The sequence below is a fragment of the Myiozetetes cayanensis genome, unplaced genomic scaffold (genome assembly GCF_022539395.1).
Source record: "Myiozetetes cayanensis isolate MyiCay16 unplaced genomic scaffold, myiCay2020 scf6-25, whole genome shotgun sequence".
Lineage (NCBI taxonomy): Eukaryota > Metazoa > Chordata > Aves > Passeriformes > Tyrannidae > Myiozetetes > Myiozetetes cayanensis.
This window is the reverse complement of record NW_026087853.1, coordinates 47,432,547-48,009,262: the sequence shown is the minus strand read 5'-3', so window position 1 is coordinate 48,009,262 and position 576,716 is coordinate 47,432,547. Positions and strand designations below refer to the sequence as shown.

Sequence of the window (576,716 nt, the reverse complement as noted above, 5' to 3'; positions counted from 1 at the left end):
GGATGACAAGCCGTTTCAGTTTTGGGTCACCTCTTCGCGGTTAAAATAACATTCTGTATCAGATTTGATGTATCAGTTCTGCACACCAAAGATTTGTCCTCGGTTAAAAGGAATTGAGAACAATTTGACATAATTCCTAATAAATTATTAATGACAAACACAAGGTGAAATAAAAGGTTCCAACCGTGCTCAGGTTTAGGGTTTTTTGTGTTTGTTTTTGTTTGGTTTTTTTTTTGTTTTGTTTTTAAACTGCAATAAAATTTTGTATTTTAAAGAATTAGTATGATAAAAATATCTGGAAGTGCTTCATCACATCCACAATGCAATGTAAAATTCGTGGCATAACAGTATATCAATTTCACCAAAAAGAACGACAAAGTATTCAAATCTTACCAAAACCAACATTAAATCTCATAGCTTTTATCATGTCTAGTCAAAGCAAGATCATGCTGAAAATCTAATGAACTGCTAATATGAACCTATGTAACGTGACACACACAACAGCAAAGCCCCTATGGAATATTAGGTGATAAAAACTGGGACTCTTCTCAGCAACTGCTATGAAGATTATTAGCAATACATCATTAATAGCTTAGACACTAGTTCATATATGTACTGTTTTATTTAGAAACAAAACCTGATGCAACGAATAGGGCACTAAAAGGCTGATTTCAGCAATGTTCCTTTTGAATCTGGATTTCCATAGGAAGATGAACAAGCAGATTTGTTTTTACAGGGACATGATGTAATATCTGCTTTATCGAGGTCCCCCTTTTACAATACAAGACCATGTTGTTTCTTAGAGTTTTATACAGTTTCCACTTCAAACTACACACTATTTGTATAGTGCATATATATACACTTTTAATATTCATTACTTGTGCATGTCACTACTTTTCATTACAGTGGACATGGAATATTTAATTCAGTGCACTGTAAAGTTTATAATAAACTTCTCAGAGGGAAATTCAGAGGGAAATTCAGAGGATATGCTCATTAATGCAGGAACTAACATTTCTGGAAACCTGGTAATAGTAAATTTTGTAATTAGTCTATAAGGTGCTAACAAAAATATTTAAAATTACTTATATTCTTCTTATAAAAATACATTTAATATACTAGCTTTAATGTAGTGGAGTTACTTGGATGTCCAAAGATTGTAAAACCTCCACAGGCTCTCTTTTAAAGCTGTGGATCACCTCAAGCAGTACCAAGTGCAGCTCTGCTTTTGCTCAGAGGCTAGGGCCAACTTCAGAGTTAAAACCTGTACCACTAACATGCTAAACAAAACTGCTTCAGCTATGGATTCAACTGCACTCTCACTCCATGAGTTAATTAGGAATTAGCAAATCCTAATGCTGCCTCTTCTAAGAAGAGTAACTAAACCCTCATCCAGTGCACAACAAGTAGGATTGCGTCCCTCCACCACCACATCCACAATGGAGAACGTGGCAGATACTTTATCCATTCATCAGCATGGGTTATAAGTATCGTGGCAAAAAAATAGTGGCACAGGACATTCAAGCTGCATGAGAAAATTAAGAATGCAATGAGAAGCTTTAAACATCTAAAGTAAGAATCACAGTAACCCAGTGACAATTTAGTGGAACAGCTTGTTTTAAGACTAATAAAACTGGCATTGAAATATCTTAAAGTATTTCTATATTTGATATTTTAACATTTATGTTACAAAACAGATGTCTAAGTAGAGTCAGAGACAAATTAAATGTGCCCAAATTTTAAAATGTGTAAGATTTTAAACCCACGATGGAATCTGATTAACTACACATATCTACCATATGGTTGGTACTGGCCACAATATTAGCAAGCATTACTGAAGTTTTACTAGTGATACAGATTGACTGAGATACTCTGAATTCTACAGTGTCTCCATTTTGGTCGTGTCAGAATAAAGTGTATTTTTTTTTCTGCTTTTCCCCGCTGTTTGTGCTAAAAACAACTACCCCTCTCATTTACACTGGTTTAAGTGAGCTAATCATAGAAACACGGAACTCTGGCACTCTGTTAAAGAACAAACAGAAAAAGTGTTTCCCTAGCTGGTGGCTACCAAAGAGAAAATATTTTTTATCCAAATAAGCACGCATGACTTATAATTTGGGTCCTGCTAGAGGAATGAAACCCAGGATATTAATATATGAAAAGGACACAGGCCCTTCCTACTGCCAGATTTTGTCCAGCCAAGTAAGTGGGTTATTTCACATGGAATCCACATATTACTGATATTTTGAACTAGAACGCAAACTGCTGAAGTACAGACCTCAGAGTAATATTAGGAATGTACCAAATGCCCTCTGCCAATCACCCCCCACAGCGTTGTTACAGGTTATTCCTCTGCGATGAATAGAATTATAGAATCAACCGGCTCGGAAAAGACCTCCGAGATCATCAAGTCCAACCCTTGATCCAACACCGCCTTGGTCACCAGACCATGGCCCTAAGTGGCACATCCAGTCTCATCTTAAAACCCTCCATGCTCCCTGGCCAGCCCATTCCAATGCCTGATTACTCTCCCGTAAAAAATTTCTTCCTAAAGAAAGACACCGCACAACGCAGCACATCCAAACGAAACTTATCACTTTGTCTCCGACCCGCACTTGAGACGTGGCAGACTTCTGCTTCCAGAGCAAACAAAAGGACTTGTCCGACTTTTTAGCCACAGCCTTCCCCCGCAGCAGCGCTTCGCTCCCGGGATCTCGGCACTTCCAGAGCCCAGCAGGCGCCAGCCCCGGCCGCCCCCTCCGAGCCCGGCGGCGCCGGGACCTGTTGGCAGAAGGGGCCCCGCTCGCCCCCTCCCCGCACACGGACTCCTCCAGCCCCACGCGTGAGAGCCCCCGGCCAGCGAGGCCACAGGCCCGGCCGGGCCCGACACCAGCTCTCCCCACGCGGGGGCCGAGGCGGGCAGGGCAGGGGACCCGCATCCCTGCGGGAGCGGGCGGTGCGGGACCCGCCGCCGCCCCCCGGGCTGCGATCGCCCCCGCGCCCCGGCCCCGCGCCGCCCCCGCAGCTCACCGGCACCGCGTTCAGCCCCTGCTGCTCCGAGGCCATCACGAGAATATTGCGGAAATCCATGGCCGGGCCGGACACCCGGGGGGCTGCGGCAGCCGCCCCGCTCCCAGCGCTCGGCACCCCCCGCCCGCCGCCCGCTCGGCCCCGCTCGCTTCCGCCCGCTGCCGCCCGAACCTTTATATAACCTCGCCTGGCGCCGGCGTCACTTCCCCTGTGGCGGAGCCTCGCCACGGGAAACGGGGCTGTGGGGGGAGGAGGAGGGGAACGGGGGCGATGCCTGGCGGGAGCCCCGCAGGATGCCGGGGCCCAGGGATGCGGCGGGGCGGCCTTATGAGCCCACCGGGGCCGGCCCCTCCGTGCCCTGCCCTCCCTGCCCGCCGCCCCCCGCACGCAGCTGCCGCCCATGCGGGGCTGATGATGCCGCGGTCTGTCCCTGCGCACACCCCGGCTTCGCCCGCTGGAACAGCCTCGGAGAGAGGCTGCTTGCACGGGCATGTAGTGACAGAACAAAGGGGAATGGCTTCGAACTGAAAGAGAGCAGGTTTAGATCAGATGTTAGGAAAAAATTCTTTACTGTGAGAGTGGTGAGGCACTGGGTTGCCCAGAGAAGTTGTGGATGCCCCATCCTTGAAGGTGTTCAAGGCCAGCTTGGATAATGTTCTGAGCAACCTGGTCTAGTGAAAAGTGTCCCTGCCTATGTCAGGAGGGTTGGAACTAGCTGATCTTTAAGCCTTTCAGCCCCAACCATTCTATGATTCTATGAATATCATCCCTGACCTTGGCATGGGAATGTATCTACTTTTTTTTAATTATTTTTTTCAATAGCTACTCTTGGTTTTTCAGTGGCAGTCAGGATTGGGGTGTTTTGAAGGAAAAAAAGCCTTTTGGGACAATGGCCAGTGGCTCCGAGTGCACCTGACACTTGCCCACATTCCCAACAGTCAGCTCCAGTTGCCAGCTTGGCCCTGAGAGGACACAGGCCAAGCAGAAATCATGTAACAAAGGAGGAATATGGATTAAGTTTCCTCAGCGATGGCTCTTGGCTTATCAAGGATTGAAAATCTGTGCTTGGCTTCAAGGGGTGTCACAGTTACATCAGCAGTGTGCTCCCAGCTGCAGGAATACTGCCTGATAAACAGGACTCCCAGGAGCAATGCTGACTCTCAAGAGTGGCCAAACAAAACACTCTGTGTGTGTGTATGTATGTTCAAATATTTTTCCAGGTCTCTAAGAAGCTGGAACATTGTGCAAGAACAGCAGCTGACTGAAGACTCTTCGCTTGCACTAGATATGAGCTCTTTTCCTAGATCTGATTAAAATTCCTCTACTCTACACTGCTTGTCTAGAAACTTGGGCACTGAAAGGAAGCTTTTTTCCTTCATTTTATCATTCTTTAACATAAACTCTTTAACATTGCTATTACTTGACCACTCTTCACTTTCAGTGCCTCCAGTTCCTTCCTGCCTTTTCAAATTTTCCTTTGTCTCTTCAGTGCCCTCACTTTTTTTTCCCCCACCATATCTGAAATTCCTTCCTGGGCAGGGCTATAAGCTGCATTGCAGCCTGGTGTAAAGATGCCCAGTGAGACCCTAAATAGGGGGAGGAACTGAATGATTTATTTGAGCCAGGCACTGCACCAGTTAACTCACAAGGCTTTTGTAGTTCTGGAACTACAGACCATCCGAAGTTGTTTCTATAATGCTTGCTCTGATATCTCTGCATGGCACCACCCTGTGCAGGGTAGACACTCCTCCTGATCTCCCACCGCCTTTTCTTGGGACGCAGTCCTGATTTAACACCTTATCCTGTAAGAGATGATCTTTCTCTTTCTTCCCCTTTTAATTCTCATCTCCATAAGACACCTCACTAGCTTTTTATTTCGGACTCAGATATGATCACCTCTTTCGGTTCCCGCCCTCTTTATATTATTACTTTCTTTAAATTTTCAGTTTAATTCCTTTTTAGTTTTGAGACTTTCTATTCAGTCTCTCTTCATGGGCAGTTAGTGGTTCATCAGTTTTTCTCTTGGTTTTGTAATTCTATTGCCCTCTGTGGTACTGTCAATAAGATTATGATGCCATTTTCTGGCAGTCTTATCTGCCACCCCATCGCTGCTGTGGTGCTTTCATCAGAATTTCCCTGCTCTGTCTGGAATTTCTTGTATCTCCACTGCACCCTTCCTTGAGAGGCCTGTTAGTATGACTCAGATTCCTGTATGACAACAGCAGTATCGACACAGTGATGATTGTTGCTCTCTGACTTTTATGTTTGCTTGCTTTGGAGAGTTGGCAGGAACACTTGGCTAAACGCAGTCTTCATCCTGCTGACTACAGTCCTGAAGATGAGTGAAGAAAATCTCTCCCTGCATCTAAAAGAGGAGTTATGGCCAGGCCAGGGAATGGCAGGAATGGCATTTCAGTCATCTGTCGCGTGTCACTTTTTGTGTGTGGAATCCTCTAACCACAGTTGCTACCCTTTCCTGTAAATGGCCATATTGTGACATCACATGTCCCTCGGCAGAGGGGATTTACATCTGTAAAAGGGCTGATGAGAAATAACAGCCCTTCGTAAATGCGCGCTGTGGGCATTTCACAGGGCAGCAGCAAGCGACGCTGAGCTGTGTCAGGATTCCCAGGTGGCACCCACGGCACTTAAACCCGGATGGAGCACGTGTCACTCATCAGCACAGCGCCTTGACGTGGCCCAGCCTCTTTTTCTGGCAGACGTGCAACAACAAATGGGAAGCTCCGTGCTATGTGTGCCTACAGCTGTCCTCCCTGTGTCCTAGAGCACTTCCCAAATTGTGTTCACTCCTCACAGTCTTTGCATACGCTTACCATGTGATGAACTGACCCAGACTAGGCTTGCCAGGACTCCCAAGTTCAGCTAGTCTGTCAGCAACTGTGCTTTTAAGCCAAACTGACATTTCTGTTAAATAAAAACCAGGATAGGAAATGTTTCTTCCCCTTTTTGTTTCTTCCCCTCTCTGATCTGTCTGATTCTGTGCATGTTTAACATCAAACTAACTTTGAGAGAATTGTAAAAGTCTTAGAATTTAAACCTACATCTTCCAGAAAACCAAAATAACTCCTCTTAAATCTCCCATGGACCTGTAGTTTATGCTGCTGAAAAAGTTCAGACAGATTTATTCTTTTTGTGTATACATTTTTAAGCAAGAACCTGGCTAAGTTTTATTTTTATTAAATATCTTCAGTTTGGGATATTACTTGGGACTAGAACTATTTAGAAAATACCTAGAAAATAGCAGACAATATTCCACCAGAAAGTGTTTTTGTTGCAAGTTTTTAGTCATCTGTACTCAACAATTGCTTTTTGCCTCAGCCATGCACACTTCAGGCATGTGACTAATCCTATTAACTTGAAGTGAAGTGTATTAAAATGTTTAAAGGATTAGAGTCTTAATTACAGGCCATGTGCAGAGGTCAAATATCAAAGGCTGTTCAGAGCCTGAGTTTTAGCATTTTTCTGAATGAGTGAATGAGTAATATTCGTGTGAGTTTCCCTTTCCCCTTTGCATCCAGCATCCTCTCTGCAGAAACGTAAATGGGTGTTCTAGTATAGCCTTTATTAAATGAACTGAATCATCCTGATGTTCAACAGGCAGGTCTCCAGATCATCAGCTGTCTAGACATTTTCAGAGCTGGCCATATACACTCAAAAGAAGTTTAGGACTTGGAAAAAAAATTTTGAACAAATCAACTTTGCATAGAATGGTACCAGTCTAGTCTATAGCTGTTTCTGATTTGAATTATTAATCACTAAGAATTTTTTTTGCTTATGATATAATAAAGAGAAGTGGAAAGCAAGAGCCTTGGGATGATAATTAGCTGCTGGTGACAATATGTAATTTAGACATCTAACTTTGATATCTAAATTATGACCTTTGGCTCCAAACAGGAATATCAGAAAAACAGGGATGGAAATTGTTTCCTTCCTCCCACCCAAAAAGCAGGTAATTTGTGGTTATTAGGTAATTTCTGACAGACTGTTGTTCAATATGCATTTGAAAACTCAAAAATCAAGGCTGTCATTTCCTATATTATTCTCTCTTGCTGTTTTTTCATCTGCACCATGAGAAAGCAGTTTCTAACACCTAACCCAAATCTCTGTTGCCCCCTGAGCCTTTTCAGATGAGATGACTTTATTGCCCTCTCCTTAGAAATACTGTACCCATATTTAGGGCTTTCCTACTGGGTCTACCCTTTCTCTAGGACAAACCACTCCAATTCCTCCGGTGTTTCCTCATAAAACCTTTAATTCTCTATTCTAATCAAAGCAGAATACAATACCCCAACTGAAGGTTTACTAGCCCCAAGTATAACAGAAGAATAGCTTCATTAGCCTGGCAAACAATATTCCTTTTTATGTAGCTCCCAGTGCTATTTGCCCTTTTTGTAGTGGCATGGCTGATTCCTGTTTGGTTTGTGATCCCTGCTAACCACCAAGACTGTTTATATAATGATGCTATCAGACCAGTAATTCCACAACCTGCATTTGCAATGCTGGAAATTCTGCAGAGAGTGAAAGCATGTCCTTTGAATTACTTTCTTTCCCCCTACTGTAATTTGCCAAGTGTATTGAGATCCTATCCCTGTCCTCCAACACTTCCTGCCCCTCCCAGACAGTGGAGTTGGTAAGCAAGTTGTCTGTTCTGCTATCCAAATTATTTAATGAAAATATCGCATTGGTGCTACAGAGATGCCCCTGCAGATTTCTGCTTGATGTGTCCAACCAAGTTAACAATAGACTCTTGTTAAATATTCCAGTCCAGTTTACACCCAGTTCTGTACTTATCCATTTGTGTTTTTCTGGACTTGTTTGTGGGATGGATGGACATGTGAGACAGTGTTAGAAGTCTTTCTAAAATCAAGAGATGGAAATGAGCTTGCTTGGCATAATTTATTCTAGGCAAAGTAATCTCTGTGATACTGATTTCTAGGTACTTAAATGTGTCAGTGGAGGGAGAGGTTTAACTCCAGCACCTCATTGTTTAATGACTCAGCAGGTCATGAAATCAGTACAGCTTCTTAACACAGGATTGCAAGCAAAACAAACTGAACTTGGAGAATGTGAATTCCTCTGTACGCGATCTAAAATTATCAGTCATCTAAAATGCATATATTTCAAATCCAGAGCAATCACAAAGTATCTCTTTTACATTGCTGTTCGCTGGGGATAGAAACAAACTGAAGATGCCAAGAAACTTCTTGAGTCATTAAAAGTGATTTCAAGTAACTGTCTTGGTTTTTTTAGAACAATTTGCAGTTTTATTATTAAACAAGGGATATGAAACTTTCTGATCCAGGGATCAGTGCAAAGAAATACAGTTGCACCCCACCAAGCAGTTGGCTGTGCTGCACCCTGAGAGCATTCAGCTTACCCTGAAGTCAACTGTGTTACAAGGGTGAAAAAATGGGCTCTGTGGACTACCCATCAAATCAGGACACTATTGATGAAAATACTAATATCTTCATGAAAAAACCCACGTGAACAAAAAGTAGATCTGGCAGAAAGTGAGGGTAATGAGACTGAATAACATCAGCTGTATTTGCAAAGTATTCTCCCAACCAGAAAAGAAAGAAGGTTAATGGGGGCAGAGGAGGTGAAAAAAATATTTATATTTAATGTAGCTGTTTAGCTTACTCAATAGTCAACAAAAGTGTCTTTAAAGTGCCTGTTGCTAAACATGCCAAAACCCCAAAAAGTGTATGGAAACTAGACAAAAATAACCCCTTTATAATATGTGGTCATATTGATTTATGAGAATAACCTCCTGTGTGAAGATGCTAAAAAGAAGGCAAAGAAAAAAATCACCAGCACAGCAAATGTGGGAAAAACATTATTTAAAAATTTAAAAGCAGCCCAGATATTACGAAGTTGAAAAGAAAGCAAACCATACGTGTAAGACAGATGGTAAAGCAGTAAGGGTTTTCCTCTGTAGCAGGATTAGGCTCATTTCAGACCTCTGGAGAAACATGAGACTTCGAGGGGAGCATCCCAGACGAGAAAACACACGGACTGAGACACGACTGCCCCACTTCAGGAGCCGTTTCCAGCAGATCGCTCATTCACTGGTAAGCTCTCTGCCTTGGAAACTACCCTGAACCAACCTCCCTGTCTGCATTTCACCCAAGCTCCCAAATAAGAGACCAACTATTTGCACGGAATCTAAACTGGTGCACAGAAAACAAGAGTCAGCACAACCGAGCAGCTGTGAGCGCCACATATACATTCGGAGATACATGCACACGGGCTGGCTGCAGAGTCGCCTTGGCAAGGTGCCCCTCTCCGCCCCCATCTCACGTGGCAGGCAGCATTCCCAGAAGGATGTCGAGCAGTGTCACTGCCGGCTGCGCATCCACACGCCAGCTCGTATGGTCGGTAACAGCAGTTTGTGCGCTGGGCTGGGGAGCGAAGAAATAAATGAGAGGCAAGAACTGGGAGCAAGGCTGAAAGCGGCGAAGTTGCAGCTGGGAAATGAAGGCGGCAGCCCACGGGAGCCGCCGGTGGGCAGGGGCGAATAGAGCCGCTCTCAGCGGGAATTCCGCCCCTTATCCGCGCTCCCTGGCTGAGCTGAGCTGATGACAGCAGATGGCGGTCGTGTCTTTAGCACAGCAGCAGCTGGAGCCCACACGGCGTGGAGGTGTTGCAAAATGCCATGTTCAGGGCAGCATCTGTGACCCTCTCCCGCTGCCAGCCGTGGTGGTTCATGTTGTTGGCCGCTTCTCAGGCACTTTTGAACTGCGCTGAAAGGCTCAGCAGAGCCCTCCGTCCCAGCCTTCAGGCAGGAGATCTTTCCACAGAACGCTACTGAGAGATAAGTAAACAACAAAAAGAGCATTCCAAAGGTTTATCTATTTTACTGAAAGTATTCGAAGCTGTTCATAAGCATACATGCCTGCGAAGCTGAGAAATGTGTGTTTGCCACATGCAGTTGCAGATGGTTGTGGCATCTGAAGCAGATCAAATGGATTGTTCATTTTCTCATATTGCTCAGAAGCCAAAGCATCTTCTTTTCAAACACACTGAGAAATACTTGGATTTATTTCCCAATGCTGAGAGCCTGGTTTGAAGATCTACTTCAATTTTTGGGGAAGGGCTATGGCATTTCTGAAAGCTAGGCTCCTAGCTGTTTTTACAGAGCTCTGTTTTATTACACATGAAAATAATATAAAAACCTGCCAAATGAAAGCAACCTAAAATGAGCTGTTTCTTGAAGCTCTGCTCCTCTACCTATTGCACCTCTTCATCTCATCCTCACCCTGCCTTGAAGAAACTTATGTCCAGGTCACCAAATAGCCCCCACAATTCAAGGTTAACAAATCCCATATCTATTGCATATTATAAGGGAACAAGCTGCGGAATCAAGGGCACCAAAAACCCTGCACCGCCCAAACAGATCAATCAGTGTTACCCTGAACGTTTCCTACACTTATGTTTGGCTAATGTAGCAAAGTTCAATGCAAAACCAAATAGAAGGGAAAGTTTATTTTATTTTAAACCATTTTCACGTGCACTTTCTCTCACAAACTGTTTTCACTCCTCCTTTCATGGGTGTGAGGGTGGAGATGGTTGTGGCCATGTAGCCTCTGTGGTGCAAGTCAGGACCTGAGGGTGTCCCAGCACAGGTAGCGCCTTCATCGACTGGGTGCAGACCCTGAACATGGTACACAGTCCCAAACGAGGCAAAGTTAATGAATCAGGCCCAGGGGCCATCCAGGAGTAGCAGGAGAATAAGGGAACCAGAGACAAGGCTTGAAATAAGGCTGTAATACAGATCCACAGTCCACCCAGGAGATGGGGCTGAAGACAGAGCAGGGGCATAGGTCCAAGATCCATCTGGGAGGCATGGCTGGAGACATGCTAGCTCTAAAACAGATCTAGGAGTCAGGGCTGGAGGAAAACTGCCTCCAACCTAAGGCTGAGATCCACCCAGGAGACAGGCCTTGGTTTTCCAGACCCGGGTGCCTTCAGAAGCTGCGCATGCCAATCCTTTGCCCCTTCTTATTGTTTCTTGATGATTTCACACTTGTGCATTGCCATTCACACCCCATTCACACCAAGCTTAATGTTTTTATGTCAGATGCCTACGGCTGTACTGTCATTTCAGAGGAGAATTCTTTACCTGGTGGCCGGGTTGCAAACAATTCAATGTAAACTACTTCAAGTATCATCAGGAAGGCAATCAAAAACTAGAGCAGAATAAAAACAACAATGTAAGATGCTGCCTGTGTGAAGCAGATTTTAGAAAACAGGCTGCTGCCTCCTACACAAGCTCTGTCTTTTGAATGTAGCCCTCATATTGAGCACTTCACAGTAGTGTAATCTCACACACAATTTTCTCATCAAGGTTCTCTTCAATGATAAGCTGTATTTACTATGTAGTTACCATGGTCAAAAATTGAGAATGTTACATTTAAACAAATAAAATAATTTCCTGATTATCATCTCCTGGTATGTCTGGCTTTGGGCAGTGTGCTAAACCTCAGTGCAGGGATTGTGGACTCAGAAATAAAGAACATAAGGTCATTTGGAGCAATATAGTTTCATTTAAGAAAATGCAATGGTATTTTCATTCCATTTCATTCCATTCCATTTCATTCCTCTCAGTAAATCGTTTGCCTTTATATATTTAAGTGTTTATGCAATTGCTAGTTAGATAAACTTAATTAACCTCCATTCTTCAGATTTACCTCAGATTTCCTAGAAGAAGGTTGTAATTTGTGGACCATATTGTACTTATTTGGTGTAACTGAGAAATAAAGAATGTGTGGCATTGTAATGAATGATACTATAATTTCTGGCTTTCCTTCAATAAAACTATCTTATTAACAATTCTACATTGAAACAGACCACCATTTAATCCCTGGCACAAATATTTAAGGGAAAAGCAATCCATTTTGTCAGAACATACCTTGGTAAATTTAATTCCACTCCAGTAAATGAGCAGTGCAAAGAGGATTGGAGCTTACCAGGAAATACTGAATGAAAGGTCAGATTTGTACCGAGTATAAATCAACATTCTTGCATGGCTTAAGCGGATTTATGCCCATATATACTAGCCAAGAATCTGGCTCATTATGAGTGGATGAACTACAAATAGAGCGTCAAGCAGGAGTTTGAGTTTTAACACCTATTTCTCTGACTTGTTAGCTTAAATCAGATTGCAAATATTCTGAAGGCTTTTTGTTCACTGTAACTGAGGAGGAAGATAGTCTGGAATTTGGTTAAATTCCCTCTGTTGAAGGCCACCTTTTCAAACAAGGTCTGTGCAGTGTTACTAAACAGCTCAAGCAGAATGAATTGTTGTCTGCTTTTCCAATCCATAAATTTCAGATTTTGAAATGTAGCCTTTAGGGCAACATATATGACACAAACCCAGTAGATGGATTGTCCAAGGTTGTGATGATTTGGTGATGCTCAGCAGGAGATGACTTTGGTATTATGGACTCGCTCCTCTTCAAAGCATTCTGCTCCAAATAGTGCCTTGTGAATATTTAAAGAGCATGCAGTGCAGGGAAACTGAGCAGAAGGAAGTACAGGGAGGAGCAAGACCATCCTAGGATTTGTGCAGAATTGCAGGAGAGACTGAATAATCCTCTTGGAGGGTTTTACATTCGAGATGGTTTCATCAAGCTTTTCTTGGAGCAGGCATTCCGCAAGCATTAGTGGATGGCCTAAGCCAGCACAGCTGCTGAGAGAAGAAACCTCTGCTCAGCCTGTATCACTGACTTATTTGTGCTGGCATCAGGATTTGTAGAATTGCACAATGAAGCTGCCCGGGAACCATTCAGCTGGAAGCAAACCTAACAACAACAAGTTAGTTCCCCTCGGGCCACAGCTTTCAGCGGTGCAGACAGACTGTTGTTCATTGAGCTCAGCTCTCCCGGAGGGCTGGAGAAGGAGGTTAAGGTCACTGCTCTGCAGAATGGCCACCTGCCATTGTCCGTGTTAGACAGGCTCAAGTGCAGCTGGGACAGTGGATTCCAGTCCTGAAACACTGACTCCATGGCCCTCAGTAGGGAAGAGGGAGAGGGACATGCAGGAGAGAAACCTGGGCCATGGGGAATTTGCTCTGTTGAGCAAAGATGTAGGAGGTCATAGATCAAGCACTTCACCTTTGGGATCTTTGCCAGGCCCTGGCAAAGTCAGATTTGGTTTGTGAAATCCAAAAACTGCTCACAGAGCTTTTTTCCCCCAGGGTATCAACTGATGAATAATGAATGCTCTCATGCTCTTCCATCCTCTGCATTTCCATTGCTGTTACTAAAGTTGGCTGACTTAGAGAGGTTTTCTGCTCTCACCTTGGTGTCTGTAGCCAGATCCTCTAGGAAAGTCAAACTCCTGGATATAATTCACTACCACAGGAAGTGAAAAATCACCGTGTTTACTGCATATTGCTAAGAGTGAAGAAAAACCTCCGAAAAGAAACACCATTATTGATCAGAAAGGTCCTTTTTAACTAACAAAAGTGTTCAAAAGTATTTTTACTGAGGCATTTGAAAGAACATACATATTTAGGAGCAGAATAACTTAGTTAAGAATTGTGCTATTATATCTCAGAAACTTCAAGGCAGGTCTGTGGCTGGAAGGGGAAGTGTGTGGAAAAGCAGCAGCCTCTGCAAGAAGCCAGGTTGATAAGGAAGCAGGAACTCCCTCATGGCATCCCTTGCCCACCTGATCTGTCTTTTAGATGAATCACAAAGCAGAGACCAGTTCCACTTCCAGATGTCAATTCTCTCTTAGTATTTCCCATGACCATAGGAGTTTTAGCCTTCGTGTCTGTCTTAGCTAAATGCTCTTGCTGATTCTGTTTCCCTTGTATAAATTCCCTGGCAGTTTGCAGTTCACTTAGTTAAATAAACCATCATTTCCTGCCTCAAATGTCAACTATTGTGGCCCAGGGTTCCCTAAGGGTCCCACTGCCTTTGGATCAACTGCTTCACAATCTGAGCACATTCACCTTCTTCTTTAAAGCATTTTCTCTGCTTTTTATTTTTTTTTTTTTACACGAGGACTTCCCTTGCACAGGAAATCCAAGCTTTAACAGTAAAGATAATAGACAAGTTATTTTCTTCAGCATCAGAGGGATTACAGGAAGCAATGCAGCTATGGCACTGAATTCTAGATTCAGCAAGCTCCAGTTCATGTCACTCAAAGGAGACATCCTTTGTAGGGGTTTCAAACAGTTGAGGGACATTGCAAAGTTATGAGTCAAGATTTGTACTCTCTTCTTGGAAGTTGGAAGCCTCCATCATGTCACGTCATTTATTTTGGCCTGTATTCCCAGGCTGCCTCCCTATATGGGTTTCTGGACTTCTGCTTTTTGTTAAACAATCCCAAGATCATTTGGAGATATCTTTGGACTTTCCTCTACAGGTGAGGAGGTCAGGGCTCTTTTATCAGGCAAACTGCTGACCCAACAACGAGGTGCAAATAGCTGCAGATTCTGAAGTTGCAATTACAAATTTAACTCTTAACTCTTCCTGAGAATTAACGTGCTAGAGGTGGGGAATCGATACCTTCCTTCCTGGTAAGTAATAGCCACGAAAACTGTCTCTCCTATACATTGCAAATGCTACTCAGCACTCACTTGCTCCTGAAGTGCTCCTGAAGGTGCTGCTGTGTTTGAGCAGTGGAGTGAAGGAGCTGATCCCTTTTGGGTCTAGTGCTACAGAGATGCAGTGTCTGACATAGACTTTCCACTCTGAAGAAGCTCCCAATGTACTTGTTTGGTAGTGCTGGGTTTATCTGGCCTGCAGGTCCCCTCTCTCCAGCCAGACTCCTGTCTCCGTTGGGATCCACACTGTGTTGGGACTGGGAGCAAAGGCCACAGAGCTGTTTGAATGCTCTGAAATACAATATAAGCAGCAGCATTAGCTCGAACAGTGGTGGCGATTCTTACCTAATGCAACAGTAATACTGCTCACCAGAAGCAACAGCATCTCCTTCTAAAACAAGAGAATCCGTGACTCTTGAACATTTTTCCAAACTCCCAGGTACATGAGGGAGGGACCAGCAGAGTGCTTGGGGCCCTGGCTGTGAAGCTGGGCAGCTCTCCATCCACCTGTGTGGTAAGGTAAGGAGGTGTCTTGTTCTCAGAGAAATCACCACACCTGGGTGTTGCCAGAATGGCCTCTGCCTGCTCCTCACCTCTGGGTCCTTTCTGTATGAATGGGCTCAGTGATGAGCGTAGTGCAGACAAATTGTAACGGCTTGTTTAGACACAACACGTTCAAAATTAAAGGTCAAATCCCAAGGTCCTTAGCAAGGCAAAATTCTTAGCCAAGCATATTTCACAACCTAGGCCACACTGGGTAACCAGTTTGTCAGTGGGAGAACTGATTTTTGTAGAGTTACCTGAACAATAACTGACTTAAATCCTATCATTGTAGAGACCCCCATTGCTCGCAAAAAGATGACCTTCCTGATGTCTTCTCTGTATAAACTCTTGTCCCCAAATTCTCCCAAAGCTTACACAGCCACTGGCTCTTCTAATTTATGCTTTTTGAAGCTAAGCAGTGAGGAGTTCCTGACTGCAGGACAGACCAGCCTCACAGGGCCAGGGAGTTCTCTGGGGGAGGCCATGCCCTCTCCTGCCCTGCTCAGGGGAAGGGAGCAGTTGCTCTTTCTTTGCTGACTTCTAGAAGAATTCAGTTTTCTCTACCTCATTCTAGTTGTCTTCAATTTTCTGTCACCTCCTGGCACCTGTCATGTAATACTTGAGTTGGTGTGATATTAAAGAAAACAAACCCCAGTAACAGCAGCATTTTTCTTTCCCAGTTGGAGTGTTACAGAAAGTTTGCTGCTTCTTGAATCTTCCATGTCAAAAAGCCCCACAAAAACCCACTTAGAAGCCCTCTCACTTTTGCTTGTAGGGTAATATATTTGAGGCCTTATATTGCTGCATAAATGAACATTGTCAAATAAAAACTTATTGCCAGTTCTACTGGCCTCGAAATTCAAATCTGTATGGTGTGGGACACTCAGCTTGAAAAGTATTTGTAAATACTTAGGGAAAATATTTATTTTTATTTGGAATAAAAGGAAAAGTTTACAACTTGGCTTGTGATAGAGAAATGTTTCTGGGGCTAAAACTGGGGTATGGAATTGCTATGGACATCTCTTCTCCTTCATCTAGTTACCTGAAATTTGAATGAGAAAATCACTTACAACCCAGCTGGGACACGTTCAAGCGTTTGCTGATAATGCCCAGGGCAAATTCACAACTCTGACATTTAATGAGCACAACCAGTGGCTCTGAGGAGTTTGACTAGCTGCCAAATTGATATGTCTGTGTATCCCATCAGTGGCTGTTATATCTCATTTGTGTTTGGGCTTTGGTTTTCTTTTTTTTTTTTTTTCTTTTTCTTTTTTTTCCCCCTCTGATCTCTGTTAAATTGATTTTTGGCCAGTTTGTTTGGTAATCGTGCCGAAGCACTGCAAAGTGGACACAAATAGGAACAATGCTAAGCAACCAGATGTAAAGAGACTGGAGCAATAAGAAAATGTGTTTGTTTTTCACTGTTTAAACATGATTTATCATCCTGGAAACTGTCTTGCAGGTTATACTGCATTTCCATTAAACTAATCCAGAGCACACAAACACATCACACGATGTGGTCTTATAAACACGCCTCCTGCAAATACCCCCTGCATGCAGGAAGTGATACAGCAGGAACGGCTTAGGTGACAGTCACTGGAGACACAGATGGAACGAAGGACTGCCTTAGGAGGACTGGGATATTATGCAACATATTTCAACATTAGGTAGGGCTACATTTCCCCACGTGTGAGAGATTTCCATCCACCTGTCAGCAGCTGCTCTGAGATCCTGTGGTATCACTGGAGCACTGGCAGAGCCCAGGTCAGAGCTGGGATAAAGAGAGAGGTGAGAAAAGTGCCAGGAAAGAGGGGTTGAAGAAAGGACTTCAGCTGATCGTCTGGAATGTTGCGTGAATGCCAAATTTGTGCCATAAGCACAAAATGAAAGGTCCTAAATACAAAATTAAGACCCTAAATACAGGCAGATAATAAAAGGTTAAGCCCTGATGTGGTGGATCATGAGAGATACTGCACTGTTCACATCTGGAGTTGCAGAGCCTGGCCCTTTGCTGCCATACTTTTAGGCCATACTTTTAGGCCATCAGTCAGCGTCGCCCTGTTGGCCTCCTCTACTTTATCAAAAAAACTTCTGCCTCTCTCCCAGCGATGAGGAAGATAGGAACTGCCAGAGAGTGAGGAAACACAGCCTACCTTCTGCACTGCTGTTGATTTTACTGATGAAGTTACTTGTAAGAAGTAACTTTAGGTCAACACCTCTTGAGAAAACTGAGAGAAGGTCTTCACTGCACCCCTACCCTACGGGCTGGCATCTTTCCACTGTGTAAATGTTGCCTTTCCTTGCCAAATCCAAGCCCTTTATGTTTTTCCTATGAAAAACTCTTCTTTTCCTCCTCTGAGAAAGAGAACATGACAAGCAGAATGGCATAGATTGCGTCATCAGGTGGGATAATGTTTACCAGACCTGATGTTGCCAGTCATGAAGCTGCTCCTCGTTGCAGTATTAGAAAGTAGCTTCTGAAGCAGCATGTCCAGTCAATAGACCTCGCTTTGGCCTCTTCTATGTTTGCTTTAACACATGTCCAAGATTAAACACCTTCATCTCCACTCTTTTAGCCCCCCCCTTTACTTCCTTCAGCCTTATCTCCACTTCTTGAAGCTGTGCTGACCCTCTTGGCCCAAACCCCTGGTTTAGTAGCTGCTCTCCTGACTGTTCAGGCCACTTCTTCAGCTCAGTTACCCAGAAGAGAGCAAGCAGGGAATCAGGAAAACACTGGCTCTGCCATTGCCACCTGAACTGGAAAGGTCCCTGGCTGTGTGCTGAGCTGCTCCCAGGGCACTGATGCACTGCCCTCTGCTTAGGATGTCCATTGCAGACCCCACCTGGAGCTCCACTGACCCAGCAAGGTGGGACAAACCCTGTACAACAGAGCCCTCGGTTCAAGAGTTAGTGAGGTTAATTCCACCATCAGATTTTCTTCAATGCTGTTTTATACCTGATGGTCAGAAAATTTTAAGGATAAAAATGGCTATGGCCTACTCTTGGGAAGGACTGAATTTTTACTTTGCTTTGTAAGGATTATTTCTAGGCTTGTGACTTTGCAAGAAGAAAATCAATCAAAATCACATCATTCTGATTCCCGTCACACCCTTTTTGTTCTCTTCTCTCTTGGCTTTAGAGGCTGCTATTTTAATAACTGTTTGCAGTTGAAATCAATGCCATGCAACACTGAAAAGGCTGAAATCCTAGCTTTCCTCAGGGAAAACATTTCCCCACCCATCCCTATGGGACAGGACGGAGTTCAGCAGCTCCGGATGCCTCTTAGAGACGCTGTTTTCATCTTGTCTCCTTCCCCATGTTATGCTGGACATGGTAATTCACAGCCACAGCAGGCTCCCATGCCTCCACATACAAGAATCTGCCTAAGTACAGGGACTTCAAGGAGCTGAGGTGCAGGGGAATGTGGTGGTTAAACGCTGTTTTATGTGTTACGCTACTGCGGTCTATTTTTAGCAGCTGTGGTCGCTGTGTATTGCAACCCTAAGTCACCTCTGAAATTATAGTCACAAAAATGAAACTGAAAAACAAATTAATTGGATCCACATACTAGCCAAAAAGGAATCTTGTCTCAATATTTATAGACCAAATAAACATAAACAACTTTAAAAATGTCTTTTTTTCTCTCTGGTTAAATACAGACCGCTCTGCTGCTGATGCTTTGGCTGTACAGTAAATGTCCCAGCATCCCTGCTGTGAATAGTTGGCTCTGGGACTTCTTGGGTTTTTAGGTCAGCATGACAAACATTTTATGGTTGTTACAAAGTTCAAGGACTGCCAGTTCCCACCCAGTCTTTTGTGCTTGAACCCTCTTTTCACTTAAATCCTTGTTATGGTAGTGTACCTGTGATGAAATTAGTTGCTCACGATTTGCATCAGTGAAAGTAAGAAGAGCATCAGTCCATTTGCACTCTGTTTTCTTGGCCAGTGTGAAAGAGAGTCAACCCAAAGCAACATAACTTCTCTGGTTGGTGAAGCAATACAGTTTCTCATCTTACAGGTTGCTTTGCTACCTTTGTTCTCTGCTGTCTGTGTGTGCAGAGGGGATTTTTCATATGTTTGCTCTTTGATTTTATGTTTTCTCGTGCCCAGTCTGTCTGATTGCCTTTGCTTTTCAGTTCCTGTTTCTCAAAATGGCTCCATCCACTCTCTTTTGCCATCTCAGAAGAAAGGCACAATTGCATTATTCTACTGAGTGAATGCATTTTTTTACACACGTAGCTGAAGGAGAGATTATTTAAATATCTGAAACACTCTCCTGATTGGAATATTGACATGGTAGGAATGGGAGTGTGAAAAGAATTTAACATTCATGCTCCTGAATTTCAGTGAATGAGTAATCAACACTCCATCACTTCCTACAAGGTTAAACAATGTTTTAAGCAAATGGTTACAGTAAAAACACCGTTTACCTGTATTAAAACAAACAAGGGGAAACCCAAGAATGGCTATTTCTGGTGATCTTTAGATCACCTGAAAGCCTTGTGGATCCCTAGCAAAGGAGAAGCTCTCTTGAAGTGCTGCTGGCTGGTTGGTGCCTCAGGGCTGCCCCCCAGCCCCTGCCCCCTGTTTGCCCCAGCCATCCTGTCTCTCCTCACCTTGGTGCTGGTGTCAAAGCCAGTGCTCAGAAGCCAGTGTTCCAAGCCAGATCGAGGGGGTGATTTGGGTTAAAAAATAACCCAGCAAAGTGTGTTTGCTTGTCTCCATGTGTGCATGTTTGAAAGACTCAGTTTCCCCATCTGATTCATGGAAAGGCTGTACCAAGGTCTGTGCTGGCATGAGGTGCAGGCAGGAGCAAGGAGGGAAATGGAGCAACCCCGAGAGCTGGGGAGGAAAATATCTCTGACTGATACTGCTGACAAATATTGTATCTTCTGAAGTCACTGCCTTAGACCAGAGCAGTTGCATTGGTACCTGTAGCCTGTACCTTAGCAAGGCTGGCCTATCTGTACGTCTTTGTTTACAGCTTTATTCTTATCAACAGGTTGGTCATTTTCATGGTCAGTTTATTTCTATAAGGTCAACTATATGCAGTTACTCAGAAGTCAGTCTGTAGTGGCCTAATATAATCTAATAATTTTTATAAACAAAACATAATTTTCCTGTCATCCTACACGTTCATAATAATTACATCAGCACTCTTAATCATTTACCTAAAAGAGCCTTTAAGCAGTTCTGAGTGATTAAGCATTGTTGCTACTACTCTCTTTTGCATCCTCCAGTACTGTGCTTTTATTTTTATTGTTTCTTTCCTGCCAATTGTTTCTGTAATTAATTTCATGAGCCTTGATCTGAAGACCATGGAGGTGAATGCACAGACTTTCATTAACTTGAATAGGCTGCAGATCAGACCTCCTGTAAATGCTTTAATAGCCACAGGTCAAGGACTTGAAATTCAGAACACTCGTTTTCCTCTGCATTTCTGCATGGAGTTAGCTGAAAGAGCAATAGAAACAAACTCTCCTAGGCACAACTCTGGGAAGTGAAAGTCTATACTACATTTATTACAACAGTACTTAGAAATGCCAACCACAGCACAGGATGCACTGTGCCTCACTCAAGCACCCAGCAAGAGACAGACTGAGAGAGACAAACAAGCTGTTTGTGGCAGAACTGAGACTCAAATCCAGGTAACATAAGTGCAAGTTTAGTACCTGTTCTCTTCCCTGCTCCTAGTTATGTCTCATGTACCTGTGAAAGTGCAACGTTCTCTAATCCTTTTTGATAATGATATTAATCCAAAATAAAGGGTGGACACTTCGGTGTTTCTATCAACCGCTGTGCTGTTTGCTTGCACAGCAGCAATTATGGACTCTGCCACTGGCAGCATGAATCAGTCTTTCCAGTGTCTCCCTGATAAGAAGACACTGCAAGAGATTATGTGTCCATGTCTCACAGGGCTCAAAGTTTCCTAATCCTTCTGCCATTCAACTTTTCAGCATTATCAGATGCACTGCAATATCCAGCAGAGGAGAGCTTGGAGGAGAGCTTGGGCTGAAGGGACCTTTGCTGCCCAGCTTATACAATCCTGCTCAAAAGCAGCCATCCATGACCAAGTGTAGTAAAAACATAAAAATTCCAGCTCAAGCTGAAGCAAATCCATGAATTGCTGGGAACAAACATTGGTGATAGTGCACCATCCCTGCTGGAAAATACACCATTCGCTCATGGTAACAAAGTTAACTACAAAGTTAGCTTTAGCTGCTACAAGAGTTGTATTTTGTCACAACAGCAGAATGAACACACACGAGTTATCATGAGGTGAAAAACAGGCACTTAGGAGTGGACTCTGAAGTCAGCAGTTCTGGACAGACATTCAAGCTGATCTCAGCAAAACCGCATTGTCTTTTGACTATTTCCATCTCAGGAAAACAAATGAACGTTAACTGTTCAGAAGTTTGAAAAACTAAAAAAGATTAAACAAAAAAAAAGACACAACCTATTTTTAGAAATCAAGTTTCAAGTCTCTTCTTTAAGCATCTCAAGCATTTGTAATTCCTCTATTGATCTAAATGCAGATTCAGTTATTTATGCTGGATTTATTGTCCTTCGTGCTCTGGCCACTTGCTGACTCTGTCTCAGAGACTACATGAACTCTGGTGACAAACAGAGCTTCCTCTGTGCCAAATTTTAAACCAGGAAAAATTTTAAACCATTTATCTGATATGACAATATTGATAATAGCGCAGAGAAGCACTTTGGACTTCTAAAAGGTACACTGATCTTCATTATCTTCTGTTTACATTTCTTTTTGCTCTGTGGAAGAAAGATTAGGAGACAGCTGGCTTAGCTTGGTGTTGAGCTGGAATATGGAAGATGGCAACTGCAAGGACACATTATTTACTTGATCAATAAGAATGACTTTGGAGTGCAGTGTAACTTGCTTTCTGAATAATTGTCTTAGACTTCAGTTCCTAAATGCTGCCTGACTCTCAACTGCCAAAATAAGGATTTTTGCATTACTTGCCTCCTACAGCTGGTTTGTAACAGGGACAGAAATTTGCAGACACCATCTAGATCTTCCTTTGTAAAATAATTTTCCTTCTTTCCCCAAAAATCTTCAATAGTCGAAGCAAAATTTCAAGTTTAACCATCTCAGTCTTGCAGAAGGTGAGGCACAGGACAAGCAAAAAGATGATGGAGAATACACAGATTGCCTGTGGTTCAGTGAGCAGGATACAACTGTTGTATTCTTTCCTAAAATGAAAAGTGCTTGCTAAAAAGCAATCCTCTCGTAAAGCAGAGAGAGTCACCCCAAGAAGGGATCCACCAGTAAGCAAATTTTATGTTTCTCAGGGCCTGAAATTGTTTTCCAAAGACATCAGTTAATGTCAGCTTTGCCTACTTCTGATCTTATTTCTAATGTTTTTCTCTATTTGGTCCACAGACAAATGTCTGAAGCTTAGACATTTTTAAGGTATACTTCTGGGGGAGCTGGGAAAAATCCCAAATGAGCTTAAAATATTTCCATACTTGCAAGAAACAGTGGCTGTACTACATTGCCATGTTCCTAGAACAGAGCTTTTATAGGAACAAACACGACCTTGCTGTCCTTCCTCTGCCTGCTGCCCCAGAAGCAGGAGGTGGGCCAGGATGCAGCTTAGCAGCCTTGTGCCATCCTGGTGCTACTGCACTGCTGCTTAACCCAAAACCTCTCCTTGCCTTCGCTCTCTGCTCTCGGGACCTGTGGCAAATCCTTGGAGCACCAGGTGGATAGGACTGGTGCCAGAGCCAGGGTCTCCCCTTCCCATCAGGAGACTCATGCCCTCTATTTGCAGCACTTGTCCTTCCTGTGCAGGTGTGGGCACCACAAACTCTAAAGTGCTTTGAAGTCTGACGTTAAAAAACCCCACTAAGGCTGTCAGGGGAAAATCATTGTCTTTGAGGTTGCTATCACAGATATTTATGGTGAAGAAATGTTAGCCCAAACTCAAAGCTATGCCTTCCAGACTAACAGCTTAAAACAGGTGAAGCACAGAGGTAGTGTGGCTGGCAAAGAAGCTCCTCCCAAGCTTGTGTACTGCAGCACCCAGGACATGCACAGACAAAAAAAAAGCTATTCCAGGTAAGGAGGCGATGCTAGTAGCTGTCCTAAGCTGCTCTCCAGTCTCTCCTTTCCTTGGTGTGTTGGTGTCCTAGTAGTCTCCGAGAGGAGCCAAAGCGGATCCTGACTCACTTCTCTTTTCCAAACATCTGATTAGAACGAGCGATGAGTGTCACCCTCAATGGTTGCATGGGTGCATGTCTGCCTGCATTCACCTATTGAAGACTGCCACCTTGCAGTTCTGTCTGCAGGAGACTGGATGGACCAACCATTCTGGCAGCAGAAATTCCCAGGCTGGGGCATGGCATGACCAGCAACACTGAACTGCACTGCTGGCAAAGTGTGCAGGGCCTCACAGCATGCCCAGGAGATGAGAAAACCCTAAGGGAGAGAAAGCAGAACACATCAAAAATAAATGACACCAGAAGGGGCCTGCAAAGTTTCCCTTATGTGGGCTGGCAGCTGCTGGCTCATGCCTTTACCTAAGGATTTCTTGGGGCATCACTGACTTTGTCATCTTCAGCAGTCCCCGACTGTGTCATACAGATTCCTGTCTGCCATGGAGATGGTGTGTTGGTTTTGAAGAAGGGGCAGCCTCTGACATCTGTGCTGGGAAATGTCCATGTGCTCCGTAGCAGGGTCTGCACCGTAATTCTGCCCGTGAGCAGGCACCTCATCGCAGTGACTCCCTCCCATGTAGACACACCGACCATGTAGGTCTCCCTGGGCTTCTTGCAGGTTCTTAGCAGAACCTGCATGTGGACATAGTGGGCTCCATGGCAAGATGCTGACACAATTAATGGGAAGAGATGGTGAAAAGGCTTGACAGGTCCAGCCAGCCCTGGATGTCCACATGAAAATGGACCAGTAATAAGTTTGCTGGAAAAAGCAAGCCCAGCTGCTTACTTCTACTGATTTTACTGGGTCAGTGCTGGATGCAGTTGTAAGATTCTTTCTCCATTTCTTTGTCCTAAACACGAACTTATTGTTTTGGGCTGTGATGAAGGAGTGGGGTTTGGGTGCTGAAATTTCAGAAAGAAGGAAACACCCTGCCTTGTCTTTCCATCTCTTTGTAATTACTTGGGTTTCTGGGTCTTCCCTAAGGGAGTCTTCACTTCCTTCTGCCAATTGTATACAGAAATTAATTACTCTGATTCATATCCTGGACCCTGGCACCTGATAATTAGGTGTCCATAAGGGTTGCAAGTGGGTATGTCCTCCATAAGGCTTTCAGAATTCATCCCAGAAATGTAGTTAAGTGAGGATTTCCTTTAGTGCCAAAGTTCACTCAAAAACCTCCCCTTCCTCCCTTCTACACCTCAGAGTTCCTCCTGGACTTCTCCAGGCCCCAAGGTTTACTTTTATACAGCAGAACTGAGTAGAGAGTTACATGGGCACAATGGTGAAATCAAGGAAAGGAGCAGGAACAGAAGGGAGGGAAATGCCTGTCCTCACTGAACCTCTGCAAAGGGCTTTCAGGTTCCAGTGATGCCTGAGGCCTGAAAACACAGGTTGCAAGTACTTTGCAATTCCCAGGTGACAGCGTTAGTGTTAAAATTCAGGTATGATTCTCTAACTCTGGGCAGTGACCACCAGAATGAGGGCTGTGCCACCAGGTCTAGTCTGGGACCAGCACCCATGTGCAGGAACCTCGCATGAGTTTTGCAGTGAGAGCACTAAAATGCCAGGTTTTTCTCTCCTGGCTGACTCACTGGAGCCAAGCATACCTATCTAGATCATTATGAACACAGCTAAATCTGAACTGTAGGCTCCAAGACAAAGCCATTTTCAGTAAGGACAGTTTTATAGCCCACACATGGAAAGAAAACCTGTTTTGGTTGCCTTCATCTCTGCTGGGTTTCATCTGCTCTCAGATGAACCTGTCTGAGCTGTACACAATTTTACTGCATACCCTGTGGCTTTTCCCAGTGAGTCACAATAACACAGGAGGGACAGACCACTCTGTGTTACTTTGACACGGGTTTTGGTTCCTCTCCAAGTACTTTAGGGGTCTTTCCTGCTGACATAACAGCCCTCGTGATTCCTGCCCATATATGTGGAAAAACCAGCTGCTGATTCAGCTGTGGCTGTCTCACTAGGGGAAACCTGAGTTTGGGTTTTGAGGAGGCAGGCCAGCCTCCAGGAGCCTTTTCCTGTTCCCAGGGGAACCCCAGAGCCAGGGCTGAAGACAAAGCACAAGATTTGGTTTCAATTCACTTTTTTAAACTAGTGCCTTTTCAAAAACCAGTTTCTATAGTGACAGGGAACTGTGACACCATTGTGAAGGCCCAAACAGCCCCGGATGGGTATTAGCCAGAAATTCAGCAGTGCAGCCAGCCCCAGCCCCTGCTGTGCTCACAGCAGGGCTCTGCTTCAAACACCTCCCCTGCCTGCCAGCCACACTTTCAGCTGCCTGTGGGCTGTATTACCCCTGAGCACTACAGCTTCTCTTAATCACAGGTAAAATGATGTATGTCCAAAATAGGAATATGGTTTGGTTGGGTTTAGCTGTATTCAAGCTTACTTAGCTATAAAGGGAAAAGCCAGATCTGAAGACAGCTTTCAACCATTGTTTTCTTTTGCAGACTGGTGCAAAAACATGAAATGTGCTCGTAATCATCCACTGAGTCAGCAGAGGAGCCCGCTGAAAGCCCAGGTCCTATTTAACTCTTATTTATTAGAACGTGCTGCCTCCCACCTTCCCTCTTGCTCTCTGTCATACTGGATGCTTCCACCCATGCATATAATCCAGGCCTTCCAAGAGGACCTAGGAAATCACACACAATCGTGCTATTCTCCTGGTCCTCACCACGACACACAAGGAGTGTGCCAGAGAGATCAGCCTTGTTCGGCTCAGTGCCAGGTGGTGGAGGTGATGGACGCCACCGCTCACGGTGCTCGTTTGCCCTCATCCCTCCTTATCTGCTGGGTTATATTGCTGTCTGTAGTATGCAAAGAAATACAACCTCAGTCCTCTTACAAGTTAAATCTCAGGTAAAATTACAGGTACCTGCCAAGTGCTTATGTTGCCTGTGGCTTCTGTGTAGTGTGCCTCGTGCATGTGTAAGAGGTAGAGGCAAGTGTGGTTGTGCTGTTGGTACAAATCTCAGGAAACCTTTCACTAGGTTTTTGCTTAAGTCTTTCCTCAGGAATAACTGGGCACATGGACATCAGGGAAGGTTTCTGTGTCCTGTGTCGCCATTTGGTGTGCAGAGCCATCCTATCAGGTGGGAGAAGGATGCCTTTCCGTGGGTACAGGGAAGTAACAGCCCCAACAGGTATCGCTGTGTGTGCAGAACAGAAAGGAGCCACGGCCTGGAGCCAGACAAGGCTCTCCCGGCACTGAAGGCAGGGTACCAGCCACCTTCTGCAGTCCCAAACACACCACCCTTTCAGTTTTATGATAAACTATCATTTTTCTTAAATATTTTACAATCATTATTCCCTTCCTACTCCTCCTATTTTTACCTGTATATCCATGCAACACTTTTGGAGCTGATATCACATGTAAGGAAAAAGAGCGAAAATGGCAACTAAGATAGTTTCTGTCACAGAAGAATGTTGTATATACTGTTTCATCTTAAACTATTGAAAATGGCATGCCCAGACAAAAAATTGTCCTTCTGGTGTAAGATTTTAAATTAAATAAAGAAGGCCAAGTTCTATAGGAAAGAAAAAAAGAAAGAGAGGCATGTTTAGACCAGTTCTTATACCAATATTTCTAATGTAAGGGTACTTGTACTGCACCAAGCTAAGGGATTGTCTATCCTAAAGCTGAGGGTAGAGCCTCAGAAGAGGTCAAGGGACTAGACATACTTGCTTTGTATTTCCCAGCCTCCAGCAAGCAGCTGCTCAGGGATTCAATCAGACAGAGGTGAAACTGTGTCTATATTGCCAGGACAAACTGAATAAAATAAGAACTTTGTATGTCTTAAAAATGAATCATTAGGATTCACCAAAACTGGAGAAGTGCACCACTCTGACTGTCTTGTGACTGCGAGTGAAAGCACTGTTTTAGGGATGTACTTCCTGCAAGAGATGAATTTTTCCCTTGCTTCCTCGAGACCTTCAAGTGACCCTACTAAATTGTTAAAATTCCATTAGGAAGTGGCTGCTGGGAACATGTGCAATAAATAGCTACTAAGATCAATGGCAGTCTTGTTGATTTAAAATCAATGTATTGCTTGCTGACAGAGCTGGCAGTGTTTTCCTCTGGGAAATGTAACAGTGATTGGTTTTAAATAAACACCGTGGTAAAAAACTTTATCTGAACTCATTAGTCACTCGGGTGGATTTTAGAGCAATCCAGAAAATGCCTGTTGCCCACAGACAAGACTTGGAAGTGATCAGGGACTTTGGATACTGCCATTTACAGTAGGACACTTGAAAATAGCATAGAACAGAGTAGAACTTCTGAAAATGCCTCCTGAAAAACAGGTACTTAAGGTACCTAGACCATCCTTTGAAAGCCACTGGTCGCTTTTGAAAACCTGAGACAAGCAACATTGGATTGCTATGGCTTTAATGACCACTGTGCACCTTTTCCAGGCCAATTCTTTGTTCCTCTCCCAGCTTCTGGTTGGCCTTCATCCCATGTGACACCATTCATTCATGATGGAAATAAGTCCACCAAAACCTAAAATGTCACCAAAAGTTGTCCTCATCCACCTGTCACCAGCACTTAGCTTTGCGTTGGGATCCTCTCTATCTGCTTCCTTAAAGATTCTGCTTTATCACAAGCACAGTTTTTCCTGTCAGTTGCTCAGCTAGATTGCTTCAATGAAAATAGACATGAAAGTGTTTGCCCTACCTACCTTCTGTTTTGTAACCTAACCATTTAAATTGCATCATGTTTTTTCTGTACAAATCATCTGATGATGATTCCCAGGGCATGCCTTCACCTCTTTTCCTGCGTGTTTTAATACTTCAGCTATTACCAGCTCGTGGTTGTAGATAAGCACATCACTAAATCACGAGTGGATTGATCGCTAGATAAATCAGAGGGGTTTTTGATGGGTTTCTAACCTGGGGAATGGGGCACCTGAGTAAGGAACAGAAACTGTGACCACATCAGAACTCTCTGCAGTCGAGGGATATAGACTTTCAGAAGGAATAGGCAAGGACAGAGGGCAGGGCATTTGCCATACATATAAAAAATGGATTGAATGCACTAAACTGTCTTTGAAAACCAGCAATGAACTGGATGAGAGCTTATGAGTTAAAATCGTGGGCCAAGCAAATCAAGGAAACCTCACGGTTGGTGCTTGCTGCGGCAACTGGAGCAAGGGGAGCCTGTTTGTGACGTGTTCTTACTTCGACTACAGGAAACATCACGCTTGCATGCTCTGATCCTGCTGGGGCACTCCTTGATATCTCCTGGAAAAGTGGCATAGTAAGCTGTTAACTATACAGGAGAACTCCTGGAATGTGTTGAGGATAATTTCTTAATCCAGGTGACAAACAGTTGGATCAGAGAAGCTTTACTAGTCCTGTTGCTTACCAACACGGATGAACTAATTAGACATGACAGGACTGGTGGCAGCCTGGGCTGCAGTGATCCTGCCCAGCCAGAATTCACAGTCTTGAACACCTCTCTTGTGAAGAAAGGCTGAGAGAGTTGGGGTTGATCAGCCTGGAGAAGAGAAGGCTTCAAGGGAGACCTTATTGCTGCCCTTGGTTTATATGAAAGATGAAGAAAGACATTTACCAAGTCCTGTAGTGATAAGACAAGAGGCACTTGTCTTGCTGAAAAAGGGTAGACTTTTTTTATGATTAATGTGGTTATTAACAGGTTGTCCAGAGAAGTTGTGGATGCCCCCTGTCTGTGTGTTCAAAGTCAGGAGGAGCTTTGAGCAACCTCACATAGTGCAAGCTGCTCCTGCCCATGGCAGGGTCTTTGGACTACATGATCTTTAAAGGTCCCTTCCAACCCAAACCATTCTATGATTCTATGATCAACTGTAAACATTTTAGATTTTGTGATTTATTTCCACGCAGTAGAATAGAAAATTTTAAAAAACGGGGAATATTTTTCCTTCCCTATTAATGTTCTTTACGAGATTATAATGTGTTTGTTTTGATGGTGATTAGGATATAAACCAGTCACAAACAAGCAAAATCCCATAATGGATCTGCACTCTGGATCCCCCCCAGTTATAAAGATGCTCATCTCTAGAAATCCTAACTTTTCCATAAAGATGGACATGTACACATACACACAGCATTTACTAAGGCCAAACAGCAAAGTGGTTTTATGCCTGGGAAGAAAACTTTCAAATACAATGCCTATAAATAGATTATATGTTGCCTTTCTGGCTCAGCAAATAGCTTGAAAAAGTGCTCTCAGGAGACATTAATTTGCAGTGTCCCCCCCTTTATTTCACTGAGACATTAATTCTGCAGTCTAAATTTAATACTTTATTGTCATTCTGGGAATTGCCACCATGAGGGAAGCAAAGGCACTTTCTGCATTTCTGTAAGCATCAGGAAATAAATCTGTACGAGAAGGAATCATCTCCTCATGTGCAGAAGGAAACACCAGGTTATTTGACATGAAAGTATCAGGAATAGTGCAATGACCAGTGCACAAACCATGAAGAGGCTTAGATAAAGTTGGATATGACAAAATAGAAAGCCACATCGGGTATATCCTGCAGCAGCTGACATGCACACTGCTGTCCCAGGATCTGGGACACTGTGCTTACAGCAGCCAGCGAGGAGATGGCTCAGGAGCATCTCACATGGATGACTCTCAAATAAAACTTTTCCAGCCCTTACTGACACACCTGTTTCTGGTTCCTGAGTAGCTTAATTCCAGAGCACTTTGATATTAATAGTAAATCTGAAAGTGCAAAATGAAGCATGTGGCTCCATGTGGCCCACAGCCAGAGCCCGCTCCAGCAAAGTGAGAGCAGATGCGACCCCTAGTTCCAGAGGGACTTGAGTGTGAGAAATGGTCTGCTGTTCTTCCAGCCATTGCTGGAGGTAGGACAACCTCTCTGAGTGATAAACAGCCAGAAAACACCGAGCTTTAGGGCTGTTCCAGCATTCTCCTATAAACACCTGTACTTCATACAAATATCCACAGACCATTGCACTCATGAGGCAATCACTCTTGGGAAAGTGTCTCTTTTTTGGATCTGTTTGAACCGTGTCAACATAGAGCTCTAAGTCTTCCTCAGATGTGTTGGGCTTTGAGGGGACTCAGCTAGGAGGGACTGATGGAGTCCAGGCACTGACATTTCTCCTACAGGAGAATAAACCAGTGGGGAAAAATACAGAGAGCTAAAAAGAAAGAGGCAAGTTATTATTGAAATATAAGGCAGTTAATTTTGAAAAGAAATAATACAACCTCATGAGCCATGAAGCTACTGCACACTTGAACAACATGGGCTCCTTCATAAAAAAATGGGTTGTGTAGCAGCCTTGCTGAAGATGGAACTTCTCCTGCTGTCTTTTTCCCCCCTGCACACCACAGACATGGCCCAGCAGAAGTATTTTCAAGAACAAACATGCACAGAAGTACTTATGCTCTGTGTTGCTATACCCAACCCCCATAAATTTATGCTCAAGTAATTACTGTTCTCTGTTTGTCTACTGATAGGGAGTTAAAAATACCACAATCCCCCAAATTGGAACAGGTTTCTATTTTTTGTTAAATCCCTGAAGTTGATATTGAAGAAAATTTTGTGCCGAGCCATGTGAGATCTTTCTTGCCTGCACTAGTCAAGACAGAAGACTACAACAATATCAACAAAAAAAACTCCATCAAAAGCATGGCATGCACAGATCAAGACAAATTTCACCGTGTTATGAAGCCATCGATCCTGTATTCCCTTTCCTAGAGAAAATGTAAAATTTTTCTGCAATATCTAAATTCCTGATTTGTTTTCCAAGGTGTCTCTCATTTACAAGGAATTACTTATCATTGATGCAGCACTAATTTTGGTAGTAGAAATATGGACATCATCCCATGAATAATCTTGTGAGTCACATGAAATTAATCTAGTACTAAATAAACAACAACAGCGAATTCTCAGTTTATATTCAGGTTGCAAAATCTTTGTCACACGAGTCATCTCTTTATTACATGCAAATACCGTATTTGCCATTAGGGCCTCTGAGTCTCTATTTTTAAAGGCTTTGTGGAAGGAACTGTCTGGAAGCATAAGGTCAACCTCTCCCCAAGTAAAACTAAATGAAATTGAGTATCCCAGTGCCTGTTTGAGATGGGAAAGTCAGGAGACATGCACATAGTTTCCCCTTCACTTCTGATAGGCTTCTTTGAGCAAATACCATACCTCAAAACACTAGTGACACAGAGAAATAGCTCATATGCGAGACCAGGCGAAGTTTTAGCTGGCAGCCAGTGAAGACAGATACTGTATTAGAAAAAAAAAGAACAGATACAACCCTCCTAATATCTTCTCCCACTTTCTGAGCAGCAGAGAAAATACCGAATGCAAACATGACACTATCCACTCACTGCACTGCCTGGCTCATCACTTAAAGGCCAGGATAAGCAGATGAAGAGTTTGGCTAAGGACTAAGGAGCAGATTTATTTTTTGTTATATATTGAAAAGCCAAGACATAATCAAGGTCCCAGAAGGATTTTTAAAAGCAATTAGGAGCCCAAGTTCTGTTAGTCCATTGGTCCTTCTGAAAATCCTATATAGTAGCAAATTAAGTGCATCACTGGACGTCAAAATACCTCTGTGTTCTTGTGCTGCTTCTGCTAGGGACAGTCACCCTTGATTTCAGCAGGGCAAAGTCTTTGTTATGAAAAGGTGAGCAAGTTCTTTACATTCTTTAGTTCACCTAGCTCCCCCTCAAAAGAGAAATCTTATCCTTCTCTTGTTTAATGAACGTTACTGCCCCATGAACTGAAATTGTAAGATCAGCACTCAATCCCCAGTCCATCGTTGCACAGGTCTTTTCTGTGCAGAGAACAGTTTGCTTTCATCTGATTGAGGTTTTCTTGCCACATATTTCAGTGCCTCTCTGATCTGACAGAACAGATTTACAGTGTCCTTCTCTGGATAGAAATCCCTCTCGGACTGGTAAATGATGCAAAGGTGGCAGCGTCCATCCCAGTCCCATCGGGTGGTGGTGGGCCAAATGCTGCCTTCCCTATTTACGCATCTCCGCTGACAGGAATCGTGCTGCTGAAGTGGGATTTTGGGACTGATGTTTGTATACATTTCATCCTCAGAAACATGATACCAATCTGTTGTACACAGACTGCAGAAGAACTGCACAGTTTGGGGTTTTTTTTAAAATTTTATAGAAGAAAATGTTCCCTCAATGTGATAAATACTGAACACGACTTTTGCTCAGGCTGCAAATAGCAAACTACTTAATCACCTACTATTTAAGTACCTGTTGGTTTTGCCATAAAGTGAAACTTTTGAGCAAGATTGTATTGCACGTGAAGTGGCTTCCTGAATCCTTAAATATTAATCTTCAAGTAAAAACATACTGAAGGTAGTCCCAGGGTCACTTTAATTAAAGTCTGAGCTGCTGCGTCCTACTGTCTTCCCACGTTAAATGTTCCTCGCCTTGTCTTTGTGCCAACACCAACATTTTCAGAGTCTCCAGATGACCTTGGCAGGAGGATGGGGATGTGAACTGGGAGGGACCCATTCCTGGGGGAACACAGGGTCCATTACCAGTCAATGGGAGCAGGGACAAGGCTGGAAAACGTGACCAGCTCCACAGGGAGAGGGTTTGTCAAGGGTCTCAAGATGGTCAGATGATGGGAAGTGTTAAGGGGGCAATTGTGAACCGAAAGGAAAAAAATGGGGCAACGGGGGGTGGTGAAGAGTCAAGGTGGAGCAGAAAGGGTGGAAGGCCACGGGGCCATGTAAGAAACAGGGATGTGAAAGGCAAGGCAGAAGCAGGAGCGGCAGGCGGGAAGCCGCAGGAAGGGAAGAGAGGAGAGAGACCGTGGTTCGGGTGTGCGGCACAGGGCGGCAGAGACCACGGGTATGCGGAGCGGTGAGCTGAGACGGGAGGCACTTGGGAGAGAGCGAGTGATGTGAGGTGCGCTGCCTCTGGTCCAGCGCCTGGTACCGCCGGCACCGCCACTGGCACCGGTGGCGCTCGGCGGTGCGGGAGCAAAGGACACGGTCCCGCCCCGTGTGCCCGGGGTCCCGGGGGCCCTCCTCGGCCGCCAGGGAACCCGCGCTGGGGAAGGGGCCTCCGCTGCCCTCGGGTATCGCGCCCTGCTCCGGCACGGGATGTGGGGCGGCCGATCCCGGGAGGGACCCCCGTACCGCCCCCGGGGACCGCGCCGCGCCGCCTCCGGGGCTGCCGAGGCTCGGCGCCCCCCCGGGCAGGGGACGCGGCGCACGGCCCGAGCGCTGCCGCCTGCCCGGCGGGCACATCGCCAGGAGGCGGAGGCGACACTGGCGCCGCCGCTGCCGGGGCCGAGCGAAGCCGAGCGCTCCCGCCCGGCCGCGGCCCCGGTGCCCGCTGCCCGCCCGCCCCTCTCCGCCCGCCCGGGGCGGGCCCGGGGCCGCCCCCTCCCGCTCCCCGCAGCGCATTCGCCGCGGGGGCCCCGCTCCGGTGACGTCAGCGCTGCCTAAAAAAGCGCCCCGGCAGGCAGGCAGGACAGCCGGCAGGGCGGGCAGCGGCCACGGCAGCGGCTGCAGCGACTGCAGCGACAACAACAGCGGCAGCAGAGGCAGCAGCGACAATAGCGACAGCAGCAGCAGCCGCTCGCGCCCCGCCGCCGACATGGTGTCCCCCGTCACCGTGGTGAGTGCGGGCCGCGCCGCGGGCGGGGGGAGCGGGACCCGCGCCCCTTCCCACGGGCACCCTCCCGAGAACCGGTGCCCACCCTCCTCGCCGGTGCCGCCCTCCCACCCGCTCCCCGAGGCGCTGTCCCCCGAGGGCGGCGGGCGCTCAGATCCGCTCCGCTCCCGCCGCCGGGACTGCGACCATCGCCCGCCACCCCCGTTCCCCCGTGCCCGGTGCTCACCCCGGCCCCCCCGGCAGCTGTTGCTCCAGCGGTGCGCCTGCACGGGCGGCTCTCCCTCGCGTCCTCCTCTTGTCACTTATGTTTTTGTAAATATTTGTGATATATCTGGTCTATGTGGACTGCATCTGCTCAGAGCGGCGCTGCCCCAGCTGCCCTGGGCTTGCGCCGCGGCAGCGCCCGGGAGCATCCTCCTGCTCCCGCGGCCTCCCTTGCTGTAGCAGGCATCTCTGCCTCACCATCCGGAGATGGCTTTGCTGTTCCAGGTGACGGCTTGGACTGAGGCTCCTGTTGACCAGCGTGTCGGGCAGACCTTACCACAGGCTGGATGACTGCCCGCTGAGACCTCTGGCTTTGCAAGCCAGTCAGGCACTTCCACCGTCTAACGACATGAGACGGGGATGGTGTCACCTGCCTGTTTCATAGGGGAGTCACAATGGTTAATTAACGTAACCAGCAATAAGGTAGCACCTCACCGCTGTCCTGTCCAGTTAGTGATGTGTGCAGCAGCACAGCTGGATTGATGGAGGAAAACTAGTAACTGAAGTAGCCGTGGCTTGTGACAGCAATACCAGGTCCTGGCCCTGCAGGGGAACAGGGGATGTTTCAGTGCTAAAAGAACAGCCAGAACAGCAGAGAAGCTGCACTGTTAGACATGCTGCTTTGCGTGTTCCTCTTTCTAGAAAGCAAGGCGTTTGTTGGAATAGCCCAGCAGACTAACACATGCTAACTATATAGAATAGCTAACTGTTGGTGGGAAAGTTGCCTGGTGCTCCGCTGCAGCACTGAACACCTACTGCTGGTATCCTGGTTCCCTGTCGATCCATTATCGTCATGTTTTGAAATATTTTGGTTAATGGCCAGGCCATTGCATGCTGTCGTGCAGGTAGAAATTTTGTCCTTTCACTGTTCTTAACTCAAAAAGCCGGGGTTCAGAACTTTTAAATTGCTTTGCCAGTTCTGCAGAGCAGCCTGTATTGTCTGATACTTCAGATGAATGTTCCCCCAGTTATTAACATGTACCTGGTAAGTTCATCAGCAGCCTGGGGATGACTTTTATCTCTAGAGACAGAGGGAAGTTGCTTGGAAATTATACCATTGTAGTGCCAATTTTTTTTTTTTGTGCTTTTCAAAAATAGCTAAAGAGATTTGGTATCTTTGCTTCTGTGCCATAAGCTAAATTTGTCCTTCAGTAATGCTTTTGGTTACAGTGAATCGTGTATATGTACCTTGGAATTAAAATCTTATGCTTGTACAATACTGGAATGGCTCAAAAACTGGCAGAATTTGTTTACTGTTTGCAGGAGGCAGTACATGGCTGTTCAGCTGGTGCATCAGGGTGGTCTTGCAGAGTCCAACAGAGCTTTGAGAGGAGGCAAATGACTAAAGCATGAGTATGTGTTGGAAAGTGTGTACATAGTTCAGACCTGAAGGCTTTGCCTGCAGTTTAGGAAGGTAACTTGGGAAGGGAAATTAAAAAAACCCCTGCTATCTTCACTTGTCCTTTTGATATGTAACTAAGCACATTTTTGCTCTGCCTTCATCTCTGACTTATGAACAATTTGCTTCACCAAAGGCAACTAACGCAGGTGTGAAGCTGTGGGGAGCTGGAAGGACAGTGAGACCAGGAGCTGTGACCAGAGCTGCAGCTGTTTACCATGGCTGTAGAGGTGAGAGGGGAGGGTGTCTGATCCTCCACAGCGCTCACAAAAAAAGAGATCTGCAAGTCTCCAGTCTGCTAAGGAGCAGTTCTTTGCACGTTCCATTCACTGGGCTGTCACATCACTGTTCTCTGAAGGAGCGCACTGTGCTCTCTGTGTTGGCTGTCCCGCGAAGGGCAGGGGCTGAATTGGTATCAAGCAGCAGCCTGTGCTGCCCTGGTGTGTGGTGCAGCCCTTGCACAGCTGCCAGCTGAGGGGGTGAGAAGCAGGGTGGCTGTACAGCAAGTGGGCTCCCTGTGACAAGTCGCTTGCTGGAGGCAATTGGTCTGGCCAGAGCTGGGGGCTAGCCTTGGGCCCAGGCCTTCTCTCTGTACTGCACTGCCTTTGCTGCAGGTGTTTGGAGCCAGCATGACTATTGCAGCCGTCACACGTGATGGGGAGACTCTGGAGGGGCAGCACCTGAGGCATAATCAAATTAGCTGTAGGAATTGATTTGTCTACAGTGTATGTCCTCTCCCAGCACAGTGCAGCATCAGCCTCTATGGGGAGGACAGTAGAACAGCACATCTGTGAGTGACTGGATTTTTATTCCCATTCTCAAAGCGATGGCCTTAGTACAGTACTGCAGCAGATGGCCCTGACTGCTTACACACAACCTGCTCTCCTGCATCTCCTCCTCTCGCCTTCTTTAGGACACTCTTGTAAAATGAGTCAAAACCCTGAGCTCCAAATCTGCTGTACAGCTGATAGCTGGAAGAAACCATGCAAGGAGGCACAGCCCATAGAGAGGCACTCAGGGGAGATCACAGCTAGGACTGCTTGTTTGTGCTGGCTGCCAGGTGTGCACCATTGCCTGGAGGGTTTGGCACGTCTGCCCTGCACACAGGGGGAGACCACGGCGTCCTGCAGAGCCAGCCAAGCTGTCGTCTCGGATGCTGCACAATTCAGATGTGCTGAGGGTAGAGTGTGCACACAAATACACAAGTCTGGTGCCAAAATACCTTTTTACATATTGTACCAGGTCTGGAGTCTTGCTGAGGCCAGAGTCTAGAATTGCATGGTGCTGGGCTGTGGCAGGGAAGATGCATTTGTCTGCCAGTCCTGTTCCAGCTGGTGAGCGATGCTCACTCTGGTTGGAAGTCACCTTGGAGAGAAGCTTTCACTGCTTACTCTGCTAGGCAAGCAGGAGAATCCTGCTTAAAAATTATTATTCTTGATACTGCTCTGATTAAGAGCTGTTTTTTCTGCATAAAGCCATGTGGGCTGAGAGCCTGCAGTTGGAGCTCAGTATTGATAAATAGCACATTTACTTCATGGATATGTGAGGTTTAATTCCATTCTTGTTCAGTCAACAATGGTCCCATCTTAATAAAAGAGCATTAGTTAGCGATTTTTGTCTAGTTCCCCCCCCTCCACTGTTGGCTAAGCAGTTTTTAGTAAGAGCTTGTGGACGATACCGTTTGCCTTAAGGACCTTTCTGCCCCACAGGCATTGTGATTGCAGGAGCTGCAAGTGTGCAGGAGATGACCCTGGAGACATGCAGTCATTCTGACATTTACATAAATAATGCTTCTTGCTCAAAGGGACCCTATTTTCTCCCTAAAGTTAAGGCTAAACTTAGTATAGGGCTTCACACCACCTTTAGGAAAACAGAGCATGGCAAATTTACATATTATTTAGCTGAGGGTAGGTCTCTTTGAGGGGCAATTATACATGATATTGGTGTGTCTTTTAGAGCAAGATGAACTATGGGCTCTCATCTACAATATCCCTTCTGCATCCGACTTTTACTTGACCTAGCACAGTCCCGTGCGTGGGAGGGAGATGAAATGCTGTTTGGGACAGATTTTTGCCCAGAACCCATATCTTAACAATCTCCATCCCTTCTTTTTTTGTCCTTTGATGTATTTGCATTTTCAAACAGAGATAGCTGGATTGGGGAAAAATATGTTGTTTTGGCTGCACAAAGGAAGATGAGCCCTCGGCCCTGTCCCCCTTAGGTGGGAAGCAGCAGCAGCATCCTGAGAACAGCCCTTGTCAGCCCTCTGAGTAGATGCAGGATGTCACTGTGATGAAGGTCAGTTGCAAGAACTGGGCAGAAAACCTGAAAGGTACGGTCTGGAAAGGTACTCAGTGGTGAGAAATATGGAATAGGGCTGGAGAACTGTGTGGGTATCATTGCAGTTTCTGAACGGGGGCCAAACCACACTGATCCAGATGGGTGTGGAAACCTGATGTAGATCACATTGCTTAGAGACTCTGCACTATGGGCAATTGTAGCAGTAGTAGTTTTAAAAAGCATAGTTTTAAAAGTTTATTATTAGAAAGTGTGCTCTATAATCCTCAAACTGCTGCTGAAAACAAGAAAGCTTGATCACACTTGGAGCTATTTCAGCCTTTGTTCTTAAGGAGAGAATGTATTATTTCTGCATTAATGAATGAAGTGTTAGCAAGTAGTAATTCTTATAGTAGAGAGTTAATTTTACTTGTTCTCTTTGTTTATATACAACATTGTTTTTTCATTGTAATTTCCCCCGTTACTTAAATACATCATAAATTGGGATTTTATTATGCAGGAGGCTTGTAAACATGCACATTTATATACTGCATAGACAATTATGGAAATATGGCACTTGTATAAAAACCAAGCCAATGTAAATGAATTATAGAAAAGATTTCTAAACACCTGAGCTCACTGAAGAAAGGGAGGGAATCATCACCTTAGGAAAGCTTAGCGGGATCTTAGTAGCATTTATGTCAGTCCCAGCTTTTGGGAGAAGCTCAAAGCTTACTGGGCAAAAAGCTGTGCTGATTTATGCCAGTTAGAGCCCAGTGTTACATACCACGATTTATTTTTTCGGACTGAACTTGTGCATTCTTGCTATGACATTGACATTCCTTGCTGTAGCTGTTGCTGTGAGAGGGTGGGCTATCAGAGGCTGGAAAGGGTGGCTTCTCTCACGCTCTTCCCAGTCCCAGGGAGGTGGCATATAAGCAGTTAGTGCTGCTGCAGGCAGTGCTGGAGATTAAAGCCTTCATTAACTCCAGCATATCACTCGAGTCACACGCATCTGTTGTTCAAAGTGTGCTTTGTGCATTAAGATTACGGGTCCAGTTCAGAAGTCTGTGCTTAGAATCCCTCTGAAAGGACAGAGATTCATTTCTCCTGTTCTCTTTTCCCGTTCAAGTATCTATATCCAAAATACGCTGTGTGCAAGAGAAGAGCCAAAGTTATCTTCTCTGTGGGTAACTTCACAGTACTGAGGAAATAATAACCCCAGTGAAATTAGACTCTTATAAAAAGATGGCATCTGGAACCCATCTTCTGCTAGCATGTGGAAACTCTTGAACAGCAAAGAGATTATTAGTTATATAACTCTCTTCCCTCCTGGAGGCTTAAATGGCTATTATATTAGCACTTAATTTTTCTTCTGCCCTTCATGTCACACAATGCCCAATAGATTTGTCATTACAATAGAGATGCAGGTTTTGCCTACTGCAACATGCCCAAAGTGGTGATGGTAATTGCTTCTTCTAGGCCACTTGTGCCCTTCCTATGTCCATTTTTTATACCACCATAAACTAAATAGAATTTAAGCTAATGCAGGTTTCTGTATGACAAGTATGTCAGTCTAGAGCACCCCTCCATGTAGTGCTAAATGTATCCAGATGACATGGCGCAGAAAACTGTGTCTAGGAGTTCACACATCACCAGAGCTGAAAGGCAGTGGATGAGCTGGGCAAGAGCTTTCCTGAAGATTTCAAGCGTGCTGGGGTGGGAAGGATTTCAGATACCCACAGAGCCCAGGGGCTCACACCACAGCTCTCACTCAAGGGTGCACAGGTGCAGTTTCACTCTGGATAAGTGCAACTTGTGCCTCTTCTTGCGTTAAGTTAATGTTGCAGGCTGACTCTTGTGTTGCAAATCTGCCTGTTAATGAGGATGGTGGCTGTTTTGATTCACCTTGCTGTGATCCTCTGGAAATGCCCTGTTTCTACAAGCAGGCTAGTCTTCTCCCAAAAACTAATTCCTGTAGATTACTGTAAGACATGGTCTTTCCAAAACTGAGGGAAGATGAGACAAGTTGTGTTACTGAACTGGCCTTGGGACTTCAATCAAGTTTGAATGAATGGTGAAGTTTCATTTTTTGCTCCTTACCATTTTTTTGCTCCAGCTTTGGAGACAGATATGGCACCAGTTGGCATCAGGCATCAAATTTCCAATTATGTATCAAAATGAGTGCATTTCTGCTAGTTGCAAGTAGCCTCTCATTGAATCATTGCTTGAGATTGAAGGAAGTTTGACATTAAGCCAGCTGCTCATTTTTCAGCACATACTAGACACACCAGGCAGATCCTCAGAATCACTTGTCTCCCATGGCTTCAGCAGAATGGAGCTGAGACCCTGGCTTGGCTGCTGTATCTCTATTTGCTTGTGTCTGTTGGTTTTGTCAGGGCATGAATACAGTGCTGATGTGCTCCACTGCAAGAGGAACTAAACAAGTTTCATGGCTTTTCCCTGCAACCCTGATACAAAAGGAGTGTGATGACAAGGTTATCACTGAATTGATGGTTATGAAATTTCCACTTGCCTTGGTTCCATCTGTGGACTTGCACCCTCAATATAAAGGGCATAACACTGGTAAGCAGCTGCACATTTATTTGTGAGTGTGGTCTGCATTTGTGTATGCAGCCTGATTACAGCGGGGGTTTTGCAAGTGAAAACCTTGATATATTAGTTTGAGTCCTGGGAGTGCATGGGTTAGTGTTTGCACCTGCCCACTCCACATGTGTTGAGATTGGCTGGGAGGGTCCAATTGACCTGCATTTAAGTTGTGTCTGATACCGACTTGTTCAGGTCTCGACATCTTGACACAAGAATAGATATTGGAAATCCAATCTGTGACTCTGCTGTCATCCTTTGACCTTACACCCTCCTATCTCTTAAGCATATTGGTCCCCTGATAACATGAGGAGGGCTGCTGCTTTTTTGTAAGGCACCTCTCTAAATACACAACCTTATCGGGGTACATTGCTATTTTCCCTTCTGATTTTCTTTAACATCAGTGATCACAAGCTTTCAGCCTGCAGGACATGATACACAGGTAGAGAAGAGCTTTTCATTCAGCTTCCCATTGGGCACAGTCTGAGCTGTCCCTCCTGCATTTCACCCAACTTGCTTTTGCTGGTATTACTGCCACCCCTTGTGAGGATTTGTACAGTGTCTCTCGTGCAGAGCTGCCAGCTTTCCCATCCGCTGGCAGCCTCCTTCCCCTCTTGCTTCAGTTCTTCCTTCTCGTTCCTTTGGCAAAAGCTTCACCTCTGCCAGGTATGCAGCAATCTGTTGTGTGAGCCAGAACAGCCAGCTGAAGAAGTGCCTTTTGAGTGCTGGAGGCAGTTTCACCCTTGGCAGGTCTTTGGCAATGGCTGCTGGGGCTGGTGCAGCCTGTCATGTGTTACCTGCCTTCTCTGCTGCACTGCTGGCTCTTTAGCTGTTCCTTTAAAGGGCTGTGGCAGCAGCACTGCCTGCAATGTTCTTCATTTAGACCCATGTTATTCCCCATAGCTTGTAGGTAAAATGAGGTCTTCTCTGCTGAAGAGGTTGCTTCAGGATGGAAGGGCCTCCCTTCCCTCCCAAATAGCAATCCCTGCTGGCAAAGTAGCATGGGGCAGGGTAGAGCTTTGCCAAGTGCCCATTTTCCCTGAGTACACATTCTTCCATGCATCCCCCCTGCTGCAGCAGAATGACAGAATGGCTGGGGCCCTCCAACAGGTACAATGGGGAACCAATACAATTGGCTCAGCCCAATGATTGCAGGGGATTGTGGGGTGCAAATAAGGCTAGAAATGGGAGAGTGCAGGCAAAAGATGGATTTCAGCCCTGGGAACAAAACACTTGGTATGCAGACTCCTCACTGCTATTACCAAGACTCAGCCTGCCCCTGGTGCTGACAAGGAAAGAACTGACAGTTCTCCCTGGGGTATTTTATTTTGGGTCTGCAACAGAGACTGGAGAGAGGCTCCAGTCTTGTCACACAGCTTGTGGGGCAGGTGTCAGTGTGTGGCACTTGTCTAGCAAAGGGCCTTGCAAAAGGGTGTCACTTTTTAATGTGGTCCTGTGCCCCACAGCTCATGTGTTTGGCTTACCTAACACTGCTTCTTCCTGGATAAGGGAAGTCTGCTCTCTCTTTCATAGAAAAGTGTGATATAAACAATGAAAAGTCTCCTCAGAACAAATGACTGTAGTCTGGAAGCCATCCCCAGAAATAAGTTGTGGAGACTCTTCCATAAGCAGTAGGAATTTTTTCCTGGATTTTAGTGTGACAAGCCAAATAGCTGCCCCTTCCCATCCTTAGAGGAATTGCCTGTGACAGGTATCAACTGTGCATTTCAGGGTGCTGGCTGGCTGGCTTGTGAAGTTCCCTGTGGCTTCACTGCATCCTCCTGATGTCCAGGGTAGCAGTAAGGATACAGCCCCACCTGACCTCACCGAGGAAGAGTACGAGCCTTGCTGTGGCAGCACTGCAGCTCTGATGAGCTAAATGAAAAGACACGTCCATTGTGGTTCATGTTTTTAAACACCTGCAAGGGTTTCTTTTGTGAGTGTTACAGCAAAGGAGGCATTCAGAGAGGCTTGCTTTCTGCTACACAAAAAGGAAGATCCGGAATCCCAGGAGGCAAAAACAGTCTTTGCTCTAAGATGCTGTCAAGGCAAATATTATATTTTTGCTTTCATTTCTGAGAGCCGATGAACTACTCTGAAAGCATGAGTGTGTGACAGCCCCTACAACCCTGCAGAGACATTTGAATTCTTGACTAGTTTAATATTGTTAGTCCTTGACCGTACTCAGAAGGCAATCCCCAAAACTGCTGACAGCTACAGGATTGCTACAGATGTGAAGTCAATCATTACAACCGCAGGTTAGGAAAAGGCCTTTAAAATAGCCCTGCTTGTGGCCCTGTGCCAATCTGGTAGACAGGACAGATGATTGGTAATGGAAAAAAACAAACCCACCCCTGGCCCCAGAAAACAAGCCCTAGCCGAAACACATACATCCAAGCTGAGTATTCAGTTCAGGGTGAAATGTATTTGTCTGTAATTTGATTTTTGTGAATTAACATCTGCTAAAGAAAGGCTTCACTACCTTGAAAGCTTCCCTGTGGTCCCAGAAAGTGAAGGGCAGATACCACAGTGACTTTATAAGATACTGGTGGGTGTAGTGGTATCTCACGTTGCCTGGCCTGATAGCAGTAGGTCTTGTGTAATGCAGGAAGGTCCCAGAGACACTGTGGCATAGCTTGTTAGCCAAGCTAACTGGATTTCTTCTTTTATCCAGTACAGAACATACCCTTTATGGATACTGTAACTTCCTTAACTGCTGGAGGGAACAACGCTGTCCAGTGTATCAAGATAGCTTTGGGCCATGTCATGGTATAAAAGGCAAGAAGCAGGGGTGAGATCCTGTTGCAACATGTGGTACAGACAGTGCCCTGATGTGTGAGGTGATTTCCTTGGCTCCAGAACCACCTGTATCTAATTTAGGTTGTTAAGGGACTGTTCCCTCACATTTCTAAAGCCTCCTGCAAGGAGTCTTTTGAAGGCCAGACTCCGGTTTCCCTTTTGGACTTTTTTTCTGACACATCCCAGGTGTCTACAGATGCATATTTTTTGAACTTGCAGGCATAGCAGCAGAAAGCTGCAATCTCCAAGAGCTCCCAGGTAACATTGGCTGCTGAGCCAAACTGGCCTTGTCAGCAGCCCCGTGAGCACAGTCAGTGTGACTGCTCAGCGCCCAGCATGTTTTAATTTCTTCATTAAGCACCTGAAGACAAGAGGGGACTGCTGTTATTTTTGTACTGAAGCTTTGCTAACACATGCATTGTTGTTTCTATGTGAGTCTCAGTTTGGCTTCTCCTGCCTTAACTTGGGAAGGGGCAGAAATGAAGGCTGCCTGCCCCCTTTGCCTGTTTGTCTCCCTCCCTGACCGCTGTACAAGGATTCATGGTTGCAGATATTTTACTGTCCTCTGGAGAAGGCCACAAAACCTGCCTAATGTTTCTCTGTTTTACCTTCCCAAGTCTTTAATTTAATTATCCTTCATACTTTGTGTGTTCAGTTCTGTTTTCCCCTAAAACCTATCCTAGACAATAACCTTCAGAAATTTCCTCCCAGACAAGAGCTGACTGGGTTCCGTGGTATCACATGGCTGTGATAAAGTGTTGGGTAGCACAGACTTTGCTTGAGGAGTGTCTACAGATAGGGACAGACAGCAGTTTGTGGTGCAGAAATTATACTTGGAAAGCAAACATGAAGAGAGCATGGTAGACTGGAGACCTTTTCAAAAGCAAGGTCTGCAGTCTCGTGTCGCTGGCACTCCCACGGCATGATGAGCCTTGCTCATGTGCTCCCCAGCTGTCCTGGTACAAAACATGCCATTCTTGGCGCTCGCCTGCTGCCGCTCAGCTGGGTGGCCGGGCTGTGCCCCCGCTGTGCCCGGGCTGCCGCGCTGCAGGGACTCGAGCTGCCCTTTCACCTGGGAGAGGCTGGTGCATGCAAACATCGCCCTGCTGCCAGGCACCTGTGGGGAAACTCCTGCTGCAAATTTCCTCCCTGCTTTCTGCATCCAGGGGGGGGAAGTGGCTCGTCTGGAAGGTTTTAACCTTCAGTGCTGACAGGTTTTCATCCCCCCCCCTGTGGTTAATCTGGAGATTAGGTTGAATCTCAACTGTGAGTTGGGCTTGTAAGTTAAATTTTTGTTGTGATCCTTGTTTCTGCATGCAGCTGTGTATGGAGCAGCTCAGCCATGCACAGGGGCCCTTGTAAGATGCCACTTTGATCCTCATCCTTTGCCAGCTCCCGTGCGCCTCCACCAAAGGATGACTGTTCTGATGCCAAGAACTTGTGCAGCAATATAACTGAGTTCACCACCCAAGAGCTGTGGGGGCCTGTGCCAACTTTTTAATCTTACTTTTCTGGCAAACAGCCGTATCTTGATCTGAAGAAAAAGAAGCTGAATATTTCTAGCTCTCAGCCCTGTGTTAGTCTGTTGTGGAGCAAAGCATGGAAGTACAGCTGGACCTCACTTTGCTTAACTGAGGGGAGGAAGAGAGTACCCAGGCTGCTGGGGTAGAGAAAGGAATGACAAAAGCCAACACACCAGCCCTCTTTTGCAGGAGTTGAATAGACCCTGTGGGTGGAAGAGCTGCCTTGGACACACGTGTCTGAGCTGGGAGGATGGTCCTTCTGCAGGCAGGAAGCATTCAGGCAGAGTCCCGTTACTTTTGGCTTGTGCTGAACAACAGCGGCTCTTGTCAGACAAAATCATGATTTTTTGATTCCTTGTAAGCAGGTTGACTGAACAGCTGAGCGTGAGCTGAGTTTCACTGCATTACCCTTGAGAGAGAAATAGAGGCCCTAAGTTGTGCTGGGGAGTGCCAGAAACTGCAATAAAGCAAGACTTGGTGAAACTCACTGCATGACACAAACATGATGAAGACAGAGGATCATCAGCACACATATTCTCCTAAAGGCAAATCATGTACCATGTTCTGAGTGACTTATTGGCTATTTTGCAAATCGATTTTAGATAGATCTTGGCTCCATTTGAGGAGAAGAGGGTTTATCTATCACCCTGAATTTCCTGCAGCACGTGGAGCCTGTTCAGGAGCCATCTGCCTCACATGCCTGGCCCGTGGCATCTCCAACACAAACATAAACCCTCTTATTAATTGCAAAAATATATTGCACCAATGGAGTATTTCAGACAGGTTGACTGGCTGGTTCAGTAACTCCTTACTACCCTCTATAACAAGCATTTTTTCTTAGAATTTTATTCAGGAATGACTTGGGGCATGTATGAGCCAATGCCTTCTGTGAAAAAAGGTGGTAGGCAATCAGTTATCCCCCAGGAGCATGTTTGCTCCTGCTGGAGAGCTGGGTTGGAATTGAAGCGCTTTGTGCTCACTTATAATCATCAGTTAGGTGAGTACCAGTTAGGGCTGTCCCAGCCAGCCCTAATATTTCAGCAACCCTCTGGAATAAAAAGCGCTGACTGGCCGATCCCTTTACCTCTTCTCTGTCTTCCTCTCACTCATCTCTGCAAGCTGCCCAGGAGGGGTGCAGAGCTGGGCAGCCAGAGTGGCCACTGGGGTCTTTGCTTTGTGTGGAAGGTGTAAATGGTGAATTTGGGTACCAAACAGCTGAATCCTCACCATTACATAATCTGAAAAATTCCCTCTTTGATATCAGTTTCACAGTGTACACATCTGAGCAAAGGTGGGAATGTGGAAGCAAGCCCAGGACCATGAGGACGGGAGCTTTGCAGTCCTCTCACATGGGTTTATGGCCAGGAAGTGCACAGCACTTCTGTGTTCCTCCTTGGTTTAGCAAAAAGTGATAGGTTGTTGAATTCCTGAGAAAAACAGCTGCCCCTGGCTAGATCTGTGCACAAAGGTGGGTTTTCTGTAGACTCAGCCTGATGGTGAATTGTCTTGGTTCCCCATTGCTCTGTAGATGAGAACCTGTAGCACATACTTATACTTTATACGAATTGTGGTGCATCCCCAGGTTGAAGCAACTCTAACTCTCCCCTTCTGTGACTCAGACTGCACAGAGGATGGTCAGTGCTTTGCAGAGAGCCACATATTTTGGGGAATGAGAAGGGTGAGCCATGGGCTTGAAGTGGCAGCAAACATGGCAACAAAGCCAAATAAATATTTATTAGCACACAACTGGGGGTTGGAGCTATTGTCACAATAGGGCAGAACCAAGGCAGGATCCATGATGCAGGATGCCAAAATCTAGGAGAAGCAGCTCAGACGTGGATACACAAAAGGGTCCTTGCCCAGCCAAGGCTGCTGGGAGGGATGGGTGAAGGACAACGACCCAGCTTTTTTTGGCCAGTGCACACAGTTGAGATTAAGTACTGCTCTGTAGAATAGCTGGTGTGTTATTTTTAAAGTACTTTTCCTGGAAAGCAGCATTTTACAGCCCAGTGGGTGTGAGCCATATCCCCACAGCAGGTGTCTGTATACATATTTTCTGTGCAGGCTGATTTAGGGGACTTTGTGGAGAGAAGAGCATTGATACTCCATATTGTTTCCTGAGACCAGTGCTAAGCTTAGGACTTTAGCAAGGACTTTTTGTCCAACTTCAGCATTTCAGTGCAACAAACTTCTGATGTTCTTCTGTACCTTGGGAGGAAGATGTCTCTCTCCCTGTGGCAGCTGGATTTTCTTCACCCCACTTGTGATACAGACACAGACAACAGGCTCCAAAGTGTTAAAGAAAATCAGAGCACTGTCTTATGAATGTAGCTGTTCCTCTGTGGATGGGGCTTATTCTGAAGTAGAGGAGCTAGGTGTAAATTTTTTTGTTTTACAGTAGTTTAATTTCTCCAGACTCTAGGTAACTTAATTGTCATAGCAGTTGAGAAATGTCCTAAATTATGCTCAGTTTAGAAAGCCATGACAATCACATGCATTACCATAAGGGATTTTGTCACCTCTGTCATGTGTTTTCTTTTCCAACACCACGGCATGGCCCCATCTCACATTCCGTCTCTGATGCAATTTATCCATGCAACCAAGAAATAATGTTCCCTTCCCTGAGGTACAGGCAAGTCCAGTCATGGATTATATGCCCTGTTTTTCTCAAGCCACAGCCTCCAGTCGTGTTGGTACATGGTTTCCCAATGCCAGCCTTGACTTGTCCTTTAGGTGGCAAGTTGCCCCATCACCTTTCCAAGGCTCAGCCACATGTCCAAACAGAGGGTAATCCCCACTCTCACCCTCTGGCTGCCTCAGTTTTTCTTGAAGGACTTCTCCCAGGTATTTCCAGTGCCCCACTATCCCAGCAGGATGTGCTGCCCACCCCTCAGCTGCATAGGTACCTCTGTCTCAGCAAGTGCTGTCCCTCATTGTGGTCAGAGCCGTAACAGGGGCCCGCCCCACTGAGCTGCAGCTTTCAGTGATGGGCAAGGGCAGGGCTGGAAATAACTCATCTGAAGTATACTTGTAGAAAAGGTGTAAAGAAATAGTGTCAATTCAGTGATGAGAAGCCTGTAGCCCTTTTAGATATATGAGGTCATTCTTATGTGGGGACTCTGTAACAATGTAAATTGTTTAACTGGTGCTTGACTGAGACTAGAACCTGACCCCTTATATATGAAAAATTCCTTAATTATTATTAGCATGGAAATGATGCAAATCATTATTTTAAAATAATGCTGGCTGAGCTTGCAAAATTCACATTCAGATAGTAAGAAATGGTTATTTTAAGTTTACCAAGCAAACATAATCATTCTGCACAAGTGCATGTCTTACACTCAGTAAGGCAGGGTTCCTGGGGAAATGACAAGCGTAATTAAAACCTGTCTCATCGTGCGTGCACACAGGGGAGGGCAAGCCGTGATTGTAATGGTAACTGCTCCTCACAGGTGTTTTTCTGTTAATATGAGGTATTAAATAAAACTTCCTGTGTTTATTAACCCAAATACTCTCCTGTATGCTTCTAACAGTGCCGCTGTGGTGTGTTGCAAACAGGCTGAACTTCAGCTATATCTTTCAGCATAAACTTTTGTCTTCAGAGGTACAAAACCACTTACCTTAGCTGAGACTGTTACAGGAGCCCGGAGCACTGTCGATGCTGCCAATTCTTTCGCACTTTGTAGCTCTGGAGGTTGTTAGTTTTCCACGATGAAGATCTCAGGCTCGTTAGGGCATGGCGGGGATCCTCCACAGCTTGCGGGGGAGAGGAGAAAACCCTGCCAGAAACACTGTCATCTGTTGCCTCCAACTGTGAGAGGATGAATGTGATCAACTACATTTTAATAAGAGAGAGTCAGAAGGGGAGGAAGCAGAGCTGGAGCTGGGCACTGGCTTTGGGCAGTCTGAGCCTGGTGTGTCACTCCAGGAGAGCAAGGTGCTGGGTCTGAAGGAGGGGGAAGGTTGGCTGCACTCTTTCCCTTATGATACTTGATAGTTCCCAGGCAACCCCAGTACTTTGAGACTACATGGGCTTTTGTAACTTTTATTTTAAGTTCCTTTGTTATTTGCTGCCAGAATTTTCCCAAGGAATGCAGACAAGGAGTGGTAAATGGTGAATAATTTAGACAACCTAAGTAGGGGACTCACAAGGGCTCTCCATGTAATACAAGAAAGTTAATGGCTTGCTGATGTCCTTTTGTTAGTGAATTGTGTAGCCCGGTTGTTTAATGGAGTGTTTAAAAATTGTGTTGGCAATAGCCTATGAATAATGGATAATGAAATACCTTACTGCCAAGAAACTGCTGATATGCTGGGGAAATTTCCATCAGATGTGAGAACAATTTTAAAGGCACTGTCTTCTTGGGATGCCCTTTATTTATAGCCTCACTGCTTCCAAGATTGCATTCCCTTTTTAGATACTGCATGTGAAGATGCCCTCCACTGCCTCTGCCTCTGTCTTCCAGCTTCACCTGATTCGATTTGCTTGTGTCTGTAAAAGCTCCAGAATTTTTATGAGATTAGGCTTTATTACCTGAGCACTGTAAGCATGGAATATTTCCTGTGCAGTCTTCATCTGTTCTAGGTATCTGCACCAGGCACGCCGCATCAAAGGAAGATGGATGCTGTTTTTGTGTCATGGCAGTGTCCCATGATGCAAGGAAGCAGAAATAGGGCCAAGTGATTTGGAAAAAGAAAAGACCAGTTGGACTCTGCAGGGTGAAACCAACTTTGATGCCTCTAAATTTCCCCCTGTGTCCTCCTCGATTGCATGAGGCCTCTGTGTGCTTTGGCCATGAGTAGAGGGAAGTTGTTGTGACACTAAGCAACTAAATCTTGCTTGATCAAAGAAATGAGAAGATTGAGAGTAAACCTCTGCTTGCAGAGGAGCTCTGGATTTTGCACTGCCTTAGGTGCAGGAGGAAAGAGGCCTCCTGTTAGACCCCAGGACATAGCTCAGGCAGGCAGAGGAGGCAGTTACAATCTTTTCCTTTGATCCTTATTTTGGCTCTCAGCTGCTCTTCAGAAGAAAGTAAAATCATAGCTTTGTTTCTTGTGTGAAGTTTTCCCCACCTGCACTGAAATGCAGAATTATAACAGGAAGGCAGGTGATCACAATACATACATTATCATTGTGCAGAGTGTTCTCAGCTAAGTATATGTCAAGAGCAGACCCAGCTTGTGGAGTCTGTAACTCTGTGCCCTGCCCCTGCTGTGGCTTTGTTATGAGTAGCCAAGTGCTCATGCCATATTTTTGTGTCTGCACTTACACAGCAGAGCCCTGAGTCAAAACATTTCCTGCAATATGGGTTCTGTATTATTACTGTAATGCTAGAACAAAGCAACACGTGGTTGATGTTGGTATTAGTCAGCTGAGGAAGTGACATCTTCACCTGTGAGGTTAATGTGATGGGTTTTGAAGTCATGTGGTGGTGCCAACAGCAAGCTGCAGGCATGAGGCTACAGGGCAGGAGAAAGAATGGCTTAGAAAAGAGGTTGTATCCTCAGGGTGATCTGCTACTGGCTAAGAGTGAGGATTTGTGAGAATGGAAGGGAGGATTTGCATTTTTACTGGTTTGTTTGCTGCTGGGATATAACTGGGGGGGGCAGTATTTTCACAGCTCCAGGAAAGGTGTGTAAAAGGGGTTAGTCTAAACACAGGGTAGGTGGCAAGGAGCACCAGAGGAGTTTGACTGATGGTCTAAATGTTTTCAGTAGAACTAAATAAAGAGAAAAGGTATATAAAACTTCCTCCAGATCCACCACCGAAACCCCATCCTGCCAGCCGAGAAGTGTTTTCAACAGAGACAGTCACAAAGGTCTAGACTGAGGATCATGGAAGTTCAACCAGCATTTCTCAGGGTAGAAACGCTGCTAGCTGACAGTGTACATGAAAGAGCAGTTTTCAAAAGGAAGAAGACAGTTCTGTTATGAAGTTTATTCCACTGATGCTTCTGATGATCCTATTAATTTATCTTTTTTAATGTTTGTTTTCTTTAGGTGAAGAGCGAAGGTCCCAAACTGGTGCCCTTCTTTAAAGCCACTTGTGTCTATTTCGTCCTCTGGCTGCCAACTTCCAGCCCCTCCTGGTTCAGTGCTCTCATTAAATGTCTGCCCATCTTTTGTCTGTGGGTTTTCCTTCTGGCCCATGGAATTAACTTCTTAGTGTCACACCGGAGTGCCAGCCGCATCCTAGCGGGACTCATATTCTCGGCAGTGGGAGATGCCTTTCTCATCTGGCAGGAGCAGGGCTACTTCATTCATGGTGAGTATGTTGTCAGTCCTAAAGGAATGCCACAGTGTCCAGCTGTTATCCTCTTTATTTAGTAATGAGTTGCTGGAGCACATGTTTTGTTTATTCATATAGAGCTTAAGCCTCATGCACTGGGAAGCACTCATTCCTTGACTAAAATCCATCATGGTTAGAAGAGTCACACCATGGATGAGTCTTTCTCTTGGGATTAGAGGGGTAACTGGGTCAGGTTTGGTTTCCTGGCATGTGTCACAGCATCTCGGCTGGCTGGAGCTGAGAAGGTGGCATGCCAGAATCCCTGGGGAAGAGAAGGAAATGCTCATGGTACTCCTGAGCTCCCATAAAGCTACAGGAAGTATCTACCTCCTATCTCTCTGCAGGGAGGTCTGTTAGAGATCCTTTGTTACAAGGATCAGGGGTAGGACATATTGTGCAAAAGTCCTCAGCGGAGAAAAAGTGGAGAAGACCTTTTTGTTTTGATAGACAAGCCCATAGCCTGGGGGAGGTTTTTAAGTGGATGCTAGAAACCAAAGCATCAGAAATCTTGTCCTACTTGCAGGTTCATCAGTGTGAATCATGCAGCCTGTTTTACAAGGCATGTCTGTTTTGCAAGACATGTAAATGATGGTCAGTCAAGGACAAACCTTACCACAATGGTCTGTCTTCTCTACAGAAGGATCCACATCTCTCAGAGCAAAATGAGCTTGGTTTATTTTTCTAGTTTGCAGATTGGAACAGAATGATTTAGATTAATCATTTGAGGCCACGTTGAACCTGCCTGCAGCGACACTCTCCGTGGCCTTCGACTGTCACAAGGAATAAGCAGCAGTTGAGTCCTTCGCTAAACTGACTGGTGGGCTTTCTGAAGTTAATTTAACCAGCACAGGGATCTCACACAACATCCACCATTAACTGGCTGCTGTGAGTGTCCCACTGGAAAATGTGATGAGGCAACTTTTCTGACATGCTGTTGTCAGCTCTGAAAGTTAAAGGCTTATTTTTTGCCTCTCTCATGAGGTTAGTTTTTAGTTTTATTCTGGGATTCCCACAAGCTCTTTCTTTGTGAGAGGGAAGTGTGTGCAGTGCCAGATATGAAAGGCCAAATGCTCTGAATCTGGTTTTAATCTGCTTCCCAAGGGCTTATCCCAATCTCATTAAAAGTTCATGTAAAAATTTTTACTGATTTTGGTGGGGTGTAGATTAGGCCCTCAGGATTGGATCTATCTATCTGGCTGAACCTTGGGCACGTTGCTGAGGAGCTTCAGCTTTCCCTTGGGGTGCCACTCCCTCTGTGTTGAGTGTTGACATTCCCACTGATGGGCCTCGTCCCAGCAGGAGTTAAGAGCAGGTTGCCTCAGGCTCAGAGCAGGTTGCCTCAGCCTGACTGGTTGTGCTTCTGTTTTGCCTCCTGGAGTTGCTCCTGGAGCTGTGGCTTGGAAAAGATCCGAGGCCAAATTCTCCCCATTTTTGTATACGGACTGTTCCACGCTTCTCCATTCCACACAGCCAGTATATCTCCAAGGTCCCTCTCCAATACAGTGCTAGAGGAAGGGTTAACCAGTCACAGCAATTCAGTATCTGGTTGATTGTTTTAATTTGCAGATAAATTGGATTATCAACCCTAGTCTCACAACTGATAAGTTTTGCTTTGTGGCTTTAGACACATTTTGCTTCTTAAGGAGGAGAAAAGCTCTACTGAAGCATTTTGAAAATCTCAGCCCACTGAGCTACTATCTTCTGCAATCAAGTGTTAATATTTGCATTTCAGCTGTAAGCAGATAAAGCACACTGCTCCATTTCATCCTTCACCTTGCCTGCAAAATTTATTTTCTCCTATCTGAAACTCACCAGGTTGCTGTGGCCGACAACTGACAATATTTAACCTTTTGACATCATCAGTTGTGGGAATTTGAAGTTCCAGGAGAGTAAGAGGAAATACTGGATAAAAATGTACTTTTTGTTCAATTTCTCTAGCTTTGGGATTGAAAAGGGTTGGAAACTGGGCTAATTTGAATAGCTTTTGAGACAACAAGTTTATAAAAGGACGTTTGTTCATTACTTTATAGGGAAGTGAGAGCCTGGGAACCTACTCTTGGCACACTTGACTTTTTTCATTTTTGCTGCTTCAGTCCACTTACAATGCGCTATTTTCTGACTAGTGGTTTACTGCATGTAGAAGATACTTTACAGTGTTAACATCCACCTCCTTAGATGGCAGGTACTTAGAAACAATTTATGCATTTGGTGAAGAGGACAGGGACTAGCAAAAAAGCCTTACTGCCAGCCTGAGGGAACGTGTGGCAAGGAAGCGGACACAGAGAAGGGCTGATCTGCCTGATGTGGGAGGACCAGGCTAAAGGCTGAGGAATACAAGAGAAACCCACCCTCTCCTTGTGCAGCTGTCACAGGCTTCCCCAGTTCCTGGCTTGATTTGTGGGTGTTGGATGAGTAAACCTAAGACCTGACTGCCTTGTTTGTGACCAGTCTCACCACATATCAAAAAACTCCTACTGCCTTTCCAGGCCCCTGTTTCGCTCCTGTATCCTGTCCTCTCCTCCTCCTCCTCCTTGCTGCCAGATGCCTGCGTGAAGGACAACACATTCTTCAGTTCCCTGTCCCAGAATACTCCGTATAATGCCACTGAAGGAAAAAACACTCATCACTGCTAGGAGGATGTATCCTTCTTCTCCTTACCACCTCCCTGGGCTCTAACCTTTCCTGCTCTATAACACTATAAGCAGTTCATGTCCTAAATCCCTTCTCAGTTTCCTCAGTGCTGTGCCCATGATGTGCAATAGCTCTGTGAAACATCAGCTTCTCGTTGCTCTCCTTTGTGCTTCTCTTCCTTCCCCTTCACACTGTCCATTTTCCCTAGCCTCATCCTGCAAACCAGATCCCCACCAACCCCTCCCTCCTGTGGGTTCTCTTCTCATCTCATCATGGCTGAGCTTTCAATGGATGTCCAATCTGGTCCTCTCCAAAGGCAAGGAGACACTTCCCCTTCTTTGTGGTGCCTCAACACAAGAGTATTAGGATGAAGCGACGTCTGCCAGCAGCAGGTTTTAGTGACTGCCCGTACACCATGGCATCACACATTAAATGCGAACAAGTGTCCTGCTGGAGGACTCAGCTTCCCAGGTCCTTTTCTCTATTTCATGCTTTAGAGCTTGAAATAAAAACTTCCAGCTCCACTAATAACTCTGCCAGGATAAAGTGGGACAGCCTGCATCTGCACCATGTGTGGGCCTGGGAACCAGAGGATCCCAGGAGCTGGATTCAGTTTGGAGCCCATTATCTGCAATTGTCATGACAGCTAGGAGTCAGCAGCTGCACCAACACATTGGGACATATTTTTGTCAAATGGATTAGTGGCAAGTGAATAACAACATGTGAGCAGTACCTTCCAACACCCACATCTGGCATTTCTCAGGGCTGTTGCACTTCAAAGGGACGCCGGCACTTTATTTTCGCTGATTGATTCCGGCTAAGGTTCATCTGAATCTTGAAAATAGCCATAAAATTGTTGGCAGATCACATCGGTGCAGTCTCTGAAATACGCCAGCTGCTTCTTTCCAGCTTAGGCTTCTCCCAGCTATGGGCAGAGATGGGGTAGAAGCCAGATTTAGTCCCCGAGTGCCTTTGGGTTTGTGGCTAAATACGGTCAGGCTTTGTATCTGGCTTCAGAGGGATTGGTAACTTTTGTCACATTTGTTCCTACGCTGCTCTGATTCCAGCCTTCCTGTTCCACACGTGACCTGTGAACAAAACACTTTGGATAGTTGGAGGGGATGGTCTTTGGTCTGCCTTGCTCCCACCCTTCCGACCAAAGCAGAGGAAGAGGAACGCCTGAAAAACAAGCTCAGTTCCTTCTGCAGAAGCTTAGTTCACCTGGCCTCCCAGCAGAAAGGCTTTTGTCACAGCAGAGCTGTACTTCGCTGCAGCTTTGGATGTGCTGGGGCTTTTTCTTAGGCTGGGAGCTTCATGTTAAGGTTGATCTCCCATGCACATATTTTTATATTTAAATGGTCTTAAGCGGTCAGTATGGTTCTCACTGATAGTGTTAAGGGTTATAACACTGCAAGAAGATCTAAGCCTGTGCTTGTTGTGGTATATTTAAAATCCAATATAGCCACATGTTTTCTTCAGCTCTTGACTACCAGTCACTGATGATCTGTGTCAATGCCTCTTTCCAGGTCTGCTGATGTTCGCCATCACACACATCCTGTACTCTTCAGCCTTTGGCATGAAGCCTTTGGACCTCAAAGCCGGCTTGTTGATGGGCCTGGTTTCCGGTTCCTGTTATGCCTTCCTGTACTCCTACCTCTCAGGCCCGTTCACCTACCTGGTAGCTGTCTACATCGCCTTGATTGGCTTCATGGGCTGGCGGGCGGTGGCCGGCATGCAGCTGTGCAACGACCTCTGGACGTGGACCAAGCTCTCCGCCTGCATCGGCGCGATGCTGTTCATGGTGTCCGATCTAACCATTGCACTTAACAAGTTCTGCTTCCCCGTGCCCTACTCGCGCTTCATCATCATGGCTACTTACTATGCAGCCCAAATGCTTATTGCACTGTCAGCTGTAGAGACCAGAGATGAAGAGGACTTCAGAAAGAGGAGCTAGGTGGAGTGCCAATAGTCCGTGAACACGTGGGTTATATCTCAGGTGCTGTAGCTGCATTCACCCCTGAGAGAGATCTCCATTTCTCTAGGCACACTGGTGATGTTGATTTTGCTTCTTTGAAGCATTACCTTTGGGAATAATTTTTTTTTCAATGGCTTTTTCTGAATAAAGCTTACTTCAGTGTGGAGTCCACATCAGAAAGCTTAGACTGTCCCTGCAGTAGTTACTCATTCAAGTTTTCCTTTTTGGAAGTGCTGTACTACTGCATTTTACTTGTTAGTCTTGAAACTGATGCTAAATGCCTGGGAAGTGGAGAGCAGATGGAAAGGAAGTTTAGCCATGCACTGTGCTAAAAGGCTTGCTCTCAATTGAAGGCAGACAGGTACAGATCTCTGCTGAAATTAATTTAACTGATGTTTGTCTCTTTGTGCATTACAAACTCAGTATACAAACTGGAGCTATTGCCTCTGCTGAAAGGAAACTTGGACAGAGAGTAAAAACAGCATATCCAGATAGGGACTAACTGAGCTTTAGAGTCACGGGCAGCACGTGGGGCAGCACCCAGCAGAACCAGCATGACAGCAGAACCCCAGGCGGAGAGCACAGAGCAAGAGGTGTGCTGACATGCAATGCTGTGTGCTTTGATCATGGTGATCACTGCTCCAGGGCAGATCTGTAGGTGTAAGCCAGCACTGCCACATGTGGCAGAACTAGGAGTCTGGTGGGATTTAAGGGGCATCTCGGTAGCCAGGCCAACATGTTCTCCCTCTCCACGTGTGTGCAGTTGCACAGCGCCTGCAGCCAGCAGTGACAGCTGGGATGCATTGGGCACACAAGGAACTTTGATTTTTACAGCAGAACTTTGAGCACGTGTCTTACTGGTGTATACCCTAATTGTCCTTAGTGCAGGAGACAGGAATCCAACCTTTATGCCTTTCTTCCCCAGTGTCCTAACAAGTAATATTCCATATACCCATTAAGCTTTATAGTACTGCTGCCTGCAGTATTTGAATCTTCATCTGAGCATTTCTTGTGGTCAAGGCCTTGATTTTGGATGTAGATCATTAGAACATTATAAATGTTATTGGGCTTTGCCAGGTGGTGGTAAACAATCATCTTTGCACCACTTTTTTTTTTTTTTTTTTTTTAAGAAAGCCCCTTTTCAGCAGAGCTTCCTGAAGCACACTGTCCTGTGTGCTCAAAATGCCTGGTGCTTCCTTCTTGAACTCACAGAGACACAGTGAGAATGCACAGATGGGGCTGGGAAAGCCTATTTAATTCTGATCCAAATTCTTTGGTTGGTTTGTCTGCCCATCTGTTGAAGCAAGATTATTTCTGACTTCAGATTTTCTTAAAAAGATGTAGGAAGAGGTTGCCTTGACTTTTAATCCGAGTTCATTTGTGATTATATGTGTATTTTTTCCTCTTACTTAGGATACGTATCAGCAAGCTCTGTTTCTATACGAAACTTGAATATGCTTTTCCTTCTGTCCATCCTCAGGCCACTCCCTGGGCTGAGGTGCTTCCCCAGTGGCTTGTTTTAAGACACAAGTGCACTCAGGTGTGCAGAGGAAGCTTGCTGAGGGCTCCTGCCCCTCTTCAAACTGCAGCCAAACAGGGACAACCGGAACAGACTGCACAACTTGAATCCATTGAATCCTCAACAGCCCTTTGCACATGCTCACGTGGGCAGAGGCAGCAAGAGGGGCAGCCCTCCAGACCAGCCTTGTGGGCTGAAAAATCATCATCACGGTCTCCATACCTAACATGCTCCGACCATTCCAGGCAAAAGCCTGGCACCGAGTCCCTGGCCCAGTCCGCAGAACAGGAATTCCTCTTTGCAAGGAGTTGGGCAAGTTCAGGGGCAGCTGAGGAACCCCTACCAGCCCTGCTAGCTTTCCCCTTGGTGCTGAGAGGTGCTGAGTGGGTCTCCTGCTCCTTGCTGGCCTCCCGTGGTGTGTCTGGGTGAGGAACAGGCATTGCCTCCCTGTGACTTCTGCATCCGTGCAAATGCAGCCAGCACTACAAAAATCTAGGTTAACCATCCTGACCCCGTGGAGGCATCTGCTGCTTTTCAGACAGAGATCAGAAAGGTCAGCTGCATTATTGAGAGGGAAAGCATGGTAGGTAGCACAGCCCCGTGTAATCCCTTCCCTTTAATGCTGTTGTGTAATACTGTCAGTATTCATTCACTGGTGCACTGGGGCCTGCCTGGAGTAAACAGCTAAGGGAATTTAGAGCCATAAACCACCTTCATTCATCAGCATTGCTTATCTCCTGGCCACAGATTGAACCCTGCAGTGTAGCTCTCTCCAGATGTCATCTGCTGTTACTTCACTTGGCTGTTTGCAAATCTCTTTCTGCAACAGACTGACCCAGCTAAGAGGAAATCTAAGCATCTGGGGTGAACCCCACCATCCTCCCAGCACGTGAGCAAACAGCACATCAGTCTGGCACACTCAGTCCTCAGCTGGCAGTTCTTCAGAGGAGCCCCCTGCATCCTGAGCTTCCCTTTGCTTGGAGGGAAATGCGTGTGTGATAAAATAACCTCTGTTTAAAAGTCTCAGCTTTGATTCTCTCTTTCTTCCTCTACAGAAATGAGTAGTCCACAGCTTCCTGAAGACAGCTGAGTTGCTTTTCTCTGTGCTTTTTCATCTTCGTTTGCTGTCCTGCTCCACCATCAGCCACTGGATACTTGCAGAAAAGAGTCTTTAAATGTTATTAGGAGGCCTCTCCTCTCTACTGGCTGTCAGAGGTGCAGTTTCTGGTGGCAGAGATCTCTGGGTGGGACGGCAGAAACATGTGCAGCCCAAGTGGGCTGTTGTTCCCTTGCCATCCCCTCACCTGGAGTGACCTGGCTGGGACACATTCTGGCCAGTCACACTGGCTCTGTCCCAGTGCTGCAGCAGCTTCAGCCTTCCCAGGAACACGAGGCAGAGCCCTCAGCATATAAAAAGGAGAGTCCTGGCTGGCTTGGAGGTTTGTCAGCAAAGGCTCTCAATCTTCATAGTCTCTCCCCTGCTCTGCATTCCTCCTTCTAATCATTATTACTTGAATGAGACCATTTTCCTGGAGGCTCTTTTCTGCTGGGAAGGGACCAGCTGCTGTGGAGGGTGATTTGACACAATTTTGAGATTCCTAAACCCTGAGAAACACTAATCAGTTGCTTGGCAGTCTGTTAAATACCTTTTCTTGGTATTAAATCTGTTTCCTCCACCCCAGTGAGGTCAATCTCCACTTTAAATGGAGCAAACAAAATGGGAATGGTGTGACTGTCCGTGGCACTGCCTTTGTGGACCTTCCTGTTGACTCTTTGAAAGGTAAAACTGTGAGGTTTGATCCATTCTTGTCCTTGTAAGGGACACATTCCTTGAGAAGCACCCGGTCTGAAGCTCCCAAATAATGTAGTGTGCCTGGCCCCAGCAGTAGCAGCTCCTTTCCTTGCTACTTGATTACAGAGGCTTTCTTTTCACACTGCTGTATCCAAACACCCTTCTGCCATTGCTGTCTGTGGTCACTTCAGGTTACACACGATCCGTTTACTTGCACTCACTTTCCTTTCTGTAGTTACCACCCTCTTGGAGATCCTTTTGCTCCTTATTTGGACAAATAATAGACTTGGCAGGTTTATGTCAGCCTCTTCCTGTAGACAGTTCCTTGCACAGAATCCCAGTGAAGTCAAAGACAGTGGTAATTGCAACTGTTTTTTAAATGTTAGTGATGCTTCTGGGCTGTGCCAGGCACACTGATGTCAGCAGGGTGATGCTCACGTAGAAATTGCAGCCTAAGAAGAACAAAGCCAGAGGATGTTAACAGTTTTTACTCCTACTCTACCAAGGAAATGGCATTCACACTGAATACCTGGCTTATTACTCCTCCATATTGAGGCAGGCATAAGACTGGTTGGTTGAAGAATTACTCTAACATGTCTTTTATGTAGATTGCTGAAGGTTTCATGTTGTAATCAGTGTAGGTAATTTATATATTTTTACACAAGTATATAGAACTCTCAGGACTAGCTTTGCAGAATGTTTAGTGGCTTTTCAAGGTTTTCCAGTCCCGTGGTTTGACACTAACACCTGCATGTTTTCAGCTTGCTATTGTGGTAATTTTGGGAGCTGTTCTGGAAGAAGCAGATCAAAGCAAACAGCAAATGTAAAGCTCAGTGGCAGGTGCCTCTTTCCTTTTGCTTGGTTTCTGGATACAGACAGGGGCTCTTTTAAGCAGAGGTATCATAACTGTGTTCTTGGAAGAAGATGGTAAGTTGCTGACTTCTCTTGACAGAAGTCCTCCTGGGTAATTCTCCTACCTTTTATCCATGCTTGCTCCTTCTGTGGCCTTGGGTAAGTCACATTTTCTGTGGCTAGGCCCTCAGCTGGTGCAGGAAGGCAAAAGCTTACAAGAGCCAGTGCTATGCCAAGTTACCACAGCAGGGGACCAGGCCCTCACCCCATTTCTAAAATAGGGTTATTAGCACTTATCTACCTCACAAGGATGCTGTGAGGATTAATACTCATACAGCACTTCGAAGATGTAAAGTGCTATGTAAGTCCCAAGTATTATCCAACTTTGGTGTTAAAAATGCTTTTAGGGATCAGTAGGACTTGTCTTAAAGCATGGAATGTGTGACTGCCTTTTCAATTTGCATCAGATGCAAATGCAAAATATTTATTCATACTGGTTAACAGGATGGGCTCAGCTGCACTTGAACACTGAAGAAGGTTTAGCTTAAAAATCTGAACTCTAATTTCAGTTTTGAAAATGCTTTTTAGTTCTTCTAAAAGCCTCAACCAAATGTTTAGATGCGAACCTTGTATCCAAATCCCAGAGTCTGGTCTTATCCCTGACTGTTAACTAGAATAAATCTAATCCAGCCAAAACACAGTGCACTCACAGTCTGCTATGACTGTTGAGAAGACTAGAACAGAAAACGAAGTCATTCTGCTCAACCTTCATTCTGCAGGTCAGCTAGGTTTCATGAGACAAACTGCAAAGGGATGTTTCATTTCTATGATTGTATGTTTTACTGGCTTTAAAATCATCAGAGAGGGAAGGCCTTGATGGAATCAATAAGGTCAGCACATCCTTCTTGAATTACTTTCTTTTCACCTGAATCAAAGAAATAGCAAGTTCTGTAGCAAAGCAGGTGATTGTACCACTAGTCCTACGGCCTGGAAAAAAAAATGGATCTAGAAATATGGCTCTGAACCATCACCATGTTCTGAGCTAGGATAAAAAATGCCACTGTTCACTGATTTCAAATCTGGACCACAGCTAGAAACTACTTAGTTCTAGTAGCACTAACTGCTGTATAAACACAAATGAAGGCCAGGAATTAGACATCAAGGAACATGAGCTGTGTACATGTGAAATGGACCATAATTTTGAAGCAGCTGCAGTTAAATCTTATCTTAATATGAACTCAGAAGCAAACACAATGCAAATTTTTATGGTTTCTTTAAAATATATGGTGGGTTTTAGTTTTCTTAGTTTGGAGAAAATTTTCTTAATGTTATTTTATTTTTGCTGTTATTGTAAAGAATAAAAATATACAATTCTAGGTAGACTACAAATGAAAAAAAAGGTGGCCAGTTGGCAGGAATGCCAAAACTTCTGTGGTTTGTGTTGTTTCTGTGGTGACACTATGCTGCTGTAGGATGAGCTACTGGAATTGTGTGATGGCTCAACAGTGAGGCTGAAGCACAGGGCCAGATGGGTGCAGGGGCTGAGCCACCAAGACACTTCAGCAGGACTGGGCCAATTTGGGTTGGTCAAAATGCAGAGCATCAGGAAATAAAAGACGATATTTCCTGACAGAAGGAAAACAAGAAACCAAAACCAGCCTGTTGGGCGACGGTTCTGATCCACTACAAACATACTTATCTAGACCTTGCTGGTGCAGGCTCCTGCTGGACCAGGCCTTGCTCCTAATTCACCTGGGGAGGCTTGCTCCATGTGTATGGTGCTGGCATGGTCAGGCCAGCAGAACCTGCCCCTTTGTTAAATAAAACTCAAAAACTAGAAAACAACAACAAAACCAGTAACAAGAATAAAAAAAGAAACCCACAAAAAACAAGGCAGGAAAAGGCAAACGCCATTGGGTAAGTGTCAGTTCTGCCTGGCTGAGAATGCAGAGTGGCTGGTCTGTCCTGAACACTAATCTCCAAGTCTTGGACCCATTCAAGCCTCTTGCTCAAGCCCCTCTCCCACGTGCTCCAGGCAGAGTGCACTGAAAGATGTGACTGAAGCAGCTGCTCTCCTCTGGGGAGTCCAGCATTGGCCATGTATAAAAGTCTTTAGTACTTAATTTCTTTACTGTGATTGTAAAGGTCACCACCTACAGTACAGCCACTTGATCTGGGATCTTTTCTTAACACATTTTTATGCAAATTTTACTGTTTTAATTCTTCATTTGGAATGTATTTTTTTCTCATTTCTTCTGTGTGTAACAGCAATTAAAATTATTAATTTACTGGGTATTTTTACTGTGCAGATACAATGTCTCCTTGCTCATTTTCTGTTCCTGTAACTGTTTCAGCACAGAGTATGAGGCCAAAAGAACCTCTGTGGTGGGCAGTTTTCTGCCACTGTTATGCCCATCAGCATGTGTTATGCTGGATCCACTCAGCATCCCACTGGAACCCTGTCACAGTCAGCTGCAGTATTCCTGTCTGGGGAACCCTGAAACACAGCCACACGCACCCCACGGAGCACATCCAACACAAACCAACCAGGCACCACCTTGACGATGGCATCTGGCTCGTGTTACACCACGTCCTGGGTGCCCTGGGATGCAAAGCCCTGAAGCAATCCTGCCCCTTGCTGCTCCAGCCAGTCCCACACACAATGGCCATTTGTCCACAATTCCAGGGAGAAAGCATCCTGCTGCACAGGATTGCTCTGGGAAGGCTCTTTTCTGCCAAGAAGTCTCAGACAAATGGCCAAATCTCTCTCCCTGCCCCGCCCCAGAAAAATTTCCGGGAGAAGAAAAGTAGGGTAGTCTGCACATTTTATTCTGGTTGGGGATCTGCTGCCAGATTCTTCAGCTGTTTGATGCAGTGGCACAGATATTTTGTATCATTAATCCTGAACCAGGCCATCTGTCACCAGTAGAACAGGTTTCAAGGATTTATAGCACAGAAACACACTGTGTGTAACTGCTCCCTCTAAGTTAAATGGATCTGCTTCCAGGCTTAATGGAGACTCCTTAATACTCCCCTTCTGAAGTGAAGTGATTCCTGATGTGAGAATTAATCATTACCAGGCAGAAATACTACCAAATTATTTTCAAAGCAGCCTAAAGGTGTCAACAGTAGGCAAAAGTGGGTGAGTCTTTCCTCTTTCTTTAATTTGATCTTTTACAATCCCTTTCAAGAACTTAGAGGCCTGCTGGGAGGAGCATCCTGTTTCCTCATACCTCCTTCCTAGCTCCAGATGGAACAAAAGTGACAAAATACTCTCAGACCGACTGTATGTCTGTGGCTGGCCGCTGCTATGCTTTTACTCCACAATTGGCTTCTGAAAGATTTCAGTCTAAATTAAATGGACCACCCCAATGTATATATATATATTTGTATTAATCTACCTGTCAGTCTGCTAATTGTTCAGTGGTTCAGATAGTCTAGTCTTGGCCACTGGCAGTGAAGTTCCTGGACCTTCTGTGGCCAGCGCTTTCACAAAGTGACTCCTTCATTTGCAAAGCTGTGTCTACTTTCTTGGTATTGCAAGGACTCTAATCTTTGTTTATATACAATCTGACATAAGGAAGCCTAAAAAGGTCCTGCTGGGCTATCTGGGGACATGAAAACAGAAGCCAAGCCTCCTCTTGAACTCAGAAGCAGGATTCTCACTGACCAGGGTGGAAGCAAACATATTGGCTCCTTTTATTACCATTAAGATACGTTAGCAGATGGGGTTAGAAATATCACACTTAACATGTACCCTAATGCTGTCTAAAACCATTTAGAGGAAAGGAAGATAGAAACATGGGAAGTGTCCCTGCTGAGCAGAAACCCCACTCCACCACCTGGTTTAACTGACCATTACAGAAGCCAAGGGCAGCTGTGTTTTGAGCCACATGATGACAAACTACGCAGCCACAGCAATGCTGTTCTGCATGCTGGACTAGGCACAGCTAGTTCCACTAATTACCTCTTGTGTTTTGACTTCTCCAAACTTCCTGTCACTGTGTCCATCTTTTTCTTAAGGAAAAGAAAATGAGTGCCATAATTAGTGCAATCAACCCTATGTTTTGAGAACAAGTTTCAAAAAGTTATGGATTAAAAGCTTTACACAAATTTTAAACCTAATAAAGCTCTGTAAGGCTTTCCACTGTATAAAAGAAAAAGTTGTCTGGTCACAGTTTTCATAGGAAGTGATAGTTCAAATTTAGGGAGTTCTCATTTTCACTCCCATTTCCCCTTGTTCAGTTCAGCACTATTACGAATAACTTGCTTTGGGTCTAACAGGCTTTGTGTTCTCTGCAACCTTCCACCTCCAAGCCTCAGGAAACTTATATTAACCCCTTCTGAACTACAACAGCAGCAAAGCTGCTGCTGTGTTTCATAGAAGTGGTGCAATGCCCTATTTGGTTTTGCAAATATTAAAAAAGGGGCTAAAACTGAAGAACATGGCTAAGCAGAAGAATGCCAGTGTCCTTCCTTGAAGGAGAGAAACAGAAGAATACACGTGTATTGGGTTTGCATGGCAAGCTTTTGGTCCTGTGGGGGCTGCAGGGGTGGCTTCTGTGAGAAGGTGCAAGAAGCTTCCCCTGTGCCCAGCAGAGCCAACGGGCCCAAGATGGACTCGCTGCTGGCCAAGGCTGAGCCCAACAGCGATGGTGGCAGTGCCTCTGTGTCAACAGACTTATGAAAGGGGAAAAGAAACCATGCAACAGCAACTGCAGCTGAAGAGAGATGTGAGAACGCATCAGAGCAGAGGAAGGAGGCACAAGGATGACTTCTGATGAACTGACCACAGCCCGCATTCCCTGTCCACCTGAGCCACTGGGAGAAGGAGGTAAAGAATTCTGGAGTAAAGTTAAACCCAGGAAGAAGGGAAGGGTGGGGGTAAGGTATTTTAAGGTTTACTTTTTATGTCTCATTAACCTACTCAGATTTGATTATAAATTAAATAAATTAAATTTCCCCAAGTTGGGTGTGTTTTGCCTATGACAGTAATTAGTGAATGATCTCCCTGTCCCTATCTCGCCCCATTAGCCTTTTGTTAAATTTTCTCTTTCCTGTCTGGCTGTGGAGGGTAGTGATAGAGCGGCTTTGGTGTGCATTTGGTGTCCAGCCAGAGTCAACCCACCACAACAGAACAAGAGGAATTCAGACAGAAGTTAAACCTCCATGGAATCAGCATAGAAACCAGCAACTCCTACAGAGCTATTCAAATCAGCAGATTTGCTCAGCCCTTAGATCCCTCCTTACTCCATTCCCTTAGGATAGCCTGTCATCAGGTAAAGACCACTGAAAGAATCCCTAAAGAAATTTCAAGTCCTGCTCTGAAGGGGCTTCTGGCATAATGAAGAGGGCTTGCTTTTTACGTGAGGCATGATGCCCTCCAGCCTACAGTGTCTGATTCCAGGCAGTAACTACCTCTCTAAGCAGTAACTACCTCTCTAAGCAGTAACTACCACTCTTCCAGAACTAAAATTCATCAAGTATATAGTTCCTGAGAGCTACAAATAAACCTGCAGTTAAGCTCAATTTGATGTAAATGCCTTATCTGCTAAAGTCAGTTTTACAATCTCTTATTCTGACTCCTGCTTTCCCACCTCTCTCAGCTGCAAACAGATGCCAGGAGAGAAACCCTCCCCAGAGACCGCCCAGGTCAAGGTAAAGAGGAGCCCTTGGAGCCCTTAGACACAGGCTCCCATTACGGTATCTCAGTACAAATCAGCACCTCACCCATAGAGTGCTTTTGCAAGCCTGGTTCCTCAGCCAGCTCTGCTGTAAACAGGCTGATCTGAATAATTTTGAAGAGGTGTGTTCCTTTTGTACCAGTCCTCACCTTGACAAGCTCTGTGTGGGAAGGCAGCAGGTACTTGCTACCCAGCAATCAGATCTCAGGGGATAGGGAGCTGCTCTCGTGCCCCCAGGCCTGTCTGCCCTCCCTGAAGAGGGTGAGCAGTGCTGCCAGAGTTCCTTGCCTTAGCCTGGCTGGCAGCCTGAGAAGGCTCCCACTGATTAGAGGAACAAGGAAACTGTGGCTTCAGGGAGGAGCATATCAGGGAGCATGGGAAGTGGGAGACATGGTAACACCAGGAATTCTTAAAAAAAAATGGTTAAGAATTGCTTTCAGTCTTTCGGGTGAGCAGTGTCCGGCTTCAGTGAAGAAGTGTTGCATGTATTCTATGCACAAAGACAGATCAGTTTGCCTGAAAATCAGAGCAGGAAACCCAGTGTATGCATCCCTTCCCTCTGCTGACCCCCTGCGAGCTACTTCCACATCAGCAGAGAGAACCTAATCCTGGGTGGGGGGTGTGTGTGTGTGTGTGTGTGTGTGTGTGTGTGTGCTCAGCAGTTGCCAGCAGGCTGTCCAGAAGCAATGATCTCAGGCAAAAATAACTCCAAAAGATCTTTCCAAATATAGTCCCTCATTATTGGTGCTGTATCAGTTTCATTTCAAGCTGTGCCTGGCAGCCTCTCTCTTGTTCCCTTTCAGAAGACACTAACAGGTCTGAGGCACCAGGGCCTTTCTCTAGAAAGGGAGAACAGGGGAAACACACTTCAGCAACGTCAGATAAAAGAATCCTTGCTCTCAAATGTTTAACCTCAAAGGCTCTATAGTTAATCAGCCCTAAGCAGGGTGAGCTTGCCAGGGGCTGATGACACTGACAGGACACAGTTTCTTTCCAGGTACTGCTGCACACGCTGCAAGACCACTCTGCAAGCTCTAAGTTTGGGCATGGTGACACGGGAAGCCATGTGAGGGTCATGGGTTAGTGTTGGTAAAACCTCACCCCACGCACCTGGAAGTGTTCAGGCTCACACAATCAGTTTGAGGCAGCTGGAACCAAGCTCTGTGTTACAACTGGATTTAAGCTTCAATGGGTGGGAGCTTTAACAAAACAGGGAAAGGAGAGGGGGTCTGTTTTTCTTCCGTTTTGTGTCTTGGAAATTTAACTATGTCATACAATGTTGGCAAAATCCTGTCGTTCTACAAAGGAAGAGAACAGATTTACCCAGTGTGGTGTCTGTAGTAGCCATAAAAGAAGCATAAAGCTGTTGTCAGAGTGCATCAGTGGACTGCTTGGAAGTGCTAAGTATGCCACAGGTGCAGGGCAAGCCTGGTTAGGGAGTGAGAAATACCCATATTTACCTTTGAGCCATCTAGGGAATTCATGAGGCCTGCTAGCCAAAATATGCCATTTTAAGAGATGTGATATTGCCTTAAAGCAACTGAAGACAAATTTCAGTGATCTCAGAGGAAGACAAAGTCAGAGAGTGAGGCTGTTTTTTTTGGATACAAAGGCAAGTTCTTACAATGTGACCTTGCAGCTTCAACTCCAGGACATACAGACTGAGCAACCTCATCCCCTGTGGACAAGGATGAGAGCCACACTGGCCCAGAGCCACAGTGCCAGTCCCAATAAGTGCACTTGCCCTCGTAAAATAACAGGGTGTAAACTATACTCAGACACGAAATCTGTGGTTACTCAGCCTGGAGGGAACCAACCCAAATAAATCACAGTGGCTGCAAATCTGACCTACCACAGACGATCAGTTTGCAGCTGCAAGTTGTAGGGATCACAAGTAGACAGATGCTACATGATGAGGTGAACCACAACTTAGGCTTGGATGTGATGCTAATGCTGCCCTTGTAGAGGGCCACTGTTAGGTGGGGGTTGCTGATGAAAACACAGCTCAGGGCGCAGTTGTTGCTATGACTCATGTTGTGGTTCTTCAGTGGGGCAATGAAACAGGAAGCACAGTCCTTCCCAGGATACTCCATCCTGAGGCCAGAACATTGCTGAGGATGGAGTCACTATGGGTTCCTCTGCACTGCACTTCCTGCACACACAAACATGCAAACACCATCAAGACAGAGTCTTCTCCTGGCACAAGCACAAACCTTAAAAACCTTGGGTATGACATTTCATGACAAGGATCTTCTTTCCCATCAAGGAAAACCCAGGGAGGAGAAAGAATGAACAACACACAACATTACTGTTGGCATCTGACCAGCATACCCATCTCAACATGTAAACAAACACAATCTGCAAAGCAAGAAAGGAAGGAATTGGAAATCTCGTTCTCCCATTAATCTGCTATGCAACTGTAAGCAAGCCATTAATTTCTTTGTTTCTTGGTCTGTAACTAAGGTGTCAGATTTTTGCTCCACAGGGATATATCAATGCCTTCTCTCACTAATGCCATTAAATTGTAAAGTGCTTTTTGGATATTTGGCTCCCAAGGCACTTTAGAAATGCATGATTAAATTACACCCAATTATAAACCAAAGCAGGTGATCTTGCAAAGGAAGGGATATTGCTCTGCTGGTGTTGCTCTGAGTCATTAATAGCCTACAGAATGCTCTGGGGAAATCAAGGGGAACTGCCTGTACAATTTAATTTCCAGTGTCCACTGCAAATCTCACATTTTCAGCCTGTATTTAAACACATTTCTTGAAGTCTTTATTACTGCCTTTTGCACTGGCATGGGATCCCATCAGGTAGGTCCCTTGCATTCTAAATGTATCACTGCATGGCAAAATTCTTTTATGAGAGAAAACAGCCCATTTCCTCCTTTTCTTTCAGAGTTTTTCTTCCATCTCATGTTTGTGCAAATAAACTTGCCATTTTTAATGAAGAATAGGAAATTCGTTCACATCTGCTTGTGTCCTGCTGGTCCTGCCTGAGGATAGGCAGGCTGTTATCAACCTAACTTTCCTCCATTCACTGCTCTTCTACACTTGCCTTCATGCACAGCAATTACTGAGGTTATATTAGACTCTGTAAAATCCAGGCCTACAGCACTTCCACACAAGAACACAAATATGGCCACATAACTGGAACTGCTCTTTCTCAGAGGCACACGTAGCCCGAGTGACATACCTATGGTCCAGTGATGCCAATCAGGAAAGGATGACAAATACAAATTCACAATTTGACATCTCATTACTCCTTTTAGTGAACTACTCATCGTGTTATTTTAATGTATTGCCCATTACTCTTAGTGGGATTAGAAGACTTGTAGCAGCACATCAATAGGCTTCTGAAGAAAGATGTGCTTAATTTAGTAATGTATATTAATATATACCTCTTTGATATTACCACATTATTACACTAGGAATAGGCCAAGCAAAAAAATTTGCCTTGGATCTCACCATTTAAAGTCTGCATTCTGCGTTGCCCCAGACTGGGCAGAAGGATGACTTACCATTTTGACTTGAGCTGGGCCATGTTCAGTTTTGTCTGGGAGCAGTGCTGATGAGACATCTCTATTACTGATTAGGCATGAGCAGGGAGCAACAGAACAACAGAGAAAGCATTTACCTGATAGGGTGAGCTCTGAATGTTTAATTTAATGTTCTTTTAGGGACTTCTTACAGTTTCTGGCCCTGAAGGACTGTCACACAGTCTCCTGCATGTAACAGATCTGTTTGCTTTTTATTTAGCAAACAAATCCTAGTCAGACTGGAAATGTGCTATAACACAAATGACTTATAACACCAATCTTCTGTTATGTCAAGACATGATAATATTCCCTCCCTGCACATGGGTGGCCTTGACTGTGCTGAATTTTAATTTAAACAGCATCTGTATGAACTGCTATGTAATGTGCTATATACACATGTAGCAAAAGGACGCCTGGTCCTGAAGTGATTGCCAACAAATGGATGGGATAGGACAGGAGGTATTCTTGTGTCTAATCTCCAGGTGGGCACCTGAGGTGCAGACCAGGTTAGTGATACACCCAAGGCCACACAGGGAGTCTTGTGTACAAGAGCACCCATGTTCCTCCAGTGCTGTCATGAATGTTTATGCTTACCTCTGTCTGTGGAGATGTACTATTGCTCCTGTGAATCCAGAGGGAAAATATCCCTGCTGCAAAATCTGCAGACAGTGACTCAAAAGAAGTATTTTGTCCCTGGGAGCAGGCTTGTGACACACTTACTGCTGTAGACCTTCTCTGTGTCTGTGAACCACGTGGCATTACTGACATCACACTGCAGGACACCGTAAGTCTGCTAATTGTCTTCTACATCTGAGCTGCGATTTACGGTCATGGTGTTTGGGACTTCTTCAACCAGCTGCAGATTAGTGGGTAGTCAGGTGAAAGCTATGAATTAATGACCCCTTTCAAGTATTAGTTTATTCTGTTTGGCACCCTCCTTTTGTCCTTTTCTGAGGCAAAAAAATTTTCACTTTAGCCTCTCCCTTCCAAAGTCCCTGTGTGTCTAGGAAAGTACTTCTACCCTGAGCAACCTGAGGACTAATTTGCCCTGTGCATGTAGTTACCTTCTGATGAAGAAATAAGGCTGTTAGTTTTACAAAGCACTCTGAAGAGATGACAAGTACAAAATACACTGAGAAGGTCTCTAAACCCCAACAGTCTCTCTAAGTAGCCAAGCCAGCCTGCCTCCACTTGGCTGGCACAGACCCACTTTCAATGCAAATGATGTCACCAGGCTGCTGAGGGGACAGACACTGTTGTGTTAGTGCTGTTATGGGAATCTGCCTGTTCAAATAATGGCATGAAAAACAAGGTAGCATTTGGGGATATCTGTAAGCAGTAACTGCTTCCCTCTTTCCCTCCACTTTGGACAGAGTGAGCAAAGCCCCAGCAGCACCATCCTTATTCCTGGGCCCTGAGCCATACTGCTTCCAGGTTTGGCTCACCTAACAGGCTCTGAGTTAGTCTGAAGGAAGAACTTGGGAAACACAATGACAAGAGGTAGGAAAATCCTCACTGGGCAGGGAGTCTTTCTCCCCTTGAGTGGAAACAAAATTTGGATTGTTCCTGTGGCATTTTTTTAGATAAAGGGCTGTGTCACTGGATGCATTCTTTTTTGTTTGTTTGTTGTCTTTTTTAAATTAAAAAGCAACCTTCCCAACCCTAGTATTGGTGCAGAAATTGTGTGAATTTTCCATAAGCAGAAAAATCCCTCCTTGTCAAGACCCAGATGGAGGTGATGGAAGTGCCCAAGTTTTCTCTATACTGTACCTGCAACTTGCATTTGAATGTTGTAAAGGACATCTCCATAACTATTCTTGAGGATAACCTGGTAGAGGTCAGAAACAAATCACTGGTGCTGTGGATAAGGTATGGGTATGGTTCTTGTCCTCCCTCTTGCTGATGTGCCTGCCTTTTTGCCACATCAGTGGTGGTGGTGGAGAGCACTGGCCAAGACAACTGCAACTGTAATGTTCTGCTTCCTGGCTCGGGCAGCAAAAGAAACAAACACCATCTCTGAGCACAAAAGGGATATCTGTGTCTACAAATGCTACTTGTACATAATCAGCCTGATAGAAAAATGTTTCAAGGACACCAATCTGGGAGATTTTTCTCAAGTTGTAAAGGCAATGGCAGGCTTTGTCTCCAGAAAAGTGCACAAAGCTGGCTTGGCTTGGGAGATGCCACAAAACCTTATGCTACAGTTCATTAGTTTGATCATCCTGAAAGCTGAGGGAACACAGTTGGTTCAACAAGATCAACTTGTACAGTTTGGACTGAGAGATGCTTTCTTACAGTGGGGCTGATTTTGCAGGGTCCTCGTGGAGCTTCAGCTCATGTAGTAGGCTTAAAAAAGAAGGAAAGCACATAAAAACTGCCATTAGCCTCTGCAGAAATGAGCCCAACATCCATGTAACAGAACTTGTACCTCAGACAAGACAGTTTTGGGACTTCAATCAGTGTCTTTACAACCCGGTGACTCCCTTAGGTCACTCAAGGTTTAATCAAGAATGATTTCACTTCAGTTAACATGAAGTGTAGTTGCATGCTTGAAAAGTTCTGCTTCTCATGATGAATCAGAGAGCTTCCCCAATGTTTTATGGTTTGTTGAACACTGCTGTTCCAGTTGTAAAGGGCTGGGTTGTGCAGCAGAAGTCCCTCTATCTCACCACCACAGGGAGGTTTATAGAAAGAGTTGCCATAACCACAGTGAGCAGTTATGCAGGACTTGATGAACCTAAAGCACTGTATGATTTTTCTCCAACAGTCAACTTTTAAACCAAAGTGACAGCTGATGTGATAAAGGCCAAAAGACAACTACAGCCTCTGTAGCCCTGCAGATACTGTATTTCACCAGATGCCCAAGAACACACTAATTGCAGGATTTCTCCTCTGGCAGGACACAACCCAGAATCTTACAGAAAGGATGTATGAATGTGTGGTGCTGTCCCAGCACAAACCACCATGTGGCTCTTCAGCCTCACAATGAGATCAAACCTGGGGAGGTGGGAATTAAAGAAAAACAGGCCAAGAGAGAAAAAAAAATTAAGAGAGTGAGGATTGCACAGAAAAGTAAAGCCATTCTTCAGTCTGTTGAGTCATGCCTGAAGATCGGAAGAAGAAACCTTCAGACTGTTTCAGCTGAAGGCAATTAGTGTAAGGGTTGCAATGTTGCCAGCTCTTCTCTTAATATCTGTGCAACCAGAAGAGAAACATTAATGCCTCAGCAATCAACTGCTTGTTGATGAACACCTGTTCCGGACAACTTCAGGTGAGGCTGGTGGAACAGGAATATTTAAAAACAATGTAAAAAACGTGGAATAAAAAAGTGTAATTTACATGTAAAATGTGAATGAGAACAAAATAAAAGAAGAGGTAGCTTTAATGCCTTATTTGATGATTTTACTGTTCAACTTCTGCCATAAGCAGTTTTGTATAATGTCAAATTTAAGTCCTATACAATAAAGATTTAAATATTTTGCTGCCTCAAATAGTAAGCTATCTAGGGATTTCATGGCAGGTCATGATACCTTCATTCTCAAGACACAATTAGGGTACTTGAAGCATGAACTCTGATAATGTTATTTCAACTTCTGCATTCTGGCACCTGACTGCTCATCCCATTCCAACTGAGGCCTGAAAGAATTATAATCCTTTTCCACACCACTGTATTTACAGCAAATGGCTGTTTCAAACATGATGGTTTACTTGCTGTAGTACCTGCTGTCCTAACCCATGCTCAGATGACAGAATCCATGTCAGGAATCAGAGAATCTTCCAAAAGTGACCTCTGTAACAACATCTGAGGTGTGACGTGAGAAGTTATATGCTGGAAAAAACAACTGCCATTACAACTGACACACCCAACCAGGGGACAGCTAAGCAAGAAGGATGGCAGAATGATTTCAGTTTGGTTCATGGACTGCACACCTTGTGCTGCTCTCCATCTCCTCTCAGCACCTTTGAAAACTGAACAAAATCCAGCAGAGCTGTGATGATAAATGTTCTCTTGTGCAAGATGAATTTCATAAAACCTTACAAAATGTGGTATATGTTAAAAACAAAAGAAAGTAACAGCTGCCAGATAGGAGTTCCTGCTGGATGAATACTGCAGTTCTTACCTGAAGGTGGCATTGCTAGAATTCCTTCCTGTAACTCCACTGCTTCTCCCATACCAGCTCCATTTCACGCCTTGCGTTCAGAAGTAGTATTTGTCTCTCCTGCAGGCTTTATACTAGAGATAGGTACCTTTGTTCACTTTCTCCACTTTTTGGTGTCCTCAGCTCATGTCTTCAGTATGTGTCCTGACAGCATGAGAACTGTGACACACTACTGTACTCACAGGCCTTTCAAGATGCTGAACCTGCAGTGGTTTGGGGTAAAAGGAACCTTAATAAACAGAGAGAAAATTCTGTCCAACAAAAGAACGCAGTTCCTAACATAACACACACATGCAGACCCTGTTTCGAGGTTGGCCATTTAAGGAAAAAACTCAAACCATTTGGCATGGGACCATCTGGATTCAGCTTGGAAAGGGAACCTTCTACAAGCACTGCCCACCACTCATTTTCCACATGTGTTTGGAAGAGATGTCTAGCATTAAAGCATAAATTTTGCTCTGTCTCTTTCTAGCTGGCTGCTGAGCTCTGCAGTACATTTCCTATAACCTGTTTTCTATGACTTTGAGTGCCTTGTGTCTCTTCTTGTTTAATAAATCCCTCTTACAGTTCTGTGCAAAGTGGTCAGGTGCTATCTGGACTGCTTGGATTACTGAATGTCCTTACTGATTGCAAGATCCTATTAATGTTCTTCAAGTTTGTTTGCCAAAGATTACAGTAGCCCTAATTAACAGTAACTTTCAAAAATACAAATCTTGTTTTTTGCTCTTTAGTCCACCTTGCAGCAGCCTCCATTATACGCACAAAGAGTGAAAGATGGACTATTAAAAAATCTGTATGTTTTTAATCAAATGAATAGGGAGCTGTGTGTCCAAATCCATATTCTGCTCTGAAAGTCTCAGCTAAAACGCAACAACCCTCCCCCTGGCACCAAAAAAGCCAACCAATGCAGCATGCCATAACAAACTTGACGCTAATGGCTTTTATACAGAACTCTCATATGAGCACACAGGGGCATAAGGATGGTGCATATGGAAGGAATGGATTCTCCTAGGTCTAATGTGAGATAATGCAAGTCTTCAAACAGGAGAAGAATCATAGCTTCAGGCTTTAAATTGGTTTTGTGTTGTTCTCTGATGTAAAGGACCCATCGAATGCTTTGCCATCTGAGTAACTATTTAACCTCAAGGCTCTCGTTTGCTCTGTAGAATTCTCTGATTTTTTAGCTATACTGGCTTCCACTCTTGGCCAGGCTTTTTTTCTAAATTATATGCAGCTACTGAGGCCCACTTAATTATCTATTACAGGATTCCATCAATAGTTTAAGCTATTTATTGATGGTATCCAACAGTCTTTTGTTTGCAAAATGCTTTAGTCATATGGCCTTATAGAGAAAGAATCCTTTGTAACTGGCACAAAATAATATCTGCCCATAATAACTGCCCAGCAGTTCTGAGGCTGCTATAATCCTCTGGAGTTTGTCTGTGATTTTGATCAGTTCAGAACCAGGTACAGATTCTTTACTACTAAAAATCCTGTATTAAAATAAAATAATGTAAGCAACTTCCATGAATCCCTCAAGAGTCTTCTCTTCTTTGAAAAAGGTTGATGGGGGACAGAAGAGCATAGTAATATTCATGAAAAATTATATTCTTTGTCATACATTAGGGCCTTGCAACCAATATGTCAGCATTAAGTACTAAAGCTATCTACACCTCAGAACACCTTCATCATGCTGATCTGTGCTGTTTGCATCTACTCAATTGCCCCCAGGTGACAATGTTTGACTAGTGTCCTTGTTTTAATAGTTACATATTTTAAGTAAATATTACTACAGTTTTAGGCACTTGAAATTGCATTTACAGCCAACAGTACTAAGACCTTCCTTAGCCTTTAGTTGAGCTATTACTACAATGCAGTCCATTGCATTGAGCTCACATTCCCTCAGACTTCAGTCCTAAAAATGCACAGATCTAGACATTGCATACATGGAAAACTAGGCATTTAACAGTGCTGATGGGAACCTTTGCAACAAGAGGTCTAGGGCATGCTAGGAAGCCCAGGGTCTGCAGGGTTCACAGCTATCACACAGGACTCGTTCTGTATCCTCCAGAAAATCATCCACTTGGAATCTGGTACCTAGAGACACACACGTTGCAATTACACAACTCTCTAATCACTCATAAAAGTGTTCCCAAGAGGTCACTAATGTGATTTTTTTTTTTTTTACTGCTTTTGGAATGAGATAAACCAAGAAGAAATTTCAGCTCACAGACTGCTGGAGAAAAATATAAATTTCAAGGGTTCAGAAATCCACTTCACTAGGTCTACTCTATGTCTCTGGTGGTCTGCTCCATTTTCATCTCTCTCTCCCTAAGGAGGAGATGGAATTTTGATACATATAATAAGAAGAAAAATGCATAATTTGCTTTCCACTAGATTATGGTCCATGGCCTTGTTTAGTCATTCATGCCAGGGAAAAATATCTTCATTTCTTCCTCCACTGACTACAGTGGGATTTTCCATGATATAATGAACTCAACAGAGCGGTCAGGCCTTCCTCAGTCTAAGTTTCAAGCAAGGTTAAAGTTCCTGACCTGGACTGAGGCCCAGCCTGTCCCTGAGCAGGGATGGGCAGCCCCCTGGGCAACTCTCCCTAGACTGTACACTGAGTGTGATGGTCTGTGGTAAAGGAATATCCTTCTGGCCAGTTCAGGTCAGCTGTCCTGGCCATGCTCCCTCCAGCTTCTTGTGCACCTGCTCGCTGGCAGAGCATGGGAAACTCAGAAGTCCTCTAGTAAGAGAAAGCACTACTTAGCAACAACTAAATCATCAGTGTGCTGTCAACATCGTTTTGCAAAATCCAAAACACAGCACCGTACTACCTACTAAGAAGAAAATTAACTCCATCCCAGCTGAAATCAGGACAATAGTGTGACTGACTGCAACTTAATTAATATGAAATTCCAACATTTTGAATGAGACAGAGGAAAGCATCCAAGAAAGAACCCAAATATTAACAGAAAAAGACAAGCAATAGTCTCGTTAGTCAGACGCTGCTGCTGACAGGAACACTCCCATGTGTTATACAAGCTGTGCTAAGCACGGATCATATGGCTGCTATCTGATGGATACAACAAAATCAGTCATTTATTTAATTCAGTTCTGGTCTAAGTCATGAAAGAGCAGTCAAATTTAGGTAGGGAGAAATGTAAAATCTAGGTTCTTGAAATTAGGCACCCAAATCCATAGGTGTGACTTTCAGAGGTGCTGAGTGTTCTGACCTCTCATTGTTGCTTGTGGGTAACAAGCCCCTTAAGCAACTTATATGGGACACCTGTCTCAGAGGCTCTACACAGAAGAAAATAAAATTAGTAGAGTACAATGCAGAATTCATTGCCTCCAAGTTGTGTGCATGTGTTATATTTGTGTGTATAAATGTATATACATATGTATACCAAGAAGTCAAGGAGAGTAACTTGTATGTTTAGGTTATTCATGGGCACAACATAAATAGTCTTTTTCTAAACATTCTTTCTTTGCCATTTCTTTACCACAAAAGTGATACAAAACCCACTTCATTGAGGATTCCAGTCCATAAAGCAAATATAGGAACAAGAGGTATCATAGAATAATTTGGGTTGGGACTTCTAAATGTCATCTAGTTCAACCTCCCTGCAGTATCTGAACTGTAGCTCCAAAAGATAGTTCAGCAGTATTTCCTAACCCAGTTAGTTTTCCATAAATGGTTTGGGTTGGAAGGAACCTTAAAGATCATCCAGTTCCAACCTCTGTGCTATGGGCAGGGAAACTTTTCACTAGACCAGGTTGCTCAGGGCCCCATCCAACTTGGCCTTGAACAATTCCAGGGATGGGGCACCCACCGCTTCTCTGGGCAACCTGTTCCAGTGTCTCACCACCCTCACAGTAAGGAATTTCTTCCTAATACCCAATTTAAACCCACCCTCCTTCAGTTTGAAGCCACTGTCCCTTGTCCCGTCACTACATCCCTCTGCAGCCACAGTGATTTTTCAGATTCAGCTTAATGGCTCCACTGTCCCCCCTCACCAAGATTTTGACTGGGAGTAACGCAGTCATTGTCTCTCTCCATCATCACCTTCTCTTCCTCTGTCTCCTCAATACCATCCTTGATGTGACCTTGGGCATTGTTTTTGCCCCTGACAGGCACCTCAATGCTAACAGTGCACTTGGTCTTCCCAGTAATGCTGTATGCAGCAAAAAGCTCAAGGTCAGATTCTTCAATAACTTGAGAATCTGGAAAGAACAGGAGACATTTGAAGGCTGCAGGTGCAAATGTACCTTGACATCTTTCCTGTGTCTGTGAATTCCCAGAAAAGATGGTCCAAAACAGGGCCCTCACACACTCCGCCATATTTTTTTACTATAAAGCTTCCGTATTTTGTGGAAGTCTTCAGGGACACTCAAAATCTTCAACAAATTTTTTTATTCAGTAAATTTAGTTCTCTTTCTTGTACAGCGAGTCAGGTGCCCTTCTTTAGTTGTGCACCTCAGCAGAAAAAGAGAAACCTCTGAGAAACAGCAAGCCCCAAAGCCCCTCATTAACCCAGGACCTGGAGATTTGTTTCCAGGCAGTTTCTCAGTTTTGTAAAGCACAAGAAGCAGCCCTCTTTGCTGTTCTTCCCTAAAGTCCCACTGGGATATATATTATGATAAAGATAGTAGAATCAAAGTTAAGTACTTGTTAGGTACTTCTTTACTTGCTTGTAAAGAAAATGTTCCCTCTTTCACTACCAAGTAATATGGGAAAATTATAAGGGTGTCCTGCACACAATAAAAAACCCAAACCCAACAGGTTCCCAATACCTGCAGGGAGCCTACAAGAGATGGAGAGAGACTATTTACAAGGGCATGTAGTGATAGGACAAGGGGGAATAGCTTCCAACTGAAAGAGGGTAGGTTTAGATTAGATATTGGAATGAAATTCTTTACTGTGAGGGTGGTGAGCCACTGGAAAAGGTTGCTGAGAGAAACTGTGGATGCCCAATCCCTGGAAGTGTTCAAGTTCAGGTTGGATGGGGCTCTGAGCAATCTGGTCTAGTGAAAGGTTGGAACTGGATGATCTTTAAGGTCCCTTCCAACCCAAGCCACTCTGTTTGCAAACATTATTTGTTGTTTTTTCTTTTACTTCTGTCACACAACCTGTATTTTTAGAAATTGCAATTCGCTGCTGAAAGTCATAAAAAGGCTTTCAAAAATAGTTTTGAATGCAGGAAAATCAACCCTTCCTATACCAAAGCTTTACTGTGGGTGTATTTTTATGCAATATAAGTATGATAAACATTCAGTGTTGCAGACACAGCACCCGGACTGCAGTTTGTCACGCTGCCTGGGCAGCGGTCTCCATCCCTGCTGCCTTGATCCAGCAGGCAGGAAGAGGCTCATTGCGACGCCGAAAGCCCATCTGGCGCCATCTGCCTGCCAAGAGCTGAGCAATACGCACATTTATCTGTTTCTATTTATAATTTCAGAAAAGGTGTTTTTCTTGTTGCTCATGACAACAACGTTTGAAGTAAAGGCTCAGCCCAAAACTCTTGATTACTGATTTATAAACACAGAATCTATGTTAGTGACTTAAAATCAACCAGTGTGACTGTTCAATTTTCTCTCCTCAGGGAACAAAGAGGCAGAAAGAGAGGTTTTGCTCATGCACACAGATTAGCCTATAAAGTGTTACCGGTCCAGGTAAGGAGACCTGGTGAAGCACTGATTCTGCAGGTGTTTGTGTACACCTGGTTAAGAACAGTAAGGAGATGAGGTGGCTATCTCCACTGACAACTCTGCCCCCATGGCTTTGAATGTCTACCTCCCTTCATGCTCCTTCCCCAGTTTGTCAGTGATCAGTTTGTGGATGGCTCCCTGCTTCACTATCCAAATCCTTTTCTAGTCTGTAATCTGACAAAAAGATCAAGGCAGGAAGCAACCCACATTGCAACAAACACAATTTCCAATTCTGTCCCTGAACCCTCTGATCAGAGTTCCCTACTCTAAGATGTGTAAGTGGTCAGGATTTCTGGCTCCTACTCTGGTAAAATGCTCTGTGATCTATGGACAAAATGAATTCAGCATTACATGGATCTGTGCATCTGCCTAGATGAGCGTCATGGCACCTACTGAAGGGTGTGCTTTGGTATGCAGAGGATACATCTACTAATTACTCTGAAAATCAGAGACTGCGAGAGGGAGAAGGGTGGGTGGTGAGAAGCCAACCTTGTGGGAAAGAGTGAGAGCCTACAGGGTGGAGAAAATGGGTTAGCAAATGTGAAAGCATCTCTGAAGGAGACTGTGAAGGAAAATTTTGAAAAAGCCAAGATCCAAACTAAAACTTAGTAAGACTGAGACTGGAGTAGACTAGGGAAGATTAGATCTGTTCTTGTCTGATCTGTCCATCTCTTCGTCCTTACTTAGAAGCTCTTTATCAATACCAGGCCAAATCCCACTAGGGTTTTGCAGCCTTTCATTATATTGATGATCCCATGGGCATTTTAACCTATTTGCCTTCTTTTTATAGTCCTTCTACCTTCGCATTGTTCAGGACAACATGGAGCTTGTCAAGATCCCAATTAAGGGCATGAATGTTCCACAATTCACGGTTGAAAATGTCATACAAAGCTCAAGTTGGAAGGGACTCGTAAGGATCACTGAGTTAAATTCTTTGCTTCTCACAGGACTACCCAAAACTAAACCATATGACTAAGCATGGACCAGACGCTCCTTAAAGTCTGACAGGCTTGGTATTGTGGAAAAAATCCCAGTGGAAGCATATGAACACAAAAACTTCAGAATTGTGAACTGAGCACTTCAAACACCAAGGAGGTATTTAACAGCAGGGAGATCAAACAAGGATCTAAATGCTCAGGTTCTCAGGATGAAAGCAGTTTAGTAAATTGGAAGAAATCCTGGGAAGAAACGGGGATGGAGAAATGCTGCTCCTACATAGTTTTTACCCTCTGTGTGTGTTCCCTGAAGGGAATGCAGCTATGGGAACCCAGAACTGGAAGCAGAAGACTGCCCCTTGGCACTGCTCCATTCCCTTAGCTGGGTACAGAGGAGCTGTCAAACCAGAGGAACAGTTCCTCTACTGCCTACACAGTATTTGTTTCTGAACCTGAACTCCACAGAGGGAAAGGTGAATCTATAACTAAGACAACAGACTGCAATTCCAGGGTACAGCAGTCAGAAGTAGCTCAGACAAGGCTTCCAGGTTAGCTGTGCCACAAAGGGGTTTCTGTCCTAGAGGAGTGGTCAGGGTTGGCCCCCACTAGACACTTTCCCTTCAGGCCACCCTGGCCATGTCCTACAGAGGGCACTCAGAGACCAGGTTTGGAACCCATTCTCCAGGAGTAAGGACTTCCACAACACCAGTCACACTCAACTCTGATCACAAAATCAAGCCTCACCAGGCTGTGCACCTGGAAAACCCAGGGTTTCCAGCAAAATGCAAGTAATAAAGTGACCTGGAGAGGCCTGTGGCTAGAGGAGCTCCCCTGGGGTCAGTACTGTTTAATTTACTCATCAATGACCTGGATCAAAGGACAGAGTGTACCCTCAGCACATTTGCTGATGATACAAAACTGAGAGGAGTGGCTGATACACCACAAGGCTGTGCTGCCCTTCTGTGATACCTGAACAGGCTGGAGACTTGGGCAGAGAGGAACTTGATCAAGTTCAACACAGGCAAGTACAGGATCCTTCACCTGGGGAGGAATAACCCCAGGCACCAGCACAGGCTGGGAAGCAGCTCTGTGGAGAAGGACCTGGGAGTCCTAGTGGACAACAATCTGTCCATGAGCCAGCAGTGTGCCCTTGGGGCCAAGAAGGCCAAGGGTATCCTGAGATGGACTAGGAAGAGCACTGACAGCAAGATGTAGCAGTTGACCCTGCCCCTCCATTCAGCCCCAGTGAAGCCTCACCTGGAGTGCTGTGTCCAGTTCTGGGCTCCCCAGTTCAAGGGAGACAAGGCACTACTGCAGAGGGTCCAGTGGAAGGCCACAAAGATGATTAGGGCACTGGAGCACCCCACTGATTGGGAAAGGCTGAGGGAGCTGGGCCTGTTTAGCCTGGAGAAGAGATGACTGAGAGAGGACCTTACTGATGTCTATAAGTATCTGAAGGGAGGGTGTCAAAAGGGTGGAGCCAGACTCTTCAGTAGTGCCCAGCAACAGGATAAGGACAGGCACAAACTGAAACACAGGAAGTTCCATCTGAACACGACGAAAACCTTTTTTACTTTGAGGGTGACAGAGCACTGGAACAAGCTGCCCAGAGAGGTTGTGGAGTCTCCTTCTCTGGAGATATCCAGAACTCACCTGGATGCAATCCCATGAAGCCTGCTCTAGGTGAACATGCTTTAGCAGGGAGCTTGAACCAGATCTCTTACCATGTTACCAAGAGAATATTCAGTTGTTACTGCACCTGTGAAGGATACACTACAATCATTTAATCCTCCTCCTATGTAGTTAATTTCAAAATGGTCTTAAAATGCTGTGCTGGAAGGCACCTGGGCATAGTTGAAAGCTGGTCCACATCTAACAGAAGTCATTTCAAAGACTAACAGACACTAAAATCCACACCCTGACTTTGAAATTCTCCTCCAGCCTTTGCTGACAGCATGAAGCTAAGCTTTACAACTTCCTGGCTTTCTTAGCAGCCTTGTGTATTTCTGTAAAAGTCACAGACTTAAGCTTACAGCATCAATAATGCTACTGCAAAATTAATTCACAAAATAAATGTGATATTAAATATTTACCAGTCTCATGTTGTGATTCTGGTCCTCAGCAGACTGCAGTCAAATGTCCCATGGGTCACTTTAAAGAATCAAGATAAGAATACATTAGAGCAACCCTGATTAAAATGAAAAATATGATACACTTTACTAGGCTGGTTAAGGTGACAGGTGTAAGGACTTGAATGGAAGATTTACTGCTTTGTGCTTCTACCACTTCATCCAGCAAAGGGAAGTCCCTCATTATTACCTTCATATTACCAAGAGGAGGTAGAAACGAGTGTCATATTCCATGTTAAACAATAAAAAGACTGCAGAGCAGTGTAATTTTACATTAGTTTCCTATCTGTTACAGCAAAGGAGCACTGCTCCACTGCAGAGTTCACTGAACAACAGTGTAAAGACAACTATTCCTCCTCCTCTTCCTCTCCTGAGTCATTCATGCTTACCCTCCACAGTTACACTGGTACTGCTCTATTGTCATTGTTATGGTCACTATGCAATCTCCTGATTGCACTCAGCTCAGTAGCATTAAAAATAAACTCTTCTCTCTTCCCTTCCTGCCTCATGGTGCACTTAGGAGACCTCTCAATCACTCACTTCATCCCCTTCAGGAAGGGGAAGGGATTGGCAAGAAAAAGTGGCACATACCAGCAAGCACCTTATAAATTGAAACAGGTGGCTTTGCCTTTGCAGGATATAACATGGTCTCCTGTGCAGGAGAGACACAAGGCTTGGGACTTTAAGTGGGAAAAGGAGCTCTTTTTGCTTGCTGTCCACAGACAGGCTTTATGAGACCGCAGCTTTCAATTTTGTCAGCCCAAACTCTGGGGTTTTTTGTTTTTGCTTTACAGATTTCACAGCTCAGACCCTGTTGTCTTGCATTTGATCCACCCACTGTTCAAAGATGGTTATTTTGCATCCCTTACGATCAATGAAGAGCAGAGCCTTCTGCACTAGATCTCCAGTGTTGTTAACATGTGAGTTCTTTAAAGTCATTGGACTGAACACCCTTAATTTTCACAGTGTGGGACAGTTCACTGTCAGTTGTAATAATTTCATAAACATATCATCCCACTTCAACTATTTCCCATTGACCTTCTAGGTGAAGCTTTACAGTTTTGTTTACCAGGTGGATTTCAAGCACTGCTGTCACTTTCAGTGGTTCCTGTTCTGTCAGGAGTTTGGAGCCTACCTGTTAAAATACTCAAAAGACAAACATTCATTCTGTTATTTTCAGTTCTTGATATCCAGATTTCTAGACTAAATAGCAAGATGTCAGTGAAATACTTTTGATCTCTTGAGTAGCAGCATAAACATCAATTAATTCCTTTAATTTCAGTGCAAATTAAGCTATCTACAGGTCAAAGTGTTCAGTAAAAGCTGCATATAACCCTATAAAGCTGGTTACCAACAGACACACCACTTTTCTCTTCAGTTTGTCTGTCTTAGCTCTGCTCTTTTTCCTTTCCTTTACTGTAGGTCATTGTAAAGTAAATGGTGTCAGACAATTGCAGATGACATCTGCAAGCACACCTGCAACCATCTGAGAAGTTGAAGCATGACTGCCATATTACTGCTTTATCTGTCAAGAAAGCTGCAGTGCCTGGCATAACTATTTGGTTAAGTCAGGCAGTCAACCACACTACCAAACAGCCTGTGCCAGAGCTTAACCAAAAAGATAATTATTATAATTAAAAAATGGTACTTATGGCAAAGCTCATCTTTAGGAGATGGTCCTGCTGCAATAAAAGACAAAGCAGGTAGGCAGCATCACTTCTAATCAACACTGATTAAAAGCAAGTCTGCTGTATATAATGAGGTTGGTTTTCCTTCAAACAACAGAAACACTTTTGGCTGGTCATAGGAAGAACATGCAGCTGAAAAGAGATCCTTCTTATTATGCCCAGGCCTGTCCCCTCACTCCAGAGTGTTATAACTCCAAAGTGTTTGCTCGAGCAAAGTTCGCTTTCACTAAAAGGACAGTGCCAAGGTGCATTTTATCATTCCCATCTTTTCCGCTAAAACTAGTCCAAATTCAGTAGTGACTCACACCCCTGCCACACTGACGTCAGTGGAGAATTTGGCTTATTATGTGTAATAACTAGGCTTCAAACTGAAATCTGCTATCTCTTGAAAGGTGTTTTCACATGGGTGCTCTGGTAATTGTGGGTTGGTTTATGACTTGTACAAGTTAGATTTCTGTTTGAGCATAAAAAGACCAGTGAATCACAAATGTTGCAAAGCCATGTAAGAAGAGAAAGTAAGTCAATTTGGCCCACCTTTTTTGACCCTCATATTGTGTCTGCAGATGTTAACATTGTACACAGAACCTGTGTACAGGATTTGAGAACAAACATTATCTATTATTCTCTGCACAGCAGTTTCCTGTCAGCCACAGAGGACTGTAGGTGCCTGATCTGCCCCCTTCACAGTGGAGATGCAGAGCATGTATTTCAAATCTATGTGCTTCATATTATTTTTTCTGAGGTAATACAGAGGACACAAAGGATCTCCCCCATGATAAGCAGAATGCTCGCACCTTTGGAAACGTTCTTTTTGTGCAGTGGACTCAGAGAGCAAGAACCACAGAACTCAAAGTCAGCAGGGGTGGATCCTGCTTCACCCCACTCTACTTGCAGCAAATGTGCCCCGCAAAGACTCTCCACTCCGTCTAACTTCAAAATTCTTACAAGTGTAGTTGTTAGTAACTGGTCTAGCAATAGCCAAGCCAGTCCTGCAGATCTTACCTTTAGCCATGATCAGGATACTGTGAAGATGGCATCAGTGTAGGTACTGGGCACTACAGAACCATAGTTATCTGCATCATCTCAGGAGAAGCATTCTGACTGGAAAAAAACAAAACACAGAGAAAGCAATAGGCAAAACCTCCAAGTAGGCTGGGTTGGTAGGGAATGGATATGTCAAAGGTATTAGTGAACTCCTCTTTTTATTTGTGTTTACATTAGTGGTTTTTTAATCACTAACAAAACTGACCTGTTGAAAATCCAGAATCTCTGAGAGCAGAAATTCTGGGACCAAATCCAATTCTCCCTTCTCTCTAAAGATCCTTGAGAGCCTTCCCAAAGCCCCAGAAACACACAGAAGTCTTCCCATCGATAGTGATGAATTTTGGATCAGGTACCTTCTTGGCCTAAGGCAGCAAAAGGAAGCCATCCTTCTCAGAGACATTCCTTTATTCTGATGCTCTGCACTGGAAGGGAGTACTCCCCCTGCACTGCAAAAGGAATACAGAGACCAGAGGAGAGTGAACGGATACTCTTGGACTTAGAAGTCCAGGGTACTGTAGGAAAAGAAAAAGACAGTTTGATCTGCCCTAGCTGGCAGATTTGTAAACAAAGGACTGGTTCAGAGAAGAGGTGAATTAGGGTGAAATGAGAAATAAGGAAAGAGGAGAAAAAGGGACAGAGAAAGGGAAGAAGAAGAACAGAAGAAGGACAGAATTTTTTCAGCAATGGGACAACACAAATTAAACAGGGCTGAACTGGGACGTGTGCCCTGAATAATATTGTGAATTACGAAGGTTTAGCATTGGTTTTGCCTGAATGGCACTTCAAGGAAGGACACTGACCTGTTGGAGTGAGTCCAGAGGAGGGCCACTAAGTTGATGAGGGGGATGGAGCACCTCTTCTATGAGGAAAGGCTGAGAGAATTGGAATTGTTCAGTCCGGGAAAGGCACGGTTTCAGGGTGACCTAATCACAGCCTTCCAATATCTGAAAAGAACTCACAGGAAAGATGGAGAGAGACTATTTACAAGGGCATGTAGTGACAGGACAAGGGGCAATGGCTTTAAACTGAGAGTAGATTTAGATCAGGTATTAGGAAATAATTCTTTACTCTGAGGGTGGTGAGGCACTGGAACAGGTTGCCCTGAGAAGTTGTGGCTGCCCCATCCCTGGAAGTGTTACAGCCACATTGGATGGGGCTCTGAGCAACCTGGTCTAGTGAAAGGTGTTTCTGCCCATAGCAGAGGGGTTGGAATTAAATGATTTTCAATATGCCTTCCAACCCAAACCATTCTATGACTCTATAACACACAAGCTGCATTAGCACCTCACTATGCTCAGTGCAAAACTAAGTACCAAAAATAATGGTTCCTGTCCTGATGCTCTTTTTCTGTTGATCAGAAACACCACCCTATACATACACAGCAATATTTGAGAGTGGTACTTCTGCAGTAGGCTGACTGTTAACAGGGACCTTTTTATTTTTGCTGAGGAGTACTATAGTGCCTAAATTTTTCTTTTTCTATAGTGTGGGAATAAAAAAATAATGAGCTAATGGCACATGCTTCTTAAAAATGCTGTCAAAAACATTCTGGATCCTTCTTCTATTGGTACTCACTCTCTCTACTCCATATTACATTAAGGTTTGGTTTACTTTTAGCTTTAGCTCAGAATATTGCTTTTTCTCCTAAAATTGAAGAAGAAACATTGGAATTTATGAATGAATGAGGGAAATGGAACAGGGGCCTGTTACCTACTTTCTCTGTTTGAGTTTATTTTAAATCATGTTTTCCTTTCCTATCTGCTTTATAGAAGAGATTAGAGTAACCTTGCTTTATTTTACTTACTGTACTTCTTACAACTTTACATCCATCACAGAGACCACTCTGGAATGAAATTTTTTCATTAGCTGCTCTCTGCACACGGACAGGAATGATTTGTGACTTTTTCTGATAATATACCACAAAAAATAAAGACTCATATGATCTTTCTGTCACTTTAGACAGTCACAGATCTGTCATATGGGAGAGATTATACATGACGGAAAGGCTTATTTACTTATGCATTAAAGGTCACATTCTTCCAGCCCCAGCCAAATAATTCGATCATGAGTTCTGCATAAATAAGAACTGCTGTATTTAAATCAATAAGGACAAGTTTCCAGCAGCTAAAATCAACTAAAATGAACAGCAGCATTCCTACTGCTCTGACTGATCCATGAAAAATCTCTAAAATCAGTGAGGATGGGGATAGGTAACTGCAGTTTGCACCTGGTTCTGCCTACCACTCTTCTGTTACACAGGATGACAGATTGTATTTCCTTGCATGAGATGAGTGAATATATCTATGAGCACCTGAAAGTACAGTCAGTTATTGCCATGTACTCACTAAAGGTCTTTCACTAGATATAATTATTACTCACCCTGAAGCGTTGTCAATGGACAAGGTTTTCCCACAAATTCAGGAATGCTTTCTCCAGCAAGGATCTCAAAGGAGCATGTCAGCATGCTGAAAGACTCCAATAAGGTAGAAGACTTCCTAGAAACAACTGCTTTGGTTGGGAAAAAATTATGTTACTTAAGCAGAACAATGAGGTACTGTTTGCAAGATTTATTTACCAGGAGTGGGAAAGAGTGGATACGATAAGAAGTCCCAAAACATAAAGTTACACAGAGAACTGCTTGTCACCTAAAACTCTTGAGAGAGAAAGCTCTGTGCAGCAGGAATAGTGTCTGTAGGAGGCTGCTGATCAATTCCCTGCCTTTTTTTCCTGACTTTCTGTAGGGTTTTGGGCAAGTAACTCGCTCTCTCTGTATCTATCTTGTCATCTACACAATGAGAAAATTGGGCTGCCTTGCTGCGCAGGAGTGCTGCAAGGTGCTTTGATGTTAGATGTCATTCAAGAAAGGCATCAAAACTGGATGTATCCTAAGTCCTATCAGAACTTACTCTGTTCTGCACAAGCTGCACTGAGCCTTCAGTGCTGCTCATGTCCTATGTTAGACAAATGCCCATAGTTTAAGACAAATCCTCCTGCATAAAACTGTTTCATTTCAGGAGGTTTCCAAGAGCTACACTTTTCCATCAGAATGAATCCATTTAGTTTGTGTTTACATTAACTAGTTTTTAAGTTCAGGTAAAGCTACTTTTTTTCCAGTCAGACTGACAAGCAAGGAGCTGGCCTTGAATACCCTCTGTTGGGGGAGGAACCACTCACTGTATAAAAAAAATTCCCCATAATAGTAAGTAATGAGATTTGTAAGCCTCCTCAGATCACAAGATTTCCCGTTTCTTGATGAGACTGGAACCAAATTCCAGAGCTCAAAAGGTTGCACTTGAAGGATGGGACATTGTTACTGCTTGTCACCAAGACTCACCTTGTACATACCTCGACTGTGTGCAAGAAAAAAACCAAAATGATAATGTAGGCAGGCCTGTGGTCTCAGGAACACGAGTCAAGCCATGGGCACTCTGCAGAGAGATTAACTTCACTCATCACATAACAGTGTGGCTATCATGCTCTTCACAGGGCTGTAACATCAACATTAACAGCATCAGCAGACATTTACCAGGAGAAACAAATCTCAAGAAAAGACCTGTCAATACCACTGAAGCACACACAGCAAAGAAATGGTACAAGCAAGTCATAATTTTAGTTTTAGTTACAGAAAACAGAGTTGAACAAGCTTGATTAACTCTTTTGTAGGTAACTGAGTCTGCCCTCCACCACAGTTGTCACAGCCCTTTTCCTCCTGGTTTTGAGTGTCTCAAGGAGCTATACTTCAGAGTGGTACTTTACAAGATTCCTTTCTTGGAAAAGGGAAGGAAAGGAAAAGCAAAGTATATATGAGTCTAAAGGTATTGAACTCAGCCAATTCCCACCCTATCTGCCCACAGCCAGAGAACACAAGCATTGACAACATTTCTGAGAATATCTGTTTATGTAAATTTTACCTTTTTATCTCAGCTGCTAAGTTCCTCATTGTTCATCCTCAGGGAAAGGAGCTTTCAAGACCATTACTGATACTTCTCGTACCCCTCAGCTCACATGAAGTCCTGTAGATTGTTGCATTCCTAGAGAGATGCCTGGATCCCTTTACACTGGACAAATGCGGTATCGAGTAGTTCAAAATTTAAATACATACTGGCCTCTTGTGGGCTGTGTTGTTACATCCTTTACAATCCTCAGCAGTTTCTCAACTTTGGAATAACAGGACAATAAAACTTCAAACATGAGGCTAAAAGGAATAAACCTTCTGTAAGTCAAAGGGATACCTTTTTATTTAAAAATAAACATTATCTCCTAGGTTTTCTTGTGATTGATTTTGACACCATTTCAAAACTTTGTTCAAAGGCAGACTATTAAACAATTTACCAGTCTTGTTTTTCTTATTAAAAATAAAACATGTGGTTCCAGGTTTCAAACAGTTAAACATTCAAGAAATCCTGCTGTAGTGTTTAAGTCATTCTCCTGTGCTCCTTTCACACCTCCAGGCTTGGGCTTTGTTTATTTTACAGCTGTACATGCAGCAGTTTCTATCATTTCCAAGTCCAGTCGGTTCATTCAGTTAATGAAGCAGAGATTAGGTGTTTTAGAAAATCTGTTCAGAACTTTAGATTACACAGGTAATTTCTTAATTGGTTCTCTTCCATTCCTTAATAAGTCTGAGATTCTGTCACCCTCCTTCCTATGGAGAAGGACTTCATTTCCAATGAGCAAGGCACATTTTCCAGGAGGGAGTGAATTGCAGATCTCAGCCCTTGTATTTAGCTCTCTTTCACTTTACTAGTGTTAATCACAGTGCAGGTACAGGAGATTGTTTTACGTGTGCACATCCATTCTGAAGGACACAAACCACATATCTTGTTTGCCACAAAGGCTTAAAATATAAAGTAGCAATAACCCGCTTAACTGCCCACATTTGATTTCTTTTTGGAACAGAATGCTGTTATCTATTCCATATTTATGTTAAATTCATTTGAAAAGGGAATCTAATGCAACAGGCACTTCAGTTATGCTTTGCAAAACACAGGAACTCAGAAAACCAAAGAACATGAAAATCTAGCCAACTTCTACAGACTGATGGGAATGATTATAGGGGTAAACTATGAAAAAGAAATGGCCAACCCACCCTTCCACCCCCTCCAGGAATTTACCACCTTTTCCTGATGATTTTAAGGTGATTTCTGCTAGTCTACAAAAGAAAGAGGAAGGTGAAAAGTTTCACAAAAATCAAGGAAAAACATCCAGAGGTTGAAACATTGTCAACTTTTCCAGTGAGCAAAAAATACCACATACAGACAGCCAAAATAAACACATGCTGTAGTTCACAGGCTAAAGAAGGAATCCAGCAAGACAGACACTCTGCTCTCTTGCCTAGAAGCTTGTGTTCTTATTAACACAGATCAAATCAGAAGTGCGTGGAAATGGGATTGGTCATGTTGTAAAGTGGATTAGGTATTATTAATTTCTTGTCTAATAAATGTATCAAGAAACCAACCTCCACTTACCTCTTCAGTATTCTAATTCAGCCAAAAGAGCCCAACTTAGATACAGAGAAACCCAGTATCTGGGCTGGAAGTCGTATTTTTCCCAACAAAAACAAAACACTGCCAACCCAATCCAACTCCTCCCATCTATTCAAATGGACTCAAAAACCAGGCACTGCCCTTCTGTGTTCAATTCACAGTGCTCGTGAATCTTCCTTTGTGCATCTGTTCTTACACGAGCTACCACGGCACGTTGAGCAGCGTCTGTGTATGCACACACTCCACTGTGGGGGGAAAACCAATGCACGTGAATGAGAACATCTCTCAGTTTTAGCCACACTGCCACACACTGGCCTCCAAAAGGGGAGGAGTGACTCTGAATGATCTCTTCATTAGCCTGACCTTTGCGCTGCTTGAACATTTGCTTTCTGTATTGCTCACAACAGCCTTAAGACCAAGAAGGCCAGAGTGGCTGTAGTGAAACTAATTGTATCTGGTTTTCCTTCTTTTGAGATAGAAGGAGTCAAAACTAATTTACAAGAGGAGGTTTCTGTTGTGTTTTATTAGTTTTGACTTCATTCCTGACCGTCTTCCTTGTGTCCACGTCAGAGGCAAACAAGTTACCATGCAAAGGAGAAAGAGCAAAAGGATCTATGCAGGATTTTTCCCCTCTGATCCCTAGAGAGAAGTATTGCCTTTGCCTTTTCAGAGGAAAGCAGACACCTTTCAGCTGCTATTGGGACTAGGGGAGTTAAAGCCAGACATAATAAGAAAACTGACTCAGTCAAATGCTACTGTTTCTCAAACAAGAAACTCCTTTAGCAAGGTGCACATAACTGCAGACTTCTGTCCTCAAAATTCTGGAATGAAAAGGTAGGTAGAACAAGCTGAGCCCTCTGAAGACAGTTTAGCAAGACAGGCTCTCTGCAAGGGAAGGGATAATTTCTGGAAAACACTGGCTATTGACATATTGGATTAAAACTAATGCAATACAGTAGCTTATTTAGTTCTATTTTAAGCTTAAGCAGCAACAGGCAGATAAGAGATAAAGCAGCAATAGGGAACACTGAAGTTGAGTAGCATGGTCCAGCAGAGAGAAAGGGTCAGGAATTGCAATACCTGAGTCCTTTGCCAGATTGTTTAAGCTTTATCTTCTCAAATGCTCTGAGCCATACTGCCAGCTCTGGTGCCAACATGGCTTTTAATTCTGAGTAAATAATTCAGTCTTTCTCTTCATTCAGCTTTGCTATCAACTGAGTAAACCTGACACTGCTGCCCTGCTGGGGATTACATGGCACACAAGCTTGGGCAGGTCTAATCGTAACCCCTTCTGTGACTTTCACACCAGGCCAAGAGAATGCAGCATCTGCTGTGTTCAGGTGCTGGAGCCTGATCTGTATCAGTGCTCAAAGGAGAGTGGACTTTTCTCTTTCCTTGCATGTAACCAAAGGAATCAACCTCTTTGAATATGTGACATTCACTTTGAGACACTTGAAATTAACACTTGGGTTGCTTAGAGCATGCAGTTCTTTGACTGCCTGTACCTTATGCACAAAGCTGCAAATGCTGCTTTCATTCACATACTTCTTCCGTGCTTTTGAAAGGAGTATTTTTTTTCCTTGCAGGACTCCTGAGCTGCCTTACACTATCCTAAGTTGATAGTCACTCTTGCAGACACCAGCAAATGTACATCTACAGACGTGGTAGAAGAAACAAGGTTATTCCCCACATATCTCAAAAAAGTGCTTTGTTTCTTCTCTATAACAAGTCTGTAATACACATGTAAGTCAAAAATAGAGTGACATGGTTATGATTAACAAATTGTAGATTTATCATAGCCCTTTGTTTAAACTATCTTCCAGGGAAAGAGCACATGAAAACATGATAGTTCAGGTCCACTTCTAAAACCTGCCGACTTACAACCAATAGACATACACTTTCTCAGGCCACCTATGTGCAAGCTGCATGATTTCTCCACTAAAGAGACAGCAGGGAAGTGACAGGAACCAAGGTCCTGTTTAGTGATGTCTTCATTCTCAAGCTCATTTTGCAACTGTAAATTCACAGGTTAAGATTTTCCAAAGTAGATTAATTATAGAGGAAAGGTCCAGAATAAACAGATACTTTTGAAAATCTTGCAAGGAATGCAGTTCTCTACCCTACATGACTGCTGGGCAGTTGACATTTCAGAATAATTCGACCAAGTCATCTTTATCTTGATCCTTCAGAGAATGAAATGTGCTTTATCTGGGAACAGCTCTTATGCTCAAGTGCATCTAAGTTTTTGTTTTTACATAACTCTGGTATCTGCTGATCCCAGACTACCTACAAAAGGACGGAATGTGCCATTAGTCTGTTACCATGACAGAAGTATAAACAGGATAACAAAAGCATGATGACCAATGACCAGCAAGAAAGTGGGGCACTGAGCTGGGGTCTGCCCTGTTCACAAAGTGTGAAAAAGCCTATGAAACAGAAGACATCACAGTTGGTTCTAAATAAAACCATCTCATGTTTGTTATATGCTTACCCATCTGCAGAGAGGAATTCAGTTCTCTGGGAAACAACTGTGTTGCAGGTATTAGTGCTGTAGCCTTCAGTTCACCGAGGCCTGGACAGTGAGCTGGAGAGGGTGGATGAAGTATGCTTGGAATTTTCATTTAACGAAGAGTGCCCAGTAAAAAGACAAGTCTAGCAAGACACACAGCTTAGCTTAGTTCCTATTGTCAGCTCAGTTTCAAACATACTGATTACAGAAGCAGCAGCCCCACTCATCTCAAGTGCTTGTGCACGGCCAGAGCTCCTTTCTGCTAATCTTAAGCACTTCTTAAGGCTACCTCTGCTGTCAGAAGAGATCAGAACAGCTGATAAAAGGTCCTTCAGACCTCAAATTCTATTTAAAAAAGAGTAAAGAGAAAAAAGAGACAGAAATATATTAATTATGGCAAGGCCAAAGAGCAAATAGGAGGATTAGTTCCAAATCTGTTAGACAAAATAACGTTTCAAGAGGCATTTGAATATTTTGATCCTGACCAAGTGGTATGCTCTTGCCTATGAGATGGCAGCAGTGCAGCCCTCATAACCAGACTGTGCAACTGGGCTGACACGAGCTTTGTAGCAGTGAATTGATTCAAAACAGCCTGATTTTATCAATGAACACTCTCTCAGGGCATTCCACACATGCAGAGTGGGAGTGGACAAGCAGGCTGGATTTCCTCCTTCGGTATAAATTGTTCACTTCTACTCAAGTCAGTGAAGCACTGCCAACTAACACCTGCTGAGGATCTGTGCAAGGACCTCAAGGTCAGTATCTTAAAGCCCTTTATACCTTATTTGCCACAAAGTTGTTCTCCTCTAGAAAGTCTCCTTGTGCAGGAGGCAACTTACACATTGAACTTAGCTCCTATATGCACACTCCTATAAATCATCAACAAATATTCTTTAGCAGATGCACGGGAAGCTGATGACAGAGCAAGTAATTTTATTCATTGAGCCAGTTTTGACACTGAAGGGCACTGAAAGCTGAAAACATTTATAAGGAGTTCCACTTACAACGTTATTTAGAACATCAGTGGTGATTTTGTTATTTCTAAGGAGTGTTTAGATGGGATACTGTTACTCCTTTGAAAAAATGAGTAGCTGTGGGAGAATATAGCTATCAAGATTTACATAAAACTAACAGTCATGTTATGCTCAAAAGCTTAAGTTTATTGCTCTATTTAATGACTACCACCAGTATTTTAAAAAAGAATGCCAGTTCTTCCTGCTAGCTTCTCACTGAAGGAAATATTTTAAATACAGCAATAAAATCAAGAGGTTTAAAGATAACACATTTTGCCACACATTCATGCAAACCCTGCAGACAGGATTTTTACAGGTTCATGGATACAGAATAAACACAAAGGTGTGTACTGAAATAATGGGAAACTTTCCCCACAGTGAAGAAGTTGTAGGCATAACATCTCAGGGCCTACCCTGCACCTACTGACGTCAATGGCAAAACATCATTGGGAGCAGGATCAGTCCTTATTGTTCTGAGAGCTGCTTTACCTGCTCCTGACTATCAAGTGCAGTAAATTCGCAGAATCTCCTGCACTAATATAAGCAGTGGGTGTTGGTTATTGTTACAAATAAAGAGAAGCAAAAATATTTTTAGTAGGTCATTACAGCTTCTATTCACAAAACACTCATCTTTCATGTCAAGGATCCTGCATACCTCCATTTTTCTCTGCTCAGTGAAGCACTTAAACATGTGGTTACCTGTAAGCATTAAACACAAAATACGGTCTTCACAGCCTGACTGAGTTCTGAAACAGAAAAGATGGGCAGCAGGTTGTAATAGTTAAAAGGAAACACTAGTGGTTAGAATGGGCTAATGATTGTCTAAATTTGGGTTAAGGGCAAATTTATCAAAAAGCAGCCAACAAGTTCAGAATGATTTTTTTTTTTTAAAGCTGCCTACAGAATTTATGTTAATTTTAATAAGCATTGGGCACCCGGTCACCTTCAAAGTTTTGAAATGAGTTTAAATTCACAGATTACAAGTGATTTTATTAACAGATTTTTAATAAATATGAACTCACAAAATTCCTCACCCGATTTTGAATCTCAGATTTCAGAGGAAATTGTATTCAGATTGTGGTCTGACTGCTTAAAAATAGAAACTATCTGCAAGTTTGCCAGATGACTGAAATGCCAAAATATTGACAAAGAAAAGGTAAAGTGTGAAGAATTTATGTTCAGATCTGCTTCTACTATTCGTCTCATATTCAGCCAGCCGTCATGGTACTGAGCTACAGTGCTGGTAAGAACTCAAGGTTAGAATTTGAGGCAAGGATTTGACTCACATAACTGAAATATTTTCCCCCCTTTAGTTCTGATAACACTGGTGGTGGACTGCTTCAGAAAAAATAAACAAGCAAACGTGATGTGTGAAACATCATTTCAATGTGAATCTACTTGAATCTTTCAATGCAGAGGCTCAGAAAGTTTACGATATACACAGTATTCGGTAATTTTATATGTAAAAACAATCAGAAAGAGGCAAAAAGTTACTTTCAAGCTTAGTCAACATACGGCACATTGCAGCATGACAATTCAAAAAGTTTCACACTGTATTTGGATATATTAGCAATGATCTTTTAAAAAGTAGCAAACTGAAGACAGTGGATTTTTTCTGATTTTTTTTCTTGCTTTTGTAACAAATGAAGCTACTATTCTTATTTACAGTATAAATAAGCCTTTTTTGGTGAAGATTATGTCCTGTCACGTATGTTTAAGACAAGGTGTATCTCAGCTCTTAAATGTCAATGCAAACAAGAGCATAAAAGCAGTATCAAAGTAAAATAATATATCTTTCCAGCTAAGACAGCCAGGTTACCATGTGTCTCTTATCAGATCTGAAATATATCTGAATGCAGTCAAAAGTTCTCTTGGCTTTAGCCTTTAGGAATATAATGGACATTTATTCTTCTGCTGTTCTAGAAAGCTGTTTTCCGTACAAGCTCATGACATGATGGACAAATTGATACTGTTCACAAGTCTGGATCATTCCTCCCCTGAAAAGGAAAGAAAAAAAGGGGAGGGAAATAGCAGTCTTATTACATGCAAGCACATGAGGAAACAGCACAGCTAACATGCAGCTTGTGCTACAAACCAAAGGTCTATTCCAAAGCTTCCTGAAATGAGTGAGAAATGCCCCTTGATTGCAACCAGCTTGCAGTCTGACCTTGAGCTCCATTTTAAAAGTCCCTGTTGAGCAAGGAACAGAAGGCCGTGAGAACAGGAATGGGCTTTATGTTCATTTTCCTTGTCAGAGGAAACACCATCGTCATTTATATTCATATTACCTGAGCACTTGTACTCCAAGAAGTCCACTTTAAACACCATGAAAAGCAATCCCCACCCTAAAGCTCTAGAGAGAGAGATGGGAGCAGGGGAAATAAAGAAGGGAAGTAGCTTATCCAAGACTTCACAGCTGCACAAGGGACTGAATTTGGGACTATAGAGAGCTAGGCCAGGCCAGCCCAGCCCAGACAACTGATGCAAATTTCTCATTCTGCAACGAGGATTCTTTCCTCTGTGCCATCCCATATCATGATTTTGGCAAGTTCACCAGGGAGCTCTAGGGATGACTAGCAGGATTTTGGAACAGACAATGTAGCCTTTGAAAAGTTACTCAGATTTGTAGCTGAGTTGACTATAGTGCACACCTTGACAGTAAAAGACTCCCAGCAGAGTAACCTATTTTGGTTCAGCTTGTTTTTCAGCTTTTGCTGTTCTCTTTAAAACTGCAAACCTGAAGGGAAGTGCAAGCAGGAGCAAAACCAGTTTGATTTTCCATGTATCATTAACCTGTGTGTTTCTGCAAGTAGCATATTAAGCAATACATGGGTACTACAAGGAGAGAAAGAAATGAACAAAAATAATCAGGATGAAGTTGCTAATTTTAAGCAAATTTTACAAACATTTAAAATTCTGCCAAGAATACCTCATCAAAGGTGCCACGACCTCTTGGTAATCCATTAGAAAACAACTAAAACCCACGGCTCAAACTCACAAAAAGTGTATGCAGAATTGTGGCAGCACTGGTGCTGTAGCACAGATCCTGGGGTCACGGTGCCAAAATGAGGCTGAAATGACCAGTGGGGTTGAGCAACATGGGAACCTGTGGGTGACCAGAGCCAATCAGACTGTGTCAGTCTGAGGAAGTGCCTGTGTGGTGCATTCCCTTAGAAACCTTCACCAGAGGAAATTAATGGAAGTTGCTTCCTCTGAACCAAATGGATAGCAGACTGCTAACACTCTCCTTGGGGACTGCCCTCTTCTGTGGAGTCCAGCTTCACAATTTTGGGTCACACAGTAACCACAGAAGTAAGGGGGAGATGAGTAGGCAAGATATCCTCCTCCAGCCTTTCGCAATTATTTTGTTAAGCCGCTCCTTGAAATAACACTTAACAATGAGCAGGGAAGGGCAGGGACCCATGCTCCAACTCTCATCAATTAGCAAAGGTGAAAAACACCCACTGTGTTTCTAAAAAATGTATTTCCTAGCTGAGCATCTCCCCCCCACCTGCTCTACTTAATACAAGCTCACAGTTGATCTATTTCTGAGCCCCTCCGTGCCACACACAGGATTGAAATGTATCTACGTCAGCCTGTGACACACAAGGAATGTTAGTCATATCAATTAATCCCCAAGCAATTCCATTAACAGTGGGGTTGCACCCAGAAGTTGTAGCAACACAGGCACTAAGGTGGTCATCGAATTTCAGACCACAGGAAATTATTTTCCTTTTTATCTGATTCCCTGCTACGTGATGGCTTCCTCCCTCCCCACACATATGCATGCCATGACATGTGCTTGCTGTCCAAGCTTTGGCATAGAATAGACAAATTATGTTTTCACCCTTTTTTGCCACGGAAACCTTTCAAATCTGAGTTGCTTTGTGGGCAATGACAGCAAATGTCTCTCAGCACTGTGGGAAGGATGCAGGAATGATTCCTTCCTCTCCTTAGTCATAATGGGTTATTTTAGGATCAGCTGTTGGCCACTGATACAAAGCCCAGTGCACAGGATTTTTCCAAGGGATCTGTGAGGGAATGAAGGTAAAGAAACATTTGTTCTCTTCCCACCCATGGCAACGTCAAAGGTGGTTCTCAGGGCTAAGGTCAACCTCTGTACTGCTGTGTGAAGCAGTGAGGTGCATTCCATTACACATCTACTCAGGCCTGCATGCAGTCCTCTTTCCCTGCATACCTGGTGACCCCTTCCCATTCTCCCTGTTTTCTCTAGCCAGTAATGACCAGGCAAGAGGAGGAGACACAGACAGTCTTCCTTCTTATAGCTGCTTGGGCAGCTCATCATCTCATGCTACTTTTGAAGTCACCTGAAGCTTTTGTGGGGCTTTAGTGAAAATGAGAGTGGATGGCAGCATGGCTTCCAAGAGACTACAAGCTCCATTTTTCAGTCCTTGAAGAAATCATGCTGTTCTGTAGGAAGGATGGTGATATGCTTCCCATCTTGAGTATTTTAGCCCATGACATTTAAATTGCCTTTTCTTATCCCATCCCACTCCTGAGAGGTACGTGGCAGCTACAGAGGTTCCTGCAGTCTTTCTTTCCCTCCATGGTGTCCTAAGTGTGATTTCTCTTCTTCAGCCTTCTAAAAATGACTGCCAGTTCCCCTCTCCCTCCCCCTTGTATTTTTAATTGGTCTTCTGTATCATACTCATTTGTAAGCAGGCATCTTCAACCTTCATTTGTATGGTTATTTTCCTGTGTAACATTAGTCACAGAGACAAGATATTTCACATCCAGACAGATATTTCACTGGTCTGTGGATGATCAGCATTCACTATTCATATTCTGGTTTTCTTTTTCTCAAGAAGCCTTTCCTTGTCTGGCCTGAAATTCACTGAAATAGCCAAATCTCTAAGCCCCTGCAGGTCCTTGTCTATCAGAGCCTCAGCAGGGCAGCAAGCATTTCATTTTCTGCCTCCCACTGAGCATAATTTCTCCTCTGAAATAAAGTTCAGCGTGGGGTTGAGGTTCTTTTTTTTCCCTCAGAAAAATCTTTGGTATGTTTTTCGTGACATCTCTTCCCCCGACTACATTTATCATTATCATTAGAGAGAGCTCTGAGACATGTTTTGATGGCACTTGAAACCAGTGGGAGAGGAAAAATAACATCTCTGGTGCAAAATTCAAGTCTGTTTACTTCATAATCAAACTCAAGGTGGTGTGTTAAGAAATGCTTAACTGGAAACCACTGAATTTGTGGAAATTTTCACAGCTCCTCTCATATGTCTGCAAACACTCTGGATTGTCTCCCTCTCTAAGCAGTGTCCCTCCCAACATGGCTCACAGGTCCCAGTATGTAAGACCAGTTTTATTTACTCCACCTGGGAGGAAAGTCATGATCCGTGGCTCTGAACTAAAGTACAGCAGATCTTTGAGCCTTTGCTTCCGTATGAACATGGGGCTAACTCCTCAGCTGGTAAAAGACCATACCTTGCTGCATGCAGATGGGCAGCTATGCAGATTGTGATGCCAGCTGTGACTCTAACTCAGTTCTAGGGCTGTTCATTAATGTTTACTGCTCATAAAATAGGCAAAGATTACAAGTAAGAACCGTTTAGAACACGAAAACTTCCTTCAAGGAACGTTCTCTCATGACCTCCACTTGCCTTTGTTTTCCTCCTCTTCCCGTTTGTCTCTCCTTAAATAAAGGGAAATGTTACCATTTTTCTTCTTGTTTTTCTGGAGAGGAAACTGGCTTTCTTACCTGTCTAACCGTAACTGGCAGGCTGTTCGCAATATGTCAACTATGCCCTCGTTCTTCAGCTGTTTACAGCACACACTAGTTGCAATAAAGCAGCCAGTCCTCCCGATGCCTGCACTGAGGAAGGGAAAAGCAAAGAGAGGCGGTGGAGATGTCAGAATGGCTCTGGAACTTCCTTGTTAAACAAGTGCCATTAAACCAGCACAAACCCCGTTATCCTTTTTGTCCCTCCAACCTGCCATTTGCCAGGTGAGTGCTTCCAGATAGAAAGCCCTAACTAGGAAAAGATGCTAACTTCAGTGGGATAACACAATTAAGTGTGAGCCACTCATAGCAAAAGGGTGAACACTGCACATACAGTGCTAAAAGTGGACTTACTAGTTACCACTTGACCCAATATGTTGTTAAACCTGCCAGTGAACCATTGAAAAAAAGCAGTTAAACTGTATTTCTTAGATAGATTTGGTTTGATGGCAACCCTTCCTTTGAAGGCAAACTTTGCTTGATATTCTTAATTCTAACAGCTCCTTTGAAAGTTATTTTCATTCACAGGTGCATCAAAAAACCTAACCCTTGGTTAGGTTTAACCCTTTTAACCCTTGGTTAAATTATTAGAGCTAGCAGCAGTATAGTAAGTGTGATGTCATTTGCTGATCAGATTTACAATGTAGTAATTATCTGAATTAGAGCAGGATACAAGAAATTCACTAATAAAGAAACGTGTTTGTCTTTCCTGAAATCCTTTGCATCTGATTCAGTCCTTGGTTAATGACCAGAACTGAATTTATTCTCAAAGCCACAGTGCTATAGAAGCTGTGAATTCTTCTTATCACCTAACAATCTAGCAGCAAATGCTGGAAGCTCTTCTTATGCGTGAAATAATTAAGTGAGCACACTCAGGAATAATTACTTGACACAACCACAAGCAATCCTGCTTTCATTTACATTGTGAGAAAGTCAATGCAAAACCACTGGCAACTGGTTGACTGCTGCTCACAAAGTCCTTCACCTTCTAGTTGCCCATAACCAAACAGGCCACAGCACAGAGCTCTTGACACTGTTTACTGTCCCTAGATTCCAGAGTGTTTTGCAAAGGGAGGGAACAACATGCATTTTTAGATAAAGTAAACACCATTGAGACAGCTCTTGTCCCAGGGGAAGTTGCAGGTCTCTCAGTGGCCGAGACAAGGTCATAATTCCTCCAAGACTGCATAAGAGTGGCACATTATCCACATAAAATATTTTTTTAATATAATCCTTTCACCGTGTCTCTTAGCAGATTTTTTCAATTAAAAGTGCCCCATTTCTCCCCAGATTATTACTTTGTCTTGAGGATGAACCTTACTAGAGGACAAAACAAATATGCATAGAAAGAGTGACATAGTGACCAGCAGCTCCACCTGTAGCCAATACCATAATGCTTCAAGGAGCTCTTAGAGAGTCAAAAATTTCCAAGGGCAAAGGGGACCTTCTTAAAAAACATTTCTTATTTTTTATCTGAACTCTCCCCAATTTCTTATCATCTGTTTAAAAACACAGGCAGAAAAACTGTACATGTGATATCATACAAACTTTTTACTAGTGTTTACTCCATATTAGCTTATAGATGGATCTTTGATGACACCGAACTAACCAATCATTCATTCCAAGAGGCTCTTTAAAAATACTCTCATTCTATAATACCCACTTACTATGGATGTTGGAGAGCAAACATCTGCTGTTTCCTAGAAAATGTTACGCAAAATGAAGTAAAATTCCTTACAAAAATCTATTTGGCAAAATGTATCTTGTTGAAATTATGGAAGATTACCCTGGCAAGATAACTGCATCTCTTATCAGTCTTTCTGCTATTTACCTGGAATAACTGCTTTGACAACTGACTTGCAGTTTTCGAGTAATCATATTTAACCTTTCTAAGCACTGGCAAAACAGGAATAGCTTTTAGACCTCTGGAACTTCTCCAATTTTCCAAGAACTGTAATTCAGCTCTACTAAACTTTAATGGTTTAGAGTCTGTGAACCAACTTTTTTAAACACCCTTGGATGAAAATCATTCAGCATATCTGATTTAATAATGGTCAGTAGTCGTTGCTTAACACGCTCCTTAGCTAGCAGTGCAAAAGGACATACTTCATCACATCTACAAGTGCTAAGTACATCTTCCTACTTCCTTCTGAAGACAGAAGTATCTATCTTCATCTATTTTTATTCTGCTCTGATTGATAATTATAATTTTCTCACCAGACTTCAAACCACTGTAAGGATTTTGTTCCTTCCATACAAGAAGTTTTCATCATTCCCAAGGCTTTTTACAGATACTTCAGTTTTACTATCAGTTGCATAAATTTCCTGACTGTTGGTTAGTACTTGCTGCAATCAGCTTTGTCACTGTTTCATTTATGTGCTATACTTAAATTATTGTCTTTGGCCTAATAATGATTTATTTAAAAAAAAAAAAAAAAAAGCAAAGGAGGAATCTATAAAACATGGGGGTTTGAGGCTTAAAGTTTAATATTCTTATTTTTCTGCTTGTAAGTGTCTTCTTACTCAATTTCATCAAAAGCTTGTTAATGTTTGCTACCTTGACCATTTAAAGATAATTAAAGGCATATATTACTGGTAAGGCAAATGAAATGAAAGCGTTCTTACAAGTAACTGAGCCTCCACCAGGTTTTGTGTTCATCTCAGTCTGTATCTGAATGCAACACTGGGTAACAGACAACTATTGTCATTAAATATTTGAAGTTCCGAGCATATTTCAGAAGCAGTTGGACAAGATCTCCCATGTCTGACTGATGGCCTAAATGACAGTATCTACACTACGCCATGCAAAGAAGCCTTAGAATTCAGAATTTATTTACCTGCAGTGAACAATCACTGGGGCATTCTTCTCCTCTGCACTCTGCATGGCCTCTTCCACTTCCAGCACTAGCTGTAACAGAGGAGGGGCTTGATCTGGTGTCTTCTGGTCTGGCCAAGACGTGTACCAGTAATGTTTCAGGTTTCTGACTTCTTCTCCTTTCTGCAATCCAGTTAAGACAAACACCACAAAGTTTTAAAAGAACTTCTCATGGTAAACTGATACTGAAACGTGGCCTTCCCTTTAAGAGTGAGATGATTGACTCAATCTGCTGGAAAGACAATACAGCTGGACACAAACAATCCAGGAGATTGCTGCAGAGCACTGATGATATTTTTTTGACACAGGTGGTGGAAGAGTCACAGAGGAAAGGTGTGCTGCTGGACCTTGTATTAACAAAGAGGGACTGGTTGAGCACATGAAGGTTGGGGGCAGCCTTGGCTGCAGTGATCAAGATATGGTGGAATTCAGGATCCTGCTTGGAATAAGCAAGGTCAGTAAGTAGGATTACAAGCCTGAATTTTAGGAGAGCTAACTTTGGTTTCTTCACGAAATTAACTGAATTAGGGTTAGGGCCCTAGAAGATGGGGGGGCCAAGACAGCTGGTCCAAGCATCACTTCCTCAAAGCTCAAGATTGGTGCATCCTACTGGGTAAGAAATCAAGCCAAAGGGGTGTCACCCCAGTCTTCAAAAAGGGCAAAGATGACCCAGGGAGCTACAGGCCAGTCAGTCTCAGCTCCATCCCTGGAAAGATGATTGAACAGTTCACCCTGGATGTCACCTCTAAACATGTGGAGGAAAACAAGGTTATCTGGAATATTCAACATGGATTTACTGAGGGGTAATCACGTTTGACCAATCTGACAGCCTTCTGTGATGGTGCAGCTGTCTGGGTAGATGAGGGGACAGCAGTGGACATGTGAGGGGACAGTGACTTTTGACACTGTCTCCCATAACATTGCCATAGGTAAGCTCAGGAAGCATGGGCTGGATGAGTTGACACTGAGGTGGATTGAGAATTGACTGAACAGAAGAGCTCAGAGGCTTGTGAACAGCGTTGAAGAGTCAGCTGGCAGGCCTGTAGCTAGCAGTGTTCCCCAGAGGTCAGTACTGGGTTCAGTACTGTTTAATTTACTCACCAATAACCTGGATCAAAGGACAGAGTGTACCATCAGCACGTTTGCTGATGATACAAAACTGAGAGGAGTGGCTGATACACCACAAGGCTGTGCTGCCCTTCTGTGATACCTGGACAGGCTGGAGACTTGGGCAGAGAGGAACTTGATGAACAACATAGGCAAGTAGAGGATCCTTCACCTGGGGAGGAATAACCCCAGGCACCAGCACAGGCTGGGAAGCAACTCTGTGGAGAAGGACCTGGGAGTCCTAGTGGACAACAATCTGTCCATGAGCCAGCAGTGTGCCCTTGGGGCCAAGAAGGCCAAGGGTATCCTGAGATGGACTAGGAAGAGCACTGACAGCAAGATGTGGGGTTGACCCTGCCCCTCCATTCAGCCCCAGTGAAGCCTCACCTGGAGTGCTGTGTCCAGTTCTGGGCTCCCCAGTTCAAGGCAGACAAGGCACTACTGCAGAGGGTCCAGTGGAAGGCCACAAAGATGATTGGGGCACTGGAGCACCCCACTGATAGGGAAAGGCTGAGGGAGCTGGGCCTGTTTAGCCTGGAGAAGAAATGACTGAGAGAGGACCTTACTGATGTCTATAAGTATCTGAAGGGAGGGTGTCAAAAGGGTGGAGCCAGACTCTTCAGTAGTGCCCAGCAACAGGATAAGGACAGGCACAAACTGAAACACAGGAAGTTCCATCTGATCACGAGGAAAACCTTTTTTACTTTGAGGGTGACAGAGCACTGGAACAAGCTCCACAACAGAGAGGTTGTGGAGTCTCCTTCTCTGGAGATATCCAGAACTCACCTGGATGCAATCCCATGCAGCCTACCTTAGGTGAACATGCTTTAGCAGAAGGCTTGAACCAGGTGATCTCTCGGGGTCCCTTCAAACACCAACCATTATGTGAATGCTAAATGGAGAGATCCATATTGGATGCCACACAACATAGAAATCTGGACTTCAAATATCATGTCTGCACTTCAGTAAACTGCCATTAAAAAAAAAAAAAAATTCCTCCTCCCTAAAGTATTCTGCTCTTTTAGTGCCAAGAGCTGTGTGCAAAACACTCCAGGCAGTCTGTTCCCTCTTGACAGATTCATTCAGCAAAGCCAGAGCTGTGCTTGTGACATAATTGCTTTCATAATGTATTTGACAGACAGAGAGCCAGGAGCCATATCTCTGTCTCTGATAGCTAGATAAATAGATGAGGGAGAGAGATGGGAGCTTATTTTTCTATCTCTTCTGACAGACAGACTTACATCAGTTTCCTGTCAATTCTACTCTTCTCTTCAGACATGGTGACAACTTCAGAGACCCTGTGGAAGGTTGGAATAGTCTCTAGCTGCAGTCCATGGCTTTTTGAGAGACACAAATTCCGAGTCTCTGTCTCAGAATGGCTATGAAATAGCAAATATGCCATTTCCTTTTCCAAGTGCCAAGTAGCACAGTGCGTTTCTGATTTTGTGTGTTCAAAGTGATATCCTTCTGTCTGATTTCTGCAGGTGCAAAATAGTAACATGGTGCTCAGGGAACTGGCCTTAGCCTACAGCCATTATGCAAGCCAGCTGGCATGGGGCTAAGAAAATGTTTTCAAAAGGTCCAGGAACGGAAATGTTATCTTCCACAACCCTCCCTTCAACACAAGGCTGAGTTGAAGAGGGGAGAAAAAATAATAAAAAAAGACAAATTTGGCCCTTCTAAAGAACAAGGCACAAAAATCTGAAAATAGTTTCTGTCATCTATATTCCCAAGTCCCTCCCTATGACTGTCAGTGACTGAATGTTAAGAGCGCTCTGTGATCGTGCCATTTTCCATCCTTCTCTTTGGTTGAGAGAGCTTTTGCACAGCTTCACAGTGAATTAGACTGGGAAAGTGATCAAGCTAAATCTTTTTACTTTCTTGAGATGAATTAATTTTCCAATAGATTTACTGGTTTCCCCCTTTGGCTTACCACACAGTCACATAAATGCTTGTGAGGGGACATGGGAGATGGTACAAAGGGTAGGAACAAGACAGCTGAGTAACAGGAGGCTTGGCTTCATTGAGGTGCTGTTCCATCTCACACTAGGTTTAAAATGTTCATTGAAGAACAGCCATAGGAACCTTAAAGCTATGTCTAACTCAATTTAGGAAAAGAGAATCTTACTATTGCAGCACAGAGCCTGGCCTTAGGTTATTTATCCTAATAAGAAAATACTTCGTTTAAGAGAGCATAACCAGTTGTCACAAATAGTACTCGAGCTCACTTCAGTAAGTATAATCAACACTCCTCTGAAACAGGAACATACACAGTTGCATTTGAATGTGACTGTGTGTGAGCCACAGAAGTTATGATCACCTGATTCTTAGCTCAGTTGTCAAAAATTATAATAAAAATGTTGTCAATAACACAGACAAAAAAGTAAAAGATGACAGTCATCTGAAGAAAAACATGAATCACTACATGAAGTCACTTAGCTGACAGAACACAAAACAGCTGATGTTCTAATCATGAATTCTGGATGTCTTCAGTTTTGTCTACAGTGATAAAAGTTTTATGCTTCTGCTTAGAGAACCCTGACTTGTGTGGTTCTGTACACTTCTGCTCTAACTTTAACAAAATATTCTCTGTGGTGGCTCCCTGAGACTGAGACAACTTGGGAACACTTAGGAGGAAGCAAAATTTAAGTGATGGTTTGAAGTCTACCATCACGTATGCTGTAGCTGAGGTCATGAATCAGTGACTAGACACTGGCAGGTTTCTCTGAGAAAGGAAAACAAGCCTTGCCTATTGCCTGAGTTTTTTCTGAATTCCTGAAGCTTGTCAAATCCTGTCCCCTGTACTGAGAGAAGTATTACAGTCCACTCTGTAATACAAACACACAGTAATCATATATTGCTGGTAGTGGTATCAGATATTTCTGACCACTCCTATTCAAGGGAAAACAGAAGTCTATTCATGGCTTCTCCAGCGTTCACTACCAAGTCACTTAACGTACACATAGTTTGGAGCTCCTACTCCACTACTGCTATTAAGTGATAAATGTACAGCTCTAGGCAACGGTAACTTAACAAATGGAATCTTTATTTCAGCTTTAGAATTCAACAGTTCACATCCTGACGTTTGGGGTGGGAAGAAAGAGACATTACCACACTAGTACTGAAAACAAAAACATTGTTTAACTCGGATGAAGCTGCAACTCTGCAGCGTGTCACTTCCCACTTGTCAGGGAGTGTGATTTTCTCCTTGCTGCCTTAGCCAAAAGCGTGAGTGACAGACTTTAAACACTCTGAACGTCCCAGACATGGGATATCATATGCTGGCTTTCTGCCTATTAGCATATGGCTGAAGAGACTTGAAACTGGTTGGATAAAAGGAGAGTTTTTCCAGCTGGGAAAGAAATGGTGGTGTTATACTGAGGTCAGGGATAGATCTGGTAGATGAAAGATGTATGAAGTTTATGTAAATAGACTGTTCTTATTAAAACATGTAGCTTGATATTCTAGAACCTAGCAATGAAAATAGTTGTAAAATAGGACTCTGGTACTTTAGACCAAGTAGCATCTAAGTACTTAGAAAATCAAACCTATGTTTAAGTTTTCTATCCAGAAGATGACAGAATGGTTACTGGTATATAAAACTACATATACAGTTGGTTTGAAAGATAGTAATATTTAGAAATATTTAGAAATAAAAGAAAATATTTTTAAGAGTCATCAACAGTTTTGGTGTCTTGGAGCAGAATGACCCCTTAAAGTATCTTTGAAGTCAAGTCAGACAAATTACTCAAAGAATAAATTAACATGGTACCTACTGAAAGGGCTTTAGCCTTGAGGAACAGAAGTAATGTTACTATACTAATGACAAGTGCAAAACAGACCAGTGGTCCCAGTGCTGAGAGAAACTGAAAATAGGTAAGCAAAATTAAAACACCTTTTGCTCAGTTCTCAACTCCCCCACTTCTTGCTAGTAGCGCAAATCATCCTACATATAAACAGCTCAGTCTAACAGCATCCTAATAAAGACCATAAAAGGACAAGAGTATTTCTTAGGGGTCTACCCATACATACTACAAATTATCTAAGACGCCATGTATGTCAAAAATTCTCTGTTATTAGTAATCAGTAGCCCTTTGCCCAAGTCTGTGGACCAATGAGCAAACAAGCCTTTGAATTCTACAGAACATCATCACAGAGTTTAGCATATTACTCCACAAGTGCTATCTACGGTATGACTTGCAAAGGCTAGTAAGAAGCTCTCTGTGAACTACCATGTCATTCTAAACAAGCAGTGAACTCAGAGGACACAGGCACAGAATGAGTCACTGGTTTCTTACCAAGTGAACACCATCCTACTACAACTGAGCTGGTAGCTTTCAGACTGTACACATGCAGCCTAAATCTCTGCTTATTTTACTGTAGTCTTCACATCAACGAAATGAGCACAGCTACAATGACTTCAGTAATGAAAAGTGGTATTTGGACAGTGGTACACCGTGCAGAAGATTTTTACATAACTCTCTACAGACATCTCAATTTATAGGTTTAGACTTCTAAACTACTGTAAGTACATTGGAGTGATTTACCTTCAGGGTGATGAGCCTTAAACGGTAATCGTCTGCTTGTATGACTCTGTTAACTGTGATTTCTATTCCTTCATAGGTGACCTGTTCCTCTGGCCAATATTCTGTGCATTTCTGTGTGCAACACAAAATAAATCTAGTTAAGCAGATATCAAGGGAGGTTCATTTTTGCTCCTCTGAAACTGAATACAGCACATGCATAGATGAATATGAATACACTTTGTTCCTATAACAAGTTTTCACTTTCTAAACAGAGACCACATTTCAGCTGATTTTTGCTGCACTCATAATAGCCTGATTGCTTGATTAAAAATGCACAAATCAAGTAATTACTAACTAATGCTTTAAAATACACACATCCTTATTTATCTTTGTGCAGCTGATGTGCATTTTAAAGGTTCATTTGAGAGACCAGTGGCAAAGTGCTTGTGTTTTTAGATTAATCCCTTTCTTAAGATAATAATGATTAGTATAATACACACTAGTTACCAATATGGAAACACAAAATACAGCTTTCCTATTTTTTTATAAAGACTCATTGCTCTCTGAATATAAAATGATCATTTGCATAAGTTTTTGTATAAAATAACATGACTAGGGATGTTTTGGGAAATAGATTACGTATCAAAATCCACTTAAAATTGTCAGTGAGAATCTTTCAAAGCTAAGGAACTAAAAGGAAGCAATAGCAGTGAGAGACATTAGACTGCTACATTTGATTTTGCCCAAAACCAGTCAGAGATGCAGTGAGCACAATCTGACAACGAGAGACTCAGAAACTATAGTCCAGTTGCAAATCTATTTTGTGGTACCAATACACTAAAGACAAAAAAAAATTTTGTAAGCACTCCCATCCTGCACGGAGGACTAAAAAAGACTGTTTTTTCGTAGGCAGCTTCCTAGAACTGATCAATATGCAAAGGCAGAGACAGGCATTTCAAGATGGTGCACAAATTAGTTCATGGACAAGGAATGACATGAACAAGGCAGAATCTGAGAAACAGGTTCCCTTATGATAATGCAAGAGGCAATCTTGTTATCACAGGGGAGTAGGTATCTGCTACTGGTAAAGATGATGCCTGTAAGTTTCCTCTCTCAAACAGCTGCACACAATCTTGAAGGAAGCAAGTTGAATCATTTTGCTCTCCCCCACCAAAAATAATTCTGCTTCAGGAGAAATACTAACAACAGAAAAGTACCTTGCAAAGTTATTGAGTAAAAATTTTTGTGTGGGAGAATCAGTGTTGTTCCATCTGCACGGTGCCTCAGTTAATAACCCACTGGGAGTGTGGCCCACTGTGTCTCTGCAAAGTTATTTACGCAGATTGTGGTTTTTCTCATAAACTGCAGAATCCACTGTAAAAACTGTCAAGAGCTCTAGCAGCTATCAATAGCACAGACATTGCTCTGCTTAAAGGAGTGGAGTAAGATGGCCCACTCATTTCTGTGGGCTGTCTGTCAGTTCAGATTAGAAATGACAGAGGGCTGAGGTACAGAGCTTTTAATACTCACATCAGTGAAGTCATTGCGCTGAGGAGGAACACAAAGCCCCTCTTACAAGCATCACTGCTGAACAAAGGTTTTGGTTTTGAATCTAGGTACTTCTGACTCCTGTTATTCATATTTTAATATATGTGTTACGGAAAAAAGAAATTAATATAGAAGTCATTTACATGAAAAGACCCTGTATTTATGGCTGAGATTCCTGACACCATTTAATTTTTGACACAAAAGGTATCAGAAAAGACTCAGCAGCTCTGTTGTGATATATAGGCTGTAGCAAGCTCCAGTTATGTAGTGCATCAGTACTGCAGTGCACTGCTTCCCAAGACTGATATGAGGGGTAAAATACTTGGCCAGTACATTTAAGAGGCAGTTCAGACATAAAGTCATTTTGCATTCGTGGTATACAATCTTGCCATGAAAACTCTAGTGGGACAACTTATCACCAGGTAGGTCATTCGGGACCAGTATTTCCTCTACATCTTCTCCTTTAAACCTTGAAGTCCTCAAAAGATTCTAGTACACTATGTCATGACATTTTAACATCTTATGCACCAGAAACTGGCAACTTAGATCAACGAGCAAGCTGTTACTTCAATGCTGCTGCTCAGACACATGCATATGCAAATTTAAAGATGTTAGTGAAAACAAAACTTTTAGATCAGCAGCATACTACATTTTGCATCAGCAATGCCTTGACAGTACGTGTTCAATCAGCCAGCTGTAATAACTGAACATTTTTCACTTGCAAAGCATGATAATTCTGTGTCAGTCTTGCTCACTTTTTTTTTTTTTCAGTGAAGTTCAAGGTTAAATTTATTTACTTTATAACTGTGAAAAGCTAAAGGTTAGTGCACGTGCCTGGTTATGGGTACTAAGCTTCCAGCTAGCAGGTAAGCCATTGTAACTCTGTGTGTATGCTGGATGTATTCCCATATTCTTGGGCTTCTAAATGTCTGAAGCCTCTTCTCCAAAGGAAACTCCCTCACCTAAATCGCAATGGGTCCTCAAGGACAAGCTTGACACATACTGCTGCTACAACATTTGGATATCTCCACTATGCATTGCTGCTGGGGTGAGGGAGGATGCAGAGCACAACACGTGCCCAGACCACTTTGTCACATCTTACACTGCCAATAAAGGCAGATGTAAGCTCAGCTACATGTCTGTGAGCTGAAGCCCAGGCACACAGTTCTTGCAACTATGCTATTTCAGCAGGTAAGTAATGAACAGCTGGTGGGCAGTAGTATTTTTAACTGGGAAAAAAAAAATTGCTTTAGGTGGATTAGCAGAAACACAATGCCAATTTAATTTCTGGAAGTAGGTGGCAAATAGACAATTTCAGCATTTCAGTATTTTAAAAGCATTTCCTAGATGCATAAAAGGTCCTCCACATCCAACTCAGTTCTAGGTGTTGATTGTCATAACTAGCATTTTTTCAGAAATCAGGTACAGTATCAATGAAATGTGCAAATAGACACCGAGTCATAATAAATGCAAGATAAAGCAGCAACAACTCTACTGATTAAAGATATTCAAGCTTAATAGTTATGGGCTACTACTGTTTTTGATTCCCTTAGAGAGAACTTCAAAGACTGCCTGCAAATAGAGCTGGGTTAGGAGAGGTTTCAGGTCAGCTGAGAGACCAAAATGGCAAAACCAGCAGTAGGCTGAGTCAGACAGCCAAACAGGACTTACAGTAAATGGAACTGAAAGAGAAGCCCACATCTTTTTTGAGCCTGAAGAATTTAATGCTGGTTCTGACTGCACAGGCCATTGAACTAACTTCTATTTGCTGGTTTAGTGTCTGTGCTGAAAATATCTACTAGAGTACAGTTAAAAATCAGACCAAATATAACACCATTACCTCATTCATCTCTTCTATATTGGTAATCATGACAATGATGGGAGAACGCTCCTGCCACACCATTCTCCAGAAGTCAGTGACAGTATTAACTATCGGTCCCTGAGTAGCAATATATACCTTTTCCTCTCCTCCATAGCCCTGCCAACAAAACAACAAGAGATCAGTTTTAACAGGGATGTCCACCACAACCTTGAAGGTTCGGTCTTTAAAACAGAGAGCTATATTGGTTGAAATGGTGACTTCGTGGCATCAGTTCTCCTCTCCATCTCTCTCCTGAACACGTGTACATGGAGTGAAGGCACGGTATGGACTCACGTAATTCCAGTAAAGAGTATCCAACAGCCTTGAGGTGACTCTGGCTAGGTCAAAGCCTTATTCAGGCTGATTATCCAGTGCCTTGGTTAGGCCATCTGACAAGGAATTTGCATCAAGAACTGCAGAAGTATGTTTCTGTCTGGTCTGAATCTGTACAGGTGCACTTTGAGATTTGGTTTTCAGCTAATGTAAGCAGGAGAGAAGAGCAATCAGATCAGCTAGGATGCCTTTAAAAGCCAGTGAACGTTGCAATTGTGTTTACATTAACAGTGGCTAATAGAGGCTAGGCAGACACACCGGACTACTGAGCTCTTACCCTGATGTAGTTAGCATTGATGTAAGAGCTGAGGGGATCGTCCTGATCAGCTGAGGTAAGGCACACTCTGCTGTGAGGATCTGAAAGGTGTAAAGAGATAAGTAATAATTTATCAGTTCCTCAGAGGAAAGAGACACACAAGATTATTTTGTACAGCGAGAAATTTACACGCACTCATGGCCATCACAACAGATGTCAGTGGCCTTGGAAAATTCCCATATTAAAATGTTACCATAAAGAAAAGGAAAGGATGGTCGGGGTAATTTGCCTTCTTCTGATAGTTTCCCCCACTCTCTGAAGCCTGCTTAATTGGTCCTGTTGCAGAGTCAGTGTCTGAGTGTGACCCTGGAAAAGCATTCTTCTGCTCCAGGAAATTATTTCTCAATATGTTAGGTCAACAGACTCATTCTGGCTTGAAAGACATCTAGAATATTGTTTGTGAAATGACAGCAAACAGCTTTTCTCCCAAACCATAAGCACGCATTTCTTGCGCCCAGGCAAGCCAGATGACAATAACTCTTTCCCTGTTTCATCTTGCAATGAACCAAACTCCAAGATGTGCTATTAACAAATATAACGGTTAAAGAGAAATTAAAGAATATTTGTCTCTTGTACTCTAAATCTCTCCAGTACTTGAGTCTCCTTCATTGAGGCTGTTTATGAAGCATTATTTTTGTTCTAATAAGATGACAAAAAGAAAACATTATTTCACTTGAGAAGCTCTGTCCAATTCCCACTGAAGTGAATGGCTGTTCCAGTGATTTCAATGCAAACTGACACAAGCCCACGTTCATTCTCTTTCACCAATGCTACACAGCGTGTTACAATTGACAAGAAACAGCCTACTGCTGACAGAGGCCTCAGCAAAGAGCAACAGTGTATATCACCAGGATAATATTAAAACCAAACCACAGATGACTTTTCATAAAAAAATTCAGCCTGCTTAGAAACCATATCAAAAAATATGCAAAAATTGTGCTTTACTCAGTATCATATTAAGGACTAAGCACACAGTAATTTCTACAGTACTACAAACACAGACTCAGCATGAAACACTGTCCTCAGAGGGACCAGATCTGTGCTTATTGGGATCCTTGGGTTTGAAGCATAAAGCAAATGTTTAGCTCTCCTTGACAGCACCAAGCCATTCGAAATGGAGGTAGTGGGATAAGAGCAAACACTCCACCCTTTTTCTTCCTCAGCAATATCAAGCCATCCTTTGGTCCCAGCCAGGTTGCACAGAGGTTACCAGTTTTTGAATTCATTCAAAAAAATACTCAGAGATCATAATGATCCTGGAATAAAGTTGTTCAACTTTAGAGAGATGGTAGGGTACAAACCAGTTAGCTGAAACAGAGAGGTCAAAGTGACAACACTGGCTGCTGGCAGATATCCATGAGGCTGAGATGAAGCTTGCAGCAAATAATTAGCCCACTGAGATCACTCTTAATAAAATGTGGTAGTGGGTCATACTTAGTCATCTGATTACAACTCTGGAATGGGGTTTTCAAAATGGCAGCAATTCTGATGCTTCAGTTTAAACATCCAGTATGACACATTTAAAATAGATCCTGTTCTCAAAGTACCCATTAGATACCAAATTCAGAATACAGAGAGCGCTTAGAAATCTGGAACTTGGGACATCTGAAATCATCAGCCACTTTTGCAATCTTCCCTTTCCAGCCAAAACAGTGAATTAATACTTGAAAAATTCACCTCAGTCATTAGCACAGCAATAGTGAAAGGTGGTTGAATGTTTTTATGCTTCTTGTCTAAGGTATGAGTAAAGGCATCAGAAGGGTTGCACACACTGAGCTGCAGCTGCTGGAGTTTCAAAACAGATTAAAAAAATCTCTTTTGAAACCATTTCCAATCCAGGTTCATTGACTGAAATGTTAGGTATTTTTGACTTCTCTGCACTTATCTTTGCTAACCTGGCATTGAACCTTTTGGACTTTGCAAATAGAGTTACCATGGCTACTGGTGGCATCTTCCAGCAATGACTTAGAGCAAAAATAGAGGCATGACATCCAATCGTTTAACTTTTCAAAATAACTTTAAGTATGAGAGAGGGAAATGATGACACTTGTAGAACTTTGTATCAAAATGCTTCTCAAAATTCCTATTCCTAGCTACAAATAAACTTAGTATAATAGAAAAGAAAAATATTTTTATTTTCTGTGTCATCTTAATACCACCAGGCCAGTTCCCTATATTCTCAGTCTGTATTTGAGGCACGATTCTGAGAAAACATGGGTGAGCAAAATAACATTGCTAGAGTTTAGTCCTTCTAAAGGAGTTGAGTCAAGGAAACCACTAAGTAACATCTAATGGAACACCGAGATCTTGGATAGAATTTTTAAGCAGCACCAAATGATTCAATTCTAATAACTTAAAAGCCAAAGATTCATGCAAAATCAGCAGCAATTAGATTCTTCATGCTCTGTACCTCTTTGGAAATTTGATTTATACTTTGAAGCCATGTTGCTGCTTCATTAACATGACCTTTGGATGATATATTGTGGTGACAGTATGCTTCATGCAAAGCCCTCCAGCATGTGGAATAAACCACCCTACATGAGTGACTTAAAAGCACGAACTTACTCGGGAGAATTGTTTTGTAGCGATTCTTACGCACTAAGCCTGGAATATCATATTCCTTTGGGTCAACAAAGTTCATTGGAATTTCCTGTTAAAAAAAAAAAACAAAACACACAAAACCAAAAAACAAACAACAAAAATCACAAAAACATAAAAGACAGTATGTGGTATTATTAGACTCACAGGAGGAATAAAAACCCCAAGCCCATTATGTCCTCACTGTGAGGGAGGCAAATTGATGGAGTTAACTGAGACACATGGTACAGTACTTCTAACAATTTACCACCAAACTGTGATTGATGTTTCCTTTTACTGTCACTGGCTTTTTTTTCTGAAATCCTTAATACAAAAACGCTCACAGTGACTAATTCATTGAGTAACACGCGCCCCAGCATTATGTTCACTCCTAATATTATTAGAACTGCATTGCAAATGTAGGCACAGAACTAAGCAAAAGGTGGTACTCAAGACGCTGCTCCAAGAGCAATGGACCTCAGACACCATCCTTTCTGACTCACACCACTTCCTCTCAGAGGGTGGAAGTTATTCATTTGCTAGGGAGTCACACCAGCAACAAAGTATGACACACGTTACGGCGTGTTGGCGTACTGACCTCACTCTGTGGAGCTGGGGTTTTGCTCATCATGCTGTCAAGCTCCATGGAGAAGGACAGCAAATGGGTATCAGAGACTATCTGCTCTCTACACTGCTGGTGCAAAGAACACACAAAGGTGGAGGGGCTTTGTATTATCCACTGCGCATCTGCAATAAGCAACGCCAGGCAGGAACAAATGGGAACCTTCCACCAACTGTAGTCAGTAGGCATGGGATGGGAAGGGAAGCATTAACCAGACTCAGCAGAGATGTGGCTCATGGGAACTTGGAAGCAGAGTTGGCCCTCCCAGCTGCTGCACAGAGACACCACTATCGGGCATAGCCATAACAGGAATCAGGGTTGAGTAAGACAAGCCTCACTCTGGGGAAAAATTAAGATGAGCAAAAAATTAAGATTGGAAATGACCTCTAAGATCATCGAGTCCAACTGTTCACCTAGTACCTCCATGTTATGTTCCCTGCTAAGCCATGCCTTTAAGCAACACATCCTCATGTTTTTGAACACTTTCAGGGATGGTGATTCTACTGCTTCCTTAGGCAGCCTGTTCCAGTGCCTGAGCACCCTTTCAGTGAGTAATTTTTTTCTAATATCCAATCTAAGACTGCCACAGTGCAGCTTGAGGTCAGTTCTGGAACTTTAGAAGATTATCTGTTCTCTGTCTCTCACACAGTACTGAGAATACTGTTTGGTTTAACTAGAGGCAATGAATGATAAAAACATTTTGTTGAAGTACTTTTGTATCAATTTGGAGAACTGCATGGGAACAAAACCTTCATATTTTCTCAATTGTTACTTGGTGTTTAGTCACCCCAAACTCTTCCTGAGCCAAGCTCCATGATCTCTTTTTTGTGTCTTAAGTCATTCACTGCTCAAGCCAAATCTTGGTTAAATCAACAGGACTTCTGCCTGAGTAAAAATTCTAAATCTTGTAAGAATTTCAGGATTTAGCCCTGCAAATGTCCCCTCTGACTTTTCTTCCAAAATGAAACAGAGCTGCTTGCTTCATTATGCATCTGGACTTTGAAAACCAAGCAGGTTAGACAGACTGAAAATACACATATGCAGAGATGGCTGGTGATAAATATTTCATAAAAAAATGACTAGTTCACATTTTTGAATTACAGAAATGATTACACAGCATTTTGATTACACAGCATTTTTATCTGTGCTTTTCAGTTTTCATTAAAGAATGAAAATAGCTTTGGATAGTTTGGCTGTTGAATGATTCTATGAACACCAGGAAAAAGCTAATTCCAAATCTCTTAGACAAATGAAGCATATTTTTTCCTACTTCTAACATTATTTTCTTTGCTTGAAGGCTACAGTATACCTCAGAGACTGATGAAATTGTATGTGGACTAGGTCAGCATTCAGTTCAGACACTAAGTGAACATTTCCTCCCTAAAACAGTAATAGATGCTTTACTTTGAAAGAATCAGGGCATGCCTACACAAAAGCTGCTTTTCTTCAACTTGGACAGCACTAAGTGAACTAAGGACCACAGATACCTGATGTTCTGTTTTAAAACAGAAGCCCAGACCATCCCCCTGTTCTTGTAAAGTGAAAAAAACCCTGAAAATGCACAAGGAGGGAGGAGGACAGCAAGTGATACTCAGAGCATTACTCCTTCCCTTTCAGACACTTACAGGTCACGAAGAGGACAGGCTGAAAGAGCTGTTATGTTGCAAAACATAATCTTCCTCCTGCTCTGCTGAGATTCCATGCTTAAGAGAATATTTGACTTGGTAGTATTAACTTCAGCAGCTCTTGATCACATGCCCTGCAACACCTCAGCACACAAAGCCTGTGCTCTGTTACCTCCCATCTTGAGCAGGAATTTACAACCCTGCCTAGTAGACATAATACAGCCACTGCAGCATTTTGCATACTACTATTTTTGTCAGGTATAATAAACACGACAAACATGACAATGCCTATTACATGGACATCCAAGTAATTAGGGAAGAGACTCAATTGCATGCAAAGATCTAAAAAGCTAGGGTACTCACTACACCAAAATGTGCCTGACCTTGTCCTAACCTACTCAAAAATCCAATTTTCAACTGCTTGCTTCATCTGTGTAAGTATATTTTCCCAAAATGAGGCAAAGAATCTTTCTGCCAAAGCATCAGTGGATACAGTGAGCCAAGGACATATATTTCAAAATCCCAAAAGTAACTGTCAGAGAAGCTTATGACTAGTAAATAATAGCCCTGTGCTAACTACAGAACATTGAGCAGCCCCACGTCAAGCATTAAGCAGCAAAGAGAATGGGTTAGGGTGGTTGGGCACTGGAACAGGCACACCAGGGAAGTGGTCACAGCACCAAGCCTGACAGAGTTCAAGAAGCATTTGGACAATGCTCTCAGGTACATGGTGTGATTCTTGAGGATGGTCCTGTGCAGGGCTAAGGGTTGGACTCAATGATCCTTGTGGGTCCCTTCCAACTAAGCATGTTCTGTGATTCTGTAATTTCATCCCTAGAGCAGTTCCAGACACATTTCAAAAAGTTATGCCAACAGAAAACATGGCTCTTCTTCTGTATTCTGTATTCTTTTTTATAAAAAAGTAACATGCCAGCAGCAAAATCCAAAAAAACTTGTGAAAAATAAGATTTGCTGTTGTCATTGCCAGAACTAATTCTCTCGTTTTTAAGTGACAATATCACTGAAAGCTTTCAGATATTGTCATTTCAAGGGATGACAAATTTGGGAATTGCATTAAATGCTTCACTGATGGAAGCGGAGTTTGTATGTACTACTTTTAGACTTGTATAAAATAACAGCAAGGTTCATAGGAGAGAGACATCATCTAATTTTTATTGATGCTCCTCAAAGAGAGAAGTCAGATACTCACAAAGAACTCTGCCTGGAGTATGAAAGGATCCAGTGCTTTCTTGTGCAGTTCCTCTTCAGTAAGAATGTTTGATGCTGTCTGGAGGTATTCTCGGGCTGACTGTTCTCGTGGTGACATGACATAGCCAAAACCTTGCTCAGAACAGCCTGGGGTACACATATCCAGTGTGAGTGAAACATTTGAACCTCTCCTGCAAAACAGAGCAGTCAAAGTTTGCTTACAACAGAACAGAGTGACCCACCATTGTCAGCAATGGACACAGTCCCAATGACAGATTAACAACTTCAGAAAAGCAAAAAAACCAGAAAGTGGGTTCTCATGGGTACAGTTTGGTCACTAACTGTAAAAAGCAGGTGATGCTTCTTGTGTAGACAAGACCAGGAGATGATTTTGTGCACTGAAACATGAAGGCTGACACTTTGATCGGTGGAGTAAGATCCTGGGATAAACTATCAGTTCAACATCAATAAAGACATGAAAAGCCGACCACTGCGGTGAATAATTTGTACATCTGAAAAACTCTGTTTCCACAAATTTACATAATGAAAAGGATAAAATGAAAGTCCCAACATTTTAACAGTTACATTGAAAACAGAGATACTGTCGAGTGTAGAATTTTTAGTGGCTTTATTGTAAGTTAGCCACGCAACAAAACAAAGAAGTCAAAATGCCTACACTGTTTATTGAGTACAGTCTTAACATATTTCTGAGCTTCTGCCAATCTCACATATCATAGACAAAAGTAGGATTTAAAAGGCATCAGTGAATCTACATTGAAATATATTTAATAAAAAGATAAAAGTCACACAATATGATGACTACTAGATAATTTTCTATGCATCCACACAGTAAACCTATTTTTGATGAATCTCAGCTGGTAAAATCTAGTTAGGAGGTGAGTGCAGGAGTTGTTGAAAAACCACATGATCAGTTCACGGAGAAGAGCATGGAAGTTGGGTCACAGCCCTTTCCTGGACTCAGTAGTTTTTCCAAAGCAATGTGCAGCTAGCCTCTTGCTATGATTCACAGTCATGGGGAAATGATTTGGAATGAAACATGACCAATAATGGCAGACACCAAATCTTTAGTGATATCTTTCAAAGGATTTTGACCTTACCTCCCTGTTTGCTATTGAACAGCTACCACATTTCTCCCCAGAAACAGATACATTTGATAATGAATGCTTTTAGTTCTTTCAAGGTGGAAGAGGCTACATATATGAATAGTTCTTCAGCATGAGGAAACAAGATTTCTTCTTTAACAACATTCAGTGGTGTTTGAATTTAACTACTGATTACCCCTCTAAAGGCGTAGGTGGTCAAAGAATGAGAGGGAAATAAGATAGAGAAGCAAAATGGATTCCAGAGAAGGACAGGTAGGTAATTTAACACAACACCAAACAAAGGAGAAGTGTCCAATGCTTAACACAAATGAAATTTGCCAGGGTACAGCTTAAACCTGAAATGATGTCTGTCTTCTCAAGAATAAGTGTATGTTGAAAACAAGTTTATTTTACATCTTAAGTGTACACATAATATACATTCTATCTAGTGTGAGAATTTCAAGCAATTGCTTTATTTTCCCCACCTTTAGTTCTCTGACAAGTTTTTAATTGTAATTCATTACCTTAACCAATTGTTTACCCCCCAACTGATACTCCCCAATTGATATTCCCTAACTCTCTCGATACAGTGAGTATCTTTCCTGCAGGCTAGCAGTCACCTAAGAAGAAATGTCAGCATCTTTATAATGACTGAAATGGAATGAAATCAAAGATAGTGAAGAACACAAATGATTCATGCTTTTCAAGCCCAATCTTGCCATAATGAAAGAAACAACAAAACTCACTGATAGCAGCAGGTTCAGGGACAAGCCCCAGAGGCTACTGCAATCTCATGTTAAAGGTAGAATATAGCAATAAAAGATAGGAGATTTTAGGACAAATGTTATAACAACATATAAAGTGAGAAAAACATTCTAAACTCATGGAGTGTAAATTGAAAGCCTCTTCTGTAACATCCCTTTTACTGTGCCCTGTGGAGATTTAAAAAATCAGCACCATACTTCTTAAAATCTTAATTCTGCCCTTTGTTTTAAGTTTTAGGTATGAAGATTAACTATGGTTGGTGATCCAATTAAGCCTGAAAACATAGAAATAAAGAAAGGTGATATTCTGCCACGCTGGGCTCTTCAGTAGCCTCATTCTTAATTAAAACATCATCACCTTTGCAGCATTTCTTTACAGGACTTCTTTCATCAAGACCTTTGTCTGATTTCACTAATAAAATGGAAAGAACACAAACCAGAAAAAAAAATCTGCCTTTTGTCTTGAAACTGCCTTTTACCAGCTGTGAATCTCTCTGAGAAGCTCCATTGCCCTGATGGTTCAAGCAGTGAACACCAGCTCACCTTGACGTTTCATTAGTGAGTTAATTTGAAACAAATTCATTTACTTTTGGACTAACTCATTTATACAAGAATTATTGCAGATGACCACTCCTCCTATGGTGTTCTTTTGGAGAACTGTCCTCCAGCATGAGTGACAGAAAAAAAATCTACAAGAATGACCTCTTTAGAAGGTGAAAGCTTTCACTGTCCTATAGTGGATTTCATGCTATGCAGTTGCCATCATGGGGAATGGCAAAAGCCTGAAGAAACACAAATAGACATATTCAAAGGAAAGAAATTATGCTTTAGAATAGCACTTGTTGACAGCTGCCTAGAAACTGTATGTTTTTTTAGCTAATATGCTTATATTTATGACTGGATTGAAAACAAGATAGGAAATAACTATAAATATATGTATATATATGTAATAAAGTGTTTGACTTTAAACCCCATTTTAAAGTGACATTCACAAAGGCAATAAAAGCTTCCTGCTTTGCATAGAACTCCTAAATCCACAAATTCTGGGACCAGACTTTCCCCTATTAGCCACGTCTACCCTACCTTTCTTGCAAGCCCACGGATTTAACCGTTAGAGTAGCTGGGTCTGTCTCCGCTTTAATGTCCATTACGCAGTCAAAGACCGGAGTCTCCGGTACGGGGTCCAAATCTAGGAAGTCATCCTCATTTTTATCCTCTGTCCACTCTGAGTACGTGAATGAAGGCTGCCGGCTCACAGATTGGCGTCTGTCCTCTTGTAGCGGGAAGGGGGGGTCTGGTCGGGCTCTGAGTAGATACCAAAACTAAAGGAAACAAACATTTAAAAAAGCCTTCTGCTTGTTGCCAGCCCTTCCACACAGCCCAGAGGATGGGTCTTCAGGGCAGCATCCCAGCTCACTACAATGTATTAGAACTGGAGAGCACTGAAGAGGACAGGAATGTTCCATGCAGGAGTAGCTTTGTGGTGCATGTTATAAGGATTCACATCTACCCATTCAAACCTGCTTTCAGTCACAGAGGTTTCCACAGAGCTGGCCAGGCTTAACTCCGGGATACAGTAGAAGTGGAATGTGCTTGTGACCATCATATGCAAGCCAACGTGATAGCACTGTCCTTTTGTTCAGTTTCTTATCCTTCCTAGGTTTGTTTACAAAATAAAAATCTATTATAATATTCTACAAATCATACCTCTCCTGGCTTAACGGTTTTCTATCTAAAACTTACATATGGCTGAGTTAAGAAAAGTAAATATAATTGAACTGAACAACTTTGTTAACCTGGCACTATACCCAGAATTTATATACAAATCCATCATTTTTTAAAAAGGTCTCAGTTTTGATGTACCTGATTCTGAGGCTCAGAATACCCTTATCAGTTTTTGGCAAAGACTGTTTTATAATCTAATTATCTGATTTGAACATGGTATAAACATTAAAAAATAAATCTTGTGAAGGAAAATAAATGTAATATTAAAGGTTATATTAAAAATAAATGAAAGGTTTGAAATGGTACGAAGCTAAGAAATTTCTGCATCATATTGATTTGCATAGATGCTGTGACAGGCTGTATGATTTGGAAACCAGATCAGTAGATTGTTTAAATCCTTCACATAGGCCTCAGTTGAAAATTTCAAGCCCAGCTCTGGACTCGAGGATCTGGAACTTTAGGTCAGCTTCATCCATGTTGCACTGAACTAGGAGTAGCATCACTCAGGATAAATGTCACACAAACTGTAACTGTACTGTCATGAATCCTTTTGAGATTAAGAACAGGTCTTATTTTTCCAAAGTAAAACCCCTTCTGTCCTTTTCTTATATGGCTTTTAACAGACAGTTGAATTTGGAAAATGTGCCACTAAAAGTCAAATGTCTCTTCCTAGGCTAGTATAGCACATCAGCCCTTACAGGATTTGAAAGAACAGTTTTCTTGTGCCTGTCTTATATTCATGTACTTTCATTTCTCTGAGCCTAAAGACTGAAAAGAAGAGAAGCAAGTTTTAATTTCTGTCCACATCTAGCTTTAGCCAATGTTAGACTCTCACAAAGCAGCAGTATTTATTTGACAGCTACAAAATGCTTTTTTGTTTCAGTTAATCAGAGTACACAGGAATTACAAAAGCAAACACAGGAACACCATTATTAGACTTTCATTTTACACAAACTCGAGGCCAAGTCTGAACTGGGCCTGTCCTACATTCTTGGCCTGTTACATGACAAGCAAGAAGCTGGAGGATCTATTTCCATTCTTTGACTACTAGAGTTTGGCACTACCACATGGCACTAGCCATGGTTCTTACCCATACTGCAAGACTGTGATAGCTGAGCAGTGATCAATAACTCTGTACTGCTGGAGAGTGCTGCTGTGCCAAAATCAATGCTTGTGCTGAGGGCCAAGTGTAAGGTCTACGTACCAATCCTCTGTTAGAGATTCTAGGACTGGTATGGTGACACAGGGCTGATTTCACTGGTGATTCAACCCACTATAAATCCAAAGGAACAAAAAGTTCCCCCTAGAAACAAAACATCTTTCCTTTACATTGAAAAAAGTGTGTGGCAAATAAGGAGCTGTCCAAGATACTGGAAGAAATTAAGTTACACTTAAAAGTGATGAGGTTACACCAAATGATGGAAAAACAGTCCTCTCTGAAGACCTGCTCAGAAAAACATTTCAATGCTGATCCTCTGCAGGAGCCTGAGTGTTAACACACTATTATATCAGAAGAAGACAGACAGCATCACTAATACAAGCCTCAAGCTTTCTATCCAGCCTTTTGTTTTCATCATGACTGCTAAACCACCCAACACATTCTGGTAACTGGGTGCTTCAAACATCAGCTGATGTCTGCTCTCCTGAAACATTTGCTCTACATGTATTAGAGTTACAAATTCTCCAGTACAGGAATGAACTGGACTTCAGCATGTGTGCAGGCCAGACAGATATCACTTCTGAGAATCCGCTGAACTACGTTTCTCACCCTTGCTACGTGGCTTAACAGTTATTGCTCTGCATTAAAGCAACAAAATACCCATATAAACAGGCACATTTTCTCCCTTTCCTAGGGAAGTGGTAAAGTAGTACTGTAGATTACCACAGTTGATGAATAAAAAAAAAGCATAAGCTGCTTTTCACTGGTGTGCCATTTAGTTGTAACACATCCCAGGGGCTATGGGCCACTCAGTCTCACCTCAATGCCCGATGGAGCAGTTAAAGCATATGGAAAATAAGGAGGTGATTGGTGACAGCCAACAGCGCTTCACTGAGTGCAAATTGTGTCTGACAAGTCTGGTGGCCTTCTAGAGTAGGATTACAGTGGTGGTGGGTAAGGGAAGAGTGACTGACATCATCTACCTGGACTTGTGCAAAGTATTTGACACTGTCCTGCATGACATCCTTCTCTCTACATTGGAGACACACGGATTTGATGAATGGCCCACTTGGTGGAGAAGGAATTGGTTGGATGGTCGCACTCAAAGAGTTGCGGCCAACGCCTCGATATCCAGGTGGGGACCAGCGATGAGTGGCGTTTCTCAGGGTCAGTACTGAGACCAGCATCGTTTAACGTATTTGTTGTTGACACGGACAGTGGGACTGAGTGCACCCTGGGCAGGTTTGAAGAGGACACACTGGAGGGAAGGGATGCCATCCAGAGGGACCTGGACAGACTTTAGAGATGGGCACATGTGAACCTCAGCAAATTCAGCAAAGCCAAGTGCAAGGTTCTGCACATGTGTCAGGACAATCCCAAGCACAAACACAGCCCAGGGGATGAATGGACTGATAGCAGCCCTGCCAAGTGCTGGTTGATGAGAAGCTCAGCAAGACCCAGCAATGCACACTTTTAGCCTAAAAAAATCCATCTTATCATGGGCTGCATCAAAAATAACATGACCAGTAGGATGGGGGAGGTGGTTCTCTGCCCTCCACTCTCATGAGACCCTGCCTGGAGTCCTGTGTCCAGCTCTGGGGCCCCCAGCATAAGAAAGACATGGATCTGTTGGAACAGGTTCAGAAGAGGCTGTGAAGTTGATCAAAGGGCTGGAGCACCACTCCTACAAAAACAGGTTGAGAAAATTGAGGCTATTCAGCCTCAAGAAGACAAGGCTCCAGAAAGACCTTAAAGCAGCCTTCCAGTAGCTCTAGGGAGATTACAAGAAAGCTGGAGATGGACATTTTACAAGGGCATGTAATGACAGGACAAGGGGCAATAGCTTCAAACGGAAAGAAGGCAGGTTTAGATCAGATATTAGGAAGAAATTCTTTACTATGAGAGTGGAGAGGCATTGGAACAGGTTGCCCAGAGAAGGTGTGGATGCATCATCCCTGGAAATGTTCAAGATCAGGTTGAATGAGGCTCCGAGCAACCTGGTCCCGTGGAAGGTGTCTCTTCCCATGGCCGGGGAGTTGGAACAAGATGGTCCTTGAGGTCTTTTACAACCCAAACCAACCTATAATTCCATGTATATCAGAGTGGGACTGATGTATCAGGTCCATCTCTAAAGAGAGAAGGGTACATTTGGGAAAGAAAGATTTGATTATAAAGGCACTCCTCAAAGTAAAAGATCCCTTCAATGTGTCTTCTAGGCAGCACACTGGTTAAAATGCATTTTAAAGGAGAAATGAGAGAAAGAGAGAGATGACTCAGTCAAGAGTCATAGGAAAAATAAAGAAAACAATAAAGAAAACTATCTTCATGCAACTATCTGTTGTTCACCAGGCTGGGATTCTAGAAACCCTTCCTGGTTCAATCACTGTTTTCAGTGTTCTGCTAATGATTGTTTTATACCTTATTCCCTAAATATTGTTAGAAGCAGATGTTTGCAAATTGCAAAGCAGCATGACCTGAGACATCTGAGAGTAAGGGACAAGGCTCATGTGCTCTCTAAACAAATTCTTCTTCCTAATGTCCCCATTAGAGAGATAACACTGGGCAAGATGGACCATTGGTCTAAACTCACAGGATGTTTCTTATACCCTGCTGCCTTGTGACTTATTCAGAGAGCCAAGTGACACAGCGTGACATTCGTGTCTCTACTGCAGCTAGAAGATTGTTAGCACAGACCACAGGGACAGAAACCAGTGCAAACCTGGCTACATGGAAACTGTTATAAAACTTTTTCCTATACAAAAGTTTTAGCCAACACTTAAAAATGGACCAAAGTCTGCTCTGATCTACGTTAGTATTTGCATTCACCTGCAAGGAATTCAGATGCAAAGAGATCAGAATTTTTGGGCACACAGAACTTTCACTTCATGTTACCTTCTGTGTTAAGAAGGGGTCAGCAATAAATGTTTCCATCCACTGAGAAATAGCTGAATATGCAGAAAGTCACATCCCTCCTATTCAGATTTTCAGCTCAGAATGTGGTTTTTTTTGTGGTTTTTTTGTTTGTTTGTTTGTTTGTTTAAATTTAGTATTTGCAATTACAGAATCACCAGAAGTTTATTTTTGAGGACAAAATTAATCTGGATAAGGAACAGCATCATGAAAAAAGCAGAAAATTGCATAAACCCAGCTAACTTCCTTGCCTGCATCAATGATCACAATAAGGAGGCATGAACTATAATTACTTTGCCTTGTGAATGGTTTTTAGAAAGTACATTCACCTGACACATTAAAGAGAAGATTTTGCCACTGTGCTGCCTCTGAGTGAACTTAACCAAGGCATATAATATGACATACTTCCTAGCAGGGAGTGTGGCCAGCAAATCACAGGAGGTATTTCCCCTCTTCTTGGCACTGACCCAGCTGCACCCTGAATACTGTTTACAAATTTTGGTTTTCCAGTTTAAGATAGATATGGAAAAACTAGAGTGGGCCCAGTAGAGGGTTGCAAAAGAGGTCAGGGGTGCAGAGTACAGGACCTTTGAAGAAGGTGGAGGGAATTGGGCTTGTTCAACCTGGCAAAGAGGAGGCTCTTCTTCATAGTGGCAGCTGATACCACAAGGGACAATGGCCACAAACTGCAGAAATTCAACTCAGACGTTTAGCTTTGTGAAATTCACATCAGACACTATGAAAAAATTCTTCCCCAAAAGTGCTGTACATCTCCTTCCCTGAAGGTTTTCAAAACTTGTATAGAAAAATGCATCTAACTGAGTGTTGGCAACAGCCCTGCTTCAAGCAGGATGTCAGACTAGCAAGCTCTAGAGGTCCTTTCCCCCCAATAGTCCTGTGATCCTATAATGCAGTTCATTATACTGTGCATCACTCAAACAGCATGCTAACAGTATAGCTTCAGCTTCCTGAACTACCCAAGGGTGCACTTCTGTAAGGACAGGAGGGGATGCTCCACCTGCATCTTCAGTAACTGCATTCCCACCCTAAGAGAACAGCATACCGGGGTATGAAAAGCCACATTCAATTAGAGCTCCCTAAAAAGAAAGCATTTTTCATAGTTTTCCCAAATACCACACAGCTTTGTGCCAGTTACACAATCAGTGGAGAAACACGATATTCTCCTCCTGTTCCCAAACAGCTGACAGCTAACTAGATTAATTGTAAGCATGCCACTAAGCTTGTTCTGCAGCTGGGGTCTTGGCCTACATCTACAAGTGCTTTACATTCAGAAGTACACTGATGTTCTGGTACAGCTCTTTCTGCCACTGAAGTCAGTGGATTAAGGCTGTTACTGGACCACATCCCTTCTATTTAAGCGCAAATTGTTTGCCCATCTGTGGATGGAAAGAACAAAAACCATCAGTGTGATCCCCAATTAATCAAGAAACTGAGTAAGGTTAAGTTCCTCTACATAAAGCAAGCAGATAATTATACAGAAACAGCCCCAGAAATGTTGCTTTACAATCAACTTGGGCATTAACACCAACAACTTCAAGTAAATTAGACATCTTATAAAAACTCACTGAAAAGGGGTATGAATACAGTTTTCACAGTATCATAACTTACCAGAGATCCTACAGATAGCAGTCCTAGAGAAGCTAAAGACAGCACGATGTATGACACCACAATGCTCCCAACTGTAGTCAGGTTCTGTGAAACAACAGAGTAGACGACTCATGAAATATTTAGGGACACAGCACAGTGTCTGCAAGCATGTTCTGGGCAAACTGTGTATTATTTCCCATGAAGATGTAGTCATACCATACTCACCTGTGGAAAAGCCGTCAGCACCAGAAAAAATGCCAGGCTTTGGAGAAGACTGAAACTGAAACCATCACCAAGCCCCATCAACTCAGAAAGTCTAAACCCCAGGTTTTGCTGTCAAGGCAAACAAGAATTCTGCTTCCTACCCTCATGTGTTGCCAAAATTGAGATCTGGATCCACAATTCAATTTTGCAGCCTGGACCCAATGCTTCATTGTTGTAGTTAGTGCAATTTTATACACTGGCAAAGGGCTTTGAACGCAGTTTAGTACTGTTCCTGTGTTTAGAGGTCCTTACATAAAATCCAGCCACAGAAGACTTTTCTCTGTTTTCTACACGTTCTGTGAAATACCACCAGGTCAATTCACACCACTGGAAATGAAATTAATTCCAGTGTCTTAGCCATATTTAAGTAGTTTATAGTTTGGCCTATTCTCAGCAGTAGGTGCAAAATTCAGTTCTAATGGGCTTCAGTGGTCAAGGAATTCTACTCTGTTTCTGTCCCACAGAAACAGCTAAAAAAAAAGCTGGACTTAAAAGCTTCCATTTGCTTATTTTAATGACAGAAGATTTCTTTGCCTTTACTGTTTTCAAGTCTAAATTTGCATGATAAACAGTGCTATAATAAACAGTCCTCAAAAATATGCATGAACATCTGCAGAGTCATACTTGGGATGTTGCTGTAGTGTGTTCTAGGAATCAGTTTCCTCCATGCTGAACAATTATTTTAAGTCAAAATCAAACAAATCAGTGATTTTCTGTAAGGAACAACAATTTGTTAATGATTCAGCCACTACAAATAAGACACAGGCAGTAGTCTACGAAGAGTTCTGTGCATAATAAATTCAACTGCAAAAGGGCAAGGCAAAAGTGCTTCTTTCAAAAAAAACCCACAAAGAGCAGGCGACATGCAGCTCATAAACACTGATAAGAGGAAACAGAAAACAGTCACCACTTTACTTCAGTCATAAGAGGCACAGAATCAGATTTTTTATTTGTACTGCATAGCCTCTGCTACAAAGATTATGTACAATGAATCTAAGCATTCTGATAGCAAATATATTTCATCTGATTTTTGAAAGTAGCTGTTCACTATTTAATTAAGGTTCTGTCCACACCAGAAAAATCTGCACTGGGTATAATTACCAGTAATTTATCAGATGATTCATTCTGGTATATGTGTCATTATGTCATGGTGAGAAGCTAAGCAGTTTTACTGGTGTAGCTTTGTAGATGTAATTGAACCTGTACACCTAGTACACTTGAAATACATTTACTGCACATAGATATATTCTAAACACTCAACAAAAATAGATTTCTGTGACTGAGTATGTTGTGATTTGCACCTTTTATGTGGGTTGATCCATTCTTTCAGAACTTAAGGTTTTATTCATCCTAATAAATGAAGTTCCAGCTCTCCCTTTACTGTGTACTAAACCTTAGTGGGCTGGCTTCTTATTGCTTTGTTTCATTTGCAATTATCAGCACATTACAAAAATCTGCTGTGCTGACCTAACATCACAGCCAAAAACTCAGCACTGTATCTCAAAGACAAAATATTGATCTGTTTTCAGAAAACTCTTTTTACCTTCTCAGGACAGACACACAACGCAGCAGTCGCTGTAATATATGAAATACATGTGTATTCACACTTTTAATCAGAAGAGGTATTAGTAGCACCCCCTAAGGCTACTGACATCAACTACATAATCAGAGAGGAGTACAGGGACTTACCTCCCCTTGATCTGACAAAACCTGTTTAAATGGTGTAAGCAAGTACGAGAGCAGGTCAAAGGCATTCTGAGCTGCTGGGATGGTCCCATAAGTGCCGTACCACAGCATCATGCAGAAAAGCTGTGCAATCAATCAGAAAAGACATAATGAGCACCTCTCATTATACAAACATTCATTTTCATTCCAAGACTGCATAATTAACTAATTTAGTTAGCATTGATTTCATCTTGATTATCATTTTTGCTTTAACAAGTCAGGTACTTTCTAGGCTATAGCTTAACAGGAATAAAAAGACTTGAAGGCTGCATACTCAGCTACTATTAACTAGATGTGCAGCCCTGAGTTACGCAGGCTTACTCTGATCCACACTAGAAAAAGGACTGCCCAGGCGTACACTGAAAGAGCAACAGATTCCTCTGACCTCTGAACTCTTCTAGATCAAAACTGGTAATTCAGAGAAATGACTATGCTATTAAAAAACTATTTAGGCCTCTCTGAAATCTCTCCCAAATAAGCCAAGTTTGCATAGACATCACTATAAATAGACACACACACACACAGACATACACGCATGGGAACTTCTCATTTGAACCACTTAGAGGTGCTGCACACACCAGAGGTAACATAAAACTACAAAAGCAGTGATGCTATACTTAAAACACTCACAGAGAGGTATAACCTCATCTCTGACTGTGAAGGGCACACCACAACTTTACTAGGGTACACCTCCTGATCCACTTGTTAACAAGACAGGTGTTTACCCCCATACATACCAGCTACAGAAAATGGATTTGGTGGGAGATCTGTCATTGGGCAAAGGCATTTGCAGTGAGGCACTAAATGGGATGGGAGTCTGGGACATCAAAATGCAGGGGCTGTTTGCAAGGCAGAGGTGGCTGCAGAAATGAGAGGACTGCACCTATGTCCACTGCTACATCTACAATAAATGAGGAGGAACTCCCAAGCCAACAGAGCTTAAAAGGAGGGTCTCAGCATTTCAAAGCTATGGCAAACTGCCTTACCAGTATCTGTGAGAGGACAAACAGATACATGCTGTCTCCAGGCATTAATCCATTCCATCGAGGTGGCCAACCAAGCACTGCTGTTTTCTGAGAGGTTTTCAGGGACTGCTCCTTCCTGTTCAGCTCTTCTTGCTGTCCTTCAGCTTCATCCATTGACTCCATAACGGCTGGACTGGAACAACCTTCACGTGAAAACAACATGTGCAGGGGATGAAGAGTGTGTGACCCCGCAGGCACTGCGGGGGCTGCCAGGGCTATTGTTTTCCTGGAGACGATGGTTACCTCTCAGTTCCGCATCAGTAAGTGCAGCTCAGGATTGCGAGCGTCACACTCTATTAGTGCAGCTTTATTCACCTGCCTTCGTCAGAAAAAAGTGAGTGTGGGCGGATAAATTATTTTCCCTTTCTTTCCGGAGGTGCAGATTCTGGCTTTGTTGTTAATAAATTCTCATCTACATTGCTGTACCTTTTCGTTTTTACTTTTTAAAAGAAACTATCCGTGCTATTGCCTAGCTACACACTTCCCAGCTAAATGGTGGCACAGAACCCATTTTGTCCCTTCCTGCCTCAACTTCTCTCTTCTCCCTTATTCATCTGCTTTGTCTAATTTGATTATAAATTTCTGAGGTAGAGCTTATTTCATATTATGAGTCTGAATAGTGCTCAAGGGTCTGGGTTTTGGCTGAGTGTCCTAAGACACTAATAAAATAGACTTTATTCTAATAACCTACTTCTTGGATGAATTCATACTCAAGAGCTATTTAATAATGTTGTAATGTTATTCTGTTTGGCAGAAATAACTGCTGGAGTGGCTAGTCCCTCAGTAACAGTATTTTGAACAGAGTCTGTGTAGGTAAAAATTAATTTACAAGCTAAAAGGAGTGAAAGATCAGACTCATTTGATGTAAGTACTACTGATTCACATCTTTCTACATGAGGAAAGCCCCAAAGCTGCCCTGTGTACGGCACTGTAGCCTTAAGCCTAAGCCAGCCACCTGTGGCCCAGGGAAAGGCCACATCATCGGTCCTTCCCTGGTTTCAGAGAATCACAGAATATGCTGAGTTGGAAGGGACCCACCAGGATCACCGAGTCCAACTCCTGGCCCAGCGCAGGACCCTCCCCAAGAGTCACACCATGTGCCTGAGAGTGTCGTTCAAACTCTTCTCGAACTCTGTCAGGCTTGGTGCTGTGACCACTTCCCTCGGGAGCCTGTTCCAGTGCCCAACCAGTCTCTGGGTAAAGAACCTTTTCCTGATATCCAACCTAAACCGTTTGTTGAGGTCAACTATAAAAAGTTCCTCTCAACAAATATTTCTCTAAATGCCTCACAACAGTAACTCTAGAATCCATAAAGTAGCCATAGCTCTAATTAGACAAATGAAATATAAGGACCTTGTATCAGCTGAGGGTCTCACTACAGTAAGAATTCATGAAAATACAGGAACACGAGATGTTTATTCCCACTCTGCTACTGTTCTCCCTCTCCTCACTGAAACAAACCTTAGGACATCCATCCCTGCACATGAGCACAAGGTGTTTAGGAAACACTGATAGCTTCATCTACAATGTTCTCTATTCCCACAGCTGCCCAGTAACAAGAGGGTCATCACCGTGTAATGACTGGGGAGACTCAGAGACACAAGAAGACACATCTGCAGTGTACTACCAGGTGTTTCCCCAGGAGCTCAAGGTTACTGGTTTCTCATTTTCAAAATGTTCATGTCAGTTCATGATGAGTAATGGCCTAGCAAGGCATGCTGGGTATAACCAGTTATATGTAACGACTTCATTGTCTTTACACAGGTATTTCTCAGGAAACATGGAGAATGTGCATCCAAATAGATATAACCCCACATATCTCACACCACACATACATGCTGAAATTAAGTATTGGCCAAGGCCAGGTTGAATAGGGCCCTGAGCAACCTGCTCTAGTGGAAAGTGTTACTACTCATGGTAGGGCAGCTGGGACTAGGTCTCTTCCAACCAAAACCATTCGATGAACGACTCATTAATTTTTTAAAATGCTACCAAAATTTCATATTAAATACAGGTCAATAAAAAAGGGAAAAATATGGAACTAAAGAGGTAAAATCACAAGTGTCAACAATCCCACCCTTCACTTTCACCAATGTGTCTTTTAATGCTAGAAGACAACCACTTGAAAACAATGCTTTTCAAAGAAGAAGCAGAAAGTTTCTGGAATACAGCTCAAGAGATCATGAGAGCTCTACCTCTCAGTCCTTCAGGCATCCAGCCAGTAATCTGCAGTCCGTGACAAATGTCCCCAAGAAACTCAGAGAGGACAGACACAGTCCTTGGTGTCCAGGGACACTGACCATATGTTTAACACCCCACTTCTGATAGCACATTACATAGAGCTGGACTCAGAAGTTTTCCAGGAGGACAACACAGCAGCCACAGTTAAGGCTGCCTAAATACTTTAAATGCTGACCTTTATTTACATTTTCTATAATGTGCTAAATCTTGACAGTTAAAGATGAAAATTGTCAAGCTTCTAAACTGCTTCATGTCTCACTGGATTTGAACAAGAATTAAGGGGAAAACACTTGTTAATGATTGCCAGTTTTTTTCCTGCTATTTTTGTGGGATGTTTATGCTCTGTGTTTTGGAATGGGAATTTGAAATTTAGCAGGGACAGAATCTTGATGTCATAAACTATTTTTGTCATCCCTGCAGAGAGATATGCACCTGTGGCTGAGATCTAAACCTTCAGAAATATCTGTTTATGTATAGTTCATTATTGTTTGCTGCTAAAGTCTCTAGCCTTCCATTTTCACTAAACATATTTTAAGTTCTACTTTTCCTTTATCTACATGAAATAATACATCTCTGTCCCTAAGAATGGTTAATGAACACATTTACTGTTTTTCCAAATTCTGATGACTTCCTTTCTTTGATATTCCTCCCCAAAGCTCAAGATAAAATAGACATGGTGAAGAACTAAAATATTATTGGGAAGACAACACAACAAGGAGGCAGGGAATGCAGATTTCAAGCTCAGCTTTCAATTGGTTTTTATAAGTCATAATATTTCATATTTCAGAAGATTTCTTTTAACTGACCAAAGGCTTATTCACCTGCCTTATGTAGCAGGTAAAGAGAATATCTTTGTTTCATATCTGTAACAGCCTGAGATTTTACAAGGTCGTTTGTGTCTAGGTTGGAAACAAAATCCTGACTCTAAAATGACAGTGTGAAGGCCACTTAACCATATGCCTTCTGGAACAAAGATGTCAGTTAGGGGACTGTTCTGTGTCTGTAACCATGGGGATCTATGCCTCTCCACAGCCCAGAAGTCCAATTCCTGGAATTCCAGTGTTGTTTAGTATCATCTGTACAACTGGTGGAGTCAAATTCTCCTTTTATGACTGCCCTATATGAAAGACAATAGATTACTTCTACTTTCAATTATTTTCACTACATAAGGTCCTGGTCTATGGACCTAGGAGCCCAGGATTCCAGGTCTGCTGAACTGAACCTGTTATCAACAGGTATTTGCACTAATACAATAAAAGACAAGAGGGGTAAGAACTAAAATACTGGAGAACTGCCTGTGTTCATATGTATAAAGAAACTGGTTAAGATACATACCTTGGACATGTAAAGAAAAAGGCCTATATAAATTTAAGTTCACTCAAACATTTGCTCTTCCAAATCCCAATAGATTAGATTCTAACAAACATAACAATGCTCACCTAGGACTCTGTATTGATACAACTATGTCATGTTTAAACAATACTGCAATTACCACTCATACTTCATCTTGCAATCCTATATTCCTGTTTTATTTGCCCTAATGGGCCTTGGATTCTTTCAGTGTGCAGATGAGGTAATAAATGAGTGAGATATCAGTAAAGCTTTCTTGTCTCAAGGTGAATGTGAAGGTCTGGAGAGAGCTGGCAAGGATGACTACCTCCAGGAGTGAATTGCACCTCTCCTCTGTTAGTGACTTGATTGACAGTTAAATGTAACATCCATGTGATATCCACTTCTATTCCTGCATCATGAAGATTGGGATTCAAGTTCCACAGGTACTTCTGCTTTGGTGCAAGACTACGGTTGTTAGAAAAAAAACCCCTTTGGCAGAAGAATTAAAAGGTCTCTGACATCTGTAGCAGCCATATGGCTTGTTAAAGCAACCAGACATTTCAAAACAGCACCATAAACTTAACCTCATCCTTGCTGTTCAGGGTAAGGAACTTTCTGGATCATGACAGGGATCCATTCATCCTGTATTCCTCCCTTAAACATTGCCACCAATACAAGCTGACAAAAACACATGGCACAACATGTTGCTATTGCTATGGAATAATACATAGGGAAGCATCTTTCTCCACTTAGGAGGTAAAAGCTGGCTTCTTCAACTCTGAAAACGTCTATTTTAAAATACCTGTGTCTCCATATCTTTAATTTTCTGACTTTATTTGTGGGTACGTAAAAGGCAGAAGAATGAAACAACACCTATATGCGCTCTCAGAAAAACAAGTGCTTAGAGTACCAGGCTTAACTGAAATGCTAAAAGGCACTGTAGCAATGATAAGCAAGTCAACAAACCTCACAGTAACAAACATGCCACGATCCCATCAAATCCTGCTGTGGGTGAGGCATTCGCAGCTCTGGAACTCAACTGATTCATACTTAAAGCCTTCAGTGACAAACAAAACAAAGCAAATCAAAAAACAAGTCCCCAGAACCGCACATCCTGGCTGTTATTTCCTAATGAAATTAACACTTTAAAGCAACGTGTGTCCTCTTTTGTGCATGGGTGCTAATGCTCACGGAATTGACACAGCTCCATCGGCAGACTTAATTTAATAATGTATTTTTGAGCAAAAAACTTGTTTCTCATCAAAATTGTTTTCGTAACAGAAATAAAATGTACCCCAGCAATGAAAATACAGTGCTCTACAGTTTATTAGACATTTATGTACATCCATCACACTGTCCCTGCAGGGGATTGGATGGTACTGCTTCTTCACTGAGAAATATAAATTTTGTCAACAGTGGCTGCTGCTTCACTGGTGGTGGAATCCCCGAGCTCTGTGAATTACCTGCCAGGCACACAAAATGAGGGAAAAACAGGCCTCACCTGTTCTGCCAACTCTCAAGCTGCAGCAGTCAACACACCACAGATGCTCAGCTGCATTGTCCCATAGTTGTTTAGGGTTTATAGAGATACATATTGCTCTGAGCCTATCTTCATGATGGTTGTGCATGGCAAGAATTTATAGGAGTGGACCACGAAGCACGAACACACCAGCCAAACTTCACATCCATCAAGATTACCAACACTTCACACCAGAATCATAAATACATGTATAGCTTTCAGACCTTCAGGTATCAAAGGGCAACTGTCCACTGATGGAAACTGTCTTCAGGTTCCATCCAACTGCTAGGGAGACCTGCTATTGATGACAGACAGTAGATGAATGTACACTACTGATACAGGGCTGCAAGTCAACTGCTTCTTTTGACATGCACCTAAACTGCATGAGCAGGACACAGCCCTTGGCATCACAGTTCACATATCTGGTCAAGACCTTGTTAAAAACACACATCACAGGACATCCTGACTGCAGGCAAGTCCAGGTGCTAGCAAGACACATCAAAGCTGAAAGAGTTGCCTCAGAGTGTACATGAACAAGAGGCAGCTTGTGCTGGAGGGTAAAAAGACAGCCCGTCTATCCAGAGAATAAAGCTTTAGGAGAAAAGTATTGTCTGAGAAAACACTCTCTTTTTTGCTTGCCATTGCAGAATGATAAGGATGAAAACTGAATAATTAGCTTTCTTTTGCACTGCAGTGGTATGGGAGGAAGGGGGTAAGAGGAGGAGGACCTTTCATACTTGCATAGCAAACACAGCTTGTGTATTTTTTCCTCATTCTGCAGGAAACCAACTACTGGGTCACTATTGTATAACTCTGAAACTTCTACTGAACACCTTTGTAACTAGCAATCTAATATATTAAATAATAAACATGACAGAAGCTGCATCATTACTGTTTACAGACAGATAAAATTCACCACCAAGCAAAGCTTGTTTCTTCTTGATGCTCTCTTCACTCATAACTCATCTGATAAGTTATGTCAAAAATTACACTAAAGACTTCATGATCTGTGCTGAAAGCTGGGAATACTTTCTGTTGTTATCCTAAGAATGCATCTCTTCCATTACTATTTTTTTTGACCTTTCCCATCATGACACACTGTGCTTAATCCCTGACCTGCTCTGTTTACAAGAGTTCAACATAATTATGTTTCCCAAATGGCTGAATAGAATACTACTCAGGAGGAGAGCATCTAGTCCTTAACAGTATCCAGATTAAGAGCTGCAAAGAAGAATATCCACAGATGCACCCTGCAGCTACCTACTACTGGCTGACTGGAGATAGAAGGGATTTACAACAATGTAATAGCCTCAACACTTCCAATTCCACTCTGGATAAAGTCCAAGTTTTAGCTGCCAAGAACTTGTTGTTGGTAGATCTTGCATTTGTAATGCAAAACCACATGGAGAGCTACTTCAGGAGGTATCAGACAGCTTAATTCAAACACTAGCAACAACCCCAAGAGACCCATGTATCTCACTACATTTACCACTAAACAATGCCAAGCACTGAAGTAACTGTAAAATCTCTTTGGTTTCTAACTGGAAGCCAGTTAGATCAAACCAGTGGTCCTTTGTAGGACTGCAAACTGTAACTGTAGATTTCAGTCACCCCTGTGTAACAGAACTTAAAGAAGAAATAAGCCTGACATACCATCAATTTAAGGTCCAAAAAACTGGAATTACCCTCTCTGACACATTACAGAGGAATGGAAGCCTCTTCAGTCCACATGACCAGCAGCCTGGTTATCAGTCTCCTGTGCTACTCAATCTGAGATGAATTTCAGCTTACAGTGCTTTCATCTTGCACTAAGTGTATCTACCCTGGACCATAAGAACAAGCCGGGCCAAGCTAGAGGTATTTATAGCTACGTGGAGAACAACTGAAATTTCTAACATTTAAGGATTCCATTTGGGTAAACTGAATGTTTTCACTAAAATGATCACACTGGAAGTAGCCAAGAATATTTGTATTTCATTCACTCCAATTCCTGGGTTGATATGCCCATCAAGAGGAATTCAGCTGCTCAACAGCTCTCAAGTGGCATTGTTTCAGCCTCTCTGAAGATTTGAGAGAACACCACCTCATTCTTGCTTTTTTTTGCAAGTGTGTGTTGGGAAAACTCCGTGACAATGATGCACATTACAGTTTTAAAACTGAGCTTTTAGTAAGCACAATCACTGATCTAAACTGTCTACCAGCTGTTGATTAGTCAGAGAAAAATCTACTTCAGTTCTCCTTTCTGAAGGACAGTCACTGAAACTGCCAATAAAACAACTTCCTGTATCATTGCAAAACTGCTTAGAAATGGTCTCTCCCTCATACTGAAGCGAGAAGGTTCATTTACCCTTGTGCAACAGAGGATAACACCCAAATACTAATTCTCCTTCTCACTTGCTTTGTCCATGAGCAGCTGTTAGCACACCTAAAGCCAGCAGCCTCCTTCTGAGAAGACAAGAATTCTCTGTGGAGTTCTTTGAACAACAGTGCTGAGAGGAAAAAAGGGGTATCAACTACTAGCCAGGAAAACTACTAGAGACTTGTGCTTTTAAAGCTCAACTGGTAGAATCTGGCTGCTGCTTAAGCCAAACTCTGATTACCAAAAGGGAAAAACACATCAAGACAAAAAGAAAGCAAGGAATAAAATCATGTATAAAATCTGTGAGCAAGACAGGCAATGAATCAAGATTGATGTATTTCTAGCCTAATGTTTCTCCTCTTTCCTTGGTAACAAACTTAAAGAAGAAACTTCCCTCTCTACTTGCAATAAGTCCTACTGAAAAAAATTCTCTGTGCTGGTGGGACGCACAGCTCCATCCGTAAGTGGCTTGTTCTCATCTCTGAGGGAACAGGAATCTGATGCCAGTGTGTGAGGAGAATAGTTGCCTTTCCACTCAGCAGCTCCCTGATGAACTGCTGAGTCACACATTTTCTCTGCATTCATTTCACACTGCTCCCACTCAGTCCACCTGCCACTTCATCTGGGGTGGGTGGGAGGAGAGAAAGAGGTGAAGCAAAAAAAAATGTTCATGTTCACCCAGGACCATTATTATGATACCACAGGGTCACATATAAAAGCAAGCCTGCAAGCTGCTAGAGAGAGATGGAGAAGAGAAATATGAGATTGCAAGACAAACTGCCTCCCCTTATTCTTCAACAAGAGAACACTGGCCAGCAAACAAGTTGCAAACCTCATCTGATTCCCAATCAGTCACTGATGTTATGTGCTTGCTGATATGTTCTGAGAATTTAGGGTACAGAGGAGGCCTTGAGGTTTTCCCTCTTTTCTGTGATTTATAAGAGCTTTCAAGTTGTGATTTTTTTCAAAAGTCCAACAGATACTGTGTAGTAATTCTCTGGCTGCCACAATGATAAGTGAAAATACCATCTGGATAAATTCCAGTTCCTAAGGGCATCTTCACCTGAGTTGCTGCAGTGGAAATGTCCATCAGCTCCAACTTTCATCATTAGAGAGGATGAAGAAAAAATTGTAGCCATTTTCTTGCAGGGTCCATAAAACTCAAGCATAAAAGGAGTCAACATATCCTAATACCTATTAAACTATTGTACAGAAAAAGACTTTGCTATCAATGGCAAGAAATACGTTTATCATGGTTACAGAGGGTCCAGATTACTCTTAGGTGGGACTGTACATATAGAAACATACATTTAATTAAATTGCCACGGTAGTATTTTTTTCTGTGATTAGACATCTGGACAGTACAGTTTATAGGTCATGAAAAAAGTGACCAGAAGCTTCCTAATTTATTAAATCAGTCTCTGAAAAAATTCTTCTGAAACTAACTTTCAGACTAACCCAGGACAACTGTGATTGATTTTCAGACTATTTTTTTACCTACTGCTACTGTTAACATTCACTAGAAAAATCGAGGGCTCGTTAGGAGCTAAATAAGGATTTGGTTTATTAAGCAGAATTAGTGATTCAAAAAGTAATCCCTGTGAGAAAGAATCTGTTCTTAGGTAATGTTCAGTCATGCTTCTTAGTGATCCTGGTGCAAATCTGTTTGCTTGAAAATGTGCTTGTGCTCTACAGACCTGAAGCGCAAAGATAAAGCCCAGTCTCAGAGAGTTTAATGGACACAGCATTAACACGTCTTTCTGTATCAACTTCCACTCCCCACCCCAGTGAGCGAGTGGTCTTGCTCAAGAAATAGTTCAGGAAAAAATGATAACTGCAGAGGAAAAGAAATACAGCAAAAAGAAAAATTCAAAATCTTCTCAAATTGCCTTGCCTCCATAAAGTTCATTGGGTTTTTTGGTTGGTTGGTTGGTGTTTTTGTTTTGTTTTGGTTTTTTTGGTGGGTGTTTTTGTTTGTTTGTTTTTGTTTGGGTTGGTTGTTTGTTTGTGTTTTTCAAAATATGATTTTATAAGACAGGACTGTGGTAAATGAAGTCATTCCTGAAGGGGGAAAGATGAAAGCCTGACACTAGAGACTTAGTTTCACTGAAGTGAGAGTATGGGAGACTTCATTTGAGCTGTCGTTTAACTCTTCCTTTCCAGAAGAAACAAGATGTTCCAGACAGCGCTCCTCCCAGACCTGGAGTTCTACACAGTGCCATAGACTGCTTTATAATATACCTGACCCACCGTGGTGGGTTAGTAAAGTAACTGACCTAATCATCTCACCAAATCTCTCATCTGTAACTCATATGAAAGCAGAGCTGCAAGGGAGAAGCAGCTCATGATACACCCAGCTGACACCACTCCGAATCAGGTGTAAGCCTCACTTAGATGGGAGCAAGAAGAAAACAAAATCCTCAGGCTCTCTGCTCTAGAAAAAACCAGCAAAGATGAACTGCTAGGAGCCCTCAGAAGCAGTAAGGGACTGTCAGATAATCCAACCATATGGGAAGTATATGAGACCTACTGTACCATCTGTAGGGTCTGACTGCTGGTGTCCAGCACTCCTTATAAACTGCTATGCTTCTACTAATAAGGGGGGAGTTGCTCCTAATTTCCGATGCAAGACTAGTTATGCCCTTGTCCCCATCTAAATCATACTCTCACTGTCCTTTTCCCTTTTCTCCTGTGAAACATCAAGTTAAAGGATATGTCATTTCTCATGGCAGCTTGCTCTCATAGAGCAGCCTTTGCTTTGAAACAAAATTATTAAATATGGTGCCAAATTACAACCCTTAAGTGAGTGCAGACCCTCAAAGGTGCAGAGACAGTAAATATTAACTTGTATCACATCCACAAGTCACTAGCATTTGCCATCTTTCAATCGGAGTTCTATTCAAAGCTTCTTTTGTTTGGTTTTAGTTTGGTTTTGCTTTTATTTTTTTTTGCATAAGGCTTTTTCCTCTTTTCCTATTAACCCCCTTACAGAAGGTACATTTGGTTACCACTTAAAATTAGATTCAATTTTTAAAAATTGTGGGTTTTTAAATAAAGAATACTTTTCTTTGTTATGTTGTTTTCTTCGGTGAACATTTTCAAGTGCCTGGTGATAACCTGGAGGTGCCCTGAGCCTTTACAAACAGACTACAAGTTGACTTTCAGTGGAGTTGGTTGTCCCAAATTAATCCCAGGCGGAAAACTTCCTTTTAACACTGAAAATGGAAACCCAAAAAGCAGATCTGTAATTCCACAATGGAAGAGATAAGGCTCTGACCGCTCATGAATCCGCCCTGCACTGGCAACACAGCCAGGAACAACTGTCAGCAGCACAACGATGCAGATTGAAATGTACAGGCTTGAACCCTCTGAAACAGGATAACCAACTCTCCTCTTCCAAACACTAATTATAATTTTTGTGCCTTTAGTCTTGAACTGCAGGATATACTCAAATAGCCTGAATGCATAATCAAAAAATAGCAGTAATTTAAAAGCAGTCAAATGGCCTCTGCAATACAAGAGTGACTCTGACACACACTTTTGAAAGTATTTACTACTCATACTACTATAATCTGAATTGGTGTTAGCACACTGGTACTGTTGAAAAAAAAGCATATTTCTCCTGATAAATGAATAACTTCTGCAGTTGCAATGCTAATACCACTGTGTATTTCTAATTTCACTCCAGTGACTTACTAGCCTGGCATTCTGTAGGTATTAGATCCGCTTTCTGCTCTGGTGAATGAGAAGGTTTGCACCTTGAAGCAGATGGGTGATATGCTGGCTTCCTGCCAGGTTCAAATGTGAACACTTTGATGTCATTCATTTGGGGATAGCCTGCTTTACTATGCGACTCAAATCTTATACCCTGGAGCCTTCACCTAAATGTTTTCATTTAGGAAAGTCACTATTGCATTCAATGTTTATTTCAAAGACATTCTCTTTCCTGAGCAAAGTAAATTATATCAAGACCAGTCTCAACAATCATCTTCAGTCACAAACCTGATACATGCCCAAAGGGTACTATGCCAAGTATAAGCTTTTCACTTTCTTTCATGCATTTAAAAAGGCTCTGCTTGCACTGCTTTGCTTCCTCAGAAAGTAGCAGCCTCACTCAGATACTATAACTTAGGCTTTAGAATAAACACTTGTACAGATAGGGCGTGGACATCCAGAAATAGGATGTCCCCACTCAGTTTTATCTCTTTATTAGAGCCCTATTTCCATTCAGGGCTACTCCATTAATGCAAACCCTGCACAATTAAATATCATTGCTTCCAGTTCAGTGCTCTGCTACCCCTGTAACTGCAGTTCCTTCACGTTAGGGGCACATTTAGGTTAATAAAATGTGTAAGCATAACAGTTTCAATCTTTCCTTCTCGCTAGCTATCCATACAGGAGCACAAAAAGGGAACAGTGCATGTAGGAGGTGGTAACAGTCCACTTGGTTTACCTGTGCCTAGTTTATCTGGGTTCCTATACTCTGCTCCTTAACACAGATACACAGCCTTAAATAGTAAACTTAAAAAAAAAAAAAAAAAAAAAAAGGCAACAGCTTGCCTTCTCATCCTCTTCCCAGTGAGGAAACATGCACTGAGCAATGTTTTGTCTAGATGGAGAAGCAGACATGCACAAGTTGTTACCAATCTCTGTCAGAGAAGGTGAGACAAAAAGGCACACGCTGGTGATGAGCTTTGCAATTATTCTGGGAGGATTTTGCATGACCTGCCTGCATTTCTGGCTTCACTCTACAAAACAATCCAAAGAAACAAACCTCTAATGGACACACGTATCCCCAGGCTCTGCTTGACCTGAGGTGACTCTCATATCAGACTCATGCTGAGTTACCTTAGCAAGAACTGACATTAATCAACAGGTCTCCAAGGTGGGAAGCAAGTACCATTTTGGATCCTGCATCAGCATAGCTTTTCTACTTCTAGCTCCACAGTAAGACTGGGATCACAGTTAACCTAGGCGTCTTCATTCTGTACTCCAGCAAATACTGCAGAAATGTTCTTTCATACCTTATTTCGAGACCTTTCTGGAGAAGACTTGAATATGATCTGATGTTGCATGGAAGCACGTGGAAGGTATGCTGCATCTGTGGGAGGCACACTTAAAACCTCCCATTGCTAGAGATATAAAAGGTCTCACGGTACCTCCTATTCTGAGGAGGAAAAGACAGTAAGTTACTTTACCTCCTCGACTATGCAACACAGATTTAAAAAACAATGTTGTCTCTGATCTTGATTGAAGTATTGCTTTCTTTTCAGAAACTCCTGATTTCCTAACATTTATAATTTAGGTCACCACAAAGGCACCAAACATATCCTTATGACTCCTAGTTGCCCCACTGCTTTGTCTCCATGTTGAAACACGCTGCGTACGTAATTTATTTTCAATTGCTTTCCACAGCATGCTCTTTATGAAGTGTGGGTGACAGTATGTGTCACTGGGAAGCAAGATTTGATCCACAGAGCTGTATTTCTGCTATGCTATCCAGAACGCTTCATCAGCATCAACAGGAGATGCCAAGCACCTCATACCAAGTCTCCTCCCACACTTCACTTCATATGAAGAATAAAGTACTGAGTAACCTTGTAAGTCTCACTCTTAGTTTCTAAGGACCAGTGCAGCACTTCCAAACCACCCAACCTCTGTCTTCCTCCATATTACTTGAAAATTCTGCTGGAGACTTTTTTTCCTTGCCCCCCTCAACTCCCACTGACAACTGCATACAAAAAACTTGCTCGGTCCTTTCGTGAAGGGTTTATGTGGTAAGGTTTTCGTAGCAGGGTGTGGAGGGCTACAGGGATGGCTTCTTTGAGAAGCTGTTAGAAGCATCCCCATATCCAACAGAGCCAATGCCAGCCAGCTCCAAAACAGATTCACTGCTGGAGAAGGCTGGGCCAATCAGACAGTAGTAGCATCTCTGTGATTATATATTCAAGAAGAAAAAAAGTTATGGCACAGAAATAAACGTGGCCAGAGAAGAAAGGAGTGAGAATATGTGAAAGGAACAGCCCTGTAGACACCAAGGTCAATGCAGAAGCAGGGGGAGAAGGTGCTCCAGGTGCTGGAGCAGAGAATCCCCTCCAGCCCGTGGTGCAGACCACAGTGAAGGAGCTGTGCCCCTGCAGCCCATGGAGGTCAGCAGGGGTGTAGACAGCCTCTGGAGGACCTCACACCAGAGCAAGTAGCTGCCCAGAAGAAGGTTGTGACTCTGTGAGAAGCCTGTGTTGGAACAGGCTCCTGGCAGAGACCTGCAGATGCATGGAGAGCAGCCCACGCTGGAGCAGGTTTGCTGGCAGGATTTGTGACCCTGCACACTTGGGCCTGTTCCTGAAGGACCACGTTCCCTGGAAGAGACCCACACTGGAGCAGTTAGTGAAGAACTGCAGCCCGTGGAAGAACTACATTGGAGAAGTTCACGGAGGACTGTCCTGCACTGGATTGACTTCCCTGCTGGAGCAGGGGAAGGACTCCTCTCCCTCAGGAGGAAGCAGTGGCAGAAACATGTGATGAACTGACTGTAACTCCCATTCCCATCTCCCTGAATCACTGTGGGGGAGAAGGGCTGGAGTGAAGGGCTAGGGGCTAGGGGAAAAAGTGTTTTTAATATTTGATTTATTACTCTTTATCCTGCTGATTTTGATTGGTAATAAATTTCCCCAAGGCAAGTCTGGTTTGCCTGTGATGGTAACTGGTGAGTGATCTTTCCCTGTCCTTAACTCATGAACCCTTTGTTACGTTTTCTCTCCCCTACCCTGTTGCGAAGGGCAGTGACAGAGTGGTTTTGGTGGGCACCTGGCCTCCAGCCAGGGTCAAAACACCACAGTAGCCTTAATTACGTTGGGAAGATCATAAGAAGAATGGAAAAGAGCTACATTTTATGTGTGACCCAGGTAGAAGCCCTGAGATCTATTTCAGATATGCTGAGCAGAGGCACAAAAGACAAAAAATGAAACAAGGCAGTATCAAGTCCTATTTTTGAGGGATACCTAACACATAGTTCATCCTTTCATCTCCACACATCTTGAAACGGTCTTAGCAGCTGAAGGGACACAGCATCACTGAACCTATATGTGCATCCAGTAGGAACAGCACTTTAGTGGCATGCAGAAAAACCCCAAGAACAAAGGAAGCTTCACCTTACAGCTGTTGCAAAAGCCTTTTCCCTACAGAAAATAACACAGGCTCTTCAATGTCCTGGCAAAGGACATTCAGAACCTGTCAGTACCAGCGAGCACAAAGGATGCTAAAAGGGGCCATTTTGAGAGCCCCTGCACAAACATGACAGAAAGAAAAACGACCTATTCTGAAAAAGCTTTCTGTATTTATCTTTGTCTCCCACAGAAAGCGTACAAAATGGAAGGCATTTAGTGTCTCTCAAGAGTGCCATCCCTCTTCTCAAAAGGCTGCAAAATTGGTCAGATGGAACTTTTACCTATTTCAGCAGAAATGTTGCCTGTGCAAGGAAGCTGGGACCAAGCCTTACAGTCTAACCATCTTGCATTCTGTTTCTGCCCTCAGAAGTAAGAGACCATTCTAACATACACAGAGGGAAGGTAATGGCATTCAAACTGCTAAAGACTTTGCAAAGCAGCAACTTTGGACTGTCATTTGAAGGTCAGTCTCCAACATACGGTATTTATCTACCTATTGTCCAACAATTTGAGTAGAAAGGACTTTTAATAGAATATGCTAGTTAATTAAATCTGGAACATTATTAGTTTTTTCATAACACTGTGGTATTTTACCCATGAAAAGCAATGAAAAATGGTTCTGTTTAAAAGTGGTAATAGCTGTAGTCTTTGAACATATGCTTAATGAATAAATCTGTTAGGAAAAAAGGCTTGTGTGTATTGGAGGGGGGTAGTCTGTTTGTTCTCACTTAAAGCGTGCCATGATGGCAATCATCAACAGCAAATGGCATCTATTGTTGGGGCTAAATAAAATTTCATTTGGCCTTTTACTTTCAGGTGAAATTGCATTTTCCTTTTAAATAACACATTCTTTTAGCTAAACAGCTGAGTTTAAAATAAAACAATACCAGATCCATGTCATTAAGGACACCGGATAAGCATTCATGCTCTTTGGTAGGTGCAAAGAACCACAATATCCAGGCAGCTTGCTACCACAGCATGGGGCGCAGCACACAGAAAGCCAGCAGTCTACAGTGAAGAGGCATTCAGATCCCATGGGGAGAACAGTCTAACAACCCAGTGCTGCCACATATTGTAGTGGTGGGTGCAATTTAAGGGATGAAATTATATAGAATACAGTGTAACACAGAACCTGAACAGTATAGACTACGTAAAATTTAGAAGACAACCAGAAAGCTATGATGAGAAAGCACGTGAGAACAAACTCAGTCTGCTGGGCTCCCATTTGCATGAGCAGGTGGATACATTTAACGAGCTGGTAGATTTATTTGTGAAATTAAAATGCCAATTCCTTGCATTGGGAAGTAAGTAAGTATGAAAAATATCTACAGTTAAGCCATACTGGCTGGGTATTTTTAAAGGAAGCTTGACAGATGTTGTGAGAATGCACCGTCAAACAATCAAATGTGTCAGTACTTACTCAACTCTTCTTCTGTCCTTCCAAAAAGCTCTTCTCATGGAGTTCCCAAATCTCTCCTTTCTCTGCTTCATCTGAGAGTTTAAGATCCTCAGTTACACTCTGAGTGCTCCTAAGGAAGGTTCACCAATGTAGACTCCCCTTTCTGTTCTTTGCTTCCCATCATTAATCCCTCTAATTCTTGAGGATGGTATTCCCCAACAATTTGCCTCCTAATGCTATTCATATTGAGCTACTTTGCTTATTAAGGTTTCTTGCATTTCCCCATGGGGATGTCACCAGCAGGTGTAAGGAAAGCACAAAACCTCAATCCATGAAGTCACAGGTCAGGAAAGCCTGAAACAATAGAGGTTTCAAATACTGTGATGACAGACTTCCAAAGGGTGGTTTCCTTCAACTAAAATAGGTCTATAAAACTGCTGCAGACACATACATGTCAGCAAGTTTCTGTTCTCAAAAATGACTAGTTGTTTTACCAGGCTGATTTTAAGCTTATTTTAGCTTGTAGTTATGCAATTAATTTGTCCATTAATCAATCAGTTAGTCCACCAATCCAAACACTGACCATGAGGCATGCACAAAATTTAGTGCATAACAACATGCCCAAATCAAAATACAAATCAAAAAACAATGCCCATATCAAAATCAAAATGCACTGTTTAGGATTTCACATCCATGAAACAGGCTCTTTGGTATTTTTGACTTATAAAATATCTCTCTATGGCATTAGACCAGGTCCTATAAAACCACTCTCATCAGTTAAGCTCCATAATGGACTCACAGTAACAGGCAGTGAAAGGAGAAGACAAAATACAGGTGACAAAAGAAGGTCTGAGTATGTTTGAGAATAATGGAATTGAGGATATATAATAAGAGATGAAAGAAGGAAAATAAATACAAGGCCATAGAAGAGAAGCCCACAGGAGGAGGAGTGTGAAAGCCTGACAGAAGGACTGAGTGGAGACTAAAAACAGCATCTGGCAATAGCTCAAATGAAACAAGGTAGCATATGCAAGAAGTACAGTACATTGAAAACTTCCTCCCTCTTGCAGATTAAGTAACCTCAGAGTTAGGGTAGGCAGTCTACCCTCCCTCTCCTCTGAAATATCTTGCTCTAAACTCTGAGACAGAAAAAAAAATCTAGTTACTTCCCAATTTCAACTGTGAGCTCTTAATGGAACATTTCAAAGGCGAAGCTGCAGAAATCAGATATTGATTTTGATTCATTTTTCTAGTGGGAAACACGATGGTGGATATCTTCTCCCTAGCTCATTTAGGGCATCAAGAGGCCAAATTTTCAAAAGTCCCAATCCAGCCAGATAAGATTGTGGTTCTGTTGAAACTACTTTAATTGCTCTTCAAAAGATGGGTCTAAGTTTCATTTTCAAAAGCAGCTTAGTGTACAGAATCCCTTTCACACTGAAAGACAGGGACACAATACTGCAGAGTTGCTTTTGAAACTGAGACTGACACAGTTTTCAAACTGCTGCCTAGCACGTGCTTTTGCTTCCTTTCATTGCATGTCTATGGATTCAGCACACAAATGTGCCTATTATCACTCACAATTACAAAAACACAGGTGCAGTTGTGAGAACATCAAACACAACATACTGGGTAGTGCAACGACAGCCCATAATTCCAAACCTTAAACTACAGTAGTGTTTATGATATTTGCACCTGCACAAAAGCTGAGAAAGTGCCACATGGGGAAGTATTACACTGCTAGCCAGGGCCTAACAGAGCTTGACAGAATAGTTCTGTCAGCTCTCACCAGGGCCGAATACGGCCTTACAGGTACACATGCCAAGCCAAGCAACGCCATTTCAGGGAACATCCCACCATGCCCTGTTGGAGATGGGCTGAAAGATGAAGAGGAGTTTAACCAGTGGAAGGAATCAGCGTCTGACAGCATGAGCCAGACAGCATCAGACAGATAGACTGAGACCTCTATTTCATGCTCATGTTCTTATTCTGTTAGATCGTAAGTTTTCTCCCATAGGAGAAAGCAGTTTCTGATTGGGTAGTGTTTCGTGAGGGCAGCTGCCCATGCCAATTGTATACTTAAAAGTTATCTGAAAAGTTATGTATCCCCCCTTTTTTCTCTGTCAATCCCTGCTAATTGTCCAATACCTTATCCAGGTTTTGCATATCTTTCCCCTATCTCCAGAATCTTCCATATCTGGCCTATAAAAATCTTCCATCTTGTTAAATAAAGTGGATCAGCTCTGATCAGCTCTTGCTGTAACCAGCTGCTTGTCTCTTGTCTGGTGCTTGGGTGCAGCTGGATTTAGCCCCAGGGCAAGACAGGACGCCCCCCTGCCAGGCTTGGCAGGGAAAACTACAACTCAGCTAAAAGAACCCGCTGGTCTGGGTTTCCCCTGAACCCCACAAACCGTGACAATGCCCCACCTGTTTTTTGTCATGGTGCATGCCACAGTTCTCTACCCCTATGACCATCTGGAGCAGGGTCGTACCTGAGCTTGCTGTTGCTCTCCTCAAGTCCGTATGCCTATATTTCCTTCACCAGAAACCAAGAAATAAAAAGACAAAGGTGATGCCCTCCAGACCTCACTCTAACAAAGAGCATGTGATTAGATCTGTCTTCTGCCACAGTCCCTATTCCTGAAGATCAAGCTTAAAAGGCAGGAGCTATATAGAGAGGCAAGAGCAGAGCAAACTGTCCTAACATGAATGGTGAAAGGAAGACTGACAGAAGAGTCCTGAATAATCCTTGGAGGAGAGTGACAGCCCAGAAATACTATTTTGCTGCCTGTGTAATAGCAGAGACACAGTAGAATGTACTTTTACCTTGGACTTAGGACCCCAATCTTCCTAGGGACTGACAGAAACTGTAAAAGAACCAGACCCTGTTATCTGCCTCTGAAATACAGCTGCCCACTTCTGCTAGGACTGCTAAATGATACCTTATTAGGTATGCCCCAATGTCAGTAAATGCTGATGATTGTCGATAACTCTTTAAACTTTTCAAGTAACACTCTTGTCTTAAGGTTCAAAGACTGAAACCAAAACAAATAATTAGTGCAATCAAATGAATATGAATGTGAGGCCAAACTCAGGTGCATTCCACTTCAGGTGGTCATTTTATCATTGCAAGCAGAGCACTGACTCAAACAAACAAGAGGTAGCTTCATCTTATCAATTTGGAAAAAAAACCCAAATCATTCTGTCACTGCTACTCAAAATGCAGTGCTTATCTGGGAAAGAAAGAGGCAGGATGGAATGCACTTGGAGGAAAACAGATGTACATCCTTTTGGAGTGCAAGGAAATACTCAACAGCTGCTGGAGAAACAGCAGCACAGTGGTTAGAATAACTGTGCAGGGGAAACCCAAATCACAAGCTCGAGCTTTGCGCCAAAACACTGTGATAGATCAGCCTGTGTACGTCTTTTACTTGGGCTGTTAGACTGGAGACAGCACACACCACTTCACATCACACCACTACAAACTGCTGCCTTCAGAAACCTGCATGCTCTAATCCAGTTGATGTGACGAGTTAGTATTTTTGAAATTTCAGGTAAAACTCTGTAGCAGTTTATAATTTGACAATACTAATCAATATTAAGCTGTCAGCATTGCCAGAGACCTGCTGGATTCACTGTTTTCTAGTTTACAGTGATATGATGAATGATAATCTCTGCATGGTGACCTAGAAAGGTATTTAGTAAAACAGAGACCCAGGACATATCAGCAAATGGATTCTGTTGTCTTTTCATGCAGGATGCCTGAAAGGCGACCAAAAATTCCAACTTTCACTGGAACTTCAGCGGAAAGCAAATAATCAGTTCTCTTAAACTGCTATGCTGGACTAATGGAGCTGGCAGAGGAGTAAACATACATCAGGGGACAGCATCAACAGGTTCAAGTCTTTAAATTACAAGTACATTTTTATCAAAGTTATATCTCCTACTTTGTCTGAAGCAAGATAACCATTTTATGCAGCATCAAGTCATTTGTCACCCATCCAGCTTGAGAAAGGATCAAGTACAAGAATTAACCAAAACAAAAAAAAAAACCAAACCAAAAAAAACCTAAGAACTTATTCAGCACTTCATTAATATATGATAATACTGAAAGAAACTGTACCATAGATCTAAAAGTGGCAGGTGATAATTTAGCAAATAGATACTTGTCCAAAAAAATAGACTGATTTTTAATTTAACTCTTTTGTTTGAAATCAGGTCCCTGTAAGTGCACAGCTGTACACTGTAGTACAGTGTACCCTGGCACTGCAAACTGCCACGTCCTCTTCATCTCTGATTCTTAAATGCTGTTAAGAGACAAACAGATTTGCACCAGTTTTATTTTCTATAGTGTTTTGCATACACACTGCAGAATAAACGTGCTCTAATAAAGTTTTAACTGAAAGAATTTTTCTTCAAAATGTCAACCTGAGTGCACACTCCTTCAAAAATAGCATATTAATTTTCCTCATCCCCACAGACTCATGTGACCTCTTTTATCTGTATCCTGTTTTCCACCCGCACAAGAGCAGCTCATTACTATGTTGTGCAGCTACAGCAAAACTTTTCAATCCTCCAGGAACACCATCTAGTTTTAATTTCACTCTGCATACTTTTTGCTTCATACACTATGTTGGATGTAAGCATGTGAACACGAGAGAGATCTGTGAAACAAATAGCCTTCCAGTTACTTAAAATGACTGTTATCCAATCTAGTAAATCATTTTATGGTTTCACCATCCCTACTTGTTGGCTGGTATAAACATATTTTAACAGTTTTTCAAGGTTTCTTTTAGAATTTGAAGTTGCCTTCCAACCTACCCTAATCAAGCCATGCCTTAGAAACTTCTCATTAGCTCTCATGCCCTGGTGTGAAAACAACAATATTTTCTTTGTATGAGTTTTATTGATTACTCAATTTAGGAACTACTGGCCACATTCTATATAGCATTCTATGAAATACCGAAGTTTATTAGTGTTTGTGTCACCTGAACAGAATGATACCATTTTCTTAGTCAAATTTGAAACAAGGGGCAGTCTACAGTCCTACAACAATACCTGGACAACAACTTTTACTTCAAACGTTTATGAGAGCATCTTCCATCAACTTTAAAGACATAAATTTGCATTTTATACACCTGAGCATTCCCTCAAATTAATGTCAGGGATACTTTCTAAGCATCTTTGCCAAAACCAGCCTGTTCAGCCACCTCAGACTGAGGGCTTTAGAGGGTACATTTTCAGCAAGCACACTTGCCGGGGCAGCCTACACACACAGCACTTCACCAGTGATGCTTCCATGCTGGTGCTATCACATCAACAAGAAGGCAAGTGCATGACCTTCAGCTCACATTCAGGCTGGAAAGTTTGAGCACAAGTCTTTTTGTTGGAACTATTCCACTTCAATGTCACATGATAAACGATTGTCGATCTTTTCTTTCTGCCCTCCCACATAAGGGTTGTTCCAGGCTAAGCTATTCTGCAAGGCAGAACTACCCACGCCTTCTTCTGCAATAAAAACAAAACTGTTTGAAAAACTTCCCTTTGTATTGCCCACACATAAAGAATAAGCCAGTATCACTGCTGGATTAAAGATCCTTTCCATGAACAACCTGCAGGCTCTGTGCATGAACACATGGTTCATAGCAAGTGAAACACGGAAGACCTCTGAATATCCTCATTATTCACAAGGATCATATATTGGATTTATAACACATAAATTACTTTTTCTTAACTATCCAGTTTAAAAACAGGACCTGTGTGCGCTTTCTATATTAGTGGAACAAATTCACTTATGTTTGAACTCCATACTTTTAACTCTGTTAATTTCAGTGCAGGGATAAATTTGATAAACTCTGCAAAGTGATTTCTGAATTCATTATTTTGTATAACCAGCAGAACTGTGTTTACATCTTGCTTTGAAATTAATATAGTCTGTGACTACAAGGGTCAGGTAATACACAACATCGTGTTTTTACTTCTGTCACACTATCAAAGATAAGTGCTGTGAGGCAAAAAGTGCGTGTTTGTCATTTCCTGTATATTTGTACATGTTCTACGATAATGAAGCTTCCAATTATTTGGCACACTTACACACCACCTCAGTAAAAACTTAAATAACACTGATGTTTTATGGCCTAGGGTTTACAGTGGCCTCAAGGGGTCTGGGCAAGGATGTAAAGAACACCAAAAAGTGTAAAACACTAACATAACTCTCTTAGCTTATAGAAAAGCAAGTGCATCCTTTCTGCCATCAAACGAATGGCAGGCACTGACTGTTACTTGGTCAAAGCTAATTTGTAAAGAGAATGTGAATTTTCAGGAGAAATATCTCTAGGTTACCTGAAGCTTTTCAGGGTTCTTATATAAACAATAGAAGATCACAGCTCAAAAAGGGTTTTTAAGAAGTAAAGCACACAGCATGTGGAATGAACCTACTCACCTTACAGCTTATTTGCACACAGAACATTTTTTGCTCTCCAAACACACCCTAATAAAGATTTTTAGCATCCTCTTTTCATAAACCGGGCCTCCTTCACAGTGTGGAGTTGATACCAAAGACCCACTCACATCCAGCTGCACAGGCTTCTCTACCATAAAAACAACCACAAACTGCAACAGTCTGCAAGATGGTATGAAAGGCTAGTCCAGGGCAGCATTAACTGTAACCAGTAAATAAATCTACTAGCCAATAAAAAGAGAAGAGGTTTATCCACACTGGATGCATGATTCAAAGTACAAAGCCCAGTTGCACTAAGAGCCCTCACTGTCCAGACAGGAAACACTTTCCTGTAAGAGACAGAATATGTTTAGAAAAAGTCCAGAATTGGAAACACCTACTTCCTTGATGATTAAACAAAACTGATTTACTTAGTGCTTACCACAAATATATAAATTTTAAAAAAGTGTTTGAGACAGCCAGGGACTGGATTTAAAAGGACGTTCTAAGGAGCTTTTAGGAGACAAAGGCTCAATCCTCTAAGCTTCCTTAGAAATCTGAGCTATAAAGAATTTCCTAGACATCAAGTAGGCAATGGAGGTAAAATGGACCCTTTGAATGACATGAGAACCATAGCTAGATTAAAATATATACACCACTATGAAAAGATCTAGCTGAAATGACATTCCACACTAACTGGGCACTGAAAAACATTTAAAACCTGCAGTGAATTTTCCTTTTTTTTTTTTCTTGTTCCTTTCTGTCTCCAAGAAAATTAGGACAAGTTCTGAAAAAGTGTATGGGTGTATTTTTTCATCTGTACTGAAGGTACAGTATGATATATCTCATCTTCCCTGTCTTACTTACCATCTGACTTGCACTCAGTTCTTTCAGTCACATCGTAGCTTGGTTCCAATGTCTGCTCCAGGCCAGATGGTCCTCCGGGATTATCATTTACGTCCTTCATGCACTAGAACTCTGAAAAATAAGTGAAAAATTGAAGTTTTAACGCTATCAGATGTCTAAGAACCATTCAGGGCTTTTACACACAATTTTTCATGACAATAAATTCTAAAATACCATGATGTGATGTTTACCCATAAAGAAAATGTCAAGCCACTGATGTGTGGAGTGAGATCAAACATGGAAAGGAGATGACAATGTATTCCTGTATGGTTATTGATACCCTTGCTTTTGCTTATTCCCTGCATACAGGAACTGGAATCTACCTGAAACCTTCCCGGTATCCAAAGGATATGTGCCATAAAATCTTTTAGTATTTAAGGAAAAGGAAGTAATCCATAAGCTAAGCTCTCTTAGGAGCCACCTGCACCATACGGAAAAGCTTTCACCTAAAATCATATTGCCCCATTTCACTAAAATCTCAAAGAGGGCTTAAAGGTCTGTGAGTGCAAGAAAAACCCTTGTGAAGGGCTGTTGAATGTGTCCTACTCACCACACAGTGGGGCTAACTGAACACAGTAATTTGGAAACAGTCCATCTCAGCCTCAGAGACTGTGTGTCCAACACGCCACTCAAAGCATGGCAAAGACCTGGGGAAAGAGGGTCATGCAGGCACGTAGAGAGAAACTGACCTCTAGCAAACTGCAAGGACCTTTTCCTTCTTCACTCATTCAGCTAAGGGACGGGGCCAGAGATGCACTTTTTTGTCCAGGTTATGAAGTGCTCTGCCTTCAAGGCTTATGTGATTTGTCATCTACTTCTAAAGGACCTCACACTGCCAACATCAGGCCAGTTCATTCACAGTCTCATCGGAAATCCACAGACTTGATAAAACTCTTTCAAAAAAATCACCTCATCCTATATAGCCCATCTTAGCACTAAGCAATTCTCTGATACCCAGGACAGTAAGTAAAGTAAGTACTAAGTAAAAGGATGAAACTGGCTATAAAGGTCTGAATACAGACTGTCTTTCACTTGTAATACAAACATAGTATGGAGGAACTATGTAGGTCCAAGAATAAGAATTACTGTCTGTGTACATAGTGTGTGTCGAAACATAATCCAAAAGTTATTCTTAAAACCAGAAAAAATAAGCATAAAGCATACAGATGGTATTTATACTTTTATAACCACTTAGAAACACCTCTCCCTCCCCCACAGGAAAATATGACAACCAATTATTTTCAGCTAGATGTTTTTATTAAGTTTGTTTTCTGATGTGACTTCTTCAGTCAAAGCTCAAAACCAGAGAAGATATCTTGCAGGAAAGTTCCAGAGGGAGCCAACCTTCTTTTACAGAGCAGGTGCCATTCAAAATGACTAACCATAAAAAGATGGTGTGGATGGTTCTGAGTATTCCATCAGCAACCCCACTGCTCCTCAAACTTGTTGATGATATAATCACCAGTTCTGTGCAACAGCTCTCAAGAAACAGGCTTTGCAGTGTATTCATTTCACTCCAGCAGAACAGCCATGAGGTGTGGAACCAAGAAGTAATTGGAGTTCATAAGGCACTGCCACTGGATAAAAGGAATTACTGTCTCATGGTTCACTACTGAAGGCCAAATTATATCCCCAAACTACATCGAGTGATCTAATAAAGGATGTTATACCTCCTTATACAGCTCTCCTTACGCTACCTTTTTGTGACACGAAGGACTCTGGTATCTGAACAGGTTGCCCCAGCATAAAAGGTTATAACTTCTGCTAAGTGGAAATGTAATTAACTCTGTACTCTCAGTCCAATGTGAACAGAAGACAAGAGAGTTAAAATTCGAGCCAGAAGCGCTCAGTGCTTTCACAAAAGCAGACTAAGAATGTGTACACAGAGGTACTGTGTTCAGCTGACACAGGGTAACTTCACCACATTCTCAGTTTTTAACATAAATCTGTTTGCAATGACAGTAGCCCCAAATGCTGTTCTTTGACCTTCCCAGTGCCTGTGGTTCACCACAATATTCAAATGCTGTTTTCTTTAAACCTAGTGTGCAAAGAACTTGGTTATCATGTCATTTCCAGAGAGGCCAAATGAATATGAACTACTGTGGAAGCTCTATACTCTTCCAGAAAGAGAGAGTTATCTCTTCTTAAACTATATGCTACTGTTGTAGTCTGTATTCAGTACAGGTGCCTTGTTAGAGAATTCCTTTCTCTGCACTGACTCCAAACTCAAGCATTTCTCCTCTGCTTCCTCTTTCCCCACCATGTAACTTAGGTGTGGTTTTACACTGTTGAAGGAAATAAGCCCATCTATTGCCTAATATGCCACAATTTCTCTCTCTCCAACAGCATGTGAATGATCAAAACAAAATACCACTAAAGCAAGGACAGTTAGGAATAACTCCTGCCTCTGAAAATGCATAAAGGCTTATTTGCAATTAACTTACACCTTGCAGTTAGTATAAACACAAAACTGATATGAAAACAATATTCAAATTTGGCTGGAGAAGATTTCAGCACCTAATTTTGCGCTGTGTGAAAACTCTAGAGGATGTGCCACAGAGGACTGAAAAGCAATTGCAAAACTTCTACTAGAAAGTACTCCAAAGCACATTCAGACTACTTCATGGATGCAAGAGCAACTTTATCTTGTGCTTTCAATGAAGAAAATCCCAGGTTTTTAAGCTACTGAGTTAATTTTTGCTGAAAACAATGACATGGTCTGCCCAAATCCAAGCAAAAAATTGTACATGCAGTTACCTGGATATATACCCTGGCACTGACAGAGGAGCACAGCAGGTTAATGTACAGGAGCATCATCACAGACGAGTAATGCAAATAGAGAGAGTGGAACAGAAAATCATAAAAGAGTTTACTGCTACTGTTCGCTTTTTCCCTGTGTCTGGGAAGGACACAGAATCTATCCCAAAGAACATATGAATACAAAGGCTATCTGTAGTGATGTCGTAAGATGTTCCCTCACCCCATCTACAACCCCCAATCAGACAAGACTACTTGCCCGAAAAGAGACTACACAGAGCCACACACTCTCCTCTAGTCCTCACATTCCCTTTTCTCTCTCTCGAGAACAGACAAACCAGAAAGACTGGGCCAAGTCTCCTGGGACAGAGGAACAGAAACATGTTATTAAAATAAAATGCGCACATTAGTGGTTTCTGTCTTGGGATCTGAAGACCAAGTTTAATTAACCACCTGAGTGGAAAGCACAGTTTATATAATGCAGACTATCTGTGGACTGTCACACCCCAGTCATTCCACACAACCCCTTCTGCTAGTTCACAAAATAGCAATTTCTACTGGCAAAAATAATGTAACTAGGATGAGGGATCTAGATGCCAACTTATGGAGAGATCAAGAAAGAAGAAACAGGTGCTTAGAGTAAATAGAGACCAATCCACATTACACAGGGTACTAAATAGCTCTGTAAGAGAAATACAGCTTTGTTACTTCTTGAAATTAGCTTGTCAGAGTTACTCAGAGCTAAATGGACACTGACAGATTCTGCCACTGTCAATGAGAGTGTCCTGGAAAACATCTGAAGACTTTGGTCTTTCTCTACCTGTATTCTGGGAGTCTGCTTTCTCCAGTATTGTATGTTTGTGAGATGTCAGTGAAAAGTATGATAAACTCGGAGAATTTTTAGTTCTGGGAACAACACAAGTCTGTTCACTGAATACTTGATCATCTGGTTTTCAGGCCACAGAACTGTAATGTAGCAGTTTGAGAGTCTGTCTTTGGTTTCCTATTTCTCCATTTGCTTAAGATTCAGAGCAAGAGACTGCATACCATTTTGCATATATAGAGTTCTTAGCTCAGTGGGTCCTTAAAATTTCTTGGGGAATTTAAATGAGTCGACTGTCCAAACCACCAACACTTAAGGTTCACTTCTTATTGCATTTAAGATGATGTAACCTTACACTTCAGCAGAAAGAGAGGGGTTTGTTTCATCATCCTGTTCCCTCTGTCTTCCCTATCTATGCAGCTAAAAGGCTGCTGCTTCAGCTTAAGAACTGACAGAAAACTAATTAATTTGGGAGGTGGATTAGACATCATTGGAGGAACGAAAAGGGGATCCTCTTCAGTGGAAGCTCACTGCTAGATTAAATGCTAAGGTGAACTGCACTCTGCTTACAGGGATTTATAGGACATCCCCTGGTGTTCAGCTCAATAGTATAAGAAAGTATCAAATGAAATTCAACTCCTTTGTTACAGCATATTAATTTTTGTGAATTTTATCAAAGAAAGTGAGATCAAACCTCAACTAGGGCAGCTGAATACAAAACTTTCCAACGGCGTTTCCACTGGAAAAAAAATTCTCACTTTTCTAAAAAAAAAAGCATTTTCCAGCCATTAAAAAGGTAAACTCAGATAATTACACATGATATGCACAGCTACCCTAGTGAACATTTATAGCAATTACTTGAAATTCTGATGTCACTCACAATAGATATATCAAGCTGGTAGTTTTAAAAACTTGATCGTGTATTAAAAACTATGACCAATATTGTTTTCTCTGCATAGAGATAAACATCCTGCTCAAAGATCTGAGCTCCTATTTAAAAACAAAACCAAACATTAAGAATAAAAAGCACTCGGTATGGTTCTGAGACACATATGTGGCTGCATTGCATATTCCCTGCCTACACTGACAGTGTGGGAGCTGTTAGTCATCTAATGCGCATATTTGCTTGGCACGATGCCTTTACTTTCGTATGCAGGCAAGGAAGATGATCACCAGTTTACTGTATCCTTACATCTTCATTGCATTTCATCAGTCAGAATGACCAAGCCCTCCCAACTCAAACTACAGGCTGTTAGGAGTCAGACCAGCTCAAAGGGAAATCCAAGCCCAGGGAGGTTGTTAAGCACATTTGTAAAGACAAGGATGACATTTATATTCATGCTGTTTAGACACACTTTATGGTGGGACCTCACAACATGTTTATTTAAGAATAAGGACCTTTTATTGAATAGAGGTCAAATGTAGTTTTGCTTTCAACACTGGTGCAGATCCTTTTGCTATTTTCAAGGGCATTAGAGGTTCTCAAGTTGATTTGCTTTTACTGTTCTTCTCTGCTTCCATTCTGGAAGGACCTGGAGCAGAAACTGGATTTAGTTTTCAAGTAAAGCAGTCATAAAACCTCCTTGCCCCAACTACAGCAGTTCTAGCATCCCAATTTCATTTAAACCATACAAAACACATACATGAAAGGTGTGCCTTGTGAGTGTAATACTGATGGTGAAATCTGAAAAGGAAAGGAAGCAGAATTTACAAGTGCCTCAATGTCAGACTTTGAAGGAATGACTCTGGGCATTTCCCCTCCCAATGGCCTTGGATACTGCAAACTAGTATTCTACCATGAAATATTTCATGGTGCAACCTATTTTGTATGGAATTAAAGAACCAAAGCAACTGCTTTCTGACACACAAGGGAAGGAGCATTTTGAGTGGAGGTAGCTCATGCTGTTTCTTAGATATCTCAGTGGTGAAACCACTTCAAGCTGACTGCTGTACTTATGTCAAGGGGAAGTCTCATACTGCCATCTCCACTGTAGAAACTGGCAAGGTCAGCCTTCAAGGACAATCTGGGACTACCTTGCAGGACCTCTTTAAACCCCTTCCTTATTCTAAGTGCCTTCAGCAATATGGGCTGCTGTGTCTCTGCTGGTTTTGACCCAAATGTGCACAAGGTTGAATTTCTGAGGACTGCAGAGCTTTCATGTAATGTCTGCTGACTGCACTCAGTGTGTTCATATCTAGGTGAAGAAAACAGTCTTTGACAAGAAGGAACTCAGAATAGGTAAGATCTGGTCTGATCCAGTGGAGCTCTGTCTTTAAATTCTATAACGGTAAGGCAGAAGAAGTATGTGGGAAGCATCCACAATAATCAACCATCTCAAGTTAATTAGCAATTAATTTAGTGAGTTACTAAAGTCTAGCAAAGATGAATCCTAAGAGATTCTGGTCACAGTTACCCTGATGTAAATCTAGATTAACTCCTAGAGAGAACATCAATCTCCATGACAGTTACTTCAGATTTACATCCAGCTATTCTGAATTTGTGCACTTGTTTTCACAGCCGTGTGGGAGATCTGTCTCAACACAGATCAGCTCTGCTCTCCTGCAGATTCTGCAAGGTACACAGAGTTACATTTCTGTAAAAACCTAACCTCAGTGAAATGGGGAAATTAACTTCTCCACTCTGATGAGACTTAAGCCTCCCACTTAACAGACAAAAACCCTGCTACAGGGCCTGCCACTAGAAGTGGTCACAAGATCCCCCTTAGTTCTCAGTCTTCCCACAGTAAGAATAATTCCCTCTCACTTGATTTCACAAAGCACAACAACAAGCATTGAAATTAGTACAATCTTTTGCCTAGGACTCTTAAGAGTATTAAGAATACCAAATCCCCAGAGTGCACAGTTTTGAGTCCAGTCTTACAACCCTAGCAAAATCCACATAATCTTTCAAGGTCATCTTTCTAAGAGGCTAAAGAGGGGTAGACACCTTCTGGCCATCAGCACTGACACATGTGATGTTCACTGCAGCTGCATCAAAGAAATTTGATACGAAAAAAGGAGTTCTTGTTCTGCCACATCACCCTTCACCCTTTTACCAATTTTACTCAGCTCTGCATCCACCTCCCTGCACAGCCATCAATTTCACCTTTCTTTTTCTCTAAACTAACCACTGGACAAAATGACGTAATGCACATTCCCACCCACGTGAATTTCAATACAAGTGGTGCAGCCCCGGTCATGGAATTCTGAGCTGATCAGATAAGGTGCAAGCTTGTCTGCTGTGCTTGTGGGTGAGCCAGAGTACAGGTCATAAGTAACAGCAAAGACACATGATGGGCAACATACAAATGACTTAAGTTTGAATTCAAAATATGTCCAGAGAGCTTATGAAACGGTTTGTGGAAACATGAACAGATACTTAGAGTCACTTTCCCTAGATGGTTTAAGGTCACATTAAGAACTTGCATCAATCTCAGTCATATGCGGATTTTATTAAACAAACAAATTTCTCTCTACCAGCCTTACTTTGAAAGAACTGGACACATTCCTACTCCTGTGCCACTGACAAACTCTGTTTGCACTGCAGATCCTAACTGCCTCACCTATTTTTATCCTTTGCAGGAACTGAGTAAAGGTAACCAAAACTGTCATAGTTCCCACCATTCACTCGGTTCAAATGACGCAAGCCAAGTACATCCACAAGTCAGTCAACCCACAGCAGAATACACAGAAGAAAAATGTCATCACTACATAAGCTTTGGTTTTCAGTAGTAACCTACAATTAAAAAAAAAAGGCAAAAAAAGCGCTATTTGTGAGTCTAATGTTAAATTGGAGGGGGGGAGGGCAGTATATTTTTAATCTATAAAATTGCTTGAAAAGGGACAGTTGTTTTTAGAGGGAAGCATTTTAAATGACCCACTAACTCATCTACTCTCTCTTAGAAGAACAACAAAAGAAAAGGAAAAAACGAGATAGATTTTTATACAAAATATTGGTTCTCACTTAAGCATTTAAACGAAGTGGCTGGAAGGTATTTGGCAAGCAACAAATTTAGGGCAGCTGATCTTAGATAATATTTTATCTACAAAGGCCAGGGTCTTACAGGTTAAGCTCCCCAGAACTATTTACCATTTATGAATTTGTCTACAGATACAAATTATGTCACAGTACAGATGGATGAGTATTTTAAGAATAACTATTCCAGAATGCCTATGTTGGTACATGAAGTTATTTAGAAAGTTATTGCACAATGGTGCCGTATAGATAATGTGTAAGCAGAATATTGTATCACATCAAAATAAAAACAATTCAACACTTTTCTGTGATGAAGTAAAATAATCTAGCCTCTAGATGTACCAAAAACTAAGTAAATTCCACAGTACCCTATAATGCTTATCTCAACCTCCATGAAGTTACTGAAGAGAAATAAAGCTAGAATTACACACAAGTCTCAGATGCCTTTTCTGAACTTAACAGAGCTTCATCAACAGGTGAGATACAAATTCAACTGGTTCCTGACATCTGGGTATTGATATCGTGCTTAATTTCAAGAAGAGTAAGTGGACACAAAGCAATCTTTCTTTGTACTGTTTCTCCAAGATCTCACCAGATGACTCATCCTCCTTCCTAAAGTACAGCAGAATCTCTCACATTGTCAGAACCAAAATTGTTTTCTATAGTAGCAAGAGAGAGACTAAAACCAAAATTGGATGCCAGTTCGCAAACTGCCATTAAATTTCCAGGAACTCAGTCCACCAAGGAGCATTACTGCACCCTAGAGAGTCCTTAATGAGTACTGTCACATTTGCAATAGGCTAGTTAAGGTTGTGTCAGCATTTAGGTTATAAATCCCTCATTATATGTTAGCAAAACATTCCTGAAGCTTACTGAAACATGATATACAGGATTCCACTCTGGAAGGGAGGTAGAGAGAAACTGTTAGTACCACAGTAGATTGGATTTCATGTTTTAATTCAAAAATACAAAAAAAAAAAAAAAAAAAAGAAGCCTTGAGCCATTTCAAGTTCCAAAGGCAGAGAACATTTTGGCAGGCATTTAAGGCTAAATCCTGGAGGTGATAAGTGCCCTTGACTCTAATCTCGGTGGGACATATGAGTTGCCAGCATTCCCCCAAAGAACGAGGGATCACCAGTGCCTGAGGACATGTTTGTACCAATGGGCATTACAGCTCGTAGCTGTTCTGTGGTCTGGATCACAGTTCATCTATACTTTCTCTGTTTTTCTGTGCTTAGAGAGCCTGATCCTTCTTTCATCACAAGGCTGAAGACATCTACAGTCCAGGGGGTCTGGAAGATAAGCACTATAAACCTGCAAACATGATGAAATATGCAGTACATATAAGAGCTCTATGCACAGAATATACTTAGTGTTAGATGGACCATTACTTTCCCCTGGATGTTCATATGTGGTGTATTTCACAGTATGGGCATTGTTTTTATAACTACAAAACATACAGCATCCAGTTTGGAACTCCTACCATTTCCAGCCCCACCAGCTGGAGCAGAGTGCATGCTCCTGAATTCTAGTTCTTGGAAATGGATTGCAGTAGTGGGGAGAGGAAGCAGCATTAGACATCATTAAGAAAAGGGGCAGAGCAGACAGAGGCACTTCATGCCCATCCAAGTCTGCATTAAATGGTCTCAGAACTCAAGTAAGGCCAGTAAGGTTAAAAACAAGGGTGGTAAGCTCATAGTAAAGCCAGTTAAGTGCTTTCAGTACCAAATGGAGGTGCATCGGCTGACTGCTTCCATCCTTTGCTGTCCTGAGTGCCTCTAAATGCCCTGTGATACACCACTTTGCATCCTTCAGTACTCCTGTTACATTCACAAGGGTGCATATACACACAAGAACCACCTTCAGTGCCTCAGGCTTTGGCTGCAGCCAGGTCTGTCCCACCTGTGAACCCCAGCCAACTCACAGTGGGGCACGCAAGGACCCCCTTTTATCCTGCCTCATGCCTTGTGGCTGTGTGACAGGTGACAGTACACTGGTACCAGGGCTCCAGGGCCATGCCACAGACTCACTTGCTTGCTTTGTTTTGGTTTTTCTTGACTTGCAGCTCAGCATTTACTACTACCCCTTCAAAGCACCTACCCCTTGAAAAAAAAAAGCAGAATGGCTCTCGTAGACTCCAGGCTGCAGCTCAGGAGGCAGTGGCAACCTGCTATGACTTTTTCTTGGAAAGGAAGTTAGATATAGCAACTCCGGTTCTAGGTCAGGACTCAGCAGCTCCCCACCCTGTCCGATGTAAGACTTCCCACATTAGGACAGTATTATTTTAATTTTACTAAATTGTATTAAGTATTTGGATATTATAAGCTACCAAAGTGCCACACATATATGCACATGAAACATGACCACTTCTGAAACGCACACTACATTTAAAAAGCTTATCCATTCACAACACACTAAGACCCTGTAAGTCAACAGCTGACACTTATCCTGACTAGCAATTAATGATGAGAAATCATAATGTAACTCAGAACCTGTGTGTTTCACACACTGTTGTCTCACCAGCGTAAACCATGGTGAGCCTGACCTTTGTGCATAATTTCTCTCTTTCTACAAACAGACAGAGTTTACTGGCATGGTAAATAAATCTTACAGAGGATTGAATCAGAAGGCAGACAATGCTCCAGAAAGAAGAGTTTCCTGGTTTCCGAATGGTATCTTCCTGTTTGCTAAACAGTCGTCTTCTCAGGTTAAACTGACCCACTGATCTTGGGATGCCACACATATCTGAAGGGAGTAGAACTGGTTATCCCAAAAGGGTGAATGCACCATCTCAAACCATCAGTGTATCACTACTGTAGCCATTTAGCCTATTGCTGCCACAGCCTTAAAAATTAATGAGTTCTCCAGGGAATATATAGGCAGAATGCTCAAAGCAAAAGAAGCTGCTGCCAATACTGTTTTCCTCTTCCCTAGACACCACTTCAAATCAAAACAGAAGAGCAGCTTTTGCCTCCTAGCTGAGTATCAAGATCCTTTCAGACAGAAAACAACACCTATGGTCTGTGTGGACAGCCCTTGAAATTTCCCAACTTGCGAGCCAACACCACCTAGTCTGACCTTGTTCCCACTGCCACCTGGGGGGCGACTTCTGCTATAAAAATTAAACATGAAGAGAAACTAAGCTTCATTTTGGAGTAACTTCTGAAGTTATCTTAATCCAAGTTTTATGAAGATGCTAAACCTTGCTTAGAAATTATAACCTGCATACAACTAAAAGGGGTACTTACTTTCTCCAGCTCTACCACTGACTTGATTTCTCACTTTTCCTTTACTGTGCAACAGTCAACAACACAGTCACAGACATGATAATGGCATATACACAGAAACACAGGTCAGCAAAGTCGTTTCTTTAAGGAAACATCTCACATAAAAGGGAACATCAGCAGATGGGGCCCTGCTCCTGCATCATACTCTTCAAATGTGAAAGCCTGGCAGGTGCAGAGTGGGACAGGAACAATCAGTCTCTCACCCTTTCCAACTCTTGCTTTTCATGGCACCACTCCACACAAAAGACACAAAAAAGAAACAGCTTCTTTTGCCTTCCAATCTCTTCGCTTCCCCAAAACCACTCCACCATTAACCAGTGTCACTGAGAAACAGTCTGCCAGAAAAGGTTTAGAAATCCTCAAACAAAATGCATTAAGCATTCAGAATTATCATCAATTAACAGCTCCAGAACAACACATGAGGGATTAGCACAGAAGAGGAGCTTTGAAATTTGCACTGATCTAAGGTCTGAGACCAATTCTTGAACAACAGGGGAAAAAAATACTTCTCTAGGACAAAGGACCAATACCATGCAAATCACTGTGACGAGCAAGCAAGGCTTTATCTAGCCTGACATGTTAGCAGGATCTCAGATTTCTGCTCATCTCTACCTCTGGTAACTCATGAAGCATGAGCTCTTAAAATCATGCAGCAACCAAAAAAGAAAATTGGCAATCACAACGAGCTAAATGCAATGTTAAAGTTCAATATTCCAGGAAACTGGCCTAAAAATGGTTGGATGGATTAATGTGGCATTTTCCAGGACCAGTACATCAAGATGATCTTTCCAAATACCTGCTGTGTTCTCAGAACCATAATGATGTCCACAGCAATCAGTTGTGAAAGAGTAAAAACCCAGAAGCAAATTACTTTCATGTATCCTGTAGTGGTGGCCATCAGCTCATTTCAGCCCATGATGAAGTCCCTCACAAACAAGGGATTCTACAGCTGCTGGGGAAAAGTTGCTTCTTTCATACTTGGACAATACCAATATAAATCAGAAGCTGCTACTCTGACAGGACATAGAGGAGAGGGAGGTTTCTACTTCCCTGGTTTGAAGCCTTTGTGGCAGAGGGTTACTCAGCTCTTTCTGAGAGGAAGGGAAATACATAGCTAGAGTTGCTGACACTTGGACTGGAGAGCTGATGGACACAGATGGACAGGGTGAAAGCCATGCAGAGTGTAGCAGAGATTGGTATCAGCTGGGGGAAAAAAAAAAAAAAGGAAGAAAAGTTTGTAGATAGGAAACTCTATATTCCAAACTGGAATAAACATCCGGTTTCAAGGACAGACAGTAAATTAGCTCAGAGATCTACTCTCAATTTTTACTTCTGCTCAGCATCAACAACCCAGGGAGTAAGCTGGATGCCTTAATAAAGCAAATTCCCAAATGACAGCAGACACTATTCCAGCTAGCTTTGGACTGCCTTCTCCTCCCAGCACAATCAGCAATCTCATAGGCACAGCTTTACAAATCCCAGGCCACTAGACAAACACCAACAGGCTGTGACAGAACACAGTGAATTCAGAGTTAGCATGAGCAGAACTTTTAAGCAAATTTGCCAAACAGAATAGAATCTTTTTCTAAATCTTGAATGCACAGACAGTGGGCTCTTCTGTCCAAACACTGGAACCAGCATAATGACTGAATCAGCATCTTACAACTGGTACAATTTTTGGGGTTAAAAATCTCCTTAATTAAAGTTAATAAATGTAACTTTAAAGTCACGCCTAGGACTAACACAAAGCAACAGTTCTCAATTTAAACTAATGCCAACTAATATAATGTAATCTAATCCACTCAAGGATAACAGACTGAAAACTGATGTTCTGAGCTGTGTTGCAAATAAAACACTGTTGCTTTAATTGCTGGTTCTCTCATCACTACATAACTTTAGAGCACTGAATCTCAATTTGTGATCTGCTGCCCACTGACAACACAAAGAACTGTGGCAAATGGTCAAAACTACATTCAAGATCTGCAGTGTTTCCAGTCAGGAGTCTGAGGGGTTAGGGTGCCAGAGAGCACACAGGAAATTCAAAGGGATGTTTTTTCCTAAAAAACTCAGGGCATACATTGTTCTACATGATGCATAAAGCTCAAAAGAGTTAAAAGAGCAAATGGCAGTGCCTGCTTCAGGGACAAAACAAATAATTAAGAAATTTGGAATGTTAGAAAATGTACATAGCATGGAGAATATCACATATGTTTACAGTAATTTACCACAAAGGACAGAGTAGCATCTGAAAACATGGTTTAAGACAATAAGTAACGGGCTAAAATACACACAGCATTTGGGCACTCAGCTCCTTATGTGTCAGGGCAAGTCAGGCATCATGTAAGTATAAGAAAAGTCCTCCTCTAATTTAAAAGAAAATATTAACTTTTTAAATTATGTGACCATTCTAAACAGGCTCTGAAGATGCAAAAGCAAACCCCAGCAGAATAAAATAGCCATTACATGCTTTTTAGTCACAGGATTTGTTACAATAATTCTTGAAGCTCCCAGCAGTTTCATAACAAAGTAGTCACATCTGCAGTTTCACAGAAATTATCATGTCTGTGCCAACATTTCATCTCACAAATGTTTGCAGGCTCCGATTTCCATGTTTGGAAGAAGACTGAAACAAGTCAACTACTTACATTATTCCACCTCCCTGGCTTGCTATTCTCAGACTTAAGGAGCAAAGGCTTTGGTCAGTGTAATGGAATGGTGGCAGTGATCTCCACTGGCAAGGGAGGCTCTGCTCCTAAATGAGACAGACACAGCCTCGCCCCAGGCTGGTAATATACACTGCAACTGATACTGAAAATGAGGGAACAGATGCTGTTGGAGTACCAAATGGAAGACATTCTGGGAAAGAAATAAACCAAATCTAGCCATACTCAACCAGTTAAGGTACAGGAAGGAAGCTGGAAGTCTCTGTTTCCAGAAGTAAAAAGGACTATGCAGAACTATCAGAAAAAAAATGTACTGCCCGATGAATAAAATGGGTTCCCACTCTCAGAATCTCTGGATGATGCTAGAAAAAACCCAACATACTAAGTATAATTTATTTACCTCTATTATAAAAAACCAAACCAAACAAACCAACCCCCAGAAAACAAACAGCAAGTGTAATTCAGTAAGTTCAAAAGTGGAATCGCATATCCAAGCGAATGCTTCAAATAATATCTCTGGTAAAACAAGTACTCCCTTAGGGAGGCTGAATCAAGATGCCTAGCTTGCTTTTAAGTGTCCTGACCTAAACATTGTGACCTAAATCTTGCAAGAGCAGAGAAAAATGAAACCTCAAGCCCACATGGATTCTCACTAGCATTAGAAGGCTTACAATGGTTTGCCTTCTGTACTATTTTATGGGAGTATATGCCTATATTTAAAATGGTCCAAACTTTGTTCAAGGCCAAGACACCAGTATGAGCTGCAAAATTTTATTACTGACTGAGAAACACAGAATGCATCCACGAAGATCCACTGGCCTGCCTTTTCAACAGGCAGCTACTCAACAGAGAATTGTAAGAACACGTCTCCAGAGTGACTGTGTGGAAAATCTTCTGCTACTTGTGTTGTCACCACAGCTGCACAGGACAACTGTCAACCTACAACCCATGGACTGCTTGTCACAACCCAATTTTCAGAAAGCAGCCAGGATCAGTGAGCAGGGTCAATAGACTGTTCTCCTCCCTTGTACTTCTCTCAACCAAAGAAGAAACTTCTGAAGTCCTCTTCTCCCTATACCCTTAATGTTCATTTAACAACTGTCATTCTACACTAGTGAAGTAAAGCTGTGGTCCTGGCAAACTGGTGGGTGGCACAAATGGGGCTACAAAAAGCAAGGTAGCTAACTATTTGTTCAGCTTTTTTAACCCTGCCTTCCAAAAGGGCACAAAGCTCATTACACATACCAGTACAGCCTTCCCCTTAACTCACAGTCACCTCCACCTAAAAAAGTCTGCAATGCTGTTGGCTGCTAAAAATCTCCTGCCATTGAAACAGCAGGAAGAGAAAGAAGGTAGTAATAGGAATGACCTGCTTTTACAGACTGCAAGTCATCTATTATGAAAATGGTTATTATTTATAGCATCTGGAAGATACATTCAGAACAAATACCCTCACTGTGCAAAATTCTGAGCTTTTTTTCCCCCAGAAGTTTTGGTTCCTCAATGATATGTGAAAATGTTCTGTGTGTCTTTACAAAATGGCAGCATTTGTTTTTTCTAACAAACTCTACGCTACACTTGGAGGATTACATCTCTGGTATTACAAACAGAATGTGGTCTCCCACTGAAGGGGAGTAGCAACTATCTACACGGGAAAAAGTAAACATTTCTCTCAGGGTATAAACCACAAGGACCATTATTATCTGGAGTGTGGAATTAAGGAAAAAAAGAGACACAACCTCATTTTGAAAGTGAGGTATACAATGGTCCAAATGAATTAAACATCTAAATTCATCTAAGCTGCCCCTGCTAAGAGGTGAAATCAGAAGGGAATTAAACTATAAGTGTTTTAAACAATAAGTAGTATACTGCAGTTTCAACAATGAAAGAAGGTATGCACAAACTTAATATTAGTAAATTTAAATGGTCCTGTTCGGTCTTCAAGGATGTGAAAGTTCTGAGTTTCTGCTTCTAAGAATGTCAGAAACAAGAGAGGTAGGCTATTAAAAAACAAATAATTAAATAACTGAAGGTGACCCAAATATCACAGATTATATTGCCTCAACAAAAACATTCTTTTAGAAAAGATTCTCCATTTAGATTTAGGTTCATTCACAATTTTAGAATATATTTTATCTCACCAGGACTGAATTTATTATAATATGTCTTTTGACTCTCCTTTGCAATGACGTCATAGGCTGATGTGGTCCCAGAGTGCAATAACTGTCAATTACTTCAGAGCTTGACATGAGAAACATAACTTGCGTACTACAAAGTAAATCTAAACTGCTTACTGATTCTTAACAAAATTTCTACAATTCTGAAAGGACTATTTCCTTCAGGCATCTTGTTTGTAGCTTTGCATGAATAGTCCCCACCATTCCGCATCTGCTGCTCCTCTGCCATTTATTTAAAACAATTTTATTCTTTATTCACTGAAGTTTACAGACTAGTGCTATTCTTATACCAATTTTCAACATCTAATTCTTAATACTACATAATGCAAGTTATCTTTACCTGTATCCCTTGCATTTGAGTAAAAGTATATATACACGCAGAACTCATGGGATCTAGGGACATGGTGATTTCTAGGTATAACTCTGATTTCAGTAAACATGCATTTGAAGAAGTCTGTCATTTTCTGCTGCAGTAATAACAAATGATACATCATTACCTAAAGAAACAGCTGTAAATACAAAGTATTTACAGAATATGCTGGGTTGGAAGGTACCCACAAGGATCATCGAGTCCAACTCCTGGCCCTGCACAGAACCATCCGCAACAGTCACACCATATGTCCAAGAGTATAATCCAAACACTTCTGGAATTCTGTCAGCCTTGGTGCTGTGACCACCTCCCTGGGGATCCTATTCTAGCACCCAACCACCCTCTGGGTGAAGAACCTTTTCCTGATATCCAACCTAAACCTCCCCAACACAACTTCAGGCCATTTCCTCAGGTCCTGTCACCAGTCACCACAGAGATCAGTGCCTATTCTTCTAAATAGAAAGTATTCTGTTCACTATACATATACCAAATAAACAAAGGAGTGCATATGTAAGAGGATATTTAACCTTAAATTCTCATATTGAGTTCACAGATGAAAATGCGTATCTTTGCCAAAGCACATGTACTTTGAAGATCTTTGGACTCTTGTTACACCTCTACCTGCATTGTTATTGGGCTCCTTTTGTTGTTTTATTCTCCTTTTACATTTGATTTCACCAACTCCTGGAATAGTAATTTTAATCTAAGGATCTGTCTACACAAGGCTACCTACCAAAAATGCCATTCTGAAAATTTAGGCATATATACTGCCAGTTCATAGCCTGTTTCAGCAAGAGGCAGGCATGTACGGAAAATAAGCTTGGTACACTAATGTTATCAAATTTCCGTATGTATATTAACCCTCCACCTCTCAACAACATACATCTGTCTCCTCCATCTCTCAGGGTACCATAGGAATGCAAGCCAGCATTTGATAATGGCCTACCAACAAATAGAAACACACTTTGCAAGATTCTTTCTGCATTTATTGTTTCTTACAAGAACTCTGTAATGAAGATGAAAGGAAACGGAAGGCAGAGATAAGGTTCTTCCACTTTTTGAAAGGGAAAAATCTAAGTCTACTGGACTTGCCCACTGTCTTTTCCCCCCCCCCCCAGGGGCAGCAATCAATCACTTATCTGCCAAGGATGGTGGTGGTTTTTTGTATTTAACATTGGGGTTACAATTGTGCAATGCATTTCAAAGCATCATACACAGTGTTGGTGTCCAAGACTCCTGACTTTTAACCTCTCTGCTAGTGACAGGACGCTATACTACAAAAGGCCTCAATGATAAAAACAGATTTTGCAAGAGTGGGGAAATCATTCATATGAGATATTTTGCATATTTCATTACATCAAGGACTTCATGACCTTTGTCAACTGCAGATTTCAAACAGCCTACTGAAAATGAACTAACATCTTCAGAACACACAGCTTTGAAACAGAGACTCCTTTGGCACCTGCAGTTTCGGTTATGCAGTAAAGCTTACACCGTCCATTTCCTCGATTTACTAGCAGCTCTAGAAACAGTTATTCAGAACTGACAGGTGCAGATCTCAGGTTCAACAGGACAAATAAAAATTACTTCTTCTAACGTAGAGGGATTCAATTCACATTTACTTGCAGAGAAAACCTAGCTGCCTCATAGTCATGTTAGCGTAGCTGAACCAAAACAAACTTATCTACACAGGTCCTGGCAGCAGTCTCTAGCCCACTATTAATTTTCTTCGTGAAATAACTCCTTGTAAAGTCAAGGACATCTAGTCCTCCTTAAGACTTACAGTTTCACACTACACTATGGTGCCATCTTATGCTGTCAGTGTCTGCCAGGAACTCTGAAGCTCTATCCTCCATCAGCTTCTCTAAGGAACATTCTTATCTTGCACAAAACTGCTGTCTTCAGAGTCCTGAGCGCTCATCAGCACTTTTAATGAAACATGAGCTGTGGACAAACGAGTGGTAGAACAATTCTAATGATAGATGAATTACATTTGAATGATTTTTTAGAAGCAGTGTAATTAAGACTAGTTGTCTCATAGCTTATGCAGGTTAATGAAGCAGTGTATGCACACAGATACCAGTTTGGATAGCGACACGGTAGCTGTGGGTGTGAAAGTGGGCATAACTAGCAAGGAGCAGGCTCTGCACACTGCAGGGATTAGTACTTCTCACTGAGGCTTCCAAAACCCCTCTGAAACTATGGCACATCCAGAAGTACCAAGTTTGCACACACAGGATTATGAAGGCAGTTTTCATGCTAAACACATGCATGCCCCTAAAAGATATGACATGCAGTTTTCACTCATTCTAGCACTCACTGCTATTTGAGCTCAGCCTCAGATATTCTCTTCTAAAAGATGGACTAAATGGCTTTATTATATTGTCAAGTGACTGTCAAGGCTAGTCTGAAGGTGTTTCTCTGATGATAGATAAGGGAGGTCACAATCTCCCTGTAACTTAATCAAGTTGCTTATACTTAAAAGGTGAGTGTGTCAAGCACAAGAGTTCCCATTAGCACACACAGTTGTGCCCACAAGTCAGAGTTGCTATAAAAATACAGAAGGTTGCACTATCTAGCTGTTATACCCATAAACACTGTAGTGCAACACAGCCTGAAGCAGTTATGATACTGAATCACAAAGAAAACAAGAAACTATTGTTTTGTGCTAGAGGTCCAACTCTTAAAAATACTAAATATTTTGGGCAGCTACTCATGACCTTAAACCAGGGTCAGACTTGACTTTCTATTACACCCATCTCTTAGAGCTGCAAAAATAGGGATTTGAGCCCAGCTGAAAGAAGTTAGGAAAGGCTTCTCCAGCTCCAAACAGGTTAGGAGTCAGGTTACATGTAGGAGGTCATTAAACAAGGAAGGGTTAAAAGGAAAAAAGACACAAACCAATAACATACCACCTACTGTCATTCTAGATGGTCACAAATCAGGACTCTTACAACACAGGAGCTCGAATCTGATTTCTAACATGCAGATTATTACTATACTAGCTCTTTAAAATGTTGCTCAAAAATCACAGGAAAAGTTGGTTCTGTAGGATTAAGGAATGAGTCTGAAAAGAGCATGAGCTCCATTTTGAGATAAAAAATCCTGTCATCTTCCAGAGATATTCAAAACCATTGCCTTTCTTGAATATCAGGGCTCACTTGCTATGTGGTAGCACACATACATATAGCACACACATACTCTGCATCTCTTCTGGCCTTATTCTGCTAAACATGCTTTAGTACAAATCAGCCTTTCAGTTCTTAAATTTCACTTGCATGTTTTGTTTGCAGGAAGTCTCAAATATTCTCTAAAGTAGAAACACTTTATTTCTGAAAACTAAAGATAAGCTCTTTAAGCATCAGTTTAAACCAAGAAGCCGTTCCCTATCGTAGGTTGAATCTCAGGTCACATCAGTCACATTTTACGGTGGCCTACACAGGATAAGAAACAAACTGAAAAAGAACTGTGAAACTGTGAGAGCACAATTCTCAGTCATTCTCAGAAGCTGGGATTCTGTTATGCACCTTTTAAAAAACCTACAAGTCAGGCTCTTCTACAAAAGCCTGCAGGGCTCTAGTCTCTGTTGCCTCTTCTGCCTCTTAACTCAACATCCCACAGGACAGAGTGGTTTGGTTACGGAACTAACAAGCAACCAAACCTGGCAAAACTCCCTGACTTTTGGCAAGGATTGGTTTGTGGGCAACAGCAAGGTAAACCCAAGCAAATGGAATACTTCAATGCAGTTTGTTAGGCAAATTTACTCATTTTATTCTTGAAACAGAGATTTCCTAATTGTACATTGGGTTCACTCCCTTCATTGAACAAACTTAACTTCCCTATCTCATCTGTTCTGTCGACAAGCCCAAAACAGAGCTATATGGCTCTCTGTTTTAAACAGATGCAGAAAGTCAGAACAGAGGGTTTTATTCTGCTGTGCTGCAAATCAGTGTAATTGCTACTGCTGCAGCAACATCTGCCTTTCCAGATACTGAGAAAGCAGATACTGGAAAGCAACCTGCTACATAATGGAATTTTGAGATCCAGAAAACAAAATAAATGCTTGCAAAAACTTCTCGTTTTTTCCCCACTCTGCCTTTTGGGTTTTTCTTAAAGCATAAACTGCACAACAGAAAATAACTCTTCCATTTCAAACCAGTTTATGTACTTAAAAGCTGTGTGTGCTTATTTCCTTTTGTGCTTTGTATTTTATCAATATCAACATCAAAAGATCCATGTTATAATTGTTCAGATTTGCATTCTTTTTGTGTTTTCTGTCATTTATCACACTAAATTGTTACTAAATTGATAGTCTTGCTATTTAAAGGCTCTTGTTCTTGTTTTACATGCATAACATCCAGTTGGCAACTCTTCCTGCAGTGGAGTAACAAATATTTTAAAGTTTAGCTCTTAAACCATAACAATGCTAAATAAGCAGTAAAAAAAACAAACCTACAAACCAACGACAAAATACTACAAAGGATCATGTCTGTTCAATTATAACAAAACTAATAAAACAGGAGAACGTGATGCGCTTACCTTTCTGCACATAGCTGCTGAAAATCTTTGGACTCATTATATGCAAATGTAAAGTAATAGTGACCATTTTATTCACATTGAAGTCAAGGGCTTAAATTTTCTCTCTCAATGGACACATATTGAGCCCCTGAACAATCCTTGGCTTTGGACGTACAACCCTAATTCAAATATAGCAATGAAACCACTGGCAAAAATCATTACATTCTGCTACTCCAAAGGAACAAACTGGAAGTGTAGGGCAAACAGTGAGAAAATTTACTTCAGATATTCTACACAGTAAAATTCAGCACTCTGTCATGTACCACACAACTTCTGAAATCAACATGAGCTCTGGGTCTGTCCAAGATTGGAACCTGAGCCACTAACTGCATAATCCATACAACAAAGAAGTTACCATCTCAAACTGACTAACACTGTGATCAAACAAACAAACAAACAAAACTGGTTCCTCAGTATATATGACATGAAATTAAAAAAAGAGGGTAATGCAGTCACATTTCTTCTGAATCTGTAATGTATTGCTCTAACACAAGCACAGAATCTGATCATCAGCTGTAAATCTTTGCCAATCAGGTGGCAGCCAGCAGAGCTGAATCCGAACCTTGGCAACTCCGTAAAAAGAGCTTAACCTACCAAATTTCTTTTTCCTTTTCTACCATAATGTAACAATCACAGTCTCACCAAAACGTAATCGCGTAACAAGATAAACCTGTGTAAGGTTTGGAAAAAATCGTCTTAATTGCAAATGAGCTCACAGGGTACATGTGAACTGTCTTCTGTTCCACCCATAACTCCACCAAAATCCAGCTGCACATAAGTCTCCAGCTTCCCAGCACTTTATTACCTACCACGGCAACTATCCTGCTCTCAGCACTGCCATCTAGTAGAAAGCGGCAGCGTACCACGGGCTGCCTGGAACATCAGCTCCCAGACAGCAGTATTCCCGGAAAGCATTGCAAAGCTGTTGCTGCTGCTAAAATTTTAACTGCAGCCGGTAGTTAACTACCGACTGTGCCAGTTTCAAAGCAGCCTCCCCCGAATCTCCTACCCCTTCGCAAGCAAGATCCGCTAAGCGAGTACACCGGCGTGTGCTCCGCGTATCTTGGCGTTCTTTGGCGGGGGAAAACGGGAGAAAACCCCCGGCCCTGTGCACGCCGCCACCGCGCCCCGGGCCCTGCGCCCAGCGGGCAGAGGGAGAGCGGGGCGGGCGGCTCGGGTGTGCGCCCCCAGCCCTGCCCGCGGGAGCGGGAAGGCGAACGCACCGCCGGCTGCTCCCCCCGGACCCGGCCCCTCGCCCGGCAGCCCCTCCGCGCACCGGCCGGGCTGATGCGGCTTGCCCACCTCCGAACCCCGTCCTTCCCCGGGGGACCGGGCTGCCGCTGTTGCATCTCTCTCTGTGCAGCAGGACGAAATAGGAAGCGGCTGCAGGAAGAGCCAAGCAAGGGAGACCTGTCCCGCCCGCCGCCCCCGCCGCCCGGAGGCGCAGCCCCGGCGTGCAGCCGCCCCCGCAGCCCCGGAGCGGCCGCCGCAGCACGGCACAGCCTTGCCTTGCCTCGCCTTACCTCGCCGCCCCGGCTCCGGGGATGCGCCGCCGCTGCCTCCCGTGCCCGCCCCCACCTGCGCCGTCCCTCGCAGCCCGGCGCTCAGGTGCGGAGGGAGCACAAAGGCAGCGCCGCCCGCTGCGGCGCGGCGGGAGGTAGCGGGTTTTCCCTCCCTCGCTGAGCCCCCAGCCCCGCACCGCTGGTAGCCGCCCGGTCCACTCCCCTCCCTCCCCTGCCGGTACCGAGCGCCAGCCCACCTCAGCCCGCCGCGGGGCCGCCCCCCGCCCGGAGCCGTCCCACTTGCCCCCAGCCTCCCCTCAGAACCCTCTCAGCAGCCCCCCCCGTACCTCCAGCGCTGCGGCTGGTGGCGGCACTACGGAGCGCCCCTCAGCCCTGGGAAGTTCCCCAGCCCCGGGGGGAGCTGAGGGGGACATGCTGCCCTACGTAGCCCCCCGCCATTGGCGCCCACCAGGCTCGTCTCTCCCCCGCGCCGCCCCCGCAGCCCCCTGCAGACAGGTACGGGCAGCCTCCCCAGCGCCGGGGCACCGGCCCCTCCGCCAGACAGGGCGCCTGCCGCCCCCCGCCCCGTCGCCGCTGGGGGTGTGTGTGTGCCGAGGGGGGGACAGGTGACGAGCGGCAGGAAAGAGCCGCTTCCCCCCCGGCGGGAAGGTCCGTGGTGCAAAACCGCTCCCGCCTTCCCCCTTTCCCCGTCTCTGCAGATGCCCCCGGGAAGGGCTGCGAGGCTGGCAGCGACAACAGCCGCCCCCTCCCCCGGGAAAGCTGTTCTCCCTTCTTCTCCCTCGCTCGCCTTCTTTTCAGCTCGGCCGCTTGACTGACAGGGAGCCTTCCAGCGGCCGCCCACGCGCGCTCCCGTTTCCCCTCAGCCGGAGAGGGAGATGGCGAAGGAGAAAGCATGAATGAAACAGGCAGCGGCGGGCGGGAGCAGCCGGGCCAGCCCCCGGGAGGGCCGGGGCCGCTGCCGCAGTGCTGCCCCGGGGGCGAGGGCTCCGCGCTCGGCCCGGGTGGGTGATGGGCTGGCGGGCAGCCCTGGGGACCCCCCGGTCCCGCTGCCCTCCTGAGCGGGGGGAGCAGACGGCTGCAGGCTGCGAGCGGCACCCCCAGCATCGCCTCTAGGAGGGAGCCCACAGGCTCTTTGAAGACACTACTCTACCTGCTCTGGCGTTTGTTCCCTTAGGTGGGTGGTGGTTGCCTTCTCAAACCAGAGCCACGACTCTGGCCTTATATGTAGGCATCTATAAACCCACTTTGCTCCATCAAAGGCAACCCATTTTATACTGTAAAAACCAGCACCTAATAGCTGGACTAGGACTCTTGTTCGGAAGTAATAGAAGGGAGGAAGCGATCTCAAAGAGTGCTTTAAGACCACTTGGTTTTCATAGTGATTAGTTGGTACTGTAGGGTAGCCTTGTGGTCCTTTTTCCCCTAGGATCAGTTGTCCCACAGATGGTTGTGACTTGTTAAACACATACTTCACAATCTCTGGCTGGAGACCAGAGGTTTTCCCAGTGCTTTGGCATGACTATTGCTGAGTTTGGTTTGTGGTGTTAGTTTTAGTAGCCTAATTTACTGGAGAGTCAAAGGATTAAATGTTCAGGTAATGGGGGCCTACTAAATCAGTGAAATTACCTTAGTGTCCATTCACTGAAAGTCAGTAATCATTAGCAGTTAATTAATATTTTATGTCTTTTCTTAACTTTATCTATTGAAATCCTTGATTAGAAAACCCAATAGTATTTATCTATTTAAATCTCATACAATTTAAATTGAACAGGACATTTTCTACTTCTGAATATGCATGGAATATTTTGTTATATGCTGTTAGATATATTGCATGCTGCACTTGAGACAAATCTGCATTTGCAGTTACATAATCAATAAACATGGGATTTCATCCCATGAATCTAGAATCAGATTCTGAGCTGTTTTAAACCAGTATGCCTCCACAAATTTAATGCCTGCCAGAAAATTTGTATCAGCTAAAATTTTAGCCTCTGAATTTAAAAAAGCTGTTTTGGATTCATATTATGAGAAGTGTCTTAGTAACTTTATTTTTTAAATTTTGCATTCCTGAAAACTGAGTGCACAATAAAACATCGTCAAGCCTTTTGCTATAGAATAACAAATGTAATGTTACAATTTAGATAGATCAGTACAACTCTTTATGTATTTGTTTTATAAGGTTCTTATATTTGTGCTAAGAGTTCAACATGACTCACCTACAGTATATATCACTGCCACAGCTGTTGTAAACCTTCTTCTGAGTCAGAGAATGACTTTATGACCCAGAATTCTGGCAGTGAGTACTATCCTAGTGATTTTCCCAATTAAAAGAGAACTCGAGTCAGTATCAGTGCAGGGTGAGTCAGAGTTTGATGTAAGAGGCAAAAGCTAGACTCATCACTTACTACTGGACTAGCCTAGTATCCTCTTCCCTTCCAAAAGTCAGTGTCATAAAAACCTGGAATGAGCTTATGATGCGACCTCCTCTTAGACTTCAGAAAGACTGCAGTGGACCACGGAATTAGTTCTCCTTGGTCCCAAATGATCCTAGTTACTGTACCAGACATCTATTGCTCATTGCTCTGGAGTGTGCTGTAGCTTTGCAGGAGCGTGGGGCCAGCAGCAGCAAATAGCTGAGAGGCAGCAGGGCTTCTCTCTTTTATTCTGAGAAACCATTTTGCTTCTTGGGCTTACCAAAGTGCAGGAGGTAGGACATTAAAATCACCTGTGCTGCCACATGTGATTCTCTGCAGTTTTTTTTTTTTGCTGAAAAGCATCCCAAATCTGCCTGAACTGATTTTGAATAACAAAATTTGGGTACCCTGTACTCTGCCAACTGCTCGCTGCAGAGAACATGCCAGAACAGGTCAACCAGCCACTCTGTTAAAATTACATCAGAAGAAAAGGGGCCTTAATTTGGGATTGGGTATATGGCTGACACATGAGGGCATGATGAGCTTGAGTTAGGCTGGTGGCAATCTGGCTTTGTTCTGGTGTTTTGTCACCCTGACACAACTAAGAAGGGTTTAAATGTGAGATTATGGTGAGGCTAACATCAGACATGGGGCAGAGATGAAGGCCAGAGGGAGATGGGCCTTGAGAAGAGGTGACTGAGAGGGGACTCATCAATGTATATAAGGATCTCGAGGGAGGGTGTCAGGACGATGGAGCCAGGCTCTTCTCAGTGTGCCAAGCAATAGGACAAGAGGCAACAGGTATAAACTGATGCACAGGAAGTTTCACCTGTATGAGGAAGAACTTCTTTACTGTGTGGGTGATCATGCACTGGAGCAGATTATCCAGAGGGGTTGTGGAGTTTCTCTCACTGGAGAACTATATAAGAACTGTCTGGACACAATCCTGTGTAATGTGCTCTGGGATGATCCTGCTTGAGCAGGGAGGTGGGACCAGCTGACCCACTGTGGTCCCTTCCAACCTTACCCATTCTGTGATTTTGTGATTCTGTGGTTTCAACTGCTTGCAGCAAAGAGCAGTCGGGCCTTCACAGCTTGCTTTTTATGGTGAAATTCCTGTTAATAGATGAGGAATGTGGGTTGAGACTGCTCTCCGGAACTGTCTTCGATACAGATTATATTTTTAAACCTCAGGTTTCTAGATGCAAATCAGCCTTCTGAAGGTAAAAGTCAGTGAAGGTTTTAGTTTTACACATACTGAGGTCAAAGTATTAGCTGAGGTGCAGTGGTGAGGTTGTTTCCTTCCCCTGCATTTCATCTGGAGCAGAACAGCTGACATGCATTAGCAACCACGACTTAACACCAACCTAGTTCTCCTTAAACATAACAGCAAACCTTGTGGAATCACAGGTACCATTACAAGTAATCTTCGTGGGTTTTTTTGAGGATCTGTGGCTGAGAGAGTAGGAACAGCTTGCTGCAGCAGAAGTCCTCTCCAAACACCAAGGTGACACCCTCAGAAGAACACTCAACTGTTCAGCTGTAGCTCTCATGCTTCTTGTTGCCATTCAGTTGCTCTTTTTAAAAAGAGAAGGAGGGACTAATTGGCAACAGAGCAGATAAAGCAGCACAGTCCTTAGTGGACTTGCATGATCTTGGGGGAAAGTAGCAAAGTAACAGTTAATAAATAATGCAGCAGCTCTGGGCCTCAATCCTGGATGGCTCAGTTCTTGCAAATTAGCCAAACCTGCCCCATTTATCTGGCCTTGTTGATACATATGGGTCACATCCTTTTTTTTTTTTTTTTCCCCACTTTGCAGTGTCAGGAAAGGACTCATACTGCTTCCAGTGGGAAGAGTCCAGTGGAACGTGGCAGGCCTTTAGGTTTCTTTTCACTTTCTTGGTTACTTTAGCCTATGTCTTTTAAACAGGATGGATCCCGTGCAGAGATGGTGGAATGGGCTCGAGAATGGGCTTACCAAAGGCAAACCATACCTAACCAGTGTTATTAACTTCTATGATGAAAAATTTACTTCAGGAAAAAAGAGGAAAGCCATAGATGTTTCATACCTTGACATTACCAAGGCTTTTGACTTAGTCTCCTTTAGCATCCTTGTAGACAATTGGGGAAGTATGGAATAACAAGTGAGTTACAGGGTGGGTGAAGAATTTGCCATGCTCCAGGGCTTGAAGGGTAGTGGTCAACAATTCAACATTTATCTGGTGAGTTCTTATTAATGATGTTCCTCTGAGGCTGTTGCTGTTTAACATTAATATCAATGGCATACACGAGGGGACAGACTACAACCTCGTTTCTAAATGAAACCACACTGGGGCTGCTGTTTGCTGTTCAGAGGTTGTCAAGAAGCTAAGGAATGGGCTGACAGAAACTTCATGATGTCCTGAGGCAAATGGAAAGCTTTGTGCAAACTCCTGTATTTTTGTACTGTACTTTTTGTACTGATGGAGTAATCCTATGTGATAGAACAAGTTGGGTACTGTCTGGCCAGAGAGCAGCTTTGCAGAAAAGAATGCGGGAATCCCAGTGTATGACAAGTTGAGCCTGAGTCACAAGTGTGCATGCTGGGTTATATTAGTAAACGCATATTTGCTATGCTGGGGGAAGGGATCTCTCCATTCTGTGAGGTACTTGTGAGCCTGCATGAGGAGTTCTGAGCTTCCCTATACAAAGAGAGATTAACAAACTGGAGACAGTCTAGTTGGAGGAGCCCCTGAGATGGTTAGGAACTGGACCATGCAGCTGCAGAGGGGTTGAGAGCACTGAGGTTTATTGTTTGGGTTTTTTGTTTGTTTGTTTGGGGTTTTGGTTTTTGGTTTTTGTTTGTTTAGTTTGTTTTGTTTGTTTTTTTTTTAATCTGGATAAGAGAAGGGAAAGGAGGATCATAGCATTGTCCTCACCTACCTATTAGCAAGTAACAGATTGAGACTCTGCATAGCAGAGAGCAATAAGCGCTCTTAACTTGTAGGAAGAGCTATATTCTGACCAGATAAAAGGAAATTGTGACTACTTTCACAGTCAGTCTGATCAAAAACTGGCACAGGCTTCCCAGAGAGATTGTGTTATCTCCATACTTGGTGGTGCTCAGAACTCAGCTGGACAATGCCCTAAACAACCTCACTTAACTTCCAGATTGGTCCTGCTTTTAGCAGGCATTGGACCAGATGATCTCCAGTGGTCCTACTCAACCTGAATTATTCTATGGATTTAGAGGGAATCTATGCAGTTAGCCTTTGAAAATGACTCTGTGTGTATGCTGATTTTCCACAAAGGCGAAGGCAAAGAAAAAGGAAGAACTGTATGAAACAAGTGAAATAAACCAGTTGGGTAATAAGTACTGAAAAGGGGCTACAGTAGAAACTTTATGGCCAACTTTATGGCCAGAAGCTTTAGGAAGAGCCTGTGGAGCAGATTCTGGTAAGAGGAGGAAGGAAATGCATATGAACCATCTGCAGGAACTGACTTGGGTTGGTGTGGTAACATTTTGTTAAACAGGCAGAATGCAAAGTGTTTTGTATGAAATATTGCCTGCTTCATTGGCCTCTTTGATTTGTAGTACCTTCCATGTCTTTCTATCTGACCACTTTTCTTATGTCTGTATGCATGATATGAATGATATGAATCCAGACAGCTTTATTGAAGTGAACAGAGCCACGGCACATTTGTTTGGGTTAAATATGAAATTAAAACTGTAGGGTTGTTTTCGTGCAGTAAACTTGGTAGGAGCATAAGGGAGAAATGCAACCTAAAATAGCATTTGGGAAATATATTTAGCAAAATGAACAAACAATGTGCAGTGAGTCATGTCCAGCGGTTCTTGCAGGGAAAGAAAGAGGAGCTTCTCTGCGGAAACTAACTGGGAATAGCTTTTACTTACCTGAAGCTGGAGCTGCCCTCTGGGTACAGCATTTTGGCAGTGCCTGTTTGCCCTGTAGCAACGGGGTGTGCTGGCCCCAGGATAAGGTACCACTTGGTGCTCACAGCAGTCAGACTGATGGTAACAGAGAATTTGAACCGATTTCTGAATTTGGAGCTCTCAGGAGCACTCATGAAGATGAATTGTGTGCATCCTGAGTCGCAATGTTTTCTTGAGTCCTGGTGGCTGCTTCAGCACTCTTATCCTATAACAGGCTGAGTGGGACACATCTCTGCACTTAGCTAGTGCCCCCTGAGGCCCGTGGATCCCTTCGTGGGTGCAGAGCACCTCTGGGCAGAGGTTATTACAGGACTGGACCATGGACTATCATGCACTGAGAGAAGCTGTACTGAAAGAAATCTTCTAGCACAGTTAAGTAAACACAATTTAGAATCTGGTTCTTGTGGCAGGTGAAGACCAAGAACTGCCATTTTACACATGGCCAAAGGCTGTACTGGAGTATGTCCTATGGTCATGGCAAATGCCACTGACTTACAGGAATCTGTTACAACAGTGATCCTCTTGCCTGCCTGCTATGCACACTTTATAAGTTGGTGGTACAGCTGCTCTGATATTACCTACACTAAGGTGGAAGGCAGCAGCACAGGGCAGCTTTGCTTTTGTGAGCTTTGAAACCATGAAGCCAGATAGAATTGGCTAGGCTGGGTGGCAGCAGTTTGGCCATCTCTATTAAATATAAAACCCAACACACAGCAGTGAGAAGGGGCTCTGATGACACTATTTCAGCTTTGTTCTCATGGTAACCATTATGTCATCAGGATACCATGGTTACTGTAATACTCCTTGTATTTCAAATGTTAAAAGAGGCAGAAGGAGGAAAAAAAAACTTTTCACAAAGTTGAGAAAGAGATGTGTTTATTCAGAATTGCGTAGTCATAAGGAAGGATTAACTAGCAGTTATTAATACTTCATGAAAAAGCCCTTTTGAAACTATGAAGAATTGTTTTTAATTAGTATTTACTGTTTCTTACTGTTTCTGCTGCTGTCCCTGTCACCATATGGTGCGTATCCTGGGGTTTCCCCTCTCTCAGTTTGTGTCACCAGCAGCTATTTTGATAAACACACATCACAGAAGGCTAATGTGGTCAGATTCAAAACTTTGGAAGGATAATTTCAGCTTTAGTTCTAAACCTCATTTTACACAAATGTCAGAGATAAAAAAATCTAAAAGTATAAGATTGGGACTGTGAGGTCATCTCACTTTAGAGGTTCAAGGAAAGCAAAGGAAGTCTTGGCTTGGATGCTTTCAAGATGCTGAAGCATATGGCTCAGAGGAAATCAGAATGGAAGCTTGCTATTTGTTTTTTGAGGACAAAAAGTATACTGGTGGCACTGTGCTTTCAGGGGATCATGCCTTCAGACCTCTACAGGTACAGCATGAAAGATAGCTTTGCAGAAGGAGAGAACAAGTGCTGTGATACTGTGAGAATGTACAGTTTTGAAAATGGTCTGATAACAAGATGTGGAAGAGCTTTAGACCACTGTATATGTGAATCTGAGAAGGAACAGAAATAAACAGACTATGCATATATTTTTAAAAAGCAGCTGGTATTTGTGGGACCTTTGGTATTAGTAACTGTTCAACTTGAGACTGCTTAAGAAATCGCTGGGTATTCCGCACATTGTCAGTATCAGGTCCTGGGAGGTAGTTCCAGATAGAATCCACAAATGCAATGCAAATTCACTTTTTGAAAGCCTAATGAGTTCAGGATTGCTCAGTTGGTGCAAGGCAGATTTTCAGATTTTGAAATCAGGTAGGAAAAAAAAAATGAACTATTAGGTGTTAGGATTTGATGGAGAAATTTCAAACTCAAACCAATTTTGTTAGTTTCTGTAATTGCCTAATCTTATCACCTGTATTGTTTTTCGTCCATTTTCCCTTAATACTTGTTGTCACTGATTAAAGTATCTTTTTCTAAATTGGATAGTAAATTTCTGAGGCCAGGATTGTAGTTTTCTACATCAACTCATAACAAAGAATGCGAGACTCTTACTAAAGCATGTAACTATATGAGCTGGATTTTAGATGATTAAACAGAAATGCAATCCATTGAAAACTACAGTATGTCACATATATGTATTTATATATATCTACTCACAGCCCATGACATATTTTTATTAGTCAATAAGAAAAAGGACCAATGGCTACTGTGAAAACCTAACTGTGAAGAAATCAATGAGATGTGTACAATCAGCTCCAAAATGTTGACCTTTAATGCATGTCGAGTTTCCCAAAGCATTAAAGGACCCCACTTATCCCTAGATTTGTTTGACCTCTGCAGGATCCCTTCTGTCCACTTCTAGCATTCAAAACATTGGCTCTGCATGCATTTTTCTTTCATGCTGTTGCATATTTTACATACAAATAGTCAAATCACAAATGTTTTGGCAAAAACAACAGCAATCACCATATAAAAGTCACCAATAAAAATCCATAGTCAAGCTTCAGCTGCTGTGATTCCAGAGGGAATGGAGGGGGGTAAAAGCACAAGTCCGAAAGGAAAGGCTGCCGCTGTAGAGAATATTCCTCTTGACTATAAAAAATTTCCATGCCAGCCAACAGCAAGCAGTGTTTCTAGCAAATTCCCTCTTTCTAGATTAAACAATCAGCTGCCCTTTCTTAATGTTCACTGTAGCCTAGCTCATTTTGTACATCTGTTGTAGTCCTGCAAATATTAGTAAACAAGCCTTTCACAGCATGCGTTGCTGCTAAGCAGCACTGATAGACACTTGAGATAGCTGAAGTCTATATGGCTGAGTATGGCTAAAGATTTTTACCTGTTTATCTGTCTGATTTAATAGTCCTCTTGCTCCAGAATGACGAAAATTAATGTAAAAAATCATCCCTGGAAACAGAAGTACAAGTAAGTATATCTGGTCCAAGAGTACCATAGAAAAATGTTTCATGGAAAGTATCTTCTGACTTGAAATAGTCCTACCAAAGTCAGAAATACTTGAAAACACAGGGTTTCAGATAATTCCTTGAGAAAATAATAACTTCAGTGATACTTCTCAAGCTTTCCACATGTCTGTGATAAATAAATATCCTCTGCTATTGAAGCTCATTGATTGCCAGTATATAGCAGCAGTTATGGCTGCACAGAGATATGTATATGAATATGTATATGATGTATATGAATAATGGTGACCTTGAGGGATGGCAGGCCAAAATACAAAGTCAAGGAAATCAAACTGATTAGGGTCTTACGATCAATACCTTGAGCAGAAATAAATTGGTGTCATATTTCTACGAGATCACCACAGTAGAAACTAACTTTTTATATTTCAGTAGTACCTTGATGTCTTAAAAAGCATCTTTTAGTATATATAGGTAAAAGACAAGATTTGTCTCTGGTTTAATTAGGTTTCAGGGCATGTCATCAGCTAAGAATTTTAATTTGTATGTCACGGCAGGTAACGTAAAGACAAGATATTTATCCCTTTGCTGAAAATAACTTGATCAAGAAACCAAGGACCTGCACATTGTATGTAGTCATCAGAAGCTGACATATGCTCTGCAAGACTGCTTTGTCTGGCACCTGAAGCTGTTGTCAAGCTTTTTCTTTGAATTTTTCTAGTTGGTATTCGTTCCCAGTCTCGTTGTCACTTAGCATTACTGAACTGCCAGCAGCAGCACCCTTTCTTTCTGCCTGTTGTGTCAGAGCTTAGCTCACCAGGCAGTGCTCAAAAGTTACTCCAAACTGTGATATGTAGGGGCTTATGAGTTAAGTTTTCCCCATTTGAAAAGTATTAGTAATGAAGAATGGCAATTGAAAATCCCCAACTAAATAGCAATAGCCTATGTCAGGTAAAAGTTTTCTAGTGCAACTGGCATTTTTCCACTCCTTTTGCAGAAGATGAAAGCAATAATTTTTCTAGAATGTTATTTACAGAATATATGCAGGAACCCATTGTTCACGTTGTGTCTTCTCAATAGATACATGTATCTTTAATTCTTAGCCTATTTGTGCCATTTCACAGATTTTCTGCACAAATAATGATAGTATAGCCTAACTTACTTATAGCTGGAAAAATAATATAGAGGGTATAAATATACACTTTCAGAAATACTTGATTTGAGCCTGCTTTACTAAAACTAACAATTGGGAGTAGCTGTCTTTGCAAGCTTTGTTGCCATTCCTTAACAGTACTTTCCACCATGCAGTTTATTACCTCTCTAACTACAAAATATGAACGCTGTTAAAGTTTATATACTGCAAGAAACAAAGAATTTTAATTTTCTGTGATAATCATTTGAGAAAGAACTAAGCAATTTCCATTATTTAGTGCTTGGGAAAGCACACCAGTTGGTGTGTGTGATACTCACAGTAGGAGTAACTGACATAGGATCCATATGGCATTTCAGCATAGAATTCAGCAAAAGAAACCGAAAGGTCATCCAAACTTAAACTGGAGTGTGAGCTTCATCTTAAGAAAAAAAAAATACTTACCTGTGGCCAACTGTTACATCACTATATAGACTGATATAACATCTATATCCCTACCCTGCATCTATATTCCTACTCTATTGTTTTATCTCGTTAAAATAAAGCAGGAATGGACTGTCACAGGCCTGAGGAGGAGGAGCAGGTAAGAAATAAATGGGTATTATTAAAGGAAGCAAGTGTACTTACTCCAAGCTATATGGCTCTGACAGTTACTGGTTGTGCTGGTTTGGGCTGGGAGGGAGTTAATTTTCTTCACAGTAACTGATCTGGGACTGTGTTTTGGATTTGTGCTGCAAAGAGTGTTGAAAATACAGGGATGTTTTCTTTAGTGCTGAGCAGTGCTTGTACAGGTACAAGGCCTCTTCTGCCTCTCACCCCACTGCACCAGCGAGGAGATTGGGAGTGCAGACGAACCTGGGAGGGAACACAGTCACGACAGCTGACCCCACCTGACCAGAGGGATGTTCCTTACAGTATGGCATCAGGCTCAGTATGCAAGCTGGGGAAAACAAAGGAAATAGGGGATGTCTGAAGTGATAATGCTTGTCTTCCCTGGTAACCATTATGTGTGATGGAGCCCTGCTGTCCTGGGAATGGCTGAACATGTGCCTGTCCAAGGGAAGAGGTGAATCAATTCCTTGTTTTACTTTGCTTGCATGCAACAGCTTTTGCCTTACCTATAAAACTCTCTTTATCTCAACCAAAGGGTTTTCTTACTTTTAGCTTTATGATTCTGTCCCCCATCCTGCTGGTAGGGCAATGAGGAAGCAGCTCACTAGTGCCTAGCTGAGGGCTGGAGTCAAACCGCGATACTGATGTTCACATCTCATGATATCATGATGATATGACCACTTGGGATCAGGTAAAGAGTTTTCAAACAAAAGTGGTTAAGACTGTGGCACTGAAAAGGGTAAGAATGTGGATTTTCTTCTTCCCCCCCTTTCTTTCATGTTGTCTTTATAAACATTCTATGTAAAACATATAAAGAGGTAGTTTTCAGAGCAAACTGGACTATCGCTCTGTTCCTGAATGCCAGTAGTTGCATTTCATCTCTTCATCTGTTTCCTATATAAAATAACATCATTGGAACAGAGCAATAAACAAGCTTGGATCTGCGACTATTGGTCATTAGGGCCTATTGCCAAGTGCTACTTTGTCAGGGAAATGGAGTCTGGTTAATTGAAAGTGCGCTGCTGAAACAGTTTTGGCTTTACCTGGCTTGTAAATACCCACCTGGTAGCTTGGTACTGTAGGAGAAAAGGGAGGGATTAATTTCTGCACTATACCTCTCAACCATTACTTTCTGAAAGAGGTCTCCCTCTGGCTGGAGTTGTCAAAGGGACAACTGCAGACTCTGTCTGTGGAGATGTAGCTTGACTTCCCTGTAGTGCTACCCAATTCCTATGAAGACTTAGATAAATGGCAAGGAGTGCTTAATGACTCAGTGTGCTCTCAGGTTTCACCAGAGATGGCCCCGGGCACTGCAACTTCACTGAGAGTGGAGTGAATGGTACATGAGGGAAGAAAAAGGCCTTACAGCCTGAGGACTCTGTCTTGTTCCTGGTCTGGAGGGTTGAGATAGGACATCGTCTGACAGGACTGCAGTACTGTTTCATGTATTAGAGTCACTGAAGATTCAAATATATCAGCAATTCTAGCTGAATAGGAAAATTCCTTCTAAAACTAAATGATAGGTCAAGACTATTAAGTACTGGTGTTTCTTGAATTCTTCAGAGCTCACTTTACTTTGAACTTTTGTAATTTATTTAAATGGTAGGGCTGTGCACAAAGCTGCCATACTGCCTCCTCAGCCTCTTGCCCCCAGGCCTAACTTCAAAGGGGCTATTCTGAACTCATACCTGCATATATTTGACTTAGTATATAAAACAAATATGCTCAAAAGTCACACTTGATGGCAGAAGCCAGAGCAATTCATTTTTAAGCTGATGCAAGTTACGTCTGCTTGTACCCAGAGTGGACTGAGTCTTAAAAGACCTAAATTTTGATTTTTCTCTTTCCACATTCTTCACGTGACTGCCCACAGCTGTTTGAATGCAAATAGCTGTTGGAATGGTTCAACAGTTGAGAAACAGAAGAGTTAAGAAAAAGTTCCTGTTTATTTGCTAAAGTATCAACTGAAAGCTCCCTTTCGAGTTTTCATTGCAATGTGAGGGTGAGAGACTTGCCTAAAGCAGTACTGAGACGTGAGTAGATCCATATTTCAAAGTCCATTCTACCTGAGATCCATTTTGATTGTTAAATTTACACTGTTTTAATCCGTTCATTTAAATTTCAATTCTCTGGACATTAACTGTTTTACAACATGGAAGTCCTGTCTATATTTATTGATGCAATGTCCCTGAGAGCAGGAGAGAAACAAAAGGGTGACCATTTCAATTTAATGCCACCCAGGAATCAAGATATCTACTATCTCTCTTGTTGATTCAGAGTAGTAACACATATCACTAATATATTGTATATACACACAACAGTAACACAGGAGATGCTCTTCCTTGTGTTATTACTCACTTCCCATTTCTAACTTAAGAATGTGTTATTAAGAGTGTTACACAAACTGTTGATACTGTTTTAACAAGAAATGTAGTACAATGCATCGTAGGAGTATGGAGTGATACAATTTTCCTCTGTGGGCTGGAGAAAGTATTTTTTCAAGTATTCAGATTACACAGACTATATATGATTAGTCTAGTTGTTGTTAATTGCAGGTGTTCTAACACCCACCTTCTCCTGTTATATGGTTTTTCATGGCTGGCATCATCATTTAATCATTGCAGCAGTGGACAAAGAGTCAGAATTCCTGGCTCCTGAGAGTAATTTGGGTGATTTACTGTTTTTTTTCGTCCTTGAATCAGTCAGAGCTCTGTCTCTTTATGCCTCCATCTTTCCATCTAAAAGCAATCTTGAGGTTCATTTACTCATGCTTAGGGTTCTTTCCCACTCTCTGCAGTAAAAGAGCAAATAAATGTAAGCATTTTATTCCACATGAAAGTCTGGTGTTTGAAAATTTGTGTTTATCAGGAATTCGGCCAAACATGATAATATTGATATGCTTTCCTTTCTGTGGGCTGAAAAGTTACAATAAGTGCTGATTAGGAAATGGAGGCCTCAGATATTTCTGTAGTCCCAAAGTGAATTGGCTGTATTATGTTTCCTGAACTTTTGATTTTTTTATTTCAATTCAGTTTATTTGTCTCTGTGTTTGACTTATCTGTGTGTCATGAGAATTATTCATGATTGTCATGCCAACCCACTGGGTTTCTATAAGCTGCCTAGGGTCAGGTGAGTCCCAGGGCTTACTGGTAATTGCCCTACCTTGTACCTTTTCAGTATTAACAGGAGAACTCAGATAGCTGGGACTGAAGGCAGCTGTACTGAAGCTCACGTGTCCAAATTAACATTGATGTGACCTGGAACCACTCCAGTTTGGCTCAAAGACCCGAAGTTTATTGGTGAGAAGAAGCAAAGTCCAGGGCTCTTGGCATCAGGAAATGGAAGCAATCCCTTAATCTATCGTGTTCGTGCGAGTGATGTCGGGGTGAAATCCAATAGAATGTGTGGCAGGACAAATGTGAGAATGCAAGATATTCAAGAACAGTGCTAATATGAGTTTGGAAACCTGGGTGGGGTGAAATGGTTGTGCCTTGTGAGGAAAAGAATAGTTAACATAAAATTCCAGAAGCCTGTATTTCTGTCACAGGCGTAAGTGGTTCACGATGCTTGAAGCTAGTCTATATTTTTACCTGGAAAATGCCTTTCCAAACCTAAATCAATGACTTCAGCAAACTCTCCTCATCCTCCTGAGGTGGATTTGGTCATCAGTTGAGACATGTTTATATATAGGTCTAATGGGAGTAAATTCAGTGAACCTTCATGCTGTCCAAATATTTTCCAGCATGCCAAATGCAGAGACATTTCAAAAAGCTTGCTTAGAATACACAGAACCTACAGAAACCAATCTGGACCTTCTAGAAAATTAACATCTATGAACTAGGATATATTTTTGAAGAAAACAACAGCATATTTTCTTACAGTACAAGGTTTAGTTTTAGGCTGCAAACTCAACTGCAGGAAAGAAAAGAATTGCAACTGAAGTGCCTGGGATTTCACTGGGATATATTTGAAAATGGGTTCTCAATACCTACCTCCTGTCTGAGTAAGGCTGTAATTCTGTTTACTGAGGCACTCTGAGCTCTAAGCAACCCCACCAGTGGGGTGTTCTAAACCTCCTGGTTTGTTCTGCCTGCATCTAAATGTCACCTCTTCCTCTGAAAGCCACTTAAGGTACTTGAGGAATACTCTCGCAAGGCAGCTGTCACCTCCTGAGTGAAAACAACAGCCTCCATGAATGGCACTGAGTGATTAGAAAAGCCTCAGAAGGAGAGGGAGGGTGGAAAGGCATTTGTCAATGTTTTTCAGTTTTTGTTTTTTTCCCAGTGACATTAACGTGTATGGTTGCATCCTGTGTTTGAATGTTATTTTACTAAAGCAGAGACTGTGAAGTTGCTATATTTTATCCCTGGTACCTTTAGGAGCATGAGCAAGAGAGAAGAGCAGGTGAAGAATTTTCATATGGAGTTGTCTATATGTGTGACCAATGACGAGAAAATTACTTGATCTTTCCAGGTCAGAAATTTTGGGAAGCTCTTCAGTCATCAAGAAATGTTACTGTTAATTGTTTTAATTTGCATAGATAAATCACATTTGGGATGTTCTTGAGACCTGCTCAGTTTTGGTCTGCTTGACCTGGGTACTTCTACCCTGTATTTTTGCAGAATTCCCCAATCTGTTGTGATTAGAGGAACTGGAAAATTCTAGGGCTTTTGGAAACATGGCTGCTTCTTAGTGCATTGGCTTTTTTTCACCCTGGAGGTCTGGATATTTCTCTTTTATATTACTCTCAGTTTTGATGGAGGCTCTAAGCAAAGGTTACTGCTGTGTGTGTCTACTGGTTTTGTCTTTCTGTTACGCTGTGCTTTTAAATAATCATCAGGAGTGCCTAGGGCACAGGAAGGGCACCTTTCCCACCTGGTTTTATAAGCAAAAATAAATACTTACAGAAAAGACAGCTGTGGCAGTTACCCCTCTTCTCTGACAGATCTCTCTTCAAAGCTGTGGATCAAAAGAGCATTGCAAATATTCAGCAGCAGGGACCGTGGCTCTTGAGTACTGGCACAGCAGAGTCACATGTGAACTTCTAAGCCTGCATAAGTAACCTTCCAAAATGCAGGTTGAGAAAATAATAAACACACTTATCTTGCCAGCAGGGAAAGAAAATGCCTCCTGTCACTCAGAGCAACTCTCTGAGGCATTGCAGTCTGGTATGGAAGCTGAAGGAGGTCTGTGTGAGGCCTGCTACCTTCAGAAGTGTGACAGAAATTCAAGTCTGCTTTCACTGAGACATTAGTAATGGCACTGCAGAGACTCAAGAGATCTAAATTAAAATTCCATCTCTGACACGGACCTTTGGAGTGTATGAGCAAATTACCATCTCCCTCAGTTCCTTCTGCTAAGAAAAAAGGATGATAATATTTTTTTTTTCTCTGTCTTGTATCAGAGCACCAGACTGAGGCCATTTCTCACTAAATAGATGCCTTGGAACCCCAGCCCTCCTGGGGAAGCTAAGCAATAAAAATAGAAGTAAAAATAGTTGTAAGTAAATAAATTATTTCTAACACCTTGAAATTAATGTGGGATGTGCTGGTATTGCTTTTATATATTAAATAAGAAGAATTTCTCTATTTATGAAGATGGGTGAGCTTTTATTGAACAATATAAAACTTACCTGGGAGAAACAAAAGTGAATAGACTTGAATGTAGAAAACTAATTTCTTCATACAAAACTAATGACGCAAGAGAGAATTTTATAACTGCAAATGCTAACAAAACAGCTCAAAACAGATCATCTATTATCCTCTCTTTAAGCCCGGGGGCATGTTGGTAAGGGGAATTGTCATAAACTGCTAAATTTTACTCTTTTTCTCCAAACGTTGTTCTTTTTGTTTCCAAATCTCATTTCAGCATGTCTTTGGAGGTCAAAGGCTGATGCAACAAGACATCTGCTGTTGTCCTGAAGCTACATCTCTGGTTGGTAATATTAATTTTGTTTCCTTAAGCTTGGTTACTAAAACTGGTATTTTATGGTAGAGAATATATCTCTTTCCCAACCAATACTCATCAGCAACGTGGACTAAACAAGCCAGGTTCCTCTTTTGCTGGCTGCCCATCTGTAAAGAGCATTCCTTAAAAAACAACAGTCTTAGGCAGGATTTTGCACTGACATAAATAAGTGTTTGAGGCAGTACAGGACAACAAGTAAGCAGACTGGTGTTTTAAGTGTAGAATCCCCACGCTGAGTAAAGGGCTTCTCACCCTGAACGACTGAGGAAAGGGAAGGGCAAAGGAAACTGCAGTTACTCCGCAGCTCCATAGATGTCACCAGCCTTTCGCTCTAGCCTTACCCAGACGTTTCGGTTCGTACCTATCTCCCTCCAGCCATTCATTTTGTAGCCCCAGAGGGACTATTGTTTGGATGATGAAATACTGCAGAGCACAAATTAAGAGCTGCCAGCACTGAGCTGTGCCTGGACAGGAGATACAAGACGGAACATGTAAACAGTAACACAGTACTTTTTCAATTACATCTTAAGCAAACATACTTACTTACCAGGAGTCGGAGAACAGTGTGAACTTCTTAGATATTGAGAGCAAAATCATTATGGCACTTCCTGAGCTTTGTTTGAAAGGATTTATTAAGCTTATTTGCAACATTTTGCCTTCTGCTGGAATTCTCATGTAAAAATCCAAACCACATCATTTCCGTTCACATAACACCCACAGCAGGCATGCACTGTTCTTTTGGAACTGGGAACTGGTCTGCAAAATGGCAAGGGCAGTTCCACAAAGGAAAAAAAAATAGTACAGAAGGAAAATGACCCCCTTACATCCTCACAGACAATGACTTAGGTGCCAGTTTCAGATAAGGAGGCAAAGGCGTGAAGATAGGGCAAGGTGGGGACAGTAACACAGAACAAGGAGAGGGATTTGCTTGTTAAGGTGAATTTTTTGGAGCATAAAGTAACCTCTTTAATTAATAACTCAGTCTGGATGAGAGATTGAGTTGTTAATTAAAGAGTAACACCCCAGAGATTTCAGCTTTCAGTCCCAAGTGGAGCAGCTGCAGTGGAGAGGGCGGCTGTGCATTAGCTGTGCTCCTGTCCCACCACACATACCTTTGCTTGGTGGTACTAGGGGTGTGCTGATTCCTGAAGTCAGACCCCTGCTCAGGGCTCTGAGCACAAATGATCTCTGATACATCAGTGGGGAAGAGCTGTAGGTGAGTGCTGTTGTGTTCATGGGAAGATGCAGATGGATTGAGGGCAGGTTTACCCTACAGTGTTTGGCTCCAGTAGTTGCTGTCTGGAGGCGTGGGGAGGAAAGCACCCTGATGTAGCAATGCTCTCAGAGAAACTCCTTTAGTCTTTGCACAACAAGTATCTGCAAGGGGCTTTGCCAGCAGAGCTAGAGCTTGCCCATGGCTCCTGGAGGCAAGCCCTGGTCAAACCGTGCTCAGAAAGTGTACACTCATCAGTCCCAGCAAAGCGTTTTGACACAGGCTTTGTTCAGTCTCTCAGGAGACTTATTTTCAAGACTGCCCCGGAGAGTGATACTTTCCCAGGTTGATGTTTTAGCACAGGAAGGCGCAGGATGGAGAGATCAGAGACTGAGGTTAGGAGAGGGGCAGGCCATGGCAGAGGGCTGTAGGGTCTGGCTGCTGGGATCCTTGGCCTAGAGGTTTGTCCATGAGATCACAGAGCTGGTTAGCCCATAGTCATGCATCTTGGGAGGGTACAGAGCGGGACAGTGCTTTTCTCTTGGATTTTCAAGAAATATCACAGAGTAGTGAGGAGAAATACTAAAAAACAAAATGCGCTTTCTTCAGGATCCCCATTTTTTAAACTTAAAATATATTTAAAAGCTTTGTTAGTAAATGATCCTCAAGAATTGGAAAATACATATTAGCTCAGCTGGTAATGACAGTGCAGGCACTCCACTGTTAATAAGTAATCAGCATTTTTCATACCATGCCTTTCACCTTTGGATGGAGGGCCATCCCCTAATCTGATATACAACTGAGTGCAAGATCACCATCAGTGCTGTTGCTGTGAATTTATGTTGGTGTAATAGGAAATAGAATTTGTTCCTAAGAGAGAGGCAGTGAAAAATGAACATATACTATAATTCCCCAAGTGGTAGATTTTCATGTTATTTACATTCATTCATGATTTGAATCTTGGAGATTGAATTAATTTCAAATCTCCTACCACCTGACCCAAAACAAAAAACAGACAGCTGTGTTTGTTACTGCTTGGTAATACATTTTTCCAGGAAAACACAGCTTAGGCTCAGCTCTGCTGAAATAGCTGGCTGTTGTTTGTGCTTTACAAAGTGCACCACTAATCGAAAAGAGAATGAGTATCTGCCTATCCCAGGGAACACAACATTTAACTCTGGTGCAGTGCAAGAACGTGTCAAAAATGGGTTTGGAACAATGTTTTAAAATCCTGTTCAATGTAAAGGAGGTGGTAAAACTAGAAGAGTACTATGAGGAAGTGCTTAGTTTGGTTTATTGTTTGAAGTAGAACAAAACACACTGTTCAAGAAAAGGGGCAATGGCCCAAGACAGTGCAAATGTTCAGGCAGGATTAGAACTTATGAAAACAGAAGAGTCCACTTTCTGCAGCACTATGTAAAATAGGGACCAAAAGTAGACTCATTCACTGTATTGACCATGGCACATGACTTCATCCCTGGATGACAGGGATGTAGATCTATGTAGATCTATGTCTGATCTCAAAATTTGAAAAAAAGCACTAATAGTTTGAGACCCAAAGCTGAGGTTTTGGAAGGAGTCAGCTTTACCTGAACACCAGTAGTGTGATGGCAGGGGGAAGTGTTTTAGCCTGCTCTGCTGCAGTCAGTCTTTTGGGGGTTCAGACTCCTCTGCCTGGGAACAGTACAGAAGTGTTCTTTTCTGCTGAACTCTGAAGGTGGAAGGTAGCAGAGATCCCAAATATCTTCAGTTGTTTTACACAGGGGGCAGAATGGCACGGTGACTGGAAATGGAGCTTTTGGACAGTCAGACACAAAGTGCCTGTTCACTGTGTTCTCTTGCATACAGTCCAGCAAGGTGTCTTGGGACTATTCTGGACTACTCCTTTCTGAACAGGATAGTTCCTTTTTTTATGTTCAGTGATTCTTGGAGACGGAGATGGGCACATATGTGTATGGGAAATTCACAAATATTCATAGCCCTCTACAGATTTAAATGGCAGAAGAAAATAAGCTTTTCATTCCTTTTATTTCAAGGATCAGAGTTCTGGTCTATTCTTTTCATGCAACTTCCTAATGAGCAGACAATAAGACTGTTATATACTTTTGTAATGAATAGATTATGTGGTTGAAAAAGGAAGCATTAGTTATGCCAATTGTGAATTACAGCACGGTTTTAATTGAAGTAAGGGGAAATCCACATGAATATCCACTGCATTAATCAAGATGAGATGCAATGCAATGAATACTGAATGAATAATAATGAAACACCACGAATAAAATGTCACAGTTTAGAAATATTATATCTTACCTCTTCTGGACCATCAGAATTAATTGAACCAGTAGAAAACCTTATGGCTAGTGGCATGTTCATTGTGGTTAAATCTAGCTCAGTTATCAAAAGCTGGTTCATCTGGACTTGTTACAAAACTCAGCTGATGAAGTTTTCTGAATCAGTTTTGTCAGTTGCTAGTTACAGTAGCACAGGCCCATCTTCATTGGATATTTTTGTGCTGCTGTTCAATGTATGTGTCTGAAAACACAAACGTTTACAAGCTATGTTAGTTGCTTGGAGAGAAATATGTGTCTTTTTTTATAAGAAATTATTTTTAACTAGCTCACAGGCTTTGTCATCTGGAAGAGATGAGGTGCAAATGAATCTTTGTTATTACTATTATTTATTTTGAACTTTTAAAATTGTACTTTATTGCAGAAAGAGGCAAATTCTACCTGAATGACTTTTGTCCATCTCCTGAAAGTTGGCTGGAATCTTAAGTGGTATTAACCAGCAGAAATGCAATAGTAAAACCAAAGTGTTGTCGTGTTGTGCTCATGGATTTTGCCTGGAAATTAGGCTTGATCTTGGTTATCCAAAATCACAATGCAGATCAAAGGTACTCATTCCAAAAAAAAAAAAAAAAGGAAGATAATTCACGTGTAGTATCAAGTTTAGATGAGGGGATGTGAATTTTAAATTATATAGTTATACGAGTAGATGAGTTACAAAAATCCCCCTTTGAATCCTGCATTGCAAGTGTTTACACCAGAAGCTTGGTTCATGTACCCACTTGCTAAACAATAATGCAGGGCCCAGTTCTCCTTTTATTTACTCGGCACTGTTACAGATTAATAAAATCAGGAGCCAGATTGAATAGTATGTTCTCTAATCATGGACTTTAGACTGGTGTCCTTGCAATGAGCTTTGTGTGTCTTGCTAAAACACAGCCTGCACAAAGCAGACATCCAGTTTGGGCTCAGAAACAGAGAATCTGCTGCTTTCCCTGCTAGTCTGTTCCAATGGTTAGTCACTGTCACTCTTAAAAATGTGTTACTTATTTCCCATCTGGCATCCAGATATGGGAATGGATGTCAGAATAGCTCTCCTGACTTTAATCTGCTACTCCTGATGAGAGGAGAAACAGGCCCGAGGTCTGTTTGCTCCTGATCCTGAGTTGGAGAGCCTGTTAGTGCTACAGGTCTGAGTGCTTGGTGCCAGCTGTTCCAGTCAGCAAGCTGGGATGTTCGTTACTGTCTTATTGCTTTCTTCTGCTTGTTCCACTAAGTGAGCATTTATCCACTGACTCAGCCCTTACATGACTGTTCTACCCACTCCTTTTTCCCCCTTTCCCACCCAGTGGAAAATTGTTGTGAAGTACAGTGATGCAGTGTCTGCCATTTCCACAAGCAGGGCAGGAGTTCATAAGAAGTTATTCTGACTCTCTGAAACACACGTGTACATATGCACACAAAAACATGAGTAAACCCACTCAGAATCTGTCTTAGAAACTCCTGCTGAAAGCTGTCAGTTATCCCACACTGAGGTAAGCTTCCTTTTGGTCTTTTAGAGATCAAATCTGTCCTGTTACAGAGGATCTGAAAGTCAGCACATGACAAACCAGGAAGTTGCTAGAGAGCGATAAAATTTTAATTTTGGATCAATAAAGATATATGAAAGTGCCTAGGTAACACTTTTAACACTTCTACTACAACATGATTTTTGCAGTGTCGCCGCTAATCTTGTAATGACATCGCCACCTGGTGCCTGCCGCATCATATACCAAGCTGCAGGAAACGCCGCGTTTCTATGGCGATCTCTGTAGCAGATGCTGTAGGCTTGATGTAAAATACATGGCTTAAAGGGCTTCTTGTGAGAAGGGCAGGATGGGCACAGCTGATACCAAAACGCCCGAGTGTCTGATGATTCTGGAATGAGCTGGTTGCCATAATCATCAGAGCCATCAGTCAAGCCGGTATAACCCTGTAGTTTACTGCAGTGGTGGGCCTGCTGGGGGACACTGAGGTGGTGGCTGTGTCCCCTGTTAGCACCGTGCAATACAAGGGGTGCTGCGGTTCAGTGTATTGGCAATACCTTTTCACCCTCCTCATCCCAGTGTCCAGTAAAACTCCTCTTTTTTGAACGCTCTTCTAATGCAGAAGAGCTCCTTTTCATTTATATGAAAAGGCTTTGGTGTGGGAGGGAGATTGAATCAAGAGCCAGCTTCTGCTTCCCTTAAAGCGGGTTTGTTCTTGATCATGGGAGAAGTCCCACAGGGTTCCAGATCTGGGATTTACCCTTTGCTATACTGCACACATAAAGAAGGAAGCAGGACATAGACCTTCAGGACAGCTGGTAGTAGAGCATTGTCGATCTCTAGATATGCTGGACAGATAACAACTGCAGTCTGATTTTACTCTATAATTTTATTTCATGGCTTAGGATCACCTCCTTGTAGGTTCAATTCAGAGAAGACTCCATTTCCATGCCCTAATATGTTGTGAAGCCTGCATCCACACCAGCTTGGCTGAAGGGGTCTGTGCTGCTGTGACAAGCAGTTCTGTTTCTTCTGAGTCAAGACAGTCCTGGAATGGCCTCTTTCTCACATCCTTTCTGCACATTGTCTTGAAGGGAATACTTTTGGACAACACTCGGACACCATCCCATGCTGTGCTGTGCTACAGTTTCACAATTGCCTCACTGTGCAGAAAGGGATCAGGAACTTGGCCACAACCATTTCCTAAGTTCCTTACACTGTGCTGTGGTTTTCAAGAGCTTTTGTGTCCTAGGCCAAGCGGAGGTGCCAGCTCACCCTTCTACCCTAAAATGCACGCTTCAGGCAGGAGAAATGTTCCCCTGTGTGCTGTCACCACCAAAAGCATTGGCAGCATGAGGCCATGTGATGTCATGAGAAGGAGGAGCGGGGCAGTGGGGTGGGCTGGTTGCTAGCAGCAGGGAGAGGTGGAGTAGCTAGGAAGCCTGGAGGAGCAAAAAGTCCTGGAGCCCCATGACTTCTTCTAGTGGGTTTTCGCCTGCCAGAGAAGAATGAGTCAAATCAAGATACAGAATGAGGAAGATTGAACAAAGCAGTGGGGGCTAGAGTAGAGACATTAAGTTGGGGCAGATGGCAATCCTCAGAGAAGATCTGCTCCTGAAAACAGTGCTTGATTCTTTACATCCTCCATTCTCCTTTCCTTCACAGAATATGGGGAAGGGGACTAGCACCATCTACCTCCACCAACACCTTTTCAGGATCTCTGTTGCCTGGCTGTCATATCCAGGCATGGTCTGTCCACAGATGCAGGCAGACCTTACTTCCAGATGCTGATTACCATGTTCTTAACAATTTCTCTTCTCTTCTTATTTCTTCAACACACTCCAAGTAGAGGAACTGCACTCCTGGGTCTTCCTGTGCTGAGTCCTGGAGGTGCACTCTTACCTGTGTAGGTGATTCCTCCAAATACTAAGAAAAGGTAAGGAGTCATCCTTGGACTCACCTCCAATAATTTCTTTATGCTTTATCCTGAGTAGATGTCAGTGCTCAGCACTTCCTCTTTTCCTTTAGCCTTTTTTCTTCACCACTCAGCAGCAACTCTGTCCCACCTCACAGGGCCTGTATTTATCCTGAAGAACATGCCAGTTAGGGCACTAATAATCAATGGCCTTACCTGGTCCCCAGCCCTCAATTTCTGATGTACTAAGTACTTGCAGATTTTGCTGACTTTGGAGCTGCTATGGTTCAGGAGTTTGGCCACAGGACTTCCAATGAATAAACCAACACACCTACCCGGACTCGAGCTTACATTTCATCAGCCAAGTGAAGGGAATTAGTCGTATTGACACCAGATGAGAATCCAGCCCTAAAATATCTGTAAGACAAAGAATGGAAAACATGGAAAGCTTTCGCAGATATTCCATTTAATGTTTTGTAAACTTTCCTGCTATGTTGCTAGGGGGATTTTAATACATCAACGCAGTTAAAATAGATCTCAGTGAGATGTTTGTAATTGGAGCCAATTCTTCCTCCACCCTGAACTTCCTTATTGTTCCTGTCACTGTTTCATCTCTCTCCTGTCTGTAAAAGACCTTCTTGCTGCCCCACTTCCTGCCTCTGTAGCAGTACTAGGAACTGCACAAGGAATCCTTGTTTTAATGCACTTAGAAGCTGACTTTGCATTTTCAGCCAGCCAGGCTTCATCTGGAGAGTAGAGTTCTTGCGTTTCCTGATGTGAGTCAGTTGTGAGGAAAGTGTTTAACCTTTTTGTCAAAGGTTAAACATATAAAAAGGGAATGTGAAGCCCTTGTATTCCTGTTGTTGCCACATTAAAGAGAGCAGCTTTCCCAGCTGAGCTAAATCCTACTTTTCTGGGGGGATATTTCTTTCTGTATCTAATTCAAAGCTGCAGTTTACTGCACTTGTTAAGGAAGGTGTATGTTTGAACAGGACTATAGGACAAGGTCATTCATTGACTGTTTCCATTGGCTTTTTTAATCTTACTAGTCCTCTTTGCCTTTCTCAGTGGATTTGAAGAGGCTTGGACAGGTATTTGTATTAAGTGAGCCAATCAGAATTTTTTAAAATGGTCCATTTCTATAAAATATAAAGAATTTCAAAGAAAAATAAACAGCTTAAAAGCAAAAGAATTTTTCACTACTTGTTCTTACTGACACTACATTATTTTAGTCCATCTTTCTCCACTGCTTGGCTAAGTATACTGATTTCTTACCTGTAATTACAAAGACTGGTGACTTAGCTGTGCTGCTTACAATCATTTACCTCTTCCCACCGACTAAATACTTAATGGCATACTCTTGTCATGATCCAGATGACTCTGTCAAAGAGCTTAGTCCAGTTTTACTCTGTGTGTTGGCTGCTTCTGTCCTTTGTGAAGCATAGGAACACAAACCTATTTTTGTTTAGAGAAAATTCCACAGGTGACCTGCAGGTTGTTCTGCACCAATTGCACCACTGACAATTTGTTGATTATCTTTATGGCTGTGTCTGAAATACACAATTGTAATCAATTGACTATGATTATCCAATGAGTCTGCAAAAGAGCCAGGAACAGAGTCTACAGTAACCACTAACTGCAGGTTTGCTCTTGAATCTCTGTCGCTCAAGGCCTCCATTCTAGCAGATAATTAGATTTTTTTTCCCTGCTCTGGATTCTTGTGCAGCTCTCTAGGATTATGTCAAAAGCTCCACACAACAGTTTTTCTGGGCTGGAAAGATATAGTCTCGAAAGGGAAAAGACTATAAACAAAAGATAAAGGATAAAGAAAAATTAGAAACGTCATTCCCAAGGGAGTGTTCTCGACAATCTGTTAACTTTGCATTGGCGAGTTCATAACTACTTCCAAAAAAATGTCACAAACTCTTAGCAGGGCAGCTTGAACCTCTGCTGCTGAATTGAAGGAAATTTGTTCTAAAGAAAATACATCACATGAAGTTAACTCACAATACAGGATCAGCCAAAAACAACACCACGGAACAGGAATTCCTTCACTTTAACAATGCCATAATCTCATTGCAGGCTGAGCACTAACATTAGAAACTGCACATATAACACTTGCCCTTACAGTTGAAATTTGGCGGTGGTGACTTTAAAAAAAAAATCCTAAAAACAATCTCAATCTTCGGCCTGGATGCATTGGTTTGATTAAGAGGATTTATGAGTTAACCACTTACAAAATCCACTCAGTGTAGTGTTAAGATTCCTATGTTTTATTCCAGGCATATATGTAAGGTGTTACTCAAAATACATTGTAAAATAGTTCAAAGATGGGACTGTGTGTGCTGCATGAGCTGTGGTGGAGGGCTGATTTTGGCTTGCTCTGTTATGTGCTTCATCACTGTAGTTCTGTCTCCTTCTGTAAAGCAAACTCAATCTTACTGTGCTTTCCCTAATGACATCACTATCATTGAAAGGACAAAAGTAACCACTGTGAATCCTGCTGTCACAAACCCAGGCACTACCTTCCATGGTTTTTCATTTACATTACCAATAAGCGCTTTTTCACTCCAAAAACTAACTCCTTGCAAAGCTAGGGTAAAAGAGCTCTGTGTGAGTCCTTCCTGGGCTCTGGAATTAGTGGTGGTACAACGTGAAGGCAGTCATAGCACAGAGCAGTTGCATGGTCACCACCACGGCTCCTGGCCTGCAGTCCTAGCTATGACCTCCTCTGTGTTCCTGTATGGAAGGATTTTGAGAAAGAGACCTGATCACAGATGAGAAGGACAAACACAGACCTGTCTCCTTGGGCACACAACAGCTCTTGCTGTTTGCCTGCTACAGAAGGAAGCACTGCACCAATACATGCAATTCCTGCATGTTGCTTCTCTGAACCTCCTGCACCTCCCTGCCTCTGAGGCCCCAAAAGAATCATAGAATGGTTTGGGTTGGAAGGGACCCTGTAAAAAGATCATCCAGGTCCAACCTCCCCTGCCATGGGCAGGGACACCTCCCACTAGACCAGGTTGCTCAGAGCTGCATCCAATCTGGCCTTGAACACTTCCAGGGTTGGGGCATATATAGCAGTAATCTGGGCATATAGGTGGGCTAGAATTTGTTCCATCTAACTGAATGTCTGAATTAGGAGGGTAGGAACACCAGTTGCTGTCTGTTAATTGTTCAAGATGTCATGAATCTATGTCTACAGGTTCTGTGATATTAGCAGGTCTTTTGGGCAAGGGACCAGTGAGGAGCAGGAGCAGGCTGTTTATTTGAACAGGGAGCTTTTCTCTTTTCCTTCCACCCTGCTCAGATCGTCCCACTGCCTAAGCAGATTCTGAGATATTGGACAAAAAAACCCCACCAAAACCCAAACAAGACAACTAAAAAGGGTTCCAAAGGTATTTTTCTTCTGTAAATCTCAGATTTGTAGAAACCTGGTTTAGGCATTTTGAAGATAGAAAGTTGCTAGAATAATTAGAAAGTTGGGGTGTATACTAGGGAAGGGAGAAAAAGGATGACAAAATCCACACCATTATTTCTTCTAGGACAAGAGGCTTCACAGGGAGAGAAGTCTGTTTTAAACAAAGTGTTTACTTCTGCTGCTATCACTTGGAACAGTGCAGGTGGTATCAGAGCCTCCACCTTCATTCAGCTTAAATAATAATTCAATCTCTTTGTTCACAGCATCTGTACATCCTCCTGTGTTTAGCCATGGAATACAAAAACCCTGTGCATATTTGTCAGTGATACAGAAGTTTTTTCCTTATAGTCATAGGACAGTTTCCAACCTATTTCAGGTAGAACGATGAGTTGGAACTGGATTTGAAATGAAAGAACCTGAGTTCATTTCCCAGTTCTACTGTGTACATCTTGAAGTCTTGGGCAAATCTTAGCTCTGTCTGTTCTGAGCTATTTGGGGCAGGCACTTTCTCATTTCCTATCCATACATGCAGTGCTTAGCGCAACGGGGACTCCAACCACTCATGGGTAACCAGTGACAGATGGTTATAAGTTGTCAGTGTGACTGGGTATTCCCACTCTGATAGTTTTTGTAGCGATTTTCACCTTTTAAGAAATCTTGCCAGCAGGCCAAAACTGAAGATATGTAAAAGAAAAATTAAATGCAGGAGTCCATTTTCAGAATATCTCTCTTCCAGCTCCAAAATACAGCAAAGACTTTTCACTGTAGGACCTGAGACACATTGGACATACTGGCAGAGTCCTGCTTAAGCCAAATGTCAGTGCTGTGCTTAGTTAAATCCATTAGTTAAATCATGGAAGTCTTTTTGACTTCCAGAAATGGAGTAAAGAACTCTTTTGGGACAGATATTTCCTTAATCTCTTACTTGCGTTCACTCAGATGAGCTTTTCACAATTAGGAGTTTCCCCATTTGGCAGTACTTCTGCATTGTCACAGGCAGAGATGACATAATGAACTACTCTTACGCATTTTCTTGAGCTCTTCTGAGTAAAAATAGTGACCCTCAGCTTTAATCTTCAGAACTTTGCGTCTCGGTGCAGCTATTCTGATGGCGAGGGTGAACAGATCTGGCTAAAGCAGGAAACAGATGCATCCTCTTATTCTTAACATAAATTTTTGGGGTTTATTTTTTGGTTAGCTGCAGTCCTAATCTCACTTTTGATCGAGTGCAGAGGAAAAGAGTAATTAGTGAAGTATTAGTGTTATTATTATTTCCTGACATTAACTCTCCTGCTACTTGTCCATCCTTTTTTCAGGCCCAGCAAAATGGTGTGTGGCTTTAACAGCTGAAGAGTTTTTTTTATTGCTGGTCCCTGTCTGTGCTCTGAAGTTCACTCTACTGAGCTACGTGGGTGGTAAGTGCCTTAGAACAGTATAGCTTAAGCAGGAAGTGGAATATGTTTTATTGGTGTAGTTTTTGTAGTTGTAGAACTGTTTTCCACTTTTTTTCATCTGCAAAGCAGATACAAATATAGTTTATAACAACTACATTATTGTATAGCAACGTATAATAACTAATTTCTATTAATATGACTATTTGATTTTAAAATTGAGTCAACGTTAACATGACTCCAAATGAGTCAATTTTGCAATTTGGCTTAAGCCAGGCACAAAAAGAGAGGAGTTGATTTACCAAACACCATAGCCAGGATACTGGTTCCTCATCTTTTGAAGGTGAGACCTACAGCTAAGCACAAAAGCTTCTTCCTCCCCATTGCCTTCCATGAGCATGAGATCCCCAGCATTTCTGACACCTCTTTACTTACCCTATTGTAAGCAGCATGACCTTTTGTCATTTGTTGTGCAGCAGGCTGTACAAGCACATCCTTCCCTCCTAACATCTGGTCTGGACAGATACTCCAGGGACCATGAGGAGATGCAGAGTGGGGTTTTTTGCCTCTCCCTCTTTCTCTCTCTTTTTTTCAGCTATTACATAATAGTTGATTTTTTGGCAGCTGTAGTTATCCCTGGTGAAAAGTTTTAGTTCCCTAAGCAGTAATGATAATACTTTGGACCATATTGCAAACATTTATGTAATTTTTTTATACAAACCTGCTGTATGTATACCTTTTTAGTTACTGTGGTCATTGTTCTCAGTATATCATAAATCTACAGTGTAAGGTAGTTATGAAAAGATTATTCCTCCTGTATATTTTATCTTCTTAAGAACCAGAAATATATTTTGAAGGCAGGGGTTTCTAAGAAAAGACAGGCTTTTATTTAAAGCATCTCTATATTCAAGCAGAGATAATCACTCAAGAGGCAATCTAGTCCATTTCCATAAAACTCTTCAGACCTTTCTTCATCATATTAAATTGGCTTTCATTGTGATCAGCTGCTTTTGATTTATTTTGACACTTTATTTAAACTTACAGGTTAGAATCATTATGACCACTGAAGCATATTCAGTTTTGAGGCAAGTTGGTGAAAAATAAGGAAACAGAGGAATCATATGTGCTTACAATATTTCTGGATGTTTGCCTTCCAGCATCAGGGCTGAACACAAGTAACTGCTCTACAAACAGGCTGGGAGCTCCAGCCTACATGTGGCAAAGTGGGAAGTGCACAGCTCTACAGTTGTGCAGTGCATCGAGAGCCTTCCCTGGGAGGCACTGTGACTACCAGCTGTTTCTTTCACAGGGTGAGTGGGTGTTCCTCTCTCTTAGGCATCTGCATGAACAGTGGGGAAGCACAAGGGGTAGCTGAAAAAATAGCTACACACCACTGGATCACCATCATTTCTTAGACTGTTGAACAGGAAGGGAAACCACTCTCTTCCACACTAGCATGCATTTTGCTATGTTCATTGCTCAGAGATCTATTGCAACTCCCAGTTAATCCTTTCAATCTCTTCTGTCCCCATGAAATGGTTGGATGGAAGAGAATAATGACATAATATCAGAGTCAACAAGATTGCAAAAGACCTCTGATATCATGAAGTCCAACTGTTAACCCAGCACCACTGTGTTCACCACTAAATCATGTCCCCAAGTGCCACTTCCACGTGTTTTTTGAACACTTGTTACCTGGGAGAAGTAACTGATCCCCACCTGGCTACAGCCTCCTTTCAGGAAGTTGTGGAGAGTGATAAGGTCTCCCCTGAGCCTCCTTTGCTCTGGGCTAAACAATCCAGCTCCCTCAGCTGCTCCTCATATGACTTGTGCTCCAGACCTTTCACCAGCTTTGTTGCCCTTCTCTGGACATGTTCCAGCACCTCAGGGTCTCTCTTGCAGTGAGGGGCCCAAAACTGAACACAGTATTCATGGTGTGGCCTCACCAGTGCCGAGTACAGGGTGTCAATCCCTGCCCTAGCCCTGCTGGTCACACAGTTTCTGATCCAAGCCAGGATGCCACGGGCCCTCTTGGCCCGCTGGACACAGCACTGGTTCATGTTCAGCTGCTGTCGACCAACGCCCTCAGATCCTCTTCCACTGGCCAGCTTTCCAGACACTCTTCCCCCTGTAGCACTGCACGTGGCTGTTGCGACCCATATCATACAAGTGGCTGTATTTTCTAGCACTGGCCAGAGGGTTGTTTTATGCAGTATCCCCATTTTTCTGCCTCTTCTTCCTTGTTTTCTATAGGAATATTGATTATGACCAGCAATGCCGATTTCAAACTGAAACTACTAAAGGAAGCTTCTATGCAAATCAGTGCGTTTAAACCCAAATCTAAAATAGTTCTCACCAGAAACTGTTCAATTAATCCAAGTATTTTAGTTCAGATTACTAAACCAAATCCATCTAAACTGATTTAGGAAACCCATCCAGAGGACCTGCCCATTTTTGCAGCCATAGTTTTGTAGAGGAATTCTGATCTTTTAGGCACGACACTTCTAAGAGAGACAAAATTTTTGTGAACAAAATGTGCCATTTTGTTTTCTATAAGCTTGTAACACTCACAGCATGCTCAGTATTTTGGGGGTGTGATAACATGATGCAGATTGGAAAGGCCTCATGTTACATCATCTTTGGTGATTGAAAGTAAAAATTCTTGAAATGGGTGGAGAAAGAATTGTTACAGTTCCCTGCCACCCTGAAATGATAAATGCTTGCAAAACTCCCAGAATGATACTGAAGTGCCTAAAAAGTAAATATTTATTCTGCACACAAATCTTTTAGATCTGTCAGTAGCTGAATTTGATTATTCTCATGTTGGTTTCTATTATTTGACTGGGTGTTTGCAGACAGATGGCCTCTTACAGTGTTAATAAAAACAACTTATGTAGAATGATTGGGCTGTATAGTAATTGGGGAAATACTGAGGATTAGGAAAGAGGATAGCGTGCCAAAACCTAGCGTCTGTTTATACACATTTAATTCCTTCTTATAGCAAATTAAGCTTTTCTTCTTCAGGCATGTTGAGTTACTCTGATCAAGTAAGGCTAGAGTTTGGGATACTGAGGAATTGAGGTTTGTAGGTCAAACTCATCTTCCTGTGATGTTTCTCTGGTGTAACAAAGAGAAGTGTATTTAATAGCCAAAATCCCAGTAATTTTGAATCTGTGTCAGCAAATCTCTAAAATGGTGTGAACTCCAAATGGTGCAAGAAAAGCTGGGAAGGGACTAAGCTCTGAATAGACCTAACCAAAGGCAACCAAATTTCTGTTCCCTAACAAGTTTTTTTCACTGTGTTTTGCTCCCCCAATCTTCCTTTTGCCTTGTGCTGTAGCATCCATAGAACTTCTGTTTGTTTGAGATCTTCTTAATCACAACTGCAACCTACTCTTGTGTAGTAAAAATGGAAATAATGAAAGTTTAAGAAATAATTAAACCAGTTAAAACTTCATTACAAAATCAGCACAAATATTTGGTGAACTTTACCAAGATGTAATGTTTCAAATTTGTTGAGAATATATGATGTGAAAAAAACACCTCTGCTTTTTCAATAGTGCCATCAGCTTCTCCCCCATTTCCCTCTCTTTGCTTGAAAGAAAAATATGACCAGCTTTGTCTGCTTTAGGTTTTTATATGGCTTTTGAATGAAGATGCAAAATTTAGCCAATAAGCATGAAGCATTTTGAAACACTCATAAACCAGTGAGCTGCAGCAGGGGAAATAGAGAAGCCTCCCCAAACCTTCTGTATCAAAGACTTCTATTAGCTAGAACTGTGGGGGAACTGAAAGTCAGATTCTTCCTTCTGGATCACAGAGATTTGCAATGTGGCTGTCTACACCTGAGCTAATTCTCCACACATCCTTAAACACCAATGCAGAGAAAGAGGTGCTTTTAGGATGGTGTCTGCCCAGCTGTTTGTGTCAGATGAACTGCACTGTACCAACCAAGTAGCCTTTTATCTCTGTGGACAGTTGAAAGAATCTGCAGTGACTATTCAGACATCAGCTGCCCCCATTACAGCTACCTTTGCTTGGTCGTTTGCATCCCAGCCCAGTTGCCTGCTGGTTGATGGTGGTTCTGAATCCCACATCATATTGGTGCTTGTGCTGGAGCAGACTGGTCTTTCCCCTCTTGGCTGTTGATGCTGAGACAGAACGCATCCTGTGATGAAAGGGCAGCATGCACAATGCAGTTCAAAGTAGAAAAACTGTTTGCTGAGCTGGCAGGAAATTTAATTTAGCACGTGGGACTTTATGCTGCAAAGATGAAATATTCTTATTCAGATGAGAATGAAAGCCCTGTGATTGCCTTATCAACTGAAACATGTAGGGGTTCCAGTAACTGGACCATAAAAGCACTGATATACTTGTGCACTTTACAAAGGTCTTCCTGGTCCTTCCTCTTTCTCTGAAAATGGTTTAGCTAAGACAGGATGATTGCACTACTGGCACAACCTCACCTAGTTTGCAGTTTATCATATTACTGATACAGTTTCAGCTCAACAGTGTCAAATGGGTGGGGTGCAGACAAGGGAATATGAGATCAGGGCAGGCTGAGAAGTTCCGTCTCTCTTGCTTTTTAGTTTCTGTTTCCCTAAAATTCTCCAGGCTTTCATTAAATGATTCTGGTATTTGTAAGTCTGAATCAACTTTTGAAGAAAGAAACATCTGTATTTTGATTCTTGGTGAATTGTGTTCTTTGCCACAGAAAGTATCGATGTCGGGGTCTAACCATGTAGATATGCTACAGATTACTATATTATTACATCCTAGAACCCTGAGTTGCGGATTGGATGCTGCAGAAAACCTGCTGGAAAGACCCTGGGAAACCATTACTACATGCTTAGCATGCAGTTATTCTCTTCTCCTTTTATTCCCTAGGGTGCTGCTATTGGCCACTGTCATTTATAGGATATCAGGCTAACAGGAGGTTAGATATCATCTCTCAGGCCTCACTTCCTGCAGAACACAAGCACCTGCCACTGTAGCAGAGCTGTCACTTATTCGCCTGGTTGAGTTCCAGGGTGGCCAGTCCTACCAAACTTCTTAAATCCCAAGCAACACGGCCCTGGGGTGGCACACCACAGTGCCTGGGATAGCGAGGCTGCCTGGCTTCGGGATGAAATGCAGGGAGTCCACTGGTGGGACAGTATATTTAATCCAAGCCAATACCAGCAGTGCTTGTGAGACTGAAGAGCAGCCAAGTTGCCCCTTGGGCAGAAACAGAGCTCCCACTCGCAGAGATCCTCTCAGAGGTCCTGTGGCAAGTGGTGGGGATGTCTGTGCTCAGGGGCTCAAAATCCCCTTCCTGCCTCTACCAAAGTGTGCTTATGTAGTAAGAATCTGCATAATGTTACTGCAGCAAAAGCTCATAGTGGAAGATAATACAGAATTTTCTTAACAGCCTGTTAATCAGACAATTTTAGTAATATTTATAAGAGTATTAAGAATAGACATGTGATTTCCAGTTTTCATAAGAGCTAAAACCATTTTTAGGGTGCTTTATGAAGTCAGTCTGACATCATTTTCCCAGTGGGAAGTTAGAGCAGCCTTTGTAGGCAACACAGAGAAGGCTGAGTGATCTGCATTACAGTTCAACAGATCAATAGATCCCTGTTTTCAGGGATCCTGATGTTAAAAGAAGAAACTTCTTGTTTGTGTGGTGCCTTGGCCTATTAGCCATGCTTGTTGCTAATAAAAGTTCTTTCAGAGCGCTCTGAGTGATCAGTCTAGAACAACTGTCCATAACCAGCAAAAGCATTAGATAGAAAAAAAACCTGAGAAGAAAAAAAGCCTCCTAAAGTCTGCCTTTCTAGAGGCAATTTCTCCTTGGATATGAATTTCAAAATGGGTAGAGAATACACTAATACTTGGCATGGAAATAAATACTAAATGGAAATAATTTAAAAAAAAAGCATCAGGAAATATTCTTAGCTTATCAGTTCTATGGGTGTATTAGCAACTTAGATGAGAATAGTTTTCATGATGAAAAGTTAACTGTGCATGTTTCTGAACTGTTATTGCAAAATAAGAGGAAGGGGGAAGTTTAATAACTACTGTTTTGGGTTGGGCTCTTTTCTGTGCTTTTACATATCTTTTAACAGCTGCGGGCAGGGGAGCATGGAGCGGACATGTTTCTGTTCTCAAATGGAAAAAAATAACCTTCAGAAATTTTCATTGGACAATATTCAAAAACTAAGTGCATCTAAATTTTTCCCCAGGCAAGAGGCCATTTTATGAAAAGACAAATTGCAGGAACCACCCAAAGAGACCCAAATTTTCAAGAATTTTTTTTTTAGGTTTGTTTTAACATAGTCTTGATTTACACACTCAACCTACTGGTGTAGTTCCACAGCACTGCATGAACAACTTTTAGATAATGAGAAAAATCAGCTAGTAAAGCAGTATTTTAGAAGAAGGTCAACATTTTACAAATATGAATATCTCTGAAGTTACGTAAATAAATGTTTAATATTGGACTCCTACAGAGGAATATATTGCTTTTTTCATAAGTTCTGGACATGTGCAAGTCTCATTGAGGTGAGAACAGGTGCTAAATTGAAAGTCCAATTTTTTTTCTGGAAACATATATATGGATTCTGAGGTACGGATTTTCTTTCTAGAATATGCAAATCAATTCTAGCTAGGTTCCTAATGCATTTTGGCCTTCTAAAAATCTTTCCTCATGGACTCAGACTTCTAATATGTAAATTCAAAGTCAACCTTGCTCAAGAGTCCACGTTGTTGCTATGTCCCCATCAGAGCTGATGGGGACTGGTTGTAAATGTTTAGCAAAAATATAGTGTAGGCAAATATCCAGCCAGAGAGGCTCATTCTTGCATTTTTGGGAAGCACCTCAAGACAGCAGTGTAGTAGCATGTTCAGTTTGTGTTATACTCCAAGCCCTGATGCAGCCCCATTGCCTTCAAGGAACTGCTTAAATGTTGCAATTTACAGAGCTGAGAGAACTCTGCCAGATCAGAGGACAAACAGTGCAAGCAGTCAAATACTGGCCAACTGGAGCTTTTTTCCTACACAGTGAGACCCTCTGCTCCAGCTTTGATTCTTTCTTTACCATCCTGTGTCATATCATCTCTTCTGTTCCCAGAGTCTCCCTGGAAAGCATCAGATCTGAATTAGCTGTTTGTTTGCCTTGTGGGTAGATGTGAAGGACTGTGTAACGGGACAGGGCTGATGTTTCCACAGTCCTCCTGGGAAGCTCTCCCTTGCATTACTTGGTGCAACATAAGGTTCTTAATTTTTATAAAGGTTACTAATGGACACTGGATTTTTTGCTAATTCTTGCTAATTTCAGCTGTCTGGGGCTGACTCCAACTCTCTCCCTTGGCTGACCTCTTGTGAAGAGGAAGCAAGATGATCCCTTGGTTTTTTTCACAACTGGTCTCGAGAGGAGAAATTCACAATGCAATCTGCAGTGCTCTGCATTGTAATTTCCTCCTGATGCCCTCTTCCACCCTCTTTACTGTAAATTGCAAGGATTTCATTTAGCTGGAAGCCTCCCTTGGCATCTACCTGCACATGTAGCAGACAGCACTATTTTCACACTGCTCCCTCCAGATCTGAGCTTGGCTATGGAGACTGTGAATGGGCTGAAGAGCTGTGGAGGATGGGTACAGTTGTAAAAATTGCCCAAAGCAAGGAAGTCAGATGTGCAAGAAAGACCAACAGCAGCATCACGGTGTCAGCACCAGTGAGTCATCTCCCTGTGTGAACCAAGCACAATAGTGACACTGCCCAGCAGTGATCCAGAAGACTAGGCCACTGCCTTCCTTGCAAATAAGTAGTTTATTTTTCACCCTCTCTAAGATAAAGGTCTTTTTTTCTTTAGGCTAATGAAACCACTCTCTGTTTCCTGAGTTCAGTTCCATTTAAGCAACTTGTGTGTATTATATCGCAGCTGAGCCCCTTGGTATTTAGGCAGTGGGAAAAAATTCAGATGAGTAAACTCGTGTTGCATGACTCAGCAGACATAGTCTCAGTTTCTGGCTCTCACACAATCTCTTTCTGCAACCTTGGGCAAGCTACTTAATGGCTTACTGCACCATCTCTAAAAAACTCCTCTTACCTGTGTCTTCTATTCTATCCATCACCTCTTTATTGCAATTGTTATCCTACATATTTGTATAGTGCTTAGCAGCAAAGAAACCTTGCTCCTGGGAATCCCTAAGCATCACTGGAATTAAGAGTAATATCTGAGTAATCAAACCATGCCATTTCCTCATTTCAACCTCCAGTTCTTTAACGTCCTCTGGATGCCTTCCAAAAAATGGCAGACTAGAAACTAAAGCACTAATAAGAACGTATCTCCTGTCATGGAGTTTGGCTACAGGTTCCAGAAATAGGGAACTTCCAATGCTGAAAGACTGAGCACAGATGCCATGCCGGCAGGGAACAAGAATGCAAAGTGAGAATTGGAGCCATGAGCTGCCTGGCAGTTGCTGCAAAGAGTGAAGCTCTATATATTCACTGTAACATTCTCTGTCTCATTTTCTTCCTGCCAGAGTATTGTGGCAGAACCCAGAAAACAAGCTTTCTTGCCTCCTCATGCTTAGAGTTATTAGGAGATACTTTTCCAGGGTTTTGCCTCCTGTAAGACATGCCCAGACAGGCACAGCTCAAGGAAAGGGAAGGTGAAATGCTTCCTAAGGAGTTGCCTTTAGAGATGTTACAACATATGAGATACCATGAGGTACCTCTATACTTGTATCACCAGTAAACACCCTGCCATGTAACTAAAGAGTAGCTCTGAAGTTCAGGAAAATCTGACAGCAGCCAAGAAGAAATAAATGCCAAAGAAGGGGCTAAATCAGAGCAGACATACGTAACAGCCTTCCTTCTTAGTCAGTTCCAGGTGGGCCCAGTTTTGCCAATCGTTGGCAACCAGGTGGAACTGGTCTCTTTTGGCAGTACCCAAAGGCCTTGTAAGTGTTTGCATGGCAGTACCTCTCTGGTTGCTCTGCTCTCACGAGCAGCATTTCTGTATTACAGCCAGGGGATTCTTCAGCGCTGCAACATCTCCTGCAGCATGAGGGCGTTCTCAGAATCTCCTGGCAGCAATCTGCTGAGGTGTGTGGGATAATTCTGCTTAGGGGGTAGCCCAGGGTTTTGAAAAGGAAACAAGAGGCTAGCACGATCTTTCCAGAGTCCTGCTCCAGTCGGAGAGAGATTTCTGTGGTCTGTTATGAAGTGCTGGATGTTTACATTTCGCTTTTCCTGTCGGAAGAAATAGATCTGGCAAACAGCCAGCACGCTATTTCTGGAAAACTACTTTCCTGGTAATTAAAAGCACCTGGGCAGACTTTCCTTGTCCAAACACCACTGTCTAGCCAAGCCAGGCCTTTAGGGTCAGAGTTTTGGGAACTGAACATCTTTAACAGGAACATCAGAATTCAAGGAGTTCTGTCTTTACCTTATGCATCTTGAATGTCGGTTTGCAATCCCAAGTTAAAGATGACAAAGGACTGAAAGTCTGTGACCTCTAAAGTGTCAAAAGCTCCTCATACCCTAGACTTTCATTCTGGCTCTGCCAGGTGCTCAGAGACCGTGAAATGAACTTGTAAATCATGTGTTCTTTGCCCTTTTTGCCCCACTCCTCCCACCTTCTGGGTGATGATCCTTTAGGGAGCTTTTGGATCATGTTTCCAGGATCTGACAGAATTTTATTTTAAATAAAAGCTTGGAGTCTTTCCTGCTTTTGATGCAAATGCAGGTCTTCTGCAAGGAAAAAGCCATTGTTCTGAGGCTGGCAGTTGAACTGTTAAAGGTGGTGCTGCTGTAGTTAAAGTGAAATTAAATCAGAGAAATTGAGATGACTGCAATTATTTATAGTTGAATGGAAGCAAGATCAGACTTCACATTGCATTTAGACAGCTTCTACTTCCTTACTGGCTTCACTAGTCAATAGGTGTCTCTTAGAAAATCCATTGTGCCTACCTGATGTTGTGTGGGGAGGGAATGGAGACTGGCAGGGCATCCTGAGAGCAAGGTTATCTGTTGACTAACAGCTCTCCTCCAGCTTATTCTGCCACAGCCTAGATGAGGCAGTAAAGCTCACATGGCTAAAGCAAGTTCTGTAGCTGGTGGGATATAAGGAAGGAATATGGCCACATTTGTGGATAGATGAGTTAGAGAAGTAATAGGACATGTACTGCAGTCTTCTGTGTCCAGAAAAGGAGGGCTGAGGAACGAGAGGAGAGAAAATACACAGTCTACTTGGCAACTACCCTCTAAAAAGGAATAGCACCACCACTGACTGCTAAATAAATTTCCCATCTCTTCTGTTTTTCTGCAGTAGCTATTATCTTTCTTCTGCCTATGCATGCATTAACCTCTACCTCAGCCCATACAGTGTCCTAAGGTCCAGTGAGATAAGAAGGGTAAGTTCACACACCAGAAAAGTAAGTTCATACAAGACAGGGAGGAATTACTGCATCAAATCTTAAATCCTCTAAAGGAAAATCCAAATTATTTCTCTTAAATATAAGGCTTGTTTAGTAAATCAAAACTTTTAATGAGCATACAGAGAGCAATCAAGATTAATCCTTCTGTATCTTAAGACCTGGACAAGCCATGGCCTGAGGACCTCTTCAGAAGGACAGTAGCAAATAGAAGTTTTGATAGTTAATCAGAATCTTTTGGTTACTCAGATCAACATATTCATGGTTTTAACTTTAATTTTAAATCTTCTGTCTTTAGACAAAGGATTATTCCATACTGGAGATACATTCTTCCTGTAGAATCAGAACTGGCTCACAGACTAGGTAAGATTGATGCTGCAACCAGTCATTTAAATTGGATTGTATTTATCTCACCAAACCATATATAAATAGTAAAAGCAAGATCAAGTTCTGGTGCAGAAAGAATATGCTTCCTAGAAGAGAAACTTAATCAATTTTATTCCCTAGATTAATTAAATATGCTGGATATAGGAAATGAATTAATTGTGCAAATGCTCCATTATGATTCCCACTGATAATCACTAAGAAGCATAAGCACATCCTCCATTATCTCCTGCTTCCCTGAACCACAGGGATTAGAAATATTTCAACAGGACATTCTGCTATGAAAGGAAAAGACACCTACTTGCCTGGGACCCAGCCAAAGCTGGTAAAATCATTGTGGTAGATGGGCATGGCGAATTCTCTCATGTCAATGATTTTTTCCCCTGTATCTGTCATTGAGCGTCTCTCTTAGAGTGCATTAGCACAAAGAAGCCAGTGACTGGGATTGAAGAGCTTAGTCCTAGCAGAAAGCCTCAGCACTGTCTGCTTTGTGGAAGATGACAGCCCAGCCTGACAGAAAACCCATGCAATGTGTTCATGGCCTCTTCTGCAGTGCTTGAGTCCTACCTCTACTTAGACTTATGGTACAGCAGCAGCAATGTTCCTTCAAAAAGAAAAACAATAGTTTCAATGTTTCCTTGCTTTTCATCTCCCAATTTCATGTTCTAGACAGTTTGTTTTATTCCTGATCAGCTGCTTTAAAAATCTATATTTCCTTGCTTTGATATCACCTGGAGGTATGAATTTCGTGGAGAAAAAAAGCAGTAATTTTCTGCCATGCCCTTGATATCTGTTCCCCCTCACCCTATTCTCTTCCTGTTTTCATTCTCCCTGGCCACTGTTATTTCTTGCCAAAAAGTAGTGTTTTTACAGTTTAACACTTAATTTGAGCAACTATGCTGCTGTAGAACCACACATAGCATATACCTGAAAGGAGTTAAGTGCTTAATCTCTAAACTAACAACAGAGGTGACAGGTACAGCTTCTTAGCCAGGACTCCTGGGGAATAAAAGAGAGAGCAAAGCCACATCACGTCTGGCAGAGAACACGGTCCACAGAGCCACTGCCTTCCTGCACTTGGTAGAGTTACTCTGCCCTGCAGCAATGAGTAAGGAGGACAAGTATAGAAAGGAATGGTTGCTTGTTTTCATATCCTGTAAAGCTGCTGCAACAGTGCATATCTATACAGATGAACTTTGGGAAGTTCAGGATCTTTCAGAGAAGGGAAGTTTTCCATTTTAAGAGAACAGATTATTCACCCAACCTTTTAAGCTGTCAGCTGTAAAACTGACTTGGACTATTGCTGGTGAGTGGCTATTGAAGCAGGTTGAATCATCCATCAGTTTTTAAAAGGTGCTGTACCTTCCACAGGAATTATTATTAGTTGTGGATGTGGCTTCCTTGCCTTTTGGACTCTTGTTTTCTTGTGGACCAGAAGTACTGTTCAAAACAGCCTGTTTAACTGAGTAATTGCAGGTGGAAGCATTGCACATGGAAACTATTAATCCTGAGAGCAATCTGCCGGTGTATCATTGCTGTTCTTATGCACAAAGAAAAGCAATAGCAGAACTTCATTATTTGATGTGTAGATTATTTCATTTACTAGAGTTTAGTGAGCATTGCTTTAAGAGCTTTTCCCACTAGCATCAGGAGGCTGTAGAACAGTACTGACTGTTCAAGTGGTAGATAGAAGTGAGACAGTTTTAAAAATAAATATTTCAAAAAGTGTTATCAAAAACCAGAACCAGGGATTTTTGAAAAGGATGTAAGCAAGCCAGGCACTCAGCTGTCATTGAGAGTTGAAAGGCCAGCAGAAGAATTTGGCCAGCTAAGCCTCAGCAGGTCTTAAAGGATATTTAGGGCTGTGATGCCACAGTAAATAGCAGGCTGTTGCCAAAACATAATTTCCAGTCAGACAGGACAAGTGAATGAACAAAGATCAGAGCACATCACCAGGCATTAGAGTTGCAAGTGCAAGGATGCAAATTCAGAGCCATGGAGTTCAGCCATGCTAGCTGGGATGTGAACTGATAATTGTTTTATGTCAGCTTTTGTTTTCTTCCCAGGCAGATGTCTTCCTAGCCTTCTTACCATCTTGCTGTTTAAGCTCGATTGCTGTGTGTTGCTGCCAAGATGCTTGAAACCTCCCCAATTCAACCACAGTGGTTTGAGCACAATAAATAAGGACATGATATCCACCAAGAGGAGTCTCAGGATATCTTGCTGATCTAGGTCTCTCCGTGCTGCATATGAACACTCCAGGGATTCAGTCTCACTGCTTCCTTTTTGTCTTTTTACTTCCTGACAGTTTTTTTGCATACCTTTGTAAAAAGCAAGAGGTGTTTACCTTAAAGCAGGTGTTTGTGCAGGAAAATACTGGTTATATGTAAAACAGGCCAGTTGTATTCCAGCCAGTATTTTTATTGCTCAAATAACTGCATCTCCCACTTTATTACAGTATTGCCAAATGTAGATTGCTGTGGAAATAATTCATGCTTTAGTACCACGTGTGAAATGAGCACAACTTTTAGGGGCAATCTCTGCAACAGACCAAAAGTCAAGTGACCCTATAGATACTTATTGCTCTCCTATCCATATGTGGTACGGATATCCATATTTGGTCCCCATATAGATATCCATATCTGTATTTATAGATATCTATAAATGGTCCTTTCCTGATGTAGTTGATATGCATCCTACTTGGAAGGATGCAATTTTTCATCATTTCTCCACATTATTATTTATATTGGGGGGGGGAGGATAAACAAAACACATTATAAAAGCCTAGCACTCAAACTGCACTCACCTGCCCCAATTTGTAATGTCAGAAGGGATAAGGTGGTCCATTCATTTTGTCAAAAATTTCAACACATTTAATTTTTAACCTTTTAATTTGTTCTCTCTTATGAGTATCTGTCACTTTGGGATTTCAGCAGTCATCTGAGACTCTAGAATGATAAGCCTTTGATGTGGAAATCTTGGTGCTGTTAAAATTTCAGTATTTTTGCAAGCGGTGTCACAACCATGATTTTTCTGATAAGTTTCTTAAGGCTTCAGTTCTCAAAGAGGGTAGGATGTGTTGTAGGAGATCATGGCATATGGGACTTCTGGACAGCATAAGCTATCCAGACACTCTTTTCCAACGCCCTTGACAGAGGTCCCCAGTCATACACACACCTGCTAGTTTGCATGAGACAGGTGATTTCACTCATTCACAAGAGCAGACTCAGCTCTTGTAATGTTTTGTAGTACCAATTTTAGAAATTAGCTTGGTGTTATTTCATTTGGATTATATGGCATCATTTATGGGGCATAAATAGTAATTGAAAATGATTCCACTGATATGTTGAGAAACATCTATGCATTTCTTTAGTGAGCCTGGAGACAAGAACAAAAAAATTGGCAGGTGGAGAAGGGGAAATGTTTCTGCCAGCTACGCAGGCTGCCAGCTTTTGGTATTTCCCAGAATCCTGCCAGTCACTGTTTCCTGGCTCTAAATGCCACCTCAGAACTCTCTCTCTTGTGTTGGGCAGCTGAGCTATGGCTGTGCCCTTTGGTAATACTATAGGGACTGCCTATACTGAGTATGGCTTTCCTCTGGCCCTTTCTCCAAGTCTGATGTATATTTATTGTGCAATAACCCTTTGCCACCCACGACATTACTTGTGGCTGAAGCCTAGTGACTACACAGGACCTTGCATTTGAGACAGGCTATAGGACCATGACTTCTTTCCTACTGCAACAGAGTCCATTCCTTCCTGTGTAGAAGATGACCTGTTTAAAAGGCTGGTGTCTGTTTGAATTTGAGTCACTTACAAAAATGTTCTGTTGTGTTAGAGGTAGGTCAGGTGCTGTAGAATCATAGAATATCCTGAGTTGGAAGGGACCCACAAGGATCACTGAAGTCCAGCTCCTGGCCCTGCACAGGAGAACCCCCAAAATCACACCATGTGCCTGAGAGCATTGTCCAAATGCTTCTTGAACTCTGATAGGTTTGGTGCTGTGACCACTTCCCTGGGGAGCCTGTTCAGTGCCCAGCCACCTCTGGGTGAAAAACCTTTTTGTAATATCCAACCTAAACCTCCCCTGACACAACTTCAGGTCATTCTCTTGGGTCACCAGAGAGGAGAGATCAGTGCCTGCCCCTCCACTTCCCCTTGTGAGGAAGCTGTAGACCAGTAGGAGGTCTTCCCTCAGTCTCCTCTTCTCCGGGCTGAACAAGCCACGTGACTTCAGCCACTCCTCATATGGCCTTCTGGGCCCTTCACCATCTTCATAGCCCTTCTTTGGAAGAGTAGCTTTATACCTTTCCTATATTGTAGCACCCAAAACTGCACACAGAACTTGAGGTGGGGCCACACCAGTGCAGAGCAATGCAGGACAATCACCTCCCTTGACCTGACTAGTGATGCTCTGCCTGATGCACCTCAGGACACGGCTGGCCCTCCCGGCTGCTGGGGCACTGCTGACTCAATGCTTTGGAGTGTGGCAATCTGTGGGATTTTCATGCATATTTTCCATTCAATTGTTATTTGAAAGATATCCTCCCACCCTCGTGCCTTCCCACACAAAGGAAGCTGGCCGCTGAATGAACTTCATAGATGGAAAGTGTTACCCACCTCCAAAAAGTAATTTTCAGTTACTGCACTTTGAAGTCTTTTTGAAAGTTGTGTAAAAAAAAACCAACAAAAACCAACAACAAAAAAGGTTGTTCTCAGTTTGTTTTCTTTGCTGGCCATCAGCACATAAAAACTTTCTTTCTTCTCCCCCTCAGTCAGAATAAAACCATCCCAAAACTGGCCTAACCAGAATTGAAGTTAACTTTCCTCTCATTGTAAAAAGTGTTCTTTGAATATCCTATTTTACCCTCCATTTGAAAGATGGCTCTGCCAGCAGCTCGATGCACCTTTAATTTCTTGTGAGGAACATGAGAAAAAAAAACCCAAAAACAACCTACTGTTTTAGGAGTCAAAAATAATACACAGCAATCCCTAGGCACTACCTCCTGCAGCTACAGGCTGTGGAGAGCTTGTACCAGCAGAAACCAGGTTAGAACCACACCCAACATCTGAAACCTTTCTGCATCACTTGAGATGGTAGGACCATCCCCACATGTGGTATTCAGCCACTTTCTGCTTTGTCACCAAAGCTGCTGCTGAGGTTAGTGCAGTGTTTGTGTAAATTCTTTGATTTCTGCCTGCAGATTGACACTTCAGGAAGGTCCTCAGCACTCATGAAGACATTCATCCCACTAACATTTCCAGGAGTGTAGCACCTTTCCCATGGACTGCTTGGTTCTCCAGGAGGATTTCTCATTTACTGTGCTGTATTTATTGTGTCCCTGATGAGCTCGTGCAAAGAGACTGAATTGTGTGCTGTGATCTTCTATTTGAACTAAACATAAACAAAAATGTATTTGTACCAATTTACATTCTCTTTTGCTACTACTATTGTGTCTATTTAAAAAACCCTCAACAAACCAAAACTAAAATCAAAGAATCCCTCTACTGTAAAGACCTTTAGTCAATCTTTCTATTTCAAGGTTATTTAAAAGTATTAGAACTGCATTTGTTCCTGTGACAATGGTGCACATTGTGCACATGTACAATTTCGTTTATTCTCCCCTTATTCATCTGTTGCAATGTAAAAGGGACTTGTAGTTCTGCTTTGTGAGTTGTTCCCAAAAGACTCTTGTCTGAGTTCTGTGGTACATGGAAGCCTGATGGCCCTTTTAAGGTCAGAAGTGGTGTAAAGAAGAGCCAGAGCAATGTCAACCAGAAGGAGCACTTTGGGCCCACGTAACTTCAGGGCACTGAGCAAGGATGGACAGGACAGAAGTTCATTTGGCATTCTATGTGAGTCACAGAGGTCCCATAAGGTCTGAATCTGAGGACTTCAAGGCAGCACTTCCTGGACTTCAGTCTGAAATCATAGCACAGAGTGCTTCCTCCCTTGCGAGTGTCAGCAGTAACTTATGCTGTTACATTTTACCTGTTTTGCTGAGGTAGCAAGCCAAAGGGTAGTACACTTGTTTTATATATGCTATATGCTTATACTTTGTACTGGTTTGGATGTTGCTGCTGCAAGCAGCTAAGGAATGTGCTACTTGCTCAGTCAGTGATGAATCCATCCAAGCCAGTATCCGTCTCCAGCAGTGACATTAGGAGATTCTGTTTAGGAAGTGCAAACAAACACGACTCCTCTCTGAGTACCATTCCCAGTATCCAAAAGTTATAGACTCATCTCCGCTTTCTCCTTGTTTATGGACATGTTGTCCATGAATTTGTCTACCTTCTTTTTGGAACTGCTCATATTATTTGCCTTTAAAACGTGCTGTGACTACATATTTTACAAGCTCATGTAAGAAAGTACTTTATTTTCATTCATCTTATTTCCAGGGAGCTTTCTCCTCTCTTAATTGAAAATCCTCAGCTTTTTAAGGCTCCCTTGATAAGACAGCTGCACTATCATCCACATCACTTTATCTGCCCTTCTCAGTACCTTTCCTCAGTCCATTTTGTCCTTTTGGCAATGCTGAGAGCAGCGACAAGCATTAGACAGGATGTGGGTGCACCTGGGTTTTATGCATGGGCAAAACAATGCTATCTGCATTGCCCTCAGCACCCTTCCTGACGATGCTCAACGATTTGATGTTTCTTCTGGCTGGCACTGCACATTGAGCCGATGAATGAAACTGGGAGTAACTAATGAGAATACACTATTGTGATCAAGGCTGGCTGTGGTATGCAGTTAAATATTGCCATACTTAATTTTTTCTTTTAAACCATATTCTATTTCCAGTCTCAGTGAAAGACAAATATTATCAGCCAGGGTAACTGCTCCAAATTGGACAGCTTTGGTCACTGTATTTTTACAGTCTTCCCTTTTTCTCTGCCCAGAGCATTAGTAGTATACCTTATGGTGCAAACTAGAGCACCCATAAGTAATACTGCCTGCACATTCTTCCTGCATTTGTGTGCAGGAGCCAAGGGTGACTTTTAAGCATAAGTCTCTTGTTCAAAAACTTGATTATAAGGATGTGGAAACACTTCTTTCTGATGCACCCTTTTGACGAGGTTTTATGACTCAGATGCACAAATTAACTTCCAGACCAAAGTATAGTTGAAGCTTTAGCCCAGGAGCAACACCTACCCAGTTTTATAACCCTGTTGCACATATAGCTTTAATAAAAGCCTGTAGAATAAACAAAACTCAGCTATAGAAACAATTAGACAATAGCAGTTGTAATTCAGGGAACTTCCACCAGATTAGTAACAAGCTGTGAAGAGCCTGTGGCCTGAAATGCAACCTTGAGTCTCTAATTCCTAGGAAATTGTTTGTGTTGTGATGGTTATTGCTGCTGAATGATTAACACCTGGAAGACTTAAAAAAATTTGGCTTTTAATTTCTCTTTTCCATTTTCAGCATGCAAAGTCTGATTCTGGCATGAATCACAGCTCTTTGAGATCCACCTCTTTCAGGAGGTCTGCACAGCTAGCTGTGAACCAGAGAATCTATAAAGAGCAAAGATATTGATCCAAGGAAGCAATCAGGTACACGTATGATTCTTTCTCCGTGGAGCTCTCAAAATTAGAAAAGCTTTTTTGGAACGTTCCTCCCAGAATTTTAAACAGTCTGGAGGAGACAAACATTTCATCAGAATCTGTACATAAAAAAAAGAAAAAAGTTTGATTGCTACCAGGTTTTTTTCCTTTAATGAATCAAACGGAAATTGCAATTCTGTTTTATGTTACAAAATATTTACACTTTTTAGTGCCTGATGTTTCTTGGCACTTTTTTTTTTTTCTTTTCTGTAGCCACTTTCAGCATATCTGAGTCTATTCAAATGTCAATGAATCTTCATAGCTCACCCCTTCAGAGAGTCCCTGAAAACGTACTTCTTACACACAAGAAATGTCTCTGGAAAGGAGTTAGTCCTTTCCTTGAGATCTGGTAACAGTCAGGGAGGTACCTGAAACAGTAACAAACCTCCTGTGCTTTGTGTGTGCCAGTTTAACCTACTGTGCATAAATCCTACTGACAGTAGTAGTTCTGCTTAAAATTAAAAATATGCAGCAATTTTATACCACAGTCCTAAAAATACTCTGCTTAGATAGCTCTACAAACAAATTTAATGCAGTCCTCAACTGTTTTGGATGCTCTAGAAATGAGAGTGTATCCCAGAACTTCATAGGCCTCCTGGTTCAGGTACTTGACACACAAGTAGTCATATGACATACCCTCAGCCACAAGTGTTAATGAGAAAGTAATTAATCACAGATTCCATGTAGCTTGTATGTGAAAATCCTCACCAGTTATACCGGATCCAGACAGACTCGGTGTGGTGAAAGGAGTTTAGCTTCCTGTAATAGTGATGTAGCTGCCCAGCTGCTCTCTAGAGCAAGGAATTAACACAGAAATACAATGCCCCTCGCTTCTAAATTGGGTTCTGTGGCCTCTTAAGAAGAGAAAAATGAGTGAACTTGAGAGCCCAGGGATGTCTAGAGTCTGGGGATGGCAACATCAGTTTGGAGATACTTAGAGATGTTACCAGGTCAGAATCCCACTTCTTGATCCCTCAGTGCATTTTTGAAGTTTTTTAAATTTAATGAATTTTTTTCTTTCAGGGCTGGCTGCCATTACTGCTTACATCAGTGGAGAGATTCCCACTGAATTTCAAGGGCAACTGGATTAGTTACTGGTTGTTGTACTGAAAAGGCATGCAATTAAAAAAGCTACCACATTGTTCTCCCTGGGCTGGAGCCAAGGATGACCAAGTGTGCTTGCTCAAGTGCAGCTGTGCACTGTCACCCACGAAGGCAGTCGGTTGCACTTTAGGTGCAAACCAGACAATGGAACCTGGCCTGGCCAGAAGCTGCAGTTTGGCAACTTAGACCCACTGGAGCTCTGACCAAGGCACAGGGAGCAGCTACAAGGGATTTCTTTTAGGAGTCAAAGCTGTAATTTCCAAATGATAGGGTTTGATCTGATGAAGTTATGTCAGCACTGCAGCCAGTGAGACTTCTGTCAGCTGTGTGGTTTACCAGGAGGAATCTTCAGCTAGAAAACAATTCTCAGGTGTTTGCACTGAATGGAAAGTGTAGAAAAGGTGGTTTTATTAATTCTTTTTGTATAATGTTTATTGCCTCATTTATGTACTCTCTAACATTAAAAAAATACTTTTCTGAAGTAATTAATTATTTCCTATAAACCTTATTGATATGAAGGGGCGCCCTACACTCCAGCTCTAAGTCTTAACCTCCCAAGTAAGGTATCTGTGTGCCCTTAGGGAACCATAGAACAGTTTGGTTTGGAAGGGATGTTTAAAGGTGATCTAGTCCAGCTCCCCTGCGATAAGCAGGAACATCTTCATCAAGTTGCTCAGAGCTCCATACAACCTGACCTTTAATGTTTCCAGGGACGGTATATCTACAACCACTCTGGGCAAGCTGTTCCAGTGATTTACCACGCCCATTGTAAAACTTTTCTTCCCTATATCTAGTCTGAATTGACTGACTTTTAGTTTATAAAAATTACCTCTTGTCCTATGACAACAGGCCTTACTAAAAAGTCTGTTCCCATCTTTCTTACAAGACCCTTTTAAGTACTGAAAGGCCATAATATGGTCTCCCTGGAGTCTTCTCTTTTCCAGGCTGAACAACCCCAGTGTCCTCATTCTTCTGAGTCTTCCCATGAACTCCTGTTGAAATAGTTGCTTCCTTAATGCTATGCATATGTTTTGAGGGCTCAGAAAAGACAGGAAAATTACAAACATGTGAGCTCAAAACTTTTGAGAAAATGACGACTGCCAGTGTTCCCGTAATTAAAGATATGCTCTGTAAACTGTCCCTGCCTCTCCTTTTCCCGTCTCCAAGATGAATGAAATGTGAAACAGCGCATTAAGCCTGGGAAGTTAAGGTTATAAAATTGATTGCATTCGATGATGTCATGTCCCTTTTGATGACAAGGATAAAACATGTCCAAAAGAGTGCTTCGAGAGGGAGGGGACTTTTTTGGGGGGTATTGCCCCGGGGGATGATGGATGGTGCAATAAGCGGAGCCACTCACAGCAGCAAAACCACGGTCCCTTCGGCCGGGTTCGGCTGCCCCTTATCCCGCCCGGGGCCGTGTGCGGAGCCCTCCCGCCGGCGGAGGGACGGCCGGGGCAGCCCCCGGGGCCGGGGTTAACCCCCTGTTACCGCCGACCCTCCTGCAGATCGGCCGCCCCCGGGCACCGTCCCAGGGCCAGGGTGCTCCCCGCGCCGCCGCTCCCTCCGGGGGTGCGCACCGAGGCCGGGAAACTTTCGGAGGGAGCCACTTCCTCGCCCGGCCTGCTGGGGGGTGAGATGTCAGATGCCGGGCGGGAGAGAGGGAGGGGTGAAGGCGGGGAAGCGCCGGCCGCAGACCCTCCACCCGCTCCAAGACGGCCATTTAAGCCCTGGGCGAGGAGCCGGCGGGAGGAGGCGAGCAGTGGCGGAGGAGGGAGGTGACCGGCCCCGCTCTCCGGCAGCTGCTGTCCCGCTCGCCCCCTCACCCTGCCCCACGCAGGGCTTCCCCCGCGGCTCCGTCCCCCCCGCCTTTGCTCGGGGCGGGCAGCGCTGGAGGGAGCGGCGGCGGGCGGGGCGCGGGGGAGGGCCGGGGCGCCGGGCGGTGCGGGGCGGCAGCCCGGCCATGTCTCCGGCGGAGGCGGCGTCGGGCTGAGCGGCCGTGCGCGCAGCGGGGAGCGCTCTCCGCCACCATGAGGCGGCTGCCGCTGCCCCTGCCCTGCCTCCTGCTGCTGCCGCCGCTGCTGCTGCTGCTGCCGGCCGAGGTGAGACCGCCGTGCGGGAGGCGGGGGTCTGCCGCACCTGCCCCCGCCGGGGCTGCCCCGCCGCGCTGCGGGGAGCGGGGCAGGTGTGCGGCCGGAGCTCGGGCTTTGTCCCGCGGCGGCTCCGCCGGTGCCGCCCGGGGAGGGCAGGGGAGGCTGCGGGGGAAGCGGGAGGGGGGGTCGCGGCGCTCACCTGGGGCGGGATTCCCGCGGCCTCGGCTTCCGCCGGCGCTCCCCGCCTGCCCCCCCGGGGGTGTGAGCCCCGCCCGGCCGCAGCGGCGGGGATGTGGTGGGGTGCGACCCTGCGGTACAGCCGCGTGGCTCCTGCCGGGGCGTGGGGCTGCCCCGGTTGTTTACCCCGCTAAAAGCTGCCCTAGGTAGAACAGGGACGGCTCCCGTCTTCCCCAGCGTTGTATCCTGCCCTCCTCGTGTCGCTCCTGTTAATTAGTAATAGGTTATTTGCGCATTGTCTGTGACGGTGGTGCACATCACCCGCTGGGTTACAGCCTTCAGGATCAGTGTGGAGTTTCCACAGGAAAATCCTGCCCTGTGCGGAGTAAGCAGACCTGGCGATGCAAGGCAGCGCGAGGACTTTGCCTGCACAGTTGGGTTTGAGGCCCCGCTCTGTTCCCAGGTGTGTTTCAGGATGTTCTTCCAAGAACACTTTTCAGTGATGTAACTCAGAATCATGAAAGCTTGCCAGGTGATCCACTGACAAAGTGCTTGCATAGACTTTCACCCCGTGCTTCTCTCAGCTGATAGATTCCTAGTGTTCCCGCAGGAACGCTTCATGACTGCTGCGAATGCTAATGTTTTGGGGCTTGTTGAACTTTTGCTTCCAGATGTACCTGCTTGGCCTCTCTGCCTCAACAGTTTCTGCTACAGAAGTGTGAATGTGTATTGGTACGGACCAAGGTGCTCAGTAATTTGTGGTGACGGTTTTGCCTGAGAGCTGCAGAGCAGAGCTGTACCACTGCTTTAGTTTAACTGTTTTTCCCCTGTCTTACCGTGGTGCCAGCTTGTGATTGGAGCCAGTGACTACTGTAAACCTTTGCTTCCTTCTCCTTTTGTGTCTTTCAGTTTGAGGTACCTTGCACTGTTTTGCCATTCCATCTCTGTTGTTGTACTAAGCCTGGGTTTAAAAATCTCTTCTAAATAAGAGCTAAAACTGAATTGGGTATCAAAGTACTCCAGCATTTTGGAAAAGCTCAGAGCAGGCCTGGATTATCCTTGGGTATAGCCTTGCAGGATCTGTCTACCATGACTTCTGTTACTTGTAGTTTTTCTTCTCAAGCTGAATCTTGTGACATAATGATCTACTTCTAATATTTTCTAAGCTAGGGTCTTAATTGGTGTCTAGTATGATGAAAAAAAATGGACCCTCTCCTCAATTACATGTAGTTATATTTATGTATTCATCATCTTGGGACCCAGCTGCAGTTTCTCAGGTAGGTCCTGTCATCCACAATGGTGTCAAGTTCCCATCAACAGGAGGACACAGGTCTGCAGATTCTGGTGTGGCTCATAATTTTAGGTGGGAGCTCCCCAGCTCATGGTGTCATTATTGGGAAGACAGCAGTCTCAGTTGTGACTTTAGGTGTACCTGTGAATGTGAAAGCTGATGCAAGGAAGTCTCCATTCACCAGACTTCTTAACTAGTGCTGATCAGTACCCGGTGGAGTTCTGAACGTTAGGAGCACTTGCTTGATCTACAGAGAGAGGTGGGGAGAGAGGCTCCTTAAGAGCTATTTTTTAAGAGTGATAGGATGTAAACCAAGTCCTTGCTGTTGGTGTGATTCTGCAAATCACCCACTGATTTGAAATGACTGAATTTCCCTGTGTACACTTATGGAAGGTAGGGTGGGATCACTCATGTGTGAAAAAGTCCTTTATATAGCCCATAAGCAATAAGGATGCAGAATAAAGCCTTACTTGGATGGAATCCTGGCTTTAAGCACCATAGTCTTGTTGCCTGTTCCAAGATGTGTTCACATGTCAGGATGTTCTCTAACAGGGTACACTTCTGCTCTTTGTCTTGGCTTCTTTGCATAGGCTGAGGCAGATATTGGAGTTGGCCGGTGTTGCTTGTGGTGTGGCACGTGCTCAGGTACAGGGACATGGCCTGAGGCTACCTGGTGAGGTATTCAGCTGGTGTTAGAAGACGACAGCAGCTGGCAGGACTGTCAGGCACATGGCACGGGCTGGACTTTGTGTGTTGGCAGTAAGAACTATTGCCTCTTGTCTACAGTCTCCCAGCCGGGCCCTGAGCGGAAAGGCAGCAAGTTGGATGGAAGTGGCTCTGGCTGGATCTGGCCTCTGCATTGCCTTTCAGATGACTGTGGGGTCGGTGAGGGGACAGCGATCCTTACACAGACAGCATTGTCGGCCCAAACACACGCAAGGACTGGGAAGCAGCCCGAGCTATGGAATGGCTGTGGCGTGGCGGATCTGGAGGGGTGTGACAGGCATATGATCTTTCTGTGGTGTCTTTTACTCAAGGATAAGCATCTTCCTTATTTCTGATGAATTGCAACAGAGTGGGCAAGGTTGGAGTTGTTTAAAAACAAACCTTGCTGTGTGTGTTTTTATTGAGAGTTAATATATTACTGATAATGACAACTAATGTCTAATACTAAAAGAGCAACAGACTTTTAAGCTCTGGTGTTTGTGTGCTTGTTTTGGTGCTTAGAATTATAAATACCTTTTATGTGGACCTAATAGCTTGTTCTTACAGCTTATTTCATGCACAGAACTACTGATACTGTGTGAGTTGATTATATAGGATTATGACTTAATTACTGGTCTGAATTTCCAACTGAGGAGTTTAAATGAAGAACCGTCTTATCTCAAATGTGGGCTTGCCATGTGTGCATGTTGCATGTAAGATAACTTCTGGTATATATTGGTCATTATTAATCATCCTTAATCATTCTTGTTGATTATTCTCCCGTATAGTAGTCTAAATTTTAGTTTCTGAAATTATTCTGGGTTATCTTCAGCACATGCAAGAAACACTTAGTAGTAAGTGCCATTTAAAAAAAATATTTTGCAAATACTTCATGACAGGTCTAGATACAGCCCATTTAGAGGCTTTAAAAAGAATAAAGCTTTAGAAATGTGAGGCTCCTTTGCTGCTACTGTACGTGCACTTCTGGGGTAAAACCTTTAATGTCCACTATTAGAAACAAGGGTATGAGCATTGCTTATCTGGAGGCCTGAGCAGGCCTGAACATGCACAGCATAGACCAGAAGGAGAAGCTATAGCTGTGAATTGAGCTTGCTTGAGTCGGAGGAGCTTAGAAATATACTTTTCATCTGTCAGGACAAGTTACTTTTATGTCATGATTTGACAGTTGATGCTGAAGTGAAAGGGCTTTCGTTTTTGTCTAAAACAGCAACACAGGTTAATTTCCTGTGCTTCTTTATGTTCCTCACAAAACCCCACAACACAAGCACCTAATGCAGTACTCAGTAGATGCTTTGTTTCCAGCGTGGCATGGATGTATGTAGTGCTTCCTTAGCGGCACAGGCTGGCTGCACATTGCAGCACACCCAGATGATTTCCAATACTTTGTGTCTCCAGCCAGCAACGCACAACAAAATATCTTCTTCTGCATGTTTGAGATCAGAATTCAGGCCCACAGTGGAAATGTTGTCTGTGCAAACAGCCACGCTATTATTAGTACTTCCTCAATTATGTGAGCTGCATGCAAGTCTTTGTTGAGAATTTTCATGGCATGTAATTTTTTTTTTTTGGTTGGAGTTTCTAAATATGAGTGAAATTGCTACTGTTTTAAAATCTTTGGTTGTACACTGTATACAGCATAATCCATATAATTTCAATCTATGCATTTCCTTCTTTCTGCTAGAATTACAGTGTATCATAGAGTGAGCATTTTGACAATGTTAGAGAGTGGTTTGGGACTGGGAATTTGATGTTTGTAGGTACGAAGCCTATCTCATGTCGTGTACTTGGGGTATATGCTTGCCTGCCTGAAAGAAGATTCCCAATATGAGCCAAGGAGAAAGAAGCTATTAAAACAGTCAGTGGCTGCACATCTGGTTGTTAGCCTGATGTGACTGCTTTTAGTTAGACTCCAAAATTTGAATGTAAATAGTAGCTTGAACATCATGAAAGGTTGCTGGAAGTGTAGGAGGAGCTATTTGAATTTTCTCTATCAGAGAGGGCCTACTTCTAAGTAGGAATGGGAGAGTGAAAGAGAACCTTGCCTTAAATGGAGCTATCAGTAGGAAATTAATTTTCAGCAGGAGATGACTGTGCAGGGGAGGACTTTAATTGGCGAGGGGAGGGGAAGACAACAAAATGTAGGTGAGCATGTGTTAGTCTGAAGTGATAGAAAACAAAGAGTGTTGGGGAACAGTGATCAGCCATGTGCAGGAAGAGAAGAACAAAACAGATGCACTGCTCTGGAAGGCTGCACCAAGGCTTTTCTCTAAGTGCTTTCCAGCTGTTCCCAAATGTATCTGCACATAAACAGGCCCCCTGGGGCTATTAATCCAAAATTCCAGGAGAAAATCCAAGATTAAGTGGGAAAAGTATTTCTGTAATCCAGCAAAGAATGGACATGTATATAGGGTCCAGCTAGAGCTAAACTGATAAATTTGTGGCCTCATTTAGTTGTCTTCTATGCCATTTGTGGGCATCCAGTGGAAGTGGCAGGGAAAGGTATGTCCATGTCCACATGTCTGTATTTGGCACATTACTGAATGGAATTAAGGTTATTTTCCTACCATCACCAGGAAATTGGGAGGAATCCCTTGATATTAGATACCACACAGTCTAACCATCACTGTTTTCCTTTTGAAGATACCAAGGGCTCACACAGGGAGGCCTCTTTCCCCACCTGTAGAAATGCAATAGAAGGGAAGGTATCTGTGCTTTTAACTGCATCTCAGAATAGAAGAAATTGTACCTACAGCTATAAATGGAGGAAGGAATGATGCTGGTGTCTGCTGTGGTACCAGACCTGTGGCACCTGGAACTGGCCTTTGCTTTACACGGTGCTTCAAATCCAGTTGGTATGTGTAGGGAAGATGACTAAACCCTGTGTTTGACTTGAGTACTACTGTAGGAGGGAGAAGGGACTACTGTAAGGATGACCTTGAGAGTCTCCTACACTCTCCTAGAAGTCCTTTTCTCTCCAGTGCTGCCCATCTTGTTTGTTCTCAAGTCTCCTTTTCCTAATCTTGTCGTGCCTCCAGTTTGTTTGGTATGCTTCTGACTTTTCTCATTGTTTTGTACAGTTTTAAGCAAACTGAACAAGTAAAAGAAATACCTAATATGTCACTGGGAAGTTGCTAATGCATGCAGAGTTTTTGTTGTATACTGCATCTGGGCTTCTAGTTTAAGGTTGAGAACGTGGGAGTTTTCTTTACATGTAGGGTTGGGTGTTTTGGTTATTGGAAGGTCTTAATGGTTTTTTGGTTGATTGGTTTGGCTTTGTGGTGTGCAGGAGAATGCTGTCAACATGCTGTAGTACTATTTTCTGTGTACTCTGTGCCCTATGGGCCAGGGATTGAGTATAAGGAGTAATTTGTGTGAACTTCACCCCTATTTCTTCCATTGAAGGTGAGAATTTTTTTCTTCTGAGACGGTAAAATGATCAAGTAAAGGCTCTGAACATCAGGTCCAGAGCTTTATTGTAAATTGCAGTCTGTCTGTAGCCTGGTAAGCAGATGCAGTCTCTCAGTGTATCTGTGTTGGAGGCTGTGGGTGCTTGAGGAAGGGCAAGGGTGACGTGATCCTGGCTCTGAGAGAGTCTCTTCTGAGCCCAGAAGTGCTGGAGCCCTCTCTCCCGTCATAGCCCAGGTGAGCGGAGGGGCTTGTCCTTTTTAGGCTGCTGTATTTTTATCTGCAACACAGCTGGCCCTGTGATTAGGTGCATTCACTGATTAATTCCTAACTTCCTTTTAGCAGTATTTTGGTAGGGTTTTCTTTGTGTCTGCTAGGTTGCAAGCAGTTGGCCCACATGGGAGTGCCCTCCAAAGAGGGGTTATTTGTGCAAACCAGCTTTGTGGAAACCCAGCCTGTCCTTGGTCATTGAGGGATTGTAGCTTGGCATGGGTTTAAATGCGTATTTAAAAGCCTCTGCTTTTACTAGTTCAGCGGGATTTTTTATGTGGTTTTTGGGGTTTTTGTTTGTGTGTTTTTTGTTTTTTTTTTTTTTTTATAGAGCATGTCAAGATGAATCATTCATGGTTGTCTTGGTAGATGGGTGGTGAGATAGGGGACTTTGCACACCTGTAGGAAGACTCCTAGCCGAGGTTATGGTGTTACACATCTCGCTCTGTTTGCCAATGGTTTGTCTCTTTGTAGATGTCTCTGGAGGGTGGTTGCACACAGGAATGCTGGTGACTTTTATTTCTGCATTCCCCATCGTGGTGGAGCTTCAGCTGAGCTTTTTGTCATTATTTCCTCCTGTGTACTGGGATTCTACTAAGTTAGAGCATTTTGAATAAACTTCCTTGTTTATTTTCTTACGTACACACATGAACAGGTCACTGCTGGCAAGTCTATTTCTGCATACCTGCTTTTGAGTTCTCTTTTTTCAGATTATAATTTCCACCAGCTCTGCTTCTGGAAATAAGGGGAGAGCTCTGCAAAGGATGGCCAGGTGGAGGATTGGTTTGTGAGTGCTGTATTGACTCATGAGACAGGAGGATGCTGCAAAGGATGGGGCAGCAGGCCATGGCCAGAGAATGCAGCAGCTCAGTTTTGGGGCAGGCCAGCTTACATGTGCAGCAAATCATGGGACCATCTATGATTTTACAGACTGGGAAAGCTCTCTGCTGCTTCCCTGAAGCAGTTGTTGTGCCTGCAGTGTCAGTAGTCCCTGTAGGTAAATGGAAGCTGCTGCTTTTTTGCTGCCTGTCCTCCCCAGGGTTTCCTTGTGCCCAAAGTGGCTCACACAACTGATTCTCTGACTGTTCCCTTGAAATTTTAATCTTAATCTTGCCAAAGAAATCATGATAAGAAGGGCAAAGGGGAAAACTGTGAGACTTTATTATAGGTGGCTTCATCTGTCTGCAGCCTGTATTAGCTTAAGTACAGAAGACTTGTTAGTTACTGTCTGATTTCTCCGTAAGAGACGTCACATCTTTGTCTTCGTTTGTATAAACTTGCTCTGCTTTGTGCAAGGTGGCCTGTGTGTTTTTGAAGTGGAAAGGGCAGGGAGGATGCTAGAGTGGTAAATAGTGTCCATCTGAAAATGGACCAGCAGCTACATTCTGGAACAGGAAGAATAGGCCCTGATAGGAAAGGGGACCAGTTTTTGCTGTGCTGGCAGGGACTGGGGGTAAATGACCTCTCTGAGACCAAGATGTAGCTTTGGCTGACAAAGAGAAGGACTTTTACTGTTACCCTCTGGGATGCAGATGAAAGAAATACACATTAGCAGAAAGTAGCAGCGTGGAACCATCGAAAGACATTGACTCAGCCTTGCCAGTGGTTTTATTACGATATTAGGTATGCCATGGTTTCAGTGTACTTTTTAAACATTAAAATGTGACTTACTATGAAAAACAGTGTGAAGGGGAAAAATGGGTGCCTGTGGCTGGCATCAAATTTACATATGTATAGTTGTATTGTGTTAATAAGGGAGTTTAGGGTTTTCTTCCTTTTGAGATCATGCTCTCTGATTCTTCAGGAGCTTTACACACTTATAAATACCTCAAACCAAGAACAGCAATAAATTGGTAGGGTCCTTTTACATCATCAGATCCTGTTTTCTTTAGGTTTTTTTTCCTCCAGTGAAAGCCAGTATGGGAATTCTAATGTCTTCTTGACACTGCACATATTATAATCATCCATTTGTAACCAAGTTTGGAATTAGGTTCATGGCTTCCCTGATATGAGTTACTCTTTCTGACTTCTAGTGTTCATTCCATCTCCTTGCAGAGTCAGCTGCTTCTTCTAATACTAGGCCTGAAGTTCAATACCCATAAAAATGTCCTTGTTCTGATATGATTTTTTTGTGAATTAGGCTGTGCCTGGTCAATTGAGGTCTTTGATGGCTTCACCTTCTATGGATTTATACTTTTTATTTTTGGAAAAGAGAAATATGTGAAGTGTAGCCACAGTTTGCTTTCCACAGTCTTTGTAAATGTGTATCTTCAAAAAAACCCCATGCACCAAAAAAATAAAAAGCTCTTTCTTTGGGGAAGTTCATTTTCTTTGGTTCAGTTTGCATAACTCTTTGAGGGGAATTCACCTCTAGGGTCTAGTTCCATGCAGCTGGGCACCAGGGAGAAATAAGCTTTGAGGTCAGAATCTGGCCTTTTTAGCTGGCATACTGTGGATGCCACAGATGCAGGCTTGGTGTTTTAGACTTAGGGTTTCTGATAAATGTTGTATCTGACAGCTGAAGAAAGGAGGCTGACGTACTCTCACATGAGACAGAGGAACAGCATCAACATTTGCCGAATAGAAGTGTTCTTTTTTTATTATTCAGTATCTCTCTGCGGTTGAAAATCCTATTTCTGAGATGAAAGAAAAAAAAAGGGAAATTTTTTGTGGAAGTTCGTTTTGCATTTTTTTAAAGCGAGTGATAGACTATTCAGTTATTCTTTGTAATTAACCTAGTGCTAGTTTTAAGACTTCTTACAACCAACTAAAAAAACCCCACACTCTGTTGGTACTATTAAATCAAACATGTTCAGTTGAGTGATCAGTGATGAGTTAAATGTATTGCTACATCTGTGTTAGGATAATTGAAACTATCTCTAAGCCCATGCAAAGCACTGGTAGGTATTGGTATTGTGAATGTGTTAACTGAAATCCAATTTTAAGACATAATTATGGGAAAGGACAAGGCTGTAAGATCTGGAATTAAATCTGTTGGGCCTTTGTTCTTTAATCTCCATAACAATGCAGGTAATTGTATGTATATAATAAATCTCAACAATAGTCTCCTTTGTCCCTATTAAAGGAAAGCAAACTTGCCTTTGTCTGTAACTTATCAAGGACTTGCATTTGGACATGTTAAAATTTCTGGGAGATAGTTCCAGATAAAAAAGCTAGCCAGCTAACAGAAGCAGAAAAAAAAGTTCTTTTATATGTTGAATCCATTTGGAAACGGGCCATTTTTTCCAGCTTAACAGTTACAGATGAAATATTGTTATAAAGTGTTTAACTGTTTCTTCGTAAGACAAGTCTTTAATAGCCAAGTCCTCCAGCACCACGTTAGTGCATTTGTATTTTCTTGTTGTCTTTTTCTCCAGCTGTAATGATTTTTAAAAATTGCTGAAAGGTAGTTGATCTAAAACATAAATGTCTTATCATGTTTTTTGTGGATTTGAGACTGTAATGAAAGTGAAATTGCTTCTGAGCTTTTATTGTGTGTACCTGATTCCTCTGTGACACTCTAATTTCTGATGTCTGCTATACAGTCATAGTAAAATATCCACAGTAAAGAAGCTAATGATCAGCTCTCTATAGTCATGACATTGAAAGCCTAAAATACTTGGGAAAAAAAAAAAGCTGTATCCTTAACTAACTTTATAATAATGTGCTTTAAAAAAATCACCAAACATCCAAATTAAAAAAAATCCCACAGCCAGGCATTATATGCTTTTGGTGATTAAAATATCATTAGTTTATTAAAATAACTAATTAAAATATAATTAGTTTCTTGTACTCTGTATTAAGATAACTTTCTTCTTCTTTCTTGTCCGCAATATTTTGTGAAGTTCTGACACTGCTGATGAGAGTATATGTGCTGAGCTCTAGCCAGCAGCAAATATTTGCAGGTGGATGCAATATCTGGAACAGCCGTAGGCGATACTCATTTCCCAGTACTACAAGACAGTTCCACGGTATGTGGTTTAACTGGTATTTATTTAACTATTGTCTTCTGAGTCAGTCTTCATAATTTTACTTGTATCTGTTCAACTATTTCCTGGTTCAGTGTGCGAAGCATAACACTGCAGGAGGAGTGAACAGGAGGTCAGAGCTGATATTTATTTACTGCAGAGCATGTTTTTTCCCTCTTCTCCACCCCAGCAGTCTCCTTGTAATGAAGCCTAGTTCTCCACTGGTTAGGATTTCGGCTAAGTGGTGCAAATAAAATAATTCTCTTCTAAATTTCTGGAAGTTTGAGCAGCCTACAAAAAAAAAAAAAGTGTTTGTTATTGACTTGCACTGTTTTGGTTTTCGGCTTGCAGGAAGGGACTGCTGTGTGTCTAGCAATGAAGTTATTAAGTCATTAAGTTAATGATTAGATGATTGACACAGAGCAGCCCCTGCTCGATCCTAGCAAAGCCATTGCCTGCTTGCTGTGCTGTTACTGGACAGAAGGTCATTTCTGAAAACCTTCACTGTGCCCCATAGGTTATGCTTGCATGCAGAATTATGTGCAGTGCATTTATGATTTATAAGCAGTGATTCTTCTGATGCCTAAGTTTAGGAGTATTCACAACAACTGACACAGTTGCTACTTCTATTTTCCATCTCCTCTTCAAGCTAAGAAGAATGATAAGTTGTAATGCCCAGCTCTGCTAAAACCACTTGCTGCAGATGATGTGAGTCTCCTGCACTGCTGTTCCTGCAAACTGGCTACCCTAGTTGCTTCTTCTCTCTCCTAAATGACTTTTTTAACTGAAAAAAGGGAAGATGAGAAAGAAAGGTTATCTCATCTGTAGACATTTATTCAGTACTTGCTATGTGTGGTATTTGTCACTATTGTCTTCAGATTTCATCAAAATTAATTCCAACTATGTTAATCCAAGTTTGGCAGTGAAAACCGGTCAGTTCAACATTTTGTTTCCTCTTGTAGAAATGTGTGGAAAAGATGGGAGATAAGATACTGCCAAACTTCAGTTTCCCTTCTGAGTAAAGACCTCCTACTTTTTGCTTTCCTGAAGTTTTCATCTTCCAGGGAATTCATAGGACTGATGAAATCCGGATGGAGTTTTGATGATTAAGTTAATGACTGAGAAGTTTTGGGACTTACAGTAGGTTATTGTGTCAAGATTTGTCTGAGGACATGGGATCTGCTCACTCCTCATATCTTCTCTTCACATTCTCCTCCCCTTTATTGCACTAGTTGTGTTTTGTGACCTGGAGGTTGTAAATGCCATGGGACATTACATTGGTACATGGCTACTACTAAATCACCTTGATGGGGTTAGGATCTCTGGCAATGAAATAGAAATCTTTCTCAATCAACAGATGCATGTAGGAAGTCAGCATAGTGCCCCACCACACCTGTCTTCACCAGGATTCACTTCTGCTCACCAACTGTGTCAAAAATGAGAGCTGGAGGGGAAAAAAAGCTTCCTTTATGCAACTTCCTCTAATTTGTGAATACAGTGTTCCTTTTTGATCGTGAATGGGTTATAAATCAGACAAAAGCTGGGTTGTGGGGTCTCATCGCTTTCTTCTCTAAGTGAATTGGCTAATTCTTGGTGGGTTTGTAGCTAGGAAAGGCATTCCTTACATCAGCCACAGATGGGGAAGGGGTTCTTGTGCTGCGAGAAAGACATTCACCTCTAGACACAGGGCAGCCTGTGGTAAACCACTTGAGTGCTTGGGAAAAGGGAGTAGGAGTGTGACTGAGGCTGTACAAAACCTTGGCAGGCATTTAGTGGGACAGTGAATATCACCCTGGATACTTGGTGTGTCATGGAGCAAGTCCCACTTGTGAAACAGCTACTCATAGGAAGTTTGGGCAGCGGGAAGCAGCGGGATGCTAGGGAGCAAACTGTGCCTCTGACCTTGTGAAGGGATGGTACATGGCAGTGCAGATCCTGCTGAGAAATTGAGGCTAAAGATAGCAACCATTACATTGAAATGGGTGCAAAAATAAGTATGCTGGTGAAATGTCTGTTGTAAATGGCTTTCATTGGGCTGTTCTAGCTCTAGACAGTGTGTATTGTACAGAACCAAAACAAATGCTGCTTTTTGCTGAGGAACAAAATCTACAGTTTTTTTCTGGATGTCCTGTAGTGCTGTGACTGGTCTTGTGGGCAGTCTGTGGTTTGTATGTATTGGGTGGTGTTTGGAGGACTCTAATTTGAGATGTTCCTGTCCCTGCTTTAATGCAGTGGAGAGAGCTAAACTAGAACCGTGTGGGGGTGCAGCTGAGGAGGACATGGAAAAGCAAGTGTATGAGAGGCTACTTGAGCTTGGGGTGTATTCACTCTCTGATTATGTCCACCTCTATGGAACCAAAGGCAAAGACAAACTTCTAAAGAAAAGGAAGTATGTTGTTGGGGGAGGATGATGAGTAAACACAAAGTGGACATGAGGAGCAAGATCGCTGCAGCCTACGTAAGTTAGCAGCGTGTCTCAGCTGTTGAAGCAGTGCCCAAGTATGTGCTGTTTCGTTACACAGAGATGAACTGTATTTTCTCTGGAATAAAACTGACCACTCCACCACCTTCTTTTTAATTACATCCTGTTGGGATGAGGCATCCCTTCCTGAAATGCGAGAAAGATAAAATTCTCACATGCACCTCAGACCTTTGCACACTTGACAGCTGTGATAATATGGCACTATCCTCTGTAATTTGGGTACTGCTTAAAAGTTAGAAAAGGCATTTCTACACAGCTAGTATTGAACTTGCAGGCTCTTGCTATGTGAGATCACCAGCTGTGTGCTGCTTACAGCAAGGTGATGATAATCAGTGTCTTGCTGATGGTCAACCTGTGATGATCTGAGAGCTTAAGGAGGAGTGAGATTGTTTGGTTCACCTCCTGTACCACACAGTAGCAAAGTCTCCAGTCTGTACAGTGACTGCTATTGAGGGGAGGATGTGATTGGCATTGCTGTTTGCTTATATGTAATTCATATTACATATAAGCTCAAAGCTCCCTAGCTAGGAGTGAGGTTACCTTGTTTGTTGCAAAAATGCATAGGAAGGCAGTCTGTTCTGAAATGCCTAAATGAATGTTATTTTAAGCATGTATGGTGTGTAAACGCACAGCCTGAATTTAGGGGTCATCTCTCTGGCTACATAATCCATCTCTGAAGACCTAGGAAGTATTGGAATTAAACCTGTACATTTGACTTTAATCTGCCCCTTTCTAAAGGATGGAGGCAGGGCCTAGAGCATGTGTTGTTCTCCCCCTCAACATCCTGAGCTGACTTTGCTCAGTGCCAGCCCCCTCATCAGAGAGTGCTCTTGTAGACACTTCAGCTTGTCTGGATACATTTTGAGATGCAGATGGAGGATGTCTCAGTGCAGCTCCCCCTATACAGCCTTGCCAAGAAGTGGGTTTGTCTGCTTGGATTTTGGGACAGCTTTTAAGGTGAGGTGAAAGTCTGCCCAGCTGGGTTCTGGGGGCATTGCAGCTGAGCAGCTGCCTGGGAAGATGACCCACTGGTGCCTTGCAGACCTGGATCCTGTCCCAAAGGATTAACTTCCTGGTTTGACCTTAGACCTGCCTCATTACTCAGGACATGGCTGGTGATCCTAACCCAGGGCTGAGCCTGGGTACCTTCCTTGCAGGGAACGACATACTTGGGTACCATGGCAATGCACACCTGGCTGGTGGAGCCTCCACCTCCTGCTGTGCTGTGCTGCCCTGCTCAACTCCCTGCTTCCATCTTCCCATGCACTTACCTGACACATGTCTTCTGGCTATTTCACCTGATTTTTCCTGGTCCTTCTTCCCCAGTCTCCCTCTCCTTCCATGTATAGGATAGTGAGGATTGCTCACAGAGCATCTTTCAGTGCTTGATTTAGCACCAAGCAAATACTAGTAGCTTTATGATTGCCTCCCTGCTCCTGTTCTGCAAAGGCTCCAATAGGCACAAGTCAATTAAGACTTTATTTTGATATCCCAAGTGTTTCTGATATATGTAAGCTTTTCCCAGCTACAGCAAGGGCAGTCTCAGCCAAGGGAGGACTAAAGGGGTTGCAAAAGCCCATTTCTTGCCAGACCATAAGGAAAGAAAAGGTCTTCGGGGTATTTAGCAATTACAGATAATCCTGTTATAACTTAAAGTGAAAGCTCCACCCATTCTGTGTTTTCTTAATGCAAGTATGGACAGCCTTTCTCATAGCATTTCTCATACTTGTTTCTGAACCAAATACATCTTGTTTTCTTAAGTCTTCTCTGTATATACATAATTTCAGTTTGTCATTTTGATTGAAAATTCTTCCCTAATAGCCCAGTCTTCTACACAGTTCCTTATTATGTATTATTTTAGAAACATGGCTGTTTTCATATTTTAGCATTTTTAACTATACGAAACTTCAGAATATGATTCCTCTTTAAAAAGTCTATCTCTAAAATTCAGTCCTGTTCTTTACAACTCTTTATCTCCCCCTTTCCTTTTCTGCCCACACCTCAAGTCAAATTTTAGGTATGTGGGTGGAATGGGTTTTAGTAATGTGGGGGAAACAGTTACATGCAGTGATGATGAGGAGGAATAAATGCCTGTTTAGCATGGTAACAAAACATGTTTTTTGCAGAACTCAGAGTGTAGTTGCATGTGGTATATGGTGCAGCTTCCACCCAAATTTTCTGTCATGCTTATCTTTGGTTTTGGATATACATGTCACAGAATAGTTTGGTTTGATTTGTGTTTATTTAGCTTGCTGAGGAGGAGAGTGTTATAATTGAAAGTAAAAATTCCTGTGAACCATATGCCTCACTTTTCAGTCAGCTCTAATTAAATTTCTTTTTCCTCCCTGATTTTGAGTTGGTTCCCCTTTGTGTGCATCAGTGAGAACTTATGTGGGAGATACCCGTTGTTGTTATTGTGTCAAAGTCCTATTTTATTATCTCATAGTTCCCTCTGTGTTGATCAGGCTAGTTAAAAAAGATTGTCATTGCAGACACATTTATTTTTTTTATGTTGAAAGAGCTTATGATAGGTTAAATATTGCTTCTGTAGGTCCTTTGTATTTCAGAGTGATGATGAAAATCAATATATTGAGCCCCTGGGAAAGCTTCTGTTCTTAAATGTGGAGGATAAGGCACGAGGGTCTGAAGTGACATAGTGAACTGATGGCACACAGCTTGGACTTGCTGAGTTTCAGTGCTGCTGTGATTGCAAGAGGACCCTACTCTTGTTTTCTCTTCCTGCCAGAAAGTCATGTTTAATACTTAAGTCAGTCTTCATATAGCTATAAGATAACAGGATACTTTAAGTAGCATTAGCCAATTCAAGGATCTCTGTATACAAATTTATATGTATATATATATATCTGTGTGGCTGTGTATGTCCACATGTATATGTTTGTAAATGTAGAACAGGAGAGAAGAAATGAGCCTTTAGTGAGAAATAATTTATTTTGGTATTTAGATTTGTTTGTTTAGTATCAAGTATTGTTTGAAAGAGGCTAAAGAAAAAGGAACTCTGCGTTGAGATAAGCGGTAGAAGAATAAAAAAAAAGACATGTACTTGGCTTAAATGATGTCCAGACTTACTGTGATACTTTCCAGGCACTAATATTTTCCTTTTTTGTTAAGATTATAAACAGTTGATTTTTGTTGAGTCTACAAAATACAAAGAGCCACAATATTAATACATTTAACTGTTCCTTAAATATGAATTTCAGTGCTTTGTTTTACTCCTCTGTGTTTTAAGACGAACCTTGTTACATCAGGCTTTAACTTCTACAACTGATTAAGGACCCATTAGCTTGACAAATAACCATGTGATTAAGGGCAGAGGAAAAAAGTGGTGAATCGAATAGAGAAGTACTTCAATGCATTCACCTGAGGCCCTTACAAGGAATTTTATCAATAGAACACCACCAGTCTTACTTCAGTGGCTCTTCTGTTTCTCTTAAATTGATCTGGGTGGGATTGTTTTCACGTGCATTTTGTGTACCCACATCTCTGTAACTGAAGAAAAAGCAAGGGTTTCTTCCAGCCCCAGCATGCCTGATGTTGGTGTGTCTGCCTGGTAGAAAGGGCTGTGCAGCTGGTGGGGGTGCTGCAGTGGTGTATATTGGCGAGTGGGCGTTTGAGCTCAGCAGTCCCTTGCCAGGCTGATCTGTACCTAGTCCAAATCCGTCTCTGGTGTGAAGCTGACATGTTGCAAATACATCCGAGCGTGGAGATGGAAAGATGGGATGAGTTGCCTGGGTTTCAGCACAGGCACTGAAGGTTTTCCATGCTGAAGCGGAACCTGCTAGCTCGTTTTCCATCCAGCTCTCTTAAAGGGAATTTGGGTTTAACATCCAGACTTGTGCTTGTTTGGGCCCCAGGGACTACAGCTCATTATATATATATATATAGGTTCAATAAGGTGTCATTTGAACTCCAGGAGTCTGTTCTCTGAAGCTTCTGGTCACATATCTTTGTTTTGCTATTTGGATGTTAGCACTGTGAACTTCCCGCTGCAAGCACATAATTTCTGAAGAGGGAATTAAAAAACCTGTGATGGATTTTATGCTTGCTATTAAAAATGTATTTTCCTATGAAAATAGAATCGATGGACATTTAAGTCATGGTCTACTGAGACATGGTAGAAAATTACTTATCTGTACTGATAGAGCTCTAAGAGGCTGGTTGCAAAGTCTGAATGTTGCTAGATATAGAAATAATGTCATGTTGTTATATCATGGTCTAGGCATATGTTGCCTTCAAGTAGGAAAAATACATAATAAAGCTTATCTAAAAATGATTCTTTTCAAGAGGCACGTGCCAAGAAGCAGTGTGCTGGGGAATAAGTTCAGTTATAACCAGAGGGTTTTTATTTTTATTAGCAGAATTGTTTGTGAATGAGCAATGGAGATAGTGACCTACAGGGTTTACAAAATGTGGGAATCTGCCTGTCTAGCCAGCACTATAAATAAATGAGAAGGGCTTTTGAAAGATTTTTGTCAGTTCAGTATACATTATTTTGTTTCGACAAGTCTCCTTCGCTTCACAAGCTCCATTCTGTATATGGTGCTATTTATAATCTGGGATGGAGGAAGAGTCTCTGGGAGTGGGTGATTCACAGACACAAAATAGGGCCATAAACAATGTTAACACTGTGGCATAATCTGATAAAATCAGAAACTTGGACAAAAGGGTGCAGTGCTGTTCCTCACTGGGGCTGTTGTGTGGCAGCTTTTTCTCCCTTTCCACTGACCTTCTCTGACTTCCCAGAAATGCCATCTAGTTTTGCTTTCACAGGGGCCCGGCACTGAGTTGCCCAAGGTTAACCTAAGAGCAGAGCTATGGCTCAGCCTTCCCCAGGGAGACTGTCATGCCTGACCCATCTGAAGAGTGTGTGTCACTGCTGGTTTTCTGGGACCTGGCAGGAGTGTCCAAGGACTTCAGTAGCTCAGTTGCCTGTCTCTGCTGCGCCCTGGCCTGGGTGGCTGCAGAGAGTTTGTGTTCGTGGCTGAAGGTGGAGTAATGATCGTATCACGAGCTGGAGTTGCGGTGATGAGTTAAGTAGATGTGTTCCCTCATGCTGTTCCTTTTGTGAGAACTGTCAGAGGAAATGAGGTAGAGGATTTAGGAAAATCTCCTGGAGCTTGCCTATGACTATGCTGAGGGGCAGAGGGCAGATCAGACAGGAGCTGTTTCAGTAGAGCGAAGCGGTGTTTTGAGTGTGTGTTCTTCTTGTACAGGTAGAGGTTACTTAACTACCTCCAGGAATAATAAATGTGCTTCCTTGTGTGAAGTAAAACATTTACAAAGTCCAGGCTTATTTACTGAAAGAGGAGAAAGCAGAAAGGTTATGAAAAGCAAGGGCATAATTGTTGCTGCTTCTATATGGCAGTACTTGGAGACCTTATTTGAGCTGAACTTTTGAGGCACAGTGTACATTATATGCATGTACATTTTCTTCAAAGCTGTTACGCTCTGTTGGAGAGGAAGTGATTTGTCAAGTTTACCCAAGTAGTGTATTGCAAACCCCATCCTAAAACTCAGGTCTCATAAGTGGGTTAATGTATCTACAGAACCATGGTATGCCCAGCAAATGTTCGGTGAGTCATGTAGCAGAGGAGTATGTGAAGACATGAAGAAAAAGACTGTAGGACAGGAATTAAAGATGAAATTTTCCTATGCTGTTGGATGGGGATCCCAAAGTGCTTCCTGCTCAAAGCCTGTTAGAAAAGATCAGAAATATACTTCTGAGCATTCAAGCCACAACAGAGATGACAAGCATATAGAGTTTAAAGAAAAAAAAAAAAAGGCAAGCCCAACCAAATAAAAATACACAGGCAAAAGTGTGCACCCATCATAGGCAGGAAAATCCTATCTTTTGCTTTCTCCTATTATGGGAGGGGTCATTGTTTCTTTTTCTAGTAAAAGAATCCTTTTTAAAATGTCTGTGGGAAAGGAGAATAGTCTGAATTGAGTCTTTGAGATGTTGTATTACAGAGAGTCACAGAAAATGTACTATGCAAATGACTATCTGCCTTATTAGATGCCTCAATAGAGTTCATTGTCTCAATATTGCTATTATTGGAGATGGATGGACACTACGTGATTTTACCATCAAGCTGAAAAACTTCAGTGTTACAGTCTCATTGCTAGGGTAATAACAGTGCACTGACTTAAAGGAGAGAATTGAATTAAGGGGAGTGAAAGGTCCATTGCTCTGTCCATTTTAGTTTGTCTTTTGTAGACTGTGCATCATTTTAGAGGTCACAACAGGGGGGTTTGTGCTTCATGGTCTTGGTTTTGTTCTTCTTTCACTGCTAATAAAAAGAAAGCCCTTTTATGGGGAGGAATCCTCCAGCACCTGCTGTGATTTTGCTTGATTTGCAGTTGTAGGAATGCTGGTGTTGTTGGATGGTGGTGATGCTGGCACCTTTCTCAGGTGGGTGCTGACTCTTTACCACCTTGTGTCCTTGTGCAGGAGGAGCCTCTACTCCTTTGCTCCCTGATGCCAAAGTTCCTCACAGTACTGCTGGTGTCCTCTGTTAGCTGGCTCCTTACCTGTCTCCCCTACCCCTCACTAGAGCCTAGGACAAAATCTAAATCCTGAGAGCTGCTGAGGTAAAAATCTGTCTATGTCCTAGTCTGTGTACTGTCAGTCGCCCTTAAGCCTACTTTTGAGGTCTTGCTTTGGACTAAGTGTGTTGCATTACAAATGGACAAGAAAGCTGTCATTTCAAGCATCTGACCTATGAAAGCAAACTGGTGGTTTGTGGTATGTGTTGAGTTTTTTGTTTGGGTTGAGGTTTGTTGTTTTGGGGTTTTTTTGGTATATATAGAGCTTCTCAAATAGACACGGCAAGCATGTTGGCTATGAAGTTGTCAGAACAGATGGTCAATGATACCTGATATTTTTAGGTTTTATTTTTTCTGGGCATCATTTGATGTGCTGTATCTGGCTACATTACAGAATGGGAATTGCCAGATGAAACTTTGGCTCCAGAAGTGTGTGTTTGGTGTCTCTCTGGCCCTATGGCAATAGTGAGGATCCATCATCGAGTGTTGAGCCATACTGCTGTTGTTGATGGTAGGATGCATCTCTGGAGTGATTTTAGTGGTTCTAAACCTAATATTTACTTCATTTGTTTCTTGTGGGGAAGGAGAAAAACCGAGTTTGCCTCTCTTTTATTGTTTGGTTAATATGTGTTAAAGTTAATGAGTAGCTAGAAGCAGCATAGGCAGACTGGAAAATAGTAACCTTAGTCAGTGTTTGCTTTTCTTCCTTGACTTTTCAGTTGTGGAGGGGATGAGGAGGGACTATTATTCATCAAACTAAAGAAGTTCTTTACATCCCCAGCATTTCCCCCCCAAATAACCAGCTGCCTCCCTTAGTCCTTGAAAGTGGCACCTGTCATGCAGTACTCTGTCCTAGGAATTAATAACCAAGGATTGCAATGTATACACCCTGCATGAGCCACAGAGAACCTCTCAACATACCACACATACAGAAATAATATTATTCTGAATTTGGAGGTTTTGTTTTGTGTCCTTCATTGTTCTCCTAATTCTGCAACCTCTCCACGTGTCACCCAGTGCTTATTTCCAAGGACAGCACAGCGGACCTCATGGCAGACAACCCTGATGTAAGTGATAACGACAGGCCACTTGACCAAAACCACAATTCTGTGGTGTGAACTTAAGCACTGTCCTGTCCTTTTGCATCCCCTCACCAGTGCCAGTGGTGGGGCAGGTGGCTCTTACCTGTCCTTCTCCTTCATTTCACCAGAGCTGTGTGTGTGCAGTGAGCTCTGCAATTGCAGAGCTTGGCTAAATGTGCTCCTTACTTTTCCTTAAATGTTAAGGAAATCTTAAATACCAAAGTATGTATTTTCCTTACAAATCTTTATGAAATAAAGTGTAAATTGCAGAGCAATGCTCCCCTCTTACTGTGTCATTCAGCTTGGGGTATGTGCTCTAGCTTTCAGTGTTTCAGTGCTGGTTATGAATGTTTAGTGAACTTTACTTCCTTTTGGATATATAAATAAGTTAAAAAGCAGCAGGTCTTCTGCTTTTGGGGCTTTTTTTAATGATACTTTTCTTCTGCTGTGACTCCTAACATGATGATTACTGGAAGTTCTTTAAAAAACAAAACCAGCCTCAAAATGTGTGTCCTTCTTCCTGGAGCTTTTGGCACCACTTTGGCCAAGTCAGTGTCTTCATTGCTCTGTATTTTCAGTCGTGTTGCATGTGGCAGGCACATAACAGGGAAGGAAAAAGTACTGTAGTAAAGAGTAAGATACATCTGTAAACCCAAAAGTCCTTGTAGATTTCAGGAACTGTGTTTATTTCTGACAAATATTTTCAACTGATTAAAAGCAGAGAAAAAAGTCTAACAGTACAACTTTTAAGGTAAAGTTCTGTTTATGCTAAGCTCAGTGAATGCAGGGCTAACTTGTATTTCCCTTCTATCAATAGAGAGAACTTAAGGGTATGTTGGAAGAAAGATTATAGTAGTACAATTTGTTTGGCATGTACAGCAACAGCAATTCTGCTTTTCTTCTGCTCATCAGAAAAGTTTAGTGCAAAAGGCAATATACTGTTTGCACTGACTTATCTGTCTAATCTTTAAATGCATGTGTGGCATTTTGTGTTGCTTAAATATGCTCTGTGATTATACATGAGGTTTTATTATATGCAAAAAGAACACCTTGATAGTGGTTCTGCCTTTGCATTTGTTTTGAACATCGTGACTTTTGTGCAGCTTCTCTTTTCTTGTATGACTTCTTTATATTTTTTTCCATTCACTTCATTGAAACGATAAGGAAAATATTCTCATTGTGTTGCTAAAGAAAGCATATTACATATTTTTGACTGGCTGTGTAGAGTTCAGTTACTATTTCACAGAATGGCACTCAAAGCTGTGAAGAGCTCCAGGGTCCTTATTTATCACACCCTCTTTTTCTGATTCCCTCGTTGGTCTCAGAAGGGCTTTAGTCACATACTCTGTTCTTCCTTTTGGGATTTATATTTTGTTTTCGGCATCACCACTTGCCCCTGGTGAAATTTCTTCCCTTTCTCATGGAAGACAGAAGGTCTGGTTGTCTAGTGAAGTGAACCCTTTTGCCTTTTTGTTGTTGACGATGGGAAGTGAAGTTGCAGCCTGTGACTGCTTAGCTCTTCTGACATCTCACTTGCCTGTTCCCTTTCTATGCCAAAGGAAATGAGATTTTTTTTTTTTTTTTTTGTGCTGCTGGCTTTGCATTTCTGCATATGACTTAATTTTCTCTTTTTGCAAAGTTGGGGGTTTTAAGTCTTAACTTTGATCCATTGAATCTTAGCAACTTTCTTGAGTCTCCTTACCAAATAACTTCTAAAACAGGAAAGGGTTAGTTACCTCACTTGGTCCATTCTACTTTTTTACCCTCCACAAAAGGTGATTATCTTGCTGAGTCTTTTCTGCCCTGGTTGCTGTTTCTAGGTGTTACTGAAGTGCAAATATATGTAATTTGCATGAAGAGGCAAAATAAAGGGTGCTAGATTTCCTCCTGCTTTCTTCAAGTTCTGCTATTTCAAGCTGCTGTATTTGTCTTCTCTGCTAATATTGCACAAAGGAGAGCAGTTCATTTAAAAACAAGTATTTCATAGCAGTTAATTTTTGAGGTATTTATAGTAATTACTTGAAGAACACATGGTACCTTTTTTCTGTTGTGAATAAAAACTGTACTAAACTCTGCTAACGAGTAGTGGGGGTTATCTAATGAAGTATTTTGCATCGGGGCTCCCAACTAATTCATTCATTTCATTATTGGTGCTGGCTGAAAGATGATTTGTTCCTGCTCTGTGAGGATAATCCCTCTGCAAGTGCCTTGTGCATCTCAGTAATGACAGTGACAAACTAGCGTGCCTGGAATAGAGAGTGCTTTTGAAAACAGTCTTTCTGAAAGAATGTTCTCATGTCCAGAAATGTACATTGTTAAGGCAAAAGGACCTAATGATTTTTAAAGGAGTCACTTGCCTGTCTCGTCTCTTTCGACTGGCTCAGATGGGCAAAAGATAGGAAAGTAAGGCAGGCAGGGAATGAGTGGATTTTGAGATTCCTGGTCAGTAAAGAACATGTCTTTCATTTCGTAGGCCACCAATAGAGCTTTCACCAGACAGAATGATAGGCGGATTACTCTGTTGACTTGTTCTACCTCATTGAAACATTTGTCACATCTGTGAAATGTCTGTTGTTGGCGGAAGGTGAACGTTTTCCTGCCTCAGATGCCACTGAGATGGATAAGTGTTAGATCTTTTCCTTTATGCTTGCAGGAGGGTGAGGCTTTATGAAACAGCTGAGGCAATCTAAGGACCATCTACTCCCCTGCTGTCATCCAGTGACGTGAGCTGCTCCCTTTCACTCTGCTGGCCCACGTCTGACCCCACGCTGGGCTGGATGAGATAGCTAAACTAGCAGAAAGTTATTCCCATTATTCTGGAGGAGAAGTTCTCTGCCAAATGAGCTGCTTAAACAAATTCACTGGGTAGTCAGGTGAGTGACCGTGCCTCATTAAGGGCACCCTGAGGAGGGGAGGCATGGCTTGTGCCTTGCAGCAGCAACCAGAGTTTGGTAGGGTCAGCTACGATCTGCAACAGCAGTAGTAAAAGTTGTAGTATTTTAGTTTTCTTATGCAGTGTTGTATCATCCATCTCCACAAACCTGGAATCAAATGCCAATTTCAGAGCTAAATGCCTGAACCATTTTAACAGAGCAAATCAAATCCCAGTGTGATGGTAATGGCAGTATGCTCATGATCGATGAGTTTGTTTCAGAGTTCAATTTTTTCTCTTACAGCTGCAAAGACTAGAAGCTCTTCCAAGCATAAAAATCAGTTTTCTTTTTTAAAATAATTTCTGAACCTGTTTTTTTCAAGAAAAATTGAATCAGTGTTGCACACCTCTGTAGCAGAAGCAAGTTATTTCATATCAACCAAAACAAAACGAACTTAACAGCTTTTTCTGGAGACTTGTCTGCTACTAGCTGTGGGATTTGAGAAAGAAAGTATTAGTATACATTTGTACCTTGCTGACCCTGAGATTAGCGACAAAGGTTAATTTATTAATTACTTAGGAATAACTGTCTTTTAATAAAAATACATGGTGTAATATAGACACTGTGGTCTTACCTTATTCCAATATTTATACCACTTTTAAGACCAGTTTGTCTACATTAATTTGAGTAGTTATTACTTGTTAACACCGTGTGATAACAAGGGCAAAACACCTACTTTGCTAAAGATCTGTAATTTTTCTGATACTTTCAGTGAGTGCAGTTGGGCTTTGTTATTTATTTCAGTATGAGCCTAGAAAGTCCACATGTTCAGGTACACTAAAATAGTTTGAATATTTGTCAGTGCATTTTCTTTTGGAGTAGATGCAGGTGATTATGCTAACACTAAGTAATCTGTGGAATCATTAACATTGGCATGTGATAGATTATCCAGTCTTTGGCTCTTCTAAATCAAGCTGTTTTTACCTTGAACTGATAATGTAGCTAAACCCCAAACCATACAGAAATTTTGGAAGAAACTTGCAGAAAGAATTGGGCCTTTGTCTCTAAGGCATGTGTACGTCTGTGACTTGCAGTGTTCCACCTATAATAGTTGCAGTGAAGTATTCTGGTGATTTACAATGGAGTGCTGCAGCTTTGTGCAGTTTTTTCATCAGTTGACTTGTGTCCTGTCTGCCTAGTGAAATTTGGAAGGACTGACATTCTCCAGTATCTTCCTATGCACTTTCCTTTCTTGTTGCTGTTAGAAATTGCAGACTGGTTACTTAGAGTTCATGCAGAGGTCAGAACATGGGAATCTACTGGCAAATATTTTTTCTTCCTCCTCCAGTTTACATTAGGGAATTAATTTTTGTTTCTTTGTTGTTTATTTTAGCCAAAGGCTCTTATCTGTTTCCCCAAACACATTTTGTTTCATTTGAGGCTTAATACTCATATTGTCTGAGGTGTTTATTACACATTTTAACAAAAAAGGTGATTTTTAGACTTTTCTTGGCATCATGCTGGCAAGGAATTTCTTCTGGTTAGAAGGTCGAGTTAAAAGCCTATTAGTTTTTACCAGGAAAAGCTATAAAGCTGGCTGAGGTCCTCTCTGCAGCTCTGAAAGTTTTAAGCTACTGTTGCCAGATGTTTTCACTTGTAAATGTTAACGTCCATATGTGCCCACTCCACCTTCCTTTTGTGTTTATCTGTACCTACGAACAAGGTCTCAGTGAAAATGGTGATGTCAAAACAGATAGAATACCATCAACTTTATTCAGTGTAATTTTTGTACCTTTAAATTTTTCGTTTTGCCTCCATTTGCAACAAGAAACTAGTAACTTTTTGAACAAAAGTGGTAGAAAAAACCCATTGTGGTTTTGGGGTCTTGGTTTGGTGGCAGGTGGTTAAAGAGGGATGGATATTAGGTGAGGTGAACCTGAGATTCTTTTTGTGGTGTAGTTTCCTCTCTCCAACTTTTGTTGCAGGTTGCTCCTGAGCTGGGATTTATGTTTGGATTTATGTGGGTCAGAGGAGCCAGGTAGGAGGGATTCTCTTAAGGATTCAGAAGGTTCTTTGACAAAATTTGCCCTGATAATTGATTACCTGCCTTGCCTGGCAGGAGCAGGGTTGGTAGCTGGGCCCAGTAGTGTTTCAGACTTCTGTAGTGAAACTTGCCACTTCTCAGCCTGCCCACATGCTGCATCTGAAAAAGAGCACCAGAGGAGCAGAGCAGGGCTTTGCAAGGGACACCATGCACGTAGGCAGGAGTTTGGACCTGGCTGCTGGAGCACCAGACTGTTTTGCACTGATGGCAGTTGCAGGGGTGTTTTGTGTAATCAGGAATGGGAGGAAAGCTTGCCCCTTGCCTCTAGTCTCCTACAGAGAGAGGGGCTTGCTCCATTCACACAGAGCAGACTTCAGAATGCAGACTTGATCCTTTTAGAATGGATCAAAGTAATAATCTCAGATTGGAGTGAGAAGAACAAAGCTAAACAAAAGTTCTTTTCTCTCATTGTCACTTGGCACCTCTTCCTGCTCTAAGTGCCCAGCCAAAGCATTAGTACTGAGCTGATGCAGAGAAGTATTGTGTACAGTTGTTCATAATACAAGCAAGCCTTTTTGTATCCAGTTGGATGTAGGTTACCTATTTTCAGCTATTTGAAGTAGCGTTGACCATATTTTGTTTGAATTTCCACCTGGAAAAAAGAAATCAGAGAACAAATGTAGTCTATGCCCCATTTCTCTTAGGCTTCTGAAGTAAAATAGAAATTTAAAAAAGCATCAAAACCTTCTCTTCTAAATATACACAGATGAACTATTTTGACACAGGCAAGTTTACACACAAATCTAATGATGGAGATCTCAGTCATACAAACGTTTGGATGTTTACCCACAACCAGGGAAGCAAACAGCAAACACAGTTCCCAGCTCTGCTGCAGCTCTTTCCTTATCAAAGTCCTCCTCTTGTTTGCTGTTGCCTTATGGTGCTTTGGGAAGAAAGAGGTGGCTTGGCGTTCCTTTGTGTATTTTGGGAATTCTTGTGCTAAAACTATGGGTGTTCTGTGTTGTCTGTCATCCACACCCTAACCCCCACTCCCTTCCCCTCCTCTGTCATTGCTGCTCTTAAATGCAAAATAATTTTGGAAATGCTGAGCTACCATCACCACTCTGCAGCAGAGACAACGAAAGAGATGTGAATGTCTCTAATGACCCATGAAATCAATAATCCTTGTAAGCAGTTGGTTGGGAAAATGTCACATGTCTCTATTTTGGATGTCTAGGGTGTTTCAGAAAACATGCAATAGGAGAAAATCTGTCAAAAGGCTGCTTGCTGACCCTCGTGTGTGCATGAGAACCTGAGCAGCTGATCCAAGGAAACGTTTAGGAGCTACTGTCAGATTTGTTCTTCTGATATGGTGCCTGTGGGCTTGCAGGAAGTCCCCACAACATTCAGGGATTAACCTCCAGCTTTTTCATTAATGGGAAGTTTTTTCTTCAATGAGAAAGTTTTCCTAAAGGTTGTATGTTCAGGAAAGTGCTGCAAGCTCAGTAATAGTTTCACGACTGGTGTTTTGCATGGCTTTCTTGCTGATCACCAGAGATTGTCAGGAAAAAAAAAAAGAATATGTTAAAAGTGGTGCTCCTGATGTCATTCATTTCCATAACTTGTCAAGGTATAAAGGCTTATTGATTTGTGGTTACTGATTAGAGTAAACAAACGAGTTTTAAGTGGTTGAATTGTAAGGTCAGAGCAATTAATATATATAGATGCATTTTCAGAGGCTTTTTTCATTTTTCAAAGATAAAAAGTTTTGCCTGTTTCTGTACCAGCAGCGATAGAAATCTTGCTTAAATAAACTAAAATAAAATACAATGAAGCCTTTAAAAACAAAGCATGGAAGGAAGGGGCAGCAATTTATTGGCTTATTGTGTTGATGACATGCTAAATACACAAGCACAGAGTGCACAGTTTGAGAGGGCTTAGCTCAGGGTTTAGTTCAAAATCTTTTGATGAGTGTGTTATGCTCTCCTTGAGGAAAAAAAATTCTTATGCCTGGAGACCGTTTTGGAGACCTTAGTGCTAAGAACCAAACTTGATCTGATTAACCGCTGTTGAAACTGAAAGTGGTTAAAATAGTAGGTGGGTTTAATGTAATGATGTGATGTTAACTGAAATTTCCTTTCATAAAGATCTCTGTGGCCTCAGTATGTGGCAATGGTCAGCAGGTCAGTTAAATATATTTTTACTTAACTCACAGCTGCTCTGCTTATTTTGAGTAATCTCTCCTTTCTGCAATAGAACTGTAATATTTCTTCATGTAATTTCTTGCAAGTTATGCTTCTGTAGGCAAGGAGATGAGAAGTGTTCCTAATAGCAGCCCAGTGGAACTGTTAAGTGATTTCAAATTGCAGATCTAAAGTAATTAATTAAAAATCAAAACAAAACAGAAAACCACAACGCAGTAATGTTGAATAGTGACACTGGCAACTTATCTTGCAAACGCTGCAAATTTTGTGTACAAATCACCAAGACACAATAAAGTAAAACTGTTGCACCATTTGCAGCAGCCTTAAAGAAGTTTATACTCAGGGCTATGCAATAAATCCTGCATATTTTTTGTCACAGGGAAATGTTTTTCTTTCGTTATGAGACTTTGCTGTTCTGTGTTTCAGATATTATGTGTAATCTAAAGCTTTATGTGCTAAATGCAGGCTTCAAAGCTTTTTTAGATTTCAAAATTGAAAATAGCTTGATTTATTCTGTTGCAAAAAACCAAAAATTAGCAGAGCAAATAAAGAGGAGATATTGTTGACAGGTTCCTTTTCCCTACCAAGATTACTAAAAATACTGGTTTGTAAAAAGGTCTGTGAGAAATGGTTATAGTATGCAGCAAGAGATCTTCTGAAAGAAAATATTCATCTGTCCTCTTGGTCATGGGCAGCTGTTCAGGGACTGAATGGAAAACACTAATACAATTAATTTCCCTTATAATTTAGGGCTTATTGTAGAAAAGAATATACAGATTTTGGGAAAGGAAAAGCAGAAGCAATACTTGAGTATGACTAAACCCAGAGTCCCAAAATTTCAGGCAGTTTATTCCTGGTGCAGTCTTCTACATGCAACTGTTTTAATTTTAACTAATTTTTTCCTTTTTAAATAGTCAAATCATGCCTAACGTTTTCAGAATTCTGTGGACCAAATCCTGGCTGCCTGCTGCCTGATTCCTTACTCAGTGCAACAGAAACTGCTCATTCCCATTTATCAGTTTGCTAAAAAACTGCCTGTAAGTGTTCAGCACTGCATTTACTGCCTCTGTTCCTTTGGTTCTCAGACATCATAAGGAGGATGAAATGTTTCTAGTGTGTAGTACTTTCAGCTGGGTTTTTTTATTATTATCGTGTTCCTTTGCCCCTTGCTCAGAGGGATAATGTGTACTCGGGTCCCAGTGGATCGGGGTTGCTTTAAGGCAGGCTGTTACTTTAAGCCAGACTCCTTATTTCTGCTCTCCGAAGTTGTAACCCTTAAAACTACAGGCTGTGTGATACTAGGTTGTATATCAAATATGAGGATCGGAGATGTCCTCTGCAGAAAGAGTCCAGAAAAGGCCAGTTTTAAGTGGCTCCCACTCTGACTTGTCCCTGAGAAAATCAAACCTGCATTAACAGCTCCTTTTGTTCCTGTAGCAGAAATGCAGCAGGGAGCTTTAAGGTAATTTCCAGTCATTTTTGCAGAAATATGCACAGTGAATGGCTTTAGTGCTTGGTCCAGTCTGGTCATAGATGCAGTTTTTCAAGGGGTGATGTTTGCAGCAGCGTGAGGCTTCTGTATCTTGTAACATTTGTTGAGACTTGTGGTTTGACCCAGTGGTCATCTCGTGAGCATAAGTTAGGACTTATGTCTCCTTTTACCTGTAAAAGGAAGGGATGACTTTGAAAAAAAAATGCACATTTATCTACTGAATCCAAGCTTGACTTGGATTCAACTCTGTGGGAATCAAAGTCCCTGGCTGGCCCCCCAGACACTGTTCTTGTCACTCTCCCGACTTCAGAGCTGCTTCTGGCCAACTTCAAAGAATTTACTTCAAAGGCTTTCAGCAGACACAGAACAGCCAGGCTAAGTTTTTAGTTTCCAGCTTCAGCAGAGTTAGCAAAGTCTCAGCTTCTCCAGGAGTCCTGTTCTCTTTTCCTGTTGTTCACTCAACACACAACAAAGTGCAAACTGCTTTTATGGGGGGCATGGAGGCTGCATTCACCCATCACTTAAACTGTGCAACAAGAGGGGAAAGTGCTAGTGAAAGGTAAATATATCCAGCTCTGGCAGAACAAAGGAACTTAAAAATTCAGCTGTGGAGAGGGGTTCTATATTAGTTCTCCATCTCCTCTGAACATAGAATTGTCTTTATAACTGAAGTGCAAGGTTTAATCCTGCCCTTAAGGGATTTATTTTTCTTTTTTTAGCAATCTTATTACAGCTCTTCTGATTCTTCTCAGTTCCACAAAGATCTGGTTCCTTTCCTCAGCTTCCTCTGAGATCTGACTTCTCAGCAACTTCCAGTAACTATAATAAAAATTTGCTTGACAGAAATAGTGTGCTTGCTTGGAAATTTGCTTGAAAATTGTTTTATTTGGCAGTGTGGGACCTTCTGGGTGTCAAGTATCCAGTTGCATGAGAGGACGCTGCAGCTCTTGCTGGTGCAACTGCTCTGGAAATCTAGAGCAAGCTGGAGGCTGGGAGAACCACATCCTTTTTGGATTGGGGTGAACTCCTCTGCAGCTGCCTGGGACCTTGGCCATGCAAGATGTGCTCTGTGCATCTTCCTGCCTTAATATCCTGAAACTCTTGTGTATGTCTTTTTGGGGGGGACCCCTTCCTCCTCCAAACCCCAGGGTATATGTTCTGTTAGCCACTATTCTTGACTAAAAGCTGTCATGGCTTCAGGAGGAGCCAAATAACAGTGGGACTGGGAGAGCTGCTGAAAAGTTTCTGACCATGAAAAATAAAATGGGGGTAGGGGGAAAGGACCTGGTACAGCATTTTCATGTGAGGTACTTGGTGTTCTTCAAAAGTAGACAGAGAAATATGTCAAGTGCAAGCCTTATCGTGTTCTCCGTATCCTTGGTGTTTTTAATATTAATAGTTTCCTTTAAGACAGTGGCCCTGAGGTGGGGTGTGGTTTATACTACACACTTGCCAGGCTATTTATATATTTAAAGCCTTGTTCTTGCTAGTGAAGGCAAGAACTGTGGGGGAAAAGTGCTAAAAGTTGTCATTTTTTTTTTCTTCCCCTATTATTTTAAAGCAGCTCTCTTCCATATGGAGGAACAAGAGATCCCACTTCCTGCAAAAAACAAAGGTTTGCTGCTTGTCAGAACGTTAATCCAGAATCAATAACAGAAAAGATACCTCAAATAGTGATTATTTTATTAAACTGTACAATTTTTTCTTATACATAAGTAATGAGTAGATATAAAAAAAATATTCCCCCTCCCCTCTTTCTGCAATAGCTGTTACTGGAGTGGAAATTGGGAAATAAGACTCTTGATACTGACAGGCACTGGGTGTCCTTCCAGTTACAGCCGTGAATGCCTGCAGCTCTCCACCCCAGCCTGGCATGTGCCACAGGCTGGGAGTTGTGTGCTGGAAGACATTATCAAACAGGAACTTTTGATTCATTTGTGCACACACATACAAAAAAAAAAAAAAGGGCAATTTTGGCTCCCATCATATCACTGAGATCTTTCATTGTCTTGATCTTGTTTTTAGAAGTCTTGACGCTGAGTGGTGATTGAAAAAGCTGTGCTGCAGGGTGGAGGCTTTCCTCTGCCTCTGCCCAGTCTCTTGTGCCAAGATGCTGCTGATGCACCTACTCAGGATTGGAAAGTGAGGCTGAGGGTCCTGCCAGCTTGGCCAGGTGTCAGAGCAGCAGGTGGGGAAAAGCAGTTCACAGAAGCCATTGTATGGGAGAAACGCTAAACTCAGTTCAACCTAACCAGCCACCCCCCTTTCATATGTAATTACTTGCTTTTCATTATCATCAGGGGGGATCTAAATTTGCAGATTGATCATAAAGATACCAGAGATGTGCATGCTTGGGTAAATGGGGCAGCGCTTTCGGCTGATTGCAAGTTGCGTCCAAAGCCATAGAGCTGGAAACATCCAGTCTCTTGAGTAATCGCTGACAGTATCCCTGCTGGGACATAACTGGGTATAATGCCTCTTGAGAGCTGTGTGGGTACTGAAAGAGTGGTTTAGTGTATGAATGGCCACTTTCTAGGTAAGAAAGTGCACCTGCAACACAGTATTTTTTTTTTATCTCCAGTAAAGATAACATAATAAAAGGAACTGTTTGGGCCTAATTCAGAGATCTGGAATGCTGCAGTTACAGCACATATTGGAACACAGATTCCCAAATATCCCAGGCTAGAGAATCTCACCTTGTTGTGAATACATGGTGTGAGTCAGAGCACTGCATCATGATTTCACTGTTGTCACGTCATAGCATTGTCCTGCTTATAATTATAAATTAGATGACTTTTGGGTCTTAAGTTCTCACTATTTTTGCCTATCAACAAAGCTGGAATTAAGAATCCCAAGCTGGGTTTCAGACCTCTCTTTCTCCAGGCTCTTAATTATAGTGAGTGTCTTTCAGATGTCTCTGTACAGGCTTGTTGAGTAGCATTTAGTCCCACCCTGAGCAGCAGAAAGTAACAAATATCATTCTTACTATTGTGCTTTTAACTGCATTTGGATGAGAGGTGTGTACTGAGTGGTCTCTGACAGAGGAATTTAATGCTGTTCCCCAAATTACTGCTGTTTAGTGGGATTATGCAGAAAGCTAAACAGAGAGGAACTGGGTCCAGTTCTTGACCCTCGATTTAGGAAGGATGTTGAGGTGCTGAAGCGTGTCCAGAGAAGGGCAACGTGGCTGGTGAAGGGTGTGAAGCAAAAGTCCTGGGAGGAGCAGCTGAGAGAGCTGGTGGTATGTAATCCGAAAGGAGGAGGCTCAGGGGAGACGTTGTCAATCTAAAACTACCTGAAAGGAGGTTGTAGCCAGGTGGGAGTCAGTCTCTTCTCCCAGGCAAACAGTGATAGGACAAGAGGGCACAGTCTTCAGCTGCGCCAGGGTAGGTTTAGGGTTGGACATTAGGAAGATCTTCACAGAAGGGGTGATCGGGCATTGGAACGGACTGCCCAGGGAGCTGGTGGAGTCATTGTCCCTGGAGGGGGTTTAAGAAAAGGCTAGAAATGACACTTAGGGCCATGGTCTAATTGAAAAGGTGGTCATAGGTTGGACTCGATCATCTCAGAGGTCTGTTTCTAATAGTTGATTCTGTGATTCTGTCTGAAAAAGAACAATCTATCCCTGTCATTTGTACTTTGCTGCCTCCCCACCCTGGCATGCAAACAAATGTTTGCATGCGCTTCTTTTAATGTTTATTTATTGTTTTTACAGTATTGTCTGCTCTCAGAGCTGTTGGCCTCTAGGTGCTGATCAAATGTGAATGTGTCCTAGACTCACCTTGTGTTAAGTGCATGCAGTTCTGCAGTAACCAGACTTTTTTTTTAGTGCAACATAAGACCCAAAAATCTAACATCTTTATTTTTGCATTTGGTGTCATAGATATGGGAAAACGGCTTCCCCCCCAAATACTTTCAAAGGGGAAAATTGTAGCAATTCAGTTAAGTGGTGAGGGTGGAGGGTGGGAATGGGGAAGTCTTGCAGAAACACAGAAACCCCCAATTTGGCAAGTTAATTTGACTGTTTGGCGTGACCTCATGTTGGAGTGGTTTAGCTTGGGTTTCTTTCTTGCCTGTGCGGTTTGTGTTTAAAACCAAGAGCCACAGGGGAAGGAGTTGAGGGGGAGACAGTGGGAGAGGAGGGCAGCCCTTTTTTTTCCCAGTGGTACATCCTTGTTTGTCTTTTGCTGAAGCCCTTTTTCTTCATTAGGCCTTGAACTCAGGTCTCCCTTACAGCAGGAATGTGTTTTGAGCTTGGTGGTAATTAAGGGCAACTGGGCACCCAGTGGGGGACAGGTCTGAGCCAGGCTGAGGGCTCTTGGAGAGGGAGCAGTGGCCCCACTCTGCGCTTTGCCCTCGCCTCTGTGGGCCAGGCCAGTGAGGAGACTGCAACCTGAATCTGCTGCGTGCCAGCCGAGTGCTGTAACCATTTGGCTGTTGGGAACTACTTTCACCGTATTGTGGCTGAATATAGCGCTTTGTTGCCTTGGCTTTTATTCCCTGTGCTCAGCATCTGAACGTTTTTGTCATGATCGAAATAGTTCATTTCGATCTCCCGCGTTGGTTTCAATGCAAGTTGGAGGGGGTTGTCCTCGAGTGAACCCTTCTGTAAATTCAGCTCGAATTCATGAATAGTTTAGTCTTCCCTGAAACTATGTTTCTTAATGAATAAATGATTGAGCAAGGGGGAAAAAAAACCCCAAAAACAAAAACCCTTCCATCCACAAACAGCAATATTAACATTTGCTAGGCCTGTTTCTTTATTGTTACATAGTCTTTAGGCTTTTTGGAAGCAGTGTGGTTCCAGTTCAGCCGATTAGCAAACCTGACTCCCGCAATCAAGGGAAGACTTTTATTTTGTTTTGGGGTTTTTTGCCTTTTTTTTTTTTTTTTTTTGCCTATAACCTTAAAAAGAGAGCTTTGTGCCAAGAGCTCTGGTACTGCAGTACATACAGTAACGTAAGATATCTAAGAGGCAACATAAACTCTATCATAATAGAGGGAAACGTTATGCATTTTAAACTCATTGCAAGGTGTTCTATATCTTGGGTGTATGTTCATTGTTTGAAGCTCTGGTGCTTTATTGGAAAGGTTGGTTCTGCAGAAGATCAGCTCAGTTGGAAGGTGATGTTTCAGGTCTGTTTTGGGTAACTGTGCAGATACTGTTTCTGGGGTGAGTGAGCCACCATCCAGCTTTTCTGATGGTTGCTGTAAATACACTCTGTGTTCTTTTGGTGGCATTACAGTAAAATTTATACTAATGAAATTAACGAAAGAAACTTCATGGGTTGCATATGATAGGGGCTAAGAATTGATAGATACATGAAATGTTCATATGACATGGGAGAGGTACGAGAAAGAACAGTGTAAGAGCTTAAAATGTTACTGTGATAATATTTGGGGATGGGGAATCTTCATACAGTGTTGGTTGAAATAAGAGGGGATATTAGGAAAACTGGGAATATCTTTCAGGATGCAATTCTACTTAAATCAGGATAAAAAGTAGAAAGAATGAAATACTATCCCCTTCTTCAGTTGTTTCACTCTACTGTCTCCAGTATGGGTAGATCCAATGTAGGATACAAAGGATGTAATTCAGATGAGAGAGTTTTGGTTAAACAGCAGTACGAATGCTTTGAGTGAGTTAACAACACCATAAGTGCAATTTGTTTAAATATGAAGGTTGAATTCTGATAAGTCATATGTAACTTGAGTTTTTGAGACATTGGCTAGGAAATATTCAGTGGCAGATGTTGGATCAAAAAAATTACAATTACTTTCAGAGTGTTTTTCTATTTAATTACTGTCTTTTGTTGTAGTACTTATGCCTTGCAGTGCAGGATTATCCCTGTCAGTAAAAAGGTAATTCTTTTGGTTTCTTCTGTGCTTAGATTGTCTCTGCTGGTGTTGCATGGATGAATGAAAGAAGTAACCCAATGGTCTCACATTCCATAATGAAACATGAAGTACATTCAATGCAAAATATTTTTTCTTTTTTTTTCCTTTTTCCTTTTTTTTGGGGGGGTGGGGATAGGTGGGGAGGGGGTGCCTGCAAACCCTACCTACTTGCTTCTTGTAGAATGCTTTAATCTTGAAATGCTTTCTATAAACATATACCTGATTATAGAGCTATCCCTTGATAAGACATTCTAGTTGGTTGGGGAAGGGGGGGAGGTTAGGATGGTTTTGTTTGTGGTGTTAGTTTCTTGGGTGTGGGGTTTTTGTTTGTTTGGTTTGGGGTTTTGTTTGGGGTTTGTCTTTTTTTTTTTTTTTTTTTTAACCATGATCTTGAGATATGAGTGAAGCTGTGTCTTCCCACTTACGTGCAGCAATGTCCTATATGAGCAGAGCTCATCTTTTTGGCTGCCTGCATCTGTACCCTCTGGGTAACTGCAGGAGCACACACTCGCTGGTCTCTCCTCTGTTTTCAAACAAGAAGGAAAGCCGTTAATCATCCAAACACTTTTCTGTTTGTTTGGCCTACTTGTAAGGAATGTGCTTTGGTAAGAGTCTTTGGGAGACAGCACTGACTGGGCTCTAAACCTTAAAGTCTGCATTTAAAGTGGGTTCTGAACACAGACTTCACAGCATGTCGTTCTGTTAGAAGCAGCATAGACATAAAAACCCTGGTGCAGGGAAGAACGTGCCGTAACAGTGGACTTTAAAAGGTTCTGAGTCATGCAGATAGGACATATCATTAGAGAAAGAAAAGGAGAAAATGTCTTTATAGGGATGTTCAGTCCTTAGGGGTTGTCTAGACATCTGCCTTCATGCCTGTTGGCATCTGGAGGCTCATGTGCCCGAATGCATGGTATTCCCTTGTCAGAAAAAAAGTCTGCAGGTACATTTCCATTTTCATAGCTTGAGTCAGGTGATGGATCAGGCATCTTTCTAAACTAGGGCCTTGTCTGCACTAGTGTATTCAAGCTAATGTATTCCTCAGTCCTTTGAAAAGTCTTTCAGCTTTGCACCAGGCAGTCTGGGTGCAGTGAACAGTGGTCTTTAGTTCGACTTGGCTTGGTTTGCCTTCAGTCTCATTTATATGTGTCTTCTCAGCCGAGTCTTTCATCTTGATGAAACTCCTCCCGGTTAGTGTCTGCAAGATGCCTTCTCACTGAGGCTGAAACACAGGGTGGAGGTTCTGCCATGCAGACAAGGGATCAAACCATGTGAGGGTGTGGATCAAACTCTTCTGGCACCTATTGCCTATATAGGCAAGTTGTTCCAAAGTGCTTTTTCTTGTTTGTTTGTGTTCTGCAGTTGAACTGCTGCAATGTAGTTGCTATAAGGAGCAATAAAATAGTATCTCTTGGAGGTGATGAGAGGCTGCCATAACTTGTGAAGGATTCACTACTTTATTCTGCTATGTAATCATTCTTATAAATGTTTTGCATTCTATATTCAAACCTGTTCTTCAGGTAGTCACGTTTCTGTCAGCATTATATAACTTTGTGACATTTTGACTATCTCTGTTAAGAGACAGAAGAGGTGCAAAGGAATCCAACTTGTGAATCACTCTTGGTTTAACCCTTGTTGGAAGGTGGGGAAAGAGCCCAAGGCCACTAGGAGAGCAGTTCAGGGAAGGGGATGTGAAAGTCTGGAAAACCACATCAATTAAAAGGTACAAGATAATGAGGTTTTAGCAGCTGGAATGCAATTAACTTCCTCTTCACTCTTATCTTTCTCCCCTACCTGCACATTTCATGCAGGTGAACACCATGTGGCATGTAGCGAAGGTCAATTATTTATGATCCAAGGCTTTGATTTCTGACTCAGCACTCTGAGTTGGCATGTAGTTCTTATTGTGCTACCTATGAAGACCTAAGAAGGTACCACCCAGCAGTGCAGTGCAGAGCACTAAAGGTTTGCATTTTACATTGCTGCTTTACAGGCTTTATTGTTGGCAAGCAGCAGTTTATAGGTGGTTACAAATAGGTATGTTATCCCCCTAATCTGAGGGAAATCTGGCTATACATGAGCAAATACAGTAAATGACTTAGCCTTCTGTGACATGCATATAAAATATGATGCAAGGCCCGGAGGACTTAGTTTGGTCTTTGTCTTAAAGCTAGTTTAACGTGGCTTTAGTATTTGAGCAGGAAGATGATGCTCTGTGCTTGGTAAAAATGCATCATGGTGAACTGAAGGGTTTCTCCTGTAACATTCTCCAGAGCTTGTGCTCCAAACACGCAGACACATTTACATGGGTTTTCTAGTCAAAGCTTTGGGACTTGTCAGCCTTAAACATGCAGATGAGAAACTTTAGAAGCCTATTTTTAGCAGATAAATTAAAGTTCCTTTTGTGGACTAGGTATTTTTTAATGCAGTACTTGTGCACTATTATTCATAACCTTACCTGTTTGTGGGGGTTTTTTGTGGCAGAGAGAGGCATTGGTGTGGTGGATTGGGTATTTTTGTGTGTTTGTTTGGTATTTTTAGCAAATGAATAATAGAAGTTAGTGTGCTCTAGCTAGCTGGTTTGGGGTATGTCCTTGTTTCCTCACTGAATATGATAGAGCCATTATACTTTAGCTATTGCAAAGTATAAAAAATTTAACACTGAACATCAGACCAGAAAGAAATGTGTCTGATTTGGAAATGTTTTACTGCCATTTGTTATTATCGTGGTTGGAAATGCTTTGCTGCTGTTTGTTGTAGGCATTGTTTCCTCTTTAACGTGATATCCATATAAACCTGTATGTGTTTGAATCATAAAGCTCTTGTCCTTCAGGGTTTCTCAGGATTTTGCAGTGATGCAGGAAAACACTTTATATAGTTTAGCTTAATGTTAGAAACCTTTCAGAGAAATACTGATTTTTTTTTTTTTTTAGTTTCTGTGTTTGTGGTCTATTGAGGACAGAGGAGCAAAAGAGAATACATCTAAATGCTTCAAAGACTTTGAGCATATAATCTCTGTGAAATAAAATCAGATCTACTCTTGGGACTTTCAGTTTAAGTCAAGGAATAATTAATTGAAGGAATTAATTGATGAGTTGTTAAAGGTGCAGCAAAAATGAAGAGGAAGGATGAGGATTGATTGTAATACCTGGTACTTATCTTTCACCCTGCCGTTTTTTATATAAGCATTAAGAGAGGCTGTCTAAAATATATTGATGATACCTGGGGGACATCCCTCCATTTGAATTTCAAACTGTGCCAAATATGCTTTAAAAATAATTGCACTAAAGGAGTTAATAGTATATATAGGAAAAAGAGAAATACCAGTGATGCCCTCCCCTACCCCTGGTCTCTTCTGCAGGGTCGATGCCTGACTAGTATTAGTACTTTTTAATATCTCACTTTTTTTTCTTGGCCACAGTTGAGGCAATAGTTGCTACTACAGACTGCCAAAGTGAGAACCTGCCAGCGTGCTTGGAGGATGGTATTGCACTTGTTGCTGCTCCTTTCTGCTTTCCATTAGGGTGACGCTGTCAGATGCTGTGGAGGCCTGTGTGACACAGTCATTATTAACAGTGCACCAGTATTTCTAATAAAACTTCAAAGTGCATTTAAAGTATTTTGCCAATCTGTTAATCAGAAGGCTCCTGAATAAAATATATATGTATCTGTCTTCAGAAACAGAACTTGTATAAAAATTTTGGTTTTAACATCCTGCTTGCTTAAAATTTGCAAGAACCGTCATCAAGTGGCAGTGAATTTCTGATTGAAATAGCTGTGCTTCATCATTAAATTCACTAGTAGTGGATATTAATTTGGTGGCAATATAAGAAGTTTGGATGAAATTGGGTAAACTTAAGGAACATTTGTCCTTCATTTAATTGTGTCTTTTAAAATGTTATTTTTAGTAATCTTTTATGAAAACTTTGGGCTTTTCTGTCAAGATCGTGCAATAGAAAGAGGTATTTTTTTGTATTCTGACTGTAGTATAGGTAGCAGAAAATGCATAATTGTATGAAAACAGCGAAAGCTGTAGGAAGCCACCTCAGTGGTACTATTGCTCTAAGCAAAGAATGACCAAAATCTGGGGAAATCGACTCTTAGTTTTGAAAGCTTTCTATGTTGTTGTTTTTTCAAGGGATGTGCAAGGCTAAGCAAACACTGCAGATTGATACAATATGTAATTTATTTGAAATGAACATGTTTCAAGACTGATGATAATGTAAACATCTTCCTCTTAAATATGAGAGTTTTAAATGAGCTACTAGCTGTTTGATGTGTATCAGAGCTAAGCCAAATATACAGATCAGCAGGAACTCCTTCATGTGTCTTGGAAGGAGAAAGAAGCCGTGGATATTATGTTTTTAGAATAAAAAGTTTGCAGCTGGTCAGGCTGCAGTGTCGGTTTGATCTCTGGTTCTGACCCTGCATCATCCAGCCTTTTTCCTCCATACCCAGTCCTCCCAGATGGCCATGAAGTTGACCTTTGATAGACATGCCTATTGACTGGTAAATGAGAGAGAGCCCATGTTGTTGTCAGTGAATAACTTCTCATGCAGCCTCAGTGTATTCACAGAGGAGAGTCTGGCGATGGGGAGATGGCGGAGCCAATTCTCATTCCTGTTTCTATTCAGCTTCTGTTCAAAGAGGAGGAAAAGAGAGACTCTACCAGAGCCCTAGATGAACTTGCTGGAGCTGTACAATGAGACCTTTTGTTCTCTCCCAGGAGTACTACTACATGTTTTGAACGCTTGCAGTCCATTTGTCTTTTGCTGCAGTTTAAATTCATTAAAGGATTAAATGGGCTGACAGTTGCAGGCAAACCTCAAGGGTATCCCTTCAGCCTCATGTTGCTGTGTGAAAACAGCGTATGGGAAAACATGGTTTAATCAAATTATTTGTGTTTGTGATAATCTGATCCTTGTAGATCAGCCAGATCTGTGACTTAGTTGGGAGCTGGAAAAGGTTTAACGTCACATTTTTTGCTATAAGGCAATTTGCGTTTGTTTTGGAGAAGTCAATCAGATGCTACTTTGCTTTTAGGTCCCATCAAAAAATGTAGATTCACCACAAACCAGTGCAGGGGAAGATATGATATGTAGCAAATAAACACTGGGAAGAAATTCTGAGGTCCAGCCTGTAATTTATTGCACGAAATTACTTCCCTCGTGACAGGTTTGTGATGCTTGAAGGTGCACTGAGCCTGCCCGAGCCAGCTCAGTGTAGTGTCATTATCTCCTGCAATCTGCATCTGAGCTGGTGTTAACACTTTACACTCTATCATGGTCGTCCTTAGCCCTGTACTTTCCCGAATGTCCGCTTTTATGGGAATTTAGGCCAATTTTCCTGCTGTTAGTCTCTCAGGCTGAAGTTAGATGGTTTTACTGGGGCCTCTAGTGGTCTCAGACTGCATTACCCAACCAGAGGTGCTGTTTGGAGATGGGGAGGAAGGATTGCTTTCCTTCCTCCCTTTGGATAGATTTACCCAGCTACGGGCCAAAGGCAGTGCCCTACAGAGAATTTATTTGGATTCTAGTGCAGCATTTTACACGGAGTTAGAACTGAATGTGCTGCAGGAGCATAAATAAATGGTAATAAATGGTAACAGAGCGTGAAGGAGGAGATGAAGGTTAGCCTGGAAGGTCTCTGTTTCAGGCAGTGGTCACAGGCTGGTTTCTCCCAGCTGCACACCTCATTGCTTTTTAAATTAGGAAGTTTTGCCCTTGTTAAGAGCAAAAAGATAAACTTTACTAAGAAAAGTGTGGAATTAAGGCAGGAAAGAGCAAAGCTGTCATGTAGCAGTGCCAAGACTGCCACCAAAAAAAAAAAATAGGATTTTCTCTCTAATAAGACAGTTTTGAGCTCTATGTGAGCAAGCTTGTAGTCTTTCACAGGCCATGGTTCTCCTGCCATCAGACAGAGTGTCATAGATGAGAAATTTGGTCCTTATTGTCAGTGTAAATAATGTTTCTTGATGTTATCTTTGAGTTTTTGTGTAAGTTTTAAAATCCCTTTGCTAGTGGTTTTATTTGGAAAACTCTCAAACCAAATCCAGCTCAATGTTATTCTCCTTGTAAAGTATTTTTTAGCACTTCCCTGAGCAAAGACTGTGCAAAGTCCAAAGTGTCTGGCACAGAAAAGTGAAATGTACTTGTGATAAGAGAGAAACTTCAGAGTCCCAATTGCTCTCAGCTAAGCAGATCTGAAATAGGGCTCTGTCAGGAAATGCTGCTCACTGTCGTGACTGTGCTGCAAAGGCCGGGCGGCTGCTGGCGCTGCTGTGCGTTTTCCATGGTGTCTGGGTGGCCAGCCCTGCTGACTTGGCGACAGTTAGTGTTGTGTCATTGCCACCAGGGTATTTGTTTTCTTTTTCTTTTTTTTTTTCTCTCTTTTTTTTTCTTTTTTTTTCTTTGAATCCTCCTTCTTCCAGGGTGTGCCTGAGCAATGACTCAGAGTGAAAAAATAGTGCTCTTGAGCTGCATGCAGGAATGTGGCTTGTTCACATAAAATACAGATTGACACTTCCTTAGTTTTGGAAGAAAGCAACTGGCAGTGTTAACCAAAAGCTCCTCTTAGAAGAGGAGGTTTCTCGATTCAGGCATTGCTCTTGCACATCTAGCTGCAGTTCCACCCAAGTCAGCATGACATGTAACTTGAGCAGGATAACAATTTGGGGTTTAGTAAGTAGTTGTTTTAAATATTACTCATTGCCATTGTCAAATAAGCAGACTGTTCTCTTTATAAACTCCTTCAGTAGGATCGTCTCTGAAAAGACATTACATGTACGACTTACATGGGTACAGTGACAATGGGTTATGCAAATTATTTAAAGTTGTTGAAACATTTCAGCCTTTCTGTGGGATGAAGTTTTATTACTTCCTCAGTTGGAGTGATCTGACTCTGCTGTGAGGTTGTTTGCAGGACCAGCTACCTGTAATTAATGAGGACCTGGAGGTTTGGGTGAAACAGAGAACTGTTGTGTTTGGTGTCTGGGCCAGTTGTCAGCCCATTTCCTATGAAAATCTGTGCTGCTTGGTCTTAGGTGTTTCTGTTGCTTCTGTGTTTTATGTATGCACAGGTAAGTGAATCACTTCCTTGTACCAAACCACAGGAAAACTTACCCGAGAGATCTTTCCTTGAAGGTAGGACTCAGGAAGGAGAAACAAATCTAACAGGTACAATTCAGATGAGATCCGGTCTATATTTTTCTCTCTTTTTTTGGATATCTTGTGCAGAAAACTCCTTGCTCCTAAGCTAGCCATCTGAAAAGCAGATACAGGTAAAACTTGGACAAAAATCAGGAGAGGAAGAAAGAACTTGCTCCATATGTTCCATCACAAATTTCCATCTGGTGTCTCATCTCGGCTTTTCTACAAGGCCTTGTCTTCCACAGCATTTTTAGCTCACTGGAGGTGCTGTGCAAACCAGAATCTCCTCATCTGTTTTTATAAAACCCAATGGGGAAAATTATATTTGGTCTTTCTTTGGAGAAAAGCTTGCTTCAGGGAAGGCAGAGTTTAGAAATGTCAGGGGTAAAATATAAATACATGCAAAATGGAAATAGTCTTTACCCTTTCACATAAACTGCATAATAGCTCAAAATAGCCTGTATGGCTGTTGACTGCTTCAGGGCTTTGCATAGCTTCCTACTACTAAGAGGGTCCAGCCCCACCCAGTTAATAACAAACATCAGCTCATGTTTCTTTTTTCTGAGTTTTGGGTCTCCAGCTGGTCCTGTGCAGTCTCATTAGCAGAGCTGCTCATTTAGGGTTAAAAGAAGAGAAGACTGCAGACATCTTGCAAAAACTTAGTGTACTGCTTCTAAAATTAGAGGGTTTTTTACCCCGGGACAAATCCACTTCCACCAAACAAAATGGTGTTTTATGTATGGGCTGTGAGTACCTGCCTAAGATACCAGAGGGAAAACAAGTGGAGCTGACACTTGCTGCAGCATATTTTCCATTTTTCATTGGAAGGGAATGCATCATGTTATTGAGATCATCTGGAGTTAATTTGAATGAAAAAAAGGACTATTGTGGATTGCAGCTAAAATTAATTTAGCAGAGTAAATACACACTAGAAAGGGGAAAAAAAGAAAACCAACCCCAAGCCCTAGCATTGAATCTTCAAGGAAACTATATAATATAATTAAATGTTAGCTTCTGACTTGGCCTCCTGTTGATTATTTCCTCCTCCTGGTAGTTAGGATCTGATACAGGAGGGCTAAGTACTCACAAATGCCACTGAAATTGGTAAGTGAACTGTTTAGCAGACCTACAGCATACAGGCTCAATCCACCTTGTCTTTTTTTCCTTTTGTACATTAAGTAAAGGGGAAAGCACTTGCTTTTCTTGGCTTGGCATATCTTTGATTGTGTAAATCTAAGGCTGAGGGAACTGGCTTTGTTCAGCCTGGAGAAAAGGAGGCTCAGAGGTGACCTCATGGCACTCTACAACTCCCTGAAAGGAGGTGGTGGTGAGCTGGGGATCGGTCTCTTCTGGCTTATCAGAAGTGAGAGGATGAGAGGAAATGGCCTTAACTTGCATTGGGGAGGTTCATATTAGTAATTAGAAAAAAAAAACATTTCGCTGAAAGGGTGATCAGACACTGTATAATTTGCCCAGGGAGGTGGTGGAGTCACCATCTCTGGAAGTGTTCAAGAGGTGTCTGGATGTGACACTTGGTTTAAGGGTGATTATGGTGGTGCTGGGTTGATAGTTGGACCAGATGATCCTGAAGGTCGCTTTCAACCTCGATGATTGTGTGAATTTCTCTCCATTTTGTAATAGTATAATGATTTGTGCTTGAAGTTTTCTGCTTAAATGCACAGAAATGCTTTGCAATTGAAAATTTATGACATTTTATGAAGAAATGAGAAAACAGGGCAATATATTACCCAAGTGTATTTAGCTCATTTTCCAGTATCGTATCTCTGGCCTCCCAGAACCCAGAAATTGCCCAAGAAATAGCATGTTACTTGAACTAGGTTCATACAGGTTTAAGCACATATTTTTGCCCCAGTTCAGGTGATCTCATTTTTCTTGCCCAGTGCTGTAAGCCTACAAACTTCATGAATTTGGAAATAATATGGAAATTAATGAGATGAAGCAGTCAGGAGATGGATTACAAGAGACAGAAACATTTCATCTTCCAAAACCCATCCTATCTTGTTGCAGGACAATAGTCTCCTGCAGGAAGGTGTCACTCCCCGCTCATTTAGACTTTACACTCCCAGGGAAGCGGGAAGATGAAATAGCAGTCAATGCCTTAAAAATCCTAGAAAAATCAGCAAGTGTTGGAAAGCTGTTGGAAAGCATCTGTGGATGCAGTACTTGGGCAATCCCACTTCTGTAGCTGTGGAGCATTCCACAGTGGCATTGCAGCGTTTAATTTTCACTTACTTTGTGTGACCTTGAATAAAAGCTTTTTGTGGGAATGCTTTCTGAATAAGCCTTATGCAAAGTATGAAATATCAGAGGAGACAGAGGGGCCTGGAAGTGTCCGAGTTATTATGCCTTTGCTGGCTAATGTTTGTTGGCTGAGTGGTGGTGACTGAGCACCAGCAAAGCCAAGCCTGGAGTCATAAAAAAACCCGTCATGATGGTTGCTGTGCGGTGGCTTTTCCTGAAGCCCGTGGTTACGAATGTGGGACAACTAACGGGAGGTGGACATAGCAAGGGGAAAAAAAGGTGTGAGATCAGGGTTGCATGGGATAGTGATCTTCATTGTGCTGTTGCTTTTGTGAAAAGGTGAGGGGAAGCAATTTGGAGACTGCTATGATAGCTTGGTGGTATTTTTGTGGAACTCCTCCCCCCTTGAGAGGATGGGTGGATGGAGAAGATAAGATCTGAAGGTACACATCTGAAAGATCTTTAGCTTTGAGAGGGGTGTAAATAATTTCCTGGCTTTTTTCTTCTGAGTCACAGGGCGCACATCGGTAGCACGCAAGAAATAGTAAGCATTAACCTCAAGTGGTGTTCTCGGAAAGGATTTGTGGTTACGGGTTTTTTTTGGCTGGGATTTTTTTGGTTTACTCACTTTGACTGTTTAGCCAGCTTCTTAACCTGGTATTTACATGAACCAAGCCACGTTGTTTGTTTTGAAAACTGGAACACCCCACGCAGGTGGGCTACTGTGCACAAGGGTTTTCCCCAGTGCAGGAATCCTAACTTCATTAGAGGCTACAGTTTGTCAAATATCGGTGGGACATGGGCTTCTCAGTCGCTATTTTTGAAGAAGTTTTCCTGCAACACTCCCTATTTCTCCCTCAGTAAGATTACCTGTAAGACTAATAATAATTCCTCAGGCAACCCAGTGTATACCTGAGGAGGATGGATCTGAACTCTGCATGTATTACTCGCAGCCAGCTCCTGGTCAGCAATAAACTGCATACATAAGGAACCCAGGACAGACTCTGTGCAAGTGCAGGTGAATTCCTCAGCTCCTCTGGAACAAGCAGCCTTTGGTCAGGCACTAAGCATTGCTGTCTAACACATGAAAAGATTCATTTACCATCACAATGACAGTGATGACTTTGTGTATACACATCTCTCCTGTTTTTCAGTTGAAATGGTCAGTGTTTAGCATTTTGGTGTCTTTTCTTGGGGAGGGATGTTCCACCCCTACCCAGAGTTCCACAAAACTTAAGAAATTACCCAGCTGTATATATGAATAGTAGGTATTTGTGTCATTGCATAAGAAAAGTGGAGATGACAGGGCTCATGATATATTAGATGAAAACACAAGGAAATAATAAACAAATGTTTTGTATCACATTTGTATATGTAAAGCAGAAAACAGTTTTAGTTCACGGCTGATGTTGAAAAATACAGCATGGAATGACTGAGTCAGGCAGGCTGACACTTGGGAATGGGATCATTTGTTTTGTGTGGTTTTGGGTTTCAGAAGGAGGCCTGCCTATTATGTGATTTTTTTTTTAATTTTAATTTTTTTTAATTCGGTTTGCACATAGTCTTCTGGAAAGTCAAAGGAGTATTGTGAGAGTGTGTGATGAGCAAGTGGAATGATGGGAAGCTGTTCATTCATCACGTGACAGGAATTTTAGCATAACTTTCCTTTTGTTGTTTGAGCATCCTTAACAAAACCCACATGTGACAGTACAACCAAGTTTCTAGCAGCCTGGTCATGATTTACCGCTAGATCAGATGGCCATAAAACAGGAATCAACATGTTCATTGTTTGAGTTGGCAGGGAAGAAATGGGGTGGTAAGGAGGAGGGGTACAGGAGACTTGGTAGTGGCGCTACCTGTTTGACAGCCATGTGATATCTGTTGCTCCTGTTGCTTGGGAAGGATGCTGTGCCTCTGGACTCAGAATTTGGGTAGAAGGAGATGAGAAAGTTCATCTTCATGTAGTTTGCAGAAAGGAAAGTAACTAAAGGACAGGTGGTAAATGATGTCAGGCTCTTGCTTCTGTGTCTGTAGGGCTGCAGAAACCATTGTTGCTTAGTCCCGTGGTATTTCTTGTTGGTTTTGTTCTTTTTGCAATTTCCCTCTCTTAATAAATAAAACACCCTTTTGGCTTTGCTTTTAGGTTGCCCTGCATTTCATGGAATCTCACCTCTTGCTCCAGCATTCAGCAGCAGTTGATACAGTTGCTGCAATAACGTGTTTGTTGCGTGGCAGAAGTGGCTGCTGCAAAGCAGTCAACAAAAAACAATTAGCTTAAAAATATGGTATGAAGTTGAAAGACTAAAAACCATTCTCAGAGCAAATTCTGGTGTGATGGTCAGTATTACTAGCACAGTAGTTTTAGACTGCAGTTAAGTGGCAGCTGCTGATATGTTATGGATATATGCACATGTGTGAACTAGATTTCAGGGTATGTACTAAGTGTTTTTGAACGTTGACTACACTGAGTTTGCATTCTCTGAAGCAAAGCACTCTTTTGTGAGAAGTAATAAAGTTTATACAGCAAGACGATGAAAGGAAAAGTCATGTTAATAAAAAAGACCTAATTGGCATCTACCATTTTTTGTGAGATGGTGTCAAAGGTAACTACAGTCTTTTGACTAAGATGTTATAGGTTTAGTTTTTAAATTGATGTGTGCAAAATAACCAGCTTATGTTATTCAAACTTTTTTTGTGTGTGACAAAATGAACTAGTTTTTGAAAAAGTGGAAATGAAAATTTTACTGGCATGCTTAGATTTTTTTTTTTCCCCCTCTAATAGTTTGGTATATTTTTGGTGTTACTTTTATATTGATTTTTTTTTTATTTTAAGGTCCTTCTTTGGCAGATTGAACAGTCTGGACTTTTTTTTTTAATTGACCCTCCCCCGCCCCCATGTTAATTAAACCAGTCCTTTTTTTTTATTTGAACTTCTGGTATTTTTTAAGTTTTAATTTCTGTTATTTGTTTTTGTTTTCCAGGTCAGATGTACAATTGACTGTAAGTATAATTCTGTGGCTTGCTTTTTATTTTTTTATATAACTCTTATTATCTTAATTTCTTTTAAGAAAGATCAGACATTATCAGCAAATTATTAAAAGAAAAAAAAATCAAAACCAACAAACTTCCTGAAAAAATTTTTAAGAAATGGTAGTTAAAAGTTTAGACTCAATTATTTTAGTAACTCTAATTCCTGCAATGCATTTAAGGATATTTAAAGGTATGGAGTTATAAGTACTTTAATCTGTTTGCTTTTCAGTTTGTAAAGAGTTCTGGTAAAATCAAGTACAGGTATAGAAGAAAGATGGGAAAATATACTTAAAAGCAATAGAAAGCAAACAAACCCAATACAAAAAGCCACCCAAAGTGATGCTTTTAATAATTTTCTGAAGCAAGTCTAGAACTGCTGTACTGGTCAAGATGACAAGTTATCATTATCACGTGGCAGAAATTTGTGAAAGTACATGCAGATAAGTTCCACCTTAATATTGAACATCAGACTTATATGGACTAGCTTTAAATTTTAGGGTCTGAATCAACTGTCTTCACACTTTGGGCTGTACCACATCAGTGTAAAGTTTCTTGCTGTGGATATATGACATCTCTTCCTTACTTATGGGAATACACTGTGGGACTATGAGAACTTTTTTCCTCATGTGTTGAGGGGAAGAGAGAAAATTGCTATGCCAGGTTAAACAAGCTTCTGATAATACATGAAGAACACACACAGAATGTGTCTGCAAGTTTCTTTAACTCCTTTCAAGCAAAACTACACTAAAAATAGCAAATCATGATAGCTTTCATCTGAACTGTCTGTAGATTGAAATAACGTGGTGGTCCCTTAATATAAATCAAATAATCTCACAGAAGTTAAGAGGTGAAACCAGGAAATGCACAGTGAAATTTCTGTAGAACAAATTTTGAGAACAGAAGTGACTGTGGATCTGTGCATGATACCTATAAAAACAATATCTATCTACTTCTGCAAAAGGGAAGCCCAGAAGTTTTGCAAAAACACTTATTGTTTGGTGTTCTTCTTTCAGGCACTGGGGATTGCAGCTCAAACAATGTAACTGCAGCACAAGGAACCAGTAGTAATGATAATATATCAGTAAACTCTGCAAGTGGGAGCAAAACATATGGAGGTGGAAGATGGATCAGGGCTGTGTCACCATCCGATGGGACAAAAAACGATCAAAGCAGCGTAAGACGTACGTGGTTTGAAATGTGGCTGGGATGTGAGTCTTCAGGGTGTTTTGCATTTTTATATTGTGTTAGCATTTTAACACACTGAACTGTAGTCCAGAGTGCAAAGAGCATTGCAGGGGCATGGATCCAACTGCTTTACTGGAATAGAGAATGAGCCAAAGAAATCTGTCTGCACAGCTGACTGGGAGTGCAATTTCATGCTGTGATTGGCTCATGGCCTTGAAATAGTTCTATTCATGTTAGACTTGGGCCCCCTTCCTTGTTTACTATGGCTTTTTAGGTTACAGCTTCAACAGTCAAACCTCACTGTGACATGTAGATTTGAAATGCATGAGTAACAGGGCACAGCATGCTGTGTCATGTATCTAGAGGAGAGGTGTGTGAATCTTGCAGCTAGAAAGGCTTTGCTCTTTGGGGTAGCCAGCTTAGGAAAAAAGGACAGCAGGTTGTGTGTTCCAGTCTTCTCAGCACCGTGCATCAAGTTCACAGCTGAGGCAGCACAGTAATCACTACTGCATTTAGATAGTTTTACTCCATGAGATGAAGAGAAACTCGAGGAATTAGAGTAGTTTGGAGAGCTAGCCAAGTGTGCCTTGCAGTATGGAAGCATGGCATGATTATTTGCCCAGGCTGATTAGTGTTTTACAGACACCAGGGTAGGGCAGGGAGAAGTGTGCTTTATGTGTTTGTCAACAAATACTCTTGCAGGTTAAGAGATTTTTAATTTTTTTCCTTTCACAGAGTCCAGTCCAGTTGATGATCTCAAGGCAAAATATGTTGGTATGACTTCTGTCATCTTAACATGGTTAGTGAACAGCACTGCTTCGAACTCCTTCAGGATAGAATATAGAAATGATACCTTTGTGGGTAACCTGACGTGCAATGACACCGAAGTAGAAATTACCAAGTTGATCCCTGGGACCATGTACAATTTCATCGTATTTGCAGCAGTAGATGGTAATGAGACAGAAGGAGCATCCTTAAAACTGTATACAAGTAAGTCATAGTTACTTGAAGCCCTGTTTCCGGTGATCTGTACTTTTCTGTGCAGGTCAGGGCTCTACCTGCCTGTGTGAGGATTTAAAATTCAATACTGTTGTGTATATATGTCAGTTCTGGACGGTGACCTGGGCTCATCTCTCTGGATTCCCAGGGGAAGCTCTGGGAGTTCTGACACAGTGGTGGCCTGCACTTCTGCTTTGAGGTGTCAAAGGGAAATGAATGCCACTCAGAATAACTTGTCTTCAGTTCTCTCTTAGCTGTCCACTGGTGCATCAGTCTCCAGCAGTGCCTGGCAATGTTGTTGGGCTGCTCCTGCACTCTGAACCACGAGTGGTGGGAAGGGAATGAAGTTCTGATGTGCCTGTGTTTCTTCCGTCCATGCCTGTGAGCAGTGGTTCTTGCAGGCTGACAGATTGTTGTCTTGCCTTTCACAGAGCCCAGCCCAGTTCTTGATCTCAAGGCAGAATATGTTGGTGTGACTTCTGTCAACTTAACATGGGAGGTGAATGACACTGCTTCTGACTCCTACACGTACAGGATAGAGATTACAGAAGATGTCCCTATTGAGAACGTGACATCCAATGGCCCCAAAGCAGAAGTTACTGGTTTAACTCCTGGGACAATGTACAACTTCACTGTATTTGCAGTAGCAGCTGATAATGAGACAGAGGGAGAAGGAAGGGCCACAGACCTGTATACAGGTAAGTCACAGTTTCTTTCAACCTTGTTCTGCTGGAGAGCTCAGAGCTCTTAACTGCTTGAGGGCTAAAATATGAAGATGTTTTATATATATATTTATATATAAATATGATGTCTTATTCATGGAGCCTAATCTGGGGTCTTGAAGTGTAGAAGAAAAACATCCTTGCTTTTAAAAAGGCCCAACCAGGCAACCATCATTCACCTTCCTTCCTCTCCATCTTTATGTCCTCATATCTCTTTATATGGGAGATAACTTCTTGTCACAAGTACTCTGTGAGACAACTTGGAAAGATGCCCTTCTGGACTTGCTGTTTGTGAATAGAGAAGGACTGATGGGAGATGTGATGGTAGGTGGCTGTCTTGGCTACAGTGACCATTAAATGACTGAGTTTCAAATTTTCAGTGTAATGAGAAGAAGGAGACAGTAGACTTGCTACCCTGGACTCCAGGAGAGCAAAGTTTAAGCTATTCAGGGTGCTACTTAGCAACCTACCCTGGGGATCTGCTTTTGAGGGCTTAAGAATTCACGAGTGCTGTTTAGTTTTTAAGAACAACCTTCTAGAAGCACAGGAACAGGCAATTTCATTGTGTCAAAAGTCAAGCAAGTGGGGCAGAAAACCAGCTTTGCTGAACAGGGAACTCCTCATGGAGCTCAAGAGGAAGAAATTCTTTGAGCTCTGGAAGTGAGGTCAGGCTTCTCAGAAGAATTACAGAGCTGTGGTTCATATATGTGAGAAGACACCAAGGACCAGAGCTCAATTACAGTTGGAGCTGTCCAGTGCTGTTTCAGATAACAAGAAAGACTTTTTAAAACATGTTTATAGCAAGAGGAATTTCTAAAGAAAACATTGGACCGATACTTACTGAAGATGGTCACCTGCCTAATAGGAATGAAGAAGCAGAGGCATTCAATGTGTATTTTGCCCAAGTCATTAGCAATACTGAAAGACACTGGGCTGCCTGGTCCCTGGAATCAGAGAATCACGAGTACAAGAACAGTGGCTTTCAATTTGTGGATGTTGGAGCTGTAAGGAAACAGTTATATCAGCTGAATGTTCACAAGTCCATGGGGCCTGATGGGATTCATCCCAGAGTACAGAAGGATCTAGCTGATGTTATGGCAGGGTTCCTCTCCATCAGCTACTGAGAGTCTTGGGAGCCTGGGGAGGTCTCTGCTGACTGGACACTAGCCAGTGTTATTCCTAGTTATAAGAAGGGTGTGAGGACAGACCCAGGAACCTGCAGACCTGTTAGACTACATCAGTTCCTGGAAAAATTATGGAGAAGATTGTACTGGGTACTACTAAAAGGTGTTTAAAGAACAATGCAGTCATCAGGTACCATCGACATGGGTTCACAAAGTCCCATCTAACTAATTTGATCTCTTTCTATGGTAACATCATCCACCCCAGGGGTGAAGGGAAGGTGGTGGATGTAGTTTTTCTGCTTTCTAATAAGGTTTTTGTTACTGCCCGTCACATCATTCTTTTGGACAAGTTGTCCAGCTGTTGGATGAGGGATTTCAGGGTGTGCTGCGTGAAGAACTGGCTGAAGGGCAGGGCTCACAAGATACTAGTGAATGGAGGCACGTCTGGCTGGTGACCAGTCACCAGCACTGTTCCTCAGAGCTCAATCCTCGGGCTGTTCAATGTATTTATCAATGATATGGCTGCAGGAGTTGAATACACCGTTAGCAAGTTCGCTGATGACACCAAACTGGGAGGTGCTGTTGACTCTTGAGGGACAGGAGGCTTTGGAGAGAAATCTAGGTAGATTGGAGCATTGGGCAGTGATTAGTGGGAGGAAATGTAACAAGTCCAAATGCCCCATTTTGCAGCTGTGGCAGAGTAATACTGAACATAAGTGTAAATTGGGGGAGAGGTAGCTGGAGAGCGACTCTGCAGAAAGAGATTGGGGAAGCTGGTTGACAGAAGCTCAGTAGCAGTCAGCAGAGAGGGCAAACCCCATCCTGGGGTGCAAGAAATGTGGTAGAATCAGCCCATCGAAATAGGTAATTATTCTGCTGTGTTCAGTGCTGGTGCACCTCACCCTGTGTACTGTGTGCAGTTTTTTGGGCCAGACACAAAGATGTGAAGGTCCTTGAATGCCTGCAGAGGAGGGCAGCAAAGCTGGTGAAAGGACTGGGAGTCATGTCCTGAGAGGAGCTGAGAGCTTTCATAGTTTGGAGAAAAGGAAGCTGAGGGGTGATCTCATTGCTCTCCTCAACTTCCTGAGGAAGGGAAGTGGAGAGAGAGAGATGCTGATCTCTATTCCCTGGTGTCCAGTGGTAGGAGATGTGGGAATAGTTCAGAGCTGCCTCAAGGGACGTTTAGGCTTGATATTAGGAAGCATTTCTTTACTGAGAGGGTGGTCAAACACTGGAATAGGCTTCCTAGAGAGGTGCTCAATGCCCCAAGCCCGTCCACGTTTGAGACATTTGCACAATATTCTTAATAATATGCTTTACCTTTTGGTGAGGCCTGAAGTGGTCAGGCAGTTGGACTAGATGACAGTTTCAGGTCCCTTCCAACTGAAATATTTCAGTCTACTCTATAATTTTCTTATTTCTCTGGATTCCCAGGGGAAGTCTTGGGAGTTCTGTGCTTATGTTTTGGGGTGTCAAAGGGAAATGAATGCCACTCAGAATAACTTGTCTTCAGTTCTCTCTTAGCTGCCCAGTGGTGCAGCAGGCTCCAGCAGTGCCTGGCAATGTTGTTGGGCTGCTCCTGCACTCTGAACCATGAGTGGTGGGAAGGGAATGAAGTACTGGTGTGTCTGTGTTTCTTCTGTTCTTGCAGGCTGACAGATTGTTGTCTTGCCTTTCACAGAGCCCAGCCCAGTTCTTGATCTCAAGGCAGAATATGTTGGTGTGACTTCTGTCAACTTAACATGGGAGGTGAATGACACTGCTTCTGAGTCCTACACGTACAGGATAGAGGTTGAAATTAAGAACATGACATCTATAAGGAACATGACATCCAATGGCCACAAAGCAGAAATTACTGATTTAATTCCTGGGACAATGTACAACTTCACTGTATTTGCAGTAGCAGCTGATAATGAGACGGAAGGAGATGGAAGGTCCATAGACCTGTATACAAGTAAGTCACAGTTTCTTGCATCCTTGTTCCTGGTGGTCTGTGTTTTGCTGTGGGGCACAGGGCTCTGCCCACCTGCCTGAGGCTGAAAATTTAATACAAGTTTTATCTGGGTTGAATACTAAGAAGAAGGGTTTAATGTATAGAGGAAACATAATCCTGATTTATTTGTCTCTTTATTAAACCCCAAACTCCCTCTAATCCCCCTCCCCCGAAACAAAAAATCTGCTGCAATGACCAAACCAAAAACCAACCAACCAAAACAAAATCCCCTGCATTGCCACCTGCATGCCATTTCTGTTCACCTTTTGTATTCTCAAGTGAAGCCCTGGGAGCTGGTGGCTCAGTGGTAACCTGTACTTCTGCTTTGGAATGTCAGAGGGAGATGAATGCCACTCAGAATGACTTGTCTTCGGTTCTCTTGTAGCTTTCCACTGGTGCAGCAGCCTCCAGCAGTGCCTGGTGATATTGTTGGGCTCCTCCTGCACTCTGAACCATGAGTGGGGAGAAGGGAATGAAGTACTGGTGAGCAGCTGTTTTTGCAGGCTGACGGATTGTTGTCTTGCCTTTCACAGAGCCCAGCCCAGTTCTTGATCTCAAGGCAGAATATGTTGGTGTGACTTCTGTCAACTTAACATGGGAGGTGAATGACACTGCTTCTGAGTCCTACACGTACAGGATAGAGATTACAGATGTCCCTATTAAGAACGTGACATCCAATGGCCCCAAAGCAGAAGTTACTGATTTAATCCCAGGGACAATGTACAACTTCACTGTATTTGCAGTAGCGGCTGACAATGAGACGGAAGGAGAAGGAAGGTCCATAGACCAGTATACAAGTAAGGAAATGGTACCTCTTGGTTGCAAGTAAACACTGGCACTTGCACTGAATTGCTTTGCTTTCTTATGTCTCCATCTTTGTTCTGTTTCTTGGTTGGGATGTTGTTTTGCTCCAGGTGCATGAATGCCAAGTGATCTTTGTTAAAAGGGGAAAGATCTTAGAGTATCTGTCTCAGTGCTTGCATGTGTTGCCTGTAAATCATCTGTTTCACCAGCATTGCTGCTCAAGACTATGTAGAGATTCAGCTGATACAACAACGTGACTACTTTTAAGTGCTTGAGGGCTGAATAGACCCCTTAAAATGCTTCTGGGAGCAGGTTATCACAACTTTACCAAAAGATGTGGTATGCAGGGATGTGGTGGCCAGAGTCACAGAGGCTTTTTGTTGTTGAAGATTGCTTTGAGCTCTTCATAAAGTCTGTGGTCTGAGGTTCCTGAGGGCTGTGACTGTCCCACTGCTTAGGATCACATTCTTGAGTGTGGTGCCAGTCTTGCTGGGTTTGTGCTGTGAAACCTTTTTCTCAGACCAGAGGGATAGATAGGAGGAGGTGTTTCTTTTGTGTGTAGCTCAGAGACACAAAGGGAACAGGCAGTGAGATGCCTCAGCATGAGTGTCTGAAGCTGGACGTTGGTACTGTGGAAGTGCTGCTTGGTTACAAATGAGGCTTATTCTATGTGGAACAGGGAAATGTGGCTGTGGCTCTTCTTCCTATATTTCTGTCTTAATGCATTGTTGTCTTGCCTTTCACAGAGCCCAGCCCAGTTCTTCATCTCAAGGCAGAATATGTTGGTGTGACTTCTGTCAACTTAACATGGGAGGTGAATGACACTGCTTCTGACTCCTACACGTACAGGATAGAGGTTGCAAAAGATACCTCTATTAAGAACGTGACATCCAATGGCCACAAAGCAGAAATTACTGATTTAATTCCTGGGACAATGTACAACTTCACTGTATTTGCAGTAGCAGCTGATAATGAGACGGAAGGAGAAGGAAGGCCCATAGACCTGTATACAGGTAAGTCACAGTTTCTTGCATCCTTGTTCCTGGTGGTCTGTGTTTTGCTGTGGGGCACTGGGCTCTGCCCACCTGCCTGAGAGTTGTAATTTAATACAGCTGCAGGCAGAGGTGATGATTTGATCCTGGAGCTGGATATGGCCAATCTTCCAAGCATGAGATGTTGAGGTGTAGAAGCAGCATTACCCTGATGCAAAGCTGTTGGTGAAGTTTGCCCCAAGGCTGTCAACAAAGAGAAGAGACATTTCCCTGATAATTTATCTGTTCCAAATTTGGGAAAGGGACATTTGCATTCATTTCCTAGAGGATGGGGGCCTCAGATTTTCATTTTAAGGGGCTCCCACACGGAGCATATTGTGCCAGGGGAACTTGAGTGATTTGGGGGCCTGTAGCTGGGATTGTGCTGCAGCCAGGAGAGTGAGACTCAGGCAGTGCTAGTTCAGGAGAACTGCTTTCGCCATCCAGCACCTTGCCATGTTGAGTATCAAAAGTCTTGATGTGTGGTGTTGGAGGAGGAACTGTTTTGGAGCTGACCTCCAAGGCATTAGCCCAGCCTGGTCATTCCACAGAGCGCATTTGAAAGAAAACAGATGACTGTTGAAATATCCATGCATGTATGATCTTACTTACCAGTGAATTTGCAGAAGTTTCACCTGTGCTATCTGTCTGTAGTGGCTAGTTACCCTCTATTGAAGCTGTGCAGAGAATAGGGTGCAGGAAGAGGATTTTTGGAGGTAGTCTCTCTGCTATGAGAGTAAAGTACAGGACACGAGGATTGGAGAAGGAGGAAGTCAGGGTCATCACCTATGTTCCTCTTCTAGTGCTATTTCATCTTCCTTATTTTTTTGCTGTGCAGAGTTGCACCTCCACTGTCTGTCTTTCCCCTCCACTGTCTGTCTTTCCCCTCCACTGTCTGTCTTTCCCCTCCACTGTCTGTCTTTCCCCTCCACTGTCTGTCTTTCCCCTCCACTGTCTGTCTTTCCCTCCACTGTCTGTCTTTCCCTCCACTGTCTGTCTTTCCCCTCCACTGTCTGTCTTTCCCTCCACTGTCTGTCTTTCCCCTCCACTGTCTGTCTTTCCCCTCCACTGTCTGTCTTTCCCTCCACTGTCTGTCTTTCCTCCACTGTCTGTCTTTCCTCCACTGTCTGTCTTTCCCTCCACTGTCTGTCTTTCCCCTCCACTGTCTGTCTTTCCCCTCCACTGTCTGTCTTTCCCCTCCACTGTCTGTCTTTCCCCTCCACTGTCTGTCTTTCCCCTCCACTGTCTGTCTTTCCTCCACTGTCTGTCTTTCCCCTCCACTGTCTGTCTTTCCCTCCACTGTCTGTCTTTCCCTCCACTGTCTGTCTTTCCCCTCCACTGTCTGTCTTTCCCCTCCACTGTCTGTCTTTCCCCTCCACTGTCTGTCTTTCCCCTCCACTGTTCTCTCCTCCTTGCCTACCTCTCTGGATTCCCAGTGAAAGCTGTGGAAGTTCTGTCACAGTGATTGCCTCTGCTCCTCTTACTTTTGCCTGTGAAAGGAAGGTGAATCATGCTTGAGATGGGTCTGTCTCATTTTCCTGTTACCCAGCTATTGATGCAAAAGCCTCTGGGAGTGTCTGGTGATGTTGCTGGCTGCTCCTACATTTAGAACTGTGAGTGGTGTGAAGGGAATGAAGTTCTGATGTGCCTCTGTATCTTCTGTCTGTGCCTGTGAGCAGTGGTTCTTGCAGGCTGACGGATTGTTGTCTTGCCTTTCACAGAGCCCAGCCCAGTTCTTGATCTCAAGGCAGAATATGTTGGTGTGACTTCTGTCAACTTAACATGGGAGGTGAATGACACTGCTTCTGAGTCCTACACGTACAGGATAGAGATTACAGAAGATGTCCCTATTAAGAACGTGACATCCAATGGCCCCAAAGCAGAAGTTACTGATTTAACTCCTGGGACAATGTACAACTTCACTGTATTTGCAGTAGCGGCTGATAATAAGACAGAGGGAGAAGGAAGGTCCATAGACCTGTATACAAGTAAGTCACAGTTTCTTGCAGCCCTGTTCCTGGTGGGTCTGTATTTTGCTGTGAGGCACAGGGCTCTTTCCACCTGCCTGAGGGTCAAGATGTAATACTGCTGCAGGCAGAGGTGCAGTGCTTTGCCTGCCTGCAGTCAGAGATGTTTCTGTGGATGAGACATAGCCTTCTTTTTAAAAACAAAGTAAAACAAACACCTCAAGAAGGGTAATTGCTGAAGTTGGTCACAAGGGTGTGTGACACAATGAACTCTTCTGATGAACTTCCTTCCTGGCCTGGGATTTGCATGGGTGCTTTTGTTGCCTTCACTTCTTGGAGGATCGGGGCCTCAGAACATTCTTTTAAAGGGCTCCCACACAGAGACAATGTGCTGTGCCCAGGGAACTTTTGTATGCCTGTGGCTGCCATTGGGCTGGGGCAGGAGAGTGAACTTTAGGCAACACTAGCTCAGGAGTGCACTCATAGCATGACCCAGGCACATCGCTCCTTTGACACCTTCCATCACCTCTGTTCCTCTTTCGGTGATACTTGAAGTTCCTACCTTATGAGGTGGACAGAAACACCACCATCTCCCTTCACCAATTCCCCTGCAATTGTGTATCTTTCTTGACCACATCTCTGAATTCACAAGGAAAATCCCATGAGCACTGGCATTGTGGGGATCTGTGCTCCTGCTTTGGAATGCCAAGGAGATGAATGCCACTCAAGATTACTTTCCAGCAGTTCTCTCTTAGCTGCCCACTGGTGGAGCAGGCTCCAGCAGTGCCTGGCAATGTTGTTGGGCTGCTCCTGCACTCTGAACCATGAGTGGTGGGAAGGGAATGAAGTTCTGATGTGCCTGTGTTTCTTCCGTCCATGCCTGTGAGCAGTGGTTCTTGCAGGCTGATAGATTGTTGTCTTGCCTTTCACAGAGCCCAGCCCAGTTCTTGATCTCAAGGCAGAATATGTTGGTGTGACTTCTGTCAACTTAACATGGGAGGTGAATGACACTGCTTCTGACTCCTACACGTACAGGATAGAGGTTGCAAAAGATGCCCCTATTAAGAACATGACATCCAATGGCCCCAAAGCAGAAATTACTGATTTAATTCCTGGGACAATGTACAACTTCACTGTATTTGCAGTAGCAGCTGATACTGAGACGGAAGGAGAAGGAAGGTCCATAGACCTGTATACAAGTAAGTCACAGTTTCTTGCATCCTTGTTCCTGATGGTCTGTGTTTTGCTGTGGGGCACAGGGCTCTGCCCACCTGCCCAAGGCTTGAAATGCAACACTGTCAGGCACAAGTGCTGCACACAGCCTACCTGGAGTCAGCAATGTTAATGTGTGGAAGGGGGCTCTTTGTAGGGGGTTTTGCTGCCCTCTCTTCCCTATGGATGAGACCCTCAGGTCCCGTCTTGACTGAGGTGAAATGAATCTGTCCTAGAGCTCCCCAGTGGGTTTTCCAAAGGGCTCTGGGATGAACTTTTTGAGAGAGTTGCTGGTACTCTCTAAGTGCTGCTTGGCAACCCATAATCTCAGTGTATCTGAAACATCAAGGCATGGTTGTTCCTCTCTTAGTTTAGAGAGACCTTTCTTCTTGGTGTTACTGCTACGTTAACTTTTTTAATATCTTCTTGTACCTGGTCATAAGGTTGCAGTTCTTATTCTGTGTCCTAGAAGACCCTCACCCAAACTGACTTCTTGTAGTTGCTGTTGTTAAGGATGGCTACTGCTATGCTGTTAATGCACACAGCTTATATTCGTTTTCTTGTTTGTTGGCCACTAAGAGTTTTATATAGTTGTATATGGAGTTAGTGTCAGTCTGCATACTACTCTAAGAATGTTCTTTGAGTAGTATGTTAAAGGATTGAACTGTATTTTGAAAACGTTGCTGATCTTGACAGATACTCAGCCTAGGTTTTCCCAGTAACCCTGTCTGTAGAGGAGTTACAGAGCACAGAATGGGTCTGTGTACTTAGTGTGTTAAATACTTGTCTTTCTCGTGGGGTAACAAGTCCTTGTGTAGGCAGTAGTGCCATGTAGGCATCTTTTTAAAAGTGGAAAGGAAAACTGAAATTTTACAAACATTTATAGACATACCATACAAATAGTCAGCTTTTTCTGTTAAGGACAACACTAGATTTATTACTTCTCTTTCTTGTTATTCTTTTTTCTTTTGGCAGAACCTGCCTCAGTGAATTCATTTCAGTGTGAACCAGTGGCCAAGCAGCCTTTCCTAATGCTGAAATGGAAATGTCCTTCTGGTAACAGCTCTGGCTTCAAAATTATAATATCAAATATAAATAATTCAATGAAAAATGAAGAAGACGCTCCACCCTGCATGGGAGAAGGCTCAGAGGAAACCTTCAAAACAAAATCTTTAGATTATTTCAGCACCTATAATGTTACTATCATAAGTGTTTCAAATGGTTCTGAAAGCTCTCCAGTGTACAGGGTGTGTCACACGAGCATTACCGGTAAGCATTAAGATTTGAGAATGAAAGATATTTGTAGGACAAAAATATTAACTTCATGGTTGCAGAATGCTAAACTTGGTATGCAGTACATTATCAACCTACAGGTTATGAATAAAACACTACATTAATGCAAAGTCTAATGTGATGCATGATAAACATGCATTATATGAACAGCATCAGTATTACAGAATTTTCTTGTTTGGAAAATTTCCGTCAGTCCTTAACATGCTAAAAAATATTTTTGTTGATAGACCCACCTCATCCAAGTGAAGCTCCTTCAGTCAAGGTAGTCAGTCACAGCTCGTTGTCTGTTGAATTCTCTGATTTTGATTCATTGTATGGTCCATTAAAAGCCTACGCAGTAATGATCACAACAGAACAAGGTAAGATGTTATGACATTATCTTTAGCTGTGTGAAACAATTTATCAGATGGCATTATGTTTTAGACTCTAAACAGGTGTTAAATGGACAGAGAAAAAGCTGACTCAGTATTTTCAATCACCTTTCAAAAATCACGTTTGCACTCCTTGTTTTCAGAAGGCACGTTTTCACTCCATTTTTTCTTTTCTGACTTATCCTTGTACATAAGTCTCATATGTACTTCCCCGTGCTGTTGTCAAACTGATTTGCCAGTGATTCCTTTCCTCAAGATTGTGTAGTGTCATTTCTTCCCCTTTCCCCTCCCTCTCCCCTGCCACCAAATAATTGTCAGAGCAGCTAACACATGCAGCTTTGGAACTTGCAATGTTTTTCCCCTCCTTTCTTCAGCTGGGAGATGTCTGCAGTAAGATCTTAAAAAGAAGAGGGCTTTCCTCCTGATTTTACTTAAAACACTTTTAACTCAGAGAGATGGGATGCATGTGGAAGGCTTGAATAGCATTGACAGCATTAATGCTGTGGGAGGTTGAATGCCACAGAAAACTAGACAGTAGTCTGTCAAACTGGTGTCTTTAAAGCATCAAAAGTAAGAAATATCTTTAATTGGTGAATGTCTGGTGATGAATCATTAAATTAAGGAACTTACCTTGCAGCACAGTTTCCAGTTGAACAACTTTTCATTTCTGCCAGTGCACTGAAGGAATAAAGCACCTGATGGAGATAATCTCTGCCAAGTGGGATTTGGCATTCATGCTTATGCTTTGTCGTAACACTGGAAATTCATCTTACAGAATTTTGACCATAGATCTTTCTTCTATGGTTTTCCATACAATACATGTCCAAGAAATGTTTGTGTGTGTGTGTCTGTGTGTATATATATGTGTGTGTATATAAATATATATACATACATATATAGTATAAATAGGAAACTTCTGCACTGATGTTGTATGTATATATATCCCATCAGAGTAAAAAATTCCTATTTTTCATTCATCTACTTAGGTGCCCCAGAGTTGCTGGTTTGAATGCCAGTCTCTTGTATGCAGCTCTGCTTGTACTTTCAGCCAATCCTGGTTAGTTGTGATGAGATTTGGTGCATTCTTCTTTAATCGTAAGGTATTCAAGAAATAAGAGAGGAAGATTGCCTGCCTTTACAGTGTAGAGTGAGTGCTTTGATAGGAGCAGAAAATAGCCTTACAGCCAAGCACTGCTTCAGCTGTATAGTGTTGAATTTGCACAAATATTCTTGAGATGTGTTTCTCTGTTCTTAAACAGGCAGCATTGCCTTTAGGAGAGAGAGAGAGGGGACTTTATTCAGTTGGGTAAGGAATAGTGTCTAAGGCTGTTTTAGGATGATATCCGAGACATCCACAAGGTGCTACAGGTATAACCTGGGATGTACATCCTGTTGGAATTGAAACTAGGGACAAGACAGGACATAAAACGTATATTGGGTAGTATTGAACACGCATTTGAAGGCAACTGAGTTAATTGCACCCTAAGCTGCTTTTAATGAAGCCAAGCTAGTGCTTTAGAAGAGTTGTCTTGCACCCTGATGGGAGCTTTGCTACTGGTGGCAATGAACCACCAGCTCACTGGTGGCAGATCAACCCTTGTTCCTACAGAACTGTACAAAACTTATGAGAGTTTTTTCCCCCTTTCAGAGCTCCTGTTCTCCTTTTTAAAGATGAATTCAATACTATACCTGCTGTTAGAAGGAGCTTTTAGCTTTGTAAAGGCAGTCACTAGAGAGCAGTGTATGCAAACTTCGGTCAAATGAGCGAGATTCTTCCTTCTCCCTCAACACTATGAATATTTGTGTCAGCTTGCTTGCTCTTGAGTTTTTGGACAAGTGGTAGATTGAGTTTGTTTATTACCTCTTAGATTACAGGTGCCTCAACTGTGTAATTGCTTCAAGTTTCTAAGGTTCATCTTCTATAACAGATACTGTAAAGTGGTGCTGTTCTGCGAACGGTGTCCTGTTGGTCACTGCTCCCTGGGGTAGCCTGTTTTTAGTCTTCTGAAAAGGAAACTGTTCTGATCACTGTTTTGTCCAATGCTTGTCTATGTCAAGAAAAGGCAGAAATTAACTCTTTCATTTCTTAAATTTAGGTGTGAGACTTCTTGTAAGCTAGAGCAAGGAACAACGTCAGGACAAGTTTAGTGTCATCCTGAATGAGGCTTGATGCTGTTGGGGTAGCACAATGTTACCAAATACCAATTGACTTTTTCTACACCATTTTCATTGTAGTCTCTACATATGATAGTTGATAGAACATGTATGGATATAATGAAATATGTCCATGGGGCACCAGGTTGCACCATTAATGTACCTTTTACACAGAAGCTACACTCTACATGGTAGAAGTAAACTCAAAAGCCGATTGAAGCAAGTAACACTGGGAAGTAGGGATGTAGGGCAGTAGATTGCACTGCAGTAGAAGAGATTTCTGAGATTATCTGTTGCATTCAGCCTTTCATTTCAGGCAGTACTTACGGAATAATGTCAGCTGTGGTTAATGCAATCATCTCAGCCATTGTGCCAACTGATGTAAAACCAGTGGATGATGTATATACCACATCTGTCCTTGTTTTTTCCTGAAGGTCATGAGTCTTTGAAGTCTAAATTGAACAACACGTACAAAGATTTCAAGAAGAAGAAGACAACTACCTATGTTACATACGTCATAGAAACAGAGCAGGCAGAATCACCTTCTTTCCATTCTCAGGATGGTAAAAACATCGTTAATGTAGGCAAGGGAAACAGAATGTATGGCTACGAAAACGGACCTTTGATTCCACTTCTTTCATACAGGTATTTATTTCAAATCACTGTTTTGTTAAGCTTTCTGCAATTGAAATCTGAAAGATCAGCTAATGAAAAAATTACAGATCTTGCTTAAGGCTGTTAAGTGTAACCTATAATGTACCTGTTTTGCTTTTTCCTTTTCCTTTTTAAACAGGGCATGTGTTGCAGGTTTCACTAATATAACCTTTATGGCCAACGTGATTGAGGGAGAAGATAGTTATGTATCATTTTCACCCTGTTCTGAACCGGTTTTACTACCCCAGGATCCAGGTATAGTTAAAGTCAAATATAGGATTGGTGGCTTGGCACATACACAGCGTGTGGAGATTCCTTAATTATGGCAAGGTTCAGAATATCAAAACACCCGTTGGTTTCTCTGTGTGAAAGGTTTCCAGCTTTGCAGTGACACTGCTCCGTAAATTCATACCTTGCTAGTTCTGCAGGTGATCCCTTTTTAACATATATGACTTCCACTGCAGGAGTAGCCAAATGTTGTGCTACTCAAAGGGATTGGATGGCACAGTGAGACTTTGGTATAGCAACAAGTAGCAAAAAGAAAGTGATGTTCTAACAGTTCTGGTAAACTAGAAGCAGGTGTATTGGAATGCAGATAGTGGTCCCTTGATCCCAATTTTTTATTAATTTATCATATTTTTATTATTCTTACTGAGGTTTCAATACTGGTACTGCCAAAGGACTGAGTAAAGACAAGGCATTTAGTAGAGTGGAGCATGTGTCACTTGTAAAGTTCTGCTGTACTGTGTTGATTGAGTTAGATCATTACTGAAGAGGTAAATCAGTAATGAGTAATACTCGTTCTCTTTTATCAGGTGTTATTGCTGGAGTGGTTATTGGATGCCTTTTGGCTATATTTGCTGTAGTCGCTATAGGGGGGTTCATATTCTGGAGAAGGAGAAGGTAATGTATGTTTATCATTGTTGTGTTGAGGAACACCAGTATTTCACTTCTGTATCTCTCTCTGTTTTAACCACTGTCATGATGCTTTAAAATACATTGTATTAAAAATGTTGTTCATATGTTACAGATTAGAATCAAAGTATCAAACCAGTTGTTAAATCACTTTGTTTAACCCCATAGTTACAAACTAATGAGTTCAGAAGAGCTAAACAAAATAAATCATAGTTGATAGAATAGAATCATAGAATAGGCTTGGGTTGGAAGGGACATTAAAAATCATCTCATTCCAGTTCCCCTGCCATGGGCAGGGACACCTTCCACCAGACCAGGTTACTTAAATCCCCATCCAACCTGGCATTGAACACTGCCAGGGTTGGGGCATCCACAACTTCTCTGGGCAACCTGTTCTAGTGCCTCACCATTCAGGCATGCTTATGAAGTTACTCACTTAGAAACGAGCAAACATCACAAACTGTTGTGCTAAAAGGCATATGTAATTGTATCTTTTAGGTGGTTTGATTTTAAGTTTTCCGTTAATGTGCTTTTTAACTCCCTGTCAAATGAAACTTCCATTTTGGAATTTCCAGAAGCTGATGGGTTGCCTAAGGTTTGAGCTGGTCTCTCGATTTCCAGTCTTTTCCAAATAATCTGGGATGTAAGAGTCCATAAAGGCTCTTTTCTGCTTCTGATCATATATAGTAAATCCTTTCTAAAGAGTTAAGTAAAGAGTTAAGTAAGGCCCTTAGTCCAGTTCTCTTAGTTTCTTTGATTAACTGCAGTTGTTTTCCAAATTGTGCCCAATAACTTTGTACAACAATGAGAACACTTGTTTTCATTCAACAACCACTTTCATTATGACTGAAAATCATCACTGTTGAACACTTACTGTAGGGATTCTGGTATCAGTAGCAGTTCTCCTGAGATGTTACCTAGCAGTGCAGATCCCTCAGATGTACTTATTCCACCAAAATATGTGCTTTTTGTTCAGGATTTATACTGTGGTTCCAACAGAAAGAAAAAGTCCCCTTGAATGGCATCACCAAATGAAGGATGAAGTATTTTATTCTTATTCCAGGTGTAAGGTTTATCTCAGGAGTTTGGGGTTTTTTTCACAGAATGAGATGCTTTAAAAGAAATCGTTTTCAGCAGGCACAAGAAATAGCTGTTGTCAGAAATCTCATAAATGCCATTAAATTCTACTGTGAAACTACTGTGTTGTTTTCTTTCACCTTACAGGAAAGATAAAAGAAATACTGAAGTGTCTTTTTCTCCAATTAAGTAAGTTCATTGTCCTTTCATATGTTTTTTTTTGAGATCAAGTGATTTTTCGCAATAATTACTCTGAACCCAGATACTTGTTTTCTATGTGGTTTTATATGGAATTTTTAAGTATTAATTCCTCAGGGAATTTAAAGACCCCAACCTGCAGACTAAAAATAATCATATTGATCAAGACTTCTAGAGCCACTTAAGAGATTTGAATGTTCGCTTCATGAATCACCATTAGACACACAAATGCTCCACGTGATTTTGAAAAACAGGATGTTTGAATGAAACACAGGCTTCGTGCACATTGAGGGAACAAACCAAATCGTTGCTAAAGTGCACACAGGCAAAATGAGCCCTGTGACCTGCATTTTCTCTATTGTTTGTGTGCTGAAGCCATTAATTCAGATAATGTTGTGAATGTAAAAGCTGGCTATGGGGGAGTAGCCATAATATATTGGAAGTCACAGGCAGTGCAATTGAACCACATTGTTGGTTTTTGCACCCATTTTTGTGCTGATGGAAAGGCATGACCAGAGCATCCCCATGAAATCCCACCTGTGTAGACTTTGATAGTTGACATAAAATGCACCAGACAGTGGGGTCAATCTAGTGGGAGTAAGTGGCTGACTGACGCCTCCTGCAATGTTCCTCTCCTTGAAGGATGTACTATTCTCTCCTTGGTTTAACAGAGCAGTTATATGCTATGCCTTGATACCCTGTCCCCTGTAAATGCACAGTTTTGTGGCTGCAACTAACAGTCATGCTTTAATTCTTAGATTCACATAATGAAAAATACAACTGCATGTGTCTAATCAGCCTTTTTTTCTTCCCCCCTCCCTCCCCTGAAGGGTCAAGAAGTAAGTAAAGCACACTTTCTAACACATTGACTGAATTAATTCATGGTTTCTTGATCTAATGACAGTTGCTGATAGATGGCTTTTCTCATTTTAGATCAAAAATGATCAAAGTGGAGAACTTTGAGTCCTACTTTAAGAAGCAGCAAGCTGACTCCAACTGTGGGTTTGCAGAAGAGTATGAGGTATGTGTCCTCAGTGGAGAGAGCTTCATGACAAATACTGTTTTGAAAGTCAAATCAGCTTTTCTATGGAGCATACAGAAGGCTTACTGAAGGGAAGGAGGAGGATCCTTTATTATCAAGACTGTTAAGCTGTATGTATAGCCTTCCCTTCCCCTATGCAGCTCCAAATTTAGTTGAAGTGCATGGTAAATACTTCATGTCCTGAATTGCTATCACTACCTGTGAGCCTACAGCATGGCCTGCTGGTCAGACCTCTCACCAGAGACAGGACCCCCGAGTCCTTGTCCTGGTCACACTGCAGGGTTAGCCTGAGGGATACTATTTAACTTTTGCACTTCTTTCTTCTCATCTTGGAGGTTTTTTTAGTACACAGCAAGACAGGTTTCTTGCTAATTTCACTGACTTCTTCAGTGTGTACGTGTGGTTTGCAAACCACACCCTGTGAATAGCTCAGAGGAGCAGTCAGAGAAACAGCAATTATGATTTGCTTACTGACCATAAATATTTTTTTATGACGTGCTAAAGCTCAATTGTCCCAAGGTACAAAGGACAGGAAGGAAATGTCAGGAAGGATTCTGCGTTGTCATGTGTGCTGTTAAAGAATTAGGGTTTTTACTCATCTCCTTGAAGTTTTTAATTGACTTTATTCTTCAAATTCTTTCTGGGATTGTACTTTACAGGCTGGTGCTCCACCTTGCCTTCCTTCAGTCTGTTCATGATGTGTTTGCTCCCTTTCTCCCTGTAATGTCTGTAAAGCTTATGCAAAGTAGTTCTGTGCCTTGGGTCCAACTAGTGTGCCATTGATATCAGTACTGTGTTTTGGCAAAACTGTTTCCAGGCTTTCAAAGCCCATCTCTGGTTTTTAAACACACTGCAATTCCTACATTCTGTATTAATCCCTTCTCTGTCAGGTTTGTCACTGTCACCCTCCCACCCTGTAATAAGATGGTTTTTTATTGTCATTTATCCCAGTTTAACATGTCTGCTTTTACAGCACAGACCATGAGTGTTTGTTTGGCGTATTTGTCTGTTTGTCATGTGCTTCTGTGTGATTGTGAAACCAGGACCAGGTGCTCATGAATCCTTTTTTTATTGTAGGAACTCAAGTCTGCTGGTGTTCATCAGCCCAAATTTGCTGCTGAACTACCTGAGAACAGGGGAAAAAACAGATACAACAATGTCTTACCATGTGAGTTACACTCTTTGGTTTTGCACCTTCTCTTGGTCGAATGTTTAGGTGAACACCTTGGGTTTGGCTAATCTGGCTCCAAAAGTACCCAGAGGTTTCAAGTGTTCTCCATTTCCAAATGATTGAATTTGAGCTGCTGCTTTCCCAAAATCGCTGTACAAGCAACCCTGAAAGAGCTTTCCCTCAAGAGTGTTTCTTAAGAAAATTCCTTCAAAGAACTTTCCCTTAATTAAATAACTTTCATTTTCCATTGGTGAGAAACTTGCAGTCCAGGTTGGAAACACAAGAGGATAACAGTTTACCACAGACAGATAGATAGGCAGAGCTATAAGAAATATAAGGCCAGCTTTGCAGATGAACGAAGAGTCTTAAGCACTGCCAAGCTGCCCGTGGGCATCCCAATGTAGCAGAGTGTAAGAAGGAATTGAAAGGTGAACAGTGATGGGTACTTACGGATGCTTTGGAGGAAAAACATCAGCTACAATGGCAGCAGGAGACAGATGACTCTTTTTTTATCCAGTAATTAAAACTGTAGTAAATTTTTTGTTGGATTGAAAATATATAAATAGGCAGAACCATACCATGTTTAAAAACTAAATAAACTGTGTTGAGTATTCTGAGTGCTTAGCCTGACCACTCATTTTTCTGAAGGCTTTCATTATAAAAGTACTGCTAGTTATGATTCCCAAAGTTCTGTTCTTATTCTTAAAATGCACACTGTTCCAAAACACCTCTTATTTAGAAACCATGCATTAGATAAACAGTATTTTGGTGAAAGGTTCCAGTTCTAAAATTCATGATTGTCTTTTCCCTTTTTCTTTCTGCAGACGATATTTCTCGTGTTAAACTTTCAAATGAAAGCCCTGGATCTGGTGATTATATTAATGCAAACTATATGCCTGTAAGTTGCTTCATTAGCTGAAATGAAATATAATGTTTATTTTTCTGATGTAGGCTTAACAGCCCTTAATGATGTTTAAAATCAGTTTTTATGTCTCACTGATGCCCATTTGTGTGTATATATATATATTGATTTTGTTTTTTCTTCTTAGGGCTATAACTCAAAGAAGGCATTTATTGCTGCACAGGGTCCTTTGCCCAATACTATAGATGACTTCTGGCAAATGATTTGGGAAAAGAATATCTACTCTATTGTTATGTTGACAAAATGTATGGAACAAGCTCGGGTATGTTTTTATCAAAACTGAACTGTCTCTTGAAGGCAGCTGGATCCCTTTTAATTTTGTAGTAGTTTGGAGATTGACCATTTTCTTTTAACAACCATCCTCTTGGTGGAAGACTATTTTCTAAATCAAATAGGCACAACTCTTCTTTTAGTTTTTTCCCATTTTCATATCTGCTAAGTATTGGAATAGATTGCCTCAAGAGAGTTGTGGAATTGCTGTCTTTAAGGGTGGGTTATTCTCTCTAAAGAGTGATTTTGGTAGAACTTCTCTTGCCCTGGAATAGCTCTTGAGAAAGGTGACATGCTTTCTAGTTCTGCTTCAGGTGGTGTATTATTTAAAACTAAGAGTTAGTTGCTTTGTTGCTGTGTGTCATGTGTCTAACTGTGTAACTCTGTTCTTAGACAAAATGTGAGCAGTACTGGCCAGACAAGCAATCCAAGACCTATGGTGACATTATAGTGACAATGGTCTCAGAAATTGTCCTTCCAGAATGGACAATAAGGGACTTCACTGTAGAAAAGGTAAGTACTGCCTTGCTTGTTAGTTGTTAATATATAAAATAACCCTGTGCTTATGCAGATACTTGTAATATCTGCTGGACTGAGCAATTAGCCCCATCAGCAAATACAATGCAGCAGATAAGAGCTCAGAGTAAAGTCAAAGGAAAAGAAAATTATTTCAAAGTATTCCCTACTGTAGTGGAAGGAATAGGGAAACTGGAATATCACCGATCCAAATACCTGCACGTTTTGTAACAGGCATCTTCACTGAAGCTGAGCTTGGCCCAGTACATATGGCAGGAAGCCCCTGCTGTTGCTCCTCTGAAGCCAGTTTTCATAGGCTTGTGGGTTTGTTGTTTGATTTGGTTGGTTTTTTAATGTATATTCCTGTAGTCCAACACACCAGAGAGCCACACGGTGCGGCAGTTCCATTTCACCTCCTGGCCGGATCACGGAGTGCCAGAGACAACAGACCTTCTCATCGACTTTAGACACCTTGTTCATCAGTACAACAGTCAAAATCCAATTGACTCTCCTACTCTGGTGCACTGCAGGTAGGAAGAACGTGTTTCTGCTAGGCATGCTTTTATCTTGTGGCTTTTTTATGATTGATTTTTTTTTTTTCCAATGGGATTAAAACCAAAATAAGTTTCTTTGCTTCAAGACATGAGCCGAATTAAAACCTTTGCCTGTGCTTCAGAAACTAGCAATGTTATGTACGTAGCAAAGTAAGTGGTACAAAATTTCATTATAGTCTCTCCTAGCCTGGAAAACTTAGCTGAAAAAGTTGTCCTTTCAAGTGCTTTTCAATATAATCTTGTGTGAGTGCACGGTTGAGGAGCCCAGCAGCACATCCTTCCTTCCTTCTTGGTGGTGGTGAGAGCCACCCCTCTGGGCTGCCAAGACTTTTATTACCTGTGCCACTGGAATAATAGGAGACATTGTACCAGTTTCACTGGATTTTCATCAGACCAGCAGGTGGTTGGTAGAAATCAGCAGAAGCAGTAAACAGCCTCCCCATGTCATTGCAGTGCTGGTGTCGGGAGAACGGGGACGTTCATCGCCATTGACCGCCTGATTCAGCAGATGGAAATGGAGAACACCGTGGATGTGTACGGAGTGGTGTACGACCTCCGCATGCACCGGCCTTTAATGGTGCAAACTGAGGTGAGGCTGGCTTGGGCCCAGCAGCACGTTTTTCGAGTGTGCATAATAATCCAGGAAGCGTGGACTCAAGACATAGCTTAGAACTACAGGAAGATAAGATACTAAGGAGTCAAAATTGCCCTTTATTTAACTTCCCTCCTTCCTGCTCCATCTCTTCCCACAGAAGTAGTCGCAGCCAGGGGCCACCGTACATCCAAGCAAGAGTACTTTGTAGGACTGGCATCTGCAGCTGGAAAGAATCAAATCCCAAAGCAGACTTTTCTTTTTGCAGCTTGTTTTACCCGTGTGGGGTTTATCCTTTATCTGTGAGCCAGATTTATCTTGAGTCAGGTGGTCTCAATGTGCATCTTTTCTTTTGTGTTCTGCAGGAATACAGGTTCTCCTGCTGAAATTATCAGTTTGATCCAGAAAGGTGTGTGAACTAACTCAAGCTGATTTGAAAAAGGCTGTAAAATCTCTATTGTGAAAGTCTTTTAGGAGGGCACTAGGCATGACAATGAACTTGATCCTGGTTTTATATGGGGATGATGGTCAGATGACGTCATGACGTCCCTTCCAGCTCTATTTTCTATGAACTACACACACAAGTTCTAAAACATACTTTGTGATAACATTCAGTGCAGTGCAAAATCTACATTCAGAGGCAGAATTACTTTGAAAATCAGATGTTTTCTAGAAATGCATTACCTTCTCTTTTTCTCCTATCAGGACCAGTACGTCTTCCTAAACCAGTGTGTTATGGATATTATTAAATCCCAGAGGGAGAAGAAAACTGATCTTATTTACCAAAACATGACAGCAATGGCAATCTATGAAAATTTCACACCTGGGCCAGGCTTCGGGAAGGCCAATGGCTACCACGCATAGTCCAGCAGGAATGCAGTTTCTCCAGGACGTGTCACCTGCCCAGAGGAAAAGGAGGTGTTCTACTCATGTTTTCTGGGATTGTGTGCAGTGTCTCATGTCTGGCTTCTCCAGTTCTGTCTGCATTCAGAGAAGAGCTCTACAGGAGGAAAAACACAATGCTGGCAGGAGACGCAGGTTGATGTTAAAAAGAAAAAACCAACACAACACAAGCAAAACCATTTGAAGTTAACAGAGGAATCTTGCTTTTTTTTTCTTGGGAATTTAACAGTACTGATAGGTGAAATAGCATTTGCAGTATGAACAGTGAACTAGAATTTAAATATTAAAATAATAACACAAGCTTTTTATTACGATTTTATATGATTTCATTTACAGACACCAGGCTTGTGAGCTGTTTTAATATATTTAATTATAAGTTTCAGGAACATATTTTATCTACTGTATCTGGTTACTTAGTTAATAGATATGTGCCTCTGTGATCTATTTTTTCTGTGTTCCTTTTTATTTAAAAAAAAAAGGAGTACAAATGGCTCCTTCAAATGGACATTTATACTTGGAAATTGTGCCTTTTCTAGTTGCTACTCTAGGAAAAAAAAAAACAAACAGCAGAGATTTTATTTTTGTATGAAACTCTTAATGAGAACACAGATTTTTAAATAAGGCTTATGTCAAACTTAACTGTAGTTGCACTGTTGGCAGGACTCTCCAGAAGTTTGGAGGTGAGCTTTGTTTTTGCATTTCACCATAAATATCCCCTGCCTTAATGTTTTGGTGCCTCTGCCAGAGGAAAAGGAGTGTGGTCTGTCACTCTGAGCTTTAACTGTAGAAAAAAAACCAGAGAAAGTGAATCTGTGAATGTGTGTGCGAGGAGGTGTGTGTGGGTGTGTATGAAGGACAGAGTAGCTCCTCCCTGTTCCTGGCTGATATTTCTGTTTTTATACAATTTATAATGATTTATTTAAAGGTGCAATATATGATTTACTGAATAATGCTCACTCTATTCTAATAGAGTTTTTCTCAGGTTGGTGTCTTTTTATCATTGTTGTTGTTTTTTCCTCAAATATATAAATCTGTGAAAATGTTGAAACTAAGGTTCCAAGTGTTCAAGCACTCCCAAATGATTCACTGGCTTTACTGTTTCTACCAAAACACATTGTACAAAATTCTGCTGTAAAGACAAATTTCTCAGTTGTTTTAGCCATTCAAGACTGAGACACATCTTACCTGCCTGCATCTCATTGTTCCAATGTAATTGTTTTATAATTACTTGCAATGTACTGCTGCTGTTGTTTTAACTGGTCCTTTCAGAAACAGAACAAGCAAGCAGAAATCCTCCAGTTGTTGATTTCAGAAGTCAAGGATCAGATTGGATTTATTGTGCTGGTACATAACTGTTAGACTTAGGAAGGCATTATCAATGAAGGACTTAAGTAGCTTGGGGTGGGGGGAGGGTGTGTTTTTTGGTCTTCGGGTCATTGCACTGGTTGCATTGCAGATGAATATGAAGTTGATGAATAATGCTATAGAATAGCTATAAAGAGGTGAAAAATCTTATGAAGGTTTAATAACCAGGGTCCCTGGAATTCTGCTGCTTTTTTGTTGTTTTGAGGGTTTTTTCTTTGTTTTAGTAGACTTGTCAGAAAAGGCTGCAGATGCTAAGAATGTATGTGGCTTTACAGTGGAACCTGGCAACCTCACAGGATCCAATGTCAGCTGAAGGAAAATGTAGGAATTCCTGGTGCACAACTGTAACTTTACAAATATCCTGAGGAATTCTTTACAACCTGTTGTGAAACTGTGGTGTGCTGTGTCAGCAAAACTAGAGAACCGGCCACAGTGCAGTTCAGCTATTGGTTGGTTGGTTTTGGAGTTTTGTTTATTTTGGTTAAATTTATTATATATGTATTTTTTTTTTTAGCAGCCACTTGTGGGTTCTTGAATATATTTTTCCTGTCTTTCTCTGAAATACTTTTAAAAAAAGCCAACAAAACAAAAAAAACTACTATGAGGTTAATGATCCTACCAGCTCCATCCAAGCTGACTGTCCACAAAGTGGATCTCTTACCCATAGTCTTCCTAAGCTGCTGTCAGTTGACAAACAAAGATAAACCACTTGGACCAAACAGAACCATTCCAAAGGAACTGGGAGGGAGGAAAGTCTGCCCCTTACAGTCATGTTTGTTGTTTTTGGTTTTGTTTGTTTGTTTTTAAACTCTTACTGTTTTAGTTACAGCACATCTGTGCAGAGCACAGAGCCAGTATTCATTATTCCAGGTCTCCCAAGAGCTTGCTGCCTTAGGGTGGTGAATGCTGTCTTGCTTCTGAAGGCCCTTGTTTTGTATAGCACAGAGGAGAGGGAGATGAGTCTTCCATGCTAGATGATGTTGATTTCATAATGTTGCAGCAGAAGATCAGAAAACTAGCTAGAACAGTAACTGGTTTTGCCTGACCACTGCCCCAATCCTCTTACCTAAACAGTCAGATCTGTCCCATTATTTTGGTGTTGGAAGCAACCATCAGATTCTCGCTTGTGGCACCATCTAACGAGTATCCATTTAAAATAAAACTGTATGTATGTGTTTTCCCAAAACTGACTCATTGTGAGAAGAGACTGAAGGTTGAAATAAATGACCTGTTGATCTCATGTTGATAGGTGGAAAAAGTTGATAAGGCTTAAAATGTTGTTAAGATAAAAGTTGGGTGTAGTGACGATGTGAATAAGTAGGACCTGCCTTATTGGATGTCTCTGCAGGAAGAGGAGGAGCACAGGTAATGCTCCACTACCTTGTGGATCTGTCTTGGTCAAGATGACTTGAATTCCTGCAATTATTTTCTCCCTACCCTCTGATCTTTGTGTTATAATTGCTGAGATCTGTCTCTTTGGTCGGTGTTTTCTGTTGCTGTTGATTATCTAAAGCTGTCCACTGAAAGCTCCACAGTGTGACAATTACATCTCCTGCATTTCTGTTCTTTTTTCCCATTTGGGGCCTGCTTAAGAAGGGAAAAGTTGATGTGTTTCAAATAAGTGACTGTTGAATATCATGAAATGATGTACAAATTTTGTTGTTTTCATATTTGTTGTACAGGAAATTTCCGCACATTATAATGTTTTTAATGGTTTGATTTGTTTTTAAAGATATAAAATAACAATTAAAAAGCATCATCCTAGAGCACTTTCTGTCTTATTTTTCCTTTATTGGGGTTTTCTTTTTAGTTCCTTTTGAATAAAATTAATTTCCTAAAGTTTCATTTAGAAGGGCTTTATAATAGGTAAGGAAAGTGGGCTCCCATCTCTGGGGTCGGCCTTGGGTCAGTTGTGTATTACAGTCACTGGAGCTCCCTGCAAGGCTGTGATCTTTCTTTCAGACTTGCCTGGCAGAACCTGGGTCTGATGTTAATGTGTCCTTGCACTTGGTGGATTCTCAAAATAAAGAGCTTGGTACCAGGTAAAGGAACAGGACCATGATACAAGGTCCATCAAAAGATTTCCATGCACCGAAATAGCCTTGAGGGAGGACCGGTGTTTCTAGGACTCATTTACTTTCAGAGGAACAAGACTGAAGATTTTTCAATCCCTTTAAGACGTTCTGTTGTTGGGAGGTGATAGAAAGGGATGCAGAAATATCTGTTTTATTAATGTTATAGCTGGCTGCTTGATTATAGATTACCTGTCTGTAGATGCATATTACATTATCTCAGTTAAGTCCTTTTCTCCTAAAATTTTTAGGTTCTATTCCTAGCTGCCGTCTGAATCACTCCCAAGGAGGATCACATGCCTGGAGGGTGATACTGGCATCCAGCAGCTCTCCAGTTCATCATGGGGTGCTGACTCTTAACTGTAAAATCTTGTGATCCTCCAGGGTAACTTCTGTGTTTTCTGAAGTGACTGGATTGTGAGATGGGAAGAGCAAAGTGTGATTGTCTCATCATCATTTAGTGGGGCATGTGCCAGCCACATGATGTTGTCTGCTCTTGGTGAGACTTGTGTGGCAGGAGAGAAGCTGTGACAATGAACCTGTAGGACCTGCAGCAGGTGACCACCACTGTCAGGGGTAATCAGCTTCAGAGAGACTTTTAGAAAGCAAAATTCCTTGGTGTTTTTTTTTTCCCTCAAAATTAGATAAATTTGAGATACTAGGACTTCAGTAAAGCCAGCTGTTCTGGTTGTCATTTGGAGTGTTCCTCTGTTCAGGTGGGTAGAGCTGAAACCATGTATCTGGAAATCACATTCTGTACCTGGTCTTGTCATGCATTAGTTCTAATGCCTTTGAGATTCAAGTAGGTGGAGGTCAGAGAGGAGAGGACATGATGTTTCTGTCCTGTTCTTCACATGTTGATGCTGCCCTCACATGCCTTTCCTGGCTGGGAGTTATCAGGCAAATGGAGTTTGGAGATGGACAGATGTGGATGTTTTTGTGGAAGAGGGTCAGAAATGGCAGCTTGGAAGGGCAGGACACCTGAAAACTGTGCACACTGTGGTTTTCTGAAGCAAAAAGAAAAAGCCTAGCTCTTAACAGCTCCTGGTTGTTCTGAGTAAAAACTAATTAAAGAATGCAGATGCAAGCACTTTTGTCGAGGGCCAGAATGAGGAGCAAGTGAAGATCAGCAGTTAACTTGCTTCTGAGGTAGGCAGGTACAATGTTCTCCCACTTCCCATACCCACCAGAGAAGTTACTGTACTTCCTTTTTTCAGATACTGTGGCACTGCTGCAGAGAGTTCCTTTCAGACCTCGTGGTGTTGACACCTCTGGCTGCAAAACTGTTCCATTTTCAGCACTTGTCAGAAGTGTTTAAGGAATTGGTACCAAACAGTGCCTCTCTCCAATCCTGTGCTTTGCTCCATTCTCTCTACCCTTGGACTTGGCACACCCTTTGCCCATGCTAGCCTCCTGCCTGCGAGAGAGGAGGAGGCAAATGAAGCAGAAAACTTGAGTTTGAAGTACCAGGAGGAGCTGCTTCGTGCCTGCATTGCTGGCTGAAGGGAAGGAGCTGTTAGTACATCTCCCATGGGGGAGAAGCTGAGAGCCCTTCTCAGACTGTTTCTGAGATATGAAGAAAAAGATGAAGGATCTAGGCCTGTTGTTCTTTGTCCCTGGTACTTAGCAGAGCCCCATTTATTAATTCAAGTTTCTTTCCCTGGGGTTATTTCATTATAAATTTAATAGACGTAATTTCCTGACAGCAAGAAGAAAAGCTAGCAAATTATCCCCTCTTGCTGAGAAAAGACAGTCTAGCTTGATCTCAAGTGAGTTACTTTAATTTGCATTTTACCTCCAGCTTTCCAAGTAATCAGGAAAAAAAACAGATTCCTTGGAACAATGTTGTGGGTGTAGTGCTAACGTCTCGTGGACATCCCTAGTATATTAATGGTGCTTACAAGAAGTTTGCTAGAGACACGAGAGCTGTGTGCTCAGTGTGCTGGGGTCAGAGCTCTCTTCACACCCTGTGCCGTGTCTCTGCCCTTGTTTCACTGTAGGGCAGGATGGACAGGAAGACATGTATCCTCTGTAGGAGATTTCTGAACTTCTTTTGCTTTTGTTATCTGGCACTTTTTTGATGTGGTGTTTCTACAGTTGGGAATATTCTATCAGAAGGAAAACAGACTTTGTGATAAAGACCGATCTAATGTCATCTCTGATTAAGGTATGTATCTACCTAAAAGGTGATTGTTGCCACTCCTGAAAGAAAATAAATCCTGTTCATTTCTGTTTTAAGCCTCCAGATGGCACATGATACCAATGTTCTTTCCAGGGAAAGCTTTCCCTGCCAGGCTGCTCCTTTTTCACTTCCTTCCTAGATTCTGATCATCTCCCTCCACCCCATGTGCTGTTTCCCCTTCCTTCTCCCTACACTGTAGGTGCAAAGCCTGTCTCCTCCAGTCCTGCCTAATGTTCCCTCCAGCCCTGGCCCACACCAGTCATTAGGTCCAGGCCACTGTGCCTATGGATGGATGGCTGCCTCCTCCACAGGGATATGTAGAGTGTTGTACACCTGATCAGATTACTTTTTTTCCAGAAAGTCTTAAGCTCAGCAATAGCTGGTCACACTAAATAATCCTTTTCTTCCTTGGGAAGTGCTCTTACCCTTCAATCTGTTGATACCTAGGCATTTTCTGATGGTGCATGTAGTCCAAGTTGTAAGGGCTCTGGCTGGGACCAGCCTGGTGCTGGTTATTCAACATTCCCAGCTATGTGCTCATTTCCCAGCCTATTGGTCTGCTCCACAGCTGTTCCCAGCAATAATGGATTTATAGGATTGCTGAACACAGTGCAGATACATCAGTAAAGACAGCAAACAGTGATGTGCTTGCTCATACTTCTCAATATGAGTAACAATTGAAAGTAAATTTCAGTCAAGGGATCTGTTTAGGGGAGTGTGTGTGTAACACTAACTGTGATTGTCCTCTACCTTTTTCTGCAGTGGTCCTTAGGGAGGTTTTAAATGCAGCTTTTAAAGCATCCGGCAACATCTGCTGAGTTGCTTTGGTTTCTTCCATCTTCCACTTGAAATACAGCGAGATTTCAATGCAGAGCTCTAGTCATAGATGCCTTTTTTACAAGAAGGCAGTAGCGGAGATGGGTGCGTGAGAGAGCTCTAAATCTACTGGAAAATGTATCTGCAGCTACCCTGCTTCTTATAAACCCTTCAGCCTGTGAGCAAGGAATAAATCAAAACTAGAAATAACACTTCACATCAGAACTTCCCATGTTTGTGTATCAGCAGCTGTCCTGTGGAAGATCAGCTCTGAGCAGCGTTTGGCTGGGCTGAACAGCTCTCAGCTGCTGCCTCCTGGTCCGAGTGATGCTCCCAGTGCTGATGGTGATAGGCCAGGTTGATACTCAGCTGAAGGAAAGCTGAGCTCTGGGAGCCAGTTACCAAAATACTGGGAAAAGTTTCTGAACAATATGGATCAGTCAAGCCTTTAAAATCATTGTAACTTAGTTACAAGCCAAGCTATTGAATTGGATTTTTCTCTGCATGATGGTCTCCTAAAATGTGACTGAGATGCCAGCAAATAGATTTAATAGTGTTTGCTGCAATCAATATTTTCATGTGTCAAACTCGCTGGCAGTACATTAGTACCTGTCATGTTATTTCTGTTAAGACACACTATGTTGCCCCTTGGTATTTTGAAAATGAGTTTTTTAGGGATTTAGAAAGTGGGTATTTTAAAAGTTATTTTTTTAGGGGTTTACAAAGTGTTCCCTTTAAAAAATGCCACTAAACAGAGGCTTGAACAGTTTCACATGAAAAAAAAAAATCTTTCTTGGGAATTTTCTCTTGTTTGGACATTTTTGAAAGCAATTTAAAGATAACCCCGGCTGTTTCGATCAGGATTTACAACTATATTCAATTTTTGTTTCCTAAAATGTGTTTTGTAGTCAAGGAGACTGAAATACTGAGAAATCCAAAGAAAGCACTGGTTCCTGTCACATGTGGAACATGAGTTTATCTCTGCTCACCTATCCTTGCAAGTCAGACAAGTGAGGGAATGTAGGCATACCCAAACCAAACAGCTTGCACAGGGCCTTTGCAAACCAAGCTTAGAGGGTTTTTTTTGAGCAATATTAAGTACACAGAAAAGGGTGGGACAGAGAATAGGGAATCTGAATATATATATTGAATAATCAGTAATATCCCTTTAAATCAGTAATATCCCTTTAAACTTTCTGTAGATGATATTCTGAGTTATGTAGAACTGAAGACAAATTACTCTTAACCTAAATAGCTCTACTATATGTAGATTTTGGTATTGTATATGTTGACCTATTTCAAGACATGTATTTTTACCATGGTTTTCTCTTACCTGATTAATAGATATGAGTTAGGGCCTTATTCTGAGGAGCTGTGGAAAGTATATGCTCTTTCCTGAAGAGCATTGTACTGATCCATCCATCACATATATTTGGGTATCAACTTTCTATTTCAGTAGAAGTTACTTAGCTTTTTTTAAATTTTTTTTTTCCCCCTCTAGCAACGTTACTCTATTGTGATGTAATTTTACAAGTCAGTCTGAGGAAGGCAAAATGTTATTACCAAACCAGAGCCTTTTGGCTCTCTCAAAGTCACTCGCTTTAAATGATATTAGAAGTTAGTGGAAGTATTATTCTACAAACTGTGGTCAATTGGTTCCAGATGAAACAGTGTTGTCGTTGCAGTTTATTACATGAAGTGATCAATATGTTGTAAATGCTTTTACAAGGTAGATCCAGAATCTGTGTGAAAACACAACCAGCAGCACCACAGCCTGCAGAGACTGCTCTCTCTGCACTTGGAGAAAACACAACACTGCTGTTTTTCCTGGGATTGGGCTTTCACTCAGAGAATATTTCAACTTCCCAAGGACTTTGCTCTTCAGTTTATTTTAGAGAAGGCAGGATGGCTTTGGTGGACTCAGGTGGCTGCTTCCTGGGCTGAGGACAGAGCTGCTGAGGAGGTAAGGGCCATCTCCTGGTTAGAACTTACAGTCAGTTGCTGTGGCCAGAAGCTGGAGGTGAACACAACCAGCAGGTGCATGAGGCACAAGGCAGCAGAGTGATGACCATGGTCACCCTAATAAGCAGCATTTGCAATGGTCTACCATTTTTTGGACTACTTAAATACAAAATTTTCAGGAGACGTTTGAAAGCTGTTTTGCAAACTGCTCAGAAGTAGTTCCTTTCAGAAAAATGGGTGGAGTAGGAATGAAATCAGAGGGCTTTGTGGGAGATTCAGTGTTGGTATCATTAACAAAGACAGACAATCATCTCTGAAGTGCCACGGGAAGGATTGGCAAAATGCACTGATGTCTTTGCTAGCAGCTACATTGTGGGGGTGAATTGCTTTCCCAAGGCTGGGGGAAGCAGAAGGCACTCTTGGTGTGCCGAGGGGCTGTGGTGGGGAAAACCTTGGTGTTACGTTGCAGATGTTCACTGCAAATATTTGCAGAAGTGAAGCTGCGGTTCTGCTGCTTCTTTCACACAGCAAAGAAAGGAAAAGAATAATATTTTCTGCGTAGTTAAATAATTCCCTTGCAAAAAATACAACGTCTCAATAACACGTAACTGTACCAGAAACCACCAGGCAAAGAGCAGGGAGAGATTAGTGTGGAGCCTCTCATTAGTCTCCGCCAAGAAGACATCATGCTCCAGGCTGACAGTGGCCTTTTAACTTTGCTGATGTGTAAGGAAAATTCATACATGCTAATAGTCAAATTATGATTTCCCATGATTGAAAGGCAGGAGCTGCTAAGCATAACAAAGTGAGCTTTCCCTGCTCACTAGGACATCTACCAGTGCTGTGATCAAATTATGGCTTTCCTTGGCCCACAGTCAGGAGCAAACTGCATATCCTTGATCAAAAGCGCAGTCTGCTTGGGTGGAGATGATTTAATTATTAGTGACAAATCTGACAAAAGTCCTTTGAAGTGACAGTCTCAGGATAGCTTAGTATTCGCATATGGGGGAATGAATTGACTAATTACAGCAAGAAATAACCTCAACAATGAAACTGAAACATAAAGTGGGGGTTGAAGCTGCACAGAGCCACAGGCACCAGGTGTGAGGGTGGCCAGGCAAGGGAGACTTGCTGGTGCTGAAGACTGTGGGTGGGGGAAGAAATGTTTGGGGTACATTAGTTGTCCTAGAATACATCTGGCTTTTTTTGGTCTAGTTCTTGCTATGCAGAAGCAGCTGAGGGATCAGCCCAAAAAGTTGCAGTGGAGTGATGCCTTGCCAGTCTTGCAAAGTCTCTATTTTCCTGTTGTGGGCCACTCCTCAGAAGCAGCCCTGGGGCCCTTTGCACCAAGCAGAGCCACAGCACAGGAAAACAAGAGATTCAATAGGGCTGTAATGGATGGAAAAGCCCAAAATAACTCTTTCAGTTAAATGAAATGCCAACTTCTCTAAGTAACTTCACAGCAAAGGCAGAAAGCAAATGGAAAACACAATTAGAGTAATTAGAGTCTTACTATACCTGGGCCAATACCTCTGCCCTGGAAGCTGACTTTTAATTGCAAAGAAGGGTCTGTGAGCAGCCTGAGTGTGCCTGCTCTCTCTCTAATCTGCCCTGTTCCACTGGTAAACCAAAACCAGGCAGGCATCCTGAATGTGGCCACAGGCCTCCTGTTTGCTAACGGGTGTGGGGAGGACTCATTTCAAAGGGAGGAAGTCACAGCACCCAGATGGATTCCCCTTGGCAGCAGATGAAAGCTGTGTGGTTTGAGAACCAAGAGCTCAATTTTTGCATGTAGGAAATGAAGAGATCAGCTGAGTAATGTTATACAAGCTGGAGGGGAAGCCTTAAAAGTTAAAAAAAGCACATTACACTTGATGCATTTGCCAGTGGTGCTGACCGAGGCATTTTGTGCTAACTGAAGTTGCAATGCAACGCAGGTGAGGGCGCTGGGCAAGGACAGCAGTGGTGACAACAGATTTATACCTCTTCTACACTGCAGGACATCACTGTTACTAAAAAGAGGAGAAAGTGCTTTGGGTTTTTTTTAACAGATCTATCTGTTGGTGCTTGGAATGGGGGCTTCATAGCTCTCGTGCATGATCCTGTTGAGAACACAAATAAGTTAAAGCAAGATTCCCATTGGCACTGGCAGTTAAAAACAGCTTTTAAGATTCTGGCTTTCAGAAAAAGCTTCTGTTCTTATGTGATACCTTATTCCATGGGTTTTTGCATGTTACTGGCTCTCCTCTCCTGGCCCCCTGGCTGCCAGCAGGGCCGTTCCTCACAGTGTCCCTCACTCCTCACTGCTGGTCTGCATTGTGCCCTCCCTTTCCCAGAGGCAGCACCAGCTTCTGTGGCAGGTTGGGCAGTGCCCTGTGGTGGGACTGACGAGGAATGGGCTGGGTCCATCACAGGGCAGCCCTTAGGCCTTCTCCTCACAGTGACTGCCCCACTGCTGCCAGCACCTGGGCACAGACACCAGGCATGGATCTTCTCCTTCCACCCCCTCCGCCATCGGGCGAGGCTCCTCATCCAACCTGGCCGCCACATCCAATGTACTCCGCTTCCTGCATTGCTGGGGACAGGACTGGCACGGCCCCTGTGGCACCCTGCAGGTAGGTCTGCCTTCTTCAGACAGTTCCCTCCAAACAGAAACAAAGTAAAAATGGTGCTGAGAGAAACAACAAGTCCCGTCCCAGGCAAGAGTTCCCTCAGGGCCCTCTGGGACCGGCTTCGCCCTGGGTGGGTGGGAGGGGATGCTGAGGCAGCTCCTTGGGGTTCCCCACCACTGGGGGTGCTGAGGGGAATTTGTTTTCAAACCTCACATCGGGATTTTTGGTGTATGCCTTGGTGGCCACACCAGACTTTTTTGGGGTACACTGGGCTCCCCCCAGCCCCCACAGCACCTGCTCAAGGGGCGGGGGGCTTGTTAGGCAGCCCACAGAGGAGATGGCATTTTGGTGCATCAGATGCTGGATCTGACACAGTGCTCCTACATCTTCCTGAGGTCTGAACCAAACCAGTCAGTAAACATGCAGGATTTGGGTTTCTCTGGCAGAAACCAGCAATGTCCAGAACTGGGCCAGGTTGTAGGTTCACACCCTTGAGAGCTCATGGTGATGGAGGGCTTGAGTTGATGAATTATGCTGGTTGGTCCTTGTGCAAGTTGGAAGGGGAAAGACAGTGAGGGTGGAGGGACTCATGAATAATTAAACTCTGAGACGGAGGAACATACATAATTCATGATAAATTAGTCCAAGTGCAGCAGAGGAAGCATGAGTAAAGTTTGTTTCAACAAGCATAAAATGGGATGTGACAAGGAATTTACGCTAGAACAGCTGTTTGCTAAAATTTTTCATTTATTTATACAGATTTCTTCCCCCTCACAGTCAGGGGTCTGCCTAGAGTGGGAGAGAAATCAGCAACTGAGATGGAAAAGAAGTTTGGTTCCTGCTAGATCCCACTCCAGCATGCTCCCTGCCTGGGAGGTCTCCCTCCATCCTTAGTGCTTTCCTTTCCGGTAATCTAATGCAATATTTCCCTCCTGGTCGTTTGGGCTGCAGTTTGACTGCAGCTAAGGCGGGTAGGGTAATGCTCTTAATTCCATGGAAACAGTGAAGCCCATGTTGACTCACTCTAGCCTTTTCTGATCCCAGATTCCCTAAATGTTTTCTTCCTTCCAAACTGTATTTGCTGTTACAACATAAATTATTTATAAGATGTTACATTCATTACAGATGGTAATGAGGCTGCCAACCAGAGGGCACTGACTCTATACTGCAGTGTCAAACTGATTTAAGGAGCAGGGGGGTGTGTAAATAAAACCCCAGTCCCTTCCTTCTTTTAAACAAACCTGGCAAGTCTGTTCAATTTACTTTTCTCGTAAATAAAACTAAAGGCCAAAAGCTGCATTATTAGACTTGCAGAGCTGCTTCATCTGAATCAAAGTGAGTTCTGAACAACATGGCTTGTTTCTTTCCCCTGCTGTGAATCACTTAAGGTCTCCAATCACAGGACACCACCCACAGAAGATGTTTATTACAGATAGCTGGTACAGCTACTCTGACACACAAAAACCACAGCTTTGACGGAGCTTTTGCTCATCACAGGCTGTATATGGAAAAGGACTGTGTGAAGCACTCTGGAGCTAAGCACTGAAACACCAGTTCTTTGATCTTGTCTCTCCTTCCGTGTTGTGAAAAGGTAAAACTATGGAAAGTCACACCATCTCCCTGTCGTTTGTATGCAAAGTGTGAAGACTTGAGTTAAAAGCTTTCTCCCAAAACTCAGTATGTTTTCCTTAAACACTGAGGTCATCTATTTATTAAAAGTATAAATGTTAAAAAGCATGCAAATACTGAGCCCATAAAACATACAGTTAAGACTGCATAACCCCCTCACTGAGGACGCACAGATGCAGCTTCATATCCAGGTGCTGGAAGAGAGAGAGAAGGGGGAAGCAGCTTTTGGTCTTGTGTTACAGAGAAGCCCAATGCAGTTTTAACAGCCTTAGCTGAGTAACTACAAAGCCATGCTTCAGTTCCTTGAAGTGTCATAGGCTTCCTGCGTGCTGCTGGGCCATCCTAGAAGTGAGGAAGTGATGTAGCTTTCCTAGAGAGAACACCCTAACTTCACAAAGCCATCCTAAGGATAAATGTGCTCAAGAGAATAAAAATGGGCTATGGACAGGCAAAGCACAAGAAAGCTATGGAAAGTCTTCAGTGAGCCGGGTTTTTTTGTCTGGTAGGGTTTTTCCCCTTTAGCTGTTGTAATCAATGACTCACTGATTTGCATGGCCACTCTTGTTATGGATTCTGAAAAGCTTTGAGCACGGGATTGTGAGGATGATATGCCCTGTCAGCCATCTCTAATTCAGACAGATTTCTTTTCTTTGTCTCCCTCCTCCCTCTGAGTGCCTTAATCTAGATGGGCCTTACCACTTTAAAACTAAAGTGGGACACAGGGATGTGAGAGAGAGAGAAAAGGAAAATATCTGAACTCCCTGACCTGTTCCAAATTAATTAGAGCCAAACCCACCTCCAATATATGTAGAAAGCAGCTTAGAAAACACTCTCTGTTACTGCATTTAAATCCTGAGTCTAAAGCTTATGATGAATGATAAACCAAACCTGCACCAGCATCTCTCTGTGCAGTTTGACCTCACTCCAAACATACTGAAGGAGAAAATGTAGGTGTTCACCACGTTTCTAGCATGATGTGCAAAACTTGCAGACTGAAGCAACCTAATGCTTGCCAGTGGGATGGGATACCAGCACAGCTGGCTGGCTGAGTGATTTTTGTTTTCAGCTGTATGAAAATTGAGAAGTTCCTGGTGGCAGGCTGCTCTGGTAACTTGCTTGGCATCCCTCTCTGTTGTGTGCCACTGGTGTGGGACCTGGCCTGCTGCTGGCTTTGTGTCTTACTCCCAAAGGTGTGGGGGCTCCTCTCTTGCTGCCATGTTTCCCTTAGTTTCCTTAAGGCGGTTGCTTCTAGTAAGTAAATGTTCAGTTTGGCTGCCTCTGCAACCAAGACACTGTTTTCCTAAGCTACAATTTGACAAGACCCTATTTGAGGGAGCCCTCAGCATGTAATTACCCTCAGATTGGCATTTGTTCCCTGCCCAGCACTGTCATTGAAAGGGGAACATGAAAGGGGAATACCATGTCTTCAAGTGGAACCCTGCGTTTTCCCTAGCTGGAAGAAAAGCCTATGTGAATTAGCATGGGTCTATCTATGATAATTTACATCAAAGGAAAATCCAGGTCATAAATGCTTGCACATGTAGCTTTTCAAGATCAGAGTGCAAAGTCCAGGCTGCTGAATTGTTAGGTTGTGCCTCTGTGCTGCCTGATTTTAGCTACTGTCGCTCTTGAGGAGCCTCTTTTCTAGCTCCTCCTGTGTAACACAGCCTTCAGAGCTCTGGGGGTAACATTTTTTGGCTTATGGTCCTCCAAAGAGCTGTAGTATCAGCATGAAAAGAAAGCAGAGGTCTCACATAAATAGGTGAAAATATATCCGTGTCAAACCAGGAGATTAAAGGCAATGGCACATGAAAGTGACAAGTGGTTATTGTTAATGACAGTCTTGCTGAGTCTATTCTAATATCTAATCTATTCTAATTTCTAATCTTCATATTCTAATCTTTTTTTCCTTACCATTTGCTTTGTTGTTAAGGATCCCCTCCCACTTCAAAAGCAGTGTAGCTTTTTGCAAAGTCTTAGCCTTTCAAGAGGTTGATTCTGAACTACAGACAACTTTGTCTTCTAATACATTAGGTTGAGGGTACGTTATGTTACTGGTGAAGATTGGATGGGATTTGCTCTTCATTTGTGTCAGGAGACTGAAAGAAATGTTGCTGGAAACGTGGGCTTTGGCCTGTGCTGCCCTCAGATTGGGTGGCAAGTCAGCTTTGCAGGTGAAGCACCTTGGTGCCAAACTTCTGTGGAAACCAGAAGTTACCTCAGAGAAGTTAGGAGAGGTAAATTCCAGCAAGGCAGTAAAACAATGTGCAGAGACCTCCTGTGCTATGTCTCTATTTAGATGTTGTGGCAAAATGTGTCATCTGCTGCTAAAATACATGTCTTCAAACTGGTGACACGTAGGCCTGGTCTTCCTCAGAGTATTAATTTACAAGTAAAGACCTCCAAAGGCCTTTCATGACCTGCTGACATGCATAACTACAACATCTTTAGGATTTATTATTGATTAGCTAACACATAGTAAGACTGACTTCTTTTGGTTTTCCTTGAAAAGGCAAACCCTAAGGTTCCCTGATGTCAACCACTCCGACTGCCAACTCTGTGAAGTCTTGTTACACCCTGGGATATTTTGCTGCTGCCGTAGGACTGGCAGGGTGAAATCAAGGGCTCCTACAAATGGCAGTGAAGTCCAGGACAAACACGTGGGTCTGAGGACAGGATGACTTCCTGCAGCTACTGCAGCAGGTCAGCTCTGGAGGATAAAATAGGGGTAAGGTTTTCACAGCCTCCACAGTGCCCACCATGAACAGCATCACTGTCTTCAGGTGAAGGCTACATTCTGTGAGCAGTAATTTCCACTGCCCCATAAAAAGCTGGGTCTGGTGTGGTATCTCTCTTAGCAGCCATGAATCCACGGCTCTGGATGTTGCTGTATTGCCTCCCAGCACACGAGGCACCTGCTTGACTGATTTCTTTACCCTTGTCGTTGTTCAGAATTAGCTGTGCACCTCTATTAGCCAGGCAAGCCAAGTGTGAGTTGTTTTTCACGCAGGGTGACTGCGTACAGCAGCACAGGGAGGGAGAAGCCGGATTTTGGGAGAACAGACCCTTAGTATGGGACAAAATGCTCGCCTGCACTCTGATGCTGATTTTCTCTTTTATTGGCTGCTCCTGAGCCTGCAGCCGGAGGAACGGTCTCCTGTGGAACGGCAGCTTTAGACAATTTTATTGGCTGATGAATCTGATCTTGCCTGGCCACCTTCCAGAAGCACTGACTTGCCCGAGATGAGAGTGAGAGGAAGGTTGCTCTGCCTGGGGCTGTAAAGCAATTGTTTTGAGACCAACGTAACACCCATGCCTTGCTGCACGGTAAGTATATAAAGATAGGTCCATATACCCACATGTATATGCGTAAAGTGCTTTATAACATAATTGCTGACACAATTAAATGTGCAGCTCCTGTGGACTGTGTCTCGTTTGCTGCTTAATTATGTGAAAATGTACTTGGTAAATTGCTTGCTCTCACAAAATGCTCGATTAACTGTTGCAATGATCTAAGTTGAAACACTGCATTTGTGTCCTACTCTGGTTATTTCTCGTGCTGCAACACACTGATTTAAGCTTTTTGTCATGAGAGAATAAGATGCAGCTGCAAGATGTTGATATTAAAATGTTTTCTTCAGTTTTATTATTATGTTAGTGGAAACTCAAAATACCAGAGCTGCTTGCTAATATTTGCTCAAGTCTTCTAAAAATTGCTGATTAATCTTGCCCTTTCTTTTTTTAAGGGTAACTTCTGTGAAGTTTGATGCTATGGAACATTTTTCGAGTTGTGCTTTGCAACAGAAAAAAAAATAGGGCAGAGCTAAGGAAGGGAATGTTTTTAATGTAGACCCCAAAGTGTGTGGAGCTCAAAGTGGCAGGATACTGCATTGCACCTATATCAGTTGCAAACAGCTCTCCTGATGAACATTTCTGATGAGCCTCCAAAATTATTGCTACCTAAGGAATTGATGATTGACCAGGAGCACTGGAACAGAACGAAGGAATGCAGTTTTTTGGACTGCAGCAGCCGTATAATATACAAAGATGCAGCTAATCCTGAAAGTACATCATACCTGCTGCTTCAGAAATGATACTAAATATTTTGAGTTTTACTCTAACAACCTGCAGTGCCCCTAATATTCAGTGTGAAGTTTGAAACTGTATCTTTTTGACAGCTTTGGGAAACAATCTTTTATCATTGTATGTGTTCAAAATGCCTCTCTCTAATGTTTCATCATTTTTTGGTTAGGAGAGATGGTGCAGGAAGTGGGGTGGTGGTGTTTTCTGCAAACAGATCCCTGCTGAACATAGTGCAGGGACAAAATAACTTCCCCAGGGCTAAGACAAGGTGTTAAATTAAAGCTGAGTAAAGCTGTAAACAGTCCTCAAAGATTTCCTGAGCTAGAACTTTCCATACTCTTGGGCTGTGTGTAGCGCAGCTGTGTTGATGGCAATAATGGTTTTCTGCGTTCTTCTTCCTGAGGGCCAAGGGGGAACCTGAGTGGCTTCATGATTTACCTTGGCTGCAATAGCTTCTCGGTACCATGTTGGCTTTTGATGCAATGGGTTCCTTAAGGAGACAGAAGTAGATGGCATGGTGCTGGCTGGAGCCTCTTAAAATCACCTGCACCACAGCTGCCTTTCCAAGCTGTGTTGAAGTTGTGTTTTGAGAACTCTGGGAAGAGGACGGTGTAGGAGGGCTGAGTTTCGCAGGTGGAGGAGAGGCATGAACACTGACTTGCAGCTGTAGCTGTAAGGAAGAGTCTCCCCATGGCGTTCAAGTGGAGGAGAGGGGAAGCCTTACTTGGTGCAATTCCATCTATATTTCAGCTGCAGAAGGAAATAATTTATTGAACTGGCTCCCACTTCAAATAGAATGGCAGTACATGGAGTTGTGTGGCTCTGTTGTCACCCATGGTTATGAGAGTGAAGTAGGACCTTATATCAGTGAGAAATGATGCAGAAAATATGGTTTAATATGACTTTGGTGCAATTGTGTCAGGTGGCATTGACCAACTTTGATGCTGTGACTTCTAACCAATTTTTGTTGGCACTGTAAATAGTCTAAACTACATTTTTTTGCTTGTTCCTGTGTTTCTACACCATTCCTGTTCCTGTTCTTGCTGGCTGAGGCTTTTAAGGGAGCTATGCGAAGTTGACATTCATACTCACTGGCTTTGAAACATCCCTTCTAGAAATCACAGGCACTACCATTAAATGGAAGATGAGGGGGGAATGGAGAAAAGTGGAAAAAGGAGGCAACTAAAAATACCATAAAGCTTGTGATCTATTTTAATGATTATATTTGGCAATTCTGCAGAAATGGATCCAAGAGAAAATTATGATTCTCTGACTTTTAAAAGAGCATTTTTCTGGAAATGTTTTGGTTTTCAACTAAGATCTGAGTGAAGAAAGTGGAAATACATTGATTTGTATTTTGACAGTTTAAAATAGCTTTTGTGCAATGCTTTTACAGTGTGTTCCTTTAGAATGTGGACTTGCAAATCACGGGAATATTTTAAAGCACTTGGAATTCAGAAAGACATGTAAACTGCAGTGACTTTATTTTTATCTCTGTTGGGTTTGTTGGTTAGTTTGCATCTGAATTTGTATTTCTGTATATGTATATAAACATAATCCCATTAACATGTAGAAAAGTAGGAAGCTGGTAGGCAATGTGCTTACATATATATCAGCATATTATTGAGCCATAATATGAAATATTTACTCTCAATATTCATGTGATGTGCTGTGGATTCATGCTAGGAGTAATAAGGCAAGAAACTGTTTATGCTCTGTGATACAGATAGCCGGATCAACAATGGGAATGAAAACTGGAATTGTTCTTCTATTACAGCCTGACAAATGGTGCATTCATTTTTCATTGTTAATAAATGGCCCATATGGCATCCTCTGATCACATGCTCTACAGCTTCTGCAACAGGAAGGCACTAATTTTCAGGGAATACAGAACATTTGATCTGGGCTTTCTGAGCAGAATATTTCCTTGAGCAAGAAAACGGACACTACCAGGAGAAGGTACCTTAGGTAGCGCAGAGTTTTCCAGTCTAAAGGCCTGGTGCATGGTGCACCTTCCTCAGAAGCAGAGCCAGCAGCTTCCTCACGTTCCAAATCAAAGAACCAGAAGGGTTTTTTTCCCACCAGCAAATTTCATTCTTTCACAGAATATGTGAGAATGGTTTTTCCATGGTGCACAATTGAGATTCCAGGATGCCTGGCATGCAGGGGCAGGAAAAACTAATCAGATAGGAAAGCTTTATTTAGAAAGTAAAGCAAAGCAAACTTAAAATTTCTTTGTGTCTGAGAAACATACATCACAAAAAACCCCACCAACCTCACACACACACACACCTTGGGATAAAGACAACCTATTTGCCTTTAGTCATGGTATTTATTGTACCTTTTAGAAACAAAACTGAAATCCGTAGCCAGGACACCAGCTGGAGGCATTCAGGAATATCTCCATGGAAATACTATCTTGGAAAGCAAAGCTTGCTCAAGTTTGCTCATTATTATCTGCAGAGCATTGCAGTCTGGGAGAAAACAGGGGCTAGGTGACAACTAGTCTCCTATTTTCTGCACCCACAGTCACAACAGATGGATGGGTGATAGGATCTCTTGAGAGCAGCTCCTGCCTTCCCTTACAGTGTAGCTCTTGCAGCCACTTTGATCTAGGTGGGAGTCAGTGTTTGGGACCTTTCTGGGGTGTTCCTACCAGAAAAGGACAGCGATTATGCACAGCTCATACCTTTAATGCAAACTTAAGTGTTTACAAAGCATGTGTGTACGTACACTCTCTTTCCACAAACATAAGAGGTTTCCTCCCTCACAACTTTCATGTGATCCTTCCAGGGGCAAGGAGATGCAGGAAGGAAGCAGGAAGAAGGAGAGGGGGAAAGCTTATTGGTCTTGCTTTGGGAATGTTTCATCAGTAAGACAGCAACCTGTGGCCACTCGTCACTGCTGCAACACTGCAGCACCCCCAGAGTAGATTAATCTTCTGGTCTGGATGGCAAAACTGCACAGTCACCCATTACCACACATGAGCAAAGATTTGTGTCCCCTTAACCTTCTGCAAACCCCAAGATAGATGGTGCATTTTGTATGCATGATGAAATGTGGCTGGCTAAGCATGTCCAGATGAGCATTGCTCCTTTGATGAAGAAACCATTAAAATGTGGCAATCTATGGGAATCTAGGCTAAAATAGGCTCTCACACGGAGAGCTAGAACAAGGCAGAAAGTTGTAAAAGCTGTTCTGCACATAGGTAACTGAAGGTGGGGGGGAACCTTTCAAGTTTGTGTAATCAATTAGTTTACTGTTTCATGGAACTTAAACATAAGACACTGTGAAAACAAGGAGTTATGTGAACTTTCAGCCAATACTCTGGTGCTAATATATAAAATGTTTCCCCAACATACCTGATTTCTCTTGGTTTTTTAGGAAGGTTTTTTTGAGAAAAATGCTCTTTGTGATGTTACAGGCCTGTAATTTTCAGGTCAGACTACAAAGGGATTATATACTTGTTATTTTGGTTTCCCTTTAGAGTTCTGCAATGTTTCATATATCCAGATGACCGGTACAGGTTTTATGTAATATGTAATTTGCCACATGGAATATATGCTGGTCACTCCCTCTGTTCTTAGAGGAGATGGCAGCTAACAAAAACTGTGTCTGACAGGCTGTTTTCTTACTGTGTGGAATGATCTGTCATCTCCTTGGGTTCTTGTAAATTGCTGTAGCTCAAGATTAGGGTAAAATGTTTAAATTTGTCAAAAGCAGCTTTAAAGCCTCTGACTTTCTAACACTTAAAAGTGGTTTAGGGGCTTATAAGTTGAATCCTATAATCATCTTTGAAATGTTTTTCTAGTCCACCTTCCTTAAATGAATAGAAATGTCTTTATTTAATACAAGTAAAAAGGGCCTAACTTTGGCCATAAATAATTGCTGATTGTGCACTTGCTGAAAGGTTATCTGAGAGGAGTAAAATTTGGAAGTGACTTGCTAAACTGATAAGATTGTCAGGGATAGCAATAGGTGAATGCCTCAATCTTTACAATATAAATGATTACACTTAAAACTAAGCATGGATGGACAATGCACTTGTCTCAGGAAAAGAACAGTGAGCACTTGCCCTGTGCAGAGCCAGGGGTTGGACTCAACAATCTGTGTGGGCCCCTTCCAACCCAGGATATTCTATGATTCTGTGACTTAATTATTTTCCAGAATCCATGACACAGGAAACAGGAATTTCCTCAAGCATTCTATCACAGCAAATTAGGTTTTTATATTAAACATTCCTGCTTGGCCTGCAAACCAAACCTCATTCCTCTTGCCCTTGTTTAACAAGGTGGACATCAAAGCTTAATATTAAAGAAAAAAAAAAAAGGAAATATTAAGTCAACTTCTTACCCCCCTTTTATCATACCACCTCTGGCTAGGTGGAAGGACAAAGACATGACAACATGAGTGGTTTGGGTTCAAGTTTCTGTCCATGTTGGCTTCCAATATATGGCAGCACACTTTCCATCAGTGTCACAGAAGTGCTATGAAGACACTTTATAGATGGTGACTTCTCTGTGAAAACAAAGGTAACACACTTGACCTAGTCAAGTCTGTGATATATTTAGATAGCACTGCAGCAACTTGCACCAATACAAGCTTCTGAGTTGCAGGTAATTCACGTGGCTGTGTCTCAGCAGTTAGTCCCTGCTTCATACTGCAGTTAAGGTGTACTGGCTTCCAGGTTATTGTATCTCCATCAGGCATTTACATGGTCCCAAGAAAAGTCTTGTCTGTGTGAAGTTATGATAAAAGATGGTTAGATTTCTGAAAAGTAAAATTAAGAGTGAAGTAACACCAGAGAAATCTGGGAAATGTCTTTCTATCCAGGCTTTATTAATGATCATTTCCTTCTGTGGTTATTTGCATACACTTACAGAGCCCAGCAGAGCTATTTTCCTTGCTCTGGTTTTGCCTCATAAAATTCCAAAGTATAGAGCTGTCATTCATGCTTCTTGCCAGGGGTAAAATGGTGTGATGTAATCTATCTATAGCCAAGGTGGCTTAATTAATACTTACAGTCTGTTTTTAATAGGTGGGCTTCGAATATGCAATTTTATTTTCTAGTAACTTTCAATTTTGCTTTTACATTTTTTCTCTACCATTGTAGCAGTGGAGAAAGAGCTCATGTGCTCTTTAGCTTTCATGTGACCATGCAGCATCACAGAGGGACAGGGAATGGTCTGTTCAGGAAAAGTCAGTGCATTTAGGGCCGTACTCGGCAAATTAACTGGGAGCCTTTTTTTCTAAAGGCTGATTTATGCCAATGGGGAGATCCTCATACATTGTGGAGCAGCACTGTGCTGATCTCAACAGAGCTACCTTGTTTGGTGGGGATTAAAAATCTAGTCCCAAGTGTGTGTGATTCTCTTATGCTGATGCAATTATCGCCCCTGTGCCTGGGGAAGGTTGTACCTCTGTCTCCTCTTCTCTCTTTATGGCCTAGCAACCCTACAATGCACTATTGGTTTTTGGAAGGTTATCCTTGCTCATGCAGCAAGCTGTGTTTGTGGCTTCACGTTGCTACTTGTGCGAGCTTAGAAGCCATGAGAGAGGTGGCAGAGAGAGCACAGCAGCACTGGCTTTGCCTTACTGCCTGCAGTGGGACCCCAGGACCTCGTTTGCCCAACTCAGCCCATGCTGCCACTTCACTGATCACTCAGTTTGTCTACACAGAGCAACAATGAGCTTTCCTCCCCAAAGCAAGGCACGCTGAGTCGGTAGGAGTTACCCTGAGATGTGCTTCCCTGCTGGCAGCGGCTCACTGTGCTGTATCGAACTGGTTTGCTCCTTACATATGGCAGCAGGAAAAGCCTGTCCCCATGCTGTTGCTCGTGCTCAGTTTATAATCTTAAAAGACATGGTCTGCTTGACTAGCACTCCTTCTGTGTTTGTAGGTTAGACAGAACTCCCTGCGGGTCAGCTTTACGTCTTCAGCTGCAAATGTAGGTCAGCTGGCTGCTGTGCAGAGTGCTCCTTTATCCTTGAAAGCGCAGATCCTCACACGCAACTTCACAGTACGTTGCGTTTGCTTGTCTTGTAAGAAAGCTCATTTTGCCAGCGTAGCCAGTGATGCAGCTGCTCCCGCGACATTAGCAGTCCTGCTAGCATGGGAGCAAAGTATTTTTCGGTCTAGGTGTAGCAGATGTGTAACGAGAGCAATTTCTGCTGTTTCTGCCAGGTTTCTTTAGTAATGAGAGATTGATTTCAGGCCTGTTAAAGGAATTAGTTATCCATAGGGTGTGATAGTTGGTGCCTGTAAATCAAAGCAAGTCCTTCAGTTCTTCTGTGTCCAGGGTCTGTCTCTTCTGATGCTTCCTGCATCTTCTGATGATTCCTGCATTCTAGAGAGTCCATCAGAGGTTTGAAGTCTAGATGCAAAAGAGAATCTCACGAGCTTGCAAGGAGCCAGTTGGGTTCAGTTACTCTGCTGTTTTCTTCATAGCACACATTTGGCTTACATATCCCTGCCTGCAGGCTCTAATCTTAGATGTGACACTTAATATGCTTTGATTTTTTTTAGCCCAGTTTCCTAGGAAGTTGAGGCTTACGCAATCCTTATGCAAAAGCAAAAGGCCCAAAAGGTTTCCCTGAAAAGACAGCAGAGAGCAGCCAACGTGTTCACGAACTGGAAGATTTATGTTGCATTATGTTGCGTACAGGAGAAGGTGGGTGGTGCAGAACTTCCTCTGGTAATGGCTGCAGGGACCCTCCAGCTGCTTGTAAAACCATGGCAGGGCATGGACTGGGGCTCTCAGTGACCTCCAGAGGTCCCTTCCAGCTTCAGCCATTCTATGATTCTGTTGTCCATGAAGCATTAACCCTACAACAAAATTCAGCAGAGGGGTACAACTCTCAAAGGCAAACAAGTTCTGACAAGGGTCTGCACTGAGAGGAAGGCTGTGGCATGGATGGGGCAGTTCCATGGTTTGACTGGCATGAGTCACCAAGTGCTGACAATCCTCCAGAGCCACTCGTGGTTGGTAGATATAGAAAGGATTAAAGAGGAGAGAGACATAGAAATAAAGGGCCCATTAGGTGGTCTGTGGGGAGGTAAGAAGATGGTGCACCAATGAACACAACGTTTCTAGACTTGATTACTTCTGCTGGCAGGACACCTTGTCTGCAGTATCTGGAGAGAAAGAGATGTGGATGTGGCTGTGGTAGTTAACCAAAAAAAGGAGTGTGGTCCCTTTTATGTATCTTACATTTGTTTTCAAACAAAGCAAATTTGTGGAGACACTGTCAGTGTGGCCAGCAAAACAAACATAGCCTGTTTGTGATATAGCAATCCCTCTATTCAAATATAGTTTGGCAAATTTCTTAGGGCAGAATTGTCTTTTTAACAAGTGCAAGCTTCTCAAAAAACAAAACTATTTTTTCTGCAATACTTGAAATTTTTAAAAACTGACACTTGATATATTACTGTTTTATTGAAGTTAATTTGGTTGGTTATCATAAAGAGTAGAACAAATTCAGGAAAAACTAAGAAAAGGGTTTTTTAAATATGAAATGTCTTGCCTTTTTTTGAGAAAATATCACTGTATGTATAGTAGATTATTGAAAATATGTGACATGAAGTCAAATCCCATTAAAAATTGCTTGGTTTCATTGCTTCAAGAGCAGAATGTTGCTTTATCCTTCTCATGAATCTTCTGTTCACTGCTCTTTTTTTTTAACCTCAGCCTCCTCCTTGAGCACAAAAAAGAAATTAAAATCTTCACATGGGAAACTGAAATATCAAAATTCTACTGCAAAAATGATTGCTAAATCGATGCCAATTTAATAAGCCGCTTGTAGGGCCACTTAAGTTAAAAGAAAAGAAATTCTTAAGGGCATCCTTAAGATCAGCCTGACCTGTTAGTGCTGAGGCAAGCTGTTCTTACTGGAGGACACCCTCAAAATAAGACCAATAGCTAAACCTTTGAAAAAAACAACCTCAGACTTAGGGGTGCTGCCAAAGCCAGTTGAGTTGATTACCCAGCAGGTACCCAGCCCATGGGCACGTATCAATGACATTCTTGGGTCACTTACAAGGAAAAGTGCCATTTAAGCTTCATCCAACTGTAAGTGAATACATGGTGCTTGCAGAGAAGTTAGTTACCATTTTTCTCCAGCAGAGAATCAGGCCATTTGGACCTTCAACCAATTTTCTTTTCACAAAGAAAACAATTTCTTTCACAAATGAGAATAAAATAGGGTTTCATAACGGAAATTGTTTCTTGCCTTCCCATAAGAAACAAAACACATTTTTTATTTGGCAATATATGTAAAAGCCCTGGGTTTTTCTGCCATTTTCTTAATCTTAAGTAGCAAATCTGCAAAGGTAACTCCATGTGTCTTAGCAGTCATTTCCATCTGGTAGAGGAAGCATTGCTGGTCAGGTACTGGCCCAAGAAAATGATGGGAAAAGTCTGATCGAGAACCGATGCTGAGAATACATTACCAGTCTGGAGGTGTGACAGGCTGCCCAGGCTGCAGTGGAAGGCAGAGACAAGCCCGTCCAGCTTGGCCCTGAGCCCCCCATCAAAAGTTACTGGCAGGGTACATTGCAGCTTTCTACTTTGATGCTCCTTGTTCTGCCAGCCAAGGATTTGCTCATCCAATGCCCCTCTGTGGTGCAGGAGGATGTGGTTTGCCAAGCTCATCAGCTTCCTCTGGAAAAAAGCACTTCTGTCCTGGCCATGGCTAGATGCAGAGTCAGATTTATCTGAGCTGACAGAACTTCAAAATTGGAGACATATTTTTGTGTCTTCAGGGAGAGTCACATATACTGACTGTGGCCCAGCATGTGTCAGCTGGACTACATCCCCAAAATCTCTGGGAGAGAGAAGGAAATAGTATCCCTCTGAAGAGAGGATGATTGGTTTTGGTTGCACAAGGATCAGTCAGGTGCAGCACAAGACTTGTGCAGTGTATGTTCAGATCCTCATGAGCAATGAAATGTCAGGGGGTTCTTTCCTTGAAAGAGTCTGCAGAAAAATATTCCTCAAAAATGCTTGGCTGGAAACACATCTGCTATTATAGTCTACTAAACAGATGTGAATGAGACTTCATCAGGAGTTTTGATGGGACTAGGAAGATTAATAGCAGTAATCAGACTGTGACCTAAACAAATTTTTTTACTTCTCTGGTAACTATCTGAGGTTGATTGGCTTTCGTTATAGGACTCTACTTGGGCATCAGTGGGGATGGGCAGAGAGCAGATGTTCAGTGAGCAGCAGAATCAGGGAGGCAAAGGCTTTTTCCAGTGGCTGCTATAACATCTTGAATGGTGATGGGGAAGGTACTTGAGCTTTTATTGTTACCTCAAATAGATATATATGGCAGGAATTGGGAGGGGGAAGGATCTGCCTGCTTTGCTGTCAGTTGAGGGTTGAGCTGCCAGCAGTGAATGCTGACAGTGGTTCTTTTAAGTCAGACTCTGTCAAGGTTTTGAAGGTGGAGGGAATGTGCTTTTAGAGCCAGGGCAGTGACCTGGAAGGAAGTAGCTAAAGCGCTGCCGACACTGGCAGCGGATGCCATGTGGGTCAGAGGCAGCACGAAACAGAAGATGGTTGCTGGGCCAGGGCTGTCTGGCTCAGCTGGTGGTGGGCACAGGAAGCAAACTATGTGTTCTATGTGGCCATATCTCTGTGCCTCGGCATAAGAGGAGGAGGGTGTTCTCCTCAGGCATTGGTGCCAGCTGAGCTGAAGCACAGGGAGGTGAGGCAAGGCAGATGCAGCTGGTTTTCAGAGTCCTCTCACCAAAGACTACAGTTTGGGAGGGAGCTGTCTGTTTTGCCTCCTGCCAGTGTACTTGGGGGAGTTCCTTTCCTAGGCCACCTGACTGCAGCCTGTTAATATCGGCACCATGAGAAGACACCGTTGTAGGGACACCCAAATTGCTTCCTTGTGTCTTTTTCTGGGTACCAGGAGCAGCATAACTGCCTTAGCTTCTCCCAGATTCTGGGCTAAGTTAGCCTGTCTTACAACAAGACTACCTGTGTAAGTGGGGAGCAGTATCTGAAGGCTGTGCTGCTGGTTGCACTTGATTTACTCCAGCCGTGTCTGCTCAGTGCTGCATCCTGCTGTAGTGACAGCACTACAGAGGCTCTGCTGTCTGGCAGTCAGCACTGGGGTTGGAAGATAAGCAGATAAACATAATCTTTACAAGAAAGAGGGTAATCAATCACTGAAACAACTTCTCAGTGCTTGTTGGGGACCCTTTACCACTTACAATTGCTAAATAAAGATGATGCATGTTTTTTTAAAATATAAAATTCATATGTATGAGTGAGTTCAGTGATACCGTCTAAACAAGAAGCCAGCCTATGACCAGTGATCTTCTCTGGTCTTATAAAAATGACTCTATACATAATTTACAGAGTTCTAATGAATATTAGAAGTAGAGTGTTCATTTTCTCTTTAAATATGTGTACTCATGTCTGGATCCTTCTTCTGACACACAAGTACTTCTAATAAGAAGTTGATTCTTCATAGCTAGTGGCCTTCATTTATTCTGGCATAAAACAACTAATATTATTTCATAATATCTCTGTAGAATTACGAATGGAAAGCTGAAGGTAAGTCTAAGAGTTCAGAACTGCTGAAGAACTGAGAACCCAATGTGAAAAAATTCTGTCCTTAATATTAACAGAGTTGAGCACGACCAAGAATAAACTGCAGTAAGATAAGGATTTATGTAAACTAGGGAACTTTGAATATGAAGCAAAATTCACTGAACACTCTGAAGTATCTTCCTGGGCAAGTGTTTCACCATGTTTCGCGCCCATTAGGTCTCTTTCCACACACCTGCTCCTTGCTCCCAGTTGTGGCAGTCAGTGCAAGGAGTTATTTTTAAAGATGGTTGGCTGTATTTTGCTGGGATGTATCTATGTGTAGGCTCCTAGTGATTTTTGAGGAGGTAGCTTGCCAGGGCTGCTCAGAGTAGTTGGTTCTGGGGTTTCTGGCCTTTTGGTGTGCCCAGCTGCTGCTTCCCACCTGCCTCAGCCGGTGTGGGATTGGAACCAGGCTCCACTTTGGAGGAGACTGTCACAAGAAGGGAGGCTGCCTGCAGTGCCAGCACACCTTGCAAAAGGAGCAGGAGGGCCAAAGGCATCAAACTTTTAGACTGGGCAAGTTGCCAGAAGTCAGGAACACAATTCTGCATGGCCTTGGCTTTGCTGTATTTGCAGTCAAGGAAGTTTATAAACACCTTATTTATGATTAAGTGTGTTTTCTTCTTAGTAACTGCCTCATGTTGTATACCACAGTAAAATACCTTTATCTGGAGCTCTGTAAATTAAATAGATACTTTACATGAGACTTTTTTCCAGTGGTTGTGAATTCCTTGGAGACGCTCTGCTTTATTAACAAGAGGGTGTGCTCTGCTAGAAGCTCAAAAGAAATAGGTTATGATTTCCAGAGGATAAGATTTCAAAAGCCTTTGCAGCTGCTAAGGTACAGTTTAAACCTTTTCTGCTTGGGCCTTGCAAGTGCTGTGCTTGCCAGGTTGGCTCCTGGCCTAAGAATGTCAAACATCAGCTCTCACACATGAATCTTTTGCCTTGTGGTTTCCTGGTGTGGCAACAGAGGGAACACACCACTCTGATATTGGTACCAGTAAAGGTCCAAATATGCAAATTCAGGCCTACTGTAAGCTTTTTGCAAAAACTCTCATAAACTCACTGAACTGAACTGTCAATGCTATAAGCATGAATTATTCAACTCAAATGGTTTCCAATTACTTCAGAGTTTAAGCCAGGTATAGATAAAGCCAAGCAACGTAGTGAAGTTAATTCAGAGAAATGAAGTTCAGTTGTTTTTAATTTGGGCAACAGAGCCCTTCTTTTCTATCAAACAAAATACAACCCTCTCTTTAGTTTTTTCTGGGCATGCATAGAAGCACTAATATTTTTGCAACTTGGTTTTTAGCTTCTTTTCACCTCATATTCCCTCTGCTTAGAAGCACAATGTACCCTTAGCCATGACTTTTAAACTTGCAACCCTCTTCTTTGGCCTCACACTAGAAATGTTTTTATTGGATAATATTTATCAGTGTCACAGTTTACAAACTCCATTTTGGTAGACTAAAATCTCAACTCTGGCATGACAGTGCATGGCCCTGTGCAGGGTCTATGGAGGGAATGCAAGGACAGTCGGTTCCAACTCACAATAATCCTGAGATTGCAGCCAAGATATTGGTTACTCACAAAAGAGAGGATCCTACCAAAGAGGTTTTATTACTGTTTGTTCTTGGTGTCTACCCAGGATTGAAGAGCTGGCTCTGAGGGAAGGTCCTAGAGTAGGTAGGATGGGAGGAGGGAAAAACTCTACCATGAATCCCTTTGGGCAGTCTTCATGTCTTCCTAGATTACTGTTTTGGAGACTGAATTTTGCTGTATCTGTAAGTCAACACTGGTGTAAGAATTAATTTCTTTATTTAGTTTTTCAGTGTGTTACAGGAAAAGCCAGCTTTGTCTCCTTTGTGTGATTGTTTCTAGGATGGTGAAGAAGCCTCTGGCATAAGAAGGATGATTTTCCAATTAAATACAAAGTCAGGTCATACACCCCTCTGTTTCTCAGCTAGCTGTTGGTCTGTACAGCAAGGTGCTAGGCAGTGTTGTCCAGTGCCTTGCTAGTAAGAAAAGTCAATCAGACTAGTTTCTGTGTGCTCCCTTTTTGAGGAGCTACTTTAAACCCCTTCAGTTAAACAAGGTCCTTGTGGAAATTGAAATGTGATGAACCTCTGTATAAAAGCCTTAATATGCAGGATATAACTGTAACTTTCAGTCTGGTTTGTTGCAGACCAAATTAAATCACTGGAGGAAGTCCAGCTCTCTTTCTGATAGTACTCCCTTAAAGATCATTGATTTTACACTTGAATATAAGAAACACAACATTCTCAAAATGTTTGGCATTAAAGGGAATGTGCTCCCACTGAAGTCAATCATAAAATTATCTTCAATTCAATGGAAACAAATATAAAATGCCATGCCAGAAAAGCCTTCCAGGCAAATTTTTAACTCTACAGAGGTTATTTTACCTTGTTAGACTAGCTAAGTAAGTTTTTGCCTAACTTTAGTTAGACTTCTGGTTGGTAGGAATACCCCAATAGTCAGTGAGCATTTACAGAGAGCAAATTGTTGTAGCCACTAGTGGTGCCCTTTTGAAAATAGGATTAACTATACTGTGAAGGTCTGGGTCTCTGTGCACTGACTGAGGTTTTTACACTATTGACTCCATGACTACAGTTACCTGTAGTTCACTCCAAATGTCTACTCTTTACCACATATCCTTAGGTGCTTATAAAAAGGGTTCAACTTAGTCCACATCTGTCAAATGTATGTATGCATTTATAGTTGCAGCTCATACTAGAGGTGACATTAACTTAAAAGAACTCAGATTACCCATTCTTTAAAAGCGTTCATCTTGATCAGTTTGACCACGGCCAATTTTCTAGGCAATGAATGCAAATAATACTTTCATTTCTGTTTACCTTTGCCTTGTACACTGCCTTTGCTATTCAGGTGTTTTTCTCTTCAATGGTTTTGTTTATTTGCTTTCTTCTCTGTATTCCCAGGAAGCTGTAAGCTTCCTTACAGGGCAGTGCTGGTTTAAAGCTTAGTGAAATCACATCTCAGATATGTTCATCTCAAAGACTTGTGCTGTAGTGTTGTTACTCTCCCGAGTGCTAGCAGGAGTCACACACCCCAAGTCTTGATGTTATTTGAAAATATTGGAGCAAATTTAGTCTTTTGAGACATATTGTTCTTCTTTAATTTCTTGGATAACTTCCACCTCTGAAAAATGTGCTAATTTCTGTGCATTTAAACATTTGCTGTGGATAGCAACAGAAAGAAGCAATTTCCTGTAGTTATTTTGTCATTTCCATTCTAGTCAGGGATATATAGTCAGTGTATGTATATATATATATATATATACACACTTATATATAAAAATATATATATAAATATATACACAAATATATATACAAATATATATAAATAAATATATATATATACACTCTTTATATATATATATATATATATACACACTTGGTGATCTCAAAGGTCCTTTCCAACCTGACCGATTCTATGATTCTATTCTATGATTCCATAAGTGGGTCAATCTTGTTCAGCAAAAAAAGCCAATTGAAAATCAGCAAAACATTTGAAAATTTGTGTTGATTTCGTAAATAATTTGAAGAAGAGAAAAAAAGTTTTATCACAGTATACCCCAAATCTTCTTGACCGAGTATATCCTTTCTTATCAGGCATTACTGACGTTAGGTTACTTATAGACCTGAGTAATTTTCTCTAGTCAGAAATATGGTTTTTAGTCTTCTTTTGTTTTTTTATTCATCTGCTCTGCATGGAAAACCCATTATGCTTTGTGGAAAGCTAAGGCAATATCTGCGTGATACAGCGTTGGGCTGTGTAAAGTGAGGAAGATTGTTCTGCACAGGGTACCCTGAGTGCCAGAGGAGTCATATAGCCGTGGAGAATGATTCCAGTGTGTCCTGTTTTCCAGCTGGGCTGGCAGAAAAGCCGTGTTGTTTGTTTATGTTGTACTGCAGGACAACCATCTTCTGGCTAAAACACAGCTCCTTTCCTCAGTACTGCTGTAGCCCTGGTGAAATGGCCAACATGACTCGGAAAGGCTCAAGCTTTGTACTGGAATGACTTCCACAAACAGGAAGCCAATGCTCAAAGACACACATTGATGTGCACACACCCGCTGCTAATTTGGGCACAGTAAACATCATCCTGACACATCTACTGTCTTTGTCTGCTGCTCTTTCTGGAGGATGAGGAGTGCAGCCCAGGTTTTATGGACGGTGTTTCTAACAGGCAAATCAAAAGCTTCAAGCCTGCAGAAAGACTACTCACATTGCTTTCTCAGTACTAAAATTTCTACATAGTCCTGACTGGAAAAAAAAATTGCATCAAGGTATAGTTCTGGAAATATATCTAGAGGTAGGCTCCAAGGGCAAGGTTCTATTAAGTTATTTTTATTCTTGTAATTAGATACCTGAGGAGGGAAGAAAATCTCTCTGCGGGAGCGCAAAGTGCTTACCAGTTAATGAAATGGAATCAATATCAAGAATGTTAAGTGACTACATTGTGTTCTCCATTAATTTGCTTTGCACTCATTTATCTTGAAACTCTTAAAAGAGCTGGTGATTGAAAAGACATATCTCTTGAAAGGGTAAGGATTTATTCTTGAAAAGCATTTATTGTTAACAGTCTCATGTGACAATTATCTAATTGTATCGGTGGGAGCACTGGAGTCTCATTTATCTCTTTTTTTTTGTAATTCCAACGTTTAGTTACTTTAGCTTCTATTTGTACTAGTCAGTCTCTTTGGGGTTGGAATAATATTGCCTCTCTAAAAATCTCTTTCAAGGAGAAAAGGGCTATAGGGAAAATGAGAGTGCTCTGTATTCTGGAGAGACATTTGTCTCAGTCCTAAGGCTGGTACAAAGCTTACAAATCTCCTAAAGCCTCCCTTTAACCCTTCCCAGCAGGGCCCTGACTCTGAATGCTTCCAGGTGTGGGTTCTTAGTGCAGGGCTGTGTTTTACTGCATAAGGTGTTTCTAGAAGATGTACCTAGAAGAGGGGTCAGAAGAATTAATGTACAAAAGTAGCACCTTCCCCATTTGTTTCCTTGTGGTTTTTAATCTCAATCCCAAAATCTTCTGAAAGTCAGGTGGGGTATCTCACAGAATCACAGAATATGCTGAGTTGGAAGGGACCTACAAGAATTATCAAGTGCAACTCTTAGCCCTACGCAGGACCATCCCCAACAGTCACACCAAGAAGTGTCAACCAGATGCTTCTTGAACTCTGTCAGTCTTGGTGCTGTGATCGCTTTCCCAGGGAGACTGTTCCCATGTCCAATCACCTCTGGGTGAAGAACCTTTTTCTAACATCCAAACTAAACCTCCCCTGATACAACTTCAGGTCACTGCCTTGGGTTCTGTCACTGGTCACCACAGAGAAGAGATCAGTGCCTGCCTCTCCTCTTTCCCTCATGAGGAGGTTGTAACTACAACGAGGTCTCCCCTCAGTCTCCACTTCTCCAAGCTGAACAGAACAAGTGATCTCAGCTACTCCCCATACAGCTTCTCCTCAAGGCCCTTCACTATCTTCATTGCCCTCCTTTGGATGCTCTCTAATAGCTTAACATCTTTCTTATATTGCAGTGCCCAAAACTGCACACAATATTCAAGGTGAGGCCGCCCCAGTGCAGAGCAGAGTGGGACAATCCCCTCCTTTGACCAGCTGGCGATGCTTTGCCTGATGTCCCCAAGGACACGGTTGGCCCTCCTGGCTGCCAGGGCACTGCTGGCTCAGATTCAACTTGCCATCGACCAGGACCCGCAGGTCCCTTTCCTGGCACTGCTTTCCAGCATCTCATTCCCCGGTCTGTCTGTACATCCAGGGTTGCCCCATCCCAGATGCAGAATCTGGCTCTTCCCCTTGTTGAACTTCATATGGTCAGTGATTGTCCAGTCCCCTGACTTGTTGAGATCTCTCTGTGGGGCCTCCCTGCCTTTGAGAGAGTCAACATCTCCTCTCAGTTTTGTGTCATCTGCAAACTTGTTTAGTATCTGTTCCAGTCCTGCATCCAAGTCATTTATGAAGATTTGAAGAGCACAGTGCCTAAGGTGGAGCCCTGTGGAACTCCACTAGTGACAGGTCACCAGTCTGATGTCACCCCATTCACTATTACCTCTGCCTGTGAGCCAATTCCTCACCCACCACATGATGTGCTTATCCAGCTGTGGACTGGATATTTTGTCCAGAAGGATCCTGTGAGAGACAGTATGGAAAGTTTTACTGAAATCCAAAAAAATTATATCAACTGGCTTCCCTTGGTCAACCATGTGGATTACCTTGTCATAAAACAAAATCAGGCTGGATAAACAGGACTTTCCTCTCATGAAGCTGTGCTGGCTGTGACCAGTGACTGCACTGTCTTTCAGGTATTTTTCAATCACTTCCAGAATAATCTTATCTGTAACTTTACAAAGCACTGAAGTGAGACTGACAGGCCGGTTTCCGTGGTCCTCCTTCTTGCCCTTCTTGAAAATCGGGACAACATTAACCACCTTCCATTCAGTTCTGGGGCTGTGAGATGTCATCAGCCAGATCTTTGAGGATTCCTGGATGAACCCCATCAGGCCCCATAGATTTGTAGGGATTCAGTTTGAGCAGCAGATCCCACACAGTTTCAGGATCGACTGAGTTTGATCATTCTCACAGTCAAGGTCCTCCAGCTCCAGACACTGAGATCCAGAGAGACAGCCAAAATCTTTATAAAGATGTGATGGCTTAAAGCTGTGACAAAGACCACGGCAAGCTGATGCCCAAGAGAAATGTCTAGTAAAGATAAGAAAGGCACGCATTTTAAGGTAAAAGACAGCATCTTAAACAGAAAGGATTGTTCTCTTATATATTCAGCACCTGAGCAGCCCCCACACTGACTGCATATTGGGCACAGCCCTCAGCTGGGAGCCAAGGGAAGGACTTTCTCTTCCACTCTGCTAAGTGAGCACTGAGCTGGGGGTGAGCAATAGCCCCTAGGCTGACTTCCAAGTAAAGTTGTCCTCTGGTGCACTGCAGGCTTCAGAGAGCAAAGCTTTGTCCAGGCTTTGTGCTAGGCATTTCTGGAGTGTTTCTGATGGCTTGTCTCCTGTGTCTTTTTATTCTGTTTCTCTGCAGAGCTCTGTACTCTCTACAGGATCCAGAAAAAGATTTACTTTTTTTCCCTCTCCTGGGATGAGAAGACAACTAGCAGCCTGTAGGCAGTTTTCCTTAACATTTATTGAAACCTTTCAGCGTCAACAGCTGCATATGTGCCAGTATTGAACCAGAAGTGCCAAACTAATTTTTTACAGGTGAATAAATTAGATGCCTGAGGGTTTGCACATGTGCCCAATTTATTGCAACTGGCACTGAAATGTATTAGCTTGAGCCATAGGCCCTTGTCCCATGCAAGAAAGTGAAGTAAAATAAATCAGTACAAAGCACTGATGCTCCTAAGATAGAATTATTCCAGCTAGCTGGAGATCAAGTAGTGCTAAAGCAGACTTCAAGTACTACAGGGCAATACAAGCCTGTCCAAGACCTGCATATGTAAGTACTCAGCAATTATTTCAAAGATTTTACTATGTGAAGGGTTATAGCTCCTGGGAAGAGGCATTTGTACTCTTAAAGTCCCAGTACAATCTCGTACCTTTCAAAATTTTTCTTCCCTAGAATGAAGGGTGTGACAGAACTCAGGGATATTTTCCCATTTCAGTGGTGTTTTGGAGTGGTTTAGTTGTGCACTATTAGTGGTAACCCATTAACCAAGATGGTTGCATGCACTGAGTTTCATCAAGACTTAATGACAAATGCCTTGGGCTAATCACTATCTTGTTTCTGTTAATTGCTAACAATTATGTTTTCCACCACTACCCGCTTGTGCACACCACCCAGAGGTGTGTGCATCCTCCTTGCCCACCCAAGGTGGCTTCCCACTCATAGCACCTTCTCACTTCTTTGCACCTTACAAGGCTGATTTCCTTTCATGCCCTTACTCCTGCACTTTGGTCCTAGGTCCTCCTCTGGGTGCCTGTGGAAGGTGGAGGCAGCAGTGGGAAACAGGGGCTTGCTGCTCTGGGAGGTGTTGCCTGGGTGTTTGTGCTTGGGCTGATTAAAACAAAGCAGCTCCACGGTGTGTACTGCAGACAGAGAACAGAAAGGAGGCAATTCCCAGAGCACAGTTTGACCCAGGAGATGTGGAAGTGTGTGCAAGGGAATTTCAAGAGACTGTGGTCAACGTGGGTCTTCAGCCAGATGAGTGAGGCTGGCATTGCTTTTAAAATAATTTAGTCCTGGGGTGCTTACATTAGCGTTCCTTCCTTCCTTTCTCCCTGAATGGTGTCAAAGGAAATGAGACTTTTATTTAGCTTTTAAAAAAGGTGTAGATCCTGAATATGGAAAAGGTTTTGGAGGTCTTTTTTTTTTCCCTGTAGAAAATTCAAAGAGGATTTTCTGTGTTGGAAAATTGCAAGTCATTGACTGAGGAATGACAAAGGGAAAACAAGGTGAAGATACATTACACTGGGTTGCCAAGAAGCTTTTTGGTTTACTGATTCTGTATGTATCCTATTAGAAAGTAGCTCTGAAACAAGCTGTGGTTCTTTTTACATTCTTGACTTATGGGGCAATTTAAACTTTGATTGATTATCTATTCTACAATCCATTATGTAGAATTCATGTAGAATATGAATTCATGTGCTATTTTTTTTGTAGTAGATAGAACTAGTGAAATTGTCTTTCTCTTTTATTTTTTTTTAATGTGGATTTCTTAGATGATTCTCCAGTTCTTGTAAGTTCCAGAAGTTGGTGTGTTACTCTTCACTGAAATGAGCAATGTGGAGGCATAACCTGCCTCAGAATGTGGTGCTCTCTAATGTCAGCTTCACTTCAATGAGAGTGAAATACATGTTGAACCACTTTGCTAAACTGGAGTATTTATTATTTAGACATGCAACATCCATTCTGATATTTTACAGTAGTAAGAGTCTCAGAATATCTGGTCAGCCTGAATAACTCGTATCAAATGCTAGCTGCATTTTTTACTTGTGGAATCAGTGCGTGTAATTCATTAAGTATCTTTAAACATTATGCACAAAGTTTGCTGCATTTTAGCTTTCGTACTAAGAATTAGGGCTGTATTTTGGGCTCTGACTTCTGCAGAATCGTTGTCAGCTGATGGGAAACAGAGTAGGAAATAGCTGAAAAGACAAATTCTCTTTGTCATAACATAGCAAAGTGTAATCTCTTGGTAAAAAATAACATCATTTGTTCTAACTGCTCCTTGGCAGTAGCAATTTACCTTCTACCCTAGAATATCTGGTTTTGACCTCTTACATCTATTTTATACTATTATAACTTTAAGATCCTTAAGAGCATTTTGATTTAGGCACAAATGCAGCAATGTGATTAAATACAGATTGATTTCAATCAGACTGAAACCTCTACTTAAACCTAATTATGTACTTAAATATGCTGCGGGAGATGACTTTTCTACTGATTTATGCAAGCAGAAAATTGAGTCCAAAAATACACATGAAATAAGACAGGTATCTATTTCTTTTGAGATACCATATCCTATCTCCTCCTCTTTTTCCCATATCTCTGTACTAAAAGCCTGTCTTTTTTTGGATTTTCAAAGACTCGGTAATGGTGTTTTCTGCAGCTATGCTGATGTCCCCAGATTTATGCCAATAAATCTAATCCATATGCTTTCTATCTTTCCTTAGCAATCTCATTAGACCTACAGTAGCTGTTAAAGCAGTTTTCCTTCTAAAACTTCTTTTTAGCTTTTTTTTTTTCCAGAAAGATTGATGTCTGCAGGGACTATTAAGCTTTAAATCTTTGTGTTCCTTCAGCCTCATAATTAGTATGGTGGGACACTTGCTGCTGTCACAGAGCCTCTGCAGGATGTACCAGTCCTGCCTGAGCTCAGTGAACTCTCTGCTCACTCCTTTGTAAGCACAGCCACCTCCTCTGCTTCAAAGATGTGGAGCAACAAGGGCAGACCAGAGCTTCTGGGCTTTCACAGCACACTCTGATATTGGAACACTTTACCTGTTTTCTGCTGCTCCAGTGTTTTCCAAAGCCCAGGGCCTCACCCAGTGTGGGCGGTCTGGGACATCTGCTTAGGTGTGGCTAACTGGTACCATCTAAAATTAGATGGTACTTGCAGCCTGTTCCTGCCTAACATCTTGTTCTTAGGATCCCCACTCTGTGGTCACCACTGCTGTTAGAAGGAAGAGGCCCTCTTGCTGGCACTTGCAGTAGAGCACCCGAATAAAGCCCAGGGAACAGTTTTTCTGTTCATTTCCAGGCATGGTGCTTTGGTGAGGATTTATCTGACTTTTTTGACTCCAAGCTAAGAAAGAGCATCTTACTGTTATTATATAAGATGGGAAGTCTTTCCCCATGCCAGGTTAACTTACAGTCCTCCCTCACAATCTACAACTAGGGAGAAAACAAAGATAACCTGTGCCCAGAAGAAGTCCAGTCACTGGATTGTTGTAGTCAGTTCATCTCCTATTCATCTACCCCTTATCAGTTTGGTTTTGTCTGAGCCCGCTTTTTGCCTTCCCAAGGCTGACACGTCCCTGCCAGTGGGGCAGAGAGGCATGTTGCACCCTGGGCAGCCTGTGCAATGTGCACAGGAGAGAGGCTGCAACCCCTTTAGCACAATTACACTTGGGGGCAGAAATGCATTCCCTTCCTGCACAGGTGTGCCAGACAGCAGACAGGGGATCCCTTCTGAGTCATGTGCAAAAAGAAGGCATAACCTGGTTTTGGGGGGAGTGGAGATACCAAAGTGCAGGACAAGTGTGGTGAGCTGGTAGGGTGCCCCCCAGCCTTTTCACTGGAGCACTGAGCCATAGCTGTGCAGCTCCTGGTGAACCAGCTTCCAGGGTATGAAGCAGGATGCAGACTATGGCAAAGGTTGCTAGTAAGAGAGCTGCAAAAATAAAATGTACAGAGTCCTTGAAGACAGCTGAGAGTAATTTTTAAAGAGGTCAAATGTGAGTCATAATGTTTTGCCTTGGAAACCTTCTGTTCTCATGAGCTTCTTTCATTCTGTGTCTTTAGAGAAACAACCCAGCATGCTGAGGCCTCAGTTTGGGTCAGGCTGTCTCAGTATCATGAGTGAAGAGTAATCATAAGATCCTGTCTCTTTAAAGTAGAAAAGCCAGAAAATCTTCTTGCTGAGCATTCTTGTTATCACAGAGGTTTACAATTTATGCAGTATTTGTCTTTTAACCCTGGAAAAATGGGTGACAGCAAACTGTGTTCAGATGTGCAGAGTAGCTCTAATACACTGAAAGAACCCAATACACAGAAAAAGCTCTCTGTGCATTCCAAGATATAAATTTATCTATGAAAACCAAATCCAGGCTTATGCCCACAATATGTATTTGGGAATGTATAGGAGGGGGATAATACTCTAGTTTGAAAGGGAAGTTGGGAAGTTTCGAGGGGCAATGTTTTCTCCAGTATCCAAATCAAGAGTCACAGCATGAGGAAAATTCCCAGATCTAGTCCTATCTATTTAGCAAGAACTCATCTGCTTAGGACCCAAGCATTGATTATGCTGATTGAAGCAATTTATTTATGCAGTGGTGAAAACAGACATACAACCCTACACTTTGGGACTAGACATTTGGATCTCCAGGTGGCCAGGAAAGAAGCACATGGAGACGTGGACTCCTCTGCTCCAGAGCCACAGTGCAAGCACAGAAATACAGAGAATTGTTTCCTTTATTTTCAACTTTGTGGCAATGTACTTAGCAGCTCAGCACTGAGGCAAAGAGGTCAGCCTTTGGCTACTGCAGAGAAGAAATGAAGGGATCCGATAGCACAGCAATTCTTTGGTCCTCGCTTCTCTTTAAGCTATGCATGATTCATGGGTTACATTAGTATCCCTGCAACAGGAAGGACATGGATCATTAATGCACCAGTCCAGAGGAGACTTTGAGTGAATTCTTTACGCTTTCATTACAAATCACATTGTCTACCTCGCACACTGCCAACCTTGCCTGTGGCTCTTGTCTGTGCAGCACTCTTCATTTACAATAAGTAAATTCTTCAGGTTCTAATGTCGTGTTAGATACACCTCCTCTACAAGGAAACCCTACCTCTTCAGGAAAATGTGCACTGATTAAGGCAGTTGGTGTCCAGAAAGAGTTATACAGAGGAGCTTAACTTGACACTTCAGAGCAGGTCACACTAATGTAATTGCTAGTGCTGACCCTCTGCCTTTGGGTGTGGAGCACAGTGTCTGTGTCACCACTGCAGTACTGGAGAGGATGCCCTTCTCCTGGCTTACCTTTTGTTCAGGTCAGACGAAAGTGTGATGTGTGTCAAACTTGAAGAGCATCTCAGACTTTAAACTATTTTTTGCACTCTCTGTGTGTTCTCTTTGCAAAACAGTAGCTGCACAAGACACAAAGAACTGTTGCCCAAGATGCCTGTTTTGACAGTAAAAAATTATAGATTAATAAAGAGGCCAGGAACAGGCAGGATAAAAATAAAAAAGTACCAGATGTATCATTGGCGGAGCACAGTGCGATCAAAGGTACATTTATTCGTGACAGACTATGCACACAGGAAAATCAGATGTTTCTACTTGTCTGAGTGGCAGTAAATTTGTGCAGTATTACTGAAGTCTGGGGTTGTACATGCACAAGTGCTGAAGATCAGACCTCCTTGATAACTGTGCTCGCTTTCTCAGCTAAGCTCCAGCCTGTTCAGTGAGTTAATACTCCACTAGCAAAGCCTGCCTGTCTTCCCAGCACATTGCCCTGAGAGTGAATAAAGAGGTGTTTTCCCCCTGCTATTGGGAGAGCCTCCCTATGTCTCTTGTGACTGGGGCTGCATGGGAGTGGGATTTGCAGTCCAGCCCTCTACAGTACTGCCACAGTGAAATGAAAGTGTTGTGCGCTGGAGTCAAACCACAGCTGCATTTAAAACTTGCCCTCAAGAAAAGATGAGGTCACTCTCACTAAGAATAAAATATTTTAATATCAATTTCCACCTTCATCTTTACTGCTTTTACAGGGAGGATCCAGCTGTTCAAGTGTGACTTTCTTCTCCTCTGTTAGCAATTTCAGGAAATCAAAATATGTGTTGGAGAGAAGTGAAAGCTTACAGATTTGTGACTCTCTGGGACTCATCTCCTGCCCAGTCTCCAGGTAGATTGTGCTTTTCAGGGCCCTGTGTACAGGCAGCTGTATTTGAGTAGCATTTCTTGTGGGCCCACCATTTCTTGAGAACTAGCTTCCAAATGTCTCCCGTAACTCCTACACATAGGTAAAAACAGCTGCAGAAAAACCAAGATTGACTTGGTCTGTTTTTGTCCCAGAAGGTGTCACTGAAGAGCCAGGAAAGGTGTGAGTTTAGCAGTAGTCTTAATTTGGGTCTTAACTGCAGCCTTGAGAGGTGGAGCCTGGAGAAGGTTAGAAGCAATTTGGAGTCAGAGATTCCTGTGGCTACTGGGGAATCAAGATCTGGAGAATTTTGCGTCAGAGAATGAATACCCTGAAACTTGCAATGCTGTGTTATTCCTCAGCTAAGTCACCTTATGGTCTGTAGCAAAACTAAATGACTCTTGGGAGGTGGTGGAAAGGGGTTCATGAGTTTAGAGGTGCGTTTTTTATTACATACCTTTAAAGGAATGCATTTATCTTCTTGCTCTCTGCTTCACAGCTGTTGTGTCAACATTATATTGTAAAAACATTATATTGCTTTGTTGTATAGTCTAGGTCTTTAGGCCTTTCCTTAAGGATGGGAGGAAAAGCTGAGATTTTCTGTCCAAATCCTTTGCTATAATTTATTACACATTATTGATAGATACAGAACTAGTACAGGTTTGGCAGTGATGTAAGAGGCCTCAAGGAGCTTGCAATGTGAATTCAACCAAAACCAACAAGTTATACACATCAAGCTGGGTGTCCTTCTCTCCATTTGGGAAAGGTAGTTTGATTTACTGTTGTAAGTCTTTCCTCTGATGTTGGGAATCTTATGATACATAATGGAGAGACATTAAGGATACCTGCCTCCATGATGGGCACTGGGAAGAAATTCCTCATTAATGTGGCCAGAGTAGAAAACCCTTTCAACAGGATATTAAATACTCTGCTCTTAGCCAGTCTCTTAACTACTGAAGACCAGGCTGTGATTTGATGTGGGGGTAAGATTATCCTACACCAGCCTACTGCAGGTTGTTGGTTCCTTCCTCAGAAACATCTGCTACTGTCTGAGGCAGGATAATGGACTAGATTATTGCATCCATGTTCTCATTCCTGGGCTCTAAAGAAAATAATTGGAGGGTCTTAAAAAAAAAAAAAAAAAAGAGTGGTTTAGTTGATAGGTCAAGCTATATAGCTGGCACATTTTTAGCCAGTTCTCTGCTCTTTGGGGTGTTCATGTTGCACATCCTTTCCTCTAGTTTCCAACAGCATGCCCTCAGCTGAGTTGGTTTATCTTGCCTATAGTTTAATACAGCACAGCTTTTTGGCATATTGTAACTCTCTGAGGTAAAAAACAAAGAAGGGAGACCATATTTTTCCCTGACAGAGCTATATCAAGTTCACTGCTCCAACAGACTTCCAAGGTTTGAAGCAAGGAAAAAAAAAAAAAATTCTCAAATTCTTTAAAAAGTGTGTCTTCTTTTTTGATAAAAGCCACTCAGAGTTTCACTTAAGTGAAAATTCAAATGTTTTTCCTAACCTTCTCAGCTCCAGGTGAACCATACAGTGGCTGCAGGTACTTTTAATGACAAAAATACCATAAACTTATAGGAAAGTATAAGAAAAACTGTCACTTTGTTTCAATAAAAAGAAAATAAGATGGAACCCCCCCTACATTTTTAACGACATAATGGAGTCTACACGGTGACATTCTGCTAAAAAGTTAGGTGTTCACACCGAGGCAGTCCAGCAAAGGAGACTTGCAGGTCTCAGTGCTGGAATTTTGCCATTTAATCTTTTCTCTGGCAGATTAGCACGGAGATTACACAGCCTCTGTGCATTGTTACCCACAAAAATAAAACCTATAAGAGTTTGTTCAGCCATACCCTCTGCTTTATTTATCCATTTTTTACTTCAGCTGCTAATCTGCTAAGGATTTCAGCCTTTAGCTCAGGGTTATCAGAATGGCATTGTGAGTGGATAACATCTGTTTCAGCTTTCATCCATCTAGAACACAAGCATTAATCACTAGAAATGGAGTGTGAAATGGAAAGTAAAGTTAAATGCACATTTGATTCTGAATGCTCTCAGAGAAAATGTCTTTCAGGATCTGACCAGAGGGAGAGCTTTCCTGCGCTATAGCTGGAGTTGCAAGTGTTTCTTTTCATGCTGCATGAAAAGATGGTCATATTATCTGGTAGAAAGTCTGCTTCTTTCAGTTTGTTTTAAAGACACAGTGAAACCCTGTCCTGTCTCTTCTAAAAGAAATAGCAAAAACAATTAACCCCAAAAGAGTGCATCTGTTTAGCTCAGTTTGGTTGTGGTTATCAGAGTGTGGAGATAAATTAAGCTTCTCTTTCCAGGCTTTCTGTGCCCCAGTTTGTACCTTTAGCCCTGAGCTGTTTCAGCCTCATGTTGCAAATGGGATGCTTTAATGGGGGTGATGAGGAATAGATAGAGAGGACTAGGAACAACCTTGGACCATGACAAAATGAGCTGACTTAATAGGCCTTTTCTGTCCAGAGTTTCTAGATTTTTGCAGTTGTGGTAAGGAACAGGGTTTTTTTTTTTAACTTGTCTGGCACATGTCATGGTAGCTGGACTCTTAATTTTTAAGTGACTTTAAGAACAATCACCAGTTCTGCCTGCATGGGAGCAATTAGGCATGAGATACTGAGAGACTGCTTAATTTTCTCTCCAAATTCACTTGCTGGTAGAATATTTAAATCTTTTTAGTGAACTACATCTGTCTCTAGTTTGCCCTTCCACCACACTTTCTCCTTTTGTCTGGTAAAGATTTGCCTTCTTAGCTAGAGTTATGAGTTTCCAAAAGCAGTGCTGTTGGGAGGAATGTAAAATCAGTAAATCAGTGTTTATGTGATGCAGTCAAACAGCTACTGCAAAGAGCTGTCCTGTTTCTTCTGGGAGGTTTTTTAAGATTTACTCCTCTAAGCGAATTTTTGCAGCGTTAACACCCACACTTTGGGTGGTTAATTTGGCTTGTGGCTGTGTGTACTTCTCTAGCAGTTGCACAGGGTGGATTTGCTCCATTTTGTGAGGATTTATGTGCAGGTATCCTTCTGCATTGGAGAACATGTTGGTTGTTGTGGTCACTCTGGGAAGCTGGAGATGGAAGATGTCTATATTCAGACCTAGCTGACGGGATGTGTTTTGTATGTATGCTGTTCTGCAGAGGTGACTTCCAGCTTTGCTTCCCACATCACTAGATGCTCAAAAAGCTGGCAGGAATTAATTTCTGAACTCCTCAGAGAAGGCTTCTCACAGAATTCCTCCAAAACCATGAAACATAATTCATCCACAGCAGTCAATACTACCTCCTTCTGTCAATTTAAGATTCTTTTTCATCAACAGACCATTCAACTGAGATTGTCAAGGCATAATTTCTGTGCAGTGCAATGAATTCATCAGATGACCAGTCCCTGCTTCCTTTGTCATTCTTCCCCCTTGTCATACTGTCGTGGTTTTGCCCTGGCTCAATTTATTTTTATACCCCCACATACAATTACTATCAGTTGAGAGAAGGTTTATGCAGACAAAAAGTATGAGTATTTATTATTAACAAACTAAAACTAAAGAATTATATTTACAACAATTCTACTTAAGTAAAAGGTATTATGTATTTACAGAAGATACTTCTCCCCCCACCTCCCTTTATATCAGTCCAAGGAGGAGAAGCAGTCCTTTTCCATTCTTAGAGTTCCAGCTCTCTCTCTCTCTAGTAACTCTGCAGCACTTTCGTCACAGTTGGAACTTCTTTATCTTTCTCTGTGTCAGCCTTCAGGGCTGGGCTTACCCCCCTCCTGGGTTAAAACTGAAGGCTGAGGGTTACCCAGGTCCTGAAGGGTCTCCTTCCATAGGCTTGCAAGGGGACACTTGCTTACTATGGATCTTCTTCCACAGGGTTACAGGGGATAATGGTTTAAGAGTTCACCCCTGTTTCCCTGTGGAGGTCCCTCCCCATGGGAGAACAGTCCTTGATTGACTTCTCGGCATGGGTCTAGTCTGGATCCCTTACTCGGATCCCAATATCCCACCTGAGCCATTTTCTGCTCCAGCGTAGGTTCTCTCTAGCACCAGCAGCACGGATCCCACACATGGATCCCAACATCCCTACCTGAACCGTTTTGTGTTCCAGCGTAGGTTCTAATACCCGTCAGGGTCATAAATCTTCAACAGCAGCAGCATGGATCTCTCACTGAGATCCCAAGGTTATCTGAGCCGTCTCCCTCCTGCATAAGCATTGATCCCTTCGAGGGTCACAAAGTCTTTAACAGGACTCTGCCTCATCTGAGCCGTTCCTGCTCCAGCATAAGGCTTTTCTCTTTCTGTTAAAGTCACAAATCTCTGGTGCATCCACAAGCTCCTCTGTGAGCTGCATGGGGGATCTCTTCACCCCAACAAATTTCTACAGGTGGCAGGGTTTTATTTTTCAGTCTTTACCCTGCTGAAGGGAGGGAGAGCGAAAGGGAGAAAAGCAGTTCTCCCCCTTCGAACTTTTCTTCTCTCTCCTGCGACTGCAGCTTTGACCTTGAAAATCCTGTTATCTCATGGCTGGAATTCTTCTGTAGCAGTTTCTCGTCTAAGCAGTTCGTCTTTTAAACCTTTTTTTTTCTTCACTCTCTCACAAGAGAGAAGGGAGGCTTCAGTGTTGCACCTGCCCCCCCCGGCCCAAGCCGGGGAGGAGGGGGCCTTGGCCCTCCTCGGGCCCACTACCCTTCTACATGGCTGCTGTTCTTAATTTCAACTGCGCCACAACCTTCTCTTCCGTTTTCTTAAAGATGTAATTAGCAAAGGCGTCACTGAACTTTTTGATTGGTTTTTTGTCCGGAAATCACCTGGACAAAACCATCCTCATGAGACAAACTGTTCTCAGCATTTTAAGTCTAGAAGTCCCTGAGGAAAACCACTGTAGCTTATTTAAAACACCTCAACAACTCTTGCCCACCCATCAGGTCGGTGCTATAGCTCTGGAAGGACTTTTTCAGAGTTCTGTTCCCAGAGCCTAAAAACAGTGTATTTCTGGAAACAAGAGAGAAACCTGTTAACAAGAGTATTATCTCTCTAGCATTTCAAAACTGAGGCCATTTCTAACCTTTTCCTGAAAAATCACTTCATTTGGTTTCTCTACCACCACCCCACCCCCAGCTTTCTTGCAGTTTAACAGCAGGTAGACTTAAATATACTGTTTTTTATGCATAGCAGCAGCCAAGCTCTGTATTCTTCAGGATTGGTGTTCTGGGAAGTGTTTCTGCAGGCCCTTTGATTTCCTTGTGTGCTTTGTTAAGAAGTGAAATAGTTAATGTTTACAGACATTACAGTTACGATACTTGTCAGCTGAGTTGGCATCTGTTCAAATGAAGGCAAATATACAGCAGACATCAGCTCAGTCTCTCTTCAAACTCAGCTTATCAAAATGGGATGGTTATAATAGAAAGGGCAAGGGAGAGAACTTCAAGCCTCTGTAATTAAACCAGCAGTAGTTCCCAGAAGGACACTTTGTGTCTAAAATCAAAGCCTATCTTTTTTACTGTATATTGCAGCATATTCTTTAAGCTATTCTCACAAGATCCAGTCTTCCCCTAAATCAGAATGTCCACCCTTGTCTAACATGAACCATCTCATTAGACCAGTATAACCAGGAAAAAAACCAGCTGCATAGACAAGCTTACAGGTATCTATTTATATTCACTTTGTGTTTAGAAACATCCTTTCCTATTTTAACAGAACAGAATTTACTTTTACAAGTCAGCTGGGAGTCTGCCAAGGAGCTGCCAGACATCAAATCCTTTATGTTTTCTGGAGCTGATGCCATTTACCTGTGCTTTGAGTAAGAACCAGGAGTCTACCACTTCCCCAGATAGTGTTCTCCTACCTTTCCATCCCCGGTCTCCCTCTACCAAGAAAGGTTTTCTTTCTGTTAGAAAGAAACAAACTAGAGAGAAGAGGGGAAGAGAAATTATTGTCAGTTCTTGGCCTTATGATTTTAGGGTTACATTATTTAGGGTGTATCTTACCGGTTTCTTACAAAAAAGGCATAGAAAGACATTTATTAGGTGGTTTTTTTCTGCACAGGCAACAGCCTAAACACAGAATAGAGGCACCATCTCTGACTGATTTGTCTCTTCTATAAAAGTAAATTTTCTTCTTTGCAGGTTTTTTAGTTCTAAAATATCTAAATATCTAAAATATCTTCCATTCTGTAAACTGGTACTTTTAGAAACTCCTTGAGTCTTTTTAAGGGAAAATCTAATGAATCCACAGCAAAGCAATAGAGAAGAATGAGTCAGTGACTGTGTTTTTCTGTACAAGTTCTAAAGTGCAATGCTGAACTGAAATGAAATATTGTTATTTATATCAGAATAGGAGTAATTGCAGTTCTAGACATGGTAGGTAAGACATGTACTGACGTCATGAGCATAAAATGTAAGTAAACAAAGTCTGTGGGAACGATTCCATTCTGCAGATGAAGAATTGTGAAGGGGTAAAAGGTTTGCAAAGAGAAACTCAGTGTAAGAGGCCAGAACTGGGACCTGGTCTGATAAGGATGTTGTTTTCCTCACCAGACCCTCCTTTCTTTCCTTTGGGCTCTATTTTTTGTACCAGCTCAGAAAACAGACTTCTTGAAACTACTTAGTATTCATCACAGATGATAGCCTTGCAATTTTGTGAAAAGTAACATCTGTTCAGGGAGAAACTGTGTGTACATGTATAAGCAGGTTTCCAAGACTTCTATTTGAGAGAAGAAGATAAAACAATTTTGCTCAAATATCCCTAAAATTTACCCGCCTACTCAACATAATCCAGCAACCCAACCTCAGAGCAATCTTCCTGGGTAAAGAAAAAGAACACATAATGATGTCCAGACCCCCAGCTGACAGCAAATGGTATTGCTCCATTACAGATCTACTCCATTATGGTTTTGCTGCTGGATAAAAAGAATTTCCTGCCACTGGCAAGTGGAATTTTTCAAAACCAATCTATATGCTGGACTTCTCTCTGGCTTTAACCAGCAGAGCCTTGTATCTGTGTCACTGCTGAAACAGGCACTCTATGAGCTTTCTGAGTCCAGAACTACTGAGTTTCATCTGGTTTCACTGGAGAGTTTGACAGAGCTGTGAGGAGGACAAAGTTTTGCTGCAGAAGCACAAGCTGGCTGAGATGCTTGGCACAACTCTGATGAAACTAGGTTGAATTTTAAGGTTTTAGTTTGACCCCACACCTAGGAAGCTTCACTTGGATTCTGCTCTGCTTAAAAAAACTCTGTTCCCAAGGGTTACTTAGGGTACCTTCAAAAAGTACTATAAAATTAGCTCAAATGCAATTATTTGTCTACCCCTGAAGACAGCTAAAGAGAATATTTTATTCTACACTTTATTCTACTCTCTCCTTTGTAGCCAATGGGAAGCAGGATAAGGATTAATTACATGTCACAGAGTCTCTTGTTCTGCGTAGCAAAAGATCATGGATGGTCTTGAACTCTGGTTTAATTCCTATATACCTGATCAACATTACTCCTCTAACTGTAAGAATACAAATAATAACACTTTAAACTAATACATTTCATATATTTGTGTATTTATTACAATTTCTCAGTCAATGTAACCAAAGGTAGCATTTGCTCTTCAAACCTATGGTATGTTTTTCATTGATTGCTTTTTTAAAAGACATCTGTTCTTAGAAGCTGATCTTGTGTTTAATCCCTGTATCTTCACCATGGGAGTTCAAAGTGAATGGCTGCTACACTTAAACATAGTTCATCTTCAAAACAGGAGCATGAAACCACCATATGACAGTATCTGATTGAAGAAAGGAGGCTTTGGCCTCATTGCAAGGTTTGTACCCTGTCGAGGAGGCCTGGGTGGAATATGGGGCTGTGGTGCTCCAGCCGCTGGATCTGCTTCCAGCAGTGCAGTTTAGCTGCTCCACTGGTTGCACAGCTGTCTGGCCCTGGGCATGAAGGAGGGACAAGCAGCCTGACCAGGTAGTAACTGATGGAGCATAGAGTAGAAGAGCTAAGCAATAGGCTCCAGGGCTTGTGTTAACCTAAGGAGTTATTACCAGTCAGTAGACAAGGTGAAATGTTATCCTAAAATCCATGTCTTTGAATACAATTGTTGTGGGTTTTTTGGTGGTTTTTTGGTGGTTGTTGTTGTTATTGCTGTTGTTGGGGTTTTTTTGTTTGTTTGTTTAGTTGGGTTTTTGTTTGTTTTTTTTGTTTTTTCTTGTTTGTTTTTTAAACCAGTATCTCTTTTTTATGGTCAGCAGCCTGCTCATATCTCGGATATCACTCGCATACACTTTTTTTTTTTTTTTTTCAGACAGATCAGCAATGTGGTTTTGAGGTAAATCTCTAGATTGTCTTTATTTACTGCTCTTTGATTCATAGCCAGAGCAGTCTCAGAGCGCATGCACCTGGAGCCCCTTTCGGTGAATCATCATGGGAAGATGGACTCCAGGAGCATGCCTAATTTGCTGTAGCTGTTGATGGATGCTGACTTGATGGGACCAGACTAAAGCTAGTGCAAAGGCAGCTCTCTGAAATGCAAATAGTGTGGATGTTGCATCCTAGCTATCAATTTCTTTGCCCTACAGATCTGCCACTGCTTGCTAATGTAACAATAGGATGAGAAAGTCACCATAGCAGGCCTGATTTCACTCTATGAGGGCATCAGGAGACATAGTATTTGGCAGTGGAACAACAAAGTTCATAAGGGCTAAAAATAATTTTATTTGCAAAATGATGGAACAAATATCTATAGTTCTCTGTGGCCACTGCCAGATCACCCATGTGGACATCATACTTCCCAAGTTATCCCATTATTTCAAGACTCCAATAGTAGCTAAATCCAGCCATCCTCTGTGAGAGTGCCTTTGTGTTTGCACTTCAGTAGCACAGATATAATCAGTGACTCTGGGATGAAATCAGGTCCTTTGTGGCATAAATGGGATGGACAATTTGCTCTGGAACAAACCTTTTTCTGTTGTCCTTTTGGGCTGTTAGTCAGACCATGGTCTTTGATAGTGTTAGATCTGTTCTGGGGAAACAGATTTTTCTTTTAGGCTTCAGTCTTTCGTGTTTTACTTCTATAATTCTAATTTGTGACAGGAACACTGGACAGGTCTCCCTGTCTGAAGTAAAAGTAGGACAAAAATACTGGCATTCTTCTGTGCAGACAAATCAATAAGGTTACTGCCCTTCAGCAGAAACAAAAAATATTATTGCACTTTCTCTTCCTGATCTCCTTCAAGCCCCTGTGGGAGTTCATGAGAGGCATCAGCAATAACAAAGAATCCTTAAAATGAATTGCAACAGCCAAGGAGACTTTTTTGCTTGATCACAAAGGGAGACAGAAGATGGATTTCAGAGAGAAGAGCAAGAAAGAAGCTGTGAGAGGTTCCATAATTTATTAGAGATGAGCTGGATGCAAGACTGAGTCAAGAGTCAGGCAAAATAAAGAGGGTTAAGTATGAGAACAAACATATCCTGTAATGTTTGGAACCACTGCAAGCTTGGGAATATGATACAGTGTTATTACAAAGCTACTAATAGAGCAGATTTGTGACTCTCTGGCCTGACTTCCAGATCAATAGGATACTCTGGGTGCCAGGAAAAAGATTCAGTCACCTGTGAGTCAAAATGCCCCTCTCTGGAGAGAATGGAGTAGAGAACAAATTGGAATTAAGCTGTGATTTCTGGGTGTCTATATCCAGATCTATTGACAGAGTATCAATCAGTCAATACTTAACTAAATATGTGTGAAGAGATTGGTACTGGCTTATATGAAGATCTGTGTGTCTATATTTATGAGTCTGATAGTAAAATCTTTTAAAGAGATACATGTGTTTATATTTCTTCTCACTGTAATATTTCCTGTATGACAATAGCACTCAGTCCAGACAGATTAGACTTGTCAGCATCTGTTCCAAAGTTTATTTGGGACAGGAAGAAAAACAAACCCTGGCTGTTCGTGAAGTTTGACTTCATACAGACATTTCTGATTAGCTGTTGAGGAAATCTGTGATCATTTAGAAACCTGTCAGCTATCCATACTGATGCTGATGTTCCAGTCTTATCCAGCCAGTTATCCATCTTATCCATGCAAGAAGTTCATTCACAAATACATTTGTATGGTCAGATTGGATGGGGCTCTGATCAACCCAGTCTAGTTGAGGATGCCCTTGCTCATTGCAAGGGGCTTGGTGTGGATATGTTTACACATACATGAATGTTTTTGCTTTATCTATCGAGGCTTTGCAACAGCTAGCTTGCTTTGCAATTAGCTTGAAATATGACCAAGAACAAGGGCAATTGGAACGCTTTTGAATACCAAATTGGTTTTGTGTCATGTCTTATCAAGGGTTTTGAAATCTAGCCCAGATTTCACTGGACAATTTGTCAGATCCTGGATATCTCGGCTGCTTTCCAGACTGCTGCTAGTTGCAGAAGGAACCTTGCTCACCAGATCAACTCAGTGTGTTGGGCAATTCTCTGAGGCTTGAAGTTAGTTACTGGCCAGGCCTGCAGGAGCACATCAATGGCAGCCAAACTCTTTGATCTATTTTTCATGCCAAAGCCATAGTAGCAGCATTCATCTTAATCTGCTACCTTAGCTTGGAGGAAAATAAAATAGGTTCATGGTGCTTGATGTGAACAGGCTTCAGCTGAACAGTAAGAAATTAGGATCATTTGACTCCTGCTGTGTGTGGAACAGTTTTACCTAATCTAGGACTCCTGAAGGTGAGACCCCTTGAGATAGAAGTTTATTTTAGTGAGGGGGCAGGGTAGGGAAGGTGAGGTCTACCTGAGCAGTCTTGTTTAATATAAGACACCTAAGATCATAAAAGAACTCTCTGGGATGAGGTCTTGGTAAAAGAATGTGAAATGACATTGTACTGAGACTCCTGAAAAACACCCTTGGGGTTTAAGGTTATAGAAAGCAGTGTACCATCCAAGCACAGGACAGATCATATAGAGAAAATAAACCATGTAAGAGCATCTGTGATCTTTCATCTTGTTACAGGTCTTTAAAGCTGCCTTCAAAGCCTCTGCTACTGGAGACTCTAGTCTTGAACTAGATAGTTCAAGACCTCTTTTGCAGGACCTTCTGGGCTGTGAGTAGTTCATGAGACTGTTGGAGGCTTAGCCTACTGGGTGAAATTGCTGGCCAGATAACCTCTTTGCTGTAACCCAAGCCCAAATGAGGACATGTGAAAATCTTCTGACCACAGTGTGTGGGTAAAGAAAGACTTTCAGGGAGCATGGCACTAACACGGCCAACATCCATCACTCCTCACCGAAACATCTCCTAAGCTGACCTCGAGGCAGTCCACAGCAACTACTGCAGATAGAAAAAAACACAGCAGAAAAGGAGATGGAATACAGAGCAACAGGATCCAAACAAGATCTTAGAATTGTGTTATCTCCCCATTTCAGCAGCAGGCTGACAAGAAGAAGAATGGAAGCTGGCCTCTGATAATGCAGAGTGAATATATTAGCCAGGAGAAAAGTTCCTGCTGGCGAGACACTCAGGAAAAATTACCTCTTCTAACAGAGACCGAAAAAAACCCCAAACAACAAAAAAACCCCAGCCAGAAACATCATCTCAGCAGGGAACACTCTAACAGACAGGAGCTACCACAGTAAACAGAAGCACAGTTTGCAGTATCAAAACACAGTGGCATCCTGCTCCTTTTGATGCTTGCCCACTGCCAGCTGTGAAGTCTTCATGCTGCTGCTTTTATGCTCTGCAATGTGACATCAAGCTCTTTACAAAGCAGACACTCCCTGTATCTGTTACTCACCGTGCAACCTCCAGTGCAAAGCCCCAGTTTTCAGCAGTCATCAGTCACTGAAAATTTTCCTCTACCTTTTGCCGCAAGAGGACTCCACTCTTCAGTGGCTCCCAGGGAGAGGGAGTGTTTTTTTCTAACTTCCCCAGAGAACCCTTCCAGCAAACTAGCAATTAAGAACCTGGTTTGGCAGCAGCTCTGTTTTTCAAAATGTAAAATGAACAAACACATTTTAGTGTGGACTTACCTTTACAGAGCTCCAAACAGACAGACCACTGTTTGTTAACAAGAGGCTCCTGCTCTATCCAGCTACAGCATTAAATATTTTTGCTAAGGAACCTTGCACAGGAAAACGTTTATGGGTAAAATTGATCTTTTTCTTATCATTAATTATATACAGCTGTGTTGAAGCTTGTGGTTAATGATAAAGACCCATGCTTAATAATATCTTTTTAAACTCATTTTTTAAAAACCTTCCTGCTTCTTGTCTCACTGTGTGCCATGAGCTTAAGGGCAAGTATCTTACAATGCTAACAGCCATTCAAATGATGTCTGGTTAATGTGGTTATGGCTGTAGAGACATTGTAGTAATTATAATGATAGGAATATGATTGTTCCTCTCAATTTCCATTTTAATAGAGGCCAATAAATATGTCTTACGGCTTTTATGGTATTTAATAATCTTTCTAGTCATAAAAGGGGGCTTATAGAACTATGTGGATATGTTGGGAGATATAGGAAGGCATAAAATGCAAGTCTTCTGGACTCTGCAAAATAAGTATGTATTTACAATTCACATAAGTAGGGGCTGATCTCTGTTGGGGGAAAGAGGAGCTTAGCAGCTAGCAAAAGGTGAAGGATTTGAAAAGGAGGATGCAGGGGAAAGCACTGCAACCATAACCTAGGCAGGCTGCTGATCTAAGAGAACTGAGTGATCTGTCTGTTGCTGCAGCTCACCTCCCTGTCTGCTTTACCACAGTTTTTAGACAGCACTGATACTGTGTTTTTGCACATCTCCAAGGGTTGCCATAAAAAGACAGTAGATACTGCTTTTCACAGTCCTGACTATGAACTCTTGGACTTGCCTTATTGGATTGTAAGGACTGGAGTAATACAATTGAAACACTTGGACTTCACTCCACCAGCACTAGAATTACAGCTAATTGTGCTTTACTGTTCTTGTTACCCTTGCTTATGGTAGAGTTCACACTATATGATAGACTTATATTGCTGTGCTGGGAAAGTTAAGTGTTGTGAACACTGGCCACTGCCCAAAGAAAATATCCCAGCTGCAGACCCTCCAAAAGGATGGCTGGTTTCTTGCAAAGGAGAACTGAAGCCAGAAGAGTCCTCAGCCCTAATGGTCAGGTACATCCATCAGAGAGCTTTTGTCAAGGGGAGATGTGATATCTGGGGGACACTGATGAATTAGCTTTAAGCTGGGGAGCTCAGGTAGTCTTAGGATAGAAGATGGTGCACACAGCAAGGCTCACCCCAAGTGCAGGGCTGGGTCATGAGCTCTGTACTCCCCATCTACCTGCTTAGGGTTTTGTGGGCAGTGCAGGTATATTTGCATGAACTACAGACAGCACATAACCAGCAAAACCCCAGCAGATGTCTCTTCTGAATGGCTGTTAACAGAACAGACACTAGAGGGCTGTGGAAAATAGTCTTTAAAATATTACTGTTTGCACGGTTTAGTTTCCAGAGAAAATGAGTCCAGGTCCTGCCTTTGACAGACACACAGGGAAGTGATGGATGCTACTCTTCTTGTCTAACCCAGACTCAGAGGACCCATCTGGTGCAAGGTCTGAAGACACATCAAATTCAATTTCAGGGCTCCCTGGACCACTTGAGAAATGCCATGGCTGCATGATGCAAAGCATCAGTGTGACGTAAATTTTTCTCTGATGGTCCAGTTTACTTATAAAATATTGACAGTTTAACTGGCAAGGATTTTGCTCTGTGTATCACCAATGCCACATGCAGTGTCCTAGAGCACATAGGAAAACATAAAGTATTATTCTTTATCATGGTCTGTAACTGTTTTGACAGGAATATTTTGGGATGCTCAGTTTTTAATCAAATGAACTCTGTGTGGCAATGTGGCAGTGAACAGATGAAATACTAGTAATCATGTAATGATTAGAAAGTAGTAAGATAAGAAATTGACAAAAAATAATTTAGTGGAAAACTTTAGACAAAACAATTTTTTAAATTATTTTAAAAATGTTTAAAACAGGAATACTTGGGAAGTGAACTCTCATTCCCACTGTGATTCATGTAGGAATGCTAGAAACCATAGATCTCTGTACCAGAGCAGCCAAGGAGCCACTTCTGTTGCCATGTTGGGACAAAGCCAATCTGGATGCAGACAGCCAGACCAATGTCAAGTCTATAGTTTAGTGAAAAAGTCATTTTTTACCAGACAAGGTACTGGCAAACTACCTGGCTGCATTCGAGTGAGCCAACTCTAAAAGCAGAAGGGTGAAAGGACCAGAGGACACAGAAAGGACCCCGGTGTGGCCTCCAGGAGGCAGCAGGGAGAGGGAGAAGGCAGTATGAGGCAGGGTAAGCTGCTTCAGCCTCTAATACGGTGGCTCTGCCTGGCAGTGCCCTGAGCCAGGGTGATGAGAGGCCTTGGCTCATGATCATTCTGGCACCTCCATGCAGCGCCCTGCCCCGTTGCACAGTACAGGCTTGCCCTTAGGGGGAAATTTTGGTGAGGATTAAGTCAAAATCCCAACCAACTTGAAGGCAGCTGGAATCATGACAACTCTCCACACCTTGCAGATGATGGCAGAAATCACTACAAATGCAGGTGAATTTAGAATCACCTTCCTTATGCAAATGATTCGGCAGCTTATTTAAGGGGTGGAGAAGGGCTGTGGTGATTCTTGAATAGCAGAGGCAGTTGAGGCTGTGTGAGCTGTTCATAGTTTAGTTTATGGTCTGTTTATAGTCCTGCTCTGTACTAAAACTTCTAGGAAAGACTAAAAATAGATGGTGATTTTTCCCTCCACTACCATGCTCTGCTCCTAGCGAGGTGTAGTGCACACTGCTCTGTGTCCCACCAAGCTCAATAGGAGAAAATCAGCTACCTCTTCTGGCATTGTGTGCATGGATATCAGCGATGCCAGGTGAAGCCTTGTAGTCCATGGATGGGCTGTAGTTTGCTGGAGGCAGTGAGTGAGAGAAATTGTGTCCTGGTCCAAGCTGGGCTAGCAGCTTTGGATGAATTCAGGATTTTTTAAGACCTAGGAGACCTTTTCAATTAATGACTTGCTGCTCTGTAGCATTGGAAGCTGGCTTCCTGGGTAGTATGAGGAACAACAGATCTCGTGGGTCTTTGTCTTGGTTTAGAGGCTGCATACACTAAAGAGAAAAAGGATCTGGCTTTTTCTTGAAGGGTGCGGTAACAGAGCACTTCAGGCACATGGTTTAATGCTTCTGGTTTCAGGAGCGTGAGTCTAAGCTTCATGCTGTATTTTGCACTAAAGGTTCAGCTGTACATGGGTGACTCAGACTTTAGTGATGAACGTCAGACTCATGCTGGTCACATTATCCATCCCCTCATGTGATTTTGGTTTCAGAAAGTTTCGGTGCCTTTCACTCTGCTACTCCTTTTCCCATGGCAATGGAGGAGGTATGAAGTCCTGCTTGGCTTCCTTTTCTTGGTCCAGTGCTGAACCGTGCGACCCGCAGAGTGGAGGCGAGAGGAAGCAGCAGTAAAATACGTGCGTCTGGGTCGTTTTCTGCCGTGATGCTTTACCAGATATTGCACTGCCTGTAAAGTCATGCCTCCCCCGAGGGGCAGGCAGGCTACGGCCAGGGATGCGATGATTGGACTGTCCTCCACGTCTGGAGGAGCTTAGGGGTCCGTGCTTGCCATGGGATTGATTTTTCGCTCTGGATGCACAGGCAAAGCTGGGAGCGTGCCCAGCTGCGTGTCAGGGCTGCATATTGCATGGGCGCCTTAGAGCCACGGCGTCGGCGGAGGCGTGTGGCTGGATCCTGAGACAAAGTGCTCCTGCAGCTGGAGAGCTTCGGCGTGGTGATTCCCCCAGGTTGGCTTTTCTCCATTACCTTGCGCGTGGCGTCAGTAAACCCCAGGGATGGCTTGCTACTTGCTGGCCGGGGGGTCCCCGATTTCTGTCTAGGGGGTTGGTGCTTTTGCCTTATTTACTCTGCCTTGGCTTCAGCCTCTCCCTGTGTCGAGGAGAAGAAAGGAACAAACGGCGGGGGGGAAACAACATCCCGAAGGGAGCCGAGCTCCGGCCGGCGTGCTCCCCGGGGGCGCTCCCGAGGGGAGCCGAGCACCGCGCCCGCTCCGCGCCGCGCCAATCCCGCCCGGATTTTGCACGTTTCCTTTCCTTTTTTTTTTTTTTTCCTTCCTTTTCCTCCCTCCCTTTTTATTTTTTTTCCTCCCTCTATTTCTCTCCTCTATTCCCCCTTCCCTTCCCTCCCTCTCTCCCTAGCGTGGTTGGATCAGTCTTTTGGTATTTCCTGCCGCCGCCTCCCCCGAGCAGCTGTCCGGCCGCGGCCCGGCGCGTTCCTTGCCGCCGGGGGAGCGGCTCCGCGGGGCCCACGCGTGTCCCCCGCGCCCCGTCCCACGCGTGTCCCGGCGGCGGCGATGCGGCGGCGGCGGCGGGGAGCGGCGTGCTGAGCGCGGCACGGCGCGGGGGCTCAGCCGCCCCGCACAGGTAAGGCGCGCCGCGCTGCCCCCTGCCCCGAGGAGCCACTTCCCTGCTCCCCCACCCCTTCAATAACCCCAAAAGCCATCCTCCTCAAAAGACTCTATGAAAGCAAATACCCCCTTCCCTCCGATTACCCAAATAAATCCATTCTTATTCTCCCCCCGCCCCCGACAAAATTGAAAGGCATTTGCACATCTGCTATTCTCCTTGTCTCCCGCAAAGCCAGGCTGCCTATTTTTAAATATAGCGTGGTACCCCGGAGCGGCGTGATTTCAGTGAGAGACTGAGCGCTGGCAGCTCTGAGAGGGTAACCCTGCTGCCTGTGCCCAGGTTGTGTGCCGTCGTTTCTGTGTGTGTCTTTTGGGGTTTGGCGATGGGAGCTGTGGGGTGTTCCCCCATTTCTCCCTAGGCCCCCGACATCTCTGCATGGCAGTGCTGGGGGTCCAGCGCGTGGCTGCTGTGGCATCTGGGATGGCGTGCTGTCAAGGAGACATGATTTCTTTAGACATATGGGCATATCTGGTAGGTGGAACCCATTTTTAATGTATTTCTTCCAGGATGGTGAGGAACTAGTAAGGAGATGCACTGTTCCTAATTGGCTAATTTGATTGAGGATGGCAATTACCTTTCCTATAGGCACTTGTACAGATACCATACTGAAGAGCATATGCATTGCTATCTAAAAACCAGATAGACCTGAGTTTGGAAATGCTTTTAGGTTGCACTAAGTGAAGCAAGGCAGCTTCTCTGGAGAAATAAATATATAAGCACACGCAACTGTCTGCTGGATCAGAAACCATGTTTTTCAAGTGCTATGCAAACCTAAAGTGTTGTAGTGTGAAACAATTGTTTAACATAAGTGAGGAGGAAAGTTCTTTAAGCTGTGTAGTCACCTCCTCACTTCATCTAGCTGCAGCAGTATCTTTGTTGTCAAAATATTCCTTCCCCCTCTTTGCACTGATGTACAAGATAACAGCAGTATTCAGCGAGGTCTGTACAAGCAGGGAACAGCCGCTGCATTGGATGCGTCCCCAGCTGCCACCTTCCTTCTTTGGCAGCAAGTTTCCGAAGAGGTGTGAGTGGGGAGGGAGAGAGAAATCTCAAGTCACCCGTGTCGTGGCGTCCCCTCTGTGTGTGGTTAAGTTTTCTTGCCAAAAGAGGAGAATGGGTGTTCTCGGCTGGGCAGTTCGTAGAGGGATGGTGGGTGACCCTGGGAGTGTGCTGGGCAAAAAGGGTGACAGCTGAGCTGGGCCAAAAGGGTGTAGGAGCAGCAGGGGGAGCCGATTCAGCACCAGGGTTGCTTTGTGCTGCTGTTGATCAAAGTAGTGACAGCAGTTCTCAAGGGGGGTTGATGCAGAACGTAATGCTGCCTGCCACCTGTTTTGGTTTGAAGTGGACAATGTGAACCAAAGGAATGATTTAATCATGGTGCTACATGAACGTACCTGAAAGGCGGATTTACTGCTGTAATCTTTTCATGGTACCTAATTTAATTTCCATGTGCTTTATTGCAACACTGATTCATCAGGTGAGTGGGAGGGAGGCTTGTACAGTACAGGTGGTTCAGTTTTCTTTGTTGGGTTAGATATTTAGCAAGGTGCTTTCTTGGGTACAGCATTGGAAAAATGGCTCTGTGTCTGATACAGAGCTGTGCTTTGGAATTTGGGATATCTCTAGGGAAAGACCATTCCTGTAATCTGTAATGTGCAGTGTTTGAAATCAGTATGCTGTGTTCAGAGCAAAACTGACCTGACTGATTCATATTATGTTCATAGATTGTAAAAATTTTAGTTAAGCTAATCTGAAGTGGGTTAGACTCACTGCATGTCCAAGAGAGCTGTTATCAGCTGGAGGCAATTGTGAGATTGCCAGTGTTGCCAACGGTGAAGGTCTTGTAGGGCTTAACCTGGCACTTAAGAGGCAAAAATGAGACTGCCCTGAAGTGTCAGCAGGGCCCTGCTGCTTCTGAGCCGTGGAGCACAGATCTCCCTCTGCAAATGCACAGATTTGTGCTATTTGATCTCTTGTTTTATTTGGGGAAAAAGCTGCATTTCGTGTTTTTTCGCCTGACCTCCCTGCCTTTGAAGCATTAATAGCACAGTGTTTTCTCAGCCAGAAATGCTGCTCCTCACGCCTCCACTCCTCAACATGAGATGTCTCTGGCAGCACATTGTAGGTGTTTATGCATGCCTGCTGTGGTTACTAAGGTAAAGGAAACGCAAGAAGCAGCTCAGGGAATGGGAACCATCCAAATGCCAAATACACGTGGGTTTGGGCAGGAATGACAATGTCCTGCCATGCCAGCCTGTCTCAGTGTGGGTCTGGGCTTGCTCACTGCTCATGCAGGCTCTTGACTGTCACTGCTGGTGTTTTTGTGCTGTGCTTTCAGAGCAGCGGGTGTCTTGAGGCTGAGCAAACTCCTCCCAGGTGCTGCTACGTGTGGAGCGCTCAGCCCACCTTCTGGAGCAATGTGGTTGTGGTGCATTTAATTGTACGGGGCTGTGTCTAAATCACAGGTTCTGCCTTCATCCCAGCCCCTCCCCACAAATGTGTCTCTTTCTGGTCATGCAATGAGAGAGGAAGGACACAACCATCGTGGAAAAAAACCTTTGGATACGTACGTGCCGAGCCTCTGTGTGGGACTAAGGAGCAGTGTACAACCTGCCCAGGTTTCCACATTTCTGAATTTTTGGAATACTGTGTCCCTACTCAAGGTGTAGGGGGGTTGTTGTTGTATCAGGCTCTAGGTACTGTTTCTGCATCTGTGTAATACCAAAAGATCATGGGACTAGAGGGTAATATTCTGCAAAATTGGAAGCAGCTAACAGCAGGCTAATAAGAATTACCTCTAAATGGTTTCTGCCCATCACAAAAAGGAGAGTGATGTGAAAAGGGGATTTTTTTTTTTTTGGGGGGGGGGGAGTGTGGGTGTGGTTAGAATAGTCCAGTTGCATGTGTGGTAGTGTTTTTTGATTTCTTGCCACCTGCATAAGAACCATGGGCATATCCCTTGTTCTTTAGTCTCAGTTTTCTGTAGTGTTTGTAGAGCTGCAGTTGAAATTCTGCCATTTTTTTCTTTATGCTTCTTTTGAATTGAAGGATTTATAGGTGTATAAGTCAAACTCTGAACTGAAAAGGCTCTGTTCTCCTTCTTGTTTAATAAACAGCCAGGTGTATACCTATACTTTCCTTTTGCAATATGTCACTGAGGTCAGTGCCATGCACCAATATTCAATAGCCTTACCCTGCTGGCAGTCTTCTTGGTAGTAGTTTTCGTATGTGCTTTGTTTAATTCCAAGCCCAGCTTCAGCTTACTGGAAATTGACTGTAGGGCTGTATCAGTCTGAGTATTTTGGCAAACCAGTTACTGTTTGCATGATTATTGTATCAGTAAAATTAACCAGCTAAAGGCAAAAAAGAAGTAAGCACGTCCTTAATCAGCTGGGATGTGTGCAGCTCTCCTTGTGGGGGAAAAAAACTCAACATGGAGTCTGCCTGCTTCATCCTATCTAATCTGTCAGTGAATCAATCAATGTGAAATTGTACCCCCAAGGAATAATGTAATAGCTATTTTGTGTGTATTCCCAAACTGGAATGCTACTGTAGTAGAGTCCTGAAGGGTATGCTGTCTAAATCGATCAGCAGAGGCCAAGATAAAAGCAGACTTACTGCTTATCCGTCAGATGTGGCAGAGAGGCATCGAGGGATGAAAATGTCTCGTTGTGTGTTGAATGGAAAGCTTAAACGTGAACTTGGTCCTTCTGCATCCCAACACTTCAAGAACAAAGGCAGTGTCCTGCTAGCTCTCCTTCTGTTTTTCTCAGGGCAAAACCATGAGATTGCTCTAAAAGGCACTTTAATTTTCATACTAATGCAGTTTGTTCCAGGCAACTGTTCTCGTGTCATTGCTCCTTCCCACCTTCAGTGCTGCGGAGACAGCTTGACTTTTGTTACCTGTGTTGTTTGATGCCAGTTAAGAGTGCTAAGCCTATACTAGCATTGCACTATTCAATTGTTTTGCTCTTTTCTCAGATTGTAGCGATGGGGAATTGTCTACTCACAGCAAAAAATTGCCATGTCCCAGTGAGGGGAGGAATGGAATTCTGCTGCACTTGAGTGGTGTCTGTAACTATTGCTCACTGTGGGTAATCTTGGCAGAATGAAAAGGACTATTTAAGTTTCTTGTTTTGTTGTTGTTTTAATGTTTTTACAGTTCTTCTTTTTGGTAAGACTTTCAGCATCAGGAGAAAATCTCTTCTATGTAGTAGTAGGAGGTGACCAAGGCTTTTAGACATTTTATCAAACACTGTGCAGTTTACTCGGGGAGCTGCTGCTGGCTTATCGGTAAAATCCCTGAAATCTGAAGGTGGAATTGCCACTGGATTTAGTACTTGGTCAGGGGGGTTATTCTGGCAAGCTCCTGGCACGGATGCAAATAGATGAGATTTCCATTTTATAAGATGAATCTTTCTGTCTTTTCTTGCTGTGTTGCCTTGGAAAACAACCTCACGCAGTGCTCCAAGCCTGACACTTGCTGATGGGGTGAATAATTATTTTCCCCTTACCTTACTATGGAAAGTAATATGGATTTGCAGATCATTTCATGATCTTTTCTTTCAGATGTGTGTCAAAGGCAGTTCAGTCTAAACATTTTTTTGGGGTTTTTTTGGTAAATCTGCAAATCCTCACTTGAACTTTGAAGGCTTTCTGTGAACATTGAATGCACCATACAAATTACAGCACTAGCAGGCAAGGCAATCTAGACCAGGACACAGGTGTGTTAGGCATGAAATGCACAGTCTTTGTATTTTTCAGTTTTGTTTAAAATAAATTTTCTTCTTTCCATTTTAACATCTGGCCCATCCATTCATCCATTTAACATTTGGCCTGTCCTTGTCTTGCTTTTTTTCTCTGCCTTAGTAATCTTCCTCATTTAAGAGAAAATGTAATTTTATAAGAATCTGTATAAATGGATTTTTTTATTTTGTTTCAATTCAGGATCAGTGGATGAAAAACAAGGCTCATTTTTTTAAAATTATTTTTATTTGACTGGTGTGCCACTCAGGCTTTGTTGCCTGTAATCAAACTGCTGTTACCACCTTAATTTCTCTCTGGACTCCAGTTTATGGGAGGCACATTGGCATGTCTGCACTCATTTATTCATACATCGATGCATTGCAGTAGACTTGGGGAGCTCCAGTTTTGGGCGGGGCTGGAGGCTGTGTAAACCAAGCTCAGACTGTCAGGCAGCTAATCTATTTTTTTCCAAGCTGGTGTTCAAGTTCTGGCTTGTGGAATCCCTCATCATAGGTGCTGAAAGCTTTCTTTTCTGAGAGGGTGAGGTGTGCTGAGAAGCTGGGAGGATCCCTCACCTGTGAGTGTGTCGGAGAAGTGTAGTGTAGGGTCTCTTATTTCTGAGTACCTTGAGAAGGTACATGGACCAAGATGTGTTAACATCAGCTTTCTGTGCCTTTTTCATCTTCTCTTATGCCTGCCTGAATTACATGCTCTTTGTTGTCAAGGTTTCTTACGGTGAGTTCACACAATGCCTGGTGCGGTGTGATCTTGGCTTCTGCTGGGCTGTTCTGTAATACAAATAAAAATAATCCCATTGTGGAAGCAGTATCGTGAATAACTCATATAAATGAGCTAAGAGAGTGGGTGCAACAGTGCAGTTTTGTTCTCTTCTTTGAACAGGTGCATCTCCATGAGGAAATAAAAGGTAGGTAGGTAGGGACCAAGTAAGAAACATTGAGCAACAACAGACTGTGACTCAGAAGCAATTTAGCCATAATAATCTCCACAGTGCTAAAGATTCCTTTTCCCAGAAATGCACAATATGATGTTCTCTGCCATAAAGCTGTCATCAGCTGACATCATTGTATTAACATAAAACTTGCTGTTATCCACAAGATGCACAGTTAGCAGAGAGAAGTTCCTGTGCCAGCTGCTAATTATTACTAATGTTCTCCCAGTTGTTGAAAACCAATGTATTAAATATATTTCCTGCTTAGTATTTTATTCCTGATGACTGGTATGCCTACATTGTGTTAAAAATAATGCTTCTAGTACTTCTAGTATCAGTTCAAGTGTTACCAAGCCAGCATTTGATTTATTTATGAGAACACAGAATGACCGTTTACCAACACAGAATGACCGTTTACCAACACAGAATGACCGTTTACCAAGAGCCTCTCTTGGTAATAACAAATACCTGTTGTAGATGCTTTGTCTTTTTTTCTTTCTTTTTTTTTTTTTCCATTTTTTTTCTTCAGAGTAGCAGTGTAGAAATGTATTGCGCTTTTTTTGTTCATCCTGACCCTCTCGAAGTCTGTGTGTTTTGCCATTTACTTCATGACCAGCCAAGTGCTTTTTATCCTGTGTGTCTCTTGGAGAAATCAAATTAACGATGCATCACTAGCCAGGGAGAGCTTTTGCTGAAAGCACATAAAGGCAATAATTTGCCTGGTTATTTTATAAAATGCAGATCTTTTCCCCCATATTAGAAAAGGAAACTTTATTGAGGTGACTGAAAGTGAACAGAGAATGGGTGCTCAAGTCATGTCTCCACAGTGTGAGAGGGACATTGTGATACCATTAATGAGATTCTCCTGTTTTCCCTTGGAGATGTGGTGTTGAATTTAGAAATAGAAATTAAACAATTTTCAGCTGAATATCTCACTTTTCTGCTCACTGAATAGATACAAACCCTTATTGTTTAATACCTAGATTCACTTTTAACTGATAGAGTTTCATAGAGGTAAGATAATAGCTTTGAAAAAGTCTTTTTTCTAGAGACTATTTAATTTACTGTAATTATATTAAGTGCTAAATTGAAAGAGGCTTTTCTAGTTAAGACGAGGATAATGAATAATTGTGCAGTATTACCATAGCCACAATGGGGAAAAGAAGAAGTCATTTAAGTTTTACTCAAGACAGAAAGAAAACCTGCATCCATGTGGTCCTTAATAATTTATTTTCCCATCTTTATTGCTGACTCCCAGGTTTTGCTAGAAGAGCTTTCTGCCCTTTGTACCTCAGGGATGCAGCAGTTTTTGAAAGGAAACAGCAGGCACTCCAAGTGAAAATGACTGTGGAAATAGAGTGAAGAAGCAGATTGCACCTTCAAGCCAAGCCTGGAGCTACATAAGCAGGGGTACACACAGCAAATGCCATTGCAGGAGTCAGCTCTGGAGGAACTGCAGTGTCACATGGCTCCCCAGAGGCTCTGCTCCCTCACTGCTTCGCCCATGCTGCAGAGCAAGTCATAGTTTGCTGCTCTTTTCTGCTTGTAGCAAGTTTCAACAGCTCAGTCCCTGGGCAGGGTGAGTGGGTGCACCCCAGCTCCTGTGCCTGCTGCCAGCAGCCACCTCTCCTGCTCTTTCCCGTCCGGAGCTGGGGACAGCTTGTGTAGGCAGTTGCTTCCCTCTGGCTCCCTCGTTTGAGTGCCTGAGCAAATCACAAGGTGTGCAGAGTTGTGTATTCCATGTAAAAACCCACCAGCTCTTTGTTTTGGCATATCTGGTGCAAATGAGAATGGCATCGTTATGCCACTTTTAGTGTGAGCTGCTGAAAGCACACCCTGCCTCCATGTAGATAAAAGTGATTTACTGGGGGCAGGATTTTACTGTGTCTTCGGTAGTTGAAGCTGTTGAGGGGAAAACCAAACTACGTTCCCTCGTTTATTCACCTCTGAACCCTGGGGTCCAAGACACCGCTTCTGTGCAGTATTTCGTGCACTGGCTTCCCTTGTTGTCCTCCTAGGACTACTGACAAGTTGATCCACAGGGATTTGTCCTGTACAAGCATTTATCTCCTGGGAATCGCACTTGGGCCCTTCTCTTATCTCTCAAAATCTATCAAGGGTACACGTGATTGTACTTGACACTTGTGATCTGAGCTGGATGTGAACCATGCCTGGGGAAAGGCAGGGTTGATTGTGTGAATTATTTAATCTCTTGAGCATTCCAAGCCCCTTTCTAAAAAGCATTAAGCAATATGGGGCTTTTTGCTTGCTTTAATAGAGGGTCTGTGTAGGCCTCACTTGAGCTCTCAGAAAGCTGAGTAGTAAAGTTCATACCATTGTTCCAAATTCATTAAAGTGCAATATGGGAGACTTACACCAATGTAAGCAAACAACCAGTGTTTGTTTCTAAGTGGATCAGAAATATTCCCTATAAATGTTCTGATTTTTTCCCTTCTCTCCCTCCTTCCCTTTCCTGGTAATTTGGTTCTTCTGGGTTAAGACAGGTTGAGACAATGCAAGTAGGGTAATTTTGTGGTTAAGGCATTTGGCTTTGAAGTCAGGAGATCAGTATTAGTTCCTGCTTCCATCACAGGCCCTGTGTAGCTGTGGGGAGATTGCTTGTACCTCTGGGCCTCTGTCTGCACTGGAGAAATAACAAAGTAAGTTTTGGGGTTGGGTTTTATTTATTTTCCTGCGGTGGCCTACGAGGCTCTGTTATGAAAGAAGGGAGAAGATCTGATCTCTTCTTGGGGTTACTTGGCCATATCTGCCTGCCCAGTTCCAGCCTGAGTGTGCCTGTTTTCTCTCTGGATAAAGCTAGTAGGAAATCTTCAGGCCCCTTTTTTTTTTTTTTTTTTTTCCCCACAACCACTCTTTTGTCATGCTTTTTGCTCTCATTTAACATCAAAATTAAATGGAGAGTTAAATAGTGTAGCTTTTAATAATGTGTAGAAAATGAGCTGAGCTGTGCACATGGATGGTGCCCATAGGAAGCCCTGAATTATCCCATAGTATTTTTATTAGGCAGTCCTACTGTGCCATGAGCTGTTGGCTCAGGGAGTCTGTCTTAGATGAGCTACCAGATGAGACTCCCAGTACTGTAAATATCTCTGCCATTTAGCTTTGAGTACCGGAAAATGAAATGGCATATGAAATAAAAGGTTTATTTTACTGAAGTCAGTAAAACAATATTTTCTTCAGACTGGTTTGGAAACAGACCCTGTAAGAATTAAGTGGAGAAGAAATGCAGTGTGTAGGGGCTAGAAATGTTTAACAAGCAACACGAGCTGCCTGTCACAGGCTGCCCTGCTGCTTGCTTACAGCCCTTGGCATGGTGATCTCGTAGATATCTGGTGAGCAAGTGGGCTCAGGTAGGAAGGCTGGAGTTTGCTTTCTGGACAACTCAGCTTTTCTTTGCATCCTGGATTTTAAAGCCAGAAATATCAATCCCATTGGTCTCATCTGACTTTGTAACTGCAAGCCACTGGATTTTAGCCTGGGATTCCTACTTCATCTCTAGCAACTTCTGTTTGAATTACAGCATTTACCTTAGGCAGGCAGTGCATTGTAATTTTTGTTGGTGATTCTTTTGTGCTCTTCAGCAATGTGTGCAAAGGGTACTTTTCTTTACAATATTTCTCTTACAAGTACTACTTGCAAGTACTTTCTCTCCAATCTGGATTTTTTCTACCTTCATTTTTCCGGCTTTTTGACACCTTTTCTGTCTAAGTGATTGCAGGCTATGATCAGGTGATCCTTAAAGTGTCTTCGAGTGGTTAAGTAGGTTGAACATCTTAAATCTCTCACTGCAGTTGATTTAAGACTTGGAGACAGCCTTTCAGTCTTTTATTGGGTCTTTTCCAATTTTTCATGATGTTGTATTTCAGGTAAAAATGAAGACTGCATGTGTTATGTCAGCAGTGATCTTGCAGCTGTCACATACAGAAGTAAGGCTGCATTCTGGCTCTTGCTCTTTTTGTTCCTTCCCACCTTGTTTATGCTTCCAGGAATTGAGCAAGCCCTGTTCACCCATGGTATTGCACTTGACATTCAGACTCTATTGTTTGTTTATCTATAATTCTTTATAAATCAGAGCCGTTTGGGAAGACTAAGGTACGTGTCTGGGCAGAGAGGAGGGGGCGTTTTGGTCTGGTATGTGGCAACACAAGGTTTTTTATCATAGATTGTGCTCTCTACACTTCAGTAATGTGCTGACATTTTGCCGGTAATAAAAAGGTCAAGGAAAAAAGTTGCTTCCTACAAATCATGGCATTTGATTGTTCTTATTATTAAACAGAGCATGGTTTTCTTGCAACAAAATTTCAGCCATCTCCAGCATTGTAAAAGATTAATTACCAGCTGGTACAGATGTATGAAAATGAAAAAGCACCTTTCCCAAGCATTCTTTCTGTGCTGCTGCCCCTGTTCCAATGATTTGTCCTTTCCTGAAGCAAGGTATAGGGAAGATGAAAGAAAAGAGTTTGCTTTGAATGCTTAATACAGTAGCAGAAAGAAATTATTAGAAGTTGATACTTGAAAAATTAGGCATTAAGTTGACTTGAAATCACCTCTGTAGTCTCAGGTTCACAAGATCCTATATATTCCTAATTTTTAGCAATGGCTTTCCATGCCATCTCTTAAGAATGCTCTGTTAATTCAGTGAAGCACAACATTGTATCCTTTTCCTCTTAGTTGTCCTACAAACTTCCCTATTGATTTTTGTCTCTGAGAGGCCTCATCTTGGAACTGCAGTGCTGTTTTTATTGTAACTCCAAATGGTGCTTTCTGATACACAGATAATGCTGTTGGAGGCAACGCTGTTGCTTAAATATCACAGCAGTGTTTGGGCGGTGCATGAGCATCAGCAGCCGAGTTGGAGGTGCTTTGACACCATCCGTGATCAGGAGCTTGGATGGGTGCATGGGAGCTTGAACAGGGCTACTGTTTGTGGGGCCAGCAGGCACTTGGGGCAGGCTGACGAGCATTAGTGCTGTGAATTAGGGTAGTTTACTACTTTGCACAAAGAGGCAGCAGAGCTGGTGTACTTTTGTTAAAGGAGCAGAAGTATCTTGCAAGGCAGTGCTGGCTTGTTTCCTCTTAGGGCATTTGCTGCTACTCTTCCTTGAAGCATCGCTGTAGGTATGTAAGAATGCATGCCTAGAAAGCTGAATTACAACAGTTATATGGCCGTGGTGGATGGAGAAATTGTGTGCTGCAGTTCTAACTGCCAAAACCACCCTCAAAATGAATTTAAATGTAAATATTTTCAAAAAAGGAAGTGTTGATGGGTCTGTATTGGGGGGAAACAGCATGTGTAGTCTCTGGCAAAGTGAGCCAGTTTTTTAGTGTTTTATGATGTCATTATAGGAAAGTCCAGTGGGTAGAAGCTGCATATTTGGCTACCCAGGAATTCGGAATTGCTATTAATTGGTGTTGGAAACAAGCCAGAAACAAGCCAGAAACAATACACTTGAAATGGATTTTTTTTTTAAAGTTCTGTTTTGCCATTTGAATTACTTAAGCCAGAGCACTCTTGAGCAACTCAGTGGGCTTTACTTTTTCAGAGAATATTGTATGTGTTGGTCCTGGCAATGGCTGGTGCATTGTAAAATGATGAAATGTGCTGGAGTGAGCCACTGGCTGTGTGGGGGCTGAAGGAGCATTCCCAGCTTCCTTCCATCCCAAGGGATAGGTGGAATTAACATTCATGCCTTCTTTTCTAGCCTTTTATATTTCAGTGTTTTAACAGGTTATCGTTCTTGTGCAGAATAACATAGTGTGTTTCTGTACTTGCTTTCTATCAAACAGACATGCTGCTGTTTTTCACCCAGCAAATGTGTGCAGGGAACCTAAACAGACTTATAAAAAACCCCCAGGGGTTTGTATTTAGCATGTAAAGTACAACATCTTGAGCTTTACCTTTAAAGTATCTTTTTCCTAGAATGACTTACATCTGGAGGTCATTCTTTCCTCTCTGAGTTCGTTTCTACTGTGAGAAAGGATGCAGGAGCTTTCCCTTGTGAAAGCATCCGGCACTGCTCTGGGTTTGGGCACTGCTTTGGGTTTGTGTCCTCATCCTCCTGCTCTCTGGAGTATGTCTGTCACAGAATACAGTGATTTCCGCTCCTAAAATCTTTCTTTAGCCAGTATTGGCTTCAGGCAGGCTGAGAGATAAAGGTGGAAACTTTGAATGAGGACGGAGAAATGGTCCTAATTTTAGGAAGGTTCAGGCTGAACAGGAAGGGAGCAGGTGGGCAGGATGCTCTGGGGCAAACACATTGTGTAATGTCAGTGCCTGTGTGTATGCAATAGTCATATCTTTCTTACAAGTCTGTTTGATTGACGTTACAGATACCAGTGTTATCTCATCCTGGGAATTTCTGTGGCTTGTCTCCACCCTGGCTTAAAACTGGACTTAATGAGCAGCTTCTGGAAAGTGGGGGAAAAAGCATGTCATGCCTGCCACTGTTTTCATTCACAGCCTGTTTACTGGGCCTTTTCATGATAAATTCAGTAGTTCTTCATAGACTTTGGAAGAATTGTTAACAAAAGAAATTTATCAGGTTGCATTTTTTTGTAGATGTAATTCAAGGAAATGTCCTCCACTTCTATTCAAAAACTAAGAAATCAGGCAGTTTTGCAGCTATCAGAGGCCACGGAAAACAAAGAGGGAGCCAAGGAAAGGAAGGCAGGGTTAATGCCATGGCATTTGAAACACTGTTTTGTTTTCATTCAGATATTTTTAGCTAATGGTGATTCTTCCTCTATGTGAGTTGATGTGTTGTGTCAGTGCTAGAAGCTGCCAGCGTAGGTGTCTGTCCCAGGAAACAGATACCAGTTGACATGGAATACGTTACAGGGACTACTGGATAAAATAATGTTAAGAAATGCTTTAGCAATCCTCCTTATTAGTAGTAACAAAATACAGATTAAAAATTGCAGTCCCAGTTAAATCAAGGTTTAATGAGACTTGCAGCAGGCCAGAGCCCTTGCTTTATTTCTACAGCTGTCCTGCTGCTTCAGACACACCACTCAGGTAGACACGTTACTTTCCTTTGTTTGCTGCAGTCCTTCCCAGGAGAGGTGATCTAAATACTTTTAAAGAAAGTGATCAATTGTTTCCAATCTCTCCTTAACTTGAAGTGGATTTTTTCTTTTTGATTCTGTATATCCATTTAAGTCCTGATCTAAATCCCAACGAACACAGGTGGATGATGGGAAAAAGTAGTAAATCAAGCCCATGGGTTGTACTCATGGCTTGAATATGTAAAGGCATTATCTTCATACATATTTGGGCTTTCATTGTCCTCCAGTTTTCTCTGAACTGTGCACATTTCATGGACTGACAGTGTGATGCAATGGGCCTGTAGCATGTCAGGGACTTGTCATGTTTGTAGGTCAAGCAGGACATGCCCTTTACTAGGTATTTATGAATTTTCCAGTATGTAACACAACAGCTGCTTTATAAGTGTAAAATGGTGCAAAATGTGTGTAAAATCAGGGCAAAGAAACTTCTCTGTCTTCCCCAGAGCACGCAGAGCCTCAGGTGCCTTGTGCTGAAAACACGACACTTCTTCCATGAGGTTTTATTTGCACACTGGGGAGGCTCGATGTGGTGTGTATGCAGCACTGTTCTTGGGGCAAGCAAAGATGGTAGCAGTTCTACAGCATCATTTTTCAAAAAGAAATAGCACTAGACACACACAAAACAATCCCATTCCTTGGAGGATAAATGAAGCAGCCCCAAGACTGCTATAATTTATATGCTTTCCCTTTTCAGTGTTGTCGCTGGGGAAAATAACGGCATGCCTACTTGCTGTCCAGAGATCCGCTGTGCCAAAGCAAATAATTGAAGCAAGTAGCAAGCAGAGAAGGCACCTAAAGTATTAGATGGATGAACGTTCCTCCCCCAAAGAGAGAGGAATATTTGTGAGAAGCTAGTAATATACTGTGGTTGAAATGCCCCATTCACTGTATAAAATTCCCAGTCAAGTTGCCCAGGAGAGACTTGAACAGCTGGTGTAGGAGCAGAAATCACTATAGATAAATCAGGTTGGCATCTAAATGATTGTGGGCCCTGGACAGGCAGTGTTACCATTTTGTCTTTCATGGATTAAGTCAGGGAAGATTTTACTGTGTGATGACAAACGCTTCCCCCAGCTTCTTCCCTTCCTCTTACAGATGCCTCAGTTCATCTGAAACAGGATACTTGGTCTGTTTTGCTACTGTTGAGATCTGGTATTGCAGTAGTGTCCCAAAGTCCTTATCCTGTCTAGTCAGGCAGGATGCTGCTCGACTGGTCCCACAGAGGTGGTGGTGTAGGACAGGAGTGAGCTGGAGCACTGACACAGGTGAGTGTGGCTGCTGAAGGGCTCTCCAGAGGTGCAGTTACAGCTCCTGTGAGGGTGGAGACGGACTCCTGTGCTGTAATTCCGAAGGCTGGTATTTAATTGCCGCTGCCTGCTTCAGGGATGTGCTGTAGATTAAGGAGATGCTTTACAATAGCAGCATGTAACTTTTTCATATCATCTGCTTTCTTTTCAGTTGATCTGGGCTGGGATTTACCAAGGGAGGCTTCCTGAGCTGTGTAAATCCCTGGAAAGTGTGTGGGCACTGGGTTCCTAACTCTCCTCAAGGTGACTTGATGTTCCCTATGAGCCAGGGTAATCAGGCTCTTCCGCACATCTTTTTGAGGAAGCCCACTGTGTCCCACATATAAAATCCAGGGTCTAGTTGAGCTGATCTGAGGGGAAACTGGTCCATCTTCTTTCTGTTTCATAAACCATCATCTGGGAACATCCCCAGAGGCTACTTGATTGCTGGATCTAAGGGAAGGGGAGAGGGAGTGTGCAGCTGGAGGAAGAGGGGAAGGATCTGTGTTTACGCAGTTCAGTGGAGCATTGAATAGCAGACCTTTAAAAATTGCTGGAGGGAGAATGGGCAAAATAGTGCCCTATTTCAGAGCTGCTAGCTGTTCTTCCAGCATTCTTCAAAATTTAAATGAGATAGAGACCAATTCAAGGCTGGAGAGACAGATTGCATACAACTAGATGTTCAAAATGAAGGTTCTAGTATGCAGGTTTAGTCAAAATAGCTGGTGCTTCTCAAAAAGTACCTTACTCATCCATTTGTTAGGGATAATATTAAGGATCCAGGAAAATAATGTCAGTCTTGGAGATACTAATGATGTTAGAAATTGTGAAGCTCAGTTTAAAAATAGAAACTTTAAGGGGTGGGGTAGTGTGTGGGGTAGTTAAGGGGCCTTCTCTACAGTTAAATTTTTAAAATTCTCGCTTATGTTCCCCACACACATCCAAGCTTTTTTCTCCAGCCAGAGAAGATTTTTTTTTCCCAGGTTTTACTAACAAGCAAACAAACATTTTTTCAAAGCAATCCCCTGAGGTTTAACAGGAAAAACATATTGTGAAATTGATTACAAAGTGGCAAACCATAGCAGCCCTAGTTACAACACAAAATAGAGCCAATACCTCTTCAGTATCCTTTCTCGCACTCCCAAAAGTGTTACAATTTGTGAGTAGTAGCTTTAGTGGCAGAGGAAGGTGCATGTTCGATAGCAGAACAAAATATATTGGACCTAATTCCAAGATAATGCTATGGATGGGTCATAGGCCTCCCCACTGGCATGTGAGCTGTGTGCATACGTGCAGATAAGAGCAATGGGCATAAGTTTGTCCATAGGAAGAGGTCAGTATCAGCACACTTACCTGTGGTCAGGAGGTGAGGTAGCCGTGTGTGCCGGGCGGTCCTCCCGCGCCACTGCGTCTCCATTCTCAGCAGGCAGGCAGAGGACTTAGTGATGTGCACAACTGCACCTGGTACCTGGAGCAGGGCACTTGCAGGTGCCTTTTATAGGGTGCTGTGCCAGGCTTTCCTTCACTTAACGTAATTGGCAGACTTTATTTGGGGTAACATTCTCGCCAGTTGGTGTGGTGGTAATTAAAGGCGCTGTTATATATTATGTACTCGCTGTTATACATTGTGTGCTCGTTGGAGGAAGGAGAGAAAATAGGTGAGGAAACGCTAGCTTTGAAGAAGAGGAGTGGTTGTGCCAATTATCCTGGATGAGTTGTTCCACGGCAGTTAATCCATGTGAGTGAAAACAAGTCCTCTGTGATGCTGTGCCAAGGTCAGGAATTTGAGCTCTGTTTGGAGAGTGAAAGTTACAGTCTTGCAGATTAGAGCTCCTTAGAAGAAAACATCTTTATTGCATAAATTGAAACACAGTTTCTCTGACTGTGTCTTCTCTATAATCTTCTCCCCTTGGTGCCCAGAAAAAGACCATGGCAAAGTAGAGCTCGTATGAATTGTTCCACAACTCAGGGGTGTAACACAGTGGGTTTGCAAAACTTGTCTCATGGTGGGTTTGCCCATGTTCGTGCCTACTCATGTAGGCTGCCAGAGGAGATCGAGCAATGAGTGCACTTGATTTTGTGGGAGAACAACTACTGCAAAGATACATTATCTTTTGCTGTCTGTGATGTCAACAGAGATGAACTGATTTATACCACCTGGAGCTCCTGTTCACTGTGCCACTACAATTTTAGCAGGTGGAAAATGGTCAAATTGAGAAAGGTGACAGACATTATTTTGTCTGTGCTTTCTCATTTTGCAAATAGGATTGAGTCAGGACTCGATTTGTTGGACGTTGAGGTACATTTACAGTACAGTTCTAGTAGCTGGTAATTTGGGGTATCTGGTTCATCCATATGAATCACTCTATTGTGCAGAACAAGGTCATTTTCCTGTCTGTCTCTGCCTTCTGTTTATTTAACAAGACACCATCTTGTAAACATTTTGTTCAATATCTGTGAATTAATTTTCGGTTCACTTCATATTTGGGTTGTATGTGTTTGCCCATGTCCCCCTGCCCGCCTCCCCACCCCCACTTATTAGCAGATATATTATATAGGCTATCCAGAAATTGACATTTTGTTGTAGTCTCTGAAAAATGATGATATCAGTTCCATGATAGACTGCAGTTTGTAGGACATGCTAACCAAGGAAATACCCCTTTATCTCTATTATATTGGCCTTGCTGATATGTAATCATACCCCTTTTGATATGTACTAGTGCCATGTATTTTAATATCCAGAGTAGAGTATAAATACAGTACTTTATCTTTAGTAATTCCTTATAAATGGTATGCAGGATAATATAAATTTCATGCAGGAATTGCTATGTATTCACTTGCCTGTACAGATGAACATGCAAGGCCTTGGATTTGGAATCTCATTGACTTCATTATCCACTTACATTGGTTTGTTTGAGCAAAGGAGACCCCAGTATATAAAATGGCATCATATAATTTATATGTGCCTCTTCTGGAGAGTGTGTGTGTATAGAAGGCAATCAATGGGCCTTAAAGGTAGTTAACTCCAAGCATTAAAGGCTTGTTCATTGCCAAGAACCAAGTTGGATAGATTGGCCTTTCAAATAGGAAGTGTTGCTGGAGCTCAGCACCATCCAGACCTCTAATGCAGTGTGAAAGTAAACACTGATGCCCAGAATTCCTTTTCAAAACAGGATTGCTGTGTTCTAGGCAGTCCCACCAGTGGGTGCCTCTACCAGCCCCAGGGTCACCCACCCTCAGCAGCGTGGGTGCTCTGCCTGCTGGCCTCTTCTCCACTTTCCATTGCTTTCTCCAGCGCAGCATGATGAATTAGTCCTTCCAAATTAATTTGTTGTGGGAAATGGCTCCCAGCAGCTTCTTTTCTTATTGCTGATCCATCTGCAGAAAGTTACTGCCATTTGACTCTTTTCTTACCTATCTGTAAGTAATTTTTATTTGTCTCTCAGTCTCGGGCTTTTTTTCCTTGCATGTTAGTGATGATACTCCCTTCTGTCACCGAGGCACTGTAAGCTTAATTAGTATGTCCCAAATGCACTGGAAAACCTGAAAGGCTGTATTTGGTCAGTGGTAAAATACTGTTGTCAGGCAGTAGGATTTTCCAAGTGGGAATACTCCACTCCTCACATATAATTGAAACCAGGCTTTTCCAGAGCAACTCACTTGCACAGAAGTTTGCCAGTGCTGGAGAGCTGCGAGTACAGACACACCCTGTAACTGCATGAATCAGAATCAATCTAAGGGGGACAAAACCTGTTAAAGTTATATTTTGGAAGGTATGATTGTAGTTAGCCTTTGAGGTTTGGTGGGTTTTTTAACTGTTTGTGAACAGAAAAGCTGCCATTGCTCTGAGAAGTCTCTGTGCACATTCCTGAGAGGGGATAAGCCTCGGCAGTTTTGGGGGTGACGTTTGAGGCTCCCTTTGCTGCTGCTGAACGCAGACAGGGTGTCACTGACAACAGTCACACCAAGACAAGCACCAGTGCCATGTGGCATGCACCAAAGCCAACTGGGCAGAAGGGCAGTACAAATCAAATAAAGACGGTTCTTGAACAGACTGAGCTCTATGCTTTTCTAAATCAGAACATGAATGTCAAATTCCTTATAAATACCAGGCAGTGCACAGCTGCATTGAGCTGGCATAGCTGCTCTGGTCTGATGGGTGGGAGAGCAGGGTCGAGCTGTTCCTCCTTGAGCAAGAAATATGGGGAAATATGGTGGTTGTTTAAGAAAAGCAATTATCTGCTTTCTCCCAGCCTGAAGCAATGGGTCACCCCCTTCTTAGCCTGGTGAAGAATGTGTCTAGTCAGCACTAAGGGAAAGAAACTCTGGAATAGTCCAGGAGTGCCAAGCATGCAGACACAATACCGTCATTGGCAAATCAGCATGAATAGCTTTGGAGTGCTGTAATGTGGGCTGCAAATTGCAAGGCGGACTCCTTACACAGACCATAGATCCATCACTTTGAAATGTCAGGCCTTTGTCACCCAAAATAGTCTTTTGTCTTCTTGTCCCATGCGTGATACATGGAATTTTTTCTCTTTTGCTTTGTGTTTCGCAATGTAATTGGAAAAGGCTCTGTGCAGTTCACGCTGAGAAGCTCAGCTGGGAAGAAAGGCTCCTTCCTAATTGCTCATTGATCAAGGACACACAGGCACAGTTGAGTTGTGGTCAAGGCAGGAAACTAAGAGGCAGCTCTAGGGACTCCTGTAGAGTGTTGTGATGCTCTCTCCCGCAATGCTGTGTCTGTAGGGTCCAGGAGAGTCCCAGACCTAAATTTCCCTTTTTAGTGGCTTGAGTCATGGCCCAGGCTGGTGGATTTGTATTTTCAATTACTGGATTGTGGGAGGGGGCTCTCTCCCTCGCGCTTACCCGCACGAGTCAGGCATGTATGGATCCTCTGTGAAAACACGGTATGTGGTGTTAGCAAGAAGGAGCTGTGATCCCCCTCAGTTTCTCAGCTGTGGTGATTTTCTGAGTCTTGATTAAATGAAGTGTGGTCCATGTATGAGTTCAAGTCTCATAAAGGAAAGAAAAAGCAAGTCTATTTTTACACACATGCTTGTACCAGAAGAATTATAGCACCTACCAAAGTGTAGTACATACTTAAGTTTTGAGGTTGAGGACTGTGCTGTGCAGTGTGCAGTGGGAGGGGATTCAGGGTGTTCCCAGTAGCGTTTTTGTTTTTCAGATAAGGATTGTGCTTTGCAGATGCAGTCTCCACTTGCGGAGTAACCTCCACTTCCTGTGCTCTGTTTCATGCTGTGGAGCAGTTTGGGAACATGCAGACTGGTTTGCCTTCAGATGAAACTAAGTTGTGTTTATGATAACCAGAAGAGATAGCCCAGAGTGAAACTTGTCCTGCAACTTGATTCCTTAATCTGAATTCATCTGCAGTCTTGGTAATTATAGTTCATGAGCTTGGATCTTCGTGTTTGTGAAAGGCATCAGCCCATCAGCAGTCTGGGAGAAATCAGGCTGGTGTTAAAGTCATCAGCCCATGTGCCGTGTGGGCCTGGAGGAGACACATTGTCTGAGGATCTTTCACAGGTGTGGTGGAAGATTAGTAGAGTTAAGTATTGTGGGTTATCACATTGCTCTTAAGCTTGGCCCCAGCAGAGTGGAATGTATTTTTAACGTGGTCACCGATCTTGTTGAGTTCTGATTAACAAGTGTCAGAGCTCAGTTTTGTTCTCATAAGGTCTTCTGTGCTCCAGGGCAAGCTGGAGGGCTTTTAGCCTTCTCAAAACTGGATTAATTATTTGTGCTTTTTCTTGTAGCTACACCTAAACTTGTAGGAGACAATACTCTTGCAATTGTTCAGCAAATATTGCTGTTAGCAAATATTGCTAACAAATATCACAGAGAAAGCACAGGATACTGAAAATTACCTTGGCAGCAAAGTACACGAAGAGCACACTTTAACTTGTAAATTTAAACTCTGAATATGCTTTCTTCCTTTTAGATTTGGAACTTTTCCTGTATCATTTAATTTCACGTAGGGAAGAGTGGGTTGATGAGGGTTTAGTTTTTTGGTTTTGTTATTACCTCACCATTCTTCTACTCTTCCTGGTTTAGCTTCATGTGCACGAGTTGATTATATGGAAGGAGGTGTACAAACCCAACCACCTCCACCCTGCACTTTGTTGGTTTTTTTAAGCTATGAACATAAATGCTTCTTCCCCCTTTACCAGGAGGCAGAGCATGAGTGCTGTAAATGTCCAGGTGAGTGGCAGAGGGAAGTGGATGTGTCCCTATTAATGGCAGGCTGTCCGCCACTGAAGAGCACACAAGAGTAGCTTTTCCTGAGCAAGTTTGCACTGCCCTGTCATGCAAGTCCCCTTCTCATATGCCAGCATTCCTTTCCAGTAAGTTAAAGAAACCCAGCAGCTCTTGTTTCAAGGATGAGAGATGTGAAGGAAAGATTGTATTTCTGGGAATGTATGAAGTGAAATCTCCATATCAAGCATAACTTCAGGGCAAGAAAAAAGGATATTCCCCCCTCCTCCCTGGCCCTATTAATGTAGTTTGCAGTTGATTGGCTGTGTCATATGTAAAGCTTGAGAAGTCTACTAAGAGTCCCATTAGGATGATCTGAGTTGAATTTGACCAAGTTAATAATCCCATACCATTTTCTTATGCATCCTAACATAGTGTCGGAGGGTATGCCAGTGAAATTAGGCTCTCATTTTCTGAGACATATTAAAACCCAGAGCTATAACCCTAAGAATTCACATCTGGGAGCCTGGCCCTGATATTTTCTCCGCTGCCCCAACACTGTCACATCACTGGTGCCTTTCCAAAGCTCTGTGTAATTCAGCTGCAGGGTTGGAAAGTCTGCTCCCATGTATTGGTCTGTAGGAGAGGGTCACGATGTTCTGAGGTGTGAGAAAAATTCCCCTACCGGCCCAGAAGAGAAAACTGTAACTGGAGTGTTAGACTTCTGCTTTGAAGAATGAGGACCAGCAGCAAGTGTGCAATTACTGCTTCCCTGTCAAAACTAATTCCTTAGCATTTGTGTCATGTCTTCTGCTTGATCTTGAATAGGGAATTGCCTTCCATGAGAACCATTTACTTATACCTTTCTAATACCAGAAAGTGTTAAATACCTAAAAATGCCAGTGTTTGAGTTGGCTCTGAGCGGCACTGGTAAAACCTTTAATGGACTCCTAAAGAGGGCAAGAGCTCAGTGACTCATCATTCCATCCTTGGGCTCTCCTTTGCAGGGACATCCTCTGCAAGTGCTTCTCTCCATCCACTCTCAGGCTACTGCCCTTTCTGGTTACACAGAAACTAAACAGTCAGGCCCCTGAGCCATGAGGAAGGATGTTACTGTCCCATGTTTCACAGCACCTGTGGGATAAGGTCGTTTTTGTGGCAGTGAGTTGCACAGGTGCTGGTAGACACAGCTTCAGCTGACCTCAATTCCCAAATCATTTTTTTGTGCTGCAGCTCTGTGCTGATAAAGTTCCTTACTGGCATGAAATGTCATAGGGACCAGAGGCTGCTCACGGCTGTCATGCAGAAAGGTTATGTTTTACCCGTAGCTTGAGTTTCTTTGTTTTCATAGTGTTGAGTGAACCTGTTTTAAATTTCATTGGGACAAACAGGAACACTGACTGATAACCTCAGAGCGTCCTGTAGCTGAATCTACATGAGCAGATTTACAATTAATGAAGTGGGAAGGCTTGTCACTGAACTCCTGAGGGGTAACAATGGAACTCCTCCTCGACATTCTGTGTATTATGCAAATGATATTGCAAGTAATAGAATGCTGTGAGGAAACACTTTGATCCTTTTTTCCCCTAATTTGGTCTTCTCTTTTTTCTTTTAAATAGTTTTAATTTTTTTTAAATTTTGGCAGTTAGCAAGTAGAAAGTTGTTCCTGCTGGGCTGGAACAGGCTGATGTAGTCTAAGTTTTTTCTTGTTGACTTATCCTTGCACAGCTCCTAGGAAAATGTACAGGCTTTGCTCCATCTGGCGAAATGCCCCGTCCTCTGTGAGGCACAAATTGAATTAAAAAACAAAGCTGTTTTCTTCAGTCTGGCTGTTGCTACTCAGTCAGACACTGTTAAAAACCATTTTAAATATGGATTCCAAAGTTGATGTCGTGTCAAGTACAAATAGGTGCTAGAAATGATATCTTTGTGGTGTTGATTTTTCCCATCTTTGATGCCAGGTTTGAAATATGAACATGCCTTGTGTCCCAGGCAGAGCCGAGTTGGTAATAAATACTTTGACATTTTATTCAGGTGCCTGCCTATTGACAGCAGGATTCTTGGAGATCTTGGCTTAGTCTTGAGAATTAAAATATAGAAAATCAGAGTCTGAATTTTGCCAGGATATCTACCCAACAGACAGATCCAAGGTAGATGTGGGATGGAGCTACCCTAACCTGGTGTCAGGGCTCCCATCCAGGCACTAGCAATAAGGACCACCTATCCTAAGCCTTGGAGATGGAAGAGCTTGGGAAACAAAGTGCTATTTTAGGAGATGTATGGGTCTAAACAAAATAAAGTGAAGTGTTGGCCTTTTCCCCAGTCACACTGAGTGTCTTGAGGTCAATACTGAGCGTGGACACAACCTCTGAGAGCCCGGCAGGCCAGAGGTCCGTCTCCCAACTGAGCCAGTGCGCCTCCCAGGGCTGAGACAAATCTGTTGCAGTGGAAGGGTTCATCCATCAGCTGTCAAGGTGTATACTGTTGTGTCAGCTGGGAAAAGTCCCACGTGAATATATGCCATAAAAATTGAATTCCCTCTCCCCTAAGGTCACAAAATATGAAGCTGTCTACTGTGGAGCTCTGGGGGAAATGATTAATGGGGACCTTGGGTATCTGAAAGCTGCACTGCTGAGTCTCTCAGGTGTATGAGCTGAAAGGTCTGACATCCCTACAGTTCCAAGCTAGTAGGAAGTGCGAGATAGAATTGGTGGTTTGGCCTCTCCTCTGTCATATCCCTCCCCCTCCTTTGGAGCTCAATCCAGTCTTAAGATGGATCCAAAATACAGGTACAAGCTGGCAAATTTCTGAGCGAACAGTGTTCTTCCCTGCATCCTTCTGTCATATCTGCACCAACTCTGTTAAAAAAGATGTACTTTGAGGAGCAGAAATGTTTAAATGCTTTTAGTAGTGACTTAGCTCCTTTATTTCTTTTCCTCCTCACTTGTTCTCTGAAATAGGCAGCGAGTGGTTGGATCATGGTGTTGCTATGGTGAGTTTTGAGATACACCTTTGATCACAGTTGATAAGTGCCAGCCAGCATATTAATTCCAAGCAGTCCATATGCTTCCAGACCAAAATACCTCTCTCTCTTGCTACTCTTGATTTTGTTGAACACTTAGCTTGCTAGTTCGCAGACTGCGCTGCTCCAAGAAATGGAATCAGGTTCGATATTTCCTTTTCTCATCAGAGCAGCTTCAGACGAAATTAAAGCTGGGTTTCTGTTTATGAAATAGTGATTGGTGTCTTCCTCAGAGCTGACTTCGGCAACTCTTTAAGACTGGAGGCAAACAGTGCACTAGGAGGTGGGGTAGGAAAGACTGTGTGGAGAAACGTGAGGTACCACAAGTGCAGACTTAGTGATTTATAATGCTTATGCCCTCATATACTTTATATACTTTTATCTGATATACTTTATACTGTACTTACACCCTCTTACTTCTTCAGTCTTCCCATTGCAGCGTTCACTCATGCTGAAGTGCATGTCTTTGCAGAAGTGGTTTCCCTGAAATAGGGGCCCTCTTCTGTGAACAAGTGTTTGCTGATGTGAGTAAATTACATAGTCAAGCCCCAGCATTTGTGTTGATCTGTTCTCTAGCGGTGGGAAGGCGTTGTGCTGCTCACTATTGACTCTTCTAGCCAATTCAGCAGCAGGATTAATTGGAAGAAAGAATCCTGTTTGATTTTCCTTTGGTAGCAGCTGCAAGAAAAGGCCCCTAGTGATAGACATTGCAGTGCCTGCAGATTAGTGTCACACTGGTGTATTCTTGATGTTGAAGAGTAAGGACAGAAAGGGAAGGGTTTGGAAGGAGGAACCAAAAAGTATTGCTTATTATACTGTGAGAAAATGCGTGTTTGCACCCTGAGAGCCTGAGACCAAGGTGGGACTGATTTCATCTACGGTATTTTTAAAAAAAGCATCTGGTAACTCCTCAGCAGAAGTGAAGCAGCAGGTTAAGTGAAGTCACCTGGCTTAAGATCAGCCTCTTCTTATGTGAAGAAGCCCAACAAGCCCTCTTAAGTCTACAAAATGGTTCATTTAGAAATATGTCTGGAGTGGCAGCTCATTCCATCTGCCTTGTTTATGTTGGCCAAAGAGGAGTCCGTAGCTCCAAAGCCTTAATAAACCACTTGGGTCTTGGCACTGAATTGAAAGCACTGGTGAAGTTGGTGGGGCTTGGCCATCACCCATTCCAGGCAAATATTTGAAAGTTAATCATGCCTTTTGTAACTTCTCTGTACTAATTGGAGATGTTGTAGGAGTGACTGGATTCATGCATAAATGTGGGAGCACGTGCTGTAATTGAGAAACACTGCCAAAAATCAACCTTTTCCTTGTTGCTGTTTGGGAGAAGCCTGGCCTGCTGATCTAGCAATGCTGGTCTGCACAAGGTTGGCTGGGTGGTGGTTTTCTGGCCTTTGACTTCACTTGTTCTACAATGGTTAAATGCCTCCTACCTGTGAAAATATTTTGCTGTTCTGTGTGGTTTTATACAAATACAAGTGAAAAGCCAAGTGACAGGGAATGTGGTGCTCAGTTATTTTCTGTGATTTATGCTCTGGTTTATCCGGTGAGGCAGCCTACGTACCCGAGAGAACAGTCTGAGTATCTGTGTGAGCAGAGATTAGATAGCAGTCTGCCACGGCTTGCTGGGCTGGAGGGCTTAATCAGCTATTAGAAGATGATATTAGGAAATATAATTTACAAAGAGACTCTGTTCAGAGAGTCTTGAGTCTTTTGTTATTTATAATGGCATATTCGAGAGGAAGTTTGCAATTTCAGTCTGATTCTTTTGGGTTCATTTTTCATTTTTGTGTGCTTGTTTTTCTGACAAGCCGTTGCCCCTTGCAATTATTTGCAAGGACTTGCTTATCTAGGCTTCGTGTTGTTATCCTGGTTGAAAATTATTATTTACTTGTATGGTAACACCTAGAGCATCTGATCCAGGATCAAAGCTCCATTGTGGTAGATATTACCCAGACCTAGTTAATTAAAGATGAGTATTCGCTGTCCTAGGAATGTATGGGCTTATGATATGACAGGAAGAAGGGACACAAAAAAGTAACAGGAAAACATTCATGTACCATATAGTCAGCGATGATCACACCAGCTGTTTTGTTTTGAAATGGCAAAGGTTTATGCCTGCAAAGAAAGAGAATTATTATGGCTAGGAAAGGTTGTTTTCCCCAGTAAAACAGCAATTATCAAAGTGTTTTCATTTTTATTGCCTCTGTGAAATATTTGCTGTGCTTTTGCAGCACAGAATGGGTTTTGCTGCTATTTGCAGGACCACAGCCAATTTCACCAATTAGTGAGCACGAGAGGTTTCTTTAAACAGAAATTAGGAAATCCCAGGTAAGAAGTTTGCATGACAAACAGGTCAAATATATACTCCTTTGAATTAAGACCTGGCCTGAGCCTCTTGTAAGTCCTTGTGTTGGTCTGGATCCCTGCAAGCTTCTGCATCTTCTGACCACTTCTGCAAAACAGTTGGCATGGCTTTGTTACTCCTACTTGGCATGTCTGATACAATTGTGTTACAAGAGGCAGCACCGCCGACCTGAAAGGAATTAAGTGGATATTAGTTTTGGATAAATCTGAGTGTTTGTCATATGCTGAACTGGTAGCATTAGCTGCACTGTAAGGAGCATTGCCAGCAGATTGAAAGGGATTGATACCTTCTTCTACCCTTTAGTGCCCTCTCAGTTCAAGGGGGTTGAGGAGCAGCTGAGGGGGCCCAAACCTGCAGACCCCGTTCAGTGTGCGAGAAAAACTGCACAGAGTTTTTTTTCTTTCACAGAGTACTGTGAAGGAAAAGCTGAATGTGTCCCAGCAAGCACAAAGTATGGGAATTTCCTCTCCTGTGGGAATGGAGGGTTTAAATGCTATCTTCCTGTTCTTAAATGCTTTCCTGCATTTACCATTGGGATTTGTCCACCCGAGTCTGGTGGTGTCCTTGCAAAAGAAATTAGCTTTTGCATAATCAGTCTCAATAGGAGGGTGCCTAAAGCTTGCAAGGTCAGGTTTGTTTTGTTTGTTGTCTTGTTTGTATTTTTCCTTTTTTTTTTTTTTTTTTTTTTGAACAACAGTGTATTTCTCCTGCCAGCAAGACATCTCTTCCACCTTGGAACTGTACAGCCTGCACTTCTGTTTTTCTGTTGGCTCCCACACTTGGCTTTTTGTTGTTGCTGCTGGTGGTGAGTGCAATTTCAGAGATGTGCCAGGCTTAGCATACAGATCCAAATTTAGGTCTCTCTGCCTTTAAACAGAACAGAAGGTCTACAGAAGGCATTTTTTAGTGTGGCTATTCAGAATTAGCTAGTAACAGAGGCTTGTTGGCTGTGCATGAGACTGCACAGCATCCTTGGACCCGACCCCACTGGGCACTTGACTTTTCTTCTTTTATACCTTCATTACTTGCCATGGTGATGGCCCTAAGTGACAGTCATCCCAGGGAGAACTTGGGAGCAGAAGCTTCCAGCCAGGCTTGATGTGGGACTAGACTTAATTTTACTTCTCAAGGTTGTGTGTCACCTCATCCTGCCCAGGCCTGTTTCCTTGCTTAACTTACTTATTGGTTTCCTGATTGATCTCCTCTCTTCTTCATATTTCTAGGGAAATGCTGGTGCTGCCTGGCAAGGAAAGATGTTTCCTGACCGGAAGATGGTTTAAAAGGGCAGAGCAGAGATAATTTCCCTCATGCAAATTGGATTAGTGTACACCTTTGTAAGGACTATAGCCAGGAAGGCTGTATTAGCTACCTTTTAGACTGCTTTTAATTGCAGAATGGCTGGGGCATTTTAAGAATTGGAGAGTTATTTCTGGCTTGTTTGAATAGGAGGGGGCTGAAAATGGACTGGCTGGTGATAAACAAGGTGGCATATAACTAATTGCAAGGCAAATAACTGTCTTGTATGTGTGTTAATTATTTTATTTTAAAATTGACTGGCAGTTAACTACTTAGTATTTGAAGTCATTTACGTCTTTGGGTTTAAGATCTAAACTGTAAGGGAATTCACAGCTCTCTACAGCTGACTGGAAACACATTCTAAAAAGTGCCTGGAAGTTTGCAACTACTTAACTTGGCCTGCTTTATTCAGTAGTACAGCAATGGTAAATGTATAACTCCAGGAATCTATTTGTAGGCATGTCTGGTTACCATATTTCTTGGTGGGTTTTTAAGGAGCTAATATTTGAGTAGGCCAAAGCTGATCAAAGGCATTGCATTATCAACGGTTGCTTTATTTAATACTCAAGCCTCCTTCACTTTTTCCTTAAAGGGTTTTGAGCCTGTCAGCAAGGGCTGTGCCAGGTGAGCAGCACCTCCTGCCACAGCTGCCAATTGCACGCTGCACCCACCTTCTCCTCCTTCCAAAACAGTCCTCTGGCTCTGGAAATCTATACACTTGAACCTGCTCCAGGTCTTCTTGGGATGGTATTTTGTGTTGCTTCTTGAATTCAAAAGTGTAGCCAAAAAATAATGAAAAAAGCTTTAAATCTTGCCTCACGTGCTGCGGATCTGTGGGAGGAAGTTCGTAGTAGGTACTTGAATAATTTCCAACGTTGCATGTTAGTCTTGGATGGAATTAAACTGCTACAAAATGAGCTGCTCCCATGGGAACAAGGTATTAATGATTTCAGGGTTCTGAAGAATGCTTAGTCAGGATTTAGGAGAATAGCCACCCAAACCTTTACCTCCTGTGTCCTCATTTCTTGTTTGTGTATCATGATGTTCCTGCTTATGGCCTTAATATCAGTGAGAGGGAAATGGGAAGGAGCTAAGCTTGCTTGTTAGGACTCCAAGGCCTCTCCTTGCAGTGATAAATGGCAGAAATTACTCCTGAGCTGCCCTTTGTGTAGAATCTCATCCTTCTGTTTGATATCAGTGGCTCTGTGCTGCTTCTTCCTGTGCTGAAATTATTGCTGTTGAGGATACAGTTGTGAAACTGGTTTGTCATTATCAGCAACTGCCGTTCTTGAGGGGAGATCTGGAGTAGGTCAGATAAAGGGAACAGAGGAACAGAGCCCTTCTCCTAAACCTCAGGCTCTTTAGTGATGCATCAAGGGTACGGGGCTGTTGCTGTTCTTCAAGCATCTCTCAAGGGTAGTTCTTTGCAGAGGTACCTGGCATAAGATTGCATAAATCTGGACCAAAATATGTCATCTTTATGCCATTAGCTCCATCCACAGCCTAAATCAGCAGCAACCAGAGAACCATCTTTTTTTCTATTTTAGGGTCAAATATCTACTTGACTGGCATATCTATCCTCTGTTCATGAAAATTAGAACTAAGACCTCAGCCATTCATTAACCAACAAACCAGTGCTGATTTTAATTTCTGTGTCTGGAATTTAATTTTGCACAAAGCTTATAGACACTTCTGTGATTGCCTTTCAGCAGGCTCACTGGTACTTCTGCCATGATACTGTTGTTATTGGCAGGGATAGTACTAATGCCTTCCTTCTTTAACCTATCTAGGAATCTGTTAATGGGATGGCCTACATCCAGATTGCAAAAAGGAGGAAAAAAAGCTCATCAGGCAGTGTAAATGGCAATAATTTCAGCAAATGCTTTCTGTGTAAGGAGATTGATGTTTTAAGTGTCTCAGCAAATTGGTAGTAATGATCAGCAATTCTCCACCATTCTTCACAAAGGAACAGGTCTTTGAAAGAAGCAATTAAGTGCAGCCACCTTCTGGACTGAGCTAATTCAGACTTCTCTCATTGCTCTGTAAGTTAACTATTAGACCTACAAGTTACGTTTAATGAGCCTTCTGCTTCCAGACCAGCAAGAAACCCGTAATGAAGCTGGGGAAATGTGGCCAGCGTTTGTGGCAAGTGCCCACTGCAGCTTTCAAATTACACTGGGCAAAGCTGTGATTTTGTCCTGCTGGAACATGGGATAAACCAGGAGATGAGCAATAGTTCTGCAATGTCTGCTGTTCTGTTGTGCAATTTTACAGGTAGTGACTGCAGAATGAACAACAGGTGGTTCCATACTGCAATACATGGATAGAATTCAGCTTGGATGTCTTTGTACATCCTGACTCTGTATTCACAGATGTGAGAAACAGACCTAAATTGAAGGTAAAAATTAATGCAGAAGCTTCAGTGTAAGTGTCCTTTTACTTTGCTATAGGAGACATCATTAGCATGATCTCTATGGTGCAGTGACCCCTGAACACCTTTACCTACCCAGCTGCAAGACAATCAAATTTTAAAGCCCTCAATTGAAACCCAGGGAGTGGTTTTCATATCCTGTGTTCTGTTTAACAACAAAACTCAGTTTCCTGATCCAGTCTCCTGAGCTCATATGAGCTTCTTGTACTCAGGGTCCTTTCACAGGGCGACCCTGCCTGTGTGAACAGAGATGCTGTTTAGCTCACTCAGTAGACTCAATGTCCTGCCTTGGTGAAGACAGCAAGCAATCAGTCATTATCCACACTGATGACAGTCATCGTTTTACAGACCTTTTTTATCCTAAATCAGGTGTTTTCCAGACTAATGGGTCCCAGACTATTCAGTCATTCCTCATACTGACTTTTAATCATTCTTGCTGCCTTTCCATGAGCACACTCCAGCTCTAATTTACCTTGTCTGAGCTGAGAGGACCAGAGCTTGATGTAGTATTCAATGTGTGAACTAGCTGTGGATTTATAATGCCATCTTCCCTACTCTGTTGCGTGCTCCTAATGCACTTCACCAATGACCTCCTTTCACTGGGAGCTGAATGCGTAATCCTATTCTATGTTTCCTAATTTTTAAATGATTCTTTTTCTATTCAACAACTTCCCTTCTTATCCTGCAGCTTTTAGCTTTCAAGAGCTTTAGATGAAGATCTAAAGAAGATCACAACTCTTCTTGAAATCCAGATAATGTGAGACAAATCACTTTTATTCATGTGGCTGCTGACATTGTAGGAACTCCAAGAGGCTGGAAAGGCAGAGTTCCCCCTTACAGCAGCTGTACTGACTCTGCAAGGAGCTTTTATTTATTTGGATATCTGTTGTCCTTTATTATGGGCCTCACAAAGTTTCCAGATACAAACAGTAGTCATATAGGCCTGTGGTTCCCCAGATCCTTTCAAAATATTTTCTAAATGCTGCATGTTTTTCATTTTTCAGTAACCCAGCTATCTCAACTATGTGTTCTTACATTTTGAAGGGAACACCATCTAGTCCTAATTCGTTATTGTTCCTGTTTCCTAATTGTACCTGAAGTTCTCTTCATCACTGACATTTCAGATAGACTCTGAAAAGGCTGTGAGAACCTCCCCAGCTTCTGGTTGTGTTTCTGTTGCAATTAGATCTATGTAGGTTTTAATGGGTATGGTTTTTGTTATGGTTTCTTGAAGCAGCTTTTAGGTTAATTCCTGCTATAAATAATATCAAGAGACTAGCTATGTATCCTTCCCCTATTTGCACATTTTAACATCACTTCAACTCTCTTTAAAAGGATAAAAAACCTCAGAAAACATTTTGCACTTCGAATGCTTTTATTGTTCTGACAAGGCAAAAGGTTCTTCAAATTTGGATAATTTTCTGACTCTTTATACAGATCAGTGGAAAGCAGTTGCTGCTGTAAACGAGAATTACATGCTGTAGTTTTCTTCTGGCAAGACAAAGAATACTTCAATACAGATATGTAGTACTTAAAATGTTCATGAAAATCACTTCATTGCTCTAAATGAAAGTGGTCACATTTAAACAAAAATTAAGTGCTGCTGTTTCCTCATTCACGTTAGCTCATCTAGGTATGACTCATTTTTCTCCTGTTTTTACCCATGTCCATCTGATAAGATTATCAGTCTTTTGATCATGATGGATTTGAACTTCATGCAGGCAGGTTCACAGCTCACATGGGCACTGTGAGGACAGCTTATGGTTTTTCACATTGATTTCTCTGTGCCACTATAATTTATCAGCTTGTTTTCATCCCCTGGAGGTATGCAGAAATGCAAATGCTAACCTAGTTTTCTCAATTTCTAGAAGTAGCTGAAGCCAATGAGTTTTGAATGGAACTATCTTTTCATCTCAACTGTTGTAACATGGAGTCTTTAACCAAAATTGCGCAGTTAGCAGGCAGGTAAATGATATCTCAGCACACAGAGCACTTTTTTGCCTCTCTTCTTATTTCAAGTTGCAACATTTTGGTTGTGTTTTTGGCAAGATCAAGCAGAGTAGTACATACTGAATTGCCAACACTAGTAGGAAAAACATGCCCTAGGCTTCCTCAGCATCTGAACTGCTTTACCAATCAGCTGTCCCAGTTAATTGTTGGGCTTTTTTATAAAAGTCTTCACTTCTCATGTTTTTGTTATCATGAGAGCTAGAAGCCTGTATTTCCACATCTGCAGAAGCCACTGACAAAATTCCCTTTTATTTTTCCACGTTGCGTAATTGGGCTGTGCCAGATCCTTACATTATTCTGTCTTATTACCTGGGGAAAATTATATAAAAAAGCAATTCCTGATACCTTTCCTGAAGTCCCTTTTGCTTTTAAAGATCGTCACATCGTAATAACCAGGCCAACACCAGCATAAGTGTGCATTAGCTGAGGGGTTATTAGCTTTGATGTTTATTAGTGCAGCAGAGGTTACTGGAGTTCTTTTGTGCTGCATGCACGTGCTTTTAAAATTTGTCAGGATGTACTAGGAGGAAAGGTAGGTGTTCTGACTTGGGCATATGAGCAGAAAGAAAATCAAAGCTAATTTCAAGTCTTCTAGTCTCGTATTCGATGCAATGTTATACCTCATAACAGAATACACTGACTATGAGAGCCCCCAACTATGTTTGAGGTCCAGCTGAAGCCCATCTTCCCATCAGGCTGCCAATGGGAAGACTGCAGAAACATTTATTGAAGGTGAGAAAATGCCAGGGCTGGAAAAGGTATCTAATAATACTGATATCCCAGAACTCTTTATATGCCTAAGACTGTTGTTGCTGACAGTTGTACATCCTGATTCAAGCAAGTGGTCCTGCTCTACAGATCCCTGGTGTGCAGTCTAGGTGGTATAGGTTTCATTAGCATCACTGAACTGCTGGCCTAGAAAAGTGGTATGAATTAATTTTATTTAATTATAATACACTGAATGAATGAATGAATACTTTAGAAAAAGATGCTTCCCTGGATCCTTTTATGCTAGCATTTGTGTGGTAGGGTTTTTTTGTTTGTTTGGTGTTTTGTTGTTGTTGTTGTTTTGGTTTTGGTTTTTTTGGTGGTTGTTGTTTTTTTTGTTTTGTTTTTATTTTATATTATTTTTATTTTGTTTCACAAAGTTAAACATTTGGTCAAATGATTCTTCTTAATATCAGAATATTGATAATATATTGAATATTCAATAATATATATTTAATATATATTCTTAATTATGTTATTTTTTAATTCAGATACATTTTTGGAGACTGTATTCTTCTGTTAAGTAAAATAAAACTTTAATCTATCCTTAGACATTTCTGGCAATGGCATCTTTATTTTCAGCTGAGGTCATTTTGTTTTGAACTGCTGGTCTCAAGATTTATTTCCCCATTTCCCTCTCCTTTTTGTCAGGTTTAAATGCAGAGTCATGATTGTTATTCTCAGTCCCAAGCCTTCAATGTCTTCTGTTTTTGGTTTCAGTTTGATTACAGCTATATCAGGAATTCATCTACAAATATGTGTCTTTTTTTCACTGAGTGAAGTATAGTCTTCTGGGAAATCCAACATGTAAATTGATTTCTGTGCATGAGCAGAAAAGGATTAACAGATGTGCAGTGGCCAAAGTTTTTGAAATGTCAGTCCTGATTTCAGGTTATCTTAAATCTTTGATATAACACTTGGATGTGCTGGAGAAGGTCCTGTCATGCAAAGTGTGGTTGCTGAGCTCTTTGAAAATGGAATCTCTTTCATTCTTTCCACTTGGACATCCAAGTTGCTGGGTGCTTTTCTGATACAACAAAAATGACCCATTCTTTTTTTTCTCAGCTGAGGAGTATGACTGGCTCTTAAATACTAGGAAAGACTGTTACCTGTATTCAGAGAAGTGTGAAGTCTGCTTCTCTTTCAAATTTCCAGTTTATTTAAAACTAATTATTGAAAACCCTAAGCACTTACGTATGTCTGTAAGCCCAGGTGCCTGTGGGATCTGTCCTACCCTTGTATAAAGGAGGAGATACTGGTGTATTGCACTGATGGATGAGTGGCAGAATTGCTACTCATAGGCAAAGAAAGAAACCTGTCTATTACATGTCCATCCCATCTGTCGTGGAGAGGTGCCAAAAGCAGCGATACTTGGTGTGCAGGTTCATATCATGCTCTGCTGATGTGAGGACCAGCTTCCCCCTTTCATTGAACTCCCTTTGCATCGCCATTTATTCTTGTCTCTTTTTCTGAACTGGCACTCATGCACATAAAAGCAGGTCCTACAAAGCCATCTATTTATTTTGTGTTGGTTGAACTCCCTGAATCAGCTCACTGTGCCTCTCAGTGATGACACAAGTACTCAGAGCTGTCTCCTCTCCCAGTGAGAAGCAAACATTACCCCTCTTGGGAGCAGCTCACTGTTGAAGCTCAGCTGTTGTGTGATGAAGCTTGTATCCCAAGGGCAAAACCTGTGTCCTGGGCTTGCATTCCCACCTTGGGTTGCCTTGGATAGGGGCTCTGTAGATTGCTGAAAGCACCAGACCCACTTACTGTCTCTGCAGTCAGTTGGCTAGGAAGGAGGATTGCTGCTATGTGGCAATTCAGACCAGGGACTGGCAGGTGTTTCTGAGCCATTATCTGCAGGAGTTGGTTCTTGATTCATAAAGAAGGGACCAACGTGAGTATGTTCCCAGAGTAAAGCCAGTTTTCATAAGTATGTTGCTAAATCTTGCTGTCTGAAACCTTTCACTACAGGCTTTCACTCATGAGCCTTCCAGATCATCCTAGTGGTTTTGACATATGATGTTTGGAGGCAAAAATTCACCCCAACCTCTCTTTCACAGAAGTTCAGTAATCACTACAAGTCATTCTGCATACAGTTTGGAATTGCAGTTTAGATGGTTCTGAAATGAGCCTTTTAAAATGTAGTTAAGTGAGAATGTGGGCAAGAATGAATCACTTATGATGCTTTGAACTCCCCTGGGCTGGTTAAAATTGTGATTGGTGTCTTCTATAACAGAGGCCAGTCATCTTCCTGAGTGTTTTACTGAGCTGTACATTTTGGACACTGATGGATGAGCTCTTGACAATCTTGCTACTGCAGTTGTAAAAGGTGCTATTCCCTGCCCTCTATTTTCCTGAGGGTAGTGGACCCTTAACAGAAACATCCGGAGTTAACATGCATTTGCGGCTGCAGTAAAAAATCCAGCACCTCAGCCTAAAAAATACTTCTTAAGCTGCTCCAAGGAAATGCTTCAAAGCCAGGGCACAGTTAGAGCTCCTGTTTAAGACAGGGCACAGCTCCTGTGTAAATGTGACATTCTCAGATATACCTTTGTAAAGGTGATTGATTTTTCTTCAGGCTGCCTTTTTTTGTTGTTTGGACGAGGACTGGAGAAAAGCCAAAGTGGTATCTGATTGGGCTTTCCCTCCCTTGGGTCTTTGGAGGCACGGGACCTGGAGGCTTCTGTTGCAATCCCCAGTACAAGTCCAGCTGATTTAAACAGACCAAGAGCCAGCCTCACGCTCTTGTCTCAGATGGGTGTCTTGTGAAGTTGTTGCTTTCCTTTTCTTGTCCTCTTAGACCTGGGGTAGCTGATGTTTTCCTTCAGGCCCCAATTCTGGGAACTAGGCAACTACCCAGAAATGCAACCTGAAAGTGCTGAAACATCCTGAACATCTTGCATCTCCTATTTGAAAAATGGGAAGAATATAAAAGAACAGAAAAAATGCATTTTAAAATCTCGTGGTGTTTTGTTGTTGGCTTTGTTTGTTTGTTTGTTTTAGGTTGGCCTCATGAGTTTTATGGTTTGATTCATGAGTATATAGTGCTGTGTCTTAGTGGTTCTGTGAGCATGCAGGAGTCTTTTGGTGAACATGGGGAGTCATGATGAAGGACGAATACAGCCTCATAATTGTTCTAGTCTTTCTGTACAAGGAAGTGTACAGAAAGGAGGTGCCTGGAACTGCATAGTTTCTAAGCTTCCGTGATGCTCCCCCTCTTGTTTTGTGACTTCACCAGTAGGAAAACAGAAAATATCCAACCAGCTTCATATTCTAGGCACATTTCTCCTGCTTCCTGCTGTGGTGCTGTGTAACAAGATGTTGTTTCTTCTGGCGTGTTGTTACCTGGCCTGCTTGCAGAAGGTGGTGGCATCTGTTTCAAAAGCATTGTTGACACATGTGTCCTTTGTCCTCAGCGTGTTGGTCACTTCAAAGTAGGAGAAACTTCTGTCTAGGAAGAGCGTCTCCAGGAAAAGGGACTTGTGTTTTAGCGCAGAAACTCCAAACAATTTTGGTCACCCAAAACAGGATGCGTAGCTTGAACCTGCAAGTTAGTTCAGAAAGCAGAGTCATGGCCAAGGATCTCAACAAGGAACTGTCAAGCCTGGGCTTGCTGTGAAGGGATACAAAGTTTCCTGGCAGAGAGCAACTCTCCTGAACACTTTCCAGACATCCTGTACCTCAGGTTGTGGGGCTCCATTTCTCAGCTTGGTCTTGACAAACATCCTCAGACACTGTCTCTTTGAAGGGGAAGTCAGTAGCAACACCTGTAATTTGCTGCTTATAAGTTGCTGTTTATTGATTCTAGGGGTGGAGAATGGTTTCAGGACTCCATGTTAAGAATTCATTGCAGTGTAGTAAACCAGGCATCATCTCACCTCTTAAATCAGGAAAAATTGTCTTACTGCTGTCTTTTCAGGACAATGTTGGCAGACGAGCCGGACACTCTTTGGCGTCTGCAGACTATGACAACAGCACAAATCACGAACTAGAGGACAGTAATTGTAGCTAAATTATTCCCTTATTATTTCCATCAACTGCATTTTTCATGTCACAGGCACGGCTTTTGTCCAACACCCATGCTATCCTTCTATTATGCTGATAATCTACCAGTCACACCTTTGTGTACTATTTGTATTATTTTGCTTGCTGGAAGCCTCTTTCACGTACCAGCCAAGGAGTTTCACTCTCGGAATATTCTCAGCATTTAGAAAACCCCCAAACCCTCCATGCAAAGACCAACTTTGCATTTAAAACAGATGTCTGTTTGTCAACCGAGACACAAAATAGGTAATGACTTGGCATCTTGCCAGTAACTCCCATTCCTCTGCCATGAATAATGAGCTCATGTGGTTTGAATTAACTCTTTGTCTTAGACTATAAGATCCCAGGAGCAGAATCTACAAATGTGCTTGTAAAACACTGTTGATGTAGATCGATCTCTCCTTCTCTTCATAGAGACACCCATGTTGAGTTGTGGGCTTAGGCTTTAGTTCTGAATAAAATTGGGTACAGCAATAGGAGATGAGAACAATTAAGAGCTGGGAGAAGATTTTTCTGGCTGTGATTTAAGAAGGGGTAATGGAGCAGATATTTCCAGCCATATACAGAAGACTTTTTCAGTTCTTAATCCTTAGTGAAATAAATGAGAAAGCCAATAAAATATAGACCCATTCTAACAAAATCAGTGGTAAAATAAGGAATGTAAATAGCTTCTTGAATATGGTTCCCTCTGTGGTTTACAATGGAAACAGAGGAGAAAGTTCTCCCATCAAAACATGTCCTTATTGTGGTAACAAAAATGAATAAGTGAAAATGAACTGAGCAAATCAGAAGCAAAAGATTAGTTTCTCTTCTGAACAAAAGCAAGCTGGATACAAAGTGTATTTTGTTACTGGAAATCTCTATGCTAAGTTTCAGTCTGGGAAGAATGTTATTTGCACCAGGTAAAAACGTATTCCAGACTGCAGAAACTGAGTTTTTAGCATTGAAATGCTGATCCAGTGTTAAGTACAGTTTTATAAACAATGTATTAATAAGAAGAACAACCCCAAATATCTTTAAACCAGTCCCGGGGGGTTGCATTAGATGAACCACAACTGGAAGAAGCAAAGATAGTAAATCTTTCACAAAGAGGAATAGACCTCCAAAGTTGTGCAGCTTTCTGACGTTGAGCCACTTTTAGGAAATACTCATTTAAATTTGACTACCAAAGCCTTTTTGATCTTTCTACATAGTTGTAACCAGGAGAATACTGAAAAGCCTTCTTTTAATGGAAATAGCTTGTCTCAAAATTTGTGTGGATGTGATCTTAGCTGAGACAGACATCTTCTGTGGGCATTGAAATACAGTGTGAGCTATGGGAGAGGAGATGAATTTCAGCCAAAGATAAATATAAACAGTGCATTTCAAGCTTTAGCAGAAGATATTTCTGGCTGCAGCCTAATAGGCAGCTGTCTCTTGGTGGTTGCAGCATTGCTTTGGCTTCTGCCAAATGGGCGAAGATGACGTGCTTGACATCTTTTTGCCAGTTTTAGAGTTCTGATACTTGAGCATCTCTGCTTTTGTTGAGCAGTGCACATGTATATTCCTGCTCCTTTTGAGGGCACTCTTCTTGCAGGTGTACTGCATTGAGACTATCCATCAATCTTTGCAGGATGAGGACATAAATAATTTATAAATTAAGAGAGTGAGATGCTATGCAGAGCTACAGATGTATTACATAAAGTTCTGTTAATTGACGTGGCTGTTGAAAAAGCATCTATTCAAATGCATTTACTTTGCTCACTATTCCTGGATTTAATGGACAAAACCTGTCAAAAAATAAGTTCAAGTAGTCAGCAAATCAGGTTTTTCATTGTCAGTTCCACTCTTCTGGAATGTAAGGAACCTCTTGAAATTTATGTAGATAGACCAGCTTTGTGGATAGCTGAATTCAGCCTAATTCCTCTGGAATGAGATATTGAGTGGGACACATAGGACACAGACCAAACTGCAGTTAAAAAATATTTTACATATCTCTCTGTAAGGTGCTTAAAACGGCTCAGTTGGTGTCCATGGAGGGCAGCTCTGGCATTTTGGCAGGAATTAGATATTTTGAGCTACACCAAATGATGTGAGCTGGAGCTGGCTCGTCAAAGCTGAAGTCACAAGTGCTGGGGATGCATACTCATAGCTGCCTTGGAAACAAACAGCTACTGTGGGACAATATACTCGTTTGAACATGAATAAGTGCTGGTACCTTCTATTTATGTGTGTGTTTGTATAATATACATGTGTATACATGTATTTATATCTTTATATATGATAAAAGGAAGGGATGCAATATACTTCAAGTAGGATATTTCCGATTTGAATGTTTTTGAAAGAGTTGTGTATTAGGAGGGACAGGAGGAAAGGTTAGAGTTGGGAGTGCTGCCTTGGAGCTAGGAGAATGCACAGTTGCTTATTAGATGCAAACAATTTCAGGCTAGCGGAGGTTGTCAAACATAATTTTAATAGTTCTGGGAAGATCACTGGGTTTGACTGTCCTCTTCCTATATGCCTTGGGAATGAAGTCCATGAGATTGCTTTTGAGTGCTCTTATTAGTTATAGACTTTGTTCTTGTGGAACACATAGAGAAAAGCAATCCCAGAGTACTACCAGTTCACTGCTGTTGGTAAGTGGAGAGTTGATCCTGATGCAGGACCAAAATGAAGTTGCCTTCAGTTTGGCATGAGACATATGAAACAAATATTCTGCTATTCTGACTGAATGACGCCTTCCTTTGGCACTTCATCCAAAGCAAATCAAATAGCCCCATCATCAGCTGGAAAGAAAATGCTTGCAGTCACAAAGCAAGCAGGGCACCAAAAGGGGCCCATTTAATCATTTCATGTGTTGCTAATGGGAAAATACATAAAGCAAGTCATCTGCTGTAGCAGGCATTTTTAAGACTTCCACAAGCCAGGAGTTCTTAATGCTTGTGTGACTGTTACTGCACAGTAATTGGTGTCATAACTTTTACTGGTGACTGTCCTGCAGAGAAATTATAGTCTGTGGCTGAGAGATGCAGTCAGAGCTCTTGCCACAGGGAGTTTCATGTCATAGTCTGGACCCAATATAACATAGGCAGCAGAAGGTTAAAAGGACAGAAAGCAGAAAATATAATCAGGAGACCTGGGGGGGGACAGTAGGGAGGGAACAATGACATCTTGCAGCCAGATACATCTGAAGAGCCACGTCAGACTGCTGAAGATAACTGGTTCATAAAATCAGTGAGTCACCTGGAGAGTCCTGTAGCCAAAGACTATCCTTGTGATGGTGTCTGTGATGGAAATGTACAAATCCTGGACTGAAACTTATATTTGAAGTATATTGGGAGTTTTGAACATACTACAACTATTTTAGAATGTAACATGTACCACATACTGGTGTGGACTTCTGGTGTTGCAGATTTCTCTTTTGTCTTAATCAATTCACAGACTAATTTTCCCAGCTGTGTGGAAGCAAAATCACTCCTAGTCACCAGGTCAGTTGGTACTGGGTTTTTGTTAGCAAATGACATTGCTTGCATTGGTTCCATCAGAAGTTTTCTTGGTCATTTGAAACACAAAGGCAACCTAATGTTTTTCTTTGTTTGGTAACAATGTCCTTAAGCCTGACTAAAGGTACCCCAAAGGGTATCAGAGCTGGGATCACGTGTATCTTACACAGTATGTAGTACCTACTCCTGAAATTAGTTCATGTGGTCAGCCAGCATGTTTTCTGGACTGAGCTTCTTGCTTAGGTGTCACTTGGTGCTGTTGCCCCAGAAAAGTGGTTTGAAAGCCAGAGGAGTCCAAGGAAGCTTTTCTTGGCTGGTCCTGCCCAAACTGGCATTGCTGAGTGTTCATCACAGCCCACAAATATATATCACCATTTGATTTTTAGAACTGTTTGTGCTGCATCATAACTGCTTGCAAGGGGGAGAAAATCCCAGCAGCCACATTATGAAGTAGATTAACTTTTGTTTCAGCTGCCCTTTTGCTCTCAATATCTTCCATCATTGCCAGGAACTTCTGTCTGAGGCAGTAAATTGGAAGAGATTAGGCTTTTGATTTCGTGTTACCGTTCTGGGTGAGCCATCGTGAATAAACCGGCAGTACCTTTTGTGGTGATTTTTCACATTGACAGCTCACAGATAGTGTTTGTTTAGCTTAGTCATTCTATGGGAGGCAAGGCTGAGGCAATGTCAAATTATTTTCTGAAATGCCAGCCTCTTCAGCTGAGAGCTCTCCCTTTGATATGTGTTCAGAGCTGCTGGATTTGAGGAATGCCTCCTAGCTTGGGCTTTTTTTCAATAAATATCTACCTAACAACTGTTTACAAAAAATTGCTACTTTGCATAGTTTTTCTATATTTTTTGTCCTACTTTTTAATTTTAAAGGCAGCTTTCATAATATACATGAAAGGTACAATTCACGTTTGCCTAAATATGTTAAAATTGTAGAAAATAGCCTCATGCCTCACTGTAAGAGGTGTTCCCCTCTGGTCAGTTGTGGTGTCATCTGAACCCAGAGAAAATTCCCGTCATGGAGAAGTGTTGGTTGGTTACTGATTTTTGTGTTTAAAAATAGTGTAGTGCAGCGTGTGGTTCTGGTTTTGCAGCTTCCTCTCTGTTTAGTTCCAAGCTGACAAGATGCTTGTTTATGAAACCGAGAGCTTGAATATCTGGCTGTTCTCAAAATGCCAGTGCTATAATTGGGAGCATATGCTAAAAGAGTTGAAAAATGTAAGAGGGCCTTTTACATGATTCAGTCCATTTCCTTACAAAGATATGACAGATTTCAATAAAGGTTGTTCTCCAGCATTAGAATGACGTAGTAATTAGAACCAAAAAGGTTCTTCTCCAGCTTTTCATATGCTTGTTCACACAAATAATTTTGCAGTTGAAGAAAACATGATAAAATAAGTGGTTGATCATTTGGGGGTATTTGAAATGACCACATTATGTTTTCCCCATTTTTGTGTTTAGAATAAATGAATAAGTAAATGCATAATACAGGAAACTGGACTGTAAAAGTTTACGTGACCTTCAGCAAGGATAAGGCTCCTGGAACTGTTGGTACAAAGTTGTTCTAGAGGTGTGAGTTTTAAATGAGAGCTACTTCTCCAGTAGTGCAGCGCATTCTTGCTCTCTGCACGTGGAGTTCTGTTGCAGATGGCAGAGGTTTGAATCCTCCACAGTCCGAACAGGAACATGCCCATAGCAGAGTCATAGAATCCTTTAGGTTGGAAAAGACCTTTAAAATCATCAGGTCCAACATTAACCCAGCACTGTCAAGTCTACCACTAAACCATGGCCCTAAATGCCACATCTACATGGCTTTTAAATACCTCCAGGGATGGTGATTCAGCCTGTTCCACTGCTTGACAACTCTTTTGGCAAATAAATTTTTTCCTAATATCCAGTCTAATCCTCCAGTGGTACAGTTTGAGGCTGTTTCTTCTTGTTCTGTTGCTTGTTACTTGGGAGAAGAGACCAACCCCAACCTGGCTACAACTTCCTTTCACGTAGTTGCAGAGAGCGATAAGGTGTCCCCTGAGACTCCTTTTCTCCAGGCTTAACACCCCCAGCTCCCTCAGCTGCTCCTCATCAGACTTGTGCTCCAGACCCTTCACCAACTCCATTGCCCTTCTCTGGACTTGATCCAGCACTTCAATATCTTTCCTGTTGTGAGGAGCCCAGAACTGGACACAGCACTCGAGGTGTGACCTCACCAGCGCTGAGTACAGGGAGACAATCACTGCCCTGGTCCTGCTGGCCACACTGTTCCTGATCCAGGCCAGGATGCCATTGGCCTTCTTGGCCACCTGGGCACACTGCTGGCTCATGTTCAGCCAGCAGTCAAACAGCCTCCCCAGGTCCTTTGCTGCCGGGCAGCTTTCCAGTCACTCCTCCCTCAGCTTGCAGCACTGCCTGGGGTTGTTGCGACCCAAGTGCAGGACCCACCACTTTGCCTTGTTGAACCTCATATTGTTGCCTGACTGAGGATGCCCTTGATCTCCTTAATTCCAGATCATCAATGGAGATATTAAACAGGACTGATCCCAGTATTGAGCCCTGGGGAACAGGCCACCATCTGGATTTAACTCCATTCACTGACCCTTTGGGCCCGACCATCCAGACAATTTTTTACCGAGTGAAGAGTGCACCTGTCCAAGCTATGAGCAGCCATTTTCTCTGGGAAAATGCTGACGTTCAAACACAGCTGGGCTTATTTCAGCCCTCACACATTCAGATGCCCCCGATGTGCTGTTATGTGTATGTAAGAGCTATCAGATAGACACACTTATTGGCTTATACTTTGGAATCAGCTGTGTATGGGAAGCTTACAGGGACAGGCCCCTCTTTCTTAAATGTTTGCACACTTGAGTAATTTCACTGGTCTGAATAAAGACCTGTTAGGCAGGAAAGCACTTGAGACTTTTAATTTTCTTAACTTGGGGAAGTTTTAATTTGAAAGACAGACTGAGGGGTCTCCCTCCTTTGTCTCAGACACAGTCTGAATAGGATTCCTTTCTGTTATTTAATACTGTTCTTGCAAGAGTGAAGTGAAAAAAGAGAGCTTAATACAGGCAGAGACCTGTATACATAAATAATGTATTAGATTCAGATATAGGTGTAGATGGAGCTGAGAGGAATGATTATAGAAATTACGTTACTCATCAGGGTGAAACAATGAAGAAAATATTTGGAGATTAGTCCAGGTTTAATAAAATCATCGCTGTATGCCCTCTTAAAATGCTGTATCTTTGCTAGAACCCCTGTAAGGTGCAAACTGTTTTACATCACTTTGTATGTGTTAGACAGATGATGGTATTTCCAGATACTGGGTTTCTGTAGGGGTTCTGCCCTCACTTATCTCCAACTCTTTACATGTATGTTGTTATATTATGGTTAGTTACACCATAAGAGATCAAACGTGGTTTTTTACCCAGTCTTGTTATCTGTCCCCACATTCAGGCCCATTTAAGGTTTTATTTGTTTCCCTTCCACTGAGTGATTGTAAATTGAGAAGTTCTTCCTAAGTGGTCCCTTTGAAAAATGCTCATGTGATTCACGCCCCTCCCCATGCTCCAGCTGTGAAAAGCTTGTTGCTTGTGGAATGACCCTCCAGGCAGTGTGCCAGGCAGTGAGAGTCCATTCTATACATTGTGATGGAAACCAATGGGAAAAGGTAATTTATAGTATGATTCAAGGTATCAGGCATCTGTGAGACTTGAGTTTATAACTGCAGATTGGAGTGTTATGCCTTTAGCTTGATTGATCTATTAATTTAAAAAAACGTTATACCCATGAAGAGACAGCATTCAGGACTTGGTCCTCCATTTATTTATTGGCAGATTACTGTACTCAGAGCAGGAACAAATGCTTTTTGCTGGCTTGCCTTGCCAGTGTACCTTGCCCTTGAACTGTAGGGATCATAGGAGGTGGAAGGGCAGATTGAGTCAAGTACTAGGAACCAGCTTCTGTTCCACTGAAATTATTAGGGAGGTTGCCACTGAGCTCAGAGTGAATAGTATCAGGTCCTAGATTGTGTTCTTAGAGACTTGGTTCTGGCTGCATCTTCCCCTGTGTCTTACTCCACTGTCAGTTCTTGGTACGTCTCCAGCCTTCAGTGTGCCAAGGCCAGGCTCCCAGTTGATAGACTGGAAAGGCTCAGTGTGGAAGATGTGTCCCTGCTCCAACCTGTGCATGTTTCTGAGCTGTTTGTGCCTTGTTTTGGGTCTGCTGCCATGGAAGCTAGGTTCAGCTGCCATTGATTTTACCTTCCCTCACATGTGAACTGGCTGCAACAGCCACTGTGATGGAAGGCTGGGATGAAAACACGCAGATTGGCCAAATTATGGTACTTTTCCATAGGAGTGTTGCTAGGCTGTATTTGCAAGTTCCTCTTACAAATGAGAAGGTCTCTGGCTAGCATGAAATATACATCATATCTCCATTCATAGTAATCACTGATTATCTCTGGTTGAAATGTTTTGTAAACCAGCCCCGAGGCAGGTGAATGAGATTCTGAATTTCGACACAAATAGTTGAAATTAGGCTGAGTACAAGTTCTCTACTGAGAAGTCTTGAGTAACTTATAATTATAAGCCACTGCAGTGATGTTAATAAGAGTGTGTACCACTGCCTATGGTACTTTCGTTCTCAGTGTAAATAAATTAGTCAGATCAAGCATTAGGAAAACCCATGTACTGTAAAGATGATGAATTGTCAGAAGCAGAGGAAAAGCTGTGTGGTTTTCCTCACTTGAAGTTATTAAGAGCATACTGGAGAAATACCTGCCAGTGCATGACCTTAATGCACTCAGTCTAGCTTTGGGGAGAGGCATGGGGAAGAAATACAATACAGGACTGTTTGAGATCTCTTTTGGCCTAGGGTGGTAGGATTATTAACACATTCATGAGTTAATAACCATTTCACATAATTTTGTTACATGTCCCTCACTTATACATACTGAATGTTGCCTTAAGTGGTAATTTGCTTTCTTTTGCAGCCCTTTATCAAAAAGACACCAGAACTATAGCTAATTGGCCCTGAGGTGTGCAGATGTGGTAGATTAAGGACAACAGTGAGTGATCCTGCTTCAGAAAACCAAAGAACTGGGCTGTGCTCTTCTAGCTTTGTGGGGGTATTGGCAGCTGTTGTGGAACAGAGCAGAGATCACCCCGTCTGAAAGAAGCATTTGGGTGGAAAGCATATCAACTGGTGTGTCTGGCTGTGTACCTGTCAAGTGGCAGTCTTCTAAGGCAGCTGGATCTGTTTGATGATCTGCTGGTGTTTGGGATTGGTTTTGATGTATTGGTGAGGCCACACCATGAATCCTGTGTTCAGTTTTGGGCAAGGATGCTGAGGTGCTGGGACATGTCCAAAGAAAGGCCACAAGGCTGGTGGAAGGACTAGAGAACAAGTCTGATGAGGTGAGACTGAGGGAGCTGAGCAGCTGAGGTTGTGTAGCCTGGAGAAGGGGAGGCTTGAGGAGATGTTATCACTCTCTGATAAGCTCTGAGAGGAGTTTGCAGCCAAGTGGGTTTTGATCTCTTCTCCCAAGTAACAAGTGGTAGGACGAGAGGAAATGGCCTTGAGTTGCACTAGAGGAGACTTTGATTGGCTATTAGGAAATATTTTTTCACTGAATGGGTTGTCAAGCATTGGAACCGGCTGTCCAGTGAAGTGTCCAGTGAAGTCACCATCCCTGGAAGTACTCAAAAGACGTATAGATGTGGCACTTGGTGACATGGTTTAGTGGTGAACATGGAAGTGCTGGGTTAATGGTTGAACTCAGTGGTCTTAAAGGTCTTTTCCAACTTAAACAATTCCTTGATTCTGTGGGTAGAGGCAGCAGGTACAGCCAAGTGCTACACAGCCACAGAGAGACCCAGTGGTAACATTCTTGGATTGTATCTTGCATTTATGCTGCATGGCATGTATCAAGAGTCACTGCAGTGGCACTTCTCAGATGTTACAGTCTTGCCTGTTGCTCCAGGTCATTTGGAATTACAAATCTGAAAAACTTCCAAACTTGGAATTTCCCCCCTTCCCTCCCAATATTTTCCTTTGTGCATGAGGCTTCCATATGCAGCTGCAGCCAGACTTGGGGGAGAGGAATGCAGCTTTGGCCCAGTTGCATCCCTGTTAGGTACTTCAGTGGTAGAAAGGTTACAAGGGTAATTTGAAAGCTGTTCAGGAACCAAAACTGTGTAGCCCAAAGTAGTGCTCACTTCCTGAAAAACGATATTTGTGAGTGGAGTGGAAAGGAGCTTCAATGGGTGTTTTCATTTGCTACTTTTAGGTGTCTGACTTACATATCGCCTCTAAGAGCACAGTGATAGCAGGGTCCTGCTGAGAGAGGCTGCTGCTTTGAGTCACTTCTGGCAGGAGCCTCTCTTCTTCCACTAAAAACAAAGAGACTAATCTCCTAATTTAGGAGCCATAATTGGTTAGCAGAAACTGGGCGTTGTAAATGCCATCAACAAGGATCCTCCTGAAATAGGGAGAGCACTCAAATACTTACCTGCTGGATGTACAGTACTCTAGAGGCTGCTGCAGGTGGGATATGATTTGGGGCAACCAGAAAGCGGGTCTCATTACTCTGGGGTTGAAACTGCTTTTACTTATTATCAAAATTAGACTCCTGTGTTTTGGGGTACAACTGGGTTTATTATCAGTCTGTGTGTATTAGTACTGCTTATCTTTCCAGGTCCTAGTCTGCTTCTAGCACGTGTCTGCTTGAAAAGCCTGGGTATAATTTTTGTTGATATTGTGGTCTCTCTGCAGACTGGAACAATAGTCTTTTTACTCCTTAGCTTCCCTTGTTGCTGGAGCTGCATGCCAGGGATTTGCAGAGTGGAGAGCCAGGGAAGAAAACTGGGACAGGATTTGGGCTGCTGTTTGTTTTCCATCAATCATAATGCTGTTCCACCAGGCATAAGGTTCTTCCTGAGTCTCTCTATTCCGCCTACTAATAGTTTCAACTCTTCTTCCAGTGTAAGGGTTTTTCTCCTCCCAGGCTGAGATCAGAAACCCAGTGAGTTCATGCGTTGCCCAACAGGAAGAGTGAAAGTCCCCACCCTACATGTTTGTACAGTTAAACATGGACTAGAAAACACAAATGCAGAAGGTGTGGGGTTTGGGGTTTTATTTTCAACTTTCAATTCCCATGTTATGTCCACAAGACCATCAGATCTTTATGATAAAGTGCTGTATGTGTATAGTCACGTGGATATTCAGCACCAGTAGTGAGTACACCAGCTGACCGTTCCCAAGTTTGGTTACACTTAAAAATATTCTGGAGGAAACAAAGCTGAAGTGCTCAGAATGAAGCTGTGAGAGAAGCAGAAGTGGGATAGATTTTTGTCCTGATATTAGAAGGTTAAAGCAAAAGGTTTGGTTTCATTTATTTACTTCATGTAATTTCTGAAAGCATCATTGCTGTCATGCTGGTGAGAAATTTGGGGAGTGTTGCAGAAGTTCATTTAATTCAAATCCTTACCTTTGTATTGCTTAGTAGTAGGTTAGTAGTGGATATATTTAGGACAATATGTGGAAAGATGTTACTTTTCTGCAAAATGATGGTGTTAAACAGCTCAGTGTCCCGTACAAGCTGTTATGGGCTTGTTCTACTCTCAGTCTACTTTAGAGAACGATGTAGGGGAATGGGTAAGTGGCTGCTTAGGGCAGGACCCAGGCTGTTGTTTGATGTGAGGACAGCAGAAGTGTCAGCTCTAGGGCTGAGTTATTAACCATGCCCAATGCCCATCTCAGATGTTTGAAACTCATTGACTCAGTATATTCACCAGCAAACACGACAGACTGTCATGTGCTCAACCTACTTGTGTGCGTATGTGTCATTTAAATTATATAAAGCAGAGGATACAGGAATTGTGTTACCTGCTTACCTAAAGACACTGAATCCACTCTGTGTACAAGGTAAAAATCCACTTTTTCCTTTTCTTTGGTGTAACAGTCTTTCTAAAGCTAGAACACACCTAATGTATGAGTCAGTTCCCCTACATGCCATTAGTCTCATATATGCAGTAGTAGAAGGCCACCTCTTTGTGATAACGAGGAAGGAACAGATGTTTATATCACCTTGCTTCACTATGAGTAGTCCCTTACTCATGATAACCACCCGTTTGGATCAGTCAGGCTATTTGTGGAGTACAGCATTATTCACTGCATGGGAGATTATCAGAGATTGGTCTCTATTTAAATTTTTTAAAAAAAGATTTGTCTTGCACCAGAATGTTTCCAATGGGATCACCTCGTTTACTCAGGGAACATTTGTAAAAATTACTCCCTTCTGAAACAAATTGTGATTTCACTGGATGGCATCCAGTTGTGGCAGCTTAGGGACTGCTCTTCTCCTAACTTACATGCATGGACTCAGGCTGCCCTGGAAAAGAAATCTGGGTGGATTTTATGGTGCACTGTGGTTCTGGTTTTCACCAAGGCAGGATCGGAACCCCGATGCTTTCTGAAAGTATTGGTATATTAATCCTGACATATTTTTCTGCTTTTGTTGAAATGCTGTGCCTCCTGGGCGTTTGATGAAGAATTAAATAAACAGCACCTGCTAATCTGGCTGTTTTTGGAAGAAGCTCCTTTTATAACTACTGTTTCGTTTGCTTTGATGAAGATGCCTGTGTTTGTTAGCTCCTGCAGTGTTTGACTGAGCTGAGTGGTCTGATCAAGGAAAGCTGCTGTGAAATTTTCTTCTGTTTTGCTAAAAGTCAACTCAGTACACAGAGCTGGTGAGATGCTGAGAAGATGTGTTTTTCTGAAACCTAAGCTCAGTTTTGTGTGAATGTCACGTAAGGACTGTGAGATGAGTTGAAGGAAGAAGAGGGAAGCCCTTTTTTCATCATGAAAATCCCAGCAAAGGATTCATTTAAGGCCAGATACTTCTCTTTGATGCCGTACCTTAGCTCACTGGTGACTCAGGTTGGAAGAGGAGCTTTTCCCATCTGAGTGACAAGAAGGTTACTGTGCAGTGCTCCCAGACGGAGACCACAGGTATTAACAGCAACCTGCTGTTTGAGCCTGCTGAAATGTAGCTGCTGTTCTCTTTAGGGAGAGTAAACACCTAGTGCTTTTTACAGTCCTGATGTATTTAATTTTGGTAACATAACTCCTATGAAAAATATTTCATTTATAATCTGTGCAGCACAACATGGAGCAGTCTGCATTTGGGGTCAAATCTCCAGTCATGCTGAGTGGCTTTGTTGGAGTGCTTTTCTGGCAAGGCACAGGAGACTGCGTGTCCACTTTTACTTTGCCTTCTTTGTGGTGTGCATGACTGGGTCCAGCCTGGAAGCAGAGCCTCTGGTGGACCACCAAAAAGTGCCTGCAGTTCCTTTGGGTCTCAGTCGTGCTTGTTCACTGAGAGAGGTCCATAAGAGTGGAATTTCCTGGTTTAGTTTCCTGAGGGAACCTACCTATTGACATTAAGTTCATGTGAAGGATACATTTTTGCAGTGGTAAATCATTCTATTACTTCAAAGTTGCTATTAATGCACTTTTTTTTGTTGTTGATGATGATGGATTTAGAGCCTTTGTCCTCTGAAAGGTAACTTGAGGAACTGGGATGTGAGAAAGGCAAAAGGTTGGGAATGGCAGAGAGAGGATTTGAAGTGAGTTTATGGGACAGGGCTGTGTGGCAACAGATGCCTTGGGACAAGTAAAGGGAGAGGGTTCATTTTCAGCACCACACAAGCGTTTGCCTGGCAGGGCAGTTCCAAGTTGCACAGTGTTGCTGTGTAGTCTATCTTCTGTGTCTTAGACCTTTCTCAGGTCTTAATGTGGCTCTTTCTGCTCAAAGAACACATCATCAGGCTCTGGTGCCATCCCTGGGGTCTCGAATGTTCGTGCTCGTTGGTGCAGTGCCACTCACATATTTCTCTTCATGCACAGCACACGTGCATGGGTCTCATCTCGGACGTTTCCATTTGGACCTCTTTGGCCACATCATTCCAGGCTCCATCAGCAGTTGTGCATTCATTTTTCATGGACTGGGAATTGAGTGGAATTTGAATGATTGTTAGTGACTGAATGTGTCTAACCTTGTACGTGTGTTTTTAGTCTTGCAGGTTGCCTTTGATATAGAATTTTTAATTTTTTTTTCAATTTAGAATAAAAATCCCTCAGCTGGGGGATTTTTCTCCTGGGTGAGTGTTTTTTTCTCCTCTCCTGGCTGCTCTGTAGACAATGTTCATCCCCAAGGTTTGGGCGTAGGATAGTAGTTAGGGTTAAGTGTTGGATTAGGGTTAGAGTTAGGGTTCACAAACTTAATTATGTCTTTTCACACACCATAAACTCATCTGTACTGTTATCTTGCTGATTAAATTGCAGGGATCTGTTTTATTTATAAGCAAAAAAAGTTGATATATAGGAGTTGAGAGGCAGTAATTTGAATTTTCCAGTGCATTTTAAGCAGGGAACTGTGGCACTAAGCTTTCTCAGTCTTGATCTTTCTCTTTTGTGAAAGGTAATCTACGTAGATTTTTTTTTTCCTGTGAATGTTTTTTTTAATAGAAACTTTCCATTCATTGTCCATTAATATAATTTGGCACAAAGATAGACTAATTGCATGGGCGGGTGCAGTGATGGAGATATAAATCTTTTCCAGTGACAGTGCCTTGAAATAGCAATCAGTTGAGATATCATCACTGCAGTGTTACATTGCAGATAGATTTTGGTGCTTTTCTGTGAGGGTGAGTGTTTTATTGAATCCATACATGTGTGTATGCATATATATCTATGTGTGTGTGTTGTTATGTATGTATATATAGTCTGTATTATGTGTGCAACTGTGGATAGCTTGTATTTAATTATGTTGGATCCTTCTGCCACTGAAGCATTAGGGTATGGTGGATGGTACCATCTAGAGACCTAAGCAAAAAACAGTCTCTGCCTGCTTTTTTATCCAACTTCACCCACATTATAACACCTCTGTACTGTCAAGTGTCAGCTGTTACCCACAGTGCTTAGGAGGGAGAGGAAGGCTTTGGCTATGAGGAGTGTGGTGGTGAGAGTCAAACTGGTCCTGTCTTCAGATCTGGATGGGGTAGGCACAGGCAGCTCTGAATGTGTTTCAACCCCGTTTGCTGGTGCTTTTTGCAGGTTTGGCTTTCCCCAAACACTGCCTCGATGCCATGGTCCTGCCAAACAGCGATTTTTGTGCTCTGGTTCTAAGCTTGTAATGTGGATGTGGCCCTCCTAGTTCATGCTTAGCTGTACCAGACCCATTTAACATCCCTGGAAATCTTGACCTGGGATTCACCAGGTTTGAGCTCAATATTTGAAGCCAGATTTCACAGGATTAAATGTACATTTGGCTTGTTTTATTTCTTGATTTATTTTCACCAGCAGGTCCTCAGTTTCCCACCTTCTTACGTGTCCCCACAGGGAATCACTTTGCCGGAGCTCTTTCTTCTGTTGTTAGGCCCTAAACTGAATAATGGCAGTCTGTGAACTCAGTCTTTTTGGAAAAGCTGTAAAATGCCAGGCCAGAAGTAGCAGGCATGAGGGCATTTGTGTTGCCCTTCCTCTGCTGCCATGTTCCAGCTATGGCATCAGAGCTCACAGTCTGGTTTTCCATTCTCTGGTATATTCGTTCCATATAATACAAGCAAAAATATTCTGGAAGCCAGTCTGACTTGGATGTATCAGTCCTCGTTCCCTGCCCTCTTGAGCCAATTTCCCATTCTTGCCCATGCTGCCACTGGGCTACTGGTGGGGCAAGTCTGGACACTCAGCATCAGGGAATCTCTGAGTCACTGACGGCACAGCTGTAGAAATGGATTTTCTTGGCAGAAAAGAGTATAATAGGTGTGGTTTCAGAGAAAAAAAATCCTTTGGCAGCTATGTTACATTGCCATTTAAAAAATGTCATGTTCTGTCAGAAACGCTTCTTAAGCCCTCCTGCTTGCTTTGGATTTAGAACATGCCCTTTGATGCAGAAAGCAGACTTGGGGCTGGAGGTCCTTCCTCTGGGTGTCCACCCTTTGAAGGAAAAGGCTATTTTCTAAATCACAGGATTCAAGCCCTACTGTCTTTATCAGAGTTAGCTGCTACGTGTTGTACTCCTGCACCACGGGCACGTACAGCACTCTCCTGGGTGGAGTGCAGGCACTGACCGCTCTCTTGGGTTGCGAGTCATCCCTTCCTTGCTGTGCAGCTGCTCTGCTTCACCACAGGAGCACAGTTTAAAACCAGAAGCCAATGCAACACATGATACCCAGCTATCTGTAGCATGAAATGGTATGTTAGTGCTTCAGAGACAGCCTGGAGCCTCACGGCTGTCCTCTTAAACAGACCCTGCTCTCTGCTAAACATAAAAAGACATCGTGTCTCACTTGCATCAAAGTCGTTTCACCAGCTGTGGATCTGACTCCACGTGTCTGATGTGTTCTTTAACAGCAGTGATAATGGTATTTGAAGTGACTTTTACTGAGGTTTTTTTACTCTCTACTTTTATTGTTTTTCACTGCATCTGGCTTCGTTACTGGCTTTCATATCATTCCCATAACATCTTTTAATTTTTGGGAGCTGTTGTAAAAGCAAAACCTTGTTGATCTGAACGCATTAAAGCGAAAGGGTTTATGAAGAGGGAGCAGAACAGACTGATTCTGGTTGCTTATAGCTGGATTCAAAGGAAGCTGACACATATGTCACCTCATATGCAGTCTAATGGTTCTAGATTAATTTTAAGCTACAATACACAGTGTTTGTCTGTGTAAAAGGCCAAAATGAAAATGAGAGTTTTGGAAGAAATAAGGCACTTTTTATGAGTGTTCCTTCCTAGTTTAATGAACCCCTTATCCTTATGTAGCTCCAGACAACAATCTCATCTTTGAGTAGTTACAGTTAATGTAAATTAAGCCTAATGGGCAGTGTAATGTAAGTGTCCCATACGTTCAACTAGCCAGCAGAAAAAGTGACCATTGAACAAGTTATTGGCATAGTCTGAAATATGTGGGGTTTACTGTGTAAATTAGTATATAAGTCATGTTAGGACACATCAAAATTTCTTCAATCTGCCAAGTTGTCTGAGACAAAACCACAAGGTTTTGAACATTTGAAAGCTGGGTTTCTGAAGGTTTGGATAAATTTGTCTTTTGCTGAAATTTTTTAAATCTGCAAAACTCTTACCAAGAAAAGCCTTATTTTTGGTGCCTCTTCATCCTCCGTGGCTGTGTTTCTTATCAGAAGTTCTCTGTCACATATAAAGACAGTACTTAGGACAAAACATGTTGGCACCAAGGGACTAAGTGTGAATTTGAAAATGTGTGAATCTGAAAATGGACCAGAGCTGTGGTTGCAGTTACAATTTTTGCAGATGAGTGATTTCATTTGGAAAAAAAAAAAAACCTTTCAAAGGTGGGGAGTGATGCTGTTTCATGGAATAGGCTGACACTGCTGAGAAGGCAAGTTCCTGGTTTAACAAACAGCACTTTTTAATTTTCCCTTTTTAATTGCAGAAGTCAGTCAGACTTCACCTTCTGCATGTGGCCACGAGGAAGAACAATTTCCTCTTCGTCCCTTATGGTGGCTTTTTCCCACAGTATGTATAAAACTGAAGTTACAACAAACAATTCAGAATCACACATGATAACGATAGCTCAGTCTGTTTAGAAAGTTTACTTTGCCCTGTAGCAGCCAGCACATGTTTCACCATATGGAGTTCTTCAATCCAAGCCTCCTGTTGTGCTCTGTAGTTGCCGGGAACAGAGGAGGACACTTGGGTGGGCGAGGAGCACCCTTGTCCTGCTTTCACTCTGCTTGGGAGCAGTGGGCTTTGAAATGGGTTCCAGCAGCCTTTGCACCCAGTTTGCCTGGTTCCATGACCTCTTTGCCCATGGCTTGCTGAACTCACTCAGCCATGGCCTTTTTCTCCAGTTCTTAACTTGGGGGAAGCTCTGGGGGCTGCCAGTTCTCCTCATCTCTGTCCTTCTGGCAGCAGTTGGGTCACTGGACTTCTGCCCATCTCCTTTTCACCTGTTTATCCCCAGTGTGGTGATGATGATCTTTGTAGGGCAGTGTTGCTCTGGCAGCACAGTCCTGCTCACTGCCAACTAACCCTGCTGCTGTAATTCCTCAAGACTGGGCCGGTGCTGCAGAGGTTTCTGTGCCTGTGGGAGTGCTTGCGGGGTGTGCTGCTGGACTCTTGCTACCTTCTGGCTTGGCTAAAGACCTTTGCTGGTTTTTTTGGGGGCATGAAACTGCATCTTGGTTCACAGTTCTGTGGTGGTTTATACTTCTCAAAGACAAACTCTCCTGTTTTTCTGTGCAGATTTGCAGTCTGCCTTGAAGAAAAAAACTTCTCCTTGCAGCTTTTGTTTATTAAACCGAGGAAAAAGAACAACGCCCCAAACCCAAAGCACTGTCATTAATTGGCAGCATGGCAGTGATTCAGGCTAACTGTTGGCAAGCACAAATCCTGTCTCAACCTCATCGTGTCATTTGGGAATATCATTACAATAGTGTTTCACCCAGCAGTATTTCCTCAGTGTCCTAGCCCTGGAAAACCTCCTGTTACTGGACACTCACCAAGTTGTTAATGGAAAGTTTGGACACAGATGTGGCAAGATTTGTAAACACGCATTAGCTATCTTCTTGCTTCTTCCCAGATCATGGGACCTAATCACATATTTGGAAAAAGGTTTGCTTTTTCTCCTAAACTAGGGCTAAAAGGACCTGCCCATACTTTCTAGCAGCCTTATTTTCTCATAGCTGTGTTCCCAGAAACAGGCACAGAGAATGCAGCAAAAGTATTTCCAAGATTAGCCTGTTAGCCAGAAACATCCTGAGAAGGGTAATTTGCCTAGAGGGATGGGTGGTGAACATATTCTTGCTGCTCTTAGTTCTCCCTCCCTTGCTGCTATTTGAGGCTTCTCTGTTAGTTTCTAACAGCTTTTATTTCGAGATGCTTTTCTGCCTAGCTGTTCTGGCTCATCTCTGACTCCTGGGATCCTGGGTTCTTTGAACTGCAAGACAAATTGGCTATAATTCACTCTTTTTTTTTAATAAAAAAGGTACCCTCAAGTGTCTGTATGTAAATCAGACCTGATTAAAATGGTACCTCTCCAACCTGATCCTTTAGTACCTTGTATTTTTCACTTTTCTACCCTGTTACTACAGTATTTTACTGCTCAGGTACAGTGGAGCCCCTGTGAAGACAGGAAGATACAGCTCTTCTGAAAGTCAGCTCTGTAGCAAAATAGCTTCACGTGCATTGATGGTGGTGGTGGCAGGGAAGTTCTGTGTTGTGTAATAGATGTTAATGCTACAAATCAGCCAAGTTCTGAATTTGTGTTCTTTCAGGGGCCTGCCTGCACAGAAAAGCCCGCAGTCACATTTTCACACCAGGTTATGGGATCAGTGCTGTTGCTGTATCTGTTCTTCAGGGATGAAAGTGCTGTGATTTAGGAAGGTTACTTTCTTTGCATGAGCTGAATTGATGACAGTGGCAGCATTGCTGGGAAAAAGGAGCATCCCATCAAAGCTGTGCTTTGCATAAAGCAGCGAGTGTGGCTCAGTACTGTCAGTAACCCACTTCCTATGGCCCTGTTCAAAAGAGTGACTTAGGCAAAAAACCCTCTTCAGCAAGTAGGACTGGGAACATAATAAAGGAGGATTGGTATCTCCAGCCTGCTCCCTCTGACCCATGGCGTCCTCCAAAGCAAAGCAGTGAGGGTTTCAGTGCACAGCAGAGACCCTTTGCCTTGGAGCTCACTCTCCCAGCTGGGGTCAGGGTAGGCACGGCTGAGAGAATTTGTTTAAAAAATAGGTTTAATTTGCAAATAGCATGAGAAGGTGCAGCATGAAGCATATTGTAGGACTGTTTGAGAACAATCTTACAGCAATTTTGAATGAAAAGGTTTTCCTTTGTCAAAATTCTGGGTATAAAATAATTTAATCTGCATCTTACTAGGAATGAAGGGCTTGCCTGTGTCATTCCAAAATGTGCAGTTGTGGAAATGAGCAGTTAATGGGGGTTCTGGAAGCTCTGGGAAAGCATGGCCAGGCATACATCAGAGAGCAGTTCTTCCTCCATCTCCATCTCATTTTGCCTAATGAAAAAGCAGCACTGTCCAGCCCAGCATGGTTTTTTTGTGTCAATAGGTGTGTGGTTGCACTCTGCAATCAAAAAAAAATGCAAAACCCCAATCCTTTTCATGTCAATGACATTTCAAGAGGATTCCAGGTCTAAAAAGAGAAAGAAAAGTTTGTTGTTTCTTTTTTGTTTATTTGCTTTGTGGTTTATTTTCTTTGTTTTGTTGTGTGGGTTTTTTGTGTTTGTTTTTTTTTTTTTTAAACTAGAAACACACTGACTTGTACAGTCAGGGAAAGGCCCGGCAAGCTCAGCTGTGCTAAGCTATCCATGCCAGAGCCACTGGAGAAGACTTCATGGCAACTCCACACTGGGATAGCCAAAGGGTTCTGGGGCTGGAGGGCTGAGCAGGGACATAGGAGGTCTTCCCCAGCAATGCCTGTGTCCTGCTGCCTGGCCAGAAAAGGGTTAAGGGCTGCCTGTCTGCTCCATGATTCAGAGAGACTTGAAGGAAAAAGGTGTTCCTTTTTTTTGCAGGAAATCAGAAGACACAAAGGGAGATGCCTTTGGGCTTTTGCTACTTCAGCTGTAGGAAGAAGCTGTGTTTTATGTTACTTGGGCATTGTCTTTGACCGAGTAAGAAATGCCCAGAGGAAAAGGGCCAGTGTAGACTTTGAGGCAGGAGCATGCTGAGATTTCCCTAGACAGGTTAGCATACTTCTCCCAATTTATAGAGTCTTTGAAAGCAGCTTCTCCACCAGACCGTAAGTTCCTGTGTAGGAGTTGAACCTACTTGCATTATCCATGTGCCAGCTCAGTTGTTTTCTTGTTATAAATTGATCAGGCCATTGATTTGTTGCAAGCATCAGAATTTGGAGGGATTTTAAGTGGGACAGTCTGTTCTGAAGTCCACTTTTACGCTGTTAATTTAGCAACACAAAGCTGCATGTGGTACTTGGCCTTTTCTAACAGCATTCAGTAGCGGTCTTTTTGGCTGTTGACCTTTTGTTTTTGAAAATCAAGATGTTTTGCCTGCTGTTCTAGGAAAGCAACTGGTTCAGCCCAACTTATAAAGAAAATCACCTGATATAAGCCTGGGGACCCAGACGTGCTTTTCCATTTTCAGGAAGGAGGCTGTTACTTGGCAGAAATGTAGCATAAACAAAGAGAGAAACAGTGGGAATGTGATTACGTGGCACGTGGAAAATTACTTTCAAGCAAGTCTCTTTAAGATCAAGAAGTGTTAAGATTGATCCTGTCCACGCTGACCCCAGGCAAGTCACCACTGACCCAAGTCCAGCCAAGTGGTATCAGGTAGGAAGAGAGCAACCACATACCAGTTTTCAGGAATTAGTTTTGTTATGGCATTAATCCTGAACTAGGCTGTGTAAGGAAGAGGTAGAATGTCTTGGAAGGAGTTATAATAGCTTCCTTCTGGGAAGAAGCTTGATTATTTCCCATTGTTTTGCTATGGCTGAGATGGCAGAGATGTGCCATTGCTCGCAAACGATGCAGTGACAGTTCCCCTCTCTGGACTGCCATGCCTTGCCTGGAGCCAGTGACTCTCATGGCTGCCAAGGGCAGACCACAGTCTAAAACTGTTTATGAGGAGCCTCCATGTAGCTGGGATATTTAGTGGTTTGATACAGAGAAGGAGTTCCTTAGAGCTGCCTCCACATGTGCCCGTTCAGAAATCCCCCACCCTCTCTCAGAGGCGACTGGCCACGGCACTGTTGGCTCTGCTGGTGTTGCTGCTAATGCTGAACAGCCCGAGCAAGTGCTGAAAGACTGACTTATCTTTGTAATGTTGGATGATGAAAATGGTGAAATAGTGAACCAAGGGAAACATAAGGCTGCAGAGACCATCAAACCTTTTTCCCAGACAAAACTGTTCCTGGCACCTTCTTGTCTCATGTGCCCCGAAAAATCACCTGTGTTTTCACAACTAGAATGACCTCAGGCTGTCCTTCCCAGACAGGAATCTGCCTACATCGATCCCCTCCTCTCAGTGGAGACCTCAGACCCTTTGCAGTGCTAGTTATTTGTGAGCCCTTCCCTTCAAATTCATCCCAATTTTTATTTTCAGGTCATAATACCCAACCACTGTCTGAAAGTGAGAGAAACACTCTTGCCTGAATGCTGGCTCCCAGGCCCCAAATGCACTGAATGGATTTACAGTACCCTCTGCCCAGACCAACTCTGGTACATGCAGTAAAAAAAAGTTACTTTCCACTCTTTTTTTCAATTACTGCCAGAATTTACTGCAGGATTTCTCTGCCTTCTTAAATGAGACTGGACGTTTTTTGGGCATGGTGTGCACCCTGCATGATTCAGACATGTAAGACACGTAGGCAGTGTCTCTGAGTGCCCTGGTTCTGCCAGCCCCTTGTGGGACCTGTGGACCCCTGACCTTGGCATCACTTCTTGCATGGTGCCCCACCAGGGTCTGTCACGTCATCCAAGGTGGGGGTGTTAGGCTCCCGCTGGTGTTTGTGCTGCCTGACACATGAACATTGCCTCCTATGAGAATTTCAATAGTTTCCTGCTGCTGCAGTGTCTCTGATAGCTGAAATAGCTGATCTAATAAAAGATCATGTCTCAGCAGGTGCTGCAGCTTCAGTAAATGATGGTCTGTGTAGTGCCGAAGATGGTGTTTGTGCATACATTTTAATCCTTGTTTGCACCATACTTTTAAGGTGAAATGTTGGCTTCTTATTGTTACTATTATCCCTTTCATCCTAATTTTCCATCATTCTGAATATCAGTTATTCGTGAGAAATTAGTGGAACAAGCGGGAGTTCTTCCAAAGCTTCTTAGTCCATACTGTTTTCAGACACATCATGACAGATGTCTTGGAGGAATCTGATCTACACAAACACAGTCAAGTCTGCCCCAAGACCCCAATGCTCACAGCATGGGAAACGAGGAAGAGGAGTTGGAAACCGTATTTCAGTTATAAAACTATGACTCAATTGTTATCACAGAGACATGAGTCACACAACTGGAACACGGCAACTGAGAGCCACAAGCTTTTCAGAAGAGATAGGTGGGGGTGTTGCACTCTGTTAAAGAATGGATGGATTGTGAAGAGCTGCTGCTGAGAAACAGCCACAAACACGTTGAGCTTGTGGGTAAAGATCAAGGAGCAGACCAACAGAGGACACATTATGGTGTCTACTACAGGTGTCTGATGAGGGGGAACCCATTGAGAGGCCTCAGCTACAGGAAGCACCGCGCTCGCAAGCTCTCATCCTGGTGGGGGGTTTCAACCATCCAGATATCTGCTTGGAAACAATACAGGAGACTCCTAGAGTGCATCAAGGATAAATTCCAGGTCCAGGTGTTAGACAAACCAACCAAGGAAGAAGCTTTATTGGACCTAGTACTCACCAGTGCAGATGAGCTCATTACAGGAGTTAAAATAGGAGGCAACTTGGGCTGTAGCGACCATGCTCTGGTTGAGTTTGTGATTTCAAGGATCTCTTTGCCTGGCAAACAGCGAAGTCAGGACTGAACTTTAGAAGAGTGAACTTCCAGCTGTTTAAAGAATTAGTGGATGAGATCCCCTGGGAAACTGTCCTTAGCTGACCAGAGCTGGCAATTCTTTAAGGCCGTTTTTCGTAGAGCACGTGAGCTTTCCCTCCCAGTGTGTATGAAATCAAGTAAGGCAGGCCAGAATATGGCATGGCTGAGCAAGGACCTTCTCCTCAAACTGAGAGTAAGAAGAAAATGCACAGTCAGTGGAAGCAGGGTCAGGTGACCAGGGGAGAGTACAGGGATACAGTTTGAATGTTGCATTGCAATCAGGAAAGGTAAGGCACAGATGAAAGGGGACTTGGCAAGGGATGCGAAGAAGATGCAACAAGAAGGGATTCTTTAAAGCACATTGGTCAGAAGAGAAAGGCCAAAGAGAGTGTACACCCCTCCCCAATAAATGAGAAGAGAGAGCTGGTATCAACAGTTATGGGGACAGCTAAGGTACTCAGTGAGTTGTTCACCTCAGTCTGAAGTGGCAGTCAGGCTTCCCACATCTCTCACCTGAACCCAAGACAGAGGTAAAGCTGTTGGAGTGAGTCCAAAGGAGAGCCATGAAGATCAGAGGGCTGGAACCTCTGGTTGAAAGAGCTGGAGTTGTTCAGCCTGGAGAAGGAGTTGTTCAGCTCTGGGGAGACCTCATTGTGGCCTTGCAGTACTTAAAAGGTATTATAAAAAAGAGTATGAACAACTTTTCGCATGGGCAGATAGTGAAGGGACAAAGGAGAATGGTTTTAAACCAAAAGAGGAGAGATTTAGATTAGGTGTTAGAAAGAAACTCTTCACTGTGGGGGTCGTGAGGCACTGGGACAGGTTACCTGGAGAAACTGTGGGTGCTCCATCCCTAGAAGAGTTCAAGACCAGGCTGGATGGGGCTTTGAGCAACCTGATCTACTAGTGGAAGGTGTCTCTGCCCATGGCAGGGAGTTTCGAACAAAATGACTTTTAAGGTCCGTTCCAACCCAAGCCATTGTACGGTTCCAATTCTATGAAGTCACTGTAAAACTGTGTACAAAAAGATACAGACTGATACACTTGCAGTGGGTGACACCAGCAGATAAAGCTGTTATTTGTAAAACTCTTCCTTCAGTGTGAGAGCGTGAGGGGCAGGGAAGAGCACATGCTGCAGAGAACAGCAGCACCACAAATAGCCTTGGGAGCGAGCTTTGGCCGAGGTGTGTGTTCTGTGCTTATCTCTTAATTTAGCAATATCGGGAGAACCCACGGAGGAAAAAATGTGGATATTTTCCAGATGCAGAGTGATGCAGGAAGAAGCAGGGCTGTAATTATGCATGCTTGCCTACTGAAATATGTATACAATTGCTATGGGATACTGTAACTAGCAACATGTATTGGATTATTTTTAAAGCTAAAGCAGTAATACCGTGCTAATGTGCCTGAAGTCTGTTTCTGTGCTTGGCAAACCTGCCTCTGCATGGCAGGTTTAGGTTCTGTGCAGCTTAGGAAATGATGCTTTTACTGTGCTCAGCTGCATCAGCTGAGAAATCTTGGTCAAACTCGTTTGTATCTGAGCCTCGTGGAGAGTTCACTGAGTAATTTCCACCACCACCAGCCCACTGTTGCAAGGATGTACTTTATTCCTTTTGGTTTAATTACATAAAGAGTGAACTGCTTGTTTTGGGTTGGTTTCTTTCCCCTCCCCCCCTTTGATTGCACAGGGATTCTGTGTGCCAAGAAGACACTAAAAAGAAAGAGTGCAAAGAGATTATGCATGACGGGAATAGAGTCTGTCATAAAGTTGCAGATTATTTATTGCTGGCATGCTTTGAATAAGTGACAGCAACTGTGTAATTTTCTCAGTGCTGCCCAGCTGCTTTGATCAGCAGTGAAACTGTTAACAGTGCTGACAATTAATTATTCTCAATGGGCATTGCAGCTTGAACTTCCCCTGCCAAACAGTGGCAGATCACACCCGTCAGGGCTATTGTTTAAGGCTTTCTTTGGACATATCGCTGGGTTGAATCACGCTGTGATTCTTTTCAGGATTTTCTTCCACAGTCACCGTGGTTGGAGAGTTGCTCTGGTTCTCTGAGGGAGAGCTGGGATGGTAGACAGAGTGCTGGCAGCGTGTGGGAGGTGTGTTTGATTGCCATGTGCCCCTGGAGCAGAGGCTGTGCATGCGGGTGTCTTCTCTGGGTCTTGTGTCTGCAGCTTGGAGGAGTGTAGCATTCAGGAGGGAATCAGAAAGCCTCTGTGCATGTAGCAGGTGGTGAGGACCTGGGGAAGGGATGGTGGCTCTGAATGCAGGTGTCGAGGTGGAGAGGAGAGTGATTGCCTTCTGAGACAGCAGGCACTGCGGTGAGTGTCCTTTTCTTCTTCCTCGAGTCCCAGCCTTCCTACTTTCTTATAACTCTTTGAAACACTCCCTTTTGTGTAGGCTCTTTCTTTTTTTTGCCTTTCAATCTCTCCTTTTTTACCTGCCCTTCTCTTCTCCCCTCATCTCTTATTCCCCTCCTTTCTGTCTCCTTTCTTTGTTTCCACCCCTGTGCCTCTGAGGCTGGACGCAGTCTCATGCAATTGCAGTGGGTTCTTTGAATATTTGTAGCCTTATGCTTTGGGAACTGTTGACTGGCAGGAATTGTCTCTAATGGATTTAAAACTACCTGAACATCCTATTTGCATTTCTGCCTGTCTGCTCAAAAACACACCAGCATTCAGCTCCCTGGAGGCTTGAATTCTGATAGAAGCAGCTGTGGCAGTTGCATCTTGTGATTTGCTTCATCAGTTGACATTTTCAGGAATTTGGACTGATATAACAAGGTTGGCCATTTTACTGCCCTCTGCTGCTGAACAGCTTGGGTAACTTCTCACCTACTTAAAGGCTTTATTAATGAGAGCCCAGATAAATGTGTGCCTCCTCCCTATGTCATTGTTGTTGTTATTATTCTTATCCAGTGGTCTATATTGATTTGGTATATTTAGTCAGCTAAACCCCTGATCAGCCCAATTCTGCTCTGTGTCTAGATTGCATGTAGAATTAGGAGTTTTAGTAGTGTTTTGAAGATGAGGAGCAAATCCTCTGCAATATTAGGTCTTGCCTATGTAAACAAGTTGCACTACTTTTTAACTACTGTTCTGTAACATTGATATAACCCTCCCCTAGTGTGAATTCAGCTATGCCAGGATGGACATGCTTATACCAGTGTAGCTTGTTCCCTGTGGGAAAGAAGAACCAGCTATTCCAGTATAAAGCACTTTTATTTGGCTCTGATTTCATCCACGCTTTTGTTGTATCGGCAGAAATATACCACCAAATAATACTTGTAATTTAGCATGGGTGCACTGGTACAAAAATCATGTATAGAACAAGTCTTGGTCTGCAGACTGCCTCAATAACTCTGACAAGCAAGTGTTGAATATGCCGTGTATTTATAATCTTGTCTTTGTGACTGGAGGTACAGTGAAAAGACTTGGTGTTACTGTTGTTATGTATTCACAGTTAAACCAAGAACTGGTCAGTGTGTTGGCTATAAAGTCATGACTGTGAGTCATGTGAGTCATGGTTGTTAATTATTTTTCAATAAAGTATGCAAGGCTTTATTCAGTTTCAGGCTGCTTGCTGATCTTTGTTTTTGTTTGCAGCAAGTTGGCAGTGTAAGAGGGCCGTGGCAGAGATGCAAATTCCAGTAATGCTTACTTGGAAGTGCATTTGAGCTGGCAGGGAAATACAGAGGTGTTCTAGCAACGTCGCAAATCTGGGTCCTGAAAAGCCTCTTGCACCAGTGAAATGTGAGTGTCTGGTGAAACACTTATCTGTGGTCATCTACCTCAGTCATTGGCAGGGCAGGGCAGTCTGGAGATTAATGGGCAACAGGTACAGAGTGAAACTTTGAAAAATAACGATCAGATACTATAATCCCAAATATCATGGTTTGTTGATGGGGTTTTCCCAGTACTGCTGCTAATCTAGATGATCAGTATGTGTCTTGTAGCAAGAAATGTGTAGGGAAGACTCTTGGTGTTTGCAGGCAAAGGGGGAGCACATTTGGTAAGGGAAACACTTTATATTTAGAGAATTGGGGAAAGGCAGTGCCACCAACAGACTAGGGTCTTCTGGAGAACTGTCTTAATTGCATGTGACTGATGAGAGGTGTCTGGAAACGTGGGACCTAACTAAAACTTCAGGGTTCTCTTTTACCACAGAGAGTAAATAAATGAGTACGATCCTTTTCTTCTGCAAATAAGAGGTTATTTTAAGGCAGGTGATGGTGAGGTGAAGGAGTCTCTGAGGAGGAGAAGCTGGTGCCATTAGGGGACTGCAAAGCTTTACTGGAAGGAACATGCTTTGTTGTGCTGCTTGTTGGCACAATTACCTTGCCAGGTTGCTGAGGGAAATAAATTTTCTCAGAACCTAGTAGTTTCCTCCCATGAGGCAGTCTCACCTTTGTCTCATTTAATTCCCACCCTTGCTTACTGTGAGTGCCATTTCAATGCTGTGTTTCTCAACTTCATTACTTCCAGACTGAGCACTGCTTCGGAAACAGCTTTCCGAACTGCAAGTGGCTTGTTTTGCAGGGCAGGGTGGAAATCTTCTTTGATGTTTTTTTTCCTTGAGCTCACTGACTCCCCATGACCCCAGTGGTGGGATGGTGGCAGCGGTGAGTCCCATGAGAGAGCTAAGGACTCTTGCCTGCAGGGTGGGGCTGCAGCTGGGTGGTTCTGGGGCTGTCGGGGTGGCACAGGCAGGCAGCAGTTGGTAAAACTGGTGTGTGGTCATCAAAAGCAAGCAGCTAACCTTGGACAAATCTGCAGCTGAGCCATAACTCAGCCTGGTGTCCAGCTTGCCCTGGTCTTTGCTGGTTCTTTCTAGGAGGAAAGTGATCTGTGGTAGTCCTTTTGCTGGTTTAGATTACTTCTCTCCCTGAGCTGGCTCATGGGTTTTGTCTGTTCTGTTTGCATCGGGTGGGAGTTGTAGGTTGTCAGCAGCAGAACTTTCACCTTAAAGAGTCCAACAACACTGGCAGTCTTGGAAGGAGTGGCAGAGGCATCAGACAGGTCCTTGCCTGCAGTTCTTGGCAGCGTGGTTTGCAGTCAGGACAGTTTACGTGACAGACAGAGGCAGTGTCGGCTTGGCCCCACTCCCTGCAGAATCCTTTAGTGAGCAGTTTTGAAAAGCTCCTTTTTATTTGTCTCATCACCTCCACTTTTAACCAGATAGGCAACTGTTCATTATGAAACACACAATTGTCCTTACAAGCAGTCTCATCACTGGTGTCTGAGGTGATGCGTTGCGAGCAGCACAAGAGAGAAGTTGTTAATATCCGTGTTTATACATCTCTCTAAAGATGAAGAGATGACTGCAGTGGAAGATTAGTTTTGCTGGAAAAGACACTGAATGAGCTGACCTGATCAAGGGAAAGACAAAATGTTATGCTCTTTAGTTTCCTCTTCTTCACTCAGATATTACCTGCTGTGGTATGTTGCTGCTTAGCAAGAGCTGCCTGAGAGTGATAGAAACCCAATATGCTTTTTCAGGTAGGGACAATTATTTATTATGTGTTTGTACAGCTCCTAACACTTCTTGTTGCTGTGCCTTCTGATTGCTGATGGTTGAGCAATAGTATTTGTTACTGGCAGTTGATAGTAGAAGCCTGTGTTTATGCTTGTAGGGGAATTTGCTATGTGTGCGTAGCTATGGGATGTTAAAGATTTTGCACCTTTCAGAGGCACCACGAGGTCTGTACAGACCATCTAACCTTCTGCCATTTTAAGTGCTTCCTTACTTCATTTTGGAGATGTTTGTTTATTCTTTCCCTTGTTGTGCTCCCAGACTTTTCAGATCTTTTCCATCCAGGTTCCTGTGTTTATAAGTTGTTCTGTGTTTGGAGCTTGTAGGCAGCAACCACTTTGAAGCCTGCTTTTCTAATACAGACCAAATAATTGCCAGAAAGCACCATGGGCTCTCATTCCCCCCTACCCCTTCTTTACAGCATTGCAGGTCTCTCTTCGACCAGCTGGATGCTCAGCCCTGCACTCACTGCTTTCAATCAGCATCACCCTGCTAAGGAGGCCACAAAACTTCCCTGACGTACATAGCCTGAGGAGCTGAAGCAGCGCAGATATTTTCATTTGTTTTGGTTTGTTTCTATTGAAAAGTCATAGCGTGGCAACTCCAAGTCCTATTGTGTGGAACCCACCCTATCACTTTCTTCCTGGTGTGGAAAAGAAGAGCTGGTCAGCCTTGAGAGGGGCTGAAGCCCAGCCTCATAAAAACTGTCTGTCACCTTTTAGCCTTTCTCCTTGTCACTTCCTTTCCATAGTAGAGATAATGGGAGTGTTTCCTGCTAACTCCTGTCTCTCTGTGATAAATTGCTGTGGTCTTTATTGGAAAGCATTGTATAGCTGCCCTTAGCATTGTGATAAAGAAAATGCTGTGAATGGCTGCATTGTGTTTGGCTTCCTTTCAGTCAGGGCCAGTCTGGACACTGAGGACTTGATCTTCCTTCTGGACCAAGCCTCAGCTTGTGTTTGGGTGGGAGATGGGGATTTCTGTTTGTTTAAAGCCACGTTTATTCTTATGACATGTTGAAGGTCAGTGTGATCCATAAATCTATAGATGGGGGTCTGCAGGTGCCCCTTGTTCTCCATATCCTCCTTTGAGCTCTCCTCCCTCCCTTGTGGCGATGCTGGAGCTGGCATGGATATCCTTGCATGGGTGTTGTGCTGCGTGGTTGGTGCTTCCCTTACTCTCCAGGCAGGGGTGATTTTGACCCCTCCTTATATTTCCAGTTGCCTGTCCTTGTAGCAAGGAGGTCTTATAGCCGAGCAGTACTGTTTTGTTTCAGTTTGGTTTTTTTTTTTGCTTGGATCTTTCCATTCAGTCACAAAAGAAAGCTGGTGTCAATATAGGTTAGCTTTAAAGTGAGGAGAAGAGTTCTCTTCTTGAATTCCACAGCTTTCAGATTTCTTGTCTTTTGTCAAGAGCCGTACTGTTAGGTTTGCTGCCCACAAGACCAGGAGCCTGGATTCTCCAGGGCTGTAGCTTAGGGCTGGTAACTCACACAGTTTCAGTCTAGCTTATGCCCAGCACACTGCTCATGGTAGTGGGACAGTACGAGTAGCAGAGTAGTCACTGAAAAAATATGGGGATAATTTTAGTTGAACAGGTATATGGAGATCAGCAAAGACAAATAAGCTGTTCAATCTGTATGACATGGGTGTGCTCATTCACATCCAAATGTACCTAAAACTCTCTTGCTGAATCAAAGGAAAGCCACAGTGCAAAGAATTTGTCCTGTTTCCTTGTTTTCACTGTCACGGATAAACATGGGAGAGAAGGAAGGACTGAGGTAGGCACAGAAAGGTTTATGGCTTGAGAACTGAGGCTGAGAGGAGGTTTCATTATGTGTGCTGCAGCCTTTGCATGGTTTGAGTCCTTTGGGCTTATTTAACACAGCATAATCCCACCCTGAATGCTCTTTGTGGGTTTTCTAGTTTCCCTCCTCCCACAGAGTTTTTTAATTAAAAATCTAGGCCCAAAATAACTGCGGTACCATCTTTTAACTATTGTTGAAGAAAGAGCTGGATGCTCTTATCTCTTGAGAAACGGTGAGGTTTATGCAAAAGTAAACAGTATATGAATTTCCTGTAGAATTTTGGGGAGAGTGGCTGTATCAGAGGAAGTATAGGTGGATGCTAAATTTAAACCACTGTACCGCAGATCTCAGTATACTACAGAGCCCAGAAGTTTGACAAGCTAAACAGGGGCATGTAAGGATCTCTTCAAAAATAGATGCACTTCTTTAAAATTTATTTGGTCATGTTTATTCAACCCTCCTTATGAAGGCCCCTGAGATTTACAGATCCTGTCTGCATCTGATAGCAGAAACAAGAAAGTAGAGGAGTGGAAAAATCAGCATGATTGGAGCCCCATGGGATATGGTCATTTCTCCATCGCTTAACTGTTCTTCAAAAGCAGATGAGCCAGGTTGGTTAAAATTTGGTAGACTTGGGGTCAGAGCCGTTGGGTGGAAATACAGTTTGTGCTTACACAAGATTTCAAAGAAGAAATATACTTCTAATCTAAGATTCTTGGCATTTATGATTGTCCATTTCATTCTTTGTGAGCGTATGTTCGGGACAGTGAATGCTCATGGTATAATCTGGAACTGAATCTTTGTGACATTGGACAGGACTTGTTTTCTGTCTTGTAAGATGGTTTGTAAACATCCTTTCCTGCCATTACCTTTGCCTTACTGCTGTGTCATAGTTCCCTTTTGAGCCTGAGTCTGGAAATGGCTCAACAGGACTTGAGATAGAAATTGATTTTGGTTTACTTTGTTACAAAGGGGCAATATTTCACAAACAAGGGAATAATGTCAGGAGGACACTATCAAGCGTGAAAGCAGGTCTTAAAATTAGCTTGGTATTTCCTAGTAATTGTGTGGTGGGAGTGTAGCCCCAAGGCACAATCTCTTCTAGATTTAATTGTATAAAGCCAGAGGTGGATATCATAGAAAGCCATCAGTGAGGCTTGCAGTCGTCTGGGTTGTTTTTAAATGTCATTAAAGCTTGAAGTAGGATCCTTCCATTTAAAGGGAATATGATCTAATTACGTGATTTAGATAGCAGTATGAGGCTGTAATGATGCTCTTTAATATGTTCTTTTTTAAAGAAAAATATCAAGGCAAGAATTGACCTTGAAGATGTGTCCTGCTTGCAAATGATGTAACTACCTGCCTGTCCAAAGCAATGTATTCTTGTCACGGCTTTAAATCTCCTCTAGCTTTAGCTAAAGCAACTAAGTTAACGTCTTGTTTATGTTTTCATGTACCTGATACTGTATTTCTCTCAGTGCCCTGGGTTTATCTCAAATCCTGTCAGCCCCTGCAAAGAGCCATACTCTTTGGAGCTCTCCCGCAGGCAGTGGGGATTAGCAGATGTCGTGTGGGACTGGGCTCCCTCTTCCCAAGGTCTGTCATGGTGACTCCATCAGGGTGGCCCTTACCACGGCCTGGGGTCTCTCACCCCTAAGGTACCTCTAGAAAAGATGATCTATTAAAGAGCTGTGTTCTTAGGTAGTCAGCTCCAGTTTAAAAGGATTGTATGGGAGGTCATCAGGGGATATTACTAACAGTGCACAGGAAAACTTCAGGGCATGGGGGGATGTGGGATAGCCGTTCCCAAGCAACAAATACTGTGTGAATTATGGATAATTACTGGAAAGCTCGATGTGTCAAAGGTGGATGTGGTTTACCATTGTGTAATTCATTAATACTATTCATGGGACTCGGATACTTGCTCCCTGAAATGCCCAGGCTTGGAGACGTGGTGTGCACAGTGGGCCTCAGATGAAAACTGCCACTGGTAGATGAGCTATTGGTATTCATAACTGCAATAGAAAGGAAGCAGAGCACTTCAAATCTGCCTTTCAAATGGAGATTTTTTTGAATAATATGTCCAATATTTTCACCTTTGGACCCAATATTATTTTTATTGAAATTCATAACCGAGTACTTATTTCCTTAACTAGCACAAAACTTTTAACACTATCTTTTAGTGCCTAACCTCATACTTTGTCTCTGTGCCTGAACCTGACTCCCATGGAAGTCAAAGGGAGTGTTGCCTTTTGGCTTGGACTGCTGTGTGCTGCCCAGGGGCCGTGCCCACACTTTCAGCACAAGCAGCAGGGATTCAAGGGTCATCTGTATTGCCAGGCTTATATCTGCTTACCTGAACACTTGAACAAGCTTGAACAAGTAGCAGGCACCAGCATGGTTTTCAGAATGATCTGGCCATCTGGTGCTTGCTTGATTTCTCAGATACAATTTCTAGCCTGCCTTGCGTGTCTTCCCTGTAGCCCACGCTGCTAGCCCCACTCCAGCTACCTAGCTCAAAAGTAATCTGTGTATAGGTGCTGTGTGACTCAAAATAGACTTCTGCCTTAATTTTGATGTAACTATATCTCTGAGGCCACTTGAATCCACTGCCAAGAAGCAACTGTGACAGCCATGTGAATGCTTGTGTTGTCTATATGAAACTTGAAATTAAAGATGTATATAAATATTTTTAGATGAAATGAAATTTATAGGCAGAGATCTGGTTCCTGAGTTTTTTTCCAAGTGGGTCATTACTCAAATTTCTTGGCTAGTTTGTTACAAAAGCTGCATCAGAAGATGAGTTGTGATCTGGGATGGCACATTTCTTCTTATACATTGCACACGTTCTTGGATGTACGTGATGTCCTGGTGGGGAGTCTTCACTAATCTGAGTTTTGTCTTTGTTTTCCTGCTTAAAAAGAATGCTGATGAGAGAGATCAGTAACAAATAATGGTAAACTTTGAATAAAAATTCATTAAGAAGGATGAGGTGTTTGATGTAGGCCCAACAGGTGTGATTTACCTCTTCAGCTGAATATATTAGAACATGGGATTAAAGGGCTGAAGAGGATGCAAAGCAAGTACCTTGCCTTCTTGCATAGATAGATGATACAATAAAATACCTTTGCATGAGCTATCTTCAACAGAGGTGCCTTCAGAAATCAGGGCTTAAAGGAGAATACGCAAAGTATAATTTACTGAAAATAATATGAAGGACCAGGAAAGAAGATTTGCAGAAAAGGTGCTTGCTCCTGTTTTTCACTGGGTGCTGGGGACTTTCTTATCCTTCTGGTAATACAGGTTGGACCTTCAATTCTGCATGCACCTGCCATTACCAGAGAAATAATTAATGTTGATGTACTAGTTGTAATTACAGCAAGTGAGGTATGATCTATGCAGTTAGCAAGGGGAAAGACAGGAGAAGCTCCTCAGTGCTAGTGGGAAATTTAATATGCTTTGTTAAATTAATAGCCTTTGCATAGCAATCAATTTACAGTTTAAAGGGCAGAGGCGGTGGATGTAAAAATCATTAAGCATTCATTTCAGTGACCCACTCAATATTTTAGTTGGAAGGAATCACTAGCATAATGTTTACGGAGTAAATTGCAACGTTTTAAGACAAAAAACTCAACATGACAATTGTGTATGTAATGCTTATTGCAATACCCATTTCTAAGCCATAAGGTTGCAGTGATCCCTTTTCCAAACACGACATGGGCTGGTGTTTGCTCACAGATGTTTATCCAAACCAGAGATGATGCTGAAGAGAGGGTTTTCCTGCATGTCGAGCATAAATGTTTTGACCTTTGTGACCCTACCTTGAAATTTCTTTGTTCTGAGTTAGATAGGGTTCCCCAAAAGGAACAATCTGGGATATTTTTTTCTTATTGTAGGCATTCAGGGCCTGCTTTTGCCTGTAGTTGTTCTGTTTGTGGTCTTTGTACATAATGCTCATTGTAGAGAGAGATTAGTCATAAGATGATTATGCATCTAAGTGCTCCTGGTGTGCCTAAAGCTAGAAATGTTCTGGTGTATACAAAGGAAACATTAATCAAGACATCTTACAGAGAATTAAGGGAGGAAATAGTTTTGTCTCCTGATTACTACGTAAGTTTCACTGCCCCGTGCAGGAAAAGTCAGGGAGGGAGGCAGAAGGTGATAGAAAGAGGTTGTTCTCCTGTTCTCAGAGAAAGCAAGGCCAGATTGCTGTGGGTGGCAGTGGTAGGCAACTTCCACAAAAACAGCACAAGGGGGGCAGCTTTAGGGACTCTTCAGGGCATGTGAGCTTTGAGTTAGATTGTAGGGACAAAGCAGCCATACTCCTGAGCTTGCCAAAGCAGCTGAGAGAAATCCTTCCTGTTGCATGTGCTCTTAATAAAGCCGGTTCTTTGTTGCAGATGGGTGTCTTCAGCAACCCACAGTACTTGATTTTCCAGCCTGGACCGATCGTCAAGCTGAGTAGTATGGCATGAGGGTATGGCACTGCTTAAAATAGGAGCACTCCTGAAGTACCAGCATTTCAGTGTATTTGTCTGGAATGTGTAGAGGACTGGAAGAGTAGGACACCACGGAGCTGCTGGGACTGGTTTGGGATCCAGGAGAGCAGGACATGGTCTAGGAGGAACATATCAGGGACCACCATGGGTGAGGAAAGGTCCCCTTGCCAGTACCACAGAGTATAGCTGACCCTAAATAATTTTGGAGGATAGCTGACACCTACTCCATTGCTTCAGGTTCCCACTAACAGCACAACAGCCCAAAATACTGTGTCAGCTGTAATATGTGTGTTTTACCATTTATCTAACAAACAAACATGAATTAGGTGGAGAAAAACATTGCCTGCACTGCCACCTTTCATTGTATCAGGTTTTATTTAACTGCTAGTGGGGGTTGGTCGTCCAATTATCTATATTATTAATAGGCATTTTTGGGAATAGCTTTCAGACACAGATTTCACAGACTTCCTGAATTGATTGTGGTTCTTCAGCTGCTGTAAATCACCAGCACATCACTGAACTAATAATTTACCCTCACTGAGGATCTGAGCTGCTGTTTTTCCTTATGAATACTTCGAACTGTAATCACTAGAAATGTATCTGCTAACAATTTTCCTTCTCATTTCATTCATGAAACTTTTACCTCCTCAGGGTTAATTGAATCAGGAAATGTCAGTATCTTTAGATTTAATTTTCTCTACTGATGCAGGTTTTGGAGTGAATGACTTCTGTGAATACATAATATGGTTTCATTTAGTTTCTGGGAAATACTTAGTGACCAGAAAAAGAGACATTTTTTGAAATAAGATTTGAATAAATTAAGAGCCCCTCCTAACTAGGACAGCCTTCTTGACTATACAAACCCCCTAATTAACTATTTATAGAGAAGTACATATTTCCAATCTATTTTGAAGTGCTGGAAATGAGAGTAAGCAAACTAACCTACCCACCAGTTTGCAGAGGGTAGGGACAACATAATATCTGCACAGTGTTTAGCTGTGTGGTAATGATATATCAGGAACTTTGAAAGTTTAAAGAACAAACCAGGAAAATTCCATCCCTAGAAGCTTCAAGCCCAATGCTGAAAGCTGCCATTATCTTCCCAGCAAGTACCAAAAGCCCCAGAAGGCAGAGCAGCTGTGTGAAAGGCATCTCTGCACCAGCACTGATCATCTGTAAGTGTATTAGTTGTTGCCCTCACCCAAAATGGGTCCAGTGCCAGAGGAGGAGAGCGCTGACAGTTCCCATTTGCTTTAATGGCAGCCATGAGGTTTCCTGATAAAGAACTTTTATTCTTGCCCCATTCATCTTCGTTGGCTGCTCCTGAAGCTGCCTGGGAGTGAAAGTCCCATTGGGCTATCGCACCAGGTTAAGTTCACCGCTTTCATTTGTCCTGTGTTTCGTGGCGGTTTGACACAGACTTCTCATCTGCTGTGCTTTTTGTTTTTAAAAGGTAAAGCAGCCTCAAAGACAGGGTTAGTAAGAAATTTATTTCATGCTGCTGAGTTATTTATTCCTTTCTAAGCTCTTGTGAACAGCCCACATTTAATAGCCCATTACAGCTTAGTACTGTTAGCACAGAAGAGGCAATCCTGAGAAGTACTGTGGTTAGTGCCTCTGTCCTTACACTCTGTATTACCTTTCCTTCATTTTTGTGATCAAGACCACAGAGTAGAAGGCCAGATATGACCTGGGCTGCAAACTTCAGGGTGCTTTAATCTGTCAAGGCTAACAGCTGGGTGAATTTGTAAGAGCAAGAGTGAAGGCTCTTCATTACGAAGTTGGTTTCCTAAAAGAGTTTGTGAATTCTGCATCAGTTGGAATCTTCAATTTAAGACATGTTGTCTTTCTAGGACAGTTCTCCATCTTATCTGCTGGATTTGGAGGGAATGCAGGAGCAGTGGGTGAAATTGCTTGCCTTGTGTTACATAAGTGGTTTGTTGACAGAATGGCAATTTTTGGCCTTCTGGAGTTTTGGCCCAATTTTGATTTTTACCTTCTCTCTATTCCCTGAGCCCCCACAGAACTGGTTTCTGTGAAGCATCTGCCATATCCTGAAGCAACCTCCAAAATATTGATTTAGAAATAAATTTGGGTTTCAGAACAACAATGTTATCTTCAAATCAACTGTGAAAGATTTGAAGATCAAAATCACTCATGTCTAGAAGCCTATCTTCTATAGTTGCTTATTTCTTATCAGATACTTCATCACCACTGAACTTTTGTCAGTTTTCTAGATAATCACACCTTAATGTTATGAAAGTATATTTAGTACAAGCAGTATTCTTGAAACCCTTCACACCCTCCTATCTCACACAGGTGATTCTGGGCAGAGGCTGGATTATTTAGGTGCCTAACACTGAACACATCTCCCACCCTCCTGTTACATCCCTTTGGAAAATTGCCCCTGGCATGTACTGTTCATCATCCCCTACAGCTCTCACAAGCTTTATGTTAATTGAAGCCAGATTGGGCAGTCAGACCCTTATGGACAGATATAACAAGTAGCTCTCTGAGTAACTGAGTTAATGTGGCCTCAGTCTCTTGTGGATTTGTGGTTTATGTTGGATTCACTGATCTTTGGTAATAGCTGAATTCATAGTACTGCCCTCCTGTCAGAGGACAACTACAGTTTCCCTCCTTTCTTTAGCCATTGCTCTCTTAAGATGCAACTTTGAAGAAACTAATATTTTCAGGGTTTCCAATGCCTGTTGGAGTTCCTTGACTTTTGCAAATAGTACAAGAGGCGTTGGGAGGGAGGATAAAACAGGGTAGACACAGATGCAGACATACAGAGAGATGTCTTTTGGAAGCCAAACCGGATATTTCAGGTGTATTATAGAATCTTAGTAGTGTAAACTACATTTTGTCTCAACAAGGAAAAAAGTGTCTGATGTATTAAGAAAATGAAAATACAAAAGAAGGTCCATTTCTGTGATTTTGTGCTACATTTTTTACTGTATAATGAGGTGAAATCTTGTAGGCTGAGTCTGTCCATCTCAGCCTTTCTCTGAAAAAATATAATGGTAATCTAAGATGGTGCAGCCTCAGGGAATTAACTGCAAGCCAACAATTATTCTCTTTTACCCAAAATAAAGGCAAAGTAAGTTGAACTGTGAGCACATGGAACTATAAGCTCTGCTGCTGTTAGCTTCCAGTTGGAGGGAAGGCCACGCTAATGTGGATGGCATAAGAGCCTGTCTGGATGAGGGTCAGATGTTGGAAGGATCAGTGCCTGTAAGCTGGAGCAATGCAATGATAGATATCTTTGAAAAACAGGCCGGGAGATTGGTGGCACAGTGTGTGGCGTGGTTTGTGTGTTTGACTGATGGACAGACACATGACTGCTGCTGCTTCGCATGGAGCTTCAGTCACTGGGAGTCTTCTGCCAAAAGGCACTCAGTTGAGAGGAACTTGCCCAAATTGATCCAAGTGGTCAAAAAGAGATGAGCTGCTGCCACAAGTTTGTATTAAGATACGTAAGAGAAGAGAAAGCAAATTACAGACCTGAGGAAAATCTTTTTCCTCTGTTATTGTCCAGTGGCACTTCCCAGTTGAACAAGGCTTCCAGATTACTTGCCATCAAGCCCATGGTTTAAATAACTGTGGGAATGAGAGAGCATCAGTACAGGAATTCTGACAATTATCCTGTGGTTAAATAATGTGAAATAGTAAGTGAAGGAAATGTTAGAGTATTGGTCTCTCTGCATAGTAAATAATAAAGCAACAGGTGAAAGAAATTGTGTTCTGGTGTGTCTGACCCAGTACACAGCCTGCTCTTGCTCTGGAGGGATTTTGCCACTGACATCAGTGTGAGCTGGCTGGCAGTTCTCCACTGACACGGCTTGTGGTATTGCTGAGACAAAATGATGATGGACACAGCTTTTCTGTTACCCTGGCAGGGCGTAAGAGCTGATGGATGGATGTTTTATGTTTGCAACCTGTTAACCAGCCTGCTTTCCACAAGGTGGTCCTTGGCTTTCTGAACTCCTTCCTGCACAATCGGCACAGCCTCACCAGGTCATGTCTTTTTGGAGAAAGTATCCCACTCATCTGCTTTTGTTCTGAGCCACTTACCAGCAGTTCTAGAGGTAGAGCGCTGAGACTGCCTTTTTGGGAACACGGACAAAAAATAGCTCACTGTTACCATTCCAAACCCAGCTATTTAGACCTGGATTATTTTTAAATATTTTGCTTTCAGACACATGACTAGCTGTATTTTCCTCCTCTCTCTTTTCTTTTTTTAAAGCTAGCTTTAATTTTGCATCTTCTCCCCGCCCCTCTGTACACAGCCAAGAGTTTCTGAGTAAATAAATGTTTATTTACATCGGCAAATTAGGTGTTACCTGCTGCCTCAGAGATGCTGTTGGCCGCAATGGGAACCCGAGGACATTTTGAGCCTGGGTGTTTGTTTGCAGGGCGGTTTTCTGGGCAGTTGAATTGACAGGAGGCAGGGCAGCAGTGAGTGGAAAGCTGCAGCCACCTCATTTCACCCGGCTCTCATCACATGTCGTCACACAAGGCGCCAGGCAAAGGCTCAGTCCATGGCAGCCCCATCCAGTGTGCATGTCTTGGCACTCAGGTACAAAGCCTTTCACCAGGAGTTGTGTGAAGGGGTTACAGCGAAATGCTGCTGCTGAGTGTGTGCTGTCTTACAGCCACTGCACTGTGACTGGGCAGCTTCGTCTTCTTTGCTGTCCCAGTAGCCTAAAAGAGATGGGAAAACGTGGAGACTCTTTTCAGGAAATGTGTGTTATCCTAAAGAGTTTTTCTTACCTCGGTGACTGTCCCCCAGAGAAGCAATAGACCCTGTGGTTTGTGATGCCCACCCAGAGGTTGGGTTGACACTTTCTGCTGCTGTGCAGAGCCCTTCCTCTGGCTGCACATGGTGAGAGAATAAAGCTTGTAACTCAGGGAGGAGACATAATATCTGCTTGTAAAGGGTAAGAAAGAACTACTTGTTGGATGGGTATAAAAGAAACCTTTAATTCCAGCCAGGATAGTCTAATGCTTTAGCCAAGTGGTGGTAAAGAGCAAAGTACCACCAGGCTCTTGTATGGGGATGCAGGGGGGCTTTTAGGGAGACAAATGCTGGTCTTTACCCTCACAGAGCAGCAACGGTTATCTTATTGATCACACTGTGAGGCTGACCTAAATGGCATTTTAAAGAAAACTGAAATTATTTCTATGTGCTATAATTGGAAATAAGAGCAGGAGTAACACTGGCATGATCTCTGCTTTCTGCTCTCTGCAGCCAGTGCAGCTGGTCTTCCTCCACACAGCTCAGATTAATGTTGATTTTTGTGTAAATGGTGTAACTCTGCTGACAGCAATGGAGTTGCATTTATGAAAGAGACTCCAAAACCATTAAAAAAAAAAAAAAAAAAAAGTGAATTTTACATACTGAGCACTGGATGGGCCCAGTAAGTAGCTATTATCCTAATAGATCTCAGTAGGCAGGAAGATGTTATACTGCCTGGGTTCACCAAGGAGCAGTGTCCTGCTCCCTATAGTTTGCATATACTGAGAGTCAGCAAATCAGTAATTGTAGCTTCAAACTAATATCACTTTCTTTTTTTTCCTGCATAGCTTTCTGGGACTCTGTAAAAAAGGTCTGGTGCACGACATGGAATTAGCTGGCTTTGAAGCAGCAGAGTCATCTAGGTGTGAAACTTTGATTTCCCATGTCATAAACTGAACTGTCATTTCTATCTTTCTTTCTCAGAAAACCCCCACAGCTCATGCCATGAAGGAGGAGAACTTTCTTCGTCGCAGGTTCTCCCTCTGTCCGGCGTCATCCACTCCTCAGAAGGTCGATCCTCGCAAGCTGACGCGCAATCTGTTCTTCGGGGCCGACAATGACATCTACCCACTCAGCCCAGGTTGGTTTCTGGTGTGTCAGTGCAGAAAGTGTGTGTCAGGTGCTTGAGTGCAAGGAGATAATTTAGCATGCTGCTAAGAATGTGAGAGAAGCTGCTGCCACACAGATATTACTGGATCCCAGACAGTGCTGCTTTCATGATGCTGTTTTTTTCATTGCTGTGGCATTAAGAGCGAGAGCAGGGCATCAGCTGGGGTTTGTAACTGTTTGAACATTGCATGGCCTCACATTTAAAAATTACTAATGTTTTCAGGCGCTTCCACTTCGAAGCATTTGATGTGTTTCACCCAAAGTGTTGGACTCATTTAAGATTTACTTGCTCCGTTTGCAGACATTTAATGGCAGACTTTCCCTGTTCAGATTTAGAGCCTAGGATAAATATTACAAGAGCAGACTTTCTGTGGTTAATGTTCTGTAAATATCTACAAGCGCTACAAGTACCAGGAATCTTGACAGGTTGCAATGAATGGCAGACTGGCTTTAAGCATTCTTTTTACATCTTTTTTTTTTTTTTTTGCTTTGAATTTCCTAGCACCCCTTTCGAAGGAAAAAGAGCTCACCTTATTGTTTCAGAATTTGTTGCTCACAATAAACATTCAAGTCTTTCCTTGATTGCAGTCTGCAGACAGTGCTTCCGTTCCAGTCTGTAAACAAGTGCTTCAGGGGGCAGTCACAAGTTTGTAGAGCTGTCATCTGCAGCTGCCATGTCAGTGCTAAATAGTCAAACCTCACAGCACCTTCATGAGGTCTCAAAACACTGATATCTAGAGAGAGAACATAGCATCTGTCAAAAGGTTTCAGTGTTCATATAAATGTAACACCCAGCAGAGTCTCTGGGCTTTTCAGAGGTAGAGCAAAACAAGGTCTGGATTTCCTGAGCTAATTGTCTTTAAGTGCAAATGTTTCAAGGACCGCTGATTTTGCAGGTATTTTTGTTTGTGAGTGTCTGCGTCAAGGCAGTGGGGAGCCTATTTTCAGCAGTGCTGACTAATCCTGGCTGTCACTGAGGCCCCTGGAAGCTTCAACAACCTTTTGGTAATCAAACTGAAAACAACTTAAAATGGGACACCTAAAATCTCATACATTTCAAACCTGGAGGGACTTCTGAACCACTAGCTGCTCATAAGTACAGTCTTTACAAATGTTGGCAAGTAAACAGCTCACTTTTGCTATCCTTGGGAGCTGAAGGACTGATTTTCCAGGCTGTAGTCACTTCCCCTTGCTTCGAGAAGATGGAGAGCCATAGCTTACAGTTTGCCCATTCTTCAGTTCTTACCGGAATTTTCAATGCTAAAAAAGTTACTGACTTCCTCACAGTGGTATTTCAGTGCTGTAATCTTTTAGAAACCAGGGAAAGTTGACGGTATTAGTCTGAAGGAAGTGACTGGAAGAGTTTGTTTCTTCCTCAGCTTCCCCCATCACCTTGTTTCTCCTTGATCCCTGCTGGCAGCCGGACCAAACAGCCTTTGCTGGGCTTAGCAGAACAAGTGCCTTGAGCCAGGCAGGAGCTTCTGTTCTGCTGCACAGTTCTCCCAGGTAACCTCCAGCATGTTGTCAGTGAGGGAGGTAGCCCTCAGTATTGCAAAGGAAGAGCACAGGCCAAAGGATTTGTAAAGGAGAGAATATCTCTCTTAAACAGGAGTTATACTGCTTCAGCCAGGGAATTTCTTGCAGGGAGCCTGGGGTTTTGTCTATCCTGACACTTCTTTTACTCTTTTCATTTCTTTCCCTGTCCCCATGGAGTTGCAGTCTCTTTGTTCTTGTATTTGCTGTAAGGAGTAGCTGTCACTCTTCATGTTCAGTTGCTATTTACCGTGGTGGGCTCTCCTTTCACTCCTTTGCTGCTGCTTCTGCCTTGTTTTCCTCTGAGCCTGTGTGCTTCCCCCAGCACCTTCTCCCATCCCTGTGAAGGATGCTGCTATCACTGTAGATAAGCCCCAGGTCTATGTCAATAAGCTGCATCCACTGTTTCTCTGTTCTCTGTTTTTCTGTGTTCTTGAGGCTTTTCCAGTGGTCTGTGTTTGCTGCCTGACCCCAGCAGATTATCTTTATGTGAGCACTGGGCTGACTGTATTGAGTGGGTGCAGTGGGTGCAGTGGGCAGCAAAGCCCAGTGATTTCGTGCCAGGAATTTAGTGGCTGGAGCTGCAGGTCTTACAGCACCATCACCTAGGATTCACCCTCCAACAGTAAAAGTGTGCAAGTAAATACTTCAGTGAGTAGGGAGCTACACTATGGAGATTCAGTTCAGCAAGAGGATTTTTTCTCTTGAAGGAAATATATGGGAAATGCAGAGGGCACTATCTGAAATAACACTTTGGACTTTTTGCCTCTTGCTTGCATACAAAAGTGCTAATGGTTCTTGTAACTGAAAAAAAATAGAGTAGGACATTTTCTTTTTATAGGAAGTTCACAAGCTAGAGAGATATGAATTCTTGTTCCTTGTTCGTGTTTGTCTTTCACTTAGCCATGAGGAGAGAGAACTTTTCTCTATTTTCTATTTCAGAAAATAGGAAATTTATTGGCTGAGTAGCTAAAAGAATTTTTAGAGAATCTCTCTTTTTGACTAGGCTGCAAGATCACACAGAGTCTTTAATAAAAATTTAGCCTAGCTTATCTGCATCCTGAGAAGTGTATACAAATATGGGAATTTTACTGTGAAAGATACACAAGAACTACGTTTTGATCAGGGTGTGCTCATTGGGCCATGTGGCTGATATTTACAGCAGAAACAGATTTTATTGGCAATTATTTCACATATCAGAGCTTGTATTTCCTCTTGTTGATCAGTCGTGCTTGCTGTATCATTCTTTATAAAGGGGAAAGGCAAATGCACTTGTAGGATTGATGCCCAGCAGAAAGCCAAAGAAAAGGAATGGTTACTTTCCTGGAAAGGAACAAAATATTTATTTTCCCTGTTCATGACAATAATGAATAAAAAGAAGGTATCAGTAATTCTACTCTGTAGGCACAAGACTGGAGTGTTGACCATTTTCTTCACAATGTGGTGAACACTGTTTCTGTAAGCACCACTGATTCCCAAAACCTTTTTTGTTATTTGGTGCAAAACTTTTGGGCTAGTTTGTGGAGGAACCTTCTTTGCTGCCCTAGTAGCAGCCAGCACTTTAAGTTGAGAGATGTTCAGCTTTATTTCTGTGGTGGGCATTATGTTTTCTTGATCAGGGAGATAGGAACTTCAGCTTCTATAACCAGTTAATATTTAGCTTCTTGTATGTTTTTAAGTGGTTTCCTATTTATTTTCCTAAGACAGCTGTATCTGTTGTGCTCAGGGTGGGTCTCTTGCTTTTGGACTTTCTGTGCACTTAACTATGTGTGTGGGTTTTTGACAGACTTCCACATCATTTCAATGAAATTTTCTTTCCAAACAATGGCTGGCTTTCTCCTTCTGCATGGCTGCAGTGAGTCTGCTTGGGACTGACAGCAAAGATAGCTCTCCTCTGAAAAACAGCCTTTCCTTCACAATTCCCAATAGACTTAATGAGTTTGGCATAAGAAACTAGGATATGTTGCTTCATAAACATACCTTAGGAAGCCTTATAAATGTTACGATAAAAATGAACAGTAGCATGCTCCATTTTTTTCCATAATGCTCTGTGAGTGGGATGGTCCAGAACCTCAGGAACGGTGAAAATCTCATTGTTCAGGTGCAAGTCATTTTACCTGCATTACTGAGAGAAGGCAGAAACGTCTCACGTTCAGGCCTTTTTTATGGATACAAGCTTGGAGTTAGGCTTTCTTTAAGAAATGAGACATCATGAAGAATGGATGTGAATTGTGTTATGCTAATAGACACCATTCCCTTGGAGCAGGCAGCAGCTGATTCCCATTAGCTTTACTTGAACTTTTAGACCATATGTTACTTTCCCATACATGCTCAGAAAAAACTCTTCATGGGAAACGATTGCAGCAGCTACATGGCTTTGTGAGTTTTTTCCAATCTCCTCTGTTGGGGAGAGTGGGGGCTGTAAAGAGGCAAACACCATCAGAGAAAGAAAAAATACAGAAATGCAGGTTCTAATCCTTACACAGCAGTGCTTATGGCCATCCCACTTGTCACGGTAGCACAAAGGGACTGTCAGATTTTCTGACACTGGGGATTTTTTGGGGATTTTGTCCTGCCCACAAACATTAGGTTTCTGAGTGTATTATTTAGGGCTCAGTGTTTCCAGGGGAGAAATGACAGCAAAGACACCAGGCTGGGATATAGGTGCCCTGTTGTTGCACCACCCTCCTATGTGTCTGCGTAGGTCCTTCCTCTGCTTCGCTTCCCCACGCAAGCTGCTCACGTGCCATCACTCGTCACTATGTGGGGAGTTCAGCACCTTCTGGGACAGTTGTCCCACAAAACCTTTTCTCACATTTAGGAGTTGATACCCCAAACTGCCTGTTAGTGCCTGTATGAAGGGCACTGTTTTGTCCCGCCTCCTTAGTGGCAAAACCCTGTAGCGCAGTTGCAGTTCTGGTTATGACAGGACATGCTTGTCCTCTCATGTGTCCCATGATGGAAGTGCAGGGCATGGCCATGAGGATATTTATTTTTCAGTGAGCTTCTTGTGGCTGGCTTTTCTAACAGTGTTTGGCTTCTTAAAAGGCTGCTCTGATAATTCCAGGAGAAATTATGGCTTCTGACACATCTGTGACAACTTCTGCTGTCTTCAGGAGAATGAGAGTTTTCCCTTTCTGGTTTTGCATTATGTGGTGTTGATTTCCAAGGCTGGCCCACATGGTGTTAGAAATGTTTTCAACAGTTCCCATGTTTGCAGTGTGCTACAAATGGATTATATTTCACTGTCTCAGTGGTTCTTTACTGCATCCCATATTCTGAAGCTCTGATTGACAACGATTTTGAGAAGAAAACTACACTGCAATTGATTAACAGTGACTATCTTGGCACTTAAAAATCTAGTCTCATCAGAGACTATTTCTGCTTTTTTTTCTCAATAAAAGCCCTATGCTTTCTTTACTGTAAGGACATGATTACAGTTGGCAAAAAGAACAGGATTTATCATACCATTTTATTGCTTGGACTAGCACTACACATACTCATGCCAGTATGTAACATATGCAAGCTTAAGATATTTGAGTAATGGGAATATATCTTTACAGTGATTGGAAAATGCCATAGAGTTCATAAATGCTACTTGTAAATTGTAAATCTTTCTTATTTTAACAAATAACTTGGTCAGAAGACATCAATCTTCTGCAATTTGCGTTTAATTTGGTTTTGCTAATTATGCCTAGATACTGTCTTCTGTAACATTTTGTGATCGTGGTTATTACTTCTCCAACAAAGCATGCTATCAAATGCATCTGTATGTAGTTGCCAGATACTGACCAAGGAGGATTGAATAACTGCTTATTAACTGAGTTGCATTTATTATTTGCTCTGAATGAGGCATGGGGTATGTAAGAAAAGAACAGACTGCGGTAATGTAATTAAAGACTGCATCATAATGCAGACACAGAAGGGAGCTGATTAAGGATGCATAAGCAACCTTATTTCTGGCTTTTTTTCCAGCCTTCATATGCTGGAATTTTCAGCCATCGTGTTGGGTTTACTACTGTGTTTGGAGGCCTAACTTTTGAGCATCTTGTTGCATGGCCCAAGCACGTGGATCCAGGGTATTTCAAGCTCTGCAAGATCCCTCTCTGTGATTGTGGTGTGCCTGCTCTTTCTTATGACAACTTCCTTTGCATGACGTTAGCAGTAGCCCTTTCTAAAACCATGACAAGCCATGGTTTTGCACAGAATTTCTCTGGTTTTGAATTACTATTTTTTTTGTTGTTGCAGGAAAAGAGGTGGAAGGAAATAGCCCATCAGCACTGAAGGATGAGACACCACAGACTCCAAACTCAATTAGCAAGGTACTCTGGGATAGGGATCCATTCCCTATCTTGTTTTCATTTCTTCTCAGGCTGTTATTAATCATTCTTACTCTCGTTTTTAAGTCCTTGAGAAAACCTCTCCCTCTGTTCATTCAGGAACTGTGTGTGCATGTTTTGAGAGTAAGAATGAGTGGGTTTGCATGGTTGGGATGACAAATAAGTCTGCACTTTCCTCTGACTTGATTGCACCTACCGCATATTCTTCTGTTTAATTGGGCCTTGTTCAGCAGTGTAATTAGATATGAATAATTATGGTTGAAAGGTTGATTTTGTCAGCAGAGGTATCTCCTGCTGTTCCTGATCAGCAAGTCAATCATGAACCTTAATTGTTTTAGAAAGGAAAACTGTAGTATTTAGTGTAGTGTGTAGCATCTGAAACAGTGAATCGAGGTCCTGGGAGAGAGCTTTGGGAAGCAGTGTAACAGGAGAGGAACACAAACTAACCAATATTTCCTGAATGCAACTTCTCCATCCAGCCTGTTACAGAGAGGTAAAACTGGATCTAAAGCCTCTGGACCTCGGTGTTCAAAACCTGCCTCTACATCAAGAGTTATGGAGTGCCTGGGTTTGATTTCCTGTAGGGATGGAATCAACCTTATAAAGTGAGATCTGGCTTTGAGATTCATGTAAGGGCTTTTTTGGCTGCAGATCCCTAACATGTTTCTGGAGGGCAACTAGAAACAGAAGCAAGACCAGTTAATAAATTTTTAAATAAATTTATTGAACTGTGAAGCTGTAAAATGCAAGTGACACGATCTGAAATAAAAATATAGCACAAAAGAAACAGCTGCAGACAAGTGATTTCTTATAAGACATGAAAATAATTTCTCCATCTTCCAGTGCGTTTGTCTGTACTTGCCTGGAGCTTGCAGGTTGTTCTCCTGGGATGCCCTGGCAGAGGTCAGCACAGGGAGATGGTGATGAGAGGAGCTATAGGAGTATGCTGCAAGGACTTGTGTACGTCTTCTGCTATTACTGGAACCTGGCAAGCTGCAAACCAACCTTGGCTTTGCTTTTTCAGGCAGGTTCCTCTAGGAAGATCAGCCTCCCACTTATCTTGGCAGTGGAGAAGCCCAAGGACCAGGTAACTGCATCCAGTTTTAAAGCTAGATGTTTTGGATGCCTTACAAGGAGTGGTGTTGAATTTGTAATGACTTAGGAATGTAAAGAAGAAGGACTTTTTCTGGACAGGACAACTCAGAGCACTGAAATCCTGTCCAAAAGGGAGTTTGATTTCTGAGTTGCAGGATGAATCCAAGAGTAGGGATGTATTTATGAGAGGTTTCTGGGCTGAGAGCATGGCTCAGCTGTGTTCTCCCAGCCTCTGGGCCTGCCTTGCTAATTAGTCTCCCACAAGTGTGTTTTTGAAAGGAGAAGCACCCATGGAAAATCTGAGTTTTCTGTCATGCTTTGTGTTCACTGGGGAGCTGTTGGTGGGTCTCTCTTTGGCCATGCCAAGAGTAATTGTTAAGAAGAGTTAAGAGAAAATGCACAACACTAAACAACTGCATCAGACTTGTGATTCAAAATAAATGGGGGTCTGGACATGAACTTTGCTTTCACTAACCTAAGCCTTTGGTTTTACAATGGTCAGAATTTCTTTGGAACACCAGAGGACTAAAAACAGATATGAGCATACCAAAACACTGAACTTCAACTGGCTCACTCATTTGCAGTGTTGCAATTGCTTTGGCTACTGAACGGGCCAGGGCTGGGTGTTTCTTTCCTGCCCAAATATTTTGCTTAGGCACATCATGTTTGATTTGGAGACCTTCTTCACTGAACCTGTGCTGTAGCATTTTTCATTCTCACTTCACTCTGCTTCACCTTGCTGTTGTATACAGTACCTTGCTCATCTCCAGCCATGTAACTTGTCTTTTGTCAAGCTTTGCAACATCAGTGACAGTAGGGAGTCCTTATTGTCAAATGTCTTGTACCTTAAAATTTTAGGCAAACTGGTGGTCAGTTTGCTTAATATGTAATTTTTCACATCCACTCAGCTATAATGCTCTAAAATGAAACTTTACTGTCAGGTGTCTAGAACTTTAAGCAGGGATCTGTCACACTATTTCACTTTAAAAAGAAATACTGATTCCACCTACTTGAATCAAAGGGAAGAGTGTGTGCTAACTGGGACATATTTAGATTCCTGGTAACAGGGGAGGAATAATTCTTAGAAACCAAACTGTTGGATGTGCAGGTTTAAGTAATGGATTCATAAGTAAGTGCTGTAGGTAGCAGATCCGTGCCATGAATACTTGCCCTTCTTTTGGCACAGTGGATGTAACAAACCTTGTTGGAAATCAATGTTCTTTCAGCAGCACAATTTTCATGTGCCACACCACACTGACTTTTCACTCAGTAATGAGAAGGAAAGGAAAGCCAGTCAAGTGATTTGATCCCTGGACTGGGGCTTAGGAAACCTCAAATTCCCAACTCTACCTTGGATTCCCTGCACTTTCTAGGGCAGATTAATTGTTTTTCCATTTCACATCTTCATCAGTGAGGTGGAAACAGTTTTGCATTTTGTTCACTCAGGCCGTATCCACACTGCATGATGGAACAGGCTGCAGGTTTCCCAGGTTAGCATGGAGAATGTATGATAAAAACCCTATGTGAAAATGTCAGTGAACTTGTGAGCTGTGAAGCCATGTAACTGCAACCACAGAGCCCTGTGCTCGCAGGTGGACTGCTCTCTTATGTCTGAGGTGTGAACACATCCCAACTGTCCTATCTGTACAGACAGTCAAATATATGATGCTGGAACATTTGCTTTCAGTGTGTTTGTGTGGTTCTTAGCACTATATATATTTCTGATTTCAGTTGTGGCTTCTCACCCCATATTTTATTAAAACAAATTTAAGGCACAGTTCAGCTACATGTTACACTGCTAACTTTCCTGCAGCATATTTTCTCCTACTTAATTTTTTTAAGTGGAGTCTCTTTTATGTCGTTTATCAAGGGGAAAAAATTACTAGCTTATTTATTTCAGATTGTTTCTCATATTAGTTTCTCTTTTTTTTAGAGCCCTTTAGCATTGTTTTCTGGGACCAGTAGTCGTAGTTGGGTGTGAAGGCATAACCAAGCCTCAAGCTCACCAAGCAGACAGGTAGTACAGTTAGCACACACCTGATAATGACAGGAGGTGCCTTTCTCTCATTTTGTGACTCATTCAGCATTGTCAGAGTCCTCTAAGGCACCTTTTATTGCAGTATGCAGTGCTGCATGTTCTTTTTCTTCCTTTCCTGTGCTTACTTATTAATTCTGCTGGATGGAGGGCAGCTGGAGTCTCTTGATATGGATGCAGGGCCCACAAAGAGTTGAGGTGTATTTTAAGGGATAGCGAGAATAATCTTGAAGCTGGATCTCAGTAGTACTTCACTTTTTCCAGTCCCTTGCTAATGCCACAATGAAGTCTATCAGACTGTAGGAGTGTGGCTGTTGCATGCACAGTTTTATGATGTATGTGAGGGTAATGTATTGTGAATGAGTTTTCTACATGCCTGAATTGTTCAGGCCTTTATTGTGTGATTTTTAATATGAAAGATGAATCTCACTGACTGCTAGAAATTTATTTTAGCCACAAAGTAGTTTGAAACAGCTCATATTGATCATTTGAGATTTAAGCTGCAGTTCCCATGCTGTCTCAGGTTTTCTATATCTATGAATCATGGTCTTAACCTCAGAGGTAATTCGAGACATGGTTACCTTTGGGACTACCATGAAACATCATTTACAAATGTGGAAACCTACAAGGATACCTTTCCCTCTGTTCTCCCTTAGCCAGCAAACCAAGGAACCAGTTGTCAGACAGATCCAGGTTTTCAGGGATCACCTTCTAGATATTCAGGAGTGAAACATCCCCTGTGTGTGTTAAGCACAGCTTTGTAGGAGAATCTGGTGCTTCCAGGTGGTGTTATGCTCAACTGGACCCTTGCTGGCTTTTCATTACCATACTTCATGCTCTCAATGCTATGGATGGAATTGTTTTGCAGTTAGTTGTCTCTGTCAAGACTTACACTCAGTTCCTGTGCCCTGGCTTGGTATACCTTGCTTTAGGGTAATCACTGTTGTCGACAGAGGGCTTTGCAGCTGATTTAAAGTGAGCAGAGATGTAGCCTGGAATATCCTGGAAAAATCACATGGAGAAAGGGTGGGGTTTTGCATTGAAAAGTAGAAAACAAGGAGCATCCCTAACTTGTGTTGGTGCACACAAGCTCTGACAGAGCTTGTGCCTCACAGAGGTGAATTTATACAGCAATAACTGTTCACAGAAAAGAAGTCTCAAAGTTGATAGCTTTGGGTAAGCAACAGCAGTCCTGTCATGTCACCTTGGGTCATGTGATCATAATTCTTTATACTAGTATTTCTGATGGGGAAGATGAGGGTAAATGGAGGTGCTGAAATTGAAATGCAAACAATTTAGCAAAACTTACATTAAACCACAGGTCCAGTTGTTCTTCATTGCTTACTTTCTTCATTTGTTTAAGCTCAGCCTAGGAACAAAAGATGTGCCTAAAGCCGAAGGGGAAAGCAAAACTTTGCTTCAGCTTCCTGCGTGGCACTACATCTGTAACATGTCAAACAGCATTTTTCTCAGTGTGCAACTTCCTATCTTGGCTCAGATGTTCTTTAAATATTCTGAACTTGTAGAATGATCTTCCCGTGCAAGACACACCTAAATGACCAAATAGAAATCCTGTGAGGTCTGTGACTTGTTCTTTATTTACTACCATTTAATGCAGTGAAGCAAAGCATTCACTAAACAGTTGTATAACTTGATATTTGGAGTTGCTTGGATGGCTGAATTTCACCAGTGACTTTCACCTGATGTTGCTGTCATGTCAACTGTTTATTTTTTCAGGCTTCTCAGTTTGTGCTAATCATTGTGCTATTTCAGAGTTGTAAACACAGTTGCCATATCTTTGTAACATTGTTGAAACAAGACAGATTTTTGTGGGGTTTTTGCCTTTTTTGTTTTTTTTAAACTGGAAAGTTTTAGGTGAAGATTATTTAGCTTGCTATAAAGCAGCATATCAATGGAAGGGTAATCCTTCCTAATGCAAAGCTTGTTTGCCAGTAAGGGTTGTTTCACTGATTCTGCTGTGCTTTGGATGAGATGTTAATTCACAACAAAAGTAAAAAGTTTTTTAAAAGAACTGCCTATAATTAATTGAAACCAAAATTGGCTTAAATTTGGTTGAGATATACGTGACTATTCACATCAGTAACAAGGAGTTTCTCACTTCTAATGAAGCTAATAAACACAGGTTTTCCATAGTTTTTATGCTCTGCCAGGAACTTTTATTTAATTTTTTTAAATTTATGTGTAATCAAGTTTTTTAGCAATTATATATGGAAAAAATACTGGAGAAATTACATGTGGCCAAGGGCATGTCTCCTGTTGCTTTAGTGAAGCATAACTTACGACCCCAGCTACTTTTGCTCTGCCTTCAAGTTCCCATCTGGTCTTGCCTTTCTCTCACTTGGACACAAAGAATACAAAAGGGCAACTTCTAAGCTGTCACTGCTGTTTATATGCAGAGCACAGCTTGAGAATGACTTTATGTAAATGTTTCTGATTTGGAATAATTCTGTCTATTGTGCAGCAAGGATTGCTTGCACTAAATAACAGGATATTCCTCTTGCTGTTATCCAAGGCAGGGATGGCATGCTGATGGGCTGGCATCCCCCACACCAGAGTTGATCACAGACTATTTTTCTGTGAAATGATTTGATTCCTCTTGGAAATGAAGTCACCCAAAAGACACTGGATCAGAACAGCCCTATTGTGAGGACTCTGTGTGCTCTCTTACAAAGTCTGGCAGAAGTGTGAGGCTATTGTGATGACTACTAACAATCGACAGTGAATCTCAGAGCTCCATGACTGAGATGGAAAAGAACAGAAACATAACTGGGATAAAAAGTATGTTTTTGAGTACAGTACAACCCAGTGTTAGCTGGCAAGGTCATCACTCAGTCCTGGAGAGGACAGATTTGGTTAGAGAACTGAAAAGCCTGAAAGAAGAGCTGAAAAGTCTCTTCTCCTAAGCCTGCAAGTGCTGCTGTATGCTCTGGTAAAAGTTTTCGGCAGGTTAACATTCTTCCCTCCTTGGGAGAACCTGTACATGGAAACATACCTATTGCTTTCTTATTAGAATACTCCAGTGGTTTCCTTCAAAAAAGACACCGATTTCTTACCCTCCCATTGTAAGAAGTCTCATCTCTGGTGAATATTGTTCATGTTGCTGCAGCGAGAGGGGGCCAGATTCTGAGATCCTGCACAAGCATTATCCCAGCACCCTTGAATAGACTTGCTGTGATGACAAATGGCTTCTCCTAGTTTTCTGCCAGGCTGAGAATGGCAGGGCAGTAGAAAGACATCGTTAAAAGCGCTTGATGTGCCTTAGACCTTGCTATGTTTAGGGAATCTTCAGAGCTGATGGCCCAAATTTATTGAATCTTATATATACCACAAGGTACAATCAAAATTATTAAGACAGATTAATGCAAAAACATGAAATCTTATTACTTCAAGTCACTTAGGTTACACCTGCTAAGGTTTATCATTACTATCAGCAGCATGGAAGCCTATGTTATGCTGTCCTGAGGGCTTAGATCCCACCTTTTCTGGGAAAAAGAGGAGCTTTGAACCCAGAAATGCAATGCTTTTCACTCTGTAGACCTGGAGATCACCTGCCAGCAAACTGCTGTTTAGAATCTGTGATGATGCATCCTCGTAAGCGTAACAAGAGGCAGAGTCAGGAGGGAGGAGCAATCAGTTAAAAAGTAACTGGGGAACAGTGTCAAAAGTTCCAAGTCAGGCACATCTGAAAAATTGTCTACAGCTCCCAGTTAAAACTTGGTTATGGTAAAATTTTCTCTCTCTTCATAAAGCATTTTGCAACTGTCTCGGGCAGTTGAGGTATTCATCACACAGCTGGTAGGTACATCACAGTTTTTGGGACATAGCAGCACAGATACTTATTTTCCTGTGCCTAGAAGTTTCTATGCAGGCAGTGAGGCACCTATGCTACTGCTTCTTTCTCATCCATTCTTAAGCCTGTCTTAGTGTGCACCATCCCTGTGTCCGTGTTTCCCTTTAGAGGCAAGGTGTGCAGATTCAGCATGTCCAGGTGTAGCTCCAACATAGGGGAGGAAGTGCCTGAAGGAAGCGGCACAGGATTCAGAAGCCCACTACAGCAGCCCCCTGGGCTGCTCATCCAGCTTCTTTAACCAAGAGAAGGACCAGTTTGTTGTGCTTTCAGACAAGTTTCACTGTATTTATTGTGCTCCTAAAGGCTGTGGTGGTGTAAGGGGAGATTATCCCTTCATCAGCTGTTGTGTGCTGTGGTTTTGTGACAGGCATAGCAGTGTTGGCTGGCATTGGGCATGTGGTGGTGTCCTTGGTCATGGACCTACGAGGCAGCTCTCCTGAAGAGTCAGAATCAATGTCTGTCTCTGTGAACACCACAGGTTTGAAGTCTTGTGGTTGTTTAGCTCTATTTTTAGCATGACCCAGAGAGACTCCAAGGAGGAGGCAGGTGGGGCTGGCAGAGCAGTGAAAGTGCCTCTGTCTGTGTCAGTGCTGGTTCCCCATGAGCAGCGGGTTTAGGGCTCAGGTTTGCAGCAGTTTTAGGAAGCCTTTCTGAATTCATCTGCGAGTAAATTTCCCCAAGCCAAATGAGCTTAAGGGGCAACATTTTATTCTTTATATAAGTGCTAAGGTGTAATTGTCTAGACAACAAATGACTGTAGCTTGTTTTATTTAGTTAAACAAAAAGTATTCTTAGTATCCTGGTGCTCTGAAGGCACCTGAGCAGTATTTCCTAGGATCTTGGGAACATCTGTCCTTTTTCTGCCCGTCACACTGGCTAATGAGGAATAGTACACAGTGTTTCTCTCTGTGTCTGGTCTCTCAGGCCGGAGGGAGTGAAATTACTAATAAACAGTTGGCTCATAGTTGTGTCTCAAGGACAGGACATTCTTCCTGCTAATTGGGAGAAAGGGGGAGAATTCTTCTGACTGGTTTCAGAGGACTTGTGTCTCAAATCATGAAAGCATAATCTCCTAATAATTCCAATGGATTCGTGCTCAGAGACATTTAAGCACTTTGAAATGTTTCTTCATAAAGAAAGGCTTATAGCATATCTCCCAAATGCCTACCACTGCCCTTTCAAATGTGACAAAGACCCTGTGGGCACAAGTCTCTGCTCAAATGTCATATCTGTGCAGAAGTCCCCACCATAAATCTCGTGTTCTTACAGTAAAGTCTGAAGCACAGAAATACAAAATATGCATCAGAGATTGCATTGCAGGCAGAGGAGGCAGGCTTAGCTTTCTGTGAAAACAAAAATTGCAAATACTGAGTAGTTTTCAGGAGACCATGAGGTGGCATTTTCTTTGAGTGGAACCGAGTTGACTTCTAAACTAAACAGTCAGATCAGGGACCTCACTGGTCTTTATGGACCATCATAAAGTTTTCATTTCTCTATCTATTCTTAAGTGTTACATGTAGTTTTGTTTTTAGTGCAAAACTACTACAAGGGTATGTGAGAACAAGTGACAGGTTCTACAATGACCATGGCTCTGTTGCAAATGGCACCTTCAGCCCATAATTTCTAATCCTGCATCATCTACCAGTTTTGCTCAGTTGAGCATGCTCCCTTATCTTCCATTTTTGCTCCTGCCACAATCTCCAAAGCACAGTTGATGGCCTGTTTGCTGTGATCTGGTCATGCATTTATGTGGGTTTTTTCTGAGTCATGTGAAAAGGACTGATCTGGCTGTCATTAAATATTTTCCTGCTCACACTAACATTCAGCACAGTTTGGGGCTGTAGTAGCCCCAGAGGTTTCTGTGTCACTGGGAGGGAAAAAGAAAGTGGGTATCTTGAAACGAAGGTGCTGTAAAATGATCATATCAACTCATGACATAAAGGAGAGAGAGTCTGAGAGCCCAGTGGGTTTGTTTCACATCATAGCAGTGAATTTATAAATGGGAAGTATATTTGATACATTTTTTTCTTTAGTACAGCTCATTTTTGTGTCATACTCATTAAATCAAGGTGTCCAAAGGCTGAGCTTTTTTTATAAAACTGTCATGCATAAGTTGGAGAGACAGTGCCTGACCCAAAAGATCACAGTCTGAATGCATCAGACACAGGAAAAGCTGGAAGGAAGAGAGGTAAAGAGAAAGAAAGTAACTTCCCCAAGGTGACATAAAAAGTAGCAGAGTCCAGACTGTACCATAATTCTCACACCTCTAACCCTCCCTAGGTTTTGGACAACTTGCTGACAATACCTGTCCAGTGGGGGTCCTTGCTGTGAGCTGGACTCCAAAGAGCTGTACTTTATAAGTGTAACTTTACTTTGGTAACAGTAATATTGTGATTATGTCTAACAGAAGTAAAGCATTTTTTCAGCACATCAGCACAATGATGAGATCAGTCTGTAGCCTCTGAGAGTGAGTTTAAACAGCCCTGACAGTATCAAACATGATTTGAAGTGACTGTATATATTTTGTGCCTTGCTTTGCAAGGGCAAGATGATGATTTCCTGTATTATCTATAACATTGTTAGGTAATTTCTTGCCCGCTGATGTTTCTGGACATTTCAGCTAGGGCAACAGTCATTGCCAGTAATCAAGTCTATTTCTGAAAGATCTATAACAGATTCCCCATAATTTTTATTCCAGTAATTGAAATGCTTTCAGATCTGAGAAGAGATTAGTAGTTTTCAAAGATAGGAATAAGTTTTTTGTTTGGTTTGATTTTATGGTTTTGTTGTGGGTGAAATTTTTAGAGGGTTTTTTGTTTGTTGTGGGTTTTTTTTCACCAAGATTAATGACTGCGTAGGAGAAATATGAAGAAAATTTGGAGGGTAGTTTTCCAGCCAAATATGAGTATAAGAAGGGAGTTTGAACTGCTCTGCAGGTATGCATTTTGTGCACCTGCTTAGTGTTACACTGCTGAAGTCTGCAATCAGCTCCTGAAAGATATAAACAACTCTTATTAGAGCATAACTTAAACATCTGCATGTTAACACGTTCCTATTTTCTCTCTCCCTCTGTTTTTAGATTGAATATAAGCTTTGCAATGGATCTGACAAAGAGTGTGTGTCTCCCACAGCCAAATTCATGAAGAAGGAAACACTGAAGGTATGTGCAAAGCAGCCAAGTCAGCCTCAGCTGACTTTCATTTACAAAACAAATAGTACCTTCCAAACAAACCACTGGAACTACTTGGAGTCATTTCCCAAGACCCAGAGAAGCCTCTGAATCTTCTAGGAGTCATTATAGGCCAAGGGCATTTACAGGCTTTATATACAGGATTATATTATATACTGAAAGCAGAACAGATCAGTGTAATTATTTACTGTATTTGTATGTTCCAGAGCCATTAGGTACCTCGAGAGGATTGTAATCCTTCACTGGTTTTGTTAGGAGGGGTTTGCCTAGGCAATCTGAGCAAATTATAGCTCGAACACTTGCTTGTCTACCAAACCTAAAGTCTAAATAATTTGGTTTGAGTGAAATGCATTTGAGGGTGAGGAGGACTGGGTATTCAGCCTCTTTCCATTCCCCCCAAAGAAAAGACAAACTAGGTTATGTTCGGTGAAACTTCAGGGGCAAAGAGAATGCCTATTATCTCATTGTTTTTGTTCTTCCCTGTGCTCATTTCTGGGGAACCTCTGCTGGGTCAAATTCTCGCTGTGCTATACATAGCTGTCCTTAATGCATTATGTTCCTTCCTCCCCAAAAGAGGCTGTGATTACAGCAGCTATATTTTCTCTGTTCTCAACCAGGTACAGAAAAGAAATTACAGACAGGAGAAGAAAAGAGCTACCAAACAACTCTTCAGTGCTCTGAAGGATCCCAGTGTAGTGATCACAGCAGACTGGCTGAAGGTATTTAATACAAACCGTTGTTTCTCAAGCTGTCAGAAAAAAGAAGTGAGAAGTAGCTGATGTGTCTGACACTTATACACAAGCACTTTTTTGGGTGAAGGAAGACTGAATAATTTTGAGTTGAAGTTACTGTAAAGCTGTGGATTTACCTTCCATCTTAACCTAACTCAATCCCTCTGCTCCATGTCCTTAAGCACAGCAAGGTCTCGAAAGTGTGGAGTACAAATGGAAGTGATGATGTTTCTTTCTTTGTTCCTCTCTGAAAGTGTCTGTTGGCCTCTTCCCATAGATGTGGTTTTGTACTGAAGAGGGAATAGACAGGAAACAGCCTGGGCAGATACAGCTTGTCCTATTGACAGTTGGATTTTATGTTGTCATGGCACAGAACGGAACATATTGGACCTGATGACAACTGTAATTCCTTCTTGTGCACAGGCTCAAGTAGTGACAGCTTCTCATTGAAGTCCTGAAACTTTGTATGTGGCAAAGTAAATGTGGATTGACATTGAGAGTTGTTACCTCTGAGCACTGCTTTTCACCTCCTTTGGGTCCATTTAGTCTTCTCAAATAACAGTGAATTGATTGCCCCTTTTCTTTTGGCAAAACTTAGTTTCCAAAGGTGACAAGGTGGTGTTAGGTCATAGGTTGGACTCGATGATCTCAGAGGTCTTTTCCAACCTAGTTGATTCTGTGAAACATTACAATTGCATTTGACTAATGTGAAAAACCTCCAACATTGTTATATGATCAGTATTAAAGGCCGGAAAAGTGACATGCTTATAGTTTATTAGAGAAATTAGATTGGCAAAAGAGTGTTTCCATTGTGTTTACTGTTAATGATGGATAAGTATTGAGTTTTTTAAAATACAGAATACGTGTTGCATGTTTGCTGTGGCTGGAATTGTCTGGTGAGCAACATATAATGCTGGGCCACAAAAACAGAACGCTGACATAAGACTTGAGTTTTGGCCTATGTACATTGAAAGCAAGAAGACCTTAGGCAAGATCTAACCTTACTGAGAAGCTTCTCCATTCTTAAAGATGTTATCTTTAATATACTCTATCAGATTTAATGTCTTTTATACAAGCAAGAGCTGCACTGAGCTTGACAGAGAAGTAAAGCAGCTGGAGACGGTACATTTAAAAATGGAGTATTTGACAGAACCCATTAATAGCTGTGTTCTGCAGAACACTATTAAAATGACTTATAAGTCAAATTAGAGTAGCTATAACATTTTTATATGCAATGTTCTAATTGGCATGCCCTCCTTGATTATTAACAGATCACTCTCACATGGGCCAGCAGTGCTGATTGCCTTAAATACGAATCAAGCTGCTAACACTAAGGTAGTAATAAAAATATGAAGAACACTAAGCCAGTAATAAAAATATGAAAACTAGATTCTGATATTCGAGTTTGCAAGGTCTGTGATTTTACTATGAGATCCCTAGGACTGCTCAGTGTATTTTCCTTAGGATGTGTGTAGTGGTGTGGAATAAACATGCTGGAAGTACTGTATAAATACTGAATAAATGCTGATTTTCTTTGAAGGAGCAACATAAATGTAACCTTTGTCCTATCCCTGCTTTTTATCTAGATCCGTGGAACTCTGAAGAGCTGGACCAAACTGTGGTGTGTCCTGAAACCAGGAGTGCTGCTGATTTATAAGACGCCAAAGATCGGACAGTGGGTTGGGACAATCTTGCTCCATTCTTGTGAGCTGATTGAGAGACCTTCCAAAAAGGATGGCTTCTGCTTTAAACTTTTTCATCCTTTGGACCAATCAATCTGGGCTGTAAAGGTAACAATCATGATGAGTTGAAGAACCTCTGCTTGGTCACCAAAGTTGCTGAGCACTAGTATTATCTAGCACTGATATTATCTAGATTTGCAGTTATTTGGTTGCTGTTAGCAACTGACTGCTTAAAAAGATTAAAGACACCGAAGCTTGATCATTGTATGACATCTAAGGAACACAGTTCTTGTGATTAGTTCCAGAGATATGTCATTCTTGGGGTATGGATGCATGCATAGGCTGATGAAAAGGGAAATATGCAAGTTCAGGAAAAAAATATCAATACCTAGAAGTTTTATGAAGCCATGGCCTACATCTTTAAAAGGAATTGAGGAATAGACCCAATTAACTAAATTCCCCAAAACTAGGACACACAAAGCACCAAGTGCTTTGCACAACACTAGAAGAGGGCTGGCAAAGTGACAAAAAATCAGGTTGATAATTTGACGATTTTTTTTTAATGCCCCTGAGGTTTGGATTTGTTTGCAATGGACTTGAAACTCAGTGGTCTGCTCAAGCCTTGACTGCTCAACAAAAGAGTGACTTTGGATATGTTGCTTTTATTGTCTCGTCTTTGAAATGCAAATAGCAAGGTTTTCTCCCCTTCACTTTGAGTTATTTTTCAGGCTGAGACAATCTCTTCCTGTACATTCAGTAGCTCTTGCAGTGACCTCTGGATCTCCCTGTAATGCAAATGATTAATAGTTTTTCACACTTCTTAAAATAATTCCCTGCAAATTTTAAAGAGCTGCATTTCTTCTTCCCTTTAAGAATAGACAAAAACTGAAAAAAATTAGCTAATACATGTGAGCAAAGAAGAAGATCCCAGTATCTCCTGAGAGGCACTGAGAGCCACATCTATTGGATACCCTGAAGACAAAATTGAAATGTTCTTGAACTCCTGTTTCCCTGTTAAAAACAGTGACTCGGCAGAGTTATCGCAGACATAATTTCTCTAGGAGACATCATGAGCGTAAATAAAGTATTACAAGCTTGTGCCTTGCTGCAACATGGTGAGCAGAGTAAATGTGCTTGGAAGGCCTCATGTGAGAGCAATGAAGACACTTGTCAGTGGCACCAGAAGTTCTAACAAAGCAGGGAAGCCCTGTGGGAGCAGATGAAGCAGATGCCCTTCTGCTCATCAGTGCAGTTAATTAACGGTTTTAAACACAGCTATACGATCACGATAAAAAGTCTTTCAATTTTTAATAAGGTAGGAGGAGAGAATGAAAATTAACCTCAACAACCAGGGGTAAGAGCTGCTGATTTCTGTCAGAAGCTCAGCTCTGATTTGTGCCTAGACGCATTGTTTTGGCTCAAAGTCCCAAGGCTTTCTTTGCTACCTCGCTTCTTATTCAATTTTGAGAGTTTTGATGCTTTTTTAATTCAGAGCATTCACCCAGGAATGTTGTTGATCATTTACTGTCTGTCAATAAAAACATTCCTTGTGACTTGACAGGTCAAGTGAATTCTTCTGAGAAGCACAGTCAGGAGAGAGGGAGAAAAAATAGAAGTCAGGTGCAGTCAGGTACTGAAAAGTAGTGTCGCTGACAGATCTCAAGCGTTGTGCTAGAGTGCTCTTCCCTTGATATAAAGCATCCAGAAGAAAGAAGTTTTTATCAATATTTATATGTATTTGAGTGTGTGTGTGTATGTATATCTAATTCTTGTGTCTCTTGAGAAAATATATGATAGGAATAGGGATTAGTATATTAAATGTGAAGGGAGTGTGTCTCTGGAAATGTTTCTGTACTAGAGGAAGTCCAAAGAGGTTTAAATTTTAAAGTCAAACTAATATTCTAAGGCTCTTGAGGATATTTATAAAGCTACATTTGAGCTGCATACTAGGAAATTCCCTGAAATCTGAGTTCAGCCTGAGTTTTTGTCTGTGATAGATGCTTTTAGCTATGAGGTAAACACCAAAATACACATCAAGAAGAAATCCACCAGTGAACTGCTTGATGTCAAAGAAGCTGTCTGCACTCTGACAACAGTTTAAGGCTGAAATTGCTAAAAATACTGTTTCATTTTATGGCATTTCACAGCCTCCTTTTAAAATAACTGGAGCAGAATTGTCTGATCTAAATTGGTTGTGTATAACTGTGCAAAGAAGGTCTGTTTTTTGGGAAATACAGATTAGCCTGAGCTTAAGCAAAAAGCCCAAGTTACATCACAACAGAAACATCTGTATAGATAAATAATAGATAACAGAAAAATCTGGATCAACAACTTCCACTTTTGCCCAGAATGGCTTGTGAAATTTTCAGGGATTATCCAGACTAGAGTTGATGGTCCAACTTTGACTTGTGTCAGTGGACTTGCAGCTAACTCGTGGTACATGTTGGCCTCTCTGCCCAGCAGATGTTTGGATCTAACTGCAGGGTTCAGCCCTGGAACAGATGACTGGTTCAGGCACTGCCATAGGCATTATGGTAGTGCTAGCCAAGTAAATTTGATGTGCAGGCATTTAACTTCAGTAAGAGCGGGGTGAGGTTTTGGGCCACCTTTCAAGGTAAAATGTAAGGCCATTGCTTATAGTTGAAAGCTAAATACGTGCACCAGGGTACTGTTTTTCCTGTAAAGTTCTCTGGGGTCTAGAGCTCTTAGAAGCGTATTGCTCAGGGAAAGGGTTCTTTATTCTACACCACTTCCTTGGCTTTTTGAGAGTTTTATCCTGAAACTCCTTTGCAGTGCAAATGGATTAGACCTTTATCTATTTGCTCTGCCCAGGCCTTTGTAAAACCAAGGCCAAAACTGCCAAGGTCTCAAAATCAGCCAGCAGTGCAAGCAGCAGTAAGAAAAGCTTCCCCCACGTTCTCCAAATGCTGCTACAGAGGCACTTTGTCCATTGTGTGAGGGCAGCGTGATCCCACACTGCTCCTGGGAACAGATGTGACTGCAGGAGACTGGGGAATGCCGACCTAGGAATTAGTGTGAGGATGTGGGTGTCTGTCCTCCTGCTTTGTGGGGCTATCAGCTGGCAGGGTTTGCCTGGCTGTCCCAAAAAAATGTCCTGGAATAGGTCATGTTTCCCTTTGAGCTTGCTCAGAACTTGGCTGAACAGCGTGGTGTGGAAAGGCTTTCATTATCTGCAGCTCATTCTGACATTTATTTAGAGCACTAAGTAAGTAGGGGTCAGACCCACTGCATCTGGGAATATATATAGTTTTAATTTCGTTGATTTTAAAGAAATTTGAGTCATTCCTTAAAAGAATATGTCCTAATAATGGGTTTGTGCCTCTGCTTTTACGGTTGTTTATTCTGTTCTAGAATACAAGTTAGTTTCATCTTCATCCTTACAGTTATCCACAATAGTATTAATGAGATTTTTTCCCCTTTTTTAAGTTTTGATTTATAGCTCTCCAAGACGTCTTGTCATACTATCTAAAACTGTCAGTCCACTCCATTTTTCAAAGCCTAGTCACCTCCCTATTTGATAATGCCTTTCGACTCTCAAATCAAATGTAAAGACAGTAATGAGATGAAGGTGATCCTTTCTTAGTTGTGCTGCCTAGGGGCTGCAGCTGAGCTCTGGGTCCTGATGCAGCAAGGATGACACTCACTCTTAGTGAGAGATGGTCATTGTCTTGAAGGTCTTGGACTCTGAATAGGCATGATACTCATAGGCTGGGAGACAGAAAGCATCATTATCTCTGCTGTGCAGATACAGAACATCATTTACTCTGTCCAGATGTTGACTTTATTTTTATGGCCTCTTTTCTTTCCTTTCTGTGGGAAATGGCCCCCTCCATATATGAACATGCCTTACTGTTGCATACATTTCCTTTACTGCTGCTTTTTGAGTTTATCTACGGGCTTAAATGTCTGTTAAAATCTTGTCTTATCCCCTCCTTCCCATCTCCCCCTTTTTTTAATATTGTTTCTGTGTATATGTACTGTTTGGTTGCGGGCTTTTTCCTCAAATAGAGCAAATGTCAACCTCTGCACTGAAAACACAATTAATGGTGTTATCAACAGTTCTCAAACACCCCACTCAGCTGCAAGCCACTGAAAGGAAAAATGCCATGGGGAATGATGCCTGATTGCATTAATGTCACTAGTAATGTCTTAAGCTGCTCTGCTCTGGTTTACTAATCAAATCTCAACTTTGCCAGTCCTGACTATTAAGCCTTTAAACAGTCTTAATTTTGTGAAGCTCTTGTGGGAGAGGGGAGGGAGAAAATAAAGTGAATAACGAGGATCCCAGTTTCTCCTGGCAGCAGAGGAACCCCATAGATGTGAAGGCAAGAAGCTTGATTGGAGACTGTTGTCTTCTCAGCACTGCATCTTTGTGGTGTACACTCACATACAATTTTATGCTTTTTCTGTGCTTGCATTCTTCATTCTTTCCAAATTTTGGTTTTCTGAGTATAACTTGAAAACAAAAATCCAGATAAAAGCACCATTTGACTATGAGGCACTTGTGTACAGGAGCAGTTTTCACTTGCAGTCACAGTTCTGTGCTTGTAAACTAATGCCAGGAAGAAATCCTTCTTTCAAGAAACAGGATTGGATACTGTAATGGCCCATGTTAGGGAGAAGAGCCATACTTAAACTGCAGAAATCTGCCTACAGATTTGCAGCACTGTGTGGTATTTTCTAGAAACTCAAGGAAATCTGTATTGGAACATCCTGGAGAAAACTGCTTGTTCCACCCTGCCATTGTCATAGTGGGCATGCAAGTATTGGTGAGGTTTTCTGCTCTGCTTTTATTTCTGGCATAATGTCTGCATATTTGAAGAAGGACCTGCTTTTGTGGGTTTTGTTACAAAGTGAGGAAGAGAAGGAACTGGAGGAGACTGGCTAACTTTGGAAATGCAATGGAAGAGGAAGGATCCCTGTTTATTTCAGCCAGGTTATGACACAGAGTCCATACCATGTAGAGTATGAAGCTGTGCTCACTGGGTACTGGAATTGCTTTTTCTTAGCAGCTTCTGTAGTTCAAAAGCGGAAAAAACGGAGAGGAGATCAAAGTGGGAGCCTGTGGCTCTGTTGGAAGACATGCCTAATCCCAGGTGGACTCTGCCTCCCTGGGCATCATTTCTGGAGGGTCATGCTGGAAGGATGGTGGCAGGATGTTTACAAGACACTTTTTTTTTTTTTTTTGCCACAGCTTCTAAACTAAAAGCAACATAAACACACAAAGCCTGAGGTGGCCATCACCCCTGGCACTATGGGATAAGGGTTCTCAAAGGCTCAGGATTTAGAGGTGAAGGACTGCAATGCAGCAGCATATGCCCATGTTGTGAGACCTTTGGTCCTCAGTCTGTGCTTTTGCCTGTCTCCACCTTTCCCACAGACAGGTTTTCAGGACAGAGTTTTCCCTTTGTTTCCTTCCAGAAAAGCTTCCTTGCCTCTCTACTCTAGGCATTCACAGCACAAGGTGTGGCTCTGCTGCTTTTGTGGTGGTGCATGAAGCGTGTTCCAGTGTGTGTCCATGTGCACCTCATGGAGCTTGTAAGACGTGCACATGGTCCATTCAGGTTTTGCACAAAGATGACTAATAGAAAATATTTTACTGGTTTTGTCTAAAGTGACAGCAACAAGATCCTTCCATTTCTGAAGATCTGAATGAACATAGTGGGTTTTGGGCTGAGCATAAGTTAGACCAAGCCCCATTTACATAGGAGCTCGTTACTGATTTCAAGCTGCAGCAGCAGTGTCTTGATTACTAATGAATCTTTCTAAATTACTCCTTCTGCTCCTTCTTTCTTTCTTATCACAAACATGCACACTCTGCCTGGGAAGGGTAGAAAGACGCTGAACAGTCCACTGCAGCTTCTGTGCCTTACATCTTTGTGTCTGTGTGCATTTCCAGGGGCCAAAGGGAGAAAATGTTGGTTCGATCACTCAGCCTCTTCCCAGCAGCTACTTGATTTTCAGAGCAGCCTCCGAATCAGATGGTAAGTTTTGGGTTTTGTTTGCTTTCTCCAGATTGCATACCTCCTGCTAGTTAAAAAAATGTTGATGCAAAAAAATTGGTGTGTAAAGGAAAAAATGGTGACTCACTCAGCCTGAGATGCTGCTACTTATCAGTGGTCAGAGTAGGTCAAGCAGACTACAGGCACATTTCATTTGCCTTGCTGAACAACCACCTTTCTGTCCATGTGTGTGGAAGAAGGACCTAGGCTTCTAAGAGAGGAAAAACATTAAGTCAGTATAAACTAAAGGATGAAGGGAGTTGATCCCAAAATTTAGATGAGAGGGGGGTTTAACTGTTTCTTCAGTTCAGCAGAGACTTCAGTGTGTTATCTGCCTACGTTTTACACTAGGTAGGGATCTGTTGGAGGAAAATGGAATAGAAATATTGAAGAACTGTTGATAGATGTCTTTCAGCCACCAGAATTTTCCTGTAAACTTGTTGGGCCAGGGTTTACAGTATAACAGGCCAAGATACGGGTAAACCAGCCCACATCTAAAATACCATTCTGGGAATTCACAAAATTATGGAAGGTAAATTTAGGTCAATATATAACAGACATGCCAGCTTGCTATGTGAAAATCTCTACAAATGACTTTAGTGGACCTAAAATATCAGTGATTTATAAGTAGATAAGAAGATTAAAACATGCTCTCATTCCATTTGACCTTCAGACTACTCTGATTTTTTTTCCTTAGCAAATTAACCCAGGCTGTTCATTTTATGGATATTTTTCACCACCCCACCAAGAGGGCTCATGTATCCCATGTGCTCCTTATGTGGAGTAGAATAGCTTTAGATTTGTTCTAACATCATCTATAAAGGCTCCCAAGCTGGCAGTATCTCCCAAGAGATAATCAGAGGTAAGACTTTTCTAGCTCTGATCTCTCTTTCTGGGTCATACAGCATGTGCTGAAAAAGCACAAAATGCACCATATCTGGCACATGAGAATTTTCAGTATCAAAATTATTGTGGGAAGTTTTCTGCTCCATGAATTATTACGTTTCTTTGGTATCATAAGAGCTTAGAATAGTGAGTTCCTGGAACACATTTTGAAAGCCAAGATATTGGCCAAGATTCTTGGGAAGCATGCAGAGGCCAGGAAGATCAAAGCAGGGTTACCTTAGGGTTTAGCATGATTTTCCTTTACTTTGCTGCTTCTCAACAGTAGGATCCTAATGTTAGATGGAAAGCTAATGTGGTCAAGGGAAGTAGGAGGAACTGAGATACCTCTCAATCAAATATCTTAACTATGTACATAGAAAGTAACTGGGGCCTTTGGTTCAGGATGAAATAATATATGCTCTTGAACAGCAATGCCCTACATCCACCTGCACAGGTTTGGAGCACCCACATTATGCCTTACAGATTCTGAGACTAGGGAGGTGACTTTTGCAGCCAATGGGAAGTGAGGCTTTGGGATCTTTCCGTTTAACAGTGGACTTAACAAAAAAACCACCACACACAAAAAACCAAACAAACAAAAAACCAAAACAAAACTCTCCAAACAAACAAACAAAAACCAAAACAAAAACAAAACAAAACAAAAACCAAACCAAACCAAAAACCCACACACAAATATTAGCATGAAAAATGGTGCAATTTTCATCTTAATGAGAATATTTGACTTCACAGCTGAGGCCAGTGAACAATAAGAAGTGACTGTATCCTTTGCAGGAAGGGAAGGAAAGGATGTGAATGTGCAGACAAGAGGGAAGAATAGCTCCCTCCCAAACACAAGAGCTGTCCTGGTGTTGTGACTGTGCTGTGCTCCTTTTGTTTGTTAGTTAGCCTTTGTGGGGGCAATTTGGGGTTGTCTGCTCCCTTGGGTGGGGTAGATGATCTGACAAACGGCCAAACACAGGGATGTCACACTCAGAGATGAGTGACTTGGAGATGGTATTAATGTCAGTAGGTCATGTAGAACGTGTGCAGACAAGGACACAGGGTGCAGCAACTGTTACATTTAAAGAATTCCATATAAACTGCAGCAAATTAAGGCTTGTACTTGGCAGTTAATACAGTTTGATTGTAAGCCCAGGAGACACTACAGTAATGGTTGTAGATGGCTACATAGCTTCACGTGTTGTAAAGAGGCTGCTCCAGGAGGGTGTGCCTGAGTTTGTTCTATTTCTTTAATGCACTGAACAAACCTGGAAGATGCACTTATGGTCAAGAGAGATGGGAGACTGAGGTAGAATGAGCTAAGCCAGCTGACACAAGCGGGGCAGGTGGAATCTCTTCCCTTGTGTAATGTTAGTGTGTATTCAGAATATGTTCACATTTCCTCTGTAGATCAAGACTGTGTGAATCTACAGCAACTCGGAGGAGGTGTCCTGACTGTGTCCTTCTTAACACAGTCTCCCATGATAGTGGTGGAAAACGAACCACAAAGCATTTGGCAAATATAACTGACTTGTGGAGGCCTTTGACTTGCTGGGGAGTATTGAGTTGCAGCATATGTTAGATGTACAGTTCTGCTATCCAGGCAACTATATCATGATCAGCAGTTACATGGCCTACTTTTTCTCTCAGCATTTCAGAATCCCTTTTTTTTCCCCTCTGCCATACCATCTGTGACAGACTGTTGGTAGGATTTAACATCCTGACTTCTGGACAGCCTGCAGAACCATCACCCAGCTACAGCGTATTTCACATTCACAGACCACAGCAGCAGTCTGCTTTGTGATGTGTTTTAAAGACATCTGGAAGGTCATATCAGCCTGCAAGGCTCAAACTTTCTTTCCAGTTTCAAAAAAGAAAACTGCTTTTTCCAAAACAGTGACTGTACAGGCATATCAGATTTATGCTGATGAGTGACTTAGAATTAGTAGTTCAAACCTACCCTGTGCTTTCTGCCCAGACCGTTCTAGGGCTGTCCCTGAGGTCTCCTAAACAGTGCCCCAGACCTCCTATGCATTTTGAGTCACCTGCTTAAATCTCACAGTGCAGATCTCCACTTTGCAACAGGCACTGCCACCAAAGGGATTACTGGAGGACTTCAAAGTGGCAGATTACCAAGGGTTAAACGCTTAACAGTGGAATTGTAAACCAAACTTACGTACTGTTCCTCACTGTCTATCTGCTCTTTGAGTAGTCTCCATTGCCTAATGTGGATGGAGTTGTGTGGAATTCCTCATGGTCTGGCTCAGAGTGGTGGTGTTTCTCTGCTAGGCATCTGGCCCTTCCCCCAGAACTGATGCTCTGATCTGGGGAGGAAATTAGATTATTGAAATAAGGGTCACACATAGAAGCAATGAACCAGAAGGAATATTGCAATTTGAGACCAAGTTCACAGTGAAATATGTCTCTGGATCCTGGCAACTCTGGAGAAAACAGAAGTTACCTTTGTAGCTGTATATCTGCCTTTCATATTCCTTAGACCTTTCACAGCAGTTTAAAATCCAACCATTTGCAACCAGACTCCATTTAGCTCAGTGCGTACATTGCACCTGCAGGTAATTGAGAGTTCACATCCTTGTATCTTGACAGCCAAAGTGCAAGAAATCATGCACACAGGCACCCAAATGGTGCAAAATAAGCAGTCAGCTGAACACAATGACCTTAATGTTCACTGACTGAACCAAATCAGCCTCTTCCTCACAATTCCTGATTTGTGTGCACTTGAGCAAGAATTCATCATTTCCAGGTGACAGTCTATTTCAGGTTGATTTTTAAAAGCATCTATCTTGTAAATGTGAGGCATGAGGCCAAAGCTGGATGACTTTAATAATTCAAGAAGAATAATATTCCCTTAGTGATGCCTCTCTGGAGGAATGTATGGTTACTCAGTGTGAGTCTTTTGAAGTCTTAATTGGCAAGAGATTCATTCCAGGTGTTCTGTAGCTACAGGAATGCAAGGGAAAAGAAGTGTAGTCCCAGACGGATTTCAGTGTGCAATGGTGTGATTCCATCTCGAGCAGGTTTTTGTTGCTGGTGAGTGCTGAGAGAACATTGGCTGTGTCCTCTGTGACCAGCTGTTGCAAAATGTGGCAGATAGACTTGGCACATCAGATGATGAGTTGTTCTAGGTGAGTGATGGTGACTGCAAAGAATTTCCAAATGGAATAGCTTAGTATTTTCAATGCTGTCTTTTTTTTTGTCCTGTGGGATATTTTAATTTTATATCTATTCAAAGACTAGGACTCAAGTCATTCCCTGAACTCAACCTAGGTGGGCAGCATAAGCACCTTCTGTTGTTTTGATTGTTTGCGGGAGGGGGGAGTTTCCAAGAAGGAGAAGAAATGGTTGTTGTTACTTGGTTTTAGTAGTTGCTTTTGTCTGTGAGAAAAATGAGTTGTTGCAAGCATGTGCCTGCTCCTGTTCAGCCTTGCAGCCTCCAGGTTTCTGCACAGTGCCAGCAGTGCCCTGCCAACCCGGGAAATGTCCTGCAGGAGTTGTAGGGTTTCCCATTTGCACAGCTGTACTGCAGAATCATCTCAAAGGACGAGGTGCTTTTCCAGCCTGCTGAGCCAAAAGGCCTGCAGAAAGCATATGGAAGGTTTCAAAACATGTGTGGGATGCATGTTCAGCTTTGTTTTTGCAAAGTTAAAGCAACATGCATCCTTTATTAGCTTTTGTTTTCCCAAACCTTTCAAGAGGGAAGGAACTTTGGAACCCCACTGTGTTTAACTGATTTTTCAAAGAGCTTCCTTTTTCAAATTGTTACTCATGACTGTTGCCATTTTGCTATAAACACATATAACAGAGAAAAGGGTTTACAGGCCTGCTCAGGGGAGACTCCTCTGGAATTTGGCACAGGGATGTGTTGGGGGGAGTGTTTCAGTTGAGCTCAGATGAGTGATATGCACATGATCATCCTGTTCTCCTGGGAATTCTGTCACATGCCAAATGCTCTGATCATCATTTACTAGAGTGGGAATGGATATTAAGTAGATATTGAAACCAGTGATTGGTGCAAGGAGAGAGGCTTCTACAAAGTAGCGCAGGCACGGGAGCTAGCCCTAGCACTCTGCTAGGACATCCACTTTTGGTGCCTCAGGAACAACCTTGTCAAAGAGTCTCACTCTTTCCCCTTTGTTCCTTTTGAGCCAAAGGGGGCTGGGCAACCCTCCCACATGACCTGTTCAGGTGCTGAGAGATGGGTGGTATGAAATGTCCTCCTTGTTCTGCCTGTCAAGCAGAATTGTCTAGCTGGACTTGACATAGCACATCAAAGCAGAGGATTTCTCTAGATGGGGCGCCATTTCTCCCCATTGTTATCCTCACTGAGTATTCTCTTAGCTTGGAGGGAAGATTTCTATTGCTGAGCTTTGTAAATCTTCTATGTGCCTTGTGAGATACATGGCAGTATCATGTGTAGATGGATTATTTTCCTCTCTCCCTCTTTGATCCTTTCCCCTCTGCAGCCCAGGTAAGACCCACAGCTTACTCTAGGTCTGCCCCCCATAAGTCAGTAACAAAAATACTCTAAATACAGTGAAGAAAGGGTCAAGCTCAGAAATAACGTTTCAAAGGGAATACTTAGTTCCCAGCTCCCAAGCAGAAGGAGGTAATGCAGGTGTTCTTGGAGACAACATGATCTCTGCAGAAATTGCCCAGAAGTAATCGCTGTGGTGAAGATATTAACACAGCAGGTAATCCTGAGTGCACATGCAGGACAACCAGGGGATCAGGCCCAGCCAGAGCATTGTTTGTGAAGGGAAGGTCCTGCTTGACCAACCTGATCTCCTTCCATGACAAGGTGACCTGCTTAGTGGATGAGCACTGGAACAGACTGTCCAGGGAAGTGGCTGGGCCACCAGCCCTGGAGGTATTTGAAAGACATAATGGTGTGCACTTACAGACATGGGTTAGTGGTTGCTTGACAGTGCTGCATTATCAGTTGGACTTCATGATCTTAGAGGTGTTTTCCAATGTAAACATTGGAATAATATAGAATTCTATGATTCTATATGATTTGATTTAAGAAGAGCTTAAAAGCCCACGTGGAGATTTTGCCATAGGCTAACAATTAGCTTTTGGGGTTTTCTTCAGAATTTAAACATATGCTCCTTTTATGCCACAATTTGTGAAAAATTATAACTGGTAATCAATTGCAATGTTTTACATTGAGGCTTTAAATACCTCAAACCTTCTCAAAGAATGCTATTGTACATTTTTTTTTACTTTCTTTATATGCATCCTATTGGGCTGCTGTTCCTGTCTGAAGGAACCACATTTTGGATTCTTTTCTGATCTAATTACCTTGTGTACAAAAAACCCTACTTGAGTCAACCACTCAAAATTAGAATAAGTGAGAATTAAGGCAATCATGTAGCCTTCATGCAGACTGCCATGACTATAGATGGCAGCCTTTAATTATGTGACCACATACTTTTCTCCCCTTCTGCAGTTCCTGAGGGAGTGAGTAGACTTGTCAGGTAAGCAATTCAGTAATCCAGATGCTAATATTTTTGTATCATCTTTACAATAAAGAAGAATATAACATAATAGCAAGGTCACTCAGATGTGAAAACAATTCATATAGTCTTTTAGCAAGGAAACAGATTTATGTTGTGTGCAATCCCTGTAATTGAGAGAATATAATTTTATTATATTGTCCTGCAATTAACACACCGTTGACTTGCAGAGAATGTAACCTTTTCATTTGCAGAGGTAAGCCCTTGTCTTACATTTGAGTTAGTGACATATATTTGTTTGGATTCACAGCTCCACCTGATGGCTGAAGACCCATTTCTTAGCTTGGGGATGGTGTACATCCCTTCAGTTCATTTTCTGTTAGGAATGAAAATAAGGGTGTAGACTGATGCCATTTCAGTTTTCTGCAGAATACAAGTAATGCTGACTGCTGATGCACAGCGAGTTCCTCTAAAGCTTTGTGTATCTGCCTTGGACTATTAAAATTAATATTTAATTTTTAATTTTTTTAAAAAAGTTAGGCTGTTTGAATAAGGCTTCAACAAAGAAAGATCCAAGTTATTCATAACCCCTTCCAGGGAGTTAGATGAAAACCCTGGATATATTGTGTAGAAATTTCCTCTAGTGATGTGGTGAACCCCAAAGTTTTGACCAAGCCTGTAAGTTCATGTCAGTACTGGTGAATACCTGTGGCAGTGGCAGTGGCAGTAGGGGTAAAAGAGCTGCCCATGAGGCCGTGGCCAGTGTTGCCTGCTCTGCCTACAGCCCTGGGGAGGGTTGGGCTGCAGGGGTACAGTGAGGGAGATGTCAGAGGGAGGCTTTGGGTCACCGCTGCCACAACCATCCTAAGATAATGTGTGTACGTGGTGCTGCAGGGCACTGAGGAGACACCACTGCCCCAAAGGGCCCATGCTGCTGCAAACCAACCTACCTGTCAAAGCACCTGATTTTACAAGCCCATTGAATTTAAAAATACCTTGACATATGCAGCATTTCCAAATGTCAAATCATGCGGTCCTCACTCTGTGGAGCTGGAAAAGAAAAGCAAAGGTAAAAGCAGAGGAAAGTCAAGGTGGGGAGCCTGAGCAGGAGGGTGCTCCCTTGTGTGGAATAGCCTGAAACACGAATAATCTCCATCTTGGTGGGTTTGGGGGGAGGGGATACGTAGGAGGAAGTAGATTTGTGCTCAGTGCAACTATTAGCTCTAATGGGTTATCCATGCAAATCCTCCACAGGGTGAGAAGGGAATAAATCTCTGCATGTAAAGCCTTAATGCAAGAATATTTGTTAAGTACAAAATAGTGTGATATCAATTCCAACAGCATTCAGTCTTTTATTACCCACTATTTGTGATGTTATTATTAAATCATAAGCTGATGCTGAAGGAATTTATAGGATGAAATTAGAATAAATCATGGGCTCTGCAGTGTTTGTGGCTAAATGTTCAAGTGCAATTCTTCAAAGATTTGAGGTATTTTTATTTTTCTGGGTGCAGCTTTGTGTCAAAGCAAGTACTGAAAGCCACTCAAATTTATATACATATGTTTTAGAGGTTTTTTTTAGACTCTCACTGATCTTCTTATAGAGCCACATTTCGGTCATATAGAAATTGATGGGAGTTCTGCCCAAGAGAACAGCATGTGCTTGATGCTGTGTGATAGAATTGAATGTAATGGAAAAATTTCCCAAATGGGACCTAGGAATGAATGTGGTCCAGGGAAAACCTGTTTGTAGCACTCGTCATTGCTCAAGCAAAATCCTTTTGTTTTCTTCACTGAGAAGTGTAATGAAGAGCTCTGTTTTACATGCTTGAAATTAGAGGATAACTCCCTTGATACTTCAGTTCTCGAATGTTCAGCCAACTTGCAGGTGCCCTGGCCTCATTATTGACTGCACTGTAGAAGCAGGCTATTTTCAGGTACTTCCAGGAATACAGCAGCTGCAGCACTGTGGTGGTTAGGCTTTAACACACAGCTTTGTAGTTGTGTAAGGATCATTGCGAAAGGAGCCGAGGGTCAGTTTGGATTCCTGTGCTTCTCATTTGCTGTCTGTCCATGGGACCTGTGTAGGCCATAAGGAAATCCAGTGTGGCTGTGCATGGGAACTGCAGTTTGTCTCGTCTCTGTGCTGTGCTTTAAGTTGCAAAATAGACCCCTCAGGTTAAGATATTTTGTGACAAGATAAGAAAAAATGATGTTCCACACAGATATCTGATGGACTAGGCAGAGAGAAGGAATGAAGAAAAGGAAAAAAAAATGCAGAGAAAGAGGAAAATTACCAGCCTGACAAGCAACTCTCTCTAGTCTTAATAACTGTGGCAAATATTGACCGTCCTGCATCTTGATTGGGATGATTGTTACTGCAGCACTACACCCTGTGTGGGACCCCTGAGCAGGCTGCAGTTCAGTGATCCCAGACTAAGCAGGGATCACTCCTGCACAGTACAGTGGCTCAGTATCTGTTGGGTAGTGTGTATGGTGGGGGTGGCAAATGCTGAACATGTTTTTGGGGTGTATTACTTGCAGACACGAATTGCTAAGGGGTTTGAAATTACCATACCTGTACTTGTTTCCTGCATCTCAGACTGAATCAGAAAGGGGCAACAGGATATGAACAAGTTCATGTCTTAGAAGAAGAGATGTTATTACAGAAGAGGAAGTTGGATGAGTTTCCTACTGTATTACCAATGCAGATGTATTACTCATGCAGCCACTAAAACACGCCATTTCTGGCAAGATAACTTACAGATTATATATAGCAAAACTATACTGTACACAGTGACCTCCTGAATTATAATGAGCTTTACTCCCAGGCAAGAAGCTTTTGAGAAGCAATGCGTGAATTGTCTTATTTACTCTTCTATGCTTAAATAATTTTTTTGTTTGTTTTGACAGGCCGATGCTGGCTGGATGCTTTGGAACTTGCCCTTCGTTGCTCCAGCCTCTTCCGGCTCAGTGCCTCCAAGCAGGGAAAGGATGGAGAAATGAACTGCTCGAGTGATTCTGCGCATGCGGGGCTCAACCACCTCTTGCACACAAGTGCTATGTCAGACCAGGAGTTCTTCCAGTAAGATGGGGCTGTCGCTTCTTAACACACAGAGAGGTGTTTTATGGCTCAAACTTTAGCACAGTATAGGCAGAGTCCACTAAGGAAACCTGTTTAAAAACCAGCCTGTATGTTCTGCTGCTTGCATTCCTCACTAATATATGGGCTTGGTGCGTATGAGGTTTGTTGCCATGTAATGCTTGAGCACACAGATTGGGGGGAACCTCAGCTGTGTTCGTTTGTACATAAACAATAACCAGTTTTCTTCTGTCCCCTGCTTGGGCCAAAATGGTGTCTGGAGATGCTGGCGTGAAAAATGGCTTGCCTGAGTAAAGATTGCGGAATCTAGCTGCTAGAGCAGACCTGCAGATACACAGATACAGTTACTAACAGTGTCTGTGTGTTGCTAGCACATATGGCTCCGAGACTGATCTCTTTTTTAATAATGTGTTCCCTCTCCTAATAATACTGTGTCATAGTCAGCAGAGTGCACACACTGCATCCTTATTTTTATAATTACTTTCTCTCTCTACAGGGGTTTTGCGTGGTGTCCAATTTCCTCCTTGATGCATCAGATAAATTTTTACATAAGCCTCTCTATTCATATTCCTGGTGTTACTGCAGCATTTTGGAACAACCCACATCAAAGCTCTGTAGGCATTAAAAACCCCCAGGCCTTTCTGTTGCTTATAGCTGAATAAGCAACTTCAAAAATCTCTCTGGTATAGACATTTGGCCTTTGGAGTGGGAACAGGGAGAGGTAGTGTCTATTTCTAGTTCTGCTGATTCAAATTTGATTTTTAAGGCTCACAGCAATGCACATTGGTTACACAGTTTTCAGGGTAGCAATTCTTGCGGCCTGCAAAGATGAAGCCTTGCACAATGGGACCTCATCTTTAGTGGTTTTCTTAGGCTCTCCTATAACAACAGCAGAGGTCTGAGTCCTGTTCAGAGTGTGAAAGTATCTCTGGTCCCATGGGACTGAAGGGGTGGCAGCATTTTGGTTTGACCTTTGACCTGAAAGGCTCTGGTACTCCCAACATATGTTCTCCAGTCCTGTTTTTTTTTAGCTAAAGTGTGAAGAAGAGCTTTACTGAAGAGCAGTGGGAGAGGACAAGGAAATCTGATGTGTTACCAGGGCATGTGCCCCAGTACTTTGCAAAAGCTTCTATTGTTCTTGGGCTTCTTCCATTAATACTTTACTTTCTAATTTCTTTATGCCTAAGAGAGAGTCTCTGTGCTCTCTGTGATAATGAATTCAGGAATGCAGTGGACTTATTTTTCAGCTGATGGATGTGTGTACAGAAACACACATAATATTAAAATGGAGCCTGTGGCACTGAGAACATGCAGAAAAACCCATGGCTACTATATGGAGGTGCAGGAGATAGAGTTAAAACTGTATTAAAGTATTTCTTCAAAATACAATGCATGAATGACACTTAAATGTGCCTCTATTTCACTTCTTAGTAGTTCAGCATTAAAAGCCCTCTTGTATTATGGGTCTCAGCAATACTAGCACAGATGGCAGAGTTTTCAGCAGGACAGAGTACCCACAAATGAAATCAGATTTTTCTAATAGGCTCAAATTTTAGCTGAGTCTGGTTCAAACTGGGTGTTCAGCATCTGGTCGTCTGGACACGACACTCTCTTTTCTGAGTCCTACCACTGTTTTGAATGTGTACCCAGATTCCCCAGTGCTCAAAGCCCAGGGCAGTTTGATGGTTTGATGCAGGATAGGGGACTGACTTGCTCTCATCCCTGGAGGAATAAAGAACATTTAAATAAGGGAGAATACAAAACCCAATACGTGCAAACGCTCAGCACAGGGTTTTTGGTTGCCAGTGACAGTGACTTCCTTGCAGGGATTCAATCATTCTAATTAAATGCTTTCCCTACAGGGAATCTTACCAATTAAATTGGCATGCTGTTGTTAGGGGGCCAGTTAATTACATTTAACTCTATCTTCAAATTAGCCAAACTACTCTGTCAAGAACAGAAAAAGAAAGGGGAGATGACGGATATTATAGGGAGAACAAAACCCCCCTTGGGAGCTGGCAAAGGCACATTTTCTGTTGAGCTGAAGTTACATTTGTCTGCTGGCTGATTTGCTCCTTTCCTGCTGGGAAGCAAATCAAGATTATACAGTGATTTTAAAATCCACGTCTTTAGTAGCATATGAAAATGAGAGGGAGAGAATGGTGCAAGTGAATCAAAGGCTGAAGTACTGTGTAAATTGTTGATTTTAGACAAGAGCCCTTTAGGCACCAGACACTCTTCTTTTTAATATGAGAGTGTATTTCTTGTGGCCTCCATGTCTTATCTCCAGCAACCCCAGGAATCTGGCTGCTTACTTTTTTGATAGGAGCCAAAGATTTTTTTGCTTTGTGTAGAAGAGTGGTATCAAATCCAAAAAAGTCCTGGTCAGTGACTGATGTTTCCAGGAGTGCCACTACAGGAATAAAGCACTGGTATAAGACAACTCCAATATGCTGAAATGGTAAATTAGTCATGAAGAATTCCAGGCTATTCACATTCATGGTAGAAATCCAGTGCTGACTTTCAGCATCGTTATTCCCTCCCAGCTTCTACAGTCTGATTCAAATCCCATTGGAAGCCCCTGGGAAGTCTTTACACTGATTTTATTTCAAGCTCATGATGTGGCTTTTGTTTTTAGCATATCATACGTATTCAGTGATAATTCTGTTTGGAGGAATAGAAGAGCCTGGCTCCACTCCAACATTTCATATTTGTTCCTCAGAATGAGGAGCATCTGTTTTCCCTTTGGTTCCCCAGAGTGGCTCCTTTGCTCTGGATGTGTTAAGTCTGGCCTTGTTTGTGGCTGGTGGGTAATCAGTGCACAGCTGAGTGAACTTTCATGTGAATTTAATTCCCACTTGGACTAAATATGAAATCCTTGAAAAATAATGGGGAGGTCAGAGGAAACTAAGAAAATAATCACTTACTCCACTGAAACTTTAAATATTTCTCAAATGTGCAGCAGGTGACACTGAAAAAAACCCACTTACTCTTCTTACATATGTGAGATAGAAACAAGAGGTACTTCTCAGCCATGAACCAAAAACCTTACAATGCACTGGTTTTTAAGCGTTTTTACCCCATAGAGAAAACTTTACCTAGGTAAAGGGAGCAAAGCAACCACAGGCAACACTCACATATTTAGCTGATCATTGAAGAAATAAGAAATAAATTAGGCATTTAAATTATCAGCAACTAATACCTTCCTGAACCTACCACCCAGGAAGTAGTTGTGGTGAGGAATCATGGGATAATCTCTCTAGACAGCGCTCATCTCATCTTTTTTCTCTTTTATTATCTCAAACTCATGTATGCCTAATCTGTATGCATAACCGGTGTATTTGGTTATCTGTCATTATATTTGCTGGTTGCTGGCTAAAAAAGAGAAGTAACATCCTGGCACTAAAATGATGAAGATATGTAATGTCTAATAGCAAATTATTAGTGCTGGTCATTGACTCTCTGAATTATGATCTTAGTTTTATTATGCAGTACAACTGTAAATTAAAAAACTTTGTGGTTTGTATATATATATAGATATATACACACATGGCCCTATACGCAGACATACATACAGTTACAAATGGAATAAAAAGAAAGGTTTTCTAATGGCACAGAAAGCTGTAGATGACACTTTCAAAAGAACTCTAGAAACTGGGCTCCTCCAGGAACTGAGCTGTAACTGTCGCGATGTGGCTTGCTTGGCAGGTTAAAAATCATGAGCTTATTTCAGTGCATAGTTAGAAAATGAGATCTTCTGAAAAGCTGATGCCAGTTCTGTGTTCTGATTCTTCTGTTGTTTTTTGGTGGTTTTTTTTAAGTTAATCTGGCTCTACCTAGGAATGCCTAATTATCTTTAAAAAAAAAAAAAATGAAAGAAAAAGAAAGAGAGGGGGACCAAGAGATGGGAACTTTCAGCATTCATCTCAAATAAAAATTGGAGCAAGTCCAGAATGGCCTGAGAAAAGGCCTATCATAGAGAGACTTCAAGCTTGACAGAACATTCCTGTCTACTGAGGAAAGAAATCTTGCTTTGAGAGGGAAAAGGGCTGCAGGAAGTAACAAAGATCCAGGGCCTGTTTAGATCATCTGAAACCCCTTGTATAGGAAACCTTAATTGTTGCTCTGAGAGTAATTTTGCATGAGAACTTGGGTAAGAAATTTTCAGAGGAAGGACAAGCTGAGAAGCTCAGCACATGAAAGCAATGCTAGGCCATGAAAGAGGTAAAGTGTATGCAAAGATATGTATGAATAGGGAAAACTGAAGTCTGTGCTAAATATCACTTTAAAAAGTGGGCAGTTAGTGAACACTTCTCAGCACCTGACCTCTGGCCCATGTAATCATGTTTGCCATCTGCCATATGAACTGCATCTGCTTTTTCAAATGGAGATGCTATAGGCTACTTGAGAGAGAATTTTTGCTATTCTCCCCGTTCTCTAAAGCCTGGATCACTGAGCATGAAGTTTGCTACATCCTCCATACTTTCCTTTGGATGCTGTTAGTGTGTGCTCTGTACCCCTCTGGTGGGTGGGCTCCCACGCAGAGCCAGTGGCAATTCTGTGTAAGGGTGGGTAAGTGGAGCTGTGTGGTGGTGTACGTTTTGAAAAGTGCAGTTTGGAGGGGAAAATTTTGATGGAAAATATCTCCCTGTTTCTGTGATAAAACCCCTGTTATCCAGGAAATCAGTGTCTGAGACTCTCCTGGGCCGCACACCCTGTTGTGAGTCCCAGGGGTGTTTTTATCGTGTCTAAAAGGCCTTAAATAATGTGACTTTGTAAATCAAATTGAAGCAAGTAATGAACTGTGTGTTGCAGTTTGAATGAATCAGCCCTGGAGAACAACCACCATTTGGAAAACGATGCTTTTTCGGACAAGTCCGAGAGAGACAACGTAGAAGAGTCGGAGAACGAAACGCATGAGAACAGCCGGAAGACAAATGAAAGTGAGAGTGATCAGTCAGAAATACATGGAGAGGTCTCTCCGGGAAGGAAAGGGACCACTTACATTGAACAGATCTATGAAGAATTTGGGGAGGTAAAAAATAAATAAATAAATTGATTGCTCCCTGTTTCTGTTAAAATGTATCTGTTCGCAGTATTTGTCGTCCAGCCTTTTAGATGTATGGCAGGTAACAGCCTACTTTGTGAGTTCCAGTGTTTTACAGATAAAGCAATGCACAGTTTTCTGCTAAATTATGTTGAATTATCATGTGCTCTAATAATTATGCATTATGAGCAGCAGCTCTGCTACTGTGCTTTGGCGTGTTTCCAACATCAGCTATTGCTTTAACCAGTTATTGCATTAAAGAGCTGCACAGCGTTGGCACATTCGTGGAGCCAGCAGGAGGGGGAATTATTATTCTGGGCATGTGTCCTGGCCAATTAGGATGCTCAGTCCTTGCGTGATACAAGATATGATACTTTCCTTTTTTTATTATGCATGGAACATCCTTTTTGTGTATCTGAATGGAGCGTTTGAGCCACTTGATTGCTAAATGACAGTTGCTTGTTGGAAAGCCATTTCTCATGTCATTTAACAGCAGGAGGATGCATTTCTGTTCCATATAAGAGCCTTTGTTAGCTGGATGTCGCTGTGACACCCCTGAGGAAGGCAGGGGCAGCCAAGTGTGTTGTTTGAGAATGGGTCTGAGCAGGCAGCGGAGGAGCTCTGCTCCAGTGCCGGGAGAGCTCTGAGCACTCCCTCGCTGATTGCTTTGAACAAGGAAGCTACTAGAAAACTATTTCTTTCTTAGAATCACAGAATTATAGAATCATTTAGGTTGGAAAAGACCCTTAAGATCAACTAGTTCAACCATTAATCCAGCATTGCCAAGTCCACCACTAAACCATGTCCATCAGCACCACATCTACGTGGTTTTAAATGCCTCCAGAGGTGGTGACTCCATCACCATCTGTTCCAATGCCTGACAGTCCTTTCAGTGAAAAAATTTTTTATAATATCTAATCTAAACCTCCCCTGACATAACTTGAGGCCACTTCCTCTTGTCCTATCGCTTGTTACGTGGGAGAAGACACCAACACTCATCTCTCTACACCTCCTTTCGGGTAGTTGTAGAGAATGATATGGTCTTCCCTAAGCCTCATTTTCTCCAGGCTAAACAACCCCAGTTCCCTCAGGTGCTCCTCAGCTGGGAGTTGTGCTCCAGCCCCTTCACCAGCTATTTATGCCCCTCTTCCAATGTTTTCCTGAAAGTGTACTGCTAATATTGAGGAAGCAAATATAGTTAAGTATATCCTAGTTACACCCAACTCCTCTTTTGGGTATTTTCCCCCTCAAATCGCCCTGCAGACACACAGTAAATGATAACCGGTTCAAACAGGGGATTTTGAACATAGACGAACAACTAAGCAGCAGCAAAATGAAAGCAAACTTAACTTCTGTCAACTGCTTATTCTGAAATGGCCTTTTGTCACATGACAAACTTGTCCTCGAAATATTGGTAAGGCAGGGTTGATATTTTGGTGTTTGAGCAAGCCTTACAGCCAGCACTGATGTGTGTATGTAGGTGTGGGTGTGAGAGAGAGATTTCTGCAGTTTTAATAAAAAAACCTGCTCTGTAAACCAACTGGAAAGGACTAAATTTCCATTGTAGAATGACACTTTGTGTATCATTAAGTAAGGATAGCTGTAGTGTGACTGCTCAGGCAGAGGTAACGTCTGATGGACTTCCAAACAGAACTGTCGTGTAGCCTTGACCGCTGGGTGTTTTGTTAGATTTCTGTTGTTGGCCAGGAGATGGTGCTGTTGTCGCCTGGGACACACAGGTAGGACTGGTTGTGGGGTCTGATCCCACTGGTGAGAGGAACAGAGAGAGAAGTAAGTTGTTGTATGCGGTGAGGTTGCTTTTCTCAGCAACAGGCGGAGATGTATCGAGGTAAACACCTGACAGTAATGTCATGTGTCGTCCTAAACCGAAACTGCCTCTCAGCCTGCGTGTGCAGTTTGGGTGTGGCAGGGCAAAGGTCACAAACTGTCACTGTTAAATTTTCAGCTTGGCTTAGAGGGCTTATCTGAAAGGTGTGCACGCGTGCAGGTGCATCTGTGCTTTGAAAGGCGTGTGCGTCTGCAGCTGACATTTCAGCTTTGCCTTGTTCGCAGTAGGAATGTGAAGGCAGAGACAGCTGTCAGAAGGACTTTGAGATTGCAAAAGTTGGTCTAGAATATAAAATAGATAATTTAGTACCTAGGTTGATGACCTAAACCCCCCCTTTTTCCCCCCAAGCTTTTAGTTTTAACGAATTAGAAAAAGGGTTATTGAGGGTGATGTATATTAGGGGAAAGCAAACACAAATTACTTGAAGTTGTTGGTGTCCTCCTGCACCTTATCCTCTTTGTCTTTTCAACCATCCCTTGTGCAGTTATTCATTCTGAGCAATACTTTGTCCAGCAATTTGAACATGGCATAAATTTACATTGCCAATACCTGCAGACTTGAGAACCTGGATAAAAAGTGAGAGTTCTGACAGAGCCATGTGTATTGTAAGCCCTAGCTGATGCTGTGCTTTCTTCTTGGAGGTTCAAGCTGTGTATTGCATCAGACTGTCAAAAGAAGAATGGTACAATAATTGAAAAGCACTTAAATGAAAAGAGCTTTGTTGTTCCTGGGTCTGATATTCTCTCAGCCTGCAAGCCCTGTATGACTGGTAAACTGACTATGATTATAGTGCTGATTGATAGTCAGGAAGGTGGTACTGCAAAAGCTCAGGTGATGAAAATGAATATTTAGTGATTTACACCACCTACAAGTCCTATTGGGATATGCTGTGTCCTCTCCCAAATCAAAGACCATTCCAGAAGTGGATCTGTGGGTTTTTTTCTCAGAAATCTCTTGCCTAAAGTCAGTAGTCTAAGTCTAAGCCTGTGTTCTCTTTCACTGTTAAATTACAATGCCCAGGATGCATTAAAATGGCATTCATATTTAAAAATTTAATTTAATTTTCCTTCTGTGGTGGCTTGAAAGGCCCATTCCCCCATGTTATACATCTCATAGCCCCACTGAATGCATAAGAACTATACAGTTGAAGCTGAAACCACAGCATAATCCCTGGGTTTTTTCACCATTACCTACACTTCTGCTGCAGATGGCACTGAGCAGTGTTGGTGGGTTCTGGAGTTTTTGAGCCTGTCACCTGGCAGTGGGACCTTTACCTACTGACACACCACTTTGTCTTGTTTTGAACTTGGAGAACTGCTTCCGTTCCCTGTTAATTACTTGTTTATCTCCTAAAATTTTCTGCACATATAATAGTATATCTTGCAGTCTCTCATTCGCTGAGAATGGGACTGAGAGGAGCTTCTTATATGCATCCCACCAGGCCACAGTGATGCTGTAACAGCCTTGGGCATGTTCACACCTCCTGAGGACCTGCAGTGCAGAGTCCCTTCAGTTAATTTTGGGCTAAGTTGGCCTGTTGCAGTCCTGAGGTGTGTGGAGACAGCGGCTCAGGAAGGAGCACCCTGACTTGTGACAATTTTCACAGATGCCCAGGGCTTTCTATACCACTCACTTTATTACTCTGGGGATTCATTTCTACTGAGATATGGCTGATGTCTCTGTGATGGTGTAGGTGAGTATTTACCCTTGTGCCAGGGTCAGGTGTGCCTTTAGACCTGCCAGGTAAATACACCCATGAGAAATTACTTTCCTGCTTCTGCCCTGAAGTTCCCTTTTCCCATTGTAGACAGGTGAATCGTCTCAAACAGAAACAGTCTCTGAGGAGAACAAGAGCTTGATGTGGATCCTGCTGAAGCAGCTGCGTCCTGGCATGGACCTGTCACGGGTGGTGCTGCCCACCTTCATCCTGGAGCCACGCTCGTTCCTTAACAAACTCTCTGACTACTACTACCATGCTGACCTGCTTTCCCAGTAAGCAGCATGAAGAGTGTGCCTGACCTGGACACTTCTTTTATAGTTGTGAAAATATCTGTCTGTATGCTTGAAAAGCTCCCAAATAATACCTGGCTCACTCAGTTCAACATAGATCAAGCTAGGCACCATCTGCAGTGACGTTTTAAAGATAAACTGCTGCCAGTGAGGGGTGAGAAAGGAAAAGTTAAACTCCAGGCAAAACTACCTTTGCACTGCACATACTTGCCAGCATTGGCTGGAACTGATGGGGATTCAGCCTTTGAGTATCTCACAACAGAGCTGTGCCACCTCCTGGTGTACTCATGTACAGAGGGGAATAGGACAGAGAGTGAAAAGAAGTGTCAAGCACTTCTGCCCCCACAAGCAGTGCAGTTATGTTGGTTGATAAACAAATAAGAAACATCTTCTAAAACCATTGATGAGAGAGGTCTGCTGGGAGCAGCAGAGTAGAAAATATGAAATGTTATGCTCCCAGATAGGACCTGCCTTCTCAATGAGATATGCCTGGTGGATTTTGAAACTACTGTGTGCAATATTCTAATAGCAGCACCAGTTACTCAGCGCAGTTATTCCACTGCATCTGGCTAATTACAGAATTGTGGTATTTTCAAGCCTTGTTTGTGGTATTTGTGACATCTGAAGTTAGGGAAGTGGTTCTTCTCAGTGCTGAGATCTAAGAACACTTTGAGAGGTTTGGAGGTTTTGTTAAATAAACCTCTTTGTGGTACAGATGATCCTTCTAAATTTTACAACAATTTATCCAAGTTGATTTTTAAATCTGACTAAATGGTTGGAAATACCAGGAACTCTGTTGTTCATGTTTACTTCCTGCTTCATCTTCGAGCTGGGAGGTGTTGGATGAGGTGACCTTTAAAAGTCCCTTCCATCCTAAAGTATGAGATCTCAAAGTGGGATAGAGGCCTTATAGCACACCAGCTTTAAACTTCTTTTAAGGAAGAGGGAAACAAAGAAAAAGAGACAAAAATAGAATTGTCTCTGATTTTGGTGGCATTGGTACACTGTTTTTATGACTCACAGTGTACTGTTAGCTGTGACTAAATGTTGCTGTGAGTGGCAGTCCCACATTAACATACTTGAATGTCCAATCAAACCCAATACACTCCAGAAATATTTTTAGCCTTTTGGTAGGAGTACAGGGCAAGGTTTGCCACCTTTTAACAGTTCAATTTTGTGTTGTATGATGTGTGCCAGCAGCAGCACGGAAGTTACTTTCCTTTAGTTCTGGGGAAATACTATTGAAATTAATGTTATTGTACTGGTAAGAAATGAATGTGATGTGTGACTGGTATAAAGACCATTTTATATTCTCTTTTGCAGGGCTGCCCTTGAAGATGATCCATACACTCGAATGAAGCAAGTTTTGAGGTGGTATCTGTCCGGCTTCTATAAGAAGCCAAAGGTAAAAGGAGACATAAAGTTCAGGTTGTAGTGGCCATTGCAATCTTTTGCATGGTTGTGTATTTCTCTATTGCCTCTTCTTTGACAATTTACCTCTTCTATTGTTTAGAAGACTTCGACCATTACTTTTAAAACTGAAGTTGCATTTGGTTTCAGAGTAGACAGTGAATGCAATATAGTGTTGATCAACCTCAGAGCCTTTGCACTGGACAGTTAGAAGGCAAAACTAGTCATTGACAAATAACGTGTCCTGGAATGCAAGACTTGTCCCTTTGCTGAAAGCTGTTCTCCCTTCTCTTTTCAGGCCTTTTGCTACCACTATGCCATGTTTTCACATCATTAAGCACCTGCTACGTATAGTAGCAGCAATAATAAAGTTTGATCATCTTGTAAGACTTTTATCAGGAAGTTTTAAATATTAAATTGGTGAGAATAGCAGATTAATTCATGGCTTAGATTAAAAGATATTAGATTAGATTAGATTAGATTAGATTAGATTAGATTAGAAGAATACATGTAAGACAGTTGAAAACATCAGGGAGAAAATTATTATATTGTTTTGTGGCCATCTGTAGAGTTGTGTTGCAAATCTTCATTTGTAGCAGGTTATGATTACTTGGTTTTTCAGGGAATAAAAAAGCCATACAACCCTATTCTGGGAGAGACATTTCGCTGCTGTTGGTTTCACCCTCAGACGAATAGTCACACATTTTACATAGCAGAACAGGTAAGTTGCTTTACTTGTATGCTCTGGTGTTGCAAACAGCAACCTGTTTGCACCTCCATGCATAGAAATACATCTCACCCTGGGAGAGGAACTTGAAGTTTTGTGTAAATGTTCCAGAGCAGGACATGGGGTAAACTGGTCGCTGATCTTTTTTTCTTTTCAGATTTACAGAAGGTTTGTGAGGTTTGGTAGGCACTCAAGACTATAAAAGCAGGACTCCCATATATAATATCAGCTTCCTCAATAAAGACATTTTCTATGGGATTCTGCCCTACTGTTTCCTTACTCTTTCTTACTATTAGTAAAATGTGTGTTGTTTTACCTCTGTCAAAAGCGGCATAAACCACACAAATCCTTCTGTCTTTTATTTCTAAACTTTCTGTAATTATTTAATAGGAGTAAATTGAGGGTTTATCTCTATGTCTTTGTGAATAAATGAAGGGCAGAGGACAAAAGTAAACTGGCCTGAGAAAATGTACTTGGACAGTTACGGTGTTAATAAAGGGATCTGAGAACCATGTGGACTTTGGTAAAGAGACTCCCTGTTTCACATGAACTTTTTTTCCTATTTAATCAGATAATTTTTGCTTTGCTAAAATCTTTATTTTAGCCACTGCACCCATTTTATGGAGGTTATACGAATGCTGCCCAGAAGTTCTGCACTGTTCATTTATTTTGTTGAAAATCTGACAGTCTACCTGTTGGCCTAAAGTGATCTCACATGTACAGGCTCAAGAAAATGCAGGGTGGGGGAGAAAAGTTTAGATATATAATGTTCTCACATGTAATGAGGACAGGCATCATGTTCCCTCCTTTGACATGGAGGTTAGTGGTGCAGATGGGGCTTAGTCCTGCAGCCTCTGTCTTGTGCTTTCCCTGGAGCCTGTGAGGCTGTGTGTGCACCCACCGCTCTGCTTAGCCTGTACAGAGCGCTCTAAATGACCTCTGCCTATTTTTGTTCTAGGTCTCCCATCATCCGCCAGTGTCAGCTTTTCACGTCAGCAATAGGAAGGATGGATTCTGCATCACTGGCAGCATTCTAGCTAGGTCCAAGTTTTATGGTAAGGCATTAAGTCTAAGCACCTCCCAGGTAACATTGTAGCATTGGTTTTCATTTGTTTTTCAATCACTCCTGAGTTCGTTGAGAGTTAAGATCAAAGAAATGCTTATAAGATCTAGCGCCAGGATAGCCTCATTCCTTGTCCTGGCTCTCATAGGTTTTCCTCATTTCCACCATTTCAGTGCGAAACCACACTGATATTAAAAAAACAAAACAAAACAAACAAAAAAACACCACACAAAAAACTCCAGAAAGATCGAGAGTTTTAAAAGCCTGTTCTTCTGAAAGCAGAAGTTTGTAAGAATGTATGGGCAGTTAGTTGTCAGACCACTTTGCGTGTGCTCGTGGATGAGTCACTTCACAGCTATTTGACCATCCAACCGACAAGTGCAGAAGTCTGTATAAATATAACACCCTTTATCTAGCTCCCAGGTCCCTGAGAGCTGAACCCCAGAGATTCAAAATGTCCTTGAATCGTTTAATATCAATGGTAACAGCACAACTCCAGACTCTGGAACAGTGTCGCTGTTTGAAATAGTTTTTCTTGTTTAGACAAATGCCTCTTAATTATGATCTTCTGCTAGGTGTATTTGCTGCAACACTTGTAAATAGTCTTTGCTGTCCTTCTGGCAGTTTTTATTTGTTATCTGGGATCATACACAATCAGAAAAGTTGTGAGAACAGAAGGACCTGAAAAACTTCTAAGCATTAAAACTGCTTTCTGCATCCCACTAGTGATCCCACTGTTTAATCTACTTCTCTTTCTGCAACAGGGGCTAACTGCCAGAGCAAATGAGAGCCATACAGCAGTTTGTTAGAACTGCCTGCCTCCAATTGCATGATTTGCAGGGTCTTGAATTATGAGCATTTCATATCTTTTCTTTCATTAGTGACTGATATTTAACTGGAAATGGTTTTTTTTTGGTAGGATGAGGGACCAAGTATAACATGCATTTTTTAATGTGTATGTATTTGTTCTTTAAATTCTAGGTAACTCACTGTCTGCACTGTTGGATGGGAAAGCAAAGCTCATGTTTCTAAACAGAGGGGAAGACTACATAATTACTATGCCATACGCCCACTGTAAAGGTAAGTTATGACTCTTCAAATAGGAAGCAAACAGAAAGAATAATACAATGGCATCTTACTGACTAACATTGCACTGGCTCTCCCCTCTCAAATAAGCGACACCACAGGGACTGGTAAATCCAGAGAGCAGTTGCTCCACACATGAGTCATAGTACTCAGCAGGAGACTGGTCATCCTCACTGAAGCCTTTTTGTTCTGTCTGTGCAGAGCTGAGGATGGAATTAGGCCCATCTGCATTAGTGTTAACACTGCACAGAAACAGAAAAATACTGCGTATATGCACTGCAGATAAAGTGGAGATGGAAAGAATAAGACTACATTTCTGAGATTCTGAGGATAAAAAGTTTCTCTTATGTTAACACTGAAATACCTTTAATATATTTGCTAGCTTTTTGAGAATAAAGGAAAATCCTGAATTCTCTTGCAATTTCTTTGTTACTCTAATCATTGTATTCCTCAGAGCATGAGCTGCCTCAGTGAGGCTGATGCTTATTACTGTGTGGCTTTGCTCTGTCGAGCCAACGTGCACTGTGGCTGGGGAATGGCTGCTGATTCACTCCTCCTCAGGAAGCATTTCTCCTCAGGAAGCTGTGTTGGTGGCATTTCAACCACAGTGATAGCATCAGTAGCTGGATCCAATTTTGATTTTTGAATATTTTTTTAATTTGGCACCTTGGCTTGAAAGTTAATATTTCTGGAGGGGCTGAGTACCTGAAAACAGTAACTTCTGTAAATCACACTTATGCACTCCAGTGCATAAGTCTTTTTCTTGTCAGTTTTTCTTTTTCTGCAAATGACCTGTACAGCAAATGGTAAACATGTATAAAAAGAAGCTCCCTACATGACTGCTAGTTTCCCAGATTCTGCTGAAACCCATTACAGCTTCTCTCTGCCCCATCCACCCTGTGAGAAGCAACTGGGTCTGTTTAAGCACTGGTATAAATAAAGTTGCAGGGCACAATCTTCTTTATTTTTCCTGTCCCACTTTCAGTTTACCACAGGTGCATTATCAGCACTTGTGAGTCAAGCTATTTTCTAGCTGGTGTAATAAATCAGGAATACAGACTGAGGAGGATTCTTCATGCTTATAGTAAACAAACATTTCCCAGAAACTTCGAGTTCTGTCTTTTCAAAACTTTAAGCCAAGTAGTGAATTTCACAGCATGTGAAGTGAGAGCCAGGTTGACCTGAGAAAGCAGATTGCTTCCATTGGGTCCTTTCTTAAGCCTCTTTTTTTCCTTTCAGGACTTTTATATGGTACCATGACAATGGAGCTTGGAGGGAAAGTTACCATTGACTGTGAGAAAACTAACCACAGGGCAGAACTGGAATTCAAGCTGAAGGTAAGAGACATTGTTGCCCCCATTTTGAATGGGTCTCATGCTTGTCCCTGTGCCCCAGGCAGGGTTTGACCATACACACCAGATCATTTTTATACCAGCATTTATTGTGTGTGCACCACAGCACGGCCTACCTGGAGAGGAGGCATCACCCTGCAGTCAGTTTTGCCTCATGCAACTTGATTTGAACCCAAGAAGCCTTAGTTTTACACGTGATTTGTTCACTGCCAGCCAGCTGGCCACTGGCCAAACTTCGTTCTGAAAGTTTGGCACCGACAGCGTGATTTCTGCTCAGGCAGGTACAATTATTTCTGCTTGAAAAATACAGCAAGCTGTACAAACTACTTTGAGGCAAGCTAAGATGTGGATCTTTGGTGTATCTCTCCAGTAGCCATCACATCTGTGCTCTGACCTTGCATGTGTTACACTGAGCTATACCTTGGGTTGGTCAAGGCTACAGGACCTTGCTTTGATGGCAGAGTAAGAGCCCATTTTCAGGCAGATAATTCTGAGTGGTTTTCACACTGATAAGCCTCGCACTGACTCATTCATGTATCCAGTCCCTCCCCTAGAAAGCCTGATGATGCGGATTTATGGTATGCAGGCAGAGTGGAGGTATTTTTGAGCATACCTGTTACTACATGTGTTAAAATTTTTGAAGGAAAGTGATAACCTGTAACTTTTCTTGGGCAGTTAACTTGCTTTTTAAGTTTCTTTTGTGCTCCAACTAACAATTTCTTGCCTGGGAAAAAAAATGAAAGGAGAACTGAGAGACTGCAGGACTTCAGAGTTGCAGCCTTAGCCAATGTAAATGTGAGAGATCACTGGAGTTAGGGGAGTCTTTTGCAAACTGCATTTTTTTTTCAAAGGCAATAATAATTTGTCTTTATTTGCCCTTTACAAAGGGAGCTGTTTCCCTGTGCAGTTACTTGACATTTGCACATACTTGTCTTTAAAGCCTTTTCTTCCCATAGGCCTGGTGTACTGTGTTGAGGCCAATGGGATATTGCCCTGACTTTGGTCAGTGTCATCTACCTACAAACACTTCAGAGCTGAAAGTGCAGACCCTTCTTTTTAACTTGAAAACAATACCCTTAATCTAAAGATGAAAGGTCCCTGTGTCTTAATTACATGCTCTGCTTTGAGTATTTCTTAGCTACCTTTTTTGGTAGAATTGTTAGAAGTTAAAGGTAAACCCTGTAACTTTGCTATTAATTTGGATATGTTCCAGTTCTCTGCGGGATTGCAAATGCTTGAGATACTTCTGAGAGTTCTTTATCCATGGGTGTTGTGTGAAATTTGGTTTTATATTGTTATTTAAAAAAAAAAAACCAAGTTCCTCTGCACAGATATTATTGGAAAGTAGCTGCTAAAATGACTGAAGAAATGTTGTATGGTATGAATAGGAGAGCTGGTCGCTCTTATCACTGCTGTTTCCTGTGTTTGGCAGACAGGAGATGAGGGGAATTTTCCATTGTTCTGAGAATCTTTTCCTTGACTCTGGAAATACCCTTTTTCTTTTTCTTTTTTTGTTTGCTGCTGGGGAGTGCTTCTTCACTGGAAAATTGACACAGATGCAGTCGTCAGCACTGCCACACTGCTGTTGCTGTCCCATAAGCAGGAAAAGTCAGCATTAGCGCTGCTCCTTTTCTTTGGACAAGGCTGCAAGTATAAGAGTGCAAACTGTAATGTGATTCTGGACAATGGGAAGGACTTGCCCACATACACTTATCCCAGTGTCTAGCTGACAAAAAGTAAGTGTATTTGCAATGAAAGTGAGGCCTTGTACTGCTGACTGTTGATGCACCTGAAGGTTTATCTCCCTTCGTGCAGCTACAGTGATTTTGGGGTTGCAAACAAAGGAAGAGGGCACAATGTGAGATCATAAAAATTCAAGTTTAGAATTCATTCTGCCTTTCCCCAGAAATAGTGGAAGTCAAGCAGGTTGCACTTTCCTTCCCCCTCCTGTTGCATCACTGTGTTTGGTTCCCTTCCAGTTCTCACCAGACTGATTGAATTTTCTATTCCTATTCTCCCCTGACAGCCCTTCTTCGGTGGCAGCACGAGCATTAATCAAATCTCTGGGAAGATCAAATCAGGAGAAGAAGTGTTAGCAAGTCTCAATGGACACTGGGTAACACATGATAATCGAAGTTGCTGACAGGTTAAGTGCTTGTGGCAGCAGGGTGCGTGGGAGGATGGCAGCCCTTGGTGGGCTCCCTGCGATGGAATGGGCCATGTCCTGCCTTTTCCTGCCAGCCCCAGGGAGTGCAGGCGAGCGTGTCCTGCTTCTTCCCGCCAGCCCCAGGCAGTGCAGTCCCGGGCAGAGCATTCCAGGCCACACCTCTCAAGGTACCTCTCAAGGTCATTTACACTTCAGTAGTCCCATCCACCTACAGTGTGGGTAACACTTGCAGTCCCAGAACCTGGGCCAAAGCTGGGAACAGTAAGGAGGCTTTCCATCAAAGCCAGTGGTTCTGTATTTAGGGTCTGAGGCTTAGGTCAAGCACTGATGCCAAGTGATACAGTGTGTATCAGGTGTGACTGACTGTGAAGATCATGAGGCTTCCTTTTGTCTTGGTGTGTTCAGTACTTCCTCAGTTATGTCAGTATCAGGGAAGAACTTCACAGGGTTTTGAATTCACAGGGTTTTAAATTCATTATTTATGATGGAAGACAGTTATTCCTCTGTTCATGAGGTGAAGGACAGAGGCATAAATTCAGTGAGGGTTATTGTATGGGCAGCTCAGAACTGTCATGAGAGCACCTAGCACCTTTGTGCACTTAGTATACACAAGTCACCCTCAAGCCAAAATCCAACAAAATAAAGTTGCATGGTGAAGGATATAGTCTAGTTTCAATCAAAACTCCTGGTAATTGAGGCAAAAACAGTGAGCACTGGGGTTTGGGCTGGACATTGGCTAAGTATTCCTTCTCTCAGCAACATTTGGACATCTACATCATCGTTACAGGTGTCCTGTGCTCCCTTTCCAGTCCATAGAAATTGCCACTTCTGAGACAAGATTTGTCTCATCCTAAAGGATTTATTAAAAATAGTTCATGTGAAATGTGCCTGAATAAAGCCCTTTCTATAATAAGGTCCTAACCACAGTGTAGCCTTTGGTACTGGACTTGTCCCCTCAGACAATCTGTCTTTTTTACATTAAAAGCTAATGACCATTTTGAAATTGGGATATTTGCCCTTTCTGGGCATATCCAAAGTGATTTGCTCCCCGTGCCTGGGAAACTTTTCCATCCTGAGCTCCCTTTCCTGCAGGATGAGCCTTGGTAATTGTGAGTTGTGCTGGGTTGGGGAGTACCTTGTCTGTGGAGGGTCCTGCGAACACCATCAGCAAGAATACATAACCAAGGGGCTCCCCTGGAGTGCAGAGCCACGTGGTTGTGTGCTGCTCAGCTTCCAGCCTTCTGTTTATTTATTCCTCCCTTGTTCTTTATCCTGGTTGGTTGTGGTGCACAAAACTATAATGATGTATAAAAGAAGTTAAAATGGCTTTGAAAAGGTGGCTCCCTGAGCCACTGTTTGCAGCTGTGTGCTGTGAATAGAGGAGCTGCTGTGCACTGGTAGGGATGGTGCCTGTTCTTCTCCCTCCCTGCTGAGAGTATTGGCCTGCTCTCCTGGATTTTCTCTGACACTGTCCAGGTTCCTGACAGAAACCCTTGCATCTGAAAGGTAAAGTCTCTGTCTCAGGACCTGAAAAACCATCCGGAATAAAGAAGGGAAGCAAATTCCAATGCTTCTCAGTCCTAGGATCACAGCACCAGCTGAGTGCTTTGTGTATGCCCCTTAAAGATGCATGCAGTGATGCTTCATAATGCCTGCCTGCCTCCTCCTCTCTGCAGCTGGGGGTCTCTTGGGAACCTCAGATCAGTCCTGGAACTGGCATCTCAGGATATGGCAGAAGAAGTCCTGAGGGAGACCTTGAGGAGGGATGATAGTCCCTCAAGGTTGAAGGCATTTCACAGCTGAAGATGTGATGACGTTGAGCCATACATCAGGAAACAGTGCAGGGGGGGAAATGCAGCCAATGGAACACAAAGAAATTAGGCAGCTACAGGCAAAGCCAATAGCCATGACTTAAATAAGGTTTGCCTGATACATCGTGTCCAGGCAGCTGAATGGCACCAATATACTGCTCAGCAGCTGTAACCATCTGATTCATTCCACTCGCAGTCAGTGTTCACTCTGTAAACTACCCTCTCTGTAAACTACCCTCTCTGGCTCTGTGGCACTGCTGTGTCTGTGAGCCAGGCTGGGAAGCAGATCAGTTAAGCAGGGACACAGCAGTATTGTCTAGCCAGCCTCAGATCAGGGAAGTGCTGCTTAGTAGTTGGTTGCCAAGTAAATTGGCAAGGAGTAAGAATTGAAGACTGCTGACATTTTGAAGAGCTAAATGAAATTCAGGAGCAATAGTAGAAAAATTTGGCTAAACTGAAAAGAAGAAAAATGTGAAAGAGTATCTCAGCTTTAGCTCTCCTTTCCAGAGAGGATGGTATTTCAGGGGGCTCTGTGTGAGATTTCAGCATTGAGGAATGGAAGAAACATTGGAAAAGGAGCTAGGGATCTTGTTTATATGTGCTGGGTGGTAGCTGGGAGGAACAGTGGGGAAAGAAGAGTATCTTAAGGCTTGTGTGAGCACCCATGTCTGGGGACAAGACTAATAGGAGGGACCGGGTCCCTTTCTAATTATTCTGTGATTAATTCCGCCACTGCTTCTGGAATGCCTCACCTCATTTGTTTTAGAAACTTTCAGGAAGTGTGTTTCTGACTGTCATTAACATTTGCACCTAATTTTGCTTCTCAGGATGGGGAAGTGCATATAAATGAGTTGAAAAGCGGGAATGCAGAAGTGTTCTGGAACCCGACCAGTGAAGTACGAAGGCAGAGGCTGAAGCGCCACATTGTGCTGTTTGAGGAGCAGACGGACTTTGAGTCAGAGAGGTGGGGAGCCTGGGGAATGTCTCACTGCCTCTTCTCTGCTGGGGGCAGGGCTCTGGTCAGAAGGCTCCAATTCATCATCACAGTCCCGGAAAGGCAGTGACCTGCTTTGTCTGCACATGTTACCCAGCCATTTACTTATTTTTTTCCAGGCTATTAGCTCTGGAGTATTTTCATGAGGTATAGCTCTGAAATAACCAGGGACCTGGGCTGACAAATTATGGAGGCTACATTTTATCTGCTTAAAATAACAACTCTGCCTGGACTCCAAAAATCATGAACAAAGTCTCTGTAACTGCTGGAACACTTTATGGAAGGGCAAGGTGTCAATCTGTGGTTGGATATCTTGTTAAGAAGAGTTGTTTCAACCACAGGATCTTAAACTAGATGCAGGAATTGTGGAAAGTCCTGGAATCAAGAGAAGCAGTAGTTTGAACCACATAACAGAATTTTATGAAGGAATGCAATTAAACATATGTTTAACTCTGCTTCTTAATCTCAGCCAAGATCTCCAATGAAGTCCACGTGAGGTTTTTTTAGAGTTATGTAGGTTACCTAAAAATGTAGTCCTGGCAAACAGCTTAGGAAATTGAAGGAATGACTAATACATCACCAAACCAGTTGTTGAGCAAGAACATTATGTGTTGAGCAACATTATGAGCTGCTGGCTTCAAACCAACTACTCTTGCCCCTTCTCAGGTTTGGTCAGCCAGTACCAGCCAACATCCCAAGCCAGCACATGCAGTTTGCTGCCTGGCTCTGCATTACATGACCACCTCTCTGGGGTGCTGCATTCCCCTTTTCATAGGTAAAAAAGGGATTGCATGAAAATAAAAACATATGAACATACAGTTTGTTCTAGACAACAGTGAACCTTATGGGCAATAAAGTCTGTATTTGTAACTTAGAGCTGTGCAATTGCCATTTCTTCAGAGCAGACAGCAATACATTTCTCTGATAATCTTCAGAAGAAGATTCTTTTAAAGGACACAAGAAATCTCAGTCTTGTGGACAAAGAATCTCCAGTTCTCTGTTTACCAGGTTATGGCCAGAGCTGACTCTCTTTGCTACATCAGAGATTAATAATGATACATGCATCCAAGGGAAGGAGGCAAAAGGGAAAATAGAGATCCCTAGCAGACATTCCACCAAGCCGCCTTATGCTGACAGTCGTATGAATAAATTACCATTTAATCCACCTGATATCACTTGAAAATCACCTATTTTCACAAACGTGGGAGACCCTCTGAAACTCATACCACTATGCAGCTCACTGTGGAGGGTCTCATTGCCTGACACGTGGAGCTCCTGGTGGAGTAATTTGCCCTTGTCAAATAGTTTTGTGCATGGTCCTCTGAGGTTCTTAGAATTAGAGGACTCACCCTTTACACCATTGCATTCCTGAGGACGGACTTTACACTGCCGCAGTATTTTCTCAGGCCATTGTTTCCACTCCTCCCCCACCCTCATCACTGACTTTGAATTGAATTTCCTTCCTTTGTTTCTGAGAGAAAATATTCATATACAGAAAAATGGGAGTGACTTGTTAAAAAGGAAAGGAAAGTGTTTCTCTGCCTTCGGTAATTATCTAAGAGGCTACATTTTTGGAAGTCTGTTAATGTATGCTGATAGAAATATAATGAAAGCATCAATATGCCTTTTAAATTAAGAGCTTCACAGCAAGCTCCAAATTAAATGCAGTGATGTATTCATCTTCTAAATGGAAGATGAGTGTTTTGTGGAGCTGGGAATACTGGAACAGGCTGGATCTCCTGTGCATAGTCTAACCACTCAGTAATGTGTTGGGAGGGCTAGCTACTAGTCTCAGAAGTATTTCCACTCTGAAATGAAGATTAGAGTGCTTTGGATGGAGGAAGTGCGGAAAGGCCTATCACAGCTCGGATATAGTTAAAAAAAAAAAAAAAAAGTAATGATTTTTCTCTCGTAAAAGGCAGATCCTCTCCCCAGGGCAGAGGCTCAGTGAGACATCATATGACGGATCACGTATCCTTTGGCAGCTGAAAACAAGTGTGGGTGAAAGCCTGTGCTCGTGCTCGCAGTTCCTGAGCACAAGGACATGCCCATTGCTTGCAGATTGAATCGGCTGCCTGAAGATCTGGTAGCTAATCCTATACAGGAATACAACATGCAAGATATGTACACAGATTTGTTTTCCAGTGCTTTTAAACTTTAAATATAAAGCCTTTGTTTGGGGAATTGACATTAGCACAAAGGCTCCTAAACTGAAGTGCCTGAAAGGACAGGGAAGAGAACAGGTTCTCCATCAGTCACCTCTAAAGAGGCCTCTGATCTCAGTGAATTGAGCATAACTATCCCATAACTCACACAGACAACACTGAAGAATTTAATGAATATTGTAGGTGATGTTTTGTAAGGGAAAGTCCCCTGTACTTCAGCAGGTCACTGTATATAGCATTCAGTGTTGCCATTCTTTAATTTACAAGCCAGAACTGAGGCAGAGCAAGCCTGCTACAATTGCTCTGGAGTATCAATAGACCAGACAAGTGTCTGCTCTGAAGTTCCAGCTGGCAAAATGCGTCGTTGGTTTTGAGGTGGTTTAACTTGCTTCCGCGTTTATTTCTAGGCTTTGGCAGCACGTTACCAGTGCAATAAACAAAGGCGATCAACACAAGGCAACGCAGGAAAAATTTGTGCTGGAGGAGGAGCAGAGGAATGCTGCCCGGGAGCGGAGGGAAAACGGCACAGAGTGGAAGCCGCTGCTCTTCCAGCAGGATGCCGCAACTAACGAATGGCGCTACAAATATGAGGAGTGAGTGCTGGGGTTGGGAGTTATGAGCAGACCTCACTGCTTGAGTCCTCAGGGATGCAAGCAAGGTTACAGACCTGTAACTGGGGTCCTGCCATTTCCCAAACTATGTCTGGAGCTCGCCCTTTCTGAGCTCTATGTCATCATTATAATACATATTCCCGATGCTAACTGGGAATAGCTGGAAATGGGGGCTTAGCAATGGAAAATCCACTCTGCCATTGGTGCAAATCCCTATTGATGCAATCAAGTGTGGAGTCATTTAGCAGAGATCTTCTGCACTGTGCAAGCAGAGTTAAAAACTGTGCTCTCCTTCCCTGCCAAGAAGGGTGAAGCCTCTGGAGATTGAACACCCTCATTTATGGCAAGGAACTGTGAATATGGAGGGAAGTATCTGTTACTCCTGTCGCTGTATCTGGAAGCTCCCGTTACTGTCAGGGATGATGGCCTGCCCTGATGCATGTAGAATTAGTGTATTGGTCTTAACACACCTGGTGTGGGCTTCTTGCTTCCCTGATGGTATTTTTTTCATTTGGTCTCAAAAGTCTAAGACCTTGGGATCCTTTGAACGACATTGCCCAATTTGAGAAGGATGGAATACTTCAGACAATGGAAAGACACTTATCTACAAGGACGTCAAACCACAAAACAACGTGCATAAACAATCAAATTACACGGCACAAGGTAAAAAGCCTGTTTCGGGGAATATAGTGTTCTTTAGGATTGTTTAGATACACAGCCCTTTTCTACAGCATTTTCATGTAAGCACAGCATAGGCTGGAAGGTTTCTTTTGGGTAAATACAGCTTATGGCTGTAGGCCTGCAATATTGTACCATCATTAACTCCATTTAATTATTGGTTGACATATTCTATACATTTTGTCATTTTTCATCCACCTAATATTAGTGAAAATGGCCCTTTAGTGGGTTTTGAATATGACTGAGCTGAACTTCACAGTTAAGTGTTTCCAAAGCAGAAAACTTCCCATAGGTTTTGGAGTGTAGAATTGAGATCCTGCAACTTCAATTTCAGTTTTTGCCATCAGCCTTTAGCACTTAGTTTCTCTTAGACAAGACAAGAAACCTCTCTCCATCCTTTCCTTTAAATAGAGACGGTACTTTCTTATCTCACTGCTTTAATCTTTGGATTGATATATGTCATTGATAACACACTTTGTAAACGTTGAAATGCTGAACTAGCTAAATATAACCCATATTACACTGAAAAACTTGTATCTTACTATGTACATAGACTTTTCTTTTATAATACCTGAATCTGAATGTCTCTGAAGCAGTGGGGAAGATGAGGTTTGTAAATGCTTTTCAGACCCTCTAGTGAGAAGTTTGAATCAATGTGTTTGGTTTACCCATCTGAGAGGTAGGGAGAAACTTTCTGAAGTGCATCGAGAAATGGGGCATAAAATTTCTGTGATATTTAAATCCTTCATGCACCTTCTGAAAAATCTTCCCTGGAAAATTTGATTCTAATTTTTTCTTTTTTTTTTCATCCCTTCTCTCACGTATGTAATTGAGTGGGTACACAACTCAGCAAAGGAACTATAAGGTTCATCACTAGTATGTGTCAGGTAAAGCTACAAGAATATTTGGATAGGTATCTTAAGGATGTTGTCATTTGAGGAAATACTTGTCTGCAGGGCAGACAAGTGCGTAATATCCTTAAGTAGCTGTCAGGAGTCCAACTACTAGGAGTTGCTGAGAAAGCAGTCAGACTTCTGAATCTCACATGTATTTCCCAGCACCCCGAATTATTTTATTTAAAGCAAACACCCAAGTCTTCAATTTGACAGCAATTGAGACTCTTTTGATCCCTGTTTAATCCAGAGGTCTGCCAAAGACTGCCGGCGCCGCAAAACCAGCGATCAGCCGTCCAACCACAGCCAGAATACAGAGAGCAGCTGTTCAACACCAGAGTCAGTGCAGGAGCTCTCAGATGATGATGGCAAGTATTTGTGTATCACTGGGTCAGGCTTTAATGCTCTTCCCTTTGTACCTTGTTCCTTGAGCCAGCCCTGAAACATTTCCCAGCCCAGTTAATACCATGGGCCAACAGCCCACAGGCAAACACACAGAATGTTCTGCTTTTCTGTTCTCTGTATGTACTGCCTCTCTTTCTGCCTTACACTATCCATGCCAACAAGGGCTTCCCAGCTCCTGCCACAAACATGTTGGAAAAATACACTGACATTCCAGTCAACAGATAGGAAACATTCTCTTTTTCTGCTTTTGTTAGAAGTGACCTTGAATGTTTCAGAGATAGGGGCAGGTGCGAGCACTTCGTTGTCCTCCCCTCAGCTGGGGAGCATGCTGCCAAAATTGCCTGAGAGCTGACTGAGAAGGGGCTGCAAGCCAGTGTCACAGGACCCGTTCCAGTGGCTTGAGTCTTCAGGGTGGAAGATTCTGTTCCCTGTCTCCTTCTCCCTGTGTTTCTTCCTGAAAGTGTTCCCCTGGCTGAGACAATTAAATTACAGCCAGCCACTTGCTCGGTGAATCTGTGTTGTGTTTCATCACTACCACTAGAATGGCGATGCAAAACATAATTGTCCTTCAATACTTTGCCACAGGGTTTGAAAGCCTGTGTGCTCAGTGTGGGAAAGAAATGAATCACCTGAAGGAAATTCACTCAGCCGTCTTATCTCTACAGAGAGCCCAACAAGACATACACAGGTAACTATTTTCTGTCATCAAATCAATGATTTTAATGGGCTGAAAATAACCTGTGGCATTTAACTCCTCACTGTGGCCTTTGGAGCGTCTCTATCAGCTGCTAGGGTGCACTTAATAGTTGTTTCTATACGTAACCAATTAACAAACAAAGACAAACCCATCCCCTGCTTGAAACAGTGAGGAAATTTCTTCCTCTTAAGACTCTTTATGGCCAAAAATCTTCACCTCAGCTTGTTTCACACCTCATGGCATTCCAAACTGCAAAACAGCTGCCGAAGTTGGGAGGGGCTGGGCCGTGTCCTGGCTACAAATAAATCTCAGCTGGGCAAGAAGGTGTGAGGCTTCCCTTCTTGTCGAGCCTGTTACGGATTTCCTTGATTTTCTGTAGAGATGCAGGCGTGTGGTCTGAAAAGCTGGGCTCCGTGGTGAAAAGCACTAACTTCCCACATTTTGTTTAAATGGCTAATTGCCGTGTGAGGGAAGTGGCGATCACACCTGCTGCTGACAAACAGCTTTGCCCTGCAGACACCTGTAGCCAGGGCAGTTATTAACTGCTAGATCTGCTCCAGGGAGCCCTGCTGGGTTTCCCACTGTGTATTATCCAGCTCTCCTGAGGCTTCAGTGTGGTGGGATCACTCGTGAGGCCCACAATTTCTAGATGCCAGAGCCGTTGGTGATATGCCTTTGGCTTTTCTGTAGCTCTTGGGGGTGTCCAGGGCAGGCTCTTGTATTTGGAAAGCATAGGGCATAGGATTGTGAGTGCTGAATAAAGTGATTTCTTGGGGTTAGTGCCCTTACACCTTCTCATGCCCATCTGCATGCTCTGCCTGATCCAGCTGCAGCCAGAAGTACTAATCTCTCTGTTAAAAAAAAAGAGGGAGGTAGAGTCTGTGAGGGTACAGTGCTGTACCCATGAGGTGAAGGGATCCCTCCTGATGTGGAAGTTCTGGGCATGTGCACACGTGTGAACGCACACCTCCCTCCAACCCACAAATAATCATACTGCTTTCTTTTCCAGAAACCTCAGTGCTCTGAACAAAAAGTCCTTCCACAGGAAGGCCTCTTCTGAAAGCTTCCTCCTGGACTCTCGCTGTTGGTTTCTCCTCTGCATCTTTCTTACGTGTCAACTATTCATTAATTATGTCTTCAAATAAAATCACTACGTTTGGCAGCAATAATGATTACTGGCTGCAGGAGGGGGGGCCACGCGCAAGGAGCCCAGAGAGGCACCAAAGCACTTTAGAACCAACGCGGCAGAGGTGGAAGAAAGTGGAAAAACGAGGTTAAAAAGGGACCTAGGAACCTGCAAAACTTTGTTCCTGCAGATTTTGTCATTTTTGCCTTTTACATGTACATCTTCAAGGACCTCTTAACCTGTACGGGCCTTAATGCTGAAGCCAAATGTAGCTTTAATTGTGCAATTTGTTTTCTATATCTTGTCATTATCTGATGCAATTAATAATTACCCAGCAGTATTGGTAACCCCAAAATGGTAAACATCCCAGTGTTTTGGAAAGGTCATACCGGCCTGGGTCACAGCTCCATGAGTGAGGGAGTGCAGCTGGGGAGCTGTAAAGAATGGATGTCCATGGTGCCTGTCCGGCTGCCTTTAATTAGTTATGGGAGGGAGCACACTCGGTCCAAAAATCCACCCCCAGGATATTAAGTCATGATCTGTTTTGTCAGCACACACAGAATGAGACCTCAGGATGTGTTTTATTTTCCATTCCACAGGAACTGTAAATATGCACAATTTCCTAGAGCCATTCCTCTTTAGGAAATGGGAAGTATTCAGTGAAAGCTCCTTGTTTGTTTGCGGAGCTGACTGGTGTACTGGGTCTGGCCCATCGAGTGTAACGTCAGATATGCCTGTTTGTAAAACCTGGTCACTTACTATTATTGTTATTATTTGCTATATGGCTGTTTTATAATATCACACACTAGCATTGTAGAGAGAAATACACTGCCCCAGCATAGGTGAGAAGGATGGGAGAGATATAGGTGTATGTGTGTTCGGTCCTAGACACATTTTTCATCAAAGGTCAGGAAAGAGGGAGGGTTTTGCCACTGCATTGTTCAACTCTGTTAATAGTCTTCCTATTTTACACCATTTTTTAAAGATTTGCAATATTTTCTGTAGACTGCAGACAATACTAAGCCTTTCTTTTCTGGCCTGAAGTAGTTCCAAGTGGTAAGTACTGCTATATATACAGCCTTAAAATACTTAGTGGTGGTGCCAGTCTGGGCTATCTTTCAATGTAAATGTTTCCAAATTTTTAAGTACATTCCTCGTCATACTCCCCGGTTAGGGGAAACCTGTTTGTGCTTGATATGTTGAAATAAAACTACACACAACTTTCACTGACAGTCTATCTGACAAATTATTTTGGGGTTGTATTTGATAGCATTTTACAAGTAAATCGCTTTTTAGAGGAAAGCCTACAGGAAAAGGCCTCCAAGAATCTCAGACACAGGTCGTAAGTTAGAACAGCAGGAGCATTTTGATACCTCTCTGGCTGAAATTATCTGTGTCGTAGCATAGATCGTAGTAACTTCCTCAGAAACAAAAGTGGTTGCCTTAGTTTTCACGGTTGTACATGTAAATGTACAGACTTGTCTTGGACCTAGATAACCTTTATATTGAGGAGGTGACTTGACAGCAAATAGGTAGTTCCATAAAGAGAACCACAGCTCTCTTGACATGAACAGACAGGGTGAGAGATGGCATCTGGAAGCCATCAATCAGGGAACTGATCACAAATAATAAAGGGAGAGTGACTGTTACTAGCAAAAGCCTCCAGAAAACCAAAGGATTCTTGATCCTTGAGGAATTATCCTTCAAGAATGTCAACATTATTGATCCAGGTTGGGTGTCTTTTTGAAGGACCCTTTCCTAGTCACCCTTTCTGAGGAAGTCTGACCTGCGCCACAGATAAAACTTGATGAGATGGGATCCCCCCACCTCTGCCTGTCAGGCTATGCAAAGTCCTATATGCACCTTGAAAGCGTTGGCTCCTAAAGCTGTGCAAACACATCTACTAATCTCCTTTCAATGCTTCAGCAAGTCAGCACATCTCTGGCCTGTCAGCACAGCCTTCCTCATCACACACATCCTGCTTTGGGATTATTGGAGTTACAGATAGGAGCCTCTCTGCTTCTGTAGGGTTATTTACCTCTCTTGGATACAACTGTGTGTGGGTTTGAGAAATGCTTACTAAAACAACAACAGGAAAAAAGACCCAGCCCATGCCCACCTGAACCAAAGAGAAGCAGTGCTGAGCAGGAAGCATCCGGTAGGTGTAAATGCGAATGCTTGAAATTGAATGCTTGAAATTTGGATCAGTTCCATTTTACCAGACTATGCACCCCAGGGATTTCACTGGGACTTGTTACTGCAGTTAGGTGAAACACTTGCCATGAAAAGAGCAACTCAGTGAAAGAAACTATCAACCTATATAAACTAATTATGCATCCGCAGAGTGGGAGTTTCCAACATTTACTGCTGCTGCCAGGGTATTAAAAATAATCCAAAAAGGAACAGCCTATAAATCCTTGTGCCATTAATTTTAATCCAATTTCAACATCTTGAGGTGAATGTTCTTACCGGATACACACACATGGAAGATAAAGGGTATTCATGAGGAAAATCACGGTCAGAAATGTTAATTTCTCTGGGAGGAATACCTGCTGAGGGAAAAACTGAGAACCATTTCAGGGCTTTAGAAAACCCAGTTTGTGCGCCCTCGGGAAAATTCCCCTTCCATCCTTCGCCCCTCCTTTCCGCGATCAGTGAGCAGCTCTTCAGCGCGTGAGCTTTTTTGGGTGGGAGAGGCACGGATCGCGCCGTGTCCCAGCGTGGATTCTGCCCGCTCTCGACAGGTGCAAAGCGCGTTTCCCGAGGCACGGCGTGGTCTCCCCGGCCCTGGGGTGGAAAGCACGGCGCCCCCGGGAAGGGTGGCTGCCCGGGCGGGGGCGGGGGCGGCCCTGCCCCCGGGGGCGGATAAAGCGGCAGCGCCGGCGCCTCCCCCAGGACGTGCCGAGAGAGGCAGCACGGGCAGCGCCGGGAGCGGCGATGGCAGCCGGAGGAGCGGCCGGGCTGCTGCTGGTGAGTGCCGGGCGAGGGGCTCTGGCCGCGGCCGCTGTCTGTGGGCAGGGGGAATTGGCACCTGTCCGTAGCCACGTCCTTCCTTTTGACGGGAAAAGAGGCTTCCTCCAAGTGTAGAGTGGAGGAGCCTTGCAGGTTTTCCTACCTTCCTCTTCCTCAGGAGACTTTAGTAATTTACCTCAGCTTTTTGTTTGTGTTGCTTGAAACTTCGGGGATTCTGAGCTTACGCGGGTCTCCTAAACCTGAAAAGGATAAGGAAGGGGGTAGCTCCTGTGGACCCAGCCCTGGTTTGCGGCGAACCCCCTGAAGGGAGTAGGGAGTAGTGGCGCGTCCTCCGAGTCTCCCTAACGCAGTTGCTGCCGCCTTTCGTTCTCTCCTCAGAAAAAAAAAAAAAAAAAGAAAAAGAAAATTATAATTCAGGAATGAACTTTTTAATTGTCCTTACGTTATTTAACTGTGAAACTGGAAGTTTCCTCGACTACGCGAATAAGGGAAAGACTTTCAGTCTCCCAGGGAGAGAGTTGAAAGAGCGCAGCTGCGGGAGCCGAGCTCTTGATTGCAGCTTGGGAATTGCCCGCTGATGGCAATTAGCGACGGGGAGCTCCGCGGCCGTCCCTCCCTCTCTCTCCCCTTGCATCGGTTCTAGGACCTTCTCTCTCTTGCGTTTTACAAGTGAGAGATGTACTTCGGTGTCCCGAAACCGAGCTCCATGCTTGCCTCCCTCCGAGGCAAATAAAAAAAGTTAATAATAATAACTATATATAAAATATATATGTGTGCGTGTAAACATTCCCAGTGGTCCTGTGGCTACAGTAAGTTATTTTTGTTAATGACTCAACTTGCCTCCTGCTTAAGATTACAGAGCCAGTGAGAAATGTTGGATGAGGTCTCTGGGGCGTTTCCTCCATTTTGCAGAGGGGGAAGACTAACACTAATCCCCATGAATTAAAAAGATGGGAGGAGGGAGAAACGAATGCCTTGCATGGGGCAGAAACTTCAGGCTCTGAAGTTCCATTGCAGTGAACTAGTGAAAAGAAAACAGAATTTTAAATGGAGTTGGGGATCTCCAACAATAGTTGTCTAAAATGCATCAGCTGCTGCACGGTGGTGCTTTAACCCCAATTTTGTGATTGCAATTACTGCTGTGAGCAGCACTTAGCAGAAATTAGTTTGGGTTTCCTCTGTGGCTTCCCATAAACTTGTGAATGGGTTTCCAAGCCTTTACTGGTTCATCTCCCTGAGATGGTTATCGTGTCCTGGGAGGATGAATCACTCATATGCCTGTTTGTCTTTGCTGTAGGTTATGCTGCTGACATTGCCTGGAACCCAAGCAAAGAACTGTGAGGAGGGAGAGTACTTCCATGAAGGACGCTGCTGTGTATCTTGTCCAGCAGGTAGGACTTTGAAAAGTTATAGCTGATAATGGCCGTGTTTCTTTCTCGTGGAGATGACTGAGTCACTATTGTTTTTTATGGCTTCATCTGGTAAAGTGAAAGCCCAGCTGGAGCTGTGATGGTTTCTTGGGGCTGTTAAGGCCAGGCTCCATTTTGAAGCAAGAGTCCCAGGTGATGACTGGGAGAGGTGCCTTGGCAGCAAGACAGGAAAACTGTGCTTGCAGTCAAAGATGGTTTTCAAAATTAGGTGTTTGGCTGGTTTTTATTAACGAAACACTACAGTTAGCACAAAGAACAAGCTATAAGGAATTCTGATATTTCTGTGTCTGTAGGTAAAACTTGGGTTTGGTTTTGCTCTCCACTCCTTGTTCAATGTGTGCAGAGTTAAGGGATTTTGTGTCAAGAAGTACCCTGCCCGTAGAGAGTATCAGAGGGCTATTTAGAGGTAATTCAGAGAAAGGAGAAGAGTGGTTCTTACAAGCAGTTCTCTCTGTGCTCACCAGCTCCTTCAGAGATGGTGTTGGCCACGTTGCTGGCTCTAAGCTGTTGCAGAGAGTCATCCTTGTCCCCTGTATGTCCCAGCAGAGGCCTGGCTTGATGCCTCGTTTGGCACTGCTCCTTTTCTGAGCAGCAAAGTGGGAATACGCCTCCTGACTCTCCTGTGCTGGTTCATGCGGCACATGATTCATTTGTGAGGAGGGGTTGGACTCTCCCCAAAATGGGTTTGTGTTGTAATATCCTGTTATAGGCCTTTGTCTGTTTATAAGACCCCTTGAGACTGCTGCTGCCGGTTCTCTTCTTCCACAGGTACTTTTGCTGCTCAGCACTGCAGTGCTCCACATTTGAGAGGAAAATGTCACCCTTGCAAGGAAGGAGAGAGTTATACCGCACATGAGAACGGCTTGGACGAATGCTTGTCTTGCAAACAGTGCAAAGATGGTACCAAGCACAATTTTGATGAAGCCCTAACCCTTTCCCCTTTTTAATGTAGAAAATATCATCCTCAGTGAGCATATTGAACTTAGAAAGAAATTGCCTTTATGACATGAGTATCATTTTTGCACAGTTGTAGAGTCACATCTTTTATATTTACTTTGTAACATTTATGTTTTATTTTATAGATCAAGTAACTGTGAAACCCTGTACTCTGACGTATAATACTGAATGCCAGTGCAAACAAGGGTATTTCTGCACTGACAAGAGCTGTGAAATATGTCAGAGACACAGTGAAAAGTAAGTTTGATAAAGAATATAAGTGACTGTTTTCGTTCTAGGGAATGTTAGAGCTGTGGCCCAATCAGTGCCAATAGCTAACACATGTTATCCCGCTGTAAATAATTGTCCTGAAGCCAAATGATATTATTCATGCATTTAAATTTTAGGTGTCAAAATATATGAAGTTGAGATCTAAAAAGAAATGAACTTGGGTATTGTTGTGCTTGTTGCTTATGTCTGCCAACTTGCACTTCTCATGTCTTCAGATTAGTATTTCCCCAGGTATGCACTTGAATGAGCTTTCTAGCACCCAGTCAAAAATTTTGTGAAGTAGAACTACCCGTTGAAGGCAACTAACTGTGCATGAATAATGACTGTGGTTTGGTTTTTCAATCCCCCCCTACTTATAAGCTAACATACATGAGGTTTATCTGATTTGCTTCTATTTAATCTTGTAGTGTTATCTTGGGTTGTTTAAAGGTGTGCTTCTAACAAAGTTATCGGTTTATGCATGTTCTGTTCATGCCTCTGAGTCAAGTCTATACAGAGCTGCATGTTGCTCTGGAAATGTTGATACAACCCTGTGTTGCCATCCCCTGCAGGTACCCGGAAGGGAAAGAAATCGACCAGAACTGCAATGCTACTACAGGCCTAGGATGTGACTTGCCGGATCAAGGTCTGGTGCAGAAATCCCAGTCAGCTTGGTTTGTTGGGTCTGTGGCTTCAAGCTAGTAACACCACAGCAGTCTGTAAAAACAGCGGTTTGAACTACTCTAACATATTTAATGGCTTCTGTGTTTTAGTCTGAGAGTTACTTGCTAAAGACAAACTCTCAAAGGTGTTGGAGTGACAAACCATCTTAAGTTTCAATAGGTGAAAGCTACACGTGTTGCCAGGGTTTTCAAAGTTGCAGTGGTGATACTGCTGGAAGTTCCGAATATATTTCCTATGCCTGAGAAGCTTTGTATGGAGTAGCTTTCTCTTCTGCTGGTAGATAGCTTCTGCCAGACCAGGGAAGACTGAACTAACACTGTATGTTACAGCATTTCAAGCTTGCTGTCACTTTTTGCATACTTGTTTCCCTTTTAAGTGTCAGTCTGGAAGACCGTGTAGAAGTTGTGTTGCAGCTCTGTGCAGGACCCCCTGCTGCCTTTGGGGTAATGCTGTGCAGTGTAAATGAGTCCTTGCACATTCAGGTCAGCTGAAAGTCCCCAGTGCCTTTTCCAGTACAAGCTAGCAGGGTTGTTGTATTAGTGCTGGGCTTAGGCTGATTTCTAGGACAGCAAAGAATATCTTTTGGGGGGGGGGGCTGCTTCAGTACTAATTTTATTTCTTCTTTCTTTGCAGGAGGCACAGCTCTTTCTTGGGTTATTCTTCCAATTTTTTTGGCTGTTATTGTTTTGCTCTTCTTGGTATTTAAAAAGTTGAAGTGTGGTAAAGGTAACTGCTTGATACTTATCCATAAGATTTGCTTTCCAGAATTAGGTAAAGTGTGCACTAGGGTTATCTCTGGGGTTTGTGTTACTTTATAGGGGACCTTTTTAATCTCTAGTTCACTTAGCATGTGATTGAAGAGTAGTTTTGTTAAGTAAATGAAATGCACAAACGTTAACTAAGCATTCTTATTTTGCTGACAGATGCCTTTACTTCAAAGCAAGATTAGGAAAAGTCCTTTATAAAGACCTTATTATATCTACTTGCCTTGTATTGGCAAAGAGAAAAACTGTGTCAGCTCAGATGCATGGTGCAAAAAGTGGCAACTAATTAGTTCATTAACTACTTTTGTTCACTGTGTTTGGATGTGGAGATTTTTTTCTACAAATTGTTGCACTTTCATCACTTGAATGTCTTAATGAATGTGAACGTTAGGTTGATAAGTCCTGTGTGAATTTATTCTTTTAGTGACATTGAGCTGTTTTCCTTGGAAACTACTCTTTCCACTACTGCGTATTAAAGTGTTTTTTGCAACTCATGTAGTTAGAATAACGTTAAAAGGTGGTCTGAATTTTAACTGCTTACTTTGTTCAAATCACGCTTTACCAGTTGTACTGCAGTAAAAATTTTTACCTTTTCTGTATTGCAATAGCTCACAAAAATGCTGCTTAAGCTGGAGTGGGGGAGCATGCAAGGGTGACGTAAAAGATAAACTGCGTCTTGTTGTCTGCATTTTACTAAGTGGGACTCTTACCTCTATGAAGGCGCAGTGTTTGTACTGTTGGTGGAAGCCAAGGGTGTCCTGAAATGTCAAGGAAACTTAATGGCTTGTGTTTTGGTTTTGTGTTACAAAAGTTTGTGTATAAATCTTGCATGTATTCAGCTATGCTTAAATTGCTGCAACTCTTAAAAGTTTCTTAGACACTTACTTTGTTTTTCAGCTGCTTCAACTGATAAAGATGTGGAGAAAAACCTGGTAAGTATGTGATAGATCAAATGTTTCATCTCAATTTTGTGCAGTTTAATTGTGCGCTGCTTAATTGCATTTGATGCATAGCCCTCAATGTTTGTCTCACTGTAGAGCTCTGGTAGGATGTGTTCCTGTGATGCAAGAAGTTGTGATTCATACAGGGTCAGATATTAGCAAGGGCCTGATTAGCTACTTGTGTCTGCTACAGTTGGTCTTTCCAATTGGAAACACTTCAGAGCCTGTGAGCAGGATGTTTTGAAAGTGGAAAAAAATTAGACTAGCTTCAAGCTTTCACTTCGGACTGTCTCCAGATGATACCTTAATTCAATTAAGTTTTTTTGCTGTTTCACACACGTATTCTGCAATCAGTGTCAGTTATCAGTTACCTGCATGGTGGTGGTCCAGCTTTCATTGCAATTTAACAACAAATTATTTGTTCATAAGACCTACTACTCTTGATCCAGTAAAGTGACTGAGCCTTCCTGCCTTTGGGCTTATGTCAAAAGCTACAGACCAGAACAGTCTGACTTCTTGGCTCTAAATAGTGCTGTAAGATGAGGGATTTGGGGCTCAGAGCATGCTAGTTCCAAAGTGCATCCCTAAAAATGGTTTACCAGGCTAAGGCTGGCTGCCAGCATGTGTTCAACTGTAAAGCTAGATGTACCCTGGCCTGCTGTAGTCAAACACCATTTCAGAACTTCTGTTTCAGTGGGAAAAAAACACACTATTACTAGTCTAGCATTTTGCAACATAAATACAAAATTAGCTTCTATTTACATAGTCTAGCTTTAGCTTCTCTAGTTAAAAGCTATACCACTCATAGCGCTCTGAGGCAAAAATTAGCTCAGTCTTAGTTAATGAGTTAATGATGTGTAGTGCCAAGGTGTAAAACAAATCTTAGTCTTGATGAGGATCTAAGAAAAATATCTAGATTCCTCTCATAGCATGTGTACAGCACTACTTTCCCCTGCTGCTTCTCTTGTTCCCCTCCCAATACACTACTCACCCAGTGTGTGAACTTGTCTAATGTTACCAATTAGACACTTTGAGCAATTAAATGCATTTTAGTTTTGTCAAAAATACTTGAAGACTGAAGAAACAGAATTGGAAGATACGTTTAAAAGTGTCACCTTAAACTTTTTTGTTTTTTTTAATGCCTGAAAGTGGCTCAAATATGTTGATCACCCATGGTTTTTTTGCTGGGTTGTCTCCCCCCATGCCCTGGCCAGATTTGCAGTGCTTCGTATATTTGTGGAAGCTGAAGACAGAAAACCTGGTCCAAAAGCTGTAGTGTAGGAATAGGCAAATATAACATCTCTAATATGAATAAAAAGGTAGTAGAATAATGCAATTACGAATTGGTGCATGGTGACACTTGTGTAAGAACTGTCACAGACTTGAGAAGGAGTGTCTGTGCACTTGGAGTGTTCATGCTGCTGTAATAGCTTATTTGCTAAGGAGAGTTACACTGATATAATTCTGAGACCAGGTATTTTGGCACCCACACACTGTCCTTTCCAAAGTACCAGTGAATTTATGTAGCTCTGAAAAAAAACCCCAACAACTCCTGATACTTTGATAGCTGCTGCTGTACTTTGAAACAAAATGGTCAGCTGTGCTAAGTACTTTTAGTCACTTGGCTTCCTATTTAAGAACAATTTTTTTAACCTGTTTACACCCTTAACAGAAAGTGTTTTCAGTGAGAATGCTGTACAACTACATGTGTGATGTGTGGTGTGGTTCCCTTCACATCCCTGTGTATGCGTGTTGGTCACATGGTGGTGTCACATGTGGGTCACTGACAGAGGAGCTGTACCTTAATAAACACGCATCTTATGGGAGGAACAGTTACTCTTCACCCTCGTTTTCCACATCTTAAAAACAATATTCCTAAAGCTTTCTGGTTTTAGCACTAGCTGATAGGTTAGAAAGATGCTAGTCTGCTTTGTACTTGTTCATGATGAGCTGGGGCTGTACTCCCTGGAATGTGCTTTAATGAATTGGCAATGCTTAAAATGATGCAGCCTTCCTTGGTTGCTTCCCTCTTTGTCCCCTCACAAAAGCTATGTAATAGGCACTGGTGCTCCCTGGTTTCCTTCAACTGATTCCAGTTTGTGAATTTGCCAGGAAAGTTAATCCAGCCAAAGGAAACCTAAACTAGTGCACTACATGGAGCTGATAGGCTATAATCAGCTTGGCAAAAGTTGTGAGAGCATCAGCCTTGACACAGCAAGAGACTTGAGGCCCCTGTGGCTGTTAAGTCAGTTCAGGTGAAACAAGGCAATTTAATTTCCTCCTAACTTCGGAGAGGTGCAAAACTTCTGTACCTAGATAGGAGCAAGCAGAAATCCCACATCAGTGAGGACATCAGGAAAAGCTTCCTGCATTTGTTGTGGAGGTAGCCTGTGAGCCTTACCCCCCCAGTCCAGTGGGAGCAGAACAGACAGTGAAGTGAAGAGCAGGGCTCTAAAACCGTTTGAACTCAATTCTGTAAAGGCTGTAACTTTGCTATGTTAGCAGGTCTCCTATTATTTCTCTGACATCTGGTGGTTTCAAGTGTTCTCTTTTCTTCCCCCAGACTGTCTTTGTAGGCCTACCTATGAAATATCTCCTAAAGTATGTTTTTATTCTTTACAGAAGTCTGAGGGCAGTAGCGAAAGCCTCATTTTGTCAAAAAGGGAGACACCTGCACCTGCAAATAACTCAATGAACCCAGAGGGTGAAAACTGTGGTGAGAGCCCAGAGAGCCAAGCACAAACCACTGTTAACCTGGAAGTAGAAGACACATCACCAGAGGAAGATAGTGCAGTTGCTGAGCAGGACACCATCCTGCATGGGGACTGGAAGCACCGTATGCTAAGGAGGTTGAGGAGGATTGCTGAGTCTTCATTTCAATCAAAACCTGGCCAGAACTTTGCTTCTCATCAGAATAACCTATCTAATGTACCAAGTAATGGAACACCAGCAAATCGTGTGGTAAGTGTGTGTATGTGAAATTATCATCATGTTTTCTCTATATGTGTAATTTCAATTCCATTTTTGACTATTTCTTGAGTTTTCAGGCAGAACAGTAGAGGAGACTTTGCATTAAAGATGTAATAGAGAAAGTATGGAAAGTGATACCTTGGGAAAGCAAACTTCAATCTCTTACATTATTTTACTCTGCCTCTTTCATCTCCCTGTCAAAATTTACGTAGAAGTTGCTGTGTAGCAAAAGCAGCAAATGTGTTGCCTTGTTGCTTCACTCCAGAGCTAGTAGTGTGGCTGTTTCATTGTGCAATTTTCTTTACTCAAATACTTTCAGTTGTGCTCTGAAAGTTGCCTCCACCCTCCCCCTCCTTATTGGTGTGTGTGCTGTAGAAGCAAGCTGTCAAGTAGGTCAAGAATAATTTTAAGTGAACCATCCTGATATGTTGGAGTAATGGTCCAACTTTGTATTACAGGTACGAAAACCAAAGCCTCGAATAATTGTTAAAGATCTCTCTCAAAAAGGTAAGTATTCTGTAAACTGGCAGTACTTGGAATTTGGTTTTGTTTCCTGTTGACTAGTCTACTTAAGGAATAGTGTAGGGATGCTAATGAATACTGCTTAGAGCTATAAGGCTTTTAGTAAATAGTAAAATATGCTGAAACAGGATTACTGCTACACTTGGGAGAAGTTGTAATCCCTGTGGTTAATTGTTCTACTTTTAAAGCATGACTTTTCTGCACAGGGGTATAGTGCAGCCATGATTTTAAGGATAAGAATGGTACAAATTTTTTTAAAAAATATTTTAGAATAAGGCTGCACTGCAGCAGTGTACTCTGCTTTAGTGAGTGAGGTGTAAGTCAGAATGGAAAATCATTCTGTCAAATGTCCACTGACATGGAAGATTCCATCAAACCCTCATACATCCACCTGTACCCAGCAAATTGTGCTGTATGTCCAGGAGAGGAGTTTTTCTTGTGATGGCCTTGGTGTGGCAAACCTATGGTAAAAGCCTACTGTTGAGTAGTCCTGTTAACTTCAAGTGCAAGCCAGTGAAGAGTTTCTCAACACCACCTTTGCTGAATGGTGTCTTAGGATACTTTTTTGAAGATGTATAGACCAGTAGACCTTCAGCTGCTTTCACAATTTCTTAGTAGGAAACCTGGTGCTTCTTAGGTGCCAAACCTGGCTTTGCTGCTGCTGCTGTTCGGTCTGTGCAGGCATTGGTTGAAAATTAAAGGGAAAGCACGTACATTAGCTATGAAAAAGAGAATCTGTGTCTTAAAACCCAAGCTGATGTGTGTGTGTGTGTTTTTTCTTTCAGAACGGAGAGTTTGCTTTGAGGCCTTTATAAAGGAAGTGCCACAAAAACACTGGAGGCGGCTTATGAGAACTCATCTCCATGATAATGATATTGATAAAATTATTTATAACTTTAATAATGATATAGAAGAGCAATCCTATCAGATGCTTCTCATCTGGAAAAACACACTGGGAGAAAAACAGTGTATTATTAAGCTACTGAGTGAGCTGAAGCATATAGATGGGAAGGCTTATGATAATGTAGTGAACACTTTAAAAAGTAATAACATTATAAGTAAAGTAGAAGCTTCAGATTAATGTTTATGAGGAACTTCAGAAGTGCTCTTGTGTACATATATGTGTCTACAGACTTCCTTTAAATGAGGACATCAGTGAACTGCAGTAACAGTGATGGCATGGACTTGATATCCTCCTCACCTCACTGGGAGAGCTGGGAGGGATTTAGCACCGTTGGTGTTGACACGGACTCCGGTTGTGACATTCACTAAGGTCTTTTGAGTTGTATAGTATTGAACTCAGGCGCCGGATGCCCACTTGGGAGCGAGGAGCTCGTGCTTCCCTTTGTGTGTGGCAGTGCCGTGCTGTCCCAGCCTGTCTGGTGGGAACAAAGAGGCTGCTGCCGCTTTTGAGAGTATGTGTGCTTTGGTTTCTTCGTACAGTTTTGTTTTGTATCGATCTGCTTAGCACTGTTATGTTCGAAGCACAGCAATAAAAGCCTTGTTGAGAGAGAAGCAGGGGTTGACTCTTGGACTTCTTCTGCTGGTGGAGTCGCCGTCCCTGGGAGGTATTTAAGGAAACACTCGGGGCCACGCTCTAGTTGGCACGGTGGTGTCGGGCGTGGGTTGGACTGGGTGACCTCAGAGGTCTTTTCCCGGCTGTCCATGCCGTGGGCCGGCGGGGCGGGGATGCCGCGGGGGGCGGGCGGCGCTCCCGGTTGTCCCGGTGACGCGGGATCCCGTCGGAAGTAGCGTAGGGCGGGCGGGGCGAGGCTTCCGGACGCGCTGTTGCATCAGCTCGGGAGCGAGGGCAGGACGAGGCACCAGGATGGCAGCAGCGGCCGCCGCCGAGCACGGTAGGTCGGCGACCGGCGCCGCGGAGCCCCGGCGGGGCCGGGCGGGGTGTCCGCCGGGGTTGTCACGGCTCGGCGGGGGTTGGTGTCGCGGCCCCGCCGCTGTCACGGTGTCAGGGGGGAGATGGGGGCGGTGGGGCGTCGCCGCGGTCGCCTCCTTCACGCGTCCCTTGGGATCTGCATCCCTTGGGGTCTGCGGGGTCGGGTCCCTCCGGGGCGCGTTGGTGGGGATCTCCCCGCCGCTGTCCCCGAGGTGCCTCCGCGCCCATCCCCTGGGTGCCCGTGGGATGCGGCTCGTGTTGTGCCTCGCCGCGAACGTGAAGGTTAATACTGACACGCAGCGATTTGTGGGGAAAAAAAAAAAATAAATTGGGAGCTTCTCGGTGCTGGAGGTTGGAAACAGCTGTTCTGCAGCTCGATGGGTTCCGAGGGAGATTCGGTGGCTGCCAGACCGCTCGGGCTGTGCGCCTATCACCGCGTCCTCTGCGCTCTTTCACTTGTCCCTGTGGCTCCCTTGCTGTCTTTCCAAATCATCACTGTGCTCCCTTGAACTTGTGTCCCAACTTCTTGACTTTTCGGGATGTTTTCTTTGGTCATCTTTTAATGATGGGTTGTACTACTCACTTCCATATGGAAGGAGGGCTAGGGTAGTCCTGTAATTTTTGGCACTACTGTAGCAAATGGAAACTTGGAATACCAGTCATGCAAGTATGAAATACCATTATGGTATGTAAAGGGTTGGAAATTTCTGTCATTCCAGTTAAGGAACTGTAAATTCAAAGATTTTGCTCCTTTTTCTTTGCTACTGAAAGTTGCTTTGCTTTCTGTTCATCACAAGTAACATTCCCACTAAAGTAAAATAAGTTTTCAAGGGATTGGCTTTTTTAGAAGTGTTTTCAGTATCTTAGGAGAAAAAACCAGAACACCAAAGGCTCAGTTCAGGTGCTCTTTTAAGAAACTTTTTAATTAAGTTCATAATTAGGCAAATAGCTTTTTTTTTTTTTTTTTTTTCAATTGAAATTGTAATCGTTACATTTAGTTTCAGTTCAGGAAAAGTGGAAGTGAAACTGACAGGGCTCAAGTGACTAGGAATGACAAGCTCTTCCTCAATATGGGATACTCTAGTCTTAAAAATCTCTGCTCAGCTAAAAACCTCTTGAATCTCATGTGTGAGTCTTGTGTCTCTCTGTCTATCTGTGTGAATGCTGTGTCTGGCATAGACAGGGGCACTGCACTGGTTTGGTGGTTCTGAAATGTTTATGGAAAAGGATAATTCATCTTAGCTGAGCAGACAGTTGGAATTCCTTCCAAAGGTACCAGAGTGGCCAGCTAGAATGATAAATGGCCAATTTGGAGCCATATTAATAATTACCTAAACTACCTAGTTTATTGCCTGCCTTATGGCTTTTCAGTGTTTACTTTGCTGTCAATAACTTTTCTGTTCTTCAAGGAACAGAAATTTTCATTTTCTAATTAATAAAAGTGAAAATTTTCCATGAAATTTGACATTATATGGTCTATATGTCTTGATTAAACTTCAGAAGGTATTTTATGTGCAAATAAAATGTAGAAGCAGTCCTATGCCTTGGAGTCTGTGTGTTGCTGTGGTCTTGCAGACAAATTCTCAATGTCCTTCAGTAGTCTCCAAAGCACTCTATGCATGGCAAGAAGCATGTGTGACAATTATATCACCCAAAGTGACTGTACACCAGCAGCTATTTTATGAGAGTTGTATTAATTAATGTCTACAGTGGAATTTTTTGGAAACAACTTCTTAACGCTTCATTGTTAACATTAATTCTTATGATTTTTCAAGGTTATTTTGCCATTTGTCCATTACTAGTTCTCTGTGCTTATTTCCTGAACGGAGTAGCTGTTGATATGATTTGATATCTATGGATCATTCCATTCACATGAGTTAAAACTCAGTGTTATGCAATGGCTCTGTAACACTCCCATGTTTCTGCTGTCAGGAAAACACTTCTAAATGCAGTAGAGCAATAACAACTGTAGTTTTTCTGTTATTGGGCGTGGGAAAACATTGCAGTCAGAGAGAAGGGTGATTTCTTAGCCTGTTTTCCTAAAGCAGCAGCGAAAGCAGGTCAGATGTGCATATATCCATCGGCCCTTCTCTCTCAATACTTTTTGAATCCATCGATTTTTACTAATTGCATTTAACAGTGGCTACCTCTTGCACACACTTGGCTAATAGACTGAGGGAAGATGGGTTGGAGCTGTACAGGACAATGGGGATACTGGATATATGGAAAGAGGGGATGCAGCACTTAGGAGGTATCAGGAAATACATCAATGGGAGTGTGTGATGAATTAAAGGCAGTGCAAGACATTGAAGGAGGAACTGAGGGTACAGAATGGAAATCACAGAAAAACAAGATTTTGTAGATTTATTATTCTTGTTTTAGTAGTGATATCAATTGAATCAAAATAGGCTTTTATGCAGAAGTAGTTTTTACTGATTTCTTTTGCTTGAAAAGAAATGGTCCACTGCTATATTGCCATCCAAAAAACACTGTTACCACAGTCATTCTTTCTTCCCTGGAGAGCACCCTGTGCTTCAGGAGAAAAGCTTTTGTTTTGTGAGTTCAGTCCAATTTGGAGCTACTCACAAGAATGCCAGAAGTGAGAATGATTTTGTCCTTCGTGTGCTGAAATAGGATGCTCAGAGGTACTTCAGAATTGCACTGGTGGTAGAATCATAGAAGGGCCTGGGTTGGAAAGGACCTTAAAGATCAGCTAGTTCTATTCCCCTGCTGTGGGTAAGGACACCTTTCACTAAACCAGGTTGTTCAGAGCTCCATCCAATCTGACCTTGAACGCTTCCAGGAACGGGACATCACTCAGCACTCTCTCAAACACAGCAACTTTGCCTGTATCTGCAACTGACTGCAGCAGAGAGTAGAACACATTTGTGATAGCTTCAAGTTGTCATATTCTGAAAAGTAGCTGTGCATCTAGAAAATAAAGTTTGGAGCTCAGCACAGCCTTGAAACCAGTGTGGGACACTCAGATTGGTACAGTGAGCCTGCTGGGAGCTCGAGACTGCTGTGGCTCAACCACTGCTGTGCCCTGAGGAATCCTCTCAACAGCTGCTCAGGTGTGTTCTTGCTGTGGTGCCCAGTCATGGCTCTGAATTTGAGTTGGGAATCAGTTTCAGCATAAAGATATCCTTCTGTTAGGTCCCCTGGGCTCTATGGGTATTTGATGTATTACACTTTCTAGTCTGCTGCCACTCTTGCAGCCGGACACAGGCCAAACTTCATAATTTTGAGTATTAATGTGTGTTCCAAGATTGCTTAAACCAATTTTGGTTTATGAGAGCTGAGCTGGTACTGACGCTTACAAGCAGTACTTGCCATCTCTCCTTGCCAAAATCGGTTTGTATGAGTTCCATCATATTTGTTGGATTTGTGTGTGAGTTTGTGCAACTTCCCTTCTAGATTGGTTTGCAGATGTGGTTGGAAAGTGCTTACATTGTTTCGTATTCAGTGACTTACATCCCATTAGCAGCCTGGTGTGTGAATAATGGTCATAATAACCCCAATAATATTTTGCAAATTGAGTGTTGATTTCTTTGCAGTAGATCTTTTCTTTGAGATATAGTTTCATTTCTACATAGATCATTCTTGTAATACTTTTTTTTTTGCCTTCTCCCTCATATGATTCATGTATACAAAATTCACATTCAAGGAAGACTTATGTCCTAGGTTTCCAGAGTTAATGAACACAACTATTTCCAAGTATTTCATATGTATAAACACATGAAGTTCTGTGATGATAAACATCAGTAAATACTTAGGAGCCTGAAAAGTTTATAGTAAAATGAACTGTATGAGCTGAAACTGAATCCCATTCAGCTGGGTAAGACAAGCCCATGATGTCTAGTTATGAACCATTATTTCCTTGTTATTACTTATTTATACTGAGCAGTTACATGGGTAGGCCTTCAGAGAGATTTGGACTTTACATGAGTTAGTCTTTGCTTTTGTATATGAATCTTTTGTGAACTTCTATTTTTTCAATTATTTTTTTTAAATCATTGATCTTTTTTATTAGTTCTTAGGTTCTACTATATCTCATTTATACCCAAAAGAGTCAAACAAAAGCATGTTTGGTATCTAGCTGCCATTTCCATGTCATCCTGAATTGCTCTTGGATATTTTAATAATTGATTTCCATATAGAAAACAATCTGCTAATAAAGCCTTAACTGATGATATTTGGAAAAACTTTTCAATTGTGCAGTTCCTCATGTCCTCTTATAGCCTCCCCTTCCCCAGCTCCTTCCATTCTTGCCTTTCCAAGAGCATTGGTCTGTCAGTGCCTCCGGTGGTTTAGGAACTACTTGTGCAGATGTTCATTTCAGTGTGAGAAGCAACACTTCTGGGCACGGTCTCTGTCGTGGTTTGGGAGCAGGGACAGGTGCTCTCACACTGCCTCTCTCATTTTACTGCCCTATGACCTTGACTTAAATTACCCTCTTGGCTCACTACCTGGGCAGGATATTGGCTTAATGTTTGTACAGTGCTTTGAACATGAACGGATCTACAAACACTGAATCGTTGTAGGAAAATATGAATACTGGGTTTACCTAAAGGCAATGCCAGCCTTAATGCCATAACCTCCATAGTGTTCTGTACCCATTGCCTTTTTGCTCCTTCCTCTGTGTCCCCCCATTTGTAAAGATGGGACATAATTCAACTGGCTTTGCCTGTATTCCAAAGAGATCGTGGAATTAAAAAATTGTGAGAGAGGAGCAGAATCTGATATCCTTTCTGTTTGTTTGTGTAGATCTCACTCATTTTAAATATAATTCATATGCTGAGGACAGAAGGTGGTACAGGAAAAGTATGGGAATATACAGCAACAGCTGAAGTTTTGGGTTTCTAGAGCAGATAGGAGTAACCAAGCATTGTGCTGGGAGCCTGCATGTGGACAACAGTCCTGCAAAGATTCAAGGATATGCTCACGTTTAGTAGGCATATTCCCAGCCTAACCTCAGTGTATAAAATTAGTTGTATTTAAATATTTGCTGGATGAGTGTTTTGGCAGCGTGGAAAAGAGGGGCTGATTAGGTTCCCTCTGTGTGAAGAGTTGTCTCCAATTTGAGCAGATTATATTTCTTCACGGAAAGGACTTGTGCTTTTGCCCTTACTTTGCCCTTACCTGTAATGATGTCTTCAAAGAACTTATGACAGTATGAACATAATCCTGTTGATAGGAAATACATATTTTTCTCAAAATTTCTTGTCAGTTGCCAGAGCTAATTTGCAGGGGGAGATGCATACTGTAGGGATATATTTTGGACATGGGATCTCCTTCTTTCAATGCTGACCAAATGTCCTGTGCCTCTCTTTACAGCTTCCAGCTACAGTTTTATTCTGAGCATTAGTGAAGAGGAAGCCAGGGTGAAGGCTTTGAACGAGTACCTGAGCACTCGTAGTTATATCCAGGGGTTCACATTTTCACATGCAGATGTGGAGGTGTTCAGAAAGTTTTCGGGGCCACCTGTGGACCAGTATATCCATGTTGTCCGGTGGTACAGACACATAGAAGCAATCTATGATGGCAGCAGTGAAAAAAATGAGCCTTGTAAACTTCAAACAAGTGAGTAATTTAAAACTGGTGGGCAGGTTATAGACTAGCTGACGTTGTATTGGTTTTTACTGCTGAGAATTCTTAGAAGTTCCCTTTCATACTCTCTTGCACGCCTTAAAATTTACAGTAGCAACTTGTATTCAAAGTCATAACAATCTTCTTGCATACAGTTACTGTGTAATTGATAGAGACTGAACTATTTGGATGTTAAAGCTGTTTTAAATTTTTTTTTATTATTTTAAAATTCCTCACTGTACAAAATTTGATTATGAGTATTTTCTTTAAAGAGCTAGCTAGCTTCTGGGTTGTAAAATAATGTGTGGGTTTGTTCCTTAAAATAACAGGATTTGCTCAGTCCACTTTTTTCCTTGCATGGGTAACTAAATATTAGTTGTATAATATATGAATTCACAATAAAATAAACTGAATACGTCCTCTTACAATTGTTAATAACACTGAATTTCAAAAAGGATGTCTGGGGTTCTTTTTTAACCCTGGTAATTTAGGCATTGCTGATGATTTGAGGAAATACTAACTGGTTAATCTAGGTCATTGTGTAAACATGGGTGCAGGCATTTTTGGGAGCTGCATCACTATCCTGAGTTGTTTCCCAATGAGCTAGTCTAATTTAATTGCTTTATAGTGATATCCTTGCTCAGGGAGTCATGAAATAATAATAATAACAACACAGAGCTGTTGTATAGTGCTTGCAATACCTGCAAATGAATGCATAATGTCTGTCATTTTTGCTGATGGTTGTTGACTAATATTACTTCAATGCTAACTTCTCACAACCTCTCATCATATGTGTTCTCAACTCCTAGCAGACCAGCAGTTAAAGACAGACTGCTGTTAGTAGAATTTGTGTGTATGTGTGCCTGCAAGTGTTTGTGCTGGTTATTGATTTCCTTTCAGCAGAGAAGGGACCTCAGCTGCACCTCTGGCTCTGATAGCAGATTTATGCCACTAACTACAATTTGTAGACTTTCATGGATCAGGGTAGAGCAGTATGAGAAAAGGTTTCCCTTTTCCTGTCCATGAAATCTTTAATTTCAGAGTGTCTCTCTTTCAGAAGGGTTATGTCTTTTTATCTTCGTGATTTGTGCACATGTATCAGGAGTCCTGGAATGGTGTTCTGCAGTGTTCACTATGGAAATAGCATATGAATCTGCCATACTTACTAAACCTTGAATACTTTATTAGTGGGGTTTTTCTGGGTGTACCAGAGAGCCCCAGGGTGGATCAGAGCAAGTGAACTTCAGTTCGAGCAGGGGAAAGGCTGTAGCTGGCAGAGGTGTATTTGAACAGACTAACCAGGATACTTTGCCCTGGGTGTCTCTGTAGTGCATATAACGTGACACCTAACTCACAAGCTGAGAACTTTAGGCTGCAGTATCTGGGTTTTTTCTCGTGTTTGTGTGGTTGTAAGTAAAGGCGGCTTTACAGATTTATCTTTTATTAGACTAACCCACAAAGGCTTTTTTTTCCCCGAGGGAAGCGTTGGCCACAATTAAGCATGCCAGCGTAATCTTTGTAAATCAAAGAGTAAACAAATCCATCCCTTGGTATATGATCTGTGTTATGGATACACTGCTCCTGAGGTATTCTGTTCAGGAGTACCTCGTGCAACGAATGTTTAGAATCAACACATATTTCCATGGATTCATAACGTGGAGATTTTTAAAAGAGATTAAATGTTTTATGCCATGAATGTTTACATTACTTGAAGGTTTTCAGCCAAAATATGCATATGAAGGTATTGGGAGAAACAGATTTAATGAAGAGCACCCTGAGACGCAGGATCAGAAAGGCAATTTTGTTGTCAAAACAAATAGTTTGTATAGCATTTTAATTGCAGTTAAAATGCATACCGTGAGAATTCCTAAAGACAGTGCTGTGTGTATTAAGCTGGCAAACTTGCTTTATTTTTGAATTTTCTGGTTTGCTTTCATTCCTAGTTAATGCAATAATTAGCTTAACATCATTGCAGCTGTAAACAGCCCTGTGCATAGCAAACTGCAACTTTGAAAAAAACCCCATGAGTTTAACAACTATCTTGCTTCTTACGAATTTAAGAGACAACAAAAGCAAGAACATTTTCACTAATATTACCCTGGGTTCTATCAACTCTCTTTAATGGCAAAATGTAGCCTCTTGCTGAAACGGAGCATATTTGTGGCAAATGAGTTTGTTCAAAAATGCCTTATGTACATAGCAGCAATGTATGATAAAAAGCCTTTCCGTGTCCCCTGCCTCTCACCCCAAATACACGTACTCTGTCAGTATTGGCTCTAGAGACCACCTCTGGTCTCTGGAGATTTTTTTTGCAAGGTCTGTATGAGATCTGTGGTACATCAACACAGTAAAATCAGTGGCATTGCAGAAAGCCCAGGACTGCCATAACACTTCATTAATAATTCATTAAATTTCAAAACTCTTGGTAAGCCTTTAACTGAATTGCATGCTCTTACTTTTATACCCTCTTCCTTGCTGTTACTGGGATCAAAAACTATGAGGAATTGCAACTTAGAGAGTAGAAAATAAAACAGATTAAAATAATTTAATTTTGGTGGCTTTGTAGGAGGCTCTAACAGAAGTAGTTGGATCACTTGGATTGCTGCTGTTTTTTCTATTTATATGTGGAATTTTTTTCTTTTGAAATAACTTAATGATGTGGTAAGGAGAAAATGTTATATTGCATATGTGTTTGTGGAAAATGTCTTTTCAGTTTTCTTTAAACTATTTTTTCTCCTAGGTAAAGGCAAACGTGTGCAGCCCCCCTGGTCTGCCCCTGAAGGGACAAAACATTCTAGGCTCTGCCTCTACAACAGCCTGACTCGCAGTAAGGTGTGTAAATGAAAGAAAAGTGGAGATTTCCATAGAAACACAACCGGAGCAGTCATCAAACGTTTGTTTCTGAAGTGTTTGCACTCTTGATAGCCAGGTCTCTGGGTTGTATTTTGCAGAATGTTAACAAGCACGTGCCAGAAATGCTGTATCAGTCAAGTGTGTTTGCTGGGCAGGTGTTAAAATGCACACACCAAATGTGCACACACTACAAGTGTGTGTCTGTGTGTGTATATTGCATAAGATATAGTTCCCAATTGCAAGTTGTCATGTGAAACAGCCTGGCATTCAGTTGTAATACACATAAGTGTCGACAGTGTGAGCAGAATAAAATCACAGTTTCTTTCGTTGGATGTTGTCTGTGTAAAAAACGTCCTGCCAATTATATAGTTGTAATATAAACTGGTAAAAACTTCTTTTGGTTTTGTTTGAAAGTCCTTTGGGAAAGAGGAGATATTAAGAATATTCATGTTACATGGGATGTAGTATCCAAGTACCTGTGAACTGATTATATAACCTTTACCAGTGCAAAAGAGAAGCTTTACAATTGCAGCTTGAATAATGCCCTGCCTCGTCCTGATCTTTGTAACCTGATATCTTGATTCATAAGAGTGCAGATGACATAAGCAGCCACACCCTGCTATCTCCCTTACAAGATAAAGCTGGTGGTGATCTCTACTTATGGTAAAAATTTGTTGGAATTATAATCCACGTTTTCATGTTATAATCTCCAAGTTACTGGCCTGAGATCGTGTCTTCGATTTCTTCTGATCACTTTGTCTTCTCTCTCAATTAAGGAAATATTTCAGCCTCAGAATGGAAAAAAGGTCTTGTGGTATTGCTGTGGTCCAACAGTTTATGATGCGTCTCACATGGGACACGCCAGGTACCGCAGTTCCTTATTTTGATATAGGTAATAACAGTGCCTGTTGGAAACAAAAGATTAACAGAAAAGAATAGTTTATTTAGATGAGTGTATTACAAGAAAACAGTTTTTTCTAAACTTGATGCTTGAGATTTAAGATGAAAAGCATGTTATGAAATTATGCCATTGTGTGATTAAAAGCTTACTAGTAGATGAGAGTGAATTAAAAGGCATTTTAATAAGGCATTTTACTGCTGTAAAATGATTGACTGAGATTAAAGTGGTTTGTGCATGGAATAGAATACACTGGAGGTGTTCATTAAAAACATCCCTGTATCTTTCATGTTTTTAGGTCATACATCTCATTTGATATCCTGAGAAGAATCTTGAGGGATTATTTTAAATACGACATTTTCTATTGTATGAATATTACAGATATTGATGATAAGGTATTGTTTTTTGTTAAATTGCAATCTAAAATACTCTACTTTGAGCATGGAAGTCAGAGAGTCACATGTAATTGCCACTTGATAAGCCAAGATAAACCTTACACTTATTAACTTAAACATACATTTTGTACAAAAAGGCATTGATTTTCTCAGTTTTGTAGCATTCCTATGGTAGCAAACCCTATTGTCTCATATGTACATGACTGTTGTCATAAATAATGAAGACTAAGTGTTTTAGAAAGATAATTTATTTTATTTCCCTATTGAGATAATTAATTGACTCTGTTGAGGTAACTGATTAACTATGTATGGTGTGTTTAATCTGTATTACTGCATGTGAATCTTGGAGCTTGTTAAATTTATAGGGATTCTGAAATGCCCTTGGTATGTAATAGATTATATTTGCACTTTATATCACTATGTGTCACTTCACAAAAATATTTTCATATTTCTGCTTTGTAGATTATCAAGAGAGCAAGACAAAATTACCTTTTTGAACGGTATAGAGAGAACAAATCAACACCAGATCAGCTACTTGAAGATGTTAGAATTGCCTCAGAGGTGGGCGTGGTATTTAATCTCTGCTACTTAATCTCTAAGGTTCTCAATAATATAGCAAAGCACCTAAAATTGCCTCACACTTTGCTACCTCTTTCTGCTTGTTTCAGTTATTGTATTGACCTGGTACCACACAAATTAGAAATGTTATTTGAACTGCACATCACTTTGATTTTTCCATTGTTTTAGAATGGACGAATTCTTTAAAAGGCATGCCAAATTTTTATGTTCCTAGTATTTATTTGTGAGTGCATGTGTTGCTCAAAAAGCATTTGGATGTTTGTGTGTTAGAATTCAAACTTTAATCCTTTAAAAGAATTTTTAAATGGTGGTATGTCCGTAATATTTTAAGGTTTGGGAGGTTTCCCTTTTGTACCACTGATGACCTTGGAAAGAGCAAAAAGGCTCCAAAGCTTTAGGGATTTAATAAATTGTGTATTCTGGACTGAAGGTGAGGAAAGGTGATTCTCTGGTAATTTTTAGAACTACAGATCTCAAAGAGATTGTCATTCTAATTAATTTAATACAGGCCTGGGAATAGAAGGTGTGGAAATTTTGCCCAACTATCTTTGTCTGACCTAAGCATTGCATTTAATCTCTCTCTGTTTCACATTAAAGCTTATTCTTTGCAGATTTGTGATAATCAGCTGTGTAATTAAGGTGATCAGCTGCATAGAAAATGAGAACAACAGTAATGATGATGATGTAGTGATTTATAAAGTCTTTCTGAAAAACTTAATTCTGCTGCAAACTAAACTCTTTTGACTACACCTTTATTTCTGATGAAGAATGTTTCAGTGGTCGATGTAAAACCTTTTTCTGTGGCATAATGTATTATTTATCACTGGCAGGTACTATGTGGCTAAGGTATTGTGTATGGAACACAGCACTACTATGCTGAAAGTGGCTTTCTAAATTGTTTTTTTTTTTAATTGTAGCTCTTTTCAGTTAAATTAAATGAGACAACAGACCCAGATAAAAAGCAAATGTTGGAAAGAATTCAAAGTGCAGTGAAGGCTGCTTTTGACCCTCTACAAGAAGCTGTGCAAGCAAAACTCCCTGCAGAAGAGATGAACAGGTGTCACGAGGTAAGTTTGAGCTCTATTTTATATTTTATATTTGGCTTATAATTCTTAGGATGTTTAAAAATAATATTTAGCTTGCAGTAATTCCTTGAAACATTATGGAACTTTTTATTCATATAGAGGAATGTGGAGTTGTGAACTTTTCAGTACTTTGCATCCAGTATAGGAAATCTGATTCTTTAATTCAGCTATAGAGTTGTTGGATGCTGGTTTTATCAATTAGGGTGTTTTCTCTCCTCACACTGTCATAATTATTCAATTATTTTTTACCTTTCCAATGAGGACTTTTCTCTTTCATGTACTTAGACCTTCTCTTTGACTATTTTGTCTCGATGAATTAGTTTCAGTATAGGTTACTGAACCTGCATTTCTGACATTCCAGTACTGGTGGCAGTTTTCTACATAAATGTTTCTGTCCCTGATCAGAGAAAAAAATACATCCCACAAAGTTGTGCTCAGGATTAATTTTGTTAAAGGCAATTACATGTAGTGACAGTAATCATGTTGACTTTACTGCGCTTTGGTTTTGCCCCAGTAACCAAGTCAGTCAGTACAACTCGAGTCTTTTACTAAGTGGTTTCCATGTTGATCTTTTCTTCCTTTCAGATTATTTGTGATAATAATGTGGGAAATATAGAGTATGTGCTCCCTTCTTGAGAAGAATCTCACTCTAAATTATGGGTCTTTTTAAAAGGCCCAGCTATTTTAATACCAAATGCCTTTATGAAAGCATATACTGACCTAACAGAATTTTTAAAACTACTAAAATCTAAGCAATCACATCTTCTGCACTATATCATAGTGTAAAAAAATCTAATCTTTTGATATAAGATTAAAATGTATCTTTGCTGATGTTCAAATTAGTCTTTCAGACATTTCTTAGCAATGTGCACAGTAGAGCTTCATTTAGGTTATCTAATAGTGGGTGAACAGATGATAACTAACTGCAGGTCCCAGCTGGTGTTTACAGCATAAATTCCAGATGCCAATTAACGGATTAATATGAAAACATATCTCAATTATCAGTGTACCTTCCTTTCTCTGATTGTTTCATCTATATTTATGAAGGGCAATATGATAAAAATGTGGTAGAAACATGGATTACTCTGTATTCATAACTAAATGCCTCATTCCAAGAGTCTTGTTCCTTAAGCGAAGCTCTCTGTTCAGAATAAGATCTTTCTGCAGAATTTAAACAGGGTAAGTCTTTGACCACTTGGACTTACCATTATTATTTTATAGAAACTGTTGGAAGAAGCCAAAGATTTGCTGTCTGACTGGTTGGACACAAAATTTGGCAGTCAGGTGACTGACAATTCCATATTCTCAAAGCTCCCCAAATTCTGGGAAGGAGAATTTCATAAAGATATGGAAGCACTCAACGTAAGTAAAGGAACTGTTTTCTATTCTAAAATTCTATGTGTCGTGCCTTATAATAACCTAGAATACAATTTAGCTCCTTAATAGCTTTCAAGAATTTTCTTTGAGTAGGCAGCTGTTAGCTTAGCACCTGTTCTGTTCCCAACAATCTCAAATCTGTTGTGCGTGTTATCAGAGCCACTTAGTTGGTGATCAAGTTTGATGTGCACTCCATGCCTTCCCCTTGGTGTCACATGGGTTAATAATCATAAACTGTTCCGGAAGTTTGAGATGGAATCTTTCAGCTGCGCAGGAGATCCCTGCCAACCCCAGCATTTAGGCTGACTACTTGAAAATCTTCAGCCGCTAAGAAATGATGTGATGATAACAATCCAGAAGACATTTGGCTGTTACAGATGAGGTGGTGTGTCACGTGCAGTGGTTCAGATCAGTGAGGGTTCACTTATTTACCTGCAAATCAGAGGGACTCACTGCCTGTTCTGCCAGAAGAGCTGGCATCTCCTGCCAGTAGTTAATGTCACCCTAAAGGCTGAGATAAAAATGGCCACAGCACATTGTTCCCGAGCAGAAAGCTTGAAATAGAAGTGTTAGATTTTATTAGCACTTGCTTTTGAGCAGATTTTTAACCAATATATAATATGTATGTATTTAGTCCATATTTACATGTGTATAAATATATATATAAATATATATCTATATGTAATTCTACTTTTTATCTGTAGGTTTTACCTCCAGATGTTTTAACACGGGTTAGTGAATATGTGCCAGAAATTGTGGATTTTGTGAAGAAGATTGTGGATAATGGCTATGGGTAAGTTTGCTACAGGGTGCTTTTGTTGTACCCTTATACTGCATCAGAGCTAGAATGATTGGTTTGAGCACTTAACTGTGAGCTGTTTTCTCTGTTTTCATGAGCAGTAGTAATCTCTTCCAGGAGCAGCTTTTCATCAAATAAAGAAATTTCAATTTCTTTTGCAAAAGACCTGTTATTTCTCACCTAGTGAAAATGTGCTATTCAATACTTTTTATGTTGTCCTACAAAGAGAGGTTAGATTATTAAATTTATAGGGTGAAATCCTTGCTCATTAGAATAAATAGTCAAAGTCCCATTCGCTTGAACTGTGTTTGATTTCTGGCCTTCAGCAAGGGGTTTAAAAAATTGGCACCTGAGTTAATAACTAGAATCAGTTGTAAATAACATAAATTTTTAGAAATGGTAATTGTGAACTGTTTTTCTGCCATTGTCTATTGTCTATATTTGGAAATCAAACAAATATTCTAGAAGTCCCTAAATATCCTGAGAGATTTCCATCTGAAATGTTGACGTTCTATTTTTGTTAATAGCCTGATTTTTTTCACATGAGTGTGAAGGCTGTGGTTCTGAGTGCCATTATTTTTCTTGTATGTTCTTCCTTCAAATATACATTAAAAAAAAATAGGGCAGGGGGACTGTTCAAAATCCTTTGCACTGAAGTACCACCAGTCATGGTTGTCCTGAAACTCACCTTTGTGCCAGGGCTGTTCTTATGGCTGCAGTGGGACAAAATGATCAAAGCAAAGGAGTACAAAATGGACTGTGAAACAAATGTGATTCATATTACATTATTTCAAAATATGTAAAGGCCTAGAGGTATTGTAGATATCTCCTCTCTTGTGACTGTTACCTGATGTCTCAGCTCTTAAGAGCTTAACAAAAGATGTCAGTTGTTTTCCCTGTCATCAATTTTATTATGACTTTCAATGATTTGTCCAAAGCTTTTATAGTAAGACCTTAAAACTTAGACTCACCTAAGTCATCTTTACAGTACTGAGCAATAACATCCTGTGAGTGGTTTCACTAGAGAAGTTATGATAGTGATTTTGGGGATAAAAATCAGTTAGCTTGTGGTAGAAAATTAGCTAAATAATGGTCTTTAACTTTTCAGGTATGTGTCCAATGGATCTGTATACTTTGATACTATGAAGTTTGATGCCAGTGAAAAACACTCGTATGCTAAGTTGGTTCCTGAAGCTGTAGGGGATCAAAAAGCTCTTCAAGAGGGTGAAGGTAAAAAGGGGAAATAACATTTGCTAAAGTTGCTGAAGAAACTGATGATGTGTTGGTCTCTTCAGTTGATTTCAGTGATATATGAATCAGTTACTTTCAGAGTTCAATTATTTACCTGCTGCTCTCCCTTTCCCAATAGGTTTCTTTGCCAAAGTTTTGTAGCTTGAGCCAGTATGTTCCTGCCAGTTTTTAATTAGAAAATACCAAGAAACGTTATTTATTCTAGGATGTATTTGAGGTGGTTTTCTGTTTGTTTGTTTGTGGGGTTTTTTCTTTGGCTAGAATTGTGAATAGCTCAGTCATTTGGCCATAGCCCAGTTGTTTGGCCATTCATCTGGTTCACTGTGGGAATAAAGACTTGAAGCTGGGTCTCCCACATTCCAGGCAAAAGCTCTCCATACCAGGCTGTGGTTATTTAATGACAAATATGTGGGTTCCTTTTTCATACTGGGAACTGTTTTTTATTTTGTAAACTTTGTTGTGTTTAACTAAATCCAAATACAGATTTTTTTTTTTTTGAAAAGAGATATAGCAGAGGCTTAGCTTAAAATGCTCAATAAACCAGACTCATTTGTTATCTGCTCCCAAGGTTGTACAGTTTTAGTAGCAAATCATCCACAAAGTCTATAAAAAGAATATTAAAAGGTTTTAATATAGCACTGGCACCAGGTGAAATCAGGACACTCATACTAGGTGAAACCAGCAATATCTGAGAGATGCCACTTAAAATGGGTATGATTTTTTTTCCTTTATTCAAACCATTATAGCTGAAATCTTCTATGTGAAATGAAAGATGCTATTTAAACCATTGTCTTTGTGGTAACATAATATGTCATTTCCACCATATAACCAATCACTTTTGTTAAATTATGTCCTTTTCCAAATAGTGACTGATGCTGGGTGATTAATGTAACTAATGAAGAATATGCAGATACCAAGTCAGCTTAGCTGCTTTGACTCATTTGTGATAAATGTTGCTACACGGAGAGATAATGTAATTTTGACTGTTACAAGCAGCAGAAACACTAAAATGTGAAAGTTGCAATTAATGTAAACAAAAGCATAATATTTCTGTATTTCAAGTGCATAATGGAGATCGCAGGTATCTTGACCTGTACATCAAAACTAATTGAAAAGTTTAACACTGACAGTCTTAGCCTTGGATTTTTGTGCTGTAGGTGGTACTGTTGACCACTTTTATCTTGGGGCAGTAGTGCAGAAATGGTAAATTTCTTGTTTTTTAAAGATGTTATAATGAGAGTACCACCTAATTGGTTATAAGAAACTAAGAGCAAATAATGCATAACACGTCTGTGATGGTAACAGAACACTAAATGTAGCTATTTAACAACTATCATCCATTCTGGGCAGCAGCTGAGATTAGGGGTGGAAGAAGTATCCTATGATCATTTTGTGTATGCAGATCAAGACAATAGTAGCCTTAAGTTGGATCCATCTAACTGTAGAATGAATTGATTCTGCAGTCAAATTTGTCAATGAGTATAGGGTTTTTTCTTTCTGTATTTATTTTCTGTAACTGCAATACTGGAATTGTACCTGCTGAGAGAATGTAGATGAATCTCATGTCAAAACTTAGAAAGCAGTGCAGCAGATAGTTGTCAGGTATCGTGTCAACCAAATATTAATCAAAGGCCCAAAGTGTTATCAAGGGTTGATTATGAAGATTTTCGAAGGTTCAGTGATTTGGGGTTTTGTTTGGTCTTTTTAAAATTTTTTATTTTTTTTTTAGTTCACTTCATCTGAGGTACAGCAAGGCCAAAAATCAATAATGCTGGTGTAAAATGTGTATATTTACATTTTCTCTTTTAAAAGGTGACCTGAGCATCTCAGCTGATCGCTTAAGTGAGAAACGTTCTCCAAATGATTTTGCTTTATGGAAATGCTCCAAGCCAGGAGAGCCCTCATGGGACTCTCCATGGGGAAAGGTAAGGACATTGTAATCAGGATTTAGATTTTCCACACTCTATTAAATAGCACAGTTACACAAGGACTTTACCTCACCTAATATTAACAATGTATAGATTATGGAGATATTGTATTCAGACATAAGATTCAGTTCTTAATGTTTATTGAGTAATTTAGGATGTGTATCAGTCTGTTTAATACTTTTTAAACAGAAGTTTGGATGCAGGCTTTTCATGGCTGTTTACTGGTCATTTGCCCTCTGTTTATCAAAGAGCTTTATCTGCAGTAAGTTCTATTTCCTTTTTTTCTCTTGTGATCAAATACATTAATGCAATTTTTAAAAGAACAGTTAACAGGATAATCAAAGCATTACACATGTGTATGCCAGGTTTGATCTTTAAATGCAACAGTTTACTTTTGTGAAGCTGACACTGAGAATCTTTTTGTTTTGTTTTGTTTTAGTAACAGTGTATCCCATTTCTTCAGGTCCATAACTGCTTAGACAATCGCTGGTAGCCAAGTAATGTCTTTTTCTTAACAGGGTCGTCCAGGCTGGCACATCGAATGTTCGGCGATGGCTGGATCCATTCTAGGAGAGTCAATGGATATTCATGGAGGAGGGTTTGATCTCCGATTTCCCCACCATGACAATGAACTGGCACAGTCCGAGGTGAATGAACCGGCCTTCAGTTTCTGCAGTGAAAAGGCAACGTGCTTTGCTTTGGCTGCAACTTACACAAATCCATATTTCCAATTTTAAAACTTGATGTATGTTTTGTAGAAACACAGGTTTTGGTTCTCAGGATATTATGCTTTAAGTTCTCCTACTTCATGATGTGTATATCAACATTGTTGAGTGCTTGGGCTTTGTTTTTTTCCTGCAGGCATACTTTGAAAATGATCACTGGGTTCGGTATTTTCTGCATACTGGCCACTTAACAATTGCTGGCTGTAAAATGTCCAAATCTTTGAAGAATTTTATTACCATAAAAGATGCACTGAAGAAACATACAGGTAAATATTAATTTGGAATGTGAATACTTTTGAAGTACTTTCAGTGGTAACTTTGTGGTAATTTTGTTATTCAGTATAACTTCAGACATCTTTCTTCTTCACTAACTTCAGAACAGCTTCTTTGTTTTTCTGTTCCTTGTCAGTATTATCTGTATGGATAGTAGTGTTCTTGCTTTCTTGTTGGCTATAGTGATAGTAAGAATTTTAAAAATTAAGTTCTTAGCCACTGCAGTACTGGAGGCCATAAAAATGCCTTAGGTTATGACAATTTTCCTTGTTTATTTTGAAACTCCTAATAGCACGACAGTTACGGTTGGCTTTCCTCATGCACTCTTGGAAGGATACACTGGATTATTCAAATAATACCATGGAGTCAGCTATTCAGTATGAGAAGTTTATGAATGTAAGTAAGTTTTCCATTCCTTCTCCAGCTCTCTAAACTTTGTGTTGTCATTTGTGCTTCAAGGAATAGAACTCCAAGCATACATAGGCCTTATTTCCTGGCTGAGTTTGCTTTCCGAATTCATCAGGTGGATGTCACAGTGTTTGTTGAGCTACCGCTGAACGCTCAGGTCATGTAGATTCCAGATTGCTACGTCTTTGTGAAGCTGGATGTTCTTTCCCAGCTTTGACATCTCTGAACAGCTTGGCACTAACACACAGGATTAGTTTCTCAGTTCAGCTTGCTTATAGAACTCAGTCCAAAAACACACTCATAACATGTCTACCAGATGAGACTTTACACAAATGAAGCCAAAGAGGGAGTATCATTCCCACCTTGTCTCCCCACATTAAACATTTGCTTCTGTGCTTTGTGGGCGTGTGAGGGGTGAGGCACAGGTCCTGTCCCTGCTTAGTCTGGAGACGTAATTGTTTCCCAAAAGGATGCTGTACAGCATCTTGAGATTGTTGAGCTTGGTCTGTCCAGCTGAGGCTCTTCTGATTTTTATGTAAAATGTTTGTTTTGGGCCACAGAACTTTTACCAGGCTGGATGCCCATATGAAACAGATCCTTGCTATAAAGCCATTTTATTTTTCAGCTTCCATTGTTAGCAATTGTTAGCAGCACTTTAAAATCTACCGTAAGAACTGTTGCCTAAACTTTTTAAAAATGGTGTTATGAGCAGCTTGCTGTTAGAGTATCATAGTGTATTATGCAGTGACAGAGCCAAGAGACAGAACTGAATTACAGCCCAGCTGTGATTTCCAGAGTTATGCAAAATGTGTGGGTTTCCTTGTCTTGACAGACTTTCAATAGATCCTGGCTGAAATGCTGTTGAACGCACTAAGTTTAGAAGGCTAAATAAGAAATAATGCCCTTTGGTAGTAAGTATTGGTTTTGGCTAATTGAAAATGATTTTTAGCTATATTCTTCTTTTATAGGAGTTCTTTTTAAATGTGAAGGATATTCTTCGAGCTCCCACTGATGTGACAGGCCAGTTTCAGAAATGGGAAAGTCAAGAAGCAGAGCTGAACAGAAAGTGAGTGGAGCATTCCTATTTCTCTCTGGATAGCCATTGTGTAGCTCCATGTTTAATTTTTTTTCCTTACAAAATCACTTACAATGTATATAGTGATATTTATGTCTGTACCATTTCCACCGAGCGTCCCAACTCTTTACAAGCAATCAGTTTAATCTTGTGATAACTTTATGAAGTAAGATAAAATTGTTAATTTCCCTTTTGTTTATATTAAGTACACTGGGATGCCTCGTCACCCTGTTTGTGACAGGAAAGACAACTTTTTTGTTAGATAGCTATCATTTTTCTTCACTACTTGAAATCCTGTCCTTCTGTCTGAGAAGTGACCAATAATTTCCAGTGGTTACAACTGGAAAAATAGTATTTTACACATTTGAAAGTGTAGTGAGTAGTCTGATACAAACAGAAATTAAATGACCCGACTAAACCCACAGAAGATCAAAGTGCCAGTGTTTTAAAATGTGTTGTTGACACAGTGATATGGATTTTGTCAGTCTTTGACTTTTATGACCAAACTGTCATTATTATTTGTAATGCAAACAGCTCCCTGTATGACTTCTATTATGTCTGAAATTTAAAATAAAACCATCTTTCTTTGCAGTAGTAAAATTGTTTCTAGTTCAGTTCACTGTTGTGATTACGAATGTTGACCATTGAAGGACTAAGTGCAGATGTTTCTGTGTAGTGATGTCCTCTGAAAATCTGATCTTCAACTTGAGATTTGTAGAGATAACCCTTTTTTTTAAAAAAAAGGGGAAGATAATAAGTAATAGAGAAGTCAAAAGGAAGGGATAAAGAAGTGGGAGGAATAGAAGATATGCTTAGTGGGTATTTTTTTTTGTCTCCTTTCTTCTACCACTTCTCATTCTCTTTTCTCTGGAAAAAGTACATTGTTTGAAGCAGTAAAGGCTTTGTGTCATGAGGTGGTACTTAATATACTGTATTAATTATTATGCCTATTCACAAACTTGACAACGGTTTGCATGAATTTATTCCTTTTATCTACTTGTAATATATTCATAACAATTCACTTTGTTCAGTGAATCATTCAGATTGGTGCTCCCACCTGGAATGATACTAAACAGAGTACTGGGCTGATACACAGGGATAGAAGAGCAATACTGTAAAAAAAAATAGAAAGTAAGCACAAGAAGATACTAAATAAGCAATTTATACTCCTTGAAAAAAACTTGCATGAAAAGGCCAGTTGTTGAAAAAGTGTTTGATGTAATTTGTTTGGATAGTTGTTGCCAATTAGATTATCCTGCCTTTGTCCATAGCAGCAAAGCAGCAGCGTCATGATAATGCCTTTTTTCTTGCTCATCCATTTTTCCTTCAAATATAAACTATGACCGACAAAAGATTAGCTCACTTTTAGGTCCCCTTACTCTCTAACAGAGATTCTTCAGAGCAGGTTGCTGGTGTTTCTGACATCAATAGTAAAACCCAATTTTTTTCTTCTTAGTTTTTATGACAAGAAGGCAGCAATTCATGAATCACTGTGTGACAATATTGACACTCGCTCCGTCTTAGAAGAAATGCGTTCATTAGTCAGTCAGAGTAACTCCTATATTGCTGCAAAGAAATCTTCCAGACAAATGCCAAACAGACTTCTTTTAGAAAACATCAGCTCCTATCTCACTCAAATGCTGAAGGTATGTAACAGCAAGTAATAACGTTGCTATTGCACTGTGCATTTGTAAATTTTGTGTTTTCGAGTGTGTAGGGATCGCATACAGCCTTTGTTTAAACCTTACAGGACCCTAGAGATTTCCCCCACACACCCCAACCAAAACAACCCCAAACTACAGTGCGTGCTGCAGCTGGAACAATTTTGAGTCCTCTACGTTACATTATACCTTCAGCTAATGTTCTGTTCAAATACATGCCAGGAAATTAGATAGTAGGAAAAAATATGAAGTCAGCATGTCAAATCTGACAGCTTTAATGCTAAACCAGAAAGCCAATGCTTAGTATGCTGTATCAATTAAGAATCAAAACATCGTGGTTTTAGACTTGTGAATTGTGGGTTAAATGAGAACTATTCAGAAGCTTAGCACATGTGATTTTGCTTAGTTTTCACATGCCTCTGACTTGGTGGGTTTTTTCTTTTCTTGACCAGATTTTTGGTGCCATAGAAAGTGATGATGCACTTGGTTTTCCTGTTGGAGGGAACAGTCAAAACTTAAATGTAAGTGAAGGACAAAGTACACTATACAAAATTACTCTGTGTCCTTTGAAAGCTTAGGTTAAAGTGATGACATTACTGATGTGTACCTGAATTACATTATTTCTGTTTTCAGCTTTTGAATCTGATGTAATTAATTGGCTTAGGAAGCAGGATTTTTCTTTTAAGTGTTTTTTTTTTTTTATAGGTTTGTTTCATTTAATGACAGACAAATTGTATAGCAACCAGAAAAATAATTATCTTGTCTTCTGAATGATGAGTCTGTTTCAGAAACCACATGTGAATTACAGACAGCACATGCTACAGTCTAAAGACTCATTACAAGTATTTGTATGCTAAGTAGTTTCAAAAATATAATTATACTGATTAAACTTCCTTGTGGTACACCAAAACCAGCCTGGAGGCAGCTGGAGCTTTATCCACATTTCAATCTCTTTTTCTGATCTCATTTGTAGCCACAGTTTTTATGTGGCTTTTGAAGGCTGTTTTGCTTTTGTCACCCAGCAGTTCCGGTGTGATGCAGAACTTTTATGCAAATACTTGAGGGATACCTGATGAAAGCGCTGATGGGCTCTCTAATAACAATAACATTTTGTGATACAGCCAGGAGAAGTAACTCCACATGAAAGCTATCAACCTTGCTCGCTTTGCTCATGCAAAAAATCTGTCAGGGACACATTAGTGCTGTTTTCAAGTTTTTCTGCATTTAAAGGTGTGGCCACATGTGTTGCTGTTCCTCCTTAGAAGGAATAAATGAAACATTACTGGCGTAACAAAAAAAGCTAAACTTTTTATTCATCAAAGGGAGAGGAAAGCTTGCTTGTGGTTGAAGAATGTGAATGAACACTCATCTGATAATTGCCCATGCAAATACTTAAATTAGTGTGCCACGGAAATTTCCAGTAATGATGTAATAAAGAAGATGCTCAGTATTCCCTACCAAGCCCATCAGCAGGGAATTTTAATTTAGCTAAGACATGTGGATATTCTGAGGGAGACAAAAGTGTGCATTTTTTTTCTCTCTCTCTCACCTACCCTCCAAAGTAATGAAATTTTTAATTTAAGCAGTCCCCTGGGTGCCTGGCTTCTCCTCTTGGAATTCCAGAGAAATGTTGGCAGACAGCGCTGATCTGGAGTTACTTTTGTAACTGGTCACGGCTGTCCACTAATAGCTTGTGTTGCTATTCACCACCATTGAGAGCAGGACTCATTGGACTTTCTCTTAGCTTTCATGACCAGCATTTACTTACACCTGAAATAATTCAACAGTAATCTTTCCCCACTGTTTGTGGGAGAGGGAGTTGAGAGGACTACAAACAACTGCACTGTATTGGAAAGACATACAATTAGAATAAGCTAACCTCTGAGGAACATATCTGTGTCCTAACGAAAATAAGTGCTAACAAGAGCTTCACCTGGTATTATGTCTGATAAACAGCTGGCGCTTCGTAAGAAAAGACAGAACATGAAGGGGCAAATTCATCTGAATGCTATTTTTATCCCTGTACTGCATTATAGTTAGCTGGACTGTAATGTAGTCCTGTGGAAGTTGTGGATCTAGCTGAAAGGAGATGAGAAAGGAACGGGGAGAGGCTGAACATCACAAGATGATTTTATCTGCACAAAAGGAAAATTGACGGCTAACACAAATTATCGTCTTTCCTTTGACATTAATAGAACAAAGACAATTTTTATTGATATGGATCTGCCCTAAGGGTCAAGTTCCATCCAACAGCACATATATATGAAGTGGGTAAGGACATGTTTTATGTCTAAATGATGATTAGCTAACTGTGGAAATAATGATCCTGCAGATTGAATCTACAGTGATGCCATACCTGCAAGTTCTTTCTGAGTTCAGAGAAGGAGTGCGACAAATTGCCAGAGAAAAGAAAGGTGAGTTCACTTTTTCCTGTATTGTTCTGTATTAGACTTGGTTGTAGGAATCAAACTGGTGGAGGAGGGTGGGGATGGGGGTGTGGGGCAGCTTATAGAGTCTCTCTTTGCTTAGAGAATAAAAGTAAGGCATCTTTAAATCCAAGCTTGTTTGAATATTTGCATCTCTGCTATCCGTCTCTTTAATTTGAAAATCTTACAAGCTAGCTTTCTTTTAATTTCCTAAAGAATCTAAAAGGTCTGGAATGACAAGGTCTAGTGTTGTTTTTCTAGACTAGGACACTCCCTGCTTTCTAGGTATGGCAGTACCCCTGATCTCTTCCTCGGGGAGCTTGCCTTCTAATAGAAGTGTAGATTGCTACACAGTGATACTGTCTGCCTTTAAATAGCCCAAGATGTTCATCATTATTTGTTAGCATAGTTGGAATTGTGGCTTCCCTGATGGTAATTGAGTGCTCTTTCTGGAGAATTCATATGGGAGTTTGCTAGAAGTTGTTTTGGGTGCTTTTTTTAATCCTTCTGAAAAGCTTTGATCATGCTGTGTGTTGGCAGCAGAACTATACAATGTTAAAAAGGTTGTTCCATTAAGCCCTCTTATTTTACTGGTTGATTATTTCCTAATGGAGCTCTTATTATTTTCTGCTGTTCCCTGTGGAATTTTACATGTCTTCAATATGTATTTGATTCTTGTTTTCTTAAAAGTTCTACACTCAGGTTTGTCCTTGAGGCAAAACAGGGCAATTCTCATTTTGCTGTTGTTTGGAGTCCTTCTAAGGGCTAATAACTTTACCTTAAAAGCACAAAACCATATTTGTTAATGAGACTACTCAGCTTTTACTGTCAAACTCCTATAGGCCTAACTGATGCTGAGAAATAGGCTTGTTAGTTCCAACAGTAAATGTTTTCTATTATTTGAATTAATTCGAGATGTTTGTGTGTGTATTCTCAGCCAAACATGAGCTTTAGTCTTTCAGTATTTAATGCAAATACTCGTTTTATATAAGGCTTTTTTTGTCCCTTTCTTTCTGATGGTTGAGCTAAACAGATCCTTGCTTTTAAGAATTGTAAGGTTTAGACAATTAGACAACTAGACTGCTTGCAGGGACTTGAGTTTCATGCTTGGAAGGTACTGATTTTTTTGCCTGAAAATGGACAGTAAGAATACAGCTGGATCTAGTTTCTGTTTGGTTGGGGTACAGAGCAATCTGCAATTTGACCAGAGAGGCACCTTTCTGTTAAACTGTTTGGATATATGGAAGCTGAGTGGTGATTGGCAGGACCTGCACTGACATAGTACAGACTTGTTTCCCTGTATCCATTAAATTCTTGCTTGCAGGAAGCGTTAAATTACGGTAGAAGTTGTTCTGATTAGTGGCTGGGGATATTGCCTCTATGTGGCTGTAAGCAAAGGGAGTTTCCCCATCACAACAGCATGGTGTTAAATATTAATTAAAATAATCTGTATTGCTTAAAGTATTCTTAGAGGTTAAATAAAACGTACATGGCTCCTATAAAACCTCCAGAGTAATACAAATGTACCCATCCATATATGTATACTTTGAAAATGTATCTATATGTACAAAACATTTCAGAGAATAGCCATTTGTAAAACTATGGGTTTTAGTAAAAATCAGTGTGTATACTCCACAAAAATGTTACAATTATCCAAAATGGCTAACATTCAAAGATATTAGTAAATTAAATTCTCTATTTTTTAAGTTTATTAGTATTCAAACTGGAGACCTGCACTGATCATTTGCAGCTGAGTCTTAATTCATGAACCTGTCTAGGAACGGTAAACAGAAAAAGCAAAACGTTGTGCTGGCTGCACAGGGGAAAAAAATGCAGAAAACCTCCACAAAATGCATCAGTGGTTGATTGATCTGAGCATCTGTCTTGCCCATCCTGACATTTTACTTGAGTACTTGACCAGCTAAAGACCCTGTATAGTTGTCTCTGCAAGGATGCACACTGGAGCAGGTCTGTGGTCTACTGCAGCTCCCTATGCTTGGAAAGAATTCTTATTATCAACAAATTGTTATTCGGTTCTTATTATCAACTAATTGTTATTCAGATGCTCAAAAAAGAGCAAGTCTCTTCAGTTGTTGGTTCTTAACCTCAGGATATCTGCTTAAATTGGTAAAGGTGTCCATGTCTGAACTCTTCATTTCCTACCATGGGCTCTGTTGCCCTGTGGTGTCTTGCTCTAAGCTGCTTCTAGGACACACTGGGAAACCTTCTGCCCTTGCTCATTGTAACATTGCCTGCTCTTGTCTTTTGCTACCAGTCTAACATCCAGCATTCTCACGGTGCTTTTTCAAGCTCATCTTCTTCTTCCCCATTACAGTGTTCCCATTCACAACAGCTCAACATCCCGTACTCTTTGGCTTGAAATTCACAGAAAATGTGAAGAGAGGTCTGGGAAAGAGTCACAGGCCATAGGTGTCTCTAGGTGCTGGGTTGTTCATGGGCTCTGCTGATAAGGCACTGTCCCACTGGTTTCCTGGTCCTGTCCTCAGTGAATGCTTCCTGATGTCTTGAGGCAGCCCATAAACAACCCCCTCCTCTATCCCTAAACATCTTTGCTCTGATGGTACCGCTTGCGAAGAACAGGCACATTTCAGCCTTAAGAAGCACAGTGCTGGCTCCTTTGGATGACAAGACTGATCAGAGGACGTGTCCTCTCCTAAATAATACATGTTTTGTTATACATTTCTCCTTGATGGATTTCTTCTTCTTGAACTTTCAATTATTCATGATTTTAGATAAGTAAACATTTATGACTGTGCAGATGCTGTTGTATTGAATAAGCAGTAGGTGTGTCTGATACAGTCTTGATATATGTGTAATTCCTTTGCTTAGGTTAGAGACATCTTTTACTGTTAACAGCCAGTGAAGCAGTCTTGTTTATCTTAATGGATTATTTAGAGTTGCGTCAAACATCAGTGTGGTTCACTGTGTGTAACTGCTCTGAATCAAGAAAAATAGCAACGTAGTTTACAACAGACAAAAGAGGCTCTACAAACTGCAATGGTTTCCTATACAAAGAGAGAGAACACAGAACAGTACCATGCAATGAAATGGGGTGTCTGTTGTTTTTTATGGTATAGTTGGTGCTCTGTTCATTTCTTAGCTCTCTGAGGCTCTGAGAATTATGGAAGAGATGAAGGTTCAGCGATGGTATTTGTACCTACCAGTATGAGCAGTGTTTAGCACACTGCCTGGATGGGAGTTTCTGCTGTTCTGTTACTGCTCCGCTAAAACAATTTCTCATCTGAGAAAATATCTTGTGTGAAGCTTTATTTTCCTCTTAAGACTTCAAGGCATCTATTTCAGCTAAGTCTTGAGTTCTTACCATTTGTTGTCATAAGTTTGCAGGGGAAAAAAAAAAAGTAGTCCTGATGATCACCATCCAGAAAGCCAAGTCAAAATTCTCTATTCTGCTGCAACTACCTTGCTTGAAATAAAATAGAGGATGTGCTGGGGAGGCCACACCTGGAGTATTGGGTTCAGTTCTGGGCCCCTCAGTTCAGGAAAGGCAATGAGGTGCTGGAGCGGGTCCAGAGAAGAGCAACCAGGCTGGTGAAGGGACTGGAACATAAGTCCTTTGAGGAGAGGTTGAGGGAGCTGGGGTTGTTTAGTCTGGAGAAGAGGAGGCTCAGGGGTGACCCCATCACTCTCTACAACTCCCTGAAAGGAGGTTGTAGCCAGGTGGGGGTCGATCTCTTCTCCCAGGCAATCAGCAATAGGACAAGAGGGCATGGGCTTAATCACTGCCAGGGGAGGTTTAGGTTGGATATTAGAAAGAAATTCACAGAGAGAGTGATGAGGCATTGGAATGGCCTGCCCAGAGAGGTGGTGGATTCACTGTCCCTGGAGGTTTTTAAGATGAGGCTGGATGTGGCACTGAGTGCCATGATCCGATAATCACAGTGGGGTTGGATCAAGGGTTGGACTTGATGATCTTGGAGGTCTCTTCCAATCCAGTTAATTCTATGACTCTATGATTCTATGTTTGGATTACAGTTGCTCTGACATATGTATGTGTAGTTATCAAACAAAAAAAATCAGTCCTTCAAAGGTTAGATGCAGCACAAGATATGTTAATTTTGGATTTTTCTAAAATTAGTTTCTTAACCTTCTTATTGGAAATCCTACAGCACCCATTAGGATCTTCCTGAGTCATAGACCCTTCCACTATACAATGGCAGAACTGTTGCATCATTTCTGAATTGCCATGGGTTTTCTTTCTGTTCCCCTTCAGGAACAATGAGGGTATCTTGGAAGAAATTTATGATTTTCAAATCCCTGCAGAGAAACATGCTGCTTCACTGTGTAGCTGAAATAATGTAGGACTTACTTAAAAGCTTTACCCCTTCAAAACAAAAGATATTTCTCTAGCCTGTGTGAGAGACTGGTAATTTCTTAATTGCATTAAATAACTGTGTAGCAGGACAGAGAATACTTTCACCAAATGTTACTTCACTAAAAGTACTTTTCATACTCTTTAGTAACTGAAGTGCTGCAGTTGAGTGATGCTCTTCGGGATGACATCCTTCCTGAACTTGGAGTTCGATTTGAAGATCATGAAGGTACCAAATCATGTCTTGCAGCTTTGTAGGTAGCTGTTTTTATAATCCTACTGTTTTCCTAAGAAGTGTGAAAACAAACTGTCAAGGCTAATCTGAAATAATGAAACAAACTCAAGGACTGCAAAACTATAGCATATCATATCATATATGTGTACCATATGTAATGGTACATTATCATATGTATGAATGTATATTATAGAACTATATTGGAATATATATATAGAATAAAAAAACATACATTGCAATATTTATCTTTTTGTATAGCACCTAAATTCTTAGTCACTTTTGAGTAGTACACAGTTGTATTTGCATTCAGCATGCAAAAAGAAAACAGTCATCACAGGGTAAACACATTTATCTTTAATTAATCAAGAAACTAATTAATCTGGTTTTTTTCTTCTTTAGGACTTCCAACTGTGGTTAAATTAGTGGACAAGGACACATTATTGAAAGAAAGAGAAGAAAAGAAAAAGGTTATTATTTTAAGCATTCTTAATTTTTTAAATTTAAAGCAATGTGTAAGCTATGGATATTTTTATATTTCTTTGATAATTCATAAGAAAAATTGTAACAAACTAGCAACAAGGACAATAACGTAAGAGAATTGATAGAAAAGTTTGAGTGTGTTAAAGGAAAATAATTTTTTGAAACAGTAGTTTGTTGAAAACTTTGTATGGGACCCATGAATACCTCTAAGATTTTTTATTTGGTTTTTTTTTAAGATTTTTGTAGAGTTAAGGGATGTTGAGTATTGCATACATGCTGTCTTACCTCTCTGGAAGAACAATTTCAGTGAGAAGCTGATTTGGACTTCTTTTGTCTGCATAAGTGATGTTGACATTTTTCATGAACTAGTCTGTATTTATCATGTGAGGAAATAATGAATTGGCCAAATCTTAATTTATGTAGTATAGATGAGTGAGATATTCAGGATGTGAGGGCAAGAATTCACATGTTGTTATATAAAGATTGTGAATTCTAATTCATGTGCACAAGATCCATACAGAAACCTTCCTTTTGGCACTTCCTGGCATTAATATTTGACTTTGTAACACTTAAAAGTAGCACTTCCTGTGTCTGTCTTCAGTTTTACCGAATAATAAAATTCTCTCATGACTAGAAATGTTTGGAAGACTTTCCAGGATTTCTCCTTCCGTGTTGATGTTTTTTTTAAAAAAGGGAGAAGTAAAACGTAGCTTTAGCCAATTCCAGATGTTTTCATCAAAATAACCTTTAAAGGCAGTTTGTATATAGCTGCTGAGTGGAACCTGCACCTAGAGTATCTTTTCCCTGGAAACAGCATTATGTTCACTACTGGCAGAACCCTTGGAGAACTGATAGGTCTCTCCCAAACAAGTGCAAGATGAGATTTTTAGCAAGTTGGCTAAATTTGGATAGTTGTTTCCCTGGGAACATCAAGGGACACAACTACTGCTTTGAGAAAACGTACTGTCTTCACAGTTTGAGGCAAGAGCTTAAAATATCAGTGAAGTACAGTCTTTTTTTAAATCATTTGCCAAACATTTTCCCCCATAAAATGACAGGACCATTTCTCTTGCAGGCTTTGTAGGAATTCTTTTATATGTATCGCCCTTTGCAATGCAAAATGCATTGTGAACAGTTAAAACTGTTTTAATGGTGAATAAAGGCAAATGGAATCAAAGTCATACAGTGAGAAGTATCAGACAGTCCTAATTATAAGGCACGGTGGTTTTGCTGCAGGTCGTGCTGCCAGTTCTGTCTGTAATTAGATATCCAGGGGAGCTAGCTGGCTCAGGGTTGCAGAAAACAACCAGATGAAACAGTGTGTTACCTTTTACTCATTAACACTGCCTCTTGTAGATAGAAGAAGAGAAAAAAAGGAAGAAAGAAGAAGCAGCCAGGAAAAAACAACAGCAGGAAGTAAGTGCTCAGATCCTTTTAACCTTGTTTTGAAGAAAAGTGTAGGCAGCAGCAGTCACGTGCAGGAAAGAACACATCAGAACACAGGCTCTCTGCCCGGCCTTTACCGGGCCTCCATTTGTTTCTTTGTCTCTACAATTTCCTGCTCAGAATGACTTTGGCTTGCAGTTCAGATTTCAATTTCCAGCTCCTATTATAGTGAAACCGTCCTTGAGAACACAACTAAAGGCTTCAAAATCTTCTTAGAAGAACCTGTGGCGCTTAATTTCAGTCTGTAGACGGTATTACTTCTGTAATTGTCAAAGTAGAGTCTTACATGCCTGGTACTGTTGGAGAAGATTTTGCTTTTGTCATTTATTATTTTATTTGCCTTTCAATATCGTAGGTATGTGCAAAAGGGCTTCTTATTCTCTCTTTTTTTCTTTTTCTCTTTAAGAAGTACCCTGTTCCTTGTGACTGAACAGTGAAATGTTTTCTCTCTACAGTTGAAATTGAGATAGCTCAAAGGTTTTAGGCTTTGGATGAGGAGTAGGCAGACAGAGGAGATGAACTTATATGAAGAAAATATTGTTTTCCATGCTGATGACTCTAACAGTACAGGAAATACTTTCCTGTGTTAAAAGAGGAAGAAAACTTTTCAAGAGCACCACATACAGAGAGAAAAACGGATAAATAGCATTTATCATTCTCAAATTCCAAGTACCTTTTTTCGTTCTTTCAAAAAGGTTATTCTCTTGCATTGAGTATAAATTACTTGGAAAGGATTCTGAGGTGGGGGGCTTGTTTACAGATAAGTGAAATTTCAGTTTATTTTCAGTGCAGTTATTGCATCTGATCCTGCTGTGACCTGTAAAGAAACCTTTGCTTGCCAGCAGGAAACTGTTGATAAAGGTGGTTCCTTTTGCAGTGAGTTAATTGCTGAATATTCTTTAATCATGGCAACTATTTGCTTTGTGTTGACTAAGGAACCAAATTAGCAAGAATCAGACAGATGTAATTTTTGGAATATATAAGCAAGTAATTTTGAGTTTCTCCAATACATCTATTTTATTAAGTGGTTCTCTGTGGGTTTAAAGTACATTTTTTGCCCTGGACAAGCACAGCTGAGACATACTGAGTTGTTCCTCACTAAAAGTTTCTTTTGACATGATAAACAATTGTGAATTAAATTCTCTTTGATTTGAAAATTATAATCTACTTTTTCTTTTGCATATGTGACATGTTTTCAGTAATTCCTTGTGATGTTAATGCATGTTTTCTATTACAGGCAGCAAAACTGGAAAAAATGAAGATTCCACCACATGAAATGTTTAAATCGGAACTTGACAAATATTCCATGTTCGATGAAAATGTAAGAGAGGATTTCCTTCTCCCGTTGTACATACTTAATTGTATATGTTTATAGTGATCTTGTTCCAAAACCTCCAAGGCAGTGCCATTAACGTAGTGAAAGGAGGGAAGGAGAGAAGGAAAAGGCGATATATTAATTTTATTGTGCACCGGGGAGTGAGGTCTCTTACCTGTTAGCCATCATTTCAAGAGTATTTTCATTGTATGTTTCCTTTGGCTCCTCCCATTGCAAAGCAGAATATATATTGTGGGTAAGAACATGTACAATGTTTGTTCACAGATTTATTACCCTGGTGCAAGGCAAGGTATTCACTTCTAAGTACAAACTCCCCAACTCTGCAAGAACTGATGATTTTTGGAGAGGTCCTGTGCTTCCTGTTTGATTCTGCCTACTGTTTTGGTCTCTCTCTGCAAAGGCTCTCTGAAAGGGCTGTATGGATAACTTTGCTCTTGATTGCTCTCCTTGGGGATAAAAGGTGTCACTTGGAAAACATAAAGCATTGTTTCTTCAGTACTTGATCTGAGACATTGATCCTGCTTCTGTCTGTCCCCTTCACCTGCACAAATTCAGGCTCTGGGGGCAAGTCAGAATGGAGAGTGTAAATACTAGAAAATACCCCTACAAGCCAAGGAGAATGTCCATAAAACCTCTGATAATACTTTCTCCATCAAGAACATAAATCTCTCACTGCTTTTGCTTTAAGCCTTGAATTCCATATGCTAGTACGATTAGAAGATTATTTTAACCATCTGTTCAGGAATTAGTCATTATTCTCTTAAAACCATCTAGAAGTTAGTGGTCTAAGTTTCCCTTACGTAGTACAGGACAGAAAATAAATACACCCTTATGCCCCTTCATTAACTAGGAAGGGAACATACAGAAATAGTCAAAGTTAGTTGTCAGACTTCTAGGTGACTAAAATTAGCCAAGATACATGCCATCCTGACAGCGTGTCATTATGAAATTATCTCCCTATCTTATTAAAACACGATTGCATAAGGAGCAGAAGTCGTCCAAGTGTTTGTCTAAAATATTCTTCTCTTTTTTAAAAAATATTTCAGGGATTTCCCACCCATGACACAGAAGGCAAAGAACTTAGCAAAGGACAAATCAAGAAGTTAAAGAAACTTTATGAAACCCAAGAAAAGCTACACAAGGAGTATCTACAAATGGTTCAGAATGGAAGTGCAAATTGAAAACAACGGGACTTTTTTTTAGAAGGCGAGTGCTGGGTTCCCATTGAAGAAGTGAGCATATACTACTGCTCAAATTTCTGTTTACACTTTCTATTACGTGCAAAGTAAAATTCCTGTTTACATGGATTAATAATGTCATCTGGAAAGGCAATAAAAATCCATCATTAAAAAAAGCCAACCTGTAAGAACTTTCTTCACAACAGTAGCAGGCTGAATGGTTGCCAGGTCTATTTGGGAAGGTGCTGCTCAGTCAGCAAATCCACATAAGGATTCTTGTTCATTATGGCTGTCTGGGCTTTGGTTAATTTGTCCTGCATACTGATCTCTGTCTAAGACCCACTGTAGTTTGAATTCTGGAATATGTCACAGTCAGCAAAATTTACTGCTAAATGGGAGCTGAGCAATTTGTCCTGCAGCAAGAACAGTATTTTCCAGATGACTTTAGTATCTTTACATAAGCAGGAAAGGTGGGTAGTTCCACTATGATACTTATTTTAGCTGTTGTTACTAAAAACTCTCCTAAGTATACCCAGAACACTTTGCATAGTGGAAGCTAACAGTCCCTTTGTTGAAAAAGGGATCATCATCTGTGTTCAGCCTGCAGTTGCAATCAAGTGGGTAAGTACAAGGCAAATGCACCTGCACTGAACAAACAGGTGGGAAAGACATGAAGGGCTGTTGGCAGAGGGTGGTGTGTTCTTGGAGCTATCCCTCCAAGGAAACAGGAGCACTGCCAAAGTACCTGATTACCCAGAGGACTCAGTACCTAATTACCAGTTCAGAACCGTGGGGAATTACCAGAGGGTTTTCGACTGAGATACAGTTTGTGGATTGGTTTGCCATTGGGGAATACAGCTCTACATTGCTCTGTATTCAAGACTGATGTTTTTAACATGACAATTTAACCCTGAGTTAATAACCTTTCTGATGTAGTATGGTCACGCTGTATCTGCAAGGAGAGTTCTCTGTTGCCCAATAATGCATTTCACTGGCAGTAGCTACTAAATGAACCAAAGTTCATGAAATCCTAAAAAATATCTTGCCTTCTTTGCAAATGCATGTAACAGCCAAGTGTCTGATTTGCAGAACTGTATTCATTGAGTATTCTCAAGGTGACTTGCAGAAAATCATACTGTGACACCTCTGTTCTCTCAGCCCTAAGGTTCATGCTACAATCATTAGGCTATGTTCCTTTTCTTAATTAAGAGTTAAAACATCTTTGCTTTTCCTTTATATTTTTATATTTATATTCCTTCTTCTGAGGAATGAACATATTTGGAGTAACAGAAAGGTCTAGTTGGGTTTTTTTTCTAATTTGTCTGTACTTGCCTTTGAAAACAAACATAGTGTTAAGGTCAGTAAAGCACATGCATCTTGTGTACAGAAAATAAAATCTGTTGCAAAGTACAAGTTGTATGAGAACTTTGTATAGTGGGGAGAATACAGAGTTTATCTTTCCACAACTGTCTTTTTCAAATGTGGTTTACAGAGCCTTTCCTTTATCTTACTAATTGAATTCATTTTGCATTCAGTATTTGATTATTCTGATAATTTCTAACCAATTGTATAATGCATGTTTAAACTGCACAATGGTACTTCAAACAGCCAGCCACAGCCATGAGGGCAACTTCTCTGTCCTTTATTCAGGGAACAGAAGAGGATCAGTTGCATTTTTACACCATTCTAGATCCCGACTCCCTTCAACAGCACCTGCTCATTCTTTTCTTCCCCGCGTGCTCCCCCGTGATGCATTTGCACTCAGGATATCCACGAAGGGATGGGACATGCCTATGCTGCTTCTGGAGTTGCTGCTTGATGTCAGTAATTTGCTTACAGAAATTCTGTCTTGGTGATCTGAGTTAGCACTTACTTTAAGAGAGTTAGTATATAACTGTGGAGAAGATGCTGTTAATCCATGGCTGTCCTGGACTGTAGTTTATGACATCTCCATGATGACATCCTGGTTTTTGCCCCCACACACTGGTTTTTCTCTTCCTGTTAAGTTTTAGTAGAACTTAAGCCAATTCCATGATTAATCTACTGTATCAATGTAAAAGAATTTATTTTTTTTTAAATGCCCCTTTCCCTTCCCAAATGCTTCATTTTGTTTCTGGGACAACTCTACTTGCATTGGATCTTGGAAGCATTTCAGACTCAAATTTTCCAAAGGTTATTTTCCGGTCTCTCTGTATGCTTCCCACATGCACACACAGCTTCCTCTCTCCCCCAGTAATTTTTTAACATTCAGTATGCGTAAAGTCCTGGTGAAGGAAAACTTGGTAGCAAATAAAGGATGCTGCAGCCAGACTTGGATGCACACTGCTTGAGATGACTTTTTCAGTTTGGGTGTGCCAGTTGATCTGTGGGATTACTGAATTGCACAGACAATGCCTATTCCCTGGCAATCCTTCAAGGTGGCACTAATGTGAATTCCTCTGCACTTGCTTAGTGAGAGCAACCTGGCAAGCAGAAAAAGGGAATGCAGCAGCAATGGTCTGCAGTGTCTTAGTCATCTGTCTCACTCAGCAAGGAAAAGAGAGACGATAGACTTCACAGTGTTTTGATTTTTTCTGTTTGGTTGGGTTTTTTGTTTTTGATTTTGGTGTTGGTTTTTTTTTAACTGACAAATATGCATACACATGCTTAGGGAAGCCAGTCTGAAATTTGCTTTTCTAAACATTATGAAAACGAAAATCCCTATAGCAAAATCTTAGAATTTTAAAATATTTTAATTTTCTGGAACAGAGACTTCACATTGCTCGCACAACATGAAGCTTTTCATTTCCCACCTATCAAAGAATTTATCCAGAGATGGCAAGGGAAGATAAAAGGGTGGTGTTTCTGTTTTTAATTGCACCCTTGGCTGAAGGCCAAACTTGGCAGTGGCAAATTTTGTTTCTGTCTTTTGCTCAGAGTGTGCCTTTCAGCCCTTCTAATGTGAATATTCACAGTAACGTCAAATGTGTACTGCTCCACTAAAGAGAACAAATTCCTCCCATCACTCAGCTTGTTCAGATACTGGTAGAAAAATCTGAATTGTTCATTCTGAACTTGTTGCCACCGATCTTTTCAAAGACTTTTCAACTAATGAGTGCCTGGTTACACTCATGATACTCTTTTTGACCTCTTTATCCTAACATTTTTGTTTGCTCTCTGCTGCTCCACAAAGCCACTGATGCAGTTTTAAGTCTGCAAGTAAACAGTTTGTTGCCACATACAGTACATAGCTTAAAACGTACAAAAAGAAGTTGAAGGTAAGTTTAAACATTTTCAGGTGGTAGTAGTTGTTGGACCAACTTCAGCTCCCTCTTTAATTACTCAACTTCTACCGCACAAATATGGGAAGGAATTTTACTCCTCTCTGTGATTTCACAGGGCAATTTCTACATGTATCACATGCATAGTATTTCATATGTCTCTTGAGACAGAACAGATTAATTAAGAAGCACATTAGCTATTTGGTACCAAGACTCTGCTTAGCAATGATCAAAGTTCTTCCTCCTCCTGCAGAAAAAGTCACTGACAGACTAAGTCTTATCTCTCAAATTAGGCTGTGAATGTCTGGCATCTCACTCAGTGAGAGCAGTTTCCATTAATACCCACCCAAGGGCAGAAGACACAGACATTTTAATGCCAGATACAGATCTCAGCCTAAGCTTTCTCTCCAGTGTCAAGTGCATCTCTTTGGCAGCTCCGCCACAATCCCTTCCCTTGGTTTTGGTTCTCCAAGCTCTTGGATGGGAGGCTGAGTGTTTAAATTGAGCCAGGGTGATTCAGCAAATATCCTTTTGCAGCTCTCTGCAGGGCAGCAGCACTTGACAGCAAGATGACTCCACACACTGTGCTTTATCAACAGTCCTAAAGTCTACAAGCCTACTGTGTGCTACGAGAGGTTAGACAGCAGTCAGCAAAAATCCCTCATTGATCGTGGGAGGTTGAGGCCCTTGGAGAGGGGCACTAAAAATCCAGGGGTGTAAGGTAGTCGAAATGTGTGCTTACTTTGATACACAGGTGCAGAAAGGTGCGGCTAGATCACCTAGTCAGGCAAAATCTCTCTTACATCTTTGTAGGAGACAAAGTTTGGAGTTTGTACTCAACATCTGAGTGAAAGAGGGAAATGGCTTTTAACAAATTGGAGGTAGACAGAAAAAATCTAATAAGAGAACTTGATAGCTATTAACCATCGGCAAGCATTAAAGCGTGGAGTAGGAGTGTCTTCAGATAAATCCTCCTTTCAGAGTTCTTCCTTTGGAGCACTGAGAATCAAGAGTAGCCACTTCCATGAATAAAGTTTCTCCCAAAATGCAGAATTAATGGATATATGAGAAGGCTATTAACCTGCTGATGTTAGAAAAAGGACTGGTTTGGAGAAACAGGGAAAAGGAGCTGGAAGCAAAGGAAAGAAGGGGGAAAAGAACCTTCCAATGAACATGTTCTCTGGCCTGCCAAATCTGCTTGTCTGTGCAACTGGCTACAATATTCCTGCAGTTCTTTAGCTGTTTGAATGCAATTCAAAATTACCTCATATTTAACTACAGTATTTGGCATCTATTTAGTCAAAGATTCCTTAGTTATTCCTGCAACTCAAATTCCTACCATAACCGAATTAATCCAATGTTAATATATTAGCTAGTTGCTAATCAATAAAACACTGGTCTCATTGCTTCCAATTTTTAATTTTGTCTGCGAAAGGACTGTGATGATAAACACTAGTCATTAATTACTGAAATCCAAGCAGCAGACCTGGAGAAAGCATTTTTTTTAGAACAAGGGAATCCCCTGACAGGAGAAAGAGTTAGAGGTTTTTGCTGTTGAGTGAAAGACGAGTGAAACTCTTGTGTGGCTCCCGGTGCTTGAAGTTAACACTGTTCCTACCACCAGTGCTGCACAGCACCTGCTGCCTGCAGAGGCCCATGCACACGGAGCCTGGGCTGGCCAGCAGGGTTTTGTTGGTTTTCTTTAGCAGGAATTGTGTCGGAGCAGAAGGTGGGCACTGCTGGGTCCATTTTTGCTGCTGGAGGAGCCACAAATGGAGGAGCCAGAAAGTAGCACCACGTTTCACAAGCCAGGCACCCCGCACCTCGCAAACTGCACTTCCCAGCACGGCTAATCCGAATGAGCAACTGTGGAATCACCGAGACACGGTGGGATAGCCCACGCGACGGGAATATTTTCAGTGTGGGTATGTACTCTTTAGGACAGGCCAGAGAGGCGAGGCGGTGGAGTTGCTCTTTATGTGAGAGCACAACGAGAGTGCACCGAGCTCTGCCCAGGGACAGAGGCACGAGTCGAGCGTTTGTGGCTGAGAATTAAGGGCTCATGCGGTGACGCTGTTGTGGGTGTTCGCTGTCGTCTCCCCCACCCACCCCCGGTCAGGAGGAGGGAATTGATGAGGCTTTCCATGGGCAGGTGGAAATACCCTCGCGGTCACAGGCTCTGGTTCTCCTGGGGAAACACTTCAACCGCCCTGATTTTTGCTGGGCGGACCGCAAGGGCCGGCACAGGCAGCCCGGGAAGTTCCTGCAGATTATCGAGGATAACCCTGCGGTGGAAGCGCCGCCGGAGCCGGGAGCGCGGGGGTGTCGCTGTCGCTTTAAGGGCTCGGGCGCGCGCCGCCCCCCCCCTCCTCGCGCTGCCCCGCCCCGCCCCGCATCACGCGCTCGCCCCGCGCGCCGCCAGGCCCGCGCGCCCTCCCCCCGCCGCGCGCTCCCATTGGCCGAGCGGCGCGAGCCCGCACAGTCAACATGGCCCGCGTGCGGCGTGGCGGCCGCGGCGCCGCCGGAGCCAATCGGTGGCGCGTTTGCTGAGGGAGGCGCCCGTGCCGCGGCCAATGGGACGCGGCGTTGCTGGCGGCGGCGCTGCCCGAGCGAGGAGGCTGCGAGGGGCGCGGGCGCTGCGGCCTCTGCGGCGGGAGCGGCGCGGAGCGGAGCGCAGGGGCAGGTGAGGGGACCGGCACCGCCAGCGCCGCCCGGGCACCGCGCACGGCCCGGACCGGACACCGCCCTGCCGGGCTGCGCCGGCCCTCGGGGCCCGCTCCGCGCGGAGCCGCCCGGCGAGGGGAGGGGGGAGCCGGCCTGGCCGGACCAGGCCTGGCCGGGCACCATTTTATGGACCGTTCGGGGAGCTCGGGCCGAGGGAGGGGCGGCCCGCGCTGCCCCGAGCCTGGCGGAGGGGAAGGCAGCGGTTCCGGCCGCATGTATGGCCGCGCTGGGCTGGCGGCGCGCCCGCCCTGTCCCCGCCCTCCCGGCAGAGCGGGGGAGGAGGAGGAGGAGGGCGGCTGTTGGTGGGGAGCGGTGTCCTCGGCGCTCGTACGCCGCGCTGCTCGGGTTGGGTCAGGCCCTCGGCCGCTCGGCTGACCGTGGTGCCTTCGTTTGACCTCAGCCACGGTCCTGTGCCCCAGCAGCGTGGTGGGGGGTTTTGAGAGGGCTCGCGTTTTCATTTCGAGTTCCCTGTCTCCCAAGTGAGGGCCTGTTTAAAATTCTCGCTGCCGCTACGTTTGTTTACTACGCGTAATACCAGCGCTCGTAGGGTTTGCCAGACTCCTCCGTTCCTGTAACATCTGCTCACGGTGCTTCGAAATACCCAGTCAGAGAAGAGAGCGTGTGAGTTACAGATGGAACCAGAATCACGAGACAAATATTATAAAGTCATCTCTCAACAAAATAGCGTTCTTTCAAGAAAGCTTCCGAGGGGGGCCCAGGTATTGCTGATGTCCGGGGCTTGTGGAACAGGTTAATGAGCTCCTTCCTTTCGACTGTTTTTTTTCACCATCCCTTCGAATTTTCCTTCGTGAAAATATCAGACTCTTGTGGTTTTGGCTCCCCACGGGGTTACATCCCAGCGGCTCTAACGTGGAAGTCACAACTTTCCCTTCTGATTTGTTATAGTTACGAAAAACAGAAACAGCCGTGGGAAGGAGCCTTCCTGTGAGTGCAGGAGCCCTTCGGTTTCCTGCTTTGTGTTTCAGTTGTGTTCGGAAGGTTTTTTATAACAAGTCATAGGCTTTCTTGGCAGAGAAGATTTATTCTTCGTACACTTTATTTACGAGTATATCTCGCCAATGTACAGACTTTTCCTTTAAATTTGTGTCCTTCAGGATATTACTTGTCCTTGTAATGGCCTTTTCCTGTCCTGGTGTGCGTCGAGTTTAGGGTTTCCTGCTGTTTTTAGTGACTGATGGTGGGTGCTGTTTGTGCCAGGCCAGTTGCAGCAGCCTGTACTTTGTGGGACAAGGGGTTGTTCTGGTCCCCTCTCTCCCCAGCGCTTCATGTCTGCAGGAGTCATTTGAAAACAGAAACAAGATGCTAATTTGGCCTCTTATTGGTGGTGGCAGCGATAACAACGATGCCTCCCACTGTTATTTCCTTGGGGTTCTGATGGCTTTTTCATGTCTTCACTGGCTGTAAACTGAGCTCACTTGCTTGGAAAACAGTGCAGATGATGAAGACTCAGTGCTTTGGTACTGCACTTTTTCAGCCAGGTGTGCACTTAACTTTGTCTTTCTTTCCCCTCCTGCCATCAGCAACTCGTGCTGAACCGATTTGTTGATGACTCTGTGGCAGTGAAGTCATTACGGGGCAGCTGGGATGAAAACGGGAATCACAAGCTGTTTTCTAAGAAAGCTTCTTCTAATTATTGATTGATATAACTCTTTTTACTTTCCAGTTGCCAAAGCCACAACTCTAGGGAGTGAAACAAGACTTAAAGTATGTATTTGCACCAGGGAATGGTGTATTTTTTTTTTTCTTTTTTTTAATTGTTGTTGTTTCTTGTTACTTGGGTGAATGGCTTTTGTTAGAACGTGCCCAATTCATGTCTGTTCTAGTGGAGATTAATTCAACTGCTGTTTTAACATTATTCAAGCTATGGGCAACTTTATTCCATGTTTTCCAAACGCGAATTAGGATCTTACCTTCCCTCAGCAGAGCTGAGAAGTAGTTCCCTCCAGGAAATACAGCACATACAGTGCAGCAGAGGAATGTGCTTTTTCCATTAGCTCTGTCACGGAGCATAGGTTGGAAGCAACAAGTGTTTGAGGATAATTTTTGAGTAACACAAGTCTGCATTTTTAGTTGCTTACTATAGCCTCTTCTAATAGTGACTGGGATCATGTAACTTGTTGGCTGAACTCTGATGTTAGGTCAGTTTGCTCTGTCTTACCTTTTTAATTGTATCTTTTTCCCCTGCCTTCTATTTGCTATAAAAGCCTCCTTTATACTCCTTTATTTCTTCAGCTGTAAGATAGTAAAAATCTTCTGTTTTGCCCTAGCAGGTCGTTGGTGCCATGGTCACTTTGTTTTGTTATGTTCAAGGCAAGAGGAAGTGTTTGCAAATAAATCTGCCTGAGCTGGTGAAACACCTACTCTGCCAGGAGCCCCTTTTGTTTGTTCCTGGGCTTGCCCTATTCGGTGGGCTCGTGGCTTGTTTGGTAGATGTTAAATAACTTCCTGTGGAATAATCTGAAGTGTGCTCCTAGTATTTTCATAAGTGAACAAAACCTTTCAGCTCTATTTAAAGCAGTTGTGAAAGTGTTGCTTTTCCAGCTTAGAGCAGGATTCAGCATTTTCCAGATGGGAGCGTGCATGCAATCTCTGGGCTGCTGCTCAAGTTGGCATTAGCACTTGGGTTCTTCTTTGGTAGCCCTGTATTGGAAGCTGGGCCTAATCAGCCTACTTAGCCTTTATAGAATCTAAGAAATCAAATCTCTCGACTCTCATGAGTGATTGAAGCTCCTTTTTGTTCTGAACTTGACTTGCAAACTAACATCTGCTTTCTTGAAAGCTTGTTAGTGGAAAATGTCACCTATGCTTCTGTGTGATAGGAAGTGATTGCTTGAATTTGTGTTCAGCTGTTTAGAATGGGGGTAAAGAAAGTAAAAAAAAAAACAATATTACTAAAATAGATGTGCAGATTTGGGTGTTTCACCCCAGTAAAGAAAGAACAGCAAAATAAGTAAGACAATCTGTCTCCCTCCGGTTTCTCAGGAAAGCTAATTTAGATATTGGGGGCTGGAGTAGCTGTGCTAAACTTGGTTCCAGTCATTGCTAATACCAAGATTTTAATTTCCCATCTTTCCTCTTCATTTTCTCACACCTGATAAATTCAAGGCAAATCTTTATATAGGGGATTGTGCCCTCATGACTACTGTCAAAACCCCTTCTCTTGGTAAATAATTTTCCCTTCAGTGTTTTTTTTTTTTTAATCTAGTAGCAGGCTCACTGTAGAGCACCAGAAGCAACTATTCATGAAAATAGCCCTGATTAGACAGACAAGTGAAGCATATTTTTCTGCCTGGGTGGTGGAAGAAAAAAGTCATTTGGAAGTTGTTGTAATTAATTCATTTGAACTTTCATTGTTTTCAGCTCTAGTATGCCACTCTAGTATAGGCAGAGATTAAAAATTCATTATTTACTATGATACTGTCAAGGAATTAGAAAATAATATGTCGTCTTCTTTGACTTATTTTTGTTTAACAGAATGCAGAGCTAATTTAGGAAACTGTGGCACTTGTCTTCAGGCTGAAGACACATGATAGGGTAGAAATGTTTTAGTATCTGGAGAATTTAAGAGAAAAAGTAAGTTTTAGGGGGGTTAAACCACCTAACAGACTGTTTATAAACTGAGCAAGTTCCAGTTTGAATTGGGTACTGTGGTAGCTGTTTACTGTAAGGAATTATGCATGATGAATTTCTTAGCAAAACCAGCAGCTGTTAATTTGTGTCGAGGTTTTAAACAATGAGCTGTTCTATTTTCATCATCTGTTGAGGTAAACAAATTGCTGTAAAAGTATTTTTAAATGCTGTTTTTCAACTTGCAGGTGGATACAGGCACACAGATGGCAGATAACAGGTATGTTGGACTGTTTTCTTGAAGTTAAATCAGGGTGGTCAGAGCCAACAGTATATCTGGTCTTCTGCAGGAGAGTTGTTTGGTTTTTTTAACCTGTGAAGAGTGGATTACCAAACTTGGATAAGAATGACATGGTAATATTTTCTCTAACTAGGCTGTTTTTACTTACAGCTAGGACAAAGTGCTCATTTGATACAGGAGAAACTGAGATTGTAGTGTATCAGATACAGCATTAGTCTTCTCTTGGATTAACATTTGTCTTGATTAAGTTTTCAGTGTTCATATTTAAGTGCCCTAAAGAACTGAAGAGAACACGGATGCTCAGTGTTTCTCTAATCTATGTAATTTAAGTGTGCAAAAGTCACCATTTTGTTTTCTAGTTTACATAGTAATTTTTGAACAAATAACCATCTTATGGAACAGCTGCAAATCCATATGTGCTGCTGGTGTTCTGAGGCTTGCAGTGCACCAGAGTAAGCTGGATAAGCTGGTCTGTCCAGTATCTAATAATACCCCTTTGCATATATGATACCTCTTCTCATTTTGTGTCTGGGTTAGGGTCAATTTCAGCAATATCCAGTCTGCATTTTGTGACCTGTACACTGGCAGGGAGCACGGGAAGTGTGATGGAAGACACTGCAGCAGGGAGCTGGGGAGGACAGGGACATCTCTTTTAGAGTAGAAGTAAATGCCTTTACTAGAAAACAAAACAGCTTGTTATGGAAGTTTGAAACAGAACTTTTATCTCTTGTTTATCTTCCTTTCTTACCTGTATCATTTCTTGTGTTTTTCTTCATCACTTACACTAAAAGTATCATGTGTTTTCATTTGTGAGTAATAACATTTTTCTGTGTGGAGTGACCCAGTCCAGATGAATGACCAGCCATTCACTTAATGAGATGAATTTATCTGTCAAAGATTTTTGCTTTGGTGTTGTGTTTTGTTTTGAGGTTGGTTGGTTTTTTCTTTCTTTACCTTTCCTTGCTCTGCCTTTGTATCCTATTCATGTTAGGAGATCTGGTTTTATATCCAAACCTTTTAAGTTTTCACAAGTTTAGGCATAAATATGTATCTTTTATTGGCATACTTGTTTATAAAACATGTCCTGTAGTAAAATGAAAATTCAGAGTAACTTGTTCTTAAATATTAACATTTTTGTAATGTGCCTTTTTAATATGTTACATTTTGAATTCTTTTAGTAAAACAGAAGATACTACTTCAGATTCTCTGGAGGCTGCTAAAAATGCAACCAACAAAAAAGGTAAGAAGTACATAGTAGTAGGTAACATTACAGAAGTGGGATAAACCTACTGTCTGGTGTATTGAAGCTTCTTTATCTACAATTCCAAAGTCTTTGCAGTCAAAACTACAGATGTGTTTGCAAAGCAATGATATCTAGGCCAACTGTTCACTTTCTGATATTTTCCATGTTCACTGCAGCCAAAAGCAGAATAAAGGCTATATTTTTGTATATGTTGTGACTAGGAATAGGCTTTACTATTCACAAAATAACCCACCAGACACTTGCAATAAGGCCCGTATAGACAAGCTTGTAACAACATGTAATCGTTATCAGCGTAATTATTAAAATGAGCAGTGTCTGTGCTAGTTCTTTACTGTCTTGTTTGTTGGAAAATGCGTCTGTAATGTGTCCTCTTGCAGTTTTTATTCTCCATTTGGAAGATCTACAGATAATTGCTGATCAAATGAATACTTCAGTGTGCCAAAAGCCTACAGTTCCACTATTACTCTGAGTATTCAAATTTTGTAAGAAGAAGCAACACACCAACCAAACCTGTGTGCTGTGCCATTTATTGGGTTTTTTAATGTCTGAGGGGAAAAAAGCAGTGAGAAAGAATGGAAGGGTGTGAAAAGCAAATGTCTTCCCACCATGACAATCTGACTGGTTATTAGTAAGGGTTTTTAACTCCTAACCCAGAAGCATTTTATATCTGACCTCCTGTAAAGAGTCTTACAGATTATAAAATTACCTTTATTTAAAAAAATTAGTAGTTGTTGAGGTCATAGTGTTTATGCTTCTTTGTTGTACAGTACGCAAAGTAGTTGTCAGGTTTTTTTCAGGAGTCAGACTAACTGGAAAACAAATATCTTGGAAGTATAATTCAGTGGTTCTCCTCTTGCAAATTTATATGTGGCTTATACAGCTGATGTAGAGGGAGAATAAACTCGTGTTTTGCACTTTCTTACATAAGGGGAAAACAGGAAATTAGCTTATGTTATCAGTAAACTACTCCCTTGTAAACGCGACTGATTTACAAAGAGAAAGGTGTGTTTTCTATCATTATTCAATATATATTTCTGAAAGCTGGTCCTGAAGTAATTTTTTTGTGGTATTATTTAACTATAGTAGTGTTATTTGAGGTCTGAAAATAGAGAATATTTTTACTGTGACTGCTGTAAGGCACAGTATGACAAAAGCACTATAAATAAACGCAGATTTGTTTAAAAGTGGTTTTCTGTCTTCTTAGAAAAACTAGCAGACCAAGTGATGCAAAATCCACAGGCCTTGGCAGCTCTACAGGAACGTCTTGACAACACAGCACTTACTCCTTCAAGTTACATTGACACGTAAGTAGTGGGCATAATAAAATTCTTGGAATACTGAAAGCATAATAGATTGTTATTAATGAATAATTGAGGTGGGAAATTAGAACGAAGGGTTCACTAAGAAAAATGGTTGACTTAAACCATGATTCCTAATGGCCTGCTTCAGGAAGGAAGAGTCAAGTTTTAGTTTGCTGACGCAAAATGGCAAACAAAATTTTGTCAGGTTCAGTGTTTTCCTTGGCTGTTATTGTTTTGGATAGAAATAACTCTGCTGCCCTCCATTGTTTCCTCCTGTGACCCTTATTCTGGCAGGGCATGTGCTGCACTGACTGAGTTTCTGTAGGAATGCTGTTCAGGATGTAATGGAAAACTTAGGATATGTAAATCCCTAGTTTGAAGCTTAGTTTTGTATTAACTGTAAAGTAGATTTAAATATTGCCTTTAGTACATATTTGTCTTTAATTCTTGACTGAGAATAGCTGGTTGTAGATCTCTTTTAAAAAATATATACGTTCTGTAAAGAGTTTTTTACATGACTGTATCTAAATGTTTAATAACCTAAAGTGCAGATGGGCAATGTGTGCTTTTTAAGTATGACCTGTGAATCAAAACTTTCCCCTGTAGAGTGCACAGTTCTTATTTTTCATAGATGGATCAACAGAGATTTAGTCTAAAAGTTTAGATGTAAACAAAGGTATTAATTTCAGATCTCTGAACTACACGGGGAGGGTGGTGGCCCCAGGGGATCGAACAGAAGATAACACCTTTGAGAACAACTTGGGTAGGAGAGGATTCTTTCAACTTTTTGAAATAGGTTTTGAAGAAATGTGTATTTGACATGAGCCTTTTATTTAAAAATTGCAAGTAGTTAAAAGCAGCCTATTTCACAGTGGTACATTAAATAAATGCTGAGGTAACTAACTTTTAACCTTAAATAATTGTTTGGCTTTTAGTTTTCCAAAAGCAGTGATAAGAAGAATTGATGCCTTGAAAAAGCTCCAGGTGAAATGTGCCCATATAGAAGCTAAGTTCTATGAAGAAGTACATGATTTAGAGAGAAAATACGCAGCACTCTATCAACCCCTTTTTGATAAGGTGAGAAAACTGTGTATGTAATTTTTATTTCCTTGTTCCTGTCAGTTCTGGTTGAGTATGTATAATTTTACATCTTCGACTACATTCTTCATTTTTCTAACACAGAGAAGAGAGTTTATTAATGGAGAAGCTGAACCCACAGATGCAGAGGCAGAATGGCACAGTGAAAATGAGGAAGAAGAAAAACTGGCTGTGAGTACAAGCTGAGTGATGAACTACTGGTAATAAATCAGATTGTCAGAGTTAGTTCCTGGTCTTTCCATTAAGAGACTCATCTTTTTATCAGTAATAAGTTCTTGTGATGAATACACTGTTATGTCCAGTGAAAGCTTCTAAGCTTTTAGTTTAGCCTTTTTTCAAATTTGTAACCTGAGTGAATTGAAAAGTTGCCTTTGTTGGCACTGTTCGTAACCTGTTAACAGCATCTTCCTGCTAATGGGTTCCATTCCAGTGCTACATTGATACCCCAAGGTAATAGAAGGCTGGTTGTTTGTCTACCTGTCCCTGTTATTTTGGGGGACATAATTAGCATTCATTTTCATAAATACAGATTAGACACATGTCACAGTCATAAAATGAAATCGGGCCTAATAAAATGCGTGCTCCCTAAAATGTGTGGACTCCTACTTGTCTCTTGAGTAGGAGCTATCTAGATTTAGGAGGGATAATATAGTTTGTAGGCTGCCTGTTACTTTCCTGCCATCATTTTTGGAGATGCATGCTCATGGCTGGCTTTTTCTCAGAGAATCAACCTACTTAGAAAGTTGTGTTTGCTATTCTGTCAGGTTTCTTTGTGTTTTTTTTTCCTTGGCCTGATTTTATTTAGTTTTTTTTGGATGCTGTTCTGTATACAAAGCATATTGTTCTCTTTTGTTTTTACTGATCTCCTGAGATTTAGCATGACACACACAGTGCTCCTTGTGCATAAGCAAAAAATGTTTGTTAGGTTTTGTGTAAATACAGCATTGACAGGCCATATTCCACACAACTGTAAAATCAGACATGTCTAGATGGGAAGTAAACTGCAGCTTTGTGTTCGTGACCAGTGATGGCCCAAGTAGCTGAAGATCTAATATATCTGCTGCTATCTAGTGGTGTAAAAGGAAAGGTGCAATACAACTAATTCAGACTGCACATTTTCTGCTATTTTTTGGTGATGGAGAAATGTCTTAGTCACACGTAGGGACTTCTATATAACAAATCAATAATCTGAGACAGATTATTAAATTTGATTTAATAATAATTAAAATTAACCATGAAAACCAACTTTACCAAGTATTTTGCAAAATGGGGAAGCTAAACCAGTATTTCAGAGGGCAGAGTTAAATTTTAAATTTTTAGATGAAACACTGTAAATGGCACATGAAGCTACAGAAAGTAGATTCATAGAAAAATAGAAATGTATTTCTATTTTTTCTATTTGTAGAAAGATAGAAACATGTTTTAATTATTTTTCTTTGTCAAGTCAGTGAAGCTGTCACTTGGTCTATTTAGTCATCATATAGAAGAGTTTCAAATGAGGTGAAAGTAAATCTGAGTTAAAGGTATACATATTGTGTAAGTAAACCTTGTATTCATTGATGAGAAAAAACCTGTACATTTCAAATGTTCCTTAAACACAGTTTCAGAGATTGCAATTGCTTTGTCTACCCCTGTTTATTAAATATACTAGTCACAATTTCATTTCTCAAATGTTTCTGTATTTTTTTTCCCCAGGGAGACCTGAAAAATGCAATGGTAATAGAAGAAAAAGCAGAAGAGACAAATGTCAAAGGGATTCCAGACTTCTGGTTTACTATCTTTAGGAATGTAGATATGCTAAGTGAATTAGTACAAGTAAGTTTCTCCTCTGAAATGAGTGCCTTCTGTTGTGTTAAATTAATTGCTTTTTCCCATTAATAGTCAGTCCTTGTGGATAATGTGTGTGAGAGACCAAATATTTGAGCCTTTAGAATCCCTGAAGATGCTTGAAAGGCACAAGTGCTTGGACAAGCACTGTTAGTTTTGCAAGGATATTATAAAAATATCCATGGATTAATTGAATTCATGTGAAATAGATTATGTAGTTTTGCCCAGTTGTATTAATTGCTTTTAATGCTGTTAAGACAGAATTCCCTGAAGCATGTCTTTCTGTGAGTCTGGCAATAAATATCCTGAATGGTTACTATATTTTTGGTCATACTCACACAGCCTGGCATTTGGCACCTTTTTTACTGAAGGAGAGGCCTAATGATTGAGAATTTGGCACAAAGTATTTGCGACTACGATTTAAGAAATTAGGATCCAGGTCTTTACTTTAGCTGAAATTGCTGAATAATTACAAGGTTTTTAAGAAGAGGAGGTTCTTCCAAATATTACCTGCTGAATAGGGTTTTACTGTTTTTCTGCTTAGGAATATGATGAACCTATCTTGAAACATCTGCAGGATATTAAAGTTAAGTTTTCTGAACCTGGACAGCCTATGGTGAGTTTCCTCTGCTTGTTTCTCATGAAGATTGTAGTAGTGAAGTGAACAGCATTCCAAAGTTTTCATTCAGTTCTTTGGCTGTAGGTGTGAGGTTTCTTTCTAAGCTACTATTTTCAAGCTTTGCCTTTTAAAGATCTGCCATCAGCTTTCCTGACCCTTTGCTCTTTTATTCTTAGCGTGGACATCTGTGACATCACTGTAGTTTATAGATTAAGATTCTGGTCAGTTCTGTCTAGTTTTTGCTTTTTCTCTCTCAAATTCTGATATAGCTGCTCTTAGTAACAAAGTTATATGTCTAGTTTTCATTTTCAAATGAAAATTAATTGTGGGAAAAATTCTAGGTGCTACTTCCATCTCTTTTGATAAAATATTCAATACAGTGACTTGGGGATACTAATCAAAAATGATGATGGATACTGCGCTATTGAAAGGCATAGAAAATATATAATCTTTTATAAATGTACCTAGAGAGCATTGTTCTGTTGCTTATTTAATTCATCCAGACTATACTTATTCCCTGAACTCCTTCTGAGAGGGAGGCATGGAGAAGGATGGAATTAACAGCCTAAACATCCTTTCTTTAAATTTTATCATCGTGGCTTTTTTCTTATATTTCATTTTTTTTGTTTTGCTGTATGGATTTATAGTCTTCTGACAATGTCCAAAATAAATGGAAGAAAAGCTTCACTGAAGATTCACTAAAGATGAAGGGACTTTCTCAGAATAGCTTTTAAAGGTTAATACCAGATGAAGCAAAGTTTGTTTGGTTTTTTTAAGTCCTTAAACACTTGAGCTGATAATAGGCAAGAAAGCAGTACAGGCAGAGAAATATTGAGAATTAAGTTTCTAAACACTGCTAGGGCTAAAGGAGAGGATACAAGTTTTATGAAGAAAATTAATTGTCTAAACACAAAGTATAGTATTCTAAGAAGTTGGATCTTTTCATCTTGAAACATATCTATTTGGTGGCATTTGGATGATTTGGTAATAATTGGATTTTGTGTTCTCATTCAGCTTTGTTTTACAGTACCTTAAGCTGAAGAATTGCTCTTAAAACCTCAGTGGATTTATCTCGTCTTGCACTGTTCGTAACCTTTTGACAGCACATTTCTGTAAATAGGTTCCATTCCAGTGCTACATTAAATCCAGTAATGGGAGGCTGACAAGTTCTATGTCCCTTCTGTATTTGGAGACAAAGGATGCATTACTAACTGCTTGAGTGAAACCCGTTCTCCAGTTGTGTGTGACTTTTGTCTGAAATCTCTTGCTGTTGAAAATCGGTGCAGCAGTGGCTGCTTTGTACTGTAAAAGCTTCACATAATCAGTGTGTAATAAATACACTAATTCTGCGGGGGATTAGGTTTTGCTGCTAAAAGAAGTACATGATAGTAAGGCATTTTCTGAGTTACTGTTGACCCAAAGCCATTAATTGTAGTTGTGGCACTCCAAAAGTGGATTTGCCTGGCTACAGTTAAAGGCCTTTCAAGTTCTGTTTCTATGTACATAGAAACTTTAATTTGCATGAAGTGTAAGTGATTCTTTCACTGTTTGCTTTTACTTATTTATAATCACGTGAGTAAACTTACATGTATTCTATAATTGTAATTTCTACCTATATAGTTATTTGGACATCAGGATCCTCAGCTAGCATATTCAGACCTGGATGTTGCATCTGGGTATAACTTAAATAGTTTAAAAAAGTAAGTTCTCTTTTCTGAACTTTATGAGAACATAGCAGATAAAAAACCCCAAAGGTAGCCAAGTAAAGACTACTGCAACACTTCAAATAGTATGTGAAACTTGAAGCTTCTTGTCTCCTAATTAGCAGGTAAACAATGAAATGCTGAAATACATCCTCTGCAGATATTGTTGTCTTGCTAGCCCTGGGGATCCTGCATGCTAAGTAGTGCCACTGGTAGCCTATTTATAGCCCCAGTGATGGTTTATGGGATTATTTGGGTATGAGTGTTCGTCACTGGTAGTGGATAAGCTAAGTTTGTAACTATTCCCCTGAGCGTGTTTGCCAGAGAGAGATTACTCTTAGCTGAAGATGGCCTCCAAACCGTACAGCTGTTTTGAATTGCTTTTAAATGGAAGTAAAGCTAAAATAAAATAGGCAATGTGAAGCCCAGACAGATATTCAAGTGTACTTCTGGGTCCCAGTGGCTTCCTTTCCTTGAACAGTGAGCGTGGGGTTTGGGAAGGCTGCTGTTGCCAGTAGTTTCCATAACTCCTTGACCACTGGCTTTGCAGATTTCAGTCGCTAGGAGGTTCATGAGGCCTTAGAAAGATTAAGGGGCCTTTGGGAGATGAGTGAGGGATAAATGTCTTTGATGAACAGGCTGATGTCTCCAGAGCTGTTTATCCTGTTTGCACATGGATGGCCTTGAAAAACAGGATGGCAAGGCAGGCTTGGTGACAACAGACCATTCTGTGGCCTGACTCTGAAGAGTGCCTGAGGAAGTATATTCAAGGCTAGTGTTTTTGGCAGTTACACCTGCTGTAGCCTGTTAAGACATGTAGAATTGTAGGATTCAGTTTGAGCCAGTGTTCTTTTGCAGGATTTTCTGTTATCAAATGGGAAAACCCGCTCTGGTGCCTGGTGAAGTGTACTGTTTAAATAAACTCCTTCAATCTAAATTTTGTTTTAGTCAGAAATAAAGTTTGTTTCAGTCTTTTAAGGTCACGACATTGATCAGAGTTGGGAGAGTAACAGAACTGCGCGGTGCTATTCTGATGACAAAATGACTTCCGAGTGACATCATCCCTAGTGCAAGGATGGTGAGAGGCTTCCATAGGAAATGAAACCAAGACTTTTTTTAAAATACCTATTTCTGAGGTTGCTTTTAGGACAGCAGTTCTATATGTAAAGGTGAATGAAATGTAGTAATTACCTGATTAGAATTTGAATATTAGCCATGGTTGTTCTGGCTTCTTGCACTTTCAGAATTGGTTGATGTTCTTAAATTTCCTGGTTCTGCTCTGGTTTGAAAGATATGTTTGTCATCAAATTCTCATTTTTTCCTGTATGCAGAGTTTAATGCTTGATTAATGATAATTATGCTGATGTGTTATTTCACTGATAAAAATTCGTGGTAACATAAAATTATAATGGAAATTTCTTCCAGTCTTTCTCATTAGAGTTCCACTTTGGGCCCAATGACTACTTCTCTAATTCAGTCCTGACAAAAACATACAAGATGAAGTCGGAGCCAGACAAGACAGATCCCTTTTCATTTGAAGGACCTGAAATAGTTGATTGTGAGGGGTAAGGAAAAGTAAAATTCAAAAAAGCTTCTGAAGTAATAGTGCATATTTTTTTCGCTTACTGTGATAATGATTAATGAAGATAAAATTGTTATTGACTTAAAAACTGGGAATGTTTGTAGGGATTATGATGATGTTAGCCTCAGCATCAGAAGGAACAGATGCATGGATGTAGATACTTTTAACACAGTGTATATTTTAAATCATATGCCTTTGAAATGTAATTCTTCACTAATTGAGGTAACAAAACTTTTATTTCCAGGTAATTAGGTAATTTTACTTTACATTTCACAGACCACCTCCTCCTCCTCCTCCTCAGTTTGAGGAGTAGCCTTAGACTCTCTTGGATTCTTTTCATCTCCTCAGCAATTTTTATTCGAACAGGAGTTAGTATGTAATGATCAGGCAGGAATTGGTCACATGTACCATCAGTTCTTTCAACCTGTTTTGAGGCTGGAATGTACTGGCCACGTAGTTTGGATCTGGTAGTTGTGGCTAATGCAACAATTTTTAATTTTTAATTTTTTTCAAAATGTGTTTAGAAACCAACTGTGGAATGGTGAATTCTTATGACTATTCTGGAAGTCTGTTGAGTTGGACACCATATTAGAGTTTTTGGGGTGTAAAAGATCATTCCATCTAACCTAAGACTTTCTCTTGACATCAATGATCTCTGTTCTATAACTGAATTTCAGTGTCACACCAGAGCAGAGCTGACAGAAATGAAAAATGATTTTGTACCTTATTTTTCTTAGCTTCTTGGTGTCTCTTTCTGTTGATATTTTTCTTGGGGTTTAGTTTTGGTTTTATCCTTTCAAGGATGTGTTTTGGTGGGGGATTTGGGGATTTTTTGTGGTTTTATGTTGTTGGTTCTTTTTAAACTAAAGAAATGCCAAATACTTGGGGTTTTTTGAAGGCATCCTAATAACCTCAAAACCTTCTGACTTGTAATGCTACATACTAGCTTCTGAATTGAGTATTCACCTAAAGTGAGGCAAAACATCTGCTTGCATGGTTAGTGAAGGTTGTGTCCAAGTTACAGACTAGTCTACACTGAAGAAAACTTTAGTTAATTACAAGAAAATGTTTTCAGTTTAAGTCTTACAGAGGAATGCTTTCCTAAATTGCTGATATGTCAAAACTTTGATTTCAGTTGATGTTTCCTGATGAAGGTGTTAGATACTGGTACAAGTAGAGCAGGAAAACATGTCTGTGACTTGTTATACAGGTTAAGTATAAAACTGTTGACTTTGGCCATTTATGTACAGGGCAATATATTTTGAGGCACTTAAGGATTACTGTGACACCACTATTTCTCTTTGCCATGTGCAGTTTTGGATAAAACTATAGATGGATGGAGAGAAACATTTAATTGAGATAAAGCGTCAGTTTGTACAGTAGCAGAACAGAACAGGGAAGTAAACTCTTTGCAGCTTGCTGCACTTGGCTGCCAAGTCAATCTGAGCACTGCTCTTTATAGAACTAAAGCATTCCTCTCCTTGGCCCACTCTTTGTGCATTTATTTTTAGGATACTGCCTTGACCTGTAGTGACAGGATTGTTTCCTGCTGGTCTGACTGAGATTTTTTTCTCTACTAGCTTTATCACATCCTTGGTTACAGAACTCCAGTAGTTGGGTCAAAGGGGCTATTAAAGTATGGGCGGGGGCAGTGATTACTCTGCAAAGACAAACTTGTACAGCATTTTCATTTAGGGAACTATTTGATGTGTCCAAGATAGGCATAGTCTCTAGTTCTGTGATGCATCCTCTTCACATCTTGTCAAGCAGATACATTTGCTAGTGAGTGTAAAACTAGCTTTATCCAGAGAATAATAAACCATCTTTGCCTTGATGTTGCTGCTCTGCTCAGTTTCTTATTTTCACTGATGTCTTCTGTTAAAATGCTGTTTTCCACATGTTGTCTCTAGGTGTACTATTGACTGGAAGAAAGGAAAAAATGTTACAGTTAAAACAATCAAGAAAAAGCAGAAACACAAGGGTCGAGGCACAGTTCGGACAATTACTAAACAAGTACCTAATGATTCTTTTTTTAACTTCTTCAGCCCTATAAAGGGTAAGCTTGGAAAATAAAAATTTAGGAATCTTGAAATATGTTGTTTTATTTATATGTATTTGTATTTATGCAGCTTAAACCTTCAAATTATTTATACTGCTGCATTGTATACTGTCTTCTTATTAGAGGAAGATTGCAACTGCAGCCGATCCAAACAGATCATTTTGTTCTGATGTTATTTTGTAGCATTTGGCCAAGAGGTGTGTATTGTAAACAGGATTTGTAGTATGGAAACAGTCTCATGTAGAATCTCCTAAAGAAGTTGACTTGTTTTACCACAGGATGGCTCCATGCATCAATTTGAGGTTTCTAACATGCAAAAGAAATCTCTTCCAGTGTTGGTCAAGTTAAAGCATATTGGTTTAATTGAAACCTTTGTCTTAAGTGACAAACGTCCTGTAGTTTCTTCTGTGATTAATTAGTGATCCCTAATGCTCCATACAACTTTGTAATTTTCTTAGTTGCCTAATGTTAGATGTGTACTCACATATTTAAACAATTTAGATGGATTCCAAAACTTTCTTTTTTCCTTGGCACATCTCTCAGTGTACTTTTTTGCGAGCATGGATAGAGGAAGTAGTTTATTTTGTGGACTAAAGGGGTCCTACAGGAAGGGTGGTAGGGGACTTTTTGCAAGGGCATGTAGTGACAGGACAAGGAGGAATGGCTTTAGGCTGAAAGAGGGCAGGCTTAGATTAGATCTTAGAAAGAAATTCTTGATGACTGTGAGGGTGGTGAGGCACTGGCACAGGTTGCCCAGAGAAGCTGTGGATGCCTCATCCCTGGAAGTGTTCAAGGCCAGGCTGGACAGGGCTCTGAGCAACCTGGTGTACTTGAAGGTGTCCCTGCCCATGGCAGGGGGCTTGAAACTAAATGATCGTTAAGGTCCCTTCCAGCCCAAACCATTCTGTGATTCCAGAGATGTACAGAACATAATGGACATTGGTTCTCAATTTTGGTTGTGGGATATTATGGACTGCCTGTCCCTCCTAATTACCATTGCAAATCCCCATGTACATGGGGATAAGGACCAAGTGATACGTATTTCCAAAGTTGGGATTTGTTTGGTGCAGAAATACCCTTTAAATTAGTTTTTTATTGCTGCTTTCAGAAGGGGATGGAGATTTGTTTTTATCATGTTGGTGTTATATTAGTTTTTGAGATACTTTGAGGACATACTCTGGAGGCATCTGTGTAAGAAAGATAAGACTGACATCTACTGGTAGCTGATTTTTCAACTAAGGAACAGGCTGAACCAAGTGATCACTTCTGTAGTAGGATCACAGTGCCATGGGACCTGAGTAGAAAAGGGAAATCTGTTTTGCTTTGTGTTGGGGTTTTTTGTTTTGGTTTTTTTTGTTGTTGTTGGTCAGTTGGTTGGTTTTGGTTTTAAACAAACAAGAAACGCACCCTTTTCCTTCCTGGTTACAGTACTGGGCCTCTTTGCAACAACACTTTGCAAATTCATGGCAAAATGATCATCTCTATTTGGGGAGATGAGAGGGTTTGTAGTGCTCTAGCGAAGTAGTTACTGTAATTACAGCATCAATGCAAAATAAAATGTATTGATCTCTGAAAGGGGAAATGTGATCTGCATGGCTTCTGAATCCATCTTTGTAGAAAGAGTATTTTCTGTGCAAAAATCTGTGACATCCATGTGGCAGCTTTGATCTTATTACAACATGTAAAATTTTTACAAGTACAGTATCTGTAGGTTTAACTTCATATGAATCTGAATTGCCATTAAAGGTTCAGTAGCTGCCTTCTGAAGCCTTTATAGCCCCAGTGTTTTCTGGTATGAGAAGGTCTTTATACTGTGTTTTGTCATCTGGAATATTGAGGTGAGCTAGACTATACATGCTTGTCTTAAATTTGCTGTCTTTTCCTTTTGCAGTATCTGGTGATGGAGAGTCATTGGTAAGTTTGTTTCTGAAATGGCACAATTGCACTTTGCCGTGTCCTTTTTACTAAGTCACTCTATAGTGACTTAGGGTTCTTTTATTGAGTACTGTGTATTTTTGCTGTTATTTCTGCTTTTGACACAGTAGTCTGTGTGTAGAAAGTAGGAAACTTTTACAGTAAATCTCAATTCTGCAAATCTAGATTTTAGACCTTAGATTTTTGTTACAAAGTATACAGAAAGTCCATGTGACCTGCAGGTTGATGATGACAGTGTAATGTTTTCTTAAACCTGTAACTTTGAAATACTTTCGTCTGCTTCTGTATAGCGTACCACATTTGTATTAGAAAAATCAAGCTGACTTGCCTTACAGGATGAAGATTCAGAATATACTTTAGCTGCAGATTTTGAAATTGGACACTTCTTCCGTGAAAGGATAGTCCCTCGTGCTGTGCTGTATTTCACTGGTGAAGCTATAGAGGATGATGATAATGTATGTATGCTCTTAACCGTTTTGTTTATTAGTCATCATGTAGATAGAAACATTCTCCTCTTCTTCTAATTAGACTGATGTGAAGTATTACTTAAAAGAGAATAGCAAAAAAAAAAATGAAGAGATTCCTGTTCCTGGGGAATAGGAAAGCATCATTCAGCTTGCTATGAGTTGTTAATCTGCTTCTGGAAGAGGCTTAGTTTCAGTTACTGTGTTTGAATATGCTACATCCATTACTGCAGAGGTTTTCATGCAAATATTAATAGAGCTAATAAAACCTTGGGTTTGTTTTTCAGTTTGAAGAAGATGAAGAAGGTGAAGAGGAGGTGAGATGCACACTGTATCTTTTATAGATAACTGATTAGCTACTGCATTCTAGAACCAAAAATAGTTCTATACAGAGTAGAAAATAGTTGTTTGAAAATGCTCTCATGGATAATTCTTTCCAAAAGAGTTCAGCATACCTGACTTAAAAAAATCCATGGCTGGTTTTTCTTCTTCATAAAAGTACTTTCTGCAAGAACATTTATCCATTTTTTCCCAGTATTTTGAAAGCTGCTTTCTGACTTCAGTCAAAAATTAAAGACAAGCTCTTAATTTCTTGAGTGCTGCATAAGAATCTTCAATCTCATCTATTACTTTGGAGGTAGTGGAATTCAGCTGTCAGCTTTTAGTTGTCACAGGCTTAAAGACTCTTTTACTAAATGTAAAGTAAAAAGGGGGGAGTGTGCAACTGCTCAGCATAAAGGCTTGATTTAGGCTGGAATTTCTAGCATACGAAGAGCTCTGCTCTGTTTGCAGTAGCATTGTGTGAATACAAGCATGCTGTGAAAGGCTTTGCATAAAACCACTAAACGTTACCACACTTCAATGAACTAATATCCTTTACAAAGAATTACATTTTTTGTTTTACTGCCTTTATTGTGATGTTCTTGCTAATTTGTCAGAGGTACATACCTGACTGTTGTCGAGTTCACCATACTCTTAAAACATGAGAAGTTATCAAGCTGGTGGTCTGATGTGAGCTGGCAGCCTTCAGCACGCAGTCTCATTTTTTCCTCTTTGCTTAGGCTGTTGAATAACTAAACATTTATTTTTAAGATGGGTATTGATAGAAGTGTATGTGTATTTTTCATTTGTCTCCCATGCCATATTACTTGGATGTAGTTGTGTATAGAACACAGTGCAAAATACTGCAGAATCCTCTGTACAGGAATACATAGCCTGTCCACAGTAATCCAAATAAACAGACTCTTTGGAGGGACATCAAAACAAAGAACAAAATTAGACATATAGACCTGTTACCAGAACTGAAATTCCAGATCATGTTAGGTAGAAGTTTAAAAATTGCTAGGTGACTGCAGCAGAGTCTTAAGCCATGCTGAAACCTTTAAATCATCTTTTAAAGATTTTACAGATGCTGAATTCTTTCATATCAGCCCAGTGCTGACATCTGAAACACTCTGGAATACAGTGATAACATAATTTGCTGTTTTGCTTTTTGTCCATTACAAAAAGTTGCACTTTTAACCTGTTTTAATTTCTGTTAGTTTATCTCTATTTTGTCATAGGAGTTGGAGGGGGAAGAGGAGGGAGAAGAGGAAGAAGATGCAGAGGGTGATCCGAAGGTAAGGATTTCTGTGTGCTTAGTCACAACACAGACTATAATTATGAGCAGTGTAACTGAGGTTATAATAGTTTGTGAAAATATCAATAAATTATTTTAAAACCCCAAACCTCAGCCTAACTTCTGACTGCAACATTTTCATCTTCTTCAGCACTCAAATTGCCCTTACAAGTTAAATCATTCCATCAGTTGAGAAGATGTAGGGTTTTGTCTTCCAACCTGCACCAAGAAAGAGATAATTTCCGAACTGTGTGCCTTTACTTCTTAATGCCATCTCTGTGTAATGCTGATAGATATTTTTCCTTTAGAAAGTGCATATTCAAATATTCCCTGAGTGGACTTCAACTTAGAATTAGTCTGACAAATCTCCATTAGCATGTTTGTTTATTTTCTTTTCCTTAGAATTGTTCTTTATCGTTGTCCTGATGGCTGCAGGTTAGACTCCACATGTCTGTACTTGGTTAGAAATCAAAAAAAGTTAGTCCTCACCTTTGAATTTGAAACTTTGATACCTGGCGTAAAATTCAGCCTTAAGGGTTAGTGTTCCTTCTGATAGGTCTTTTTCAGTCCTTCAGTCCTGGTAAAGTTAATGCTTATATTTAGTGAAGCTGGGACAGCGATGACAAATTTGGGTTCATTTAGTTCTTAAAACATCAGCTTTTAATTTTTTATAAAGACAGATGAAAAAGTGAAAAGCTTCCAAAACTGCTTGATCTTTGGATGAAAGTCTTAACAGCAGCTTAATCTGTTACTCCTCTGGTGTGGTTTTATATACATCATCCTATCACTAGTAATGCTTTTTGCTACTCTATTGAGAATCAAGTTAGGTTTTCTTTAATGAGAAACACTGTGTACTAAAGAAAGTCTGTCTTGTGCAAAGATTAATCAAACAGGATTAGAGTGGCAGAAATAAGTATTCTGACTGCTTGGTAAGATCAAGATGCAGTGGGGTACCTGTAATGGGTAACAGTTGGACAGCTGAGAAACAGTGTTAGTTCTGTGTCAACGTATATTTTTGTGAAGTATCAAATATCCTTCCAAAGGATTTGGCATTCTGTAGGGGAAAAAAAAAGCTTAGGTTATCTTGGAAGGTTATGGTTTGTTGCCTCCTGTATTATTTTGTACATTTCACTTTTCATCCATGCTGACAGTTCCTTTCAATTTTTTCCCATTTAGGTGTAATATAAGTCTGTTTATCATTCATACATTTCTAGGTAAGGTGGAATTCCATTCATACCTAACTTCCAAGAGTCCCATTTGTAGTCATGTAATGTGGTTTGTTTTCTAGGGTTTTCTGTTTTGTTTTTTATTCTTTTATGGGGAAAAGAAATGGGGAAATTGTGACTTCAGAGTTTAGGTTTTATTAGTAAAAACTAGGAAGAAATGTGTATAGAGATGACTGCCTTTAAATTGTATAATTAAATTAGATTTGTCAGGACAACTCTGCCTTCCTGCCTTCTGCTTTGCCTTTGTAGCAGTCAAACTGTGTTTCGTATACATATGGTAAAAGATACTGAGACTTGTCAGACTTTTTTTCCTTGTTTCTGGTTTGATGTTGCATCTCTTTACTGTTTCTAGTGTACTTGCAAATTATTTCTTAAGTATCTTCTCTACTCTTAAACTCTTGTAAGTCATCGGCTTACTTAGTATGTCTTTTCCATCTTATTTATGATGCCTGACAAAGGCAGTCAGTCACTCTTAGAAGCCTTTTCTTGATCTTTCATGATTCTGCACAGGTATTGTTCTTCTGCTCATCTGTCTCTTCGTTTAAAAGAAGAAAGAAAAAGTTCCTTCTATTGGATGCTGCCATCTCTCACCTTTCATCCCATTCCTTATAGAGAACAATGCCTGCAACAGCCTCCATACTTCCCCTCCCACCCCCCCATATTTTAGCTTGTCTTTTATTTTGCTTATTTAGGAGAAGCTATAATCTTTCCGTGTCATTCCCTTTGCATAGATAATGCCCTTCTTTTCCTTGGTTAAACTGAAAATTGAGCTGTGCTTTTGTGTTGGTTTTTGGTGTTGATTTTCTGATGGGATGTGCTTCAAGACACCAGCCCACCTGCCTCAGCACACTTGCACTGGTTGTTCACCTGCAGGAGTAGAACATCCCTTTGTCACAATGGCTTATCTGTTGTCCTGTTGCAGACTGCTACACAGCTCTTTTCCCTTCCCACAATTAAAAATTGTCAGCCACTGGCTCCAATTTTTGAAGTCACCTTGAAGTTCTCTGGTTTTGCCTTTTAACACTCATACCTCAATCCTGTTTTCCATTCTTTCTTATGTTCGTCCCATTTTCTGGTCCTGTTTCTCCCTGTCCCCTTCCTCTTTTTCCCTTTCAGTTCCCACCCTTGTTTTTTCTTATCTAGAATAGTTTTCTTTGTCGTGTACAAAAAAATAATTGGTCTGTTCTGCTTTCAAATCCAGTTTCCTCAGTCTTTTCCATATTACGTCCTCCTTTAGCAAATGTATAACAATACAAGTCAACACTTTCTGCTTTAATTTTTACTCCTTCCTTCCTCTCACTCTTGTCTGTTTTAAGTACATCTGAATTGTTCAGTTACAACCAGATTATTGTCATCTCTTACACAAAGCACTTATATATAACATAAGTTGTGGCTTTGGAAGATTGAGCAGTCAGATGATTGGAAGTAGCTTCAAAAGATGCTACAGAACTGGATAATGTAGCTTGTTTTGTATAGTATATTTTTCTCTGTGCTTGCATGCCCTGTGTTTCTTTAGCTGCCTTTATTTCACATGACTGAGGCTGTGCTTGAATTGAGAAGTAGCTGACAGGGTTATACAGAGTGTTGGTTTGAATCATGACCAAAAAAGGTGCTATGGAGAAACACTGCATGTGCTTCAAGGTGCTTTGTCTAAGTTACAGAGGCAGTTTGGACTGCTTGCTAACTTAACTCTGGTTAGCTCTGGGTTTACTTCCCATGTGTATGTTTTAGATCCTTGCTTCTTCTCATTCAATTACATAGAATAGAAAATAACCAAAGATAGGTTTCAGCCTTAGGACCCCTAACTGGACTATTTCATGGAAGCCGTTTGAAATACTGAAAGGCTTTCTAACCTTCTCTGCTAGAATGGGCATCAGCTGTAATGCCTACTGCCTGTGTTGATTCCATTGTTGGCAGCAGAGTTGTTTGGGAGTCAGATGAGATCTTGATGAGCTGCCTGTGCCTGCATGGCTACTTTAGCAATGGAAAGCTTCCCAGAAAGTGAATTGGAAAAGTAAGGAGAATAAAGGCTTGATTGCTCTTTGCATCACCTAGGAATGTATCCTGTCTAGTATGTTAAAACTTATAGAAAGACTTATAGAAATTGAGTATTTCTTTTGGTGGTAACTTCATCTGAAGAAGGATCAGTCTGGAAAAAATAAAATTGTTAAAATAAATGGCATGGATATTTTGGGCTTATGTCCCCATCCTATGGGACACCAGTTTAACTGGATGGGTAGACATGGTGGGCTTTGTGTAGGAAAGTCATGAAAGCAGCTTTTCAGACCTGCTTTTCTTCTCCATTTTACCTTATGTTCCTGCAAGTGTTAGGTGACATTTTTAATTCCAAACAAGCGTAATAGATTAGAGGCAGTGACAAAAAGCTTTATATTGAGCTTTGTTAGCAAAAGAGAAAAAATAGGTGGGAGTCTCACCTTATTCAGCTCATTCACCTCAAAGTGGAATCAAAAGCCCAGAGTAGTTTACACTCCTTGCACAGAATAAGTAAATATTATGAAATACTTTAAAGATATAGAAAAAAAATTTCTACCAGTTTTAAAATTAACTGAAATCTTTTCTCATGGATACTATAGAGAACCCCTTTACAGCAAGAATTCTTGTCACTGTAGCACTGGCAGTGATCTTCAGCACATGTGTTTACTGCTAAATTTATTTTAAAACAAGATGCAATTCCTTCTTATCTTTGTGGGTTAAAACCTCTCTGGTCTTTATTTGCCTGGCCAATGCACTTTACCACCTTTCTAAGATGTCTTGGGAAGTTAATTTAGGGAAATACAGTTAATTTAGGGAAATACAGATGAATGGAAATCTTGCTAGAAGGGGGAGATGAGGGTACAGGGTCTCTCTAAGGCAAATCAGTGGATTGGTAGCGACTGAGTGATGACCAAATGTCACCAAATAGTCTGGACACTGCAGGAAGAGCAGGCTCAAGCTTAATAGCACTGCCTGAGGGAGTGTGGGTGTAGGATCTCCATCCCACTCACAGCTTGGGGTCTGGTCCCTGATTTTACAGGAGCCATTAGAGGCCAGAGATGGGTTTAAACATGCACGTGCCTGATGGAGCAGCTGTAACTTGAAGGGAATTGTAGTTTATCTGTGCTTTGTTCTCTTGTGATCAGGCCGTGAGATGGTTTGCATGAGGCTGACGGGGTAGCTGAAGGCAGTGTGGAGCTCAGGGCTGTGCTGAGGAAAACAAAATGGTGGGAGAAAATTGATTATGTTGGAATCTGGATCTGAGATACTGTGTTGATACTTATGGCCTGCTTAAACACTTTGCATATATGGTCAAGATAGATATGCCTTCAACTGTAAGCTAAAAATAGCATAAAGTAGCAGTATTTGTTTCAAAATCCTCCAACAGCTGACTCAGATCCGGGAACACTGTTTGGTTTTGGTTGTTTTGTTTGGTTTTTTTTCTGAGAGCAGTAATCAACATTGAAAGATCCTTAAGAAGGAACTTTGTGATTTGTGTGAATCAGTTTTTACAGGATAAAGAATTATATGCAATAAATACAATTTAAATGTTTACAGAATTAAAATACAAAGAAGATAATGCAGTTTAATAGAAAATATAACAAATGTTTTGGTTGAATATTAAAATTTGGCCAAAACGGTTGCAGTGGTCAATCTTGATTTGTGTTCTTGGTATAAATATAACAGGTGAATAAGAAGGAAGGAGGGAGATGAAAAGACTTAAGTATATTTTAAATAACATTTGTTACTTTATCATGGCTCTCACCCAGCATACAAAGGAGAAAAGTGATGCTGTGCACTACTTTGTGGCCATGTTCAAATACAAAGCAGTTACAAGAAAAACATAAACCTTCAGAAAGTTTTTGATTAAATGCTGCTGGTTTTTGCCTGCCTCTAAATAAAAAGGAATAGAATGCAAGGTACTACCAGTGGCAGTTAGATTTTTCTTTTTTAAGAACAAGAATGCTAATTTTGTGTTCTGTGTAGAGGTATCCCTCTTTTCCCGTACTTAGTCCCAGATCAGTGCAAATTAATTCACATCAGTGTTACTTGGAACCCCAGGCAGATGAGAGGGAACAAAGTTGAAATAGCCAGATGTGCTGGGTGAGGAAAAGCACAAGGGCAAAGTCTGAAAGGTCTCTTGACGTATCTGTGCAGAAGAGACAGCATTTGGCTCCAATCCAGACTTGCAGTGGGGATGATAGTGACCACTCTAACCCTCAGGCAGTTTAGGTGAGGAACAGAAAAATAGCCTGGATTTAGTGCAGGTTATCAAGGGCAAAACTTATCAGGAAGCTTAAACTAGTTGCACCTATTCTTCCTCGCTACAGGCAAAAAGCTTAAGTTGTCTTAGCTCTTGCTTACTTGATGTTTAATGAACTCTTGCATGAGTACATCTTTTATAACATACAGAGCTCTTCACGATAGTTACTAAGAAACATTTTATGTTGTGTCAGTGACATTCAAGTCATGTTTTATACCTGTATTTTTCTTTACTAGAATTCAGTGACTGCTATTTGTTTATAATAAACTATGCTAAGGAGGGTAAAGGGAGAAGCAAAGCAAAAATTCACTGAATAAATTCTACTTTCTAAGAATCCTATCTTACAACAGAAAAAGCAAGAAGTGCAGTGTAAACCTGAAGTTCTTAGCTGTTTAAGTACTTGTTCTCACTCCCAAATACACTTCCTTTTGCCAAAGGGGAAGTTGTTTTACTACCTAATCAAGGTGTTTCTACTTTTACATATTCAGATTAACATATGGACTTCTTGCCCAGCATTAAATTGTTGAATAGTTACCTGCTGGTGATGCAGAACCTACAAGAAATCAACACATTAATTACATTTTTATCACCTTACCAGAAAGGGCAAGGCTCCTAAGGAAAAACTCGAACGTGCTGCAGAATAAGCAGCCTACCTTCCCTGCCTTCCTCCTTCCTCAGAGTTAGAGGAGGTGGCAGTTTATTGTTAAAATTGTTTAATGGGAACTGAAAGTCCCATAGAGCCTCTGGTTGGGCAGAGTAGGAGGTGGTTTACTTTCTTGTTTGTTTGAACCTTGACCTACAGGATGGAGTGTTTAAGAACACAAAAGTAGATTAAAAATTACAGGGTACCAAGCAGCTGTGGGCAGGGGGGAACCCAATAAATATGGTGACTGCTGTTGGACCTTTATGATGTGGCCTGAGTTTGCATGTAGCATTTATGTACATGCTAATGACACCTAGTTAATTTGAAACTGCATCGCCAATTTCTCTTATTTGTTGAAGCGTGTTTTTATATGCCATTTTGATTTTTAACTGTTTATTTTCTTTTTCATTTTACACAGAAAGAGTCCAGCCAACCTGCTGAATGCAAACAACAGTAATAAGGAAATACCACTTGGAAGTGATATTTGAACAACTTGTAACAAATAGTTGGATACCTGGCCTGCAGTTCAGGATATTCCATCGCTGCAGCACAATCTTATTAACAATGCTTACAATTAATTTGTTTTAAAATGCATGATTTTCACTAACTTTATTGCTTAACATGTACAGTGGCAACTTCAATGCATTTGGGAAATATGAGGTTTAAATAAAGCACACTCTACAGCCGTTGGTACACTGTAGCTAAGTATGTCAATAGGCCTTTAGAGCCTTTTGCCCTATGCATAGGGGAATAGTCCAGACTACCATGTGAGGATTATCCATTTTCTCGTTAAACATTGAAAATCGTGGAATAGCAATGTGCTGAGAAGCTAAAGTAAATGGATTACATGTATGGTAGCTGAAACAGATAGAGCAATATGACTTTTTTGCTAGTTCCCTCCCCCTTTTTTTAATGTTTCTCGCAACCTACAAATTGAACTAGTGCTTGAGCAGCTTTAAATGTCATATTTATTATCTCAGTACAACCAATCGAGTTGAAGTAATTTTACTTCATTGAAGAGGGTGTCATATTTGAGACTTAGTTGTTCATCTTACTATTTATTTATTCATGTTTGTAAGTACTTTGACAGGATTAGTGCTTTTTAATAGTTTTTAATATACTTGAAAAATCTTCTTCCTCTTTTGCATACAATATGGGTACTTGTAAAACAGATGATTCAAATTGGTCTCAATGTAGTAGTCTAGACAGAAGAAACAAACTTGCATCAAAATGACAACTCTTCTGGATGAAGATCAAAATGCAAAGGCCAAACTGTTGCTGTTGATGGAAGTGGGTTGCAGCCAAAGAACCAGAACATTTCCAGTAGTCTTACTGCTTAGTGTCCAGCATGAAAGGACCTTTCGCTCTGAACACGGAAATTTATCAAAATGAACCAGTTCAATAAATCTGAAGTTTGGGTGTCTTACTTGCAACACTGAAATTATTCCATTCCACAGTTTGTTTTATTTAAAGTTCTGAAGTCTTCAAAACTACCTTTTGTTGTTGTGTGGCACTTCAGGTACACGTTTCTAGTTTCAGCATCCATTGCCAACCTCTGGCAGCAGTTGAATAGCAGCTGTATCAACACTGTGACCAGGCATGTAGAGTGCTCCAGCCTTACCTTACACATTTGTAACTTAATACGGTGTTTTCAATTTGTACAGAATAGATAGAATATTCTATTAAAGTTGTGAAACATGATCGTTGGTGCCTGTCTGATCCGTGACGCTTCCTGAGTTAAATGAACGCCTCTTTGCCTTCGCTAGGGAATGGTGAAGTGTTTTAACAGAGCACGCTCCAGCTGTTTGGCCGTGCGGCTCCTGGCTCAACCTCCTCCTTTGTTGTCAAAAGCCGAAGAACAGGAGCCCTTGTAAACATTAAATTATGGAGTTCTTTGATGTAAATCAGAACAAACTTGCTTAATTTGCAAGTAAACAGTCTGCAGTGTTTTGTAGGATTTGGGGTTTTTAGGGAGGCAGTGTCATAAGGTTCCACATTATCTGTGCAGTTTGGTCATGGACTGAATGAGGTGCTGGCAGGCAAACCAGTTTATGACGTGTTAAGATATTCCCACATCAATACCTCGCAGTCACAAAATGTGTAACGCTGATGCTCAGGTGACAGAGTGCTAGGGCAGGAATGAGGAAAGAAGGCAGGAGGAACAGCGATAGGTTCTGGGCTTTATTTTTTGAAAAAGTAGATTTAGTAACCTGCTACTACAACTGCAGTGCCCTGTGGCAGGCACAGTGTAAAGGCATGTCTGACAAGGAGGGGATAATGAATGGAGCTTGCCTATATGCAGACTGGCTCAGGGCAGTGCCAGGGATGCTAGGAACATCAAATAAAGTTCACCAGGTTTGTTCCTCTATATTGGAAGAAATGGAATGACAGTTCCCCTATCCTAAAGAAGCACTTTCCACTACATGGTTAAAGAGGAGTGCTGCTACCTGGAGATAAACATCTTCAAATTAGCACACTGAAGTAATTTATGTGCCCGAATCCTGAAAGGCGGACTTCAATTTTGAGAAAACGGGAAATTCCAGAACACGGAGAGCAGATGTGCCAGCATCCAGGGAGTGCAAATGAGATGGGTGGGTAATGAAGCTGCCTAGCAAGATGTTCATCCTGGGGAAAGCGATGGGAAAGCTGAGCTGGGATTCGTTCAAGCAGAGTTCATGTGAGTCGACACAGCCTAATAGAAAACAGATCTTGTCAAAGCCCAGCCGTGCTCTTCCCATTGCAGATCTCACTGATAGTGGCGAAGATGAGCGTTTCTTAGGCTTCTCTGTTTTCCATAGACTTTGTCTACAGGAAAGGTAACTAACTGGTACTTGCACAGCCCCTTCCTTTAACAGAAAAGAGTATGAAGAACTCATGAGTTGGTTGGCAGAATGTCACGGCCAGATAAGTCCAGGCTGGATAGTAAATACTGGGAGTGTGGGTGTACACAAACCAGAAGTGATTAATTGGTTGAAGAGAAAATTTTTTTAAAAATCAATACTGGTGTTTTCTGAGGACTGGGCTTTAAGACAAGTAAATGGGGTCCCTGTGTGAAGCTAGTTGGAAGTTTGAAAAACAGTGAGGTGATACCAAAAAGTGAGTCCAGGTGCATCTGTGCCTGATTGCCATCACAGCACCCTGATAAAAAAACACTGAAGTTTAGTCTGTGGGAACACGTTCTCATGATGCAGCCTTCACATTCATGGTTTCTCATTTGAGGGCGGGGAAAAAAAAAGCTCAGTTTCTGGATCTGAAAGTTGAAGCAGCTGGAAGTGCTCCAAGAGAAGTTCATTTGGCATGATGCCTACTCAGGATGCACCATGATTAACAGCTCCTCCACGCCTGGGTTGTCTAGGAAGAAAGCCTTGGAGGTACTACCCTGCTGCCCTATCTGATACAAAGCAAATGGCAAGTACTCTGCTTCCAGCTGAAAATCAGGGACAGTCCGTGGTTTCTCAGGAGTCTTTTGCACAGCGTTAGGGTACCTTCTGAGGAGTTTGCTATTTGGGATAACAGAGCTTTTGCTTCAATTTCAGTATGTTCAGTTATCTAGGGTTTGCTGTCCGGTTAGGATTAGGATTTGTGGTAGCTGGAAAAATTAAAATGGTCTCTGTGTGTTTCCACTCTCCTTATTAAACAAGCTTTTCCTGTTTTAAAATAAAGGAGACTTGTAATAAATTCATCCTTGGTTAAATGCTGCCTTGATGGCAGTTCCTCAAACAGATGAGGTATCACTGAGGCAGCCAGCTCAGCACAGTGCAGTGTGGAGGAGGCCCTCACTGGAAAAGAATGCATAAGAAGAGGTCAGGCTAGTTACAGCATGAAGAAATCCCTTGCTGCTTGCGACCTCGGTGATTTGGGAGGTGAGTTCAGGATGTGAGACATGCCCCGACTGCCCGACATTGCATTGAGGTAGCACATAACCTTAGGACCTCATGCCCCTTCTTCTGAGGCATTTTAGCTTGAACCCTTTTGGAAACAATTATAGCCAGAAAACATCCTTTCTAGTTGAGCCTGTAAGGGCAAGTAGTGGGTTATGGAGTTGAGTGGGAGACTTGCTTTTCCTGCTGCTGGAACATGTGTTACATGCCCCAAAGCCTTGCCATCACTGTACTTCACCCAGTCCCATGGCATTTTATGCCCACCAACGGATAAATATCCATATTATTTCCTAAAGTCCACAAGAAATTGATTTTGTGCCAGTATCTCTGTTCAGGACTTCTCCCCTGAAGCTGAAGTCCTCACTTGTTTTTAGCTTTGTTGCCCATGTTTTTCATTCTAATCAGTGTGCAAACAGCTCTGTTGCATAGCTGTGACCTGCCCATGGAAGAACCTTCATCCTCCCTTTCCCAAACAGTTTACAGTCATCACACTAATAGCAGGCAGAGCTATTTTTTTCCATATGCTCACATTGCTGTCCTAAATACCACCAGCTTCTGACAGGCCAGAGCCGTGAATCTCAAACAATAAATGCCATAAATCACTCCTGTTTGACAAGCACCCAAAAAAAAGAAAAAAAAAAAAAGGAAAAAATTAAAAAAAAAAAAAATCCAGGCTTGTGCGTTGTTAATGAGGCATCATGTGAATGAAGACTGAGCTGTTTGCCAAATGCCAGCTTTTGTTTCCAGACCGGCTTTCCTCTCTGCTGGTTCACCTCGCCATTACACAAGCAAAAATGCACGCTCCACCCAGCAGCGCGCTCGCCTCTTGCACAAGCTGCCTTACCCTCCAGATTTTACCGTGGGAATTTGGACACCTTGTGGGGATGCCAAACCAGGTTAACACAACCCAGCGAGCGTGTGCTCCAATTGCCAGCACAGCCTCCTGGCTCGTACGAGCCTTCCTGGTAACAGACTCGCACTGAGAGAAAAGAACCCCACCAGCAGATTTTCCTTTCCTAAAAGAGCCACCAGCAGCGACACAGTGGCCTCTCACTGACTCGCCCCTCCCGCGCTGCTTGCCCTCAGCATCTGCAAGGTAGACATAACCTATCTTAAGAAAAAGGGCTGAAAAGAAGGGAAATGTAGATAAAGGAATTTACTCGTTATTCAACATGATCCAAAGGGTGGAACAAAAAAAAACCCACTAATAATTAGCCTCTGTTCAGGGCAGAAACCAAGCAGCACAGGATGATGCTGGAAAAGATGCACCATTGGTCTACCACTGATGCAAATTTTTGCACTGTGCAAATATTCCTTGTGAGCTGTTAAACTGATCTTTTTGCAAAGTAAATTCACTCTGGTTGTTGAGTCCAGCTTCAAGGGATAAAGGAGGAACTTGCTTAGCATTAATGTCTACTCGATCAACTGCGTTACAGTCACGCTTAGGAGGGGGCTGGGATGTTTTTTCCCTTTTTTTTTGATATTCTTTTTTATTTTACCCAATTATCTGGTTCTCCCTCTTCCTTTTCATGGTCCTGACTTCAGGCACATTCCAAACTCTTTGATTTGCCTGAACAGAAAGAGCGCGAGAGAAGGAGGGTTAGGTGAAAAATTAGTATTGGAGCTGCTACCAAAGCAAACTCCTGAAGTTGGCGATGGGATACAACTTGTTAGGGGAGTTAAAGCACTTGCTATAAAGGTCACGTAGAGCTCCTGCACGCAAGTGAATAGTTCAAGGCGTTTTGATGCAGAGAAAAAACAATTAAGATATAACTGCTGCTGACATTGCCCTAAGCCGTTTCATCTCTTACCGCTTCAAAAAAGCAGGGAAAAACAAATTATGTACTTTCAATCTGAGATTTATATAGGATGAATTGTTGCTTAGCCTATGAAAAGATCAAAAAGGAGATCTTTGAAGACAGATTGCCTACAAAGAACACTGGACTGTTATTACACCAAAAAAAAAAAAAAAAAAAAAAAGGTTAATAAGCACGGTTCAGGTCAAAACGTAGGCAAGAGTGTGTGTGCAATAAAGCGTTTGCAAGGGCTGCTTGCTCAGGCGTTTCAAAGCCGAGCAGCAAGAGGGTAAATCACTGAGCCGACATCTGGAGCAGGAACACTGCAGCATTCCATGAGCGTTTGGCTCGGCACTTGTAGTTTTGGTAGAGCTTCCTTGGAAACTCCTGCGGTTAGAGATGGCTTGGCTCACGTTGGGATCTCCTGGCCAAGGAGGAGAGGGGATGGAGCCCTCCCTCCCGCCACACCCAGCTTCATCCTGTGCCTTCTGGGGACCAGGTGTTTCAGTCCCTTTCTCACAGTGAGGCTGAAGAGGCTGGAAATAACCTGTTTCATTTGGGACTGAACCCTCTGGGAACTGATTGCTGGACAGGGTCAGTAAATGAGCAGCGCTCTGAATGTGCACCCCCACCTCATAGCATGAGGTCAGCATGGCTCCCAAAACCAAGCAGGGGTGGGAACCACCTATATGGGTGCTCCTGGCCCTGGCAAAGAGCTGCTGCCGGCAGCAGGAAGGATCCCTGAGAGATGGAGACCAAAAGGTAGAGCTGAAGGAGTCATCCAGCTCCAGTCCAACAAGCCCTGGACAGGGACAAGGAGTGTTGCCCCGCAGCCCTGTCCTCCGTCCCTAATTCCCCAGAGCATCCGTCTCCCACACTTGGCCTTATCTACGGGTGCAGGGGAGGAGGAGGAGGAGGAGGAGGAGGAGACAGAGGAGGAAGAGGAAGCATCCCGACCTCCCTTTTCCACTGCAGTGTGTGGCAGTCTCTCCCAGCATCCAGCCCAACCAGTACGCGGGGTTTGCTGGGTACGAGGAACCCGGCAGCATCATTTCATTCAGGGTCCTATTTCAAAGCCGGCCCTGATGAAGACGCTGGGTGAAGGCAAAGCAAACAGACACCGTAATTGCGGTGTGCGCTTTCTCATCTCCGCGGCGAGTTGCAAAATGTGCCGCCTCCTCCCTTGTCAGCCGGGCTTTAATTGGCTTTAATGAAGAGGCAATTACATGATTTCAATTTTTAATTAAAGGGGGTGGCGGTGCAGGGGAGGGGGGAGCGACCCCCTTCGAGCATGTTAGTGGCACAATGGGCAATCTCCGGGTATGGTGTGCAGTAGGGGTTGGGGGGAGGCTCCCCCTTCAACACCCTGGACTGGGAGGGCTTCATGGGGGATCTGGGGTGACTGGCAGGAGTACATCGAAGCCAGCTGCCTCCGAGCAACGCTGCCGGCACTTTCAGATCCCGCCACGGCACCCCCAGGCAAGCTGCAATCAGGTTTGGTGTTTTTTTTTGTGTCAGAGCCAGCAGATCAAAGGGGCAGAAAATAGCTTAAAAAAACCAAAAAAAAACCAAACCAAAAAAACACCACCAACCCCAAAAAGCCCTCCAAAGCCAAACCAAGCCCTCCCCACACTCTGCACCAGCCAGAAACACCTCCTAGATAAAGTACTGGGTGGTTGTTGGTATGGGGAGGACCTCCTGGGGTGGGATGGATGTCTGAAAGTTAAAGTAAAGTAGAGCCACAATTAGAGGATTATTTTATTTTATTTTAATTCTATTTTAATTAATGCCAAGCAGTAGGGATCCGTCCTCTGATAGAAACACCGTCCCTGTGACCCCACACAGTGAGCACAAAGGTGGGACTGACCCACCCAACTCCTGTGTTCATTTTTCCTGTAGACACAACCCGGTCTATCTGTTCTAATGCATGACTGGGGAGGGAAAAATGGAAGCACGTGGTAGAAGCCTCCCTTGGGAAACGATGATAATTGCAGGGGCCAAACTGCCGGCTTAGTCTCTATGTTTTATTGCTTTCCCCGGCAGCCAAGAAACCAGAGCTTTAGCCTTGACTTGGTTCCATATTGCTGGGATGTCCGTCTTCATCATGTTTCAATAAAACATAATCGCTTTACGACTTCCTCTTGCCAGAGATAAAAAATCATTAAGAAAAGAAGCTGGCGGCTTTGTGGCTGCCACTGCGCCCTCGGCGTTCCCTCTGCCCCAGCGAGCGCTGCTGGGCTGGCCCTTGGCTTGCAGGGGCAGGTGGCCCCGGGACCCCCGCCCTGCCGACGGCGCTGCCCCCCGGAGCCCCGGCCGCGGGCAGGGCGGGCTGCCAGGCAGTGCCACTTCGGGGAGAGCGGCTCCAGGGAGGAAGGGAAGAAGTGAAGAAAAGGGACAGAGGGCAAAGTCCAAGGTCTTTCTGAGCAATGATCAATTCACCTGCTCGACAAATAGAGCTGGAACTGGATGGCGGCAGCTGCGTGGGCGTGCTGAGTCACCCTGCTGCTGCCGGCCAGTCGCCCCAGCCCTGCGCAGATGGGAGAACAAGGTCGCCTTTAACCAAAAAGAAGTGAAACCTGCCTTTTTAAACACCCGGATGAGAGCTGGGACTGTCAGCACTGAGCCAGCAGCCTCTTCCCTTCGAAGGTTGGGGCTGAGATTCCACGTCAGGCTCCCTGCCAGCCCCCCACAAACACAAACCTCCTCCTGCCTTCCCACTTCCTTTGCCCTGGGGTCCCAGATGCTCGACAAAAGCTCATCTGCCTCAACACCCGCAACAATCAGCTATTACAGCCTGGAATTGTGGAAGGGACTTTTTTGCAGTGACACACAGCCTGTTGATCTCCT

At 42.1% G+C, this 576,716-nt stretch overlaps 8 protein-coding genes, 1 long non-coding RNA gene and 2 other non-coding genes across 39 annotated transcripts in view; 8 read left to right on the top strand and 3 right to left on the bottom strand.

Annotated features, from left to right (window-relative positions):
- SPTY2D1 (SPT2 chromatin protein domain containing 1) overlaps positions 1 to 3,171 on the bottom strand; it is an 18,824-nt gene extending 15,653 nt beyond the window's left edge. Inside the window, exon 1 of the mRNA XM_050336231.1 lies at positions 3,031 to 3,171. Within this exon, the coding sequence (XP_050192188.1) occupies positions 3,031 to 3,090 (60 nt within the window). The 5' untranslated portion in view covers positions 3,091 to 3,171. The remainder of the gene's footprint in view (positions 1 to 3,030) is intronic.
- Positions 3,172 to 33,832: 30,661 nt separating this feature from the next.
- TMEM86A (transmembrane protein 86A) lies at positions 33,833 to 62,204 on the top strand. Of its 3 annotated transcripts, XM_050336853.1 has the most exons (4): positions 34,612 to 35,647; positions 35,769 to 35,862; positions 50,839 to 51,103; positions 55,285 to 62,204. In XM_050336853.1, exons 2-4 carry the CDS (start codon positions 35,851 to 35,853, stop codon positions 55,710 to 55,712), a joined length of 705 nt encoding a protein of 234 aa, XP_050192810.1. In that variant the 5' UTR covers positions 34,612 to 35,647; positions 35,769 to 35,850; the 3' UTR covers positions 55,713 to 62,204. The 3 variants fall into 3 exon arrangements, with proteins under 3 accessions (XP_050192809.1, XP_050192810.1, XP_050192808.1); XM_050336852.1 differs by lacking the exons at positions 34,612 to 35,647; positions 35,769 to 35,862 and adding an exon at positions 33,833 to 33,972; XM_050336851.1 differs by lacking the exons at positions 34,612 to 35,647; positions 35,769 to 35,862 and adding an exon at positions 37,797 to 37,930.
- A 37-nt stretch (positions 62,205 to 62,241) lies between these two features.
- Positions 62,242 to 87,160, bottom strand: LOC126651210 (uncharacterized). The gene is made up of 4 exons (XR_007631582.1): positions 85,593 to 87,160; positions 85,146 to 85,238; positions 82,025 to 84,849; positions 62,242 to 73,481 (listed from the first exon to the last, which is right to left on the bottom strand). It is a non-coding gene; the product is annotated as an uncharacterized LOC126651210 (long non-coding RNA).
- A 6,766-nt stretch (positions 87,161 to 93,926) lies between these two features.
- Positions 93,927 to 176,385, bottom strand: PTPN5 (protein tyrosine phosphatase non-receptor type 5). 4 transcript variants are annotated; one of them, XM_050336850.1, is made up of 14 exons: positions 176,270 to 176,385; positions 153,751 to 153,861; positions 130,390 to 130,571; positions 129,368 to 129,487; positions 127,436 to 127,519; positions 121,096 to 121,334; positions 118,147 to 118,336; positions 114,678 to 114,762; positions 112,074 to 112,153; positions 111,443 to 111,580; positions 108,076 to 108,186; positions 102,384 to 102,544; positions 99,526 to 99,639; positions 93,927 to 95,797 (listed from the first exon to the last, which is right to left on the bottom strand). In XM_050336850.1, the coding sequence occupies exons 2-14, from the start codon at positions 153,848 to 153,850 to the stop codon at positions 95,704 to 95,706; spliced, it is 1,698 nt and encodes a 565-aa protein (XP_050192807.1). In that variant the 5' UTR covers positions 153,851 to 153,861; positions 176,270 to 176,385; the 3' UTR covers positions 93,927 to 95,703. The 4 variants fall into 4 exon arrangements, with proteins under 4 accessions (XP_050192807.1, XP_050192804.1, XP_050192805.1 ...); XM_050336847.1 differs by lacking the exon at positions 176,270 to 176,385 and adding an exon at positions 175,944 to 176,087; XM_050336848.1 differs by lacking the exon at positions 176,270 to 176,385 and adding an exon at positions 175,723 to 175,850.
- Positions 176,386 to 225,897: 49,512 nt separating this feature from the next.
- Positions 225,898 to 299,981, top strand: PTPRJ (protein tyrosine phosphatase receptor type J). Of its 17 annotated transcripts, none has more exons than XM_050335806.1 (24): positions 225,898 to 226,271; positions 273,130 to 273,148; positions 274,192 to 274,359; positions 275,099 to 275,353; positions 275,794 to 276,060; positions 278,890 to 279,162; positions 279,735 to 279,802; positions 280,820 to 280,861; positions 282,868 to 283,024; positions 283,936 to 284,202; positions 285,191 to 285,484; positions 285,736 to 285,867; positions 288,468 to 288,678; positions 288,827 to 288,942; positions 289,503 to 289,590; positions 290,827 to 290,868; positions 291,811 to 291,898; positions 292,997 to 293,087; positions 293,915 to 293,988; positions 294,140 to 294,274; positions 294,676 to 294,795; positions 295,168 to 295,328; positions 295,806 to 295,941; positions 296,650 to 299,981. In XM_050335806.1, exons 1-24 carry the CDS (start codon positions 226,200 to 226,202, stop codon positions 296,806 to 296,808), a joined length of 3,435 nt encoding a protein of 1,144 aa, XP_050191763.1. In that variant the 5' UTR covers positions 225,898 to 226,199; the 3' UTR covers positions 296,809 to 299,981. The 17 variants fall into 17 exon arrangements, with proteins under 17 accessions (XP_050191763.1, XP_050191760.1, XP_050191758.1 ...); XM_050335803.1 differs by having other exon boundaries at positions 279,735 to 279,998; positions 280,752 to 280,861; XM_050335801.1 differs by having other exon boundaries at positions 279,735 to 279,998; positions 280,752 to 281,018; positions 282,758 to 283,024.
- Positions 299,982 to 312,663: 12,682 nt separating this feature from the next.
- Positions 312,664 to 492,216, top strand: OSBPL5 (oxysterol binding protein like 5). 4 transcript variants are annotated; one of them, XM_050335369.1, is made up of 23 exons: positions 312,664 to 312,812; positions 430,749 to 430,905; positions 436,716 to 436,789; positions 437,832 to 437,894; positions 446,888 to 446,968; positions 447,616 to 447,717; positions 449,316 to 449,519; positions 455,332 to 455,416; positions 464,710 to 464,881; positions 469,715 to 469,934; positions 473,603 to 473,787; positions 475,129 to 475,210; positions 475,838 to 475,936; positions 476,901 to 476,997; positions 477,987 to 478,085; positions 479,331 to 479,428; positions 481,470 to 481,559; positions 484,249 to 484,385; positions 486,988 to 487,173; positions 487,716 to 487,854; positions 489,013 to 489,130; positions 489,753 to 489,855; positions 490,874 to 492,216. In XM_050335369.1, the coding sequence occupies exons 1-23, from the start codon at positions 312,798 to 312,800 to the stop codon at positions 491,007 to 491,009; spliced, it is 2,742 nt and encodes a 913-aa protein (XP_050191326.1). In that variant the 5' UTR covers positions 312,664 to 312,797; the 3' UTR covers positions 491,010 to 492,216. The 4 variants fall into 4 exon arrangements, with proteins under 4 accessions (XP_050191326.1, XP_050191328.1, XP_050191327.1 ...); XM_050335371.1 differs by lacking the exon at positions 312,664 to 312,812 and adding an exon at positions 352,827 to 353,202; XM_050335370.1 differs by lacking the exon at positions 312,664 to 312,812 and adding an exon at positions 353,668 to 353,838.
- Positions 492,217 to 493,700: 1,484 nt separating this feature from the next.
- LOC126650506 (tumor necrosis factor receptor superfamily member 10A-like) lies at positions 493,701 to 503,995 on the top strand. Its single transcript, XM_050335373.1, has 10 exons — positions 493,701 to 493,960; positions 495,261 to 495,354; positions 496,162 to 496,293; positions 496,476 to 496,587; positions 497,172 to 497,245; positions 497,917 to 498,009; positions 498,945 to 498,979; positions 501,611 to 501,949; positions 502,417 to 502,465; positions 503,266 to 503,995. The coding sequence occupies exons 1-10, from the start codon at positions 493,928 to 493,930 to the stop codon at positions 503,559 to 503,561; spliced, it is 1,257 nt and encodes a 418-aa protein (XP_050191330.1). The 5' UTR covers positions 493,701 to 493,927; the 3' UTR covers positions 503,562 to 503,995.
- A 221-nt stretch (positions 503,996 to 504,216) lies between these two features.
- Positions 504,217 to 538,135, top strand: CARS1 (cysteinyl-tRNA synthetase 1). 2 transcript variants are annotated; one of them, XM_050335927.1, is made up of 23 exons: positions 504,244 to 504,336; positions 509,712 to 509,957; positions 512,704 to 512,795; positions 513,593 to 513,681; positions 514,013 to 514,109; positions 514,572 to 514,670; positions 515,606 to 515,755; positions 516,995 to 517,135; positions 517,855 to 517,943; positions 519,058 to 519,179; positions 521,013 to 521,125; positions 521,647 to 521,775; positions 521,990 to 522,119; positions 522,419 to 522,522; positions 523,503 to 523,600; positions 525,066 to 525,255; positions 525,723 to 525,791; positions 527,603 to 527,684; positions 532,196 to 532,276; positions 532,682 to 532,749; positions 534,119 to 534,178; positions 535,446 to 535,529; positions 536,591 to 538,135. In XM_050335927.1, exons 1-23 carry the CDS (start codon positions 504,309 to 504,311, stop codon positions 536,723 to 536,725), a joined length of 2,496 nt encoding a protein of 831 aa, XP_050191884.1. In that variant the 5' UTR covers positions 504,244 to 504,308; the 3' UTR covers positions 536,726 to 538,135. The 2 variants fall into 2 exon arrangements, with proteins under 2 accessions (XP_050191885.1, XP_050191884.1); XM_050335928.1 differs by lacking the exon at positions 509,712 to 509,957 and having other exon boundaries at positions 504,217 to 504,336.
- A 4,413-nt stretch (positions 538,136 to 542,548) lies between these two features.
- On the top strand, positions 542,549 to 569,893 carry NAP1L4 (nucleosome assembly protein 1 like 4). 4 transcript variants are annotated; one of them, XR_007631450.1, is made up of 17 exons: positions 542,549 to 542,665; positions 544,391 to 544,431; positions 546,543 to 546,574; positions 547,774 to 547,835; positions 549,064 to 549,163; positions 550,096 to 550,237; positions 550,343 to 550,429; positions 551,954 to 552,073; positions 552,630 to 552,701; positions 555,833 to 555,972; positions 557,900 to 558,045; positions 559,940 to 559,962; positions 560,319 to 560,438; positions 560,735 to 560,764; positions 561,989 to 562,066; positions 563,242 to 563,279; positions 568,611 to 569,893. XR_007631450.1 is itself a non-coding variant. In XM_050335527.1 (17 exons), the coding sequence occupies exons 3-16, from the start codon at positions 546,561 to 546,563 to the stop codon at positions 563,245 to 563,247; spliced, it is 1,119 nt and encodes a 372-aa protein (XP_050191484.1). In that variant the 5' UTR covers positions 542,549 to 542,665; positions 544,391 to 544,431; positions 546,543 to 546,560; the 3' UTR covers positions 563,248 to 563,279; positions 568,611 to 569,893. The 4 variants fall into 4 exon arrangements, 2 of the variants coding, with proteins under 2 accessions (XP_050191484.1, XP_050191482.1); XM_050335527.1 differs by having other exon boundaries at positions 562,010 to 562,066; XR_007631451.1 differs by lacking the exon at positions 563,242 to 563,279 and having other exon boundaries at positions 568,611 to 568,702.
- Positions 550,634 to 550,762, top strand: LOC126651383 (small nucleolar RNA SNORA54). The gene has a single exon (XR_007631665.1). It is a non-coding gene; the product is annotated as a small nucleolar RNA SNORA54 (small nucleolar RNA).
- On the top strand, positions 553,782 to 553,902 carry LOC126651382 (small nucleolar RNA SNORA54). Its single transcript, XR_007631664.1, has one exon. It is a non-coding gene; the product is annotated as a small nucleolar RNA SNORA54 (small nucleolar RNA).
- Positions 569,894 to 576,716: the final 6,823 nt, after the last annotated feature.

Excerpts from the sequence above, each read along its gene's own strand:
- PTPN5 (XM_050336850.1), bottom strand. The coding sequence starts at position 153,850 with ATGAAGGACGTAAATGATAATCCCGGAGGACCATCTGGCCTGGAGCAG. Across the intron at positions 130,572-153,750 it reads AACTGAGTGCAAGTCAGATG|GTTGTTCCAGTCCAGCCGTT; the intron begins GTAAGTAAGACA and ends TTTCACGTGAAG. Across the intron at positions 102,545-108,075 it reads TAAGGCTCATCACCCTGAAG|AAAGGAGAAGAAGTCAGAAA; the intron begins GTAAATCACTCC and ends ACTGGATTGCAG.
- LOC126650506 (XM_050335373.1), top strand. The coding sequence starts at position 493,928 with ATGGCAGCCGGAGGAGCGGCCGGGCTGCTGCTG. Across the intron at positions 497,246-497,916 it reads ATGTGACTTGCCGGATCAAG|GAGGCACAGCTCTTTCTTGG; the intron begins GTCTGGTGCAGA and ends CTTTCTTTGCAG. Across the intron at positions 502,466-503,265 it reads TAAAGATCTCTCTCAAAAAG|AACGGAGAGTTTGCTTTGAG; the intron begins GTAAGTATTCTG and ends TTTTTCTTTCAG.
- CARS1 (XM_050335927.1), top strand. The coding sequence starts at position 504,309 with ATGGCAGCAGCGGCCGCCGCCGAGCACG. Across the intron at positions 504,337-509,711 it reads AGCGGCCGCCGCCGAGCACG|CTTCCAGCTACAGTTTTATT; the intron begins GTAGGTCGGCGA and ends CTCTCTTTACAG. Across the intron at positions 525,256-525,722 it reads ATCTCACTCAAATGCTGAAG|ATTTTTGGTGCCATAGAAAG; the intron begins GTATGTAACAGC and ends TTTCTTGACCAG.
- TMEM86A (XM_050336851.1), top strand. The coding sequence starts at position 37,907 with ATGCAGGATGTCACTGTGATGAAG. Across the intron at positions 37,931-50,838 it reads AGGATGTCACTGTGATGAAG|GTGAAGAGCGAAGGTCCCAA; the intron begins GTCAGTTGCAAG and ends TGTTTTCTTTAG. Across the intron at positions 51,104-55,284 it reads GCAGGGCTACTTCATTCATG|GTCTGCTGATGTTCGCCATC; the intron begins GTGAGTATGTTG and ends GCCTCTTTCCAG.
- PTPRJ (XM_050335801.1), top strand. The coding sequence starts at position 226,200 with ATGAGGCGGCTGCCGCTGCCCCTGCCCTGCCTCCTGCTGCTGCCGCCG. Across the intron at positions 274,360-275,098 it reads CGATCAAAGCAGCGTAAGAC|AGTCCAGTCCAGTTGATGAT; the intron begins GTACGTGGTTTG and ends TTCCTTTCACAG. Across the intron at positions 279,999-280,751 it reads GTCCATAGACCAGTATACAA|AGCCCAGCCCAGTTCTTCAT; the intron begins GTAAGGAAATGG and ends TGCCTTTCACAG.
- NAP1L4 (XM_050335525.1), top strand. Across the intron at positions 552,702-555,832 it reads CTGAACCTGGACAGCCTATG|TCTTTCTCATTAGAGTTCCA; the intron begins GTGAGTTTCCTC and ends AATTTCTTCCAG. Across the intron at positions 560,439-560,734 it reads CTATAGAGGATGATGATAAT|TTTGAAGAAGATGAAGAAGG; the intron begins GTATGTATGCTC and ends TTTGTTTTTCAG.
- OSBPL5 (XM_050335369.1), top strand. Across the intron at positions 446,969-447,615 it reads TGAAGAAGGAAACACTGAAG|GTACAGAAAAGAAATTACAG; the intron begins GTATGTGCAAAG and ends GTTCTCAACCAG. Across the intron at positions 464,882-469,714 it reads TCAGACCAGGAGTTCTTCCA|TTTGAATGAATCAGCCCTGG; the intron begins GTAAGATGGGGC and ends TGTGTGTTGCAG.